General features: G+C 41.9%; 6 long non-coding RNA genes, 206 other non-coding genes and 1 pseudogene across 212 annotated transcripts; 212 read left to right on the top strand and 1 right to left on the bottom strand.

Annotated features, from left to right (window-relative positions):
* Positions 1–3,965: 3,965 nt before the first annotated feature.
* Positions 3,966–4,059, top strand: LOC120100320 (small nucleolar RNA SNORD116). The gene has a single exon (XR_015655651.1). It is a non-coding gene; the product is annotated as a small nucleolar RNA SNORD116 (small nucleolar RNA).
* Positions 4,060–7,477: 3,418 nt separating this feature from the next.
* Positions 7,478–7,570, top strand: LOC120100308 (small nucleolar RNA SNORD116). The gene has a single exon (XR_015657093.1). It is a non-coding gene; the product is annotated as a small nucleolar RNA SNORD116 (small nucleolar RNA).
* Positions 7,571–10,065: 2,495 nt separating this feature from the next.
* Positions 10,066–10,158, top strand: LOC120100333 (small nucleolar RNA SNORD116). Its single transcript, XR_015655685.1, has one exon. It is a non-coding gene; the product is annotated as a small nucleolar RNA SNORD116 (small nucleolar RNA).
* A 2,519-nt stretch (positions 10,159–12,677) lies between these two features.
* LOC120100335 (small nucleolar RNA SNORD116) lies at positions 12,678–12,769 on the top strand. Its single transcript, XR_015655687.1, has one exon. It is a non-coding gene; the product is annotated as a small nucleolar RNA SNORD116 (small nucleolar RNA).
* Positions 12,770–15,043: 2,274 nt separating this feature from the next.
* On the top strand, positions 15,044–15,136 carry LOC120100318 (small nucleolar RNA SNORD116). The gene has a single exon (XR_015655540.1). It is a non-coding gene; the product is annotated as a small nucleolar RNA SNORD116 (small nucleolar RNA).
* Positions 15,137–17,669: 2,533 nt separating this feature from the next.
* LOC148007675 (small nucleolar RNA SNORD116) lies at positions 17,670–17,762 on the top strand. Its single transcript, XR_015657087.1, has one exon. It is a non-coding gene; the product is annotated as a small nucleolar RNA SNORD116 (small nucleolar RNA).
* Positions 17,763–20,244: 2,482 nt separating this feature from the next.
* On the top strand, positions 20,245–20,337 carry LOC120100321 (small nucleolar RNA SNORD116). Its single transcript, XR_015655525.1, has one exon. It is a non-coding gene; the product is annotated as a small nucleolar RNA SNORD116 (small nucleolar RNA).
* A 2,481-nt stretch (positions 20,338–22,818) lies between these two features.
* LOC120100312 (small nucleolar RNA SNORD116) lies at positions 22,819–22,911 on the top strand. Its single transcript, XR_015655654.1, has one exon. It is a non-coding gene; the product is annotated as a small nucleolar RNA SNORD116 (small nucleolar RNA).
* Positions 22,912–25,396: 2,485 nt separating this feature from the next.
* LOC120100329 (small nucleolar RNA SNORD116) lies at positions 25,397–25,489 on the top strand. Its single transcript, XR_015657102.1, has one exon. It is a non-coding gene; the product is annotated as a small nucleolar RNA SNORD116 (small nucleolar RNA).
* A 2,483-nt stretch (positions 25,490–27,972) lies between these two features.
* On the top strand, positions 27,973–28,065 carry LOC148007674 (small nucleolar RNA SNORD116). Its single transcript, XR_015657074.1, has one exon. It is a non-coding gene; the product is annotated as a small nucleolar RNA SNORD116 (small nucleolar RNA).
* Positions 28,066–30,546: 2,481 nt separating this feature from the next.
* Positions 30,547–30,639, top strand: LOC120100305 (small nucleolar RNA SNORD116). The gene has a single exon (XR_015655596.1). It is a non-coding gene; the product is annotated as a small nucleolar RNA SNORD116 (small nucleolar RNA).
* Positions 30,640–33,116: 2,477 nt separating this feature from the next.
* LOC120100310 (small nucleolar RNA SNORD116) lies at positions 33,117–33,208 on the top strand. The gene has a single exon (XR_015655646.1). It is a non-coding gene; the product is annotated as a small nucleolar RNA SNORD116 (small nucleolar RNA).
* Positions 33,209–35,684: 2,476 nt separating this feature from the next.
* On the top strand, positions 35,685–35,777 carry LOC148007673 (small nucleolar RNA SNORD116). The gene has a single exon (XR_015655555.1). It is a non-coding gene; the product is annotated as a small nucleolar RNA SNORD116 (small nucleolar RNA).
* Positions 35,778–38,255: 2,478 nt separating this feature from the next.
* Positions 38,256–38,348, top strand: LOC148007672 (small nucleolar RNA SNORD116). Its single transcript, XR_015657067.1, has one exon. It is a non-coding gene; the product is annotated as a small nucleolar RNA SNORD116 (small nucleolar RNA).
* Positions 38,349–40,822: 2,474 nt separating this feature from the next.
* Positions 40,823–40,915, top strand: LOC148007671 (small nucleolar RNA SNORD116). The gene has a single exon (XR_015657066.1). It is a non-coding gene; the product is annotated as a small nucleolar RNA SNORD116 (small nucleolar RNA).
* A 2,478-nt stretch (positions 40,916–43,393) lies between these two features.
* On the top strand, positions 43,394–43,486 carry LOC148007670 (small nucleolar RNA SNORD116). The gene has a single exon (XR_015657062.1). It is a non-coding gene; the product is annotated as a small nucleolar RNA SNORD116 (small nucleolar RNA).
* A 2,481-nt stretch (positions 43,487–45,967) lies between these two features.
* Positions 45,968–46,060, top strand: LOC148007669 (small nucleolar RNA SNORD116). The gene has a single exon (XR_015657056.1). It is a non-coding gene; the product is annotated as a small nucleolar RNA SNORD116 (small nucleolar RNA).
* A 2,480-nt stretch (positions 46,061–48,540) lies between these two features.
* On the top strand, positions 48,541–48,633 carry LOC148007668 (small nucleolar RNA SNORD116). The gene has a single exon (XR_015657042.1). It is a non-coding gene; the product is annotated as a small nucleolar RNA SNORD116 (small nucleolar RNA).
* Positions 48,634–51,110: 2,477 nt separating this feature from the next.
* LOC148007667 (small nucleolar RNA SNORD116) lies at positions 51,111–51,203 on the top strand. The gene has a single exon (XR_015657040.1). It is a non-coding gene; the product is annotated as a small nucleolar RNA SNORD116 (small nucleolar RNA).
* Positions 51,204–53,679: 2,476 nt separating this feature from the next.
* LOC148007666 (small nucleolar RNA SNORD116) lies at positions 53,680–53,772 on the top strand. The gene has a single exon (XR_015657036.1). It is a non-coding gene; the product is annotated as a small nucleolar RNA SNORD116 (small nucleolar RNA).
* A 2,475-nt stretch (positions 53,773–56,247) lies between these two features.
* On the top strand, positions 56,248–56,340 carry LOC148007665 (small nucleolar RNA SNORD116). The gene has a single exon (XR_015657022.1). It is a non-coding gene; the product is annotated as a small nucleolar RNA SNORD116 (small nucleolar RNA).
* A 2,478-nt stretch (positions 56,341–58,818) lies between these two features.
* Positions 58,819–58,911, top strand: LOC148007664 (small nucleolar RNA SNORD116). The gene has a single exon (XR_015657019.1). It is a non-coding gene; the product is annotated as a small nucleolar RNA SNORD116 (small nucleolar RNA).
* A 2,474-nt stretch (positions 58,912–61,385) lies between these two features.
* Positions 61,386–61,477, top strand: LOC148007663 (small nucleolar RNA SNORD116). Its single transcript, XR_015655629.1, has one exon. It is a non-coding gene; the product is annotated as a small nucleolar RNA SNORD116 (small nucleolar RNA).
* A 2,476-nt stretch (positions 61,478–63,953) lies between these two features.
* Positions 63,954–64,046, top strand: LOC148007662 (small nucleolar RNA SNORD116). Its single transcript, XR_015657006.1, has one exon. It is a non-coding gene; the product is annotated as a small nucleolar RNA SNORD116 (small nucleolar RNA).
* Positions 64,047–66,520: 2,474 nt separating this feature from the next.
* On the top strand, positions 66,521–66,612 carry LOC148007661 (small nucleolar RNA SNORD116). The gene has a single exon (XR_015655628.1). It is a non-coding gene; the product is annotated as a small nucleolar RNA SNORD116 (small nucleolar RNA).
* A 2,479-nt stretch (positions 66,613–69,091) lies between these two features.
* Positions 69,092–69,184, top strand: LOC148007660 (small nucleolar RNA SNORD116). Its single transcript, XR_015657000.1, has one exon. It is a non-coding gene; the product is annotated as a small nucleolar RNA SNORD116 (small nucleolar RNA).
* A 2,479-nt stretch (positions 69,185–71,663) lies between these two features.
* Positions 71,664–71,756, top strand: LOC148007659 (small nucleolar RNA SNORD116). Its single transcript, XR_015656992.1, has one exon. It is a non-coding gene; the product is annotated as a small nucleolar RNA SNORD116 (small nucleolar RNA).
* Positions 71,757–74,235: 2,479 nt separating this feature from the next.
* Positions 74,236–74,328, top strand: LOC148007658 (small nucleolar RNA SNORD116). Its single transcript, XR_015656976.1, has one exon. It is a non-coding gene; the product is annotated as a small nucleolar RNA SNORD116 (small nucleolar RNA).
* A 2,479-nt stretch (positions 74,329–76,807) lies between these two features.
* LOC148007657 (small nucleolar RNA SNORD116) lies at positions 76,808–76,900 on the top strand. The gene has a single exon (XR_015656969.1). It is a non-coding gene; the product is annotated as a small nucleolar RNA SNORD116 (small nucleolar RNA).
* Positions 76,901–79,377: 2,477 nt separating this feature from the next.
* On the top strand, positions 79,378–79,470 carry LOC148007656 (small nucleolar RNA SNORD116). Its single transcript, XR_015656958.1, has one exon. It is a non-coding gene; the product is annotated as a small nucleolar RNA SNORD116 (small nucleolar RNA).
* Positions 79,471–81,947: 2,477 nt separating this feature from the next.
* On the top strand, positions 81,948–82,040 carry LOC148007655 (small nucleolar RNA SNORD116). The gene has a single exon (XR_015656954.1). It is a non-coding gene; the product is annotated as a small nucleolar RNA SNORD116 (small nucleolar RNA).
* Positions 82,041–84,518: 2,478 nt separating this feature from the next.
* LOC148007654 (small nucleolar RNA SNORD116) lies at positions 84,519–84,611 on the top strand. Its single transcript, XR_015656944.1, has one exon. It is a non-coding gene; the product is annotated as a small nucleolar RNA SNORD116 (small nucleolar RNA).
* Positions 84,612–87,089: 2,478 nt separating this feature from the next.
* On the top strand, positions 87,090–87,182 carry LOC148007653 (small nucleolar RNA SNORD116). Its single transcript, XR_015655565.1, has one exon. It is a non-coding gene; the product is annotated as a small nucleolar RNA SNORD116 (small nucleolar RNA).
* Positions 87,183–89,661: 2,479 nt separating this feature from the next.
* LOC148007652 (small nucleolar RNA SNORD116) lies at positions 89,662–89,752 on the top strand. Its single transcript, XR_015655635.1, has one exon. It is a non-coding gene; the product is annotated as a small nucleolar RNA SNORD116 (small nucleolar RNA).
* A 2,478-nt stretch (positions 89,753–92,230) lies between these two features.
* Positions 92,231–92,323, top strand: LOC148007651 (small nucleolar RNA SNORD116). Its single transcript, XR_015655632.1, has one exon. It is a non-coding gene; the product is annotated as a small nucleolar RNA SNORD116 (small nucleolar RNA).
* Positions 92,324–94,798: 2,475 nt separating this feature from the next.
* Positions 94,799–94,891, top strand: LOC148007650 (small nucleolar RNA SNORD116). The gene has a single exon (XR_015656932.1). It is a non-coding gene; the product is annotated as a small nucleolar RNA SNORD116 (small nucleolar RNA).
* Positions 94,892–97,363: 2,472 nt separating this feature from the next.
* On the top strand, positions 97,364–97,456 carry LOC148007649 (small nucleolar RNA SNORD116). Its single transcript, XR_015656927.1, has one exon. It is a non-coding gene; the product is annotated as a small nucleolar RNA SNORD116 (small nucleolar RNA).
* A 2,481-nt stretch (positions 97,457–99,937) lies between these two features.
* Positions 99,938–100,030, top strand: LOC148007648 (small nucleolar RNA SNORD116). Its single transcript, XR_015655564.1, has one exon. It is a non-coding gene; the product is annotated as a small nucleolar RNA SNORD116 (small nucleolar RNA).
* A 2,479-nt stretch (positions 100,031–102,509) lies between these two features.
* LOC148007647 (small nucleolar RNA SNORD116) lies at positions 102,510–102,601 on the top strand. The gene has a single exon (XR_015655669.1). It is a non-coding gene; the product is annotated as a small nucleolar RNA SNORD116 (small nucleolar RNA).
* A 2,475-nt stretch (positions 102,602–105,076) lies between these two features.
* LOC148007646 (small nucleolar RNA SNORD116) lies at positions 105,077–105,169 on the top strand. Its single transcript, XR_015656910.1, has one exon. It is a non-coding gene; the product is annotated as a small nucleolar RNA SNORD116 (small nucleolar RNA).
* A 2,474-nt stretch (positions 105,170–107,643) lies between these two features.
* Positions 107,644–107,736, top strand: LOC148007645 (small nucleolar RNA SNORD116). The gene has a single exon (XR_015656902.1). It is a non-coding gene; the product is annotated as a small nucleolar RNA SNORD116 (small nucleolar RNA).
* Positions 107,737–109,711: 1,975 nt separating this feature from the next.
* Positions 109,712–117,899, top strand: LOC148007641 (uncharacterized). The gene is made up of 3 exons (XR_015646422.1): positions 109,712–112,534; positions 114,962–115,108; positions 117,535–117,899. It is a non-coding gene; the product is annotated as an uncharacterized LOC148007641 (long non-coding RNA).
* Positions 110,216–110,308, top strand: LOC148007644 (small nucleolar RNA SNORD116). The gene has a single exon (XR_015656891.1). It is a non-coding gene; the product is annotated as a small nucleolar RNA SNORD116 (small nucleolar RNA).
* LOC148007643 (small nucleolar RNA SNORD116) lies at positions 112,788–112,880 on the top strand. Its single transcript, XR_015655597.1, has one exon. It is a non-coding gene; the product is annotated as a small nucleolar RNA SNORD116 (small nucleolar RNA).
* LOC148007642 (small nucleolar RNA SNORD116) lies at positions 115,362–115,454 on the top strand. Its single transcript, XR_015655567.1, has one exon. It is a non-coding gene; the product is annotated as a small nucleolar RNA SNORD116 (small nucleolar RNA).
* A 35-nt stretch (positions 117,900–117,934) lies between the features above and the next one.
* LOC148007640 (small nucleolar RNA SNORD116) lies at positions 117,935–118,027 on the top strand. The gene has a single exon (XR_015656879.1). It is a non-coding gene; the product is annotated as a small nucleolar RNA SNORD116 (small nucleolar RNA).
* Positions 118,028–120,506: 2,479 nt separating this feature from the next.
* On the top strand, positions 120,507–120,599 carry LOC148007639 (small nucleolar RNA SNORD116). Its single transcript, XR_015656872.1, has one exon. It is a non-coding gene; the product is annotated as a small nucleolar RNA SNORD116 (small nucleolar RNA).
* A 2,479-nt stretch (positions 120,600–123,078) lies between these two features.
* On the top strand, positions 123,079–123,171 carry LOC148007638 (small nucleolar RNA SNORD116). The gene has a single exon (XR_015655538.1). It is a non-coding gene; the product is annotated as a small nucleolar RNA SNORD116 (small nucleolar RNA).
* A 2,481-nt stretch (positions 123,172–125,652) lies between these two features.
* Positions 125,653–125,745, top strand: LOC148007637 (small nucleolar RNA SNORD116). Its single transcript, XR_015655637.1, has one exon. It is a non-coding gene; the product is annotated as a small nucleolar RNA SNORD116 (small nucleolar RNA).
* A 2,481-nt stretch (positions 125,746–128,226) lies between these two features.
* On the top strand, positions 128,227–128,319 carry LOC148007636 (small nucleolar RNA SNORD116). Its single transcript, XR_015656866.1, has one exon. It is a non-coding gene; the product is annotated as a small nucleolar RNA SNORD116 (small nucleolar RNA).
* A 2,478-nt stretch (positions 128,320–130,797) lies between these two features.
* Positions 130,798–130,890, top strand: LOC148007635 (small nucleolar RNA SNORD116). Its single transcript, XR_015655556.1, has one exon. It is a non-coding gene; the product is annotated as a small nucleolar RNA SNORD116 (small nucleolar RNA).
* Positions 130,891–133,372: 2,482 nt separating this feature from the next.
* LOC148007634 (small nucleolar RNA SNORD116) lies at positions 133,373–133,465 on the top strand. Its single transcript, XR_015656859.1, has one exon. It is a non-coding gene; the product is annotated as a small nucleolar RNA SNORD116 (small nucleolar RNA).
* Positions 133,466–135,942: 2,477 nt separating this feature from the next.
* Positions 135,943–136,035, top strand: LOC148007633 (small nucleolar RNA SNORD116). The gene has a single exon (XR_015656852.1). It is a non-coding gene; the product is annotated as a small nucleolar RNA SNORD116 (small nucleolar RNA).
* A 2,477-nt stretch (positions 136,036–138,512) lies between these two features.
* Positions 138,513–138,605, top strand: LOC148007632 (small nucleolar RNA SNORD116). The gene has a single exon (XR_015656844.1). It is a non-coding gene; the product is annotated as a small nucleolar RNA SNORD116 (small nucleolar RNA).
* A 2,477-nt stretch (positions 138,606–141,082) lies between these two features.
* On the top strand, positions 141,083–141,175 carry LOC148007631 (small nucleolar RNA SNORD116). Its single transcript, XR_015656834.1, has one exon. It is a non-coding gene; the product is annotated as a small nucleolar RNA SNORD116 (small nucleolar RNA).
* Positions 141,176–143,650: 2,475 nt separating this feature from the next.
* On the top strand, positions 143,651–143,743 carry LOC148007630 (small nucleolar RNA SNORD116). The gene has a single exon (XR_015655537.1). It is a non-coding gene; the product is annotated as a small nucleolar RNA SNORD116 (small nucleolar RNA).
* A 2,484-nt stretch (positions 143,744–146,227) lies between these two features.
* Positions 146,228–146,320, top strand: LOC148007629 (small nucleolar RNA SNORD116). The gene has a single exon (XR_015656829.1). It is a non-coding gene; the product is annotated as a small nucleolar RNA SNORD116 (small nucleolar RNA).
* A 2,474-nt stretch (positions 146,321–148,794) lies between these two features.
* On the top strand, positions 148,795–148,887 carry LOC148007628 (small nucleolar RNA SNORD116). Its single transcript, XR_015656820.1, has one exon. It is a non-coding gene; the product is annotated as a small nucleolar RNA SNORD116 (small nucleolar RNA).
* A 2,479-nt stretch (positions 148,888–151,366) lies between these two features.
* LOC148007627 (small nucleolar RNA SNORD116) lies at positions 151,367–151,459 on the top strand. Its single transcript, XR_015656807.1, has one exon. It is a non-coding gene; the product is annotated as a small nucleolar RNA SNORD116 (small nucleolar RNA).
* Positions 151,460–153,934: 2,475 nt separating this feature from the next.
* Positions 153,935–154,027, top strand: LOC148007626 (small nucleolar RNA SNORD116). The gene has a single exon (XR_015655536.1). It is a non-coding gene; the product is annotated as a small nucleolar RNA SNORD116 (small nucleolar RNA).
* A 2,482-nt stretch (positions 154,028–156,509) lies between these two features.
* On the top strand, positions 156,510–156,602 carry LOC148007625 (small nucleolar RNA SNORD116). The gene has a single exon (XR_015655544.1). It is a non-coding gene; the product is annotated as a small nucleolar RNA SNORD116 (small nucleolar RNA).
* Positions 156,603–159,079: 2,477 nt separating this feature from the next.
* LOC148007624 (small nucleolar RNA SNORD116) lies at positions 159,080–159,172 on the top strand. Its single transcript, XR_015656797.1, has one exon. It is a non-coding gene; the product is annotated as a small nucleolar RNA SNORD116 (small nucleolar RNA).
* A 2,482-nt stretch (positions 159,173–161,654) lies between these two features.
* On the top strand, positions 161,655–161,747 carry LOC148007623 (small nucleolar RNA SNORD116). The gene has a single exon (XR_015655543.1). It is a non-coding gene; the product is annotated as a small nucleolar RNA SNORD116 (small nucleolar RNA).
* Positions 161,748–164,225: 2,478 nt separating this feature from the next.
* LOC148007622 (small nucleolar RNA SNORD116) lies at positions 164,226–164,318 on the top strand. The gene has a single exon (XR_015656784.1). It is a non-coding gene; the product is annotated as a small nucleolar RNA SNORD116 (small nucleolar RNA).
* A 2,478-nt stretch (positions 164,319–166,796) lies between these two features.
* LOC148007621 (small nucleolar RNA SNORD116) lies at positions 166,797–166,889 on the top strand. Its single transcript, XR_015656782.1, has one exon. It is a non-coding gene; the product is annotated as a small nucleolar RNA SNORD116 (small nucleolar RNA).
* A 2,479-nt stretch (positions 166,890–169,368) lies between these two features.
* LOC148007620 (small nucleolar RNA SNORD116) lies at positions 169,369–169,461 on the top strand. The gene has a single exon (XR_015655559.1). It is a non-coding gene; the product is annotated as a small nucleolar RNA SNORD116 (small nucleolar RNA).
* A 2,477-nt stretch (positions 169,462–171,938) lies between these two features.
* Positions 171,939–172,030, top strand: LOC148007619 (small nucleolar RNA SNORD116). The gene has a single exon (XR_015655674.1). It is a non-coding gene; the product is annotated as a small nucleolar RNA SNORD116 (small nucleolar RNA).
* Positions 172,031–174,507: 2,477 nt separating this feature from the next.
* LOC148007618 (small nucleolar RNA SNORD116) lies at positions 174,508–174,600 on the top strand. Its single transcript, XR_015656779.1, has one exon. It is a non-coding gene; the product is annotated as a small nucleolar RNA SNORD116 (small nucleolar RNA).
* Positions 174,601–177,075: 2,475 nt separating this feature from the next.
* LOC148007617 (small nucleolar RNA SNORD116) lies at positions 177,076–177,168 on the top strand. The gene has a single exon (XR_015656773.1). It is a non-coding gene; the product is annotated as a small nucleolar RNA SNORD116 (small nucleolar RNA).
* A 2,480-nt stretch (positions 177,169–179,648) lies between these two features.
* LOC148007616 (small nucleolar RNA SNORD116) lies at positions 179,649–179,741 on the top strand. The gene has a single exon (XR_015656763.1). It is a non-coding gene; the product is annotated as a small nucleolar RNA SNORD116 (small nucleolar RNA).
* Positions 179,742–182,216: 2,475 nt separating this feature from the next.
* On the top strand, positions 182,217–182,309 carry LOC148007615 (small nucleolar RNA SNORD116). Its single transcript, XR_015656754.1, has one exon. It is a non-coding gene; the product is annotated as a small nucleolar RNA SNORD116 (small nucleolar RNA).
* A 2,475-nt stretch (positions 182,310–184,784) lies between these two features.
* Positions 184,785–184,877, top strand: LOC148007614 (small nucleolar RNA SNORD116). Its single transcript, XR_015656652.1, has one exon. It is a non-coding gene; the product is annotated as a small nucleolar RNA SNORD116 (small nucleolar RNA).
* A 2,484-nt stretch (positions 184,878–187,361) lies between these two features.
* On the top strand, positions 187,362–187,454 carry LOC148007613 (small nucleolar RNA SNORD116). The gene has a single exon (XR_015657095.1). It is a non-coding gene; the product is annotated as a small nucleolar RNA SNORD116 (small nucleolar RNA).
* Positions 187,455–189,934: 2,480 nt separating this feature from the next.
* Positions 189,935–190,027, top strand: LOC148007612 (small nucleolar RNA SNORD116). The gene has a single exon (XR_015656655.1). It is a non-coding gene; the product is annotated as a small nucleolar RNA SNORD116 (small nucleolar RNA).
* Positions 190,028–192,164: 2,137 nt separating this feature from the next.
* Positions 192,165–204,962, top strand: LOC148007606 (uncharacterized). The gene is made up of 5 exons (XR_015646421.1): positions 192,165–192,256; positions 194,685–194,831; positions 197,259–197,405; positions 199,834–199,980; positions 202,412–204,962. It is a non-coding gene; the product is annotated as an uncharacterized LOC148007606 (long non-coding RNA).
* On the top strand, positions 192,510–192,602 carry LOC148007611 (small nucleolar RNA SNORD116). Its single transcript, XR_015655523.1, has one exon. It is a non-coding gene; the product is annotated as a small nucleolar RNA SNORD116 (small nucleolar RNA).
* Positions 195,085–195,177, top strand: LOC148007610 (small nucleolar RNA SNORD116). Its single transcript, XR_015656654.1, has one exon. It is a non-coding gene; the product is annotated as a small nucleolar RNA SNORD116 (small nucleolar RNA).
* On the top strand, positions 197,659–197,751 carry LOC148007609 (small nucleolar RNA SNORD116). The gene has a single exon (XR_015656735.1). It is a non-coding gene; the product is annotated as a small nucleolar RNA SNORD116 (small nucleolar RNA).
* LOC148007608 (small nucleolar RNA SNORD116) lies at positions 200,234–200,326 on the top strand. The gene has a single exon (XR_015656730.1). It is a non-coding gene; the product is annotated as a small nucleolar RNA SNORD116 (small nucleolar RNA).
* On the top strand, positions 202,812–202,904 carry LOC148007607 (small nucleolar RNA SNORD116). The gene has a single exon (XR_015655601.1). It is a non-coding gene; the product is annotated as a small nucleolar RNA SNORD116 (small nucleolar RNA).
* A 423-nt stretch (positions 204,963–205,385) lies between the features above and the next one.
* On the top strand, positions 205,386–205,478 carry LOC148007605 (small nucleolar RNA SNORD116). Its single transcript, XR_015656723.1, has one exon. It is a non-coding gene; the product is annotated as a small nucleolar RNA SNORD116 (small nucleolar RNA).
* A 2,482-nt stretch (positions 205,479–207,960) lies between these two features.
* On the top strand, positions 207,961–208,053 carry LOC148007604 (small nucleolar RNA SNORD116). Its single transcript, XR_015656715.1, has one exon. It is a non-coding gene; the product is annotated as a small nucleolar RNA SNORD116 (small nucleolar RNA).
* Positions 208,054–210,134: 2,081 nt separating this feature from the next.
* Positions 210,135–217,983, top strand: LOC148007600 (uncharacterized). Its single transcript, XR_015646416.1, has 4 exons — positions 210,135–210,281; positions 212,699–212,845; positions 215,273–215,419; positions 217,837–217,983. It is a non-coding gene; the product is annotated as an uncharacterized LOC148007600 (long non-coding RNA).
* LOC148007603 (small nucleolar RNA SNORD116) lies at positions 210,535–210,627 on the top strand. The gene has a single exon (XR_015656710.1). It is a non-coding gene; the product is annotated as a small nucleolar RNA SNORD116 (small nucleolar RNA).
* Positions 213,099–213,191, top strand: LOC148007602 (small nucleolar RNA SNORD116). The gene has a single exon (XR_015655552.1). It is a non-coding gene; the product is annotated as a small nucleolar RNA SNORD116 (small nucleolar RNA).
* LOC148007601 (small nucleolar RNA SNORD116) lies at positions 215,673–215,765 on the top strand. Its single transcript, XR_015655560.1, has one exon. It is a non-coding gene; the product is annotated as a small nucleolar RNA SNORD116 (small nucleolar RNA).
* Positions 217,984–218,236: 253 nt separating the features above from the next.
* Positions 218,237–218,327, top strand: LOC148007599 (small nucleolar RNA SNORD116). The gene has a single exon (XR_015655684.1). It is a non-coding gene; the product is annotated as a small nucleolar RNA SNORD116 (small nucleolar RNA).
* A 2,476-nt stretch (positions 218,328–220,803) lies between these two features.
* Positions 220,804–220,896, top strand: LOC148007598 (small nucleolar RNA SNORD116). Its single transcript, XR_015656702.1, has one exon. It is a non-coding gene; the product is annotated as a small nucleolar RNA SNORD116 (small nucleolar RNA).
* Positions 220,897–223,378: 2,482 nt separating this feature from the next.
* LOC148007597 (small nucleolar RNA SNORD116) lies at positions 223,379–223,471 on the top strand. Its single transcript, XR_015655522.1, has one exon. It is a non-coding gene; the product is annotated as a small nucleolar RNA SNORD116 (small nucleolar RNA).
* A 2,476-nt stretch (positions 223,472–225,947) lies between these two features.
* LOC148007596 (small nucleolar RNA SNORD116) lies at positions 225,948–226,040 on the top strand. The gene has a single exon (XR_015655521.1). It is a non-coding gene; the product is annotated as a small nucleolar RNA SNORD116 (small nucleolar RNA).
* A 2,476-nt stretch (positions 226,041–228,516) lies between these two features.
* Positions 228,517–228,609, top strand: LOC148007595 (small nucleolar RNA SNORD116). The gene has a single exon (XR_015655520.1). It is a non-coding gene; the product is annotated as a small nucleolar RNA SNORD116 (small nucleolar RNA).
* Positions 228,610–231,085: 2,476 nt separating this feature from the next.
* On the top strand, positions 231,086–231,178 carry LOC148007594 (small nucleolar RNA SNORD116). The gene has a single exon (XR_015655516.1). It is a non-coding gene; the product is annotated as a small nucleolar RNA SNORD116 (small nucleolar RNA).
* Positions 231,179–233,654: 2,476 nt separating this feature from the next.
* On the top strand, positions 233,655–233,747 carry LOC148007593 (small nucleolar RNA SNORD116). Its single transcript, XR_015655514.1, has one exon. It is a non-coding gene; the product is annotated as a small nucleolar RNA SNORD116 (small nucleolar RNA).
* A 2,476-nt stretch (positions 233,748–236,223) lies between these two features.
* LOC148007592 (small nucleolar RNA SNORD116) lies at positions 236,224–236,316 on the top strand. Its single transcript, XR_015655513.1, has one exon. It is a non-coding gene; the product is annotated as a small nucleolar RNA SNORD116 (small nucleolar RNA).
* A 2,475-nt stretch (positions 236,317–238,791) lies between these two features.
* LOC148007591 (small nucleolar RNA SNORD116) lies at positions 238,792–238,884 on the top strand. Its single transcript, XR_015655507.1, has one exon. It is a non-coding gene; the product is annotated as a small nucleolar RNA SNORD116 (small nucleolar RNA).
* Positions 238,885–241,359: 2,475 nt separating this feature from the next.
* On the top strand, positions 241,360–241,452 carry LOC148007590 (small nucleolar RNA SNORD116). Its single transcript, XR_015655501.1, has one exon. It is a non-coding gene; the product is annotated as a small nucleolar RNA SNORD116 (small nucleolar RNA).
* Positions 241,453–243,926: 2,474 nt separating this feature from the next.
* On the top strand, positions 243,927–244,019 carry LOC148007589 (small nucleolar RNA SNORD116). Its single transcript, XR_015655500.1, has one exon. It is a non-coding gene; the product is annotated as a small nucleolar RNA SNORD116 (small nucleolar RNA).
* A 2,474-nt stretch (positions 244,020–246,493) lies between these two features.
* On the top strand, positions 246,494–246,586 carry LOC148007588 (small nucleolar RNA SNORD116). The gene has a single exon (XR_015655497.1). It is a non-coding gene; the product is annotated as a small nucleolar RNA SNORD116 (small nucleolar RNA).
* Positions 246,587–249,061: 2,475 nt separating this feature from the next.
* LOC148007587 (small nucleolar RNA SNORD116) lies at positions 249,062–249,154 on the top strand. The gene has a single exon (XR_015655496.1). It is a non-coding gene; the product is annotated as a small nucleolar RNA SNORD116 (small nucleolar RNA).
* A 2,475-nt stretch (positions 249,155–251,629) lies between these two features.
* On the top strand, positions 251,630–251,722 carry LOC148007586 (small nucleolar RNA SNORD116). The gene has a single exon (XR_015655491.1). It is a non-coding gene; the product is annotated as a small nucleolar RNA SNORD116 (small nucleolar RNA).
* A 2,478-nt stretch (positions 251,723–254,200) lies between these two features.
* LOC148007585 (small nucleolar RNA SNORD116) lies at positions 254,201–254,293 on the top strand. Its single transcript, XR_015655490.1, has one exon. It is a non-coding gene; the product is annotated as a small nucleolar RNA SNORD116 (small nucleolar RNA).
* Positions 254,294–256,771: 2,478 nt separating this feature from the next.
* Positions 256,772–256,864, top strand: LOC148007584 (small nucleolar RNA SNORD116). The gene has a single exon (XR_015655489.1). It is a non-coding gene; the product is annotated as a small nucleolar RNA SNORD116 (small nucleolar RNA).
* Positions 256,865–259,342: 2,478 nt separating this feature from the next.
* LOC148007583 (small nucleolar RNA SNORD116) lies at positions 259,343–259,435 on the top strand. Its single transcript, XR_015655488.1, has one exon. It is a non-coding gene; the product is annotated as a small nucleolar RNA SNORD116 (small nucleolar RNA).
* A 2,475-nt stretch (positions 259,436–261,910) lies between these two features.
* Positions 261,911–262,003, top strand: LOC148007582 (small nucleolar RNA SNORD116). The gene has a single exon (XR_015655487.1). It is a non-coding gene; the product is annotated as a small nucleolar RNA SNORD116 (small nucleolar RNA).
* A 2,476-nt stretch (positions 262,004–264,479) lies between these two features.
* On the top strand, positions 264,480–264,572 carry LOC148007581 (small nucleolar RNA SNORD116). The gene has a single exon (XR_015655486.1). It is a non-coding gene; the product is annotated as a small nucleolar RNA SNORD116 (small nucleolar RNA).
* Positions 264,573–267,049: 2,477 nt separating this feature from the next.
* On the top strand, positions 267,050–267,142 carry LOC148007580 (small nucleolar RNA SNORD116). Its single transcript, XR_015655484.1, has one exon. It is a non-coding gene; the product is annotated as a small nucleolar RNA SNORD116 (small nucleolar RNA).
* Positions 267,143–269,618: 2,476 nt separating this feature from the next.
* LOC148007579 (small nucleolar RNA SNORD116) lies at positions 269,619–269,711 on the top strand. The gene has a single exon (XR_015655482.1). It is a non-coding gene; the product is annotated as a small nucleolar RNA SNORD116 (small nucleolar RNA).
* A 2,478-nt stretch (positions 269,712–272,189) lies between these two features.
* Positions 272,190–272,282, top strand: LOC148007578 (small nucleolar RNA SNORD116). The gene has a single exon (XR_015655481.1). It is a non-coding gene; the product is annotated as a small nucleolar RNA SNORD116 (small nucleolar RNA).
* A 2,478-nt stretch (positions 272,283–274,760) lies between these two features.
* On the top strand, positions 274,761–274,853 carry LOC148007577 (small nucleolar RNA SNORD116). Its single transcript, XR_015655480.1, has one exon. It is a non-coding gene; the product is annotated as a small nucleolar RNA SNORD116 (small nucleolar RNA).
* A 2,478-nt stretch (positions 274,854–277,331) lies between these two features.
* Positions 277,332–277,424, top strand: LOC148007576 (small nucleolar RNA SNORD116). The gene has a single exon (XR_015655479.1). It is a non-coding gene; the product is annotated as a small nucleolar RNA SNORD116 (small nucleolar RNA).
* A 2,478-nt stretch (positions 277,425–279,902) lies between these two features.
* Positions 279,903–279,995, top strand: LOC148007575 (small nucleolar RNA SNORD116). Its single transcript, XR_015657198.1, has one exon. It is a non-coding gene; the product is annotated as a small nucleolar RNA SNORD116 (small nucleolar RNA).
* Positions 279,996–282,470: 2,475 nt separating this feature from the next.
* On the top strand, positions 282,471–282,563 carry LOC148007574 (small nucleolar RNA SNORD116). The gene has a single exon (XR_015657193.1). It is a non-coding gene; the product is annotated as a small nucleolar RNA SNORD116 (small nucleolar RNA).
* A 2,478-nt stretch (positions 282,564–285,041) lies between these two features.
* On the top strand, positions 285,042–285,134 carry LOC148007573 (small nucleolar RNA SNORD116). Its single transcript, XR_015655570.1, has one exon. It is a non-coding gene; the product is annotated as a small nucleolar RNA SNORD116 (small nucleolar RNA).
* A 2,478-nt stretch (positions 285,135–287,612) lies between these two features.
* Positions 287,613–287,705, top strand: LOC148007572 (small nucleolar RNA SNORD116). Its single transcript, XR_015657185.1, has one exon. It is a non-coding gene; the product is annotated as a small nucleolar RNA SNORD116 (small nucleolar RNA).
* A 2,476-nt stretch (positions 287,706–290,181) lies between these two features.
* On the top strand, positions 290,182–290,274 carry LOC148007571 (small nucleolar RNA SNORD116). Its single transcript, XR_015657181.1, has one exon. It is a non-coding gene; the product is annotated as a small nucleolar RNA SNORD116 (small nucleolar RNA).
* Positions 290,275–292,752: 2,478 nt separating this feature from the next.
* On the top strand, positions 292,753–292,845 carry LOC148007570 (small nucleolar RNA SNORD116). The gene has a single exon (XR_015655644.1). It is a non-coding gene; the product is annotated as a small nucleolar RNA SNORD116 (small nucleolar RNA).
* A 2,078-nt stretch (positions 292,846–294,923) lies between these two features.
* Positions 294,924–300,206, top strand: LOC148007567 (uncharacterized). The gene is made up of 3 exons (XR_015646414.1): positions 294,924–295,070; positions 297,493–297,639; positions 300,060–300,206. It is a non-coding gene; the product is annotated as an uncharacterized LOC148007567 (long non-coding RNA).
* On the top strand, positions 295,324–295,416 carry LOC148007569 (small nucleolar RNA SNORD116). The gene has a single exon (XR_015655626.1). It is a non-coding gene; the product is annotated as a small nucleolar RNA SNORD116 (small nucleolar RNA).
* LOC148007568 (small nucleolar RNA SNORD116) lies at positions 297,893–297,983 on the top strand. Its single transcript, XR_015655683.1, has one exon. It is a non-coding gene; the product is annotated as a small nucleolar RNA SNORD116 (small nucleolar RNA).
* A 253-nt stretch (positions 300,207–300,459) lies between the features above and the next one.
* Positions 300,460–300,552, top strand: LOC148007566 (small nucleolar RNA SNORD116). The gene has a single exon (XR_015656695.1). It is a non-coding gene; the product is annotated as a small nucleolar RNA SNORD116 (small nucleolar RNA).
* A 2,476-nt stretch (positions 300,553–303,028) lies between these two features.
* On the top strand, positions 303,029–303,121 carry LOC148007565 (small nucleolar RNA SNORD116). Its single transcript, XR_015655551.1, has one exon. It is a non-coding gene; the product is annotated as a small nucleolar RNA SNORD116 (small nucleolar RNA).
* Positions 303,122–305,594: 2,473 nt separating this feature from the next.
* Positions 305,595–305,687, top strand: LOC148007564 (small nucleolar RNA SNORD116). Its single transcript, XR_015656692.1, has one exon. It is a non-coding gene; the product is annotated as a small nucleolar RNA SNORD116 (small nucleolar RNA).
* Positions 305,688–308,163: 2,476 nt separating this feature from the next.
* On the top strand, positions 308,164–308,256 carry LOC148007563 (small nucleolar RNA SNORD116). Its single transcript, XR_015655594.1, has one exon. It is a non-coding gene; the product is annotated as a small nucleolar RNA SNORD116 (small nucleolar RNA).
* Positions 308,257–310,737: 2,481 nt separating this feature from the next.
* LOC148007562 (small nucleolar RNA SNORD116) lies at positions 310,738–310,830 on the top strand. The gene has a single exon (XR_015655616.1). It is a non-coding gene; the product is annotated as a small nucleolar RNA SNORD116 (small nucleolar RNA).
* Positions 310,831–313,311: 2,481 nt separating this feature from the next.
* Positions 313,312–313,404, top strand: LOC148007561 (small nucleolar RNA SNORD116). Its single transcript, XR_015655613.1, has one exon. It is a non-coding gene; the product is annotated as a small nucleolar RNA SNORD116 (small nucleolar RNA).
* Positions 313,405–315,878: 2,474 nt separating this feature from the next.
* On the top strand, positions 315,879–315,971 carry LOC148007560 (small nucleolar RNA SNORD116). Its single transcript, XR_015655593.1, has one exon. It is a non-coding gene; the product is annotated as a small nucleolar RNA SNORD116 (small nucleolar RNA).
* Positions 315,972–318,452: 2,481 nt separating this feature from the next.
* LOC148007559 (small nucleolar RNA SNORD116) lies at positions 318,453–318,545 on the top strand. Its single transcript, XR_015655612.1, has one exon. It is a non-coding gene; the product is annotated as a small nucleolar RNA SNORD116 (small nucleolar RNA).
* A 2,474-nt stretch (positions 318,546–321,019) lies between these two features.
* Positions 321,020–321,112, top strand: LOC148007558 (small nucleolar RNA SNORD116). Its single transcript, XR_015655561.1, has one exon. It is a non-coding gene; the product is annotated as a small nucleolar RNA SNORD116 (small nucleolar RNA).
* Positions 321,113–323,585: 2,473 nt separating this feature from the next.
* Positions 323,586–323,678, top strand: LOC148007557 (small nucleolar RNA SNORD116). The gene has a single exon (XR_015657179.1). It is a non-coding gene; the product is annotated as a small nucleolar RNA SNORD116 (small nucleolar RNA).
* Positions 323,679–326,150: 2,472 nt separating this feature from the next.
* LOC148007556 (small nucleolar RNA SNORD116) lies at positions 326,151–326,243 on the top strand. The gene has a single exon (XR_015655534.1). It is a non-coding gene; the product is annotated as a small nucleolar RNA SNORD116 (small nucleolar RNA).
* A 2,470-nt stretch (positions 326,244–328,713) lies between these two features.
* LOC148007555 (small nucleolar RNA SNORD116) lies at positions 328,714–328,806 on the top strand. The gene has a single exon (XR_015655532.1). It is a non-coding gene; the product is annotated as a small nucleolar RNA SNORD116 (small nucleolar RNA).
* Positions 328,807–331,282: 2,476 nt separating this feature from the next.
* Positions 331,283–331,375, top strand: LOC148007554 (small nucleolar RNA SNORD116). Its single transcript, XR_015657168.1, has one exon. It is a non-coding gene; the product is annotated as a small nucleolar RNA SNORD116 (small nucleolar RNA).
* Positions 331,376–333,851: 2,476 nt separating this feature from the next.
* LOC148007553 (small nucleolar RNA SNORD116) lies at positions 333,852–333,944 on the top strand. The gene has a single exon (XR_015657150.1). It is a non-coding gene; the product is annotated as a small nucleolar RNA SNORD116 (small nucleolar RNA).
* A 2,478-nt stretch (positions 333,945–336,422) lies between these two features.
* Positions 336,423–336,515, top strand: LOC148007552 (small nucleolar RNA SNORD116). Its single transcript, XR_015657131.1, has one exon. It is a non-coding gene; the product is annotated as a small nucleolar RNA SNORD116 (small nucleolar RNA).
* A 2,478-nt stretch (positions 336,516–338,993) lies between these two features.
* LOC148007551 (small nucleolar RNA SNORD116) lies at positions 338,994–339,086 on the top strand. The gene has a single exon (XR_015657124.1). It is a non-coding gene; the product is annotated as a small nucleolar RNA SNORD116 (small nucleolar RNA).
* Positions 339,087–341,564: 2,478 nt separating this feature from the next.
* On the top strand, positions 341,565–341,657 carry LOC148007550 (small nucleolar RNA SNORD116). The gene has a single exon (XR_015657119.1). It is a non-coding gene; the product is annotated as a small nucleolar RNA SNORD116 (small nucleolar RNA).
* A 2,478-nt stretch (positions 341,658–344,135) lies between these two features.
* On the top strand, positions 344,136–344,228 carry LOC148007549 (small nucleolar RNA SNORD116). The gene has a single exon (XR_015657113.1). It is a non-coding gene; the product is annotated as a small nucleolar RNA SNORD116 (small nucleolar RNA).
* A 2,477-nt stretch (positions 344,229–346,705) lies between these two features.
* On the top strand, positions 346,706–346,798 carry LOC148007548 (small nucleolar RNA SNORD116). Its single transcript, XR_015655643.1, has one exon. It is a non-coding gene; the product is annotated as a small nucleolar RNA SNORD116 (small nucleolar RNA).
* Positions 346,799–349,276: 2,478 nt separating this feature from the next.
* Positions 349,277–349,369, top strand: LOC148007547 (small nucleolar RNA SNORD116). The gene has a single exon (XR_015655638.1). It is a non-coding gene; the product is annotated as a small nucleolar RNA SNORD116 (small nucleolar RNA).
* A 2,478-nt stretch (positions 349,370–351,847) lies between these two features.
* LOC148007546 (small nucleolar RNA SNORD116) lies at positions 351,848–351,940 on the top strand. The gene has a single exon (XR_015655625.1). It is a non-coding gene; the product is annotated as a small nucleolar RNA SNORD116 (small nucleolar RNA).
* A 2,480-nt stretch (positions 351,941–354,420) lies between these two features.
* On the top strand, positions 354,421–354,513 carry LOC148007545 (small nucleolar RNA SNORD116). The gene has a single exon (XR_015655624.1). It is a non-coding gene; the product is annotated as a small nucleolar RNA SNORD116 (small nucleolar RNA).
* Positions 354,514–356,993: 2,480 nt separating this feature from the next.
* LOC148007544 (small nucleolar RNA SNORD116) lies at positions 356,994–357,084 on the top strand. Its single transcript, XR_015655680.1, has one exon. It is a non-coding gene; the product is annotated as a small nucleolar RNA SNORD116 (small nucleolar RNA).
* A 2,476-nt stretch (positions 357,085–359,560) lies between these two features.
* LOC148007543 (small nucleolar RNA SNORD116) lies at positions 359,561–359,653 on the top strand. Its single transcript, XR_015656691.1, has one exon. It is a non-coding gene; the product is annotated as a small nucleolar RNA SNORD116 (small nucleolar RNA).
* Positions 359,654–362,129: 2,476 nt separating this feature from the next.
* On the top strand, positions 362,130–362,220 carry LOC148007542 (small nucleolar RNA SNORD116). The gene has a single exon (XR_015655676.1). It is a non-coding gene; the product is annotated as a small nucleolar RNA SNORD116 (small nucleolar RNA).
* A 2,476-nt stretch (positions 362,221–364,696) lies between these two features.
* Positions 364,697–364,789, top strand: LOC148007541 (small nucleolar RNA SNORD116). Its single transcript, XR_015656690.1, has one exon. It is a non-coding gene; the product is annotated as a small nucleolar RNA SNORD116 (small nucleolar RNA).
* Positions 364,790–367,265: 2,476 nt separating this feature from the next.
* On the top strand, positions 367,266–367,358 carry LOC148007540 (small nucleolar RNA SNORD116). The gene has a single exon (XR_015655549.1). It is a non-coding gene; the product is annotated as a small nucleolar RNA SNORD116 (small nucleolar RNA).
* A 2,473-nt stretch (positions 367,359–369,831) lies between these two features.
* LOC148007539 (small nucleolar RNA SNORD116) lies at positions 369,832–369,924 on the top strand. The gene has a single exon (XR_015656687.1). It is a non-coding gene; the product is annotated as a small nucleolar RNA SNORD116 (small nucleolar RNA).
* Positions 369,925–372,400: 2,476 nt separating this feature from the next.
* LOC148007538 (small nucleolar RNA SNORD116) lies at positions 372,401–372,493 on the top strand. Its single transcript, XR_015655591.1, has one exon. It is a non-coding gene; the product is annotated as a small nucleolar RNA SNORD116 (small nucleolar RNA).
* A 2,481-nt stretch (positions 372,494–374,974) lies between these two features.
* LOC148007537 (small nucleolar RNA SNORD116) lies at positions 374,975–375,067 on the top strand. Its single transcript, XR_015655610.1, has one exon. It is a non-coding gene; the product is annotated as a small nucleolar RNA SNORD116 (small nucleolar RNA).
* Positions 375,068–377,541: 2,474 nt separating this feature from the next.
* LOC148007536 (small nucleolar RNA SNORD116) lies at positions 377,542–377,634 on the top strand. The gene has a single exon (XR_015656685.1). It is a non-coding gene; the product is annotated as a small nucleolar RNA SNORD116 (small nucleolar RNA).
* A 2,476-nt stretch (positions 377,635–380,110) lies between these two features.
* On the top strand, positions 380,111–380,203 carry LOC148007535 (small nucleolar RNA SNORD116). Its single transcript, XR_015655590.1, has one exon. It is a non-coding gene; the product is annotated as a small nucleolar RNA SNORD116 (small nucleolar RNA).
* A 2,473-nt stretch (positions 380,204–382,676) lies between these two features.
* On the top strand, positions 382,677–382,769 carry LOC148007534 (small nucleolar RNA SNORD116). The gene has a single exon (XR_015656679.1). It is a non-coding gene; the product is annotated as a small nucleolar RNA SNORD116 (small nucleolar RNA).
* Positions 382,770–385,245: 2,476 nt separating this feature from the next.
* On the top strand, positions 385,246–385,338 carry LOC148007533 (small nucleolar RNA SNORD116). Its single transcript, XR_015655587.1, has one exon. It is a non-coding gene; the product is annotated as a small nucleolar RNA SNORD116 (small nucleolar RNA).
* A 2,481-nt stretch (positions 385,339–387,819) lies between these two features.
* Positions 387,820–387,912, top strand: LOC148007532 (small nucleolar RNA SNORD116). The gene has a single exon (XR_015655634.1). It is a non-coding gene; the product is annotated as a small nucleolar RNA SNORD116 (small nucleolar RNA).
* Positions 387,913–390,393: 2,481 nt separating this feature from the next.
* LOC148007531 (small nucleolar RNA SNORD116) lies at positions 390,394–390,486 on the top strand. Its single transcript, XR_015655609.1, has one exon. It is a non-coding gene; the product is annotated as a small nucleolar RNA SNORD116 (small nucleolar RNA).
* Positions 390,487–392,960: 2,474 nt separating this feature from the next.
* LOC148007530 (small nucleolar RNA SNORD116) lies at positions 392,961–393,053 on the top strand. Its single transcript, XR_015656678.1, has one exon. It is a non-coding gene; the product is annotated as a small nucleolar RNA SNORD116 (small nucleolar RNA).
* A 2,475-nt stretch (positions 393,054–395,528) lies between these two features.
* On the top strand, positions 395,529–395,621 carry LOC148007529 (small nucleolar RNA SNORD116). Its single transcript, XR_015655586.1, has one exon. It is a non-coding gene; the product is annotated as a small nucleolar RNA SNORD116 (small nucleolar RNA).
* Positions 395,622–398,095: 2,474 nt separating this feature from the next.
* On the top strand, positions 398,096–398,188 carry LOC148007528 (small nucleolar RNA SNORD116). The gene has a single exon (XR_015655585.1). It is a non-coding gene; the product is annotated as a small nucleolar RNA SNORD116 (small nucleolar RNA).
* A 2,473-nt stretch (positions 398,189–400,661) lies between these two features.
* On the top strand, positions 400,662–400,754 carry LOC148007527 (small nucleolar RNA SNORD116). Its single transcript, XR_015656677.1, has one exon. It is a non-coding gene; the product is annotated as a small nucleolar RNA SNORD116 (small nucleolar RNA).
* Positions 400,755–403,228: 2,474 nt separating this feature from the next.
* On the top strand, positions 403,229–403,321 carry LOC148007526 (small nucleolar RNA SNORD116). The gene has a single exon (XR_015655584.1). It is a non-coding gene; the product is annotated as a small nucleolar RNA SNORD116 (small nucleolar RNA).
* Positions 403,322–405,795: 2,474 nt separating this feature from the next.
* LOC148007525 (small nucleolar RNA SNORD116) lies at positions 405,796–405,888 on the top strand. The gene has a single exon (XR_015656676.1). It is a non-coding gene; the product is annotated as a small nucleolar RNA SNORD116 (small nucleolar RNA).
* A 2,475-nt stretch (positions 405,889–408,363) lies between these two features.
* LOC148007524 (small nucleolar RNA SNORD116) lies at positions 408,364–408,456 on the top strand. Its single transcript, XR_015655583.1, has one exon. It is a non-coding gene; the product is annotated as a small nucleolar RNA SNORD116 (small nucleolar RNA).
* Positions 408,457–410,929: 2,473 nt separating this feature from the next.
* Positions 410,930–411,022, top strand: LOC148007523 (small nucleolar RNA SNORD116). Its single transcript, XR_015656675.1, has one exon. It is a non-coding gene; the product is annotated as a small nucleolar RNA SNORD116 (small nucleolar RNA).
* A 2,076-nt stretch (positions 411,023–413,098) lies between these two features.
* Positions 413,099–418,393, top strand: LOC148007520 (uncharacterized). The gene is made up of 3 exons (XR_015646415.1): positions 413,099–413,245; positions 415,673–415,819; positions 418,247–418,393. It is a non-coding gene; the product is annotated as an uncharacterized LOC148007520 (long non-coding RNA).
* Positions 413,499–413,591, top strand: LOC148007522 (small nucleolar RNA SNORD116). Its single transcript, XR_015655582.1, has one exon. It is a non-coding gene; the product is annotated as a small nucleolar RNA SNORD116 (small nucleolar RNA).
* On the top strand, positions 416,073–416,165 carry LOC148007521 (small nucleolar RNA SNORD116). Its single transcript, XR_015655633.1, has one exon. It is a non-coding gene; the product is annotated as a small nucleolar RNA SNORD116 (small nucleolar RNA).
* A 253-nt stretch (positions 418,394–418,646) lies between the features above and the next one.
* LOC148007519 (small nucleolar RNA SNORD116) lies at positions 418,647–418,739 on the top strand. Its single transcript, XR_015655608.1, has one exon. It is a non-coding gene; the product is annotated as a small nucleolar RNA SNORD116 (small nucleolar RNA).
* A 2,474-nt stretch (positions 418,740–421,213) lies between these two features.
* LOC148007518 (small nucleolar RNA SNORD116) lies at positions 421,214–421,306 on the top strand. Its single transcript, XR_015655600.1, has one exon. It is a non-coding gene; the product is annotated as a small nucleolar RNA SNORD116 (small nucleolar RNA).
* Positions 421,307–423,780: 2,474 nt separating this feature from the next.
* Positions 423,781–423,873, top strand: LOC148007517 (small nucleolar RNA SNORD116). The gene has a single exon (XR_015656674.1). It is a non-coding gene; the product is annotated as a small nucleolar RNA SNORD116 (small nucleolar RNA).
* Positions 423,874–426,344: 2,471 nt separating this feature from the next.
* On the top strand, positions 426,345–426,437 carry LOC148007516 (small nucleolar RNA SNORD116). The gene has a single exon (XR_015655528.1). It is a non-coding gene; the product is annotated as a small nucleolar RNA SNORD116 (small nucleolar RNA).
* Positions 426,438–428,908: 2,471 nt separating this feature from the next.
* Positions 428,909–429,001, top strand: LOC148007515 (small nucleolar RNA SNORD116). The gene has a single exon (XR_015656673.1). It is a non-coding gene; the product is annotated as a small nucleolar RNA SNORD116 (small nucleolar RNA).
* A 2,472-nt stretch (positions 429,002–431,473) lies between these two features.
* On the top strand, positions 431,474–431,566 carry LOC148007514 (small nucleolar RNA SNORD116). Its single transcript, XR_015656671.1, has one exon. It is a non-coding gene; the product is annotated as a small nucleolar RNA SNORD116 (small nucleolar RNA).
* Positions 431,567–434,036: 2,470 nt separating this feature from the next.
* LOC148007513 (small nucleolar RNA SNORD116) lies at positions 434,037–434,129 on the top strand. The gene has a single exon (XR_015656668.1). It is a non-coding gene; the product is annotated as a small nucleolar RNA SNORD116 (small nucleolar RNA).
* A 2,471-nt stretch (positions 434,130–436,600) lies between these two features.
* LOC148007512 (small nucleolar RNA SNORD116) lies at positions 436,601–436,693 on the top strand. The gene has a single exon (XR_015655526.1). It is a non-coding gene; the product is annotated as a small nucleolar RNA SNORD116 (small nucleolar RNA).
* A 2,471-nt stretch (positions 436,694–439,164) lies between these two features.
* LOC148007511 (small nucleolar RNA SNORD116) lies at positions 439,165–439,257 on the top strand. Its single transcript, XR_015656667.1, has one exon. It is a non-coding gene; the product is annotated as a small nucleolar RNA SNORD116 (small nucleolar RNA).
* A 2,473-nt stretch (positions 439,258–441,730) lies between these two features.
* On the top strand, positions 441,731–441,823 carry LOC148007510 (small nucleolar RNA SNORD116). Its single transcript, XR_015656666.1, has one exon. It is a non-coding gene; the product is annotated as a small nucleolar RNA SNORD116 (small nucleolar RNA).
* A 2,472-nt stretch (positions 441,824–444,295) lies between these two features.
* LOC148007509 (small nucleolar RNA SNORD116) lies at positions 444,296–444,388 on the top strand. Its single transcript, XR_015656665.1, has one exon. It is a non-coding gene; the product is annotated as a small nucleolar RNA SNORD116 (small nucleolar RNA).
* A 2,469-nt stretch (positions 444,389–446,857) lies between these two features.
* LOC148007508 (small nucleolar RNA SNORD116) lies at positions 446,858–446,950 on the top strand. Its single transcript, XR_015656664.1, has one exon. It is a non-coding gene; the product is annotated as a small nucleolar RNA SNORD116 (small nucleolar RNA).
* A 2,471-nt stretch (positions 446,951–449,421) lies between these two features.
* LOC148007507 (small nucleolar RNA SNORD116) lies at positions 449,422–449,514 on the top strand. The gene has a single exon (XR_015655535.1). It is a non-coding gene; the product is annotated as a small nucleolar RNA SNORD116 (small nucleolar RNA).
* A 2,473-nt stretch (positions 449,515–451,987) lies between these two features.
* LOC148007506 (small nucleolar RNA SNORD116) lies at positions 451,988–452,079 on the top strand. Its single transcript, XR_015655618.1, has one exon. It is a non-coding gene; the product is annotated as a small nucleolar RNA SNORD116 (small nucleolar RNA).
* A 2,475-nt stretch (positions 452,080–454,554) lies between these two features.
* On the top strand, positions 454,555–454,647 carry LOC148007505 (small nucleolar RNA SNORD116). Its single transcript, XR_015656663.1, has one exon. It is a non-coding gene; the product is annotated as a small nucleolar RNA SNORD116 (small nucleolar RNA).
* Positions 454,648–457,123: 2,476 nt separating this feature from the next.
* On the top strand, positions 457,124–457,216 carry LOC148007504 (small nucleolar RNA SNORD116). The gene has a single exon (XR_015656662.1). It is a non-coding gene; the product is annotated as a small nucleolar RNA SNORD116 (small nucleolar RNA).
* A 2,476-nt stretch (positions 457,217–459,692) lies between these two features.
* Positions 459,693–459,785, top strand: LOC148007503 (small nucleolar RNA SNORD116). Its single transcript, XR_015655568.1, has one exon. It is a non-coding gene; the product is annotated as a small nucleolar RNA SNORD116 (small nucleolar RNA).
* A 2,477-nt stretch (positions 459,786–462,262) lies between these two features.
* Positions 462,263–462,355, top strand: LOC148007502 (small nucleolar RNA SNORD116). The gene has a single exon (XR_015656661.1). It is a non-coding gene; the product is annotated as a small nucleolar RNA SNORD116 (small nucleolar RNA).
* Positions 462,356–471,880: 9,525 nt separating this feature from the next.
* LOC134485408 (small nucleolar RNA SNORD116) lies at positions 471,881–471,973 on the top strand. Its single transcript, XR_015655631.1, has one exon. It is a non-coding gene; the product is annotated as a small nucleolar RNA SNORD116 (small nucleolar RNA).
* A 2,478-nt stretch (positions 471,974–474,451) lies between these two features.
* On the top strand, positions 474,452–474,544 carry LOC134485494 (small nucleolar RNA SNORD116). Its single transcript, XR_015655605.1, has one exon. It is a non-coding gene; the product is annotated as a small nucleolar RNA SNORD116 (small nucleolar RNA).
* A 2,100-nt stretch (positions 474,545–476,644) lies between these two features.
* On the top strand, positions 476,645–559,886 carry LOC134483347 (uncharacterized). Its single transcript, XR_015646412.1, has 29 exons — positions 476,645–476,766; positions 479,196–479,342; positions 481,770–481,916; positions 484,349–484,495; positions 486,918–487,064; positions 489,492–489,638; positions 492,069–492,215; positions 494,638–494,784; positions 497,213–497,359; positions 499,789–499,935; positions 502,365–502,511; positions 504,939–505,085; positions 507,510–507,656; positions 510,213–510,359; positions 512,789–512,935; positions 515,365–515,511; positions 517,946–518,092; positions 520,523–520,669; positions 523,100–523,246; positions 525,711–525,863; positions 528,320–528,466; positions 536,365–536,507; positions 538,523–538,619; positions 541,009–541,199; positions 545,818–546,008; positions 552,376–552,472; positions 552,970–553,113; positions 555,187–555,303; positions 558,227–559,886. It is a non-coding gene; the product is annotated as an uncharacterized LOC134483347 (long non-coding RNA).
* On the top strand, positions 477,020–477,112 carry LOC134485407 (small nucleolar RNA SNORD116). The gene has a single exon (XR_015656660.1). It is a non-coding gene; the product is annotated as a small nucleolar RNA SNORD116 (small nucleolar RNA).
* On the top strand, positions 479,596–479,688 carry LOC134485406 (small nucleolar RNA SNORD116). Its single transcript, XR_015655619.1, has one exon. It is a non-coding gene; the product is annotated as a small nucleolar RNA SNORD116 (small nucleolar RNA).
* Positions 482,170–482,262, top strand: LOC134485405 (small nucleolar RNA SNORD116). Its single transcript, XR_015655598.1, has one exon. It is a non-coding gene; the product is annotated as a small nucleolar RNA SNORD116 (small nucleolar RNA).
* On the top strand, positions 484,749–484,841 carry LOC134485496 (small nucleolar RNA SNORD116). The gene has a single exon (XR_015655541.1). It is a non-coding gene; the product is annotated as a small nucleolar RNA SNORD116 (small nucleolar RNA).
* On the top strand, positions 487,318–487,410 carry LOC134485513 (small nucleolar RNA SNORD116). Its single transcript, XR_015655539.1, has one exon. It is a non-coding gene; the product is annotated as a small nucleolar RNA SNORD116 (small nucleolar RNA).
* Positions 489,891–489,983, top strand: LOC134485404 (small nucleolar RNA SNORD116). Its single transcript, XR_015655648.1, has one exon. It is a non-coding gene; the product is annotated as a small nucleolar RNA SNORD116 (small nucleolar RNA).
* Positions 492,469–492,561, top strand: LOC134485403 (small nucleolar RNA SNORD116). Its single transcript, XR_015656659.1, has one exon. It is a non-coding gene; the product is annotated as a small nucleolar RNA SNORD116 (small nucleolar RNA).
* On the top strand, positions 495,037–495,129 carry LOC134485402 (small nucleolar RNA SNORD116). Its single transcript, XR_015655670.1, has one exon. It is a non-coding gene; the product is annotated as a small nucleolar RNA SNORD116 (small nucleolar RNA).
* On the top strand, positions 497,612–497,704 carry LOC134485401 (small nucleolar RNA SNORD116). Its single transcript, XR_015655623.1, has one exon. It is a non-coding gene; the product is annotated as a small nucleolar RNA SNORD116 (small nucleolar RNA).
* On the top strand, positions 500,188–500,280 carry LOC134485400 (small nucleolar RNA SNORD116). The gene has a single exon (XR_015655647.1). It is a non-coding gene; the product is annotated as a small nucleolar RNA SNORD116 (small nucleolar RNA).
* LOC134485532 (small nucleolar RNA SNORD116) lies at positions 502,765–502,857 on the top strand. Its single transcript, XR_015655652.1, has one exon. It is a non-coding gene; the product is annotated as a small nucleolar RNA SNORD116 (small nucleolar RNA).
* LOC134485531 (small nucleolar RNA SNORD116) lies at positions 505,339–505,431 on the top strand. The gene has a single exon (XR_015655571.1). It is a non-coding gene; the product is annotated as a small nucleolar RNA SNORD116 (small nucleolar RNA).
* Positions 507,910–508,002, top strand: LOC148007501 (small nucleolar RNA SNORD116). Its single transcript, XR_015655599.1, has one exon. It is a non-coding gene; the product is annotated as a small nucleolar RNA SNORD116 (small nucleolar RNA).
* LOC134485508 (small nucleolar RNA SNORD116) lies at positions 510,613–510,705 on the top strand. Its single transcript, XR_015656657.1, has one exon. It is a non-coding gene; the product is annotated as a small nucleolar RNA SNORD116 (small nucleolar RNA).
* Snord116l1 (Small nucleolar RNA SNORD116 like 1) lies at positions 513,189–513,281 on the top strand. The gene has a single exon (XR_015656656.1). It is a non-coding gene; the product is annotated as a small nucleolar RNA SNORD116 (small nucleolar RNA).
* LOC120100330 (small nucleolar RNA SNORD116) lies at positions 515,765–515,857 on the top strand. Its single transcript, XR_015655620.1, has one exon. It is a non-coding gene; the product is annotated as a small nucleolar RNA SNORD116 (small nucleolar RNA).
* Positions 518,346–518,438, top strand: LOC120100315 (small nucleolar RNA SNORD116). Its single transcript, XR_015655573.1, has one exon. It is a non-coding gene; the product is annotated as a small nucleolar RNA SNORD116 (small nucleolar RNA).
* On the top strand, positions 520,923–521,015 carry LOC120100326 (small nucleolar RNA SNORD116). Its single transcript, XR_015655572.1, has one exon. It is a non-coding gene; the product is annotated as a small nucleolar RNA SNORD116 (small nucleolar RNA).
* Positions 523,500–523,592, top strand: LOC134485538 (small nucleolar RNA SNORD116). Its single transcript, XR_015655636.1, has one exon. It is a non-coding gene; the product is annotated as a small nucleolar RNA SNORD116 (small nucleolar RNA).
* Positions 526,117–526,209, top strand: LOC134485537 (small nucleolar RNA SNORD116). The gene has a single exon (XR_015655653.1). It is a non-coding gene; the product is annotated as a small nucleolar RNA SNORD116 (small nucleolar RNA).
* On the top strand, positions 528,720–528,812 carry LOC120100314 (small nucleolar RNA SNORD116). The gene has a single exon (XR_015655566.1). It is a non-coding gene; the product is annotated as a small nucleolar RNA SNORD116 (small nucleolar RNA).
* On the top strand, positions 536,698–536,790 carry LOC120100317 (small nucleolar RNA SNORD116). The gene has a single exon (XR_015655577.1). It is a non-coding gene; the product is annotated as a small nucleolar RNA SNORD116 (small nucleolar RNA).
* LOC120100319 (small nucleolar RNA SNORD116) lies at positions 538,870–538,962 on the top strand. Its single transcript, XR_015655645.1, has one exon. It is a non-coding gene; the product is annotated as a small nucleolar RNA SNORD116 (small nucleolar RNA).
* Positions 543,489–543,581, top strand: LOC120100331 (small nucleolar RNA SNORD116). The gene has a single exon (XR_015655668.1). It is a non-coding gene; the product is annotated as a small nucleolar RNA SNORD116 (small nucleolar RNA).
* Positions 548,297–548,389, top strand: LOC148007500 (small nucleolar RNA SNORD116). The gene has a single exon (XR_015655672.1). It is a non-coding gene; the product is annotated as a small nucleolar RNA SNORD116 (small nucleolar RNA).
* On the bottom strand, positions 550,263–552,026 carry LOC134484777 (aldose reductase-related protein 2-like; annotated as a pseudogene).
* Positions 559,887–560,256: the final 370 nt, after the last annotated feature.

Genomic DNA, 560,256 nt, shown 5'->3' with positions numbered 1-560,256 from the left:
TTGGGAATGTTATATCTTTATTTTCATTAAATTCTAAGCAGTCTTTAATTTCTTTCTTTATTTCTTCCTTGATCAGGTTATCATTGAGTAGAGCATTGTAGAGCATTGTTCAACTTCCATGTATATGTGGGTTTTCTGTCATTATTGTTGTTATTGAAGACCAGTCTTAGTTTGTGGTGATCTGATAGAATGCATGGGATTATTTCTATCTTCCTGTATCTGTTGAGGCCCGTTTTATGACTGATTATGTGGTCAGTTTTGGAGAAGATTCCATGAGGTGCTGAGAAGAAGGAATATCCTTTTGTTTTAGGATAGAATGTTCTATAAATATCTGTTAAATCCAATTGGTTCATAACTTCTGTTAGTTTCTCTACATCTCTGTTTGATTACTGTTTCCATAATATGTCCAGTGATGAGAGTGGGGTATTGAAATCTTCTACTATTATCGTGTGATTTGCAATGTGTACTTTGAGCTTTAGCAAGGTTTCTTTTATGAACGTAGGTGCCCTTGTATTTGGAGCATATATATTTAGGATTGAGAGTTCATCTTGGTGGATTTTTCCTTTTATGCATGTGAAGTGTCCTTCTTTACCTTTTTTAATGACTCTTGGTTGAAAGTCAATTTTATTTGATATTAGAATGGCAACTCCACCTTGTTTCTTTGGGCCATTTGCTCAGAAAATTGTTTTCTAGCCATTTACTCTGAGGTAGTTTCTGTCTTTGTCTCTGAGGTGCATGCAGCAAAATGCTGGGTCCTCTTTACATATCCAGTCTGTTAGTCTATGTCTTTTTATTGGGGAATTGAGTTCCTTGATATTGAGAGATATTAAGGAATAGTGACTATTGCTTCCTATTATTTTTGTTGTTAGAGGTGGAATCATGTTTGTTTGTCTCTCTTTTGGTTTCATTGTTAGGAAATTATATTCTTTTTTTCTGTACAGTGTAGTTTTTCTCCTTGTGTTGGAGTTTTCCATCTATTATCCTTTGTAGGGCTGGGTTTGTAAAAAGATATTGTGTAAATTTGGTCTCCTCATGGAATACCTTGGTTTCTCCATCTATGTTAATTGAATGTTTTCAGTAAAGTTGGCTGGCGTTTGTGTTCTCTTAGGGTATGCATGACATCTGTCCAGGGTCTTCTGGCTTTCATAGTCTCTGGTGAGAAGTCTGGTGCAATTCTTATAGGTCTGCCTTTATATGTCATTTGACCTTTTTCCCTTACTGCTTTTAATATTCTTTCTTTGTTTTGTGCATTTGCTGTTTTAACTATTATGTGACTGGAGGAGTTTCTTTTCTGGTCCAATCTATTTAGAGTTCTGTAGGCTTCTTGTATGTTTATTGGCATCACTTTCCTTAGGTTAGGGAAGTTTTCTTCTACAACTTTGTTGAGTATATTTCCTGGCACCTTAAGTTGGGAGTCTTCACTTTCTTCTATATCTATTATCCTTAGGTTTGATCTTCTCATTGTGACCTGGATTTCCTTTATGTTTTGGGATAGGAGCTTTTTGCCTTTTACATTATCTTTGACAGTTGTGTCGATGTTTTCTTTGGTATCTTCTGCCCTGAGATTCTCTCTTCTATCTCTTGTCTTCTGTTGGTTATGCTTGTGTCTTTGGCTCCTTGTCTCTTCCTTTGGTTTTCTATATCCAGGGTTGTCTCCTTGGTGCTTTCTTTATTGTTTCTATTTCCATTTTCAATTCCTTCACTTGTTTGCTTGCATTTTCCAGTAATTCATTCAGTGATTTTTATGTATCCTCTCTAAGGGCTTCTACTTGTCTACTTGTGATTCCCAGCATTTCTCTAAGGGAGTTCTTTATGTGTTTCTTAAAGTCCTCCATAATTATCAAAAATTGTGATTTAAAATTTTACTTTTCTGGTGTGTTTGGTTATTCAGTATTTTCTTTGGTGGGAGAACTGGGCTCTCATGAGGCCTAGTAGTCTTAGTTTCTGTTGATTTGGTTCCTGTGCTTGCCTTTAGGCATTGGGTTGTCTCTGGTGTTTTCTTGTCTTGCTGTTTCTGGGAGTTTCCTGGCCCCACTGAAGGCCTCTGTGTCAGTACTCTGGTATAACTATTTCCCTGTTTTTCTTCAGCCTTCCCTGAGAATAGGTGCTCTGCTCTGAGCTATGGTGGTGCCTCTGTCTTAAGCAGGTGTGTGGGTAGTTTGGAGGAATGTCTGCTTGTGTGGATGCAGTAGTTTAGAATGTTTTGGTAGCAATATACTTTGGAAGGCTTGTGCATTTTTCTGGGCCTCCTAGAAAGAGAATGTCAAATTGTGAACGGCCGAGGGTTGTTCTAATATCCAAGGTTCTAGCATACTGACATTTCAGGAGTGTCCATGAATACTGAAGAAACAGTTATCTTAGAACTCTGAGATTTTGGGTGATTCCCTTTCCAAAATGAGGTTAAAGTACAGTCTGGGTGTGCAAAGAAATGTGTCAATGGTACACATGGTGTCTTGCAAATCAAGCTTGAGATCCATACACCTGGTCATTACCCTTGGGAAAATAGGTTTTGAACCAGGGCTGCATTTGTCACCATTAGATGAATTGTGCAAGGTACATAATAACTTGAAAGAATGTCTGCCTTAATCTTATGCCTGTGTGTTGGCAGCTTGGGGTAGTTGATTGACCTGTTTCTTGGAGTGTAGAGACATTGATGTTCTATAAACATATTTCCAAATAGAGCAAATGTTCCCAAACGGCAAAAATAAATAGAAGAATGAAGGAGGAATAAGCAACATAAAGTCCAAACAAATAGTGGGGAGATAGGGAAATAAAGGGAGAGTCAGGAGTCATAGGAATATAGGTTGATTGGGAGAGAAAGAGAGAGAAAGAGAGAGAGAGGGAGAGGGAGAGGGAGAGAGAGAGAAAGAGAGAGAGAGAGAGAGAGAGAGAGAGAGAGAGAGAGAGAGAGAGAGAGAGAGAGTTGTCTTGGAGATGAGTGTGATGATTCAAGGCCCATTGCAATAGTTGCGGTCATTAGCCTAAGTTTTAGAGGAATTTTCTTTAACCTCATGGTATGAAGCAAGATTATTGAAATGATAAACGTAGCAGCCATTTTGTTGATGTTCAAATATAATCCTAGATGTTGATGGAGGGAAGACATACCCCTCAACCTGGCAAGACCTATCTACATTATATTTGGGACCCCCATATGGACCACTGACGGTCCGTGTTAGTGCCTTGTTCATGATTGCTCTTTTGAGAAGTGCCCTGAGTATCTTGTGAAGTTTGTATTGGGCTATGGTGGAGCAAGTTGTTAGGTTAGATATCCCAGTATGTGTTGTGTGTCTCAAGGGAAGATGAGTTATGATCCTCAATGTACCTTTAGATAGGCAAGGAGCCAGTTAGTACTTGATAGAAAAGAGCATGTTCTTTCCTGAGGCAAGCCCTGAAAGCAAAACAGTCTTGGTGGGAAAGGGCAAGAATGTGGCATTGGCAAGTGCAGGATTGTTGAGGGCACTTAATGGGTCGGAGCATCCCAAAATACACACTAAGCACAACAGCTATCCTTGTTTGCTCATGTCCTACTCTAACCGTGGCGTGTGTTCTATTCTGTATTCCCAGGGTCACATTCCCCACCCAGAATGGGCCATGGTTGACATCCAGAGAAAGTGGCCCCACAGAATTGAAGCATGGCTGACTGCACCCATCTGATCTTCTGGTGAAGCCTTTTGTGGATACTGACTTGCTCGAAGGCTCTAGACAGCATAGGTAAGGAAATGATGATTTGCCCGAAGAACTCAAGTTGCTCAGGTATTGTTGGATGTGGCTGGAGCTGTCATACAGACATCCTGTACCTTCGCACCTGGAGCATATATTTGGTGTATCCAAGCTCCCACATCTGGAGCTAGGGTCCATTGCTCCCTGCTAATGGATATGGAATATCATGCAGTGCCTTGCACTTCCCAAAGCAAGGGTAGTACACAGTATCTGTTCATCTTTGTGCAAGGCAGTTCAGTATGCCTGGATCGATGATGATTCCCAGTCAAACATTCCTTGGAAAAGCTGAACAAAATGAGTGAAAACTCAGCACCGCAACTGTCATCGGAAATGAGGTCCGGCACCTTGTGTCAGCCAGGTCTCATGCATGTCAGAAACAGGCTAGCCAACATTTCTATTGCCCTTGCTATCCTTGTTGTCTAGCCAGACTCCTGCAGTCAGGCCTTGCTTTGTTTACTGTATGAGAAACTTTGGCCTAGGTCAAGAATCCCCCTTTTGTTGTATTTGGATTAGTTCTCTGTGGTTGATGAGACACTTGGCAGGGACATTAGTAGGTACTCCTGTTTCTGTAGGCAACACTCTGCATCCCAATATAAGGTGCAGTGTGAGGCAGATGTAGGAATAGCAGTCGCATCAAAGTGTGTCTCTGCACATTGAAATGCACGAAAGAAGGATAAGCCTTCTCAGAACCCTTGATATGAATTGCTTCCTGATGTTTTGCTGTAATGGAAGACACTCAAGTGCAAGTTGCTGGTTTCATTTTCAGTTCAGACTTTTTTAAGTCTGAAACTTTTTTTTTTATTAACTTGAGTATTTCTTATATACATTTCTAGTGTTATTCCCTTTCCCGGTTTCCGGGCAAACATCCCCCTCCCCCCTCCCCTTCCTTATGGGTGTTCCCCTCCCCACCCTCCCCCCATTGCGGCCCTCCCACCAACAGTCTAGTTCACTGGGGGTTCAGTCTTAGCAGGACCCAGGGCTTCCCCTTCCACTGGTGCTCTTACTAGGATATTCATTGCTACCTATGAGGTCAGAGTCCAGGGTCAGTCCATGTATAGTCTTTAGGTAGTGGCTTAGTCCCTGGAAGCTCTGGTTGCTTGGCATTGTTGTACATATGGGGTCTCGAGCCCCTTCAAGCTCTTCCAGTTCTTTCTCTGATTCCTTCAACGGGGGTCCTATTCTCAGTTCAGTGGTTTGCTGCTGGCATTTGCCTCTGTATTTGCTGTATTCTGGCTGTGTCTCTCAGGAGAGATCTACATTCGGCTCCTGTCGATCTGCACTTCTTTGCTTCATCCATCTTGTCTAATTGGTTGGCTGTATATGTATGGGCCACATGTGGGGCAGGCTCTGAATGGGAGTTCCTTCAGTCTCTGTTTTAATCTTTGCCTCTCTCTTCCCTGCTAAGGGTATTCTTGTTCCCCTTTTAAAGAAGGAGTGAAGCATTCACATTTTGATCATCTGTCTTGAGTTTCATTTGTTCTAGGCATCTAGGGTAATTCAAGCATTTGGGCTAATAGCCACTTATCAATGAGTGCATACCATGTATGTCTTTCTGTGATTGGGTTAGCTCACTCAGGATGATATTTTCCAGTTCCAACCATTTGCCTACAAATTTCATAAAGCCGTTGTTTTGATAGCTGAGTAATATTCCATTGTGTAGATGTACCACATTTTCTGTATCTATTCCTCTGTTGAAGGGCATCTGGGTTCTTTCCAGCTTCTGGCTATTATAAATAAGGCTGAGATGAACATAGTGGAGCACGTGTCTTTTTTATATGTTGGGGCATCTTTTGGGTACATGCCCAAGAGACGTATAGCTGGATCCTCAGGCAGTTCAATGTCCAATTTTCTCAGGAACCTCCAGTCTGATTTCCAGAATGGTTGTACCATTCTGCAACCCCACCAACAATGGAGGAGTGTTCCTTTTTCTCCGCATCCTCGCCAGCATTTGCTGTCACCTGAGTTTTTGATCTTAGCCATTCTCACTGGTGTGAGGTGAAATCTCAGGGTTGTTTTGATTTGCATTTCCCTTATGACTAAAGATGTTGAACATTTCTTTAGGTGTTTCTCAGCCATTCGGCATTCCTCAGCTGTGAATTCTTTGTTTAGCTCTGAACCCCATTTTTTAATAGGGTTATTTATCTCCCTGCGGTCTAACTTCTTGAGTTCTTTGTATATTTTGGATATAGGGCCTCTATCTGTTGTAGGATTGGTAAAGATCTTTTCCCAATCTGTTGGTTGCCGTTTTGTCCTAACCACAGTGTCCTTTGCCTTACAGAAGCTTTGCAGTTTTATGAGATCCCATTTGTCGATTCTGGATCTTAGAGCATAAGCCATTGGCGTTTTGTTCAGGAATTTTTTTCCAGTGCCCATGTGTTCCAGATGCTTCCATAGTTTTTCTTCTATTAGTTTGAGTGTGTCTGGTTTGAACTGGAGGTCCTTGATTCACTTGGACTTAAGCTTTGTACAGGGTGATAAGCATGGATCGATCTGCATTCTTCTACATGTTGACCTCCAGTTGAACCAGCACCATTTGCTGAAAATGCTATCTTTTTTCCATTGGATGGTTTTGGCTCCTTTGGCAAAAATCAAGTGACCATAGGTGTGTGGGTTCATTTCTGGGTCTTCAATTCTGTTCCATTGGTCTATCTGTCTGTCTGTACCAATACCATGCAGTTTTTATCACTATTGCTCTGTAATACTGCTTGAGTTCAGGGATAGTGATTCCCCCTGAAGTCCTTGTATTGTTGAGGATAGTTTTAGCTATCCTGGGTTTTTGTTATTCCAGATGAATTCACAAATTGTTCTGTCTAACTCTTTGAAGAATTGTATTGGTATTTTGATGTGGATTGCACTGAATCTGTAGATTGCTTTTGGTAAAATGGCAATTATTACTATATTAATCCTGCCAATCCATGAGCATGGGAGATCTTTCCATCTTCTGAGGTCTTCTTCAATTTCTTTCTTCAGTGTCTTGAAGTTCTTATTGTACAAATCTTTTACTTGCTTGGTTAAAGTCACACCGAGGTACTTTATATTGTTTCGCTCTATTATGAAGGGTGTCGTTTCCCTAATTTCTTTCTCGGCTTGTTTCTCTTTTGTGTAGAGGAAGGCTACTGATTTATTTGAGTTAATTTTATACCCAGCCACTTTGCTGAAGTTGTTTATCAGCTTTAGTAGTTCTCTGGTGGAACTTTTGGGATCACTTAAATATAATATCATGTCATCTGCAAATAGTGATATTTTGACCTCTTCTTTTCCGATCTGTATCCCTTTGATCTCCTTTTGTTGTCTGATTGCTCTGGCTAGAATTTCAAGAACTATATTGAATAAGTAGGGAGAGAGTGGGCAGCCTTGTCTAGTCCCTGATTTTAGTGGGATTGCTTCAAGTTTCTCTCCATTTAGTTTAATGTTACAACTGGTTTGCTGTATATGGCTTTTACTATGTTCAGGTATGGGCCTTGAATTCCTATTCTTTCCAGGACTTTTATCATGAAGGGGTGTTGAATTTTGTCAAATGCTTTCTCAGCATGTAATGAAATGATCATGTGGTTTTGTTCTTTCAGTTTGTTTATATAATGAATCATGATCCTTTGGGACCTGGTTCAGGCTCACTGCCTATGGCTACTCTTGTGATTGGAGAATAGGCCCATTGGTTCGTGGTAAAGATGTAAATGTCTTGAATTCTGTTCGCTCACCAAACCTGATCTATTTTGAGTACACTAAGTGTCATGGCAGTGGGTACACTACCGTGCTTGGATCGATGATGATTTCCAATAAAACATTCCTTGGAAAGCTGAACAAAATGAGTGAAAACTCAATACCGCCACTATCATCGTGACTGAGGTCCAGACCTGGGATCACAAATGTCACTGAGGGACTCACATGGCCTCCATTCATCTTGCCAGACTTGGATCCAGTGAGAGAGCCTTCAGAATGTTCTTTGCTTTCCTAAATCACCAGCAATAATGGCCTATATCAAGGCTTCACCTTTTGCGGTAGTGATAACATGCTTTCGGGTTGAGGACATCATTGTCAGTATCTTGGAATTTAGCCCTACCGACTCCATCCAGCAATAATGTCATGTAGGCTGTGAGGCAAATGTAAGTATAGTGGGGGCAGCATAGTTACAAAATATACACTGGAATGTCACGAACTGTGTTTCTGTCCCTGTCTGAAACCTTCGCATGAATGATAGCCCTTCTGTTTCATAAAACAGAGATACATAACGGGAAGGTCACAGGCGACATGTGGAATGAGGCAGTAGCAATTCTCAGGTACTATGGGAATGTGGACTCTTACTGTGTGAAAACAAACCTCTGTTTTCTTGAAAGACTGATTGTGGCCATGGCAATTAGGTTGGAAAGTGAGCCTTGGAATTTAAAGGGTTGGCATGAAACCTTCTGGTCTGTGGATTCTAGAAGTGCATGCTTTCAAATTTCTCAGGATCAATACCACCTTCATGGATTTATGGAGGACACCCATTTTAGTCCTAGTTTCTATGTTTATTGTTGGGACATTTTTTGTCAGTCTATCCAGCTAGTTTGCCAGCATCTCTTATGGATTGACTGTACCAAAGATGGTCTGGAAATATATATGATCCTCTTCTAGGATCTAAGAATGTGTGCATGCAAGTTTGTTTCTTACACAAAGTCGTTCTAGGGATTTTATATTTTGGTATGGCCGTACAAGATAGGCATGGAGTGTGTGTGGGTTTATCTTTCTTTCTGGTTTTTGATGTGGCCTTGCTGAAGTTTAACTCGTCATTTTGGCTATGTGTTTTGGGGCTGACGGTAAGTCCTGTAATCGTAGACATTGTTCTTTTCTCCAAGCAAATATCAACAAGAAATTGTGTTTCCAATTGATTAGGAAAGTGTGCTGTATGCTTAGTATCATGCTCTTTATAATTACATATGTCTCAGTGACTACAGGTTATGATTGTGTTTGGTAACTTGAGAGTGTTTGAACAGACACTTTCTCTTTGGTGATCAATGTCAGATACCATAGCAATAGTACTCACATGAATTTAGTAGCAGTCAAAACCTGAATAGGAGATATATGAGCATGGACAGAGAAAGAGACATAGATACATAACGGGAAGGTTACAGGTGACATGTGGAATGAGGCAGTAGCAATTCTCAGGGACTATGGGAATGTGGACTCTTACTGTGTGAAAACAAACCTCTGTTTTCTTGAAAGACTGATTGTGGCCATGTCAATTAGGTCAGAAAGAGAGATATGGAATATAAAGTGTTGGCATGTATCCTTCTTTTTGGTGAGAGAGAGAGAGAAGGAGAGAGAGAGGGGGGTGAAGTGGAAAAGAGGACAATGTTATATTAAAGCAGATATCTTGATTGACAGGAAAAGGAAACCAAATAGAGAGAATGTGAGTGAGAAACAGAGAAGCAGGGAGTAACACTGCAAGACAATTTCAGAGAGAAAGAGAAGAAGAGAGATAGAGACAGAGTACTTAAATAGTCCGTTCATCTAATGTGGATGAGAACCTTATATGCTATTTGAATCGGGTCTCATCGAAGGCAGAGTAGGACTAATAGGTGTAGTATGTCATGAGTATGGAGGGTGCTCCGATTGTGGCCAAAGCTATTAAGATTCTGGTGGTTTCCATGGGAAGAGTAAGGCCTGATTTTCTCTGTCATATCCAGCTGAACTGAGATTTACTTATTTTTGTAGACAACTTCCATTAAGCCATATTAGTGGTCTCATTCTGTTGTGTACCTTGTGTCAATTTCTTTGGATGGTTTTCAAGTGATGTACATTCTACTGTAGTTTTCGTGATCAGGTGTTGGCTTTGTCCCATTTTAAGATCTTTGTTGCATGGTAACCTGCAGGAATTCGGTGATAGCATTGGGAAACTTATGTCCGCAAACAGTTCCTTGGTGGAAAAATATCTCTAATATGGATTGTGAGGGCAAAGATCTAGAGGAAGGAAGGAGTGCAGAGAGAGCCCAAGCATTCGATAAATTATGTACTAAACACAATGCATAACAGTGTCCGTGATTTGGGAAGGAATCCAATAAAGTTGGGGAATGTGGTATTTGCTTTACTTCCAGGGACAGAGTCCCTGTCTCATAACGGACAAGGATGGCTTGCAGAGGAACTGAGTATGTAACATCTCTTGCCTGAGGATACCTGAAGTGAAAGGTATGAAACACTTGAATTTCCAAAGGAACTCCAGGCTCACTGCCTATTGCTACTCCTGTGATTGGAGAATAGGCCCATTGGTTCATGGTAAAGGATGTGAATGTCTTGAATTCTGTTCGCTCGCCAAACCAGATCAATTTTGAATGCACTAAGTGTCATGGCAGGGGGTACACCAGCTTGCTTGGATTGATGATGATTTCCAATGAAATATTCCTTGGATTACTGAACAAAATGTGTGAAAACTCAATACCGCCACTATCATCATGACTGAGGTCCAGCACCTGGGATCACAAATGTCACCAGGGACTCACATGGCCTCCATTCTTCTTTCGAAATTTGGAGACAGAGAGCCTAGAATGTTCTTTCCTTGCCTAAATCACCAGAAATCATGGCCTATATCAAGGCTTCACCTTTTATTGTAGTTATAACATGCTTTCCGGTTGAGGAGATCATTGTCAGTATCTTGGAAGTTAGCCCTATCAACTCCATCAGCAATAATGTGCAGTAGGTTGTGAGGCAAATGTAAGTTTAGCGGGGGCAGCATAGTTCAAGAATGTACACTGGAATGTCAGGAAATGTGTTTCTGTCCCTGTCTGAAGCCTTCGCATGAATGATAACCCTTATGTTTCATAAAACAGAGATACATAACGGGAAGGTTACAGGCGACATGTGGATTAGGGCAGTAGCAATTCTCAGGAAATATGGGAATGTGGACTCCTCCTGTGTGAAAATAAAGCTCTGTTTTCTTGAAAGACTGATTGTGGCCATGGCCTTTAGGTTGGAAAGAGAGCCTTGGAATGTAAATGGTTGGTATGTAGCCTTCTTGTCTGTGGCTTCTAGAAGTGCATGCTTTCAAATATCCCAGGATTCATACCACCTTCATGGATGTATGGAGGACACTCATTTTAATCCTAGTTTCTATGTTTATTGTTGGGACATTTTTTGTCAGTGTACCCAGCTAGTTTGCCAGCAGTTCTTATGGATTGACTGTATCAAAGTTGGTTTGGACATACATCTCATCCTCTTCTAGGATCTAAGTATGTGAGCAGGCAACTTACTTCTTAAATACAGTCCTTCTGGGAATTTTATATTTTGGTATGGCCGTAAAAAGATAGGCATGGATTGTCTGTGGGATTATCTTTCCTTCAGTGGTTTTTGATGTGGCATTACTGATGGTTAACATGGCATTTTGGCTATGTGTCTTGGGGCTGATGGTAAGTCCTGAAATCGTAGACATTGTTCTTTTTTCCAAGCAAATATCAACAAGAATTTGTGTTTCCAATTTATTATGAAAGTGTGCTGTATGCTTAGGATCATGCTGTTTATAATTTCATATATCTCAGTGACTACAGGTTATGATTGTATTTGGTGACCTGAGAGGGTTTGAACAGACACTTTCTCTGTGGTATTCAATGTCAGACACCACAGCAATAGCACTCACATGAATTTAGTAGCAGTCAAAACCTGACTGCAGATATATGAGCATGGACAGACAGAGAGACAAAGAACAATTTTTGAAGAGGCTAAGCATGTGTGGGACAGAGGAAGACAGTGAGAGACAGAAAGAGACAGAGAGAGAGAGACAGAGAGAGAGAGAGCGAGAGCGAGAGAGAATGAGAGAGAGGGAGAGAGGGAGGGGGGTGAAGTGGAAAAGAGGACACTTGATATTAAAGCAGATATCTTGATTGAGTGAAATAAGGAAACAATATAGAGAGAATGTGAATGAGAAACAGAGAAGCAGGGAGAGTGACTGCAAGACAATTCCAGAGAGAAAGAGAAGAAGAGAGATAGAGACAGAGTACATAAGTAGCCCGTTCATCTAATGTGGATGAGATCTTATATGATATTTGAATCGGGTCTCATCGAAGGCAGAGTAGGTCTAATAGGTGTAGTATGTCATGATTATGGAGGGTGCTCAGATTGTGGCCAAAGCTATTAAGATTCTGGTGGTTTCAATGGGAAGAGTAAGGACTGATTGTGTCGGGGTTTTCCAGCTGAACAAAGATTTACTTATTTTTGTAGGAACCTTCCATTGGGCCTTGTTAGTGGTCTCATTCTGTTGTGTACCTTGTGCTAAATTCTTTGGATGGTTCTCAAGTGATGTACATACTACTGTAGCTTTCAGGATCAGATATTGACTTCGTCCCATTTTAAGGACTTTGTTGCAAGGTAACCTCCAGGTATTCGGTGATAGAATTGGAAACTTACGTACCCAAACAGTTCTTTGGGGGAACATATCTCTGATATGGATTGTGATGGCAAAGTTCTAGAGAGGGAAGTTGTGCTGAGAGCGCCCAAGTGTTCGATAAATTATGAACTAAAAACAATGCATCACAGTCTCCATGATTTGCAAAGAATCCAATAAAGTAAGGGAATGTGCTATTTGCTTTACTTTCAAGGAATGAGTCCCTGTCTCATACCGGACAACATGGCTTATAGAGGAACTGAGTACGAACATCAGTTTTAGTTGGATGAAGCCTAACATTGCCTGCCCTGAAGTCATCAGTTGAAGCTTTCTTCCCTGAGAAAACATGAAGTGAACGGTAAGAAATTCTTGAATTTCCGAAGGAACTCAAAGTCCGCAGGTGTTAATGGAGCTTGCAGGAGTTCCTAACCTTGAATCATGATCTTTTGGGACCTGGTTCAGGCTCACTGCCTGTGGCTACTCCTAGGATTGGAAAATAGGCCCATTGGTTCGTGGAAAAGGATGTGAATATCTTGAATTCTGTTTGCTCCGCAAACTTGATAAATTTGAGTACACTAAGTGTCATGGCAGAGGGTACACCAGTGTGCTTGGATCGATGATGATTTTCAATAAAACATTGCTTGGAAAGCAGAACAAAATGAGTAAATCTCAATACCGCCACTATCATCGTGACTGAGGTCCAGCTCCTGGGATCACAAATGTCACTAGGGACTCACATGGCCTCCATTCATCTTGGGAGACTTTGATCCTTTGAGAGAGCCTTCAGAATGTTCTTTGCTTGCAGGAAATGTGTTTCTGTCCCTGTCTGAAGCCTTCGCATGAATGATAACCCTTCTGTTTCATAAAAAAGAGATACATAACGGGAAGGTTACAGGCGACATGTGGAATGAGGCAGTAGCAATTCTCAGGAACTACGGGAATGTGGACTCTTCCTGTGTGAAAACAATGCTCTGTTTTCTTGAAAGACTGATTGTGGCCATGGCAATGAGGTTGGAAAGAGAGCCTTGGAATTTAAAGTGTTGGCTTGTATGCTTCTTGTCGGAGGATTCAAGAAGTACAAGCTTTCAAATGTCCCAGGATTCATACCACCTTCATGGATGCATGGAGAACACCCATTTTAATCCTTGTTTCTATGTTTATTGTTGGGACATTTTTTGTCAGTCTATCCAGGTAGTTTGCCAGCAGTTCTTATGGATTGACTGTACCAAAGATGGTCTGGACATACATCTCCTCCTCTTCTAGGACCTAAGATTGTGAGCATGCAAGTGTGTTTATTATACACAGTCCTTCTAGGAATTTTATATTTTGGTATGGGCGTACAAGATAGGCATGGAGCGTCTGTGGGATTATATTTCCTTATGGTTTTGATTTGGCCTTGCTGAAAGTTAACTTGTCATTTTCGCTATGTGTTTTGGGGCTGATAAGTCCTGTAATCTTAGATATTTTTCTTTTATCCAAGCAAATTTCAACAAGAAATTGTGTTCAAATTGATTATGAAAGTGAGCTGTATGCTTAGGATCATGCTGTTGATAATAACAGATATCTCAGTGACTTCAGGTTTTGCTTGTGTTTTGTGACCTGAGAGGGTTTGAATAGACACTTTCTCTGTGGTGATCAATGTCAGATACCACAGCAATAGCACTCACATGAATTTAATAGCAGTCAAAACCTCAATAGGAGATATATGTGCATGGACAGAGAAAGAGAGAAAGAACAATTTTTGAAGTGGCTAAGCATGTGTGAGAGAGAGGAAGACAGTGAGAGACAGGAAGAGACAGAGAGAGGGGGGGAGAGAGAGGGGGGTGAAGTGGACAAGAGGACACAATGATATTCAAGCAGATATCTTGATTGACAGAAATAAGGAAACCAATTAGAGAGAATGTGAGTGAGAAACTGAGAAGCTAGAGAGTCACTGCAAGTCAATTTCAGAGAGAAAGAGAAGAAGCGAGATAGAGACAGAGTACTTAAGTAGTCCATTCATCTAATGTGGATGAGAAACTTATATGATATTTGTATCGGGTCTCATCGAAGGCAGAGTAGGAATAATAGGGGTAGTATGTCATGATTATGGAGGGTGCTCCGATTGTGGCCAAATCTATTAAGAATCTGGTGGTGTCCATGGGAAGAGTAAGGCCTGATTGTCTCTGGGATATCCAGCTGAACTAAGATTTACTTATTTTTGTAGGCACTTTCCATTGAGCCTTGTTACTGGCCTCATTCTATTGTGTACCTTGTGCCAATTTCTTTGGATGGTTCTCAAATGATGTACTGTAGTTTTCGGGATCAGATATTGGCTTCGTCCCATTTTAAGAACTTTGTTGCATGTTACCTCCAGGAATTTGGTGATAGAATTGGGAAACTTATGTCCCTAAACAGTTCCTTGGAGGAAAAATATCTCTGATATGGATTGTGAGGGCAAATTCCTAGAGGACGGAAGGAGTGCTGAGAGAGCCCAAGTGTTCGATAAATTATGAACTAACCACAATGCATCACAGTCTCCATGATTTGCAAGAAATCCAATAAAGTGGGGGAATGTGCTATTTGCTTTACTTTCAGGGACAGAGTCCCTGTCTCATTCCGGACAAGGACGGCTTGCAGAGGAACTGAGTATGGAACATCAGATGAAGTTGGAAGAAGCCTAACATTGCCTGCCCTGATGTCATCAGTTGAAGCTCTCTTGCCTGAGGATACCTGAAGTGAAAGGTAAGAAACACTTGACTTTCCAAAGGAACTCAAAATGCCCAGGTGTTGATGGAGCTGGCAGGAGTTCCCAACCTTGAATCATGATCCTTTGGGACGTGGTTCAGGCTCACTGCCTGTGGCTACTCCTGTGATTGGAGAATAGTCCCATTGGTTCGTGGTAAAGGCTGTGAATGTCTTGAATTCTGTTCGCTCACCAATCGTGATCTATTTTGAGTACACTAAGTGTCATGGCAGGGGTACACCAGCGTGCTTGGATCGATGATGATTTCCAATAAAACATTCCTTGGAAAACTGAACAAAATGAGTGAAAACTCAATACCGCCACTATCATCGTGACTGAGGTCCAGACCTGGGATCACAAATGTCACTGAGGGACTCACATGGCCTCCATTCATCTTGCCAGACTTGGATCCAGTGAGAGAGCCTTCAGAATGTTCTTTGCTTTCCTAAATCACCAGCAATAATGGCCTATATCGAGTCTTAACCTTTTATTGTAGTGATAACATGCTTTCCGTTTGAAGAGATCATTGTCAGTATCTTGGAAGTTATCCCTAACAACTCCATCCAGCAATAATGTACACTCGGCTGTGAGGCAAATGTAAGTTTAGCAGGGGCATCATAGCTCCACAATGTACACTGGAATGTCAGGAAATGTGTTTCTGTCCCTGTCTGAAGCCTTCGCATGAATGATAACCCTTCTGTTTCAGAAAACAGAGATACATATAGGGAAGGTTACAGGCGACATGTGGTATGAGGCAGTAGCAATTCTCAGGAACTATGGGAATGTGGACTCTTTCTGTGTGAAAACAAAGCTCTGTTTTCTTGAAATACTGATTGTGGCCATGGCAATTAGGTTGGAAAGAGAGGCTTGGAGTATAAAGGCTTGGCATGTAACCTTCTTGTCGGTGGCTTCTAGAAGTGCATGCTTTCAAATGTCCCAGGATTCATACCACCTTCATGGATGTATGGAGAACACCCATTTTAATCCTAGTTTCTATGTTTATTGTTGGGACATTTTTTGTCAGTCTATCCAGGTAATTTGCGAGCAGTTCTTATGGATTGACTGTACCAAAGATGGTCTAGACCTACATCTCCTCCTCTTCTAGCATCTACGAATGTGAGCATGCAAGTTTGTTTCTTACACACAGTCCTTCTAGGAATTTTATATTTTGGTAATGCTGTAGAATATAGGCATGGAGTGTCGGTGGGATTATCTTTGCTTATGATTTTGATGTGGCCTTGCTGAAGGTTAACTTGGCATTTTGGCTATGTGTTTTGGGGCTGATGGTAGTCCTGTTATCTTAGGCATTGTTCTTTTCTCCAAGCAAATATCAACAAGAAATTGTGTTTCAAATTGATTATGAAAGTGAGCAGTATACTTAGGATCATGCTGTTGATAATAACATATATCTCAGTGACTACAGGTTATGATTGTTTTTGGTGAGATGAGAGGTTTTGAACAGACACTTTCTCTGTGGTGATCAATGTCAGATACCACAGCAATAGCACTCACATGAATTTAGTACCAGTCAAAACTTCAATAGGAGATATATGAGCATGGACAGAGAAAGAGAGGAAGAACAATTTTTGAAGAGGCTAAGCATGTGTGAGAGAGAGGAAGACAGTGAGAGATAGAAAGAGACAGAGAGAGAGACAGAGAGAGAGTTAAAGAGAGAGAGAGAGAGAGAGAGAGAGAGGTGGGGGAGAGAGGGGGGTTGAAGTGGAAAGGAGGACACTGTGACATTAAAGCAGATATCTTGATTGACAAAATAAGGAAACCAAATAGAGAAAATATGTGAGTGAGAAACTGAGAAGCTAGGAGAGTCACTGCAAGTCAATTTCAGAGAGAAAGAGAAGAAGCGAGTTAGAGAAATAGTACTTAAGTAGTCCATTCATCTAATGTGGATGAGAATCTTACATGATATTTGAATTGGTTCTCATAGAAGGCAGAGCAGGACTAATAGGTGTAGTATGTCATGATTATGGAGGGTGCTCCGAATGTGGCCAAAGCTATTAAGATTCTAGTGGTTACCATGGGAAGAGTAAGGCCTGATTGTGTCTGGCATATCCAGCTGAACTAAGATTTACTTATTTGTGTAGGCAACTTCCATTCAGCCATGTTAGTGGTCTCATTCTTTTGTGTAACTCGTGCAAATTTCTTTGGATGGTTCTCAAGTGATGTATATACTACTGTAGTTTTCGGGATCAGACATTGGCTTCGTCCCATTTTAAGAACTTTGTTGCATGGTAACATCCAGGAATTCGGTGATAGAATTGGGAAACTCATGTCCCCAAACAGTACCTTGGTGGAAAAATATCTCTGATATGGATTGTGAGGGCAAATTTGTAGAGGACGGAAGGAGTGCTGACAGAGCCCAAGTGTTCGATAAATTATGAACTAACCACAATGCATTACAGTCTCCATGATTTGCAAGGAATCCAATAAAGTGGGGGAATGTGCTATTTGCTTTACTTTCAGGGACAGAGTCCCTGTCTCATAACGGACAAGGACGGCTTGCAGAGGAACTGAGTATGGAACATCAGATGAAGTTGGAAGAAGCCTAACATTGCCTGCCCTGAAGTCCTCAGTTGAGCTCTCTTGCCTGAGGATACCTGAAGTGAAAGGTAAGAAACACTTGACTTTCCAAAGGAACTCAAAGTGCTCAGGTGTTGATGGAGCTCGCAGGAGTTCCCAAACTTGAATCATGATCCTTTGGGACCTGGTTCCCGCTCACTCTCTGTGGCTACTCCTGTGATTGGAGAATAGGCCCATTGGTTCGTGGTGAAGGATGTGAATGTCTTGAATTTTTTTCGCTCCCCAAACCTGATCTATTTTGAGTACACTAAGTGTCATGGCAGGGGGTACACCAGCATGCTTGGATCGATGATGATTTCCAATAAAACATTCCTTGGAAAGCTGAACAAAATGAGTGAAAACTCAATACCGCCACTATCATCGTGACTGAGGTCCAGCACCTGGGATCACAAATGTCAGTGAGGGACTCACATGGCCTCCATTCATCATGCGAGACTTGGATCCAGTGAGAGAGCCTTCAGAATATTCTTTGCTTGCCTAAATCTCCAGAAATCATGGCCTAAATCAAGGCTTCACATTTTGCTGTAATGATAACATGCTTTCCGGTTGAGGAGATCATTGTCAGTATCTTGAAAATTAGCCCTACCAACTCCATCAGCAATAATGTACAGTAGGTTTTGAGGCAAATGTAAGTTAAGCGGGGGCAGCATAGTTCCACAATGTACACTGGAATGTCAGGAAATGTGTTTCTGTCCTTGTCTGAAGCCTTTGCATGAATGATAACACTTCTGTTTCATAAAGCAGACATACATAACGGGTAGGTTACAGGCGACATTTGGAATGAGGCAGTAGCAGTTCTCAGGAACTATGGGAATGTGGACTCTTTCTGTGTGAAAACAAAGCTCTGTTTTCTTGAGAGGCTGATTGTGGCCATGGCAATTAGTTTGGAAAGAGAGCCTTAGAATTTAAAGTGTTGGCATGTAGCCTTCCTGGCGGTGGATTCTGTAAGTGCATGCTTTCAAAAATCCCAGGATTCATACCACCTTCATGGATGTATGGAGAACACCCATTTTAATCCTAGTTTCTATGTTTATTGTTGGGACATATTTGTCAGTCTATCGAGGTAGTTTGCGAGCCGTTCTTATGGATTGACTGTACCAAAGATGGTCTGGACATACATCTCCTCCTCTTCTAGGATCTAATAATGTGAGCATGCAAGTTTGTTTCTTACACACAGGCCTTCTAGGAATTGTATATTTTGGTATGGCCGAAGAAGATAGGCATGGAGTGTCTGTGGGATTATCTTTCCTTATGGTTTTGATGTGGCCTTGCTGAAGGTTAACTTGGCATTTTGTCTATGTGTTTTGGGGCTGATGGTAAGTCCTGTAATCTTAGACATTGTTCTTTTCTCCAAGTAAATATCAACAAGAAATTGTGTTTCCAATTGATTATGAAAGTGAGCTGTATGCTTAGGATCATGCTGTTGATAATAACTTATATCTCATTGACTACAGGTTATGCTTGTGTTTGGTGACCTGAGAGGGTTTGAACAGACACTTTCTCTGTGGTGATCAATGTCAGATACCACAGCAATAGCACTCACATGAATTTAGTACCACTCAAAACCTGAATAGGAGATATATGAACATGGACAGAGAAAGAGAGAGAGAAAAATTTTTGAAGAGGCTAAGAATGTGTGAGTCAGAGGAAGACAGTGAGAGACAGAAAGAGACAGAGAGAGAGGTGGGGGAGAGAGGGGGGTGAAATGGAAAGGAGGACACTGTGATATTAAAGCAGATAACTTGATTGACAGAAATAAGGAAACCAAATAGAGAGAATATGTGAGTGAGAAACTGAGAAGCTAGGAGAGTCATTGCAAGTCAATTTCAGAGAGAAAGAGAAGCGAGAGAGGCAGAGTACTTAAGTAGTCCATTCATATAATGTGGATGAGAATCTTATATGATATTTGAATCGGTTCTCATCGAAGGAAAGTAGGACTAATAGGTGTAGTACGTCATGATTATGGAGGGTGCTCCGATTGTGGCCAAAGCTAGTAAGATTCTGTTGTTTTCCATGGGAAGAGTAAGGCCTGGTTGTCTCTGGCATATCCAGCTGAACTAAGATTTAGTTATTTTGTAGGGAACTTCCATTGATCCTTTTTAGTGGTCTCATTCTGTTTTGTACCTCGTGCAAATTTCTTTGGATGGTTCTCAAGTGATGTACATACTACTGTATTTTTCGGAATCAGATATTGGCTTTGTCCCATCTTAAGAAATTTGTTGCATTGTAACCTCCAGGAATTCGGTGATAGAATTGGGAAAATTATGTCCCCAAACAGTTCCTTGGAGTAAAAATATCTCTGATATGTATTGTGAGTGAAATTTCTAGAGGATGGAAGGAGTGCTGAGAGAGTCCAAGTGTTCGATAAATTATGAACTAACCACAATGCATCACAGTCTCCATGATTTGCAAGGAATCCAATAAAGTGGGGGAATGTGCTATTTGCTTTACTTTCAGGGACAGAGTCCCTGTCTCATACTGGACAAGGACGGCTTGCAGAGGAACTGAGTATGGAACATCAGATGAAGTTGGAAGAAGCCTATCATTGCCTGCCCTGATGTCATCAGTTGAAGCTCTCTTGCCTGAGGATACCTGAAGTGAAAGGTAAGAAACACTTGACTTTCCAAAGGAACTCAAAGTGCTCAGGTGTTGATGGAGCTCGCAGGAGTTCCCAACCTTGAATCATGATCCTTTGGGACCTGGTTCAGGCTCACTGCCTGTGGCTACTCCTGTGATTGGAGAATAGTCCCATTGGTTCGTGGTAAAAGATGTGAATGTCTTGAATTCTGTTCGCTCACCAAACCTGATCTATTTTGAGTATACTAAGTGTCATGGCAGGGGATACACCAGCGTGCTTGGATCGATGATGATTTCCAATAAAACATTCCTTGGAAAGCTGAACAAAATGAGTGAAAACTCAATACCGCCACTGTCATCGTGACTGAGGTCCAGCACCTGGGATCACAAATGTCATTGAGGGACTCACATGGCCTCCATTCATCTTGCGAGACTTGGATCCAGTGAGAGAGCCTTCAGAATGTTCTTTGCTTGCCTAAATCACCAGAAATCATGGCCTAAATCAAGGCTTCCCCTTTTGCTCTAATGATAACATGCTTTCTGGTTGAGGAGATCATTGTCAGTGTCTTGGATATTAGCCCTACCATCTCCATCAGCAATAATGTATAGTAGGTTGTGATGCAAATGTAAGTTTAGCGGAAGCAGCATAGTTCCACAATGTACACTGGAATGTCAGGAAATGTGTTTCTGTCCCTGTCTGAAGCCTTCGCATGAATGATAACCCTTCTGCTTCATAAAACAGAGATACATAACGGGAAGGTTACAGGCAACATTTGGAATGAGGCAGTAGCAATTCTCAGGAACTATGGGAATGTGGACTCTTCCTGTGTGAAAACAAAGCTCTGTTTTCTTGAAAGACTGATTGTGGCCATGGCAATTAGTTTGGAAAGAGAGCCTTGGAATATAAAAGGTTGGCATGTAGCCTTCTTGTCGGTGGATTCTAGAAGTGCTTGCTTTCAACTGTCCCAAGATTCATACCACCTTCATGGATGTATGGAGAACACCCATTTTAATCCTAGTTTCTATGTTTATTGTTGGGACATTTTTTGTCAGTCTATCCAGGTAGTTTGCGAGCAGTTCTTATGGATTGACTGTACCAAAGATGGTCTGGACATACATCTCCTCCTCTTCTAGAATCTAAGAATGTGAGCATGCATGTTGGTTTCTTACACATAAGCCTTCTAGGAATTTTATATTTTGGTATGGCCGAAGAAGATAGGCATGGAGTGTCTGCGGGATTATCTTTCCTTATGGTATTGATGTGGCCTTGCTGAAGGTTAAATTGGCATTTTGGCTATGTGTTTTGAAGCTGATGGTAGTCCTTTTATCTTAGACATTGTTCTTTTCTCCAAGCAAATATCTACAAGAAAATGTGTTTCCAATTGATTATGAAAGTGAGCTGTATGCTTAGGATCATACTGTTGATAATAACATATATCTCAGTGACTACAGGGTATGCTTGTGTTTGGAGACCTGAGAGGGTTTGAACAGACACTTTCTCTGTGGTGATCAATGTCAGATACCACAGCAATAGCACGCACATGAATTTAATACCAGTCAAAACCTGAATAGGAGATATATGAGCATGGACAGAGAAAGAGAGAAAGAAAATTTTTGAAGAGGCTAAGCATGTGTGAGAGAGAGGAAGACAGTGAGAGACAGAAAGAGACAGAGAGAGGGGGGGAGAGAGAGGAGGTGAAGTGTAAAAGAGGACACTGTGATATAAAGCAGATATCTTGATGACAGAAATAAGGAAACCAAATAGAGAGAATGTGAGTGAGAAACTGAGAAGCTAGGAGAGTCACTGCAAGTCAATTTCAGAGAGAAAGAGAAGAAGCGAGTTAGAGAAAGAGTACTTAAGTAGTCCACTCATCCAATATGGATGTGAATCTTATATGATATTTGAGTCGTTTCTCATCGAAGGCAGAGTAGGACTAATAGGTGTAGTATGTTATGATTATGGAGGGTGCTCCGATTGTGGCCAAAGCTATTAAGATTCTGGTGGTTTCCATGGAAAGTGTAAGGCCTGATTGTCTCTGGCATATCCAGCTGAACTAAGATTTACTTACTTTTGTAGGCAACTTCCATTGAGCTATGTTAGTTGTCTCAAACTGTTGTGTACCTCGGCCAATTTCTTTGGATGGTTCTCAAGTGATGTACATACTACTGTAGCTTTCGGGATCAGATATTGTCTTCGTCCCATTTTAATAACTTTGTTGCATGGTATCCTCCAGGAATTCGGTGATAGAATTGGGAAACTTATGTCACCACACAGTTCCTTGGAGGAAAGATATCTCTGATATGTATTGTGAGGGCAAATTTCTAGAGGAAGGAAGGAAGCTGAGAGAGCCCAAGGGTTCGATAAATTATGAACTAACCACAATGCATTAGAGTCTCCATGATTTGCAAGGAATCCAATAAAGTGGGGGAACGTGCTCTTTGCTTTAGTTTCAGGGGCAGAGTCTCTGTCTCATACTGGACAAGGACGGCTTGCAGAGGAACTGAGTATGGAACATCAGATGAAGTTGGAAAAATCCTAACATTGCCAGCCCTGAAGTCATCAGCTGAAGCTCTCTTTCCTGAGGATACCTGAAGTGAAAGGTAAGAAACTTTTGAATTTCTAATGGAACTCAAAGTGCTCATGTGTTGATGGAGCTCACAGGAGTTCCCAACCTTGAATCATGATCCTTTGGGACCTGGTTCAGGCTCACTGCCTTTGGCTACTCCTGTGATTGTAGAATAGGCACATTGGTTCGTGGTAAAGGATGTGAATGTCTTGAATTCTGTTTGCTCACCAAACCTGATCTATTTTGAGTATACTAAGTGTCATGGCAGGGGGTACACCAGCGTGCTTGGATCGATGATGATTTCCAATAAAACATTCCTTGGAGAGCTGAACAGAATGAGTGAAAACTCAATACCGCTACTGTCATCGTGACTGAGGTGCAGCACCTGAGATCACAAATGTCACTGAAGGACTCACATGGCCTCCATTCATCTTGTGAGACTTGGATCCTGTGAGAGAGCCTTCAGAATGTTCTTTACTTGCCTAAATCACCAGAAATCATGGCCTAAATCAAGGCTTCACATTTTGCTCTAATGATAACATGCTTTCCTGTTGAGGAGATCATTGTCAGTATCTTGGAAGTTAGCCCTACCAACTCCATCAGCAATAATGTATAGTAGGTTGTGAGGCAAATGTAAGTTTAGCGGGCGCAGCATAGTTCCACAATGTACACTGGAATGTCAGGAAATGTGTTTCTGTCCCTGTCTGAAGCCTTCGCATGAATGATAACCCTTCTGTTTCATAAAACAGAGATACATAACGGGAAGTTTAAAGGCGACATGTGGAATGAGGCAGTAGCAATTCTCAGGAACTATGGGAATGTGGACTCTTCCTGTGTGAAAACAAAGCTCTGTTTTTTTGAAAGACTGATTGTGGCCATGGCAATTAGTTGGGAAAGAGTGCCTTGGAATTTAAAAGGTTGGCATGTACCCTTCCTGTCGGTGGATTCTAGAAGTGCATGCTTTCAAATGTCCCTGGATTCATACCACCTAAATGGATGTATGGAGAACACCCATTTTAATCCTAGTTTGTATGTTTATTGTTGGGACATTTTTTGTCAGTCTATCCGGGTAGTTTGCCAGCAGTTCTTATGGATTGACTGTACCAAAATAGTCTGGACATACATCTCCTCCTCTTCTAGGATCTAAGAATGTGAGCATGCAAGTTTGTTTCTTACACACAGTCCTTCTAGGAATTTTAAATTTTGGTATGGCTGTAGAAGATAGGCATGGAGTGTTTGTGGCATTATCTTTCCTTATGGTTTTGATGTGGCCTTGCTGAAGTTTAACTTGTCATTTTGGCTATGTGTTTTGGGGCTGATCGTAAGTCCTGTAATATTAGACATTGTTCTTTTCTCCAAGCAAATATCAATAAGAAATTGTGTTTCCGATTGATTATGGAAGTGAGCTGTATGCTTAGGATCATGCTGTTGATAATAACATATATCTTAGTGACTACAGGTTATGCTTGTGTTTGGTGACCGGGGAGGGTTTGAACAGACACTTTCTCTGTGGTGATCAATATAAGATACCACAGCAATAGCACTCACATGAATTTAGTACCAGTCAAAACCTGAATAGGAGATATATGAGCATGGACAGAGAAAGAGAGAAAGAACAATTTTTGAAGAGGCTAAGCATGTGTGAGTGAGAGAAAGACAGTGAGAGACAGAAAGAGACAGAGAGTGAGGGAGGGAGAGAGGGTGGTGAAGTGGAAAAGAGGACACTGTGATATTAAAGCAGATATCTTGATTGACAAATAAGGAAACAACATAGAGATAATATGTGAGTGAGAAACTGATAAGCCATGAGAGGCACTGCAATTTAATTTCAGAGAGAAAGAGAAGAAGCGTGAAAGACAGAGTACTTAAGTAGTCCATTCATATAATGTGGATGAGAATCTTATATGATATTTGAATCGGTTCGCATCGAAGGCAGAGTATTACTAATAGGTGTAGTATGCCATAATAATGGAGGGTGCTCCGATTGGGGCCAAAGCTATTAAGATTCTGGTGTTTTTCATGGGAAGAGTAAGGCCTGATTTTCTCTGGCATATCCAGCTGAACTAAGATTTACTTATTTTTGTAGGCAACTTCAATTGAGCCTTGTTAGTGGTCTCTTTCTGTTTTGTACCTCGTTCCAATTTCTTTGGATGGTTCTCAAGTGATGTACATACTACTGTAGTTTTCGGGATCAGATATTGGCTTCGTCCCATCTCAAGAACTTTGTTGCATGGTAACCTCCAGGAATTCGGTGATAGAATTGGGAAACTTATGTCCCCAAACAGTTCCTTGGAGGAAAAATATCTCTGATATGGATTGTGAGGGCAAATTTCTAGAGGACGGAAGGAGTGCTGAGAGAGCCCAAGTGTTCGATAAATTAAGAACTAACAACAATGCATCACAGTCTCCATGATTTGCAAGGAATCCAATAAAGTGGGGGAATGTGCTATTTGCTTTACTTTCAGGGACAGAGTCCCTGTCTCGTACTGGACAAGGACGGCTTGCAGAGGAACTGAGTATGGAACATCAGATGAAGTTGGAAGAAGCCTACCATCGCCTGCCCTGATGTCATCAGTTGAAGCTCTCTTGCCTGAGGATACCTGAAGTGAAAGGTAAGAAACACTTGACTTTCCAAAGGAACTCAAAGTGCTCAGGTTTTGTTGGAGCTCGCAGGAGTTCCCAACCTTGAATCATGATCCTTTGGGACCTGGTTCAGGCTCACTGCCTGTGTCTACTCCTGTGATTGGAGAATAGGCCCATTGGTTCGTGGTAAAGGATGTGAATGTCTTGAATTCTGTTCGCTCACCAAACCTTATCTATTTTGAGTATACTAAGTGTCATGGCAGGGGGTACACCAGCGTGCTTGGATCGATGATGATTTCCATTAAAACATTCCTTGGAAAGCTGAACAAAATGAGTGAAAACTCAATACCGCCACAATCATCGTGACTGAGGTCCAGCACCTGGGATCACAAATGTCACTGAGGGACTCATATGGCCTCCATTCATCTTGCGAGACTTGGATCCAGTGAGAGAGCCTTCAGAATATTCTTTGCTTGCCTAAATCACCAGAAATCATGGCCTAAATCAAGGCTTCACCTTTTGCTCTAATGATAACATGCTTTCCAGTTGAGGAGATCATTGTCAGTATCTTGGAAGTTATCCCTACCAACTCCATCAGCAATAATGTATAGTAGGTTGTGAGGCAAATGTAAGTTTAGCGGGGGCAGCATAGTTCAACAATGTACACTGGAATGTCAGGAAATGTGTTTCTGTCCCTGTCTGAAGGCTTCGGATGAATGATAACCCTGCTGTTTCATAAAACAGAGATACATAACGGGAAGGTTACAGGCGACATGTGGAATGAGTCATTAGCAATTCTCAGGAACTATGGGAATGTGGACTCTTCCTGTGTGAAAACAAAGCTCTGTTTTCTTGAAAGACTAATTGTGGCCATGGCAATTAGGTGGGAAAGAGATCCTTGGAATTTAAAAGGTTGGCATGTAGCCTTCTTGATGGTGGATTCTAGAAGTGCATGCTTTCAAATGTCCCAGGATTCATACCACCTTCATGGATGTATGGAGAACACCCATTTTAATCCTATTTTGTATGTTTATTGTTGGGACATTTTTTGTCAGTCTATCCGGGTAGTTTGCCAGCAGTTCTTATGGATTGACTGTACCAAAATGGTCTGGACATACATCTCCTCCTCTTCTAGGATCTAAGAATGTGAGCATGCAAGTTGGTTTCTTACACACACTCCTTCTAGGAATTTTATATTTTGGTATGGCTGTAGAAGATAGGCATGGAGTGTCTGTGGGATTATCTTTCCTTATGCTCTTGATGTGGCCTTGCTGAAGGTTAACTTGGCATTTTGGCTATGTGTTTTGGGGCTGATGGTAGTCCTGTTATCTTAGACATTGTTCTTTTCCCCAAGCAAATATCAACAAGAAATTGTGTTTCCATTTGATTATGAAAGTGAGCTGTATTCTTAGGACAATGCTGTTAATAATAACATATATCTCAATGACTACAGGTTATGCTTGTGTTTGGTGACCTGAGAGGGTTTGAACAGACACTTTCTCTGTGGTGATCAATGTCAGATACCACAGCAATAGCATTCACATGAATTTAGTACCAGTCAAAACCTGATTAGGAGATATATGAGCATGGACAGAGATAGAGAGAAAGAACAATTGTTGAAGAGGCTAAGCATGTGTGAGACAGAGGAAGACAGTGAGAGACAGAAAGAGAGAGAGAGAGGGGCGGGAGAGGGGGGTGAAATGGAAAAGAGGACACTGTGATATTAAAGCAGATATCTTGATTGACAGAAATAAGGAAACAATATAGAGATTGTGAGTGAGAAACTGAGAAGTTAGGAGAGTCACTGCAAGTCAATTTCAGAGAGAAAGTGAAGAAGCGAGATAGAGAAAGAGTACATAAGAAGTCCATTCATCTAATGTGGATGAGAATCTTATATGATATTTGAATCGGTTCTCATCGAAGGCAGAGAAGGAAAAATAGGTGTAGTATGTTATGAATATGGAGGGTGCTCCGATTCTGGCCAAAGCTCTTAAGATTCTGGTGGTTTCCATGGGAAGACTAAGGCGTGATTTTCTATGTCATATCCAGCTGAACTAAGATTTACTTATTTTTGTAGACAACTTCCATTAGGCCATGTTATTGGTCTCATTCTGTTGTGTACATCGTGCCAATTTCTTTGGATGTTTCTCAAGTGATGTACATACTACTGTAGTTTTCGGGGTCAGATATTGGCTTCGTCCCATCTTAAGAACTTTGTTGCATGGTAACATCCAGGAATTCGGTGATAGAATTGGGAAAATAATGTCCCCAAACAGTTCCTTGGAGGAAAAATATCTCTGATATGGATTGTGAGGGCAAATTTCTAGAGGACGGAAGGAGTGCTGAGAGAGCCCAAGTGTATGATAAATTAAGAACTAACAACAATGCATCACAGTCTCCATGATTTGCAAGGAATCCAATAAAGTGGGGGAATGTGCTATCTGCTTTACTTACACGGACAGAGTCACTGTCTAATATCGGACAAGGACGAATGGCAGAGGAACTGAGTATGGAACATCAGATGAAGTTGGAAGAAGCCTACCATCGCCTGCCCTGATGTCATCAGTTGAAGCTCTCTTGCCTGAGGATACCTGAAGTGAAAGGTAAGAAACACTTGACTTTCCAAAGGAACTCACAGTGCTCAGGTGTTGATGGATCTCGCAGGAGTTCCCAACCTTGAATCATTTAAACCTTTGTGACCTGATTCAGGCTCACTGCCTGTGGCTACTCCTGTGATTGGAGAATAGGCCCATTGGTTCTTGGGAAAGGATGTGAATGTCTTGAATTCTGTTCGCTCACCAAACCTGATCTATTTTGAGTATACAAAGTGTCATGGCAGGGGGTACACCAGCGTGCTTGGATCGATGATGATTTCCAATAAAACATTCCTTGGAAAGCTGAACAAAATGAGTGAAAACTCAATACCGCCACTATCATCGTGACTGAGGTCCAGCACCTGGGATCACAAATATCACTGAGGGACTCACATGGCGTCCATTCATCTTGCGAGCCTTGGATCCAGTGAGAGAGCCTTCAGAAGGTTATTTGCTTGCCTAAATCACCAGAAATCATGGCCTAAATCAAGGCTACACCTTTTGCTCTAATGATAACATGCTTTCTGGTTGAGGAGATCATTGTCAGAATCTTGGAAGTTAGCCCTACCAACTCCATGATCAATAATGTATAGTAGGTTGTGAGGCAAATGTAAGTTTAGCGGGGGCAGCATAGTTCAACAATGTACACTGGAATGTCAGGAAATGTGTTTCTGTCCCCGTCTGAAGCCTTCGCATGAATGATAACCCTTCTGTTTCATAAAACAGAGATACATAACGGGAAGGTTACAGGCGACATGTGGAATGAGGCAGTAGCAATTCTCAGGAACTATGGGAATGTGGACTCTTCCTGTGTGAAAACAAAGCTCTGTTTTCTTGAAAGACTGATTGTGGCCATGGCAATTATGTGAGAAAGAGAGCCTTGGAATTTAAAAAGTTGGCATGTAGCCTTCTTGTCGGTGGATTCTAGAAGTGCATGCTTTCAAATGTCCCAGGATTAATACCACCTTCATGGATGTATGGAGAACACCCATTTCAATCCTAGTTTCTATGTTTATTGTTGGGACATTTTTTGTCAGTCTATCCGGGTAGTTTGCCAGCAGTTCTTATGGATTGTCTGTACCAAAATGGTCTGGACATACATCTCCTCCTCTTCTAGGATCTAAGAATGTGAGCATGCAAGTTGGTTTCTTACACACAGTCCTCTAGAAATTTTATATTTTGGTATGGCCGTAGAAGATAGGCATAGAGTGTCTGTGGGATTATCTTTCCTTATGGTTTTGATGTGGCCTTGCTGAAGGTTAACTTGGCATTTTGGCTATGTGTTTTGGGGCTGATGGTAGTCCTGTTATCTTAGACATTGTTCTTTTCTCCAAGCCAATATCAATAAGAAATTGTGTTTCCATTTGATTATGAAAGTGAGCTGTGTGCTTAGGATCATGCTGCTGATAGTAACATATAACTCAGTGACTACAGGTTATGCTAGTGTTTGGTGATCTGAGAGGGTTTGAACAGACATTTTCTCTGTGGTGATCAATGTCAGATACCACAGCAATAGCAGTCACAGGAATTTAGTCCCAGTCAAAACCTGAATAGGAGATATATGAGCATGGACAGAGAAAGAGAGGAAGAACAATTGTTGAAGAGGGTAAGCATGTGTGAGACAGAGGAAGACAGTGAGAGACAGAAAGAGAGAGAGAGAGAGGGGCGGGAGAGGGGGGGTGAAGTGGAAAAGAGGACACTGTGATATTAAAGCAGATATTTTGATTGACAGAAATAAGGAAACCGTATAGAGAGAATGTGAGTGAGAAACTGAGAAGCTAGGAGAGTCACTGCAAGTCAATTTCAGAGAGAAAGTGAAGAAGCGAGATAGAGAAAGAGTACATAAGAAGTCCATTCATCTAATGTGGATGAGAATCTTATATGATATTTGAATCGGTTCTTATCGAAGGAAGAGTAGGAATAATAGGTGTAGTATGTTATGATTATGGACGGTGCTCCGACTGTGGCCAAATCTATTAAGATTCTGGTGGTTTCCCTGGGAAGAGTAAGGTCTGAATATCTCTGGGATATCCAGCTGAACTAAGATTTACTTAATTTGTAGGCACCTTCCTTTGAGCCTTGTTAGTAGTCTCATTCTGTTGTGAACCTTGTAGCATTTCTTTGGAGGCTTCTCAATTGATGTACATAGTACTGTAGTTTTCGGGATCAGGTATTGGATTCATCCCATTTTAAGAAGTTTGTTGCATGGTAACCTCTAGAAATTCGGTGATAGAATTGGGAAACTTATGTCCCCAAACTGTTCCTTGGAGGAAAAATATCTCTGATATGGATTGTGAGGGCAAAGTTCTAGAGGAAGGAAGGAGGGCTGAGAGAGCCCATGTGGTCGATAAATTATGAATTATCCACAATGCATCACAGTCTCCATGATTTGCAAGGAATCCAATAAAGTGGAGGAATGTGTATTTGCTTTAGTTTCAGGGACAGAGTCCATGTCTCATACCAGACAAGGACGGCTTCCAGAGGAACTCAGTAAGGAACATCAGATGAAGTTGGATGAAGCCTATCATTGCCTGCCCTGATGTCATCAGTTGAAGCACTCTTGCCTGAGGATACCTGAAGTGAAAGGTAAGAAACACTTGACTTTCCAAAGGAACTCAAAGTGCTCAGGTGTTGATGGAGCTCGCAGTAGTTCCCAACCTTGAATCATGATCCTTTGGGACCTGGTTCAGGTCACTGCCTGTGGCTACTCCTGTGATTGGAGAATAGGCCCATTGGTTCGTGGTAAAGGATGTGAATGTCTTGAATTCTGTTCGCTCAACAAACCTGATCTATTTTGAGTATACTAAGTGTCATGGCAGGGGGTACACCAGCGTGCTTGGATCGTTGATGATTTCCAATAAATCATTCCTTGGAAAGCTGAACAAAATGAGTGAAAACTCAATACCGCCACTATCATCGTGACTGAGGTCCAGCACCTGGGATTTCAAATGTCACTGAGGGACTCACATGGCCTCCATTCATCGTGCGAGACTTGGATCCAGTGAGAGAGCCTTCAGAATATATTTTGCTTGCCTAAATCACCAGAAATCATGGCCTAAATCAAGGCTTCACCTTTTGCTCTAATGATAACATGCTTTCCGGTTGAGGAGATCATTGTCAGTATCTTGGAAGTTAGCCCTACCAACTCCATCAGCAATAATGTATAGTAGGTTGTGAGGCTAATGTAAGTTTAGCGGGGGCAGCATAGTTCAACAATGTACACTGGAATGTCAGGAAATGTGTTTTTGTCCGTGTCTGAAGCCTTCGCATGAATGATAACCCTTCTGTTTCATAAAACAGAGTTACATAACGGGAAGGTTACAGGCGACATGTGGAATGAGGCAGTAGCAATTCTCAGGAACTATGGGAATGTGGACTCTTCCTGTGTGAAATCAAAGTCCGGTTTTCTTGAAAGACTGATTGGGGCCATGGCAATTAGGTTGGAAAGAGAGCCTTGGAATTAAAAGGTTGGCATGTAGCCTTCTTGTCGGTGGATTCTAGAAGTGCATGCTTTCAGATGTCCCAGGATACATACCACCTTCATGGATGTATGGAGAACACCCATTTTAATCCTAGTTTGTATGTTTATTGTTGGACATTTTTTGTCAGTCTATGAGGGTAGTTTGCCAGAAGTTCTTATGGATTGACTGTACCAAAATTTTCTGGACATACATCTCCTCCTCTTCTAGGATCTAAGAATGTGAGCATGCAAGTTTGTTTTTTACACACACTCCTTCTAGGAATTTTATACTTTGGTATGGCCGTAGAAGATAGGCATGGATTGTCTGCGGGATTATCTTTCCTTATGGTTTTTATGTGGCCTTGCTGAAGGTTAACTTGGCATTTTGGCTATGTGTTTTGGGGCTGATGGTAGTCCTGTTATCTTAGACATTGTTCTTTTCTCCAAGCAAATATCACAAAGAAATTGTGTTTCCATTGGATTATGAAAGTGAGCTGTATGCTTAGGATCATGCTGTTGATAATAACATATATCTCAGTGACTACAAGTTATGCTTGTGTTTGGTGACCTGAGAGGGTTTGAACAGACACTTTCTCTGTGGTGATCAATGTCAGATACCACAGCAATAGCACGCACAGGAATTTAGTACCAGTCAAATCCTGAATAGGAGATATATGAGCATGGACAGAGAAAGAGAGAAAGAACAATTGTTGAAGAGGCTAAGCATGTGTGTGACAGAGGAAGACTGTGAGACACAGAAAGAGAGAGGGGGGGGAGAGAGGGCGGTGAAGTGGAGAAGAGGACACTGTGATATAAAAGCAGATATCTTGATTGACAGAAATAAGGAAACCAAATAGAGAGAATGTGAGTGAGAACCTGAGAAGCTAGGAGAGTCACTGCAAGTCAATTTCAGAGAGAAAGTGAAGAAGCGAGATAGAGAAAGAGTACATAAGAAGTCCATTCATCTAATATGGATGAGAATCTTATATGATATTTGCATCGGTTCTCATCGATGGCAGAGTAGGACTAATAGGTGTAGTATGTTATGATTATGGAGGGTGCTCCGATAATGGCCAAAGCTATTAAGATTCTGGTGGTTTTCATTGGAAGAGTAAAGCCTGATTTTCTCTGTCATATCCGGCTGAACTGAGATTTACTTATTTTTGTAGACAACTTCCATTAAGCCATGTTCGTGGTCTCATTCTATTGTGTACCTCGTGCCAATTTCTTTTGATGGTTCTCAAGTGATGTACATACTACTGTAGTTTTCGGGATCAGATATTGGCTTCGTCCCATCTTAAGAACTTTGTTGCATGGTAACCTCCAGGAATTCGGTGATAGAATTGGGAAACTTATGTCCCCAAACAGTTCCTTGGAGGAAAAATATCTCTGATATAGATTGTGAGGGCAAATTTCTAGAGGACGGAAAGAGTGCTGAGAGATCCCAAGTGTTCGATAAATTAAGAACTAACAACAATGCATCACAGTCTCCATGATTTGCAAGGAATCCAATAAAGTGGGGGAATGTGCTATTTGCTTTACTTTCAGGGACAGAGTCCCTGTCTCATACTGGACAAGGACGGCTTGCAGAGGAACTGAGTATGGAACATCAGATGAAGTTGGAAGAAGCCTACCATCGCCTGCCCTGATGTCATCAGTTGAAGCTCTCTTGCCTGAGGATACCTGAAGTGAAAGGTAAGAAACACTTGACTTTCCAAAGGAACTCAAAGTGCTCAAGTGTTGATGGAGCTCGCAGGAGTTCCCAACCATGAATCATGATCCTTTGGGACCTAGTTCAGGCTCACTGCCTGTGTCTACTCCTGTGATTGGAGAATAGGCCCATTGGTTCGTGGTAAAGGATGTGAATGTCTTGAATTCTGTTCGCTCACCAAACCTGATCTATTTTGAGTATACTAAGTGTCATGGCAGGGGATACACCAGCGTGCTTGGATCGTGATGATTTCCAATAAAACATTCCTTGGATAGCTGAACAAAATGAGTGAAAACTCAATACCGCCACTATCATTGTGACTGAGGTCCAGCACCTGGGATCAGAAATGTCATTGAGGGACTCACATGGCCTCCATTCATCTTGGGAGACTTGGATCCAGTGAGAGAGCCTTCAGAATGTTATTTGCTTGCCTAAATCACCCGAAATCATGGCTTAAATCAAGGCTTCACCTTTTGCTCTAATGATAACATGCTTTGCGGTTGAGGAGATCATTGTCAGTATCTTGGAAGTTAGCCCTACCAACTCCGTCAGCAATAATGTATAGTAGGTTGTGAGGCAAATGTAAGTTTAGCGGGGGCAGCATAGTTCAACAATGTACACTGGAATGTCAGGAAATGTGTTTCTGTCCGTGTGTGAAGCCTTCGCATGAATGATAACCCTTCTGTTTCATAAAACAGAGATACATAAGGGGAAGGTACAGGCGACATGTGAAATGAGGCATTAGCAATTCTCAGGAACTATGGGAATGTGGACTCTTCCTGTGTGAAAACAAAGCTCTGTTTTCTTGAAGGACTGATTGTGGCCATGGCAATTAGGTTGGAAAGAGATCCTTGGAATTTAAAAGTTTGGCATGTAGCCTTCTTGTCGGTGGATTCTAGAAGTGCATGCTTTCAAGTGTCCCAGGATCCATACCACCTTCATGGATGTATGGAGAACACTCATTTTAATCCTAGTTTGTATGTTTATTTTCGGACATTTTTTGTCAGTCTATCCGGGTAGTTTGCCAGCAGTTCTTATGGATTGTCTGTACCAAAATGGTCTGGACATACATGTCCTCCTCTTCTAGGATCTAAGAATGTGAGCATGCAAGTTTGTTTCTTACACACACTCCTTCTAGGGTTTTTATACTTTGGTATGGCCGTAGAAGATAGGCAGGGAGTGTCTGCGGGATTATCTTTCCTTATGGTCTTGATGTGGCCTTGCTGAAGGTTAACTTGGCATTTGGCTATGTGTTTTGGGGATGATGGTAGTCCTGTTATCTTAGACATTGTTCTTTTCTCCAAGCAAATATCACAAAGAAATTGTGTTTCCATTGGATTATGAAAGTGAGCTGTATGCTTAGGATCATGCTGTTGATAATAACATATATCTCAGTAACTACAGGTTATGCTTGTGTTTGGTGATCTGAGAGGGTTTGAACAGAAACTTTCTCTGTGTTGATAAAGTCAGATACCACAGCAATAGCACGCACAGGAATTTAGTACCAGTCAAATCCTGAATAGGAGATATATGAGCATGGACAGAGAAAGAGAGAAAGAACAATTGTTGAAGAGGCTAAGCATGTGTGAGACAGAGGTAGACAGTGAGACACAGAAAGAGAAAGGGGGGGGGAGAGAGGGCGGTGAAATGGAGAAGAGGACACTGTGATATTAAAGCAGATATCTTGATTGACAGAAATAAGGAAACCAAATAGAGAGAATGTGAGTGAGAACCTGAGAAGCTAGGAGAGTCACTGCAAGTCAGTTTCAGAGAGAAAGTGAAGAAGCGAGATAGAGAAAGAGTACATAAGAGGTCCATTCATCTAACGTGGATGAGAATCTTATATGATATTTGCATTGGTTCTCATCGATGGCAGAGTAGGACTAATAGGTGTAGTATGTTATGATTATGGAGGGTGCTCCGATTGTGGCCAAAGCTATTAAGATTCTGGTGGTTTTCATTGGAAGAGTAAGGCCTGATTTTCTCTGTCATATCCGGCTGAACTGAGATTTACTTATTTTTGTAGACAACTTCCATTAAGCCATGTTCGTGGTCTCATTCTATTGTGTACCTCGTGCCAATTTCTTTGTATGGTTCTCAAGTGATGTACATACTACAGTAGTTTTCGGGATCAGATATTGGCTTTGTCCCATCTTAAGAACTTTGTTGCATGGATACCTCCAGGAATTCGGTGATAGAATTGGAAAAATTATGTCCCCAAACAGTTCCTTGGAGGAAAAATATCTCTGATATGGATTGTGAGGGCAAATTTCTAGAGGACGGAAGGAGTGCTGAGAGAGCCCAAGTGTTCGATAAATTAAGAACTAACAACAATGCATCACAGTCTCCATGATTTGCAAGGAATCCAATAAAGTGGGGGAATGTGCTATTTGCTTTACTTTCAGGGACAGAGTCCCTGTCTCATACCGGACAAGGACGGCTTGCAGAGGAACTGAGTATGGAACATCAGATGAAGTTGGTAGAAGCGTAACATCGCCTGCCCTGATGTCATCAGTTGTAGCTCTCATGCCTGAGGATACCTGAAGTGAAAGGTAAGAAACACTTGACTTTCCAAAGGAACTCAAAGTGCTCAGGTGTTGATGGTGCTTACAGGAGTTCCCAACCTTGAATCATGATCCTTTGGGACCTAGTTCAGGCTCACTGCCTGTGGCTACTCCTGTGATTGGAGAATAGGCCCATTGGTTCGTGGTAAAGGATGTGAATGTCTTGAATTCTGTTCGCTCACCAAACCTGCTCTATTTTGAGTATACTAAGTGTCATGGCAGGGGGTACACCAGCGTGCTTGGATCGATGATGATTTCCAATAAAACATTCCTTGGAAAGCTGAACAAAATGAGTGAAAACTCAATACCGCCACTATAATCGTGACTGAGGTCCAGCACCTGGGATCAGAAATGTCACTGTGGGACTCACATGGCCTCCATTCATCTTGCGAGACGTGGATCCAGTGAGAGAGCCTTCAGAATGTTTTTGCTTGCCTAAATCACCAGAAATCATGGCTTAAATCAAGGCTTCACCTTTTGCTCTAATGATAACATGCTTTCCGGTTGAGGAGATCATTGTCAGTATCTTGGAAGTTAGCCCTACCAACTCCATCAGCAATAATGTATAGTAGGTTGTGAGGCAAATGTAAGTTAGTGGGGGCAGCATAGTTCAACAATGTACACTGGAATGTCAGGAAATGTGTTTCTCTCCGTGTTTGAATCCTTCGTATGAATGATAACCCTTCTGTTTCATAAAACTTAGATACATAACAGGAAGTTTACAGGCGACATGTGGAATGAGGTATTAGCAATTCTCAGGAACTATGGGAATGTGAACTCTTCCTGTGTGAAAACAAAGCTCTGTTTTCTTGAAAGACTGATTGTGGCCATGGCAATTAGATTGGAAAGAGAGCCTTGGAATTTAAAAGGTTGGCATGTAATCTTCTTGTCGGTGGATTCTAGAAGTGCATGCTTTCAACTGTCCCAAGATTCATACCACGTTCATGGATGTATGGAGAACACCCATTTTAATCCTAGTTTGTATGTTTATTGTTGGGACATTTTTTGTGAGTCTATCCGGGTAGTTTGCCAGCAGTTCTTATGGATTGACTGTACCAAAATGGTCTGGACATACATGTCCTCCTCTTCTAGGTTCTAAGAATGTGAGCATGCAAGTTTGTTTCTTACACACACTCCTTCTAGGAATTTTATACTTTGGTATGGCCGTAGAAGATAGGCATGGAGTTTCTGCGGGATTATCTTTCCTTATGGTTTTGATGTGGCCTTGCTGAAGGTTAACTTGGCATTTTGGCTATGTGTTTTGGGGATGATGGTAGTCCTGTTTTCTTAGACATTGTTCTTTTCTCCAAGCAAATATCAAAAAGAAATAGTGTTTCCATTGGATTATGAAAGTGAGCTGTATGCTTAGGATCATGCTGTTGATAATAACATATATCTCAGTGACTACAGGTTATGCTTGTGTTTGGTGACCTGAGAGGGTTTGAACAGACACTTTCTCTGTGGTGATCAATGTCAGATACCACAGCAATAGCACTCACAGGAATTTAGTACCAGTCAAACCTGATTAGGAGATATATGAGCATGGACAGAGAAAGAGAGAAAGAACAATTGTTGAAGAGGCTAAGCATGTGTGAGACAGAGGAAGACAGTGAGACACAGAAAGAGAGTGAGAGGGGGGGAGAGGGGGGGTTAAGTGGAAAAGAGGACACTGTGATATTAATGCAGATATCTTGATTGACAGAAATAAGGAAACCAAATAGAGAGAATGTGAGTGAGAACCTGAGAAGCTAGGAGAGTCACTGCAAGTCAATTTCAGAGAGAAAGTGAAGAAGCGAGATAGAGAAAGAGTACATAAGAGGTCCATTCATCTAACGTGGATGAGAATCTTATATGATATTTGCATTGGTTCTCATCGATGGCAGAGTAGGACTAATAGGTGTAGTATGTTATGATTATGGAGGGTGCTCCGATTGTGGCCAAAGCTATTAAGATTCTTGTGGTTTTCATGGGAAGAGTAAGGCCTGATTTTCTCTGTCATATCCGGCTGAACTGAGATTTACTTATTTTTGTAGACAACTTCCATTAAGCCATGTTTGTGGTCTCATTCTATTGTGTACCTCGTGCCAATTTCTTTGGATGGTTCTCAAGTGATGTACATACTACTGTAGTTTTCGGGATCAGATATTGGCTTCGTCCCATCTTACGAACTTGGTTGCATGGTAACCTCCAGGAATTCGGTGATAGAATTGGGAAACTTATGTCCCCAAACAGTTCCTTGGAGGAAAAATATCTCTGATATGGATTGTGAGGGCAAATTTCTAGAGGACGGAAGGAGTGCTGAGAGAGCCCAAGTGTTCGATAAATTAAGAACTAACAACAATGCATCACAGTCTCCATGATTTGCAAGGAATCCAATATTGTGGGGGAATGTGCTATTTGCTTTACTTTCAGGGACAGAGTCCCTGTTTCATACTGGACAAGGACGGCTTGCAGAGGAACTGAGTATGGAACATCAGATGAAGTTGGAAGAAGCCTAACATCGCCTGCCCTGATGTCATCAGTTGAAGCTCTCTTGCCTGAGGATACCTGAAGTGAAAGGTAAGAAACACTTGACTTTCCAAAGGAACTCAAAGTGCTCAGGTGTTGATGGTGCTTGCAGGAGTTCCCATCCTTGAATCATGATCCTTTGGGACCTGGTTCAGGCTCACTGCCTGTGGCCACTCCTGTGATTGGAGAATAGGCCCATTGGTTCGTGGTAAAGGATGTGAATGTCTTGAATTCTGTTCGCTCACCAAACCTGCTCTATTTTGAGTATACTAAGTGTCATGGCAGGGGGTACACCAGCGTGCTTGGATCGATGATGATTTCCAATAAAACATTCCTTGGAAAGCTGAACAAAATGAGTGAAAACTCAATACCGCCACTATCATCGTGACTGAGGTCCAGCACCTGGGATCACAAATGTCACTGAGGGACTCATATGGCCTCCATTCATCTTGCGAGACTTGGATCCAGTGAGAGAGCCTTCAGAATGTTCTTTGCTTGCCTAAATCACCAGAAATCATGGCCTAAATCAAGGCTTCACCTTTTGCTCTAATGATAACATGTTTTCCGGTTGAGGAGATCATTGTCAGTATCTTGGAAGTTAGCCCTACCAACTCCATCAGCAATAATGTATAGTAGGTTGTGAGGCAAAAGTAAGTTTAGCAGGGGCGTCATACTTCAACAAAGTACACGGAATGTCAGGAAATGTGTTTCTGTCCCCGTCTGAAGCCTTCGCATGAATGATAACCCTTCTGTTTCATAAAACAGAGATACATAACGGGAAGGTTACAGGCGACATGTGGAATGAGCAGTAGCAATTCTCAGGAACTATGGGAATGTGGACTCCTCCTGTGTGAAAACAAAGCTCTGTTTTCTTGAAAGACTTATTGTGGCCATGGCAATTAGATGGGAAAAAGAGTCTTGGAATTTAAAAGGTTTACATGTAGTCTTCTTGTCGGTGGATTCTAGAAGTGCATGCTTTCAACTGTCCCAGTATTCATACCACCTTCATGGATGTATGGAGAACACCCATTTTAATCCTAGTTTCTATGTTTATTGTTGGGACATTTTTTGTCAGTCTATCCGGGTAGTTTGCCAGCAGTTCTTATGGATTGAATGTACAAAATGGTCTGGACATACATCTCCTCCTCTTCTAGGATCTAAGAATGTGAGCATGCAAGTTTGTTTCTTACACACACTCCTTCTAGGAATTTTATATTTTGGTATGGCCATAGAAGATAGGCATGGTGTGTCTTCGGGATTATCTTTCCTTATGGTCTTGATGTGGCCTTGCTGAAGGTTAACTTGGCATTTTGGCTATGTGTTTTGGGGCTGATGGTAGTCCTGTTATCTTAGACATTGTTCTTTTCTCCAAGCAAATATCAACAAGAAATTGTGTTTCCATTTGATTATGAAAGTGAGCTGTATGCTTAGGATCATGCTGTTGATAATAACATATATCTCAGTGACTACAGGTTATGCTTGTGTTTGGTGACCTGAGAGGGTTTGAACAGACACTTTCTCTGTGGTGATCAATGTCAGATACCACAGCAATAGCACTCACAGGAATTTAGTACTAGTCAGAACCTGAATAGGAGATATATGAGCATGGACAGAGACAGAGAGAAAGAACAAGTGTTGAAGAGGGTAAGCATGTGTGAGACAGAGGAAGACAGTGAGAGACAGAAAGAAAGAGGGGGGGGAGAGTGGGGTGAAGTGGAAAAGAGGACACTGTGATATTAAAGCAGATATCTTGATTGACAGAAATAAGGAAACCAAATAGAGAGAATGTGAGTGAGAAACTGAGAAGCTAGGAGAGACACTGCAAGTCAATTTCAGAGAGAAAGTGAAGAAGCGAGATAGAGAAAGAGTACATAAGAAGTCGATACATTTAATGTGGATGAGAATCTTATATGATATTTGAATCGGTTCTCATCGAAGGCAGAGTAGGACTAATAGGTGTAGTATGTTATGATTATGGAGGGTGCTCCGATTGTGGCCAAAGCTATTAAGATTCTGATGGTTTCCATCTGAAGAGTAAGGCCTGATTTTCTCTGTCATATCCGGCTGAACTGAGATTTACTTATTTTTGTAGACAACTTCCATTAAGCCATGTTAGTGGTTTCATTCTATTGTGTACCTCGTGCCAATTTCTTTGGATGGTTCTCAAGTGATGTACATCCTACTGTAGTTTTCGGGATCAGATATTGGCTTCGTCACATCTTAAGAACTTTGTTGCATGGTAACCTCCAGGAATTCGGTGATAGAATTGGGAAAATTATGTCCCCAAACAGTTCCTTGGAGGAAAAATATCTCTGAAATGGATTGTGAGGGCAAATTTCTAGAGGACGGAAGGAGTGCTGAGAGAGCCCAAGTGTTCGATAAATTAAGAACTAACAACAATGCATCACAGTCTCCATGATTTGCAAGGAATCCAATAAAGTGGGGGAATGTGCTATTTGCTTTACTTTCAGGGACAGAGTCCCTGTCTCATACCGGAAAAGGACGGCTTGCATAGGAACTGAGTATGGAACATCAGATGAAGTAGGAAGAAGCCTAACATCGCCTGCCCTGAATTCCTCAGTTGAAGCTCTCTTGCCTGATGATACCTGAAGTGAAAGGTAAGAAACACTTGACTTTCCAAAGGAACTCAAAGTGCTCAGGTGTTGATGGAGCTCATGGGAGTTCCCAACCTTGAATCATGATCCTTTGGGACCTGGTTCAGGCTCACTCTCTGTGGCTACTCCTGTGATTGGAGAATAGGCCCATTGGTTCGTGGTAAAGGAGGTGAATGTCTTGAATTCTGTTCGCTCACCAAACCTGATCTATTTTGAGTATACTAAGTGTCATGGCAGGGGGTACACAAGCGTGCTTGGATCGATGATGATTTCCAATAAAACATTCCTTGGAAAGCTGAACAAAATGAGTGAAAACTCAATACCGCCACTATCATCGTGACTGAGGTCCAGCACCTGGGATCACAAATGTCACTGAGGGACTCACAAGGCCTCCATTCATCTTGCGAGACCTGGATCCAGTGAGAGAGCCTTCAGAATGTTCTTTGCTTGCCTAAATCACCAGAAATCATGGCCTAAATCAAGGCTTCACCTTTTGCTCTAATGATAACATGCTTTCCGGTTGAGGAGATCATTGTCAGTATCTTGGAAGTTAGCCCTACCAACTCCATCAGCAATAATGTATAGTAGGTTGTGAGGAAAATGGAAGTTTAGCGGGGGCAGCATAGTTCCACAATGTACACTGGAATGTCAGGAAATGTGTTTCTGTCCGTGTATGAAGCCTTCGCATGAATGATGACACTTCTGTTTCATAAAACAGAGATACATAACGGGAAGGTTACAGGCGACATGTGGAATGAGGCAGTAGCAATTCTCAGGAACTATGGGAATGTGGACTCTTCCTGTGTGAAAACAAAGCTCTGTTTTCTTGAAAGACTGATTGTTGCCATGTCAATTAGGTTGGAAAGAGAGCCTTGGAATTTAAAAGGTTGGCATGTAGCCTTCTTGTCTGTGGATTCTAGAAGTGCCTGCTTTCAAATGTCCCAGGATTCATACCACCTTCATGGATGTATGGAGAACACCCATTTTAATCCTAGTTTCTATGTTTATTGTTGGGACATTTTTTGTCAGTCTATCCGGGTAGTTTGCCAGCAGTTCTTATGGATTGACTGTACCAAAAGGGTCTGGACATACATCTCATCCTCTTCTAGGATCTAAGAATGTGAGCATGCAAGTTTGAATCTTACACACACTCCTTCTAGGAATTTTATATTTTGGTATGGCCATAGAAGATAGGCATGGAGTGTCTGCGGGATTATCTCTCCTTATGCTCTTGATGTGGCCTTGCTGAAGGTTAACTTGGCATTTTGGCTATGTGTTTTGGGGCTGATGGTAGTCCTGTTATCTTAGACATTGTTCTTTTCTCCAAGCAAATATCAATAAGAAATTGTGTTTCCATTTGATTATGAAAGTGAGCTGTATGCTTAGGATAATGCTGTTGATAATAACATATATCTCAGTGACTACAGGTTATGCTTGTGTTTGGTGACCTGAGAGGGTTTGAACAGACACTTTCTCTGTGGTGATCAATGTCAGATACCACAGCAATAGCACTCACAGGAATTTAGTTCCAGTCAAAACCTGAATAGGAGATATATGAGCATGGACAGAGACAGAGAGAAAGAACAATTGTTGAAGAGGCTAAGCATGTGTGAGACAGAGGAAGACAGTGAGACACAGAAAGAGAGAGGGGGGGAGAGAGGGGGTGTGAAGTGAAAAGAGGACACTGTGATATTAAAGCAGATATCTTGATTGACAGAAATAAGGAAACCAAATAGAGAGAATGTGAGTGAGAAACTGAGAAGCTACGAGAGTCAGTGCAAGTCAATTTCAGAGAGAAAGTGAAGAAGCGAGATAGAGAAAGAGTACATAAGAAGTCCATTCATCTAATGTGGATGAGAATCTTATATGATATTTGAATCGGTTCTCATCGAAGGCAGAGTAGGACAAATAGGTGTAGTATGTTATGATTATGGAGGGTGCTCCGATTGTGGCCAAAGCTCTTAAGATTCTGATGGTTTCCATGGGAAGAGTAAGGCCTGATTTTCTCTGTCATATCCGGCTGAACTGAGATATACTTATTTTTGTAGACAACTTCCATTAAGCCATGTTCGTGGTCTCATTCTGTTGTATACCTCGTGCCAATTTCTTTGGATGGTTCTCAAGTGATGTACATACTACTGTAGTTTTCGGGATCAGATATTGGCTTCGTCCCATCTTAAGATCTTTGTTGCATGGTAACCTCCAGGAATTCGGTGATAGAATTGGGAAAATTATGTCCCCAAACAGTTCCTTGGAGGAAAAATATCTCTGATATAGATTGTGAGGGCAAATTTCTAGAGGACGGAAGGAGTGCTGAGAGAGCCCAATTGTTCGATAAATTAAGAACTAACAACAATGCATCACAGTCTCCATGATTTGCAAGGAATCCAATAAAGTGGGGGAATGTGATATTTGCTTTACTTTCAGGGACAGAGTCCCTGTCTCATACCAGAAAAGGACGGCTTCCAGAGGAACTGAGTATGGAACATCAGATGAAGTTGGAAGAAGCCTAACATCGCCTGCCCTGAAGTCCTCAGTTGAAGCTCTCTTGCCTGAGGATACCTGAAGTGAAAGGTAAGAAACACTTGACTTTCCAAAGGAACTCAAAGTGCTCAGGTGTTGATGGAGCTCGCAGGAGTTCCCAACCTTGAATCATGATCCTTTGGGACCTTGTTCAGGCTCACTGCCTGTGGCTACTCCTGTGATTGGAGAATAGGCCAATTGGTTCGTGGTAAAGGATGTGAATGTCTTGAATTCTGTTCGCTCACCAAACCTGCTCTATTTTGAGTATACTAAGTGTCATGGCAGGGGGTACACCAGCGTGCTTGGATCGATGATGATTTCCAATAAAACATTCCTTGGAAAGCTGAACAAAATGAGTGAAAACTCAATACCGCCACTATCATCGTGACTGAGGTCCAGCACCTGGGATCACAAATGTCATTGAGGGACTCACATGGCCTCCATTCATCTTGCGAGACTTGGATCCAGTGAGAGAGCCTTCAGAATGTTCTTTGCTTGCCTAAATCACCAGAAATCATGGCCTAAATCAAGGCTTCACCTTTTGCTCTAATGATAACATGCTTTCCGGTTGAGGAGATCATTGTCAGTATCTTGGAAGTTAGCCAATCCAACTCCATCAGCAATAATGTATAGTAGGTTGTGAGGAAAATGTAAGTTTAGCGGGGGCAGCATAGTTCAACAATGTACACTGGAATGTCAGGAAATGTGTTTCTGTCCGTGTCTGAAGCCTTCGCATGAATGATGACACTTCTGTTCCATAAAACAGAGATACATAACGGGAAGGTTACAGGCGACATGTGGAATGAGGCAGTAGCAATTCTCAGGAACTATGGGAATGTGGACTCTTCCTGTGTGAAAACAAAGCTCTGTTTTCTTGAAAGACTGATTGTGGCCATGGCAATTAGGTTGGAAAGAGAGCCTTGGAATTTAAAAGGTTGGCATGTAGCCTTCTTGTCTGTGGATTCTAGAAGTGCATGCATTCAAATGTCCCAGGATTCATACCACGTTCATGGATGTATGGAGAACACCCATTTTAATCCTATTTTCTATGTTTATTGTTGGGACATTTTTTGTCAGTCTATACGGGTTGTTTGCCAGCAGTTCTTATGGATTGACTGTACCAAAATGGTCTGGACATACATCTCCTCCTCTTCTAGGATCTAAGAATGTGAGCATGCAAGTTTGAATCTTACACACACTCCTTCTAGGAATTTTATATTTTGGTATGGCCGTAGAAGATAGGCATGGAGTGTCTGCGGGATTATCTCTCCTTATGGTCTTGATGTGGCCTTGCTGAAGGTTAACTTGGCATTTTGGCTATGTGTTTTGGGGCTGATGGTAGTCCTGTTATCTTAGACATTGTTCTTTTCTCCAAACAAATATCAACAAGAAATTGTGTTTCCATTTGATTAAGAAAGTGAGCTGTATGCTTAGGATCATGCTGTTGATAATAACATATATCTCAGTGACTACAGGTTATGCTTGTGTTTGGTGACCTGATAGGGTTTGAACAGACACTTTCTCTGTGGTAATCAATGTCAGATACCACAGGAATAGCACTCACAGGAAGTTAGTACCAGTCAAAACCTGAATAGGAGATATATGAGCATGGACAGACACAGAGAGAAAGAACAATTGTTGAAGAGGCTAAGCATGTGTGAGATAGAGGAAGACAGTGAGAGACAGAAAGAGAGAGAGGGGGGGAGAAAGGTGGTGTGAAGTGGAAAAGAGGACACTGTGATATTAAAGCAGATATCTTGATTGACAGAAATAAGGAAACCAAATAGAGAGAATGTGAGTGAGAAACTGAAAAGCTAGGAGAGTCACTGCAAGTCAATTTCAGAGAGAAAGTGAAGAAGCGAGAATGAGAAAGAGTACATAAGAAGTCCATTCATCTAATGTGGATGAGAATCTTATATGATATTTGAATTGGTTTTCATCGAAGGCAGAGTAGGACTAAGAGGTGTAGTATGTTATGATTATGGAGGGTGCTCCGATTGTGGCCAAAGCTCTTAAGATTCTGATGGTTTCCATGGGAAGAGTAAGGCCTGATTTTCTCTGTCATATCCGGCTGAACTGAGATATACTTATTTTTGTAGACAACTTCCATTAAGCCATGTTAGTGGTCTCATTCTGTTGTATACCTCGTGCCAATTTCTTTGGATGGTTCTCAAGTGATGTACATACTACTGTAGTTTTCGGGATCAGATATTGGCTTCGTCCCATCTTAAGATCTTTGTTGCATGGTAACCTCCAGGAATTCGGTGATAGAATTGGGAAAATTATGTCCCCAAACAGTTCCTTGGAGGAAAAATATCTCTGATATAGATTGTGAGGGCAAATTACTAGAGGACGGAAGGAGTGCTGAGAGAGCCCAATTGTTCGATAAATTAAGAACTAACAACAATGCATCACAGTCTCCATGATTTGCAAGGAATCCAATAAAGTGGGGGAATGTGATATTTGCTTTACTTTCAGGGACAGAGTCCCTGTCTCATACCAGAAAAGGACGGCTTCCAGAGGAACTGAGTATGGAACATCAGATGAAGTTGGAAGAAGCCTAACATCGCCTGCCCTGAACTCCTCAGTTGAAGCTCTCTTGCCTGAGGATACCTGAAGTGAAAGGTAAGAAACACTTGACTTTCCAAGGGAACTCAAAGTGCTCAGGTGTTGATGGAGCTCGCAGGAGTTCCCATCCTTGAATCATGATCCTTTGGGACCTGGTTCAGGCTCACTCTCTGTGGCTACTCCTGTGATTGGAGAATAGGCCCATTGGTTCGTGGTAAAGGATGTGAATGTCTTGAATTCTGTTCGCTCACCAAACCTGCTCTATTTTGAGTATACTAAGTGTCATGGCAGGGGGTACACCAGCGTGCTTGGATCGATGATGATTTCCAATAAAACATTCCTTGGAAAGCTGAACAAAATGAGTGAAAACTCAATACCGCCACTATCATCGTGACTGAGGTCCAGCACCTGGGATCACAAATGTCATTGAGGGACTCACATGGCCTCCATTCATCTTGCGAGACTTGGATCCAGTGAGAGAGCCTTCAGAATGTTCTTTGCTTGCCTAAATCACCAGAAATCATGGCCTAAATCAAGGCTTCACCTTTTGCTCTAATGATAACATGCTTTCCGGTTGAGGAGATCATTGTCAGTATCTTGGCAGTTAGCCCTACCAACTCCAAGAGCAATAATGTGTAGTAGGTTGTGAGGAAAATGTAAGTTTAGCGGGGGCAGCATAGTTCAACAATGTACACTGGAATGTCAGGAAATGTGTTTTTGTCCGTGTCTGAAGCCTTCGCATGAATGATGACACTTCCGTTTCATAAAACAGAGATACATAACGGGAAGGTTACAGGCGACATGTGGAATGAGGCAGTAGCAATTCTCAGGAACTATGGGTTTGTGGACTCTTCCTGTGTGAAAACAAAGCTCTGTTTTCTTGAAAGACTGATTGTGGCCATGGCAATTAGGTTGGAACGAGAGCCTTGGAATTTAAAAGGTTGGCATGTAGCCTTCTTGTCTGTGGATTCTAGAAGTGCATGCTTTCAAATGTCCCAGGATTCATACCACCTTCATGGATGTATGGAGAACACCCATTTTAATCCTATTTTCTATGTTTATTGTTGGGACATTTTTTGTCAGTCTATACGGGTTGTTTGCCAGCAGTTCTTATGGATTGACTGTACCAAAATGGTCTGGACATACATCTCCTCCTCTTCTAGGATCTAAGAATGTGAGCATGCAAGTTTGAATCTTACACACACTCCTTCTAGGAATTTTATATTTTGGTATGGCCGTAGAAGATAGGCATGGAGTGTCTGCGGGATTATCTCTCCTTATGGTCTTGATGTGGCCTTGCTGAAAGTTAACTTGGCATTTTGGCTATGTGTTTTGGGGCTGATGGTAGTCCTGTTATCTTAGACATTGTTCTTTTCTCCAAGCAAATATCAACAAGAAATTGTGTTTCCATTTGATTAAGAAAGTGAGCTGTATGCTTAGGATCATGCTGTTGATAATAACATATATCTCAGTGACTACAGGTTATGCTTGTGTTTGGTGACCTGAGAGGGTTTGAACAGAAACTTTCTCTGTGGTGATCAATGTCAGATACCACAGGAATAGCACTCACAGGAAGTTAGTACCAGTCAAAACCTGAATAGGAGATATATGAGCATGGACAGACACAGAGAGAAAGAACAATTGTTGAAGAGGCTAAGCATGTGTGAGACAGAGGAAGACAGTGAGAGACAGAAAGAGAGAGAGGGGGGGAGAAAGGGGGTGTGAAGTGGAAAAGAGGACACTGTGATATTAAAGCAGATATCTTGATTGACAGAAATAAGGAAACCAAATAGAGAGAATGTGAGTGAGAAACTGAAAAGCTAGGAGAGTCACTGCAAGTCAATTTCAGAGAGAAAGTGAAGAAGCGAGATAGAGAAAGAGTACATAAGAAGTCCATTCATCTAATGTGGATGAGAATCTTATATGATATTTGAATTGGTTTTCATCGAAGGCAGAGTAGGACTAAGAGGTGTAGTATGTTATGATTATGGAGGGTGCTCTGATTGTTGCCAAAGCTATTAAGATTCTGATGGTTTTCATGGGAAGAGTAAGGCCTGATTTTCTCTGTCATATCCGGCTGAACTGAGATTTACTTATTTTTGTAGACAACTTCCATTAAGCCATGTTAGTGGTCTCATTCTGTTGTGTACCTCGTGCCAATTTCTTTTGATGGTTCTCAAGTGATGTACATACTACTGTAGTTTTCGGGATCAGATATTGGCTTCGTCCCATCTAAGATCTTTGTTGCATTGTAAACTCCAGGAATTCGGTGATAGAATTGGGAAAATTATGTCCCAAAACAGTTCCTTGGAGGAAAAATATCTCTGATATGGATTGTGAGGGCAAATTTCTAGAGGACGGAAGGAGTGCTGAGAGAGCACAATTGTTCGATAAATTAAGAACTAACAACAATGCATCACAGTCTCCATGATTTGCAAGGAATCCAATAAAGTGGGGGAATGTGCTATTTGCTTTACTTTCAGGGACAGAGTCCCTGTCTCATACCGGAAAAGGACGGCTTGCAGAGGAACTGAGTATGGAACATCAGATGAAGTAGGAAGAAGCCTAACATCGCCTGCCCTGAAGTCCTCAGTTGAAGCTCTCTTGTCTGAGGATACCTGAAGTGAAAGGTAAGAAACACTTGACTTTCCAAAGGAACTCAAAGTGCTCAGGTGTTGATGGAGCTAATGGGAGTTCCCAACCTTGAATCATGATCCTTTGGGACCTGGTTCAGGCTCACTCTCTGTGGCTACTCCTGTGATTGGAGAATAGGCCCATTGGTTCGTGGTAAAGGATGTGAATGTCTTGAATTCTGTTCGCTCACCAAACCTGATCTATTTTGAGTATACTAAGTGTCATGGCAGGGGGTACACCAGCGTGCTTGGATCGATGATGATTTCCAATAAAACATTCCTTGGAAAGCTGAACAAAATGAGTGAAAACTCAATACCGCCACTATCATCGTGACTGAGGTCCAGCACCTGGGATCACAAATGTCACTGAGGGACTCACATGGCCTCCATTCATCTTGCGAGACTTGGATCCAGTGAGAGAGCCTTCAGAATGTTCTTTGCTTGCCTAAATCACCAGAAATCATGGCCTAAATCAAGGCTTCAACTTTTGCTCTAATGATAACATGCTTTCCGGTTGAGGATATCATTGTCAGTATCTTGGAAGTTAGCCCTACCAACTCCATCAGCAATAATGTATAGTAGGTTGTGAGGCAAATGTAAGTTTAGCGGGGGCAGCATAGTTCAACAATGTACACTGGAATGTCAGGAAATGTGTTTCTGTCCGTGTCTGAAGCCTTCGCATGAATGATGACACTTCTGTTTCATAAAACAGAGATACATAACGGGAAGGTTACAGGCGACATGTGGAATGAGGCAGTAGCAATTCTCAGGAACTATGGGAATGTGGACTCTTCCTGTGTGAAAACAAAGCTCTGTTTTCTTGAAAGACTGATTGTGGCCATGTCAATTAGGTTGGAAAGAGAGACTTGGAATTTAAAAGGTTGGCATGTAGCCTTCTTGTCTGTGGATTCTAGAAGTGCATGCTTTCAAATGTCCTAGGATTCATACCACCTTCATGGATGTATGGAGAACACCCATTTTAATCCTATTTTCTATGTTTATTGTTGGGACATTTTTTGTCAGTCTATCCGGGTAGTTTGTCAGCAGTTCTTATGGATTGATTGTACCAAAATGGTCTGGACATACATGTCCTCCTCTTCGAGGATCTAAGAATGTGAGCATGCAAGTTTGAATCTTACACACACTCCTTCTAGGAACTTTATATTTTGGTATGGCCATAGAAGATAGGCATGGAGTGTCTGCGGGATTATCTCTCCTTATGGTCCTGATGTGGCCTTGCTGAAGGTTAACTTGGCATTTTGGCTATGTGTTTTGGGGCTGATGGTAGTCCTGTTATCTTAGACTTTGTTCTTTTCTCCAAGCAAATATCAAAAGAAATTGTTTTTCCATTGGATTATGAAAGTGAGCTGTATGCTTAGGATCATGCTGTTGATAATAACATATATCTCAGTGACTACAGGTTATGCTTGTGTTTGGTGACCTGAGAGGGTTTGAACAGACACTTTCTCTGTGGTGGTCAATGTCAGATACCACAGCAATAGCACTCACAGGAATTTAGTTCCAGTCAAAACCTGAATAGGAGATATATGAGCATGGACAGAGACAGAGAGAAAGAACAATTGTTGAAGAGGCTAAGCATGTGTGAGACAGAGGAAGACAGTGAGAGACAGAAAGAGAGAGGGGGGGGAGAGAGGGGGTGTGAAGTGAAAAGAGGACACTGTGGTATTAAAGCAGATATCTTGATTGACAGAAATAAGGAAACCAAATAGAGAGAATGTGAGTGAGAAACTGAGAAGCTAGGAGAGTCAGTGCAAGTCAATTTCAGAGAGAAAGTGAAGAAGCAAGATAGAGAAAGAGTACATAAGAAGTCCATTCATCTAATGTGGATGAGAATCTTATATGATATTTGAATTGGTTTTCATCGAAGGCAGAGTAGGACTAAGAGGTGTAGTATGTTATGATTATGGAGGGTGCTCTGATTGTTGCCAAAGCTATTAAGATTCTGATGGTTTCCATGGGAAGAGTAAGGCCTGATTTTCTCTGTCATATCCGGCTGAACTGAGATTTACTTATTTTTGTAGACAACTTCCATTAAGCCATGTTAGTGGTCTCATTCTGTTGTGTACCTCGTGCCAATTTCTTTGGATGGTTCTCAAGTGATGTACATACTACTGTAGTTTTCGGGATCAGATATTGGCTTCGTCCCATCTAAGATCTTTGTTGCATTGTAAACTCCAGGAATTCGGTGATAGAATTGGGAAAATTATGTCCCAAAACAGTTCCTTGGAGGAAAAATATCTCTGATATGGATTGTGAGGGCAAATTTCTAGAGGACGGAAGGAGTGCTGAGAGAGCCCAAGTGTTCGATAAATTAAGAACTAACAACAATGCATCACAGTCTCCATGATTTGCAAGGAATCCAATAAAGTGGGGGAATGTGCTCTTTGCTTTACTTTCAGGGACAGAGTCCCTGTCTCATACCGGAAAAGGACGGCTTGCAGAGGAACTGAGTATGGAACATCAGATGAAGTAGGAAGAAGCCTAACATCGCCTGCCCTGAAGTCCTCAGTTGAAGCTCTCTTGCCTGAGGATACCTGAAGTGAAAGGTAAGAAACACTTGACTTTCCAAGGGAACTCAAAGTGCTCAGGTGTTGATGGAGCTAATGGGAGTTCCCAACCTTGAATCATGATCCTTTGGGACCTGGTTCAGGCTCACTCTCTGTGGCTACTCCTGTGATTGGAGAATAGGCCCATTGGTTCGTGGTAAAGGATGTGAATGTCTTGAATTCTGTTCGCTCACCAAACCTGATCTATTTTGAGTATACTAAGTGTCATGGCAGGGGGTACACCAGCGTGCTTGGATCGATGATGATTTCCAATAAAACATTCCTTGGAAAGCTGAACAAAATGAGTGAAAACTCAATACCGCCACTATCATCGTGACTGAGGTCCAGCACCTGGGATCACAAATGTCATTGAGGGACTCACATGGCCTCCATTCATCTTGCGAGACTTGGATCCAGTGAGAGAGCCTTCAGAATGTTCTTTGCTTGCCTAAATCACCAGAAATCATGGCCTAAATCAAGGCTTCACCTTTTGCTCTAATGATAACATGCTTTCCGGTTGAGGAGATCATTGTCAGTATCTTGGAAGTTAGCCCTACCAACTCCATCAGCAATAATGTATAGTAGGTTGTGAGGAAAATGTAAGTTTAGCGGGGGCAGCATAGTTCAAAAATGTACACTGGAATGTCAGGAAATGTGTTTTTGTCCGTGTCTGAAGCCTTCGCATGAATGATGACACTTCTGTTTCATAAAACAGAGATACATAACGGGAAGGTTACAGGCGACATGTGGAATGAGGCAGTAGCAATTCTCAGGAACTATGGGAATGTGGACTCTTCCTGTGTGAAAACAAAGCTCTGTTTTCTTGAAAGACTGATTGTGGCCATGGCAATTAGGTTGGAAAGAGAGCCTTGGAATTTAAAAGGTTGGCATGTAGCCTTCTTGTCTGTGGATCTAGAAGTGCATGCTTTCAAATGTCCCAGGATTCATACCACCTTCATGGATGTATGGAGAACACCCATTTTAATCCTATTTTCTATGTTTATTGTTGGGACATTTTTTGTCAGTCTATACGGGTTGTTTGCCAGCAGTTATTAAGGATTGACTGTACCAAAATGGTCTGGACATACATCTCCTCCTCTTCTAGGATCTAAGAATGTGAGCATGCAAGTTTGAATCTTACACACACTCCTTCTAGGAATTTTATATTTTGGCATGGCCGTAGAAGATAGGCATGGAGTGTCTGCGGGATTATCTCTCCTTATGGTCTTGATGTGGCCTTGCTGAAGGTTAACTTGGCATTTTGGCTATGTGTTTTGGGGCTGATGGTAGTCCTGTTATCTTAGACATTGTTCTTTTCTCCAAGCAAATATCAACAAGAAATTGTGTTTCCATTAGATTAAGAAAGTGAGCTGTATGCTTAGGATCATGCTGTTCATAATAACATATATCTCAGTGACTACAGGTTATGCTTGTGTTTGGTGACCTGAGAGGGTTTGAACAGACACTTTCTCTGTGGTGATCAATGTCAGATACCACAGCAATAGCACTCACAGGAATTTAGTACCAGTCAAAACCTGAATAGGAGATACATGAGCATGGACAGAGACAGAGAGAAAGAACAATTGTTGAAGAGGCTAAGCATGTGTGAGACAGAGGAAGACAGTGAGAGACAGAAAGAGAGGGGGGGGAGAGAGGGAGTGTGACGTGGAAAAGAGGACACTGTGATATTAAAGCAGATATCTTGATTGACAGAAATAAGGAAACCAAATAGAGAGAATGTGAGTGAGAAACTGAGAAGCTAGGAGAGACACTGCAAGTCAATTTCAGAGAAAAGTGAAGAAGCGAGATAGAGAAAGAGTACATAAGAAGTCCATTCATCTAATGTGGATGAGAATATAATATTATATTTGAATCGGTTCTCATCGAAGGCAGAGTAGGACTAATAGGTGTAGTATGTTATTATTATGGAGGGAGCTCCGATTGTGGCCAAATCTCTTAAGATTCTGATGGTTTCCATGGGAAGAGTAAGGCCTGATTTTCCCTGTCATATCCGGCTGAACTGAGATATACTTACTTTTGCAGACAACTTCCATTAAGCCATGTTAGTGGTCTCATTCTGTTGTGTACCTCGTGCCAATTTCTTTGTATGGTTCTCAAGTGATGTACATAGTACTGTAGTTTTCGGGATCAGATATTGGCTTCGTCCCATCTTAAGAACTTTGTTGCATGGTAACCTCCAGGAATTCGGTGATAGAATTGGGAAAATTATGTCCCCAAACAGTTCCTTGGAGGAAAAATATCTCTGATATGGATTGTGAGGGCAAATTTCTAGAGGACGGAAGGAGTGCTGAGAGAGCCCAAGTGTTCGATAAATTAAGAACTAACAACAATGCATCACAGTCTCCATGATTTGCAAGGAATCCAATAAAGTGGGGGAATGTGCTATTTGCTTTATTTTCAGGGACAGAGTCCCTGTCTCATACCGGAAAAGGACGGCTTGCAGAGGAACTGAGTATGGAACATCAGATGAAGTTGGAAGAAGGCTAACATCGCCTGCCCTGAAGTCCTCAGTTGAAGTTCTCTTGCCTGAGGATACCTGAAGTGAAAGGTAAGAAACACTTGACTTTCCAAAGGAACTCAAAGTGCTCAAGTGTTGATGGAGCTCGCAGGAGTTCCCAACCCTGAATCATGATCCTTTGGGATCTGGTTCAGCCAAACTGCCTGTGGCTACTCCTGTGATTGGAGAATAGGCCCATTGGTTCGTGATAAAGGATGTGAATGTCTTGAATTCTGTTCGCTCACCAAACCTGATCTATTTTGAGTATACTAAGTGTCATGGCAGGGGGTACACCAGCGTGCTTGGATCGATGATGATTTCCAATAAAACATTCCTTGGAAAGCTGAACAAAATGAGTGAAAACTCAATACCGCCACTATCATCGTGACTGAGGTCCAGCACCTGGGATCACAAATGTCACTGAGGGACTCACATGGCCTCCATTCATCTTGCGAGACTTGGATCCAGTGAGAGAGCCTTCAGAATGTTCTTTGCTTGCCTAAATCACCAGAAATCATGGCCTAAATCAAGGCTTCACCTTTTGCTCTAATGATAACATGCTTTCCGGTTGAGGAGATCATTGTCAGTATCTTGGAAGTTAGCCCTACCAACTCCATCAGCAATAATGTATAGTAGGTTGTGAGGAAAATGTAAGTTTAGCGGGGGCAGCATAGTTCAAAAATGTACACTGGAATGTCAGGAAATGTGTTTCTGTCCGTGTCTGAAGCCTTCGCATGAATGATGACACTTCTGTTTCATAAAACAGAGATACATAACGGGAAGGTTACAGGCGACATGTGGAATGAGGCAGTAGCAATTCTCAGGAACTATGGGAATGTGGACTCTTCCTGTGTGAAAACAAAGCTCTGTTTTCTTGAAAGACTGATTGTGGCCATGTCAATTGGGTTGGAAAGAGAGCCTTGGAATTTAAAAGGTTGGCATGTAGCCTTCTTGTCCTGGATTCTAGAAGTGCATGCTTTCAAATGTCCCAGGATTCATACCACCTTCATGGATGTATGGGGAACAACCATTTTAATCCTATTTCTATGTTTATTGTTGGGACATTTTTGTCAGTCTATCCGGGTAGTTTGCCAGCAGTTCTTATGGATTGACTGTACCACAATGGTCTGGACATACATCTCCTCCTCTTCTAGGATCTAAGAATGTGAGCATGCAAGATTGAATCTTACACACACTCCTTCTAGGAATTTTATATTTTGGTAAGGCCATAGAAGATAGGCATGTGTGTCTTCGGGATTATCTCTCCTTATGGTCTTGATGTGGCCTTGCTGAAGGTTAACTTGGCATTTTGGCTATGTGTTTTGGGGCTGATGGTAGTCCTGTTATCTTAGACATTGTTCTTTTCTCCAAGCAAATATCAACAAGAAGGTGTGTTTCCATTTGATTATGAAAGTGAGCTGTATGGTTAGGATCATGCTGTTGATAATAACATATATCTCAGTGACTACAGGTTATGCTTGTGTTTGGTGACCTGAGAGGGTTTGAACAGACACTTTATCTGTGATGATCAATGTCAGATACCACCGCAATAGCACTCACAGGAATTTAGTACCAGTCAAAACCTGAATAGGAGATATATGAGCATGGAGAGAGACAGAGAGCAAGAACAATTGTTGAAGAGGCTAAGCATGTGTGAGACAGAGGAAGACAGTGAGAAACAGAAGAGAGAGGGGGGGGAAGAGAGGGGGTGTGAAGTGGAAAAGAGGACACTGTGATATTAAAGCAGATATCTTGATTGACAGAAATAAGGAAACCAAATAGAGAGAATGTGAGTGAGAAACTGAGAAGCTAGGAGAGTCACTGCAAGTCAATTTCAGAGAGAAAGTGAAGAAGCGAGATAGAGAAAGAGTACATAAGAAGTCCATTCATCTAATGTGGATGAGAATCTTATATGATATTTGAATCGGTTCTCATCGAAGGCAGAGTAGGACTAATAGGTGTAGTATGTTATGATTATGGAGGGAGCTCCGATTGTGACCAAAGCTATTAAGATTCTGATGGTTTCCATGGGAAGAGTAAGGCCTGATTTTTTCTGTCATATCCGGCTGAACTGAGATATACTTATTTTTTTAGACAACTTCCATTAAGCCATGTTAGTGGTCTCATTCTGTTGTGTACCTCGTGCCAATTTCTTTGGATGGTTCTGAAGTGATGTACATACTACTGTAGTTTTCGGGATCAGATATTGGCTTCGTCCCATCTTAAGAACTTGGTTGCATGGTAACCTCCAGGAATTCGGTGATAGAATTGGGAAAATTATGTCCCCAAACAGTTCCTTGGAGGAAAAATATCTCTGATATGGATTGTGAGGGCAAATTTCTAGAAGACGGAAGGAGTGCTGAGAGAGCCCAAGTGTTCGATAAATTAAGAACTAACAACAATACATCACAGTCTCCATGATTTGCAAGGAATCCAATAAAGTGGGGTTATGTGCTATTTGCTTTACTTTCAGGGACAGAGTCCCTGTCTCATACCGGAAAAGGACGGCTTGCAGAGGAACTGAGTATGGAACATCAGATGAAGTTGGAAGAAGGCTAACATCGCCTGCCCTGAAGTCCTCAGTTGAAGCTCTCTTGCCTGAGGATACCTGAAGTGAAAGGTAAGAAACACTTGACTTTCCAAAGGAACTCAAAGTGCTCAGGTGTTGATGGACTCACAGGAGTTCCCAACCTTGAATCATGATCCTTTGGGACCTGGTTCAGGCTCACTGCCTGTGGCTACTCCTGTGATTGGAGAATAGGCCAATTGGTTCGTGGTAAAGGATGTGAATGTCTTGAATTTTGTTCGCTCAACAAACCTGATCTATTTTGAGTATACTAAGTGTCATGGCAGGGGGTACACCAGCGTGCTTGGATCGATGATGATTTCCAATAAAACATTCCTTGGAAAGCTGAACAAAATGAGTGAAAACTCAATACCGCCACTATCATCGTGACTGAGGTCCAGCACCTGGGATCACAAATGTCACCGAGGGACTCACATGGCCTCCATTCATCTTGCGAGGCTTGGATCCAGTGAGAGAGCCTTCAGAATGTTCTTTGCTTGCCTAAATCACCAGAAATCATGGCCTAAATCAAGGCTTCACCTTTTGCTCTAATGATAACATGCTTTCCGGTTGAGGAGATCATTGTCAGTATCTTGGAATTTAGCCCTACCAACTCCTTCAGCAATAATGTATAGTAGGTTGTGAGGAAAATGTAAGTTTAGCGGGGGCAGCATAGTTCAACAATGTACACTGGAATGTCAGGAAATGTGTTTCTGTCCGTGTCTGAAGCCTTCGCATGAATGATGACACTTCTGTTTCATAAAACAGAGATACATAATGGGAAGGTTACAGGCGACATGTGGAATGAGGCAGTAGCATTTCTCAGGAATTATGGGAATGTGGACTCTTCCTGTGTGAAAACAAAGCTCTGTTTTCTTGAAAGACTGATTGTGGCCATGGCAATTAGGTTGGAAAGAGAGCCTTGGAATTTAAAAGGTTGGCATGTAGCCTTCTTGTCTGTGGATTTAGAAGTGCATGCTTTCAAATGTCCCAGGATTCATACCACCTTCATGGATGTATGGAGAACACCCATTTTAATCCTAGTTTCTATGTTTATTGTTGGGACATTTTTTGTCAGTCTATCCGGGTAGTTTGCCAGCAGTTCTTATGGATTGACTGTACCAAAATGGTCTGGACATACATCTCCTCCTCTTCTAGGATCTAAGAATGTGAGCATGCAAGATTGAATCTTACACACACTCCTTCTAGGAATTTTATATTTTGGTATGGCCGTAGAAGATAGGCATGGAGTGTCTGCGGGATAATCTCTCCTTATGGTCTTGATGTGGCCTTGCTGAAGGTTAACTTGGCATTTTGGCTATGTGTTTTGGGGCTGATGGTAGTCCTGTTATCTTAGACATTGTTCTTTTCTCCAAGCAAATATCAACAAGAAATTGTGTTTCCATTTGATTATGAAAGTGAGCTGTATGCTTAGGATCATGCTGTTGATAATAACATATATCTCAGTGACTACAGGTTATGCTTGTGTTTGGTGACCTGAGAGGGTTTGAACAGACACTTTCTCTGTGGTGATCAATGTCAGATACCACAGCAATAGCACTCACAGGAATTTAGAACCAGTCAAAACCTGAATAGGAGATATATGAGCATGGACAGAGACAGAGAGAAAGAACAATTGTTGAAGAGGCTATGCATGTGTGAGACAGAGGAAGACAGTGAGAGACAGAAAGAGAGAGTGGGGGGAGAGAGGGAGGGTGAAGTGGAAAAGAGGACACTGTGATATTAAAGCAGATATCTTGATTGACAGAAATAAGGAAACCAAATAGGGAGAATGTGAGTGAGAAACTGAGAAGCTAGGAGAGTCACTGCAAGTCAATTTCAGAGAGAAAGTGAAGAAGCGAGATAGAGAAAGAGTACATAAGAAGTCCATTCATCTAATGTGGATGAGAATCTTATATGATATTTGAATCGGTTCTCATCGAAGGCAGAGTAGGACTAATAGGTGTAGTATGTTATGATTATGGAGGGAGCTCCGATTGTGACCAAAGCTATTAAGATTCTGATGGTTTCCATGGGAAGAGTAAGGCCTGATTTTCTCTGTCATATCCGGCTGAACTGAGATATACTTATTTTTGTAGACAACTTCCATTAAGCCATGTTAGTGGTCTCATTCTGTTGTGTACCTCGTGCCAATTTCTTTGGATGGTTCTCAAGTGATGTACATACTACTGTAGTTTTCGGGATCAGATATTGGCTTCCTCCCATCTTAAGAACTTTGTTGCATGGTAACCTCCAAGAATTCGGTGATAGAATTGGGAAAATTATGTCCCCAAACAGTTCCTTGGAGGAAAAATATCTCTGATATGGATTGTGAGGGCAAATTTCTAGAAGACGGAAGGAGTGCTGAGAGAGCCCAAGTGTTCGATAAATTAAGAACTAACAACAATGCATCACAGTCTCCATGATTTGCAAGGAATCCAATAAAGTGGGGTTATGTGCTATTTGCTTTACTTTCAGGGACAGAGTCCCTGTCTCATACCGGAAAAGGACGGCTTGCAGAGGAACTGAGTATGGAACATCAGATGAAGTTGGAAGAAGCCTAACATCGCCTGCCCTGAAGTCCTCAGTTGAAGTTCTCTTGCCTGAGGATACCTGAAGTGAAAGGTAAGAAACACTTGACTTTCCAAAGGAACTCAAAGTGCTCAGGTGTTGATGGACTCACAGGAGTTCCCAACCTTGAATCATGATCCTTTGGGACCTGGTTCAGGCTCACTGCCTGTGGCTACTCCTATGATTGGAGAATAGGCCCATTGGTTCGTGGTAAAGGATGTGAATGTCTTGAATTCTGTTCGCTCACCAAACCTGATCTATTTTGAGTATACTAAGTGTCATGGCAGGGGGTACACCAGCGTGCTTGGATCGATGATGATTTCCAATAAAACATTCCTTGGAAAGCTGAACAAAATGAGTGAAAACTCAATACCGCCACTATCATCGTGACTGAGGTCCAGCACCTGGGATCACAAATGTCACCGAGGGACTCACATGGCCTCCATTCATCTTGCGAGGCTTGGATCCAGTGAGAGAGTCTTCAGAATGTTCTTTGCTTGCCTAAAACACCAGAAATCATGGCCTAAATCAAGGCTTCACCTTTTGCTCTAATGATAACATGCTTTCCGGTTGAGGAGATCATTGTCAATATCTTGGAATTTAGCCCTACCAACTCCTTCAGCAATAATGTATAGTAGGTTGTGAGGAAAATGTAAGTTTAGCGGGGGCAGCATAGTTCAACAATGTACACTGGAATGTCAGGAAATGTGTTTCTGCCCGTGTCTGAAGCCTTCGCATGAATGATGACACTTCTGTTTCATAAAACAGAGATACATAACGGGAAGGTTACAGGCGACATGTGGAATGAGGCAGTAGCAATTCTCAGGAACTATGGGAATGTGGACTCTTCCTGTGTGAAAACAAAGCTCTGTTTTCTTGAAAGACTGATTGTGGCCATGGCAATTAGGTTGGAAAGAGAGCCTTGGAATTTAAAAGGTTGGCATGTAGCCTTCTTGTCTGTGGATTTAGAAGTGCATGCTTTCAAATGTCCCAGGATTCATACCACCTTCATGGATGTATGGAGAACACCCATTTTAATCCTAGTTTCTATGTTTATTGTTGGGACATTTTTTGTCAGTCTATCCGGGTAGTTTGCCAGCAGTTCTTATGGATTGACTGTACCAAAATGGTCTGGAAATACATCTCCTCCTCTTCTAGGATCTAAGAATGTGAGCATGCAAGTTTGAATCTTACACACACTCCTTCTAGGAATTTTATATTTTGGTATGGCCGTAGAAGATAGGCATGGAGTGTCTGCGGGATTATCTCTCCTTATGGTCTTGATGTGGCCTTGCTGAAGGTTAACTTGGCATTTTGGCTATGTGTTTTGGGGCTGATGGTAGTCCTGTTATCTTAGACATTGTTCTTTTCTCCAAGCAAATATCAACAAGAAATTGTGTTTCCATTTGATTATGAAAGTGAGCTGTGTGCTTAGGATCATGCTGTTGATAATAACATATATCTCAGTGACTACAGGTTATGCTTGTGTTTGGTGACCTGAGAGGGTTTGATCAGACACTTTCTCTGTGGTGATCAATGTCAGATACCACAGCAATAGCACTCACAGGAATTTAGAACCAGTCAAAACCTGAATAGGAGATATATGAGCTGGACAGAGACTAGAGAAAGAAGAATTGTTGAAGAGGCTAAGCATGTGTGAGACAGAGGAAGACAGTGAGAGACAGAAAGAGAGAGCGGGGGGAGAGAGGGGGGTGAAGTGGAAAAGAGGACACTGTGATATTAAAGCAGATATCTTGATTGACAGAAATAAGGAAACCAAATAGGGAGAAGGTGAGTGAGAAACTGAGAAGCTAGGAGAGTCACTGCAAGTCAATTTCAGAGAGAAAGTGAAGAAGCGAGATAGAGAAAGAGTACATAAGAAGTCCATTCATCTAACGTGGATGAGAATCTTATATGATATTTGAATCAGATCTCATCGAAGGCAGAGTAGGACTAATAGGTGTAGTATGTCATGATTATGGAGGGTGCTCCGATTTTGGCCAAATCTATTAAGATTCTGATGGTTTCCATGGGAAGAGTAAGGCCTGATTTTCTCTGTCATATCCGGCTGAACTGAGATATTCTTATTTTTGTAGACAACTTCCATTAACCATGTTAGTGGTCTCATTCTGTTGTGTACATCGTGCCAATTTCTTTGGATGGTTCTCAAGTGATGTACATACTACTGTAGTTTTCGGGATCAGATATTGGCTTCGTCCCATCTTAAGAACTTTGTTGCATGGTAACCTCCAGGAATTCGGTGATAGAATTGGGAAAATTATGTCCCCAAACAGTTCCTTGGAGGAAAAATATCTCTGATATGGATTGTGAGGGCAAATTTCTAGAAGACGGAAGGAGTGCTGAGAGAGCCCAAGTGTTCGATAAATTAAGAACTAACAACAATGCATCACAGTCTCCATGATTTGCAAGGAATCCAATAAAGTGGGGTTATGTGCTATTTGCTTTACTTTCAGGGACAGAGTCCCTGTCTCATACCGGAAAAGGACGGCTTGCAGAGGAACTGAGTATGGAACATCAGATGAAGTTGGAAGAAGCCTAACATCGCCTGCCCTGAAGTCTTCAGTTGATGCTCTCTTGCCTGAGGATACCTGAAGTGAAAGGTAAGAAACACTTGACTTTCCAAAGGAACTCAAAGTGCTCAGGTGTTGATGGACTCACAGGTGTTCCCAACCTTGAATCATGATCCTTTGGGACCTGGTTCAGGCTCACTGCCTGTGGCTACTCCTGTGATTGGAGAATAGGCCCATTGGTTCGTGGTAAAGGATGTGAATGTCTTGAATTCTGTTCGCTCACCAAACCTGATCTATTTTGAGTATACTAAGTGTCATGGCAGGGGGTACACCAGCGTGCTTGGATCGATGATGATTTCCAATAAAACATTCCTTGGAAAGCTGAACAAATGAGTGAAAACTCAATACCGCCACTATCATCGTGACTGAGGTCCAGCACCTGGGATCACAAATGTCACCGAGGGACTCACATGGCCTCCATTCATCTTGCGAGGCTTGGATCCAGTGAGAGAGTCTTCAGAATGTTCTTTGCTTGCCTAAATCACCAGAAATCATGGCCTAAATCAAGGCTTCACCTTTTGCTCTAATGATAACATGCTTTCCGGTTGAGGAGATCATTGTCAGTATCTTGGAATTTAGCCCTACCAACTCCTTCAGCAATAATGTATAGTAGGTTGTCAGGAAAATGTAAGTTTAGCGGGGGCAGCATAATTCAACAATGTACACTGGAATGTCAGGAAATGTGTTTCTGTCCGTGTCTGAAGCCTTCGCATGAATGATGACACTTCTGTTTCATAAAACAGAGATACATAACGGGAAGGTTACAGGCGACATGTGGAATGAGGCAGTAGCAATTCTCAGGAACTATGGGAATGTGGACTCTTCCTGTGTGAAAACAAAGCTCTGTTTTCTTGAAAGACTGATTGTGGCCATGGCAATTAGGTTGGAAAGAGAGCCTTGGAATTTAAAAGGTTGGCATGTAGCCTTCTTGTCTGTGGATTTAGAAGTGCATGCTTTCAAATGTCCCAGGATTCATACCACCTTCATGGATGTATGGAGAACACCCATTTTAATCCTAGTTTCTATGTTTATTGTTGGGACATTTTTTGTCAGTCTATCCGGGTAGTTTGCCAGCAGTTCTTATGGATTGACTGTACCAAAATGGTCTGGACATACATCTCCTCCTCTTCTAGGATCTAAGAATGTGAGCATGCAAGTTTGAATCTTACACACACTCCTTCTAGGAATTTTATATTTTGGTATGGCCGTAGAAGATAGGCATGGAGTGTCTGCGGGATTATCTCTCCTTATGGTCTTGATGTGGCCTTGCTGAAGGTTAACTTGGCATTTTGGCTATGTGTTTTGGGGCTGATGGTAGTCCTGTTATCTTAGACATTGTTCTTTTCTCCAAGCAAATATCAACAAGAAATTGTGTTTCCATTAGATTAAGAAAGTGAGCTGTATGCTTAGGATCATGCTGTTCATAATAACATATATCTCAGTGACTACAGGTTATGCTTGTGTTTGGTGACCTGAGAGGGTTTGAACAGACACTTTCTCTGTGGTGATCAATGTCAGATACCACAGCAATAGCACTCACAGGAATTTAGTACCAGTCAAAACCTGAATAGGAGATACATGAGCATGGACAGAGACAGAGAGAAAGAACAATTGTTGAAGAGGCTAAGCATGTGTGAGACAGAGGAAGACAGTGAGAGACAGAAAGAGAGGGGGGGGAGAGAGGGGGTGTGACGTGGAAAAGAGGACACTGTGATATTAAAGCAGATATCTTGATTGACAGAAATAAGGAAACCAAATAGAGAGAATGTGAGTGAGAAACTGAGAAGCTAGGAGAGACACTGCAAGTCAATTTCAGAGAAAAGTGAAGAAGCGAGATAGAGAAAGAGTACATAAGAAGTCCATTCATCTAATGTGGATGAGAATATAATATTATATTTGAATCGGTTCTCATCGAAGGCAGAGTAGGACTAATAGGTGTAGTATGTTATTATTATGGAGGGAGCTCCGATTGTGGCCAAATCTCTTAAGATTCTGATGGTTTCCATGGGAAGAGTAAGGCCTGATTTTCCCTGTCATATCCGGCTGAACTGAGATATACTTACTTTTGTAGACAACTTCCATTAAGCCATGTTAGTGGTCTCATTCTGTTGTGTACCTCGTGCCAATTTCTTTGTATGGTTCTCAAGTGATGTACATAGTACTGTAGTTTTCGGGATCAGATATTGGCTTCGTCCCATCTTAAGAACTTTGTTGCATGGTAACCTCCAGGAATTCGGTGATAGAATTGGGAAAATTATGTCCCCAAACAGTTCCTTGGAGGAAAAATATCTCTGATATGGATTGTGAGGGCAAATTTCTAGAGGACGGAAGGAGTGCTGAGAGAGCCCAAGTGTTCGATAAATTAAGAACTAACAACAATGCATCACAGTCTCCATGATTTGCAAGGAATCCAATAAAGTGGGGGAATGTGCTATTTGCTTTATTTTCAGGGACAGAGTCCCTGTCTCATACCGGAAAAGGACGGCTTGCAGAGGAACTGAGTATGGAACATCAGATGAAGTTGGAAGAAGGCTAACATCGCCTGCCCTGAAGTCCTCAGTTGAAGTTCTCTTGCCTGAGGATACCTGAAGTGAAAGGTAAGAAACACTTGACTTTCCAAAGGAACTCAAAGTGCTCAAGTGTTGATGGAGCTCGCAGGAGTTCCCAACCCTGAATCATGATCCTTTGGGATCTGGTTCAGCCAAACTGCCTGTGGCTACTCCTGTGATTGGAGAATAGGCCCATTGGTTCGTGATAAAGGATGTGAATGTCTTGAATTCTGTTCGCTCACCAAACCTGATCTATTTTGAGTATACTAAGTGTCATGGCAGGGGGTACACCAGCGTGCTTGGATCGATGATGATTTCCAATAAAACATTCCTTGGAAAGCTGAACAAAATGAGTGAAAACTCAATACCGCCACTATCATCGTGACTGAGGTCCAGCACCTGGGATCACAAATGTCACTGAGGGACTCACATGGCCTCCATTCATCTTGCGAGACTTGGATCCAGTGAGAGAGCCTTCAGAATGTTCTTTGCTTGCCTAAATCACCAGAAATCATGGCCTAAATCAAGGCTTCACCTTTTGCTCTAATGATAACATGCTTTCCGGTTGAGGAGATCATTGTCAGTATCTTGGAAGTTAGCCCTACCAACTCCATCAGCAATAATGTATAGTAGGTTGTGAGGAAAATGTAAGTTTAGCGGGGGCAGCATAGTTCAAAAATGTACACTGGAATGTCAGGAAATGTGTTTCTGTCCGTGTCTGAAGCCTTCGCATGAATGATGACACTTCTGTTTCATAAAACAGAGATACATAACGGGAAGGTTACAGGCGACATGTGGAATGAGGCAGTAGCAATTCTCAGGAACTATGGGAATGTGGACTCTTCCTGTGTGAAAACAAAGCTCTGTTTTCTTGAAAGACTGATTGTGGCCATGTCAATTGGGTTGGAAAGAGAGCCTTGGAATTTAAAAGGTTGGCATGTAGCCTTCTTGTCCTGGATTCTAGAAGTGCATGCTTTCAAATGTCCCAGGATTCATACCACCTTCATGGATGTATGGGGAACAACCATTTTAATCCTATTTCTATGTTTATTGTTGGGACATTTTTGTCAGTCTATCCGGGTAGTTTGCCAGCAGTTCTTATGGATTGACTGTACCACAATGGTCTGGACATACATCTCCTCCTCTTCTAGGATCTAAGAATGTGAGCATGCAAGATTGAATCTTACACACACTCCTTCTAGGAATTTTATATTTTGGTAAGGCCATAGAAGATAGGCATGTGTGTCTTCGGGATTATCTCTCCTTATGGTCTTGATGTGGCCTTGCTGAAGGTTAACTTGGCATTTTGGCTATGTGTTTTGGGGCTGATGGTAGTCCTGTTATCTTAGACATTGTTCTTTTCTCCAAGCAAATATCAACAAGAAGGTGTGTTTCCATTTGATTATGAAAGTGAGCTGTATGGTTAGGATCATGCTGTTGATAATAACATATATCTCAGTGACTACAGGTTATGCTTGTGTTTGGTGACCTGAGAGGGTTTGAACAGACACTTTATCTGTGATGATCAATGTCAGATACCACCGCAATAGCACTCACAGGAATTTAGTACCAGTCAAAACCTGAATAGGAGATATATGAGCATGGAGAGAGACAGAGAGCAAGAACAATTGTTGAAGAGGCTAAGCATGTGTGAGACAGAGGAAGACAGTGAGAAACAGAAGAGAGAGGGGGGGGAAGAGAGGGGGTGTGAAGTGGAAAAGAGGACACTGTGATATTAAAGCAGATATCTTGATTGACAGAAATAAGGAAACCAAATAGAGAGAATGTGAGTGAGAAACTGAGAAGCTAGGAGAGTCACTGCAAGTCAATTTCAGAGAGAAAGTGAAGAAGCGAGATAGAGAAAGAGTACATAAGAAGTCCATTCATCTAATGTGGATGAGAATCTTATATGATATTTGAATCGGTTCTCATCGAAGGCAGAGTAGGACTAATAGGTGTAGTATGTTATGATTATGGAGGGAGCTCCGATTGTGACCAAAGCTATTAAGATTCTGATTGTTTCCATGGGAAGAGTAAGGCCTGATTTTTTCTGTCATATCCGGCTGAACTGAGATATACTTATTTTTGTAGACAACTTCCATTAAGCCATGTTAGTGGTCTCATTCTGTTGTGTACCTCGTGCCAATTTCTTTGGATGGTTCTCAAGTGATGTACATACTACTGTAGTTTTCGGGATCAGATATTGGCTTCGTCCCATCTTAAGAACTTTGTTGCATGGTAACCTCCAGGAATTCGGTGATAGAATTGGGAAAATTATGTCCCCAAACAGTTCCTTGGAGGAAAAATATCTCTGATATGGATTGTGAGGGCAAATTTCTAGAAGACGGAAGGAGTGCTGAGAGAGCCCAAGTGTTCGATAAATTAAGAACTAACAACAATGCATCACAGTCTCCATGATTTGCAAGGAATCCAATAAAGTGGGGTTATGTGCTATTTGCTTTACTTTCAGGGACAGAGTCCCTGTCTCATACCGGAAAAGGACGGCTTGCAGAGGAACTGAGTATGGAACATCAGATGAAGTTGGAAGAAGCCTAACATCGCCTGCCCTGAAGTCTTCAGTTGATGCTCTTTTGCCTGAGGATACCTGAAGTGAAAGGTAAGAAACACTTGACTTTCCAAAGGAACTCAAAGTGCTCAGGTGTTGATGGACTCACAGGTGTTCCCAACCTTGAATCATGATCCTTTGGGACCTGATTCAGGCTCACTGCCTGTGGCTACTCCTGTGATTGGAGAATAGGCCCATTGGTTCGTGGTAAAGGATGTGAATGTCTTGAATTCTGTCGCTCACCAAACCTGATCTATTTTGAGTATACTAAGTGTCATGGCAGGGGGTACACCAGCGTGCTTGGATCGATGATGATTTCCAATAAAACATTCCTTGGAAAGCTGAACAAATGAGTGAAAACTCAATACCGCCACTATCATCGTGACTGAGGTCCAGCACCTGGGATCACAAATGTCACCGAGGGACTCACATGGCCTCCATTCATCTTGCGAGGCTTGGATCCAGTGAGAGAGTCTTCAGAATGTTCTTTGCTTGCCTAAATCACCAGAAATCATGGCTTAAATCAAGGCTTCACCTTTTGCTCTAATGATAACATGCTTTCCGGTTGAGGAGATCATTGTCAGTATCTTGGAATTTAGCCCTACCAACTCCTTTAGCAATAATGTATAGTAGGTTGTCAGGAAAATGTAAGTTTAGCGGGGGCAGCATAATTCAACAATGTACACTGGAATGTCAGGAAATGTGTTTCTGTCCGTGTCTGAAGCCTTCGCATGAATGATGACACTTCTGTTTCATAAAACAGAGATACATAACGGGAAGGTTACAGGCGACATGTGGAATGACGCAGTAGCAATTCTCAGGAACTATGGGAATGTGGACTCTTCCTGTGTGAAAACAAAGCTCTGTTTTCTTGAAAGACTGATTGTGGCCATGGCAATTAGGTTGGAAAGAGAGCCTTGGAATTTAAAAGGTTGGCATGTAGCCTTCTTGTCTGTGGATTTAGAAGTGCATGCTTTCAAATGTCCCAGGATTCATACCACCTTCATGGATGTATGGAGAACACCCATTTTAATCCTAGTTTCTATGTTTATTGTTGGGACATTTTTTGTCAGTCTATCCGGGTAGTTTGCCAGCAGTTCTTATGGATTGACTGTACCAAAATGGTCTGGACATACATCTCCTCCTCTTCTAGGATCTAAGAATGTGAGCATGCAAGTTTGAATCTTACACACACTCCTTCTAGGAATTTTATATTTTGGTATGGCCGTAGAAGATAGGCATGGAGTGTCTGCGGGATTATCTCTCCTTATGGTCTTGATGTGGCCTTGCTGAAGGTTAACTTTGCATTTTGGCTATGTGTTTTGGGGCTGATGGTAGTCCTGTTATCTTAGACATTGTTCTTTTCTCCAAGCAAATATCAACAAGAAATTGTGTTTCCATTTGATTATGAAAGTGAGCTGTATGCTTAGGATCATGCTGTTGATAATAACATATATCTCAGTGACTACAGGTTATGCTTGTGTTTGGTGACCTGAGAGGGTTTGAACAGACACTTTCTCTGTGGTGATCAATGTCAGATACCACAGCAATAGCACTCACAGGAATTTAGAACCAGTCAAAACCTGAATAGGAGATATATGAGCATGGACAGAGACAGAGAGAAAGAACAATTGTTGAAGAGGCTAAGCATGTGTGAGACAGAGGAAGACAGTGAGAGACAGAAAGAGAGAGCAGGGGGAGAGAGGGGGGGTGAAGTGGAAAAGAGGACACTGTGATATTAAAGCAGATATCTTGATTGACAGAAATAAGGAAACCAAATAGGGAGAATGTGAGTGAGAAACTGAGAAGCTAGGAGAGTCACTGCAAGTCAATTTCAGAGAGAAAGTGAAGAAGCGAGATAGAGAAAGAGTACATAAGAAGTCCATTCATCTAACGTGGATGAGAATCTTATATGATATTTGAATCAGATCTCATCGAAGGCAGAGTAGGACTAATAGGTGTAGTATGTTATGATTATGGAGGGTGCTCCGATTGTGGCCAAATCTATTAAGATTCTGATGGTTTCCATGGGAAGAGTAAGGCCTGATTTTCTCTGTCATATCCAGCTGAACTGAGATATACTTATTTTTGTAGACAACTTCCATTAAGCCATGTTAGTGGTCTCATTCTGTTGTGTACCTCGTGCCAATTTCTTTGGATGGTTCTCAAGTGATGTACTTACTACTGTAGTTTTCGGGATCAGATATTGGCTTCGTCCCATCTTAAGAACTTTGTTGCATGGTAACCTCCAGGAATTCGGTGATAGAATTGGGAAAATTATGTCCCCAAACAGTTCCTTGGAGGAAAAATATCTCTGATATGGATTGTGAGGGCAAATTTCTAGAAGACGGAAGGTGTGCTGAGAGAGCCCAAGTGTTCGATAAATTAAGAACTAACAACAATGCATCACAGTCTCCATGATTTGCAAGGAATCCAATAAAGTGGGGGTATGTGCTATTTGCTTTACTTTCAGGGACAGAGTCCCTGTCTCATACCGGAAATGGACGGCTTGCAGAGGAACTGAGTATGGAACATCAGATGAAGTTGGAAGAAGCCTAACATCGCCTGCCCTGAAGTCCTCAGTTGAAGCTCTCTTGCCTGAGGATACCTGAAGTGAAAGGTAAGAAACACTTGACTTTCCAAAGGAACTCAAAGTGCTCAGGTGTTGATGGAGCTCACAGGAGTTCCCAACCTTGAATCATGATCCTTTGGGACCTGGTTCAGTCTCACTGTCTGTGGCTACTCCTGTGATTGGAGAATAGGCCCATTGGTTCGTGGTAAAGGATGTGAATGTCTTGAATTCTGTTCGCTCACCAAACCTGATCTATTTGGAGTATACTAAGTGTCATGGCAGGGGGTACACCAGCGTGCTTGGATCGATGATGATTTCCAATAAAACATTCCTTGGAAAGCTGAACAAAATGAGTGAAAACTCAATACCGCCACTATCATCGTGACTGAGGTCCAGCACCTGGGATCACATATGTCACCGAGGGACTCACATGGCCTCCATTCATCTTGCGAGACTTGGATCCAGTGAGAGAGCCTTCAGAATGTTCTTTGCTTGCCTAAATCACCAGAAATCATGGCCTAAATCAAGGCTTCACCTTTTGCTCTAATGATAACATGCTTTCCGGTTGAGGAGATCATTGTCAGTATCTTGGAAGTTAGCCCTACCAACTCCATCAGCAATAATGTATAGTAGGTTGTGAGGCAAATGTAAGTTTAGCGGGGGCAGCATAGTTCAACAATGTACACTGGAATGTCAGGAAATGTGTTTCTGTCCGTGTCTGAAGCCTTCGCATGAATGATGACACTTCTGTTTCATAAAACAGAGATACATAACGGGAAGGTTACAGGCGACATGTGGAATGAGGCAGTAGCAATTCTCAGGAACTATGGGAATGTGGACTCTTCCTGTGTGAAAACAAAGCTCTGTTTTCTTGAAAGACTGATTGTGGCCATGGCAATTAGGTTGGAAAGAGAGCCTTGGAATTTAAAAGGTTGGCATGTAGCCTTCTTGTCTGTGGATTTAGAAGTGCATGCTTTCAAATGTCCCAGGATTCATACCACCTTCATGGATGTATGGAGAACACCCATTTTAATCCTAGTTTCTATGTTTATTGTTGGGACATTTTTTGTCAGTCTATCCGGGTAGTTTGCCAGCAGTTCTTATGGATTGACTGTACCAAAATGGTCTGGACATACATCTCCTCCTCTTCTAGGATCTAAGAATGTGAGCATGCAAGTTTGAATCTTACACACACTCCTTCTAGGAATTTTATATTTTGGTATGGCCGTAGAAGATAGGCATGGAGTGTCTGCGGGATTATCTCTCCTTATGGTCTTGATGTGGCCTTGCTGAAGGTTAACTTTGCATTTTGGCTATGTGTTTTGGGGCTGATGGTAGTCCTGTTATCTTAGACATTGTTCTTTTCTCCAAGCAAATATCAACAAGAAATTGTGTTTCCATTTGATTATGAAAGTGAGCTGTATGCTTAGGATCATGCTGTTGATAATAACATATATCTCAGTGACTACAGGTTATGCTTGTGTTTGGTGACCTGAGAGGGTTTGAACAGACACTTTCTCTGTGGTGATCAATGTCAGATACCACAGCAATAGCACTCACAGGAATTTAGAACCAGTCAAAACCTGAATAGGAGATATATGAGCATGGACAGAGACAGAGAGAAAGAACAATTGTTGAAGAGGCTAAGCATGTGTGAGACAGAGGAAGACAGTGAGAGACAGAAAGAGAGAGCAGGGGGAGAGAGGGGGGGTGAAGTGGAAAAGAGGACACTGTGATATTAAAGCAGATATCTTGATTGACAGAAATAAGGAAACCAAATAGGGAGAATGTGAGTGAGAAACTGAGAAGCTAGGAGAGTCACTGCAAGTCAATTTCAGAGAGAAAGTGAAGAAGCGAGATAGAGAAAGAGTACATAAGAAGTCCATTCATCTAACGTGGATGAGAATCTTATATGATATTTGAATCAGATCTCATCGAAGGCAGAGTAGGACTAATAGGTGTAGTATGTTATGATTATGGAGGGTGCTCCGATTGTGGCCAAATCTATTAAGATTCTGATGGTTTCCATGGGAAGAGTAAGGCCTGATTTTCTCTGTCATATCCAGCTGAACTGAGATATACTTATTTTTGTAGACAACTTCCATTAAGCCATGTTAGTGGTCTCATTCTGTTGTGTACCTCGTGCCAATTTCTTTGGATGGTTCTCAAGTGATGTACTTACTACTGTAGTTTTCGGGATCAGATATTGGCTTCGTCCCATCTTAAGAACTTTGTTGCATGGTAACCTCCAGGAATTCGGTGATAGAATTGGGAAAATTATGTCCCCAAACAGTTCCTTGGAGGAAAAATATCTCTGATATGGATTGTGAGGGCAAATTTCTAGAAGACGGAAGGTGTGCTGAGAGAGCCCAAGTGTTCGATAAATTAAGAACTAACAACAATGCATCACAGTCTCCATGATTTGCAAGGAATCCAATAAAGTGGGGGTATGTGCTATTTGCTTTACTTTCAGGGACAGAGTCCCTGTCTCATACCGGAAATGGACGGCTTGCAGAGGAACTGAGTATGGAACATCAGATGAAGTTGGAAGAAGCCTAACATCGCCTGCCCTGAAGTCCTCAGTTGAAGCTCTCTTGCCTGAGGATACCTGAAGTGAAAGGTAAGAAACACTTGACTTTCCAAAGGAACTCAAAGTGCTCAGGTGTTGATGGAGCTCACAGGAGTTCCCAACCTTGAATCATGATCCTTTGGGACCTGGTTCAGTCTCACTGTCTGTGGCTACTCCTGTGATTGGAGAATAGGCCCATTGGTTCGTGGTAAAGGATGTGAATGTCTTGAATTCTGTTCGCTCACCAAACCTGATCTATTTGGAGTATACTAAGTGTCATGGCAGGGGGTACACCAGCGTGCTTGGATCGATGATGATTTCCAATAAAACATTCCTTGGAAAGCTGAACAAAATGAGTGAAAACTCAATACCGCCACTATCATCGTGACTGAGGTCCAGCACCTGGGATCACATATGTCACCGAGGGACTCACATGGCCTCCATTCATCTTGCGAGACTTGGATCCAGTGAGAGAGCCTTCAGAATGTTCTTTGCTTGCCTAAATCACCAGAAATCATGGCCTAAATCAAGGCTTCACCTTTTGCTCTAATGATAACATGCTTTCCGGTTGAGGAGATCATTGTCAGTATCTTGGAAGTTAGCCCTACCAACTCCATCAGCAATAATGTATAGTAGGTTGTGAGGCAAATGTAAGTTTAGCGGGGGCAGCATAGTTCAACAATGTACACTGGAATGTCAGGAAATGTGTTTCTGTCCGTGTCTGAAGCCTTCGCATGAATGATGACACTTCTGTTTCATAAAACAGAGATACATAACGGGAAGGTTACAGGCGACATGTGGAATGAGGCAGTAGCAATTCTCAGGAACTATGGGAATGTGGACTCTTCCTGTGTGAAAACAAAGCTCTGTTTTCTTGAAAGACTGATTGTGGCCATGGCAATTAGGTTGGAAAGAGAGCCTTGGAATTTAAAAGGTTGGCATGTAGCCTTCTTGTCTGTGGATTTAGAAGTGCATGCTTTCAAATGTCCCAGGATTCATACCACCTTCATGGATGTATGGAGAACACCCATTTTAATCCTAGTTTCTATGTTTATTGTTGGGACATTTTTTGTCAGTCTATCCGGGTAGTTTGCCAGCAGTTCTTATGGATTGACTGTACCAAAATGGTCTGGACATACATCTCCTCCTCTTCTAGGATCTAAGAATGTGAGCATGCAAGTTTGAATCTTACACACACTCCTTCTAGGAATTTTATATTTTGGTATGGCCGTAGAAGATAGGCATGGAGTGTCTGCGGGATTATCTCTCCTTATGGTCTTGATGTGGCCTTGCTGAAGGTTAACTTGGCATTTTGGCTATGTGTTTTGGGGCTGATGGTAGTCCTGTTATCTTAGACATTGTTCTTTTCTCCAAGCAAATATCAACAAGAAATTGTGTTTCCATTTGATTATGAAAGTGAGCTGTATGCTTAGGATCATGCTGTTGATAATAACATATATCTCAGTGACTACAGGTTATGCTTGTGTTTGGTGACCTGAGAGGGTTTGAACAGACACTTTCTCTGTGGTGATCAATGTCAGATACCACAGCAATAGCACTCACAGGAATTTAGAACCAGTCAAAACCTGAATAGGAGATATATGAGCATGGACAGAGACAGAGAGAAAGAACAATTGTTGAAGAGGCTAAGCATGTGTGAGACAGAGGAAGACAATGAGAGACAGAAAGAGAGAGCGGGGTGAGAGAGAGGGGGTGAAGTGGAAAAGAGGACACTGTGATATTAAAGCAGATATCTTGATTGACAGAAATAAGGAAACCAAATAGGGAGAATGTGAGTGAGAAACTGAGAAGCTAGGAGAGTCACTGCAAGTCAATTTCAGAGAGAAAGTGAAGAAGCGAGATAGAGAAAGAGTACATAAGAAGTCCATTCATCTAACGTGGATGAGAATCTTATATGATATTTGAATCAGATCTCATCGAAGGCAGAGTAGGACTAATAGGTGTAGTATGTTATGATTATGGAGGGTGCTCCGATTGTGGCCAAATCTATTAAGATTCTGATGGTTTCCATGGGAAGAGTAAGGCCTGATTTTCTCTGTCATATCCGGCTGAACTGAGATATACTTATTTTTGTAGACAACTTCCATTAAGCCATGTTAGTGGTCTCATTCTGTTGTGTACCTCGTGCCAATTTCTTTGGATGGTTCTCAAGTGATGTACATACTACTGTAGTTTTCGGGATCAGATATTGGCTTCGTCCCATCTTAAGAACTTTGTTGCATGGTAACCTCCAGGAATTCGGTGATAGAATTGGGAAAATTATGTCCCCAAACAGTTCCTTGGAGGAAAAATATCTCTGATATGGATTGTGAGGGCAAATTTCTAGAAGACGGAAGGAGTGCTGAGAGAGCCCAAGTGTTCGATAAATTAAGAACTAACAACAATGCATCACAGTCTCCATGATTTGCAAGGAATCCAATAAAGTTGGGGTATGTGCTATTTGCTTTACTTTCAGGGACAGAGTCCCTGTCTCATACCGGAAATGGACGGCTTGCAGAGGAACTGAGTATGGAACATCAGATGAAGTTGGAAGAAGCCTAACATCGCCTGCCCTGAAGTCCTCAGTTGAAGCTCTCTTGCCTGAGGATACCTGAAGTGAAAGGTAAGAAACACTTGACTTTCCAAAGGAACTCAAAGTGCTCAGGTGTTGATGGAGCTCACAGGAGTTCCCAACCTTGAATCATGATCCTATGGGACCTGGTTCAGTCTCACTGTCTGTGGCTACTCCTGTGATTGGAGAATAGGTCCATTGGTTCGTGGTAAAGGATGTGAATGTCTTGAATTCTGTTCGCTCACCAAACCTGATCTATTTGGAGTATACTAAGTGTCATGGCAGGGGGTACACCAGCGTGCTTGGATCGATGATGATTTCCAATAAAACATTCCTTGGAAAGCTGAACAAAATGAGTGAAAACTCAATACCGCCACTATCATCGTGACTGAGGTCCAGCACCTGGGATCACATATGTCACCGAGGGACTCACATGGCCTCCATTCATCTTGCGAGGCTTGGATCCAGTGAGAGAGCCTTCAGAATGTTCTTTGCTTGCCTAAATCACCAGAAATCATGGCCTAAATCAAGGCTTCACCTTTTGCTCTAATGATAACATGCTTTCCGGTTGAGGAGATCATTGTCAGTATCTTGGAAGTTAGCCCTACCAACTCCATCAGCAATAATGTATAGTAGGTTGTGAGGCAAATGTAAGTTTAGCGGGGGCAGCATAGTTCAAAAATGTACACTGGAATGTCAGGAAATGTGTTTCTGTCCGTGTCTGAAGCCTTCGCATGAATGATGACACTTCTGTTTCATAAAACAGAGATACATAACGGGAAGGTTACAGGCGACATGTGGAATGAGGCAGTAGCAATTCTCAGGAACTATGGGAATGTGGACTCTTCCTGTGTGAAAACAAAGCTCTGTTTTCTTGAAAGACTGATTGTGGCCATGGCAATTAGGTTGGAAAGAGAGCCTTGGAATTTAAAAGGTTGGCATGTAGCCTTCTTGTCTGTGGATTTAGAAGTGCATGCTTTCAAATGTCCCAGGATTCATACCACCTTCATGGATGTATGGAGAACACCCATTTTAATCCTAGTTTCTATGTTTATTGTTGGGACATTTTTTGTCAGTCTATCCGGGTAGTTTGCCAGCAGTTCTTATGGATTGACTGTACCAAAATGGTCTGGACATACATCTCCTCCTCTTCTAGGATCTAAGAATGTGAGCATGCAAGTTTGAACCTTACACACACTCCTTCTAGGAATTTTATATTTTGGTATGGCCGTAGAAGATAGGCATGGAGTGTCTGCGGGATTATCTCTCCTTATGCTCTTGATGTGGCCTTGCTGAAGGTTAACTTGGCATTTTGGCTATGTGTTTTGGGGCTGATGGTAGTCCTGTTATCTTAGACATTGTTCTTTTCTCCAAGCAAATATCAACAAGAAATTGTGTTTCCATTTGATTATGAAAGTGAGCTGTATGCTTAGGATCATGCTGTTGATAATAACATATATCTCAGTGACTACAGGTTATGCTTGTGTTTGGTGACCTGAGAGGGTTTGAACAGACACTTTCTCTGTGGTGATCAATGTCAGATACCACAGCAATAGCACTCACAGGAATTTAGAACCAGTCAAAACCTGAATATGAGATATATGAGCATGGACAGAGACAGAGAGAAAGAACAATTGTTGAAGAGGCTAAGCATGTGTGAGACAGAGGAAGACAGTGAGAGACAGAAAGAGAGAGCGGGGGGAGAGAGGGGGGGTGAAGTGGAAAAGAGGACACTGTGATATTAAAGCAGATATCTTGATTGACAGAAATAAGGAAACCAAATAGGGAGAATGTGAGTGAGAAACTGAGAAGCTAGGAGAGTCACTGCAAGTCAATTTCAGAGAGAAAGTGAAGAAGCGAGATAGAGAAAGAGTACATAAGAAGTCCATTCATCTAACGTGGATGAGAATCTTATATGATATTTGCATTGGTTCTCATCGAAGGCAGAGTAGGACTAATAGGTGTAGTATGTTATGATTATGGAGGGTGCTCCGATTGTGGCCAAATCTATTAAGATTCTGATGGTTTCCATGGGAAGAGTAAGGCCTGATATTCTCTGTCATATCCGGCTGAACTGAGATATACTTATTTTTGTAGACAACTTCCATTAAGCCATGTTAGTGGTCTCATTCTGTTGTGTACCTCGTGCCAATTTCTTTGGACGGTTCTCAAGTGATGTACATACTACTGTAGTTTTCGGGATCAGATATTGGCTTCGTCCCATCTTAAGAACTTTGTTGCATGGTAACCTCCAGGAATTCGGTGATAGAATTGGGAAAATTATGTCCCCAAACAGTTCCTTGGAGGAAAAATATCTCTGATATGGATTGTGAGGGCAAATTTCTAGAAGACGGAAGGAGTGCTGAGAGAGCCGAAGTGTTCGATAAATTAAGAACTAACAACAATGCATCACAGTCTCCATGATTTGCAAGGAATCCAATAAAGTGGGGGTATGTGCTATTTGCTTTACTTTCAGGGACAGAGTCCCTGTCTCATACCGGAAATGGACGGCTTGCAGAGGAACTGAGTATGGAACATCAGATGAAGTTGGAAGAAGCCTAACATCGCCTGCCCTGAAGTCCTCAGTTGAAGCTCTCTTGCCTGAGGATACCTGAAGTGAAAGGTAAGAAACACTTGACTTTCCAAAGGAACTCAAAGTGCTCAGGTGTTGATGGAGCTCACAGGAGTTCCCAACCTTGAACCATGATCCTATGGGACCTGGTTCAGTCTCACTGTCTGTGGCTACTCCTGTGATTGGAGAATAGGCCCATTGGTTCGTGGTAAAGGATGTGAATGTCTTGAATTCTGTTCGCTCACCAAACCTGATCTATTTGGAGTATACTAAGTGTCATGGCAGGGGGTACACCAGCGTGCTTGGATCGATGATGATTTCCAATAAAACATTCCTTGGAAAGCTGAACAAAATGAGTGAAAACTCAATACCGCCACTATCATCGTGACTGAGGTCCAACACCTGGGATCACATATGTCACCGAGGGACTCACATGGCCTCCATTCATCTTGCGAGACTTGGATCCAGTGAGAGAGCCTTCAGAATGTTCTTTGCTTGCCTAAATCACCAGAAATCATGGCCTAAATCAAGGCTTCACCTTTTGCTCTAATGATAACATGCTTTCCGGTTGAGGAGATCATTGTCAGTATCTTGGAAGTTAGCCCTACCAACTCCATCAGCAATAATGTATAGTAGGTTGTGAGGCAAATGTAAGTTTAGCGGGGGCAGCATAGTTCAACAATGTACACTGGAATGTCAGGAAATGTGTTTCTGTCCGTGTCTGAAGCCTTCGCATGAATGATGACACTTCTGTTTCATAAAACAGAGATACATAACGGGAAGGTTACAGGCGACATGTGGAATGAGGCAGTAGCAATTCTCAGGAACTATGGGAATGTGGACTCTTCCTGTGTGAAAACAAAGCTCTGTTTTCTTGAAAGACTGATTGTGGCCATGGCAATTAGGTTGGAAAGAGAGCCTTGGAATTTAAAAGGTTGGCATGTAGCCTTCTTGTCTGTGGATTTAGAAGTGCATGCTTTCAAATGTCCCAGGATTCATACCACCTTCATGGATGTATGGAGAACACCCATTTTAATCCTAGTTTCTATGTTTATTGTTGGGACATTTTTTGTCAGTCTATCCGGGTAGTTTGCCAGCAGTTCTTATGGATTGACTGTACCAAAATTGTCTGGACATACATCTCCTCCTCTTCTAGGATCTAAGAATGTGAGCATGCAAGTTTGAATCTTACACACACTCCTTCTAGGAATTTTATATTTTGGTATGGCCGTAGAAGATAGGCATGGAGTGTCTGCGGGATTATCTCTCCTTATGGTCTTGATGTGGCCTTGCTGAAGGTTAACTTGGCATTTTGGCTATGTGTTTTGGGGCTGATGGTAGTCCTGTTATCTTAGACATTGTTCGTTTCTCCAAGCAAATATCAACAAGAAATTGTGTTTCCATTTGATTATGAAAGTGAGCTGTATGCTTAGGATCATGCTGTTGATAATAACATATATCTCAGTGACTACAGGTTATGCTTGTGTTTGGTGACCTGAGAGGGTTTGAACAGACTCTTTCTCTGTGGTGATCAATGTCAGATACCACAGCAATAGCACTCACAGGAATTTAGAACCAGTCAAAACCTGAATAGGAGATATATGAGCATGGACAGAGACAGAGAGAAAGAACAATTGTTGAAGAGGCTAAGCATGTGTGAGACAGAGGAAGACAGTGAGAGACAGAAAGAGAGAGCGGGGGGAGAGAGGGGGGTGAAGTGGAAAAGAGGACACTGTGATATTAAAGCAGATATCTTGATTGACAGAAATAAGGAAACCAAATAGGGAGAATGTGAGTGAGAAACTGAGAAGCTAGGAGAGTCACTGCAAGTCAATTTCAGAGAGAAAGTGAAGAAGCGAGATAGAGAAAGAGTACATAAGAAGTCCATTCATCTAACGTGGATGAGAATCTTATATGATATTTGAATCAGATCTCATCGAAGGCAGAGTAGGACTAATAGGTGTAGTATGTTATGATTATGGAGGGTGCTCCGATTGTGGCCAAATCTATTAAGATTCTGATTGTTTCCATGGGAAGAGTAAGGCCTGATTTTCTCTGTCATATCCGGCTGAACTGAGATATACTTATTTTTGTAGACAACTTCCATTAAGCCATGTTAGTGGTCTCATTCTGTTGTGTACCTCGTGCCAATTTCTTTGATGGTTCTCAAGTGATGTACATACTACTGTAGTTTTCGGGATCAGATATTGGCTTCGTCCCATCTTAAGAATTTTGTTGCATGGTAACCTCCAGGAATTCGGTGATAGAATTGGGAAAATTATGTCCCCAAACAGTTCCTTGGAGGAAAAATATCTCTGATATGGATTGTGAGGGCAAATTTCTAGAGGACGGAAGGAGTGCTGAGAGAGCCCAAGTGTTCGATAAATTAAGAACTAACAACAATGCATCACAGTCTCCATGATTTGCAAGGAATCCAATAAAGTGGGGGTATGTGCTATTTGCTTTACTTTCAGGGACAGAGTCCCTGTCTCATACCGGAAATGGACGGCTTGCAGAGGAACTGAGTATGGAACATCAGATGAAGTTGGAAGAAGCCTAACATCGCCTGCCCTGAAGTCCTCAGTTGAAGCTCTCTTGCCTGAGGATACCTGAAGTGAAAGGTAAGAAACACTTGACTTTCCAAAGGAACTCAAAGTGCTCAGGTGTTGATGGAGCTCACAGGAGTTCCCAACCTTGAATCATGATCCTATGGGACCTGGTTCAGTCTCACTGTCTGTGGCTACTCCTGTGATTGGAGAATAGGCCCATTGGTTCGTGGTAAAGGATGTGAATGTCTTGAATTCTGTTCGCTCACCAAACCTGATCTATTTGGAGTATACTAAGTGTCATGGCAGGGGGTACACCAGCGTGCTTGGATCGATGATGATTTCCAATAAAACATTCCTTGGAAAGCTGAACAAAATGAGTGAAAACTCAATACCGCCACTATCATCGTGACTGAGGTCCAGCACCTGGGATCACATATGTCACCGAGGGACTCACATGGCCTCCATTCATCTTGCGAGACTTGGATCCAGTGAGAGAGCCTTCAGAATGTTCTTTGCTTGCCTAAATCACCAGAAATCATGGCCTAAATCAAGGCTTCACCTTTTGCTCTAATGATAACATGCTTTCCGGTTGAGGAGATCATTGTCAGTATCTTGGAAGTTAGCCCTACCAACTCCATCAGCAATAATGTATAGTAGGTTGTGAGGCAAATGTAAGTTTAGCGGGGGCAGCATAGTTCAACAATGTACACTGGAATGTCAGGAAATGTGTTTCTGTCCGTGTCTGAAGCCTTCGCATGAATGATGACACTTCTGTTTCATAAAACAGAGATACATAACGGGAAGGTTACAGGCGACATGTGGAATGAGGCAGTAGCAATTCTCAGGAACTATGGGAATGTGGACTCTTCCTGTGTGAAAACAAAGCTCTGTTTTCTTGAAAGACTGATTGTGGCCATGGCAATTAGGTTGGAAAGAGAGGCTTGTAATTTAAAAGGTTGGCATGTAGCCTTCTTGTCTGTGGATTTAGAAGTGCATGCTTTCAAATGTCCCAGGATTCATACCACCTTCATGGATGTATGGAGAACACCCATTTTAATCCTAGTTTCTATGTTTATTGTTGGGACATTTTTTGTCAGTCTATCCGGGTAGTTTGCCAGCAGTTCTTATGGATTGACTGTACCAAAATGGTCTGGACATACATCTCCTCCTCTTCTAGGATCTAAGAATGTGAGCATGCAAGTTTAAATCTTACACACACTCCTTCTAGGAATTTTATATTTTGGTATGGCCGTAGAAGATAGGCATGGAGTGTCTGCGGAATTATCTCTCCTTATGGTCTTGATGTGGCTTTGCTGAAGGTTAACTTGGCATTTTGGCTATGTGTTTTGGGGCTGATGGTAGTCCTGTTATCTTAGACATTGTTCTTTTCTCCAAGCAAATATCAACAAGAAATTGTGTTTCCATTTGATTATGAAAGTGAGCTGTATGCTTAGGATCATGCTGTTGATAATAACATATATCTCAGTGACTACAGGTTATGCTTGTGTTTGGTGACCTGAGAGGGTTTGAACAGACACTTTCTCTGTGGTGATCAATGTCAGATACCACAGCAATAGCACTCACAGGAATTTAGAACCAGTCAAAACCTGAATAGGAGATATATGAGCATGGACAGAGACAGAGAGAAAGAACAATTGTTGAAGAGGCTAAGCATGTGTGAGACAGAGGAAGACAGTGAGAGACAGAAAGAGAGAGCAGGGGGAGAGAGGGGGGGTGAAGTGGAAAAGAGGACACTGTGATATTAAAGCAGATATCTTGATTGACAGAAATAAGGAAACCAAATAGGGAGAATGTGAGTGAGAAACTGAGAAGCTAGGAGAGTCACTGCAAGTCAATTTCAGAGAGAAAGTGAAGAAGCGTGATAGAGAAAGAGTACATAAGAGGTCCATTCATCTAACGTGGATGAGAATCTTATATGATATTTGAATCAGATCTCATCGAAGGCAGAGTAGGACTAATAGGTGTAGTATGTTATGATTATGGAGGGTGCTCCGATTTGGCCAAATCTATTAAGATTCTGATGGTTTCCATGGGAAGAGTAAGGCCTGATTTTCTCTGTCATATCCGGCTGAACTGAGATATACTTATTTTTGTAGACAACTTCCATTAAGCCATGTTAGTGGTCTCATTCTGTTGTGTACCTCGTGCCAATTTCTTTGGATGGTTCTCAAGTGATGTACATACTACTGTAGTTTTCGGGATCAGATATTGGCTTCGTCCCATCTTAAGAACTTTGTTGCATGGTAACCTCCAGGAATTCGGTGATAGTATTGGGAAAATTATGTCCCCAAACAGTTCCTTGGAGGAAAAATATCTCTGATATGGATTGTGAGGGCAAATTTCTAGAAGACGGAAGGAGTGCTGAGAGAGCCCAAGTGTTCGATAAATTAAGAACTAACCACATTGCATCACAGTCTCCATGATTTGCAAGGAATCCAATAAAGTGGGGGTATGTGCTATTTGCTTTACTTTCAGGGACAGAGTCCCTGTCTCATACCGGAAAAGGACGCCTTGCAGAGGAACTGAGTATGGAACATCAGATGAAGTTGGAAGAAGCCTAACATCGCCTGCCCTGAAGTCCTCAGTTGAAGCTCTCTTGCCTGAGGATACCTGAAGTGAAAGGTAAGAAACACTTGACTTTCCAAAGGAACTCAAGTGCTCAGGTGTTGATGGAGCTCACAGGAGTTCCCAACCTTGAATCATGATCCTATGGGACCTGGTTCAGGCTCACTGTCTGTGGCTACTCCTGTGATTGGAGAATAGGCCCATTGGTTCGTGGTAAAGGATGTGAATGTCTTGAATTCTGTGCGCTCACCAAACCTGATCTATTTTGAGTATACTAAGTGTCATGGCAGGGGGTACACCAGCGTGCTTGGATCGATGATGATTTCCAATAAAACATTCCTTGGAAAGCTGAACAAAATGAGTGAAAACTCAATACCGCCACTATCATCGTGACTGAGGTCCAGCACCTGGGGTCACAAATGTCACTGAGAAACTCACATGGCCTCCATTCATCTTGCGAGACTTGGATCCAGTGAGAGAGCCTTCAGAATGTTCTTTGCTTGCCTAAATCACCAGAAATGATGGCCTAAATCAAGGCTTCACCTTTTGCTCTAATGATAACATGCTTTCCGGTTGAGGAGATCATTGTCAGTATCTTGGAAGTTAGGCCTACCAACTCCATCAGCAATAATGTATAGTAGGTTGTGAGGCAAATGTAAGTTTAGCGGGGGCAGCATAGTTCAACAATGTACACTGGAATGTCAGGAAATGTGTTTCTGTCCGTGTCTGAAGCCTTCGCATGAATGATGACACTTCTGTTTCATAAAACAGAGATACATAACCGGAAGGTTACAGGCGACATGTGGAATGAGGCAGTAGCAATTCTCAGGAATTATGGGAATGTGGACTCTTCCTGTGTGAAAACAAAGCTCTGTTTTCTTGAAAGACTGATTGTGGCCATGTCAATTGGGTTGGAAAGAGAGCCTTGGAATTTAAAAGGTTGGCATGTAGCCTTCTTGTCTGTGGATTCTAGAAGTGTATGCTTTCAAATGTCCCAGGATTCATACCACCTTCATGGATGTATGGAGAACACCCATTTTAATCCTATTTCTATGTTTATTGTTGGGACATTTTTGTCAGTCTATCCTGGTAGTTTGCCAGCAGTTCTTATGGATTGACTGTACCAAAATGGTCTGGACATACATCTCCTCCTCTTCTAGGATCTAAGAATGTGAGCATGCAAGTTTGAATCTTACACACACTCCTTCTAGGAATTTTATATTTTGGTAAGGCCATAGAAGATAGGCATGGAGTGTCTGCGGGATTATCTCTCCTTATGGTCTTGATGTGGCCTTGCTGAAGGTTAACTTGGCATTTTGGCTATGTGTTTTGGGGCTGATGGTAGTCCTGTTATCTTAGACATTGTTCTTTTCTCCAAGCAAATATCAACAAGAAATTGTGTTTCCATTTGATTATGAAAGTGAGCTGTATGGTTAGGATCATGCTGTTGATAATAACATATATCTCAGTGACTACAGGCTATGCTTGTGTTTGGTGACCTGAGAGGGTTTGAACAGACACTTTCTCTGTGGTGATCAATGTCAGATACCACAGCAATAGCACTCACAGGAATTTAGTACCAGTCAAAACCTGAATAGGAGATATATGAGCATGGAGAGAGACAGAGAGCAAGTACAATTGTTGAAGAGGCTAAGCATGTGTGAGACAGAGGAAGACAGTGAGAAACAGAAGAGAGAGGGGGGGGAAGAGAAGGGGTGTGAAGTGGAAAAGAGGACACTGTGATATTAAAGCAGATATCTTGATTGACAGAAATAAGGAAACCAAATAGAGAGAATGTGAGTGAGAAACTGAGAAGCTAGGAGAGTCACTGCAAGTCAATTTCAGAGAGAAAGTGAAGAAGCGAGATAGAGAAAGAGTACATAAGAAGTCCATTCATCTAATGTGGATGAGAATCTTATATGATATTTGAATCTGTTCTCATCGAAGGCAGAGTAGGACTAATAGGTGTAGTATGTTATGATTATGGAGGGAGCTCCGATTGTGGCCAAAGCTATTAAGATTCTGATGGTTTCCATGGGAAGAGTAAGGCCTGATTTTCTCTGTCATATCCGGCTGAACTGAGATATACTTATTTTTGTAGACAACTTCCATTAAGCCATGTTAGTGGTCTCATTCTGTTGTGTACCTCGTGCCAATTACTTTGGATGGTTCTCAAGTGATGAACATACTACTGTAGTTTTCGGGATCAGATATTGGCTTCGTCCCATCTTAAGAACTTGGTTGCATGGTAACCTCCAGGAAATCGGTGATTGAATTGGGAAAATTATGTCCCCAAACAGTTCCTTGGAGGAAAAATATCTCTGATATGGATTGTGAGGGCAAATTTCTAGAGGACGGAAGGAGTGCTGAGAGAGCCCAAGTGTTCGATAAATTAAGAACTAACAACAATGCATCACAGTCTCCATGATTTGCAAGGAATCCAATAAAGTGGGGGAATGTGCTATTTGCTTTATTTTCAGGGACAGAGTCCCTGTCTCATACCGGAAAAGGACGGCTTGCAGAGGAACTGAGTATGGAACATCAGATGAAGTTGGAAGAAGCCTAACATCGCCTGCCCTGAAGTTCTCAGTTGAAGCTCTCTTGCTTGAGTATACCTGAAGTGAAAGGTAAGAAACACATGACTTTCCAAAGGAACTCAAAGTGCTCAAGTATTGATGGAGCTCGCAGGAGTTCCCAACGATGAATCATGATCCTTTGGGATCTGGTTCAGCCTCACTGCCTGTGGCTACTCCTGTGATTGGAGAATAGGCCCATTGGTTCGTGGTAAAGGATGTGAATGTCTTGAATTCTGTGCGCTCACCAAACCTGATCTATTTTGAGTATACTAAGTGTCATGGCAGGGGGTACACCAGCGTGCTTGGATCGATGATGATTTCCAATAAAACATTCCTTGGAAAGCTGAACAAAATGAGTGAAAACTCAATACCGCCACTATCATCGTGACTGAGGTCCAGCACCTGGGGTCACAAATGTCACTGAGAAACTCACATGGCCTCCATTCATCTTGCGAGACTTGGATCCAGTGAGAGAGCCTTCAGAATGTTCTTTGCTTGCCTAAATCACCAGAAATGATGGCCTAAATCAAGGCTTCACCTTTTGCTCTAATGATAACATGCTTTCCGGTTGAGGAGATCATTGTCAGTATCTTGGAAGTTAGGCCTACCAACTCCATCAGCAATAATGTATAGTAGGTTGTGAGGCAAATGTAAGTTTAGCGGGGGCAGCATAGTTCAACAATGTACACTGGAATGTCAGGAAATGTGTTTCTGTCCGTGTCTGAAGCCTTCGCATGAATGATGACACTTCTGTTTCATAAAACAGAGATACATAACCGGAAGGTTACAGGCGACATGTGGAATGAGGCAGTAGCAATTCTCAGGAATTATGGGAATGTGGACTCTTCCTGTGTGAAAACAAAGCTCTGTTTTCTTGAAAGACTGATTGTGGCCATGTCAATTGGGTTGGAAAGAGAGCCTTGGAATTTAAAAGGTTGGCATGTAGCCTTCTTGTCTGTGGATTCTAGAAGTGTATGCTTTCAAATGTCCCAGGATTCATACCACCTTCATGGATGTATGGAGAACACCCATTTTAATCCTATTTCTATGTTTATTGTTGGGACATTTTTGTCAGTCTATCCTGGTAGTTTGCCAGCAGTTCTTATGGATTGACTGTACCAAAATGGTCTGGACATACATCTCCTCCTCTTCTAGGATCTAAGAATGTGAGCATGCAAGTTTGAATCTTACACACACTCCTTCTAGGAATTTTATATTTTGGTAAGGCCATAGAAGATAGGCATGGAGTGTCTGCGGGATTATCTCTCCTTATGGTCTTGATGTGGCCTTGCTGAAGGTTAACTTGGCATTTTGGCTATGTGTTTTGGGGCTGATGGTAGTCCTGTTATCTTAGACATTGTTCTTTTCTCCAAGCAAATATCAACAAGAAAGTGTGTTTCCATTTGATTATGAAAGTGAGCTGTATGGTTAGGATCATGCTGTTGATAATAACATATATCTCAGTGACTACAGGCTATGCTTGTGTTTGGTGACCTGAGAGGGTTTGAACAGACACTTTCTCTGTGGTGATCAATGTCAGATACCACAGCAATAGCACTCACAGGAATTTAGTACCAGTCAAAACCTGAATAGGAGATATATGAGCATGGAGAGAGACAGAGAGCAAGTACAATTGTTGAAGAGGCTAAGCATGTGTGAGACAGAGGAAGACAGTGAGAAACAGAAGAGAGAGGGGGGGGAAGAGAAGGGGTGTGAAGTGGAAAAGAGGACACTGTGATATTAAAGCAGATATCTTGATTGACAGAAATAAGGAAACCAAATAGAGAGAATGTGAGTGAGAAACTGAGAAGCTAGGAGAGTCACTGCAAGTCAATTTCAGAGAGAAAGTGAAGAAGCGAGATAGAGAAAGAGTACATAAGAAGTCCATTCATCTAATGTGGATGAGAATCTTATATGATATTTGAATCTGTTCTCATCGAAGGCAGAGTAGGACTAATAGGTGTAGTATGTTATGATTATGGAGGGAGCTCCGATTGTGGCCAAAGCTATTAAGATTCTGATGGTTTCCATGGGAAGAGTAAGGCCTGATTTTCTCTGTCATATCCGGCTGAACTGAGATATACTTATTTTTGTAGACAACTTCCATTAAGCCATGTTAGTGGTCTCATTCTGTTGTGTACCTCGTGCCAATTACTTTGGATGGTTCTCAAGTGATGAACATACTACTGTAGTTTTCGGGATCAGATATTGGCTTCGTCCCATCTTAAGAACTTGGTTGCATGGTAACCTCCAGGAAATCGGTGATTGAATTGGGAAAATTATGTCCCCAAACAGTTCCTTGGAGGAAAAATATCTCTGATATGGATTGTGAGGGCAAATTTCTAGAGGACGGAAGGAGTGCTGAGAGAGCCCAAGTGTTCGATAAATTAAGAACTAACAACAATGCATCACAGTCTCCATGATTTGCAAGGAATCCAATAAAGTGGGGGAATGTGCTATTTGCTTTATTTTCAGGGACAGAGTCCCTGTCTCATACCGGAAAAGGACGGCTTGCAGAGGAACTGAGTATGGAACATCAGATGAAGTTGGAAGAAGCCTAACATCGCCTGCCCTGAAGTTCTCAGTTGAAGCTCTCTTGCTTGAGTATACCTGAAGTGAAAGGTAAGAAACACATGACTTTCCAAAGGAACTCAAAGTGCTCAAGTATTGATGGAGCTCGCAGGAGTTCCCAACGATGAATCATGATCCTTTGGGATCTGGTTCAGCCTCACTGCCTGTGGCTACTCCTGTGATTGGAGAATAGGCCCATTGGTTCGTGGTAAAGGATGTGAATGTCTTGAATTCTGTGCGCTCACCAAACCTGATCTATTTTGAGTATACTAAGTGTCATGGCAGGGGGTACACCAGCGTGCTTGGATCGATGATGATTTCCAATAAAACATTCCTTGGAAAGATGAACAAAATGAGTGAAAACTCAATACCGCCACTATCATCGTGACTGAGGTCCAGCACCTGGGATCACAAATGTCACTGAGGGACTCACATGGCCTCCATTCATCTTGCGAGACTTGGATCCAGTGAGAGAGCCTTCAGAATGTTCTTTGCTTGCCTAAATCACCAGAAATCATGGCCTAAATCAAGGCTTCAACTTTTGCTCTAATGATAACATGCTTTCCGGTTGAGGAGATCATTGTCAGTATCTTGGAAGTTAGCCCTACCAACTCCATCAGCAATAATGTATAGTAGGTTGTGAGGAAAATGTAAGTTTAGCGGGGGCAGCATAGTTCAACAATGTACACTGGAATGTCAGGAAATGTGTTTCTGTCCGTGTCTGAAGTCTTCGCATGAATGATGACACTTCTGTTTCATAAAACAGAGATACATAACGGGAAGGTTACAGGCGACATGTGGAATGAGGCAGTAGCAATTCTCAGGAACTATGGGAATGTGGACTCTTCCTGTGTGAAAACAAAGCTCTGTTTTCTTGAAAGACTGATTGTGGCCAAGTCAATTGGGTTGGAAAGAGAGCCTTGGAATTTAAAAGGTTTGCATGTAGCCTTCTTGTCTGTGGATTCTAGAAGTGCATGCTTTCAAATGTCCCAGGATTCATACCACCTTCATGGATGTATGGAGAACACCCATTTTAATCCTATTTCTATGTTTATTGTTGGGACATTTTTGTCAGTCTATCCGGGTAGTTTGCCTGCAGTTCTTATGGATTGACTGTACCAAAATGGTCTGGACATACATCTCCTCCTCTTCTAGGATCTAAGAATGTGAGCATGCAAGTTTGAATCTTACACACACTCTTTCTAGGAATTTTATATTTTGGTAAGGCCATAGAAGATAGGCATGGAGTGTCTGCGGGATTATCTCTCCTTATGGTCTTGATGTGGACTTGCTGAAGGTTGACTTGGCATTTTGGCTATGTGTTTTGGGGCTGATGGTAGTCCTGTTATCTTAGACATTGTTCTTTTCTCCAAGCAAATATCAACAAGAAAGTGTGTTTCCATTTGATTATGAAAGTGAGCTGTATGGTTAGGATCATGCTGTTGATAATAACATATATCTCAGTGACTACAGGCTATGCTTGTGTTTGGTGACCTGAGAGGGTTTGAACAGACACTTTCTCTGTGGTGATCAATGTCAGATACCACAGCAATAGCACTCACAGGAATTTAGTACCAGTCAAAACCTGAATAGGAGATATATGAGCATGGAGAGAGACAGAGAGCAAGAACAATTGTTGAAGAGGCTAAGCATGTGTGAGACAGAGGAAGACAGTGAGAAACAGAATAGAGAGAGGGGGGGAAGAGAGGGGGTGTGAAGTGGAAAAGAGGACACTGTGATATTAAAGCAGATATCTTGATTGACAGAAATAAGGAAACCAAATAGAGAGAATGTGAGTGAGAACCTGAGAAGCTAGGAGAGTCACTGCAAGTCAATTTCAGAGAGAAAGTGAAGAAGCGAGATAGAGAAAGAGTACATAAGAAGTCCATTCATCTAATGTGGATGAGAATCTTATATGATATTTGAATCAGATCTCATCGAAGGCAGAGTAGGACTAATAGGTGTAGTATGTTATGATTATGGAGGGAGCTCCGATTGTGACCAAAGCTATTAAGATTCTGATTGTTTCCATGGGAAGAGTAAGGCCTGATTTTCTCTGTCATATCCGGCTGAACTGAGATATACTTATTTTTGTAGACAACTTACATTAAGCCATGTTAGTGGTCTCATTCTGTTGTGTACCTCGTGCCAATTTCTTTGGATGGTTCTCAAGTGATGTACATACTACTGTAGTTTTCGGGATCAGATATTGGCTTCGTCCCATCTTAAGAACTTGGTTGCATGGTAACCTCCAGGAATTCGGTGATTGAATTGGGAAAATTATGTCCCCAAACAGTTCCTTGGAGGAAAAATATCTCTGATATGGATTGTGAGGGCAAATTTCTAGAGGACGGAAGGAGTGCTGAGAGAGCCCATGTGTTCGATAAATTAAGAACTAACAACAATGCATCACAGTCTCCATGATTTGCAAGGAATCCAATAAAGTGGGGGAATGTGCTATTTGCTTTATTTTCAGGGACAGAGTCCCTGTCTCATACCGGACAAGGACGGCTTGCAGAGGAACTGAGTATGGAACATCAGATGAAGTTGGAAGAAGCCTAACATCGCCTGCCCTGAAGTCCTCAGTTGAAGCTCTCTTGCCTGAGGATACCTGAAGTGAAAGGTAAGAAACACTTGACTCTCCAAAGGAACTCAAAGTGCTCAAGTGTTGATGGAGCTCGCAGGAGTTCCCAACCATGAATCATGATCCTTTGGGATCTGGTTCAGCCTCACTGCCTGTGGCTACTCCTGTGATTGGAGAATAGGCCCATTGGTTCGTGGTAAAGGATGTGAATGTCTTGAATTCTGTTCGCTCACCAAACCTGATCTATTTTGAGTATACTAAGTGTCATAGCAGGGGGTACACCAGCGTGCTTGGATCGATGATGATTTCCAATAAAACATTCCTTGGAAAGCTGAACAAAATGAGTGAACTCAATACCGCCACTATCATCGTGACTGAGGTCCGGCACCTGGGATCACAAATGTCACTGAGGGACTCACATGGCCTCCATTCATCTTGCGAGACTTGGATCCAGTGAGAGAGCCTTCAGAATGTTCTTTGCTTGCCTAAATCACCAGAAATCATGGCCTAAATGAAGGCTTCAACTTTTGCTCTAATGATAACATGCTTTCCGGTTGAGGACATCATTGTCAGTATCTTGGAAGTTAGCCCTACCAACTCCATCAGCAATAATGTATAGTAGGTTGTGAGGCAAATGTAAGTTTAGCGGGGGCAGCATAGTTCAAAAATGTACACTGGAATGTCTGGAAATGTGTTTCTCTCCGTGTCTGAAGCCTTCGCATGAATGCTGACCCTTCTGTTTCATAAAACAGAGATACATAACGGGAAGGTTACAGGCGACATGTGGAATGAGGCAGTAGCAATTCTCAGGAACTATGGGAATGTGGACTCTTCCTTTGTGAAAACAAAGCTCTGTTTTCTTGAAAGACTGATTGTGGCCATGTCAATTGGTTTGGAAAGAGAGCCTTGGAATTTAAAAGGTTGGCATGTAGCCTTCTTGTCTGTGGATTCTAGAAGTGCATGCTTTCAAATGTCCCAGGATTCATACCACCTTCATGGATGTATGGAGGACACCCATTTTAATCCTATTTCTATGTTTATTGTTGGGACATTTTTGTCAGTCTATCCGGGTAGTTTGCCAGCAGTTCTTATGGATTGACTGTACCAAAATGGTCTGGACATACATCTCCTCCTCTTCTAGGATCTAAGAATGTGAGCATGCAAGTTTGAATCTTACACACACTCCTTCTAGGAATTTTATATTTTGGTAAGGCAATAGAAGTAGGCATGGAGTGTCTGCGGGATTATCTCTCCTTATGGTCTTGATGTGGCCTTGCTGAAGGTTAACTTGGCATTTTGGCTATGTGTTTTGGGGCTGATGGTAGTCCTGTTATCTTAGACATTGTTCTTTTCTCCAAGCAAATATCAACAAGAAAGTGTGTTTCCATTTGATTATGAAAGTGAGCTTTATGCTTAGGATCATGCTGTTGATAATAACATATATCTCAGTGACTACAGGTTATGCTTGTGTTTGGTGACCTGAGAGGGTTTGAACAGACACTTTCTCTGTGGTGATCAATGTCAGATACCACAGCAATAGCACTCACAGGAATTTAGTACCAGTCATAACCTGAATAGGAGATATATGAGCATGGAGAGAGACAGAGAGCAAGAACAATTGTTGAAGAGGCTAAACATGTGTGAGACAGAGGAAGACAGTGAGAAACAGAAGAGAGAGAGGGGGGGAAGAGAGGGGGTGTGAAGTGGAAAAGAGGACACTGTGATATTAAAGCAGATATCTTGATTGACAGAAATAAGGAAACCAAATAGAGAGAATGTGAGTGAGAAACTGAGAAGCTAGGAGAGTCACTGCAAGTCAATTTCAGAGAGAAAGTGAAGAAGCGAGATAGAGAAAGAGTACATAAGAAGTCCATTCATCTAATGTGGATGAGATTCTTATATGATATTTGAATCGGTTCTCATCGAAGGCAGAGTAGGACTAATAGGTGTAGTATGTTATGATTATGGAGGGAGCTCCGATTGTGGCCAAAGCTATTAAGATTCTGATGGTTTCCATGGGAAGAGTAAGGCCTGATTTTCTCTGTCATATCCGGCTGAACTGAGATATACTTATTTTTGTAGACAACTTACATTAAGCCATGTTAGTGGTCTCATTCTGTTGTGTACCTCGTGCCAATTTCTTTGGATGGTTCTCAAGTGATGTACATACTACTGTAGTTTTCGGGATCAGATATTGGCTTCGTCCCATCTTAAGAACTTGGTTGCATGGTAACCTCCAGGAATTCGGTGATTGAATTGGGAAAATTATGTCCCCAAACAGTTCCTTGGAGGAAAAATATCTCTGATATGGATTGTGAGGGCAAATTTCTAGAGGACGGAAGGAGTGCTGAGAGAGCCCATGTGTTCGATAAATTAAGAACTAACAACAATGCATCACAGTCTCCATGATTTGCAAGGAATCCAATAAAGTGGGGGAATGTGCTATTTGCTTTACTTTCAGGGACAGAGTCCCTGTCTCATACCGGACAAGGACGGCTTGCAGAGGAACTGAGTATGGAACATCAGATGAAGTTGGAAGAAGCCTAACATCGCCTGCCCTGAAGTCCTCATTTGAAGCTCTCTTGCCTGAGGATACCTGAAGTGAAAGGTAAGAAACACTTGACTCTCCAAAGGAACTCAAAGTGCTCAAGTGTTGATGGAGCTCGCAGGAGTTCCCAACCATGAATCATGATCCTTTGGGATCTGGTTCAGCCTCACTGCCTGTGGCTACTCCTGTGATTGGAGAATAGGCCCATTGGTTCGTGGTAAAGGATGTGAATGTCTTGAATTCTGTTCGCTCACCAAACCTGATCTATTTTGAGTATACTAAGTGTCATAGCAGGGGGTACACCAGCGTGCTTGGATCGATGATGATTTCCAATAAAACATTCCTTGGAAAGCTGAACAAAATGAGTGAAAACTCAATATCGCCACTATCATCGTGACTGACGTCCAGCACCTGGGATCACAAATGTCACTGAGGGACTCACATGGCCTCCATTCATCTTGCGAGACCTGGATCCAGTGAGAGAGCCTTCAGAATATTCTTTGCTTGCCTAAATCACCAGAAATCATGGCCTAAATCAAGGCTTCACCTTTTGCTCTAATGATAACATGCTTTCCGGTTGAGGAGATCATTGTCAGTATCTTGGAAGTTAGCCCTACCAACTCTATCAGCAATAATGTATAGTAGGTTGTGAGGAAAATGTAAGTTTAGCGGGGGCAGCATAGTTCAACAATATACACTGGAATGTCAGGAAATGTGTTTCTGTCCGTGTCTGAAGCCTTCGCATGAATAATGACACTTCTGTTTCATAAAACAGAGATACATAACGGGAAGGTTATAGGCGACATGTGGAATGAGGCAGTAGCAATTCTCAGGAACTATGGGAATGTGGACTCTTCCTGTGTGAAAACAAAGCTCTGTTTTCTTGAAAGACTGATTGTGGCCATGGCAATTAGGTTGGAAAGAGAGCCTTGGAATTTAAAAGGTTTGCATGTAGCCTTCTTGTCTGTGGATTCTAGAAGTGCATGCTTTCAAATGTCCCTGGATTCATACCACCTTCATGGATGTATGGAGAACACCCATTTTAATCCTATTTCTATGTTTATTGTTGGGACATTTTTTTGTCAGTCTATCCGGGTAGTTTGCCAGCAGTTCTTATGGATTGACTGTACCAAAATGGTCTGGACATACATCTCCTCCTCTTCTAGGATCTAAGAATGTGAGCATGCAAGTTTGAATCTTACACACACTCCTAGGAATTTTATATTTTGGTATGGCCGTAGAAGATAGGCATGGAGTGTCTGCGGGATTATCTCTCCTTATGGTCTTGATGTGGCCTTGCTGAAGGTTAACTTGGCATTTTGGCTATGTGTTTTGGGGCTGATGGTAGTCCTGTTATCTTAGACATTGTTCTTTTCTCCAAGCAAATATCAACAAGAAATTGTGTTTCCATTTGATTATGAAAGTGAGCTGTATGCTTAGGATCATGCTGTTGATAATAACATATATCTCAGTGACTACAGGTTATGCTTGTGTTTGGTGACCTGAGAGGGTTTGAACAGACACTTTCTCTGTGGTGATCAATGTCAGATACCACAGCAATAGCACTCACAGGAATTTAGTACCAGTCAAAACCTGAATAGGAGATATATGAGCATGGACAGAGACAGAGAGAAAGAACAATTGTTGAAGAACTAAGCATGTGTGAGACAGAGGAAGACAGTGAGAGACAGAAAGAGAGAGAGGGTGGGGAGAGAGGGGGTGTGAAGTGGAAAAGAGGACACTGTGATATTAAAGCAGATATCTTGATTGACAGAAAGAAGGAAACCAAATAGAGAGAATGTGAGTGAGAAACTGAGAAGCTAGGAGAGTCACTGCAAGTCAATTTCAGAGAGAAAGTGAAGAAGCGAGATAGAGAAAGAGTACATAAGGAGTCCATTCATCTAATGTGGATGAGAATCTTATATGATATTTGAATCGGTTCTCATCGAAGGCAGAGTAGGACTAATAGGTGTAGTATGTTATGATTATGGAGGGTGCTCCGATTGTGGCCAAAGCTATTAAGATTCTGATGGTTTCCATGGGAAGTGTTAGGCCTGATTTTCTCTGTCATATCCGGCTCAACTGAGATTTACTTATTTTGTAGACAACTTCCATTAAGCCATGTTAGTGGTCTCATTCTGTTGTGTACCTCGTGCCAATTTCTTTGGATGGTTCTCAAGTGATGTACATACTACTGTAGTTTTCTGGATCAGATATTGGCTTCGTCCCATCTTAAAAACTTTGTTGCATGGTAACCTCCAGGAATTCGGTGATAGAATTGGGAAAATTATGTCCCCAAACAGTTCCTTGGAGGAAAAATATCTCTGATATGGATTGTGAGGGCAAATTTCTAGAAGACGGAAGGAGTGCTGAGAGAGCCCAAGTGTTCGATAAATTAAGAACTAACAACAATGCATCACAGTCTCCATGATTTGCAAGGAATCCAATAAAGTGGGGTTATGTGCTATTTGCTTTACTTTCAGGGACAGAGTCCCTGTCTCATACCGGAAAAGGACAGCTTGCAGAGGAACTGAGTATGGAACATCAGATGAAGTTGGAAGAAGCCTAACATCGCCTGCCCTGAAGTCCTCAGTTGAAGTTCTCTTGCCTGAGGATACCTGAAGTGAAGGGTAAGAAACACTCTACTTTCAAAAAGAACTCAATGCTCAGGTGTTGATGGAGCTCGCAGGAGTTCCCAAACTTGAATCATGATCCTTTGGGACCTGGTTCAGGCTCACTGCCTGTGGCTACTCCTGTGATTGGAGAATAGGCCCATTGGTTCGTGGTAAAGGATGTGAATGTCTTGAATTCTGTTCGCTCACCAAACCTGATCTATTTTGAGTATACTAAGTGTCATGGCAGGGGGTACACCAGCGTGCTTGGATCGATGATGATTTCCAATAAAACATTCCTTGGAAAGCTGAACAAAATGAGTGAAAACTCAATACCGCCACTATCATCGTGACTGAGGTCCAGCACCTGGGATCACAAATGTCACTGAGGGACTCACATGGCCTCCATTCATCTTGCGAGACTTGGATCCAGTGAGAGAGCCTTCAGAATGTTCTTTGCATGCCTAAATCACCAGAAATCATGGCCTAAATCAAGGCTTCACCTTTTGCTCTAATGATAACATGCTTTCCGGTTGAGGAGATCATTGTCAGTATCTTGGAAGTTAGCCCTACCAACTCCATCAGCAATAATGTATAGTAGGTTGTGAGGAAAATGTAAGTATAGCGGGGGCAGCAGAGTTCAACAATGTACACTGGAATGTCAGGAAATGTGTTTCTGTCCGTGTCTGAAGCCTTCGCATGAATGATGACCCTTCTGTTTCATAAAACAGAGATACATAACGGGAAGGTTACAGACGACATGTGGAATGAGGCAGTAGCAATTCTCAGGAACTATGGGAATGTGGACTCTTCCTGTGTGAAAACAAAGCTCTGTTTTCTTGAAAGACTGATTGTGGCCATGGCAATTAGGTTGGAAAGAGAGCCTTGGAATATAAAGGTTGGCATGTAGCCTTCTTGTCTGTGGATTCTAGAAGTGCATGCTTTCAATTGTCCCAGGATCCATACCACCTTCATGGATGTATGGAGAACACCCATTTTAATCCTAGTTTCTATGTTTATTGTTGGGATATTTTTTGTCAGTCTATCCGGGTAGTTTGCCAGCAGTTCTTATTGATTGACTGTACCAAAATGGTCTGGACATACATCTCCTCCTCTTCTAGGATCTAAGAATGTGAGCATGCAAGTTTGAATCTTACACACACTCCTCTAGGAATTTTATATTTGGTATGGCCGTAGAAGATAGGCATGGAGTGTCTGTGGGATTATCTCTCCTTATGGTCTTGATGTGGCCTTGCTGAAGGTTAACTTGGCATTTTGGCTATGTGTTTTGGAGCTGATGGTAGTCCTGTTATCTTAGACATTGTTCTTTTCTCCAAGCAAATATCACAAAGAAATTGTGTTTCCATTTGATTATGAAAGTGAGCTGCATGCTTAGGATCATGCTGTTGATAATAACATATATCTCAGTGACTACAGGTTATGCTTGTGTTTGGTGACCTGAGAGGGTTTGAACAGACACTTTCTCTGTGGTGATCAATGTCAGATACCACAGCAATAGCACTCACAGGAATTTAGAACCAGTCAAAACCTGAATAGGAGATATATGAGCATGGACAGAGACAGAGAGAAAGAACAATTGTTGAAGACGCTAAGCATGTGTGAGACAGAGGAAGACAGTGAGAGACAGAAAGAGAGAGGGGGGGAGAGAGGGGGGGAGTGGAAAAGAGGACACTGTGATATTAAAGCAGATATCTTGATTGACAGAAATAAGGAAACCAAATAGAGAGATTGTGAGTGAGAATCTGAGAAGCTAGGAGAGTCACTGCAAGTCAATTTCAGAGAGAAAGTGAAGAAGCGAGATAGAGAAAGAGTACATAAGAAGTCCATTCATCTAATGTGGATGGGAATCTTATATGATATTTGTATCAGTTCTCATCGAATGCAGAGTAGGACTAATAGGTGTAGTATGTTATGATTATGGAGGGTGCTCCGATTGTGGCCAAAGCTATTAAGATTCTGATGGTTTCCATGGGAAGAGTAAGGCCTGATTTTCTCTGTCCTATCCGGCTGAACTGAGATTTACTTATTTTTGTAGACAACTTCCATTAAGCCATGTTAGTGGTCTCATTCTGTTGTGTACCTTGTGCTAATTTCTTTGGATGGTTCTCAAGTGATGTACATACTACTGTAGTTTTCGGGATCAGATATTGGCTTCGTCCCATTTTAAGATCTTTGTTGCCTGGTAACCTACAGGAATTCGGTGATAGAATTGGGAAAATTATGTCCCCAAACAGTTCCTTGTAGGAAAAATATCTCTGATATGGATTGTGAGGGCAAATTTCTAGAGGACGGAAGGAGTGCTGAGAGAGCCCAAGTGTATGATAAATTAAGAACTAACAACAATGCATCACAGTCTCCATGATTTGCAAGGAATCCAATAAAGTGCAGAATGTGCTATTTGCTTTACTTTCAGGGACAGAGTCCCTGTCTCATACCAGACAAGGACGGCTTACAGAGGAACTGAGTATGGAACATCAGATGAAGTTGGAAGAAGCCTAACATCGCCTGCCCTGAAGTCCTCAGTTGAAGCTCTCTTGCCTGAGGATACCTGAAGTGAAAGGTAAGAAACACTTGAATTTCCAAAGGAACTAAAAGTGCTCAGGTGTTGATGGAGCTAACGGGAGTTCCCAAACTTGAATCATGAACCTTTGGGACCTGGTTCAGGCTCACTGCCTGTGGCTACTCCTGTGATTGGAGAATAGGCCCATTGGTTCGTGGTAAAGGATGTGAATGTCTTGAATTCTGTTTGCTCACCAAACCTGATCTATTTTGAGTATACTAAGTGTCATGGCAGGGGGTACACCAGCGTGCTTGGATCGATGATGATTTCCAATAAAACATTCCTTGGAAAGCTGAACAAAATGAGTGAAAACTCAATACCGCCACTATCATCGTGACTGAGGTCCAGCACCTGGGATCACAAATGTCACTGAGGGACTCACATGGCCTCCATTCATCTTGCGAGACTTGGATCCAGTGAGAGAGCCTTCAGAATGTTCTTTGCATGCCTAAATCACCAGAAATCATGGCCTAAATCAAGGCTTCACCTTTTGCTCTAATGATAACATGCTTTCCGGTTGAGGAGATCATTGTCAGTATCTTGGAAGTTAGCCCTACCAACTCCATCAGCAATAATGTATAGTAGATTGTGAGGAAAATATAAGTTTAGCCGGCGCAGCATAGTTCAACAATGTACACTGGAATGTGAGGAAATGTGTTTCTGTCCGTGTCTGAAGCCTTCGCATGAATGATGATGCTTCTGTTTCATAAAACAGAGATACATAACGGGAAGGTTACAGGCGACATGTGGAATGAGGCAGTAGCAATTCTCAGGAACTATGGGAATGTGGACTCTTCCTGTGTGAAAACAAAGCTCTGTTTTCTTGATAGACTGATTGTGGCCATGGCAATTAGGTTGGAAAGAGAGCCTTGGAATTTAAAAGGTTGGCATGTAGCCTTCTTGTCTGTGGATTCTAGAAGTGCATGCTTTCAATTGTCCCAGGATCCATACCACCTTCATGGATGTATGGAGAACACCCATTTTAATCCTAGTTTCTATGTTTATTGTTGGGATATTTTTTGTCAGTCTATCCGGGTAGTTTGCCAGCAGTTCTTATTGATTGACTGTACCAAAATGGTCTGGACATACATCTCCTCCTCTTCTAGGATCTAAGAATGTGAGCATGCAAGTTTGAATCTTACACACACTCCTCTAGGAATTTTATATTTGGTATGGCCGTAGAAGATAGGCATGGAGTGTCTGCGGGATTATCTCTCCTTATGGTCTTGATGTGGCCTTGCTGAAGGTTAACTTGGCATTTTGGCTATGTGTTTTGGAGCTGATGGTAGTCCTGTTATCTTAGACATTGTTCTTTTCTCCAAGCAAATATCACAAAGAAATTGTGTTTCCATTTGATTATGAAAGTGAGCTGCATGCTTAGGATCATGCTGTTGATAATAACATATATCTCAGTGACTACAGGTTATGCTTGTGTTTGGTGACCTGAGAGGGTTTGAACAGACACTTTCTCTGTGGTGATCAATGTCAGATACCACAGCAATAGCACTCCCAGGAATTTAAAACCAGTCAAAACCTGAATAGGAGATATATGAGCATGGACAGAGACAGAGAGAAAGAACAATTGTTGAAGAGGCTAACAATGTGTGAGACAGAGGAAGACAGTGAGAGACAGAAAGAGAGAGAGATGGGGGGAGACAGGGGGGTTGAAGTGGAAAAGAGGACACTGTGATATTAAAGCAGATATCTTGATTGACAGAAATAAGGAAACCAAATAGAGAGAATGTGAGTGAGAAACTGAGATGCTAGGAGAGTCACTGCAAGTCAATTTCAGAGAGAAAGTGAAGAAGCGAGATAGAGAAAGAGTACATAAGAAGTCAACTCATCTAATGTGGATGAGAATCTTATATGATATTTGAATCGGTTCTCATCGAAGGCAGAGTAGGACTAATAGGTGTAGCATGTTATGATTATGGAGGGTGCTCCGATTGTGGCCAAAGCTATTAAGATTCTGATGGTTTCCATGGGAAGAGTAAGGCCTGTTTTTCTCTGTCATATCTGGCTGAACTGAGATTTACTTATTTTTGTAGACAACTTCCATTAAGCCATGTTAGTGGTCTCATTCTGTTGTGTACCTCGTGCCAATTTCTTTGGATGGTTCTCAAGTGATGTACATACTACTGTAGTTTTCGGGATCAGATATTGGCTTCGTCCCATCTTAAGAACTTTGTTGCATGGTAACCTCCAGGAATTCGGTGATAGAATTGGGAAAATTATGTCCCCAAACAGTTCCTTGGAGGAATAATATCTCTGATATGGATTGTGAGGGCAAATTTCTAGAGAACGGAAGGAGTGCTGAGAGAGCCCAAGTGTTCGATAAATTAAGAACTAACAACAATGCATCACAGTCTCCATGATTTGCAAGGAATCCAATAAAGTGGGGGAATGTGCTATTTGCTTTACTTTCAGGGACAGAGTCCCTGTCTCATACCGGACAAGGACGGCTTGCAGAGGAACTGAGTATGGAACATCAGATGAAGTTGGAAGAAGCCTAACATCGCCTGCCCTGAAGTCCTCAGTTGAAGCTCTCTTGCCTGAGGATACCTGAAGTGAAAGGTAAGAAACACTTGACTTTCCAAAGGAACTCAAAGTGCTCAGGTGTTGATGGAGCTCGCGGGAGTTCCCAACCTTGAATCATGATCCTTTGTGACTTGGTTCACGCTCACTGCCTGTGGCTACTCCTGTGACTGGAGAATACGCCCATTGGTTCGTGGTAAAGGATGTGAATGTCTTGAATTCTGTTCGCTCACCAAACCTGATCTATTTTGAGTATACTAAGTGTCATGGCAGGGGGTACACCAGCGTGCTTGGATCGATGATGTTTTCCAATAAAACATTCCTTGGAAAGCTGAACAAAATGAGTGAAAACTCAATACCGCCACTATCATCGTGACTGAGGTCCAGCACCTGGGATCACATATGTCACCGAGGGACTCACATGGCCTCCATTCATCTTGCGAGACTTGGATCCAGTGAGAGAGCCTTCAGAATGTTCTTTGCTTGCCTAAAAAACCAGAAATCATGGCCTAAATCAAGGCTTCAACTTTTGCTCTAATGATAACATGCTTTCCGGTTGAGGAGATCATTGTCAGTATCTTGGAAGTTAGGCCTACCAACTCCAGCAGCAATAATGTATAGTAGGTTGTGAGGAAAATGTAAGTTTAGCGGGGGCAGCATAGTTCAAAAATGTACACTGGAATGTCAGGAAATGTGTTTCTGTCCGTGTCTGAAGCCTTCGCATGAATGATGACACTTCTGTTTCATAAAACAGAGATACATAACGGGAAGGTTACAGGCGACATGTGGAATGAGGCAGTAGCAATTCTCAGGAACTATGGGAATGTGGACTCTTCCTGTGTGAAAACAAAGCTCTGTTTTCTTGAAAGACTGATTGTGGCCATGTCAATTGGGTTGGAAAGAGAGCCTTGGAATTTAAAAGGTTGGCATGTAGCCTTCTTGTCTGTGGATTCTAGAAGTGCATGCTTTCAAATGTCCCAGGATTCATACCACCTTCATGGATGTATGGAGGACACCCATTTTAATCCTATTTCTATGTTTATTGTTGGGTCATTTTTGTCAGTCTATCCGGGTAGTTTGCCAGCAGTTCTTATGGATTGACTGTACCAAAATGGTCTGGACATACATCTCCTCCTCTTCTAGGATCTAAGAATGTGAGCATGCAAGTTTGAATCTTACACACACTCCTTCTAGGAATTTTATATTTTGGTAAGGCCATAGAAGATAGGCATGGAGTGTCTGCGGGATTATCTCTCCTTATGGTCTTGATGTGGCCTTGCTGAAGGTTAACTTGGCATTTTGGCTATGTGTTTTGGGGCTGATGGTAGTCCTGTTATCTTAGACATTGTTCTTTTCTCCAAGCAAATATCAACAAGAAAGTGTGTTTCCATTTGATTATGAAAGTGAGCTGTATGCTTAGGATCATGCTGTTGATAATAACATATATCTCAGTGACTACAGGTTATGCTTGTGTTTAGTGACCTGAGAGGGTTTGAACAGACACTTTCTCTGTGGTGATCAATGTCAGATACCACAGCAATAGCACTCACAGGAATTTAGTACCAGTCAAAACCTGAATAGGAGATATATGAGCATGGAGAGAGACAGAGAGCAAGAACAATTGTTGAAGAGGCTAAGCATGTGTGAGACAGAGGAAGACAGTGAGAAACAGAAGAGAGAGAGGGGGGGAAGAGAGGGGGTGTGAAGTGGAAAAGAGGACACTGTGATATTAAAGCAGATATCTTGATTGACAGAAATAAGGAAACCAAATAGAGAGAATGTGAGTGAGAAACTGAGAAGCTAGGAGAGTCACTGCAAGTCAATTTCAGAGAGAAAGTGAAGAAGCGAGATAGAGAAAGAGTACATAAGAAGTCCATTCATCTAATGTGGATGAGAATCTTATATGATATTTGAATCGGTTGTCATCGAAGGCAGAGTAGGACTAATAGGTGTAGTATGTTATGATTATGGAGGGAGCTCCGATTGTGGCCAAAGCTATTAAGATTCTGATGGTTTCCATGGGAAGAGTAAGGCCTGATTTTCTCTGTCATATCCGGCTGAACTGAGATATACTTATTTTTGTAGACAACTTCCATTAAGCCATGTTAGTGGTCTCATTCTGTTGTGTACCTCGTGCCAATTTCTTTGGATGGTTCTCAAGTGATGTACATACTACTGTAGTTTTCGGGATCAGATATTGGCCTCGTCCCATCTTAAGAACTTGGTTGCATGGTAACCTCCAGGAATTCGGTGATTGAATTGGGAAAATTATGTCCCCAAACAGTTCCTTGGAGGAAAAATATCTCTGATATGGATTGTGAGGGCAAATTTCTAGAGGACGGAAGGAGTGCTGAGAGAGACCAAGTGTTCGATAAATTAAGAACTAACAACAATGCATCACAGTCTCCATGATTTGCAAGGAATCCAATAAAGTGGGGGAATGTGCTATTTGCTTTATTTTCAGGGACAGAGTCCCTGTCTCATACCGGACAAGGACGGCTTGCAGAGGAACTGAGTATGGAACATCAGATGAAGTTGGAAGAAGCCTAACATCGCCTGCCCTGAAGTCCTCAGTTGAAGCTCTCTTGCCTGAGGATACCTGAAGTGAAAGGTAAGAAACACTTGACTTTCCAAAGGAACTCAAAGTGCTCAAGTGTTGATGGAGCTCGCAGGAGTTCCCAACCATGAATCATGATCCTTTGGGATCTGGTTCAGGCTCACTGCCTGTGGCTACTCCTGTGATTGGAGAATAGGCCCATTGGTTCGTGGTAAAGGATGTGAATGTCTTGAATTCTGTTCGCTGACCAAACCTGATCTATTTTGAGTATACTAAGTGTCATAGCAGGGGGTACACCAGCATGCTTGTATCGATGATGATTTCCAATAAAACATTCCTTGGAAAGCTGAACAAAATGAGTGAAACTCAATATCGCCACTATCATCGTGACTGAGGTAAAGCACCTGGGATCACAAATGTCACTGAGGGACTCACATGGCCTCCATTCATCTTGCGAGACCTGGATCCAGTGAGAGATCCTTCAGAATATTCTTTGCTTGCCTAAATCACCAGAAATCATGGCCTAAATCAAGGCTTCACCTTTTGCTCTAATGATAACATGCTTTCCGGTTGAGGAGATCATTGTCAGTATCTTGGAAGTTAGCCCTACCAACTCCATCAGCAATAATGTATAGTAGGTTGTGAGGAAAATGTAAGTTTAGCGGGGGCAGCATAGTTCAACAATGTACACTGGAATGTCAGGAAATGTGTTTCTGTCCGTGTCTGAAGCCTTCGCATGAATAATGACACTTCTGTTTCATAAAACAGAGATACATAACGGGAAGGTTACAGGCGACATGTGGAATGAGGCAGTAGCAATTCTCAGGAACTATGGGAATGTGGACTCTTCCTGTGTGAAAACAAAGCTCTGTTTTCTTGAAAGACTGATTGTGGCCATGGCAATTAGGTTGGAAAGAGAGCCTTGGAATTTAAAAGGTTGGCATGTAGCCTTCTTGTCTGTGGATTCAGGAAGTGCATGCTTTCAAATGTCCCAGGATTCATAACACCTTCATGGATGTATGGAGAACACCCATTTTAATCCTATTTCTATGTTTATTGTTGGGACATTTTTTTGTCAGTCTATCCGGGTAGTTTGCCAGCAGTTCTTATGTATTGACTGTACCAAAATGGTCTGGACATACATCTCCTCCTCTTCTAGGATCTAAGAATGTGAGCATGCAAGTTTGAATCTTACACACACTCCTAGGAATTTTATATTTTGGTATGGCCGTAGAAGATAGGCATGGAGTGTCTGCGGGATTATCTCTCCTTATGGTCTTGATGTGGCCTTGCTGAAGGTTAACTTGGCATTTTGGCTATGTGTTTTGGGGCTGATGGTAGTCCTGTTATCTTAGACATTGTTCTTTACTCCAAGCAAATATCAACAAGAAATTGTGTTTCCATTTGATTAAGAAAGTGAGCTGTATGCTTAGGATCATGCTGTTGATAATAACATATATCTCAGTGACTACAGGTTATGCTTGTGTTTGGTGACCTGAGAGGGTTTGAACAGACACTTTCTCTGTGGTGATCAATGTCAGATACCACAGCAATAGCACTCACAGGAATATAGTACCAGTCAAAACCTGAATAGGAGATATATGAGCATGGACAGAGACAGAGAGAAAGAACAATTGTTGAAGAACTAAGCATGTGTGAGATAGAGGAAGAGAGTGAGAGACAGAAAGAGAGAGAGGGTGGGGAGAGAGGGGGTGTGAAGTGGAAAAGAGGACACTGTGATATTAAAGCAGATATCTTGATTGACAGAAAGAAGGAAACCAAATAGAGAGAATGTGAGTGAGAAACTGAGAAGCTAGGAGAGTCACTGCAAGTCAATTTCAGAGAGAAAGTGAAGAAGCGAGATAGAGAAAGAGTACATAAGGAGTCCATTCATCTAATGTGGATGAGAATCTTATATGATATTTGAATCGGTTCTCATCGAAGGCAGAGTAGGACTAATAGGTGTAGTATGTTATGATTATGGAGGGTGCTCCGATTGTGGCCAAAGCTATTAAGATTCTGATGGTTTCCATGGGAAGAGTAAGGCCTGATATTCTCTGTCATATCCGGCTGAACTGAGATTTACTTATTTTTGTAGACAACTTCCATTAAGCCATGTTAGTGGTCTCATTCTGTTGTGTACCTCGTGCCAATTTCTTTGGATGGTTCTCAAGTGATGTACATACTACTGTAGTTTTCGGGATCAGATATTGGCTTCGTCCCATCTTAAGAACTTTGTTGCATGGTAACCTCCAGGAATTCGGTGATAGAATTGGGAAAATTATGTCCCCAAACAGTTCCTTGGAGGAAAAATATCTCTGATATGGATTGTGAGGGCAAATTTCTAGAAGACGGAAGGAGTGCTGAGAGAGCCCAAGTGTTCGATAAATTAAGAACTAACAACAATGCATCACAGTCTCCATGATTTGCAAGGAATCCAATAAAGTGGGGTTATGTGCTATTTGCTTTACTTTCAGGGACAGAGTCCCTGTCTCATACCGGAAAAGGACGGCTTGCAGAGGAACTGAGTATGGAACATCAGATGAAGTTGGAAGAAGCCTAACATCGCCTGTCCTGAAGTCCTCAGTTGAAGCTCTCTTGCCTGAGGATACCTGAAGTGAAGGGTAAGAAACATTGACTTTCAAAAAGAACTCAATGCTCAGGTGTTGATGGAGCTCCCAGGAGTTCCCAACCTTGAATCATGATCCTTTGGGACCTGGTTCAGGCTCACTGCCTGTGGCTACTCCTGTGTTTGGAGAATAGGCCCATTGGTTCGTGGTAAAGGATGTGAATGTCTTGAATTCTGTTCGCTCACCAAACCTGATCTATTTTGAGTATACTAAGTGTCATAGCAGGGGGTACACCAGTGTGCTTGGATCGATGATGATTTCCAATAAAACATTCCTTGGAAAGCTGAACAAAATGAGTGAAAACTCAATACCGCCACTATCATCGTGACTGAGGTCCAGCACCTGGGATCACAAATGTCACTGAGGGACTCACATGGCCTGCATTCATCTTGCGAGACTTGGATCCAGTGAGAGAGCCTTCAGAATGTTCTTTGCTTGCCTAAATCATCAGAAATCATGGCCTAAAGCAAGGCTTCACCTTTTGCTCTAATGTTAACATGCTTTCCGGTTGAGGAGATCATTGTCAGTATCTTGGAAGTTAGCCCTACCAACTCCATCAGCAATAATGTATAGTAGGTTGTGAGGAAAATGTAAGTTTAGTGGGGGCAGCATAGTTCAACAATGTACACTGGAATGTCAGGAAATGTGTTTCTGTCTGTGTCTGAAGCCTTCGCATGAATGATGATCCTTCTGTTTCATAAAACAGAGATACATAACGGGAAGGTTACAGACGACATGTGGAATGAGGCAGTAGCAATTCTCAGGAACTATGGGAATGTGGACTCTTCCTGTGTGAAAACAAAGCTCTGTTTTCTTGAAAGACTGATTGTGGCCATGGCAATTAGGTTGGAAAGAGAGCCTTGGAATATAAAGGTTGGCATGTAGCCTTCTCGTCTGTGGATTCTAGAAGTGTATGCTTTCAAATGTCCCAGGATCCATACCACCTTCATGGATGTATGGAGAACACCCATTTTAATCCTAGTTTCTATGTTTATTGTTGGGATATTTTTTGTCAGTCTATCCGGGTAGTTTGCCAGCAGTTCTTATGGATTGACTGTACCAAAATGGTCTGGACATACATCTCCTCCTCTTCTAGGATCTAAGAATGTGAGCATGCAAGTTTGAATCTTACACACACTCCTCTAGGAATTTTATATTTTGGTATGGCCGTAGAAGATAGGCATGGAGTGTCTGCGGGATTATCTCTCCTTATGGTCTTGATGTGGCCTTGCTGAAGGTTAACTTGGCATTTTGGCTATGTGTTTTGGGGCTGATGGTAGTCCTGTTATCTTAGACATTGTTCTTTTCTCCAAGCAAATATCACAAAGAAATTGTGTTTCCATTTGATTATGAAAGTGAGCTGCATGCTTAGGATCATGCTGTTGATAATAACATATATCTCAGTGACTACAGGTTATGCTTGTGTTTGGTGACCTGAGAGGGTTTGAACAGACACTTTCTCTGTGGTGATCAATGTCAGATACCACAGCAATAGCACTCACAGGAATTTAGAACCAGTCAAAACCTGAATAGGAGATATATGAGCATGGACAGAGACAGAGAGAAAGAACAATTGTTGAAGACGATAAGCATGTGTGAGACAGAGGAAGACAGTGAGAGACAGAAAGAGAGAGGGGGGGAGAGAGTGGGGAGAGTGGAAAAGAGGACACTGTGATATTAAAGCAGATATCTTGATTGACAGAAATAAGGAAACCAAATAGAGAGATTGTGAGTGAGAATCTGAGAAGCTAGGAGAGTCACTGCAAGTCAGTTTCAGAGAGAAAGTGAAGAAGCGAGATAGAGAAAGAGAACATAAGAAGTCCATTCATCTAATGTGGATGGGAATCTTATATGATATTTGTATCAGTTCTCATCGAAGGCAGAGTAGGACTAATAGGTGTAGTATGTTATGATTATGGAGGGTGCTCCGATTGTGGCCAAAGCTATTAAGATTCTGATGGTTTCCATGGGAAGAGTAAGGCCTGATATTTTCTGTCATATCCGGCAGAACTGAGATTTACTTATTTTTGTAGACAACTTCCATTAAGCCATGTTAGTGGTCTCATTCTGTTGTGTACCTCGTGCCAATTTCTTTGGATGGTTCTCAAGTGATATACATACTACTGTAGTTTTCGGGATCAGATATTGGCTTCGTCCCATTTTAAGATCTTTGTTGCATGGTAACCTCCAGGAATTCGGTGATAGAATTGGGAAAATTATGTCCCCAAACAGTTCCTTGTAGGAAAAATATCTCTGATATGGATTGTGAGGGCAAATTTCTAGAGGACGGAAGGAGTGCTGAGAGAGCCCAAGTGTATGATAAATTAAGAACTAACAACAATGCATCACAGTCTCCATGATTTGCAAGGAATCCAATAAAGTGCGGAATGTGCTATTTGCTTTACTTTCAGGGACAGAGTCCCTGTCTCATACCGGACAAGGACGGCTTGCAGAGGAACTGAGTATGGAACATCAGATGAAGTTGGAAGAAGCCTAACATCGCCTGCCCTGATGTCATCAGTTGAAGCTCTCTTGCCTGAGGATACCTGAAGTGAAAGGTAAGAAACACTTGACTTTCCAAAGGAACTCAAAGTGCTCAGGTGTTGGTGGAGCTCGCAGGAGTTCCCAACCTTGAATCATGATCCTTTGGGACCTGGTTCAGGCTCACTGCCTGTGGCTACTCCTGTGACTGGAGAATAGGCCCATTGGTTCGTGGTAAAGGATGTGAATGTCTTGAATTCTTTTCACTCACCAAACCTGATCTATTTGGAATATACTAAGTGTCATGGCAGGGGGTACACCAGCGTGCTTGGATCGATGATGATTTCCAATAAAACATTCCTTGGAAAGCTGAACAAAATGAGTGAAAACTCAATACCGCCACTATCATCGTGACTGAGGTCCAGCACCTGGGATCACAAATGTCACTGAGGGACTCACATGGCCTGCATTCATCTTGCGAGACTTGGATCCAGTGAGAGAGCCTTCAGAATATTCTTTGCTTGCCTAAATCACCAGAAATCATGGCCTAAATCAAGGCTTCACCTTTTGCTCTAATGATAACATGCTTTCCGGTTGAGGAGATCATTGTCAGTATCTTGGAAGTTAGCCCTACCAACTCCATCAGCAATAATGTATAGTAGGTTGTGAGGCAAATGTAAGTTTAGCGGGGGCAGCATAGTTCAACAATGTACACTGGAATGTGAGGAAATGTGTTTCTGTCCGTGTCTGAAGCCTTCGCATGAATGATGATGCTTCTGTTTCATAAAACAGAGATACATAACGGGAAGGTTACAGGCGACATGTGGAATGAGGCAGTAGCAATTCTCAGGAACTATGGGAATGTGGACTCTTCCTGTGTGAAAACAAAGCTCTGTTTTCTTGAAAGACTGATTGTGGCCATGGCTATTAGGTTGGAAAGAGAGCCTTGGAATTTAAAAGGTTGGCATGTAGCCTTCTTGTCAGTGGATTCTAGAAGTGCATGCTTTCAAATGTCCCAGGATTCATACCACCTTCATGGATGTATGGAGAACACCCATTTTAATCCTAGTTTCTATGTTTATTGTTGGGACATTTTTTGTCAGTCTATCCGGGTAATTTGCCAGCAGTTCTTCTGGATTGTCTGTACCAAAATGGTCTGGACATACATCTCCTCCTCTTCTAGGATCTAAGAATGTGAGCATGCAAGTTTGTTTCTTACACACACTCCTTCTAGGAATTTTATATTTTGGTATGGCCGTAGAAGATAGGCATGGAGTGTCTGCGGGATTATCTCTCCTTAGGGTCTTGATGTGGCCATGCTGAAGGTTAACTTGGCATTTTGGCTATGTGTTTTGGGACTGATGGTAGTCCTATTATCTTAGACATTGTTCTTTTCTCCAAGCAAATATCAACAAGAAATTGTGTTTCCATTTGATTATGAAAGTGAGCTGTATGCTTATGATCATGCTGTTGATAATAACATATATCTCAGTGACTACAGGTTATGCTTGTGTTTGGTGACCTGAGAGGGTTTGAACAGACACTTTCTCTGTGGTGATCAATGTCAGATACCACAGCAATAGCACTCCTAGTAATTTAGAACCAGTCAAAACCTGAATAGCAGATATATGAGCATGGACAGAGACAGAGAGAAAGAACAATTGTTGAAGAGGCTAAGCATGTGTGAGACAGAGGAAGACAGTGAGAGACAGAAAGAGAGAGGGGGGGAAGAGAGGGGGTGTGAAGTGGAAAAGAGGACACTGTGATATTAAAGCAGATATTTTGATTGACAGAAATAAGGAAACCAAATAGAGAGATAGTGAGTGAGAAACTGAGAAGCTAGTAGAGTCACTGCAAGTCAATTTCAGAGAGAAAGTGAAGAAGCGAGATAGAGAAAGAGTACATAAGAAGTCCATTCATCTAATGTGGTTGAGAATCTTATATGATATTTGAATCGGTTCTCATCGAAGGCAGAGTAGGACTAATAGGTGTAGTATGTTATGGTTATGGAGGGTGCTCCGATTTTGGCCAAAGCTACTAAGATTCTGATGGTTTCCATGGGAAGAGTAAGGCCTGATTTTCTCTGTCATATCCGTCTGAACTGAGATTTATTTATTTTTGTAGACAACTTCCATTAAGCCATGTTAGTGGTCTCATTCTGTTGTGTACCTCGTGCCAATTTCTTTGGATGGTTCTCAAGTGATGTACATACTACTGTAGTTTTCGGGATCAGATATTGGCTTCGTCCCATCTTAAGAACTTTGTTGCATGGTAACCTCCAGGAATTCGGTGATAGAATTGGGAAAATTATGTCCCCAAACAGTTCCTTGGAGGAAAAATATCTCTGATATGGATTGTGAGGGCAAATTTCTAGAGGACGGAAGGAGTGCTGAGAGAGCCCAAGTGTTCGATAAATTAAGAACTAACAACAATGCATCACAGTCTCCATGATTTGCAAGGAATCCAATAAGTGGGGGAATGTGCTATTTGCTTTACTTTCAGGGACAGAGTCCCTGTCTCATACCGGACAAGGACGGCTTGCAGAGGAACTGAGTATGGAACATCAGATGAAGTTGGAAGAAGCCTAACATCGCCTGCCCTGATGTCATCAGTTGAAGCTCTCTTGCCTGAGGATACCTGAAGTGAAAGGTAAGAAACACTTGACTTTCCAAAGGAACTCAAAGTGCTCAGGTGTTGGTGGAGTTCGCAGGAGTTTCCAACCTTGAATCATGATCCTTTGGGACCTGATTCAGGCTCACTGCCTGTGGCTACTCCTGTGACTGGAGAATAGGCCCATTGGTTCGTGGTAAAGGATGTGAATGTCTTGAATTCTTTTCGCTCACCAAACCTGATCTATTTGGAGTATACTAAGTGTCATGGCAGGGGGTACACCAGTGTGCTTGGATCGATGATGATTTCCAATAAAACATTCCTTGGAAAGCTGAACAAAATGAGTGAAAACTCAATACCGCCACTATCATCGTGACTGAGGTCCAGCACCTGGGATCACAAATGTCACTGAGGGACTCACATGGCCTCCATTCATCTTGCGAGACTTGGATCCAGTGAGAGATCCTTCAGAATGTTCTTTGCTTGCATAAATCACCAGAAATCATGGCCTAAATCAAGGCTTCACCTTTTGCTCTAATGATAACATGCTTTCCGGTTGAGGAGATCATTGTCAGTATCTTGGAAGTTAGCCCTACCAACTCCATCAGCAATAGTGTATAGTAGGTTGTGAGGCAAATGTAAGTTTAGCGGGGGCAGCATAGTTCAACAATGTACACTGGAATGTCAGGAAATGTGTTTCTGTCCGTGTCTGAAGCCTTCGCATGAATGATGATGCTTCTGTTTCATAAAACAGAGATACATAACGGTAGGGTTACAGGCGACATGTGGAATGAGGCAGTAGCAATTCTCAGGAACTATGGGAATGTGGACTCTTCCTGTGTGAAAACAAGGCTCTGTTTTCTTGAAAGACTGATTGTGGCCATGGCTATTAGGTTGGAAAGAGAGCATTGGAATTTAAAGGTTGGCATGTAGCCTTCTTGTCAGTGGATTCTAGAAGTGCATGCTTTCAAATCTCCCAGGATTCATACCACCTTCATGGATGTATGGAGAACACCCATTTTAATCCTAGTTTCTATGTTTATTGTTGGGACATTTTTTGTCAGTCTATCCGGGTAGTTTGCCAGCAGTTCTTCTGGATTGACTGTACCAAAATGGTCTGGACATACATCTCCTCCTCTTCTAGGATCTAAGAATGTGAGCATGCAAGTTTGTTTCTTACACACACTCCTTCTAGGAATTTTATATTTTGGTATGGCCGTAGAAGATAGGCATGGAGTGTCTGCGGGATTATCTCTCCTTATGGTCTTGATGTGGCCATGCTGAAGGTTAACTTGGCATTTTGGCTATGTGTTTTGGGACTGATGGTAGTCCTATTATCTTAGACATTGTTCTTTTCTCCAAGCAAATATCAACAAGAAATTGTGTTTCCATTTGATTATGAAAGTGAGCTGTATGCTTAGGATCATGCTGTTGATAATAACATATATCTCAGTGACTACAGGTTATGCTTGTGTTTGGTTACCTGAGAGGGTTTGAACAGACACTTTCTCTGTGGTGATCAATGTCAGATACCCCAGCAATAGCACTCACAGGAATTTAGAACCAGTCAAACCTGAATAGGAGATATATGAGCATGGACAGAGACAGAGAGAAAGAACAATTGTTGAAGAGGCTAACCATGTGTGAGACAGAGGAAGACAGTGAGAGACAGAACGAGAGAGAGAGGGGGGGAGAGAGGGGGGTTGAAGTGGAAAAGAGGACAATGTGATATTAAAGCAGATATTTTGATTGACAGAAATAAGGAAACCAAATAGAGAGATAGTGACTGAGAAACTGAGAAGCTAGTAGAGTCACTGCAAGTCAATTTCAGAGAGAATGTGAAGAAGCGAGATAGAGAAAGAGTACATAAGAAGTCCATTCATCTAATGTGGTTGAGAATCTTATATGATATTTGAATCGGTTCTCATCGAAGGCAGAGTAGGACTAATAGGTGTAGTATGTTATGGTTATGGAGGGTGCTCCGATTTTGGCCAAAGCTATTAAGATTCTGATGGTTTCCATGGGAAGAGTAAGGCCTGATTTTCTCTGTCATATCCGTCTGAACTGAGATTTACTTATTTTTGTAGACAACTTCCATAAGCTATATTAGTGGTCTCATTCTGTTGTGTAACTCGTGCCAATTTCTTTGGATGGTTCTCAAGTGATGTACATACTACTGGAGTTTTCGGGATCAGATATTGGCTTCGTCCCATCTTAAGATCTTTCTTGCATGGTAACCTCCAGGAATTCGGTGATAGAATTGGGAAAATTATGTCCCCAAACAGTTCCTTGTAGGAAAAATATCTCTGATATGGATTGTGAGGGCAAATTTCTAGAGGACGGAAGGAGTGCTGAGAGAGCCCAAGTGTCGATAAATTAAGAACTAACAACAATGCATCACAGTCTCCATGATTTGCAAGGAATCCAATAAAGTGGGGGTATGTGCTATTTGCTTTACTTTCAGGGACAGAGTCCCTGTCTCATACCGGACAAGGACGGCTTGCAGAGGAACTGAGTATGGAACATCAGATGAAGTTGGAAGAAGCCTAACATCGTCTGCCCTGATGTCATCAGTTGAAGTTCTCTTGCCTGAGGATACCTGAAGTGAAAGGTAAGAAACACTTGACTTTCCAAAGGAACTCAAAGTGCTCAGGTGTTGGTGGAGCTCTCAGGAGTTCCCAACGTTGAATCATGATCCTTTGGGACCTGGTTCAGGCTCACTGCCTGTGGCTACTCCTGTGACTGGAGAATAGGCCCATTGGTTCGTGGTAAAGGATGTGAATGTCTTGAATTCTGTTCGCTCACCAAACCTGATCTATTTTGAATATACTAAGTGTCATGGCAGGGGGTACACCAGCGTGCTTGGATCGATGATGATTTCCAATAAAACATTCCTTGGATAGCTGAACAAAATGAGTGAAAACTCAATACCGCCACTATCATCATGACTGAGGTCCAGCACCTGGGATCACAAATGTCACTGAGGGACTCACATGGCCTCCATTCATCTTGCGAGACTTGGATCCAGTGAGAGAGCCTTCAGAATGTTCTTTGCTTGCCTAAATCACCAGAAATCATGGCCTAAATCAAGGCTTCACCTTTTGCTCTAATGATAACATGCTTTCCGGTTGAGGAGATCATTGTCAGTATTTTGGAAGTTAGCCCTACCAACTCCTTCAGCAATAATGTATAGTAGGTTGTGAGGCAAATGTAAGTTTAGCGGGGGCAGCATAGTTCAACAATGTACACTGGAATGTCAGGAAATGTGTTTCTGTCCGTGTCTGAAGCCTTCGCATGAATGATGATGCGTCTGTTTCATAAAACGGAGATACATAACGGGAACGTTACAGGCGACATGTGGAATGAGGCAGTAGCAATTCTCAGGAACAATGGGAATGTGGACTCTTCCTGTGTGAAAACAAAGCTCTGTTTTCTTGAAAGACTGATTGTGGCCATGGCAATTAGGTTGGAAAGAGAGACTTGGAATTTAAAAGGTTGGCATGTAGCCTTCTTGTCAGTGGATTCTAGAAGTGCATGCTTTCAAATGTCCCTGGATTCATACCACCTTCATGGATGTATGGAGAACACCCATTTTAATCCTAGTTTCTATGTTTATTGTTGGGACATTTTTTGTCAGTCTATCTGGGTAGTTTGCCAGCAGTTCTTCTGGATTGACTGTACCAAAATGGTCTGGACATACATCTCCTCCTCTTCTAGGATCTAAGAATGTGAGCATGCAAGTTTGTTTCTTACACACACTCCTTCTAGGAATTTTATATTTTGGTACGGCCGTAGAAGATAGGCATGGAGTGTCTGCGGAATTGTCTCTCCTTATGGTCTTGATGTGGCCATGCTGAAGGTTAACTTGGCATTTTGGCTATGTGTTTTGGGACTGATGGTAGTCCTATTATCTTAGACATTGTTCTTTTCTCCAAGCAAATATCAACAAGAAATTGTGTTTCCATTTTATTATGAAAGTGAGCTGTATGCTTAGGATCATGCTGTTGATAATAACATATATCTCAGTGACTACAGGTTATGCTTGTGTTTGGTGACCTGAGAGGGTTAAAACAGACACTTTCTCTGTGGTGATCAATGTCAGATACCACAGCAATAGCACTCACAGGAATTTAGTACCAGTCAAAACCTGAATAGGAGATATATGAGCATGGAGAGAGACAGAGAGCAAGAACAATTGTTGAAGAGGCTAAGCATGTGTGAGACAGAGGAAGACAGTGAGAGACAGAAAGAGAGAGAGAGGGGGGAGAGAGGGGGTTGAAGTGGAAAAGAGGACACTGTGATATTAAAGCAGATATTTTGATTGACAGAAATAAGGTAACCAAATAGAGAGATAGTGAGTGAGAAACTGAAAAGCTAGTAGAGTCACTGCAAGTCAATTTCAGAGAGAAAGTGAAGAAGCGAGATAGAGAAAGAGTACATAAGAAGTCCATTCATCTAATGTGGTTGAGAATCTTATATGATATTTGAATCGGTTCTCATCGAAGATAGAGTAGGACTAATAGGTGTAGTATGTTATGGTTATGGAGGGTGCTCCGATTTTGGCCAAAGCTATTAAGATTCTGATGGTTTCCATGGGAAGAGTAAGGCCTGATTTTCTCTGTCATATCCGGCTGAACTGAGATTTACTTATTTTTGTAGACAACTTCCATTTAGCTATGTTAGTGGTCTCATTCTGTTGTGTACCTCGTGCCAATTTCTTTGGATGGTTCTCAAGTGATGTACATACTACTGTAGTTTTCGGGATCAGATATTGGCTTCGTCCTATCTTAAGATCTTTGTTGCATGGTAACCTCCAGGAATTCGGTGATAGAATTGGGAAAATTATGTCCCCAAACAGTTCCTTGGAGGAAAAATATCTCTGATATGGATTGTGAGGGCAAATTTCTAGAGGACGGAAGGAGTGCTGAGAGAGCCCAAGTGTTCGATAAATTAAGAACTAACAACAATGCATCACAGTCTCCATGATTTGCAAGGAATCCAATAAAGTGGGGGAATGTGCTATTTGCTTTACTTTCAGGGACAGAGTCCCTGTCTCATACCAGACAAGGACGGCTTGCAGAGGAACTGAGTATGGAACATCAGATGAAGTTGGAAGAAGCCTAATATCGCCTGCCCTGAAGTCCTCAGTTGAAGGTCTCTTGCCTGAGGATCCCTGAAGTGAAAGGTAAGAAACACTTGAATTTCCAAAGGAACTCAAAGTGCTCAGGTGTTGATGGAGCTCACGGGAGTTCCCAACCTTGAATCATGAACCTTTGGGACCTGGTTCAGGCTCACTGCTTGTGGCTACTCCTGTGATTGGAGAATAGGCCCATTTGTTCGTGGTAAAGGATGTGAATGTCTTGAATTCTGTTCGCTCACCAAACCTGATCTATTTGGAGTATACTAAGTGTCATGGCAGGGGGTACACTAGCGTGCTTGGATCGATGATGATTTCCAATAAAACATTCCTTGGAAAGCTGAACAAAAAGAGTGAAAACTCAATACCGCCACTATCATCGTGACTGAGGTCCAGTACCTGGGATCACAAATGTCACTGAGGGACTCACATGGCCTCCATTCATCTTGCGAGACTTGGATCCAGTGAGAGAGCCTTCAGAATGTTCTTTGCATGCCTAAATCACCAGAAATCATGGCCTAAATCAAGGCTTCACCTTTTGCTCTAATGATAACATGCTTTCCGGTTGAGGAGATCATTGTCAGTATCTTGGAAGTTAGCCCTACCAACTCCATCAGCGATAATGTATAGTAGATTGTGAGGAAAATGTAAGTTTAGCGGGGGCAGCATAGTTCAACACTGTACACTGGAATGTGAGGAAATGTGTTTCTGTTCGTGTCTGAAGCCTTCGCATGAATGATGACTTTTCTGTTTCATAAAACAGAGATACATAACGGGAAGGTTACAGGCGACATGTGGAATGAGGCAGTAGCAATTCTCAGGAACTATGGGAATGTGGACTCTTCCTGTGTGAAAACAAAGCTCTGTTTTCTTGAAAGACTGATTGTGGCCATGGCAGTTAGGTTGGAAAGAGAGCCTTGGAATTTAAAAGGTTGGCATGTAGCCTTCTTGTCGGTGGATTCTAGAAGTGCATGCTTTCAAATGTCCCAGGATTCATACCACCTTCATGGATGTATGGAGAACACCCATTTTAATCCTAGTTTCTATGTTTATTGTTGGGACAATTTTTGTCAGTCTATCCGGGTAGTTTGCCAGCAGTTCTTCTGGATTGACTGTACCAAAATGGTCTGAACATACATCTCCTCCTCTTCTAGGATCTAAGAATGTGAGCATGCAAATTTGAATCTGACACACACTCCTTCTAGGAATTTTATATTTTGGTATGGCCGTAGAAGATAGGCATGGAGTGTCTGCGGGATTATCTCTCCTTATGGTCTTGATGTGGCCTTGCTGAAGGTTAACTTGGCATTTTGGCCTGTGTTTTGGGGCTGATGGTAGTCCTGTTATCTTAGACATTGTTCTTTTCTCCAAGCAAATATCAACAAGAAATTGTGTTTCCATTTGATTATGAAAGTGAGCTGTATGCTTAGGATCATGCTGTTGATAATAACATATATCTCAGTGAATACAGGTTATGCTTTGTTTGGTGACCTGAGAGGGTTTGAACAGACACTTTCTCTGTGGTGATCAATGTCAGATACCACAGCAATAGCAGTCACAGGAATTTAGAACCAGTCAAAACCTGAATAGGAGATATATGAGCATGGACAGAGACAGAGAGAAAGAACAATTGTTGAAGAGGCTAAGAATGTGTGAGACAGAGGAAGACAGTGACAGACATAAAGAGAGAGAGAGGAGGGGGAGAGAGGGGGGTTGAAGTGGAAAAGAGGACACTGTGATATTAAAGCAGATATCTTGATTGACAGAAATAAGGAAACCAAATAGAGAGAATGTGAGTGAGAAACTGAGAAGCTAGGAGAGTCACTGCAAGTCAATTTCAGAGAGAAAGTGAAGAAGCGAGATAGAGAGTGTACATAAGAAGTCAACTCATCTAATGTGGATGAGAATCTTATATGATATTTGAATCGGTTGTCATCGAAGGCAGAGTAGGACTAATAGGTGTAGTATGTTATGATTATGGAGGGTTCTCCGATTGTGGCCAAAGCTATTAAGATTCTGATGGTTTCCATGGGAAGAGTAAGGCCTGATTTTCTCTGTCATATCCGGCTGAACTGAGATTTACTTATTTTTGTAGACAACTTCCATTAAGCCATGTTAGTGGTCTCATTCTGTTGTGTACCTCGTGCCAATTTCTTTGGATGGTTCTCAAGTGATGTACATACTACTGTAGTTTTCGGGATCAGATATTGGCTTCGTCCCATCTTAAGAACTTTGTTGCATGGTAACCTCCAAGAATTCGGTGATAGAATTGGGAAAATTATGTCCCCAAACAGTTCCTTGGAGGAAAAATATCTCTGATATGGATTGTGAGGGCAAATTTCTAGAGGACGGAAGGAGTGCTGAGAGAGCCCAAGTGTTCGATAAATTAAGAACTAACAACAATGCATCACAATCTCCATGATTTGCAAGGAATCCAATAAAGTGGGGGAATGTGCTATTTGCTTTACTTTCAGGGACAGAGTCCCTGTCTCATACTGGACAAGGACGGCTTGCAGAGGAACTGAGTATGGAACATCAGATGAAGTTGGAAGAAGCCTAACGTCGCCTGCCCTGATGTCATCAGTTGAAGCTCTCTTGCCTGAGGATACCTAAAGTGAAAGGTAAGAAATATTTGACTTTCCAAAGGAACTCAAAGTGCTCAGGTGTTGGTGGAACTCTCAGGAGTTCCCAACTTTGAATCATGATCCTTTGGGACCTGGTTCAGGCTCACTGCCTTTGGCTACTCCTGTGACTGGAGAATAGGCCCATTGGTTCGTGGTAAAGGATGTGAATGTCTTGAATTCTGTTCGCTCACCAATCCTGATCTATTTTGAGTATACTAAGTGTCATGGCAGGGGGTACACCAGCGTGCTTGGATCGATGATGATTTCCAATAAAACATTCCTTGGAAAGCTGAACAAAATGAGTGAAAACTCAATACCGCCACTATCATCGTGACTGAGGTCCAGCACCTGGGATCACAAATGTCACTGAGGGACTCACATGGCCTCCATTCATCTTGCGAGACTTGGATCTAGTGAGAGAGCCTTCAGATTGTTCTTTGCTTGCCTAAATCACCAGAAATCATGGCCTAAATCAAGGCTTCACCTTTTGCTCTAATGATAACATGCTTTCTGGTTGAGGAGATCAATGTCAGTATCTTGGAAGTTAGCCCTACCAACTCCATCAGCAATAATGTATAGTAGGTTGTGAGGCAAATGTAAGTTTAGCGGGGGCAGCATAGTTCAACAATGTACACTGGAATGTCAGGAAATGTGTTTATGTCCGTGTCTGAAGCCTTCGCATGAATGATGATCCTTCTGTTTCATAAAACAGAGATACATAACGGGAAGGTTACAGGCGACATGTGGAATGAGGCAGTAGCAATTCTCAGGAACTATGGGAATGTGGACTCTTCCTGTGTGAAAACAAAGCTCTGTTTTCTTGAAAGACTGATTGTGGCCATGGCAATTAGGTTGGAAAGAGAGCCTTGGAATTTAAAAGGTTGGCATGTAGCCTTCTTGTCAGTGGATTCTAGAAGTGCATGCCTTCAAATGTCCCAGGATTCATACCACCTTCATGGATGTATGGAGAACACCCATTTTAATCCCAGTTTCTATGTTTATTGTTGGGACATTTTTTGTCAGTCTATCCGGGTAGTTTGCCAGCAGTTCTTCTGGATTGACTGTACCAAAATGATCTGGACATACATCTCCTCCTCTTCTAGGATCTAAGAATGTGAGCATGCAAGTTTGTTTCTTACACACACTCCTTCTAGGAATTTTATATTTTGGTATGGCCGTAGAAGAAGGCATGGAGTGTCTGCGGGATTATCTCTCCTTATGGTCTTGATGTGGCCATGCTGAAGGTTAACTTGGCATTTTGGCTATGTGTTTTGGGACTGATGGTAGTCCTATTATCTTAGACATTGTTCTTTTCTCCAAGCAAATATCAACAAGAAATTGTGTTTCCATTTGATTATGAAAGTGAGCTGTATGCTTATGATCATGCTGTTGATAATAACATATATCTCAGTGACTACAGGTTATGCTTGTGTTTTGACCTGAGAGGGTTAAAACATACACTTTCTCTGTGGTGATCAATGTCAGATACCACAGCAATAGCACTCACAGGAATTTAGTACCAGTCAAAACCTGAATAGGAGATATATGAGCATGTACAGAGACAGAGAGAAAGAACAATTGTTGAAGAGGCTAAGCATGTGTGAGACAGAGGAAGACAGTGAGAGACAGAAAGAGAGAGAGAGGGGGGAGAGAGGGGGGTTGAAGTGGAAAAGAGGACACTGTGATATTAAAGCAGATATTTTGATTGACAGAAATATAGAAACCAAATAGAGAGATAGTGAGTGAGAAACTGAGAAGCTAGTAGAGTCACTGCAAGTCAATTTCAGAGAGAAAGTGAAGAAGCGAGATAGAGAAAGAGTACATAAGAAGTCCATTCATCTAATGTGGTTGAGAATATTATATGATATTTGAATCGGTTCTCATCGAAGGCAGAGTAGGACTAATAGGTGAAGTATGTTATGGTTATGGAGGGTGCTCCGATTTTGGCCAAAGCTATTAAGATTCTGATGGTTTCCATGGGAAGAGTAAGGCCTGATTTTCTCTGTCATATCCGGCTGAACTGAGATTTACTTATTTTTGTAGACAACTTCCATTAAGCTGTGTTAGTGGTCTCATTCATTTGTGTACCTCGTGCCAATTTCTTTGGACGGTTCTCAAGTGATGTACATACTACTGTAGTTTTCGGGATCAGATATTGGCTTCGTCCCATCTTAAGAACATTGTTGCATGGTAACCTCCAGGAATTCGGTGATAGAATTGGGAAAATTATGTCCCCAAACAGTTCCTTGGGGGAAAAATATCTCTGATATGGATTGTGAGGGCAAATTTCTAGAGGACGGAAGGAGTGCTGAGAGAGCCCAAGTGTTCGATAAATTAAGAACTAACAACAATGCATCACAGTCTCCATGATTTGCAAGGAATCCAATAAAGTGGGGGTATGTGCTATTTGCTTTACTTTCAGGGACAGAGTCCCTGTCTCATACCGGACAAGGACGGCTTGCAGAGGAACTGAGTATGGAACATCAGATGAAGTTGGAAGAAGCCGAACATCGCCTGCCCTGATGTCATCAGTTGAAGCTCTCTTGCCTGAGGATACCTGAAGTGAAAGGTAAGAAACACTTGACTTTCCAAAGGAACTCAAAGTGCTCAGGTGTTGGTGAAGCTCGCAGGAGTTCCCAACCTTGAATCATTATCCTTTGGGACCTGGTTCAGGCTCACTGCCTGTGGCTACTCCTGTGACTGGAGAATAGGCCCATTGGTTCGTGGTAAAGGATGTGAATGTCTTGAATTCTGTTTGCTCACCAAACCTGATCTATTTTGAGTATACTAAGTGTCATGGCAGGGGGTACACCAGCGTGCTTGGATCGATGATGATTTCCAATAAAACATTCCTTGGAAAGCTGAACAAAATGAGTGAAAACTCAATACCGCCACTATCATCGTGACTGAGGTCCAGCACCTGGGATCACAAATGTCACTGAGGGACTCACATGGCCTCCATTCATCTTGCGAGACTTGGATCTAGTGAGAGAGCCTTCAGATTGTTCTTTGCTTGCCTAAATCACCAGAAATCATGGCCTAAATCAAGGCTTCACCTTTTGCTCTAATGATAACATGCTTTCTGGTTGAGGAGATCAATGTCAGTATCTTGGAAGTTAGCCCTACCAACTCCATCAGCAATAATGTATAGTAGGTTGTGAGGCAAATGTAAGTTTAGCGGGGGCAGCATAGTTCAACAATGTACACTGGAATGTCAGGAAATGTGTTTATGTCCGTGTCTGAAGCCTTCGCATGAATGATGATCCTTCTGTTTCATAAAACAGAGATACATAACGGGAAGGTTACAGGCGACATGTGGAATGAGGCAGTAGCAATTCTCAGGAACTATGGGAATGTGGACTCTTCCTGTGTGAAAACAAAGCTCTGTTTTCTTGAAAGACTGATTGTGGCCATGGCAATTAGGTTGGAAAGAGAGCCTTGGAATTTAAAAGGTTGGCATGTAGCCTTCTTGTCAGTGGATTCTAGAAGTGCATGCCTTCAAATGTCCCAGGATTCATACCACCTTCATGGATGTATGGAGAACACCCATTTTAATCCCAGTTTCTATGTTTATTGTTGGGACATTTTTTGTCAGTCTATCCGGGTAGTTTGCCAGCAGTTCTTCTGGATTGACTGTACCAAAATGATCTGGACATACATCTCCTCCTCTTCTAGGATCTAAGAATGTGAGCATGCAAGTTTGTTTCTTACACACACTCCTTCTAGGAATTTTATATTTTGGTATGGCCGTAGAAGAAGGCATGGAGTGTCTGCGGGATTATCTCTCCTTATGGTCTTGATGTGGCCATGCTGAAGGTTAACTTGGCATTTTGGCTATGTGTTTTGGGACTGATGGTAGTCCTATTATCTTAGACATTGTTCTTTTCTCCAAGCAAATATCAACAAGAAATTGTGTTTCCATTTGATTATGAAAGTGAGCTGTATGCTTATGATCATGCTGTTGATAATAACATATATCTCAGTGACTACAGGTTATGCTTGTGTTTTGACCTGAGAGGGTTAAAACATACACTTTCTCTGTGGTGATCAATGTCAGATACCACAGCAATAGCACTCACAGGAATTTAGTACCAGTCAAAACCTGAATAGGAGATATATGAGCATGTACAGAGACAGAGAGAAAGAACAATTGTTGAAGAGGCTAAGCATGTGTGAGACAGAGGAAGACAGTGAGAGACAGAAAGAGAGAGAGAGGGGGGAGAGAGGGGGGTTGAAGTGGAAAAGAGGACACTGTGATATTAAAGCAGATATTTTGATTGACAGAAATATAGAAACCAAATAGAGAGATAGTGAGTGAGAAACTGAGAAGCTAGTAGAGTCACTGCAAGTCAATTTCAGAGAGAAAGTGAAGAAGCGAGATAGAGAAAGAGTACATAAGAAGTCCATTCATCTAATGTGGTTGAGAATATTATATGATATTTGAATCGGTTCTCATCGAAGGCAGAGTAGGACTAATAGGTGAAGTATGTTATGGTTATGGAGGGTGCTCCGATTTTGGCCAAAGCTATTAAGATTCTGATGGTTTCCATGGGAAGAGTAAGGCCTGATTTTCTCTGTCATATCCGGCTGAACTGAGATTTACTTATTTTTGTAGACAACTTCCATTAAGCTGTGTTAGTGGTCTCATTCATTTGTGTACCTCGTGCCAATTTCTTTGGACGGTTCTCAAGTGATGTACATACTACTGTAGTTTTCGGGATCAGATATTGGCTTCGTCCCATCTTAAGAACATTGTTGCATGGTAACCTCCAGGAATTCGGTGATAGAATTGGGAAAATTATGTCCCCAAACAGTTCCTTGGGGGAAAAATATCTCTGATATGGATTGTGAGGGCAAATTTCTAGAGGACGGAAGGAGTGCTGAGAGAGCCCAAGTGTTCGATAAATTAAGAACTAACAACAATGCATCACAGTCTCCATGATTTGCAAGGAATCCAATAAAGTGGGGGTATGTGCTATTTGCTTTACTTTCAGGGACAGAGTCCCTGTCTCATACCGGACAAGGACGGCTTGCAGAGGAACTGAGTATGGAACATCAGATGAAGTTGGAAGAAGCCGAACATCGCCTGCCCTGATGTCATCAGTTGAAGCTCTCTTGCCTGAGGATACCTGAAGTGAAAGGTAAGAAACACTTGACTTTCCAAAGGAACTCAAAGTGCTCAGGTGTTGGTGAAGCTCGCAGGAGTTCCCAACCTTGAATCATTATCCTTTGGGACCTGGTTCAGGCTCACTGCCTGTGGCTACTCCTGTGACTGGAGAATAGGCCCATTGGTTCGTGGTAAAGGATGTGAATGTCTTGAATTCTGTTTGCTCACCAAACCTGATCTATTTTGAGTATACTAAGTGTCATGGCAGGGGGTACACCAGCGTGCTTGGATCGATGATGATTTCCAATAAAACATTCCTTGGAAAGCTGAACAAAATGAGTGAAAACTCAATACCGCCACTATCATCATGACTGAGGTCCAGCACCTGGGATCACAAATGTCACTGAGGGACTCACATTGCCTCCATTCATCTTGCGAGACTTGGATCCAGTGAGAGAGCCTTCAGAATGTTCTTTGCTTGCCTAAATCACCAGAAATCATGGCCTAAATCAAGGCTTCACCTTTTGCTCTAATGATAACATGCTTTCTGGTTGAGGAGATCAATGTCAGTATCTTGGAAGTTAGCCCTACCAACTCCATCAGCAATAATGTATAGTAGGTTGTGAGGCAAATGTAAGTTTAGCGGGGGCAGCATAGTTCAACAATGTACACTGGAATGTCAGGAAATGTGTTTCTGTCCGTGTCTGAAGCCTTCGCATGAATGATGATCCTTCTGTTTCATAAAACAGAGATACATAACGGGATGGTTACAGGCGACATGTGGAATGAGGCAGTAGCAATTCTAAGGAACTATGGGAATGTGGACTCTTCCTGTGTGAAAACAAAGCTCTGTTTTCTTGAAAGACTGATTGTGGCCATGGCAATTAGGTTGGAAAGAGAGCCTTGGAATTTAAAAGGTTGGCATGTAGCCTTCTTGTCAGTGGATTCTAGAATTGCATGCTTTCAAATGTCCCAGGATTCATACCACCTTCATGGATGTATGGAGAACACCCATTTTAATCCTAGTTTCTATGTTTATTGTTGGGACATTTTTTGTCAGTCTATCCGGGTAGTTTGCCAGCAGTTCTTCTGGATTGACTGTACCAAAATGGTCTGGACATACATCTCCTCCTCTTCTAGGATCTAAGAATGTGAGCATGCAAGTTTGTTTCTTAAACACACTCCTTCTAGGAATTTTATATTTTGGTATGGCCGTAGAAGATAGGCATGGAGTGTCTGCGGAATTATCTCTCCTTATGGTCTTGATGTGGCCATGCTGAATGTTAACTTGGCATTTTGGCTATGTGTTTTGGGACTGATGGTAGTCCTATTATCTTAGACATTGTTCTTTTCTCCAAGCAAATATCAACAAGAAATTGTGTTTCCATTTGATTATGAAAGTGAGCTGTATGCTTAGGATCATGCTGTTGATAATAACATATATCTCAGTGACTACAGGTTATGCTTGTGTTTGGTGACCTGTGAGGGTTAAAACAGACACTTTCTCTGTGGTGATCAATGTCAGATACCACAGCAATAGCACTCACAGGAATTTAGTACCAGTCAAAACCTGAATAGGAGATATATGAGCATGGACAGAGACAGAGAGAAAGAACAATTGTTGAAGAGGCTAAGCATGTGTGAGACAGAGGAAGACAGTGAGAGACAGAAAGAGAGAGAGGGGGGGAGAGAGGGGGGTTGAAGTGGAAAAGAGGACACTGTGATATTAAAGCAGATATTTTGATTGACAGAAATACGGAAACCAAATAGAGAGATAGTGAGTGAGAAACTGAGAAGCTAGTAGAGTCACTGCAAGTCAATTTCAGAGAGAAAGTGAAGAAGCGAGATAGAGAAAGAGTACATAAGAAGTCCATTCATCTAATGTGGTTGAGAATATTATATGATATTTGAATCGGTTCTCATCTAAGGCAGAGTAGGACTAATAGGTGTAGTATGTTATGGTTATGGAGGGTGCTCCGATTTTGGCCAAAGCTATTAAGATTCTGATGGTTTCCATGGGAAGAGTAAAGCCTGATTTTCTCTGTCATATCCGGCTGGACTGAGATTTACTTATTTTTGTAGACAACTTCCATTAAGCTATGTTAGTGGTCTCATTCTGTTGTGTACCTCGTGCCAATTTCTTTGGATGGTTCTCAAGTGATGTACATACTACTGTAGTTTTCGGGATCAGATATTGGCTTCGTCCCATCTTAAGAACTTTGTTGCATGGTAACCTCCAGGAATTCGGTGATAGAATTGGGAAAATTATGTGCCCAAACATTTCCTTGGGGGAAAAATATCTCTGATATGGATTGTGAGGGCAAATTTCTAGAGAACGGAAGGAGTGCTGAGAGAGCCCAAGTGTTCGATAAATTAAGAACTAACAACAATGCATCACAGTCTCCATGATTTGCAAGGAATCCAATAAAGTGGGGGAATGTGCTATTTGCTTTACTTTCAGGGACAGAGTCCCTGTCTCATACCGGACAAGGACGGCTTGCAGAGGAACTGAGTATGGAACATCAGATGAAGTTGGAAGAAGCCTAACATCGCCTGCCCTGAAGTCCTCAGTTGAAGCTCTCTTGCCTGAGGATACCTGAAGTGAAAGGTAAGAAACACTTGAATTTCCAAAGGAACTCAAAGTGCTCAGGTGTTGATGGAGCTCACGGGAGTTCCCAACCTTGAATCATGAACCTTTGGGACCTGGTTCATGCTCACTGCCTGTGGCTACTCCTGTGATTGGAGAATAGGCCCATTGGTTCGTGGTAAAGGATGTGAATGTCTTGAATTCTGTTCGCTCACCAAACCTGATCTATTTGGAGTATACTAAGTGTCATGGCAGGGGGTACACCAGCGTGCTTGGATCGATGATGATTTCCAATAAAACATTCCTTGGAAAGCTGAACAAAATGAGTGAAAACTCAATACCTCCACTATCATCGTGACTGAGGTCAAGCAACTGGGATCACAAATGTCACTGAGGGACTCACATGGCCTCCATTCATCTTGCGAGACTTGGATCCAGTTAGAGAGCCTTCAGAATATTCTTTGCTTGCCTAAATCACCAGAAATCATGGCCTAAATCAAGGCTTCACCTTTTGCTCTAATGATAACATGCTTTCTGGTTGAGGAGATCATTGTCAGTATCTTGGAAGTTAGCCCTACCAACTCCATCAGCAATAATGTATAGTAGATTGTGAGGAAAATATAAGTTTAGCGGGGGCAGCATAGTTCAACCATGTACACCGGAATGTCAGGAAATGTGTTTCTGTCCGTGTCTAAAGCCTTCGCATGAATGATGATCCTTCTGTTTCATAAAACAGAGATACATAACGGGAAGGTTACAGGCGACATGTGGAATGAGGCAGTAGCAATTCTCAGGAACTATGGGAATATGGACTCTTCCTGTGTGAAAACAAAGCTCTGTTTTCTTGAAAGACTGATTGTGGCCATGGCAATTAGGTTGGAAAGAGAGCCTTGGAATTTAAAAGGTTGGCATGTAGCCTTCTTGTCAGTGGATTCTAGAAGTGCATGCTTTCAAATGTCCCAGGATTCATACCACCTTCATGGATGTATGGAGAACACCCATTTTAATCCTAGTTTCTATGTTTATTGTTGGGACATTTTTTGTCAGTCTATCCGGGTAGTTTGCCAGTAGTTCTTCTGGATTGACTGTACCAAAATGGTCTGGACATACATCTCCTCCTCTTCTAGGGTCTAAGAATGTGAGCATGCAAGTTTGTTTCTTACACACACTCCTTCTAGGAATTTTATATTTTGGTATGGCCGTAGAAGATAGGCATGTAGTGTCTGCAGGATTATCTCTCCTTATGGTCTTGATGTGGCCATGCTGAAGGTTAACTTGGCATTTTGGCTATGTGTTTTGGGACTGATGGTAGTCCTATTATCTTAGACATTGTTCTTTTCTCCAAGCAAATATCAACAAGAAATTGTGTTTCCATTTGATTATGAAAGTGAGCTGTATGCTAAGGATCATGCTGTTGATAATAACATATACCTCAGTGTCTACAGGTTATGCTTGTGTTTGGTGACCTGAGAGGGTTAAAACAGACACTTTCTCTGTGGTGATCAATGTCAGATACCACAGCAATAGCACTCACAGGAATTTAGTACCAGTCAAAACCTGAATAGGAGATATAAGAGCATGGACAGAGACAGAGAGAAAGAACAATTGTTGAAGAGGCTAAGCATGTGTGAGACAGAGGAAGACAGTGAGAGACAGAAAGAGAGAGAGGGGGGGAGAGAGGGGGGTTGTAGTGGAAAAGAGGACACTGTGATATTAAAGCAGATATTTTGATTGACAGAAATACGGAAACCAAATAGAGAAATAGTGAGTGAGAAACTGAGAAGCTAGTAGAGTCACTGCAAGTCAATTTCAGAGAGAAAGTGAAGAAGCGAGATAGAGAAAGAGTACATAAGAAGTCCATTCATCTAATGTGGTTGAGAATATTATATGATATTTGAATCGGTTCTCATCGAAGGCAGAGCAGGACTAATAGGTGTAGTATGTTATGGTTATGGAGGGAGCTCCGATTGTGGCCAAAGCTATTAAGATTCTGATGGTTTCCATGGGAAGAGTAAGGCCTGATTTTCTCTGTCATATCCGTCTGAACTGAGATTTACTTATTTTTGTAGACAACTTCCATTAAGCTATGTTAGTGGTCTCATTCTGTTTTGTACCTCGTGCCAATTTCTTTGGACGGTTCTCAAGTGATGTACATACTACTGTAGTTTTCAGGATCAGATATTGGCTTCGTCCCATCTTAAGAACTTTGTTGCATGGTAACGTCCAGGAATTCGGTGATAGAATTGGGAAAATTATGTCCCCAAACAGTTCCTTGGGGGAAAAATATCTCTGATATGGATTGTGAGGGCAAATTTCTAGAGGACGGAAGGAGTGCTGAGAGAGCCCAAGTGTTCGATAAATTAAGAACTAACAACAATGCATCACAGTCTCCATGATTTGCAAGGAATCCAATAAAGTGGGGGTATGTGCTATTTGCTTTACTTTCAGGGACAGAGTCCCTGTCTCATACCGGACAAGGACGGCTTGCAGAGGAACTGAGTATGGAACAACAGATGAAGTTGGAAGAAGCCTAACATCGCCTGCCCTGATGTCATCAGTTGAAGCTCTCTTGCCTGAGGATACCTGAAGTGAAAGGTAAGAAACACTTGACTTTCCAAAGGAACTCAAAGTGCTCAGGTGTTGGTGAAGCTCGCAGGAGTTCCCAACCTTGAATCATGATCCTTTGGGACCTGGTTCAGGCTCACTGCCTGTGGCTACTCCTGTGACTGGAGAATAGGCCCATTGGTTCGTGGTAAAGGATGTGAATGTCTTGAATTCTGTTTGCTCACCAAACCTGATCTATTTTGAGTATACTAAGTGTCATGGCAGGGGGTACACCAGCGTGCTTGGATCGATGATGATTTCCAATAAAACATTCCTTGGAAAGCTGAACAAAATGAGTGAAAACTCAATACCGCCACTATCATCGTGACTGAGGTCCAGCACCTGGGATCACAAATGTCACTGAGGGACTCACATTGCCTCCATTCATCTTGCGAGACTTGGATCCAGTGAGAGAGCCTTCAGAATGTTCTTTGCTTGCCTAAATCACCAGAAATCATGGCCTAAATCAAGGCTTCACCTTTTGCTCTAATGATAACATGCTTTCCGGTTGAGGAGATCAATGTCAGTATCTTGGAAGTTAGCCCTACCAACTCCATCAGCAATATGTATAGTAGGTTGTGAGGCAAATGTAAGTTTAGCGGGGGCAGCATAGTTCAACAATGTACACTGGAATGTCAGGAAATGTGTTTCTGTCCGTGTCTGAAGCCTTCGCATGAATGATGATCCTTCTGTTTCATAAAACAGAGATACATAACGGGATGGTTACAGGCGACATGTGGAATGAGGCAGTAGCAATTCTAAGGAACTATGGGAATGTGGACTCTTCCTGTGTGAAAACAAAGCTCTGTTTTCTTGAAAGACTGATTGTGGCCATGGCAATTAGGTTGGAAAGAGAGCCTTGGAATTTAAAAGGTTGGCATGTAGCCTTCTTGTCAGTGGATTCTAGAATTGCATGCTTTCAAATGTCCCAGGATTCATACCACCTTCATGGATGTATGGAGAACACCCATTTTAATCCTAGTTTCTATGTTTATTGTTGGGACATTTTTTGTCAGTCTATCCGGGTAGTTTGCCAGCAGTTCTTCTGGATTGACTGTACCAAAATGGTCTGGACATACATCTCCTCCTCTTCTAGGATCTAAGAATGTGAGCATGCAAGTTTGTTTCTTACACACACTCCTTCTAGGAATTTTATATTTTGGTATGGCCGTAGAAGATAGGCATGGAGTGTCTGCGGGATTATCTCTCCTTATGCTCTTGATATGGCCATGCTGAATGTTAACTTGGCATTTTGGCTATGTGTTTTGGGACTGATGGTAGTCCTATTATCTTAGACATTGTTCTTTTCTCCAAGCAAATATCAACAAGAAATTGTGTTTCCATTTGATTATGAAAGTGAGCTGTATGCTTAGGATCATGCTGTTGATAATAACATATATCTCAGTGACTACAGGTTATGCTTGTGTTTGGTGACCTGAGAGGGTTAAAACAGACACTTTCTCTGTGGTGATCAATGTCAGATACCACAGCAATAGCACTCACAGGAATTTAGTACCAGTCAAAACCTGAATAGGAGATATATGAGCATGGAGAGAGACAGAGAGCAAGAACAATTGTTGAAGAGGCTAAGCATGTGTGAGACAGAGGAAGACAGTGAGAGACAGAAAGAGAGAGAGGGGGGGGGAGAGGGGGTTGAAGTGGAAAAGAGGACACTGTGATATTAAAGCAGATATTTTGATTGACAGAAATACGGAAACCAAATAGAGAGATAGTGAGTGAGAAACTGAGAAGCTAGTAGAGTCACTGCAAGTCAATTTCAGAGAGAAAGTGAAGAAGCGAGATAGAGAAAGAGTACATAAGAAGTCCATTCATCTAATGTGGTTGAGAATATTATATGATATTTGAATCGGTTCTCATCTAAGGCAGAGTAGGACTAATAGGTGTAGTATGTTATGGTTATGGAGGGTGCTCCGATTTTGGCCAAAGCTATTAAGATTCTGATGGTTTCCATGGGAAGAGTAAGGCCTGATTTTCTCTGTCATATCCGGCTGAACTGAGATTTACTTATTTTTGTAGACAACTTCCATTAAGCTATGTTAGTGGTCTCATTCTGTTGTGTACCTCGTGCCAATTTCTTTGGATGGTTCTCAAGTGATGTACATACTACTGTAGTTTTCGGGATCAGATATTGGCTTCGTCCCATCTTAAGAACTTTGTTGCATGGTAACCTCCAGGAATTCGGTGATAGAATTGGGAAAATTATGTCCCCAAACAGATCCTTGGGGGAAAAATATCTCTGATATGGATTGTGAGGGCAAATTTCTAGAGAACGGAAGGAGTGCTGAGAGAGCCCAAGTGTTCGATAAATTAAGAACTAACAGCAATGCATCACAGTCTCCATGATTTGCAAGGAATCCAATAAAGTGGGGGAATGTGCTATTTGCTTTACTTTCAGGGACAGAGTCCCTGTCTCATACCGGACAAGGATGGCTTGCAGAGGAACTGAATATGGAACATCAGATGATGTTGGAAGAAGCCTAACATCGCCTGCCCTGAAGTCCTCAGTTGAAGCTCTCTTGCCTGAGGATACCTGAAGTGAAAGGTAAGAAACACTTGACTTTCCAAAGGAACTCAAAGTGCTCAGGTGTTGATGGAGCTCACGGGAGTTCCCAACCTTGAATCATGAACCTTTGGGACCTGGTTCATGCTCACTGCCTGTGGCTACTCCTCTGATTGGAGAATAGGCCCATTGGTTCGTGGTAAAGAATGTGAATGATTGAATTCTGTTTGCTCACCAAACCTGATCTATTTTGAGTATACTAAGTGTCATGGCAGGGGGTACACCAGCGTGCTTGGATCGATGATGATTTCCAATAAAACATTCCTTGGAAAGCTGAACAAAATGAGTGAAAACACAATACCGCCACTATCATCGTGACTGAGGTCCAGCAACTGGGATCACAAATGTCACTGAGGGACTCACATGGCCTCCATTCATCTTGCGAGACTTGGATCCAGTTAGAGAGCCTTCAGAATATTCTTTGCTTGCCTAAATCACCAGAAATCATGGCCTAAATCAAGGCTTCACCTTTTGCTCTAATGATAACATGCTTTCTGGTTGGGGAGATCATTGTCTGTATCTTGGAAGTTAGCCCTACCAACTCCATCAGCAATAATGTATAGTAGATTGTGAGGAAAATATAAGTTTAGCGGGGGCAGCATAGTTCAACAATGTACACCAGAATGTCAGGAAATGTGTTTCTGTCCGTGTCTAAAGCCTTCGCATGAATGATGATCCTTCTGTTTCATAAAACAGAGATACATAACGGGAAGGTTACAGGCGACATGTGGAATGAGGCAGTAGCAATTCTCAGGAACTATGGGAATATGGACTCTTCCTGTGTGAAAACAAAGGTCTGTTTTCTTGAAAGACTGATTGTGGCCATGGCAATTAGGTTGGAAAGAGAGCCTTGGAAATTAAAAGGTTGGCATGTAGCCTTCTTGTCAGTGGATTCTAGAAGTGCATGCTTTCAAATGTCCCAGGATTCATACCACCTTCATGGATGTATGGAGAACACCCATTTTAATCCTAGTTTCTATGTTTATTGTTGGGACATTTTTTGTCAGTCTATCCGGGTAGTTTGCCAGCAGTTCTTCTGGATTGACTGTACCAAAATGGTCTGGACATACATCTCCTCCTCTTCTAGGGTCTAAGAATGTGAGCATGCAAGTTTGTTTCTTACACACACTCCTTCTAGGAATTTTATATTTTGGTATGGCCGTAGAAGATAGGCCTGGAGTGTATGCGGGATTATCTCTCCTTATGGTCTTGATGTGGCCATGCTGAAGGTTAAATTGGCATTTTGGCTATGTGTTTTGGGACTGATGGTAGTCCTATTATCTTAGACATTGTTCTTTTCTCCAAGCAAATATCAACAAGAAATTGTGTTTCCATTTGATTATGAAAGTGAGCTGTATGCTTAGGATCATGCTGTTGATAATAACATATATCTCAGTGACTACAGGTTATGCTTGTGTTTGGTGACCTGAGAGGGTTAAAACAGACACTTTCTCTGTGGTGATCAATGTCAGATACCACAGCAATAGCACTCACAGGAATTTAGTACCAGTCAAAACCTGAATAGGAGATATATGAGCATGGACAGAGACAGAGAGAAAGAACAATTGTTGAAGAGGCTAAGCATGTGTGAGACAGAGGAAGACAGTGAGAGACAGAAAGAGAGAGAGGGGGGGGAGAGAGGGGGGTTGAAGTGGAAAAGAGGACACTGTGATATTAAAGCAGATATTTTGTTTCACAGAAATACGGAAACCAAATAGAGAGATAGTGAGTGAGAAACTGAGAAGCTAGTAGAGTCACTGCAAGTCAATTTCAGAGAGAAAGTGAAGAAGCGAGATAGAGAAAGAGTACATAAGAAGTCCATTCATCTAATGTGGTTGAGAATATTATATGATATTTGAATCGGTTCTCATCGAAGGCAGAGTAGGACTAATAGGTGTAGTATGTTATGGTTATGGAGGGTGCTCCGATTTTGGCCAAAGCTATTAAGATTCTGATGGTTTCCTTGGGAAGAGTAAGGCCTGATTTACTCTGTCATATCCGGCTGAACTGAGATTTACTTATTTTTGTAGACAACTTCCATTAAGCTATGTTAGTGGTCTCATTCTGTTGTGTACCTCGTGCCAATTTCTTTGGATGGTTCTCAAGTGATGTACATACTACTCTAGTTTTCGGGATCAGATATTGGCTTCGTCCCATCTTAAGAACTTTGTTGCATGGTAACCTCCAGGAATTCGGTGATAGAATTGGGAAAATTATGTCCCCAAACAGTTCCTTGGGGGAAAAATATCTCTGATATGGATTGTGAGGGCAAATTTCTAGAGAACGGAAGGAGTGCTGAGAGAGCCCAAGTGTTCGATAAATTAAGAACTAACAACAATGCATCACAGTCTCCATGATTTGCAAGGAATCCAATAAAGTGGGGGAATGTGCTATTTGCTTTACTTTCAGGGACAGAGTCCCTGTCTCATACCGGACAAGGACGGCTTGCAGAGGAACTGAGTATGGAACATCAGATGAAGTTGGAAGAAGCCTAACATCGCCTGCCCTGAAGTCCTCAGTTGAAGCTCTCTTGCCTGAGGATACCTGAAGTGAAAGGTAAGAAACACTTGAATTTCCAAAGGAACTCAAAGTGCTCAGGTGTTGATGGAGCTCACGGGAGTTCCCAACCTTGAATCATGAACCTTTGGGACCTGGTTCATGCTCACTGCCTGTGGCTACTCCTCTGATTGGAGAATAGGCCCATTGGTTCGTGGTAAAGGATGTGAATGTCTTGAATTCTGTTCGCTCACCAAACCTGATCTATTTTGAGTATACTAAGTGTCATGGCAGGGGGTACACCAGCGTGCTTGGATCGATGATGATTTCCAATAAAACATTCCTTGGAAAGCTGAACAAAATGAGTGAAAACTCAATACCGCCACTATCATCGTGACTGAGGTCCAGCACCTGGGATCACAAATGTCACTGAGGGACTCACATGGCCTCCATTCATCTTGCGAGACTTGGATCCAGTTAGAGAGCCTTCAGAATATTCTTTGCTTGCCTAAATCACCAGAAATCATGGCCTAAATCAAGGCTTCACCTTTTGCTCTAATGATAACATGCTTTCTGGTTGAGGAGATCATTGTCAGTATCTTGGAAGTTAGCCCTACCAACTCCATCAGCAATAATGTATAGTAGATTGTGAGGAAAATATAAGTTTAGCGGGGGCAGCATAGTTCAACAATGTACACTGGAATGTCAGGAAATGTGTTTCTGTCCGTGTCTAAAGCCTTCACATGAATGATGATCCTTCTGTTTCATAAAACAGAGATACATAACGGGAAGGTTACAGGCGACATGTGGAATGAGGCAGTAGCAATTCTCAGGAACTATGGGAATATGGACTCTTCCTGTGTGAAAACAAAGCTCTGTTTTCTTGAAAGACTGATTGTGGCCATGGCAATTAGGTTGGAAAGAGAGCCTTGGAATTTAAAAGGTTGGCATGTAGCCTTCTTGTCAGTGGATTCTAGAAGTGCATGCTTTCAAATGTCCCAGGATTCATACCACCTTCATGGATGTATGGAGAACACCCATTTTAATCCTAGTTTCTATGTTTATTGTTGGGACATTTTTTGTCAGTCTATCCGGGTAGTTTGCCAGCAGTTCTTCTGGATTGACTGTACCAAAATGGTCTGGACATACATCTCCTCCTCTTCTAGGGTCTAAGAATGTGAGCATGCAAGTTTGTTTCTTACACACACTCCTAGGAATTTTATATTTTGGTATGGCCGTAGAAGATAGGCCTGGAGTGTCTGCGGGATTATCTCTCCTTATGGTCTTGATGTGGTCATGCTGAAGGTTAACTTGGCATTTTGGCTATGTGTTTTGGGACTGATGGTAGTCCTATTATCTTAGACATTGTTCTTTTCTCCAAGCAAATATCAACAAGAAATTGTGTTTCCATTTGATTATGAAAGTGAGCCGTATTCTTAGGATCATGCTGTTGATAATAACATATATCTCAGTGACTACAGGTTATGCTTGTGTTTGGTGACCTGAGAGGGTTAAAACAGACACTTTCTCTGTGGTGATCAATGTCAGATACCACAGCAATAGCACTCACAGGAATTTAGTACCAGTCAAAACCTGAATAGGAGATATATGATCATGGACAGAGACAGAGAGAAAGAACAATTGTTGAAGAGGCTAAGCATGTGTGAGACAGAGGAAGACAGTGAGAGACAGAAAGAGAGAGGGGGGGGAGAGAGGGGGATTGAAGTGGAAAAGAGGACACTGTGATATTAAAGCAGATATTTTGATTGACAGAAATAAGTAAAACAAATAGAGAGAATGTGAGTGAGAAACTGAGAAGCTAGTAGAGTCACTGCAAGTCAATTTCAGAGAGAAAGTGAAGAAGCGAGATAGAGAAAGAGTACATAAGAAGTCCATTCATCTAATGTGGTTGAGAATATTATATGATATTTGAATCGGTTCTCATCGAAGGCAGAGTAGGACTAATAGGTGTAGTATGTTATGGTTATGGAGGGTGCTCCGATTTTGGCCAAAGCTATTAAGATTCTGATGGTTTCCTTGGGAAGAGTAAGGCCTGATTTACTCTGTCATATCCGGCTGAACTGAGATTTACTTATTTTTGTAGACAACTTCCATTAAGCTATGTTAGTGGTCTCATTCTGTTGTGTACCTCGTGCCAATTTCTTTGGATGGTTCTCAAGTGATGTACATACTACTCTAGTTTTCGGGATCAGATATTGGCTTCGTCCCATCTTAAGAACTTTGTTGCATGGTAACCTCCAGGAATTCGGTGATAGAATTGGGAAAATTATGTCCCCAAACAGTTCCTTGGGGGAAAAATATCTCTGATATGGATTGTGAGGGCAAATTTCTAGAGAACGGAAGGAGTGCTGAGAGAGCCCAAGTGTTCGATAAATTAAGAACTAACAACAATGCATCACAGTCTCCATGATTTGCAAGGAATCCAATAAAGTGGGGGAATGTGCTATTTGCTTTACTTTCAGGGACAGAGTCCCTGTCTCATACCGGACAAGGACGGCTTGCAGAGGAACTGAGTATGGAACATCAGATGAAGTTGGAAGAAGCCTAACATCGCCTGCCCTGAAGTCCTCAGTTGAAGCTCTCTTGCCTGAGGATACCTGAAGTGAAAGGTAAGAAACACTTGAATTTCCAAAGGAACTCAAAGTGCTCAGGTGTTGATGGAGCTCACGGGAGTTCCCAACCTTGAATCATGAACCTTTGGGACCTGGTTCATGCTCACTGCCTGTGGCTACTCCTCTGATTGGAGAATAGGCCCATTGGTTCGTGGTAAAGGATGTGAATGTCTTGAATTCTGTTCGCTCACCAAACCTGATCTATTTTGAGTATACTAAGTGTCATGGCAGGGGGTACACCAGCGTGCTTGGATCGATGATGATTTCCAATAAAACATTCCTTGGAAAGCTGAACAAAATGAGTGAAAACTCAATACCGCCACTATCATCGTGACTGAGGTCCAGCACCTGGGATCACAAATGTCACTGAGGGACTCACATGGCCTCCATTCATCTTGCGAGACTTGGATCCAGTTAGAGAGCCTTCAGAATATTCTTTGCTTGCCTAAATCACCAGAAATCATGGCCTAAATCAAGGCTTCACCTTTTGCTCTAATGATAACATGCTTTCTGGTTGAGGAGATCATTGTCAGTATCTTGGAAGTTAGCCCTACCAACTCCATCAGCAATAATGTATAGTAGATTGTGAGGAAAATATAAGTTTAGCGGGGGCAGCATAGTTCAACAATGTACACTGGAATGTCAGGAAATGTGTTTCTGTCCGTGTCTAAAGCCTTCACATGAATGATGATCCTTCTGTTTCATAAAACAGAGATACATAACGGGAAGGTTACAGGCGACATGTGGAATGAGGCAGTAGCAATTCTCAGGAACTATGGGAATATGGACTCTTCCTGTGTGAAAACAAAGCTCTGTTTTCTTGAAAGACTGATTGTGGCCATGGCAATTAGGTTGGAAAGAGAGCCTTGGAATTTAAAAGGTTGGCATGTAGCCTTCTTGTCAGTGGATTCTAGAAGTGCATGCTTTCAAATGTCCCAGGATTCATACCACCTTCATGGATGTATGGAGAACACCCATTTTAATCCTAGTTTCTATGTTTATTGTTGGGACATTTTTTGTCAGTCTATCCGGGTAGTTTGCCAGCAGTTCTTCTGGATTGACTGTACCAAAATGGTCTGGACATACATCTCCTCCTCTTCTAGGGTCTAAGAATGTGAGCATGCAAGTTTGTTTCTTACACACACTCCTAGGAATTTTATATTTTGGTATGGCCGTAGAAGATAGGCCTGGAGTGTCTGCGGGATTATCTCTCCTTATGGTCTTGATGTGGTCATGCTGAAGGTTAACTTGGCATTTTGGCTATGTGTTTTGGGACTGATGGTAGTCCTATTATCTTAGACATTGTTCTTTTCTCCAAGCAAATATCAACAAGAAATTGTGTTTCCATTTGATTATGAAAGTGAGCCGTATTCTTAGGATCATGCTGTTGATAATAACATATATCTCAGTGACTACAGGTTATGCTTGTGTTTGGTGACCTGAGAGGGTTAAAACAGACACTTTCTCTGTGGTGATCAATGTCAGATACCACAGCAATAGCACTCACAGGAATTTAGTACCAGTCAAAACCTGAATAGGAGATATATGATCATGGACAGAGACAGAGAGAAAGAACAATTGTTGAAGAGGCTAAGCATGTGTGAGACAGAGGAAGACAGTGAGAGACAGAAAGAGAGAGGGGGGGGAGAGAGGGGGATTGAAGTGGAAAAGAGGACACTGTGATATTAAAGCAGATATTTTGATTGACAGAAATAAGTAAAACAAATAGAGAGAATGTGAGTGAGAAACTGAGAAGCTAGTAGAGTCACTGCAAGTCAATTTCAGAGAGAAAGTGAAGAAGCGAGATAGAGAAAGAGTACATAAGAAGTCCATTCATCTAATGTGGATGAGAATCTTATATGATATTTGAATCGGTTGTCATCGAAGGCAGAGTAGGACTAATAGGTGTAGTATGTTATGGTTATGGAGGGTGCTCCGATTGTGGCCAAAGCTATTAAGATTCTGATGGTTTCCATGGGAAGAGTAAGGCCTGATTTTCTCTGTCATATCAGGCTGAACTTAGATTTACTTATTATTGTAGACAACTTCCATTAAACTATGTTAGTGGTCTCATTCTGTTGTGTACCTCGTGCCAATTTCTTTGGATGGTTCTCAAGTGATGTACATACTACTGTAGTTTTCGGGATCAGATATTGGCTTCGTCCCATCTTAAGATCTTTGTTGCATGGTAACCTCCAGGAATTCGGTGATTGAATTGGGAAAATTATGTCCCCAAACAGTTCCTTGGAGGAAAAATATCTCTGATATGGATTGTGAGGGCAAATTTCTAGAGGACGGAAAGAGTGCTGAGAGAGCCCAAGTGTTCGATAAATTAAGAACTAACAACAATGCATCACAGTCTCCATGATTTGCAAGGAATCCAATAAAGTGGGGGTATGTGCTATTTGCTTTACTTTCAGGGACAGAGTCCCTGTCTCATACCGGACAAGGACGGCTTGCAGAGGAACTGAGTATGGAACATCAGATGAAGTTGGAAGAAGCCTAACATCGCCTGCCCTGATGTCATCAGTTGAAGCTCTCTTGCCTGAGGATACCTGAAGTGAAAGGTAAGAAACACTTGACTTTCCAAAGGAACTCAAAGTGCTCAGGTGTTGGTGGAGCTCGCAGGAGTTCCCAACCTTGAATCATGATCCTTTGGGACCTGGTTCAGGCTCACTGCCTGTGGCTACTCCTGTGACTGGAGAATAGGCCCATTGGTTCATGGTAAAGAATGTGAATGTCTTGAATTCTGTTCGCTCACCAAACCTGATCTATTTTGAGTATACTAAGTGTCATGGCAGGGGGTACACCAGCGTGCTTGGATCGATGATGATTTCCAATAAAACATTCCTTGGAAAGCTGAACAAAATGAGTGAAAACTCAATACCGCCACTATCATCGTGACTGAGGTCCAGCACCTGGGATCACAAATGTCACTGAGGGACTCACATGGCCTCCATTCATCTTGCGAGACTTGGATCTAGTGAGAGAGCCTTCAGAATGTTCTTTGCTTGCCTAAATCACCAGAAATCATGGCCTAAATCATGGCTTCACCTTTTGCTCTAATGATTACATGCTTTCTGGTTGAGGAGATCATTGTCAGTATCTTGGAAGTTAGCCCTACCAACTCCATCAGCAATAATGTATAGTAGATTGTGAGGAAAATATAAGTTTAGCGGGGGCAGTATAGTTCCACAATGTACACTGGAATATCAGGAAATGTGTTTCTGTCCGTGTCTGAAGCCTTCGCATGAATGATGATCCTTCTGTTTCATAAAACAGAGATACATAACGGGAAGGTTACAGGCGACATGTGGAATGAGGCAGTAGCAATTCTCAGGAACTATGGGAATGTGGACTCTTCCTGTGTGAAAACAAAGCTCTGTTTTCTTGAAAGACTGATTGTGGCCATGGCAATTAGGTTGGAAAGAGAGCCTTGGAATTTAAAAGGTTGGCATGTAGCCTTCTTGTCGGTGGATTCTAGAAGTGCATGCTTTCAAATGTCCCAGGATTCATACCACCTTCATGGATGCATTGAGAACACCCATTTTAAACCTAGTTTCTATGTTTATTGTTGGGACATTTTTTGTCAGTCTATCCAGGTAGTTTGCCAGCAGTTCTTAATTATTGACTGTACCAAAATGGTCTGGACATACATCTCCTCCTCTTCTAGGATCTAAGAATGTGAACATGCAAGTTTGTTTCTTACACACACTCCTTCTATGAATTTTATATTTTGGTATGGCCGTAGAAGATAGGCATGGAGTTTCTGCAGGATTATCTTTCCTTATGGTCTTGATGTGGCCTTGCTGAAGGTTAACTTGGCATTTTGGTTATGTGTTTTGGGGCTGATGGTAGTCCTGTTATCTTAGACAATGTTCTTTTCTCCAAGCAAATATCAACAAGAAATTGTGTTTCCATTTGATTATGGAAGTGAGCTGTATGTTTAGGATCATGCTGTTGATAATAACATATATCTCAGGGACTACAGGTTATGCTTGTGATTGGTGACCTGAGAGGGTTTGAACAGACACTTTCTCTGTGGTGATCCATGTCAGATACCACAACAATAGCACTCACAGGCATTTAGTACCAGTCAAAACCTGAATAGGAGATATATGAGCATGGACAGAGACAGAGAGAAAGAACAATTTTTGAAGAGGCTAAACATGTGTGAGACAGAGGAAGACAGTGAGAGATAGAAAGAGAGGGGGGGAGAGAGGGGGGTTGAAGTGGAAAAGAGGACACTGTGATATTAAAGCAGATATCTTGATTGACAGAAATAAGGAAAGCAAAGAGAGAGAATGTGAGTGAGAAACTGAGAAGCTAGGAGAGTCACTGCAAGTCAATTTCAGAGAGAAAGTGAAGAAGCGAGATAGAGAAAGAGTACATAAGAAGTCCATTCATCTAATGTGGATGAGAATCATTTATGATATTTGAATAGCTTCTCATCGAAGGCAGAGTAGGACTAATATGTGTAGTATGTTATGATTATGGAGGTTGCTCCGATTGTGGCCAAAGCTATTAAGATTCTGATGCTTTCCATGGGAAGAGTAAGGCCTGATTTTCTCTGTCATATCAGGCTGAACTTAGATTTACTTATTTTTGTAGACAACTTCCATTAAGCCATGTTAGTGGTCTCATTCTGTTGTGAACCTCGTGCCAATTTCTTTGGATGGTTCTCAAGTGATGTACATACTACTGTAGTTTTCGGGATCAGATATTGGCTTCGTCCCATCTTAAGAACTTTGTTGCATGGTAACCTCCAGGAATTCGGTGATAGAATTGGGAAAATTATGTCCCCAAACAGTTCCTTGGAGGAAAAATATCTCTGATATGGATTGTGAGGGCAAATTTCTAGAGGACGGAAGGAGTGCTGAGAGAGCCCAAGTGTTCAATAAATTAAGAACTAACAACAATGCATCACAGTCTCCATGATTTGCAAGGAATCCAATAAAGTGGGGGTATGTGCTATTTGCTTTACTTTCAGGGACAGAGTCCCTGTCTCATACCGGACAAGGATGGCTTGCAGAGGAACTGAGTATGGAACATCAGATGAAGTTGGAAGAAGCCTAACATCGCCTGCCCTGATGTCATCAGTTGAAGCTCTCTTGCCTGAGGATACCTGAAGTGAAAGGTAAGAAACACTTGACTTTCCAAAGGAACTCAAAGTGCTCAGGTGTTGGTGGAGCTCGCAGGAGTTCCCAACCTTGAATCATGATCCTTTGGGACCTGGTTCAGGCTCACTGCCTGTGGCTACTCCTGTGACTGGAGAATAGGCCCATTGGTTCATGGTAAAGAATGTGAATGTCTTGAATTCTGTTCGCTCACCAAACCTGATCTATTTTGAGTATACTAAGTGTCATGGCAGGGGGTACACCAGCGTGCTTGGATCGATGATGATTTCCAATAAAACATTCCTTGGAAAGCTGAACAAAATGAGTGAAAACTCAATACCGCCACTATCATCGTGACTGAGGTCCAGCACCTGGGATCACAAATGTCACTGAGGGACTCACATGGCCTCCATTCATCTTGTGAGACTTGGATCCAGTGAGAGAGGGTTCAGAATGTTCTTTGCTTGCCTAAATGACCAGAAATCATGGCCTAAATTAAGGCTTCACCTTTTGCTCTAATGATTACATGCTTTCTGGTTGAGGAGATCATTGTCAGTATCTTGGAAGTTAGCCCTACTAACTCCATCAGCAATAATGTATAGTAGGTTGTGAGCCAAATGTAAGTTTAGCGGGGGCAGCATAGTTCAACAATGTACACTGGAATGTCAGGAAATGTGTTTCTGTCCGTGTCTGAAGCCTTCGCATGAATGATGATCCTTCTGTTTCATAAAACAGAGATACATAACGGGAAGGTTACAGGCGACATGTGGAATGAGGCAGTAGCAATTCTCAGGAACTATGGGAATGTGGACTCTTCCTGTGTGAAAACAAAGCTCTGTTTTCTTGAAAGACTGATTGTGGCCATGGCAATTAGGTTGGAAAGAGAGCCTTGGAATTTAAAAGGTTGGCATGTAGCCTTCTTGTCAGTGGATTCTAGAAGTGCATGCTTTCAAATGTCCCAGGATTCATACCACCATCATTGATGTATGGAGAACACCCATTTTAATCCTAGATTCTATGTTTATTGTTGGGACAATTTTTGTCAGTCTATCCGGGTAGTTTGCCAGCAGTTCTTCTGGATTGACTGTACCAAAATGGTCTGGACATACAACTCCTCCTCTTCTAGGATCTAAGAATGTGAGCATGCAAGTTTGTTTCTTACACACACTCCTTCTAGGAATTTTATATTTTGGTATGGCCGTAGAAGATAGGCATCGAGTGTCTGCGGGATTATCTCTCCTTATGGTCTTGATGTGGCCATGCTGAAGGTTAACTTGGCATTTTGGCTATGTGTTTTGGGACTGATGGTAGTCCTATTATCTTAGACATTGTTCTTTTCTCCCAGCAAATATCAACAAGAAATTGTGTTTCCATTTGATTATGAAAGTGAGCTGTATGCTTAGGATCATGCTGTTGATAATAACATATATTCAGGGACTACAGGTTATGCTTGTGATTGGTGACCTGAGAGGGTTTGAACAGACACTTTCTCTGTGGTGATCAATGTCAGATACCACAACAATAGCACTCACAGGCATTTAGTACCAGTCAAAACCTGAATAGGAGATATATGAGCATGGACAGAGACAGAGAGAAAGAACAATTGTTGAAGAGGCTAAGCATGTGTGAGACAGAGGAAGACAGTGAGAGACAGAAAGAGAGGGGGGGGAGAGGGGGGTTGAAGTGGAAAAGAGGACACTGTGATATTAAAGCAGATATCTTGATTGACAGAAATAAGGAAACCAAATAGAGAGAATGTGAGTGAGAAACTGAGAAGCTAGGAGAGTCACTCCAAGTCAATTTCAGAGAGAAAGTGAAGAAGCGAGATAGAGAAAGAGTACATAAGAAGTCCATTCATCTAATGTGGATGAGAATCTTATATGATATTTGAATCGGTTCTCATCGAAGGCAGAGTAGGACTAATAGGTGTAGTATGTTATGATTATGGAGGTTGCTCCGATTGTGGCCAAAGCTATTAAGATTCTGATGGTTTCCATGGGAAGAGTAAGGCCTGATTTTCTCTGTCATATCAGGCTGAACTGAGATTTACTTATTTTTGTAGACAACTTCCATTAAGCCATGTTAGTGGTCTCATTCTGTTGTGTACCTGGTGCCAATTTCTTTGGATGGTTCTCAAGTGATGTACATAAAACTGTAGTTTTCGGGATCAGATATTGGCTTCGTCCCATCTTAAGAACTTTGTTGCATGGTAACCTCCAGGAATTCGGTGATAGAATTGGGAAAATTATGTCCCCAAACAGTTCCTTGGAGGAAAAATATCTCTGATATGGATTGTGAGGACAAATTTCTAGAGGACGGAAGGAGTGCTGAGAGAGCCCAAGTGTTCGATAAATTAAGAACTAACAACAATGCATCACAGTCTCCATTGTTTGCAAGGAATCCAATAAAGTGGGGGTATGTGCTATTTGCTTTACTTTCAGGGACAGAGTCCCTGTCTCATACCGGACAAGGACGGCTTGCAGAGGAACTGAGTATGGAACATCAGATGAAGTTGGAAGAAGCCTAACATCGCCTGACCTGATGTCATCAGTTGAAGCTCTCTTGCCTGAGGATACCTGAAGTGAAAGGTAAGAAACACTTGACTTTCCAAAGGAACTCACAGTGCTCAGGTGTTGGTGGAGCTCGCAGGAGTTCCCAACCTTGAATCATGATCCTTTGGGACCTGGTTCAGGCTCACTGCCTGTGGCTACTCCTGTGACTGGAGAATAGTCCCATTGGTTCGTGGTAAAGGATGTGAATGTCTTGAATTCTGTTCGCTCACCAAACCTGATCTATTTTGAGTATACTAAGTATCATGGCAGGGGGTACACCAGCGTGCTTGGATCGATGATGATTTCCAATAAAACATTCCTTGGAAAGCTGAACAAAATGAGTGAAAACTCAATACCGCCACTATCATCATGACTGAGGTCCAGCACCTGGGATCACAAATGACACTGAGGGACTCACATGGCCTCCATTCATCTTGCGAGACTTGGATCCAGTGAGAGAGTCTTCAGAATGTTCTTTGCTTGCCTAAATCACCAGAAATCATGGCCTAAATCAAGGCTTCACCTTTTGCTCTAATGATAACATGCTTTCCGGTTGAGGAGATCATTGTCAGTATCTTGGAAGTTAGCCCTACCAACTCCATCAGCAATAATGTATTGTAGGTTGTGAGGCAAATGTAAGTTTAGCGGGGGCAGCATAGTTCAACAATGTACACTGGAATGTCAGGAAATGTGTTTCTGTCCGTGTCTAAAGCCTTCGCATGAATGATGATCCTTCTGTTTCATAAAACAGAGATACATAACGGGAAGGTTACAGGCGACATGTGGAATGAGGCAGTAGCAATTCTCAGGAACTATGGGAATGTGGACTCTTCCTGTGTGAAAACAAAGCTCTGTTTTCTTGAAAGACTGATTGTGGCCATGGCAATTAGGTTGCAAAGAGAGCCTTGGAATTTAAAAGGTTGGCATGTAGCCTTCTTGTCAGTGGATTCTAGAAGTGCATGCTTTCTAATGTCCCAGGATTCATACCACCTTCATGGATGTATGGAGAACACCCATTTTAATCCTAGTTTCTATGTTTATTGTTGGGACATTTTTTGTCAGTCTATCCGGGTAGTTTGCCAGCAGTTCTTCTGGATTGACTGTACCAAAATGGTCTGGACATACATCTCCTCCTCTTCTAGGATCTAAGAATGTGAGCATGCAAGTTTGTTTCTTACACACACTCCTTCTAGGAATTTTATATTTTGGTATGGCCGTAGAAGATAGGCATCGAGTGTCTGCGGGATTAACTCTCCTTATGGTCTTGATGTGGCCATGCTGAAGGTTAACTTGGCATTTTGGCTATGTGTTTTGGGACTGATGGTAGTCCTATTATCTTAGACATTGTTCTTTTCTCCAAGCAAATATCAACAAGAAATTGTGTTTCCATTTGATTATGAAAGTGAGCTGTATGCTTAGGATCATGCTGTTGATAATAACATATATCTCAGTGACTACAGGTTATGCTTGTGTTTGGTGACCTGAGAGGGTTAAAACAGACACTTTCTCTGTGGTGATCAATGTCAGATACCACAGCAATAGCACTCACAGGAATTTAGTACCAGTCAAAACCTGAATAGGAGATATATGAGCATGGACAGAGACAGAGAGAAAGAACAATTGTTGAAGAGGCTAAGCATGTGTGAGACAAAAGAAGACAGTGTGACACAGAAAGAGAGAGAGAGGGGGGGGAGAGAGGGGGGTTGAAGTGGAAAAGAGGACACTGTGATATTAAAGCAGATATTTTGATTGAAAGAAATAAGGAAACCAAATAGAGAGAATGTGAGTGAGAAACTGAGAAGCTAGTAGAGTCACTGCAAGTCAATTTCAGAGAGAAAGTGAAGAAGCGAGATAGAGAAAGAGTACCTAAGAAGTCCATTCATCTAATGTGGTTGAGAATCTTATATGATATTTGAATCGTTTCTCATCGAAGGCAGAGTAGGACTAATAGGTGTAGTATGTTATGGTTATGGAGGGTGCTCCGATTGTGGCCAAAGCTATTAAGATTCTGATGGTTTCCATGGGAAGAGTAAGTCCTGATTTTCTCTGTCATATCCGGCTGAACTGAGATTTACTTATTTTTGTAGACAACTTCCATTAAGCTATGTTAGTGCTCTCATTCTGTTGTGTACCTAGTGCCAATTTCTTTGGATGGTTCTCAAGTGATGTACATACTACTGTAGTTTTCGGGATCAGATATTGGCTTCGTCCCATCTTAAGAACTTTGTTGCATGGTAACTTCCAGGAATTCGGTGATAGAATTGGAAAAATTATATCCCCAAACAGTTGCTTGGGGGAAAAATATCTCTGATATGGATTGTGAGGGCAAATTTCTAGAGGACGGAAGGAGTGCTGAGAGAGCCCAAGTGTTCGATAAATTAAGAACTAACAACAATGCATCACAGTCTCCATGATTTGCAAGGAATCCAATAAAGTGGGGGAATGTGCTATTTGCTTTACTTTCAGAGACAGAGTCCCTGTCTCATACAGGAAAAGGACGGCTTGCAGAGGAACTGAGTATGGAACATCAGATGAAGTTGGAAGAAGCCTAACATCGCCTGCCCTGAAGTCCTCAGTTGAAGCTCTCTTGCCTGAGGATACCTGAAGTGAAAGGTAAGAAACACTTGAATTTCCAAAGGAACTCAAAGTGCTCAGGTGTTGATGGAGCTCACGGGAGTTCCCAACCTTGAATCATGAACCTTTGGGACCTGGTTCAGGCTCACTGCCTGTGGCTACTCCTGTGATTGGAGAATAGGCCCATTGGTTCGTGGTAAAGGATGTGAATGTCTTGAATTCTGTTCGCTCACCAAACCTGATCTATTTTGAGTATACAAAGTGTCATGGCAGGGGGTACACCAGCGTGCTTGGATCGATGATGATTTCCAATAAAACATTCCTTGGAAAGCTGAACAAAATGAGTGAAAACTCAATACCGCCACTATCATCGTGACTGAGGTCCAGCACCTGGGATCACAAATGTCACTGAGGGACTCACATGGCCTCCATTCATCTTGCGAGACTTGGATCCAGTTAGAGAGCCTTCAGAATATTCTTTGCTTGCCTTAATCACCAGAAATCATGGCCTAAATCAAGGCTTCACCTTTTGCTCTAATGATAACATGCTTTCTGGTTGAGGAGATCATTGTCTGTATCTTGGAAGTTAGCCCTACCAACTCCATCAGCAATAATGTATAGTAGATTGCGAGGAAAATATAAGTTTAGCGGGGGCAGCATAGTTCAACAATGTACACCGGAATGTCAGGAAATGTGTTTCTGTCCGTGTCTAAAGCCTTCGCATGAATGATGATCCTTCTGTTTCATAAAACAGAGATACATAACGGGAAGGTTACAGGTGACATGTGGAATGAGGCAGTAGCAATTCTCAGGAACTATGGGAATATGGACTCTTCCTGTGTGAAAACAAAGCTCTGTTTTCTTGAAAGACTGATTGTGGCCATGGCAATTAGGTTGGAAAGAGAGCCTTGGAATTTAAAAGGTTGGCATGTAGCCTTCTTGTCAGTGGATTCTAGAAGTGCATGCTTTCAAATGTCCCAGAATTCATACCACCTTCATGGATGTATGGAGAACACCCATTTTAATCCTAGTTTCTATGTTTATTGTTGGGACATTTTTTGTCAGTCTATCCGGGTAGTTTGCCAGCAGTTCTTCTGGATTGACTGTACCAAAATGGTCTGGACATACATCTCCTCCTCTTCTAGGATCTAAGAATGTGAGCATGCAAGTTTGTTTCTTATACACACTCCTAGGAATTTTATATTTTGGTATGGCCGTAGAAGATAGGCCTGGAGTGTCTGCGGGATTATCTCTCCTTATGGTCTTGATGTGGTCATGCTGAAGGTTAACTTGGCATTTTGGCTATGTGTTTTGGGACTGATGGTAGTCCTATTATCTTAGACATTGTTCTTTTCTCCAAGCAAATATCAACAAGTATTGTGTTTCCATTTGATTATGAGAGTGAGCCGTATGCTTAGGATCATGCTGTTGATAATAACATATATCTCAGTGACTACTAGTTATGCTTGTGTTTGGTGACCTGAGAGGGTTAAAACAGACACTTTCTCTGTGGTGATCAATGTCAGATACCACAGCAATAGCACTCACAGGAATTTAGTACCAGTCAAAACCTGAATAGTAGATATATGAGCATGGACAGAGACAGAGAGAAAGAACAATTGTTGAAGAGGCTAAGCATGTGTGAGACAGAGGAAGACAGTGAGAGATAGAAAGAGAGGGGGGGGGAGAGAGCGGGGTTGAAGTGGAAAAGAGGACACTGTGATATTAAAGCAGATATCTTGATTGACAGAAATAAGGAAACCAAAGAGAGAGAATGTGAGTGAGAAACTGAGAAGCTAGGAGAGTCACTGCAAGTCAATTTCAGAGAGAAAGTGAAGAAGCGAGATAGAGAAAGAGTACATAAGAAGTCCATTCATCTAATGTGGATGAGAATCATATATGATATTTGAATAGCTTCTCATCGAAGGCAGAGTAGGACTAATATGTGTAGTATGTTATGATTATGGAGGTTGCTCCGATTGTGGCCAAAGCTATTAAGATTCTGATGGTTTCCATGGGAAGAGTAAGGCCTGATTTTCTCTGTCATATCCGGCTGAACTTAGATTTACTTATTTTTGTAGACAGCTTCCATTAAGCCATGTTAGTGGTCTCATTCTGTTGTGTACCTCGTGCCAATTTCTTTGGATGGTTCTCAAGTGATGTACATACTACTGTAGTTTTCGGGATCAGATATTGGCTTCGTCCCATCTTAAGAACTTTGTTGCATGGTAACCTCCAGGAATTCGGTGATAGAATTGGGAAAATTATGTCCCCAAACAGTTCCTTGGATGAAAAATATCTCTGATATGGATTGTGAGGGCAAATTTCTAGAGGACGGAAGGAGTGCTGAGAGAGCCCAAGTGTTCGATAAATTAAGAACTAACAACAATGCATCAAGTCTCCATGATTTGCAAGGAATCCAATAAAGTGGGGGTATGTGCTATTTGCTTTACTTTCAGGGACAGAGTCCCTGTCTCATACCGGACAAGGACGGCTTGCAGAGGAACTGAGTATGGAACATCAGATGAAGTTGGAAGAAGCCTACCATCGCCTGCCCTGATGTCATCAGTTGAAGCTCTCTTGCCTGAGGATACCTGAAGTGAAAGGTAAGAAACACTTGACTTTCCAAAGGAACTCAAAGTGCTCAGGTGTTGGTGGAGCTCGCAGGAGTTCCCAACCTTGAATCATGATCCTTTGGGACCTGGTTCAGGCTCACTGCCTGTGGCTACTCCAGTGACTGGAGAATAGGCCCATTGGTTCATGGTAAAGAATGTGAATGTCTTGAATTCTGTTCGCTCACCAAACCTGATCTATTTTGAGTATACTAAGTGTCATGGCAGGGGGTACACCAGCGTGCTTGGATCGATGATGATTTCCAATAAAACATTCCTTGGAAAGCTGAACAAAATGAGTGAAAACTCAATACCGCCACTATCATCGTGACTGAGGTCCAGCACCTGGGATCACAAATGTCACTGAGGGACTCACATGGCCTCCATTCATCTTGCGAGACTTGGATCTAGTGAGAGAGCCTTCAGAATGTTCTTTGCTTGCCTAAATCACTAGAAATCATGGCCTAAATCAAGGCTTCACCTTTTGCTCTAATGATTACATGCTTTCTGGTTGAGGAGATCATTGTCAGTATGTTGGAAGTTAGCCCTACCAACTCCATCAGCAATAATGTATAGTAGATTGTGAGGAAAATATAAGTTTAGCGGGGGCAGTATAGTTCAACAATGTACACTGGAATGTCAGGAAATGTGTTTCTGTCCGTGTCTGAAGCCTTCGCATGAATGATGATCCTTCTGTTTCATAAAACAGAGATACATAACGGGAAGGTTACAGGCGACATGTGGAATGAGGCAGTAGCAATTCTCAGGAACTATGGGAATGTGGACTCTTCCTGTGTGAAAACAAAGCTCTGTTTTCTTGAAAGACTGATTGTGGCCATGGCAATTAGGTTGGAAAGAGAGCCTTGGAATTTAAAAGGTTGGCATGTAGCCTTCTTGTCGGTGGATTCTAGAAGTGCATGCTTTCAAATGTCCCAGGATTCATACCACCTTCATGGATGTATGGAGAACACCCATTTTAAACCTAGTTTCTATGTTTATTGTTGGGACATTTTTTGTCAGTCTATCCAGGTAGTTTGCCAGCAGTTCTTAATTATTGACTGTACCAAAATGGTCTGGACATACATCTCCTCCTCTTCTAGGATCTAAGAATGTGAACATGCAAGTTTGTTTCTTACACACACTCCTTCTATGAATTTTATATTTTGGTATGGCCATAGAGATAGGCATGGAGTTTCTGCGGGATTATCTTTCCTTATGGTCTTGATGTGGCCTTGCTGAAGGTTAACTTGGCATTTTGGTTATGTGTTTTGGGGCTGATGGTAGTCCTGTTATGTTAGACATTGTTCTTTTCTCCAAGCAAATATCAACAAGAAATTGTGTTTCCATTTGATTATGAAAGTGAGCTGTATGCTTAGGATCATGCTGTTGATAATAACATATATCTCAGGGACTACAGGTTATGCTTGTGATTGGTGACCTGAGAGGGTTTGAACAGACACTTTCTCTGTGGTGATCAATGTCAGATACCACAACAATAGCACTCACAGGCATTTAGTACCAGTCAAAACCTGAATAGGAGATATATGAGCATGGACAGAGACAGAGAGAAAGAACAATTTTTGAAGAGGCTAAGCATGTGTGAGACAGAGGAAGACAGTGAGAGATATAAAGAGAAAGGGGGGGGAGAGAAGGGGGTTGAAGTGGAAAAGAGGACACTGTGATATTAAAGCAGATATCTTGATTGACAGAAATAAGGAAACCAAAGAGAGAGAATGTGAGTGAGAAACTGAGAAGCTAGGAGAGTCACTGCAAGTCAATTTCAGAGAGAAAGTGAAGAAGCGAGATAGAGAAAGAGTACATAAGAAGTCCATTCATCTAATGTGGATGAGAATCATATATGATATTTGAATAGGTTCTCATCGAAGGCAGAGTAGGACTAATATGTGTAGTATGTTATGATTATGGAGGTTGCTCCGATTGTGGCCAAAGCTATTAAGATTCTGATGGTTTCCATGGGAAGAGTAAGGCCTGATTTTCTCTGTCATATCCGGCTCTACTTAGATTTACTTATTTTTGTAGACAACTTCCATTAAGCCATGTTATTGGTCTCATTCTGTTGTGTACCTCGTGCCAATTTCTTTGGATGGTTCTCAAGTGATGTACATACTACTGTAGTTTTCTGGATCAGATATTGGCTTCGTCCCATCTTAAGAACTTTGTTGCATGGTAACCTCCAGGAATTCGGTGATAGAATTGGGAAAATTATGTCCCCAAACAGTTCCTTGGAGGAAAAATATCTCTGATATGGATTGTGAGGGCAAATTTCTAGAGGACGGAAGGAGTGCTGAGAGAGCCCAAGTGTTCGATAAATTAAGAACTAACAACAATGCATCACAGTCTCCATGATTTGCAAGGAATCCAATAAAGTGGGGGTATGTGCTATTTGCTTTACTTTCAGGGACAGAGTCCCTGTCTCATACCGGACAAGGACGGCTTGCAGAGGAACTGAGTATGGAACATCAGATGAAGTTGGAAGAAGCCTAACATCGCCTGCCCTGATGTCATCAGTTGAAGCTCTCTTGCCTGAGGATACCTGAAGTGAAAGGTAAGAAACACTTGACTTTCCAAAGGAACTCAAAGTGCTCAGGTGTTGGTGGAGCTCGCAGGAGTTCCCAACCTTGAATCATGATCCTTTGGGACCTGGTTCAGGCTCACTGCCTGTGGCTACTCCTGTGACTGGAGAATAGGCCAATTGTTTCATGGTAAAGAATGTGAATGTCTTGAATTCTGTTCGCTCACCAAACCTGATCTATTTTGAGTATACTAAGTGTCATGGCAGGGGGTACACCAGCGTGCTTGGATCGATGATGATTTCCAATAAAACATTCCTTGGAAAGCTGAACAAAATGAGTGAAAACTCAATACCGCCACTATCATCGTGACTGAGGTCCAGCACCTGGGATCACAAATGTCACTGAGGGACTCACATGGCCTCCATTCATCTTGTGAGACTTGGATCCAGTGAGAGAGCGTTCAGAATGTTCTTTGCTTGCCTAAATCACCAGAAATCATGGCCTAAATTAAGGCTTCACCTTTTGCTCTAATGATTACATGCTTTCTGGTTGAGGAGATCATTGTCAGTATCTTGGAAGTTAGCCCTACTAACTCCATCAGCAATAATGTATAGTAGGTTGTGAGGCAAATGTAAGTTTAGCGGGGGCAGCATAATTCAACAATGTACACTGGAATGTCAGGAAATGTGTTTCTGTCCGTGTCTGAAGCCTTCGCATGAATGATGATCCTTCTGTTTCATAAAACAGAGATACATAACGGGAAGGTTACAGGCGACATGTGGAATGAGGCAGTAGCAATTCTCAGGAACTATGGGAATGTGGACTCTTCCTGTGTGAAAACAAAGCTCTGTTCTCTTGAAAGACTGATTGTGGCCATGGCAATTAGGTTGGAAAGAGAGCCTTGGAATTTAAAAGGTTGGCATGTAGCATTCTTGTCAGTGGATTCTAGAAGTGCATGCTTTCAAATGTCCCAGGATTCATACCACCTTCATGGATGTATGGAGAACACCCATTTTAATCCTAGATTCTATGTTTATTGTTGGGACAATTTTTGTCAGTCTATCCGGGTAGTTTGCCAGCAGTTCTTATGGATTGACTGTACCAAAATGGTCTGGACATACAACTCCTCCTCTTCTAGGATCTAAGAATGTGAGCATGCAAGTTTGTTTCTTACACACACTCCTTCTAGGAATTTTATATTTTGGTATGGCCGTAGAAGATAGGCATGGAGTGTCTGCGGGATTATCTCTCCTTATGGTCTTGATGTGGCCATGCTGAAGGTTAACTTGGCATTTTGGCTATGTGTTTTGGGACTGATGGTAGTCCTATTATCTTAGACATTGTTCTTTTCTCCCAGCAAATATCAACAAGAAATTGTGTTTCCATTTGATTATGAAAGTGAGCTGTATGCTTAGGATCATGCTGTTGATAATAACATATATCTCAGGGACTACAGGTTATGCTTGTGATTGGTGACCTGAGAGGGATTGAACAGACACTTTCTATGTGGTGATCAATGTCAGATACCACAACAATAGCACTCACAGGCATTTAGTACCAGTCAAAACCTGAATAGGAGATATATGAGCATGGACAGAGACAGAGAGAAAGAACAATTGTTGAAGAGGGTAAGCATGTGTGAGACAGAGGAAGACAGTGAGAGACAGAAAGAGGGGGGGGGAGAGGGGGGTTGAAGTGGAAAAGAGGACACTGTGATATTAAAGCAGATATCTTGATTGACAGAAATAAGGAAACCAAATAGAGAGAATGTGAGTGAGAAACTGAGAAGCTAGGAGAGTCACTCCAAGTCAATTTCAGAGAGAAAGTGAAGAAGCGAGATAGAGAAAGAGTACATAAGAAGTCCATTCATCTAATGTGGATGAGAATCTTATATGATATTTGAATCGTTTCTCATCGAAGGCAGAGTAGGACTAATAGGTGTAGTATGTTATGATTATGGAGGTTGCTCCGATTGTGGCCAAAGCTATTAAGATTCTGATGGTTTCCATGGGAAGAGTAAGGCCTGAATTTCTCTGTCATATCCGGCTGAACTGAGATTTACTTATTTTTGTAGACAACTTCCATTAAGCCATGTTAGTGGTCTCATTCTGTTGTGTACCTGGTGCCAATTTCTTTGGATGGTTCTCAAGTGATGTACATAAAACTGTAGTTTTCGGGATCAGATATTGGCTTCGTCCCATCTTAAGTACTTTGTTGCATTGTAACCTCCAGGAATTCGGTGATAGAATTGGGAAAATTATGTCCCCAAACAGTTCCTTGGAGGAAAAATATCTCTGATATGGATTGTGAGGGCAAATTTCTAGAGGACGGAAGGAGTGCTGAGAGAGCCCAAGTGTTCGATAAATTAAGAACTAACAACAATGCATCACAGTCTCCATGATTTGCAAGGAATCCAATAAAGTGGGGGTATGTGCTATTTGCTTTACTTTCAGGGACAGAGTCCCTGTCTCATACCGGACAAGGACGGCTTGCAGAGGAACTGAGTATGGAACATCAGATGAAGTTGGAAGAAGCCTAACATCGCCTGCCCTGATGTCATCAGTTGAAGCTCTCTTGCCTGATGATACCTGAAGTGAAAGGTAAGAAACACTTGACTTTCCAAAGGAACTCAAAGTGCTCAGGTGTTGGTGGAGCTCGCAGGAGTTCCCAACCTTGAATCATGATCCTTTGGGACCTGGTTCAGGCTCACTGCCTGTGGCTACTCCTGTGACTGGAGAATAGTCCCATTGGTTCGTGGTAAAGGATGTGAATGTCTTGAATTCTGTTCGCTCACCAAACCTGATCTATTTTGAGTATACTAAGTGTCATGGCAGGGGGTACACCTGCGTGCTTGGATCGATGATGATTTCCAATAAAACATTCCTTGGAAAGCTGAACAAAATGAGTGAAAACTCAATACCGCCACTATCATCATGACTGAGGTCCAGCACCTGGGATCACAAATGACACTGAGGAACTCACATGGCCTCCATTCATCTTGCGAGACTTGGATCCAGTGAGAGAGTCTTCAGAATGTTCTTTGCTTGCCTAAATCACCAGAAATCATGGCCTAAATCAAGGCTTCACCTTTTGCTCTAATGATAACATGCTTTCCGGTTGAGGAGATCATTGTCAGTATCTTGGAAGTTAGCCCTACCAACTCCATCAGCAATAATGTATAGTAGGTTGTGAGGCAAATGTAAGTTTAGCGGGGGCAGCATAGTTCAACAATGTACACTGGAATGTCAGGAAATGTGTTTCTGTCCGTGTCTAAAGCCTTCGCATGAATGATGATCCTTCTGTTTCATAAAACAGAGATACATAACGGGAAGGTTACAGGCGACATGTGGAATGAGGCAGTAGCAATTCTCAGGAACTATGGGAATGTGGACTCTTCCTGTGTGAAAACAAAGCTCTGTTTTCTTGAAAGACTGATTGTGGCCATGGCAATTAGGTTGCAAAGAGAGCCTTGGAATTTAAAAGGTTGGCATGTAGCCTTCTTGTCAGTGGATTCTAGAAGTGCATGCTTTCAAATGTCCCAGGATTAATACCACCTTCATGGATGTATGGAGAAAACCCATTTTAATCCTAGTTTCTATGTTTATTGTTGGGACATTTTTTGTCAGTCAATCCGGGTAGTTTGCCAGCAGTTCTTTTGGATTGACTGTACCAAAATGGTCTGGACATACATCTCCTCCTCTTCTAGGATCTAAGAATGTGAGCATGCAAGTTTGTTTCTTACACACACTCCTTCTAGGAATTTTATATTTTGGTATGGCCGTAGATGATAGGCATCGAGTGTCTGCGGGATTAACTCTCCTTATGGTCTTGATGTGGCCATGCTGAAGGTTAACTTGGCATTTTGGCTATGTGTTTTGGGACTGATGGTAGTCCTATTATCTTAGACATTGTTCTTTCTCCAAGCAAATATCAACAAGAAATTGTGTTTCCATTTGATTATGAAAGTGAGCTGTATGCTTAGGATCATGCTGTTGATAATAACATATATCTCAGTGACTACAGGTTATGCTTGTGTTTGGTGACCTGAGAGGGTTAAAACAGGCACTTTCTCTGTGGTGATCAATGTCAGATACCACAGCAATAGCACTCACAGGAATTTAGTACCAGTCAAAACCTGAATAGGAGATATATGAGCATGGACAGAGACAGAGAGAAAGAACAATTGTTGAAGAGGCTAAGCATGTGTGAGACAGAGGAAGACAGTGAGAGACAGAAAGAGAGAGAGAGGGGGGGAGAGAGGGGGGTTGAAGTGGAAAAGAGGACACTGTGATATTAAAGCAGATATTTTGATTGACAGAAATAAGGAAACCAAATAGAGAGAATGTGAGTGAGAAACTGAGAAGCTAGGAGAGTCACTGCAAGTCAATTTCAGAGAGAAAGTGAAGAAGCGAGATAGAGAAAGAGTACATAAGAAGTCCATTCATCTAATGTGGATGAGAATCTTATATGATATTTGAATCGGTACTCATCGAAGGGAGAGTAGGACTAATAGGTGTAGTATGTTATGGTTATGGAGGGTGCTCCGATTGTGGCCAAAGCTATTAAGATTCTGATGGTTTCCATGGGAAGAGTAAGGCCTGATTTTCTCTGTCATATCAGGCTGAACTGAGATTTACTTATTTTTGTAGACAACTTCCATTAAGCTATGTTAGTGGTCTCATTCTGTTTTGTACCTTGTGCCAATTTCTTTGGATGTTTCTCAAGTGATGTACATACTACTGTAGTTTTCGGGATCAGATATTGGCTTCGTTCCATCTTAAGAACTTTGTTGCATGGTAACCTCCAGGAATTCGGTGATAGAATTGGGAAAATTATGTCCCCAAACAGTTCCTTGGGGGAAAAGTATCTCTGATATGGATTGTGAGGGCAAATTTCTAGAGGACGGAAGGAGTGCTGAGAGAGCCCAAGTGTTCGATAAATTAAGAACTAACAACAATGCATCACAGTCTCCATGATTTGCAAGGAATCCAATAAAGTGGGGGAATGTGCTATTTGCTTTACTTTCAGGGACAGAGTCCCTGTCTCATACCGGACAAGGACGGCTTGCAGAGGAACTGAGTATGGAACATCAGATGATGTTGGAAGAAGCCTAACATCACCTGCCCTGAAGTCCTCAGTTGAAGCTCTCTTGCCTGAGGATACCTGAAGTGAAAGGTAAGAAACACTTGAATTTCCAAAGGAACTCAAAGTGCGCAGGTGTTGATGGAGCTCATGGGAGTTCCCAACCTTGAATCATGAACCTTTGGGACCTGGTACAGGCTCACTGCCTGTGGCTACTCCTGTGATTGGAGAATAGGCCCATTGGTTCGTGGTAAAGAATGTGAATGTCTTGAATTCTGTTCGCTCACCAAACCTGATCTATTTTGAGTATACTAAGTGTCATGGCAGGGGGTACACCAGCGTGCTTGGATCGATGATGATATCCAATAAAACATTCCTTGGAAAGCTGAACAAAATGAGTGAAAACTCAATACCGCCACTATCATCGTGACTGAGGTCCAGCACCTGGGATCACAAATGTCACTGAGGGACTCACATGGTCTCCATTCATCTTGCGAGACTTGGATCCAGTGAGAGAGCCTTCAGAATGTTCTTTGCTTGCCTAAATCACCAGAAATCATGGCCTAAATCAAGGCTTCACCTTTTGCTCTAATGATAACATGCTTTCTGGTTGAGGAGATCATTGTCAGTATCTTGGAAGTTAGCCCTAGCAACTCCTTCAGCAATAATGTATAGTAGATTGTGAGGAAAATATAAGTTTAGCGGGGGCAGCATAGTTCAACAATGTACACCGGAATGTCAGGAAATGTGTTTCTGTCCGTGTCTAAAGCCTTCGCATGAATGATGATCCTTCTGTTTCATAAAACAGAGATACATAACGGGAAGGTTACAGGCGAAATGTGGAATGAGGCAGTAGCAATTCTCAGGAACTATGGGAATATGGACTCTTCCTGTGTGAAAACAAAGCTCTGTTTTCTTGAAAGACTGATTGTGGCCATGGCAATTAGGTTGGAAAGAGAGCCTTGGAATTTAAAAGGTTGGCATGTAGCCTTCTTGTCAGTGGATTCTAGAAGTGCATGCTTTCAAATGTCCCAGGATTCATACCACCTTCATGGATGTATGGAGAACACCCATTTTAATCCTAGTTTCTATGTTTATTGTTGGGACATTTTTTGTCAGTCTATCCGGGTAGTTTGCCAGCAGTTCTTCTGGATTGACTGTACCAAAATGGTCTGGACATACATCTCCTCCTCTTCTAGGGTCTAAGAATGTGAGCATGCAAGTTTGTTTCTTACACACACTCCTAGGAATTTTATATTTTGGTATGGCCGTAGAAGATAGGCCTGGAGTGTCTGCGGGATTATCTCTCCTTATGGTCTTGATGTGGTCATGCTGAAGGTTAACTTGGCATTTTGGCTATGTGTTTTGGGAATGATGGTAGTCCTATTATCTTAGACATTGTTCTTTTCTCCAAGCAAATATCAACAAGAAATTGTGTTTCCATTTGATTATGAGAGTGAGCCGTATTCTTAGGATCATGCTGTTGATAATAACATATATCTCAGTGACTACAGGTTATGCTTGTGTTTGGTGACCTGAGCGGGTTAAAACAGACACTTTCTCTGTGGTGATCAATGTCAGATACCACAGCAATAGCACTCACAGGAATTTAGTACCAGTCAAAACCTGAATAGGAGATATATGATCATGGACAGAGACAGAGAGAAAGAACAATTGTTGAAGAGGCTAAGCATGTGTGAGACAGAGGAAGACAGTGAGAGACAGAAAGAGAGAGGGGTGGGGAGAGAGGGGGATTGAAGTGGAAAAGAGGACACTGTGATATTAAAGCAGATATTTTGATTGACAGAAATAAGTAAAACAAATAGAGGGAATGTGAGTGAGAAACTGAGAAGCTAGTAGAGTCACTGCAAGTCAATTTCAGAGAGAAAGTGAAGAAGCGAGATAGAGAAAGAGTACATAAGAAGTCCATTCATCTAATGTGGATGAGAATCTTATATGATATTTGAATCGGTTGTCATCGAAGGCAGAGTAGGACTAATAGGTGTAGTATGTTATGGTTATGGAGGGTGCTCCGATTGTGGCCAAAGCTATTAAGATTCTGATGGTTTCCATGGGAAGAGTAAGGCCTGATTTTCTCTGTCATATCAGGCTGAACTTAGATTTACTTATTATTGTAGACAACTTCCATTAAACTATGTTAGTGGTCTCATTCTGTTGTGTACCTCGTGCCAATTTCTTTGGATGGTTCTCAAGTGATGTACATACTACTGTAGTTTTCGGGATCAGATATTGGCTTCGTCCCATCTTAAGATCTTTGTTGCATGGTAACCTCCAGGAATTCGGTGATAGAATTGGGAAAATTATGTCTCCAAACAGTTCCTTGGAGGAAAAATATCTCTGATATGGATTGTGAGGGCAAATTTCTAGAGGACGGAAGGAGTGCTGAGAGAGCCCAAGTGTTCGATAAATTAAGAACTAACAACAATGCATCACAGTCTCCATGATTTGCAAGGAATCCAATAAAGTGGGGGTATGTGCTATTTGCTTTACTTTCAGGGACAGAGTCCCTGTCTCATACCGGACAAGGACGGCTTGCAGAGGAACTGAGTATGGAACATCAGATGAAGTTGGAAGAAGCCTAACATCGCCTGCCCTGATGTCATCAGTTGAAGCTCTCTTGCCTGAGGATACCTGAAGTGAAAGGTAAGAAACACTTGACTTTCCAAAGGAACTCAAAGTGCTCAGGTGTTGGTGGAGCTCGCAGGAGTTCCCAACCTTGAATCATGATCCTTTGGGACCTGGTTCAGGCTCACTGCCTGTGGCTACTCCTGTGACTGGAGAATAGGCCCATTGGTTCATGGTAAAGAATGTGAATGTCTTGAATTCTGTTCGCTCACCAAACCTGATCTATTTTGAGTATACTAAGTGTCATGGCAGGGGTACACCAGCGTGCTTGGATCGATGATGATTTCCAATAAAACATTCCTTGGAAAGCTGAACAAAATGAGTGAAAACTCAATACCGCCACTATCATCGTGACTGAGGTCCAGCACCTGGGATCACAAATGTCACTGAGGGACTCACATGGCCTCCATTCATCTTGTGAGACTTGGATCCAGTGAGAGAGCGTTCAGAATGTTCTTTGCTTGCCTAAATCACCAGAAATCATGGCCTAAATTAAGGCTTCACCTTTTGCTCTAATGATTACATGCTTTCTGGTTGAGGAGATCATTGTCAGTATCTTGGAAGTTAGCCCTACTAACTCCATCAGCAATAATGTATAGTAGGTTGTGAGGCAAATGTAAGTTTAGCGGGGGCAGCATAGTTCAACAATGTACACTGGAATGTCAGGAAATGTGTTTCTGTCCGTGTCTGAAGCCTTCGCATGAATGATGATCCTTCTGTTTCATAAAACAGAGATACATAACGGGAAGGTTACAGGCGACATGTGGAATGAGGCAGTAGCAATTCTCAGGAACTATGGGAATGTGGACTCTTCCTGTGTGAAAACAAAGCTCTGTTCTCTTGAAAGACTGATTGTGGCCATGGCAATTAGGTTGCAAAGAGAGCCTTGGAATTTAAAAGGTTGGCATGTAGCCTTCTTGTCAGTGGATTCTAGAAGTGCATGCTTTCAAATGTCCCAGGATTAATACCACCTTCATGGATGTATGGAGAAAACCCATTTTAATCCTAGTTTCTATGTTTATTGTTGGGACATTTTTTGTCAGTCAATCCGGGTAGTTTGCCAGCAGTTCTTTTGGATTGACTGTACCAAAATGGTCTGGACATACATCTCCTCCTCTTCTAGGATCTAAGAATGTGAGCATGCAAGTTTGTTTCTTACACACACTCCTTCTAGGAATTTTATATTTTGGTATGGCCGTAGATGATAGGCATCGAGTGTCTGCGGGATTAACTCTCCTTATGGTCTTGATGTGGCCATGCTGAAGGTTAACTTGGCATTTTGGCTATGTGTTTTGGGACTGATGGTAGTCCTATTATCTTAGACATTGTTCTTTCTCCAAGCAAATATCAACAAGAAATTGTGTTTCCATTTGATTATGAAAGTGAGCTGTATGCTTAGGATCATGCTGTTGATAATAACATATATCTCAGTGACTACAGGTTATGCTTGTGTTTGGTGACCTGAGCGGGTTAAAACAGGCACTTTCTCTGTGGTGATCAATGTCAGATACCACAGCAATAGCACTCACAGGAATTTAGTACCAGTCAAAACCTGAATAGGAGATATATGAGCATGGACAGAGACAGAGAGAAAGAACAATTGTTGAAGAGGCTAAGCATGTGTGAGACAGAGGAAGACAGTGAGAGACAGAAAGAGAGAGAGAGGGGGGGAGAGAGGGGGGTTGAAGTGGAAAAGAGGACACTGTGATATTAAAGCAGATATTTTGATTGACAGAAATAAGGAAACCAAATAGAGAGAATATGAGTGAGAAACTGAGAAGCTAGGAGAGTCACTGCAAGTCAATTTCAGAGAGAAAGTGAAGAAGCGAGATAGAGAAAGAGTACATAAGAAGTCCATTCATCTAATGTGGATGAGAATCTTATATGATATTTGAATCGGTACTCATCGAAGGGAGAGTAGGACTAATAGGTGTAGTATGTTATGGTTATGGAGGGTGCTCCGATTGTGGCCAAAGCTATTAAGATTCTGATGGTTTCCATGGGAAGAGTAAGGCCTGATTTTCTCTGTCATATCCGGCTGAACTGAGATTTACTTATTTTTGTAGACAACTTCCATTAAGCTATGTTAGTGGTCTCATTCTGTTTTGTACCTTGTGCCAATTTCTTTGGATGTTTCTCAAGTGATGTACATACTACTGTAGTTTTCGGGATCAGATATTGGCTTCGTTCCATCTTAAGAACTTTGTTGCATGGTAACCTCCAGGAATTCGGTGATAGAATTGGGAAAATTATGTCCCCAAACAGTTCCTTGGGGGAAAAGTATCTCTGATATGGATTGTGAGGGCAAATTTCTAGAGGACGGAAGGAGTGCTGAGAGAGCCCAAGTGTTCGATAAATTAAGAACTAACAACAATGCATCACAGTCTCCATGATTTGCAAGGAATCCAATAAAGTGGGGGAATGTGCTATTTGCTTTACTTTCAGGGACAGAGTCCCTGTCTCATACCGGACAAGGACGGCTTGCAGAGGAACTGAGTATGGAACATCAGATGATGTTGGAAGAAGCCTAACATCACCTGCCCTGAAGTCCTCAGTTGAAGCTCTCTTGCCTGAGGATACCTGAAGTGAAAGGTAAGAAACACTTGAATTTCCAAAGGAACTCAAAGTGCGCAGGTGTTGATGGAGCTCATGGGAGTTCCCAACCTTGAATCATGAACCTTTGGGACCTGGTACAGGCTCACTGCCTGTGGCTACTCCTGTGATTGGAGAATAGGCCCATTGGTTCGTGGTAAAGAATGTGAATGTCTTGAATTCTGTTCGCTCACCAAACCTGATCTATTTTGAGTATACTAAGTGTCATGGCAGGGGGTACACCAGCGTGCTTGGATCGATGATGATATCCAATAAAACATTCCTTGGAAAGCTGAACAAAATGAGTGAAAACTCAATACCGCCACTATCATCGTGACTGAGGTCCAGCACCTGGGATCACAAATGTCACTGAGGGACTCACATGGTCTCCATTCATCTTGCGAGACTTGGATCCAGTGAGAGAGCCTTCAGAATGTTCTTTGCTTGCCTAAATCACCAGAAATCATGGCCTAAATCAAGGCTTCACCTTTTGCTCTAATGATAACATGCTTTCTGGTTGAGGAGATCATTGTCAGTATCTTGGAAGTTAGCCCTAGCAACTCCTTCAGCAATAATGTATAGTAGATTGTGAGGAAAATATAAGTTTAGCGGGGGCAGCATAGTTCAACAATGTACACCGGAATGTCAGGAAATGTGTTTCTGTCCGTGTCTAAAGCCTTCGCATGAATGATGATCCTTCTGTTTCATAAAACAGAGATACATAACGGGAAGGTTACAGGCGACATGTGGAATGAGGCAGTAGCAATTCTCAGGAACTATGGGAATATGGACTCTTCCTGTGTGAAAACAAAGCTCTGTTTTCTTGAAAGACTGATTGTGGCCATGGCAATTAGGTTGGAAAGAGAGCCTTGGAATTTAAAAGGTTGGCATGTAGCCTTCTTGTCAGTGGATTCTAGAAGTGCATGCTTTCAAATGTCCCAGGATTCATACCACCTTCATGGATGTATGGAGAACACCCATTTTAATCCTAGTTTCTATGTTTATTGTTGGGACATTTTTTGTCAGTCTATCCGGGTAGTTTGCCAGCAGTTCTTCTGGATTGACTGTACCAAAATGGTCTGGACATACATCTCCTCCTCTTCTAGGGTCTAAGAATGTGAGCATGCAAGTTTGTTTCTTACACACACTCCTAGGAATTTTATATTTTGGTATGGCCGTAGAAGATAGGCCTGGAGTGTCTGCGGGATTATCTCTCCTTATGGTCTTGATGTGGTCATGCTGAAGGTTAACTTGGCATTTTGGCTATGTGTTTTGGGAATGATGGTAGTCCTATTATCTTAGACATTGTTCTTTTCTCCAAGCAAATATCAACAAGAAATTGTGTTTCCATTTGATTATGAGAGTGAGCCGTATTCTTAGGATCATGCTGTTGATAATAACATATATCTCAGTGACTACAGGTTATGCTTGTGTTTGGTGACCTGAGCGGGTTAAAACAGACACTTTCTCTGTGGTGATCAATGTCAGATACCACAGCAATAGCACTCACAGGAATTTAGTACCAGTCAAAACCTGAATAGGAGATATATGATCATGGACAGAGACAGAGAGAAAGAACAATTGTTGAAGAGGCTAAGCATGTGTGAGACAGAGGAAGACAGTGAGAGACAGAAAGAGAGAGGGGTGGGGAGAGAGGGGGATTGAAGTGGAAAAGAGGACACTGTGATATTAAAGCAGATATTTTGATTGACAGAAATAAGTAAAACAAATAGAGGGAATGTGAGTGAGAAACTGAGAAGCTAGTAGAGTCACTGCAAGTCAATTTCAGAGAGAAAGTGAAGAAGCGAGATAGAGAAAGAGTACATAAGAAGTCCATTCATCTAATGTGGATGAGAATCTTATATGATATTTGAATCGGTTGTCATCGAAGGCAGAGTAGGACTAATAGGTGTAGTATGTTATGGTTATGGAGGGTGCTCCGATTGTGGCCAAAGCTATTAAGATTCTGATGGTTTCCATGGGAAGAGTAAGGCCTGATTTTCTCTGTCATATCAGGCTGAACTTAGATTTACTTATTATTGTAGACAACTTCCATTAAACTATGTTAGTGGTCTCATTCTGTTGTGTACCTCGTGCCAATTTCTTTGGATGGTTCTCAAGTGATGTACATACTACTGTAGTTTTCGGGATCAGATATTGGCTTCGTCCCATCTTAAGATCTTTGTTGCATGGTAACCTCCAGGAATTCGGTGATAGAATTGGGAAAATTATGTCTCCAAACAGTTCCTTGGAGGAAAAATATCTCTGATATGGATTGTGAGGGCAAATTTCTAGAGGACGGAAGGAGTGCTGAGAGAGCCCAAGTGTTCGATAAATTAAGAACTAACAACAATGCATCACAGTCTCCATGATTTGCAAGGAATCCAATAAAGTGGGGGTATGTGCTATTTGCTTTACTTTCAGGGACAGAGTCCCTGTCTCATACCGGACAAGGACGGCTTGCAGAGGAACTGAGTATGGAACATCAGATGAAGTTGGAAGAAGCCTAACATCGCCTGCCCTGATGTCATCAGTTGAAGCTCTCTTGCCTGAGGATACCTGAAGTGAAAGGTAAGAAACACTTGACTTTCCAAAGGAACTCAAAGTGCTCAGGTGTTGGTGGAGCTCGCAGGAGTTCCCAACCTTGAATCATGATCCTTTGGGACCTGGTTCAGGCTCACTGCCTGTGGCTACTCCTGTGACTGGAGAATAGGCCCATTGGTTCATGGTAAAGAATGTGAATGTCTTGAATTCTGTTCGCTCACCAAACCTGATCTATTTTGAGTATAGTAAGTGTCATGGCAGGGGGTACACCAGCGTGCTTGGATCGATGATGATTTCCAATAAAACATTCCTTGGAAAGCTGAACAAAATGAGTGAAAACTCAATACCGCCACTATCATCGTGACTGAGGTCCAGCACCTGGGATCACAAATGTCACTGAGGGACTCACATGGCCTCCATTCATCTTGCGAGACTTGGATCTAGTGAGAGAGCGTTCAGAATGTTCTTTGCTTGCCTAAATCACCAGAAATCATGGCCTAAATCAAGGCTTCACCTTTTGCTCTAATGATTACATGCTTTCTGGTTGAGGAGATCATTGTCAGTATCTTGGAAGTTAGCCCTACCAACTCCATCAGCAATAATGTATAGTAGATTGTGAGGAAAATATAAGTTTAGCGGGGGCAGTATAGTTCCACAATGTACACTGGAATATCAGGAAATGTGTTTCTGTCCGTGTCTGAAGCCTTCGCATGAATGATGATCCTTCTGTTTCATAAAACAGAGATACATAACGGGAAGGTTACAGGCGACATGTGGAATGAGGCAGTAGCAATTCTCAGGAACTATGGGAATGTGGACTCTTCCTGTGTGAAAACAAAGCTCTGTTTTCTTGAAAGACTGATTGTGGCCATGGCAATTAGGTTGGAAAGAGAGCCTTGGAATTTAAAAGGTTGGCATGTAGCCTTCTTGTCGGTGGATTCTAGAAGTGCATGCTTTCAAATGTCCCAGGATTCATAACACCTTCATGGATGTATTGAGAACAACCATTTTAAACCTAGTTTCTATGTTTATTGTTGGGACATTTTTTGTCAGTCTATCCAGGTAGTTTGCCAGCAGTTCTTAATTATTGACTGTACCAAAATGGTCTGGACATACATCTCCTCCTCTTCTAGGATCTAAGAATGTGAACATGCACGTTTGTTTCTTACACACACTCCTTCTATGAATTTTATATTTTGGTATGGCCGTAGAAGATAGGCATGGAGTTTCTGCAGGATTATCTTTCCTTATGGTCTTGATGTGGCCTTGCTGAAGGTTAACTTGGCATTTTGGTTATGTGTTTTGGGGCTGATGGTAGTCCTGTTATCTTAGACAATGTTCTTTTCTCCAAGCAAATATCAACAAGAAATTGTGTTTCCATTTGATTATGGAAGTGAGCTGTATGCTTAGGATCATGCTGTTGATAATAACATATATCTCAGTGACTACAGGTTATGCTTGTGATTGGTGACCTGAGAGGGTTTGAACAGACACTTTCTCTGTGGTGATCAATGTCAGATACCACAACAATAGCACTCACAGGCATTTAGTACCAGTCAAAACCTGAATAGGAGATATATGAGCATGGACAGAGACAGAGAGAAAGAACAATTTTTGAAGAGGCTAAGCATGTGTGAGACAGAGGAAGACAGTGAGAGATAGAAAGAGAGGGGGGGGAGAGAGGGGGGTTGAAGTGGAAAAGAGGACACTGTGATATTAAAGCAGATATCTTGATTGACAGAAATAAGGAAAGCAAAGAGAGAGAATGTGAGTGAGAAACTGAGAAGCTAGGAGAGTCACTGCAAGTCAATTTCAGAGAGAAAGTGAAGAAGCGAGATAGAGAAAGAGTACATAAGAAGTCCATTCATCTAATGTGGATGAGAATCATATATGATATTTGAATAGCTTCTCATCGAAGGCAGAGTAGGACTAATATGTGTAGTATGTTATGATTATGGAGGTTGCTCCGATTGTGGCCAAAGCTATTAAGATTCTGATGGTTTCCATGGGAAGAGTAAGGCCTGATTTTCTCTGTCATATCAGGCTGAACTGAGATTTACTTATTTTTGTAGACAACTTCCATTAAGCCATGTTAGTGGTCTCATTCTGTTGTGTACCTGGTGCCAATTTCTTTGGATGGTTCTCAAGTGATGTACATAAAACTGTAGTTTTCGGGATCAGATATTGGCTTCGTCCCATCTTAAGTACTTTGTTGCATGGTAACCTCCAGGAATTCGGTGATAGAATTGGGAAAATTATGTCCCCAAACAGTTCCTTGGAGGAAAAATATCTCTGATATGGATTGTGAGGGCAAATTTCTAGAGGACGGAAGGAGTGCTGAGAGAGCCCAAGTGTTCGATAAATTAAGAACTAACAACAATGCATCACAGTCTCCATGATTTGCAAGGAATCCAATAAAGTGGGGGTATGTGCTATTTGCTTTACTTTCAGGGACAGAGTCCCTGTCTCATACCGGACAAGGACGGCTTGCAGAGGAACTGAGTATGGAACATCAGATGAAGTTGGAAGAAGCCTAACATCGCCTGCCCTGATGTCATCAGTTGAAGCTCTCTTGCCTGAGGATACCTGAAGTGAAAGGTAAGAAACACTTGACTTTCCAAAGGAACTCAAAGTGCTCAGGTGTTGGTGGAGCTCGCAGGAGTTCCCAACCTTGAATCATGATACTTTGGGACCTGGTTCAGGCTCACTGCCTGTGGCTACTCCAGTGACTGGAGAATAGGCCCATTGGTTCATGGTAAAGAATGTGAATGTTTTGAATTCTGTTCGCTCACCAAACCTGATCTATTTTGAGTATACTAAGTGTCATGGCAGGGGGTACACCAGCGTGCTTGGATCGATGATGATTTCCAATAAAACATTCCTTGGAAAGCTGAACAAAATGAGTGAAAACTCAATACCGCCACTATCATCGTGACTGAGGTCCAGCACCTGGGATCACAAATGTCACTGAGGGACTCACATGGCCTCCATTCATCTTGTGAGACTTGGATCCAGTGAGAGAGCGTTCAGAATGTTCTTTGCTTGCCTAAATGACCAGAAATCATGGCCTAAATTAAGGCTTCACCTTTTGCTCTAATGATTACATGCTTTCTGGTTGAGGAGATCATTGTCAGTATCTCGGAAGTTAGCCCTACTAACTCCATCAGCAATAATGTATAGTAGGTTGTGAGCCAAATGTAAGTTTAGCGGGGGCAGCATAGTTCAACAATGTACACTGGAATGTCAGGAAATGTGTTTCTGTCCGTGTCTGAAGCCTTCGCATGAATGATGATCCTTCTGTTTCATAAAACAGAGATACATAACGGGAAGGTTACAGGCGACATGTGGAATGAGGCAGTAGCAATTCTCAGGAACTATGGGAATGTGGACTCTTCCTGTGTGAAAACAAAGCTCTGTTTTCTTGAAAGACTGATTGTGGCCATGGCAATTAGGTTGGAAAGAGAGCCTTGGAATTTAAAAGGTTGGCATGTAGCCTTCTTGTCAGTGGATTCTAGAAGTGCATGCTTTCAAATGTCCCAGGATTCATACCACCTTCATTGATGTATGGAGAACACCCATTTTAATCCTAGATTCTATGTTTATTGTTGGGACAATTTTTGTCAGTCTATCTGGGTAGTTTGCCAGCAGTTCTTCTGGATTGACTGTACCAAAATGGTCTGGACATACAACTCCTCCTCTTCTAGGATCTAAGAATGTGAGCATGCAAGTTTGTTTCTTACACACACTCCTTCTAGGAATTTTATATTTTGGTATGGCCGTAGAAGATAGGCATCGAGTGTCTGCGGGATTATCTCTCCTTATGGTCTTGATGTGGCCATGCTGAAGGTTAACTTGGCATTTTGGCTATGTGTTTTGGGACTGATGGTAGTCCTATTATCTTAGACATTGTTCTTTTCTCCCAGCAAATATCAACAAGAAATTGTGTTTCCATTTGATTATGAAAGTGAGCTGTATGCTTAGGATCATGCTGTTGATAATAACATATATCTCAGGGACTACAGGTTATGCTTGTGATTGGTGACCTGAGAGGGTTTGAACAGACACTTTCTCTGTGGTGATCAATGTCAGATACCACAACAATAGCACTCACAGGCATTTAGTACCAGTCAAAACCTGAATAGGAGATATATGAGCATGGACAGAGACAGAGAGAAAGAACAATTTTTGAAGAGGCTAAGCATGTGTGAGACAGAGGAAGACAGTGAGAGACAGAAAGAGAGGGGGGGGGGGAGAGGGGGGTTGAAGTGGAAAAGAGGACACTGTGATATTAAAGCAGATATCTTGATTGACAGAAATAAGGAAACCAAATAGAGAGAATGTGAGTGAGAAACTGAGAAGCTAGGAGAGTCACTCCAAGTCAATTTCAGAGAGAAAGTGAAGAAGCGAGATAGAGAAAGAGTACATAAGAAGTCCATTCATCTAATGTGGATGAGAATCTTATATGATATTTGAATCGGTTCTCATCGAAGGCAGAGTAGGACTAATAGGTGTAGTATGTTATGATTATGGAGGTTGCTCCGATTGTGGCCAAAGCTATTAAGATTCTGATGGTTTCCATGGGAAGAGTAAGGCCTGATTTTCTCTGTCATATCCGGCTGAACTGAGATTTACTTATTTTTGTAGACAACTTCCATTAAGCCATGTTAGTGGTCTCATTCTGTTGTGTACCTGGTGCCAATTTCTTTGGATGGTTCTCAAGTGATGTACATAAAACTGTAGTTTTCGGGATCAGATATTGGCTTCGTCCCATCTTAAGAACTTTGTTGCATGGTAACCTCCAGGAATTCGGTGATAGAATTGGGAAAATTATGTCCCCAAACAGTTCCTTGGAGGAAAAATATCTCTGATATGGATTGTGAGGACAAATTTCTAGAGGACGGAAGGAGTGCTGAGAGAGCCCAAGTGTTCGATAAATTAAGAACTAACAACAATGCATCACAGTCTCCATTGTTTGCAAGGAATCCAATAAAGTGGGGGTATGTGCTATTTGCTTTACTTTCAGGGACAGAGTCCCTGTCTCATACCGGACAAGGACGGCTTGCAGAGGAACTGAGTATGGAACATCAGATGAAGTTTGAAGAAGCCTAACATCGCCTGACCTGATGTCATCAGTTGAAGCTCTCTTGCCTGAGGATACCTGAAGTGAAAGGTAAGAAACACTTGACTTTCCAAAGGAACTCAAAGTGCTCAGGTGTTGGTGGAGCTCGCAAGAGTTCCCAACCTTGAATCATGATCCTTTGGGACCTGGTTCAGGCTCACTGCCTGTGGCTACTCCTGTGACTGGAGAATAGTCCCATTGGTTCGTGGTAAAGGATGTGAATGTCTTGAATTCTGTTCGCTCACCAAACCTGATCTATTTTGAGTATACTAAGTGTCATGGCAGGGGGTACACCAGCGTGCTTGGATCGATGATGATTTCCAATAAAACATTCCTTGGAAAGCTGAACAAAATGAGTGAAAACTCAATACTGCCACTATCATCATGACTGAGGTCCAGCACCTGGGATCACAAATGACACTGAGGGACTCACATGGCCTCCATTCATCTTGCGAGACTTGGATCCAGTGAGAGAGTCTTCAGAATGTTCTTTGCTTGCCTAAATCACCAGAAATCATGGCCTAAATCAAGGCTTCACCTTTTGCTCTAATGATAACATGCTTTCCGGTTGAGGAGATCATTGTCAGTATCTTGGAAGGTAGCCCTACCAACTCCATCAGCAATAATGTATTGTAGGTTGTGAGGCAAATGTAAGTTTAGCGGGGGCAGCATAGTTCAACAATGTACACTGGAATGTCAGGAAATGTGTTTCTGTCCGTGTCTAAAGCCTTCGCATGAATGATGATCCTTCTGTTTCATAAAACAGAGATACATAACGGGAAGGTTACAGGCGACATGTGGAATGAGGCAGTAGCAATTCTCAGGAACTATGGGAATGTGGACTCTTCCTGTGTGAAAACAAAGCTCTGTTTTCTTGAAAGACTGATTGTGGCCATGGCAATTAGGTTGCAAAGAGAGCCTTGGAATTTAAAAGGTTGGCATGTAGCCTTCTTGTCAGTGGATTCTAGAAGTGCATGCTTTCTAATGTCCCAGGATTCATACCACCTTCATGGATGTATGGAGAACACCCATTTTAATCCTAGTTTCTATGTTTATTGTTGGGACATTTTTTGTCAGTCTATCCGGGTAGTTTGCCAGCAGTTCTTCTGGATTGACTGTACCAAAATGGTCTGGACATACATCTCCTCCTCTTCTAGGATCTAAGAATGTGAGCATGCAAGTTTGTTTCTTACACACACTCCTTCTAGGAATTTTATATTTTGGTATGGCCGTAGAAGATAGGCATCGAGTGTCTGCGGTATTAACTCTCCTTATGGTCTTGATGTGGCCATGCTGAAGGTTAACTTGGCATTTTGGCTATGTGTTTTGGGACTGATGGTAGTCCTATTATCTTAGACATTGTTCTTTTCTCCAAGCAAATATCAACAAGAAATTGTGTTTCCATTTGATTATGAAAGTGAGCTGTATGCTTAGGATCATGCTGTTGATAATAACATATATCTCAGGGACTACAGGTTATGCTTGTGTTTGGTGACCTGAGAGGGTTAAAACAGACACTTTCTCTGTGGTGATCAATGTCAGATACCACAGCAATAGCACTCACAGGAATTTAGTACCAGACAAAACCTGAATAGGAGATATATGAGCATGGACAGAGACAGAGAGAAAGAACAATTGTTGAAGAGGCAAAGCATGTGTGAGACAGAGGAAGAGAGTAAGAGACAGAAAGAGAGAGAGAGGGGGAGGAAAGGGGGGGAAGTGAAAGAGGACAGTCTGATATTAAAGCAGATATCTTGATTGACAGAAATAAGGAATCCAAATAGAGAGAATGTGAGTGAGAAACTGAGAAGGTAGTAGAGTCACTGCAAGTCAATTTCAGAGAGAAAGTGAAGAAGCGAGATAGAGAAAGAGTACCTAAGAAGTCCATTCATCTAATGTGGTTGAGAATCTTATATGATATTTGAATCGTTTCTCATCGAAGGCAGAGTAGGACTAATAGGTGTAGTATGTTATGGTTATGGAGGGTGCTCCGATTGTGGCCAAAGCTATTAAGATTCTGATGGTTTCCATGGGAAGAGTAAGGCCTGATTTTCTCTGTCATATCCGGCTGAACTGAGATTTACTTATTTTTGTAGACAACTTCCATTAAGCTATGTTAGTGCTCTCATTCTGTTGTGTACCTCGTGCCAATTTCTTTGGATGGTTCTCAAGTGATGTACATACTACTGTAGTTTTCGGGATCAGATATTGGCTTCGTCCCATCTTAAGAACTTTGTTGCATGGTATCCTCCAGGAATTCGGTGATAGAATTGGAAAAATTATATCCCCAAACAGTTGCTTGGGGGAAAATATCTCTGATATGGATTGTAAGGGCAAATTTCTAGAGGACGGAAGGAGTGCTGAGAGAGCCCAAGTGTTCGATAAATTAAGAACTAACAACAATGCATCACAGTCTCCATGATTTGCAAGGAATCCAATAAAGTGGGGGAATGTGCTATTTGCTTTACTTTCAGAGACAGAGTCCCTGTCTCATACCGGAAAAGGACGGCTTGCAGAGGAACTGAGTATGGAACATCAGATGAAGTTGGAAGAAGCCTAACATCGCCTGCCCTGAAGTCCTCAGTTGAAGCTCTCTTGCCTGAGGATACCTGAAGTGAAAGGTAAGAAACACTTGAATTTCCAAAGGAACTCAAAGTGCTCAGGTGTTGATGGAGCTCACGGGAGTTCCCAACCTTGAATCATGAACCTTTGGGACCTGGTTCAGGCTCACTGCCTGTGGCTACTCCTGTGATTGGAGAATAGGCCCATTGGTTCGTGGTAAAGGATGTGAATGTCTTGAATTCTGTTCGCTCATCAAACCTGATCTATTTTGAGTATACAAAGTGTCATGGCAGGGGGTACACCAGCGTGCTTGGATCGATGATGATTTCCAATAAAACATTCCTTGGAAAGCTGAACAAAATGAGATAAACTCAATACCGCCACTATCATCGTGACTGAGGTCCAGCAACTGGGATCACAAATGTCACTGAGGGACTCACATGGCCTCCATTCATCTTGCGAGACTTGGATCCAGTGAGAGAGCCTTCAGAATGGTCTTTCCTTGCCTAAATCACCAGAAATCATGGCCTAAATCAAGGCTTCACCTTTTGCTCTAATGATAACATGCTTTCTGGTTGAGGAGATCATTGTCAGTATCTTGGAAGTTAGCGCTACCAACTCCATCAGCAATAATGTATAGTAGATTATGAGGAAAATATAAGTTTAGCGGGGGCAGCATAGTTCAACAATGTACACCGGAATGTCAGGAAATGTGTTTCTGACCGTGTCTAAAGCCTTCGCATGAATGATGATCCTTCTGTTTCATAAAACAGAGATACATAACGGGAAGGTTACAGGCGACATGTGGAATGAGGCAGTAGCAATTCTCAGGAACTATGGGAATGTGGACTCTTCCTGTGTGAAAACAAAGCTCTGTTTTCTTGAAAGACTGATTGTGGCCATGGCAATTAGGTTGGCAGAGAGCCTTGGAATTTAAAAGGTTGGCATGTAGCCTTCTTGTCAGTGGATTCTAGAAGTGCATGCTTTCAAATGTCCCAGGATTCATACCACCTTCATGGATGTATGGAGAATACCCATTTTAATCCTAGTTTCTATGTTTATTGTTGGGACATTTTTTGTCAGTCTATCCGGGTAGTTTTCCAGCAGTTCTTCTGGATTGATTGTACCAAAATGGTCTGGACATACATCTCCTCCTCTTCTAGGATCTAAGAATGTGAGCATGCAAGTTTGTTTCTTACACACACTCCTTCTAGGAATTTTATATTTTGGTATGGCCGTAGAAGATAGGCATCGAGTGTCTGCGGGATTATCTCTCCTTATGGTCTTGATGTGGCCATGCTGAAGGTTAACTTGGCATTTTGGCTATGTGTTTTGGGACTGATGGTAGTCCTATTATCTTAGACATTGTTCTTTTCTCCAAGCAAATATCAACAAGAAATTGTGTTTCCATTTGATTATGGAAGTGAGCTGTATGCTTAGGATCATGCTGTTGATAATAACATATATCTCAGGGACTACAGGTTATGCTTGTGATTGGTGACCTGAGAGGGTTTGAACAGACACTTTCTCTGTGGTGATCAATGTCAGATACCACAACAATAGCACTCACAGGCATTTAGTACCAGTCAAAACCTGAATAGGAGATATATGAGCATGGACAGAGACAGAGAGAAAGAACAATTGTTGAAGAGGCTAAGCATGTGTGAGACAGAGGAAGACAGTGAGAGATAGAAAGAGAGGGGGGGGAGAGAGGGGGGTTGAAGTGGAAAAGAGGACACTGTGATATTAAAGCAGATATCTTGATTGACAGAAATAAGGAAACCAAAGAGAGAGAATGTGAGTGAGAAACTGAGAAGCTAGGAGAGTCACTGCAAGTCAATTTCAGAGAGAAAGTGAAGAAGCGAGATAGAGAAAGAGTACATAAGAAGTCCATTCATCTAATGTGGATGAGAATCATATATGATATTTGAATAGTTTCTCATCGAAGGCAGAGTAGGACTAATATGTGTAGTATGTTATGATTATGGAGGTTGTTCCGATTGTGGCCAAAGCTATTAAGATTCTGATGGTTTCCATGGGAAGAGTAAGGCCTGATTTTCTCTGTCATATCCGGCTGAACTTAGATTTACTTATTTTTGTAGACAACTTCCATTAAGCCATGTTAGTGGTCTCATTCTGTTGTGAACCTCATGCTAATTTCTTTGGATGGTTCTCAAGTGATGTACATACTACTGTAGTTTTCGGGATCAGATATTGGCTTCGTCCCATCTTAAGAACTTTGTTGCATGGTAACCTCCAGGAATTCGGTGATAGAATTGGGAAAATTATGTCCCCAAACAGTTCCTTGGAGGAAAAATATCTCTGATATGGATTGTGAGGGCAAATTTCTAGAGGACGGAAGGAGTGCTGAGAGAGCCCAAGTGTTCGATAAATTAAGAACTAACAACAATGCATCACAGTCTCCATGATTTGCAAGGAATCCAATAAAGTGGGGGTATGTGCTATTTGCTTTACTTTCAGGGACAGAGTCCCTGTCTCATACCGGACAAGGACGGCTTGCAGAGGAACTGAGTATGGAACATCAGATGAAGTTGGAAGAAGCCTAACATCGCCTGCCCTGATGTCATCAGTTGAAGCTCTCTTGCCTGAGGATACCTGAAGTGAAAGGTAAGAAACACTTGACTTTCCAAAGGAACTCAAAGTGCTCAGGTGTTGGTGGAGCTCGCAGGAGTTCCCAACCTTGAATCATGATCCTTTGGGACCTGGTTCAGGCTCACTGCCTGTGGCTACTCCAGTGACTGGAGAATAGGCCCATTGGTTCATGGTAAAGAATGTGAATGTCTTGAATTCTGTTCGCTCACCAAACCTGATCTATTTTGAGTATACTAAGTGTCATGGCAGGGGGTACACCAGCGTGCTTGGATCGATGATGATTTCCAATAAAACATTCCTTGGAAAGCTGAACAAAATGAGTGAAAACTCAATACCGCCACTATCATCGTGACTGAGGTCCAGCACCTGGGATCACAAATGTCACTGAGGGACTCACATGGCCTCCATTCATCTTGCGAGACTTGGATCCAGTTAGAGAGCCTTCAGAATATTCTTTGCTTGCCTTAATCACCAGAAATCATGGCCTAAATCAAGGATTCACCTTTTGCTCTAATGATAACATGCTTTCTGGTTGAGGAGATCATTGTCTGTATCTTGGAAGTTAGCCCTACCAACTCCATCAGCAATAATGTATAGTAGATTGTGAGGAAAATATAAGTTTAGCGGGGGCAGCATAGTTCAACAATGTACACCGGAATGTCAGGAAATGTGTTTCTGTCCGTGTCTAAAGCCTTCGCATGAATGATGATCCTTCTGTTTCATAAAACAGAGATACATAACGGGAAGGTTACAGGCGACATGTGGAAAGAGGCAGTAGCAATTCTCAGGAACTATGGGAATATGGACTCTTCCTGTGTGAAAACAAAGCTCTGTTTTCTTGAAAGACTGATTGTGGCCATGGCAATTAGGTTGGAAAGAGAGCCTTGGAATTTAAAAGGTTGGCATGTAGCCTTCTTGTCAGTGGATTCTAGAAGTGCATGCTTTCAAATGTCCCAGGATTCATACCACCTTCATGGATGTATGGAGAACACCCATTTTAATCCTACTTTCTATGTTTATTGTTGGGACATTTTTTGTCAGTCTATCTGGGTAGTTTGCCAGCAGTTCTTCTGGATTGACTGTACCAAAATGGTCTGAACATACATCTCCTCCTCTTCTAGGGTCTAAGAATGTGAGCATGCAAGTTTGTTTCTTATACACACTCCTAGGAATTTTATATTTTGGTATGGCCGTAGAAGATAGGCCTGGAGTGTCTGCGGGATTATCTCTCCTTATGGTCTTGATGTGGTCATGCTGAAGGTTAACTTGGCATTTTGGCTATGTGTTTTGGGACTGATGGTAGTCCTATTATCTTAGACATTGTTCTTTTCTCCAAGCAAATATCAACAAGAAATTGTGTTTCCATTTGATTATGAGAGTGAGCCGTATGCTTAGGATCATGCTGTTGATAATAACATATATCTCAGTGACTACAGGTTATGCTTGTGTTTGGTGACCTGAGAGGGTTAAAACAGACACTTTCTCTGTGGTGATCAATGTCAGATACCACAGCAATAGCACTCACAGGAATTTAGTACCAGTCAAAACCTGAATAGGAGATATATTAGCATGGACAGAGACAGAGAGAAAGAACAATTGTTGAAGAGGCTAAGCATGTGTGAGACAGAGGAAGACAATGAGAGATAGAAAGAGAGGGGGGGGGAGAGAGCGGGGTTGAAGTGGAAAAGAGGACACTGTGATATTAAAGCAGATATCTTGATTGACAGAAATAAGGAAACCAAAGAGAGAGAATGTGAGTGAGAAACTGAGAAGCTAGGAGAGTCACTGCAAGTCAATTTCAGAGAGAAAGTGAAGAAGCGAGATAGAGAAAGAGTACATAAGAAGTCCATTCATCTAATGTGGATGAGAATCATATATGATATTTGAATAGCTTCTCATCGAAGGCAGAGTAGGACTAATATGTGTAGTATGTTATGATTATGGAGGTTGCTCCGATTGTGGCCAAAGCTATTAAGATTCTGATGGTTTCCATGGGAAGAGTAAGGCCTGATTTTCTCTGTCATATCCGGCTGAACTTAGATTTACTTATTTTTGTAGACAACTTCCATTAAGCCATGTTAGTGGTCTCATTCTGTTGTGTACCTCGTGCCAATTTCTTTGGATGGTTCTCAAGTGATGTACATACTACTGTAGTTTTCGGGATCAGATATTGGCTTCGTCCCATCTTAAGAACTTTGTTGCATGGTAACCTCCAGGAATTCGGTGATAGAATTGGGAAAATTATGTCCCCAAACAGTTCCTTGGATGAAAAATATCTCTGATATGGATTGTGAGGGCAAATTTCTAGAGGACGGAAGGAGTGCTGAGAGAGCCCAAGTGTTCGATAAATTAAGAACTAACAACAATGCATCAAGTCTCCATGATTTGCAAGGAATCCAATAAAGTGGGGGTATGTGCTATTTGCTTTACTTTCAGGGACAGAGTCCCTGTCTCATACCGGACAAGGACGGCTTGCAGAGGAACTGAGTATGGAACATCAGATGAAGTTGGAAGAAGCCTACCATCGCCTGCCCTGATGTCATCAGTTGAAGCTCTCTTGCCTGAGGATACCTGAAGTGAAAGGTAAGAAACACTTGACTTTCCAAAGGAACTCAAAGTGCTCAGGTGTTGGTGGAGCTCGCAGGAGTTCCCAACCTTGAATCATGATCCTTTGGGACCTGGTTCAGGCTCACTGCCTGTGGCTACTCCAGTGACTGGAGAATAGGCCCATTGGTTCATGGTAAAGAATGTGAATGTCTTGAATTCTGTTCGCTCACCAAACCTGATCTATTTTGAGTATACTAAGTGTCATGGCAGGGGGTACACCAGCGTGCTTGGATCGATGATGATTTCCAATAAAACATTCCTTGGAAAGCTGAACAAAATGAGTGAAAACTCAATACCGCCACTATCATCGTGACTGAGGTCCAGCACCTGGGATCACAAATGTCACTGAGGGACTCACATGGCCTCCATTCATCTTGCGAGACTTGGATCTAGTGAGAGAGCCTTCAGAATGTTCTTTGCTTGCCTAAATCACTAGAAATCATGGCCTAAATCAAGGCTTCACCTTTTGCTCTAATGATTACATGCTTTCTGGTTGAGGAGATCATTGTCAGTATCTTGGAAGTTAGCCCTACCAACTCCATCAGCAATAATGTATAGTAGATTGTGAGGAAAATATAAGTTTAGCGGGGGCAGTATAGTTCAACAATGTACACTGGAATGTCAGGAAATGTGTTTCTGTCCGTGTCTGAAGCCTTCGCATGAATGATGATCCTTCTGTTTCATAAAACAGAGATACATAACGGGAAGGTTACAGGCGACATGTGGAATGAGGCAGTAGCAATTCTCAGGAACTATGGGAATGTGGACTCTTCCTGTGTGAAAACAAAGCTCTGTTTTCTTGAAAGACTGATTGTGGCCATGGCAATTAGGTTGGAAAGAGAGCCTTGGAATTTAAAAGGTTGGCATGTAGCCTTCTTGTCGGTGGATTCTAGAAGTGCATGCTTTCAAATGTCCCAGGATTCATACCACCTTCATGGATGTATGGAGAACACCCATTTTAAACCTAGTTTCTATGTTTATTGTTGGGACATTTTTTGTCAGTCTATCCAGGTAGTTTGCCAGCAGTTCTTAATTATTGACTGTACCAAAATGGTCTGGACATACATCTCCTCCTCTTCTAGGATCTAAGAATGTGAACATGCAAGTTTGTTTCTTACACACACTCCTTCTATGAATTTTATATTTTGGTATGGCCGTAGAAGATAGGCATGGAATTTCTGCGGGATTATCTTTCCTTATGGTCTTGATGTGGCCTTGCTGAAGGTTAACTTGGCATTTTGGTTATGTGTTTTGGGGCTGATGGTAGTCCTGTTATCTTAGACAATGTTCTTTTCTCCAAGCAAATATCAACAAGAAATTGTGTTTCCATTTGATTATGAAAGTGAGCTGTATGCTTAGGATCATGCTGTTGATAATAACATATATCTCAGGGACTACAGGTTATGCTTGTGATTGGTGACCTGAGAGGGTTTGAACAGACACTTTCTCTGTGGTGATCAATGTCAGATACCACAACAATAGCACTCACAGGCATTTAGTACCAGTCAAAACCTGAATAGGAGATATATGAGCATGGACAGAGACAGAGAGAAAGAACAATTTTTGAAGAGGCTAAGCATGTGTGAGACAGAGGAAGACAGTGAGAGATAGAAAGAGAGAGGGGGGGGAGAGAAGGGGTTTGAAGTGGAAAAGAGGACACTGTGATATTAAAGCAGATATCTTGATTGACAGAAATAAGGAAACCAAAGAGAGAGAATGTGAGTGAGAAACTGAGAAGCTAGGAGAGTCACTGCAAGTCAATTTCAGAGAGAAAGTGAAGAAGCGAGATAGAGAAAGAGTACATAAGAAGTCCATTCATCTAATGTGGATGAGAATCATATATGATATTTGAATAGGTTCTCATCGAAGGCAGAGTAGGACTAATATGTGTAGTATGTTATGATTATGGAGGTTGCTCCGATTGTGGCCAAAGCTATTAAGATTCTGATGGTTTCCATGGGAAGAGTAAGGCCTGATTTTCTCTGTCATATCCGGCTCTACTTAGATTTACTTATTTTTGTAGACAACTTCCATTAAGCCATGTTATTGGTCTCATTCTGTTGTGTACCTCGTGCCAATTTCTTTGGATGGTTCTCAAGTGATGTACATACTACTGTAGTTTTCGGGATCAGATATTGGCTTCGTCCCATCTTAAGAACTTTGTTGCATGGTAACCTCCAGGAATTCGGTGATAGAATTGGGAAAATTATGTCCCCAAACAGTTCCTTGGAGGAAAAATATCTCTGATATGGATTGTGAGGGCAAATTTCTAGAGGACGGAAGGAGTGCTGAGAGAGCCCAAGTGTTCGATAAATTAAGAACTAACAACAATGCATCACAGTCTCCATGATTTGCAAGGAATCCAATAAAGTGGGGGTATGTGCTATTTGCTTTACTTTCAGGGACAGAGTCCCTGTCTCATACCGGACAAGGACGGCTTGCAGAGGAACTGAGTATGGAACATCAGATGAAGTTGGAAGAAGCCTAACATCGCCTGCCCTGATGTCATCAGTTGAAGCTCTCTTGCCTGAGGATACCTGAAGTGAAAGGTAAGAAACACTTGACTTTCCAAAGGAACTCAAAGTGCTCAGGTGTTGGTGGAGCTCGCAGGAGTTCCCAACCTTGAATCATGATCCTTTGGGACCTGGTTCAGGCTCACTGCCTGTGGCTACTCCTGTGACTGGAGAATAGGCCCATTGGTTCATGGTAAAGAATGTGAATGTCTTGAATTCTGTTCGCTCACCAAACCTGATCTATTTTGAGTATACTAAGTGTCATGGCAGGAAGTACACCAGCGTGCTTGGATCGATGATGATTTCCAATAAAACATTCCTTGGAAAGCTGAACAAAATGAGTGAAAACTCAATACCGCCACTATCATCGTGACTGAGGTCCAGCACCTGGGATCACAAATGTCACTGAGGGACTCACATGGCCTCCATTCATCTTGTGAGACTTGGATCCAGGGAGAGAGCGTTCAGAATGTTCTTTGCTTGCCTAAATCACCAGAAATCATGGCCTAAATTAAGGCTTCACCTTTTGCTCTAATGATTACATGCTTTCTGGTTGAGGAGATCATTGTCAGTATCTTGGAAGTTAGCCCTACTAACTCCATCAGCAATAATGTATAGTAGGTTGTGAGGCAAATGTAAGTTTGGCGGGGGCAGCATAGTTCAACAATGTACACTGGAATGTCAGGAAATGTGTTTCTGTCCGTGTCTGAAGCCTTCGCATGAATGATGATCCTTCTGTTTCATAAAACAGAGATACATAACGGGAAGGTTACAGGCGACATGTGGAATGAGGCAGTAGCAATTCTCAGGAACTATGGGAATGTGGACTCTTCCTGTGTGAAAACAAAGCTCTGTTCTCTTGAAAGACTGATTGTGGCCATGGCAATTAGGTTGGAAAGAGAGCCTTGGAATTTAAAAGGTTGGCATGTAGCATTCTTGTCAGTGGATTCTAGAAGTGCATGCTTTCAAATGTCCCAGGATTCATACCACCTTCATGGATGTATGGAGAACACCCATTTTAATCCTAGATTCTATGTTTATTGTTGGGACAATTTTTGTCAGTCTATCCGGGTAGTTTGTCAGCAGTTCTTCTGGATTGACTGTACCAAAATGGTCTGGACATACAACTCCTCCTCTTCTAGGATCTAAGAATGTGAGCATGCAAGTTTGTTTCTTACACACACTCCTTCTAGGAATTTTATATTTTGGTATGGCCGTAGAAGATAGGCATCGAGTGTCTGCGGGATTATCTCTCCTTATGGTCTTGATGAGGCCATGCTGAAGGTTAACTTGGCATTTTGGCTATGTGTTTTGGGACTGATGGTAGTCCTATTATCTTAGACATTGTTCTTTTCTCCCAGCAAATATCAACAAGAAATTGTGTTTCCATTTGATTATGAAAGTGAGCTGTATGCTTAGGATCATGCTGTTGATAATAACATATATCTCAGGGACTACAGGTTATGCTTGTGATTGGTGACCTGAGAGGGTTTGAACAGACACTTTCTCTGTGGTGATCAATGTCAGATACCACAACAATAGCACTCACAGGCATTTAGTACCAGTCAAAACCTGAATAGGAGATATATGAGCATGGACAGAGACAGAGAGAAAGAACAATTTTTGAAGAGGGTAAGCATGTGTGAGACAGAGGAAGACAGTGAGAGACAGAAAGAGAGGGGGGGGAGAGGGGGGTTGAAGTGGAAAAGAGGACACTGTGATATTAAAGCAGATATCTTGATTGACAGAAATAAGGAAACCAAATAGAGAGAATGTGAGTGAGAAACTGAGAAGCTAGGAGAGTCACTCCAAGTCAATTTCAGAGAGAAAGTGAAGAAGCGAGATAGAGAAAGAGTACATAAGAAGTCCATTCATCTAATGTGGATGAGAATCTTATATGATATTTGAATCGGTTCTCATCGAAGGCAGAGTAGGACTAATAGGTGTAGTATGTTATGATTATGGAGGTTGCTCCGATTGTGGCCAAAGCTATTAAGATTCTGATGGTTTCCATGGGAAGAGTAAGGCCTGAATTTCTCTGTCATATCCGGCTGAACTGAGATTTACTTATTTTTGTAGACAACTTCCATTAAGCCATGTTAGTGGTCTCATTCTGTTGTGTACCTGGTGCCAATTTCTTTGGATGGTTCTCAAGTGATGTACATAAAACTGTAGTTTTCGGGATCAGATATTGGCTTCGTCCCATCTTAAGAACTTTGTTGCATGGTAACCTCCAGGAATTCGGTGATAGAATTGGGAAAATTATGTCCCCAAACAGTTCCTTGGAGGAAAAATATCTCTGATATGGATTGTGAGGGCAAATTTCTAGAGGACGGAAGGAGTGCTGAGAGAGCCCAAGTGTTCGATAAATTAAGAACTAACAACAATGCATCACAGTCTCCATGATTTGCAAGGAATCCAATAAAGTGGGGGTATGTGCTATTTGCTTTACTTTCAGGGACAGAGTCCCTGTCTCATACCGGACAAGGACAGCTTGCAGAGGAACTGAGTATGGAACATCAGATGAAGTTGGAAGAAGCCTAACATCGCCTGCCCTGATGTCATCAGTTGAAGCTCTCTTGCCTGAGGATACCTGAAGTGAAAGGTAAGAAACACTTGACTTTCCAAAGGAACTCAAAGTGCTCAGGTGTTGGTGGAGCTCGCAGGAGTTCCCAACCTTGAATCATGATCCTTTGGGACCTGGTTCATGCTCACTGCCTGTGGCTACTCCTGTGACTGGAGAATAGGCCCATTGGTTCATGGTAAAGAATGTGAATGTCTTGAATTCTGTTTGCTCACCAAACCTGATCTATTTTGAGTATACTAAGTGTCATGGCAGGGGTACACCAGCGTGCTTGGATCGATGATGATTTCCAATAAAACATTCCTTGGAAAGCTGAACAAAATGAGTGAAAACTCAATACCGCCACTATCATCGTGACTGAGGTCCAGCACCTGGGATCACAAATGTCACTGAGGGACTCACATGGCCTCCATTCATCTTGTGAGACTTGGATCCAGTGAGAGAGCGTTCAGAATGTTCTTTGCTTGCCTAAATCACCAGAAATCATGGCCTAAATTAAGGCTTCACCTTTTGCTCTAATGATTACATGCTTTCTGGTTGAGGAGATCATTGTCAGTATCTTGGAAGTTAGCCCTACTAAATCCATCAGCAATAATGTATAGTAGGTTGTGAGGCAAATGTAAGTTTAGCGGGGGCAGCATAGTTCAACAATGTACACTGGAATGTCAGGAAATGTGTTTCTGTCCGTGTCTGAAGCCTTCGCATGAATGATGATCCTTCTGTTTCATAAAACAGAGATACATAACGGGAAGGTTACAGGCGACATGTGGAATGAGGCAGTAGCAATTCTCAGGAACTATGGGAATGTGGACTCTTCCTGTGTGAAAACAAAGCTCTGTTCTCTTGAAAGACTGATTGTGGCCATGGCAATTAGGTTGGAAAGAGAGCCTTGGAATTTAAAAGGTTGGCATGTAGCATTCTTGTCAGTGGATTCTAGAAGTGCATGCTTTCAAATGTCCCAGGATTCATACCACCTTCATGGATGTATGGAGAACACCCATTTTAATCCTAGATTCTATGTTTATTGTTGGGACAATTTTTGTCAGTCTATCCGGGTAGTTTGCCAGCAGTTCTTCTGGATTGACTGTACCAAAATGGTCTGGACATACAACTCCTCCTCTTCTAGGATCTAAGAATGTGAGCATGCAAGTTTGTTTCTTACACACACTCCTTCTAGGAATTTTATATTTTGGTATGGCCGTAGAAGATAGGCATCGAGTGTCTGCGGGATTATCTCTCCTTATGGTCTTGATGTGGCCATGCTGAAGGTTAACTTGGCATTTTGGCTATGTGTTTTGGGACTGATGGTAGTCCTATTATCTTAGACATTGTTCTTTTCTCCCAGCAAATATCAACAAGAAATTGTGTTTCCATTTGATTATGAAAGTGAGCTGTATGCTTAGGATCATGCTGTTGATAATAACATATATCTCAGGGACTACAGGTTATGCTTGTGATTGGTGACCTGAGAGGGTTTGAACAGACACTTTCTCTGTGGTGATCAATGTCAGATACCACAACAATAGCACTCACAGGCATTTAGTACCAGTCAAAACCTGAATAGGAGATATATGAGCATGGACAGAGACAGAGAGAAAGAACAATTTTTGAAGAGGGTAAGCATGTGTGAGACAGAGGAAGACAGTGAGAGACAGAAAGAGAGGGGGGGAGAGGGGGGTTGAAGTGGAAAAGAGGACACTGTGATATTAAAGCAGATATCTTGATTGACAGAAATAAGGAAACCAAATAGAGAGAATGTGAGTGAGAAACTGAGAAGCTAGGAGAGTCACTCCAAGTCAATTTCAGAGAGAAAGTGAAGAAGCGAGATAGAGAAAGAGTACATAAGAAGTCCATTCATCTAATGTGGATGAGAATCTTATATGATATTTGAATCGGTTCTCATCGAAGGCAGAGTAGGACTAATAGGTGTAGTATGTTATGATTATGGAGGTTGCTCCGATTGTGGCCAAAGCTATTAAGATTCTGATGGTTTCCATGGGAAGAGTAAGGCCTGAATTTCTCTGTCATATCCGGCTGAACTGAGATTTACTTATTTTTGTAGACAACTTCCATTAAGCCATGTTAGTGGTCTCATTCTGTTGTGTACCTGGTGCCAATTTCTTTGGATGGTTCTCAAGTGATGTACATAAAACTGTAGTTTTCGGGATCAGATATTGGCTTCGTCCCATCTTAAGAACTTTGTTGCATGGTAACCTCCAGGAATTCGGTGATAGAATTGGGAAAATTATGTCCCCAAACAGTTCCTTGGAGGAAAAATATCTCTGATATAGATTGTGAGGGCAAATTTCTAGAGGACGGAAGGAGTGCTGAGAGAGCCCAAGTGTTCGATAAATTAAGAACTAACAACAATGCATCACAGTCTCCATGATTTGCAAGGAATCCAATAAAGTGGGGGAATGTGCTATTTGCTATACTTTCAGGGACAGAGTCCCTGTCTCATACCGGACAAGGACGGCTTGCAGAGGAACTGAGTATGGAACATCAGATGAAGTTGGAAGAAGCCTAACATCGCCTGCCCTGAAGTCCTCAGTTGAAGCTCTCTTGCCTGAGGATACCTGAAATGAAAGGTAAGAAACACTTGAATTTCCAAAGGAAATCAAAGTGCGCAGGTGTTGATGGAGCTCATGGGAGTTCCCAACCTTGAATCATGAACCTTTGGGACCTGGTACAGGCTCACTGCCTGTGGCTACTCCTGTGATTGGAGAATAGGCCCATTGGTTCGTGGTAAAGGATGTGAATGTCTTGAATTCTGTTCGCTCACCAAACCTGATCTATTTTGAGTATACTAAGTGTCATGGCAGGGGGTACACCAGCGTGCTTGGATCGATGATGATTTCCAATAAAACATTCCTTGGAAAGCTGAACAAAATGAGTGAAAACTCAATACCGCCACTCTCATCGTGACTGAGGTCCAGCACCTGGGATCACAAATGTCACTGAGGGACTCACATGGTCTCCATTCATCTTGCGAGACTTGGATCCAGTGAGAGAGCCTTCAGAATGTTCTTTGCTTGCCTAAATCACCAGAAATCATGGCCTAAATCAAGGCTTCACCTTTTGCTCTAATGATAACATGCTTTCTGGTTGAGGAGATCATTGTCAGTATCTTGGAAGTTAGCCCTACCAACTCCATCAGCAATAATGTATAGTAGATTGTGAGGAAAATATAAGTTTAGCGGGGGCAGCATAGTTCAACAATGTACACGGGAATGTCAGGAAATGTGTTTCTGTCCGTGTCTGAAGCCTTCGCATGAATGATGATCCTTCTGTTTCATAAAACAGAGATACATAACGGGAAGGTTACAGGCGACTTGTGGAATGAGGCAGTAGCAATTCTCAGGAACTATGGGAATGTGGACTCTTCCTGTGTGAAAACAAAGCTCTGTTTTCTTGAAAGACTGATTGTGGCCATGGCAATTAGGTTGGAAAGAGAGCCTTGGAATTTAAAAGGTTGGCATGTAGCCTTCTTGTCAGTGGATTCTAGAAGTGCATGCTTTCAAATGTCTCAGGATTCACACCACCTTCATGGATGTATGGAGAACACCCATTTTAATCCTAGTTTCTATGTTTATTGTTGGGACATTTTTTGTCAGTCTATCCAGGTAGTTTGCCAGCAGTTCTTCTGGATTGATTGTACCAAAATGGTCTGGACATACATCTCCTCCTCTTCTAGGATCTAAGAATGTGAGCATGCAAATTTGTTTCTTACACACACTCCTTCTAGGAATTTAATATTTTGGTATGGCCGTAGAAGATAGGCATCGAGTGTCTGCGGGATTATCTCTCCTTATGGTCTTGATGTGGCCATGCTGAAGGTTAACTTGGCATTTTGGCTATGTGTTTTGGGACTGATGGTAGTCCTATTATCTTAGACATTGTTCTTTTCTCCAAGCAAATATCAACAAGAAATTGTGTTTCCATTTGATTATGAAAGTAAGCTGTATGCTTAGGATCATGCTGTTGATAATAACATATATCTCAGTGACTACAGGTTATGCTTGTGTTTGGTGACCTGAGAGGGTTAAAACAGACACTTTCTCTGTGGTGATCAATGTCAGATACCACAGCAATAGCACTCACAGGAATTTAGTACCAGTCAAAACCTGAATAGGAGATATATGAGCATGGACAGAGACAGAGAGAAAGAACAATTGTTGAAGAGGCTAAGCATGTGTGAGACAGAGGAAGACAGTGAGAGACAGAAAGAGAGAGAGAGGGGGGGGAGAGAGGGGTGTTGAAGTTGAAAAGAGGACACTGTGATATTAAAGCTTATATTTTGATTGACAGAAATAAGGACACCAAATAGAGAGAATATGAGTGAGAAACTGAGAAGCTAGTAGAGTCATTGCAAGTCAATTTCAGAGAGAAAGTGAAGAAGCGAGATAGAGAAAGAGTACATAGGAAGTCCATTCATCTAATGTGGATGAGAATCTTATATGATATTTGAATCGGTTCTCATCGAAGGCAGAGTAGGACTAATAGGTGTAGTATGTTATGGTTATGGAGGGTGCTCCGATTGTGGCCAAAGCTATTAAGATTCTGATGGTTTCCATGGGAAGAGTAAGGCCTGATTTTCTCTGTCATATCCGGCTGAACTGAGATTTACTTATTTTTGTAGACAACTTCCATTAAGCTATGTTAGTGGTCTCATTCTGTTGTGTACCTTGTGCCAATTTCTTTGGATGGTTCTCAAGTGATGTACATACTACTGTAGTTTTCGGGATCAGATATTGGCTTCGTCCCATCTTAAGAACTTTGTTGCATGGTAACCTCCAGGAATTCGGTGATAGAATTGGGAAAATTATGTCCCCAAACAGTTCCTTGGGGGAAAAGTATCTCTGATATGGATTGTGAGGGCAAATTTCTAGAGGACAGAAGGAGTGCTGAGAGAGCCCAAGTGTTCGATAAATTAAGAACTAACAGCAATGCATCACAGTCTCCATGATTTGCTAGGAATCCAATAAAGTGGGGGAATGTGCTATTTGCTTTACTTTCAGGGACAGAGTCCCTGTCTCATACCGGACAAGGACGGCTTGCAGAGGAACTGAGTATGGAACATCAGATGAAGTTGGAAGAAGCCTAACATCGCCTGCCCTGAAGTCCTCAGTTGAAGCTCTCTTGCCTGAGGATACCTGAAATGAAAGGTAAGAAACACTTGAATTTCCAAAGGAAATCAAAGTGCGCAGGTGTTGATGGAGCTCATGGGAGTTCCCAACCTTGAATCATGAACCTTTGGGAACTGGTACAGGCTCACTGCCTGTGGCTACTCCTGTGATTGGAGAATAGGCCCATTGGTTCGTGGTAAAGGATGTGAATGTCTTGAATTCTGTTCGCTCACCAAACCTGATCTATTTTGAGTATACAAAGTGTCATGGCAGGGGGTACACCAGCGTGCTTGGATCGATGATGATTTCCAATAAAACATTCCTTGGAAAGCTGAACAAAATGAGTGAAAACTCAATACCGCCACACTCATCGTGACTGAGATCCAGCACCTGGGATCACAAATGTCACTGAGGGACTCACATGGTCTCCATTCATCTTGCGAGACTTGGATCCAGTGAGAGAGCCTTCAGAATGTTCTTTGCTTGCCTAAATCACCAGAAATCATGGCCTAAATCAAGGCTTCACCTTTTGCTCTAATGATAACATGCTTTCCGGTTGAGGAGATCATTGTCAGTGTCTTGGAAGTTAGCCCTAGCAACTCCATCAGCAATAATGTATAGTAGATTGTGAGGAAAATATAAGTTTAGCGGGGGCAGCATAGTTCAACAATGTACACGGGAATGTCAGGAAATGTGTTTCTGTCCGTGTCTGAAGCCTTCGCATGAATGATGATCCTTCTGTTTCATAAAACAGAGATACATAACGGGAAGGTTACAGGTGACATGTGGAATGAGGCAGTAGCAATTCTCAGGAACTATGGGAATGTGGACTCTTCCTGTGTGAAAACAAAGCTCTGTTTTCTTGAAAGACTGATTGTGGCCATGGCAATTAGGTTGGAAAGAGAGCCTTGGAATTTAAAAGGTTGGCATGTAGCCTTCTTGTCAGTGGATTCTAGAAGTGCATGCTTTCAAATGTCCCAGGATTCATACCACCTTCATGGATGTATGGAGAACACCCATTTTAATCCTAGTTTCTATGTTTATTGTTGGGACATTTTTTGTCAGTCTATCCAGGTAGTTTGCCAGCAGTTCTTCTGGATTGATTGTACCAAAATGGTCTGGACATACATCTCCTCCTCTTCTAGGATCTAAGAATGTGAGCATGCAAGTTTGTTTCTTACACACACTCCTTCTAGGAATTTTATATTTTGGTATGGCCGTAGAAGATAGGCATCGAGTGTCTGCGGGATTATCTCTCCTTATGGTCTTGATGTGGCCATGCTGAAGGTTAACTTGGCATTTTGGCTATGTGTTTTGGGACTGATGGTAGTCCTATTATCTTAGACATTGTTCTTTTCTCCAAGCAAATATCAACAAGAAATTGTGTTTCCATTTGATTATGAAAGTGAGCTGTATGCTTAGGATCATGCTGTTGATAATAACATATATCTCAGTGCCTACAGGTTATGCTTGTGTTTGGTGACCTGAGAGGGTTAAAACAGACACTTTCTCTGTGGTGATCAATGTCAGATACCACAGCAATAGCACTCACAGGAATTTAGTGCCAGTCAAAACCTGAATAGGAGATATATGAGCATGGACAGAGACAGAGAGAAAGAACAGTTGTTGAAGAGGCTAAGCATGTGTGAGACAGAGGAAGACAGTGAGAGACAGAAAGAGAGAGAGGGGGGGGGAGGGGGGGTTGAAGTTGAAAAGAGGACACTGTGATATTAAAGCATATATTTTGATTGACAGAAATAAGGAAACCAAATAGAGAGAATATGAGTGAGAAACTGAGAAGCTAGTAGAGTCATTGCAAGTCAATTTCAGAGAGAAAGTGAAGAAGCGAGATAGAGAAAGAGTACATAGGAAGTCCATTAATCTATGGTGGATGAGAATCTTATATGATATTTGAATCGGTTCTCATCGAAGGCAGAGTAGGACTAATAGGTGTAGTATGTTATGGTTATGGAGGGTGCTCCGATTGTGGCCAAAGCTATTAAGATTCTGATGGTTTCCATGGGAAGAGTAAGGCCTGATTTTCTCTGTCATATCCGGCTGAACTGAGATTTACTTATTTTTGTAGACAACTTCCATTAAGCTATGTTAGTGGTCTCATTCTGTTTTGTACCTTGTGCCAATTTCTTTGGATGGTTCTCAAGTGATGTACATACTACTGTAGTTTTCGGGATCAGATATTGGCTTCGTCCCATCTTAAGAACTTTGTTGCATGGTAACCTCCAGGAATTCGGTGATAGAATTGGGAAAATTATGTCCCCAAACAGTTCCTTGGGGGAAAAGTATCTCTGATATGGATTGTGAGGGCAAGTTTCTAGAGGACAGAAGGAGTGCTGAGAGAGCCCAAGTGTTCGATAAATTAAGAACTAACAACAATGCATCACAGTCTCCATGATTTGCAAGGAATCCAATAAAGTGGGGGAATGTGCTATTTGCTTTACTTTCAGGGACAGAGTCCCTGTCTCATACCGGACAAGGACGGCTTGCAGAGGAACTGAGTATGGAACATCAGATGAAGTTGGAAGAAGCCTAACATCGCCTGCCCTGAAGTCCTCAGTTGAAGCTCTCTTGCCTGAGGATACCTGAAATGAAAGGTAAGAAACACTTGAATTTCCAAAGGAACTCAAAGTGCGCAGGTGTTGATGGAGCTCATGGGAGTTCCCAACCTTGAATCATGAACCTTTGGGAACTGGTACAGGCTCACTGCCTGTGGCTACTCCTGTGATTGGAGAATAGGCCCATTGGTTCGTGGTAAAGGATGTGAATGTCTTGAATTCTGTTCGCTCACCAAACCTGATCTATTTTGAGTATACAAAATGTCATGGCAGGGGGTACACCAGCGTGCTTGGATCGATGATGATTTCCAATAAAACATTCCTTGGAAAGCTGAACAAAATGAGTGAAAACTCAATACCGCCACACTCATCGTGACTGAGGTCCAGCACCTGGGATCACAAATGTCACTGAGGGACTCACATGGTCTCCATTCATCTTGCGAGACTTGGATCCAGTGAGAGAGCCTTCAGAATGTTCTTTGCTTGCCTAAATCACCAGAAATCATGGCCTAAATCAAGGCTTCACCTTTTGCTCTAATGATAACATGCTTTCCGGTTGAGGAGATCATTGTCAGTGTCTTGGAAGTTAGCCCTAGCAACTCCATCAGCAATAATGTATAGTAGATTGTGAGGAAAATATAAGTTTAGCGGGGGCAGCATAGTTCAACAATGTACACGGGAATGTCAGGAAATGTGTTTCTGTCCGTGTCTGAAGCCTTCGCATGAATGATGATCCTTCTGTTTCATAAAACAGAGATACATAACGGGAAGGTTACAGGTGACATGTGGAATGAGGCAGTAGCAATTCTCAGGAACTATGGGAATGTGGACTCTTCCTGTGTGAAAACAAAGCTCTGTTTTCTTGAAAGACTGATTGTGGCCATGGCAATTAGGTTGGAAAGAGAGCCTTGGAATTTAAAAGGTTGGCATGTAGCCTTCTTGTCAGTGGATTCTAGAAGTGCATGCTTTCAAATGTCCCAGGATTCATACCACCTTCATGGATGTATGGAGAACACCCATTTTAATCCTAGTTTCTATGTTTATTGTTGGGACATTTTTTGTCAGTCTATCCAGGTAGTTTGCCAGCAGTTCTTCTGGATTGATTGTACCAAAATGGTCTGGACATACATCTCCTCCTCTTCTAGGATCTAAGAATGTGAGCATGCAAGTTTGTTTCTTACACACACTCCTTCTAGGAATTTTATATTTTGGTATGGCCGTAGAAGATAGGCATCGAGTGTCTGCGGGATTATCTCTCCTTATGGTCTTGATGTGGCCATGCTGAAGGTTAACTTGGCATTTTGGCTATGTGTTTTGGGACTGATGGTAGTCCTATTATCTTAGACATTGTTCTTTTCTCCAAGCAAATATCAACAAGAAATTGTGTTTCCATTTGATTATGAAAGTGAGCTGTATGCTTAGGATCATGCTGTTGATAATAACATATATCTCAGTGACTACAGGTTATGCTTGTGTTTGGTGACCTGAGAGGGTTAAAACAGACACTTTCTCTGTGGTGATCAATGTCAGATACCACAGCAATAGCACTCACAGGAATTTAGTGCCAGTCAAAACCTGAATAGGAGATATATGAGCATGGACAGAGACAGAGAGAAAGAACAGTTGTTGAAGAGGCTAAGCATGTGTGAGACAGAGGAAGACAATGAGAGACAGAAAGAGAGAGAGAGGGGGGGGAGAGGGGGGTTGAAGTTGAAAAGAGGACACTGTGATATTAAAGCATATATTTTGATTGACAGAAATAAGGAAACCAAATAGAGAGAATATGAGTGAGAAACTGAGAAGCTAGTAGAGTCACTGCAAGTCAATTTCAGAGAGAAAGTGAAGAAGCGAGATAGAGAAAGAGTACATAAGAAGTCCATTCATCTAATGTGGATGAGAATCTTATATGATATTTGAATCGGTTCTCATCGAAGGCAGAGTAGGACTAATAGGTGTAGTATGTTATGGTTATGGAGGGTGCTCCGATTGTGGCCAAAGCTATTAAGATTCTGATGGTTTCCATGGGAAGATTAAGGCCTGATTTTCTCTGTCATATCCGGCTGAACTGAGATTTACTTATTTTTGTAGACAACTTCCATTAAGCTATGTTAGTGGTCTCATTCTGTTTTGTACCTTGTGCCAAATTCTTTGGATGGTTCTCAAGTGATGTACATACTACTGTAGTTTTTGGGATCAGATATTGGCTTCGTCCCATCTTAAGAACTTTGTTGCATGGTAACCTCCAGGAATTCGGTGATAGAATTGGGAAAATTATGTCCCCAAACAGTTCCTTGGGGGAAAAGTATCTCTGATATGGATTGTGAGGGCAAATTTCTAGAGGACGGAAGGAGTGCTGAGAGAGCCCAAGTGTTCGATAAATTAAGAACTAACAACAATGCATCACAGTCTCCATGATTTGCAAGGAATCCAATAAAGTGGGGGAATGTGCTATTTGCTTTACTTTCAGGGACAGAGTCCCTGTCTCATACCGGACAAGGACGGCTTGCAGAGGAACTGAGTATGGAACATCAGATGAAGTTGGAAGAAGCCTAACATCGCCTGCCCTGAAGTCCTCAGTTGAAGCTCTCTTCCCTGAGGATACCTGAAATGAAAGGTAAGAAACACTTGAATTTCCAAAGGAACTCAAAGTGCGCAGGTGTTGATGGAGCTCATGGGAGTTCCCAACCTTGAATCATGAACCTTTGGGACCTGGTACAGGCTCACTGCCTGTGGCTACTCCTGTAATTGGAGAATAGGCCCATTGGTTCGTGGTAAAGGAAGTGAATGTCTTGAATTCTGTTCGCTCACCAAACCTGATCTATTTTGAGTATACTAAGTGTCATGGCAGGGGGTACACCAGCGTGCTTGGATCGATGATGATTTCCAATAAAACATTCCTTGGAAAGCTGAACAAAATGAGTGAAAACTCAATACCGCCACTGTCATCGTGACTGAGGTCCAGCACCTGGGATCACAAATGTCACTGAGGGACTCACATGGTCTCCATTCATCTTGCGAGACTTGGATCCAGTGAGAGAGCCTTCAGAATGTTCTTTGCTTGCCTAAATCACCAGAAATCATGGCCTAAATCAAGGCTTCACCTTTTGCTCTAATGATAACATGCTTTCCGGTTGAGGAGATCATTGTCAGTGTCTTGGAAGTTAGCCCTAGCAACTCCATCAGCAATAATGTATAGTAGATTGTGAGGAAAATATAAGTTTAGCGGGGGCAGCATAGTTCAACAATGTACACGGGAATGTCAGGAAATGTGTTTCTGTCCGTGTCTGAAGCCTTCGCATGAATGATGATCCTTCTGTTTCATAAAACAGAGATACATAACGGGAAGGTTACAGGCGACATGTGGAATGAGGCAGTAGCAATTCTCAGGAACTATGGGAATGTGGACTCTTCCTGTGTGAAAACAAAGCTCTGTTTTCTTGAAAGACTGATTGTGGCCATGGCAATTAGGTTGGAAAGAGAGCCTTGGAATTTAAAAGGTTGGCATGTAGCATTCTTGTCAGTGGATTCTAGAAGTGCATGCTTTCAAATGTCCCAGGATTCATACCACCTTCATGGATGTATGGAGAACACCCATTTTAATCCTAGTTTCTATGTTTATTGTTGGGACATTTTTTGTCAGTCTATCCAGGTAGTTTGCCAGCAGTTCTTCTGGATTGATTGTACCAAAATGGTCTGGACATACATCTCCTCCTCTTCTAGGATCTAAGAATGTGAGCATGCAAGTTTGTTTCTTACACACACTCCTTCTAGGAATTTTATATTTTGGTATGGCCGTAGAAGATAGGCATCGAGTGTCTGCGGGATTATCTCTCCTTATGGTCTTGATGTGGCCATGCTGAAGGTTAACTTGGCATTTTGGCTATGTGTTTTGGGACTGATGGTAGTCCTATTATCTTAGACATTGTTCTTTTCTCCAAGCAAATATCAACAAGAAATTGTGTTTCCATTTGATTATGAAAGTGAGCTGTATGCTTAGGATCATGCTGTTGATAATAACATATATCTCAGTGACTACAGGTTATGCTTGTGTTTGGTGACCTGAGAGGGTTAAAACAGACTCTTTCTCTGTGGTGATCAATGTCAGATACCACAGCAATAGCACTCACAGGAATTTAGTACCCGTCAAAACCAGAATAGGCGATATATGAGCATGGGCAGAGAAAGAGAGAAAGAACAATTGTTGAAGAGGCTAAGCATGTGTGAGACAGAGGAAGACAGTGAGAGACAGTAAGAGAGAGAGGGGGGGGAGAGAGGGGGGTTGAAGTGGAAAAGAGGACACTGTGATATTAAAGCAGATATCTTTATTGACAGAAATAAGGAAACCAAATAGAGAGAATTTGAGTGAGAAACTGAGAAGCTAGTAGAGTCACTGCAATTCAATTTCAGAGAGAAAGTGTAGAAGCGAGATAGAGAAAGAGTACCTAAGAAGTCCATTCATCTAATGTGGATGAGAATCTTATATGATATTTGAATCGGTTCTCATCGAAGGCAGAGTAGGACTAATAGGTGTAGTATGTTATGATTATGGAGGGTGCTCCGATTGTGGCCAAAGCTATTAAGATTCTGATGGTTTCCATGGGAAGAGTAAGGCCTGATTTTCTCTGTCATATCCGGCTGAACTGAGATTTACTTATTTTTGTAGTCAACTTCCATTAAGCTATGTTAGTGGTCTCATTCTGTTGTGTACCTCGTGCCAATTTCTTTGGATGGTTCTCAAGTGATGTACATACTACTGAAGTTTTCGGGATCAGATATTGGCTTCGTCCCATCTTAAGAACTTTGTTGCATGGTAACCTCAAGGAATTCGGTGATAGAATTGGAAAAATGATGTCCCCAAACAGTTCCTTGGGGGAAAAATATCTCTGATATGGATTGTGAAGGCAAACTTCTAGAGGACGAAAGGAGTGCTGAGAGAGCCCAAGTGTTCGATAAATTAAGAACTAACAACAATGCATCACAGTCTCCATGATTTGCTAGGAATCCAATAAAGTGGGGGAATGTGCTATTTGCTTTACTTTCAGGGAGAGAGTCCTTGTCTCATACCGGAGAAGGACGGCTTGCAGAGGAACTGAGTATGGAACATCAGATGAAGTTGGAAGAAGCCTAACATCGCCTGCCCTGAAGTCCTCAGTTGAAGCTCTCTTGCCTGAGGATACCTGAAATGAAAGGTAAGAAACACTTGAATTTCCAAAGGAACTCAAAGTGCGCAGGTGTTGATGGAGCTCACGGGAGTTCCCAACCTTGAATCATGAACCTTTGGGACCTGGTACAGGCTCACTGCCTGTGGCTACTCCTGTGATTGGAGAATAGGCCCATTGGTTCGTGGTAAAGGATGTGAATGTCTTGAATTCTGTTCGCTCACGAAACCTGATCTATTTTGAGTATACTAAGTGTCATGGCAGGGGGTACACCAGCGTGCTTGGATCGATGATGAATTCCAATAAAACATTCCTTGGAAAGCTGAACAAAATGAGTGAAAACTCAATACCGCCACTCTCATCGTGACTGAGGTCCAGCACCTGGGATCACAAATGTCACTGAGGGACTCACATGGCCTCCATTCATCTTGCGAGACTTGGATCCAGTGAGAGAGCCTTCAGAATGTTCTTTGCTTGCCTAAATCACCAGAAATCATGGCCTAAATCAAGGCTTCACCTTTTGCTCTAATGATAACATGCTTTCCGGTTGAGGAGATCATTGTCAGTATCTTGGAAGTTAGCCCTACCAACTCCATCAGCAATAATGTATAGTAGATTATGAGGAAAATATAAGTTTAGCGGGGGCAGCATAGTTCAACAATGTACACCGGAATGTCAGGAAATGTGTTTCTGTCCGTGTCTAAAGCCTTCGCATGAATGATGATCCTTCTGTTTCATAAAACAGAGATACATAACGGGAAGGTTACAGGCGACATGTGGAATGAGGCAGTAGCAATTCTCAGGAACTATGGGAATGTGGACTCTTCCTGTGTGAAAACAAAGCTCTGTTTTCTTGAAAGACTGATTGTGGCCATGGCAATTAGGTTGGAAAGAGAGCCTTGGAATTTAAAAGGTTGGCATGTAGCCTTCTTCTCAGTGGATTCTAGAAGTGCATGCTTTCAAATGTCCCAGGATTCATACCACTTTCATGGATGTATGGAGAACACCCATTTTAATCCTAGTTTCTATGTTTATTGTTGGGACATTTTTTGTCAGTCTATCCAGGCAGTTTGCCAGCAGTTCTTCTGGATTGACTGTACCAAAATGGTCTGGACGTACATCTCCTCCTCTTCTAGTATCTAAGAATGTGAGCATGCAAGTTTGTTTCTTACACACACTCCTTCTAGGAATTTTATATTTTGGTATGGCCGTAGAAGATAGGCATCGAGTGTCTGCGGGATTATCTCTCCTTATGGTCTTGATGTGGCCATGCTGAAGGTTAACTTGGCATTTTGGCTATGTGTTTTGGGACTGAGGGTAGTCCTGTTATCTTAGACATTGTTCTTTTCTCCAAGCAAATATCAACAAGAAATTGTGTTTCCATTTGATTATGAAAGTGAGCTGTATGCTTAGGATCATGCTGTTGATAATAACATATATCTCAGTGACTACAGGTTATGCTTGTGTTTGGTGACCTGAGAGGGTTAAAACAGACACTTTCTCTGTGGTGATCAATGTCAGATACCACAGCAATAGCACTCACAGGAATTTAGTACCCGTCAAAACCTGAATAGGAGATATATGAGCATGGACAGAGACAGAGAGAAAGAACAATTGTTGAAGAGGCTAAGCATGTGTGAGACAGAGGAAGACAGTGAGAGACAGAAAGAGAGAGAGGGGGGGGATAGAGGGGGGTTGAAGTGGAAAAGAGGACACTGTGATATTAAAGCAGATATTTTTATTGACAGAAATAAGGAAACCAAAACAGAGAATGTGAGTGAGAAACTGAGAAGCTAGTAGAGTCACTGCAAGTCAATTTCAGAGAGAAAGTGAAGAAGCGAAATAGAGAAAGAGTACCTAAGAAGTCCATTCATCTAATGTGGATGAGAATCTTATATGGTATTTGAATCGGTTCTCGTCGAAGGCAGAGTAGGACTAATAGGTGTAGTATGTTATGATTATGGAGGGTGCTCCGATTGTGGCCAAAGCTATTAAGATTCTGATGGTTTCCATGGAAAGAGTAAGGCCTGATTTTCTCTGTCATATCCGGCTGAACTGAGATTTACTTATTTTTGTAGACAACTTCCATTAAGCTATGTTAGTGGTCTCATTCTGTTGTGTACCTCGTGCCAATTTCTTTTGATGGTTCTCAAATGATGTACATACTACTGAAGTTTTCGGGATCAGATATTGGCTTCGTCCCATCTTAAGAACTTTGTTGCAACGTAACCTCCAGGAATTCGGTGATAGAATTGGGAAAATGATGTCCCCAAACAGTTCCTTGGGGGAAAAATATCTCTGATATGGATTGTGAGGGCAAATTTCTAGAGGACGAAAGGAGTGCTGAGAGAGCCCAAGTGTTCGATAAATTAAGAACTAACAACAATGCATCACAGTCTCCATGATTTGCTAGGAATCCAATAAAGTGGGGGAATGTGCTATTTGCTTTACTTTCAGGGAGAGAGTCCCTGTCTCATACCGGACAAGGACGGCTTGCAGAGGAACTGAGTATGGAACATCAGATGAAGTTGGAAAAAGGCTAACATCGCCTGCCCTGAAGTCCTCAGTTGAAGCTCTCTTGCCTGAGGATACCTGAAATGAAAGGTAAGAAACACTTGAATTTCCAAAGGAACTCAAAGTGCGCAGGTGTTGATGGAGCTCATGGGAGTTCCCAACCTTGAATCATGAACCTTTGGGACCTGGTACAGGCTCACTGCCTGTGGCTACTCCTGTGATTGGAGAATAGGCCCATTGGTTCGTGGTAAAGGATGTGAATGTCTTGAATTCTGTTCGCTCACCAAACCTGATCTATTTTGAGTATACTAAGTGTCATGGCAGGGGGTACACCAGCGTGCTTGGATCGATGATGATTTCCAATAAAACATTCCTTGGAAAGCTGAACAAAATGAGTGAAAACTCAATACCGCCACTATCATCGTGACTGAGGTCCAGCATCTGGGATCACAAATGTCACTGAGGGACTCACATGGTCTCCATTCATCTTGCGAGACTTGGATCCAGTGAGAGAGCCTTCAGAATGTTCTTTGCTTGCCTAAATCACCAGAAATCATGGCCTAAATCAAGGCTTCACCTTTTGCTCTAATGATAACATGCTTTCTGGTTGAGGAGATCATTGTCAGTATCTTGGAAGTTAGCCCTAGCAACTCCGTCAGCAATAATGTATAGTAGATTGTGAGGAAAATATAAGTTTAGCGGGGGCAGCATAGTTCAACAATGTACACGGGAATGTCAGGAAATGTGTTTCTGTCCGTGTCTGAAGCCTTCGCATGAATGATGATCCTTCTGTTTCATAAAACAGAGATACATAACGGGAAGGTTACAGGCGACATGTGGAATGAGGCAGTAGCAATTCTCAGGAACTATGGGAATGTGGACTCTTCCTGTGTGAAAACAAAGCTCTGTTTTCTTGAAAGACTGATTGTGGCCATGGCAATTAGGTTGGAAAGAGAGCCTTGGAATTTAAAAGGTTGGCATGTAGCCTTCTTGTCAGTGGATTCTAGAAGTGCATGCTTTCAAATGTCCCAGGATTCATACCACCTTCATGGATGTATGGAGAACACCCATTTTAATCCTAGTTTCTATGTTTATTGTTGGGACATTTTTTGTCAGTCTATCCAGGTAGTTTGCCAGCAGTTCATCTGGATTGACTGTACCAAAATGGTCTGGACATACATCTCCTCCTCTTCTAGGATCTAAGAATGTGAGCATGCAAGTTTGTTTCTTACACACACTCCTTCTAGGAATTTTATATTTTGGTATGGCCGTAGAAGATAGGCATCGAGTGTCTGCGGGATTATCTCTCCTTATGGTCTTGATGTGGCCATGCTGAAGGTTAACTTGGCATTTTGGCTATGTGTTTTGGGACTGATGGTAGTCCTATTATCTTAGACATTGTTCTTTTCTCCAAGCAAATATCAACAAGAAATTGTGTTTCCATTTGATTATGAAAGTGAGCTGTATGCTTAGGATCATGCTGTTGATAATAACATATATCTCAGTGACTACAGGTTATGCTTGTGTTTGGTGACCTGAGAGGGTTAAAACAGACACTTTCTCTGTGGTGATCAATGTCAGATACCACAGCAATAGCACTCACAGGAATTTAGTACCAGTCAAAACCTGAATAGGAGATATATGAGCATGGACAGAGACAGAGAGAAAGAACAATTGTTGAAGAGGCTAATCATGTGTGAGACAGAGGAAGACAGTGAGAGACAGAAAGAGAGAGAGGTGGGGGATAGAGGGGGGTTGAAGTGGAAAAGAGGACACTGTGATATTAAAGCAGATATTTTGATTGACAGAAATAAGGAAACCAAATAGAGAGAATGTGAGTGAGAAACTGAGAAGCTAGTAGAGTCACTGCAAGTCAATTTCAGAGAGAAAGTGAAGAAGCGAGATAGAGAAAGAGTACATAAGAAGTCCATTCATCTAATGTGGATGAGAATCTTATATGATATTTGAATCGGTTCTCATCGAAGGCAGAGTAGGACTAATAGGTGTAGTATGTTATGGTTATGGAGGGTGCTCCGATTGTGGCCAAAGCTATTAAGATTCTGATGGTTTCCATGGGAAGAGTAAGGCCTGATTTTCTCTGTCATATCCGGCTGAACTGAGATTTACTTATTTTTGTAGACAACTTCCATTAAGCTATGTTAGTGGTCTCATTCTGTTTTGTACCTTGTGCCAATTTCTTTGGATGGTTCTCAAGTGATGTACATACTACTGTAGTTTTCGGGATCAGATATTGGCTTCGTCCCATCTTAAGAACTTTGTTGCATGGTAACCTCCAGGATTTTGGTGATAGAATTGGGAAAATTATGTCCCCAAAGAGTTCCTTGGGAGAAAAATATCTCTGATATGGATTGTGAGGGCAAATTTCTAGAGGACGGAAGGAGTGCTGAGAGAGCCCAAGTGTTCGATAAATTAAGAACTAACAACAATGCATCACAGTCTCCATGATTTGCAAGGAATCCAATAAAGTGGGGGAATGTGCTATTTGCTTTACTTTCAGGGAGAGAGTCCCTGTCTCATACCGGACAAGGACGGCTTGCAGAGGAACTGAGTATGGAACATCAGATGAAGTTGGAAGAAGGCTAACATCGCCTGCCCTGAAGTCCTCAGTTGAAGCTCTCTTCCCTGAGGATACCTGAAATGAAAGGTAAGAAACACTTGAATTTCCAAAGGAACTCAAAGTGCGCAGGTGTTGATGGAGCTCATGGGAGTTCCCAACCTTGAATCATGAACCTTTGGGACCTGGTATAGGCTCACTGCCTGTGGCTACTCCTGTGATTGGAGAATAGGCCCATTGGTTCGTGGTAAAGGATGTGAATGTCTTGAATTCTGTTCGCTCACCAAACCTGATCTATTTTGAGTATACTAAGTGTCATGGCAGGGGGTACACCAGCGTGCTTGGATCGATGATGATTTCCAATAAAACATTCCTTGGAAAGCTGAACAAAATGAGTGAAAACTCAATACCGCCACTATCATCGTGACTGAGGTCCAGCACCTGGGATCACAAATGTCACTGAGGGACTCACATGGTCTCCATTCATCTTGCGAGACTTGGATCCAGTGAGAGAGCCTTCAGAATGTTCTTTGCTTGCCTAAATCACCAGAAATCATGGCCTAAATCAAGGCTTCACCTTTTGCTCTAATGATAACATGCTTTCCGGTTGAGGAGATCATTGTCAGTATCTTGGAAGTTATCCCTAGCAACTCCATCAGCAATAATGTATAGTAGATTGTGAGGAAAATATAAGTTTAGCGGGGGCAGCATAGTTCAACAATGTACACTGGAATGTCAGGAAATGTGTTTCTGTCCGTGTCTGAAGCCTTCTCATGAATGATGATCCTTCTGTTTCATAAAACAGAGATACATAACGGGAAGGTTACAGGCGACATGTGGAATGAGGCAGTAGCAATTCTCAGGAACTATGGGAATGTGGACTCTTCCTGTGTGAAAACAAAGCTCTGTTTTCTTGAAAGACTGATTGTGGCCATGGCAATTAGGTTGGAAAGAGAGCCTTGGAATTTAAAAGGTTGGCATGTAGCCTTCTTGTCAGTGGATTCTAGAAGTGCATGCTTTCAAATGTCCCAGGATTCATACCACCTTCATGGATGTATGGAGAACACCCATTTTAATCCTAGTTTCTATGTGTATTGTTGGGACATTTTTTGTCAGTCTACCCAGGCAGTTTGCCAGCAGTTCTTCTGGATTGATTGTACCAAAATGGTCTGGACGTACAACTCCTCCTCTTCTAGGATCTAAGAATGTGAGCATGCAAGTTTGTTTCTTACACACACTCCTTCTAGGAATTTTATATTTTGGTATGGCCGTAGAAGATAGGCATGGAGTGTCTGCGGGATTATCTTTCCTTATGGTCTTGAAGTGGCCTTGCTGAAGATTAACTTGGCATTTTGGCTATGTGTTTTAGGGCTGATGGTAGTCCTGTTATCTTAGACATTGTTCTTTTCTCCAAGCAAATATCAACAAGTAATTGTGTTTTCATTTGATTATGAAAGTGCGCTGTATGCTTAGGATCATGCTGTTGATAATAACATATATCTCAGTGACTACAGGTTATGCTTGTGTTTGGTGACCTGAGAGGGTTTGAACAGACACTTTCTCTGTTGTGATCAATGTCAGATACCACAGCCATAGCACTCACAGGAATTTAGTACCAGTCAAAACCTGAATAGGAGATATATGAGCATGGACAGAGACAAGAGAGAAAGAACAATTGTTGAAGAGGCTAAGCATGTGTGAGACAGAGGAAGACAGTAAGAGACAGAAAGAGAGAGAGGGGGGGGGGGAAGAGAGGGGGTGGGAAGTGAAAGAGGACACTGTGATATTAAAGCAGATATCTTGATTGACAGAAATAAGGAAACCAAATAGAGAGAATGTGAATGAGAAACTGAGAAGCTAGGAGAGTCACTGCTAGTCAATTTCTGAGAGAAAGTGAAGAAGCGAGATAGAGAAAGAGTACATAAGAAGACCATTCATCTAATGTGGATGAGAATCTTATATGATATTTGAATCGGTTCTCATCGAAGGCAGAGTAGGACTAATAGGTGTAGTATGTTATGGTTATGGAGGGTGCTCCGATTGTGGCCAAAGCTATTAAGATTCTGATGGTTTCCATGGGAAGAGTAAGGCCTGATTTTCTCTGTCATATCCGGCTGAACTGAGATTTACTTATTTTTGTAGACAACTTCCATTAAGCTATGTTAGTGGTCTCATTCTGTTTTGTACCTTGTGCCAATTTCTTTGGATGGTTCTCAAGTGATGTACATACTACTGTAGTTTTCGGGATCAGATATTGGCTTCGTCCCATCTTAAGAACTTTGTTGCATGGTAACCTCCAGGAATTTGGTGATAGAATTGGGAAAATTATGTCCCCAAAGAGTTCCTTGGGAGAAAAATATCTCTGATATGGATTGTGAGGGCAAATTTCTAGAGGACGGAAGGAGTGCTGAGAGAGCCCAAGTGTTCGATAAATTAAGAACTAACAACAATGCATCACAGTCTCCATGATTTGCAAGGAATCCAATAAAGTGGGGGAATGTGCTATTTGCTTTACTTTCAGGGAGAGAGTCCTTGTCTCATACCGGACAAGGACGGCTTGCAGAGGAACTGAGTATGGAACATCAGATGAAGTTGGAAGAAGCCTAACATCGCCTGCCCTGAAGTCCTCAGTTGAAGCTCTCTTGCCTGAGGATACCTGAAATGAAAGGTAAGAAACACTTGAATTTCCAAAGGAACTCAAAGTGCGCAGGTGTTGATGGAGCTCACGGGAGTTCCCAACCTTGAATCATGAACCTTTGGGACCTGGTACAGGCTCACTGCCTGTGGCTACTCCTGTGATTGGAGAATAGGCCCATTGGTTCGTGGTAAAGGATGTGAATGTCTTGAATTCTGTTCGCTCACCAAACCTGATCTATTTTGAGTATACTAAGTGTCATGGCAGGGGGTACACCAGCGTGCTTGGATCGATGATGATTTCCAATAAAACATTCCTTCGAAAGCTGAACAAAATGAGTGAAAACTCAATACCGCCACTCTCATCGTGACTGAGGTCCAGCACCTGGGATCACAAATGTCACTGAGGGACTCACATGGCCTCCATTCATCTTGCGAGACTTGGATCCAGTGAGAGAGCCTTCAGAATGTTCTTTGCTTGCCTAAATCACCAGAAATCATGGCCTAAATCAAGGCTTCACCTTTTGCTCTAATGATAACATGCTTTCCGGTTGAGGAGATCATTGTCAGTATCTTGGAAGTTAGCCCTAGCAACTCCATCAGCAATAATGTATAGTAGATTATGAGGAAAATATAAGTTTAGCGGGGGCAGCATAGTTCAACAATGTACACCGGAATGTCAGGAAATGTGTTTCTGTCCGTGTCTAAAGCCTTCGCATGAATGATGATCCTTCCGTTTCATAAAACAGAGATACATAACGGGAAGGTTACAGGCGACATGTGGAATGAGGCAGTAGCAATTCTCAGGAACTATGGGAATGTGGACTCTTCCTGTGTGAAAACAAAGCTCTGTTTTCTTGAAAGACTGATTGTGGCCATGGCAATTAGGTTGGAAAGAGAGCCTTGGAATTTAAAAGGTTGGCATGTAGCCTTCTTCTCAGTGGATTCTAGAAGTGCATGCTTTCAAATGTCCCAGGATTCATACCACTTTCATGGATGTATGGAGAACACCCATTTTAATCCTAGTTTCTATGTTTATTGTTGGGACATTTTTTGTCAGTCTATCCAGGCAGTTTGCCAGCAGTTCTTCTGGATTGACTGTACCAAAATGGTCTGGACGTACATCTCCTCCTCTTCTAGTATCTAAGAATGTGAGCATGCAAGTTTGTTTCTTACACACACTCCTTCTAGGAATTTTATATTTTGGTATGGCCGTAGAAGATAGGCATCGAGTGTTTGTGGGATTATCTCTCCTTATGGTCTTGATGTGGCCATGCTGAAGGTTAACTTGGCATTTTGGCTATGTGTTTTGGGACTGATGGTAGTCCTGTTATCTTAGACATTGTTCTTTTCTCCAAGCAAATATCAACAAGAAATTGTGTTTCCATTTGATTATGAAAGTGAGCTGTATGCTTAGGATCATGCTGTTGATAATAACATATATCTCAGTGACTACAGGTTATGCTTGTGTTTGGTGACCTGAGAGGGTTAAAACAGACACTTTCTCTGTGGTGATCAATGTCAGATACCACAGCAATAGCACTCACAGGAATTTAGTACCAGTCAAAACCTGAATAGGAGATATATGAGCATGGACAGAGACAGAGAGAAAGAACAATTGTTGAAGAGGCTAAGCATGTGTGAGACAGAGGAAGACAGTGAGAGACAGAAAGAGAGAGAGGGGGGGGATAGAGGGGGGTTGAAGTGGAAAAGAGGACACTGTGATATTAAAGCAGATATTTTTATTGACAGAAATAAGGAAACCAAAACAGAGAATGTGAGTGAGAAACTGAGAAGCTAGTAGAGTCACTGCAAGTCAATTTCAGAGAGAAAGTGAAGAAGCGAAATAGAGAAAGAGTACCTAAGAAGTCCATTCATCTAATGTGGATGAGAATCTTATATGATATTTGAATCGGTTCTCATCGAAGGCAGAGTAGGACTAATAGGTGTAGTATGTTATGATTATGGAGGGTGCTCCGATTGTGGCCAAAGCTATTAAGATTCTGATGGTTTCCATGGGAAGAGTAAGGCCTGATTTTCTCTGTCATATCCGGCTGAACTGAGATTTACTTATTTTTGTAGACAACTTCCATTAAGCTATGTTAGTGGTCTCATTCTGTTGTGTACCTCGTGCCAATTTCTTTTGATGGTTCTCAAATGATGTACATACTACTGAAGTTTTCGGGATCAGATATTGGCTTCGTCCCATCTTAAGAACTTTGTTGCAACGTAACCTCCAGGAATTCGGTGATAGAATTGGGAAAATGATGTCCCCAAACAGTTCCTTGGGGGAAAAATATCTCTGATATGGATTGTGAGGGCAAATTTCTAGAGGACGAAAGGAGTGCTGAGAGAGCCCAAGTGTTCGATAAATTAAGAACTAACAATAATGCATCACAGTCTCCATGATTTGCTAGGAATCCAATAAAGTGGGGGAATGTGCTATTTGCTTTACTTTCAGGGACAGAGTCCCTGTCTCATACCGGACAAGGACGGCTTGCAGAGGAACTGAGTATGGAACATCAGATGAAGTTTGAAGAAGCCTAACATCGCCTGCCCTGAAGTCCTCAGTTGAAGCTCTCTTGCCTGAGGATACCTGAAATGAAAGGTAAGAAACACTTGAATTTCCAAAGGAACTCAAAGTGCGCAGGTGTTGATGGAGCTCATGGGAGTTCCCAACCTTGAATCATGAACCTTTGGGAACTGGTACAGGCTCACTGCCTGTGGCTACTCCTGTGATTGGAGAATAGGCCCATTGGTTCGTGGTAAAGGATGTGAATGTCTTGAATTCTGTTCGCTCACCAAACCTGATCTATTTTGAGTATACTAAGTGTCATGGCAGGGGGTACACCAGCGTGCTTGGATCGATGATGATTTCCAATAAAACATTCCTTGGAAAGCTGAACAAAATGAGTGAAAACTCAATACCGCCACTATCATCGTGACTGAGGTCCAGCACCTGGGATCACAAATGTCACTGAGGGACTCACATGGTCTCCATTCATCTTGCGAGACTTGGATCCAGTGAGAGAGCCTTCAGAATGTTCTTTGCTTGCCTAAATCACCAGAAATCATGGCCTAAATCAAGGCTTCACCTTTTGCTCTAATGATAACATGCTTTCCGGTTGAGGAGATCATTGTCAGTATCTTGGAAGTTAGCCCTACCAACTCCATCAGCAGTAACGTATAGTAGATTGTGAGGAAAATATAAGTTTAGCGGGGGCAGCATAGTTCAACAATGTACACGGGAATGTCAGGAAATGTGTTTCTGTCCGTGTCTGAAGCCTTCGCATGAATGATGATCCTTCTGTTTCATAAAACAGAGATACATAACGGGAAGGTTACAGGCGACATGTGGGTGAGGCATTAGCAATTCTCAGGAACTATGGGAATGTGGACTCTTCCTTTGTGAAAACAAAGCTCTGTTTTCTTGAAAGACTGATTGTGGCCATGGCAATTAGGTTGGAAAGAGAGCCTTGGAATTTAAAAGGTTGACATGTAGCCTTCTTGTCGGTGTATTCTAGAAGTGCATGCTTTCAAATGTCCCAGGATTCATACCACCTTCATGGATGTATGGAGAACACCCATTTTAATCCTAGTTTCTATGTTTATTGTTGGGACATTTTTTGTCAGTCTATCCGGGTAGTTTGCCAGCAGTTCTTATGGATTGACTGTACCAAAATGGTCTGGACATATATCTCCTCCTCTTCTAGGATCTAAGAATGTGAGCATGCAAGTTTGTTTCTTACACACACTCCTTCTAGGAATTTTATATTTTGGTATGGCCGTAGAAGATAGGCATCGAGTGTCTGAGGGATTATCTCTCCTTATGGTCTTGATGTGGCCATGCTGAAGGTTAACTTGGCATTTTGGCTATGTGTTTTGGGACTGATGGTAGTCCTGTTATCTTAGACATTGTTCTTTTCTCCTAGCAAATATCAACAAAAAATTGTGTTTCCATTTGATTAAGAAAGTGAGCTGTATGCTTAGGATCATGCTGTTGATAATAACATATATCTCAGTGACTACAGGTTATGCTTGTGTTTGGTGACGTGAGAGGGTTTGAACAGACACTTTCTCTGTGGTGATCAATGTCAGATACCACAGCAATAGCACTCACAGGAATTTAGTACCAGTCAAAACCTGAATAGGAGATATATGAGCATGGACAGAGACAGAGTGAAAGAACAATTGTTGAAGTGGCTAAGCATGTGTGAGTCAGAGGAAGACAGTGAGAGACAGAAAGAGAGAGAGGGGGTGGGAGAGAGGGGGGGTGAAGTGGAAAAGAGGACACTGTGATATTAAAGCAGATATCTTGATTGACAGAAATAAGGAAACCAAATAGAGAGAATGTGAGTGAGAAAATGAGAAGCTAGCAGAGTCACTGCAAGTCAATTTCAGAGAGAAAGTGAAGAAGCGAGAGAGAGAAAGAGTACATAAGAAATCCATTCATCTTATGTGGATGAGAATCTTATATGATATTTGAATCGGTTCTCATCGAAGGCAGAGTAGGACTAATAGGTGTTGTATGTTATGATTATGGAGGGTGCTGCGATAGTGGCCAAAGCTATTGAGATTCTGATGGTTTCCATGGGAAGAGTAAGGCCTGATTTTCTCTGTCATATCCGGCTGAACTGAGATTTACTTATTTTTGTAGACATCTTCCATTAAGCCATGTTAGTGGTCTCATTCTGTTGTGTACCTCGTGCCAATTTCTTTGGATGGTTCTCAAGTGATGTACATACTACTGTAGTTTTCGGGATCAAATATTGGCCTCGTCCCATCTTAAGATCTTTGTTGCATGGTAACCTCCTGGAATTCGGTGATAGAATTGGGAAAATTATGTCACCAAACAGTTGCTTGGAGGAAAAATATCTCTGATATGGATTGTGAGGGCAAATTTCTAGAGGACGGAAGGAGTGCTGAGAGAGCCCAAGTGTTCGATAAATTAAGAACTAACAACAATGCATCACAGTCTCCATGATTTGCAAGGAATCCAATAAAGTGAAGAAATGTGTTATTTGCTTTACTTTCAGGGACAGAGTCCCTGTCTCATACCGGAAATGGACGGCTTGCAGAGGAACTGAGTATGGAACATCAGATGAAGTTGGAAGAAGCCTAACATCGCCTGCCCTGAAGTCCTCAGTTGAAGCTCTCTTGCCTGAGGATACCTGAAGTGAAAGGTAAGAAACACTTGACTTTCCAAAGGAACTCAAAGTGCTCAGGTGTTGATGGAGCTCACAGGAGTTCCCAACCAAGAATCATGATCCTTTGGGACCTGGTTCAGGCTCACTGCCTGTGGCTACTCCTGTGATTGGAGAATAGGCCCATTGGTTCGTGGTAAAGGATGTGAATGTCTTGAATTCTGTTCGCTCACCAAACCTGATCTATTTTGAGTATACTAAGTGTCATGGCAGGGGGTACACCAGCGTGCTTGGATCGATGATGATTTCCAATAAAACATTCCTTGGAAAGCTGAACAAAATGAGTGAAAACTCAATACCGCCACTATCATCGTGACTGAGGTCCAGCACCTTGGATCACAAATGTCACTGAGGGACTCACATGGCCTCCATTCATCTTGCGAGACTTGGATCCAGTGAGAGAGCCTTCAGAATGTTCTTTGCTTGCCTAAATCACCAGAAATCATGGCCTAAATCAAGGCTTCACCTTTTGCTCTAATGATAACATGCTTTCCGGTTGAGGAGATCATTGTCAGTATCTTGGAAGTTAGCCCTACCAACTCCATCAGCAATAATGTATAGTAGGTTGTGAGGCAAATGTAAGTTTAGCGGGGGCAGCATAGTTCAACAATGTACACCGGAATGTCAGGAAATGTGATTCTGTCCGTGTCTGAAGCCTTCGCATGAATGATGACCCTTCTGTTTCATAAAACAGAGATACATAACGGGAAGGTTACAGGCGACATGTGGAATGAGGCAGTAGCAATTCTCAGGAACTATGGGAATGTGGACTCTTCCTGTGTGAAAACAAAGCTCCGTTTTCTTGAAAGACTGATGGTGGCCATGGCAATTAGGTTGGAAAGAGAGCTGTGGAATTTAAAAGGTTGGCATGTAGCCTTCTTGTAGGTGGATTCTAGAAGTGCATGCTTTCAAATGTCCCAGGATTCATACCACCTTCATGGATGTATGGAGAACACCCATTTTAATCCTAGTTTCTATGTTTATTGTTGGGACATTTTTTGTCAGTCATTCCGGGTAGTTTGCCAGCAGTTCTTATGGACTGACTGTACCAAAATTGTCTGGACATACATCTCCTCCTCTTCTAGGATCTAAGAATGTGAGCATGCAAGTTTGAATCTTACACACACTCCTTCTAGGAATTTTATATTTTGGTATGGCCGTAGAAGATAGGCATCGAGTGTCTGCGGGATTATCTCTCCTTATGGTCTTGATGTGGCCTTGCTGAAGGTTAACTTGGCATTTTGGCTATGTGTTTTGGGGCTGATGGTAGTCCTGTTATCTTAGACATTGTTCTTTTCTCCAAGCAAATATCAACAAGAAATTGTGTTTCCATTTGATTATGAAAGTGAGCTGTATGCTTAGGATCATGCTGTTGATAATAACATATATCTCAGTGCCTACAGGTTATGCTTGTGTTTGGTGACCTGAGAGGGTTTGAAGAGACACTTTCTCTGTGGTGATCAATGTCAGATACCACAGCAATAGCACTCACAGGATTTTAGTACCAGTCAAAACCTGAATAGGAGATATATGAGCATGGACAGAGACAGAGAGAAAGAACAATTGTTGAAGAGGCTAAGCATGTGTGAGACAGAGGAAGACAGTGAGAGACAGAAAGAGAGAGAGGGGGGGAGAGAGGGGGGGTGAAGTTGAAAAGAGGACACTGTGATATTAAAGCAGATATCTTGATTGACAGAAATAAGGAAACCAAATAGAGAGAATGTGAGTGAGAAACTGAGAAGATAGGAGAGTCACTGCAAGTCAATTTCAGAGAGAAAGTGAAGAAGCGAGATAGAGAAAGAGTACATAAGAAGTCCATTCTTCTAATGTGGATGAGAATCTTATATGATATTTGAATCGATTCTCATCGAAGGCAGAGTAGGACTAATAGGTGTAGTATGTTATGATTATGGAGTGTGCTCCGATTGTGGCCAAAGCTATTAAGAATCTGATGGTTTCCTTGGGAAGAGTAAGGACTGATTTTCTCTGACATATCCGGCTGAACTGAGATTTACTTATTTTTGTAGACAACTTCCATTAAGCTATGTTAGTGGTCTCATTCTGTTGTGTACCTCGTGCCAATTTCTTTGGATGGTTCTCAAGTGATGTACATACTACTGTAGTTTTCGGGATCAGATATTGGCTGCGTCCCATCTTAAGAACTTTGTTGCATGGTATCCTCCAGGAATTCGGTGATGGAATTGGGAAAATTATGTCCACAAACAGTTCCTTGGAGGAAAAATATCTCTGATATGGATTGTGAGGGCAAATTTCTAGAGGACGGAAGGAGTGCTGAGAGAGCCCAAGTGTTCGATAAATTAAGAACTAACAACAATGCATCACAGTCTCCATGATTTGCAAGGAATCCAATAAAGTGGGGGAATGTGCTATTTGCTTTATTTTCAGGGACAGAGTCCCTGTCTCATACCAGACAAGGACGGCTTGCAGAGGAACTGAGTATGGAACATCAGATGAAGTTGGAAGAAGCCTAACATCGCCTGCCCTGAAGTCCTCAGTTGAAGATCTCTTGCCTGAGTATACCTAAAGTGGAAGGTAAGAAACACTTGACTTTCCAAAGGAACTCAAAGTGCTCAGGTGTTGATGTAGCTCGCAGGAGTTCCCAACCTTGAATCATGATCCTTTGGGACCTGGTTCAGGCTCACTGCCTGTGGCTACTCCTGTGATTGGAGAATAGGCCCATTGGTTCGTGGTAAAGGATGTGAATGTCTTGAATTCTGTTCGCTCACCAAACCTGATCTATTTTGAGTATACTAAGTGTCATGGCAGGGGGTACACCAGCGTGCTTGGATCGATGATGATTTCCAATAAAACATTCCTTGGAAAGCTGAACAAAATGAGTGAAAACTCAATACCGCCACTATCATCGTGACTGAGGTCCAGCACCTGGGATCACAAATGTCCCTGAGGGACTCACATGGCCTCCATTCATCTTGCGAGACTTGGATCCAGTGAGAGAGCCTTCAGAATGTTCTTTGCTTGCCTAAATCACCAGAAATCATGGCCTAAATCAAGGCTTCACCTTTTGCTCTAATGATAACATGCTTTCTGGTTGAGGAGATCATTGTCAGTATCTTGGAAGTTAGCCCTACCAACTCCATCAGCAATAATGTATAGTAGGTTGTGAGGCAAATGTAAGTTTAGCGGGGGCAGCATAGTTCAACAATGTACACCGGAATGTCAGGAAATGTGTTTTTGTCCGTGTCTGAAGCCTTCGCATGAATGATGACCCTTCTGTTTCATAAAACAGAGATACATAACGGGAAGGTTACAGGCGACATTTGGAATGAGGCAGTAGCAATTCTCAGGAACTATGGGAATGTGGACTCTTCCTGTGTGAAAACAAAGCTCCGTTTTCTTGAAAGACTGATTGTGGTCATGGCAATTAGGTTGGAAAGAGAGCCTTGGAATTTAAAATGTTGGCATGTAGCCTTTTTGTAGGTGGATTCTAGAAGTGCATGCTTTCAAATGTCCCAGGATTCATACCACCTTCATGGATGTATGGAGAACACCCAATTTAATCCTAGTTTCTATGTTTATTGTTGGGACATATTTTGTCAGTCTATCCGGGTAGTTTGCCAGCAGTTCTTATGGACTGACTGTACCAAAATGGTCTGGACATACATCTCCTCCTCTTCTAGGATCTAAGAATGTGAGCATGCAAGTTTGAATCTTACACACACTCCTTCTAGGAATTTTATATTTTGGTATGGCCGTAGAAGATAGGCATGGAGTGTCTGAGGGAAAACTCTCCTTATGGTCTTGATGTGGCCTTGCTGAAGGTTAACTTGGCATTTTGGCTATGTGTTTTGGGGCTGATGGTAGTCCTGTTATCTTAGACATTGTTCTTTTCTCCAAGCAAATATCAACAAGAAATTGTGTTTCCATTTGATTATGAAAGTGAGCTGTATGCTTAGGATCATGCTGTTGATAATAACATATATCTCAGTGACTACAGGTTATGCTTGTGTTTGGTGATGTGAGAGGGTTTGAACAGACACTTTCTCTGTGGTTATCAATGTCACATACCACAGTAATAGCACGCACAGGAATTTAGTACCAGTCAAACCCTGAATAGGAGATATATGAGCATGGACAGAGACAGAGAGAAAGAACAATTGTTGAAGAGGCTAAGCATGTGTGAGACAGAGGAAGACAGTGAGAGACAGAAAGAGAGAGAGGGGGGGAGAGAGGGGGGTGCAAAAGAGGACACTGTGATATTAAAGCAGATATCTTGATTGACAGAAATAAGGAAACCAAAGGGAGAGAATGTGAGTGAGAAACTGAGAAGCTAGTAGAGTCACTGCAAGTCAATTTCAGAGAGAAATGAAGAGCGAGATAGAGAAAGAGTACATATGAAGTCCATTCATCTAATGTGGATGAGAATCTTATATGATATTTGAATCGGTTCTCATCGAAGGCAGAGTAGGACTAATAGGTGTAGTATGTTATGATTATGGAGTGTGCTCCGATTGTGGCCAAAGCTATTAAGATTCTGATGGTTTCCATGGGAAGAGTAAGGCCTGATTTTCTCTGTCATATCCGGCTCAACTGAGATTTACTTAGTTTTGTAGACAACTTCCATTAAGCCATATTAGTGGTCTCATTCTGTTGTGTACCTCGTGCCAATTTCTTTGGATGGTTCTCAAGTGATGTACATACTACTGTAGTTTTCGGGATCAGATATTGGCCTCGTCCCATCTTAAGAATTTTTTGCATCGTAATCTCCAGGAATTCGGTGATAGAATTGGGAACATTATGTCCCCAAACTGTTCCTTGGAGGAAAAATATCTCTGATATGGATTGTGAGGGCAAATTTCTAGAGGACGGAAGGAGTGCTGAGAGAGCCCAAGTGTTCGATAAATTAAGAACTAACAACAATGCATCACAGTCTCCATGATTTGCAAGGAATCCAATAAAGAGGGGGAATGTGCTATTTGCTTTACTTTCAGGGACAGAGTCCCTGTCTCATACCGGACAAGGACGGCTGGCAGAGGAACTGAGTATGGAACATCAGATGAAGTTGGAAGAAGCCTAACATGGCGTGCCCTGAAGTCCTCAGTTGAAGCTCTCTTGCCTGAGGATACCTGAAGTGAAAGGTAAGAAACACTTGACTTTCCAAAGGAACTCAAAGTGCTCAGGTGTTGATGGAGCTCGCAGGATTGCCCAAGCTTGAATCATGATCCTTTGGGACCTGGTTCAGGCTCACTGCCTGTGGCTACTCCTGTGATTGGAGAATAGGCCCATTGGTTCGTGGTAAAGGATGTGAATGTCTTGAATTCTGTTCGCTCACCAAACCTGATCTATTTTGAGTATACTAAGTGTCATGGCAGGGGGTACACCAGCATGCTTGGATCGATGATGATTTCCAATATAACATTCCTTGGAAAGCTGAACAAAATGAGTGAAAACTCAATACCGACACTATCATCGTGACTGAGGTCCAGCACCTGGGATCACAAATGTCACTGAGGGACTCACATGGCCTCCATTCATCTTGCGAGACTTGGATCCAGTGAGAGAGCCTTCAGAATGTTCTTTGCTTGCCTAAATCACCAGAAATCATGGCCTAAATCAAGGCTTCACCTTTTGCTCTAATGATAACATGCTTTCTGGTTGAGGAGATCATTGTCAGTATCTTGGAAGTTAGCCCTACCAACTCCATCAGCAATAATGTATAGTAGGTTGTGAGGCAAATGTAAGTTTAGCGGGGGCAGCATAGTTCAACAATGTACACTGGAATGTCAGGAAATGTATTTCTGTCCATGTCTGAAGCCTTCGCATGAATGATGACCCTTCTGTTTCATAAAACAGAGATACATAACGGGAAGGTTAAAGGCGACATGTGCAATGAGGCAGTAGCAATTCTCAGGAACTATGGGAATGTGGACTCTTCCTGTGTGAAAACAAAGCTCTGTTATCTTGAAAGACTGATTGTGGCCATGGCAATTAGGTTGGAAAGAGAGCTGTGGAATTTAAAAGGTTGGCATGTAGCCTTCTTGTCGGTGGATTCTAGAAGTGCATGCTTTCAAATGTCCCAGGATTCATACCACCTTCATGGATGTATGGAGAACACCCATTTTAATCCTAGTTTCTATGTTTATTGTTGGGACATTTTTTTGTCAGTCTATCCATGTAGTTTGCCAGCAGTTCTTATGGATTGACTGTACCAAAATGGTCTGGACATACATCTCCTCCTCTTCTAGGATCTAAGAATGTGAGCATGCAAGTTTGTTTCTTACACACACTCCTTCTAGGAATTTTATATTTTGGTATGGCTGTAGAAGATAGGCATGGAGTGTCTGCGGGATTATCTTTCCTTATGGTCTTGATGTGGCCTTGCTGAAGGTTAACTTGGCATTTTGGCTATGTGTTTTGGGGCTGATGGTAGTCCTGTTATCTTAGACATTGTTCTTTTCTCCAAGCAAATATCAACAAGAAATTGTGTTTCCATTTGATTATGAAAGTGAGCTGTATGCTTAGGATCATGCTGTTGATAATAACATATATCTCAGGGACTACAGGTTATGCTTGTGATTGGTGACCTGAGAGAGTTTGAACAGACACTTTCTCTGTGGTGATCAATGTCAGATACCACAGCAATAGCACTCACAGGAATTTAGTACCAGGCAAAACCTGAATAGGAGATATATGAGCATGGAAAGAGACAGAGAGAAAGAACAATTGTTGAAGAGGCTAAGCATGTGTGAGACAGAGGAAGACAGTGAGAGACAGAAAGAGAGAGAGGGGTGAGAGAGGGGCTTTGAAGTGGAAAAGAGGACACTGTGATATTAAAGCAGATATCTTGATTGACAGAAATAAGAAAACCAAATATAGAGAATGTGAGTGAGAAACTGAGAAGCTAGGAGAGTCACTGCAAGTCAATTTCAGAGAGAAAGTGTAGAAGCGAGATAGAGAAAGAGTACATAAGAAGTCCATTCATCTAATGTGGATGAGAATCTTATATGATATTTGAATCGGTTCTCATCGAAGGCAGAGTAGGACTAATAGGTGTAGTATGATATGATTATGGAGTGTGCTCCGATTGTGGCCAAAGCTATTAAGATTCTGATAGTTTCCATGGGAAGAGTAAGGCCTGATTTTCTCTGTCATATCCGGCTCAACTGAGATTTACTTATTTTTGTAGACAACTTCAATTAAGCCATGTTAGTGGTCTCATTCTGTTGTGTACCTCGTGCCAATTTCTTTGGATGGTTCTCACGTGATGTACATACTACTGTAGTTTTCGGGATCAGATATTGGCTTCGTCCCAACTTAAGAACTTTGTTGCATGGTAACCTCCAGGAATTCGGTGATAGAATTGGGAAACTTATGTCCCCAAACAGTTCCTTGGAGGAAAAATATCTCTGATATGGATTGTGAGGGCAATTTTCTAGAGGACGGAAGGAGTGCTGAGAGAGCCCAAGTGTTCGATAAATTAAGAACTAACAACAATGCATTACAGTCTCCATGATTTGCAAGGAATCCAATAAAGTGGGTGTATGTGTTATTTGCTTTACTTTCAGGGACAGAGTCCCTGTCTAATACCGGAGAAGGACGGCTTGCAGAGGAACTGAGTATGGAACATCAGATGAAGTTGGAAGAAGCCTAACATGGCCTGCCCTGAAGTCCTCAGTTGAAGCTCTCTTGCCTGAGGATACCTGAAGTGAAAGGTAAGAAACACTTGACTTTCCAAAGGAACTCAAAGTGCTCAGGTGTTGATGGAGCTCGCAGGATTTCCGAACTTTGAATCATGATCCTTTGCGACCTGGTTCAGGGTCACTGCCTGTGGCTACTCCTGTGATTGGAGAATAGGCCCATTGGTTCGTGGTAAAGGATGTGAATGTCTTGAATTCTGTTCGCTCACCAAACCTGATCTATTTTGAGTATACTAAGTGTCATGGCAGGGGGTACACCAGCATGCTTGGATCGATGATGATTTCCAATATAACATTCCTTGGAAAGCTGAACAAAATGAGTGAAAACTCAATACCGACACTATCATTGTGACTGAGGTCCAGCACCTGGGATCACAAATGTCACTGAGGGATTCACATGGCGTCCATTCATCTTGCGAGACTTGGATCCAGTGAGAGAGCCTTCAGAATGTTCTTTGCTTGCCTAAATCACCAGAAATCATGGCCTAAATCAAGGCTTCACCTTTTGCTCTAATGATAACATGCTTTCCGGTTGAGGAGATCCTTGTCAGTATCTTGGAAGTTAGCCCTACCAACTCCATCAGCAATAATGTATAGTAAGTTGTGAGGCAAATGTAAGTTTAGCGGGGGCAGCATAGTTCAACAATGTACACTGGAAGGTCAGGAAATGTGTTTCTTTCCCTGTCTGAAGCCTTCGCATGAATGATGACCCTTCTGTTTCATAAAACAGAGATACATAACGGGAAGGGTAAAGGCGACATGTGGAATGAGGCAGTAGCAATTCTCAGGAACTATGGGAATGTGGACTCTTCCTGTGTGAAAACAAAGCTCTGTTTTCTTGAAAGACTGATTGTGGCCATGGCAATTAGGTTGGAAAGAGAGCCTTGGAATTTAAAATGTTGGCATGTAGCAATCTTGTCGGTGGTTTCTAGAAGTGCATGCTTTCAAATGTCCCAGGATTCATACCACCTTCATGGATGTATGGAGAACACCAATTTTAATCCTAGTTTCTATGTTTATTGTTGGGACATTTTTGTCAGTCTATCCGGGTAGTTTGCCAGCAGTTCTTATGGATTGACTGTACCAAAATGGTCTGGACATACATCTCCTCCTCTTCTAGGATCTAAGAATGTGAGCATGCAAGTTTGTTTCTTACACACACTCCTTCTAGGAATTTTATATTTTGGTATGGCCGTAGAAGATAGGCATGGAGTGTCTGCGGGATTATCTTTCCTTATGGTCTTGATGTGGCCTTGCTAAAGGTTAACTTGGCATTTTGGTTATGTGTTTTGGGGCTGATGGTAGTCCTGTTATCTTAGACATTGTTCTTTTCTCCAAGCAAATATCAACAAGAAATTGTGTTTCCATTTGATTATGAAAGTGAGCTGTATGCTTAGGATCATGCTGTTGATAATAACATATATCTCAGGGACTACAGGTTATGCTTGTGTTTGGTGACCTGAGAGGGTTTGAAGAGACACTTTCTCTGTGGTGATCAATGTCAGATACCACAGCAATAGCACTCACAGTAATTTAGTACCAGTCAAAACCTGAATAGGAGATATATGAGCATGGACAGAGACAGAGAGAAAGAACAATTGTTGAAGAGGCTAAGCATGTGTGAGACAGAGGAAGACAGTGAGAGACAGAAAGTGAGAGAGGGGGGGAGAGAGGGGGGTGCAAAAGAGGACACTGTGATATTAAAGCAGATATCTTGATTGACAGAAATAAGGAAACCAAAGGGAGAGAATGTGAGTGAGAAACTGAGAAGCTAGTAGAGTCACTGCAAGTCAATTTCAGAGAGAAATGAAGAGCGAGATAGAGAAAGAGTACATATGAAGTCCATTCATCTAATGTGGATGAGAATCTTATATGATATTTGAATCGGTTCTCATCGAAGGCAGAGTAGGACTAATAGGTGTAGTATGTTATGATTATGGAGTGTGCTCCGATTGTGGCCAAAGCTATTAAGATTCTGATGGTTTCCATGGGAAGAGTAAGGCCTGATTTTCTCTGTCATATCCGGCTGAACTGAGATTTACTTATTTTTGTAGACAACTTCCATTAAGCCATGTTAGTGGTCTCATTCTGTTGTGTACCTCGTGCCAATTTCTTTGGATGGTTCTCAAGTGATGTACATACTACTGTAGTTTTCGGGATCAGATATTGGCTTCGTCCCGTCTTAAGAATTTGTTGCATGGTAATCTCCAGGAATTCGGTGATAGAATTGGGAACATTATGTCCCCAAACAGTTCCATGGAGGAAAAATATCTCTGATATGGATTGTGAGGGCAAATTTCTAGAGGACCGAAGGAGTGCTGAGAGACCCCAAGTGTTCGATAAATTAAGAACTAACAACAATGCATCACAGTCTCCATGATTTGCAGGGAATCCAATAAAGTGGGGGAATGTGCTATTTGCTTTACTTTCAGGGACAGAGTCCCTGTCTCATACCGTACAAGGACGGCTTGCAGAGGAACTGAGTATGGAACATCAGATGAAGTTGGAAGAAGCCTAACATGGCGTGCCCTGAAGTCCTCAGTTGAAGCTCTCTTGCCTGAGGATACCTGAAGTGAAAGGTAAGAAACACTTGACTTTCCAAAGGAACTCAAAGTGCTCAGGTGTTGATGGAGCTCATGGGAGGTCCCAACCTTGAATCATGAACCTTTGGGACCTGGTTCAGGCTCACTGCCTGTGGCTACTCCTGTGATTGGAGAATAGGCCCATTGGTTCGTGGTAAAGGATGTGAATGTCTTGAATTCTGTTCGCTCACCAAACCTGATCTATTTTGAGTATACTAAGTGTCATGGCAGGGGGTACACCAGCGTGCTTGGATTGATGATGTTTTCCAATAAAACATTCCTTGGAAAGCTGAACAATGAGAGAAAACTCAATACCGCCACTATCATCGTGACTGAGGTCCAGCACCTGGGATCACAAATGTCACTGAGGGACTCACATGGCCTCCATTCATCTTGCGAGACTTGGATCCAGTGAGAGAGCCTTCAGAATGTTCTTTGCTTGCCTAAATCGCCAGAAATCATGGCCTAAATCAAGGCCTCACCTTTTGCTCTAATGATAACATGCTTTCTGGTTGAGGAGATCATTGTCAGTATCTTGGAAGTTAGCCCTACCAACTCCATCAGCAATAATGTATAGTAGATTGTGAGGAAAATATAAGTTTGGGGGGGTAGCATAGTTCAACAATGTACACCGGAATGTCAGAAAATGTGTTTCTGTCCGTGTCTGAAGCCTTCGCATGAATGATGATCCTTCTGTTTCATAAAACAGAGATACATAACTGGAAGGTTACAGGCGACACGTGGAATGAGGCAGTAGCAATTCTCAGGAACTATGGGAATGTGGACTCTTCCTGTGTGAAAACAAAGCTCTGTTTTCTTGTAAGACTGATTGTGGCCATGGCAATTAGGTTGGAAAGAGAGCCTTGGAATTTAAAAGGTTGGCATGTAGCCTTTTTGTCGGTGGATTCTAGAAGCGCATGCTTTCAAATGTCCCAGGATTCATACCACCTTCATGGATGTATGGAGAACAACCTTTTTAATCCTAGTTTCTATGTTTATTGTTGGGACATTTTTTGTCAGTCTATCCAGGTAGTTTGCCAGCAGTTCTTCTGGATTGACTGTACCAAAATGGTCTGGACATACATCTCCTCCTCTTCTAGGATCTAAGAATGTGAGCATGCAAGTTTGTTTCTTACACACACTCCTTCTAGGAATTTTATATTTTGCTATGCCCGTAGAAGATAGGCATCAAGTGTCTGCGGGATTATCTTTCCTTATGGTCTTGATGTGGCCTTGCTGAAGGTTAACTTGGCATTTTGGCTATGTGTTTTGGGGCTGATGGTAGTCCTGTTATCTTAGACATTGTTCTTTTCTCCAAGCAAATATCAACAAGAAATTGTGTTTCCATTTGATTATGAAAGTGAGCTGTATGCTTAGGATCATGCTGTTGATAATAACATATATCTTAGGGACTACAGGTTATGCTTGTGATAGGTGACCTGAGATTGTTTGAACAGACACTTTCTCTGTGGTGATCAATGTCTGATACCACAGCAATAGCACTCACAGGAATTTAGTAACAGTCAAAACCTGAATAGGAGATATATGAGCATGGACAGAGACAGAGAGAAAGAACAATTGTTGAAGAGGCTAAGCATGTGTGAGACAGAGGAAGACAGTGTGAGGCAGAAAGAGAGGGGGGGGGATAGACGGGGGTTGAAGTGGAAAAGAGGACACTGTGATATTAAAGCAGATATCTTGATTGACAGAAATAAGGAAACCAAATAGAGAGAATGTGAGTGAGAAACTGAGAAGCTAGGAGAGTCACTGCAAGTCAATTTCAGAGAGAAAGTGAAGAAGCGAGATAGAGAAAGAGTACATAAGAAGTCCATTCATCTAATGTGGATGAGAATCTTATATGATATTTGAATCGGTTCTCATCGAAGGCAGAGTAGGAATAATAGGTGTAGTATGTTATGGTTATGGAGGTTGCTCCGATTGTGGCCAAAGCTATTAAGATTCTGATGGTTTCCATGGGAAGAGGAAGGCTTGATTTTCTCTGTCATATCCGGCTGAAGTGAGATTTACTTATTTTTGTAGACAACTTCCATTAAGCTATGTTAGTGGTCTCATTCTGTTGTGTACCTCGTGCCAATTTCTTTGGATGGTTCTCAAGTGATGTACATACTACTGTAGTTTTCGGGATCAGATATTGGCTTCGTCCCATCTTAAGAACATTGTTGCATGGTAACCTCCAGGAATTCGGTGATAGAATTGGGAAAATTATGTCCCCAAACAGTTCCTTGGGGGAAAAGTATCTCTGATATGGATTGTGAGGGCAAATTTCTAGAGGACGAAAGGAGTGCTGAGAGCCCAAGTGTTCGATAAATTAAGAACTAACAACAATGCATCACAGTCTCCATGATTTGCAAGGAATCCAATAAAGTGGGGGAATGTGCTATTTGCTTTACTTTCAGGGACAGAGTTCCTGTCTCATACCGGACAAGGACGGCTTGCAGAGGAACTGAGTATGGAACATCAGATGAAGTTGGAAGAAGCCTAACATCGCCTGCCCTGAAGTCCTCAGTTGAAGCTCTCTTGCCTGAGGATACCTGAAGTGAAAGGTAAGATACACTTGAATTTCCAAAGGAACTCAAAGTGCTCAGGTGTTGATGGAGCTCATGGGAGTTCCCAACCTTGAATCATGAACTTTTGGGACCTGGTACAGGCTCACTGCCTGTGGCTACTCCTGTGATTGGAGAATAGGCCCATTGGTTCGTGGTAAAGGATGTGAATGTCTTGAATTCTGTTCGCTCACCAAACCTGATCTATTTTGAGTATACTAAGTGTCATGGCAGGGGGTACACCAGCGTGCTTGGATCGATGATGATTTCCAATAAAACATTCCTTGGAAAGCTGAACAAAATGAGTGAAAACTCAATACCGCCACTATCATCGTGACTGAGGTCCAGCACCTGGGATCACAAATGTCACTGAGGGACTCACATGGCCTCCATTCATCTTGCGAGACTTGGATCCAGTGAGAGAGCCTTCAGAATGTTCTTTGCTTGCCTAAATCACCAGAAATCATGGCCTAAATCAAGGCTTCACCTTTTGCTCTAATGATAACATGCTTTCTGGTTGAGGAGATCATTGTCTGTATCTTGGAAGTTAGCCCTACCAACTCCATCAGCAATAATGTATAGTAGATTTTGAGGAAAATATAAGTTTAGCGGGGGTAGCATAGTTCAACAATATACACCGGAATGTCAGAAAATGTGTTTCTGTCCGTGTCTAAGCCTTCGCATGAATGATGATCCTTCTGTTTCATAAAACAGAGATACATAACTGGAAGGTTACAGGCGACAAGTGGAATGAGGCAGTAGCAGTTCTCAGGAACTATGGGAATGTGGACTCTTCCTGTGTGAAAACAAAGCTCTGTTTTCTTGTAAGACTGATTGTGGCCATGGCAATTAGGTTGGAAAGAGAGCCTTGGAATTTAAAAGGTTGGCATGTAGCCTTTTTGTCGGTGGATTCTAGAAGTGCATGCTTTCAAATGTCCCAGGATTCATACCACCTTCATGGATGAATGGAGAACACCCATTTTAATCCTAGTTTCTATGTTTATTGTTGGGACATTTTTTGTCAGTCTATCCAGGTAGTTTGCCAGCTGTTCTTCTGGATTGTCTGTACCAAAATGGTCTGGACATACATCTCCTCCTCTTCTAGGATCTAAGAATGTGAGCATGCAAGTTTGTTTCTTACACACACTCCTTCTAGGAATTTTATATTTTGGTATGGCCGTAGAAGATAGGCATCGAGTGTCTGCGGGATTATCTCTCCTTATGATATTGATGTGGCCATGCTGAAGGTTAACTTGGCATTTTGGCTATGTGTTTTTGGACTGATGGTAGTCCTGTTATCTTATACATTGTTCTTTTCTCCAAGCAAATATCAACAAGAAATTGTGTTTCCATTTGATTAAGAAAGTGAGCTGTATGCTTAGGATCATGCTGTTGAGAATAACATATATCTCAGTGACTACAGGTTATGCTTGTGTTTGGTGACCTGAGAGGGTTTCAACAGACACTTTCTCTGTGGTGATCAGTGTCAGATACCACAGCAATAGCACTCACAGGAATTTAGTACCAGTCAAAACCTGAATAGGAGATATATGAGCATGGACAGAGACAGAGAGAAAGAACAGTTGTTGAAGTGGCTAAGCATGTGTGAGACAGAGGAAGACAGTGAGAGGCAGAAAGAGAGAGAGGGGGTGGGACAGAGGGGGGGTGAAGTGGAAAAGAGGACACTGTGATAGTAAAGCAGATATCTTTATTGACACAAATAAGGGAACCAAATAGAGAGAATGTGAGTGAGAAACTGAGAAGCTAGCAGAGTCACTGCAAGTCAATTTCAGAGAGAAAGTGAAGAAGCGAGATAGAGAAAGAGTACATATGAAGTCCATTCATCTAATGTGGATGAGAATCTTATATGATATTTGAATCGGTTATCATGGAAGGCAGAGTAGGAATAATAGGTGTTGTATGTTATGATTATGGAGGGTGCTGCGATAGTGGCCAAAGCTATTAAGTTTCTGATGGTTTCCATGGGAAGAGTAAGGCCTGATTTTCTCTGTCATATCCGGCTGAACTGAGATTTACTTATTTTTGTAGACAACTTCCATTAAGCCATGTTAGTGGTCTCATTCTGTTGTGTACCTCGTGCCAATTTCTTTGGATGGTTCTCAAGTGATGTACATACTACTGTAGTTTTCGGGATCAGATATTGGCTTCGTCCCATCTTAAGATCTTTGTTGCATGGTAACTTCCAGGAATTCGGTGACAGAATTGGGAAAATTATGTCCCCAAACAGTTCCTTGGAGGAAAAATATCTCTGATATGGATTGTGAGGGCAAATTTCTAGAGGACGGGAGGAGTGCTGAGAGAGCCCAAGTGTTCGATAAATTAAGAACTAACAACAATGCATCACAGTCTCCATGATTTGTAAGGAATCCAATAAAGTAGGGGAATGTGCTATTTGCTTTACTTTCAGGGACAGAGTCCCTGTCTCATACCGGACAAGCACGGCTTTGAGAGGAACTGAGTATGGAACATCAGATGAAGTTGGAAGAAGCCTAACATCGCCTGCCCTGATGTCATCAGTTGAAGCTCTCTTGCCTGAGAATACGTGAAGTGAAAGGTAAGAAACACTTGACTTTCCAAAGGAACTCAAAGTGCTCAGGTGTTGATGGAGCTCGCAGGAGTTCCCAACCTTGAATCATGATCCTTTGGGACCTGGTTCAGGCTCACTGCCTGTGGCTACTCCTGTGATTGGAGATTAGGCCCATTGGTTCGTGGTAAAGGATGTGAATGTCTTGAATTCTGTTCGCTCACCAAACCTGATCTATTTTGAGTATACTAAGTGTCATGGCAGGGGGTACACCAGCGTGCTTGGATCGATGATGATTTCCAATAAAACATTCCTTGGAAAGCTGAACAAAATGAGTGAAAACTCAATACCGCCACTGTCATCGTGACTGAGGTCCAGCACCTGGGATCACAAATGTCACTGAGGGACTCACATGGCCTCCATTCACCTTGCGAGACTTGGATCCAGTGAGAGAGCCTTCAGAATGTTCTTTGCTTGCATAAATCACCAGAAATCATGGCCTAAATCAAGGCTTCACCTTTTGCTCTAATGATAACATGCTTTCCGGTTGAGGAGATCATTGTCAGTATCTTGGAAGTTAGCCCTACCAACTCCATCAGCAATAATGTATAGTAGGTTGTGAGGCAAATGTAAGTTTAGCGGGGGCAGCATAGTTCAACAATGTACACTGGAATGTCAGGAAATGTGTTTCTGTCCGTGTCTGAAGCCTTCACATGAATGATAACCCTTCTGTTTCATAAAACAGAGATACATAACGGGAAGGTTACAGGCGATATGTGGAATGAGGCAGTAGCAATTCTCAGGAACTATGGGAATGTGGACTCTTCCTGTGTGAAAACAAAGCTCTGTTTTCTTGAAAGACTGATTGTGGCCATGGCAATTAGGTTGGAAAGAGAGCCTTGGAATTTAAAAGGTTGGCATGTAGCCTTCTTGTCGGTTTATTCTAGAAGTGCATGCTTTCAAATGTCCCAGGATTCATACCACCTTCATGGATGTATGGAGAACACCAATTTTAATCCTAGTTTCTATGTTTATTGTTGGGACAATTTTTGTCAGTCTATCCGGGTAGTTTGCCAGCAGTTCTTATGGATTGACTGTACCAAAATGGTCTGGACATACATCTCCTCCTCTTCTAGGATCTAAGAATGTGAGCATGCAAGTTTGTTTCTTACACACACTCCTTCTAGGAATTTTATATTTTGGTATGGCCGTAGAAGATAGGCATGGAGTGTCTGCGGGATTATCTTTACATATGGTCTTGATGTGGCCTTGCTGAAGGTTAACTTGGCATTCTGGCTATGTGTTTTGGGGCTGATGGTAGTCCTGTTATCTTAGACATTGTTCTTTTCTCCAAGCAAATATCAACAAGAAATTGTGTTTCCATTTGATTATGAAAGTGAGCTGTATGCTTAGGATCATGCTGTTGATAATAACATATATCTCAGTGACTACAGGTTATGCTTGTGTTTGGTGACCCTAGAGGGTTTGAACAGACACTTTCTCTGTGGTGATCAATGTCAGATACCAGAGCAATAGCACTCACAGGAATTTAGTACCAGTCAAAACCTGAATAGGAGATATATGAGCATGGACAGAGACAGAGAGAAAGAACAATTGTTGAAGAGGCTAAGCATGTGTGAGACAGAGGAAGACAGTGAGAAACAGAAAGAGAGAGGGGGGGGAGGGGGGGTGAAATGGAAAAGAGGACACTGTGATATTAAAGCAGATATCTTGATTGACAGAAATAAGGAAACCAAATAGAGAGAATGTGAGTGAAAAACTGAGAAGCTAGGAGAGTCACTGCAAGTCAATTTCAGAGAGAAAGTGAAGAAGCGAGAGAGAGAAAGAGTACATAAGAAGTCCATTCATCTAATGTGAATGAGAATATTATATGATATTTGAATCGGTTCTCATCGAAGGCAGAGTAGGAATAATAGGTGTAGTATGTTATGATTATGGAGGGTGCTCCGATTGTGGCCAAATCTATTAAGATTCTGGTGGTTTCCATCGGAAGAGTAAGGCCTGATTTTCTCTGTCATATCCGGCTGAACTGAGATTTACTTATTTTTGTAGACAACTTCCATTAAGCCATGCTGTTGGTCTCATTCTTTTGTGTACCTCGTGCCAATTTCTTTGGATGGTTCTCAAGTGATGTATATACTACTGTAGTTTTGGTTATCAGATATTGACTTCGTCCCATCTTAAGAACTTTGTTGCATGGTAACCTCCAGGAATTCGGTGATAGAATTGGGAAAATTATGTCCACAAACAGTTCCTTGGAGGAAAAATATCTCTGATATGGATTGTGAGGGCAAATTTCTAGAGGACGGAAGGAGTGCTGAGAGAGCCCAAGTGTTCGATAAATTAAGAACTAACAACAATGCATCACAGTCTCCATGATTTGCAAGGAATCCAATAAAGTAGGGGAATGTGCTATTTGCTTTACTTTCAGGGACAGAGTCCATGTCTCATACCGGACAAGCACGGCTTGGAGAGGAACTGAGTATGGAACATCAGATGAAGTTGGAAGAAGCCTAACATCGCCTGCCCTGATGTCATCAGTTGAAGCTCTCTTGCCTGAGAATACGTGAAGTGAAAGGTAAGAAACACTTGACTTTCCAAAGGAACTCAAAGTGCTCAGGTGTTGATGGAGCTCGCAGGAGTTCCCAACCTTGAATCATGATCCTTTGGGACCTGGTTCAGGCTCACTGCCTGTGGCTACTCCTGTGATTGGAGATTAGGCCCATTGGTTCGTGGTAAAGGATGTGAATGTCTTGAATTCTGTTCGCTCACCAAACCTGATCTATTTTGAGTATACTAAGTGTCATGGCAGGGGGTACACCAGCGTGCTTGGATCGATGATGATTTCCAATAAAACATTCCTTGGAAAGCTGAACAAAATGAGTGAAAACTCAATACCGCCACTGTCATCGTGACTGAGGTCCAGCACCTGGGATCACAAATGTCACTGAGGGACTCACATGGCCTCCATTCACCTTGCGAGACTTGGATCCAGTGAGAGAGCCTTCAGAATGTTCTTTGCTTGCATAAATCACCAGAAATCATGGCCTAAATCAAGGCTTCACCTTTTGCTCTAATGATAACATGCTTTCCGGTTGAGGAGATCATTGTCAGTATCTTGGAAGTTAGCCCTACCAACTCCATCAGCAATAATGTATAGTAGGTTGTGAGGCAAATGTAAGTTTAGCGGGGGCAGCATAGTTCAACAATGTACACTGGAAGGTCAGGAAATGTGTTTCTGTCCGTGTCTGAAGCCTTCACATGAATGATAACCCTTCTGTTTCATAAAACAGAGATACATAACGGGAAGGTTACAGGCGACATGTGGAATGAGGCAGTAGCAATTCTCAGGAACTATGGGAATGTGGACTCTTCCTGTGTGAAAACAAAGCTCTGTTTTCTTGAAAGACTGATTGTGGCCATGGCAATTAGGTTGGAAAGAGAGCCTTGGAATTTAAAATGTTGGCATGTAGCCTTCTTGTCGGTTTATTCTAGAAGTGCATGCTTTCAAATGTCTCAGGATTCATACCACCTTCATGGATGTATGGAGAACACCAATTTTAATCCTAGTTTCTATGTTTATTGTTGGGACAATTTTTGTCAGTCTATCCGGGTAGTTTGCCAGCAGTTCTTATGGATTGACTGTACCAAAATGGTCTGGACATACATCTCCTCCTCTTCTAGGATCTAAGAATGTGAGCATGCAAGTTTGTTTCTTACACACACTCCTTCTAGGAATTTTATATTTTGGTATGGCCGTAGAAGATAGGCATGGAGTGTCTGCGGGATTATCTTTACATATGGTCTTGATGTGGCCTTGCTGAAGGTTAACTTGGCATTCTGGCTATGTGTTTTGGGGCTGATGGTAGTCCTGTTATCTTAGACATTGTTCTTTTCTCCAAGCAAATATCAACAAGAAATTGTGTTTCCATTTGATTATGAAAGTGAGCTGTATGCTTAGGATCATGCTGTTGATAATAACATATATCTCAGTGACTACAGGTTATGCTTATGTTTGGTGACCCTAGAGGGTTTGAACAGACACTTTCTCTGTGGTGATCAATGTCAGATACCAGAGCAATAGCACTCACAGGAATTTAGTACCAGTCAAAACCTGAATAGGAGATATATGAGCATGGACAGAGACAGAGAGAAAGAACAATTGTTGAAGAGGCTAAGCATGTGTGAGACAGAGGAAGACAGTGAGAAACAGAAAGAGAGAGGGGGGGGAGGGGGGGTGAAATGGAAAAGAGGACACTGTGATATTAAAGCAGATATCTTGATTGACAGAAATAAGGAAACCAAATAGAGAGAATGTGAGTGAAAAACTGAGAAGCTAGGAGAGTCACTGCAAGTCAATTTCAGAGAGAAAGTGAAGAAGCGAGAGAGAGAAAGAGTACATAAGAAGTCCATTCATCTAATGTGAATGAGAATCTTATATGATATTTGAATCGGTTCTCATCGAAGGCAGAGTAGGAATAATAGGTGTAGTATGTTATGATTATGGAGGGTGCTCCGATTGTGGCCAAATCTATTAAGATTCTGGTGGTTTCCATCGGAAGAGTAAGGCCTGATTTTCTCTGTCATATCCGGCTGAACTGAGATTTACTTATTTTTGTAGACAACTTCCATTAAGCCATGCTGTTGGTCTCATTCTTTTGTGTACCTCGTGCCAATTTCTTTGGATGGTTCTCAAGTGATGTATATACTACTATAGTTTTGGTTATCAGATATTGACTTCGTCCCATCTTAAGAACTTTGTTGCATGGTAACCTCCAGGAATTCGGTGATAGAATTGGGAAAATTATGTCCCCAAACAGTTCCTTGGAGGAAAAATATCTCTGATATGGATTGTGAGGGCAAATTTCTAGAGGACGGAAGGAGTGCTGAGAGAGCCCAAGTGTTCGATAAATTAAGAACTAACAACAATGCATCACAGTCTCCATGATTTGCAAGGAATCCAATAAAGTAGGGGAATGTGCTATTTGCTTTACTTTCAGGGACAGAGTCCCTGTCTCATACCGGACAAGCACGGCTTGGAGAGGAACTGAGTATGGAACATCAGATGAAGTTGGAAGAAGCCTAACATCGCCTGCCCTGATGTCATCAGTTGAAGCTCTCTTGCCTGAGAATACGTGAAGTGAAAGGTAAGAAACACTTGACTTTCCAAAGGAACTCAAAGTGCTCAGGTGTTGATGGAGCTCGCAGGAGTTCCCAACCTTGAATCATGATCCTTTGGGACCTGGTTCAGGCTCACTGCCTGTGGCTACTCCTGTGATTGGAGATTAGGCCCATTGGTTCGTGGTAAAGGATGTGAATGTCTTGAATTCTGTTCGCTCACGAAACCTGATCTATTTTGAGTATACTAAGTGTCATGGCAGGGGGTACACCAGCGTGCTTGGATCGATGATGATTTCCAATAAAACATTCCTTGGAAAGCTGAACAAAATGAGTGAAAACTCAATACCGCCACTGTCATCGTGACTGAGGTCCAGCACCTGGGATCACAAATGTCACTGAGGGACTCACATGGCCTCCATTCACCTTGCGAGACTTGGATCCAGTGAGAGAGCCTTCAGAATGTTCTTTGCTTGCATAAATCACCAGAAATCATGGCCTAAATCAAGGCTTCACCTTTTGCTCTAATGATAACATGCTTTCCGGTTGAGGAGATCATTGTCAGTATCTTGGAAGTTAGCCCTACCAACTCCATCAGCAATAATGTATAGTAGGTTGTGAGGCAAATGTAAGTTTAGCGGGGGCAGCATAGTTCAACAATGTACACTGGAATGTCAGGAAATGTGTTTCTGTCCGTGTCTGAAGCCTTCACATGAATGATAACCCTTCTGTTTCATAAAACAGAGATACATAACGGGAAGGTTACAGGCGATATGTGGAATGAGGCAGTAGCAATTCTCAGGAACTATGGGAATGTGGACTCTTCCTGTGTGAAAACAAAGCTCTGTTTTCTTGAAAGACTGATTGTGGCCATGGCAATTAGGTTGGAAAGAGAGCCTTGGAATTTAAAATGTTGGCATGTAGCCTTCTTGTCGGTTTATTCTAGAAGTGCATGCTTTCAAATGTCCCAGGATTCATACCACCTTCATGGATGTATGGAGAACACCAATTTTAATCCTAGTTTCTATGTTTATTGTTGGGACATTTTTTGTCAGTCTATCCGGGTAGTTTGCCAGCAGTTCTTATGGATTGACTGTACCAAAATGGTCTGGACATACATCTCCTCCTCTTCTAGGATCTAAGAATGTGAGCATGCAAGTTTGTTTCTTACACACACTCCTTCTAGGAATTTTATATTTTGGTATGGCCGTAGAAGATAGGCATGGAGTGTCTGCGGGATTATCTTTACATATGGTCTTGATGTGGCCTTGCTGAAGGTTAACTTGGCATTCTGGCTATGTGTTTTGGGGCTGATGGTAGTCCTGTTATCTTAGACATTGTTCTTTTCTCCAAGCAAATATCAACAAGAAATTGTGTTTCCATTTGATTATGAAAGTGAGCTGTATGCTTAGGATCATGCTGTTGATAATAACATATATCTCAGTGACTACAGGTTATGCTTGTGTTTGGTGACCCTAGAGGGTTTGAACAGACACTTTCTCTGTGGTGATCAATGTCAGATACCAGAGCAATAGCACTCACAGGAATTTAGTACCAGTCAAAACCTGAATAGGAGATATATGAGCATGGACAGAGACAGAGAGAAAGAACAATTGTTGAAGAGGCTAAGCATGTGTGAGACAGAGGAAGACAGTGAGAAACAGAAAGAGAGAGGGGGGGGAGGGGGGGTGAAATGGAAAAGAGGACACTGTGATATTAAAGCAGATATCTTGATTGACAGAAATAAGGAAACCAAATAGAGAGAATGTGAGTGAAAAACTGAGAAGCTAGGAGAGTCACTGCAAGTCAATTTCAGAGAGAAAGTGAAGAAGCGAGAGAGAGAAAGAGTACATAAGAAGTCCATTCATCTAATGTGAATGAGAATCTTATATGATATTTGAATCAGTTCTCATCGAAGGCAGAGTAGGAATAATAGGTGTAGTATGTTATGATTATGGAGGGTGCTCCGATTGTGGCCAAATCTATTAAGATTCTGGTGGTTTCCATCGGAAGAGTAAGGCCTGATTTTCTCTGTCATATCCGGCTGAACTGAGATTTACTTATTTTTGTAGACAACTTCCATTAAGCCATGCTGTTGGTCTCATTCTTTTGTGTACCTCGTGCCAATTTCTTTGGATGGTTCTCAAGTGATGTATATACTACTATAGTTTTGGTTATCAGATATTGACTTCGTCCCATCTTAAGAACTTTGTTGCATGGTAACCTCCAGGAATTCGGTGATAGAATTGGGAAAATTATGTCCCCAAACAGTTCCTTGGAGGAAAAATATCTCTGATATGGATTGTGAGGGCAAATTTCTAGAGGACGGAAGGAGTGCTGAGAGAGCCCAAGTGTTCGATAAATTAAGAACTAACAACAATGCATCACAGTCTCCATGATTTGCAAGGAATCCAATAAAGTAGGGGAATGTGCTATTTGCTTTACTTTCAGGGACAGAGTCCCTGTCTCATACCGGACAAGCACGGCTTGGAGAGGAACTGAGTATGGAACATCAGATGAAGTTGGAAGAAGCCTAACATCGCCTGCCCTGATGTCATCAGTTGAAGCTCTCTTGCCTGAGAATACGTGAAGTGAAAGGTAAGAAACACTTGACTTTCCAAAGGAACTCAAAGTGCTCAGGTGTTGATGGAGCTCGCAGGAGTTCCCAACCTTGAATCATGATCCTTTGGGACCTGGTTCAGGCTCACTGCCTGTGGCTACTCCTGTGATTGGAGATTAGGCCCATTGGTTCGTGGTAAAGGATGTGAATGTCTTGAATTCTGTTCGCTCACCAAACCTGATCTATTTTGAGTATACTAAGTGTCATGGCAGGGGGTACACCAGCGTGCTTGGATCGATGATGATTTCCAATAAAACATTCCTTGGAAAGCTGAACAAAATGAGTGAAAACTCAATACCGCCACTGTCATCGTGACTGAGGTCCAGCACCTGGGATCACAAATGTCACTGAGGGACTCACATGGCCTCCATTCACCTTGTGAGACTTGGATCCAGTGAGAGAGCCTTCAGAATGTTCTTTGCTTGCATAAATCACCAGAAATCATGGCCTAAATCAAGGCTTCACCTTTTGCTCTAATGATAACATGCTTTCCGGTTGAGGAGATCATTGTCAGTATCTTGGAAGTTAGCCCTACCAACTCCATCAGCAATAATGTATAGTAGGTTGTGAGACAAATGTAAGTTTAGCGGGGGCAGCATAGTTCAACAATGTACACTGGAATGTCAGGAAATGTGTTTCTGTCCGTGTCTGAAGCCTTCACATGAATGATAACCCTTCTGTTTCATAAAACAGAGATACATAACGGGAAGGTTACAGGCGATATGTGGAATGAGGCAGTAGCAATTCTCAGGAACTATGGGAATGTGGACTCTTCCTGTGTGAAAACAAAGCTCTGTTTTCTTGAAAGACTGATTGTGGCCATGGCAATTAGGTTGGAAAGAGAGCCTTGGAATTTAAAAGGTTGGCATGTAGCCTTCTTGTCGGTTTATTCTAGAAGTGCATGCTTTCAAATGTCCCAGGATTCATACCACCTTCATGGATGTATGGAGAACACCAATTTTAATCCTAGTTTCTATGTTTATTGTTGGGACATTTTTTGTCAGTCTATCCGGGTAGTTTGCCAGCAGTTCTTATGGATTGACTGTACCAAAATGGTCTGGACATACATCTCCTCCTCTTCTAGGATCTAAGAATGTGAGCATGCAAGTTTGTTTCTTACACACACTCCTTCTAGGAATTTTATATTTTGGTATGGCTGTAGAAGATAGGCATGGAGTGTCTGCGGGATTATCTTTACATATGGTCTTGATGTGGCCTTGCTGAAGGTTAACTTGGCATTCTGGCTATGTGTTTTGGGGCTGATGGTAGTCCTGTTATCTTAGACATTGTTCTTTTCTCCAAGCAAATATCAACAAGAAATTGTGTTTCCATTTGATTATGAAAGTGAGCTGTATGCTTAGGATCATGCTGTTGATAATAACATATATCTCAGTGACTACAGGTTATGCTTGTGTTTGGTGACCCTAGAGGGTTTGAACAGACACTTTCTCTGTGGTGATCAATGTCAGATACCAGAGCAATAGCACTCACAGGAATTTAGTACCAGTCAAAACCTGAATAGGAGATATATGAGCATGGACAGAGACAGAGAGAAAGAACAATTGTTGAAGAGGCTAAGCATGTGTGAGACAGAGGAAGACAGTGAGAAACAGAAAGAGAGAGGGGGGGGAGGGGGGGTGAAATGGAAAAGAGGACACTGTGATATTAAAGCAGATATCTTGATTGACAGAAATAAGGAAACCAAATAGAGAGAATGTGAGTGAAAAACTGAGAAGCTAGGAGAGTCACTGCAAGTCAATTTCAGAGAGAAAGTGAAGAAGCGAGAGAGAGAAAGAGTACATAAGAAGTCCATTCATCTAATGTGAATGAGAATCTTATATGATATTTGAATCGGTTCTCATCGAAGGCAGAGTAGGAATAATAGGTGTAGTATGTTATGATTATGGAGGGTGCTCCGATTGTGGCCAAATCTATTAAGATTCTGGTGGTTTCCATCGGAAGAGTAAGGCCTGATTTTCTCTGTCATATCCGGCTGAACTGAGATTTACTTATTTTTGTAGACAACTTCCATTAAGCCATGCTGTTGGTCTCATTCTTTTGTGTACCTCATGCCAATTTCTTTGGATGGTTCTCAAGTGATGTATATACTACTATAGTTTTGGTTATCAGATATTGACTTCGTCCCATCTTAAGAACTTTGTTGCATGGTAACCTCCAGGAATTCGGTGATAGAATTGGGAAAATTATGTCCCCAAACAGTTCCTTGGAGGAAAAATATCTCTGATATGGATTGTGAGGGCAAATTTCTAGAGGACGGAAGGAGTGCTGAGAGAGCCCAAGTGTTCGATAAATTAAGAACTAACAACAATGCATCACAGTCTCCATGATTTGCAAGGAATCCAATAAAGTAGGGGAATGTGCTATTTGCTTTACTTTCAGGGACAGAGTCCCTGTCTCATACCGGACAAGCACGGCTTGGAGAGGAACTGAGTATGGAACATCAGATGAAGTTGGAAGAAGCCTAACATCGCCTGCCCTGATGTCATCAGTTGAAGCTCTCTTGCCTGAGAATACGTGAAGTGAAAGGTAAGAAACACTTGACTTTCCAAAGGAACTCAAAGTGCTCAGGTGTTGATGGAGCTCGCAGGAGTTCCCAACCTTGAATCATGATCCTTTGGGACCTGGTTCAGGCTCACTGCCTGTGGCTACTCCTGTGATTGGAGATTAGGCCCATTGGTTCGTGGTAAAGGATGTGAATGTCTTGAATTCTGTTCGCTCACCAAACCTGATCTATTTTGAGTATACTAAGTGTCATGGCAGGGGGTACACCAGCGTGCTTGGATCGATGATGATTTCCAATAAAACATTCCTTGGAAAGCTGAACAAAATGAGTGAAAACTCAATACCGCCACTGTCATCGTGACTGAGGTCCAGCACCTGGGATCACAAATGTCACTGAGGGACTCACATGGCCTCCATTCACCTTGCGAGACTTGGATCCAGTGAGAGAGCCTTCAGAATGTTCTTTGCTTGCATAAATCACCAGAAATCATGGCCTAAATCAAGGCTTCACCTTTTGCTCTAATGATAACATGCTTTCCGGTTGAGGAGATCATTGTCAGTATCTTGGAAGTTAGCCCTACCAACTCCATCAGCAATAATGTATAGTAGGTTGTGAGACAAATGTAAGTTTAGCGGGGGCAGCATAGTTCAACAATGTACACTGGAATGTCAGGAAATGTGTTTGTGTCCGTGTCTGAAGCCTTCACATGAATGATAACCCTTCTGTTTCATAAAACAGAGATACATAACGGGAAGGTTACAGGCGATACGTGGAATGAGGCAGTAGCAATTCTCAGGAACTATGGGAATGTGGACTCTTCCTGTGTGAAAACAAAGCTCTGTTTTCTTGAAAGACTGATTGTGGCCATGGCAATTAGGTTGGAAAGAGAGCCTTGGAATTTAAAATGTTGGCATGTAGCCTTCTTGTCGGTTTATTCTAGAAGTGCATGCTTTCAAATGTCCCAGGATTCATACCACCTTCATGGATGTATGGAGAACACCAATTTTAATCCTAGTTTCTATGTTTATTGTTGGGACAATTTTTGTCAGTCTATCCGGGTAGTTTGCCAGCAGTTCTTATGGATTGACTGTACCAAAATGGTCTGGACATACATCTCCTCCTCTTCTAGGATCTAAGAATGTGAGCATGCAAGTTTGTTTCTTACACACACTCCTTCTAGGAATTTTATATTTTGGTATGGCCGTAGAAGATAGGCATGGAGTGTCTGCGGGATTATCTTTACATATGGTCTTGATGTGGCCTTGCTGAAGGTTAACTTGGCATTCTGGCTATGTGTTTTGGGGCTGATGGTAGTCCTGTTATCTTAGACATTGTTCATTTCTCCAAGCAAATATCAACAAGAAATTGTGTTTCCATTTGATTATGAAAGTGAGCTGTATGCTTAGGATCATGCTGTTGATAATAACATATATCTCAGTGACTACAGGTTATGCTTGTGTTTGGTGACCCTAGAGGGTTTGAACAGACACTTTCTCTGTGGTGATCAATGTCAGATACCAGAGCAATAGCACTCACAGGAATTTAGTACCAGTCAAAACCTGAATAGGAGATATATGAGCATGGACAGAGACAGAGAGAAAGAACAATTGTTGAAGAGGCTAAGCATGTGTGAGACAGAGGAAGACAGTGAGAAACAGAAAGAGAGAGGGGGGGGAGGGGGGGTGAAATGGAAAAGAGGACACTGTGATATTAAAGCAGATATCTTGATTGACAGAAATAAGGAAACCAAATAGAGAGAATGTGAGTGAAAAACTGAGAAGCTAGGAGAGTCACTGCAAGTCAATTTCAGAGAGAAAGTGAAGAAGCGAGAGAGAGAAAGAGTACATAAGAAGTCCATTCATCTAATGTGAATGAGAATCTTATATGATATTTGAATCGGTTCTCATCGAAGGCAGAGTAGGAATAATAGGTGTAGTATGTTATGATTATGGAGGGTGCTCCGATTGTGGCCAAATCTATTAAGATTCTGGTGGTTTCCATCGGAAGAGTAAGGCCTGATTTTCTCTGTCATATCCGGCTGAACTGAGATTTACTTATTTTTGTAGACAACTTCCATTAAGCCATGCTGTTGGTCTCATTCTTTTGTGTACCTCGTGCCAATTTCTTTGGATGGTTCTCAAGTGATGTATATACTACTGTAGTTTTGGTTATCAGATATTGACTTCGTCCCATCTTAAGAACTTTGTTGCATGGTAACCTCCAGGAATTCGGTGATAGAATTGGGAAAATTATGTCCCCAAACAGTTCCTTGGAGGAAAAATATCTCTGATATGGATTGTGAGGGCAAATTTCTAGAGGACGGAAGGAGTGCTGAGAGAGCCCAAGTGTTCGATAAATTAAGAACTAACAACAATGCATCACAGTCTCCATGATTTGCAAGGAATCCAATAAAGTAGGGGAATGTGCTATTTGCTTTACTTTCAGGGACAGAGTCCCTGTCTCATACCGGACAAGCACGGCTTGGAGAGGAACTGAGTATGGAACATCAGATGAAGTTGGAAGAAGCCTAACATCGCCTGCCCTGATGTCATCAGTTGAAGCTCTCTTGCCTGAGAATACGTGAAGTGAAAGGTAAGAAACACTTGACTTTCCAAAGGAACTCAAAGTGCTCAGGTGTTGATGGAGCTCGCAGGAGTTCCCAACCTTGAATCATGATCCTTTGGGACCTGGTTCAGGCTCACTGCCTGTGGCTACTCCTGTGATTGGAGATTAGGCCCATTGGTTCGTGGTAAAGGATGTGAATGTCTTGAATTCTGTTCGCTCACCAAACCTGATCTATTTTGAGTATACTAAGTGTCATGGCAGGGGGTACACCAGCGTGCTTGGATCGATGATGATTTCCAATAAAACATTCCTTGGAAAGCTGAACAAAATGAGTGAAAACTCAATACCGCCACTGTCATCGTGACTGAGGTCCAGCACCTGGGATCACAAATGTCACTGAGGGACTCACATGGCCTCCATTCACCTTGCGAGACTTGGATCCAGTGAGAGAGCCTTCAGAATGTTCTTTGCTTGCATAAATCACCAGAAATCATGGCCTAAATCAAGGCTTCACCTTTTGCTCTAATGATAACATGCTTTCCGGTTGAGGAGATCATTGTCAGTATCTTGGAAGTTAGCCCTACCAACTCCATCAGCAATAATGTATAGTAGGTTGTGAGGCAAATGTAAGTTTAGCGGGGGCAGCATAGTTCAACAATGTACACTGGAAGGTCAGGAAATGTGTTTCTGTCCGTGTCTGAAGCCTTCACATGAATGATAACCCTTCTGTTTCATAAAACAGAGATACATAACGGGAAGGTTACAGGCGACATGTGGAATGAGGCAGTAGCAATTCTCAGGAACTATGGGAATGTGGACTCTTCCTGTGTGAAAACAAAGCTCTGTTTTCTTGAAAGACTGATTGTGGCCATGGCAATTAGGTTGGAAAGAGAGCCTTGGAATTTAAAATGTTGGCATGTAGCCTTCTTGTCGGTTTATTCTAGAAGTGCATGCTTTCAAATGTCCCAGGATTCATACCACCTTCATGGATGTATGGAGAACACCAATTTTAATCCTAGTTTCTATGTTTATTGTTGGGACAATTTTTGTCAGTCTATCCGGGTAGTTTGCCAGCAGTTCTTATGGATTGACTGTACCAAAATGGTCTGGACATACATCTCCTCCTCTTCTAGGATCTAAGAATGTGAGCATGCAAGTTTGTTTCTTACACACACTCCTTCTAGGAATTTTATATTTTGGTATGGCCGTAGAAGATAGGCATGGAGTGTCTGCGGGATTATCTTTACATATGGTCTTGATGTGGCCTTGCTGAAGGTTAACTTGGCATTCTGGCTATGTGTTTTGGGGCTGATGGTAGTCCTGTTATCTTAGACATTGTTCTTTTCTCCAAGCAAATATCAACAAGAAATTGTGTTTCCATTTGATTATGAAAGTGAGCTGTATGCTTAGGATCATGCTGTTGATAATAACATATATCTCAGTGACTACAGGTTATGCTTGTGTTTGGTGACCCTAGAGGGTTTGAACAGACACTTTCTCTGTGGTGATCAATGTCAGATACCAGAGCAATAGCACTCACAGGAATTTAGTACCAGTCAAAACCTGAATAGGAGATATATGAGCATGGACAGAGACAGAGAGAAAGAACAATTGTTGAAGAGGCTAAGCATGTGTGAGACAGAGGAAGACAGTGAGAAACAGAAAGAGAGAGGGGGGGGAGGGGGGGTGAAATGGAAAAGAGGACACTGTGATATTAAAGCAGATATCTTGATTGACAGAAATAAGGAAACCAAATAGAGAGAATGTGAGTGAAAAACTGAGAAGCTAGGAGAGTCACTGCAAGTCAATTTCAGAGAGAAAGTGAAGAAGCGAGAGAGAGAAAGAGTACATAAGAAGTCCATTCATCTAATGTGAATGAGAATCTTATATGATATTTGAATCGGTTCTCATCGAAGGCAGAGTAGGAATAATAGGTGTAGTATGTTATGATTATGGAGGGTGCTCCGATTGTGGCCAAATCTATTAAGATTCTGGTGGTTTCCATCGGAAGAGTAAGGCCTGATTTTCTCTGTTATATCCGGCTGAACTGAGATTTACTTATTTTTGTAGACAACTTCCATTAAGCCATGCTGTTGGTCTCATTCTTTTGTGTACCTCGTGCCAATATCTTGGATGGTTCTCAAGTGATGTATATACTACTGTAGTTTTGGTTATCAGATATTGACTTCGTCCCATCTTAAGAACTTTGTTGCATGGTAACCTCCAGGAATTCGGTGATAGAATTGGGAAAATTATGTCCCCAAACAGTTCCTTGGAGGAAAAATATCTCTGATATGGATTGTGAGGGCAAATTTCTAGAGGACGGAAGGAGTGCTGAGAGAGCCCAAGTGTTCGATAAATTAAGAACTAACAACAATGCATCACAGTCTCCATGATTTGCAAGGAATCCAATAAAGTAGGGGAATGTGCTATTTGCTTTACTTTCAGGGACAGAGTCCCTGTCTCATACCGGACAAGCACGGCTTGGAGAGGAACTGAGTATGGAACATCAGATGAAGTTGGAAGAAGCCTAACATCGCCTGCCCTGATGTCATCAGTTGAAGCTCTCTTGCCTGATAATACGTGAAGTGAAAGGTAAGAAACACTTGACTTTCCAAAGGAACTCAAAGTGCTCAGGTGTTGATGGAGCTCGCAGGAGTTCCCAACCTTGAATCATGATCCTTTGGGACCTGGTTCAGGCTCACTGCCTGTGGCTACTCCTGTGATTGGAGATTAGGCCCATTGGTTCGTGGTAAAGGATGTGAATGTCTTGAATTCTGTTCGCTCACCAAACCTGATCTATTCTGAGTATACTAAGTGTCATGGCAGGGGGTACACCAGCGTGCTTGGATCGATGATGATTTCCAATAAAACATTCCTTGGAAAGCTGAACAAAATGAGTGAAAACTCAATACCGCCACTGTCATCGTGACTGAGGTCCAGCACCTGGGATCACAAATGTCACTGAGGGACTCACATGGCCTCCATTCACCTTGCGAGACTTGGATCCAGTGAGAGAGCCTTCAGAATGTTCTTTGCTTGCATAAATCACCAGAAATCATGGCCTAAATCAAGGCTTCACCTTTTGCTCTAATGATAACATGCTTTCCGGTTGAGGAGATCATTGTCAGTATCTTGGAAGTTAGCCCTACCAACTCCATCAGCAATAATGTATAGTAGGTTGTGAGGCAAATGTAAGTTTAGGGGGGCAGTATAGTTCAACAATGTACACTGGAATGTCAGGAAATGTGTTTCTGTCCGTGTCTGAAGCCTTCACATGAATGATAACCCTTCTGTTTCATAAAACAGAGATACATAACGGGAAGGTTACAGGCGACATGTGGAATGAGGCAGTAGCAATTCTCAGGAACTATGGGAATGTGGACTCTTCCTGTGTGAAAACAAAGCTCTGTTTTCTTGAAAGACTGATTGTGGCCATGGCAATTAGGTTGGAAAGAGAGCCTTGGAATTTAAAAGGTTGGCATGTAGCCTTCTTGTCGGTTTATTCTAGAAGTGCATGCTTTCAAATGTCCCAGGATTCATACCACCTTCATGGATGTATGGAGAACACCAATTTTAATCCTAGTTTCTATGTTTATTGTTGGGACAATTTTTGTCAGTCTATCCGGGTAGTTTGCCAGCAGTTCTTATGGATTGACTGTACCAAAATGGTCTGGACATACATCTCCTCCTCTTCTAGGATCTAAGAATGTGAGCATGCAAGTTTGTTTCTTACACACACTCCTTCTAGGAATTTTATATTTTGGTATGGCCGTAGAAGATAGGCATGGAGTGTCTGCGGGATTATCTTTACATATGGTCTTGATGTGGCCTTGCTGAAGGTTAACTTGGCATTCTGGCTATGTGTTTTGGGGCTGATGGTAGTCCTGTTATCTTAGACATTGTTCTTTTCTCCAAGCAAATATCAACAAGAAATTGTGTTTCCATTTGATTATGAAAGTGAGCTGTATGCTTAGGATCATGCTGTTGATAATAACATATATCTCAGTGACTACAGGTTATGCTTGTGTTTGGTGACCCTAGAGGGTTTGAACAGACACTTTCTCTGTGGTGATCAATGTCAGATACCAGAGCAATAGCACTCACAGGAATTTAGTACCAGTCAAAACCTGAATAGGAGATATATGAGCATGGACAGAGACAGAGAGAAAGAACAATTGTTGAAGAGGCTAAGCATGTGTGAGACAGAGGAAGACAGTGAGAAACAGAAAGAGAGAGGGGGGGGAGGGGGGGTGAAATGGAAAAGAGGACACTGTGATATTAAAGCAGATATCTTGATTGACAGAAATAAGAAAACCAAATAGAGAGAATGTGAGTGAAAAACTGAGAAGCTAGGAGAGTCACTGCAAGTCAATTTCAGAGAGAAAGTGAAGAAGCGAGAGAGAGAAAGAGTACATAAGAAGTCCATTCATCTAATGTGAATGAGAATCTTATATGATATTTGAATCGGTTCTCATCGAAGGCAGAGTAGGAATAATAGGTGTAGTATGTTATGATTATGGAGGGTGCTCCGATTGTGGCCAAATCTATTAAGATTCTGGTGGTTTCCATCGGAAGAGTAAGGCCTGATTTTCTCTGTCATATCCGGCTGAACTGAGATTTACTTATTTTTGTAGACAACTTCCATTAAGCCATGCTGTTGGTCTCATTCTTTTGTGTACCTCGTGCCAATTTCTTTGGATGGTTCTCAAGTGATGTATATACTACTATAGTTTTGGTTATCAGATATTGACTTCGTCCCATCTTAAGAACTTTGTTGCATGGTAACCTCCAGGAATTCGGTGATAGAATTGGGAAAATTATGTCCCCAAACAGTTCCTTGGAGGAAAAATATCTCTGATATGGATTGTGAGGGCAAATTTCTAGAGGACGGAAGGAGTGCTGAGAGAGCCCAAGTGTTCGATAAATTAAGAACTAACAACAATGCATCACAGTCTCCATGATTTGCAAGGAATCCAATAAAGTAGGGGAATGTGCTATTTGCTTTACTTTCAGGGACAGAGTCCCTGTCTCATACCGGACAAGCACGGCTTGGAGAGGAACTGAGTATGGAACATCAGATGAAGTTGGAAGAAGCCTAACATCGCCTGCCCTGATGTCATCAGTTGAAGCTCTCTTGCCTGATAATACGTGAAGTGAAAGGTAAGAAACACTTGACTTTCCAAAGGAACTCAAAGTGCTCAGGTGTTGATGGAGCTCGCAGGAGTTCCCAACCTTGAATCATGATCCTTTGGGACCTGGTTCAGGCTCACTGCCTGTGGCTACTCCTGTGATTGGAGATTAGGCCCATTGGTTCGTGGTAAAGGATGTGAATGTCTTGAATTCTGTTCGCTCACCAAACCTGATCTATTTTGAGTATACTATGTGTCATGGCAGGGGGTACACCAGCGTGCTTGGATCGATGATGATTTCCAATAAAACATTCCTTGGAAAGCTGAACAAAATGAGTGAAAACTCAATACCGCCACTGTCATCGTGACTGAGGTCCAGCACCTGGGATCACAAATGTCACTGAGGGACTCACATGGCCTCCATTCACCTTGCGAGACTTGGATCCAGTGAGAGAGCCTTCAGAATGTTCTTTGCTTGCATAAATCACCAGAAATCATGGCCTAAATCAAGGCTTCACCTTTTGCTCTAATGATAACATGCTTTCCGGTTGAGGAGATCATTGTCAGTATCTTGGAAGTTAGCCCTACCAACTCCATCAGCAATAATGTATAGTAGGTTGTGAGGCAAATGTAAGTTTAGCGGGGGCAGTATAGTTCAACAATGTACACTGGAAGGTCAGGAAATGTGTTTCTGTCCGTGTCTGAAGCCTTCACATGAATGATAACCCTTCTGTTTCATAAAACAGAGATACATAACGGGAAGGTTACAGGCGACATGTGGAATGAGGCAGTAGCAATTCTCAGGAACTATGGGAATGTGGACTCTTCCTGTGTGAAAACAAAGCTCTGTTTTCTTGAAAGACTGATTGTGGCCATGGCAATTAGGTTGGAAAGAGAGCCTTGGAATTTAAAAGGTTGGCATGTAGCCTTCTTGTCGGTTTATTCTAGAAGTGCATGCTTTCAAATGTCCCAGGATTCATACCACCTTCATGGATGTATGGAGAACACCAATTTTAATCCTAGTTTCTATGTTTATTGTTGGGACAATTTTTGTCAGTCTATCCGGGTAGTTTGCCAGCAGTTCTTATGGATTGACTGTACCAAAATGGTCTGGACATACATCTCCTCCTCTTCTAGGATCTAAGAATGTGAGCATGCAAGTTTGTTTCTTACACACACTCCTTCTAGGAATTTTATATTTTGGTATGGCCGTAGAAGATAGGCATGGAGTGTCTGCGGGATTATCTTTACATATGGTCTTGATGTGGCCTTGCTGAAGGTTAACTTGGCATTCTGGCTATGTGTTTTGGGGCTGATGGTAGTCCTGTTATCTTAGACATTGTTCTTTTCTCCAAGCAAATATCAACAAGAAATTGTGTTTCCATTTGATTATGAAAGTGAGCTGTATGCTTAGGATCATGCTGTTGATAATAACATATATCTCAGTGACTACAGGTTATGCTTGTGTTTGGTGACCCTAGAGGGTTTGAACAGACACTTTCTCTGTGGTGATCAATGTCAGATACCAGAGCAATAGCACTCACAGGAATTTAGTACCAGTCAAAACCTGAATAGGAGATATATGAGCATGGACAGAGACAGAGAGAAAGAACAATTGTTGAAGAGGCTAAGCATGTGTGAGACAGAGGAAGACAGTGAGAAACAGAAAGAGAGAGGGGGGGAGGGGGGTGAAGTGGAAAAGAGGACACTGTGATATTAAAGCAGATATCTTGATTGACAGAAATAAGGAAACCAAATAGAGAGAATGTGAGTGAGAAACTGAGAATCTAGGAGAGTCACTGCAAGTCAATTTCAGAGAGAAAGTGAAGAAGCGAGAGAGAGAAAGAGTACATAAGAAGTCCATTCATCTAATGTGAATGAGAATCTTATATGATATTTGAATCGGTTCTCATCGAAGGCAGAGTAGGAATAATAGGTGTAGTATGTTATGATTATGGAGGGTGCTCCGATTGTGGCCAAATCTATTAAGATTCTGGTGGTTTCCATGGGAAGAGTAAGGCCTGATTTTCTCTGTCATATCCGGCTGAACTGAGATTTACTTATTTTTGTAGACAACTTCCATTAAGCCATGCTGTTGGTCTCATTCTTTTGTGTACCTCGTGCCAATTTCTTTGGATGGTTCTCAAGTGATGTATATACTACTGTATTTTTCGTTATCAGATATTGACTTCGTCCCATCTTAAGAACTTTGTTGCATGGTAACCTCCAGGAATTCGGTGATAGAATTGGGAAAATTATGTCCCCAAACAGTTCCTTGGAGGAAAAATATCTCTGATATGGATTGTGAGGGCAAATTTCTAGAGGACGGAAGGAGTGCTGAGAGAGCCCAAGTGTTCGATAAATTAAGAACTAACAACAATGCATCACAGTCTCCATGATTTGCAAGGAATCCAATAAAGTAGGGGAATGTGCTATTTGCTTTACTTTCAGGGACAGAGTCCCTGTCTCATACCGGACAAGCACGGCTTGGAGAGGAACTGAGTATGGAACATCAGATGAAGTTGGAAGAAGCCTAACATCGCCTGCCCTGATGTCTTCAGTTGAAGCTCTCTTGCCTGAGAATACGTGAAGTGAAAGGTAAGAAACACTTGACTTTCCAAAGGAACTCAAAGTGCTCAGGTGTTGATGGAGCTCGCAGGAGTTCCCAACCTTGAATCATGATCCTTTGGGACCTGGTTCAGGCTCACTGCCTGTGGCTACTCCTGTGATTGGAGATTAGGCCCATTGGTTCATGGTAAAGGATGTGAATGTCTTGAAATCTGTTCGCTCACCAAACCTGATCTATTTTGAGTATACTAAGTGTCATGGCAGGGGGTACACCAGCGTGCTTGGATCGATGATGATTTCCAATAAAACATTCCTTGGAAAGCTGAACAAAATGAGTGAAAACTCAATACCGCCACTGTCATCGTGACTGAGGTCCAGCACCTGGGATCACAAATGTCACTGAGGGACTCACATGGCCTCCATTCACCTTGCGAGACTTGGATCCAGTGAGAGAGCCTTCAGAATGTTCTTTGCTTGCATAAATCACCAGAAATCATGGCCTAAATCAAGGCTTCACCTTTTGCTCTAATGATAACATGCTTTCCAGTTGAGGAGATCATTGTCAGTATCTTGGAAGTTAGCCCTACCAACTCCATCAGCAATAATGTATAGTAGGTTGTGAGGCAAATGTAAGTTTAGCGGGGGCAGCATAGTTCAACAATGTACACTGGAATGTCAGGAAATGTGTTTCTGTCCGTGTCTGAAGCCTTCACATGAATGATAACCCTTCTGTTTCATAAAACAGAGATACATAACGGGAAGGTTACAGGCGACATGTGGAATGAGGCAGTAGCAATTCTCAGGAACTATGGGAATGTGGACTCTTCCTGTGTGAAAACAAAGCTCTGTTTTCTTGAAAGACTGATTGTGGCCATGGCAATTAGGTTGGAAAGAGAGCCTTGGAATTTAAAAGGTTGGCATGTAGCCTTCTTGTCGGAGGATTCTAGAAGTGCATGCTTTCAAATGTCCCAGGATTCATACCACCTTCATGGATGTATGGAGAACACCAATTTTAATCCTAGTTTCTATGTTTATTGTTGGGACAATTTTTGTCAGTCTATCCGGGTAGTTTGCCAGCAGTTCTTATGGATTGACTGTACCAAAATGGTCTGGACATACATCTCCTCCTCTTCTAGGATCTAAGAATGTGAGCATGCAAGTTTGTTTCTTACACACACTCCTTCTAGGAATTTTATATTTTGGTATGGCCGTAGAAGATAGGCATGGAGTGTCTGCGGGATTATCTTTACATATGGTCTTGATGTGGCCTTGCTGAAGGTTAACTTGGCATTCTGGCTATGTGTTTTGGGGCTGATGGTAGTCCTGTTATCTTAGACATTGTTCTTTTCTCCAAGCAAATATCAACAAGAAATTGTGTTTCCATTTGATTATGAAAGTGAGCTGTATGCTTAGGATCATGCTGTTGATAATAACATATATCTCAGTGACTACAGGTTATGCTTGTGTTTGGTGACCCTAGAGGGTTTGAACAGACACTTTCTCTGTGGTGATCAATGTCAGATACCAGAGCAATAGCACTCACAGGAATTTAGTACCAGTCAAAACCTGAATAGGAGATATATGAGCATGGACAGAGACAGAGAGAAAGAAAAATTGTTGAAGAGGCTAAGCATGTGTGAGACAGAGGAAGACAGTGAGACACAGAAAGAGAGAGGGGGGGAGGGAGGTGAAGTGGAAAAGAGGACACTGTGATATTAAAGCAGATATCTTGATTGACAGAAATAAGGAAACCAAATAGAGAGAATGTGAGTGAGAAACTGAGAATCTAGGAGAGTCACTGCAAGTCAATTTCAGAGAGAAAGTGAAGAAGCGAGAGAGAGAAAGAGTACATAAGAAGTCCATTCATCTAATGTGAATGAGAATCTTATATGATATTTGAATCGGTTCTCATCGAAGGCAGAGTAGGAATAATAGGTGTAGTATGTTATGATTATGGAGGGTGCTCCGATTGTGGCCAAATCTATTAAGATTCTGGTGGTTTCCATGGGAAGAGTAAGGCCTGATTTTCTCTGTCATATCCGGCTGAACTGAGATTTACTTATTTTTGTAGACAACTTCCATTAAGCCATGCTGTTGGTCTCATTCTTTTGTGTACCTCGTGCCAATTTCTTTGGATGGTTCTCAAGTGATGTATATACTACTGTATTTTTCGTTATCAGATATTGACTTCGTCCCATCTTAAGAACTTTGTTGCATGGTAACCTCCAGGAATTCGGTGATAGAATTGGGAAAATTATGTCCCCAAACAGTTCCTTGGAGGAAAAATATCTCTGATATGGATTGTGAGGGCAAATTTCTAGAGGACGGAAGGAGTGCTGAGAGAGCCCAAGTGTTCGATAAATTAAGAACTAACAACAATGCATCACAGTCTCCATGATTTGCAAGGAATCCAATAAAGTAGGGGAATGTGCTATTTGCTTTACTTTCAGGGACAGAGTCCCTGTCTCATACCGGACAAGCACGGCTTGGAGAGGAACTGAGTATGGAACATCAGATGAAGTTGGAAGAAGCCTAACATCGCCTGCCCTGATGTCTTCAGTTGAAGCTCTCTTGCCTGAGAATACGTGAAGTGAAAGGTAAGAAACACTTGACTTTCCAAAGGAACTCAAAGTGCTCAGGTGTTGATGGAGCTCGCAGGATGTCCCAACCTTGAATCATGATCCTTTGGGACCTGGTTCAGGCTCACTGCCTGTGGCTACTCCTGTGATTGGAGATTAGGCCCATTGGTTCATGGTAAAGGATGTGAATGTCTTGAAATCTGTTCGCTCACCAAACCTGATCTATTTTGAGTATACTAAGTGTCATGGCAGGGGGTACACCAGCGTGCTTGGATCGATGATGATTTCCAATAAAACATTCCTTGGAAAGCTGAACAAAATGAGTGAAAACTCAATACCGCCACTGTCATCGTGACTGAGGTCCAGCACCTGGGATCACAAATGTCACTGAGGGACTCACATGGCCTCCATTCACCTTGCGAGACTTGGATCCAGTGAGAGAGCCTTCAGAATGTTCTTTGCTTGAATAAATCACCAGAAATCATGGCCTAAATCAAGGCTTCACCTTTTGCTCTAATGATAACATGCTTTCCAGTTGAGGAGATCATTGTCAGTATCTTGGAAGTTAGCCCTACCAACTCCATCAGCAATAATGTATAGTAGGTTGTGAGGCAAATGTAAGTTTAGCGGGGGCAGCATAGTTCAACAATGTACACTGGAATGTCAGGAAATGTGTTTCGGTCCGTGTCTGAAGCCTTCGCATGAATGATAACCCTTCTGTTTCATAAAACAGAGATACATAACGGGAAGGTTACAGGAGACATGTGGAATGAGGCAGTAGCAATTCTCAGGAACTATGGGAATGTGGACTCTTCCTGTGTGAAAACAAAGCTCTGTTTTCTTGAAAGACTGATTGTGGCCATGGCAATTAGGTTGGAAAGAGAGCCTTGGAATTTAAAAGGTTGGCATGTAGCCTTCTTGTCGGTGTATTCTAGAAGTGCATGCTTTCAAATGTCCCAGGATTCATACCACCTTCATGGATGTATGGAGAACACCAATTTTAATCCTAGTTTCTATGTTTATTGTTGGGACAATTTTTGTCAGTCTATCCGGGTAGTTTGCCACTAGTTCTTATGGATTGACTGTACCAAAATGGTCTGGACATACATCTCCTCCTCTTCTAGGGTCTAAGAATGTGAGCATGCAAGTTTGTCTCTTACACACACTCCTTCTAGGAATTTTATATTTTGGTATGGCCGTAGAAGATAGGCATGGAGTGTCTGCGGGATTATCTTTCCTTATGGTCTTGATGTGGCCTTGCTGAAGGTTAACTTGGCATTCTGGCTATGTGTTTTGGGGCTGATGGTAGTCCTGTTATCTTAGACATTGTTCTTTTCTCCAAGCAAATATCAACAAGAAATTGTGTTTCCATTTGATTATGAAAGTGAGCTGTATGTTTAGGATCATGCTGTTGATAATAACATATATCTCAGTGACTACAGGTTATGCTTGTGTTTGGTGACCCTAGAGGGTTTGAACAGACACTTTCTCTGTGGTGATCAATGTCAGATACCAGAGCAATAGCACTCACAGGAATTTAGTACCAGTCAAAACCTGAATAGGAGATATATGAGCATGGACAGAGACAGAGAGAAAGAACAATTGTTGAAGAGGCTAAGCATGTGTGAGACAGAGGAAGACAGTGAGAAACAGAAAGAGAGAGGGGGGGGAGGTGGGGTGAAGTGGAAAAGAGGACACTGTGATATTAAAGCAGATATCTTGATTGACAGAAATAAGGAAACCAAATAGAGAGAATGTGAGTGAGAAACTGAGAAGCTAGGAGAGTCACTGCAAGTCAATTTCAGAGAGAAAGTGAAGAAGCGAGAGAGAGAAAGAGTACATAAGAAGTCCATTCATCTAATGTGAATGAGAATCTTATATGATATTTGTATCGGTTCTCATCGAAGGCAGAGTAGGAATAATAGGTGTAGTATGTTATGATTATGGAGGGTGCTCCGATTGTGGCCAAATCTATTAAGATTCTGGTGGTTTCCATGGGAAGAGTAAGGCCTGATTTTCTCTGTCATATCCGGCTGAACTGAGATTTACTTATTTTTGTAGACAACTTCCATTAAGCCATGCTGTTGGTCTCATTCTTTTGTGTACCTCGTGCCAATTTCTTTGGATGGTTCTCAAGTGATGTATATACTACTGTAGTTTTCGTTATCAGATATTGACTTCGTCCCATCTTAAGAACTTTGTTGCATGGTAACCTCCAGGAATTCGGTGATAGAATTGGGAAAATTATGTCCCCAAACAGTTCCTTGGAGGAAAAATATCTCTGATATGGATTGTGAGGGCAAATTTCTAGAGGACGGAAGGAGTGCTGAGAGAGCCCAAGTGTTCGATAAATTAAGAACTAACAACAATGCATCACAGTCTCCATGATTTGCAAGGAATCCAATAAAGTAGGGGAATGTGCTATTTGCTTTACTTTCAGGGTAGAGTCCCTGTCTCATACCGGACAAGCACGGCTTGGAGAGGAACTGAGTATGGAACATCAGATGAAGTTGGAAGAAGCCTAACATCGCCTGCCCTGATGTCATCAGTTGAAGCTCTCTTGCCTGAGAATACGTGAAGTGAAAGGTAAGAAACACTTGACTTTCCAAAGGAACTCAAAGTGCTCAGGTGTTGATGGAGCTCGCAGGAGTTCCCAACCTTGAATCATGATCCTTTGGGACCTGGTTCAGGCTCACTGCCTGTGGCTACTCCTGTGATTGGAGATTAGGCCCATTGGTTCGTGGTAAAGGATGTGAATATCTTGAATTCTGTTCGCTCACCAAACCTGATCTATTTTGAGTATACTAAGTGTCATGGCAGGGGGTACACCAGCGTGCTTGGATCGATGATGATTTCCAATAAAACATTCCTTGGAAAGCTGAACAAAATGAGTGAAAACTCAATACCGCCACTGTCATCGTGACTGAGGTCCAGCACCTGGGATCACAAATGTCACTGAGGGACTCACATGGCCTCCATTCACCTTGCGAGACTTGGATCCAGTGAGAGAGCCTTCAGAATGTTCTTTGCTTGCATAAATCACCAGAAATCATGGCCTAAATCAAGGCTTCACCTTTTGCTCTAATGATAACATGCTTTCCGGTTGAGGAGATCATTGTCAGTATCTTGGAAGTTAGCCCTACCAACTCCATCAGCAATAATGTATAGTAGGTTGTGAGGCAAATGTAAGTTTAGCGGGGGCAGCATAGTTCAACAATGTACACTGGAAGGTCAGGAAATGTGTTTCTGTCCGTGTCTGAAGCCTTCACATGAATGATAACCCTTCTGTTTCATAAAACAGAGATACATAACGGGAAGGTTACAGGCGACATGTGGAATGAGGCAGTAGCAATTCTCAGGAACTATGGGATTGTGGACTCTTCCTGTGTGAAAACAAAGCTCTGTTTTCTTGAAAGACTGATTGTGGCCATGGCAATTAGGTTGGAAAGAGAGCCTTGGAATTTAAAAGGTTGGCATGTAGCCTTCTTGTCGGTTTATTCTAGAAGTGCATGCTTTCAAATGTCCCAGGATTCATACCACCTTCATGGATGTATGGAGAACACCAATTTTAATCCTAGTTTCTATGTTTATTGTTGGGACAATTTTTGTCAGTCTATCCGGGTAGTTTGCCAGCAGTTCTTATGGATTGACTGTACCAAAATGGTCTGGACATACATCTCCTCCTCTTCTAGGATCTAAGAATGTGAGCATGCAAGTTTGTTTCTTACACACACTCCTTCTAGGAATTTTATATTTTGGTATGGCCGTAGAAGATAGGCATGGAGTGTCTGCGGGATTATCTTTACATATGGTCTTGATGTGGCCTTGCTGAAGGTTAACTTGGCATTCTGGCTATGTGTTTTGGGGCTGATGGTAGTCCTGTTATCTTAGACATTGTTCTTTTCTCCAAGCAAATATCAACAAGAAATTGTGTTTCCATTTGATTATGAAAGTGAGCTGTATGCTTAGGATCATGCTGTTGATAATAACATATATCTCAGTGACTACAGGTTATGCTTGTGTTTGGTGACCCTAGAGGGTTTGAACAGACACTTTCTCTGTGGTGATCAATGTCAGATACCAGAGCAATAGCACTCACAGGAATTTAGTACCAGTCAAAACCTGAATAGGAGATATATGAGCATGGACAGAGACAGAGAGAAAGAACAATTGTTGAAGAGGCTAAGCATGTGTGAGACAGAGGAAGACAGTGAGAAACAGAAAGAGAGAGGGGGGGGAGGAGGGTGAAGTGGAAAAGAGGACACTGTGATATTAAAGCAGTTATCTTGATTGACAGAAATAAGGAAACCAAATAGAGAGAATGTGAGTGAGAAACTGAGAATCTAGGAGAGTCACTGCAAGTCAATTTCAGAGAGAAAGTGAAGAAGCGAGAGAGAGAAAGAGTACATAAGAAGTCCATTCATCTAATGTGAATGAGAATCTTATATGATATTTGAATCGGTTCTCATCGAAGGCAGAGTAGGAATAATAGGTGTAGTATGTTATGATTATGGAGGGTGCTCCGATTGTGGCCAAATCTATTAAGATTCTGGTGGTTTCCATGGGAAGAGTAAGGCCTGATTTTCTCTGTCATATCCGGCTGAACTGAGATTTACTTATTTTTGTAGACAACTTCCATTAAGCCATGCTGTTGGTCTCATTCTTTTGTGTACCTCGTGCCAATTTCTTTGGATGGTTCTCAAGTGATGAATATACTACTGTAGTTTTCGTTATCAGATATTGACTTCGTCCCATCTTAAGAACTTTGTTGCATGGTAACCTCCAGGAATTCGGTGATAGAATTGGGAAAATTATGTCCCCAAACAGTTCCTTGGAGGAAAAATATCTCTGATATGGATTGTGAGGGCAAATTTCTAGAGGACGGAAGGAGTGCTGAGAGAGCCCAAGTGTTCGATAAATTAAGAACTAACAACAATGCATCACAGTCTCCATGATTTGCAAGGAATCCAATAAAGTAGGGGAATGTGCTATTTGCTTTACTTTCAGGGACAGAGTCCCTGTCTCATACCGGACAAGCACGGCTTGGAGAGGAACTGAGTATGGAACATCAGATGAAGTTGGAAGAAGCCTAACATCGCCTGCCCTGATGTCATCAGTTGAAGCTCTCTTGCCTGAGAATACGTGAAGTGACAGGTAAGAAACACTTGACTTTCCAAAGGAACTCAAAGTGCTCAGGTGTTGATGGAGCTCGCAGGAGTTCCCAACCTTGAATCATGATCCTTTGGGACCTGGTTCAGGCTCACTGCCTGTGGCTACTCCTGTGATTGGAGATTAGGCCCATTGGTTCGTGGTAAAGTATGTGAATGTCTTGAATTCTGTTCGCTCACCAAACCTGATCTATTTTGAGTATACTAAGTGTCATGGCAGGGGGTACACCAGCGTGCTTGGATCGATGATGATTTCCAATAAAACATTCCTTGGAAAGCTGAACAAAATGAGTGAAAACTCAATACCGCCACTGTCATCGTGACTGAGGTCCAGCACCTGGGATCACAAATGTCACTGAGGGACTCACATGGCCTCCATTCACCTTGCGAGACTTGGATCCAGTGAGAGAGCCTTCAGAATGTTCTTTGCTTGCATAAATCACCAGAAATCATGGCCTAAATCAAGGCTTCACCTTTTGCTCTAATGATAACATGCTTTCCGGTTGAGGAGATCATTGTCAGTATCTTGGAAGTTAGCCCTACCAACTCCATCAGCAATAATGTATAGTAGGTTGTGAGGCAAATGTAAGTTTAGCGGGGGCAGCATAGTTCAACAATGTACACTGGAATGTCAGGAAATGTGTTTCTGTCCGTGTCTGAAGCCTTCGCATGAATGATAACCCTTCTGTTTCATAAAACAGAGATACATAACGGGAAGGTTACAGGCGACATGTGGAATGAGGCAGTAGCAATTCTCAGGAACTATGGGAATGTGGACTCTTCCTGTGTGAAAACAAAGCTCTGTTTTCTTGAAAGACTGATTGTGGCCATGGCAATTAGGTTGGAAAGAGAGCCTTAGAATTTAAAAGGTTGGCATGTAGCCTTCTTGTCAGTGGATTCTAGAAGTGCATGCTTTCAAATGTCCCAGGATTCATACCACCTTCATGGATGTATGGAGAACACCAATTTTAATCCTAGTTTCTATGTTTATTGTTGGGACATTTTTTGTCAGTCTATCCGGGTAGTTTGCCACTAGTTCTTATGGATTGACTGTACCAAAATGGTCTGGACATACATCTCCTCCTCTTCTAGGATCTAAGAATGTGAGCATGCAAGTTTGTCTCTTACACACACTCCTTCTAGGAATTTTATATTTTGGTATGGCCGTAGAAGATAGGCATGGAGTGTCTGCGGGATTATCTTTCCTTATGGTCTTGATGAGGCCTTGCTGAAGGTTAACTTGGCATTCTGGCTATGTGTTTTGGGGCTGATGGTAGTCCTGATATCTTAGACATTATTCTTTTCTCCAAGCAAATATCAACAAGAAATTGTGTTTCCATTTGATTATGAAAGTGAGCTGTATGCTTAGGATCATGCTGTTGATAATAACATATATCTCAGGGACTACAGGTTATGCTTGTGTTTGGTGACCTGAGAGGGTTTGAACAGACACTTTCTCTGTGGTGATCAATGTCAGATACCGCAGCAATAGCACTCACAGGAATTTAGTACCAGTCAAAACCTGAATAGGAGATATATGAGCATGGTCAGAGACAGAGAGAAAGAACAATTGTTGAAGAGGCTAAGCATGTGTGAGACAGAGGAAGACAGTGAGAGACAGAAAGAGAGAGGGGTGGGAGAGGGGGGGTGAAGTGGAAAAGAGGACACTGTGATATTAAAGCAGATATCTTGATTGAGAGTAATAAGGAAACCAAATAGAGAGAATGTGAGTGAGAAACTGAGAAGCTAGGAGAGTCACTGCAAGTCAATTTCAGAGAGAAAGTGAAGAAGCGAGAGAGAGAAAGAATACATAAGAAGTCCATTCATCTAATGTGGATGAGAACCTTATATGATATTTGAATCGGTTCTCATCGAAGGCAGAGTAGGAATAATAGGTGTAGTATGTTATGATTATGGAGGGTGCTCCGATTGTGGCCAAAGCTATTAAGATTCTGGTGGTTTCCATGGGAAGAGTAAGGCCTGATTTTCTCTGTCATATCCGGCTGAACTGAGATTTACTTATTTTTGTAGACAACTTCCATTAAGCCATGTTGTTGGTCTCATTCTTTTGTGTACCTCGTGCCAATTTCTTTGGATGGTTCTCAAGTGATGTATATACTACTGTAGTTTTCGTTATCAGATATTGACTTCGTCCCATCTTAAGAACTTTGTTGCATGGTAACCTCCAGGAATTCGGTGATAGAATTGGGAAAATTATGTCCCCAAACAGTTCCTTGGAGGAAAAATATCTCTGATATGGATTGTGAGGGCAAATTTCTAGAGGACGGAAGGAGTGCTGAGAGAGCCCAAGTGTTCGATAAATTAAGAACTAACAACAATGCATCACAGTCTCCATGATTTGCAAGGAATCCAATAAAGTGGGGGAATGTGCTATTTGCTTTACTTTCAGGGACAGAGTCCCTGTCTCATACCGGACAAGCACGGCTTGGAGAGGAACTGAGTATGGAACATCAGATGAAGTTGGAAGAAGCCTAACATCGCCTGCCCTGAAGTCCTCAGTTGAAGCTCTCTTGCCTGAGGATACCTGAAGTGAAAGGTAAGAAACACTTGACTTTCCAAAGGAACTCAAAGTGCTCAGGTGTTGATGGAGCTCGCAGGAGTTCCCAACCTTGAATCATGATCCTTTGGGACCTGGTTCAGGCTCACTGCCTGTGGCTACTCCTGTGATTGGAGAATAGGCCCATTGGTTCGTGGTAAAGGATGTGAATATCTTGAATTCTGTTCGCTCACCAAACCTGATCTATTTTGAGTATACTAAGTGTCATGGCAGGGGGTACACCAGCGTGCTTGGATCGATGATGATTTCCAATAAAACATTCCTTGGAAAGCTGAACAAAATGAGTGAAAACTCAATACCGCCACTGTCATCGTGACTGAGGTCCAGCACCTGGGATCACAAATGTCACTGAGGGACTCACATGGCCTCCATTCACCTTGCGAGACTTGGATCCAGTGAGAGAGCCTTCAGAATGTTCTTTGCTTGCCTAAATCACCAGAAATCATGGCCTAAATCAAGGCTTCACCTTTTGCTCTAATGATAACATGCTTTCCGGTTGAGGAGATCATTGTCAGTATCTTGGAAGTTAGCCCTACCAACTCCATCAGCAATAATGTATAGTAGGTTGTGAGGCAAATGTAAGTTTAGCGGGGGCAGCATAGTTCAACAATGTACACTGGAATGTCAGGAAATGTGTTTCTGTCCGTGTCTGAAGCCTTCGCATGAATGATAACCCTTCTGTTTCATAAAACAGAGATACATAACGGGAAGGTTACAGGCGATATGTGGAATGAGGCAGTAGCAATTCTCAGGAACTATGGGAATGTGGACTCTTCCTGTGTGAAAACAAAGCTCTGTTTTCTTGAAAGACTGATTGTGGCCATGGCAATTAGGTTGGAAAGAGAGCCTTGGAATTTAAAAGGTTGGCATGTAGCCTTCTTGTCGGAGGATTCTAGAAGTGCCTGCTTTCAAATGTCCAAGGATTCATACCACCTTCATGGATGTATGGAGAACACCCATTTTAATCCTAGTTTCTATGTTTATTGTTGGGACATTTTTTGTCAGTCTATCCGGGTAGTTTGCCACTAGTTCTTATGGATTGACTGTACCAAAATGGTCTGGACATACATCTCCTCCTCTTCTAGGATCTAAGAATGTGAGCATGCAAGTTTGTTTCTTACACACACTCCTTCTAGGAATTTTATATTTTGGTATGGCCGTAGAAGATAGGCATGGAGTGTCTGCAGGATTATCTTTCCTTATGGTCTTGATGAGGCCTTGCTGAAGGTTAACTTGGCATTCTGGCTCTGTGTTTTGGGGCTGATGGTAGTCCTGATATCTTAGACATTGTTCTTTTCTCCAAGCAAATATCAACAAGAAATTGTGTTTCCATTTGATTATGAAAGTGAGCTGTATGCTTAGGATCATGCTGTTGATAATAACATATATCTCAGGGACTACAGGTTATGCTTGTGTTTGGTGACCTGAGAGGGTTTGAACAGACACTTTCTCTGTGGTGATCAATGTCAGATACCGCAGCAATAGCACTCACAGGAATTTAGTACCAGTCAAAACCTGAATAGGAGATATATGAGCATGGTCAGAGACAGAGAGGAAGAACAATTGTTGAAGAGGCTAAGCATGTGTGAGACAGAGGAAGACAGTGAGAGACAGAAAGAGAGAGGGGTGGGAGAGGGGGGGTGAAGTGGAAAAGAGGACACTGTGATATTAAAGCAGATATCTTGATTGAGAGTAATAAGGAAACCAAATAGAGAGAATGTGAGTGAGAAACTGAGAAGCTAGGAGAGTCACTGCAAGTCAATTTCAGAGAGAAAGTGAAGAAGCGAGAGAGAGAAAGAGTACATAAGAAGTCCATTCATCTAATGTGGATGAGAACCTTATATGATATTTGAATCGGTTCTCATCGAAGGCAGAGTAGGAATAATAGGTGTAGTATGTTATGATTATGGAGGGTGCTCCGATTGTGGCCAAAGCTATTAAGATTCTGGTGGTTTCCATGGGAAGAGTAAGGCCTGATTTTCTCTGTCATATCCGGCTGAACTGAGATTTACTTATTTTTGTAGACAACTTCCATTAAGCCATGTTGTTGGTCTCATTCTTTTGTGTACCTCGTGCCAATTTCTTTGGATGGTTCTCAAGTGATGTATATACTACTGTAGTTTTCGTTATCAGATATTGACTTCGTCCCATCTTAAGAACTTTGTTGCATGGTAACCTCCAGGAATTCGGTGATAGAATTGGGAAAATTATGTCCCCAAACAGTTCCTTGGAGGAAAAATATCTCTGATATGGATTGTGAGGGCAAATTTCTAGAGGACGGAAGGAGTGCTGAGAGAGCCCAAGTGTTCGATAAATTAAGAACTAACAACAATGCATCACAGTCTCCATGATTTGCAAGGAATCCAATAAAGTGGGGGAATGTGCTATTTGCTTTACTTTCAGGGACAGAGTCCCTGTCTCATACCGGACAAGCACGGCTTGGAGAGGAACTGAGTATGGAACATCAGATGAAGTTGGAAGAAGCCTAACATCGCCTGCCCTGAAGTCCTCAGTTGAAGCTCTCTTGCCTGAGGATACCTGAAGTGAAAGGTAAGAAACACTTGACTTTCCAAAGGAACTCAAAGTGCTCAGGTGTTGATGGAGCTCGCAGGAGTTCCCAACCTTGAATCATGATCCTTTGGGACCTGGTTCAGGCTCACTGCCTGTGGCTACTCCTGTGATTGGAGAATAGGCCCATTGGTTCGTGGTAAAGGATGTGAATGTCTTGAATTCTGTTCGCTCACCAAACCTGATCTATTTTGAGTATACTAAGTGTCATGGCAGGGGGTACACCAGCGTGCTTGGATCGATGATGATTTCCAATAAAACATTCCTTGGAAAGCTGAACAAAATGAGTGAAAACTCAATACCGCCACTGTCATCGTGACTGAGGTCCAGCACCTGGGATCACAAATGTCACTGAGGGACTCACATGGCCTCCATTCACCTTGCGAGACTTGGATCCAGTGAGAGAGCCTTCAGAATGTTCTTTGCTTGCCTAAATCACCAGAAATCATGGCCTAAATCAAGGCTTCACCTTTTGCTCTAATGATAACATGCTTTCCGGTTGAGGAGATCATTGTCAGTATCTTGGAAGTTAGCCCTACCAACTCCATCAGCAATAATGTATAGTAGGTTGTGAGGCAAATGTAAGTTTAGCGGGGGCAGCATAGTTCAACAATGTACACTGGAATGTCAGGAAATTTGTTTCTGTCCGTGTCTGAATCCTTCGCATGAATGATAACCCTTCTGTTTCATAAAACAGAGATACATAACGGGAAGGTTACAGGCGACATGTGGAATGAGGCAGTAGCAATTCTCAGGAACTATGGGAATGTGGACTCTTCCTGTGTGAAAACAAAGCTCTGTTTTCTTGAAAGACTGATTGTGGCCATGGCAATTAGGTTGGAAAGAGAGCCTTGGAATTTAAAAGGTTGGCATGTAGCCTTCTTGTCGGTGTATTCTAGAAGTGCATGCTTTCAAATGTCCCAGGATTCATACCACCTTCATGGATGTATGGAGAACACCCATTTTAATCCTAGTTTCTATGTTTATTGTTGGGACATTTTTTGTCAGTCTATCCGGGTAGTTTGCCACTAGTTCTTATGGATTGACTGTACCAAAATGGTCTGGACATACATCTCCTCCTCTTCTAGGATCTAAGAATGTGAGCATGCAAGTTTGTTTCTTACACACACTCCTTCTAGGAATTTTATATTTTGGTATGGCCGTAGAAGATAGGCATGGAGTGTCTGCGGGATTATCATTCCTTATGGTCTTGATGTGGCCTTGCTGAAGGTTAACTTGGCATTCTGGCTATGTGTTTTGGGGCTGATGGTAGTCCTGATATCTTAGACATTGTTCTTTTCTCCAAGCAAATATCAACAAGAAATTGTGTTTCCATTTGATTATGAAAGTGAGCTGTATGCTTAGGATCATGCTGTTGATAATAACATATATCTCAGTGCCTACAGGTTATGCTTGTGTTTGGTGACCCTAGAGGGATTGAACAGACACTTTCTCTGTGGTGATCAATGTCAGATACCACAGCAATAGCACTCACAGGAATTTAGTACCAGTCAAAACCTGAATAGGAGATATATGAGCATGGACAGAGATAGAGAGAAAGAACAATTGTTGAAGAGGCTAAGCATGTGTGAGACAGAGGAAGACAGTGAGAGACAGAAAGAGAGAGGGGTGGGAGAGGGGGGGTGAAGTGGAAAAGAGGACACTGTGATATTAAAGCAGATATCTTGATTGAGAGAAATAAGGAAACCAAATAGAGAGAATGTGAGTGAGAAACTGAGAAGCTAGGAGAGTCACTGCAAGTCAATTTCAGAGAGAAAGTGAAGAAGCGAGATAGAGAAAGAGTACATAAGAAGTCCATTCATCTAATGTGGATGAGAATCTTATATGATATTTGAATCGGTTCTCATCGAAGGCAGAGTAGGAATAATAGGTGTAGTATGTTATGATTATGGAGGGTGCTCCGATTGTGGCCAAAGCTATTAAGATTCTGGTGGTTTCCATGGGAAGAGTAAGGCCTGATTTTCTCTGTCATATCCGGCTGAACTGAGATTTACTTATTTTTGTAGACAACTTCCATTAAGCCATGTTGTTGGTCTCATTCTTTTGTGTACCTCGTGCCAATTTCTTTGGATGGTTCTCAAGTGATGTATATACTACTGTAGTTTTCGTTATCAGATATTGACTTCGTCCCATCTTAAGAACTTTGTTGCATGGTAACCTCCAGGAATTCGGTGATAGAATTGGGAAAATTATGTCCCCAAACAGTTCCTTGGAGGAAAAATATCTCTGATATGGATTGTGAGGGCAAATTTCTAGAGGACGGAAGGAGTGCTGAGAGAGCCCAAGTGTTCGATAAATTAAGAACTAACAACAATGCATCACAGTCTCCATGATTTGCAAGGAATCCAATAAAGTGGGGGAATGTGCTATTTGCTTTACTTTCAGCGACAGAGTCCCTGTCTCATACCGGACAAGCACGGCTTGGAGAGGAACTGAGTATGGAACATCAGATGAAGTTGGAAGAAGCCTAACATCGCCTGCCCAGAAGTCCTCAGTTGAAGCTCTCTTGCCTGAGGATACCTGAAGTGAAAGGTAAGAAACACTTGACTTTCCAAAGGAACTCAAAGTACTCAGGTGTTGATGGAGCTCGCAGGAGTTCCCAACCTTGAATCATGATCCTTTGGGACCTGGTTCAGGCTCACTGCCTGTGGCTACTCCTGTGATTGGAGAATAGGCCCATTGGTTCGTGGTAAAGGATGTGAATGTCTTGAATTCTGTTCGCTCACCAAACCTGATCTCTTTTGAGTATACTAAGTGTCATGGCAGGGGGTACACCAGCGTGCTTGGATCGATGATGATTTCCAATAAAACATTCCTTGGAAAGCTGAACAAAATGAGTGAAAACTCAATACCGCCACTGTCATCGTGACTGAGGTCCAGCACCTGGGATCACAAATGTCACTGAGGGACTCACATGGCCTCCATTCACCTTGCGAGACTTGGATCCAGTGAGAGAGCCTTCAGAATGTTCTTTGCTTGCCTAAATCACCAGAAATCATGGCCTAAATCAAGGCTTCACCTTTTGCTCTAATGATAACATGCTTTCCGGTTGAGGAGATCATTGTCAGTATCTTGGAAGTTAGCCCTACCAACTCCATCAGCAATAATGTATAGTAGGTTGTGAGGCAAATGTAAGTTTAGCGGGGGCAGCATAGTTCAACAATGTACACTGGAATGTCAGGAAATGTGTTTCTGTCCGTGTCTGAATCCTTCGCATGAATGATAACCTTTCTGTTTCATAAAACAGAGATACATAACGGGAAGGTTACAGGCGACATGTGGAATGAGGCAGTAGCAATTCTCAGGAACTATGGGAATTGGACTCTTCCTGTGTGAATACAAAGCTCTGTTTTCTTGAAAGACTGATTGTGGCCATGGCAATTAGGTTGGAAAGAGAGCCTTGGAATTTAAAAGGTTGGCATGTAGCCTTCTTGTCGGTGTATTCTAGAAGTGCATGCTTTCAAATGTCCCAGGATTCATACCACCTTCATGGATGTATGGAGAACACCAATTTTAATCCTAGTTTCTATGTTTATTGTTGGGACATTTTTTGTCAGTCTATCCGGGTAGTTTGCCACTAGTTCTTATGGATTGACTGTACCAAAATGGTCTGGACATACATCTCCTCCTCTTCTAGGATCTAAGAATGTGAGCATGCAAGTTTGTCTCTTACACACACTCCTTCTAGAATTTTATATTTTGGTATGGCCGTAGAAGATAGGCATGGAGTGTCTGCGGGATTATCTTTCCTTATGGTCTTGATGTGGCCTTGCTGAAGGTTAACTTGGCATTCTGGCTATGTGTTTTGGGGCTGATGGTAGTCCTGATATCTTAGACATTGTTCTTTTCTCCAAGCAAATATCAACAAGAAATTGTGTTTCCATTTGATTATGAAAGTGAGCTGTATGCTTAGGATCATGCTGTTGATAATAACATATATCTCAGGGACTACAGGTTATGCTTGTGTTTGGTGACCTGAGAGGGTTTGAACAGACACTTTCTCTGTGGTGATCAATGTCAGATACCGCAGCAATAGCACTCACAGGAATTTAGTACCAGTCAAAACCTGAATAGGAGATATATGAGCATGGTCAGAGACAGAGAGAAAGAACAATTGTTGAAGAGGCTAAGCATGTGTGAGACAGAGGAAGACGGTGAGAGACAGAAAGAGAGAGGGGTGGGAGAGGGGGGGTGAAGTGCAAAAGAGGACACTGTGATATTAAAGCAGATATCTTGATTGAGAGAAATAAGGAAACCAAATAGAGAGAATGTGAGTGAGAAACTGAGAAGCTAGGAGAGTCACTGCAAGTCAATTTCAGAGAGAAAGTGAAGAAGCGAGAGAGAGAAAGAGTACATAAGAAGTCCATTCATCTAATGTGGATGAGAATCTTATATGATATTTGAATCGGTTCTCATCGAAGGCAGAGTAGGAATAATAGGTGTAGTATGTTATGATTATGGAGGGTGCTCCGATTGTGGCCAAAGCTATTAAGATTCTGTGGTTTCCATGGGAAGAGTAAGGCCTGATTTTCTCTGTCATATCCGGCTGAACTGAGATTTACTTATTTTTGTAGACAACTTCCATTAAGCCATGTTGTTGGTCTCATTCTTTTGTGTACCTCGTGCCAATTTCTTTGGATGGTTCTCAAGTGATGTATATACTACTGTAGTTTTCGTTATCAGATATTGACTTCGTCCCATCTTAAGAACTTTGTTGCATGGTAACCTCCAGGAATTCGGTGATAGAATTGGGAAAATTATGTCCCCAAACAGTTCCTTGGAGGAAAAATATCTCTGATATGGATTGTGAGGGCAAATTTCTAGAGGACGGAAGGAGTGCTGAGAGAGCCCAAGTGTTCGATAAATTAAGAACTAACAACAATGCATCACAGTCTCCATGATTTGCAAGGAATCCAATAAAGTGGGGGAATGTGCTATTTGCTTTACTTTCAGGGACAGAGTCCCTGTCTCATACCGGACAAGCACGGCTTGGAGAGGAACTGAGTATGGAACATCAGATGAAGTTGGAAGAAGCCTAACATCGCCTGCCCTGAAGTCCTCAGTTGAAGCTCTCTTGCCTGAGGATACCTGAAGTGAAATGTAAGAAACACTTGACTTTCCAAAGGAACTCAAAGTACTCAGGTGTTGATGGAGCTCGCAGGAGTTCCCAACCTTGAATCATGATCCTTTGGGACCTGGTTCAGGCTCACTGCCTGTGGCTACTCCTGTGATTGGAGAATAGGCCCATTGGTTCGTGGTAAAGGATGTGAATGTCTTGAATTCTGTTCGCTCACCAAACCTGATCTATTTTGAGTATACTAAGTGTCATGGCAGGGGGTACACCAGCGTGCTTGGATCGATGATGATTTCCAATAAAACATTCCTTGGAAAGCTGAACAAAATGAGTGAAAACTCAATACCGCCACTGTCATCGTGACTGAGGTCCAGCACCTGGGATCACAAATGTCACTGAGGGACTCACATGGCCTCCATTCACCTTGCGAGACTTGGATCCAGTGAGAGAGCCTTCAGAATGTTCTTTGCTTGCCTAAATCACCAGAAATCATGGCCTAAATCAAGGCTTCACCTTTTGCTCTAATGATAACATGCTTTCCGGTTGAGGAGATCATTGTCAGTATCTTGGAAGTTAGCCCTACCAACTCCATCAGCAATAATGTATAGTAGGTTGTGAGGCAAATGTAAGTTTAGCGGGGGCAGCATAGTTCAACAATGTACACTGGAATGTCAGGAAATGTGTTTCTGTCCGTGTCTGAATCCTTCGCATGAATGATAACCTTTCTGTTTCATAAAACAGAGATACATAACGGGAAGGTTACAGGTGACATGTGGAATGAGGCAGTAGCAATTCTCAGGAACTATGGGAATTGGACTCTTCCTGTGTGAATACAAAGCTCTGTTTTCTTGAAAGACTGATTGTGGCCATGGCAATTAGGTTGGAAAGAGAGCCTTGGAATTTAAAAGGTTGGCATGTAGCCTTCTTGTCGGTGTATTCTAGAAGTGCATGCTTTCAAATGTCCCAGGATTCATACCACCTTCATGGATGTATGGAGAACACCCATTTTAATCCTAGTTTCTATGTTTATTGTTGGGACATTTTTTGTCAGTCTATCCGGGTAGTTTGCCACTAGTTCTTATGGATTGACTGTACCAAAATGGTCTGGACATACATCTCCTCCTCTTCTAGGATCTAAGAATGTGAGCATGCAAGTTTGTCTCTTACACACACTCCTTCTAGGAATTTTATATTTTGGTATGGCCGTAGAAGATAGGCATGGAGTGTCTGCAGGATTATCTTTCCTTATGGTCTTGATGTGGCCTTGCTGAAGGTTAACTTGGCATTCTGGCTATGTGTTTTGGGGCTGATGGTAGTCCTGATATCTTAGACATTGTTCTTTTCTCCAAGCAAATATCAACAAGAAATTGTGTTTCCATTTGATTATGAAAGTGAGCTGTATGCTTAGGATCATGCTGTTGATAATAACATATATCTCAGGGACTACAGGTTATGCTTGTGTTTGGTGACCTGAGAGGGTTTGAACAGACACTTTCTCTGTGGTGATCAATGTCAGATACCGCAGCAATAGCACTCACAGGAATTTAGTACCAGTCAAAACCTGAATAGGAGATATATGAGCATGGTCAGAGACTGAGAGAAAGAACAATTGTTGAAGAGGCTAAGCATGTGTGAGACAGAGGAAGACGGTGAGAGACAGAAAGAGAGAGGGGTGGGAGAGGGGGGGTGAAGTGCAAAAGAGGACACTGTGATATTAAAGCAGATATCTTGATTGAGAGAAATAAGGAAACCAAATAGAGAGAATGTGAGTGAGAAACTGAGAAGCTAGGAGAGTCACTGCAAGTCAATTTCAGAGAGAAAGTGAAGAAGCGAGAGAGAGAAAGAGTACATAAGAAGTCCATTCATCTAATGTGGATGAGAATCTTATATGATATTTGAATCGGTTCTCATCGAAGGCAGAGTAGGAATAATAGGTGTAGTATGTTATGATTATGGAGGGTTCTCCGATTGTGAGCAAAGCTATTAAGATTCTGGTGGTTTCCATGGGAAGAGTAAGGCCTGATTTTCTCTGTCATATCCGGCTGAACTGAGATTTACTTATTTTTGTAGACAACTTCCATTAAGCCATGTTGTTGGTCTCATTCTTTTGTGTACCTCGTGCCAATTTCTTTGGATGGTTCTCAAGTGATGTATATACTACTGTAGTTTTCGTTATCAGATATTAACTTCGTCCCATCTTAAGAACTTTGTTGCATGGTAACCTCCAGGAATTCGGTGATAGAATTGGGAAAATTATGTCCCCAAACAGTTCCTTGGAGGAAAAATATCTCTGATATGGATTGTGAGGGCAAATTTCTAGAGGACGGAAGGAGTGCTGAGAGAGCCCAAGTGTTCGATAAATTAAGAACTAACAACAATGCATCACAGTCTCCATGATTTGCAAGGAATCCAATAAAGTGGGGGAATGTGCTATTTGCTTTACTTTCAGGGACAGAGTCCCTGTCTCATACCGGACAAGCACGTCTTGGAGAGGAACTGAGTATGGAACATCAGTGAAGTTGGAAGAAGCCTAACATCGCCTGCCCTGAAGTCCTCAGTTGAAGCTCTCTTGCCTGAGGATACCTGAAGTGAAAGGTAAGAAACACTTGACTTTCCAAAGGAACTCAAAGTGCTCAGGTGTTGATGGAGCTCGCAGGAGTTCCCAACCTTGAATCATGATCCTTTGGGACCTGGTTCAGGCTCACTGCCTGTGGCTACTCCTGTGATTGGAGAATAGGCCCATTGGTTCGTGGTAAAGGATGTGAATGTCTTGAATTCTGTTCGCTCACCAAACCTGATCTATTTTGAGTATACTAAGTGTCATGGCAGGGGGTACACCAGCGTGCTTGGATCGATGATGATTTCCAATAAAACATTCCTTGGAAAGCTGAACAAAATGAGTGAAAACTCAATACCGCCACTGTCATCGTGACTGAGGTCCAGCACCTGGGATCACAAATGTCACTGAGGGACTCACATGGCCTCCATTCACCTTGCGAGACTTGGATCCAGTGAGAGAGCCTTCAGAATGTTCTTTGCTTGCATAAATCACCAGAAATCATGGCCTAAATCAAGGCTTCACCTTTTGCTCTAATGATAACATGCTTTCCGGTTGAGGAGATCATTGTCAGTATCTTGGAAGTTAGCCCTACCAACTCCATCAGCAATAATGTATAGTAGGTTGTGAGGCAAATGTAAGTTTAGCGGGGGCAGCATAGTTCAACAATGTACACTGGAATGTCAGGAAATGTGTTTCTGTCCGTGTCTGAATCCTTCGCATGAATGATAACCCTTCTGTTTCATAAAACAGAGATACATAACGGGAAGTTTACATGCGACATGTGGAATGAGGCAGTAGCAATTCTCAGGAACTATGGGAATGTGGACTCTTCCTGTGTGAAAACAAAGCTCTGTTTTCTTGAAAGACTGATTGTGGCCATGGCAATTAGGTTGGAAAGAGAGCCTTGGAATTTAAAAGGTTGGCATGTAGCCTTCTTGTCGGTGTATTCTAGAAGTGCATGCTTTCAAATGTCCCAGGATTCATACCACCTCATGGATGTATGGAGAACACCAATTTTAATCCTAGTTTCTATGTTTATTGTTGGGACATTTTTTGTCAGTCTATCCGGGTAGTTTGCCACTAGTTCTTATGGATTGACTGTACCAAAATGGTCTGGACATACATCTCCTCCTCTTCTAGGATCTAAGAATGTGAGCATGCAAGTTTGTTTCTTACACACACTCCTTCTAGGAATTTTATATTTTGGTATGGCCGTAGAAGATAGGCATGGAGTGTCTGCGGGATTATCATTCCTTATGGTCTTGATGTGGCCTTGCTGAAGGTTAACTTGGCATTCTGGCTATGTGTTTTGGGGCTGATGGTAGTCCTGATATCTTAGACATTGTTCTTTTCTCCAAGCAAATATCAACAAGAAATTGTGTTTCCATTTGATTATGAAAGTGAGCTGTATGCTTAGGATCATGCTGTTGATAATAACATATATCTCAGTGCCTACAGGTTATGCTTGTGTTTGGTGACCTGAGAGGGTTTGAACAGACACTTTCTCTGTGGTGATCAATGTCAGATACCGCAGCAATAGCACTCACAGGAATTTAGTACCAGTCAAAACCTGAATAGGAGATATATGAGCATGGTCAGAGACAGAGAGAAAGAACAATTGTTGAAGAGGCTAAGCATGTGTGAGACAGAGGAAGACGGTGAGAGACAGAAAGAGAGAGGGGTGGGAGAGGGGGGGTGAAGTGCAAAAGAGGACACTGTGATATTAAAGCAGATATCTTGATTGAGAGAAATAAGGAAACCAAATAGAGAGAATGTGAGTGAGAAACTGAGAAGCTAGGAGAGTCACTGCAAGTCAATTTCAGAGAGAAAGTGAAGAAGCGAGAGAGAGAAAGAGTACATAAGAAGTCCATTCATCTAATGTGGATGAGAATCTTATATGATATTTGAATCGGTTCTCATCGAAGGCAGAGTAGGAATAATAGGTGTAGTATGTTATGATTATGGAGGGTGCTCCGATTGTGGCCAAAGCTATTAAGATTCTGGTGGTTTCCATGGGAAGAGTAAGGCCTGATTTTCTCTGTCATATCCGGCTGAACTGAGATTTACTTATTTTTGTAGACAACTTCCATTAAGCCATGTTGTTGGTCTCATTCTTTTGTGTACCTCGTGCCAATTTCTTTGGATGGTTCTCAAGTGATGTATATACTACTGTAGTTTTCGTTATCAGATATTGACTTCGTCCCATCTTAAGAACTTTGTTGCATGGTAACCTCCAGGAATTCGGTGATAGAATTGGGAAAATTATGTCCCCAAACAGTTCCTTGGAGGAAAAATATCTCTGATATGGATTGTGAGGGCAAATTTCTAGAGGACGGAAGGAGTGCTGAGAGAGCCCAAGTGTTCGATAAATTAAGAACTAACAACAATGCATCACAGTCTCCATGATTTGCAAGGAATCCAATAAAGTGGGGGAATGTGCTATTTGCTTTACTTTCAGGGACAGAGTCCTTGTCTCATACCGGACAAGCACGGCTTGGAGAGGAACTGAGTATGGAACATCAGATGAAGTTGGAAGAAGCCTAACATCGCCTGCCCTGAAGTCCTCAGTTGAAGCTCTCTTGCCTGAGGATACCTGAAGTGAAATGTAAGAAACACTTGACTTTCCAAAGGAACTCAAAGTACTCAGGTGTTGATGGAGCTCGCAGGAGTTCCCAACCTTGAATCATGATCCTTTGGGACCTGGTTCAGGCTCACTGCCTGTGGCTACTCCTGTGATTGGAGAATAGGCCCATTGGTTCGTGGTAAAGGATGTGAATGTCTTGAATTCTGTTCGCTCACCAAACCTGATCTATTTTGAGTATACTAAGTGTCATGGCAGGGGGTACACCAGCGTGCTTGGATCGATGATGATTTCCAATAAAACATTCCTTGGAAAGCTGAACAAAATGAGTGAAAACTCAATACCGCCACTGTCATCGTGACTGAGGTCCAGCACCTGGGATCACAAATGTCACTGAGGGACTCACATGGCCTCCATTCACCTTGCGAGACTTGGATCCAGTGAGAGAGCCTTCAGAATGTTCTTTGCTTGCATAAATCACCAGAAATCATGGCCTAAATCAAGGCTTCACCTTTTGCTCTAATGATAACATGCTTTCCGGTTGAGGAGATCATTGTCAGTATCTTGGAAGTTAGCCCTACCAACTCCATCAGCAATAATGTATAGTAGGTTGTGAGGCAAATGTAAGTTTAGCGGGGGCAGCATAGTTCAACAATGTACACTGGAATGTCAGGAAATGTGTTTCTGTCCGTGTCTGAATCCTTCGCATGAATGATAACCTTTCTGTTTCATAAAACAGAGATACATAACGGGAAGGTTACAGGTGACATGTGGAATGAGGCAGTAGCAATTCTCAGGAACTATGGGAATTGGACTCTTCCTGTGTGAATACAAAGCTCTGTTTTCTTGAAAGACTGATTGTGGCCATGGCAATTAGGTTGGAAAGAGAGCCTTGGAATTTAAAAGGTTGGCATGTAGCCTTCTTGTCGGTGTATTCTAGAAGTGCATGCTTTCAAATGTCCCAGGATTCATACCACCTTCATGGATGTATGGAGAACACCCATTTTAATCCTAGTTTCTATGTTTATTGTTGGGACATTTTTTGTCAGTCTATCCGGGTAGTTTGCCACTAGTTCTTATGGATTGACTGTACCAAAATGGTCTGGACATACATCTCCTCCTCTTCTAGGATCTAAGAATGTGAGCATGCAAGTTTGTCTCTTACACACACTCCTTCTAGGAATTTTATATTTTGGTATGGCCGTAGAAGATAGGCATGGAGTGTCTGCAGGATTATCTTTCCTTATGGTCTTGATGTGGCCTTGCTGAAGGTTAACTTGGCATTCTGGCTATGTGTTTTGGGGCTGATGGTAGTCCTGATATCTTAGACATTGTTCTTTTCTCCAAGCAAATATCAACAAGAAATTGTGTTTCCATTTGATTATGAAAGTGAGCTGTATGCTTAGGATCATGCTGTTGATAATAACATATATCTCAGGGACTACAGGTTATGCTTGTGTTTGGTGACCTGAGAGGGTTTGAACAGACACTTTCTCTGTGGTGATCAATGTCAGATACCGCAGCAATAGCACTCACAGGAATTTAGTACCAGTCAAAACCTGAATAGGAGATATATGAGCATGGTCAGAGACAGAGAGAAAGAACAATTGTTGAAGAGGCTAAGCATGTGTGAGACAGAGGAAGACGGTGAGAGACAGAAAGAGAGAGGGGTGGGAGAGGGGGGGTGAAGTGCAAAAGAGGACACTGTGATATTAAAGCAGATATCTTGATTGAGAGAAATAAGGAAACCAAATAGAGAGAATGTGAGTGAGAAACTGAGAAGCTAGGAGAGTCACTGCAAGTCAATTTCAGAGAGAAAGTGAAGAAGCGAGAGAGAGAAAGAGTACATAAGAAGTCCATTCATCTAATGTGGATGAGAATCTTATATGATATTTGAATCGGTTCTCATCGAAGGCAGAGTAGGAATAATAGGTGTAGTATGTTATGATTATGGAGGGTTCTCCGATTGTGAGCAAAGCTATTAAGATTCTGGTGGTTTCCATGGGAAGAGTAAGGCCTGATTTTCTCTGTCATATCCGGCTGAACTGAGATTTACTTATTTTTGTAGACAACTTCCATTAAGCCATGTTGTTGGTCTCATTCTTTTGTGTACCTCGTGCCAATTTCTTTGGATGGTTCTCAAGTGATGTATATACTACTGTAGTTTTCGTTATCAGATATTAACTTCGTCCCATCTTAAGAACTTTGTTGCATGGTAACCTCCAGGAATTCGGTGATAGAATTGGGAAAATTATGTCCCCAAACAGTTGCTTGGAGGAAAAATATCTCTGATATGGATTGTGAGGGCAAATTTCTAGAGGACGGAAGGAGTGCTGAGAGAGCCCAAGTGTTCGATAAATTAAGAACTAACAACAATGCATCACAGTCTCCATGATTTGCAAGGAATCCAATAAAGTGGGGGAATGTGCTATTTGCTTTACTTTCAGGGACAGAGTCCCTGTCTCATACCGGACAAGCACGTCTTGGAGAGGAACTGAGTATGGAACATCAGTGAAGTTGGAAGAAGCCTAACATCGCCTGCCCTGAAGTCCTCAGTTGAAGCTCTCTTGCCTGAGGATACCTGAAGTGAAAGGTAAGAAACACTTGACTTTCCAAAGGAACTCAAAGTGCTCAGGTGTTGATGGAGCTCGCAGGAGTTCCCAACCTTGAATCATGATCCTTTGGGACCTGGTTCAGGCTCACTGCCTGTGGCTACTCCTGTGATTGGAGAATAGGCCCATTGGTTCGTGGTAAAGGATGTGAATGTCTTGAATTCTGTTCGCTCACCAAACCTGATCTATTTTGAGTATACTAAGTGTCATGGCAGGGGGTACACCAGCGTGCTTGGATCGATGATGATTTCCAATAAAACATTCCTTGGAAAGCTGAACAAAATGAGTGAAAACTCAATACCGCCACTGTCATCGTGACTGAGGTCCAGCACCTGGGATCACAAATGTCACTGAGGGACTCACATGGCCTCCATTCACCTTGCGAGACTTGGATCCAGTGAGAGAGCCTTCAGAATGTTCTTTGCTTGCATAAATCACCAGAAATCATGGCCTAAATCAAGGCTTCACCTTTTGCTCTAATGATAACATGCTTTCCGGTTGAGGAGATCATTGTCAGTATCTTGGAAGTTAGCCCTACCAACTCCATCAGCAATAATGTATAGTAGGTTGTGAGGCAAATGTAAGTTTAGCGGGGGCAGCATAGTTCAACAATGTACACTGGAATGTCAGGAAATGTGTTTCTGTCCGTGTCTGAATCCTTCGCATGAATGATAACCCTTCTGTTTCATAAAACAGAGATACATAACGGGAAGTTTACAGGCGACATGTGGAATGAGGCAGTAGCAATTCTCAGGAACTATGGGAATGTGGACTCTTCCTGTGTGAAAACAAAGCTCTGTTTTCTTGAAAGACTGATTGTGGCCATGGCAATTAGGTTGGAAAGAGAGCCTTGGAATTTAAAAGGTTGGCATGTAGCCTTCTTGTCGGTGTATTCTAGAAGTGCATGCTTTCAAATGTCCCAGGATTCATACCACCTTCATGGATGTATGGAGAACACCAATTTTAATCCTAGTTTCTATGTTTATTGTTGGGACATTTTTTGTCAGTCTATCCGGGTAGTTTGCCACTAGTTCTTATGGATTGACTGTACCAAAATGGTCTGGACATACATCTCCTCCTCTTCTAGGATCTAAGAATGTGAGCATGCAAGTTTGTTTCTTACACACACTCCTTCTAGGAATTTTATATTTTGGTATGGCCGTAGAAGATAGGCATGGAGTCTCTGCGGGATTATCATTCCTTATGGTCTTGATGTGGCCTTGCTGAAGGTTAACTTGGCATTCTGGCTATGTGTTTTGGGGCTGATGGTAGTCCTGATATCTTAGACATTGTTCTTTTCTCCAAGCAAATATCAACAAGAAATTGTGTTTCCATTTGATTATGAAAGTGAGCTGTAAGCTTAGGATCATGCTGTTGATAATAACATATATCTCAGTGCCTACAGGTTATGCTTGTGTTTGGTGACCCTAGAGGGTTTGAACAGACACTTTCTCTGTGGTGATCAATGTCAGATACCGCAGCAATAGCACTCACAGGAATTTAGTACCAGTCAAAACCTGAATAGGAGATATATGAGCTTGGACAGAGACAGAGAGAAAGAACAATTGTTGAAGAGGCTAAGCATGTGTGAGACAGAGGAAGACAGTGAGAGACAGAAAGAGAGAGGGGTGGGAGAGGGGGGGTGAAGTTGAAAAGAGGACACTGTGATATTAAAGCAGATATCTTGATTGAGAGAAATAAGGAAACCAAATAGAGAGAATGTGAGTGAGAAACTGAGAAGCTAGGAGAGTCACTGCAAGTCAATTTCAGAGAGAAAGTGAAGAAGCGAGATAGAGAAAGAGTACATAAGAAGTCCATTCATCTAATGTGGATGAGAATCTTATATGATATTTGAATCGGTTCTCATCGAAGGCAGAGTAGGAATAATAGGTGTAGTATGTTATGATTATGGAGTGTGCTCCGATTGTGGCCAAAGCTATTAAGATTCTGGTGGTTTCCATGAGAAGAGTAAGGCCTGATTTTCTCTGTCATATCCGGCTGAACTGAGATTTACTTATTTTTGTAGACAACTTCCATTAAGCCATGTTGTTGGTCTCATTCTTTTGTGTACCTCGTGCCAATTTCTTTGGATGGTTCTCAAGTGATGTATATACTACTGTAGTTTTCGTTATCAGATATTGACTTCGTCCCATCTTAAGAACTTTGTTGCATGGTAACCTCCAGGAATTCGGTGATAGAATTGGGAAAATTATGTCCCCAAACAGTTCCTTGGAGGAAAAATATCTCTGATATGGATTGTGAGGGCAAATTTCTAGAGGACGGAAGGAGTGCTGAGAGAGCCCAAGTGTTCGATAAATTAAGAACTAACAACAATGCATCACAGTCTCCATGATTTGCAAGGAATCCAATAAAGTGGGGGAATGTGCTATTTGCTTTACTTTCAGGGACAGAGTCCCTGTCTCATACCGGACAAGCACGGCTTGGAGAGGAACTGAGTATGGAACATCAGATGAAGTTGGAAGAAGCCTAACATCGCCTGCCCTGAAGTCCTCAGTTGAAGCTCTCTTGCCTGAGGATACCTGAAGTGAAAGGTAAGAAACACTTGACTTTCCAAAGGAACTCAAAGTGCTCAGGTGTTTATGGAGCTCGCAGGAGTTCACAACCTTGAATCATGATCCTTTGGGATCTGGTTCAGGCTCACTGCCTGTGGCTACTCCTGTGATTGGAGAATAGGCCCATTGGTTCGTGGTAAAGGATGTGAATGTCTTGAATTCTGTTCGCTCACCAAATCTGATCTATTTTGAGTATACTAAGTGTCATGGCAGGGGGTACACCAGCGTGCTTGGATCGATGATGATTTCCAATAAAACATTCCTTGGAAAGCTGAACAAAATGAGTGAAAACTCAATACCGCCACTGTCATCGTGACTGAGGTCCAGCACCTGGGATCACAAATGTCACTGAGGGACTCACATGGCCTCCATTCACCTTGCGAGACTTGGATCCAGTGAGAGAGCCTTCAGAATGTTCTTTGCTTGCATAAATCACCAGAAATCATGGCCTAAATCAAGGCTTCACCTTTTGCTCTAATGATAACATGCTTTCCGGTTGAGGAGATCATTGTCAGTATCTTGGAAGGTAGCCCTACCAACTCCATCAGCAATAATGTATAGTAGGTTGTGAGGCAAATGTAAGTTTAGCGGGGGCAGCATAGTTCAACAATGTACACTGGAATGTCAGGAAATGTGTTTCTGTCCGTGTCTGAAGCCTTCGCATGAATGATAACCCTACTGTTTCATAAAACAGAGATACATAACGGGAAGGTTACAGGCGACATGTGGAATGAGGCAGTAGCAATTCTCAGGAACTATGGGAATGTGGACTCTTCCTGTGTGAAAACAAAGCTCTGTTTTCTTGAAAGACTGATTGTGGCCATGGCAATTAGGTTGGAAAGAGAGCCTTGGAATTTAAAAGGTTGGCATGTAGCCTTCTTGTCGGAGGATTCTAGAAGTGCATGCTTTCAAATGTCCAAGGATTCATACCACCTTCATGGATGTATGGAGAACACCCATTTTAATCCTAGTTTCTATGTTTATTGTTGGGACATTTTTTGTCAGTCTATCCGGGTAGTTTGCCACTAGTTCTTATGGATTGACTGTACCAAAATGGTCTGGACATACATCTCCTCCTCTTCTAGGATCTAAGAATGTGAGCATACAAGTTTGTTTCTTACACACACTCCTTCTAGGAATTTTATATTTTGGTATGGCCGTAGAAGATAGGCATGGAGTGTCTGCAGGATTATCTTTCCTTATGGTCTTGATGAGGCCTTGCTGAAGGTTAACTTGGCATTCTGGCTATGTGTTTTGGGGCTGAAGGTAGTCCTGATATCTTAGACATTGTTCTTTTCTCCAAGCAAATATCAACAAGAAATTGTGTTTCCATTTGATTATGAAAGTGAGCTGTATGCTTAGGATCATGCTGTTGATAATAACATATATCTCGGGGACTACAGGTTATGCTTGTGTTTGGTGACCTGAGAGGGTTTGAACAGACACTTTCTCTGTGGTGATCAATGTCAGATACCACAGCAATAGCACTCACAGGAATTTAGTACCAGTCAAAATCTGAATAGGAGGTATATGAGCATGGTCAGAGACAGAGAGAAAGAACAATTGTTGAAGAGGCTAAGCATGTGTGAGACAGAGGAAGACAGTGAGAGACAGAAAGAGAGAGGGGTGGGAGAGGGGGGGTGAAGTGGAAAAGAGGACACTGTGATATTAAAGCAGATATCTTGATTGAGAGAAATAAGGAAACCAAATAGAGAGAATGTGAGTGAGAAACTGAGAAGCTAGGAGAGTCACTGCAAGTCAATTTCAGAGAGAAAGTGAAGAAGCGAGAGAGAGAAAGAGTACATAAGAAGTCCATTCATCTAATGTGGATGAGAATCTTATATGATATTTGAATCGGTTCTCATCGAAGGCAGAGTAGGAATAATAGGTGTAGTATGTTATGATTATGGAGGGTGCTCTGATTGTGGCCAAAGCTATTAAGATTCTGGTGGTTTCCATGGGAAGAGTAAGGCCTGATTTTCTCTGTCATATCCGGCTGAACTGAGATTTACTTATTTTTGTAGACAACTTCCATTAAGCCATGTTGTTGGTCTCATTCTTTTGTGTACCTCGTGCCAATTTCTTTGGATGGTTCTCAAGTGATGTGTATACTACTGTAGTTTTCGTTATCAGATATTGACTTCGTCCCATCTTAAGAACTTTGTTGCATGGTAACCTCCAGGAATTCGGTGATAGAATTGGGAAAATTATGTCCCCAAACAGTTCCTTGGAGGAAAAATATCTCTGATATGGATTGTGAGGGCAAATTTCTAGAGGACGGAAGGAGTGCTGAGAGAGCCCAAGTGTTCGATAAATTAAGAACTAACAACAATGCATCACAGTCTCCATGATTTGCAAGGAATCCAATAAAGTGGGGGAATGTGCTATTTGCTTTACTTTCAGGGACAGAGTCCCTGTCTCATACCGGACAAGCACCGTTTGGAGAGGAACTGAGTATGGAACATCAGATGAAGTTGGAAGAAGCCTAACATCGCCTGCCCTGAAGTACTCAGTTGAAGCTCTCTTGCCTGAGGATACCTGAAGTGAAAGGTAAGAAACACTTGACTTTCCAAAGGAACTCAAAGTGCTCAGGTGTTGATGGAGCTCGCAGGAGTTCCCAACCTTGAATCATGATCCTTTGGGACCTGGTTCAGGCTCACTGCCTGTGGCTACTCCTGTGATTGGAGAATAGGCCCATTGGTTCGTGGTAAAGGATGTGAATGTCTTGAATTCTGTTCGCTCACCAAACCTGATCTATTTTGAGTATACTAAGTGTCATGGCAGGGGGTACACCAGCGTGCTTGGATCGATGATGATTTCCAATAAAACATTCCTTGGAAAGCTGAACAAAATGAGTGAAAACTCAATACCGCCACTGTCATCGTGACTGAGGTCCAGCACCTGGGATCACAAATGTCACTGAGGGACTCACATGGCCTCCATTCACCTTGCGAGACTTGGATCCAGTGAGAGAGCCTTCAGAATGTTCTTTGCTTGCCTAAATCACCAGAAATCATGGCCTAAATCAAGGCTTCACCTTTTGCTCTAATGATAACATGCTTTCCGGTTGAGGAGATCATTGTCAGTATCTTGGAAGTTAGCCCTACCAACTCCATCAGCAATAATGTATAGTAGGTTGTGAGGCAAATGTAAGTTTAGCGGGGGCAGCATAGTTCAACAATGTACACTGGAATGTCAGGAAATGTGTTTCTGTCCGTGTCTGAATCCTTCGCATGAATGATAACACTTCTGTTTCATAAAACATAGATACATAACGGGAAGGTTACAAGCGACATGTGGAATGAGGCAGTAGCAATTCTCAGGAACTATGGGAATGTGGACTCTTCCTGTGTGAAAACAAAGCTCTGTTTTCTTGAAAGACTGATTGTGGCCATGGCATTTAGGTTGGAAAGAGAGCCTTGGAATTTAAAAGGTTGCCATGTAGCCTTTTTGTCGGAGGATTCTAGAAGTGCATGCTTTCAAATGTCCAAGGATTCATACCACCTTCATGGATGTATGGAGAACACCCATTTTAATCCTAGTTTCTATGTTTATTGTTGGGACATTTTTTGTCAGTCTATCCGGGTAGTTTGCCACTAGTTCTTATGGATTGACTGTACCAAAATGGTCTGGACATACATCTCCTCCTCTTCTAGGATCTAAGAATGTGAGCATGCAAGTTTGTTTCTTACACACACTCCTTCTAGGAATTTTATATTTTGGTATGGCCGTAGAAGATAGGCATGGAGTGTCTGCAGGATTATCTTTCCTTATGGTCTTGATGAGGCCTTGCTGAAGGTTAACTTGGCATTCTGGCTATGTGTTTTGGGGCTGATGGTAGTCCTGATATCTTAGACATTGTTCTTTTCTCCAAGCAAATATCAACAAGAAATTGTGTTTCCATTTGATTATGAAAGTGAGCTGTATGCTTAGGTTCATGCTGTTGATAATAACATATATCTCAGGGACTACAGGTTATGCTTGTGTTTGGTGACCTGAGAGGGTTTGAACAGACACTTTCTCTGTGGTGATCAATGTCAGATACCGCAGCAATAGCACTCACAGGAATTTAGTACCAGTCAAAATCTGAATAGGAGATATATGAGCATGGTCAGAGACAGAGAGAAAGAACAATTGTTGAAGAGGCTAAGCATGTGTGATACAGAGGAAGACAGTGAGAGACAGAAAGAGAGAGGGGTGGGAGAGGGGGGGTGAAGTGGAAAAGAGGACACTGTGATATTAAAGCAGATATCTTGATTGAGAGAAATAAGGAAACCAAATAGAGAGAATGTGAGTGAGAAACTGAGAAGCTAGGAGAGTCACTGCAAGTCAATTTCAGAGAGAAAGTGAAGAAGCGAGAGAGAGAAAGAGTACATAAGAAGTCCATTCATCTAATGTGGATGAGAATCTTATATGATATTTGAATCGGTTCTCATCGAAGGCAGAGTAGGAATAATAGGTGTAGTATGTTATGATTATGGAGGGTGCTCTGATTGTGGCCAAAGCTATTAAGATTCTGGTGGTTTCCATGGGAAGAGTAAGGCCTGATTTTCTCTGTCATATCCGGCTGAACTGAGATTTACTTATTTTTGTAGACAACTTCCATTAAGCCATGCTGTTGGTCTCATTCTTTTGTGTACCTCGTGCCAATTTCTTTGGATGGTTCTCAAGTGATGTGTATACTACTGTAGTTTTCGTTATCAGATATTGACTTCGTCCCATCTTAAGAACTTTGTTGCATGGTAACCTCCAGGAATTCGGTGATAGAATTGGGAAAATTATGTCCCCAAACAGTTCCTTGGAGGAAAAATATCTCTGATATGGATTGTGAGGGCAAATTTCTAGAGGACGGAAGGAGTGCTGAGAGAGCCCAAGTGTTCGATAAATTAAGAACTAACAACAATGCATCACAGTCTCCATGATTTGCAAGGAATCCAATAAAGTGGGGGAATGTGCTATTTGCTTTACTTTCAGGGACAGAGTCCCTGTCTCATACCGGACAAGCACCGTTTGGAGAGGAACTGAGTATGGAACATCAGATGAAGTTGGAAGAAGCCTAACATCGCCTGCCCTGAAGTACTCAGTTGAAGCTCTCTTGCCTGAGGATACCTGAAGTGAAAGGTAAGAAACACTTGACTTTCCAAAGGAACTCAAAGTGCTCAGGTGTTGATGGAGCTCGCAGGAGTTCCCAACCTTGAATCATGATCCTTTGGGACCTGGTTCAGGCTCACTGCCTGTGGCTACTCCTGTGATTGGAGAATAGGCCCATTGGTTCGTGGTAAAGGATGTGAATGTCTTGAATTCTGTTCGCTCACCAAACCTGATCTATTTTGAGTATACTAAGTGTCATGGCAGGGGGTACACCAGCGTGCTTGGATCGATGATGATTTCCAATAAAACATTCCTTGGAAAGCTGAACAAAATGAGTGAAAACTCAATACCGCCACTGTCATCGTGACTGAGGTCCAGCACCTGGGATCACAAATGTCACTGAGGGACTCACATGGCCTCCATTCACCTTGCGAGACTTGGATCCAGTGAGAGAGCCTTCAGAATGTTCTTTGCTTGCCTAAATCACCAGAAATCATGGCCTAAATCAAGGCTTCACCTTTTGCTCTAATGATAACATGCTTTCCGGTTGAGGAGATCATTGTCAGTATCTTGGAAGTTAGCCCTACCAACTCCATCAGCAATAATGTATAGTAGGTTGTGAGGCAAATGTAAGTTTAGCGGGGGCAGCATAGTTCAACAATGTACACTGGAATGTCAGGAAATGTGTTTCTGTCCGTGTCTGAATCCTTCGCATGAATGATAACACTTCTGTTTCATAAAACATAGATACATAACGGGAAGGTTACAGGCGACATGTGGAATGAGGCAGTAGCAATTCTCAGGAACTATGGGAATGTGGACTCTTCCTGTGTGAAAACAAAGCTCTGTTTTCTTGAAAGACTGATTGTGGCCATGGCATTTAGGTTGGAAAGAGAGCCTTGGAATTTAAAAGGTTGCCATGTAGCCTTTTTGTCGGAGGATTCTAGAAGTGCATGCTTTCAAATGTCCAAGGATTCATACCACCTTCATGGATGTATGGAGAACACCCATTTTAATCCTAGTTTCTATGTTTATTGTTGGGACATTTTTTGTCAGTCTATCCGGGTAGTTTGCCACTAGTTCTTATGGATTGACTGTACCAAAATGGTCTGGACATACATCTCCTCCTCTTCTAGGATCTAAGAATGTGAGCATGCAAGTTTGTTTCTTACACACACTCCTTCTAGGAATTTTATATTTTGGTATGGCCGTAGAAGATAGGCATGGAGTGTCTGCAGGATTATCTTTCCTTATGGTCTTGATGAGGCCTTGCTGAAGGTTAACTTGGCATTCTGGCTATGTGTTTTGGGGCTGATGGTAGTCCTGATATCTTAGACATTGTTCTTTTCTCCAAGCAAATATCAACAAGAAATTGTGTTTCCATTTGATTATGAAAGTGAGCTGTATGCTTAGGTTCATGCTGTTGATAATAACATATATCTCAGGGACTACAGGTTATGCTTGTGTTTGGTGACCTGAGAGGGTTTGAACAGACACTTTCTCTGTGGTGATCAATGTCAGATACCGCAGCAATAGCACTCACAGGAATTTATTACCAGTCAAAATCTGAATAGGAGATATATGAGCATGGTCAGAGACAGAGAGAAAGAACAATTGTTGAAGAGGCTAAGCATGTGTGAGACAGAGGAAGACAGTGAGAGACAGAAAGAGAGAGGGGTGGGAGAGGGGGGGTGAAGTGGAAAAGAGGACACTGTGATATTAAAGCAGATATCTTGATTGAGAGAAATAAGGAAACCAAATAGAGAGAATGTGAGTGAGAAACTGAGAAGCTAGGAGAGTCACTGCAAGTCAATTTCAGAGAGAAAGTGAAGAAGCGAGAGAGAGAAAGAGTACATAAGAAGTCCATTCATCTAATGTGGATGAGAATCTTATATGATATTTGAATCGGTTCTCATCGAAGGCAGAGTAGGAATAATAGGTGTAGTATGTTATGATTATGGAGTGTGCTACGATTGTGGCCAAAGCTATTAAGATTCTGGTGGTTTCCATGGGAAGAGTAAGGCCTGATTTTCTCTGTCATATCCGGCTGAACTGAGATTTACTTATTTTTGTAGACAACTTCCATTAAGCCATGTTGTTGGTCTCATTCTTTTGTGTACCTCGTGCCAATTTCTTTGGATGGTTCTCAAGTGATGTATATACTACTGTAGTTTTCGTTATCAGATATTGACTTCGTCCCATCTTAAGAACTTTGTTGCATGGTAACCTCCAGGAATTCGGTGATAGAATTGGGAAAATTATGTCCCCAAACAGTTTCTTGGAGGAAAAATATCTCTGATATGGATTGTGAGGGCAAATTTCTAGAGGACGGAAGGAGTGCTGAGAGAGCCCAAGTGTTCGATAAATTAAGAACTAACAACAATGCATCACAGTCTCCATGATTTGCAAGGAATCCAATAAAGTGGGGGAATGTGCTATTTGCTTTACTTTCAGGGACAGAGTCCCTGTCTCATACCGGACAAGCACGGCTTGGAGAGGAACTGAGTATGGAACATCAGATGAAGTTGGAAGAAGCCTAACATCGCCTGCCCTGAAGTCCTCAGTTGAAGCTCTCTTGCCTGAGGATACCTGAAGTGAAAGGTAAGAAACACTTGACTTTCCAAAGGAACTCAAAGTGCTCAGGTGTTGATGGAGCTCGCAGGAGTTCCCAACCTTGAATCATGATCCTTTGGGACCTGGTTCAGGCTCACTGCCTGTGGCTACTCCTGTGATTGGAGAATAGGCCCATTGGTTCGTGGTAAAGGATGTGAATGTCTTGAATTCTGTTCGCTCACCAAACCTGATCTATTTTGAGTATACTAAGTGTCATGGCAGGGGGTACACCAGCGTGCTTGGATCGATGATGATTTCCAATAAAACATTCCTTGGAAAGCTGAACAAAATGAGTGAAAACTCAATACCGCCACTGTCATCGTGACTGAGGTCCAGCACCTGGGATCACAAATGTCACTGAGGGACTCACATGGCCTCCATTCACCTTGCGAGACTTGGATCCAGTGAGAGAGCCTTCAGAATGTTCTTTGCTTGCATAAATCACCAGAAATCATGGCCTAAATCAAGGCTTCACCTTTTGCTCTAATGATAACATGCTTTCCGGTTGAGGAGATCATTGTCAGTATCTTGGAAGTTAGCCCTACCAACTCCATCAGCAATAATGTATAGTAGGTTGTGAGGCAAATGTAAGTTTAGCGGGGGCAGCATAGTTCAACAATGTACACTGGAATGTCAGGAAATGTGTTTCTGTCCGTGTCTGAATCCTTCGCATGAATGATAACCCTTCTGTTTCATAAAACAGAGATACAAAATGGGAAGTTTACAGGCAACATGTGGAATGAGGCAGTAGCAATTCTCAGGAACTATGGGAATATGGACTCTTCCTGTGTGAAAAGAAAGCTCTGTTTTTTGAAAGACTGATTGTGGCCATGGCAATTAGGTTGGAAAGAGAGCCTTGGAATTTAAAAGGTTGGCATGTAGCCTTCTTGTCGGAGGATTCTAGAAGTGCATGCTTTCAAATGTCCAAGGATTCATACCACCTTCATGGATGTATGGAGAACACCCATTTTAATCCTAGTTTCTATGTTTATTGTTGGGACATTTTTTGTCAGTCTATCCGGGTAGTTTGCCACTAGTTCTTATGGATTGACTGTACCAAAATGGTCTGGACATACATCTCCTCCTCTTCTAGGATCTAAGAATGTGAGCATGCAAGTTTGTTTCTTACACACACTCCTTCTAGGAATTTTATATTTTGGTATGGCCGTAGAAGATAGGCATGGAGTGTCTGCAGGATTATCTTTCCTTATGGTCTTGATGAGGCCTTGCTGAAGGTTAACTTGGCATTCTGGCTATGTGTTTTGGGGCTGAAGGTAGTCCTGATATCTTAGACATTGTTCTTTTCTCCAAGCAAATATCAACAAGAAATTGTGTTTCCATTTGATTATGAAAGTGAGCTGTATGCTTAGGATCATGCTGTTGATAATAACATATATCTCGGGGACTACAGGTTATGCTTGTGTTTGGTGACCTGAGAGGGTTTGAACAGACACTTTCTCTGTGGTGATCAATGTCAGATACCGCAGCAATAGCACTCACAGGAATTTAGTACCAGTCAAAATCTGAATAGGAGATATATGAGCATGGTCAGAGACAGAGAGAAAGAACAATTGTTGAAGAGGCTAAGCATGTGTGAGACAGAGGAAGACAGTGAGAGACAGAAAGAGAGAGGGGGGGAAGGGGGGGTGAAGTGGAAAAGAGGACACTGTGATATTAAAGCAGATATCTTGATTGAGAGAAATAAGGAAACCAAATAGAGAGAATGTGAGTGAGAAACTGAGAAGCTAGGAGAGTCACTGCAAGTCAATTTCAGAGAGAAAGTGAAGAAGCGAGAGAGAGAAAGAGTACATAAGAAGTCCATTCATCTAATGTGGATGAGAATCTTATATGATATTTGAATCGGTTCTCATCGAAGGCAGAGTAGGAATAATAGGTGTAGTATGTTATGATTATGGAGGGTGCTCCGATTGTGGCCAAAGCTATTAAGATTCTGGTGGTTTCCATGGGAAGAGTAAGGCCTGATTTTCTCTGTCATATCCGGCTGAACTGAGATTTACTTATTTTTGTAGACAACTTCCATTAAGCCATGTTGTTGGTCTCATTCTTTTGTGTACCTCGTGCCAATTTCTTTGGATGGTTCTCAAGTGATGTATATACTACTGTAGTTTTCGTTATCAGATATTGACTTCGTCCCATCTTAAGAACTTTGTTGCATGGTAACCTCCAGGAATTCGGTGATAGAATTGGGAAAATTATGTCCCCAAACAGTTCCTTGGAGGAAAAATATCTCTGATATGGATTGTGAGGGCAAATTTCTAGAGGACGGAAGGAGTGCTGAGAGAGCCCAAGTGTTCGATAAATTAAGAACTAACAACAATGCATCACAGTCTCCATGATTTGCAAGGAATCCAATAAAGTGGGGGAATGTGCTATTTGCTTTACTTTCAGGGACAGAGTCCCTGTCTCATACCGGACAAGCACGGCTTGGAGAGGAACTGAGTATGGAACATCAGATGAAGTTGGAAGAAGCCTAACATCGCCTGCCCTGAAGTCCTCAGTTGAAGCTCTCTTGCCTGAGGATACCTGAAGTGAAAGGTAAGAAACACTTGACTTTCCAAAGGAACTCAAAGTACTCAGGTGTTGATGGAGCTCGCAGGAGTTCCCAACCTTGAATCATGATCCTTTGGGACCTGGTTCAGGCTCACTGCCTGTGGCTACTCCTGTGATTGGAGAATAGGCCCATTGGTTCGTGGTAAAGGATGTGAATGTCTTGAATTCTGTTCGCTCACCAAACCTGATCTATTTTGAGTATACTAAGTGTCATGGCAGGGGGTACACCAGCGTGCTTGGATCGATGATGATTTCCAATAAAACATTCCTTGGAAAGCTGAACAAAATGAGTGAAAACTCAATACCGCCACTGTCATCGTGACTGAGGTCCAGCACCTGGGATCACAAATGTCACTGAGGGACTCACATGGCCTCCATTCACCTTGCGAGACTTGGATCCAGTGAGAGAGCCTTCAGAATGTTCTTTGCTTGCCTAAATCACCAGAAATCATGGCCTAAATCAAGGCTTCACCTTTTGCTCTAATGATAACATGCTTTCCGGTTGAGGAGATCATTGTCAGTATCTTGGAAGTTAGCCCTACCAACTCCATCAGCAATAATGTATAGTAGGTTGTGAGGCAAATGTAAGTTTAGCGGGGGCAGTATAGTTCAACAATGTACACTGGAATGTCAGGAAATGTGTTTCTGTCCGTGTCTGAATCCTTCGCATGAATGATAACCCTTCTGTTTCATAAAACAGAGATACATAACGGGAAGGTTACAGGCGACATGTGGAATGAGGCAGTAGCAATTCTCAGGAACTATGGGAATGTGGACTCTTCCTGTGTGAAAAGAAAGCTCTGTTTTCTTGAAAGACTGATTGTGGCCATGGCATTTAGGTTGGAAAGAGAGCCTTGGAATTTAAAAGGTTGGCATGTAGCCTTTTTGTCGGAGGATTCTAGAAGTGCATGCTTTCAAATGTCCAAGGATTCATACCACCTTCATGGATGTATGGAGAACACCCATTTTAATCCTAGTTTCTATGTTTATTGTTGGGACATTTTTTGTCAGTCTATCCGGGTAGTTTGCCACTAGTTCTTATGGATTGACTGTACCAAAATGGTCTGGACATACAACTCCTCCTCTTCTAGGATCTAAGAATGTGAGCATGCAAGTTTGTTTCTTACACACACTCCTTCTAGGAATTTTATATTTTGGTATGGCCGTAGAAGATAGGCATGGAGTGTCTGCAGGATTATCTTTCCTTATGGTCTTGATGAGGCCTTGCTGAAGGTTAACTTGGCATTCTGGCTATGTGTTTTGGGGCTGATGGTAGTCCTGATATCTTAGACATTGTTCTTTTCTCCAAGCAAATATCAACAAGAAATTGTGTTTCCATTTGATTATGAAAGTGAGCTGTATGCTTAGGATCATGCTGTTGATAATAACATATATCTCGGGGACTACAGGTTATGCTTGTGTTTGGTGACCTGAGAGGGTTTGAACAGACACTTTTTCTGTGGTGATCAATGTCAGATACCGCAGCAATAGCACTCACAGGAATTTAGTACCAGTCAAAATCTGAATAGGAGATATATGAGCATGGTCAGAGACAGAGAGAAAGAACAATTGTTGAAGAGGCTAAGCATGTGTGAGACAGAGGAAGACAGTGAGAGACAGAAAGAGAGAGGGGTGGGAGAGGGGGGGTGAAGTGGAAAAGAGGACACTGTGATATTAAAGCAGATATCTTGATTGAGAGAAATAAGGAAACCAAATAGAGAGAATGTGAGTGAGAAACTGAGAAGCTAGGAGAGTCACTGCAAGTCAATTTCAGAGAGAAAGTGAAGAAGCGAGAGAGAGAAAGAGTACATAAGAAGTCCATTCATCTAATGTGGATGAGAATCTTATATGATATTTGAATCGGTTCTCATCGAAGGCAGAGTAGGAATAATAGGTGTAGTATGTTATGATTATGGAGGGTGCTCCGATTGTGGCCAAAGCTATTAAGATTCTGGTGGTTTCCATGGGAAGAGTTAGGCCTGATTTTCTCTGTCATATCCGGCTGAACTGAGATTTACTTATTTTTGTAGACAACTTCCATTAAGCCATGTTGTTGGTCTCATTCTTTTGTGTACCTCGTGCCAATTTCTTTGGATGGTTCTCAAGTGATGTATATACTACTGTAGTTTTCGTTATCAGATATTGACTTCGTCCCATCTTAAGAACTTTGTTGCATGGTAACCTCCAGGAATTCGGTGATAGAATTGGGAAAATTATGTCCCCAAACAGTTCCTTGGAGGAAAAATATCTCTGATATGGATTGTGAGGGCAAATTTCTAGAGGACGGAAGGAGTGCTGAGAGAGCCCAAGTGTTCGATAAATTAAGAACTAACAACAATGCATCACAGTCTCCATGATTTGCAAGGAATCCAATAAAGTGGGGGAATGTGCTATTTGCTTTACTTTCAGGGACAGAGTCCCTGTCTCATACCGGACAAGCACCGTTTGGAGAGGAACTGAGTATGGAACATCAGATGAAGTTGGAAGAAGCCTAACATCGCCTGCCCTGAAGTCCTCAGTTGAAGCTCTCTTGCCTGAGGATACCTGAAGTGAAAGGTAAGAAACACTTGACTTTCCAAAGGAACTCAAAGTGCTCAGGTGTTGATGGAGCTCGCAGGAGTTCCCAACCTTGAATCATGATCCTTTGGGACCTGGTTCAGGCTCACTGCCTGTGGCTACTCCTGTGATTGGAGAATAGGCCCATTGGTTCGTGGTAAAGGATGTGAATGTCTTGAATTCTGTTCGCTCACCAAACCTGATCTATTTTGAGTATACTAAGTGTCATGGCAGGGGGTACACCAGAGTGCTTGGATCGATGATGATTTCCAATAAAACATTCCTTGGAAAGATGAACAAAATGAGTGAAAACTCAATACCGCCACTGTCATCGTGACTGAGGTCCAGCACCTGGGATCACAAATGTCACTGAGGGACTCACATGGCCTCCATTCACCTTGCGAGACTTGGATCCAGTGAGAGAGCCTTCAGAATGTTCTTTGCTTGCCTAAATCACCAGAAATCATGGCCTAAATCAAGGCTTCACCTTTTGCTCTAATGATAACATGCTTTCCGGTTGAGGAGATCATTGTCAGTATCTTGGAAGTTAGCCCTACCAACTCCATCAGCAATAATGTATAGTAGATTGTGAGGAAAATATAAGTTTAGCGGGGGCAGCATAGTTCAACAATGTACACTGGAATGTCAGGAAATGTGTTTCTGTCCGTGTCTGAATCCTTCGCATGAATGATAACCCTTCTGTTTCATAAAACAGAGATACATAACGGGAAGGTTACAGGCGACATGTGGAATGAGGCAGTAGCAGTTCTCAGGAACTATGGGAATGTGGACTCTTCCTGTGTGAAAACAAAGCTCTGTTTTCTTGAAAGACTGATTGTGGCCATGGCATTTAGGTTGGAAAGAGAGCCTTGGAATTTAAAAGGTTGGCATGTAGCCTTCTTGTCGGAGGATTCTAGACGTGCATGCTTTCAAATGTCCAAGGATTCATACCACCTTTATGGATGTATGGAGAACACCCATTTTAATCCTAGTTTCTATGTTTATTGTTGGGACATTTTTTGTCAGTCTATCCGGGTAGTTTGCCACTAGTTCTTATGGATTGACTGTACCAAAATGGTCTGGACATACATCTCCTCCTCTTCTAGGATCTAAGAATGTGAGCATGCAAGTTTGTTTCTTACACACACTCCTTCTAGGAATTTTATATTTTGGTATGGCCGTAGAAGATAGGCATGGAGTGTCTGCAGGATTATCTTTCCTTATGGTCTTGATGAGGCCTTGCTGAAGGTTAACTTGGCATTCTGGCTATATGTTTTGGGGCTGATGGTAGTCCTGATATCTTAGACATTGTTCTTTTCTCCAAGCAAATATCAACAAGAAATTGTGTTTCCATTTGATTATGAAAGTGAGCTGTATGCTTAGGATCATGCTGTTGATAATAACATATATCTCAGGGACTACAGGTTATGCTTGTGTTTGGTGACCTGAGAGGGTTTGAACAGACACTTTCTCTGTGGTGATCAATGTCAGATACCGCAGCAATAGCACTCACAGGAATTTAGTACCAGTCAAAATCTGAATAGGAGATATATGAGCATGGTCAGAGACAGAGAGAAAGAACAATTGTTGAAGAGGCTAAGCATGTGTGAGACAGAGGAAGACGGTGAGAGACAGAAAGAGAGAGGGGTGGGAGAGGGGGGGTGAAGTGGAAAAGAGGACACTGTGATATTAAAGCAGATATCTTGATTCACAGAAATAAGGAAACCAAATAGAGAGAATGTGAGTGAGAAACTGAGAAGCTAGGAGAGTCACTGCAAGTCAATTTCAGAGAGAAAGTGAAGAAGCGAGAGAGAGAAAGAGTACATAAGAAGTCCATTCATCTAATGTGGATGAGAATCTTATATGATATTTGAATCGGTTCTCATCGAAGGCAGAGTAGGAATAATAGGTGTAGTATGTTATGATTATGGAGGGTGCTCCGATTGTGGCCAAAGCTATTAAGATTCTGGTGGTTTCCATGGGAAGAGTAAGGCCTGATTTTCTCTGTCATATCCGGCTGAACTGAGATTTACTTATTTTTGTAGACAACTTCCATTAAGCCATGTTGTTGGTCTCATTCTTTTGTGTACCTCGTGCCAATTTCTTTGGATGGTTCTCAAGTGATGTATATACTACTGTAGTTTTCGTTATCAGATATTGACTTCGTCCCATCTTAAGAACTTTGTTGCATGGTAACCTCCAGGAATTCGGTGATAGAATTGGGAAAATTATGTCCCCAAACAGTTCCTTGGAGGAAAAATATCTCTGATATGGATTGTGAGGGCAAATTTCTAGAGGACGGAAGGAGTGCTGAGAGAGCCCAAGTGTTCGATAAATTAAGAACTAACAACAATGCATCACAGTCTCCATGATTTGCAAGGAATCCAATAAAGTGGGGGAATGTGCTATTTGCTTTACTTTCAGGGACAGAGTCCCTGTCTCATACCGGACAAGCACGGCTTGGAGAGGAACTGAGTATGGAACATCAGATGAAGTTGGAAGAAGCCTAACATCGCCTGCCCTGAAGTCCTCAGTTGAAGCTCTCTTGCCTGAGGATACCTGAAGTGAAAGGTAAGAAACACTTGACTTTCCAAAGGAACTCAAAGTACTCAGGTGTTGATGGAGCTCGCAGGAGTTCCCAACCTTGAATCATGATCCTTTGGGACCTGGTTCAGGCTCACTGCCTGTGGCTACTCCTGTGATTGGAGAATAGGCCCATTGGTTCGTGGTAAAGGATGTGAATGTCTTGAATTCTGTTCGCTCACCAAACCTGATCTATTTTGAGTATACTAAGTGTCATGGCAGGGGGTACACCAGCGTGCTTGGATCGATGATGATTTCCAATAAAACATTCCTTGGAAAGCTGAACAAAATGAGTGAAAACTCAATACCGCCACTGTCATCGTGACTGAGGTCCAGCACCTGGGATCACAAATGTCACTGAGGGACTCACATGGCCTCCATTCACCTTGCGAGACTTGGATCCAGTGAGAGAGCCTTCAGAATGTTCTTTGCTTGCCTAAATCACCAGAAATCATGGCCTAAATCAAGGCTTCACCTTTTGCTCTAATGATAACATGCTTTCCGGTTGAGGAGATCATTGTCAGTATCTTGGAAGTTAGCCCTACCAACTCCATCAGCAATAATGTATAGTAGGTTGTGAGGCAAATGTAAGTTTAGCGGGGGCAGCATAGTTCAACAATGTACACTGGAATGTCAGGAAATGTGTTTCTGTCCTTGTCTGAATCCTTCACATGAATGATAACCCTTCTGTTTCATAAAACAGAGATACATAACGGGAAGGTTACAGGCGACATGTGGAATGAGGCAGTAGCAGTTCTCAGGAACTATGGGAATTGGACTCTTCCTGTGTGAAAACAAAGCTCTGTTTTCTTGAAAGACTGATTGTGGCCATGGCAATTAGGTTGGAAAGAGAGCCTTGGAATTTAAAAGGTTGGCATGTAGCCTTCTTGTCGGAGGATTCTAGAAGTGCATGCTTTCAAATGTCACAGGATTCATACCACCTTCATGGATGTATGGAGAACACCCATTTTAATCCTAGTTTCTATGTTTATTGTTGGGACATTTTTTGTCAGTCTATCCGGGTAGTTTGCCACTAGTTCTTATGGATTGACTGTACCAAAATGGTCTGGACATACATCTCCTCCTCTTCTAGGATCTAAGAATGTGAGCATGCAAGTTTGTTTCTTACACACACTCCTTCTAGGAATTTTATATTTTGGTATGGCCGTAGAAGATAGGCATGGAGTGTCTGCAGGATTATCTTTCCTTATGGTCTTGATGAGGCCTTGCTGAAGGTTAACTTGGCATTCTGGCTATGTGTTTTGGGGCTGATGGTAGTCCTGATATCTTAGACATTGTTTTTTTCTCCAAGCAAATATCAACAAGAAATTGTGTTTCCATTTGATTATGAAAGTGAGCTGTATGCTTAGGATCATGCTGTTGATAATAACATATATCTCAGGGACTACAGGTTATGCTTGTGTTTGGTGACCTGAGAGGGTTTGAACAGACACTTTCTCTGTGGTGATCAATGTCAGATACCGCAGCAATAGCACTCACAGGAATTTAGTACCAGTCAAAACCTGAATAGGAGATATATGAGCATGGTCAGAGACAGAGAGAAAGAACAATTGTTGAAGAGGCTAAGCATGTGTGAGACAGAGGAAGACGGTGAGAGACAGAAAGAGAGAGGGGTGGGAGAGGGGGGGTGAAGTGGAAAAGAGGACACTGTGATATTAAAGCAGATATCTTGATTGAGAGAAATAAGGAAACCAAATAGAGAGAATGTGAGTTTGAAACTGAGAAGCTAGGAGAGTCACTGCAAGTCAATTTCAGAGAGAAAGTGAAGAAGCGAGAGAGAGAAAGAGTACATAAGAAGTCCATTCATCTAATGTGGATGAGAATCTTATATGATATTTGAATCGGTTCTCATCGAAGGCAGAGTAGGAATAATAGGTGTAGTATGTTATGATTATGGAGGGTTCTCCGATTGTGAGCAAAGCTATTAAGATTCTGGTGGTTTCCATGGGAAGAGTAAGGCCTGATTTTCTCTGTCATATCCGGCTGAACTGAGATTTACTTATCTTTGTAGACAACTTCCATTAAGCCATGTTGTTGGTCTCATTCTTTTGTGTACCTCGTGCCAATTTCTTTGGATGGTTCTCAAGTGATGTATATACTACTGTAGTTTTCGTTATCAGATATTGACTTCGTCCCATCTTAAGAACTTTGTTGCATGGTAACCTCCAGGAATTCGGTGATATAATTGGGAAAATTATGTCCGCAAACAGTTCCTTGGAGGAAAAATATCTCTGATATGGATTGTGAGGGCAAATTTCTAGAGGACGGAAGGAGTGCTGAGAGAGCCCAAGTGTTCGATAAATTAAGAACTAACAACAATGCATCACAGTCTCCATGATTTGCAAGGAATCCAATAAAGTGGGGGAATGTGCTATTTGCTTTACTTTCAGGGACAGAGTCCCTGTCTCATACCGGACAAGCACGGCTTGGAGAGGAACTGAGTATGGAACATCAGATGAATTTGGAAGAACCCTAACATCGCCTGCCCTGAAGTCCTCAGTTGAAGCTCTCTTGCCTGAGGATACCTGAGTGAAAGGTAAGAAACACTTGACTTTCCAAAGGAACTCAAAGTGCTCAGGTGTTGATGGAGCTCGCAGGAGTTCCCAACCTTGAATCATGATCCTTTGGGACCTGGTTCAGGCTCACTGCCTGTGGCTACTCCTGTGATTGGAGAATAGGCCCATTGGTTCGTGGTAAAGGATGTGAATGTCTTGAATTCTGTTCGCTCACCAAACCTGATCTATTTTGAGTATACTAAGTGTCATGGCCTTGGGTACACCAGTGTGCTTGGATCGATGATGATTTCCAATAAAACATTCCTTGGAAAGCTGAACAAAATGAGTGAAAACTCAATACCGCCACTGTCATCGTGACTGAGGTCCAGCACCTGGGATCACAAATGTCACTGAGGGACTCACATGGCCTCCATTCACCTTGCGAGACTTGGATCCAGTGAGAGAGCCTTCAGAATGTTCTTTGCTTGCCTAAATCACCAGAAATCATGGCCTAAATCAAGGCTTCACCTTTTGCTCTAATGATAACATGCTTTCCGGTTGAGGAGATCATTGTCAGTATCTTGGAAGTTAGCCCTACCAACTCCATCAGCAATAATGTATAGTAGGTTGTGAGGCAAATGTAAGTTTAGCGGGGGCAGCATAGTTCAACAATGTACACTGGAATGTCAGGAAATGTGTTTCTGTCCGTGTCTGAAGCCTTCGCATGAATGATAACCCTTCTGTTTCATAAAACAGAGATACATAACGGGAAGGTTACAGGCGACATGTGGAATGAGGCAGTAGCAATTCTCAGGAACTATGGGAATGTGGACTCTTCCTGTGTGAAAACAAAGCTCTGTTTTCTTGAAAGACTGATTGTGGCCATGGCAATTAGGTTGGAAAGAGAGCCTTGGAATTTAAAAGGTTGGCATGTAGCCTTCTTGTCGGAGGATTCTAGAAGTGCATGCTTTCAAATGTCCCAGGATTCATACCACCTTCATGGATGTATGGAGAACACAAATTTTAATCCTAGTTTCTATGTTTATTGTTGGGACAATTTTTGTCAGTCTATCCGGGTAGTTTGCCAGCAGTTCTTATGGATTGACTGTACCAAAATGGTCTGGACAAACATCTCCTCCTCTTCTAGGATCTAAGAATGTGAGCATGCAAGTTTGTTTCTTACACACACTCCTTCTAGGAATTTTATATTTTGGTATGGCCGTAGAAGATAGGCATGGAGTGTCTGCGGGATTATCTTTCCTTATGGTCTTGATGTGGCCTTGCTGAAGGTTAACTTGGCATTCTGGCTATGTGTTTTGGGGCTGATGGTAGTCCTGTTATCTTAGACATTGTTCTTTTCTCCAAGCAAATATCAACAAGAAATTGTGTTTCCATTTGATTATGAAAGTGAGCTTTATGCTTAGGATCATGCTGTTGATAATAACATATATCTCAGTGACTACAGGTTATGCTTGTGTTTGGTGACCCTAGAGGGTTTGAACAGACACTTTCTCTGTGGTGATCAATGTCAGATACCACAGCAATAGCACTCACAGGAATTTAGTACCAGTCAAAACCTGAATAGGAGATATATGAGCATGGACAGAGACAGAGAGAAAGAACAATTGTTGAAGAGGCTAAGCATGTGTGAGACAGAGGAAGACAGTGAGAGACAGAAAGAGAGAGGGGTGGGAGAGGGGGGGTGAAGTGGAAAAGAGGACACTGTGATATTAAAGCAGATATCTTGATTGACAGAAATAAGGAAACCAAATAGAGAGAATGTGAGTGAGAAACTGAGAAGCTAGGAGAGTCACTGCAAGTCAATTTCAGAGAGAAAGTGAAGAAGCGAGAGAGAGAAAGAGTACATAAGAAGTCCATTCATCTAATGTGGATGAGAATCTTTTATGATATTTGAATCGGTTCTCATCGAAGGCAGAGTAGGAATAATAGGTGTAGTATGTTATGATCATGGAGGGTGCTCCGATTGTGGCCAAAGCTATTAAGATTCTGGTGGTTTCCATGGGAAGAGTAAGGCCTGATTATCTCTGTCATATCCGGCTGAACTGAGATTTACTTATTTTTGTAGACATCTTCCATTAAGCCATGTTGTTGGTCTCATTCTGTTGTGTACCTCGTGCCAATTTCTTTGGATGGTTCTCAAGTGATGTACATACTACTGTAGTTTTTGGGATCAGATATTGGCTTCGTCCCATCTTAAGAACTTTGTTGCATGGTAACCTCCAGGAATTCGGTGATAGAATTGGGAAAATTATGTCCCCAAACAGTTCCGTGGAGGAAAAATATCTCTGATATGGATTGTGAAGGCAAATTTCTAGAGGACGGAAGGAGTGCTGAGAGAGCCCAAGTGTTCGATAAATTAAGAACTAACAACAATGCATCACAGTCTCCATGATTTGCAAGGAATCCAATAAAGTGGGGGAATGTGCTATTTGCTTTACTTTCAGGGACAGAGTCCCTGTCTCATACCGGACAAGCACGGCTTGGAGAGGAACTGAGTATGGAACATCAGATGAAGTTGGAAGAAGCCTAACATCGCCTGCCCTGATGTCATCACTTGAAGCTCTCTTGCCTGAGAATACGTGAAGTGAAAGGTAAGAAACACTTGACTTTCCAAAGGAACTCAAAGTGCTCAGGTGTTGATGGAGCTCGCAGGAGTTCCCAACCTTGAATCATGATCCTTTGGGACCTGGTTCAGGCTCACTGCCTGTGGCTACTCCTGTGATTGGAGAATAGGCCCATTGGTTCATGGTAAAGGATGTGAATGTCTTGAATTCTGTTTGCTCACCAAACCTGATCTATTTTGAGTATACTAAGTGTCATGGCAGGGGGTACACCAGCGTGCTTGGATCAATGATGATTTCCAATAAAACATTCCTTGGAAAGCTGAACAAAATGAGTGAAAACTCAATACCGCCACTGTCATCGTGACTGAGGTCAAGCACCTGGGATCACAAATGTCACTGAGGGACTCACATGGCCTCCATTCACCTTGCGAGACTTGGATCCAGTGAGAGAGCCTTCAGAATGTTCTTTGCTTGCCTAAATCACCAGAAATCATGGCCTAAATCAAGGCTTCACCTTTTGCTCTAATGATAACATGCTTTCCGGTTGAGGAGATCATTGTCAGTATCTTGGAAGTTAGCCCTACCAACTCCATCAGCAATAATGTATAGTAGGTTGTGAGGCAAATGTAAGTTTAGCGGGGGCAGCATAGTTCAACAATGTACACTGGAATGTCAGGAAATGTGTTTCTGTCCGTGTCTGAAGCCTTCGCATGAATGATAACCCTTCTGTTTCATAAAACAGAGATACATAACGGGAAGGTTACAGGCGACATGTGGAATGAGGCAGTAGCAATTCTCAGGAACTATGGGAATGTGGACTCTTCCTGTGTGAAAACAAAGCTCTGTTTTCTTGAAAGACTGATTGTGGCCATGGCAATTAGGTTGGAAAGAGAGCCTTGGAATTTAAAAGGTTGGCATGTAGCCTTCTTGTCGGTGTATTCTAGAAGTGCATGCTTTCAAATGTCCCAGGATTCATACCACCTTCATGGATGTATGGAGAACACAAATTTTAATCCTAGTTTCTATGTTTATTGTTGGGACAATTTTTGTCAGTCTATCCGGGTAGTTTGCCAGCAGTTCTTATGGATTGACTGTACCAAAATGGTCTGGACAAACATCTCCTCCTCTTCTAGGATCTAAGAATGTGAGCATGCAAGTTTGTTTCTTACACACACTCCTTCTAGGAATTTTATATTTTGGTATGGCCGTAGAAGATAGGCATGGAGTGTCTGGGGGATTATCTTTCCTTATGGTCTTGATGTGGCCTTGCTGAAGGTTAACTTGGCATTCTGGCTATGTGTTTTGGGGCTGATGGTAGTCCTGTTATCTTAGACATTGTTCTTTTCTCCAAGCAAATATCAACAAGAAATTGTGTTTCCATTTGATTATGAAAGTGAGCTGTATGCTTAGGATCATGCTGTTGATAATAACATATATCTCAGTGACTACAGGTTATGCTTGTGTTTGGTGACCCTAGAGGGTTTGAACAGACACTTTCTCTGTGGTGATCAATGTCATATACCACAGCAATAGCACTCACAGGAATTTAGTACCAGTCAAAACCTGAATAGGAGATATATGAGCATGGACAGAGACAGAGAGAAAGAACAATTGTTGAAGAGGCTAAGCATGTGTGAGACAGAGGAAGACAGTGAGAGACAGAAAGAGAGAGGGGTGGTAGAGGGGGGGTGAAGTGGAAAAGAGGACACTGTGATATTAAAGCAGATATCTTGATTCACAGAAATAAGGAAACCAAATAGAGAGAATGTGAGTGAGAAACTGAGAAGCTAGGAGAGTCACTGCAAGTCAATTTCAGAGAGAAAGTGAAGAAGCGAGAGAGAGAAAGAGTACATAAGAAGTCCATTCATCTAATGTGGATGAGAATCTTATATGATATTTGAATCGGTTCTCATCGAAGGCAGAGTAGGAATAATAGGTGTAGTATGTTATGATCATGGAGGGTGCTCCGATTGTGGCCAAAGCTATTAAGATTCTGGTGGTTTCCATGGGAAGAGTAAGGCCTGATTATCTCTGTCATATCCGGCTGAACTGAGATTTACTTATTTTTGTAGACAACTTCCATTAAGCCATGTTGTTGGTCTCATTCTGTTGTGTACCTCGTGCCAATTTCTTTGGATGGTTCTCAAGTGATGTACATACTACTGTAGTTTTCGGGATCAGATATTGGCTTCGTCCCATCTTAAGAACTTTGTTGCATGGTAACCTCCAGGAATTCGGTGATAGAATTGGGAAAATTATGTCCCCAAACAGTTCCGTGGAGGAAAAATATCTCTGATATGGATTGTGAGGGCAAATTTCTAGAGGACGGAAGGAGTGCTGAGAGAGCCCAAGTGTTCGATAAATTAAGAACTAACAACAATGCATCACAGTCTCCATGATTTGCAAGGAATCCAATAAAGTGGGGGAATGTGCTATTTGCTTTACTTTCAGGGACAGAGTCCCTGTCTCATACCGGACAAGCACGGCTTGGAGAGGAACTGAGTATGGAACATCAGATGAAGTTGGAAGAAGCCTAACATCGCCTGCCCTGATGTCATCACTTGAAGCTCTCTTGCCTGAGAATACGTGAAGTGAAAGGTAAGAAACACTTGACTTTCCAAAGGAACTCAAAGTGCTCAGGTGTTGATGGAGCTCGCAGGAGTTCCCAAACTTGAATCATGATCCTTTGGGACCTGGTTCAGGCTCACTGCCTGTGGCTACTCCTGTGATTGGAGAATAGGCCCATTGGTTCATGGTAAAGGATGTGAATGTCTTGAATTCTGTTCGCTCACCAAACCTGATCTATTTTGAGTATACTAAGTGTCATGGCAGGGGGTACACCAGCGTGCTTGGATCGATGATGATTTCCAATAAAACATTCCTTGGAAAGCTGAACAAAATGAGTGAAAACTCAATACCGCCACTGTCATCGTGACTGAGGTCAAGCACCTGGGATCACAAATGTCACTGAGGGACTCACATGGCCTCCATTCACCTTGCGAGACTTGGATCCAGTGAGAGAGCCTTCAGAATGTTCTTTGCTTGCCTAAATCACCAGAAATCATGGCCTAAATCAAGGCTTCACCTTTTGCTCTAATGATAACATGCTTTCCGGTTGAGGAGATCATTGTCAGTATCTTGGAAGTTAGCCCTACCAACTCCATCAGCAATAATGTATAGTAGGTTGTGAGGCAAATGTAAGTTTAGCGGGGGCAGCATAGTTCAACAATGTACACTGGAATGTCAGGAAATGTGTTTCTGTCCGTGTCTGAAGCCTTCGCATGAATGATAACCCTTCTGTTTCATAAAACAGAGATACATAACGGGAAGGTTACAGGCGACATGTGGAATGAGGCAGTAGCAATTCTCAGGAACTATGGGAATGTGGACTCTTCCTGTGTGAAAACAAAGCTCTGTTTTCTTGAAAGACTGATTGTGGCCATGGCAATTAGGTTGGAAAGAGAGCCTTGGAATTTAAAAGGTTGGCATGTAGCCTTCTTGTCAGTGTATTCTAGAAGTGCATGCTTTCAAATGTCCCAGGATTCATACCACCTTCATGGATGTATGGAGAACACAAATTTTAATCCTAGTTTCTATGTTTATTGTTGGGACAATTTTTGTCAGTCTATCCGGGTAGTTTGCCAGCAGTTCTTATGGATTGACTGTACCAAAATGGTCTGGACTTATCTCCTCCTCTTCTAGGATCTAAGAATGTGAGCATGCAAGTTTGTTTCTTACACACATTCCTTCTAGGAATTTTATATTTTGGTATGGCCGTAGAAGATAGGCATGGAGTGTCTGCGGGATTATCTTTCCTTATGGTCTTGATGTGGCCTTGCTGAAGGTTAACTTGGCATTCTGGCTATGTGTTTTGGGGCTGATGGTAGTCCTGTTATCTTAGACATTGTTCTTTTCTCCAAGCAAATATCAACAAGAAATTGTGTTTCCATTTGATTATGAAAGTGAGCTGTATGCTTAGGATCATGCTGTTGATAATAACATATATCTCAGTGACTACAGGTTATTCTTGTGTTTGGTGACCCTAGAGGGTTTGAACAGACACTTTCTCTGTGGTGATCAATGTCAGATACCACAGCAATAGCACTCACAGGAATTTAGTACCAGTCAAAACCTGAATAGGAGATATATGAGCATGGGCAGAGACAGAGAGAAAGAACAATTGTTGAAGTGGCTAAGCATGTGTGAGACAGAGGAAGACGGTGAGAGACAGAAAGAGAGAGGGGTGGGAGAGGGGGGGTGAAGTGCAAAAGAGGACACTGTGATATTAAAGCAGATATCTTGATTGAGAGAAATAAGGAAACCAAATAGAGAGAATGTGAGTGAGAAACTGAGAAGCTAGGAGAGTCACTGCAAGTCAATTTCAGAGAGAAAGTGAAGAAGCGAGAGAGAGAAAGAGTACATAAGAAGTCCATTCATCTAATGTGGATGAGAATCTTATATGATATTTGAATCGGTTCTCATCGAAGGCAGAGTAGAAATAATAGGTGTAGTATGTTATGATCATGGAGGGTGCTCCGATTGTGGCCAAAGCTATTAAGATTCTGGTGGTTTCCATGGGAAGAGTAAGGCCTGATTATCTCTGTCATATCAGGCTGAACTGAGATTTACTTATTTTTGTAGACATCTTCCATTAAGCCATGTTGTTGGTCTCATTCTGTTGTGTACCTCGTGCCAATTTCTTTGGATGGTTCTCAAGTGATGTACATACTACTGTAGTTTTCGGGATCAGATATTGGCTTCGTCCCATCTTAAGAACTTTGTTGCATGGTAACCTCCAGGAATTCGGTGATAGAATTGGGAAAATTATGTCCCCAAACAGTTCCGTGGAGGAAAAATATCTCTGATATGGATTGTGAGGGCAAATTTCTAGAGGACGGAAGGAGTGCTGAGAGAGCCCAAGTTTTCGATAAATTAAGAACTAACAACAATGCATCACAGTCTCCATGATTTGCAAGGAATCCAATAAAGTGGGGGAATGTGCTATTTGCTTTACTTTCAGGGACAGAGTCCCTGTCTCATACCGGACAAGGATGGCTTGCAGAGGAACTGAGTATGGAACATCAGATGAAGTTGGAAGAAGCCTAACATCGCCTGCCCTGAAGTCCTCAGTTGAAGCTCTCTTGTCTGGGGATACCTGAAGTGAAAGGTAAGAAACACTTTACTTTCCAAAGGAACTCAAAGTACTCAGGTGTTGATGGAGCTCGCAGGAGTTCCCAACCTTGAATCATGATCCTTTGTGACCTGGTTCAGGCTCACTGCCTGTGGCTACTCCTGTTATTGGAGAATAGGCCCATTGGTTCGTGGTAAAGGATGTGAATGTCTTGAATTCTGTTAGCTCACCAAACCTGATCTATTTTGAGTATACTAAGTGTCATGGCAGGGGGTACACCAGCGTGCTTGGATCGATGATGATTTCCAATATAACATTCCTTGGAAAGCTGAACAAAAAGAGAAAACTCAATACCGCCACTATCATCGTGACTGAGTTCCAGCACCTGGGATCACAAATGTCACTGAGGGACTCACATGGCCTCCATTCATCTTGTGAGACTTGGATCCATTGAGAGAGCCTTCAGAATGTTCTTTGCTTGCCTAAATCACCAGAAATCATGGCGTAAATCAAGGCTTCACCTTTTGCTCTAATGATAACATGCTTTCCGTTTGAGGAGATCATTGTCAGTATCTTGGAAGTTAGCCCTACCAAATCCATCAGCAATAATGTATAGTAGGTTGTGAGGCAAATGTAAGTTTAGCGGGGACAGCATAGTTCAACAATGTACACTGGAATGTCAGGAAATGTGTTTCTGTCCGTGTCTGAAGCCTTCACATGAATGATAACCATTCTGTTTCATAAAACAGAGATACATAACGGGAAGGGTACGGGCGACATGTGGAAAGAGGCAGTAGCAATTCTCAGGAACTATGGGAATGTGGACTCTTCCTGTGTGAAAAGAAAGCTCTGTTTTCTTGAAAGACTGATTGTGGCCATGGCAATTAGTTTGGAAAGAGAGCCTTGGAATTTAAAAGGTTGGCATGTAGTCGTCTTGTCGGTGGATTCTAGAAGTGCATGCTTTCAAATGTCCCAGGATTCATACCACCTTCATGGATGTATGGAGAACACCCATTTTAATCCTAGTTTCTATGTTTATTGTTGGGACATTTTTTGTCAGTCTATCCGGGTAGTTTGCCAGCAGTTATTATGGATTGACTGTACCAAAATGGTCTGGACATACATCTCCTCTTCTAGGATCTAAGAATGTGAGCATGCAAGTTTGTTTCTTACACACACTCCTTCTAGGAATTTTATATTTTGGTATGGCCGTAGAAGATAGGCTTGGAGTGTCTGCGGGATTATCTCTCCTTAAGGTCTTGATGTGGCCATGCTGAAGGTTAACTTGGCATTTTGGCTAAGTGTTTTGGGACTGATGGTAGTCCTGTTTTCTTAGACATTGTTCTTTTCTCCAAGCAAATATCAACAAGAAATTGTGTTTCCATTTGATTAAGAAAGTGAGTTGTATGCTTAGGATCATGCTGTTGATAATAACATATATCTCAGTGATTACAGGTTATGCATGTGTTTGGTGACCTGAGAGGGTTTGAACAGACACTTTCTCTATGGTGATCAATGTCAGATACCACAGCAATAGCACTCACAGGAATTTAGTACCAGTCAAAACCTGAATAGGAGATATATGAGCATGGGCAGAGACAGAGAGAAAGAACAATTGTTGAAGTGGCTAAGCATGTGTGAGACAGAGGAAGACAGTGAGAGACAGAAAGAGAGTGGGGGGGAGAAAGGGGAGGTGAAGTGGAAAAGAGGACACTGTGATATTAAAGCAGATATCTTGATTGACAGAAATAAGGAAACCAAATAGAGAGAATGTGAGTGAGAAACTGAGAAGCTAGCAGAGTCACTGCAAGTCAATTTCAGAGAGAAAGTGAAGAAGCGAGATAGAGAAAGAGTACATAAGAAGTCCATTCATCTAATGTGGATGAGAATCTTATATGATATTTGAATCGGTTCTCATCGAAGGCAGAGTAGGACTAATAGGTGTTGTATGTTATGATTATGGAGGGTGCTCCGATTGTGGCCAAAGCTATTAAGATTCTGATGGTTTCCATGGGAAGAGTAAGGCCTGATTTTCTCTGTCATATCCGGCTGAACTGAGATTTACTTAATTTTGTAGACAACTTCCATTGAGCCATGTTAGTAGTCTCATTCTGTTGTGTACCTCGTGCCAATTTCTTTGGATGGTTCTCAAGTGATGTACATACTACTGTAGTTTTCGGGATCAGATATTGGCTTCGTCCCATCTTAAGAACTTTGTTGCATGGTAACCTCCAGGAATTCGGTGATAGAATTGGGAAAATTATGTCCCCAAACAGTTCCTTGGAGGAAAAATATCTCTGATATGGATTGTGAGGGCAAATTTCTAGAGGATGGAAGGAGTGCTGAGAGAGCCCAAGTGTTCGATAAATTAAGAACTAACAACAATGCATCACAGTCTCCATGATTTGCATGGAATCCAATAAAGTGGGGGAATGTGCTATTTGCTTTACTTTCAGGGACAGAGTCCCTGTCTCATACCAGACAAGGACGGCTTGCAGAGGAACTGAGTATGGAACATCAGATGAAGTTGGAAGAAGCCTAACATCGCCTGCCCTGATATCATCAGTTGAAGCTCTCTTGCCTGAGGATACCTGAAGTGAAAGGTAAGAAACACTTGACTTTCCAAAGGAACTCAAAGTGCTCAGGTGTTGATGGAGCTCGCAGGAGTTCCCAACCTTGAATCATGATCCTTTGGGACCTGGTTCAGGCTCACTGCCTGTGGCTACTCCTGTGATTGGAGAATAGGCCCATTGGTTCGTGGTAAAGGATGTGAATGTCTTGAATTCTGTTCGCTCACCAAACCTGATCTATTTTGAGTATACTAAGTGTCATGGCAGGGGGTACACCAGCGTGCTTGGATCGATGATGATTTCCAATAAAACATTCCTTGGAAAGCTGAACAAAATGAGTGAAAACTCAATACCGCCACTATCATCGTGACTGAGGTCCAGCACCTGGGATCACAAATGTCACTGAGGGACTCACATGGCCTCCATTCATCTTGCGAGACTTGAATCCAGTGAGAGAGCCTTCAGAATGTTCTTTGCTTGCCTAAATCACCAGAAATCATGGCCTAAATCAAGGCTACACCTCTTGCTCTAATGATAACATGCTTTCCAGTTGAGGAAATCATTGTCATTATCTTGGAAGTTAGCCCTACCAACTCCATCAACAATAATGTATAGTAGGTTGTGAGGCAAATGTAAGTTTAGCGGGGACAGCATAGTGCAACCCTGTACACTGGAATGTCAGGAAATGTGTTTCTGTCCCTGTCTGAACCATTCTCATGAATGATAACCCTTCTGTTTCATAAAACAGAGATACATAACGGGAAGGTTACAGGCGACATGTGGAATGAGGCAGTAGCAATTCTCAGGAACTATGGGAATGTGGACTCTTCCTGTGTGAAAACAAAGCTCTGTTTTCCTGAAACACTGATTGTGGACATGGCAATTAGGTTGGAAAGAGAGCTTTGGAATTTAAAGGTTGGCATGTATCCTTCTTGTCGGTGGATTCTAGAAGTACATGCTTTCAAATGTCCCAGGATTCATACCACCTTCATGGATGTATGGAGAATACCCATTTTAATCCTAGTTTCTATGTTTATTGTTGGGACATTTTTTGTCAGTCTATCTGGGTAGTTTGTCAGCAGTGCTTATGGATTTACTGTACCAAAATGGTCTGGACATACATCTCCACCTATTCTAGGATCTAAGAATTTGAGTATGCAAGTTTGTTTCTTACACATACTCCTTCTAGGAATTTTATATTTTGGTATGGCCGTAGAAGATAGGCATGGAGTGTCTGCGGGATTATCTTTCCTTATGGTCTTGATGTGGCCTTGCTGAAGATTAACTTGGCATTTTGGCTATGTGTTTTGGGGCTGATGGTAGTCCTGTTATCTTAGACATTGTTCTTTTCTCCAAGCAAATATCAACAAGAAATTGTGTTTCCATTTGATTATGAAAGTGAGCTGTATGCTTAGGATCATGCTGTTGATAATAACATATATCTCAGTAACTACAGGTTATGCTTCTGTTTGGTGACCTTGAGAGGTTTTGAACAGACACTTTCTCTGTGGTGATCAATGTCAGATACCACAGCAATAGCACTCACAGGAATTTAGTACCAGTCAAAACCTGAATAGGAGATATATGAGCATGGACAGAGAAAGAGAGAAAGAACAATTGTTGAAGAGGCTAAGCATGGGTGAGACAGAGGAAGACAGTGAGAGACAGAAAGAGAGAGGGGTGGGAGAGGGGGGGGTGAAGTGGAAAAGAGGACACTGTGATATTAAAGCAGATATCTTGATTGACAGAAATAAGGAAACCAAATAGAGAGAATGTGAGTGAGAAACTGAGAAGCTAGGAGAGTCACTGCTAGTCAATTTCAGAGAGAAAGTGAAGAAGCGAGATAGAGAAAGAGTACATAAGAAGTCCATTCATCTAATGTGGATGAGAATCTTATATGATATTTGAATCGGTTCTCATCGAAGGCAGAGTAGGACTAAGAGGTGTAGTATGTTATGATTATGGAGGGTGCTCCGATTGTGGCCAAAGCTATTAAGATTCCGGTGGTTTCAATGGGACGAGTAAGGCCTGATTTTCTGTGTCTATCCGGCTGAACTGAGATTTACTTATTTTTGTAGACAACTTCCATTAAGCCATGTTAGTGGTCTCATTCTGTTGTGTACCTCGTGCCAATTTCTTTGGATGGTTCTAAAGTGATATACATACTACGTAGTTTTCGGGATCAGATATTGGCTTCTTCCCATCTTAAGAACTTTGTTGCATGGTAACCTCCAGGAATTCGGTGATAAAATTGGGAAAATTATGTCCCCAAACATTCCTTGGAGGAAAAATATCTCTGATATGGATTGTGAGGGCAAATTTCTAGAGGACGGAAGGAGTGCTAAGAGGTCCCAAGTGTTCGATAAATTAAGAACTAACAACAATGCATCACAGTCTCCATGATTTGCAAGGAATCCAATAAAGTGGGGGAATGTGCTATTTGCTTTACTTTCAGGGACAGAGTCCCTGTCTCATACCGGACAAGGACGGCTTGCAGAGGAACTGAGTATGGAACATCAGATGTAGTTGGAAGAAGCCTAACGTCGCCTGCCCTGATGTCATCAGTTGAAGCTCTCTTGCCTGAGGATACCTGAAGTGAAAGGTAAGAAACACTTCACTTTCCAAAGGAACTCAAAGTGCTCAGGTGTTGATGGAGCTCGCAGGAGTTCCTAACCATGAATCATGATCCTTTGGGACCTGGTTCAGGCTCACTGCCTGTGGCTACTCCTGTGATTGGAGAATAGGCCCATTGGTTCGTGGTAAAGGATGTGAATGTCTTGAATTCTGTTCGCTCACCAAACCTGATCTATTTTGAGTATACTAAGTGTCATGGCAGGGGGTACACCAGCGTGCTTGGATCGATGATGATTTCCAATAAAACATTCCTTGGAAAGCTGAACAAAATGAGTGAAAAGTCAATACCGCCACTATCATCGTGACTGAGGTCCAGCACCTTGGATCACAAATGTCACTGAGGGACTCACATGGCCTCCATTCATCTTGCGAGACTTGGATCCAGTGAGAGAGCCTTCAGAATGTTCTTTGCTTGCCTAAATCACCAGAAATCATGGCCTTAATCAAGGCTTCACCTTTTGCTCTAATGATAACATGCTTTCCAGTTGAGGAGATCATTGTCATTATCTTGGAAGTTAGCCCTACCAACTCCATCAACAATAATGTATAGTAGTTTGTGAGGCAAATGTAAGTTTAGCGGGGGCAGCATAGTGCAACCCTGTACACTGGATGTCAGGAAATGTGTTTCTGTCCCTGTCTGAACCTTCGCATGAATGATAACCCTTCTGTTTCATAAAACAGAGATACATAACGGGAAGGTTACAGGTGACATGTGGAATGAGGCAGTAGCAATTCTCAGGAACTATGGGAATGTGGACTCTTCCTGTGTGAAAACAAAGCTCTGTTTTCTTGAAAGACTGATTGTGGACATGGCATTTATGTTGGAAAGAGAGCATTGGAATTTAAAAGGTTGGCATGTATCCTTCTTGTCGGTGGATTCTAGAAGGACATGCTTTGAAATGTCCCAGGATTCATACCACCTTCATGGATGTATGGAGAACACCCATTTTAATCCTAGTTTCTATTTTTATTGTTGGGACATTTTTTGTCAGTCTATCCGGATAGATTGCCAGCAGTTCTTATGGATTGACTGTACCAAAATGGTCTGGACATACATCTCCACCTATTCTAGGATCTAAGAATGTGAGCATGCAAGTTTGTTTCTTACACATACTCCTTCTAGGAATTTTAGATTTGGTATGGCCGTAGAAGATAGGCATGGAGTGTCTGCGGGATTATATTTCCTTATGGTCTTGATGTGGCCTTGCTGAAGATTAACTTGGCATTTTGACTATGTGTTTTGGGGCTGATGGTAGTCCTGTTATCTTAGACATTGTTCTTTTCTCCAAGCAAATATCAACAAGTAATTGTGTTTCCATTTGATTATGAAAGTGAGCTGTATGCTTAGGATCATGCTGTTGATAAAAACATATATATTAGTGACTACAGGTTATGCTTGTGTTTGGTGACCTGAGAGGGTTTGAACAGACACTTTCTCTGTGGTGATCAATGTCACATACCACAGCAATAGCACTCACAGGAATTTAGTACCAGTCAAAACCTGAATAGGAGATATATGAGCATGGACAGAGACAGAGAGAAAGAACAATTGTTGAAGAGGCAAAGCATGTGTGAGACAGAGGAAGAGAGTAAGAGACAGAAAGAGAGAGAGAGGGGGAGGAAAGGGGGGGAAGTGAAAGAGGACAGTCTGATATTAAAGCAGATATCTTGATTGACAGAAATAAGGAATCCAAATAGAGAGAATGTGAATGAGAAACTGAGAAGCTAGGAGAGTCACTGCTAGTCAATTTCAGAGAGAAAGTGAAGAAGCGAGATAGAGAAAGAGTACATAAGAAGTCCATTCATCTAATGTGGATGAGAATCTTATATGATATTTGAATCGGTTCTCATCGAAGGCAGAGTAGGACTAATAGGTGTAGTATGTTATGATTATGGAGGGTGCTCCGATTGTGACCAAAGCTATTAAGATTCTGGTGGTTTCCAGGGAAGAGTAAGGCCTGATTTTCTCTGTCTATCCGGCTGAACTGAGATTTACTTATTTTTGTAGACAACTTCCATTAAGCCATGTTAGTGGTCTCATTCTGTTGTGTACCTCGTGCCAATTTCTTTGGATGTTTCTCAAGTTATGTACATACTACTGTAGTTTTCGGGATCAGATATTGGCTTCGTCCCATCTTAAGAACTTTGTTGCATGGTAACCTCCAGGAATTCGGTGATAGAATTGGGAAAATTATGTCCCCAAACAGTTCCTTGGAGGAAAAATATCTCTGATATGGATTGTGAGGGCAAATTTCTAGAGGACGGAAGGAGTGCTGAGAGAGCCCAAGTGTTCGATAAATTAAGAACTAATAACAATGCATCACAGTCTCCATGATTTTCAAGGAATCCAATAAAGTGGGGGAATGTGCTATTTGCTTTACTATCAGGGACAGAGTCCCTGTCTCATACCGGACAAGGACGGCTTGCAGAGGAACTGAGTATGGAACATCAGATGAAGTTGGAAGAAGCCTAACATCGCCTGCCCTGATGTCATCAGTTGAAGCTCTCTTGCCTGAGGATACCTGAAGTGAAAGGTGAGAAACACTTGACTTTCCAAAGGAACTCAAAATGCTCAGGTGTTGATGGAGCTCGCAGGAGTTCCCAACCTTGAAACATGATCCTTTGGGACCTGGTTCAGGCTCACTGCCTGTGGCTACTCCTGTGATTGGAGAATAGGCCCATTGGTTCGTGGTAAAGGATGTGAATGTCTTGAATTCTGCTCCCTCACCAAACCTGATCTATTTTGAGTGTACTAAGTGTCATTGCAGGGTGTACACCAGCGTGCTTGGATCGATGATGATTTCCAATAAAACATTCCTTGGAAAGCTGAACAAAATGAGTGAAAACTCAATACCGCCACTATCATCGTGACTGAGGTCCAGCACCTGGGATCACAAATGTCACTGAGGGACTCACATGGCCTCCATTCATCTTGCGAGACTTGGATCCATTGAGAGAGCCTTCAGAATGTTCTTTGCTTGCCTAAATCACCAGAAATCATGGCCTAAATCAAGGCTTCACCTTTTGCTCTAGGGATAACATGCTTTCCAGTTGAGGATATCATTGTCATTATCTTGGAAGTTAGCCCTACCAACTCCATCAACAATAATGTATAGTAGGTTGTGATGCAAATGTAAGTTTAGCGCGGGCAGCATAGTGCAACCCTGTACACTGGATGTCAGGAAATGTGTTTCTGTCCCTGTCTGAACCTTCGCATGAATGATAACCCTTCTGTTTCATAAAACAGAGATACATAACGGGAAGGTTACAGGCGACATGTGGAATGAGGCAGTAGCAATTCTCAGGAACTATGGGAATGTGGACTCTTCCTGTGTGAAAACAAAGCTCTGTTTTCTTGAAAGACTGATTGTGGCCATGGCAATTAGTTTGGAAAGAGAGCCTTGGAATTTAAAAGGTTGGCATGTAGCCTTCTTGTCGGTGGATTCTAGAAGGACATGCTTTCAAATGTCCCAGGATTCATACCACCTTCATGGATGTATGGAGAACACCCATTTTAATCCTAGTATCTATTTTTATTGTTGGGACATTTTTTGTCAGTCTATCCGGGTAGTTTGCCAGCAGTTGTTATGGATTGACTGTACCAAAATGGTCTGGACATACATCTCCACCTATTCTAGGATCTAAGAATGTGATCATGCTAGTTTGTTTCTTACACATACTCCTTCTAGGAATTTTATATTTTGGTATGGCCGTAGAAGATAGGCATGAAGTGTCTGCGGGATTATCTTTCCTTATGGTCTTGATGTGGCCTTGCTGAAGATTAACTTGGCATTTTGGCTATGTGTTTTGGGGCTGATGGTAGTCCTGTTATCTTAGACATTGTTCTTTTCTCCAAGCAAATATCAACAAGAAATTGTGTTTCCATTTGATTATGAAAGTGAGCTGTATGCTTAGGATCATGCTGTTGATAATAAATATATCTCAGTGACTAGAGGTTATGCTTGTGTTTGTTGACCTGAGAGGGTTTGAACAGACACTTTCTCTGTGGTGATCAATGTCAGATACCACAGCAATAGCACTCACAGGAATTTAGTACCAGTCAAAACCTGAAGAGGAGATATATGAGCATGGACAGAGACAGAGAGAAAGAACAATTGTTGAAGAGGCTAAGCATGTGTGAGACAGAGGAAGACAGTAAGAGACAGAAAGAGAGAGAGAGGGGGGGAAGAGAGGGGGTGGGAAGTGAAAGAGGACACTGTGATATAAAGCAGATATCTTGATTGACAGAAATAAGGAAACCAAATAGAGAGAATGTGAGTGAGAAACTGAGAAGCTAGGAGAGTCACTGCTAGTCAATTTCAGAGAGAAAGTGAAGAAGCGAGATAGAGAAAGAGTACATAAGAAGTCCATTCCTCTAATGTGGATGAGAATATAATATGATATTTGAATCGGTTCTCAGCGAAGGCAGAGTAGGACTAATAGGTGTAGTAAGTTATGATTATGGAGGGTGCTCCGATTGTGGCCAAAGCTATTAAGATTCTGGTGGTTTCCATGGGAAGAGTAAGGCCTGATTTTCTCTGTCTATCCGGCTGAACTGAGATTTACTTATTTTTGTAGACAACTTCCATTAAGCCATGTTAGTGGTCTCATTTGTTGTGTACCTCGTGCCAATTTCTTTGGATGGTTCTCAAGTGATGTACATACTACTGTAGTTTTCGGGATCAGATATTGGCTTCGTCCCATCTTAAGAACTTTGTTGCATGGTAATCTCCAGGAATTCGGTGATAGAATTGGGAAAATTATGTCCCCAAACAGTTCCTTGGAGGAAAAATATCTCTGATATGGATTGTGGGGGCAAATTTCTAGAGGACGGAAGGAGTGCTGAGAGAGCCCAAGTGTTCGATAAATTAAGAACTAACAACAATGCATCACAGTCTCCATGATTTTCAAGGAATCCAATAAAGTGGGGGAATGTGCTATTTGCTTTACTTTCAGGGACAGAGTCCCTGTCTCATACCGGACAAGGACGGCTTGCAGAGGATCTGAGTATGGAACATCAGATGAAGTTGGAAGAAGCCTAACATCGCCTGGCCTGATGTCATCAGTTGAAGCTCTCTTGCCTGAGGAGACCTGAAGTGAAAGGTAAGAAACACTTGACTTTCCAAAGGAACTCAAAATGCTCAGGTGTTGATGGAGCTCGCAGGAGTTCCCAACATTGAATCATGATCCTTTGGGACCTGGTTCAGGCTCACTGCCTGTGGCTACTCTTGTGATTGGAGAAGAGGCCCATTGGTTCGTGGTAAAGGATGTGAATGTCTTGAATTCTCTTCCCTCACGAAACCTGATCTATTTTGAGTATAGTAAGTGTCATGGCAGGGGTTACACCAGCGTGCTTGGATCGATGATGATTTCCAATATAACATTCCTTGGAAAGCTGAACAAAATGAGTGAAAACTCAATACCGCCACTATCATCGTGACAGAGGTCCAGCACCTGGGATCACAAATGTCACTGAGGGACTCACATGGCCTCCCTTCATCTTGCGAGACTTGGATCCATTGAGAGAGCCTTCAGAATGTTCTTTGCTTGCCTAAATCACCAGAAATCATGGCCTAAATCAAGGCTTCACCATTTGCTCTAATGATAACATGCTTTCCAGTTGAGGAGATCATTGTCATTATCTTGGAAGTTAGCCCTACCAACTCCATCAACAATAATGTATAGTAGGTTGTGAGGCAAATGTAAGTTTAGCGGGGGAGGCATAGTGCAACACTGTACACTGGAATGTCAGGAAATGAGTTTCTGTCCCTGTCTGAACCTTCGCATGAATGATAACCCTTCTGTTTCATAAAACAGTGATACATAACGGGAACGTTACAGGCGACATGTGGAATGAGGCAGTAGCAATTCTCAGGAAATATGGGAATGTGGACTCTTACTGTGTGAAAACAAAGCTCTGTTTTCTTGAAAGACTGATTGTGGCCATGGCAATTAGTTTGCAAAGAGAGCCTTGGAATTTAAAAGGTTGGCATGTAGCCTTCTTGTCGGTGGATTCTAGAAGGACATGCTTTCAAATGTCCCAGGATTCATACCACCTTCATGGATGTATGGAGAACACCCATTTTAATCCTAGTATCTAGTTTTATTGTTGGGACATTTTTTGTCAGTCTATCCGGGTAGTTTGCCAGCAGTTCTTATGGATTGACTGTACCAAAATGGTCTGGACATACATCTCCACCTATTCTAGGATCTAAGAATGTGAGCATGCAAGTTTGTTCCTTACACACAGTTCTTCTAGGAATTTTATATTTTGGTATGGCCGTAGAAGATAGGCATGGAGTGTCTGCGGGATTATCTTTCCTTATGGTCTTGAAGTGGCCTTGCTGAAGATTAACTTGGCATTTTGGCTATGTGTTTTAGGGCTGATGGTAGTCCTGTTATCTTAGACATTGTTCTTTTCTCCAAGCAAATATCAACAAGTAATTGTGTTTTCATTTGATTATGAAAGTGCGCTGTATGCTTAGGATCATGCTGTTGATAATAACATATATCTCAGTGACTACAGGTTATGCTTGTGTTTGGTGACCTGAGAGGGTTTGAACAGACACTTTCTCTGTTGTGATCAATGTCAGATACCACAGCCATAGCACTCACAGGAATTTAGTACCAGTCAAAACCTGAATAGGAGATATATGAGCATGGACAGAGACAGAGAGAAAGAACAATTGTTGAAGAGGCTAAGCATGTGTGAGACAGAGGAAGACAGTAAGAGACAGAAAGAGAGAGAGAGGGGGGGGAAGAGAAGGGGTGGGAGGTGAAAGAGGACACTGTGATATTAAAGCAGATATCTTGATTGACAGAAATAAGGAAACCAAATAGAGAGAATGTGAATGAGAAACTGAGAAGCTAGGAGAGTCACTGCTAGTCAATTTCAGAGAGAAAGTGAAGAAGCGAGATAGAGAAGGAGTACATAAGAAGTCCATTCATCTAATGTGGATCAGAATCTTATATGATATTTGAATCGGTTCTCATCGAAGGCAGAGTAGGACTAATAGGTGTAGTATGTTATGATTATGGAGGGTGCTCCGATTATGGCCAAAGCTATTAAGATTCTGGTGGTTTCCATGGGAAGAGTAAGGCCTGATTTTCTCTGTCTATCCGGCTGAACTGAGATTTACTTATTTTTGTAGACAACTTCCATTAAGCCATGTTAGTGGTCTCATTCTGTTGTGTACCTCGTGCCAATTTCTTTGGATGGTTCTCAAGTGATGTACATACTACTGTAGTTTTCGGGATCAGATATTGGCTTCGTCCCATCTTAAGAACTTTGTTGCATGGTAACCTCCAGGAATTCGGTGATAGAATTGGGAAAATTATGTCCCCAAAGAGTTCCTTGGAGGAAAAATATCTCTGATATGGATTGTGAGGGCAAATTTCTAGAGGACGGAAGGAGTGCTGAGAGAGCGCAAGTGTTCGATAAATTAAGAACTAACAACAATGCATCACAGTCTCCATGATTTTCAAGGAATCCAATAAAGTGGGGGAATGTGCTATTTGCTTTACTTTCAGGGACAGAGTCCCAGTCTCCTACCGGACAAGGACGGCTTGCAGAGGATCTGAGTATGGAACATCAGATGAAGTTGGAAGAAGCCTAACATCGCCTGCCCTGATGTCATCAGTTGAAGCTCTCTTGCCTGAGGATACCTGAAGTGAAAGGTAAGAAACACTTGACTTTCCAAAGGAACTCAAAATGCTCAGGTGTTGATGGAGCTCGCAGGAGTTCCCAACCTTGAATCATGATCCTTTGGGACCTGGTTCAGGCTCACTGCCTGTGGCTACTCCTTTGATTGGAGAATAGGCCCATTGGTTCGTGGTAAAGGATGTGAATGTCTTGAATTCTGCTCCCTCACCAAACCTGATCTATTTTGAGTGTACTAAGTGTCATGTCAGGGGGTACACCAGTGTGCTTGGAGCGATGATGATTTCCAATAAAACATTCCTTGGAAAGCTGAACAAAATGAGTGAAAACTCAATACCGCCACTATCATCGTGACTGAGGTCCAGCACCTGGGATCACAAATGTCACTGAGGGACTCACATGGCCTCCATTCATCTTGCGAGACTTGGATCCAGTGAGAGAGCCTTCAGAATGTTCTTTGCTTGCCTAAATCACCAGAAATCATGGCCTAAATCAAGGCTTCACCATTTGCTCTAATGATAACATGCTTTCCAGTTGAGGAGATCATTGTCATTATCTTGGAAGTTAGCCCTACCAACTCCATCAACAATAATGTATAGTAGGTTGTGAGGCAAATGTAAGTTTAGCGGGGGCAGCATAGTGCAACACTGTACACTGGAATGTCAGGAAATGAGTTTCTGTCCCTGTCTGAACCTTCGCATGAATGATAACCCTTCTGTTTCATAAAACAGTGATACATAACGGGAACGTTACAGGCGACATGTGGAATGAGGCAGTAGCAATTCTCAGGAAATATGGGAATGTGGACTCTTACTGTGTGAAAACAAAGCTCTGTTTTCTTGAAAGACTGATTGTGGCCATGGCAATTAGTTTGCAAAGAGAGCCTTGGAATTTAAAAGGTTGGCATGTAGCCTTCTTGTCGGTGGATTCTAGAAGGACATGCTTTCAAATGTCCCAGGATTCATACCACCTTCATGGATGTATGGAGAACACCCATTTTAATCCTAGTATCTAGTTTTATTGTTGGGACATTTTTTGTCAGTCTATCCGGGTAGTTTGCCAGCAGTTCTTATGGATTGACTGTACCAAAATGGTCTGGACATACATCTCCACCTATTCTAGGATCTAAGAATGTGAGCATGCAAGTTTGTTCCTTACACACAGTTCTTCTAGGAATTTTATATTTTGGTATGGCCGTAGAAGATAGGCATGGAGTGTCTGCGGGATTATCTTTCCTTATGGTCTTGAAGTGGCCTTGCTGAAGATTAACTTGGCATTTTGGCTATGTGTTTTAGGGCTGATGGTAGTCCTGATATCTTAGACATTGTTCTTTTCTCCAAGCAAATATCAACAAGTAATTGTGTTTTCATTTGATTATGAAAGTGCGCTGTATGCTTAGGATCATGCTGTTGATAATAACATATATCTCAGTGACTACAGGTTATGCTTGTGTTTGGTGACCTGAGAGGGTTTGAACAGACACTTTCTCTGTTGTGATCAATGTCAGATACCACAGCCATAGCACTCACAGGAATTTAGTACCAGTCAAAACCTGAATAGGAGATATATGAGCATGGACAGAGACAGAGAGAAAGAACAATTGTTGAAGAGGCTAAGCATGTGTGAGACAGAGGAAGACAGTAAGAGACAGAAAGAGAGAGAGAGGGGGGGGAAGAGAGGGGGTGGGAGGTGAAAGAGGACACTGTGATATTAAAGCAGATATCTTGATTGACAGAAATAAGGAAACCAAATAGAGAGAATGTGAATGAGAAACTGAGAAGCTAGGAGAGTCACTGCTAGTCAATTTCAGAGAGAAAGTGAAGAAGCGAGATAGAGAAGGAGTACATAAGAAGTCCATTCATCTAATGTGGATCAGAATCTTATATGAAATTTGAATCGGTTCTCATCGAAGGCAGAGTAGGACTAATAGGTGTAGTATGTTATGATTATGGAGGGTGCTCTGATTATGGCCAAAGCTATTAAGATTCTGGTGGTTTCCATGGGAAGAGTAAGGCCTGATTTTCTCTGTCTATCCGGCTGAACTGAGATTTACTTATTTTTGTAGACAACTTCCATTAAGCCATGTTAGTGGTCTCATTCTGTTGTGTACCTCGTGCCAATTTCTTTGGATGGTTCTCAAGTGATGTACATACTACTGTAGTTTTCGGGATCAGATATTGGCTTCGTCCCATCTTAAGAACTTTGTTGCATGGTAACCTCCAGGAATTCGGTGATAGAATTGGGAAAATTATGTCCCCAAAGAGTTCCTTGGACGAAAAATATCTCTGATATGGATTGTGAGGGCAAATTTCTAGAGGACGGAAGGAGTGCTGAGAGAGCGCAAGTGTTCGATAAATTAAGAACTAACAACAATGCATCACAGTCTCCATGATTTTCAAGGAATCCAATAAAGTGGGGGAATGTGCTATTTGCTTTACTTTCAGGGACAGAGTCCCAGTCTCCTACCGGACAAGGACGGCTTGCAGAGGATCTGAGTATGGAACATCAGATGAAGTTGGAAGAAGCCTAACATCGCCTGCCCTGATGTCATCAGTTGAAGCTCTCTTGCCTGAGGATACCTGAAGTGAAAGGTAAGAAACACTTGACTTTCCAAAGGAACTCAAAATGCTCAGGTGTTGATGGAGCTCGCAGGAGTTCCCAACCTTGAATCATGATCCTTTGGGACCTGGTTCAGGCTCACTGCCTGTGGCTACTCCTTTGATTGGAGAATAGGCCCATTGGTTCGTGGTAAAGGATGTGAATGTCTTGAATTCTGCTCCCTCACCAAACCTGATCTATTTTGAGTGTACTAAGTGTCATGTCAGGGGGTACACCAGTGTGCTTGGAGCGATGATGATTTCCAATAAAACATTCCTTGGAAAGCTGAACAAAATGAGTGAAAACTCAATACCGCCACTATCATCGTGACTGAGGTCCAGCACCTGGGATCACAAATGTCACTGAGGGACTCACATGGCCTCCATTCATCTTGCGAGACTTGGATCCATTGAGAGAGCCTTCAGAATGTTCTTTGCTTGCCTAAATCACCAGAAATCATGGCCTAAATCAAGGCTTCACCTTTTGCTCTAATGATAACATGCTTTCCAGTTGAGGAGATCATTGTCATTATCTTGGAAGTTAGCCCTACCAACTCCATCAACAATAATGTATAGTAGGTTGTGAGGCAAATGTAAGTTTAGCGGGGGCAGCATAGTGCAACAATATACACTGGAATGTCAGGAAATGTGTTTCTGTCCCTGTCTGAACCTTCGCATGAATGATAACCCTTCTGTTTCATAAAACAGAGATACATAACGGGAAGGTTACAGGCGACATGTGGAATGAGGCAGTAGCAATTCTCAGGAACTATGGGAATGTGGACTCTTCCTGTGTGAAAACAAAGCTCTGTTTTCTTGAAAGACTGATTGTGGCCATGGCAATTAGGTTGGAAAGAGAGCCTTGGAATTTAAAAGGTTGGCATGTAGCCTTCTTGTCGGTGGATTCTAGAAGGACATGCTTTCAAATGTCCCAGGATTCATACCACCTTCATGGATGTATGGAGAACACCCATTTTAATCCTAGTTTCTATTTTTATTGTTGGGACATTTTTTGTCAGTCTATCCGGGTAGTTTGCCAGCAGTTGTTATGCATTGACTGTACCAAAATGGTCTGGACATACATCTCCACCTATTCTAGGATCTAAGAATGAGATCATGCAAGTTTGTTTCTTACACACACTCCTTCTAAGAATTTTATATTTTGGTATGGCCGTAGAAGATAGGCATGGAGTGTCTGCGGGATTATCTTTCCTTATGGTCTTGATGTGGCCTTCTGAAGATTAACTTGGCATTTTGGCTATGTCTTTTGGGGCTGATGGTAGTCCTGTTATCTTAGACATTGTTCTTTTCTCCAAGCAAATATCAACAAGTAATTGTGTTTCCATTTGATTATGAAAGTGAGCTGTATGCTTAGGATCATGCTGTTGATAAAAACATATATATTAGTGACTACAGGTTATGCTTGTGTTTGGTGACCTGAGAGGGTTTGAACAGACACTTTCTCTGTGGTGATCAATGTCACATACCACAGCAATAGCACTCACAGGAATTTAGTACCAGTCAAAACCTGAATAGGAGATATATGAGCATGGACAGAGACAGAGAGAAAGAACAATTGTTGAAGAGGCAAAGCATGTGTGAGACAGAGGAAGAGAGTAAGAGACAGAAAGAGAGAGGGAGGGGGAGGAAAGGGGGGGAAGTGAAAGAGGACAGTCTGATATTAAAGCAGATATCTTGATTGACAGAAATAAGGAATCCAAATAGAGAGAATGTGAATGAGAAACTGAGAAGCTAGGAGAGTCACTGCTAGTCAATTTCAGAGAGAAAGTGAAGAAGCGAGATAGAGAAAGAGTACATAAGAAGTCCATTCATCTAATGTGGATGAGAATCTTATATGATATTTGAATCGGTTCTCATCGAAGGCATAGTAGGACTAATAGGTGTAGTATGTTATGATTATGGAGGGTGCTCCGATTGTGGCCAAAGCTATTAAGATTCTGGTGGTTTCCAGGGAAGAGTAAGGCCTGATTTTCTCTGTCTATCCGGCTGAACTGAGATTTACTTATTTTTGTAGACAACTTCCATTAAGCCATGTTAGTGGTCTCATTCTGTTGTGTACCTCGTGCCAATTTCTTTGGATGGTTCTCAAGTGATGTACATACTACTGTAGTTTTCGGGATCAGATATTGGCTTCGTCCCATCTTAAGAACTTTGTTGCATGGTAACCTCCAGGAATTCGGTGATAGAATTGGGAAAATTATGTCCCCAAACAGTTCCTTGGAGGAAAAATATCTCTGATATGGATTGTGAGGGCAAATTTCTAGAGGACGGAGGGAGTGCTGAGAGAGCCCAAGTGTTCGATAAATTAAGAACTAATAACAATGCATCACAGTCTCCATGATTTTCAAGGAATCCAATAAAGTGGGGGAATGTGCTATTTGCTTTACTATCAGGGACAGAGTCCCTGTCTCATACCGGACAAGGACGGCTTGCAGAGGAACTGAGTATGGAACATCAGATGAAGTTGGAAGAAGCCTAACATCGCCTGCCCTGATGTCATCAGTTGAAGCTCTCTTGCCTGAGGATACCTGAAGTGAAAGGTAAGAAACACTTGACTTTCCAAAGGAACTCAAAATGCTCAGGTGTTGATGGAGCTCGCAGGAGTTCCCAACCTTGAAACATGATCCTTTGGGACCTGGTTCAGGCTCACTGCCTGTGGCTACTCCTGTGACTGGAGAATAGTCCCATTGGTTCGTGGTAAAGGATGTGAATGTCTTGAATTCTCTTCCATCACGAAACCTGATCTATTTTGAGTATAGTAAGTGTCATGGCAGGGGTTACACCAGCGTGCTTGGATCGATGATGATTTCCAATATAACATTCCTTGGAAAGCTGAACAAAATGAGTGAAAACTCAATACCGCCACTATCATCGTGACAGAGGTCCAGCACCTGGGATCACAAATGTCACTGTGGGACTCACATGGCCTCCCTTCATCTTGCGAGACTTGGATCCAGTGAGAGAGCCTTCAGAATGTTCTTTGCTTGCCTAAATCACCAGAAATCATGGCCTAAATCAAGGCTTCACCATTTGCTCTAATGATAACATGCTTTCCAGTTGAGGAGATCATTGTCATTATCTTGGAAGTTAGCCCTACCAACTCCATCAACAATAATGTATAGTAGGTTGTGAGGCAAATGTAAGTTTAGCGGGGGCAGCATAGTGCAACACTGTACACTGGAATGTCAGGAAATGTGTTTCTGTCCCTGTCTGAACCTTCGCATGAATGATAACCCTTCTGTTTCATAAAACAGTGATACATAACGGGAACGTTACAGGCGACATGTGGAATGAGGCAGTAGCAATTCTCAGGAAATATGGGAATGTGGACTCTTACTGTGTGAAAACAAAGCTCTGTTTTCTTGAAAGACTGATTGTGGCCATGGCAATTAGTTTGCAAAGAGAGCCTTGGAATTTAAAAGGTTGGCATGTAGCCTTCTTGTCGGTGGATTCTAGAAGGACATGCTTTCAAATGTCCCAGGATTCATACCACCTTCATGGATGTATGGAGAACACCCATTTTAATCCTAGTATCTAGTTTTATTGTTGGGACATTTTTTGTCAGTCTATCCGGGTAGTTTTCCAGCAGTTCTTATGGATTGACTGTACCAAAATGGTCTGGACATACATCTCCACCTATTCTAGGATCTAAGAATGTGAGCATGCAAGTTTGTTCCTTACACACAGTTCTTCTAGGAATTTTATATTTTGGTATGGTCGTAGAAGATAGGCATGGAGTGTCTGCGGGATTATCTTTCCTTATGGTCTTGAAGTGGCCTTGCTGAAGATTAACTTGGCATTTTGGCTATGTGTTTTAGGGCTGATGGTAGTCCTGTTATCTTAGACATTGTTCTTTTCTCCAAGCAAATATCAACAAGTAATTGTGTTTTCATTTGATTATGAAAGTGCGCTGTATGCTTAGGTTCATGCTGTTGATAATAACATATATCTCAGTGACTACAGGTTATGCTTGTGTTTGGTGACCTGAGAGGGTTTGAACAGACACTTTCTCTGTTGTGATCAATGTCAGATACCACAGCCATAGCACTCACAGGAATTTAGTACCAGTCAAAACCTGAATAGGAGATATATGAGCATGGACAGAGACAAGAGAGAAAGAACAATTGTTGAAGAGGCTAAGCATGTGTGAGACAGAGGAAGACAGTAAGAGACAGAAAGAGAGAGAGGGGGGGGGAAGAGAGGGGGTGGGAAGTGAAAGAGGACACTGTGATATTAAAGCAGATATCTTGATTGACAGAAATAAGGAAACCAAATAGAGAGAATGTGAATGAGAAACTGAGAAGCTAGGAGAGTCACTGCTAGTCAATTTCAGAGAGAAAGTGAAGAAGCGAGATAGAGAAGGAGTACATAAGAAGTCCATTCATCTAATGTGGATCAGAATCTTATATGATATTTGAATCGGTTCTCATCGAAGGCAGAGTAGGACTAATAGGTGTAGTATGTTATGATTATGGAGGGTGCTCCGATTATGGCCAAAGCTATTAAGATTCTGGTGGTTTCCATGGGAAGAGTAAGGCCTGATTTTCTCTGTCTATCCGGCTGAACTGAGATTTACTTATTTTTGTAGACAACTTCCATTAAGCCATGTTAGTGGTCTCATTCTGTTGTGTACCTCGTGCCAATTTCTTTGGATGGTTCTCAAGTGATGTACATACTACTGTAGTTTTCGGGATCAGATATTGGCTTCGTCCCATCTTAAGAACTTTGTTGCATGGTAACCTCCAGGAATTCGGTGATTGAATTGGGAAAATTATGTCCCCAAAGAGTTCCTTGGAGGAAAAATATCTCTGATATGGATTGTGATGGCAACTATCTAGAGGACGGAAGGAGTGCTGAGAGAGCCGAAGTGTTAAATGAATTAAGAACTAACAACAATGCATCACAGTCTCCATGATTTTCAAGGAATCCAATAAAGTGGTGGAATGTGCTATTTGCTTTACTTTCAGGGACAGAGTCCCTGTCTCCTACCTGACGAGGACGGCTTGCAGAGGATCTGAGTATGGAACATCAGATGAAGTTGGAAGAAGCCTAACATCGCCTGCCCTGATGTCATCAGTTGAAGCTCTCTTGCCTGAGGATACCTGAAGTGAAAGGTAAGAAACACTTGACTTTCCAAAGAAACTCAAAATGCTCAGGTATTGATGGAGCTCGCAGGAGTTCCCAACCTTGAATCATGATCCTTTGGGACCTGGTTCAGGCTCACTGCCTGTGGCTACTCCTGTGATTGGAGAATAGGCCCATTGGTTCGTGGTAAAGGATGTTAATGTCTTGAATTCTGCTCCCTCACCAAACCTGATCTATTTTGAGTGTACTAAGTGTCATGTCAGGGGGTACACCAGTGTGCTTGGAGCGATGATGATTTCCAATAAAACATTCCTTGGAAAGCTGAACAAAATGAGTGAAAACTCAATACCGCCACTATCATCGTGACTGAGGTCCAGCACCTGGGATCACAAATGTCACTGAGGGACTCACATGGCCTCCATTCATCTTGCGAGACTTGGATCCATTGAGAGAGCCTTCAGAATGTTCTTTGCTTGCCTAAATCACCAGAAATCATGGACTAAATCAAGGCTTCACCTTTTGCTCTAATGATAACATGCTTTCCAGTTGAGGAGATCATTGTCATTATCTTGGAAGTTAGCCCTACCAACTCCATCAACAATAATGTATAGTAGGTTGTGAGGCAAATGTAAGTTTAGCGGGGGCAGCATAGTGCAACAATGTACACTGGAATGTCAGGAAATGTGTTTCTGTCCCTGTCTGAACCTTCGCATGAATGATAACCCTTCTGTTTCATAAAACAGAGATACATAACGGGAAGGTTACAGGCGACATGTGGAATGAGGCAGTAGCAATTCTCAGGAACTATGGGAATGTGGACTCTTCCTGTGTGAAAACAAAGCTCTGTTTTCTTGAAAGACTGATTGTGGCCATGGCAATTAGGTTGGATAGAGAGCCTTGGAATTTAAAAGGTTGGCATGTAGCCTTCTTGTCGGTGGATTCTAGAAGGACATGCTTTCAAATGTCCCAGGATTCATACCACCTTCATGGATGTATGGAGAACACCCATTTTAATCCTAGTTTCTATTTTTATTGTTGGGACATTTTTTGTCAGTCTATCCGGGTAGTTTGCCAGCAGTTGTTATGGATTGACTGTACCAAAATGGTCTGGACATCCATCTCCACCTATTCTAGGATCTAAGAATGTGATCATGCAAGTTTGTTTCTTACACACACTCCTTCTAAGAATTTTATATTTTGGTATGGCCGTAGAAGATAGGCATGGAGTGTCTGCGGGATTATCTTTCCTTATGGTCTTGATGTGGCCTTCTGAAGATTAACTTGGCATTTTGGCTATGTCTTTTGGGGCTGATGGTAGTCCTGTTATCTTAGACATTGTTCTTTTCTCCAAGCAAATATCAACAAGTAATTGGGTTTCCATTTGATTATGAAAGTGAGCTGTATGCTTAGGATCATGCTGTTGATAATAACATATATCTCAGTGACTACAGGTTATGCTTGTGATTGGTGACCTAAGAGGGTTTGAACAGACACTTTCTCTGTGGTGATCAATGTCAGATACCACAGCAATAGCACTCACAGGAATTTAGTACCAGTCAAAACCTGAATAGGAGATATATGAGCATGGACAGAGACAGAGGGAAAGAACAATTGTTGAAGAGGGTAAGCATGTGTGAGACAGAGGAAGACAGTAAGAGACAGAAAGAGAGAGAGGGGGGAAGAGAGGGGGTGGGAAGTGAAAGAGGACACTGTGATATTAAAGCAGATATCTTGATTGACAGAAATAAGGAAACCAAATAGAGAGAATGTGAATGAGAAACTGAGAAGCTAGGAGAGTCACTGCTAGTCAATTTCAGAGAGAATGTGAAGAAACGAGATAGAGAAAGTGTACATAAGAAGTCCATTCATCTAATGTGGATGAGAATCTTATATGATATTTGAATCGGTTCTCATCGAAGGCAGAGTAGGAATAATAGGTGTACTATGTTATGATTATGGAGGGTGCTCCGATTGTGGCCAAAGCTATTAAGATTCTGGTGGTTTCCATGGGAAGAGTAAGGCCTGATTTTCTCTGTCTATCCGGCAGAACTGAGATTTACTTATTTTTGTAGACAACTTCCATTAAGCCATGTTAGTGGTCTCATTCTGTTGTGTACCTCGTGCCAATTTCTTTGGATGGTTCTCAAGTGATGTACATACTACTGTAGTTTTCGGGATCAGATATTGGGTTCGTCCCATCTTAAGAACTTTGTTGCATGGTAACCTCCAGGAATTCGGTGATAGAATTGGGAAAATTATGTCCCCAAAGAGTTCCTTGGACGAAAAATATCTCTGATATGGATTGTGAGGGCAAATTTCTAGAGGAAGGAAGGAGTGCTGAGAGAGCCCAAGTGTTCGATAAATTAAGAACTAACAACAATGCATTACAGTCTCCATGATTTTCAAGGAATCCAATAAAGTGGGGGAATGTGCTATTTGCTTTACTTTCAGGGACAGAGTCCCTGTCTCTACCGGACAAGGACGGCTTGCAGAGGAACTGAGTATGGAACATCAGATGAAGTTGGAAGAAGCCTAACATCGCCTGCCCTGATGTCATCAGTTGAAGCTCTCTTGCCTGAGAATACCTGAAGTGAAAGGTAAGAAACACTTGACTTTCCACAGGAACTCAAAATGCTCAGGTGTTGATGGAGCTCGCAGGAGTTCCCAACCTTGAATCATGATCCTTTGGGACCTGGTTCAGGCTCACTGCCTGTGGCTACTCCTGTGATTGGAGAATAGGCCCATTGGTTCGTGGTAAAGGATGTGAATGTCTTGAATTCTCTTCCCTCACGAAACCTGATCTATTTTGAGTATACTAAGTGTCATGGCGGGGGTACACCAGCGTGCTTGGATCGATGATGATTTCCAATAAAACATTCCTTGGAAAGCTGAACAAAATGAGTGAAAACTAAATACCGCCACTATCATCGTGACTGAGGTCCAGCACCTGGGATCACAAATGTCACTGAGGGACTCACATGGCCTCCATTCATCTTGCGAGACTTGGATCCAGTGAGAGAGCCTTCAGAATGTTCTTTGCTTGCCTAAATCACCAGAAATCATGGACTAAATCAAGGCTTCACCTTTTGCTCTAATGATAACATGCTTTCCAGTTGAGGAGATCATTGTCATTATCTTGGAAGTTAGCCCTACCAACTCCATCAACAATAATGTATAGTAGGTTGTGAGGCAAATGTAAGTTTAGCGGGGCAGCATAGTGCAACAATGTACACTGGAATGTCAGGAAATGTGTTTCTGTCCCTGTCTGAACCTTCGCATGAATGATAACCCTTCTGTTTCATAAAACAGAGATACATAACGGGAAGGTTACAGGCGACATGTGGAATGAGGCAGTAGCAATTCTCAGGAACTATGGGAATGTGGACTCTTCCTGTGTGAAAACAAAGCTCTGTTTTCTTGAAAGACTGATTGTGGCCATGGCAATTAGGTTGGAAAGAGCCTTGGAATTTAAAAGGTTGGCATGTAGCCTTCGTGTCGGTGGATTCTAGAAGGACATGCTTTCAAATGTCCCAGGATTCATACCACCTTCATGGATGTATGGAGAACACCAATTTTAATCCTAGTTTCTATGTTTATTGTTGGGACATTTTTTGTCAGTCTATCCGGGTAGTTTGCCACTAGTTCTTATGGATTGACTGTACCAAAATGGTCTGGACATACATCTCCTCCTCTTCTAGGATCTAAGAATGTGAGCATGCAAGTTTGTTTCTTACACACACTCCTTCTAGGAATTTTATATTTTGGTATGGCCGTAGAAGATAGGCATGGAGTGTCTGCGGGATTATCATTCCTTATGGTCTTGATGTGGCCTTGCTGAAGGTTAACTTGGCATTCTGGCTATGTGTTTTGGGGCTGATGGTAGTCCTGATATCTTAGACATTGTTCTTTTCTCCAAGCAAATATCAACAAGAAATTGTGTTTCCATTTGATTATGAAAGTGAGCTGTATGCTTAGGATCATGCTGTTGATAATAACATATATCTCAGTGCCTACAGGTTATGCTTGTGTTTGGTGACCCTAGAGGGTTTGAACAGACACTTTCTCTGTGGTGATCAATGTCAGATACCGCAGCAATAGCACTCACAGGAATTTAGTACCAGTCAAAACCTGAATAGGAGATATATGAGCTTGGACAGAGACAGAGAGAAAGAACAATTGTTGAAGAGGCTAAGCATGTGTGAGACAGAGGAAGACAGTGAGAGACAGAAAGAGAGAGGGGTGGGAGAGGGGGGGTGAAGTGGAAAAGAGGACACTGTGATATTAAAGCAGATATCTTGATTGAGAGAAATAAGGAAACCAAATAGAGAGAATGTGAGTGAGAAACTGAGAAGCTAGGAGAGTCACTGCAAGTCAATTTCAGAGAGAAAGTGAAGAAGCGAGATAGAGAAAGAGTACATAAGAAGTCCATTCATCTAATGTGGATGAGAATATTATATGATATTTGAATCGGTTCTCATCGAAGGCAGAGTAGGAATAATAGGTGTAGTATGTTATGATTATGGAGTGTGCTCCGATTGTGGCCAAAGCTATTAAGATTCTGGTGGTTTCCATGGGAAGAGTAAGGCCTGATTTTCTCTGTCATATCCGGCTGAACTGAGATTTACTTATTTTTGTAGACAACTTCCATTAAGCTATGTTGTTGGTCTCATTCTTTTGTGTACCTCGTGCCAATTTCTTTGGATGGTTCTCAAGTGATGTATATACTACTGTAGTTTTCGTTATCAGATATTGAGTTCGTCCCATCTTAAGAACTTTGTTGCATGGTAACCTCCAGGAATTCGGTGATAGAATTGGGAAAATTATGTCCCCAAACAGTTCCTTGGAGGAAAAATATCTCTGATATGGATTGTGAGGGCAAATTTCTAGAGGACGGAAGGAGTGCTGAGAGAGCCCAATGTTCGATAAATTAAGAACTAACAACAATGCATCACAGTCTCCATGATTTGCAAGGAATCCAATAAAGTGGGGGAATGTGCTATTTGCTTTACTTTCAGGGACAGAGTCCCTGTCTCATACCGGACAAGCACGGCTTGGAGAGGAACTGAGTATGGAACATCAGATGAAGTTGGAAGAAGCCTAACATCGCCTGCCCTGAAGTCCTCAGTTGAAGCTCTCTTGCCTGAGGATACCTGAAGTGAAAGGTAAGAAACACTTGACTTTCCAAAGGAACTCAAAGTGCTCAGGTGTTTATGGAGCTCGCAGGAGTTCCCAACCTTGAATCATGATCCTTTGGGACCTGGTTCAGGCTCACTGCCTGTGGCTACTCCTGTGATTGGAGAATAGGCCCATTGGTTCGTGGTAAAGGATGTGAATGTCTTGAATTCTGTTCGCTCACCAAATCTGATCTATTTTGAGTATACTAAGTGTCATGGCAGGGGGTACACCAGCGTGCTTGGATCGATGATGATTTCCAATAAAACATTCCTTGGAAAGCTGAACAAAATGAGTGAAAACTCAATACCGCCACTGTCATCGTGACTGAGGTCCAGCACCTGGGATCACAAATGTCACTGAGGGACTCACATGGCCTCCATTCACCTTGCGAGACTTGGATCCAGTGAGAGAGCCTTCAGAATGTTCTTTGCTTGCCTAAATCACCAGAAATCATGGCCTAAATCAAGGCTTCACCTTTTGCTCTAATGATAACATGCTTTCCGGTTGAGGAGATCATTGTCAGTATCTTGGAAGTTAGCCCTACCAACTCCATCAGCAATAATGTATAGTAGGTTGTGAGGCAAATGTAAGTTTAGCGGGGGCAGCATAGTGCAACAATGTACACTGTAATGTCAGGAAATGTGTTTCTGTCCCTGTCTGAACCTTCGCATGAATGATAAAACTTCTGTTTCATAAAACAGAGATACATAACGGGAAGGTTACAGGCGACATGTGGAATGAGGCAGTAGCAATTCTCAGGAACTATGGGAATGTGGACTCTTCCTGTGTGAAAACAAAGCTCTGTTTTCTTGAACGACTGATTGTGGCCATGGCAATTAGGTTGGAAAGAGAGCCTTGGAATTTATAAGGTTGGCATGTAGCCTTCGTGTCGGTGGATTCTAGAAGGACATGCTTTCAAATGTCCCAGGATTCATACCACCTTCATGGATGTATGGAGAACACCCATTTTAATCCTAGTTTCTAATTATATCGTTGGGACATTTTTTGTCAGTCTATCCGGGTAGTTTGCCAGCAGTGCTTATGGATTGATTGTACCAAAATGGTCTGGACATACATCTCCATCTATTCTAGGATCTAAGAATGTGAGCATGCAAGTTTGTTTCTTACACACACTCCTTCTAGGAATTTTATATTTTGGTATGGCCGTAGAAGATAGGCATGGAGTGTCTGCGGGATTATCTTTCCTTATGGTCTTGATGTGGCCTTGCTGAAGATTAACTTGGCATTTTGGCTATGTGTTTTGGGTCTGATGGTAGTCCAGTTATCTTAGACATTGTTCTTTTCTCCAAGCAAATATCAACAGGTAATTGTGTTTCCATTTGATTATGAAAGTGAGCTGTATGCTTAGGATCCTGCTGTTGATAATACCATATATCTCAGTGACTACAGATTATGCTTTGTTTGGTGACCTGAGAGGGTTTGAACAGACACTTTCTCTGTGATGATCAATGTCAGATACCACAGCAATAGCACTCACAGGAATTTAGTACCAGTCAAAACCTGAATAGGAGATATATGAGCATGGACAGAGAAAGAGAGAAAGAACAATTGTTGAAGAGGCTAAGCATGTGTGAGACAGAGGAAGACAGTAAGAGACAGAAAGAGAGAGGGGGGGGAGAGAGCGGGGAAGTGAAAGAGGACACTGTGATATTAAAGCAGATATCTTGATTGACAGAAATAACGAAACCAAATAGAGAGAATGTGAATGAGAAACTGAGAAGTTAGGAGAGTCACTGCTAGTCAATTTAAGAGAGAAAGTGAAGAAGCGAGATAGAGAAAGAGTACATAAGAAGTCCACTCATCTAATGTGGATGAGAATCTTATATGATATTTGAATCGGTTCTCATCGAAGGCATAGTAGGACTAATAGGTGTAGTATGTTATGATTATGGAGGGTGCTCCTATTGTGGCCAAAGCTACTAAGATTCTGGTGGTTTCCATGGGAAGAGTAAGGCCTGATTTTCTCTGTCTATCCGGCTGAACTGAGATTTACTTATTTTTGTAGACAACTTCCATTAAGCCATGTTAGTGGTCTCATTCTGTTGTGTACCTCGTTCCAATTTCTTTGGATGGTTCTCAAGTGATGTACATACTACTGTAGTTTTCTTGATCAGATATTGGCCTCGTCCTATCTTAAGAACTTTGTTGCATGGTAACCTCTAGGAATTCGGTGATAGAATTGGGAAAATTATGTCCCCAAACAGTTCCTTGGAGGAAAAATATCTCTGATATGGATTGTGAGGGCAAATTTCTAGAGGACGGAAGGAGTGCTGAGAGAGCCCAAGTGTTCGATAAATTAAGAACTAACAACAATGCATCACAGTCTCCATGATTTGCAAGGAATCCAATAAAGTGGGGGAATGTGCTATTTGCTTTACTTTCAGGGACAGAGTCCCTGTCTCATACCGGACAAGGACGGCTTGCAGAGGCACTGAGTATGGAACATCAGATGAAGTTGGAAGAAGCCTAACATCGCCTGCCCTGATGTCATCAGTTGAAGCTCTCTTGCCTGAGGATACCTGAAGTGAAAGGTAAGAAACACTTGACTTTCCAAAGGAACTCAAAATGCTCAGGTGTTGATGGAGCTCGCAGGAGTTCCCAACCTTGAATCATGATCCTTTGGGACCTGGTTCAGGCTCACTGCCTGTGGCTACTCCTGTTATTGGAGAATAGGCCCATTGGTTCGTGGTAAAGGATGTGAATGTCTTGAATTCTGTTCGCTCACCAAACCTGATCTATTTTGAGTATACTAAGTGTCATGGCAGGGGGTACACCAGCGTGCTTGGATCGATGATGATTTCCAGTAAAACATTCCTTGGAAAGCTGAACAAAATGAGTGAAAACTCAATACCGCCACTATCATCGTGACTGAGGTCCAGCACCTGGGATCACAAATGTCACTGAGGAACTCACATGGCCTCCATTCATCTTGCGAGACTTGGATCCAGTGAGAGAGCCTTCAGAATGTTCTTTGCTTGCCTAAATCACCAGAAATCATGGCCTAAATCAAGGCTTCTCCTTTTGCTCTAATTATAACATGCTTTCCATTGAGGAGATCATTGTCATTATCTTGGAAGTTAGCCCTACCAACTCCATCAACAATAATGTATAGTAGGTTGTGAGGCAAATGTAAGTTTAGAGGGGGCAGCATAGTGCAACAATGTACACTGGAATGTCAGGAAATGTGTTTCTGTCCCTGTCTGAACCTTCGCATGAATGATAACCCTTCTGTTTCATAAAACAGAGATACATAACGGGAAGGTTACAGGCGACATGTGGAATGAGGCAGTAGCAATTCTCAGGAACTATGGGAATGTGGACTCTTCCTGTGTGAAAACAAAGCTCTGTTTTCTTGAATGACTGATTGTGGCCATGGCAATTAGGTTGGAAAGAGAGCCTTGGAATTTAAAAGGTTGGCATGTAGCCTTCGTGTCGGTGGATTCTAGAAGGACATGCTTTCAAATGTCCCAGGATTCATACCACCTTCATGGATGTATGGAGAACACCCATTTTAATCCTAGTTTCTAATTTTATTGTTGGGACATTTTTTGTCAGTCTATCCGGGTAGTTTGCCAGCAGTTCTTATGGATTGATTGTACCAAAATGGTCTGGACATACATCTCCATCTATTCTAGGATCTAAGAATGTGAGCATGCAAGTTTGTTTCTTACACACACTCCTTCTAGGAATTTTATATTTTGGTATGGCCGTAGAAGATAGGCATGGAGTGTCTGCGGGATTATCTTTCCTTATGGTCTTGATGTGGCCTTGCTGAAGATTAACTTGGCATTTTGGCTATGTGTTTTGGGTCTGATGGTAGTCCAGTTATCTTAGACATTGTTCTTTTCTCCAAGCAAATATCAACAGGTAATTGTGTTTCCATTTGATTATGAAAGTGAGCTGTATGCTTAGGATCCTGCTGTTGATAATACCATATATCTCAGTGACTACAGGTTATGCTTTGTTTGGTGACCTGAGAGGGTTTGAACAGACACTTTCTCTGTGGTGATCAATGTCAGATACCACAGCAATAGCACTCACAGGAATTTAGTACCAGTCAAACCTGAATAGGAGATATATGAGCATGGACAGAGACAGAGAGAAAGAACAATTGTTGAAGAGGCTAAGCATGTGTGAGACAGAGGAAGACAGTAAGAGACAGAAAGAGAGAAAGGGGGGGAGAGAGCGGGGAAATGAAAGAGGACACTGTGATATTAAAGCAGATATCTTGATTGACAGAAATAACGAAACCAAATAGAGAGAATGTGAATGAGAAACTGAGAAGCTAGGAGAGTCACTGCTAGTCAATTTAAGAGAGAAAGTGAAGAAGCGAGATAGAGAAAGAGTACATAAGAAGTCCACTCATCTAATGTGGATGAGAATCTTATATGATATTTGAATCGGTTCTCATCGAAGGCAGAGTAGGACTAATAGGTGTAGTATGTTATGATTATGGAGGGTGCTCCGATTGTGGCCAAAGCTACTAAGATTCTGGTGGTTTCCATGGGAAGAGTAAGGCCTGATTTTCTCTGTCTATCCGGCTGAACTGAGATTTACTTATTTTTGTAGACAACTTCCATTAAGCCATGTTAGTGGTCTCATTCTGTTGTGTACCTCGTTCCAATTTCTTTGGATGGTTCTCAAGTGATGTACATACTACTGTAGTTTTCTTGATCAGATATTGGCCTCGTCCTATCTTAAGAACTTTGTTGCATGGTAACCTCTAGGAATTCGGTGATAGAATTGGGAAAATTATGTCCCCAAACAGTTCCTTGGAGGAAAAATATCTCTGATATGGATTGTGAGGGCAAATTTCTAGAGGACGGAAGGAGTGCTGAGAGAGCCCAAGTGTTCGATAAATTAAGAACTAACAACAATGCATCACAGTCTCCATGATTTGCAAGGAATCCAATAAAGTGGGGGAATGTGCTATTTGCTTTACTTTCAGGGACAGAGTCCCTGTCTCATACCGGACAAGGACGGCTTGCAGAGGCACTGAGTATGGAACATCAGATGAAGTTGGAAGAAGCCTAACATCGCCTGCCCTGATGTCATCAGTTGAAGCTCTCTTGCCTGAGGATACCTGAAGTGAAAGGTAAGAAACACTTGACTTTCCAAAGGAACTCAAAGTGCTCAGGTGTTGATGGAGCTCGCAGGAGTTCCCAACCTTGAATCATGATCCTTTGGGACCTGGTTCAGGCTCACTGCCTGTGGCTACTCCTGTTATTGGAGAATAGGCCCATTGGTTCGTGGTAAAGGATGTGAATGTCTTGAATTCTGTTCGCTCACCAAACCTGATCTATTTTGAGTATACTAAGTGTCATGGAGGGGGTACACCAGCGTGCTTGGATCGATGATGATTTCCAGTAAAACATTCCTTGGAAAGCTGAACAAAATGAGTGAAAACTCAATACCGCCACTATCATCGTGACTGAGGTCCAGCACCTGGGATCACAAATGTCACTGAGGGACTCACATGGCCTCCATTCATCTTGCGAGACTTGGATCCAGTGAGAGAGCCTTCAGAATGTTCTTTGCTTGCCTAAATCACCAGAAATCATGGCCTAAATCAAGGCTTCTCCTTTTGCTCTAATTATAACATGCTTTCCATTGAGGAGATCATTGTCATTATCTTGGAAGTTAGCCCTACCAACTCCATCAACAATAATGTATAGTATGTTGTGAGGCAAATGTAAGTTTAGAGGGGGCAGCATAGTGCAACAATGTACACTGGAATGTCAGGAAATGTGTTTCTGTCCCTGTCTGAACCTTCGCATGAATGATAATCCTTCTGTTTCATAAAACAGAGATACATAACGGGAAGGTTACAGGCGACATGTGGAATGAGGCAGTAGCAATTCTCAGGAACTATGGGAATGTGGACTCTTCCTGTGTGAAAACAAAGCTCTGTTTTCTTGAAAGACTGATTGTGGCCATGGCAATTAGGTTGGAAAGAGAGCCTTGGAATTTAAAAGGTTGGCATGTAGCCTTCTTGTCGGTGGATTCTAGAAGGACATGCTTTCAAATGTCCCAGGATTCATACCACCTTCATGGATGTATGGAGAACACCCATTTTAATCCTAGTTTCTATTTTTATTGTTGGGACATTTTTTGTGAGTCTATCCGGGTAGTTTGCCAGCAGTTGTTATGGATTGACTGTACCAAAATGGTCTGGACATACATCTCCACCTATTCTAGGATCTAAGAATGTGATCATGCAAGTTTGTTTCTTACACACACTCCTTCTAGGAATTTTATATTTTGGTATGGCCGTAGAAGATAGGCATGGAGTGTCTGCGGGATTATCTTTCCTTATGGTGTTGATGTGGCCTTGCTGAAGATTAACTTGGCATTTTGGCTATGTGTTTTGGGGCTGATGGTAGTCCTGTTATCTTAGACATTGTTCTTTTCTCCAAGCAAATATCAACAAGAAATTGTGTTTCCATTTGATTATGAAAGTGAGCTGTATGCTTAGGATCATGCTGTTGATAATAACAAATATCTCAGTGACTACAGGTTACACTTGTGTTTGGTGACCTGAGAGGGTTTGAACAGACACTTTCTCTGTGGTGATCAATGTCAGATACCACAGCAATAGCACTCACAGGAATTTAGTACCAGTCAAAACCTGAATAGGAGATATATGAGCATGGACAGAGACAGAGAGAAAGAACAATTGTTGAAGAGGCTAAGCATGTGTGAGACAGAGGAAGACAGTGAGAGACAGAAAGAGAGAGGGGTGGGAGAGGGGGGGTGAAGTGGAAAAGAGGACACTGTGATATTAAAGCAGATATCTTGATTGAGAGAAATAAGGAAACCAAATAGAGAGAATGTGAGTGAGAAACTGAGAAGCTAGGAGAGTCACTGCAAGTCAATTTCAGAGAGAAAGTGAAGAAGCGAGAGAGAGAAAGAGTACATAAGAAGTCCATTCATCTAATGTGGATGAGAATCTTATATGATATTTGAATCGGTTCTCATCGAAGGCAGAGTAGGAATAATAGGTGTAGTATGTTATGATTATGGAGGGTGCTCCGATTGTGGCCAAAGCTATTAAGATTCTGGTGGTTTCCATGGGAAGAGTAAGGCCTGATTTTCTCTGTCATATCCGGCTGAACTGAGATTTACTTATTTTTGTAGACAACTTCCATTAAGCCATATTGTTTGTCTCATTCTTTTGTGTACCTCGTGCCAATTTCTTTGGATGGTTCTCAAGTGATGTATATACTACTGTAGTTTTCGTTATCAGATATTGACTTCGTCCCATCTTAAGAACTTTGTTGCATGGTAACCTCCAGGAATTCGGTGATAGAATTGGGAAAATTATGTCCCCAAACAGTTCCTTGGAGGAAAAATATCTCTGATATGGATTGTGAGGGCAAATTTCTAGAGGACGGAAGGAGTGCTGAGAGAGCCCAAGTGTTCGATAAATTAAGAACTAACAACAATGCATCACAGTCTCCATGATTTGCAAGGAATCCAATAAAGTGGGGGAATGTGCTATTTGCTTTACTTTCAGGGACAGAGTCCCTGTCTCATACCGGACAAGCACCGTTTGGAGAGGAACTGAGTATGGAACATCAGATGAAGTTGGAAGAAGCCTAACATCGCCTGCCCTGAAGTACTCAGTTGAAGCTCTCTTGCCTGAGGATACCTGAAGTGAAAGGTAAGAAACACTTGACTTTCCAAAGGAACTCAAAGTGCTCAGGTGTTGATGGAGCTCGCAGGAGTTCCCAACCTTGAATCATGATCCTTTGGGACCTGGTTCAGGCTCACTGCCTGTGGCTACTCCTGTGATTGGAGAATAGGCCCATTGGTTCGTGGTAAAGGATGTGAATGTCTTGAATTCTGTTCGCTCACCAAACCTGATCTATTTTGAGTATACTAAGTGTCATGGCAGGGGGTACACCAGCGTGCTTGGATCGATGATGATTTCCAATAAAACATTCCTTGGAAAGCTGAACAAAATGAGTGAAAACTCAATACCGCCACTGTCATCGTGACTGAGGTCCAGCACCTGGGATCACAAATGTCACTGAGGGACTCACATGGCCTCCATTCACCTTGCGAGACTTGGATCCAGTGAGAGAGCCTTCAGAATGTTCTTTGCTTGCCTAAATCACCAGAAATCATGGCCTAAATCAAGGCTTCACCTTTTGCTCTAATGATAACATGCTTTCCGGTTGAGGAGATCATTGTCAGTATCTTGGAAGTTAGCCCTACCAACTCCATCAGCAATAATGTATAGTAGGTTGTGAGGCAAATGTAAGTTTAGCGGGGGCAGTATAGTTCAACAATGTACACTGGAATGTCAGGAAATGTGTTTCTGTCCGTGTCTGAATCCTTCGCATGAATGATAACCCTTCTGTTTCATAAAACAGAGATACATAACGGGAAGGTTACAGGCGACATGTGGAATGAGGCAGTAGCAATTCTCAGGAACTATGGGAATGTGGACTCTTCCTGTGTGAAAAGAAAGCTCTGTTTTCTTGAAAGACTGATTGTGGCCATGGCATTTAGGTTGGAAAGAGAGCCTTGGAATTTAAAAGGTTGGCATGTAGCCTTTTTGTCGGAGGATTCTAGAAGTGCATGCTTTCAAATGTCCAAGGATTCATACCACCTTCATGGATGTATGGAGAACACCCATTTTAATCCTAGTTTCTATGTTTATTGTTGGGACATTTTTTGTCAGTCTATCCGGGTAGTTTGCCACTAGTTCTTATGGATTGACTGTACCAAAATGGTCTGGACATACATCTCCTCCTCTTCTAGGATCTAAGAATGTGAGCATGCAAGTTTGTTTCTTACACACACTCCTTCTAGGAATTTTATATTTTGGTATGGCCGTAGAAGATAGGCATGGAGTGTCTGCAGGATTATCTTTCCTTATGGTCTTGATGAGGCCTTGCTGAAGGTTAACTTGGCATTCTGGCTATGTGTTTTGGGGCTGAAGGTAGTCCTGATATCTTAGACATTGTTCTTTTCTCCAAGCAAATATCAACAAGAAATTGTGTTTCCATTTGATTATGAAAGTGAGCTGTATGCTTAGGATCATGCTGTTGATAATAACATATATCTCGGGGACTACAGGTTATGCTTGTGTTTGGTGACCTGAGAGGGTTTGAACAGACACTTTCTCTGTGGTGATCAATGTCAGATACCGCAGCAATAGCACTCACAGGAATTTAGTACCAGTCAAAATCTGAATAGGAGATATATGAGCATGGTCAGAGACAGAGAGAAAGAACAATTGTTGAAGAGGCTAAGCATGTGTGAGACAGAGGAAGACAGTGAGAGACAGAAAGAGAGAGGGGGGGAAGGGGGGGTGAAGTGGAAAAGAGGACACTGTGATATTAAAGCAGATATCTTGATTGACAGAAATAAGGAAACCAAATAGAGACAATGTGAGTGAAAAACTGAGAAGCTAGGAGAGTCACTGCAAGTCAATTTCAGAGAGAAAGTGAAGAAGCGAGAGAGAGAAAGAGTACATAAGAAGTCCATTCATCTAATGTGGATGAGAATCTTATATGATATTTGAATCGGTTCTCATCGAAGGCAGAGTAGGAATAATAGGTGTAGTATGTTATGATTATGGAGGGTGCTCCGATTGTGGCCAAAGCTATTAAGATTCTGGTGGTTTCCATGGGAAGAGTAAGGCCTGATTTTCTCTGTCATATCCGGCTGAACTGAGATTTACTTATTTTTGTAGACAACTTCCATTAAGCCATGTTGTTGGTCTCATTCTTTTGTGTACCTCGTGCCAATTTCTTTGGATGGTTCTCAAGTGATGTATATACTACTGTAGTTTTCGTTATCAGATATTGACTTCGTCCCATCTTAAGAACTTTGTTGCATGGTAACCTCCAGGAATTCGGTGATAGAATTGGGAAAATTATGTCCCCAAACAGTTCCTTGGAGGAAAAATATCTCTGATATGGATTGTGAGGGCAAATTTCTAGAGGACGGAAGGAGTGCTGAGAGAGCCCAAGTGTTCGATAAATTAAGAACTAACAACAATGCATCACAGTCTCCATGATTTGCAAGGAATCCAATAAAGTGGGGGAATGTGCTATTTGCTTTACTTTCAGGGACAGAGTCCCTGTCTCATACCGGACAAGCACGGCTTGGAGAGGAACTGAGTATGGAACATCAGATGAAGTTGGAAGAAGCCTAACATCGCCTGCCCTGAAGTCCTCAGTTGAAGCTCTCTTGCCTGAGGATACCTGAAGTGAAAGGTAAGAAACACTTGACTTTCCAAAGGAACTCAAAGTACTCAGGTGTTGATGGAGCTCGCAGGAGTTCCCAACCTTGAATCATGATCCTTTGGGACCTGGTTCAGGCTCACTGCCTGTGGCTACTCCTGTGATTGGAGAATAGGCCCATTGGTTCGTGGTAAAGGATGTGAATGTCTTGAATTCTGTTCGCTCACCAAACCTGATCTATTTTGAGTATACTAAGTGTCATGGCAGGGGGTACACCAGCGTGCTTGGATCGATGATGATTTCCAATAAAACATTCCTTGGAAAGCTGAACAAAATGAGTGAAAACTCAATACCGCCACTGTCATCGTGACTGAGGTCCAGCACCTGGGATCACAAATGTCACTGAGGGACTCACATGGCCTCCATTCACCTTGCGAGACTTGGATCCAGTGAGAGAGCCTTCAGAATGTTCTTTGCTTGCCTAAATCACCAGAAATCATGGCCTAAATCAAGGCTTCACCTTTTGCTCTAATGATAACATGCTTTCCGGTTGAGGAGATCATTGTCAGTATCTTGGAAGTTAGCCCTACCAACTCCATCAGCAATAATGTATAGTAGGTTGTGAGGCAAATGTAAGTTTAGCGGGGGCAGTATAGTTCAACAATGTACACTGGAATGTCAGGAAATGTGTTTCTGTCCGTGTCTGAATCCTTCGCATGAATGATAACCCTTCTGTTTCATAAAACAGAGATACATAACGGGAAGGGTACAGGCGACATGTGGAATGAGGCAGTAGCAATTCTCAGGAACTATGGGAATGTGGACTCTTCCTGTGTGAAAAGAAAGCTCTGTTTTCTTGAAAGACTGATTGTGGCCATGGCATTTAGGTTGGAAAGAGAGCCTTGGAATTTAAAAGGTTGGCATGTAGCCTTTTTGTCGGAGGATTCTAGAAGTGCATGCTTTCAAATGTCCAAGGATTCATACCACCTTCATGGATGTATGGAGAACACCCATTTTAATCCTAGTTTCTATGTTTATTGTTGGGACATTTTTTGTCAGTCTATCCGTGTAGTTTGCCACTAGTTCTTATGGATTGACTGTACCAAAATGGTCTGGACATACATCTCCTCCTCTTCTAGGATCTAAGAATGTGAGCATGCAAGTTTGTTTCTTACACACACTCCTTCTAGGAATTTTATATTTTGGTATGGCCGTAGAAGATAGGCATGGAGTGTCTGCAGGATTATCTTTCCTTATGGTCTTGATGAGGCCTTGCTGAAGGTTAACTTGGCATTCTGGCTATGTGTTTTGGGGCTGATGGTAGTCCTGATATCTTAGACATTGTTCTTTTCTCCAAGCAAATATCAACAAGAAATTGTGTTTCCATTTGATTATGAAAGTGAGCTGTATGCTTAGGATCATGCTGTTGATAATAACATATATCTCGGGGACTACAGGTTATGCTTGTGTTTGGTGACCTGAGAGGGTTTGAACAGACACTTTCTCTGTGGTGATCAATGTCAGATACCGCAGCAATAGCACTCACAGGAATTTAGTACCAGTCAAAATCTGAATAGGAGATATATGAGCATGGTCAGAGACAGAGAGAAAGAACAATTGTTGAAGAGGCTAAGCATGTGTGAGACAGAGGAAGACGGTGAGAGACAGAAAGAGAGAGGGGTGGGAGAGGGGGGGTGAAGTGGAAAAGAGGACACTGTGATATTAAAGCAGATATCTTGATTGAGAGAAATAAGGAAACCAAATAGAGAGAATGTGAGTGAGAAACTGAGAAGCTAGGAGAGTCACTGCAAGTCAATTTCAGAGAGAAAGTGAAGAAGCGAGAGAGAGAAAGAGTACATAAGAAGTCCATTCATCTAATGTGGATGAGAATCTTATATGATATTTGAATCGGTTCTCATCGAAGGCAGAGTAGGAATAATAGGTGTAGTATGTTATGATTATGGAGGGTGCTCCGATTGTGGCCAAAGCTATTAAGATTCTGGTGGTTTCCATGGGAAGAGTTAGGCCTGATTTTCTCTGTCATATCCGGCTGAACTGAGATTTACTTATTTTTGTAGACAACTTCCATTAAGCCATGTTGTTGGTCTCATTCTTTTGTGTACCTCGTGCCAATTTCTTTGGATGGTTCTCAAGTGATGTATATACTACTGTAGTTTTCGTTATCAGATATTGACTTCGTCCCATCTTAAGAACTTTGTTGCATGGTAACCTCCAGGAATTCGGTGATAGAATTGGGAAAATTATGTCCCCAAACAGTTCCTTGGAGGAAAAATATCTCTGATATGGATTGTGAGGGCAAATTTCTAGAGGACGGAAGGAGTGCTGAGAGAGCCCAAGTGTTCGATAAATTAAGAACTAACAACAATGCATCACAGTCTCCATGATTTGCAAGGAATCCAATAAAGTGGGGGAATGTGCTATTTGCTTTACTTTCAGGGACAGAGTCCCTGTCTCATACCGGACAAGCACGGCTTGGAGAGGAACTGAGTATGGAACATCAGATGAAGTTGGAAGAAGCCTAACATCGCCTGCCCTGAAGTCCTCAGTTGAAGCTCTCTTGCCTGAGGATACCTGAAGTGAAAGGTAAGAAACACTTGACTTTCCAAAGGAACTCAAAGTGCTCAGGTGTTGATGGAGCTCGCAGGAGTTCCCAACCTTGAATCATGATCCTTTGGGACCTGGTTCAGGCTCACTGCCTGTGGCTACTCCTGTGATTGGAGAATAGGCCCATTGGTTCGTGGTAAAGGATGTGAATGTCTTGAATTCTGTTCGCTCACCAAACCTGATCTATTTTGAGTATACTAAGTGTCATGGCAGGGGGTACACCAGAGTGCTTGGATCGATGATGATTTCCAATAAAACATTCCTTGGAAAGCTGAACAAAATGAGTGAAAACTCAATACCGCCACTGTCATCGTGACTGAGGTCCAGCACCTGGGATCACAAATGTCACTGAGGGACTCACATGGCCTCCATTCACCTTGCGAGACTTGGATCCAGTGAGAGAGCCTTCAGAATGTTCTTTGCTTGCATAAATCACCAGAAATCATGGCCTAAATCAAGGCTTCACCTTTTGCTCTAATGATAAAATGCTTTCCGGTTGAGGAGATCATTGTCAGTATCTTGGAAGTTAGCCCTACCAACTCCATCAGCAATAATGTATAGTAGGTTGTGAGGCAAATGTAAGTTTAGCGGGGGCAGCATAGTTCAACAATGTACACTGGAATGTCAGGAAATGTGTTTCTGTCCGTGTCTGAAGCCTTCGCATGAATGATAACCCTACTGTTTCATAAAACAGAGATACATAACGGGAAGGTTACAGGCGATATGTGGAATGAGGCAGTAGCAATTCTCAGGAACTATGGGAATGTGGACTCTTCCTGTGTGAAAAGAAAGCTCTGTTTTCTTGAAAGACTGATTGTGGCCATGGCATTTAGGTTGGAAAGAGAGCCTTGGAATTTAAAAGGTTGGCATGTAGCCTTCTTGTCGGAGGATTCTAGAAGTGCATGCTTTCAAATGTCCAAGGATTCATACCACCTTCATGGATGTATGGAGAACACCCATTTTAATCCTAGTTTCTATGTTTATTGTTGGGACATTTTTTGTCACTCTATCCGGGTAGTTTGCCACTAGTTCTTATGGATTGACTGTACCAAAATGGTCTGGACATACATCTCCTCCTCTTCTAGGATCTAAGAATGTGAGCATGCAAGTTTGTTTCTTACACACACTCCTTCTAGGAATTTTATATTTTGGTATGGCCGTAGAAGATAGGCATGGAGTGTCTGCAGGATTATCTTTCCTTATGGTCTTGATGAGGCCTTGCTGAAGGTTAACTTGGCATTCTGGCTATGTGTTTTGGGGCTGAAGGTAGTCCTGATATCTTAGACATTGTTCTTTTCTCCAAGCAAATATCAACAAGAAATTGTGTTTCCATTTGATTATGAAAGTGAGCTGTATGCTTAGGATCATGCTGTTGATAATAACATATATCTAGGGGACTACAGGTTATGCTTGTGTTTGGTGAGCTGAGAGGGTTTGAACAGACACTTTCTCTGTGGTGATCAATGTCAGATACCGCAGCAATAGCACTCACAGGAATTTAGTACCAGTCAAAATCTGAATAGGAGATATATGAGCATGGTCAGAGACAGAGAGAAAGAACAATTGTTGAAGAGGCTAAGCATGTGTGAGACAGAGGAAGACAGTGAGAGACAGAAAGAGAGAGGGGTGGGAGAGGGGGGGTGAAGTGGAAAAGAGGACACTGTGATATTAAAGCAGATATCTTGATTGAGAGAAATAAGGAAACCAAATAGAGAGAATGTGAGTGAGAAACTGAGAAGCTAGGAGAGTCACTGCAAGTCAATTTCAGAGAGAAAGTGAAGAAGCGAGAGAGAGAAAGAGTACATAAGAAGTCCATTCATCTAATGTGGATGAGAATCTTATATGATATTTGAATCGGTTCTCATCGAAGGCAGAGTAGGAATAATAGGTGTAGTATGTTATGATTATGGAGGGTGCTCCGATTGTGGCTAAAGCTATTAAGATTCTGGTGGTTTCCATGGGAAGAGTAAGGCCTGATTTTCTCTGTCATATCCGGCTGAACTGAGATTTACTTATTTTTGTAGACAACTTCCATTAAGCCATGTTGTTGGTCTCATTCTTTTGTGTACCTCGTGCCAATTACTTTGGATGGTTCTCAAGTGATGTATATACTACTGTAGTTTTCGTTATCAGATATTGACTTCGTCCCATCTTAAGAACTTTGTTGCATGGTAACCTCCAGGAATTCGGTGATAGAATTGGGAAAATTATGTCCCCAAACAGTTCCTTGGAGGAAAAATATCTCTGATATGGATTGTGAGGGCAAATTTCTAGAGGACGGAAGGAGTGCTGAGAGAGCCCAAGTGTTCGATAAATTAAGAACTAACAACAATGCATCACAGTCTCCATGATTTGCAAGGAATCCAATAAAGTGGGGGAATGTGCTATTTGCTTTACTTTCAGGGACAGAGTCCCTGTCTCATACCGGACAAGCACGGCTTGGAGAGGAACTGAGTATGGAACATCAGATGAAGTTGGAAGAAGCCTAACATCGCCTGCCCTGAAGTCCTCAGTTGAAGCTCTCTTGCCTGAGGATACCTGAAGTGAAAGGTAAGAAACACTTGACTTTCCAAAGGAACTCAAAGTACTCAGGTGTTGATGGAGCTCGCAGGAGTTCCCAACCTTGAATCATGATCCTTTGGGACCTGGTTCAGGCTCACTGCCTGTGGCTACTCCTGTGATTGGAGAATAGGCCCATTGGTTCGTGGTAAAGGATGTGAATGTCTTGAATTCTGTTCGCTCACCAAACCTGATCTATTTTGAGTATACTAAGTGTCATGGCAGGGGGTACACCAGCGTGCTTGGATCGATGATGATTTCCAATAAAACATTCCTTGGAAAGCTGAACAAAATGAGTGAAAACTCAATACCGCCACTGTCATCGTGACTGAGGTCCAGCACCTGGGATCACAAATGTCACTGAGGGACTCACATGGCCTCCATTCACCTTGCGAGACTTGGATCCAGTGAGAGAGCCTTCAGAATGTTCTTTGCTTGCCTAAATCACCAGAAATCATGGCCTAAATCAAGGCTTCACCTTTTGCTCTAATGATAACATGCTTTCCGGTTGAGGAGATCATTGTCAGTATCTTGGAAGTTAGCCCTACCAACTCCATCAGCAATAATGTATAGTAGGTTGTGAGGCAAATGTAAGTTTAGCGGGGGCAGCATAGTTCAACAATGTACACTGGAATGTCAGGAAATGTGTTTCTGTCCGTGTCTGAATCCTTCGCATGAATGATAACCCTTCTGTTTCATAAAACAGAGATACATAACGGGAAGGTTACAGGCGACATGTGGAATGAGGCAGTAGCAGTTCTCAGGAACTATGGGAATGTGGACTCTTCCTGTGTGAAAACAAAGCTCTGTTTTCTTGAAAGACTGATTGTGGCCATGGCATTTAGGTTGGAAAGAGAGCCTTGGAATTTAAAAGGTTGGCATGTAGCCTTCTTGTCGGAGGATTCTAGAAGTGCATGCTTTCAAATGTCCAAGGATTCATACCACCTTTATGGATGTATGGAGAACACCCATTTTAATCCTAGTTTCTATGTTTATTGTTGGGACATTTTTTGTCAGTCTATCCGGGTAGTTTGCCACTAGTTCTTATGGATTGACTGTACCAAAATGGTCTGGACATACATCTCCTCCTCTTCTAGGATCTAAGAATGTGAGCATGCAAGTTTGTTTCTTACACACACTCCTTCTAGGAATTTTATATTTTGGTATGGCCGTAGAAGATAGGCATGGAGTGTCTGCAGGATTATCTTTCCTTATGGTCTTGATGAGGCCTTGCTGAAGGTTAACTTGGCATTCTGGCTATATGTTTTGGGGCTGATGGTAGTCCTGATATCTTAGACATTGTTCTTTTCTCCAAGCAAATATCAACAAGAAATTGTGTTTCCATTTGATTATGAAAGTGAGCTGTATGCTTAGGATCATGCTGTTGATAATAACATATATCTCAGGGACTACAGGTTATGCTTGTGTTTGGTGACCTGAGAGGGTTTGAACAGACACTTTATCTGTGGTGATCAATGTCAGATACCGCAGCAATAGCACTCACAGGAATTTAGTACCAGTCAAAATCTGAATAGGAGATATATGAGCATGGTCAGAGACAGAGAGAAAGAACAATTGTTGAAGAGGCTAAGCATGTGTGAGACAGAGGAAGACGGTGAGAGACAGAAAGAGAGAGGGGTGGGAGAGGGGGGGTGAAGTGGAAAAGAGGACACTGTGATATTAAAGCAGATATCTTGATTGAGAGAAATAAGGAAACCAAATAGAGAGAATGTGAGTGAGAAACTGAGAAGCTAGGAGAGTCACTGCAAGTCAATTTCAGAGAGAAAGTGAAGAAGCGAGAGAGAGAAAGAGTACATAAGAAGTCCATTCATCTAATGTGGATGAGAATCTTATATGATATTTGAATCGGTTCTCATCGAAGACAGAGTAGGAATAATAGGTGTAGTATGTTATGATTATGGAGGGTGCTCCGATTGTGGCCAAAGCTATTAAGATTCTGGTGGTTTCCATGGGAAGAGTAAGGCCTGATTTTCTCTGTCATATCCGGCTGAACTGAGATTTACTTATTTTTGTAGACAACTTCCATTAAGCCATGTTGTTGGTCTCATTCTTTTGTGTACCTCGTGCCAATTTCTTTGGATGGTTCTCAAGTGATGTATATACTACTGTAGTTTTCGTTATCAGATATTGACTTCGTCCCATCTTAAGAACTTTGTTGCATGGTAACCTCCAGGAATTCGGTGATAGAATTGGGAAAATTATGTCCCCAAACAGTTCCTTGGAGGAAAAATATCTCTGATATGGATTGTGAGGGCAAATTTCTAGAGGACGGAAGGAGTGCTGAGAGAGCCCAAGTGTTCGATAAATTAAGAACTAACAACAATGCATCACAGTCTCCATGATTTGCAAGGAATCCAATAAAGTGGGGGAATGTGCTATTTGCTTTACTTTCAGGGACAGAGTCCCTGTCTCATACCGGACAAGCACGGCTTGGAGAGGAACTGAGTATGGAACATCAGATGAAGTTGGAAGAAGCCTAACATCGCCTGCCCTGAAGTCCTCAGTTGAAGCTCTCTTGCCTGAGGATACCTGAAGTGAAAGGTAAGAAACACTTGACTTTCCAAAGGAACTCAAAGTACTCAGGTGTTGATGGAGCTCGCAGGAGTTCCCAACCTTGAATCATGATCCTTTGGGACCTGGTTCAGGCTCACTGCCTGTGGCTACTCCTGTGATTGGAGAATAGGCCCATTGGTTCGTGGTAAAGGATGTGAATGTCTTGAATTCTGTTCGCTCACCAAACCTGATCTATTTTGAGTATACTAAGTGTCATGGCAGGGGGTACACCAGCGTGCTTGGATCGATGATGATTTCCAATAAAACATTCCTTGGAAAGCTGAACAAAATGAGTGAAAACTCAATACCGCCACTGTCATCGTGACTGAGGTCCAGCACCTGGGATCACAAATGTCACTGAGGGACTCACATGGCCTCCATTCACCTTGCGAGACTTGGATCCAGTGAGAGAGCCTTCAGAATGTTCTTTGCTTGCCTAAATCACCAGAAATCATGGCCTAAATCAAGGCTTCACCTTTTGCTCTAATGATAACATGCTTTCCGGTTGAGGAGATCATTGTCATTATCTTGGAAGTTAGCCCTACCAACTCCATCAGCAATAATGTATAGTAGGTTGTGAGGCAAATGTAAGTTTAGCGGGGGCAGCATAGTTCAACAATGTACACTGGAATGTCAGGAAATGTGTTTCTGTCCGTGTCTGAATCCTTCGCATGAATGATAACCCTTCTGTTTCATAAAACAGAGATACATAACGGGAAGGTTACAGGCGACATGTGGAATGAGGCAGTAGCAGTTCTCAGGAACTATGGGAATGTGGACTCTTCCTGTGTGAAAACAAAGCTCTGTTTTCTTGAAAGACTGATTGTGGCCATGGCATTTAGGTTGGAAAGAGAGCCTTGGAATTTAAAAGGTTGGCATGTAGCCTTCTTGTCGGAGGATTCTAGAAGTGCATGCTTTCAAATGTCCAAGGATTCATACCACCTTTATGGATGTATGGAGAACACCCATTTTAATCCTAGTTTCTATGTTTATTGTTGGGACATTTTTTGTCAGTCTATCCGGGTAGTTTGCCACTAGTTCTTATGGATTGACTGTACCAAAATGGTCTGGACATACATCTCCTCCTCTTCTAGGATCTAAGAATGTGAGCATGCAAGTTTGTTTCTTACACACACTCCTTCTAGGAATTTTATATTTTGGTATGGCCGTAGAAGATAGGCATGGAGTGTCTGCAGGATTATCTTTCCTTATGGTCTTGATGAGGCCTTGCTGAAGGTTAACTTGGCATTCTGGCTATATGTTTTGGGGCTGATGGTAGTCCTGATATCTTAGACATTGTTCTTTTCTCCAAGCAAATATCAACAAGAAATTGTGTTTCCATTTGATTATGAAAGTGAGCTGTATGCTTAGGATCATGCTGTTGATAATAACATATATCTCAGGGACTACAGGTTATGCTTGTGTTTGGTGACCTGAGAGGGTTTGAACAGACACTTTATCTGTGGTGATCAATGTCAGATACCGCAGCAATAGCACTCACAGGAATTTAGTACCAGTCAAAATCTGAATAGGAGATATATGAGCATGGTCAGAGACAGAGAGAAAGAACAATTGTTGAAGAGGCTAAGCATGTGTGAGACAGAGGAAGACGGTGAGAGACAGAAAGAGAGAGGGGTGGGAGAGGGGGGGTGAAGTGGAAAAGAGGACACTGTGATATTAAAGCAGATATCTTGATTGAGAGAAATAAGGAAACCAAATAGAGAGAATGTGAGTGAGAAACTGAGAAGCTAGGAGAGTCACTGCAAGTCAATTTCAGAGAGAAAGTGAAGAAGCGAGAGAGAGAAAGAGTACATAAGAAGTCCATTCATCTAATGTGGATGAGAATCTTATATGATATTTGAATCGGTTCTCATCGAAGACAGAGTAGGAATAATAGGTGTAGTATGTTATGATTATGGAGGGTGCTCCGATTGTGGCCAAAGCTATTAAGATTCTGGTGGTTTCCATGGGAAGAGTAAGGCCTGATTTTCTCTGTCATATCCGGCTGAACTGAGATTTACTTATTTTTGTAGACAACTTCCATTAAGCCATGTTGTTGGTCTCATTCTTTTGTGTACCTCGTGCCAATTTCTTTGGATGGTTCTCAAGTGATGTATATACTACTGTAGTTTTCGTTATCAGATATTGACTTCGTCCCATCTTAAGAACTTTGTTGCATGGTAACCTCCAGGAATTCGGTGATAGAATTGGGAAAATTATGTCCCCAAACAGTTCCTTGGAGGAAAAATATCTCTGATATGGATTGTGAGGGCAAATTTCTAGAGGACGGAAGGAGTGCTGAGAGAGCCCAAGTGTTCGATAAATTAAGAACTAACAACAATGCATCACAGTCTCCATGATTTGCAAGGAATCCAATAAAGTGGGGGAATGTGCTATTTGCTTTACTTTCAGGGACAGAGTCCCTGTCTCATACCGGACAAGCACGGCTTGGAGAGGAACTGAGTATGGAACATCAGATGAAGTTGGAAGAAGCCTAACATCGCCTGCCCTGAAGTCCTCAGTTGAAGCTCTCTTGCCTGAGGATACCTGAAGTGAAAGGTAAGAAACACTTGACTTTCCAAAGGAACTCAAAGTACTCAGGTGTTGATGGAGCTCGCAGGAGTTCCCAACCTTGAATCATGATCCTTTGGGACCTGGTTCAGGCTCACTGCCTGTGGCTACTCCTGTGATTGGAGAATAGGCCCATTGGTTCGTGGTAAAGGATGTGAATGTCTTGAATTCTGTTCGCTCACCAAACCTGATCTATTTTGAGTATACTAAGTGTCATGGCAGGGGGTACACCAGCGTGCTTGGATCGATGATGATTTCCAATAAAACATTCCTTGGAAAGCTGAACAAAATGAGTGAAAACTCAATACCGCCACTGTCATCGTGACTGAGGTCCAGCACCTGGGATCACAAATGTCACTGAGGGACTCACATGGCCTCCATTCACCTTGCGAGACTTGGATCCAGTGAGAGAGCCTTCAGAATGTTCTTTGCTTGCCTAAATCACCAGAAATCATGGCCTAAATCAAGGCTTCACCTTTTGCTCTAATGATAACATGCTTTCCGGTTGAGGAGATCATTGTCAGTATCTTGGAAGTTAGCCCTACCAACTCCATCAGCAATAATGTATAGTAGGTTGTAAGGCAAATGTAAGTTTAGCGGGGGCAGCATAGTTCAACAATGTACACTGGAATGTCAGGAAATGTGTTTCTGTCCGTGTCTGAATCCTTCGCATGAATGATAACCCTTCTGTTTCATAAAACAGAGATACATAACGGGAAGGTTACAGGCGACATGTGGAATGAGGCAGTAGCAGTTCTCAGGAACTATGGGAATTGGACTCTTCCTGTGTGAAAACAAAGCTCTGTTTTCTTGAAAGACTGATTGTGGCCATGGCAATTAGGTTGGAAAGAGAGCCTTGGAATTTAAAAGGTTGGCATGTAGCCTTCTTGTCGGAGGATTCTAGAAGTGCATGCTTTCAAATGTCACAGGATTCATACCACCTTCATGGATGTATGGAGAACACCCATTTTAATCCTAGTTTCTATGTTTATTGTTGGGACATTTTTTGTCAGTCTATCCGGGTAGTTTGCCACTAGTTCTTATGGTTTGACTGTACCAAAATGGTCTGGACATACATCTCCTCCTCTTCTAGGATCTAAGAATGTGAGCATGCAAGTTTGTTTCTTACACACACTCCTTCTAGGAATTTTATATTTTGGTATGGCCGTAGAAGATAGGCATGGAGTGTCTGCAGGATTATCTTTCCTTATGGTCTTGATGAGGCCTTGCTGAAGGTTAACTTGGCATTCTGGCTATGTGTTTTGGGGCTGATGGTAGTCCTGATATCTTAGACATTGTTCTTTTCTCCAAGCAAATATCAACAAGAAATTGTGTTTCCATTTGATTATGAAAGTGAGCTGTATGCTTAGGATCATGCTGTTGATAATAACATATATCTCAGTGACTACAGGTTATGCTTGTGTTTGGTGACCCTAGAGGGTTTGAACAGACACTTTCTCTGTGGTGATCAATGTCAGATACCACAGCAATAGCACTCACAGGAATTTAGTACCAGTCAAAACCTGAATAGGAGATATATGAGCATGGACAGAGACAGAGAGAAAGAACAATTGTTGAAGAGGCTAAGCATGTGTGAGACAGAGGAAGACAGTGAGAGACAGAAAGAGAGAGGGGTGGGAGAGGGGGGGTGAAGTGGAAAAGAGGACACTGTGATATTAAAGCAGATATCTTGATTGACAGAAATAAGGAAACCAAATAGAGAGAATGTGAGTGAGAAACTGAGAAGCTAGGAGAGTCACTGCAAGTCAATTTCAGAGAGAAAGTGAAGAAGCGAGAGAGAGAAAGAGTACATAAGAAGTCCATTCATCTAATGTGGATGAGAATCTTTTATGATATTTGAATCGGTTCTCATCGAAGGCAGAGTAGGAATAATAGGTGTAGTATGTTATGATCATGGAGGGTGCTCCGATTGTGGCCAAACCTATTAAGATTCTGGTGGTTTCCATGGGAAGAGTAAGGCCTGATTATCTCTGTCATATCCGGCTGAACTGAGATTTACTTATTTTTGTAGACATCTTCCATTAAGCCATGTTGTTGGTCTCATTCTGTTGTGTACCTCGTGCCAATTTCTTTGGATGGTTCTCAAGTGATGTACATACTACTGTAGTTTTCGGGATCAGATATTGGCTTCGTCCCATCTTAAGAACTTTGTTGCATGGTAACCTCCAGGAATTCGGTGATAGAATTGGGAAAATTATGTCCCCAAACAGTTCCGTGGAGGAAAAATATCTCTGATATGGATTGTGAGGGCAAATTTTTAGAGGACGGAAGGAGTGCTGAGAGAGCCCAAGTGTTCGATAAATTAAGAACTAACAACAATGCATCACAGTCTCCATGATTTGCAAGGAATCCAATAAAGTGGGGGAATGTGCTATTTGCTTTACTTTCAGGGACAGAGTCCCTGTCTCATACCGGACAAGCACGGCTTGGAGAGGAACTGAGTATGGAACATCAGATGAAGTTGGAAGAAGCCTAACATCGCCTGCCCTGATGTCATCACTTGAAGCTCTCTTGCCTGAGAATACGTGAAGTGAAAGGTAAGAAACACTTGACTTTCCAAAGGAACTCAAAGTGCTCAGGTGTTGATGGAGCTCGCAGGAGTTCCCAACCTTGAATCATGATCCTTTGGGACCTGGTTCAGGCTCACTGCCTGTGGCTACTCCTGTGATTGGAGAATAGGCCCATTGGTTCATGGTAAAGGATGTGAATGTCTTGAATTCTGTTCGCTCACCAAACCTGATCTATTTTGAGTATACTAAGTGTCATGGCAGGGGGTACACCAGCGTGCTTGGATCAATGATGATTTCCAATAAAACATTCCTTGGAAAGCTGAACAAAATGAGTGAAAACTCAATACCGCCACTGTCATCGTGACTGAGGTCAAGCACCTGGGATCACAAATGTCACTGAGGGACTCACATGGCCTCCATTCACCTTGCGAGACTTGGATCCAGTGAGAGAGCCTTCAGAATGTTCTTTGCTTGCCTAAATCACCAGAAATCATGGCCTAAATCAAGGCTTCACCTTTTGCTCTAATGATAACATGCTTTCCGGTTGAGGAGATCATTGTCAGTATCTTGGAAGTTAGCCCTCTCAACTCCATCAGCAATAATGTATAGTAGGTTGTGAGGCAAATGTAAGTTTAGCGGGGGCAGCATAGTTCAACAATGTACACTGGAATGTCAGGAAATGTGTTTCTGTCCGTGTCTGAAGCCTTCGCATGAATGATAACCCTTCTGTTTCATAAAACATAGATACATAACGGGAAGGTTACAGGCGACATGTGGAATGAGGCAGTAGCAATTCTCAGGAACTATGGGAATGTGGACTCTTCCTGTGTGAAAACAAAGCTCTGTTTTCTTGAAAGACTGATTGTGGCCATGGCAATTAGGTTGGAAAGAGAGCCTTGGAATTTAAAAGGTTGGCATGTAGCCTTCTTGTCGGTGTATTCTAGAAGTGCATGCTTTCAAATGTCCCAGGATTCATACCACCTTCATGGATGTATGGAGAACACAAATATTAATCCTAGTTTCTATGTTTATTGTTGGGACAATTTTTGTCAGTCTATCCGGGTAGTTTGCCAGCAGTTCTTATGGATTGACTGTACCAAAATGGTCTGGACAAACATCTCCTCCTCTTCTAGGATCTAAGAATGTGAGCATGCAAGTTTGTTTCTTACACACACTCCTTCTAGGAATTTTATATTTTGGTATGGCCGTAGAAGATAGGCGTGGAGTGTCTGGGGGATTATCTTCCCTTATGGTCTTGATGTGGCCTTGCTGAAGGTTAACTTGGCATTCTGGCTATGTGTTTTGGGGCTGATGGTAGTCCTGTTATCTTAGACATTGTTCTTTTCTCCAAGCAAATATCAACAAGAAATTGTGTTTCCATTTGATTATGAAAGTGAGCTGTATGCTTAGGATCATGCTGTTGATAATAACATATATCTCAGTGACTACAGGTTATGCTTGTGTTTGGTGACCCTAGAGGGTTTGAACAGACACTTTCTCTGTGGTGATCAATGTCATATACCACAGCAATAGCACTCACAGGAATTTAGTACCAGTCAAAACCTGAATAGGAGATATATGAGCATGGACAGAGACAGAGAGAAAGAACAATTGTTGAAGAGGCTAAGCATGTGTGAGACAGAGGAAGACAGTGAGAGACAGAAAGAGAGAGGGGTGGTAGAGGGGGGGTGAAGTGGAAAAGAGGACACTGTGATATTAAAGCAGATATCTTGATTGACAGAAATAAGGAAACCAAATAGAGAGAATGTGAGTGAGAAACTGAGAAGCTAGGAGAGTCACTGCAAGAAAATTTCAGAGAGAAAGTGAAGAAGCGAGAGAGAGAAAGAGTACATAAGAAGTCCATTCATCTAATGTGGATGAGAATCTTATATGATATTTGAATCGGTTCTCATCGAAGACAGAGTAGGAATAATAGGTGTAGTATGTTATGATCATGGAGGGTGCTCCGATTGTGGCCAAAGCTATTAAGATTCTGGTGGTTTCCATGGGAAGAGTAAGGCCTGATTATCTCTGTCATATCCGGCTGAACTGAGATTTACTTATTTTTGTAGACATCTTCCATTAAGCCATGTTGTTGGTCTCATTCTGTTGTGTACCTCGTGCCAATTTCTTTGGATGGTTCTCAAGTGATGTACATACTACTGTAGTTTTCGGGATCAGATATTGGCTTCGTCCCATCTTAAGAACTTTGTTGCATGGTAACCTCCAGGAATTCGGTGATAGAATTGGGAAAATTATGTCCCCAAACAGTTCCGTGGAGGAAAAATATCTCTGATATGGATTGTGAGGGCAAATTTCTAGAGGACGGAAGGAGTGCTGAGAGAGCCCAAGTGTTCGATAAATTAAGAACTAACAACAATGCATCACAGTCTCCATGATTTGCAAGGAATCCAATAAAGTGGGGGAATGTGCTATTTGCTTTACTTTCAGGGACAGAGTCCCTGTCTCATACCGGACAAGCACGGCTTGGAGAGGAACTGAGTATGGAACATCAGATGAAGTTGGAAGAAGCCTAACATCGCCTGCCCTGATGTCATCACTTGAAGCTCTCTTGCCTGAGAATACGTGAAGTGAAAGGTAAGAAACACTTGACTTTCCAAAGGAACTCAAAGTGCTCAGGTGTTGATGGAGCTCGCAGGAGTTCCCAACCTTGAATCATGATCCTTTGGGACCTGGTTCAGGCTCACTGCCTGTGGCTACTCCTGTGATTGGAGAATAGGCCCATTGGTTCATGGTAAAGGATGTGAATGTCTTGAATTCTGTTCGCTCACCAAACCTGATCTATTTTGAGTATACTAAGTGTCATGGCAGGGGGTACACCAGCGTGCTTGGATCAATGATGATTTCCAATAAAACATTCCTTGGAAAGCTGAACAAAATGAGTGAAAACTCAATACCGCCACTGTCATCGTGACTGAGGTCAAGCACCTGGGATCACAAATGTCACTGAGGGACTCACATGGCCTCCATTCACCTTGCGAGACTTGGATCCAGTGAGAGAGCCTTCAGAATGTTCTTTGCTTGCCTAAATCACCAGAAATCATGGCCTAAATCAAGGCTTCACCTTTTGCTCTAATGATAACATGCTTTCCGGTTGAGGAGATCATTGTCAGTATCTTGGAAGTTAGCCCTCTCAACTCCATCAGCAATAATGTATAGTAGGTTGTGAGGCAAATGTAAGTTTAGCGGGGGCAGCATAGTTCAACAATGTACACTGGAATGTCAGGAAATGTGTTTCTGTCCGTGTCTGAAGCCTTCGCATGAATTATAACCCTTCTGTTTCATAAAACATAGATACATAACGGGAAGGTTACAGGCGACATGTGGAATGAGGCAGTAGCAATTCTCAGGAACTATGGGAATGTGGACTCTTCCTGTGTGAAAACAAAGCTCTGTTTTCTTGAAAGACTGATTGTGGCCATGGCAATTAGGTTGGAAAGAGAGCCTTGGAATTTAAAAGGTTGGCATGTAGCCTTCTTGTCGGTGTATTCTAGAAGTGCATGCTTTCAAATGTCCCAGGATTCATACCACCTTCATGGATGTATGGAGAACACAAATATTAATCCTAGTTTCTATGTTTATTGTTGGGACAATTTTTGTCAGTCTATCCGGGTAGTTTGCCAGCAGTTCTTATGGATTGACTGTACCAAAATGGTCTGGACAAACATCTCCTCCTCTTCTAGGATCTAAGAATGTGAGCATGCAAGTTTGTTTCTTACACACACTCCTTCTAGGAATTTTATATTTTGGTATGGCCGTAGAAGATAGGCGTGGAGTGTCTGGGGGATTATCTTCCCTTATGGTCTTGATGTGGCCTTGCTGAAGGTTAACTTGGCATTCTGGCTATGTGTTTTGGGGCTGATGGTAGTCCTGTTATCTTAGACATTGTTCTTTTCTCCAAGCAAATATCAACAAGAAATTGTGTTTCCATTTGATTATGAAAGTGAGCTGTATGCTTAGGATCATGCTGTTGATAATAACATATATCTCAGTGACTACAGGTTATGCTTGTGTTTGGTGACCCTAGAGGGTTTGAACAGACACTTTCTCTGTGGTGATCAATGTCATATACCACAGCAATAGCACTCACAGGAATTTAGTACCAGTCAAAACCTGAATAGGAGATATATGAGCATGGACAGAGACAGAGAGAAAGAACAATTGTTGAAGAGGCTAAGCATGTGTGAGACAGAGGAAGACAGTGAGAGACAGAAAGAGAGAGGGGTGGTAGAGGGGGGGTGAAGTGGAAAAGAGGACACTGTGATATTAAAGCAGATATCTTGATTGACAGAAATAAGGAAACCAAATAGAGAGAATGTGAGTGAGAAACTGAGAAGCTAGGAGAGTCACTGCAAGAAAATTTCAGAGAGAAAGTGAAGAAGCGAGAGAGAGAAAGAGTACATAAGAAGTCCATTCATCTAATGTGGATGAGAATCTTATATGATATTTGAATCGGTTCTCATCGAAGACAGAGTAGGAATAATAGGTGTAGTATGTTATGATCATGGAGGGTGCTCCGATTGTGGCCAAAGCTATTAAGATTCTGGTGGTTTCCATGGGAAGAGTAAGGCCTGATTATCTCTGTCATATCCGGCTGAACTGAGATTTACTTATTTTTGTAGACATCTTCCATTAAGCCATGTTGTTGGTCTCATTCTGTTGTGTACCTCGTGCCAATTTCTTTGGATGGTTCTCAAGTGATGTACATACTACTGTAGTTTTCGGGATCAGATATTGGCTTCGTCCCATCTTAAGAACTTTGTTGCATGGTAACCTCCAGGAATTCGGTGATAGAATTGGGAAAATTATGTCCCCAAACAGTTCCGTGGAGGAAAAATATCTCTGATATGGATTGTGAGGGCAAATTTCTAGAGGACGGAAGGAGTGCTGAGAGAGCCCAAGTGTTCGATAAATTAAGAACTAACAACAATGCATCACAGTCTCCATGATTTGCAAGGAATCCAATAAAGTGGGGGAATGTGCTATTTGCTTTACTTTCAGGGACAGAGTCCCTGTCTCATACCGGACAAGCACGGCTTGGAGAGGAACTGAGTATGGAACATCAGATGAAGTTGGAAGAAGCCTAACATCGCCTGCCCTGATGTCATCACTTGAAGCTCTCTTGCCTGAGAATACGTGAAGTGAAAGGTAAGAAACACTTGACTTTCCAAAGGATCTCAAAGTGCTCAGGTGTTGATGGAGCTCGCAGGAGTTCCCAAACTTGAATCATGATCCTTTGGGACCTGGTTCAGGCTCACTGCCTGTGGCTACTCCTGTGATTGGAGAATAGGCCCATTGGTTCATGGTAAAGGATGTGAATGTCTTGAATTCTGTTCGCTCACCAAACCTGATCTATTTTGAGTATACTAAGTGTCATGGCAGGGGGTACACCAGCGTGCTTGGATCGATGATGATTTCCAATAAAACATTCCTTGGAAAGCTGAACAAAATGAGTGAAAACTCAATACCGCCACTGTCATCGTGACTGAGGTCAAGCACCTGGGATCACAAATGTCACTGAGGGACTCACATGGCCTCCATTCACCTTGCGAGACTTGGATCCAGTGAGAGAGCCTTCAGAATGTTCTTTGCTTGCCTAAATCACCAGAAATCATGGCCTAAATCAAGGCTTCACCTTTTGCTCTAATGATAACATGCTTTCCGGTTAAGGAGATCATTGTCAGTATCTTGGAAGTTAGCCCTACCAACTCCATCAGCAATAATGTATAGTAGGTTGTGAGGCAAATGTAAGTTTAGCGGGGGCAGCATAGTTCAACAATGTACACTGGAATGTCAGGAAATGTGTTTCTGTCCGTGTCTGAAGCCTTCGCATGAATGATAACCCTTCTGTTTCATAAAACAGAGATACATAACGGGAAGGTTACAGGCGACATGTGGAATGAGGCAGTAGCAATTCTCAGGAACTATGGGAATGTGGACTCTTCCTGTGTGAAAACAAAGCTCTGTTTTCTTGAAAGACTGATTGTGGCCATGGCAATTAGGTTGGAAAGAGAGCCTTGGAATTTAAAAGGTTGGCATGTAGCCTTCTTGTCAGTGTATTCTACAAGTGCATGCTTTCAAATGTCCCAGGATTCATACCACCTTCATGGATGTATGGAGAACACAAATTTTAATCCTAGTTTCTATGTTTATTGTTGGGACAATTTTTGTCAGTCTATCCGGGTAGTTTGCCAGCAGTTCTTATGGATTGACTGTACCAAAATGGTCTGGACAAACATCTCCTCCTCTTCTAGGATCTAAGAATGTGAGCATGCAAGTTTGTTTCTTACACACATTCCTTCTAGGAATTTTATATTTTGGTATGGCCGTAGAAGATAGGCATGGAGTGTCTGCGGGATTATCTTTCCTTATGGTCTTGATGTGGCCTTGCTGAAGGTTAACTTGGCATTCTGGCTATGTGTTTTGGGGCTGATGGTAGTCCTGTTATCTTAGACATTGTTCTTTTCTCCAAGCAAATATCAACAAGAAATTGTGTTTCCATTTGATTATGAAAGTGAGCTGTATGCTTAGGATCATGCTGTTGATAATAACATATATCTCAGTGACTACAGGTTATGCTTGTGTTTGGTGACCCTAGAGGGTTTGAACAGACACTTTCTCTGTGGTGATCAATGTCAGATACCACAGCAATAGCACTCACAGGAATTTAGTACCAGTCAAAACCTGAATAGGAGATATATGAGCATGGACAGAGACAGAGAGAAAGAACAATTGTTGAAGAGGCTAAGCATGTGTGAGGCAGAGGAAGACAGTGAGAGACAGAAAGAGAGAGGGGTGGGAGAGGGGGGGTGAAGTGGAAAAGAGGACACTGTGATATTAAAGCAGATATCTTGATTGACAGAAATAAGGAAACCAAACAGAGAGAATGTGAGTGAGAAACTGAGAAGCTAGGAGAGTCACTGCAAGTCAATTTCAGAGAGAAAGTGAAGAAGCGAGAGAGAGAGAAAGAGTACATAAGAAGTCCATTCATCTAATGTGGATGAGAATCTTATATGATATTTGAATCGGTTCTCATCGAAGGCAGAGTAGGAATAATAGGTGTAGTATGTTATGATCATGGAGGGTGCTCCGATTGTGGCCAAAGCTATTAAGATTCTGGTGGTTTCCATGGGAAGAGTAAGGCCTGATTATGTCTGTCATATCAGGCTGAACTGAGATTTACTTATTTTTGTAGACATCTTCCATTAAGCCATGTTGTTGGTCTCATTCTGTTGTGTACCTCGTGCCAATTTCTTTGGATGGTTCTCAAGTGATGTACATACTACTGTAGTTTTCGGGATAAGATATTGGCTTCGTCCCATCTTAAGAACTTTGTTGCATGGTAACCTCCAGGAATTCGGTGATAGAATTGGGAAAATTATGTCCCCAAACAGTTCCGTGGAGGAAAAATATCTCTGATATGGATTGTGAGGGCAAATTTCTAGAGGACGGAAGGAGTGCTGAGAGAGCCCAAGTGTTCGATAAATTAAGAACTAACAACAATGCATCACAGTCTCCATGATTTGCAAGGAATCCAATAAAGTGGGGGAATGTGCTATTTGCTTTACTTTCAGGGACAGAGTCCCTGTCTCATACCGGACAAGCACGGCTTGGAGAGGAACTGAGTATGGAACATCAGATGAAGTTGGAAGAAGCCTAACATCGCCTGCCCTGATGTCATCACTTGAAGCTCTCTTGCCTGAGAATACGTGAAGTGAAAGGTAAGAAACACTTGACTTTCCAAAGGAACTCAAAGTGCTCAGGTGTTGATGGAGCTCGCAGGAGTTCCCAAACTTGAATCATGATCCTTTGGGACCTGGTTCAGGCTCACTGCCTGTGGCTACTCCTGTGATTGGAGAATAGGCCCATTGGTTCATGGTAAAGGATGTGAATGTCTTGAATTCTGTTCGCTCACCAAACCTGATCTATTTTGAGTATACTAAGTGTCATGGCAGGGGGTACACCAGCGTGCTTGGATCGATGATGATTTCCAATAAAACATTCCTTGGAAAGCTGAACAAAATGAGTGAAAACTCAATACCGCCACTGTCATCGTGACTGAGGTCAAGCACCTGGGATCACAAATGTCACTGAGGGACTCACATGGCCTCCAATCACCTTGCGAGACTTGGATCCAGTGAGAGAGCCTTCAGAATGTTCTTTGCTTGCCTAAATCACCAGAAATCATGGCCTAAATCAAGGCTTCACCTTTTGCTCTAATGATAACATGCTTTCCGGTTGAGGAGATCATTGTCAGTATCTTGGAAGTTAGCCCTACCAACTCCATCAGCAATAATGTATAGTAGGTTGTGAGGCAAATGTAAGTTTAGCGGGGGCAGCATAGTTCAACAATGTACACTGGAATGTCAGGAAATGTGTTTCTGTCCGTGTCTGAAGCCTTCGCATGAATGATAACCCTTCTGTTTCATAAAACAGAGATACATAACGGGAAGGTTACAGGCGACATGTGGAATGAGGCAGTAGCAATTCTCAGGAACTATGGGAATGTGGACTCTTCCTGTGTGAAAACAAATCTCTGTTTTCTTGAAAGACTGATTGTGGCCATGGCAATTAGGTTGGAAAGAGAGCCTTGGAATTTAAAAGGTTGGCATGTAGCCTTCTTGTCAGTGTATTCTAGAAGTGCATGCTTTCAAATGTCCCAGGATTCATACCACCTTCATGGATGTATGGAGAACACAAATTTTAATCCTAGTTTCTATGTTTATTGTTGGGACAATTTTTGTCAGTCTATCCGGGTAGTTTGCCAGCAGTTCTTATGGATTGACTGTACCAAAATGGTCTGGACAAACATCTCCTCCTCTTCTAGGATCTAAGAATGTGAGCATGCAAGTTTGTTTCTTACACACATTCCTTCTAGGAATTTTATATTTTGGTATGGCCGTAGAAGATAGGCATGGAGTGTCTGCGGGATTATCTTTCCTTATGGTCTTGATGTGGCCTTGCTGAAGGTTAACTTGGCATTCTGGCTATGTGTTTTGGGGCTGATGGTAGTCCTGTTATCTTAGACATTGTTCTTTTCTCCAAGCAAATATCAACAAGAAATTGTGTTTCCATTTGATTATTAAAGTGAGCTGTATGCTTAGGATCATGCTGTTGATAATAACATATATCTCAGTGACTACAGGTTATGCTTGTGTTTGGTGACCCTAGAGGGTTTGAACAGACACTTTCTCTGTGGTGATCAATGTCAGATACCACAGCAATAGCACTCACAGGAATTTAGTACCAGTCAAAACCTGAATAGGAGATATATGAGCATGGACAGAGACAGAGAGAAAGAACAATTGTTGAAGAGGCTAAGCATGTGTGAGGCAGAGGAAGACAGTGAGAGACAGAAAGAGAGAGGGGTTGGAGAGGGGGGGTGAAGTGGAAAAGAGGACACTGTGATATTAAAGCAGATATCTTGATTGACAGAAATAAGGAAACCAAATAGAGAGAATGTGAGTGAGAAACTGAGAAGCTAGGAGAGTCACTGCAAGTCAATTTCAGAGAGAAAGTGAAGAAGCGAGAGAGAGAGAAAGAGTACATAAGAAGTCCATTCATCTAATGTGGATGAGAATCTTATATGATATTTGAATCGGTTCTCATCGAAGGCAGAGTAGGAATAATAGGTGTAGTATGTTATGATCATGGAGGGTGCTCCGATTGTGGCCAAAGCTATTAAGATTCTGGTGGTTTCCATGGGAAGAGTAAGGCCTGATTATCTCTGTCATATCCGGCTGAACTGAGATTTACTTATTTTTGTAGACATCTTCCATTAAGCCATGTTGTTGGTCTCATTCTGTTGTGTACCTCGTGCCAATTTCTTTGGATGGTTCTAAAGTGATATACATACTACTGTAGTTTTCGGGATCAGATATTGGCTTCGTCCCATCTTAAGAACTTTGTTGCATGGTAATCTCCAGGAATTCGGTGATAGAATTGGGAAAATTATGTCCCCAAACAGTTACTTGGAGGAAAAATATCTCTGATATGGATTGTGGGGGCAAATTTCTAGAGGACGGAAGGAGTGCTGAGAGAGCCCAAGTTTTCGATAAATTAAGAACTAACAACAATGCATCACAGTCTCCATGATTTGCAAGGAATCCAATAAAGTGGGGGAATGTGCTATTTGCTTTACTTTCAGGGACAGAGTCCCTGTCTCATACCGGACAAGGATGGCTTGCAGAGGAACTGAGTATGGAACATCAGATGAAGTTGGAAGAAGCCTAACATCGCCTGCCCTGATGTCATCAGTTGAAGCTCTCTTGTCTGGGGATACCTGAAGTGAAAGGTAAGAAACACTTTACTTTCCAAAGGAACTCAAAGTACTCAGGTGTTGATGGAGCTCGCAGGAGTTCCCAACCTTGAATCATGATCCTTTGTGACCTGGTTCAGGCTCACTGCCTGTGGCTACTCCTGTTATTGGAGAATAGGCCCATTGGTTCGTGGTAAAGGATGTGAATGTCTTGAATTCTGTTAGCTCACCAAACCTGATCTATTTTGAGTATACTAAGTGTCATGGCAGGGGGTACACCAGCGTGCTTGGATCGATGATGATTTCCAATATAACATTCCTTGGAAAGCTGAACAAAAAGAGAAAACTCAATACCGCCACTATCATCGTGACTGAGTTCCAGCACCTGGGATCACAAATGTCACTGAGGGACTCACATGGCCTCCATTCATCTTGTGAGACTTGGATCCATTTAGAGAGCCTTCAGAATGTTCTTTGCTTGCCTAAATCACCAGAAATCATGGCGTAAACCAAGGCTTCACCTTTTGCTCTAATGATAACATGCTTTCCGTTTGAGGAGATCATTGTCAGTATCTTGGAAGTTAGCCCTACCAAATCCATCAGCAATAATGTATAGTAGGTTGTGAGGCAAATGTAAGTTTAGCGGGGACAGCATAGTTCAACAATGTACACTGGAATGTCAGGAAATGTGTTTCTGTCCGTGTCTGAAGCCTTCACATGAATGATAACCATTCTGTTTCATAAAACAGAGATACATAACGGGAAGGGTACGGGCGACATGTGGAATGAGGCAGTAGCAATTCTCAGGAACTATGGGAATGTGGACTCTTCCTGTGTGAAAAGAAAGCTCTGTTTTCTTGAAAGACTGATTGTGGCCATGGCAATTAGTTTGGAAAGAGAGCCTTGGAATTTAAAAGGTTGGCATGTAGTCGTCTTGTCGGTGGATTCTAGAAGTGCATGCTTTCAAATGTCCCAGGATTCATACCACCTTCATGGATGTATGGAGAACACCCATTTTAATCCTAGTTTTTATGTTTATTGTTGGGACATTTTTTGTCAGTCTATCCGGGTAGTTTGCCAGCAGTTATTATGGATTGACTGTACCAAAATGGTCTGGACATACATCTCCTCTTCTAGGATCTAAGAATGTGAGCATGCAAGTTTGTTTCTTACACACACTCCTTCTAGGAATTTTATATTTTGGTATGGCCGTAGAAGATAGGCTTGGAGTGTCTGCGGGATTATCTCTCCTTAAGGTCTTGATGTGGCCATGCTGAAGGTTAACTTGGCATTTTGGCTATGTGTTTTGGGACTGATGGTAGTCCTGTTTTCTTAGACATTGTTCTTTTCTCCAAGCAAATATCAACAAGAAATTGTGTTTCCATTTGATTAAGAAAGTGAGTTGTATGCTTAGGGTCATGCTGTTGATAATAACATATATCTCAGTGATTACAGGTTATGCTTGTGTTTGGTGACCTGAGAGGGTTTGAACAGACACTTTCTCTATGGTGATCAATGTCAGATACCACAGCAATAGCACTCACAGGAATTTAGTACCAGTCAAAACCTGAATAGGAGATATATGAGCATGGTCAGAGACAGAGAAAAAGAACAATTGTTGAAGTGGCTAAGCATGTGTGAGACAGAGGAAGACAGTGAGAGACAGAAAGAGAGTGGGGGGAAGAAAGGGGAGGTGAAGTGGAAAAGAGGACACTGTGATATTAAAGCAGATATCTTGATTGACAGAAATAAGGAAACCAAATAGAGAGAATGTGAGTGAGAAACTGAGAAGCTAGCAGAGTCACTGCAAGTCAATTTCAGAGAGAAAGTGAAGAAGCGAGATAGAGAAAGAGTACATAAGAAGTCCATTCATCTAATGTGGATGAGAATCTTATATGATATTTGAATCGGTTCTCATCGAAGGCAGAGTAGGACTAATAGGTGTTGTATGTTATGATTATGGAGGGTGCTCCGATTGTGGCCAAAGCTATTAAGATTCTGATGGTTTCCATGGGAAGAGTAAGGCCTGATTTTCTCTGTCATATCCGGCTGAACTGAGATTTACTTAATTTTGTAGACAACTTCCATTGAGCCATGTTAGTAGTCTCATTCTGTTGTGTACCTCGTGCCAATTTCTTTGGATGGTTCTCAAGTGATGTACATACTACTGTAGTTTTCGGGATCAGATATTGGCTTCGTCCCATCTTAAGAACTTTGTTGCATGGTAACCTCCAGGAATTCGGTGATAGAATTGGGAAAATTATGTCCCCAAACAGTTCCTTGGAGGAAAAATATCTCTGATATGGATTGTGAGGGCAAATTTCTAGAGGATGGAAGGAGTGCTGAGAGAGCCCAAGTGTTCGATAAATTAAGAACTAACAACAATGCATCACAGTCTCCATGATTTGCAAGGAATCCAATAAAGTGGGGGAATGTGCTATTTGCTTTACTTTCAGGGACAGAGTCCCTGTCTCATACCAGACAAGGACGGCTTGCAGAGGAACTGAGTATGGAACATCAGATGAAGTTGGAAGAAGCCTAACATCGCCTGCCCTGATATCATCAGTTGAAGCTCTCTTGCCTGAGGATACCTGAAGTGAAAGGTAAGAAACACTTGACTTTCCAAAGGAACTCAAAGTGCTCAGGTGTTGATGGAGCTCGCAGGAGTTCCCAACCTTGAATCATGATCCTTTGGGACCTGGTTCAGGCTCACTGCCTGTGGCTACTCCTGTGATTGGAGAATAGGCCCATTGGTTCGTGGTAAAGGATGTGAATGTCTTGAATTCTGTTCGCTCACCAAACCTGATCTATTTTGAGTATACTAAGTGTCATGGCAGGGGGTACACCAGCGTGCTTGGATCGATGATGATTTCCAATAAAACATTCCTTGGAAAGCTGAACAAAATGAGTGAAAACTCAATACCGCCACTATCATCGTGACTGAGGTCCAGCACCTGGGATCACAAATGTCACTGAGGGACTCACATGGCCTCCATTCATCTTGCGAGACTTGAATCCAGTGAGAGAGCCTTCAGAATGTTCTTTGCTTGCCTAAATCACCAGAAATCATGGCCTAAATCAAGGCTACACCTCTTGCTCTAATGATAACATGCTTTCCAGTTGAGGAAATCATTGTCATTATCTTGGAAGTTAGCCCTACCAACTCCATCAACAATAATGTATAGTAGGTTGTGAGGCAAATGTAAGTTTAGCGGGGACAGCATAGTGCAACCCTGTACACTGGAATGTCAGGAAATGTGTTGCTGTCCCTGTCTGAACCATTCTCATGAATGATAACCCTTCTGTTTCATAAAACAGAGATACATAACGGGAAGGTTACAGGCGACATGTGGAATGAGGCAGTAGCAATTCTCAGGAACTATGGGAATGTGGACTCTTCCTGTGTGAAAACAAAGCTCTGTTTTCCTGAAACACTGATTGTGGACATGGCAATTAGGTTGGAAAGAGAGCTTTGGAATTTAAAGGTTGGCATGTATCCTTCTTGTCGGTGGATTCTAGAAGTACATGCTTTCAAATGTCCCAGGATTCATACCACCTTCATGGATGTATGGAGAATACCCATTTTAATCCTAGTTTCTATGTTTATTGTTGGGACATTTTTTGTCAGTCTATCTGGGTAGTTTGTCAGCAGTGCTTATGGATTTACTGTACCAAAATGGTCTGGACATACATCTCCACCTATTCTAGGGTCTAAGAATTTGAGTATGCAAGTTTGTTTCTTACACATACTCCTTCTAGGAATTTTATATTTTGGTATGGCCGTAGAAGATAGGCATGGAGTGTCTGCGGGATTATCTTTCCTTATGGTCTTGATGTGGCCTTGCTGAAGATTAACTTGGCATTTTGGCTATGTGTTTTGGGGCTGATGGTAGTCCTGTTATCTTAGACATTGTTCTTTTCTCCAAGCAAATATCAACAAGAAATTGTGTTTCCATTTGATTATGAAAGTGAGCTGTATGCTTAGGATCATGCTGTTGATAATAACATATATCTCAGTAACTACAGGTTATGCTTCTGTTTGGTGACCTTGAGAGGTTTTGAACAGACACTTTCTCTGTGGTGATCAATGTCAGATACCACAGCAATAGCACTCACAGGAATTTAGTACCAGTCAAAACCTGAAGAGGAGATATATGAGCATGGACAGAGAAAGAGAGAAAGAACAATTGTTGAAGAGGCTAAGCATGGGTGAGACAGAGGAAGACAGTGAGAGACAGAAAGAGAGAGGGGTGGGAGAGGGGGGGTGAAGTGGAAAAGAGGACACTGTGATATTAAAGCAGATATCTTGATTGACAGAAATAAGGAAACCAAATAGAGAGAATGTGAGTGAGAAACTGAGAAGCTAGGAGAGTCACTGCTAGTCAATTTCAGAGAGAAAGTGAAGAAGCGAGATAGAGAAAGAGTACATAAGAAGTCCATTCATCTAATGTGGATGAGAATCTTATATGATATTTGAATCGGTTCTCATCGAAGGCAGAGTAGGACTAAGAGGTGTAGTATGTTATGATTATGGAGGGTGCTCCGATTGTGGCCAAAGCTATTAAGATTCTGGTGGTTTCAATGGGAAGAGTAAGGCCTGATTTTCTGTGTCTATCCGGCTGAACTGAGATTTACTTATTTTTGTAGACAACTTCCATTAAGCCATGTTAGTGGTCTCATTCTGTTGTGTACCTCGTGCCAATTTCTTTGGATGGTTCTAAAGTGATATACATACTACTGTAGTTTTCGGGATCAGATATTGGCTTCTTCCCATCTTAAGAACTTTGTTGCATGGTAACCTCCAGGAATTCGGTGATAAAATTGGGAAAATTATGTCCCCAAACATTCCTTGGAGGAAAAATATCTCTGATATGGATTGTGAGGGCAAATTTCTAGAGGACGGAAGGAGTGCTAAGAGGTCCCAAGTGTTCGATAAATTAAGAACTAACAACAATGCATCACAGTCTCCATGATTTGCAAGGAATCCAATAAAGTGGGGGAATGTGCTATTTGCTTTACTTTCAGGGACAGAGTCCCTGTCTCATACCGGACAAGGATGGCTTGCAGAGGAACTGAGTATGGAACATCAGATGAAGTTGGAAGAAGCCTAACATCGCCTGCCCTGATGTCATCAGTTGAAGCTCTCTTGTCTGGGGATACCTGAAGTGAAAGGTAAGAAACACTTTACTTTCCAAAGGAACTCAAAGTACTCAGGTGTTGATGGAGCTCGCAGGAGTTCCCAACCTTGAATCATGATCCTTTGTGACCTGGTTCAGGCTCACTGCCTGTGGCTACTCCTGTTATTGGAGAATAGGCCCATTGGTTCGTGGTAAAGGATGTGAATGTCTTGAATTCTGTTAGCTCACCAAACCTGATCTATTTTGAGTATACTAAGTGTCATGGCAGGGGGTACACCAGCGTGCTTGGATCGATGATGATTTCCAATATAACATTCCTTGGAAAGCTGAACAAAAAGAGAAAACTCAATACCGCCACTATCATCGTGACTGAGTTCCAGCACCTGGGATCACAAATGTCACTGAGGGACTCACATGGCCTCCATTCATCTTGTGAGACTTGGATCCATTTAGAGAGCCTTCAGAATGTTCTTTGCTTGCCTAAATCACCAGAAATCATGGCGTAAACCAAGGCTTCACCTTTTGCTCTAATGATAACATGCTTTCCGTTTGAGGAGATCATTGTCAGTATCTTGGAAGTTAGCCCTACCAAATCCATCAGCAATAATGTATAGTAGGTTGTGAGGCAAATGTAAGTTTAGCGGGGACAGCATAGTTCAACAATGTACACTGGAATGTCAGGAAATGTGTTTCTGTCCGTGTCTGAAGCCTTCACATGAATGATAACCATTCTGTTTCATAAAACAGAGATACATAACGGGAAGGGTACGGGCGACATGTGGAATGAGGCAGTAGCAATTCTCAGGAACTATGGGAATGTGGACTCTTCCTGTGTGAAAAGAAAGCTCTGTTTTCTTGAAAGACTGATTGTGGCCATGGCAATTAGTTTGGAAAGAGAGCCTTGGAATTTAAAAGGTTGGCATGTAGTCGTCTTGTCGGTGGATTCTAGAAGTGCATGCTTTCAAATGTCCCAGGATTCATACCACCTTCATGGATGTATGGAGAACACCCATTTTAATCCTAGTTTTTATGTTTATTGTTGGGACATTTTTTGTCAGTCTATCCGGGTAGTTTGCCAGCAGTTATTATGGATTGACTGTACCAAAATGGTCTGGACATACATCTCCTCTTCTAGGATCTAAGAATGTGAGCATGCAAGTTTGTTTCTTACACACACTCCTTCTAGGAATTTTATATTTTGGTATGGCCGTAGAAGATAGGCTTGGAGTGTCTGCGGGATTATCTCTCCTTAAGGTCTTGATGTGGCCATGCTGAAGGTTAACTTGGCATTTTGGCTATGTGTTTTGGGACTGATGGTAGTCCTGTTTTCTTAGACATTGTTCTTTTCTCCAAGCAAATATCAACAAGAAATTGTGTTTCCATTTGATTAAGAAAGTGAGTTGTATGCTTAGGGTCATGCTGTTGATAATAACATATATCTCAGTGATTACAGGTTATGCTTGTGTTTGGTGACCTGAGAGGGTTTGAACAGACACTTTCTCTATGGTGATCAATGTCAGATACCACAGCAATAGCACTCACAGGAATTTAGTACCAGTCAAAACCTGAATAGGAGATATATGAGCATGGTCAGAGACAGAGAAAAAGAACAATTGTTGAAGTGGCTAAGCATGTGTGAGACAGAGGAAGACAGTGAGAGACAGAAAGAGAGTGGGGGGAAGAAAGGGGAGGTGAAGTGGAAAAGAGGACACTGTGATATTAAAGCAGATATCTTGATTGACAGAAATAAGGAAACCAAATAGAGAGAATGTGAGTGAGAAACTGAGAAGCTAGCAGAGTCACTGCAAGTCAATTTCAGAGAGAAAGTGAAGAAGCGAGATAGAGAAAGAGTACATAAGAAGTCCATTCATCTAATGTGGATGAGAATCTTATATGATATTTGAATCGGTTCTCATCGAAGGCAGAGTAGGACTAATAGGTGTTGTATGTTATGATTATGGAGGGTGCTCCGATTGTGGCCAAAGCTATTAAGATTCTGATGGTTTCCATGGGAAGAGTAAGGCCTGATTTTCTCTGTCATATCCGGCTGAACTGAGATTTACTTAATTTTGTAGACAACTTCCATTGAGCCATGTTAGTAGTCTCATTCTGTTGTGTACCTCGTGCCAATTTCTTTGGATGGTTCTCAAGTGATGTACATACTACTGTAGTTTTCGGGATCAGATATTGGCTTCGTCCCATCTTAAGAACTTTGTTGCATGGTAACCTCCAGGAATTCGGTGATAGAATTGGGAAAATTATGTCCCCAAACAGTTCCTTGGAGGAAAAATATCTCTGATATGGATTGTGAGGGCAAATTTCTAGAGGATGGAAGGAGTGCTGAGAGAGCCCAAGTGTTCGATAAATTAAGAACTAACAACAATGCATCACAGTCTCCATGATTTGCAAGGAATCCAATAAAGTGGGGGAATGTGCTATTTGCTTTACTTTCAGGGACAGAGTCCCTGTCTCATACCAGACAAGGACGGCTTGCAGAGGAACTGAGTATGGAACATCAGATGAAGTTGGAAGAAGCCTAACATCGCCTGCCCTGATATCATCAGTTGAAGCTCTCTTGCCTGAGGATACCTGAAGTGAAAGGTAAGAAACACTTGACTTTCCAAAGGAACTCAAAGTGCTCAGGTGTTGATGGAGCTCGCAGGAGTTCCCAACCTTGAATCATGATCCTTTGGGACCTGGTTCAGGCTCACTGCCTGTGGCTACTCCTGTGATTGGAGAATAGGCCCATTGGTTCGTGGTAAAGGATGTGAATGTCTTGAATTCTGTTCGCTCACCAAACCTGATCTATTTTGAGTATACTAAGTGTCATGGCAGGGGGTACACCAGCGTGCTTGGATCGATGATGATTTCCAATAAAACATTCCTTGGAAAGCTGAACAAAATGAGTGAAAACTCAATACCGCCACTATCATCGTGACTGAGGTCCAGCACCTGGGATCACAAATGTCACTGAGGGACTCACATGGCCTCCATTCATCTTGCGAGACTTGAATCCAGTGAGAGAGCCTTCAGAATGTTCTTTGCTTGCCTAAATCACCAGAAATCATGGCCTAAATCAAGGCTACACCTCTTGCTCTAATGATAACATGCTTTCCAGTTGAGGAAATCATTGTCATTATCTTGGAAGTTAGCCCTACCAACTCCATCAACAATAATGTATAGTAGGTTGTGAGGCAAATGTAAGTTTAGCGGGGACAGCATAGTGCAACCCTGTACACTGGAATGTCAGGAAATGTGTTGCTGTCCCTGTCTGAACCATTCTCATGAATGATAACCCTTCTGTTTCATAAAACAGAGATACATAACGGGAAGGTTACAGGCGACATGTGGAATGAGGCAGTAGCAATTCTCAGGAACTATGGGAATGTGGACTCTTCCTGTGTGAAAACAAAGCTCTGTTTTCCTGAAACACTGATTGTGGACATGGCAATTAGGTTGGAAAGAGAGCTTTGGAATTTAAAGGTTGGCATGTATCCTTCTTGTCGGTGGATTCTAGAAGTACATGCTTTCAAATGTCCCAGGATTCATACCACCTTCATGGATGTATGGAGAATACCCATTTTAATCCTAGTTTCTATGTTTATTGTTGGGACATTTTTTGTCAGTCTATCTGGGTAGTTTGTCAGCAGTGCTTATGGATTTACTGTACCAAAATGGTCTGGACATACATCTCCACCTATTCTAGGGTCTAAGAATTTGAGTATGCAAGTTTGTTTCTTACACATACTCCTTCTAGGAATTTTATATTTTGGTATGGCCGTAGAAGATAGGCATGGAGTGTCTGCGGGATTATCTTTCCTTATGGTCTTGATGTGGCCTTGCTGAAGATTAACTTGGCATTTTGGCTATGTGTTTTGGGGCTGATGGTAGTCCTGTTATCTTAGACATTGTTCTTTTCTCCAAGCAAATATCAACAAGAAATTGTGTTTCCATTTGATTATGAAAGTGAGCTGTATGCTTAGGATCATGCTGTTGATAATAACATATATCTCAGTAACTACAGGTTATGCTTCTGTTTGGTGACCTTGAGAGGTTTTGAACAGACACTTTCTCTGTGGTGATCAATGTCAGATACCACAGCAATAGCACTCACAGGAATTTAGTACCAGTCAAAACCTGAAGAGGAGATATATGAGCATGGACAGAGAAAGAGAGAAAGAACAATTGTTGAAGAGGCTAAGCATGGGTGAGACAGAGGAAGACAGTGAGAGACAGAAAGAGAGAGGGGTGGGAGAGGGGGGGTGAAGTGGAAAAGAGGACACTGTGATATTAAAGCAGATATCTTGATTGACAGAAATAAGGAAACCAAATAGAGAGAATGTGAGTGAGAAACTGAGAAGCTAGGAGAGTCACTGCTAGTCAATTTCAGAGAGAAAGTGAAGAAGCGAGATAGAGAAAGAGTACATAAGAAGTCCATTCATCTAATGTGGATGAGAATCTTATATGATATTTGAATCGGTTCTCATCGAAGGCAGAGTAGGACTAAGAGGTGTAGTATGTTATGATTATGGAGGGTGCTCCGATTGTGGCCAAAGCTATTAAGATTCTGGTGGTTTCAATGGGAAGAGTAAGGCCTGATTTTCTGTGTCTATCCGGCTGAACTGAGATTTACTTATTTTTGTAGACAACTTCCATTAAGCCATGTTAGTGGTCTCATTCTGTTGTGTACCTCGTGCCAATTTCTTTGGATGGTTCTAAAGTGATATACATACTACTGTAGTTTTCGGGATCAGATATTGGCTTCTTCCCATCTTAAGAACTTTGTTGCATGGTAACCTCCAGGAATTCGGTGATAAAATTGGGAAAATTATGTCCCCAAACATTCCTTGGAGGAAAAATATCTCTGATATGGATTGTGAGGGCAAATTTCTAGAGGACGGAAGGAGTGCTAAGAGGTCCCAAGTGTTCGATAAATTAAGAACTAACAACAATGCATCACAGTCTCCATGATTTGCAAGGAATCCAATAAAGTGGGGGAATGTGCTATTTGCTTTACTTTCAGGGACAGAGTCCCTGTCTCATACCGGACAAGGACGGCTTGCAGAGGAACTGAGTATGGAACATCAGATGTAGTTGGAAGAAGCCTAACGTCGCCTGCCCTGATGTCATCAGTTGAAGCTCTCTTGCCTGAGGATACCTGAAGTGAAAGGTAAGAAACACTTCACTTTCCAAAGGAACTCAAAGTGCTCAGGTGTTGATGGAGCTCGCAGGAGTTCCTAACCATGAATCATGATCCTTTGGGACCTGGTTCAGGCTCACTGCCTGTGGCTACTCCTGTGATTGGAGAATAGGCCCATTGGTTCGTGGTAAAAGATGTGAATGTCTTGAATTCTGTTCGCTCACCAAACCTGATCTATTTTGAGTATACTAAGTGTAATGGCAGGGGGTACACCAGCGTGCTTGGATCGATGATGATTTCCAATAAAACATTCCTTGGAAAGCTGAACAAAATGAGTGAAAAGTCAATACCGCCACTATCATCGTGACTGAGGTCCAGCACCTTGGATCACAAATGTCACTGAGGGACTCACATGGCCTCCATTCATCTTGCGAGACTTGGATCCAGTGAGAGAGCCTTCAGAATGTTCTTTGCTTGCCTAAATCACCAGAAATCATGGCCTTAATCAAGGCTTCACCTTTTGCTCTAATGATAACATGCTTTCCAGTTGAGGAGATCATTGTCATTATCTTGGAAGTTAGCCCTACCAACTCCATCAACAATAATGTATAGTAGTTTGTGAGGCAAATGTAAGTTTAGCGGGGGCAGCATAGTGCAACCCTGTACACTGGATGTCAGGAAATGTGTTTCTGTCCCTGTCTGAACCTTCGCATGAATGATAACCCTTCTGTTTCATAAAACAGAGATACATAACGGGAAGGTTACAGGTGACATGTGGAATGAGGCAGTAGCAATTCTCAGGAACTATGGGAATGTGGACTCTTCCTGTGTGAAAACAAAGCTCTGTTTTCTTGAAAGACTGATTGTGGACATGGCATTTATGTTGGAAAGAGAGCATTGGAATTTAAAAGGTTGGCATGTATCCTTCTTGTCGGTGGATTCTAGAAGGACATGCTTTGAAATGTCCCAGGATTCATACCACCTTCATGGATGTATGGAGAACACCCATTTTAATCCTAGTTTCTATTTTTATTGTTGGGACATTTTTTGTCAGTCTATCCGGATAGATTGCCAGCAGTTCTTATGGATTGACTGTACCAAAATGGTCTGGACATACATCTCCACCTATTCTAGGATCTAAGAATGTGAGCATGCAAGTTTGTTTCTTACACATACTCCTTCTAGGAATTTTAGATTTGGTATGGCCGTAGAAGATAGGCATGGAGTGTCTGCGGGATTATATTTCCTTATGGTCTTGATGTGGCCTTGCTGAAGATTAACTTGGCATTTTGACTATGTGTTTTGGGGCTGATGGTAGTCCTGTTATCTTAGACATTGTTCTTTTCTCCAAGCAAATATCAACAAGTAATTGTGTTTCCATTTGATTATGAAAGTGAGCTGTATGCTTAGGATCATGCTGTTGATAAAAACATATATATTAGTGACTACAGGTTATGCTTGTGTTTGGTGACCTGAGAGGGTTTGAACAGACACTTTCTCTGTGGTGATCAATGTCACATACCACAGCAATAGCACTCACAGGAATTTAGTACCAGTCAAAACCTGAATAGGAGATATATGAGCATGGACAGAGACAGAGAGAAAGAACAATTGTTGAAGAGGCAAAGCATGTGTGAGACAGAGGAAGAGAGTAAGAGACAGAAAGAGAGAGAGAGGGGGAGGAAAGGGGGGGAAGTGAAAGAGGACAGTCTGATATTAAAGCAGATATCTTGATTGACAGAAATAAGGAATCCAAATAGAGAGAATGTGAATGAGAAACTGAGAAGCTAGGAGAGTCACTGCTAGTCAATTTCAGAGAGAAAGTGAAGAAGCGAGATAGAGAAAGAGTACATAAGAAGTCCATTCATCTAATGTGGATGAGAATCTTATATGATATTTGAATCGGTTCTCATCGAAGGCAGAGTAGGACTAATAGGTGTAGTATGTTATGATTATGGAGGGTGCTCCGATTGTGACCAAAGCTATTAAGATTCTGGTGGTTTCCAGGGAAGAGTAAGGCCTGATTTTCTCTGTCTATCCGGCTGAACTGAGATTTACTTATTTTTGTAGACAACTTCCATTAAGCCATGTTAGTGGTCTCATTCTGTTGTGTACCTCGTGCCAATTTCTTTGGATGTTTCTCAAGTTATGTACATACTACTGTAGTTTTCGGGATCAGATATTGGCTTCGTCCCATCTTAAGAACTTTGTTGCATGGTAACCTCCAGGAATTCGGTGGTAGAATTGGGAAAATTATGTCCCCAAACAGTTCCTTGGAGGAAAAATATCTCTGATATGGATTGTGAGGGCAAATTTCTAGAGGACGGAAGGAGTGCTGAGAGAGCCCAAGTGTTCGATAAATTAAGAACTAATAACAATGCATCACAGTCTCCATGATTTTCAAGGAATCCAATAAAGTGGGGGAATGTGCTATTTGCTTTACTATCAGGGACAGAGTCCCTGTCTCATACCGGACAAGGACGGCTTGCAGAGGAACTGAGTATGGAACATCAGATGAAGTTGGAAGAAGCCTAACATCGCCTGCCCTGATGTCATCAGTTGAAGCTCTCTTGCCTGAGGATACCTGAAGTGAAAGGTAAGAAACACTTGACTTTCCAAAGGAACTCAAAATGCTCAGGTGTTGATGGAGCTCGCAGGAGTTCCCAACCTTGAAACATGATCCTTTGGGACCTGGTTCAGGCTCACTGCCTGTGGCTACTCCTGTGATTGGAGAATAGGCCCATTGGTTCGTGGTAAAGGATGTGAATGTCTTGAATTCTGCTCCCTCACCAAACCTGATCTATTTTGAGTGTACTAAGTGTCATTGCAGGGTGTACACCAGCGTGCTTGGATCGATGATGATTTCCAATAAAACATTCCTTGGAAAGCTGAACAAAATGAGTGAAAACTCAATACCGCCACTATCATCGTGACTGAGGTCCAGCACCTGGGATCACAAATGTCACTGAGGGACTCACATGGCCTCCATTCATCTTGCGAGACTTGGATCCATTGAGAGAGCCTTCAGAATGTTCTTTGCTTGCCTAAATCACCAGAAATCATGGCCTAAATCAAGGCTTCACCTTTTGCTCTAGGGATAACATGCTTTCCAGTTGAGGATATCATTGTCATTATCTTGGAAGTTAGCCCTACCAACTCCATCAACAATAATGTATAGTAGGTTGTGATGCAAATGTAAGTTTAGCGCGGGCAGCATAGTGCAACCCTGTACACTGGATGTCAGGAAATGTGTTTCTGTCCCTGTCTGAACCTTCGCATGAATGATAACCCTTCTGTTTCATAAAACAGAGATACATAACGGGAAGGTTACAGGCGACATGTGGAATGAGGCAGTAGCAATTCTCAGGAACTATGGGAATGTGGACTCTTCCTGTGTGAAAACAAAGCTCTGTTTTCTTGAAAGACTGATTGTGGCCATGGCAATTAGTTTGGAAAGAGAGCCTTGGAATTTAAAAGGTTGGCATGTAGCCTTCTTGTCGGTGGATTCTAGAAGGACATGCTTTCAAATGTCCCAGGATTCATACCACCTTCATGGATGTATGGAGAACACCCATTTTAATCCTAGTATCTATTTTTATTGTTGGGACATTTTTTGTCAGTCTATCCGGGTAGTTTGCCAGCAGTTGTTATGGATTGACTGTACCAAAATGGTCTGGACATACATCTCCACCTATTCTAGGATCTAAGAATGTGATCATGCTAGTTTGTTTCTTACACATACTCCTTCTAGGAATTTTATATTTTGGTATGGCCGTAGAAGATAGGCATGAAGTGTCTGCGGGATTATCTTTCCTTATGGTCTTGATGTGGCCTTGCTGAAGATTAACTTGGCATTTTGGCTATGTGTTTTGGGGCTGATGGTAGTCCTGTTATCTTAGACATTGTTCTTTTCTCCAAGCAAATATCAACAAGAAATTGTGTTTCCATTTGATTATGAAAGTGAGCTGTATGCTTAGGATCATGCTGTTGATAATAAATATATCTCAGTGACAAGAGGTTATGCTTGTTTTTGTTGACCTGAGAGGGTTTGAACAGACACTTTCTCTGTGGTGATCAATGTCAGATACCACAGCAATAGCACTCACAGGAATTTAGTACCAGTCAAAACCTGAAGAGGAGATATATGAGCATGGACAGAGACAGAGAGAAAGAACAATTGTTGAAGAGGCTAAGCATGTGTGAGACAGAGGAAGACAGTAAGAGACAGAAAGAGAGAGAGGGGGGGGGAAGAGAGGGGGTGGGAAGTGAAAGAGGACACTGTGATATAAAGCAGATATCTTGATTGACAGAAATAAGGAAACCAAATAGAGAGAATGTGAGTGAGAAACTGAGAAGCTAGGAGAGTCACTGCTAGTCAATTTCAGAGAGAAAGTGAAGAAGCGAGATAGAGAAAGAGTACATAAGAAGTCCATTCCTCTAATGTGGATGAGAATATAATATGATATTTGAATCGGTTCTCAGCGAAGGCAGAGTAGGACTAATAGGTGTAGTAAGTTATGATTATGGAGGGTGCTCCGATTGTGGCCAAAGCTATTAAGATTCTGGTGGTTTCCATGGGAAGAGTAAGGCCTGATTTTCTCTGTCTATCCGGCTGAACTGAGATTTACTTATTTTTGTAGACAACTTCCATTAAGCCATGTTAGTGGTCTCATTTGTTGTGTACCTCGTGCCAATTTCTTTGGATGGTTCTCAAGTGATGTACATACTACTGTAGTTTTCGGGATCAGATATTGGCTTCGTCCCATCTTAAGAACTTTGTTGCATGGTAATCTCCAGGAATTCGGTGATAGAATTGGGAAAATTATGTCCCCAAACAGTTCCTTGGAGGAAAAATATCTCTGATATGGATTGTGGGGGCAAATTTCTAGAGGACGGAAGGAGTGCTGAGAGAGCCCAAGTGTTCGATAAATTAAGAACTAACAACAATGCATCACAGTCTCCATGATTTTCAAGGAATCCAATAAAGTGGGGGAATGTGCTATTTGCTTTACTTTCAGGGACAGAGTCCCTGTCTCATACCGGACAAGGACGGCTTGCAGAGGATCTGAGTATGGAACATCAGATGAAGTTGGAAGAAGCCTAACATCGCCTGGCCTGATGTCATCAGTTGAAGCTCTCTTGCCTGAGGATACCTGAAGTGAAAGGTAAGAAACACTTGACTTTCCAAAGGAACTCAAAATGCTCAGGTGTTGATGGAGCTCGCAGGAGTTCCCAACCTTGAATCATGATCCTTTGGGACCTGGTTCAGGCTCACTGCCTGTGGCTACTCTTGTGATTGGAGAAGAGGCCCATTGGTTCGTGGTAAAGGATGTGAATGTCTTGAATTCTCTTCCCTCACGAAACCTGATCTATTTTGAGTATAGTAAGTGTCATGGCAGGGGTTACACCAGCGTGCTTGGATCGATGATGATTTCCAATATAACATTCCTTGGAAAGCTGAACAAAATGAGTGAAAACTCAATACCGCCACTATCATCGTGACAGAGGTCCAGCACCTGGGATCACAAATGTCACTGAGGGACTCACATGGCCTCCCTTCATCTTGCGAGACTTGGATCCAGTGAGAGAGCCTTCAGAATGTTCTTTGCTTGCCTAAATCAACAGAAATCATGGCCTAAATCAAGGCTTCACCATTTGCTCTAATGATAACATGCTTTCCAGTTGAGGAGATCATTGTCATTATCTTGGAAGTTAGCCCTACCAACTCCATCAACAATAATGTATAGTAGGTTGTGAGGCAAATGTAAGTTTAGCGGGGGAGGCATAGTGCAACACTGTACACTGGAATGTCAGGAAATGAGTTTCTGTCCCTGTCTGAACCTTCGCATGAATGATAACCCTTCTGTTTCATAAAACAGTGATACATAACGGGAACGTTACAGGCGACATGTGGAATGAGGCAGTAGCAATTCTCAGGAAATATGGGAATGTGGACTCTTACTGTGTGAAAACAAAGCTCTGTTTTCTTGAAAGACTGATTGTGGCCATGGCAATTAGTTTGCAAAGAGAGCCTTGGAATTTAAAAGGTTGGCATGTAGCCTTCTTGTCGGTGGATTCTAGAAGGACATGCTTTCAAATGTCCCAGGATTCATACCACCTTCATGGATGTATGGAGAACACCCATTTTAATCCTAGTATCTAGTTTTATTGTTGGGACATTTTTTGTCAGTCTATCCGGGTAGTTTGCCAGCAGTTCTTATGGATTGACTGTACCAAAATGGTCTGGACATACATCTCCACCTATTCTAGGATCTAAGAATGTGAGCATGCAAGTTTGTTCCTTACACACAGTTCTTCTAGGAATTTTATATTTTGGTATGGCCGTAGAAGATAGGCATGGAGTGTCTGCGGGATTATCTTTCCTTATGGTCTTGAAGTGGCCTTGCTGAAGATTAACTTGGCATTTTGGCTATGTGTTTTAGGGCTGATGGTAGTCCTGTTATCTTAGACATTGTTCTTTTCTCCAAGCAAATATCAACAAGTAATTGTGTTTTCATTTGATTATGAAAGTGCGCTGTATGCTTAGGATCATGCTGTTGATAATAACATATATCTCAGTGACTACAGGTTATGCTTGTGTTTGGTGACCTGAGAGGGTTTGAACAGACACTTTCTCTGTTGTGATCAATGTCAGATACCACAGCCATAGCACTCACAGGAATTTAGTACCAGTCAAAACCTGAATAGGAGATATATGAGCATGGACAGAGACAGAGAGAAAGAACAATTGTTGAAGAGGCTAAGCATGTGTGAGACAGAGGAAGACAGTAAGAGACAGAAAGGGAGAGAGAGGGGGGGGAAGAGAAGGGGTGGGAGGTGAAAGAGGACACTGTGATATTAAAGCAGATATCTTGATTGACAGAAATAAGGAAACCAAATAGAGAGAATGTGAATGAGAAACTGAGAAGCTAGGAGAGTCACTGCTAGTCAATTTCAGAGAGAAAGTGAAGAAGCGAGATAGAGAAGGAGTACATAAGAAGTCCATTCATCTAATGTGGATCAGAATCTTATATGATATTTGAATCGGTTCTCATCGAAGGCAGAGTAGGACTAATAGGTGTAGTATGTTATGATTATGGAGGGTGCTCCGATTATGGCCAAAGCTATTAAGATTCTGGTGGTTTCCATGGGAAGAGTAAGGCCTGATTTTCTCTGTCTATCCGGCTGAACTGAGATTTACTTATTTTTGTAGACAACTTCCATTAAGCCATGTTAGTGGTCTCATTCTGTTGTGTACCTCGTGCCAATTTCTTTGGATGGTTCTCAAGTGATGTACATACTACTGTAGTTTTCGGGATCAGATATTGGCTTCGTCCCATCTTAAGAACTTTGTTGCATGGTAACCTCCAGGAATTCGGTGATAGAATTGGGAAAATTATGTCCCCAAACAGTTCCTTGGACGAAAAATATCTCTGATATGGATTGTGAGGGCAAATTTCTAGAGGACGGAAGGAGTGCTGAGAGAGCGCAAGTGTTCGATAAATTAAGAACTAACAACAATGCATCACAGTCTCCATGATTTTCAAGGAATCCAATAAAGTGGGGGAATGTGCTATTTGCTTTACTTTCAGGGACAGAGTCCCAGTCTCCTACCGGACAAGGACGGCTTGCAGAGGATCTGAGTATGGAACATCAGATGAAGTTGGAAGAAGCCTAACATCGCCTGCCCTGATGTCATCAGTTGAAGCTCTCTTGCCTGAGGATACCTGAAGTGAAAGGTAAGAAACACTTGACTTTCCAAAGGAACTCAAAATGCTCAGGTGTTGATGGAGCTCGCAGGAGTTCCCAACCTTGAATCATGATCCTTTGGGACCTGGTTCAGGCTCACTGCCTGTGGCTACTCCTTTGATTGGAGAATAGGCCCATTGGTTCGTGGTAAAGGATGTGAATGTCTTGAATTCTGCTCCCTCACCAAACCTGATCTATTTTGAGTGTACTAAGTGTCATGTCAGGGGGTACACCAGTGTGCTTGGAGCGATGATGATTTCCAATAAAACATTCCTTGGAAAGCTGAACAAAATGAGTGAAAACTCAATACCGCCACTATCATCGTGACTGAGGTCCAGCACCTGGGATCACAAATGTCACTGAGGGACTCACATGGCCTCCATTCATCTTGCGAGACTTGGATCCATTGAGAGAGCCTTCAGAATGTTCTTTGCTTGCCTAAATCACCAGAAATCATGGCCTAAATCAAGGCTTCACCTTTTGCTCTAATGATAACATGCTTTCCAGTTGAGGAGATCATTGTCATTATCTTGGAAGTTAGCCCTACCAACTCCATCAACAATAATGTATAGTAGGTTGTGAGGCAAATGTAAGTTTAGCGGGGGCAGCATAGTGCAACAATATACACTGGAATGTCAGGAAATGTGTTTCTGTCCCTGTCTGAACCTTCGCATGAATGATAACCCTTCTGTTTCATAAAACAGAGATACATAACGGGAAGGTTACAGGCGACATGTGGAATGAGGCAGTAGCAATTCTCAGGAACTATGGGAATGTGGACTCTTCCTGTGTGAAAACAAAGCTCTGTTTTCTTGAAAGACTGATTGTAGCCATGGCAATTAGGTTGGAAAGAGAGCCTTGGAATTTAAAAGGTTGGCATGTAGCCTTCTTGTCGGTGGATTCTAGAAGGACATGCTTTCAAATGTCCCAGGATTCATACCACCTTCATGGATGTATGGAGAACACCCATTTTAATCCTAGTTTCTATTTTTATTGTTGGGACATTTTTTGTCAGTCTATCCGGGTAGTTTGCCAGCAGTTGTTATGCATTGACTGTACCAAAATGGTCTGGACATACATCTCCACCTATTCTAGGATCTAAGAATGAGATCATGCAAGTTTGTTTCTTACACACACTCCTTCTAAGAATTTTATATTTTGGTATGGCCGTAGAAGATAGGCATGGAGTGTCTGCGGGATTATCTTTCCTTATGGTCTTGATGTGGCCTTCTGAAGATTAACATGGCATTTTGGCTATGTCTTTTGGGGCTGATGGTAGTCCTGTTATCTTAGACATTGTTCTTTTCTCCAAGCAAATATCAACAAGTAATTGTGTTTCCATTTGATTATGAAAGTGAGCTGTATGCTTAGGATCATGCTGTTGATAAAAACATATATATTAGTGACTACAGGTTATGCTTGTGTTTGGTGACCTGAGAGGGTTTGAACAGACACTTTCTCTGTGGTGATCAATGTCACATACCACAGCAATAGCACTCACAGGAATTTAGTACCAGTCAAAACCTGAATAGGAGATATATGAGCATGGACAGAGACAGAGAGAAAGAACAATTGTTGAAGAGGCAAAGCATGTGTGAGACAGAGGAAGAGAGTAAGAGACAGAAAGAGAGAGAGAGGGGGAGGAAAGGGGGGGAAGTGAAAGAGGACAGTCTGATATTAAAGCAGATATCTTGATTGACAGAAATAAGGAATCCAAATAGAGAGAATGTGAATGAGAAACTGAGAAGCTAGGAGAGTCACTGCTAGTCAATTTCAGAGAGAAAGTGAAGAAGCGAGATAGAGAAAGAGTACATAAGAAGTCCATTCATCTAATGTGGATGAGAATCTTATATGATATTTGAATCGGTTCTCATCGAAGGCAGAGTAGGACTAATAGGTGTAGTATGTTATGATTATGGAGGGTGCTCCGATTGTGGCCAAAGCTATTAAGATTCTGGTGGTTTCCAGGGAAGAGTAAGGCCTGATTTTCTCTGTCTATCCGGCTGAACTGAGATTTACTTATTTTTGTAGACAACTTCCATTAAGCCATGTTAGTGGTCTCATTCTGTTGTGTACCTCGTGCCAATTTCTTTGGATGGTTCTCAAGTGATGTACATACTACTGTAGTTTTCGGGATCAGATATTGGCTTCGTCCCATCTTAAGAACTTTGTTGCATGGTAACCTCCAGGAATTCGGTGATAGAATTGGGAAAATTATGTCCCCAAACAGTTCCTTGGAGGAAAAATATCTCTGATATGGATTGTGAGGGCAAATTTCTAGAGGACGGAGGGAGTGCTGAGAGAGCGCAAGTGTTCGATAAATTAAGAACTAATAACAATGCATCACAGTCTCCATGATTTTCAAGGAATCCAATAAAGTGGGGGAATGTGCTATTTGCTTTACTATCAGGGACAGAGTCCCTGTCTCATACCGGACAAGGACGGCTTGCAGAGGAACTGAGTATGGAACATCAGATGAAGTTGGAAGAAGCCTAACATCGCCTGCCCTGATGTCATCAGTTGAAGCTCTCTTGCCTGAGGATACCTGAAGTGAAAGGTAAGAAACACTTGACTTTCCAAAGGAACTCAAAATGCTCAGGTGTTGATGGAGCTCGCAGGAGTTCCCAACCTTGAAACATGATCCTTTGGGACCTGGTTCAGGCTCACTGCCTGTGGCTACTCCTGTGATTGGAGAATAGGCCCATTGGTTCGTGGTAAAGGATGTGAATGTCTTGAATTCTGCTCCCTCACCAAACCTGATCTATTTTGAGTGTACTAAGTGTCATTGCAAGGTGTACACCAGCGTGCTTGGATCGATGATGATTTCCAATAAAACATTCCTTGGAAAGCTGAACAAAATGAGTGAAAACTCAATACCGCCACTATCATCGTGACTGAGGTCCAGCACCTGGGATCACAAATGTCACTGAGGGACTCACATGGCCTCCATTCATCTTGCGAGACTTGGATCCATTGAGAGAGCCTTCAGAATGTTCTTTGCTTGCCTAAATCACCAGAAATCATGGCCTAAATCAAGGCTTCACCTTTTGCTCTTGGGATAACATGCTTTCCAGTTGAGGATATCATTGTCATTATCTTGGAAGTTAGCCCTACCAACTCCATCAACAATAATGTATAGTAGGTTGTGATGCAAATGTAAGTTTAGCGCGGGCAGCATAGTGCAACAATGTACACTGGAATGTCAGGAAATGTGTTTCTGTCCCTGTCTGAACCTTCGCATGAATGATAACCCTTCTGTTTCATAAAACAGAGATACATAACGGGAAGGTTACAGGCGACATGTGGAATGAGGCAGTAGCAATTCTCAGGAACTATGGGAATGTGGACTCTTCCTGTGTGAAAACAAAGCTCTGTTTTCTTGAAAGACTGATTGTGGCCATGGCAATTAGTTTGGAAAGAGAGCCTTGAAATTTATAAGGTTGGCATGTAGCCTTCTTGTCGGTGGATTCTAGAAGGACATGCTTTCAAATGTCCCAGGATTCATACCACCTTCATGGATGTATGGAGAACACCCATTTTAATCCTAGTTTCTATGTTTATTGTTGGGACATTTTTGGTCAGTCTATCCGGGTAGTCTGCCAGCAGTTGTTATGGATTGACTGTACCAAAATGGTCTGGACATACATCTCCACCTATTCTAGGATCTAAGAATGTGATCATGCAAGTTTGTTTCTTACACATACTCCTTCTAGGATTTTTATATTTTGGTACGGCCGTAGAAGATAGGCATGAAGTGTCTGCGGGATTATCTTTCCTTATGGTCTTGATGTGGCCTTGCTGAAGATTAACTTGGCATTTTGGCTATGTGTTTTGGGGCTGATGGTAGTCCTGTTATCTTAGACATTGTTCTTTTCTCCAAGCAAATATCAACAAGAAATTGTGTTTCCATTTGATTATGAAAGTGAGCTGTATGCTTAGGATCATGCTGTTGATAATAACATATATCTCAGTGACTAGAGGTTATGCTTGTGTTTGTTGACCTGAGAGGGTTTGAACAGACACTTTCTCTGTGGTGATCAATGTCAGATACCACAGCAATAGCACTCACAGGAATTTAGTACCAGTCAAAACCTGAATAGGAGATATATGAGCATGGACAGAGACAGAGAGAAAGAACAATTGTTGAAGAGGCTAAGCATGTGTGAGACAGAGGAAGACAGTAAGAGACAGAAAGAGAGAGGGGGGGGGGAAGTGAGGGGGTGGGAAGTGAAAGAGGACACTGTGATATAAAGCAGATATCTTGATTGACAGAAATAAGGAAACCAAATAGAGAGAATGTGAGTGAGAAACTGAGAAGCTAGGAGAGTCACTGCTAGTCAATTTCAGAGAGAAAGTGAAGAAGCGAGATAGAGAAAGAGTACATAAGAAGTCCATTCCTCTAATGTGGATGAGAATATTATATGATACTTGAATCGGTTCTCAGCGAAGGCAGAGTAGGACTAATAGGTGTAGTAAGTTATGATTATGGGGGTTCTCCGATTGTGGCCAAAGCTATTAAGATTCTGGTGGTTTCCATGGGAAGAGTAAGGCCTTATTTTCTCTGTCTATCCGGCTGAACTGAGATTTACTTATTTTTGTAGACAACTTCCATTAAGCCATGTTAGTGGTCTCATTTGTTGTGTACCTCGTGCAAATTTCTTTGGATGGTTCTCAAGTGATGTACATACTACTGTAGTTTTCGGGATCAGATATTGGCTTCGTCCCATCTTAAGAACTTTGTTGCATGGTAACCTCCAGGAATTCGGTGATAGAATTGGGAAAATTATGTCCCCAAACAGTTCCTTGGAGGAAAAATATCTCTGATATGGATTGTGGGGGCAAATTTCTAGAGGACGGAAGGAGTGCTGAGAGAGCCCAAGTGTTCGATAAATTAAGAACTAACAACAATGCATCACAGTCTCCATGATTTTCAAGGAATCCAATAAAGTGGGGGAATGTGCTATTTGCTTTACTTTCAGGGACAGAGTCCCTGTCTCATACCGGACAAGGACGGCTTGCAGAGGATCTGAGTATGGAACATCAGATGAAGTTGGAAGAAGCCTAACATCGCCTGCCCTGATGTCATCAGTTGAAGCTCTCTTGCCTGAGGATATCTGAAGTGAAAGGTAAGAAACACTTGACTTTCCAAAGGAACTCAAAATGCTCAGGTGTTGATGGAGCTCGCAGGAGTTCCCAACCTTGAATCATGATCCTTTGGGACCTGGTTCAGGCTCACTGCCTGTGGCTACTCTTGTGATTGGAGAAGAGGCCCATTGGTTCGTGGTAAAGGATGTGAATGTCTTGAATTCTGTTCCCTCACCAAACCTGATCTATTTTGAGTATAGTAAGTGTCATGGCAGGGGTTACACCAGCGTGCTTGGATCGATGATGATTTCCAATATAACATTCCTTGGAAAGCTGAACAAAATGAGTGAAAACTCAATACCGCCACTATCATCGTGACAGAGGTCCAGCACCTGGGATCACAAATGTCACTGTGGGACTCACATGGCCTCCCTTCATCTTGCGAGACTTGGATCCAGTGAGAGAGCCTTCAGAATGTTCTTTGCTTGCCTAAATCACCAGAAATCATGGCCTAAATCAAGGCTTCACCATTTGCTCTAATGATAACATGCTTTCCAGTTGAGGAGATCATTGTCATTATCTTGGAAGTTAGCCCTACCAACTCCATCAACAATAATGTATAGTAGTTTGTGAGGCAAATGTAAGTTTAGCGGGGGCAGCATAGTGCAACCCTGTACACTGGATGTCAGGAAATGTGTTTCTGTCCCTGTCTGAACCTTCGCATGAATGATAACCCTTCTGTTTCATAAAACAGAGATACATAACGGGAAGGTTACAGGTGACATGTGGAATGAGGCAGTAGCAATTCTCAGGAACTATGGGAATGTGGACTCTTCCTGTGTGAAAACAAAGCTCTGTTTTCTTGAAAGACTGATTGTGGACATGGCATTTATGTTGGAAAGAGAGCATTGGAATTTAAAAGGTTGGCATGTATCCTTCTTGTCGGTGGATTCTAGAAGGACATGCTTTGAAATGTCCCAGGATTCATACCACCTTCATGGATGTATGGAGAACACCCATTTTAATCCTAGTTTCTATTTTTATTGTTGGGACATTTTTTGTCAGTCTATCCGGATAGATTGCCAGCAGTTCTTATGGATTGACTGTACCAAAATGGTCTGGACATACATCTCCACCTATTCTAGGATCTAAGAATGTGAGCATGCAAGTTTGTTTCTTACACATACTCCTTCTAGGAATTTTAGATTTGGTATGGCCGTAGAAGATAGGCATGGAGTGTCTGCGGGATTATATTTCCTTATGGTCTTGATGTGGCCTTGCTGAAGATTAACTTGGCATTTTGACTATGTGTTTTGGGGCTGATGGTAGTCTTGTTATCTTAGACATTGTTCTTTTCTCCAAGCAAATATCAACAAGTAATTGTGTTTCCATTTGATTATGAAAGTGAGCTGTATGCTTAGGATCATGCTGTTGATAAAAACATATATATTAGTGACTACAGGTTATGCTTGTGTTTGGTGACCTGAGAGGGTTTGAACAGACACTTTCTCTGTGGTGATCAATGTCACATACCACAGCAATAGCACTCACAGGAATTTAGTACCAGTCAAAACCTGAATAGGAGATATATGAGCATGGACAGAGACAGAGAGAAAGAACAATTGTTGAAGAGGCAAAGCATGTGTGAGACAGAGGAAGAGAGTAAGAGACAGAAAGAGAGAGAGAGGGGGAGGAAAGGGGGGGAAGTGAAAGAGGACAGTCTGATATTAAAGCAGATATCTTGATTGACAGAAATAAGGAATCCAAATAGAGAGAATGTGAATGAGAAACTGAGAAGCTAGGAGAGTCACTGCTAGTCAATTTCAGAGAGAAAGTGAAGAAGCGAGATAGAGAAAGAGTACATAAGAAGTCCATTCATCTAATGTGGATGAGAATCTTATATGATATTTGAATCGGTTCTCATCGAAGGCAGAGTAGGACTAATAGGTGTAGTATGTTATGATTATGGAGGGTGCTCCGATTGTGACCAAAGCTATTAAGATTCTGGTGGTTTCCAGGGAAGAGTAAGGCCTGATTTTCTCTGTCTATCCGGCTGAACTGAGATTTACTTATTTTTGTAGACAACTTCCATTAAGCCATGTTAGTGGTCTCATTCTGTTGTGTACCTCGTGCCAATTTCTTTGGATGTTTCTCAAGTTATGTACATACTACTGTAGTTTTCGGGATCAGATATTGGCTTCGTCCCATCTTAAGAACTTTGTTGCATGGTAACCTCCAGGAATTCGGTGGTAGAATTGGGAAAATTATGTCCCCAAACAGTTCCTTGGAGGAAAAATATCTCTGATATGGATTGTGAGGGCAAATTTCTAGAGGACGGAAGGAGTGCTGAGAGAGCCCAAGTGTTCGATAAATTAAGAACTAATAACAATGCATCACAGTCTCCATGATTTTCAAGGAATCCAATAAAGTGGGGGAATGTGCTATTTGCTTTACTATCAGGGACAGAGTCCCTGTCTCATACCGGACAAGGACGGCTTGCAGAGGAACTGAGTATGGAACATCAGATGAAGTTGGAAGAAGCCTAACATCGCCTGCCCTGATGTCATCAGTTGAAGCTCTCTTGCCTGAGGATACCTGAAGTGAAAGGTAAGAAACACTTGACTTTCCAAAGGAACTCAAAATGCTCAGGTGTTGATGGAGCTCGCAGGAGTTCCCAACCTTGAAACATGATCCTTTGGGACCTGGTTCAGGCTCACTGCCTGTGGCTACTCCTGTGATTGGAGAATAGGCCCATTGGTTCGTGGTAAAGGATGTGAATGTCTTGAATTCTGCTCCCTCACCAAACCTGATCTATTTTGAGTGTACTAAGTGTCATTGCAGGGTGTACACCAGCGTGCTTGGATCGATGATGATTTCCAATAAAACATTCCTTGGAAAGCTGAACAAAATGAGTGAAAACTCAATACCGCCACTATCATCGTGACTGAGGTCCAGCACCTGGGATCACAAATGTCACTGAGGGACTCACATGGCCTCCATTCATCTTGCGAGACTTGGATCCATTGAGAGAGCCTTCAGAATGTTCTTTGCTTGCCTAAATCACCAGAAATCATGGCCTAAATCAAGGCTTCACCTTTTGCTCTAGGGATAACATGCTTTCCAGTTGAGGATATCATTGTCATTATCTTGGAAGTTAGCCCTACCAACTCCATCAACAATAATGTATAGTAGGTTGTGATGCAAATGTAAGTTTAGCGCGGGCAGCATAGTGCAACCCTGTACACTGGATGTCAGGAAATGTGTTTCTGTCCCTGTCTGAACCTTCGCATGAATGATAACCCTTCTGTTTCATAAAACAGAGATACATAACGGGAAGGTTACAGGCGACATGTGGAATGAGGCAGTAGCAATTCTCAGGAACTATGGGAATGTGGACTCTTCCTGTGTGAAAACAAAGCTCTGTTTTCTTGAAAGACTGATTGTGGCCATGGCAATTAGTTTGGAAAGAGAGCCTTGGAATTTAAAAGGTTGGCATGTAGCCTTCTTGTCGGTGGATTCTAGAAGGACATGCTTTCAAATGTCCCAGGATTCATACCACCTTCATGGATGTATGGAGAACACCCATTTTAATCCTAGTATCTATTTTTATTGTTGGGATATTTTTTGTCAGTCTATCCGGGTAGTTTGCCAGCAGTTGTTATGGATTGACTGTACCAAAATGGTCTGGACATACATCTCCACCTATTCTAGGATCTAAGAATGTGATCATGCTAGTTTGTTTCTTACACATACTCCTTCTAGGAATTTTATATTTTGGTATGGCCGTAGAAGATAGGCATGAAGTGTCTGCGGGATTATCTTTCCTTATGGTCTTGATGTGGCCTTGCTGAAGATTAACTTGGCATTTTGGCTATGTGTTTTGGGGCTGATGGTAGTCCTGTTATCTTAGACATTGTTCTTTTCTCCAAGCAAATATCAACAAGAAATTGTGTTTCCATTTGATTATGAAAGTGAGCTGTATGCTTAGGATCATGCTGTTGATAATAAATATATCTAAGTGACAAGAGGTTATGCTTGTTTTTGTTGACCTGAGAGGGTTTGAACAGACACTTTCTCTGTGGTGATCAATGTCAGATACCACAGCAATAGCACTCACAGGAATTTAGTACCAGTCAAAACCTGAAGAGGAGATATATGAGCATGGACAGAGACAGAGAGAAAGAACAATTGTTGAAGAGGCTAAGCATGTGTGAGACAGAGGAAGACAGTAAGAGACAGAAAGAGAGAGAGGGGGGGGGAAGAGAGGGGGTGGGAAGTGAAAGAGGACACTGTGATATAAAGCAGATATCTTGATTGACAGAAATAAGGAAACCAAATAGAGAGAATGTGAGTGAGAAACTGAGAAGCTAGGAGAGTCACTGCTAGTCAATTTCAGAGAGAAAGTGAAGAAGCGAGATAGAGAAAGAGTACATAAGAAGTCCATTCCTCTAATGTGGATGAGAATATAATATGATATTTGAATCGGTTCTCAGCGAAGGCAGAGTAGGACTAATAGGTGTAGTAAGTTATGATTATGGAGGGTGCTCCGATTGTGGCCAAAGCTATTAAGATTCTGGTGGTTTCCATGGGAAGAGTAAGGCCTGATTTTCTCTGTCTATCCGGCTGAACTGAGATTTACTTATTTTTGTAGACAACTTCCATTAAGCCATGTTAGTGGTCTCATTTGTTGTGTACCTCGTGCCAATTTCTTTGGATGGTTCTCAAGTGATGTACATACTACTGTAGTTTTCGGGATCAGATATTGGCTTCGTCCCATCTTAAGAACTTTGTTGCATGGTAATCTCCAGGAATTCGGTGATAGAATTGGGAAAATTATGTCCCCAAACAGTTACTTGGAGGAAAAATATCTCTGATATGGATTGTGGGGGCAAATTTCTAGAGGACGGAAGGAGTGCTGAGAGAGCCCAAGTGTTCGATAAATTAAGAACTAACAACAATGCATCACAGTCTCCATGATTTTCAAGGAATCCAATAAAGTGGGGGAATGTGCTATTTGCTTTACTTTCAGGGACAGAGTCCCTGTCTCATACCGGACAAGGACGGCTTGCAGAGGATCTGAGTATGGAACATCAGATGAAGTTGGAAGAAGCCTAACATCGCCTGGCCTGATGTCATCAGTTGAAGCTCTCTTGCCTGAGGATACCTGAAGTGAAAGGTAAGAAACACTTGACTTTCCAAAGGAACTCAAAATGCTCAGGTGTTGATGGAGCTCGCAGGAGTTCCCAACCTTGAATCATGATCCTTTGGGACCTGGTTCAGGCTCACTGCCTGTGGCTACTCTTGTGATTGGAGAAGAGGCCCATTGGTTCGTGGTAAAGGATGTGAATGTCTTGAATTCTCTTCCCTCACGAAACCTGATCTATTTTGAGTATAGTAAGTGTCATGGCAGGGGTTACACCAGCGTGCTTGGATCGATGATGATTTCCAATATAACATTCCTTGGAAAGCTGAACAAAATGAGTGAAAACTCAATACCGCCACTATCATCGTGACAGAGGTCCAGCACCTGGGATCACAAATGTCACTGAGGGACTCACATGGCCTCCCTTCATCTTGCGAGACTTGGATCCAGTGAGAGAGCCTTCAGAATGTTCTTTGCTTGCCTAAATCACCAGAAATCATGGCCTAAATCAAGGCTTCACCATTTGCTCTAATGATAACATGCTTTCCAGTTGAGGAGATCATTGTCATTATCTTGGAAGTTAGCCCTACCAACTCCATCAACAATAATGTATAGTAGGTTGTGAGGCAAATGTAAGTTTAGCGGGGGAGGCATAGTGCAACACTGTACACTGGAATGTCAGGAAATGAGTTTCTGTCCCTGTCTGAACCTTCGCATGAATGATAACCCTTCTGTTTCATAAAACAGTGATACATAACGGGAACGTTACAGGCGACATGTGGAATGAGGCAGTAGCAATTCTCAGGAAATATGGGAATGTGGACTCTTACTGTGTGAAAACAAAGCTCTGTTTTCTTGAAAGACTGATTGTGGCCATGGCAATTAGTTTGCAAAGATAGCCTTGGAATTTAAAAGGTTGGCATGTAGCCTTCTTGTCGGTGGATTCTAGAAGGACATGCTTTCAAATGTCCCAGGATTCATACCACCTTCATGGATGTATGGAGAACACCCATTTTAATCCTAGTATCTAGTTTTATTGTTGGGACATTTTTTGTCAGTCTATCCGGGTAGTTTGCCAGCAGTTCTTATGGATTGACTGTACCAAAATGGTCTGGACATACATCTCCACCTATTCTAGGATCTAAGAATGTGAGCATGCAAGTTTGTTCCTTACACACAGTTCTTCTAGGAATTTTATATTTTGGTATGGCCGTAGAAGATAGGCATGGAGTGTCTGCGGGATTATCTTTCCTTATGGTCTTGAAGTGGCCTTGCTGAAGATTAACTTGGCATTTTGGCTATGTGTTTTAGGGCTGATGGTAGTCCTGTTATCTTAGACATTGTTCTTTTCTCCAAGCAAATATCAACAAGTAATTGTGTTTTCATTTGATTATGAAAGTGCGCTGTATGCTTAGGATCATGCTGTTGATAATAACATATATCTCAGTGACTACAGGTTATGCTTGTGTTTGGTGACCTGAGAGGGTTTGAACAGACACTTTCTCTGTTGTGATCAATGTCAGATACCACAGCCATAGCACTCACAGGAATTTAGTACCAGTCAAAACCTGAATAGGAGATATATGAGCATGGACAGAGACAGAGAGAAAGAACAATTGTTGAAGAGGCTAAGCATGTGTGAGACAGAGGAAGACAGTAAGAGACAGAAAGAGAGAGAGAGGGGGGGGAAGAGAAGGGGTGGGAGGTGAAAGAGGACACTGTGATATTAAAGCAGATACCTTGATTGACAGAAATAAGGAAACCAAATAGAGAGAATGTGAATGAGAAACTGAGAAGCTAGGAGAGTCACTGCTAGTCAATTTCAGAGAGAAAGTGAAGAAGCGAGATAGAGAAGGAGTACATAAGAAGTCCATTCATCTAATGTGGATCAGAATCTTATATGATATTTGAATCGGTTCTCATCGAAGGCAGAGTAGGACTAATAGGTGTAGTATGTTATGATTATGGAGGGTGCTCCGATTATGGCCAAAGCTATTAAGATTCTGGTGGTTTCCATGGGAAGAGTAAGGCCTGATTTTCTCTGTCTATCCGGCTGAACTGAGATTTACTTATTTTTGTAGACAACTTCCATTAAGCCATGTTAGTGGTCTCATTCTGTTGTGTACCTCGTGCCAATTTCTTTGGATGGTTCTCAAGTGATGTACATACTACTGTAGTTTTCGGGATCAGATATTGGCTTCGTCCCATCTTAAGAACTTTGTTGCATGGTAACCTCCAGGAATTCGGTGATAGAATTGGGAAAATTATGTCCCCAAAGAGTTCCTTGGAGGAAAAATATCTCTGATATGGATTGTGAGGGCAAATTTCTAGAGGACGGAAGGAGTGCTGAGAGAGCGCAAGTGTTCGATAAATTAAGAACTAACAACAATGCATCACAGTCTCCATGATTTTCAAGGAATCCAATAAAGTGGGGGAATGTGCTATTTGCTTTACTTTCAGGGACAGAGTCCCAGTCTCCTACCGGACAAGGACGGCTTGCAGAGGATCTGAGTATGGAACATCAGATGAAGTTGGAAGAAGCCTAACATCGCCTGCCCTGATGTCATCAGTTGAAGCTCTCTTGCCTGAGGATACCTGAAGTGAAAGGTAAGAAACACTTGACTTTCCAAAGGAACTCAAAATGCTCAGGTGTTGATGGAGCTCGCAGGAGTTCCCAACCTTGAATCATGATCCTTTGGGACCTGGTTCAGGCTCACTGCCTGTGGCTACTCCTTTGATTGGAGAATAGGCCCATTGGTTCGTGGTAAAGGATGTGAATGTCTTGAATTCTGCTCCCTCACCAAACCTGATCTATTTTGAGTGTACTAAGTGTCATGTCAGGGGGTACACCAGTGTGCTTGGAGCGATGATGATTTCCAATAAAACATTCCTTGGAAAGCTGAACAAAGTGAGTGAAAACTCAATACCGCCACTATCATCGTGACTGAGGTCCAGCACCTGGGATCACAAATGTCACTGAGGGACTCACATGGCCTCCATTCATCTTGCGAGACTTGGATCCAGTGAGAGAGCCTTCAGAATGTTCTTTGCTTGCCTAAATCACCAGAAATCATGGCCTAAATCAAGGCTTCACCATTTGCTCTAATGATAACATGCTTTCCAGTTGAGGAGATCATTGTCATTATCTTGGAAGTTAGCCCTACCAACTCCATCAACAATAATGTATAGTAGGTTGTGAGGCAAATGTAAGTTTAGCGGGGGCAGCATAGTGCAACACTGTACACTGGAATGTCAGGAAATGAGTTTCTGTCCCTGTCTGAACCTTCGCATGAATGATAACCCTTCTGTTTCATAAAACAGTGATACATAACGGGAACGTTACAGGCGACATGTGGAATGAGGCAGTAGCAATTCTCAGGAAATATGGGAATGTGGACTCTTACTGTGTGAAAACAAAGCTCTGTTTTCTTGAAAGACTGATTGTGGCCATGGCAATTAGTTTGCAAAGAGAGCCTTGGAATTTAAAAGGTTGGCATGTAGCCTTCTTGTCGGTGGATTCTAGAAGGACATGCTTTCAAATGTCCCAGGATTCATACCACCTTCATGGATGTATGGAGAACACCCATTTTAATCCTAGTATCTAGTTTTATTGTTGGGACATTTTTTGTCAGTCTATCCGGGTAGTTTGCCAGCAGTTCTTATGGATTGACTGTACCAAAATGGTCTGGACATACATCTCCACCTATTCTAGGATCTAAGAATGTGAGCATGCAAGTTTGTTCCTTACACACAGTTCTTCTAGGAATTTTATATTTTGGTATGGCCGAAGAAGATAGGCATGGAGTGTCTGCGGGATTATCTTTCCTTATGGTCTTGAAGTGGCCTTGCTGAAGATTAACTTGGCATTTTGGCTATGTGTTTTAGGGCTGATGGTAGTCCTGTTATCTTAGACATTGTTCTTTTCTCCAAGCAAATATCAACAAGTAATTGTGTTTTCATTTGATTATGAAAGTGCGCTGTATGCTTAGGATCATGCTGTTGATAATAACATATATCTCAGTGACTACAGGTTATGCTTGTGTTTGGTGACCTGACAGGGTTTGAACAGACACTTTCTCTGTTGTGATCAATGTCAGATACCACAGCCATAGCACTCACAGGAATTTAGTACCAGTCAAAACCTGAATAGGAGATATATGAGCATGGACAGAGACAGAGAGAAAGAACAATTGTTGAAGAGGCTAAGCATGTGTGAGACAGAGGAAGACAGTAAGAGACAGAAAGAGAGAGAGAGGGGGGGGAAGAGAGGGGGTGGGAGGTGAAAGAGGACACTGTGATATTAAAGCAGATATCTTGATTGACAGAAATAAGGAAACCAAATAGAGAGAATGTGAATGAGAAACTGAGAAGCTAGGAGAGTCACTGCTAGTCAATTTCAGAGAGAAAGTGAAGAAGCGAGATAGAGAAGGAGTACATAAGAAGTCCATTCATCTAATGTGGATCAGAATCTTATATGATATTTGAATCGGTTCTCATCGAAGGCAGAGTAGGACTAATAGGTGTAGTATGTTATGATTATGGAGGGTGCTCCGATTATGGCCAAAGCTATTAAGATTCTGGTGGTTTCCATGGGAAGAGTAAGGCCTGATTTTCTCTGTCTATCCGGCTGAACTGAGATTTACTTATTTTTGTAGACAACTTCCATTAAGCCATGTTAGTGGTCTCATTCTGTTGTGTACCTCGTGCCAATTTCTTTGGATGGTTCTCAAGTGATGTACATACTACTGTAGTTTTCGGGATCAGATATTGGCTTCGTCCCATCTTAAGAACTTTGTTGCATGGTAACCTCCAGGAATTCGGTGATAGAATTGGGAAAATTATGTCCCCAAAGAGTTCCTTGGAGGAAAAATATCTCTGATATGGATTGTGAGGGCAAATTTCTAGAGGACGGAAGGAGTGCTGAGAGAGCGCAAGTGTTCGATAAATTAAGAACTAACAACAATGCATCACAGTCTCCATGATTTTCAAGGAATCCAATAAAGTGGGGGAATGTGCTATTTGCTTTACTTTCAGGGACAGAGTCCCAGTCTCCTACCGGACAAGGACGGCTTGCAGAGGATCTGAGTATGGAACATCAGATGAAGTTGGAAGAAGCCTAACATCGCCTGCCCTGATGTCATCAGTTGAAGCTCTCTTGCCTGAGGATACCTGAAGTGAAAGGTAAGAAACACTTGACTTTCCAAAGGAACTCAAAATGCTCAGGTGTTGATGGAGCTCGCAGGAGTTCCCAACCTTGAATCATGATCCTTTGGGACCTGGTTCAGGCTCACTGCCTGTGGCTACTCCTTTGATTGGAGAATAGGCCCATTGGTTCGTGGTAAAGGATGTGAATGTCTTGAATTCTGCTCCCTCACCAAACCTGATCTATTTTGAGTGTACTAAGTGTCATGTCAGGGGGTACACCAGTGTGCTTGGAGCGATGATGATTTCCAATAAAACATTCCTTGGAAAGCTGAACAAAATGAGTGAAAACTCAATACCGCCACTATCATCGTGACTGAGGTCCAGCACCTGGGATCACAAATGTCACTGAGGGACTCACATGGCCTCCATTCATCTTGCGAGACTTGGATCCATTGAGAGAGCCTTCAGAATGTTCTTTGCTTGCCTAAATCACCAGAAATCATGGCCTAAATCAAGGCTTCACCTTTTGCTCTAATGATAACATGCTTTCCAGTTGAGGAGATCATTGTCATTATCTTGGAAGTTAGCCCTACCAACTCCATCAACAATAATGTATAGTAGGTTGTGAGGCAAATGTAAGTTTAGCGGGGGCAGCATAGTGCAACAATATACACTGGAATGTCAGGAAATGTGTTTCTGTCCCTGTCTGAACCTTCGCATGAATGATAACCCTTCTGTTTCATAAAACAGAGATACATAACGGGAAGGTTACAGGCGACATGTGGAATGAGGCAGTAGCAATTCTCAGGAACTATGGGAATGTGGACTCTTCCTGTGTGAAAACAAAGCTCTGTTTTCTTGAAAGACTGATTGTAGCCATGGCAATTAGGTTGGAAAGAGAGCCTTGGAATTTAAAAGGTTGGCATGTAGCCTTCTTGTCGGTGGATTCTAGAAGGACATGCTTTCAAATGTCCCAGGATTCATACCACCTTCATGGATGTATGGAGAACACCCATTTTAATCCTAGTTTCTATTTTTATTGTTGGGACATTTTTTGTCAGTCTATCCGGGTAGTTTGCCAGCAGTTGTTATGCATTGACTGTACCAAAATGGTCTGGACATACATCTCCACCTATTCTAGGATCTAAGAATGAGATCATGCAAGTTTGTTTCTTACACACACTCCTTCTAAGAATTTTATATTTTGGTATGGCCGTAGAAGATAGGCATGGAGTGTCTGCGGGATTATCTTTCCTTATGGTCTTGATGTGGCCTTCTGAAGATTAACATGGCATTTTGGCTATGTCTTTTGGGGCTGATGGTAGTCCTGTTATCTTAGACATTGTTCTTTTCTCCAAGCAAATATCAACAAGTAATTGTGTTTCCATTTGATTATGAAAGTGAGCTGTATGCTTAGGATCATGCTGTTGATAAAAACATATATATTAGTGACTACAGGTTATGCTTGTGTTTGGTGACCTGAGAGGGTTTGAACAGACACTTTCTCTGTGGTGATCAATGTCACATACCACAGCAATAGCACTCACAGGAATTTAGTACCAGTCAAAACCTGAATAGGAGATATATGAGCATGGACAGAGACAGAGAGAAAGAACAATTGTTGAAGAGGCAAAGCATGTGTGAGACAGAGGAAGAGAGTAAGAGACAGAAAGAGAGAGAGAGGGGGAGGAAAGGGGGGGAAGTGAAAGAGGACAGTCTGATATTAAAGCAGATATCTTGATTGACAGAAATAAGGAATCCAAATAGAGAGAATGTGAATGAGAAACTGAGAAGCTAGGAGAGTCACTGCTAGTCAATTTCAGAGAGAAAGTGAAGAAGCGAGATAGAGAAAGAGTACATAAGAAGTCCATTCATCTAATGTGGATGAGAATCTTATATGATATTTGAATCGGTTCTCATCGAAGGCAGAGTAGGACTAATAGGTGTAGTATGTTATGATTATGGAGGGTGCTCCGATTGTGGCCAAAGCTATTAAGATTCTGGTGGTTTCCAGGGAAGAGTAAGGCCTGATTTTCTCTGTCTATCCGGCTGAACTGAGATTTACTTATTTTTGTAGACAACTTCCATTAAGCCATGTTAGTGGTCTCATTCTGTTGTGTACCTCGTGCCAATTTCTTTGGATGGTTCTCAAGTGATGTACATACTACTGTAGTTTTCGGGATCAGATATTGGCTTCGTCCCATCTTAAGAACTTTGTTGCATGGTAACCTCCAGGAATTCGGTGATAGAATTGGGAAAATTATGTCCCCAAACAGTTCCTTGGAGGAAAAATATCTCTGATATGGATTGTGAGGGCAAATTTCTAGAGGACGGAGGGAGTGCTGAGAGAGCCCAAGTGTTCGATAAATTAAGAACTAATAACAATGCATCACAGTCTCCATGATTTTCAAGGAATCCAATAAAGTGGGGGAATGTGCTATTTGCTTTACTTTCAGGGACAGAGTCCCTGTCTCATACCGGACAAGGACGGCTTGCAGAGGAACTGAGTATGGAACATCAGATGAAGTTGGAAGAAGCCTAACATCGCCTGCCCTGATGTCATCAGTTGAAGCTCTCTTGCCTGAGGATACCTGAAGTGAAAGGTAAGAAACACTTGACTTTCCAAAGGAACTCAAAATGCTCAGGTGTTGATGGAGCTCGCAGGAGTTCCCAACCTTGAAACATGATCCTTTGGGACCTGGTTCAGGCTCACTGCCTGTGGCTACTCCTGTGATTGGAGAATAGGCCCATTGGTTCGTGGTAAAGGATGTGAATGTCTTGAATTCTGCTCCCTCACCAAACCTGATCTATTTTGAGTGTACTAAGTGTCATTGCAAGGTGTACACCAGCGTGCTTGGATCGATGATGATTTCCAATAAAACATTCCTTGGAAAGCTGAACAAAATGAGTGAAAACTCAATACCGCCACTATCATCGTGACTGAGGTCCAGCACCTGGGATCACAAATGTCACTGAGGGACTCACATGGCCTCCATTCATCTTGTGAGACTTGGATCCATTGAGAGAGCCTTCAGAATGTTCTTTGCTTGCCTAAATCACCAGAAATCATGGCCTAAATCAAGGCTTCACCTTTTGCTCTTGGGATAACATGCTTTCCAGTTGAGGATATCATTGTCATTATCTTGGAAGTTAGCCCTACCAACTCCATCAACAATAATGTATAGTAGGTTGTGATGCAAATGTAAGTTTAGCGCGGGCAGCATAGTGCAACAATGTACACTGGAATGTCAGGAAATGTGTTTCTGTCCCTGTCTGAACCTTCGCATGAATGATAACCCTTCTGTTTCATAAAACAGAGATACATAACGGGAAGGTTACAGGCGACATGTGGAATGAGGCAGTAGCAATTCTCAGGAACTATGGGAATGTGGACTCTTCCTGTGTGAAAACAAAGCTCTGTTTTCTTGAAAGACTGATTGTGGCCATGGCAATTAGTTTGGAAAGAGAGCCTTGAAATTTATAAGGTTGGCATGTAGCCTTCTTGTCGGTGGATTCTAGAAGGACATGCTTTCAAATGTCCCAGGATTCATACCACCTTCATGGATGTATGGAGAACACCCATTTTAATCCTAGTTTCTATGTTTATTGTTGGGACATTTTTGGTCAGTCTATCCGGGTAGTCTGCCAGCAGTTGTTATGGATTGACTGTACCAAAATGGTCTGGACATACATCTCCACCTATTCTAGGATCTAAGAATGTGATCATGCAAGTTTGTTTCTTACACATACTCCTTCTAGGATTTTTATATTTTGGTACGGGCGTAGAAGATAGGCATGAAGTGTCTGCGGGATTATCTTTCCTTATGGTCTTGATGTGGCCTTGCTGAAGATTAACTTGGCATTTTGGCTATGTGTTTTGGGGCTGATGGTAGTCCTGTTATCTTAGACATTGTTCTTTTCTCCAAGCAAATATCAACAAGAAATTGTGTTTCCATTTGATTATGAAAGTGAGCTGTATGCTTAGGATCATGCTGTTGATAATAACATATATCTCAGTGACTAGAGGTTATGCTTGTGTTTGTTGACCTGAGAGGGTTTGAACAGACACTTTCTCTGTGGTGATCAATGTCAGATACCACAGCAATAGCACTCACAGGAATTTAGTACCAGTCAAAACCTGAATAGGAGATATATGAGCATGGACAGAGACAGAGAGAAAGAACAATTGTTGAAGAGGCTAAGCATGTGTGAGACAGAGGAAGACAGTAAGAGACAGAAAGAGAGGGGGGGGGGGAAGTGAGGGGGTGGGAAGTGAAAGAGGACACTGTGATATAAAGCAGATATCTTGATTGACAGAAATAAGGAAACCAAATAGAGAGAATGTGAGTGAGAAACTGAGAAGCTAGGAGAGTCACTGCTAGTCAATTTCAGAGAGAAAGTGAAGAAGCGAGATAGAGAAAGAGTACATAAGAAGTCCATTCCTCTAATGTGGATGAGAATATTATATGATACTTGAATCGGTTCTCAGCGAAGGCAGAGTAGGACTAATAGGTGTAGTAAGTTATGATTATGGGGGTTCTCCGATTGTGGCCAAAGCTATTAAGATTCTGGTGGTTTCCATGGGAAGAGTAAGGCCTTATTTTCTCTGTCTATCCGGCTGAACTGAGATTTACTTATTTTTGTAGACAACTTCCATTAAGCCATGTTAGTGGTCTCATTTGTTGTGTACCTCGTGCCAATTTCTTTGGATGGTTCTCAAGTGATGTACATACTACTGTAGTTTTCGGGATCAGATATTGGCTTCGTCCCATCTTAAGAACTTTGTTGCATGGTAACCTCCAGGAATTCGGTGATAGAATTGGGAAAATTATGTCCCCAAACAGTTCCTTGGAGGAAAAATATCTCTGATATGGATTGTGGGGGCAAATTTCTAGAGGACGGAAGGAGTGCTGACAGAGCCCAAGTGTTCGATAAATTAAGAACTAACAACAATGCATCACAGTCTCCATGATTTTCAAGGAATCCAATAAAGTGGGGGAATGTGCTATTTGCTTTACTTTCAGGGACAGAGTCCCTGTCTCATACCGGACAAGGACGGCTTGCAGAGGATCTGAGTATGGAACATCAGATGAAGTTGGAAGAAGCCTAACATCGCCTGCCCTGATGTCATCAGTTGAAGCTCTCTTGCCTGAGGATATCTGAAGTGAAAGGTAAGAAACACTTGACTTTCCAAAGGAACTCAAAATGCTCAGGTGTTGATGGAGCTCGCAGGAGTTCCCAACCTTGAATCATGATCCTTTGGGACCTGGTTCAGGCTCACTGCCTGTGGCTACTCTTGTGATTGGAGAAGAGGCCCATTGGTTCGTGGTAAAGGATGTGAATGTCTTGAATTCTGTTCCCTCACCAAACCTGATCTATTTTGAGTATAGTAAGTGTCATGGCAGGGGTTACACCAGCGTGCTTGGATCGATGATGATTTCCAATATAACATTCCTTGGAAAGCTGAACAAAATGAGTGAAAACTCAATACCGCCACTATCATCGTGACAGAGGTCCAGCACCTGGGATCACAAATGTCACTGTGGGACTCACATGGCCTCCCTTCATCTTGCGAGACTTGGATCCAGTGAGAGAGCCTTCAGAATGTTCTTTGCTTGCCTAAATCACCAGAAATCATGGCCTAAATCAAGGCTTCACCATTTGCTCTAATGATAACATGCTTTCCAGTTGAGGAGATCATTGTCATTATCTTGGAAGTTAGCCCTACCAACTCCATCAACAATAATGTATAGTAGGTTGTGAGGCAAATGTAAGTTTAGCGGGGGCAGCATAGTGCAACAATATACACTGGAATGTCAGGAAATGTGTTTCTGTCCCTGTCTGAACCTTCGCATGAATGATAACCCTTCTGTTTCATAAAACAGAGATACATAACGGGAAGGTTACAGGCGACATGTGGAATGAGGCAGTAGCAATTCTCAGGAACTATGGGAATGTGGACTCTTCCTGTGTGAAAACAAAGCTCTGTTTTCTTGAAAGACTGATTGTAGCCATGGCAATTAGGTTGGAAAGAGAGCCTTGGAATTTAAAAGGTTGGCATGTAGCCTTCTTGTCGGTGGATTCTAGAAGGACATGCTTTCAAATGTCCCAGGATTCATACCACCTTCATGGATGTATGGAGAACACCCATTTTAATCCTAGTTTCTATTTTTATTGTTGGGACATTTTTTGTCAGTCTATCCGGGTAGTTTGCCAGCAGTTGTTATGCATTGACTGTACCAAAATGGTCTGGACATACATCTCCACCTATTCTAGGATCTAAGAATGTGAGCATGCAAGTTTTTTTCTTACACATACTCCTTCTAGGAATTTTAGATTTGGTATGGCCGTAGAAGATAGGCATGGAGTGTCTGCGGGATTATATTTCCTTATGGTCTTGATGTGGCCTTGCTGAAGATTAACTTGGCATTTTGACTATGTGTTTTGGGGCTGATGGTAGTCCTGTTATCTTAGACATTGTTCTTTTCTCCAAGCAAATATCAACAAGTAATTGTGTTTCCATTTGATTATGAAAGTGAGCTGTATGCTTAGGATCATGCTGTTGATAAAAACATATATATTAGTGACTACAGGTTATGCTTGTGTTTGGTGACCTGAGAGGGTTTGAACAGACACTTTCTCTGTGGTGATCAATGTCACATACCACAGCAATAGCACTCACAGGAATTTAGTACCAGTCAAAACCTGAATAGGAGATATATGAGCATGGACAGAGACAGAGAGAAAGAACAATTGTTGAAGAGGCAAAGCATGTGTGAGACAGAGGAAGAGAGTAAGAGACAGAAAGAGAGAGAGAGGGGGAGGAAAGGGGGGGAAGTGAAAGAGGACAGTCTGATATTAAAGCAGATATCTTGATTGACAGAAATAAGGAATCCAAATAGAGAGAATGTGAATGAGAAACTGAGAAGCTAGGAGAGTCACTGCTAGTCAATTTCAGAGAGAAAGTGAAGAAGCGAGATAGAGAAAGAGTACATAAGAAGTCCATTCATCTAATGTGGATGAGAATCTTATATGATATTTGAATCGGTTCTCATCGAAGGCAGAGTAGGACTAATAGGTGTAGTATGTTATGATTATGGAGGGTGCTCCGATTGTGACCAAAGCTATTAAGATTCTGGTGGTTTCCAGGGAAGAGTAAGGCCTGATTTTCTCTGTCTATCCGGCTGAACTGAGATTTACTTATTTTTGTAGACAACTTCCATTAAGCCATGTTAGTGGTCTCATTCTGTTGTGTACCTCGTGCCAATTTCTTTGGATGTTTCTCAAGTTATGTACATACTACTGTAGTTTTCGGGATCAGATATTGGCTTCGTCCCATCTTAAGAACTTTGTTGCATGGTAACCTCCAGGAATTCGGTGGTAGAATTGGGAAAATTATGTCCCCAAACAGTTCCTTGGAGGAAAAATATCTCTGATATGGATTGTGAGGGCAAATTTCTAGAGGACGGAAGGAGTGCTGAGAGAGCCCAAGTGTTCGATAAATTAAGAACTAATAACAATGCATCACAGTCTCCATGATTTTCAAGGAATCCAATAAAGTGGGGGAATGTGCTATTTGCTTTACTATCAGGGACAGAGTCCCTGTCTCATACCGGACAAGGACGGCTTGCAGAGGAACTGAGTATGGAACATCAGATGAAGTTGGAAGAAGCCTAACATCGCCTGCCCTGATGTCATCAGTTGAAGCTCTCTTGCCTGAGGATACCTGAAGTGAAAGGTAAGAAACACTTGACTTTCCAAAGGAACTCAAAATGCTCAGGTGTTGATGGAGCTCGCAGGAGTTCCCAACCTTGAATCATGATCCTTTGGGACCTGGTTCAGGCTCACTGCCTGTGGCTACTCTTGTGATTGGAGAAGAGGCCCATTGGTTCGTGGTAAAGGATGTGAATGTCTTGAATTCTGTTCCCTCACCAAACCTGATCTATTTTGAGTATAGTAAGTGTCATGGCAGGGGTTACACCAGCGTGCTTGGATCGATGATGATTTCCAATATAACATTCCTTGGAAAGCTGAACAAAATGAGTGAAAACTCAATACCGCCACTATCATCGTGACAGAGGTCCAGCACCTGGGATCACAAATGTCACTGTGGGACTCACATGGCCTCCCTTCATCTTGCGAGACTTGGATCCAGTGAGAGAGCCTTCAGAATGTTCTTTGCTTGCCTAAATCACCAGAAATCATGGCCTAAATCAAGGCTTCACCATTTGCTCTAATGATAACATGCTTTCCAGTTGAGGAGATCATTGTCATTATCTTGGAAGTTAGCCCTACCAACTCCATCAACAATAATGTATAGTAGTTTGTGAGGCAAATGTAAGTTTAGCGGGGGCAGCATAGTGCAACCCTGTACACTGGATGTCAGGAAATGTGTTTCTGTCCCTGTCTGAACCTTCGCATGAATGATAACCCTTCTGTTTCATAAAACAGAGATACATAACGGGAAGGTTACAGGTGACATGTGGAATGAGGCAGTAGCAATTCTCAGGAACTATGGGAATGTGGACTCTTCCTGTGTGAAAACAAAGCTCTGTTTTCTTGAAAGACTGATTGTGGACATGGCATTTATGTTGGAAAGAGAGCATTGGAATTTAAAAGGTTGGCATGTATCCTTCTTGTCGGTGGATTCTAGAAGGACATGCTTTGAAATGTCCCAGGATTCATACCACCTTCATGGATGTATGGAGAACACCCATTTTAATCCTAGTTTCTATTTTTATTGTTGGGACATTTTTTGTCAGTCTATCCGGATAGATTGCCAGCAGTTCTTATGGATTGACTGTACCAAAATGGTCTGGACATACATCTCCACCTATTCTAGGATCTAAGAATGTGAGCATGCAAGTTTGTTTCTTACACATACTCCTTCTAGGAATTTTAGATTTGGTATGGCCGTAGAAGATAGGCATGGAGTGTCTGCGGGATTATATTTCCTTATGGTCTTGATGTGGCCTTGCTGAAGATTAACTTGGCATTTTGACTATGTGTTTTGGGGCTGATGGTAGTCCTGTTATCTTAGACATTGTTCTTTTCTCCAAGCAAATATCAACAAGTAATTGTGTTTCCATTTGATTATGAAAGTGAGCTGTATGCTTAGGATCATGCTGTTGATAAAAACATATATATTAGTGACTACAGGTTATGCTTGTGTTTGGTGACCTGAGAGGGTTTGAACAGACACTTTCTCTGTGGTGATCAATGTCACATACCACAGCAATAGCACTCACAGGAATTTAGTACCAGTCAAAACCTGAATAGGAGATATATGAGCATGGACAGAGACAGAGAGAAAGAACAATTGTTGAAGAGGCAAAGCATGTGTGAGACAGAGGAAGAGAGTAAGAGACAGAAAGAGAGAGAGAGGGGGAGGAAAGGGGGGGAAGTGAAAGAGGACAGTCTGATATTAAAGCAGATATCTTGATTGACAGAAATAAGGAATCCAAATAGAGAGAATGTGAATGAGAAACTGAGAAGCTAGGAGAGTCACTGCTAGTCAATTTCAGAGAGAAAGTGAAGAAGCGAGATAGAGAAAGAGTACATAAGAAGTCCATTCATCTAATGTGGATGAGAATCTTATATGATATTTGAATCGGTTCTCATCGAAGGCAGAGTAGGACTAATAGGTGTAGTATGTTATGATTATGGAGGGTGCTCCGATTGTGACCAAAGCTATTAAGATTCTGGTGGTTTCCAGGGAAGAGTAAGGCCTGATTTTCTCTGTCTATCCGGCTGAACTGAGATTTACTTATTTTTGTAGACAACTTCCATTAAGCCATGTTAGTGGTCTCATTCTGTTGTGTACCTCGTGCCAATTTCTTTGGATGGTTCTCAAGTGATGTACATACTACTGTAGTTTTCGGGATCAGATATTGGCTTCGTCCCATCTTAAGAACTTTGTTGCATGGTAACCTCCAGGAATTCGGTGATAGAATTGGGAAAATTATGTCCCCAAACAGTTCCTTGGAGGAAAAATATCTCTGATATGGATTGTGAGGGCAAATTTCTAGAGGACGGAGGGAGTGCTGAGAGAGCCCAAGTGTTCGATAAATTAAGAACTAATAACAATGCATCACAGTCTCCATGATTTTCAAGGAATCCAATAAAGTGGGGGAATGTGCTATTTGCTTTACTTTCAGGGACAGAGTCCCTGTCTCATACCGGACAAGGACGGCTTGCAGAGGAACTGAGTATGGAACATCAGATGAAGTTGGAAGAAGCCTAACATCGCCTGCCCTGATGTCATCAGTTGAAGCTCTCTTGCCTGAGGATACCTGAAGTGAAAGGTAAGAAACACTTGACTTTCCAAAGGAACTCAAAATGCTCAGGTGTTGATGGAGCTCGCAGGAGTTCCCAACCTTGAAACATGATCCTTTGGGACCTGGTTCAGGCTCACTGCCTGTGGCTACTCCTGTGATTGGAGAATAGGCCCATTGGTTCGTGGTAAAGGATGTGAATGTCTTGAATTCTGCTCCCTCACCAAACCTGATCTATTTTGAGTGTACTAAGTGTCATTGCAAGGTGTACACCAGCGTGCTTGGATCGATGATGATTTCCAATAAAACATTCCTTGGAAAGCTGAACAAAATGAGTGAAAACTCAATACCGCCACTATCATCGTGACTGAGGTCCAGCACCTGGGATCACAAATGTCACTGAGGGACTCACATGGCCTCCATTCATCTTGTGAGACTTGGATCCATTGAGAGAGCCTTCAGAATGTTCTTTGCTTGCCTAAATCACCAGAAATCATGGCCTAAATCAAGGCTTCACCTTTTGCTCTTGGGATAACATGCTTTCCAGTTGAGGATATCATTGTCATTATCTTGGAAGTTAGCCCTACCAACTCCATCAACAATAATGTATAGTAGGTTGTGATGCAAATGTAAGTTTAGCGCGGGCAGCATAGTGCAACAATGTACACTGGAATGTCAGGAAATGTGTTTCTGTCCCTGTCTGAACCTTCGCATGAATGATAACCCTTCTGTTTCATAAAACAGAGATACATAACGGGAAGGTTACAGGCGACATGTGGAATGAGGCAGTAGCAATTCTCAGGAACTATGGGAATGTGGACTCTTCCTGTGTGAAAACAAAGCTCTGTTTTCTTGAAAGACTGATTGTGGCCATGGCAATTAGTTTGGAAAGAGAGCCTTGAAATTTATAAGGTTGGCATGTAGCCTTCTTGTCGGTGGATTCTAGAAGGACATGCTTTCAAATGTCCCAGGATTCATACCACCTTCATGGATGTATGGAGAACACCCATTTTAATCCTAGTTTCTATGTTTATTGTTGGGACATTTTTGGTCAGTCTATCCGGGTAGTCTGCCAGCAGTTGTTATGGATTGACTGTACCAAAATGGTCTGGACATACATCTCCACCTATTCTAGGATCTAAGAATGTGATCATGCAAGTTTGTTTCTTACACATACTCCTTCTAGGATTTTTATATTTTGGTACGGGCGTAGAAGATAGGCATGAAGTGTCTGCGGGATTATCTTTCCTTATGGTCTTGATGTGGCCTTGCTGAAGATTAACTTGGCATTTTGGCTATGTGTTTTGGGGCTGATGGTAGTCCTGTTATCTTAGACATTGTTCTTTTCTCCAAGCAAATATCAACAAGAAATTGTGTTTCCATTTGATTATGAAAGTGAGCTGTATGCTTAGGATCATGCTGTTGATAATAACATATATCTCAGTGACTAGAGGTTATGCTTGTGTTTGTTGACCTGAGAGGGTTTGAACAGACACTTTCTCTGTGGTGATCAATGTCAGATACCACAGCAATAGCACTCACAGGAATTTAGTACCAGTCAAAACCTGAATAGGAGATATATGAGCATGGACAGAGACAGAGAGAAAGAACAATTGTTGAAGAGGCTAAGCATGTGTGAGACAGAGGAAGACAGTAAGAGACAGAAAGAGAGAGGGGGGGGAAGTGAGGGGGTGGGAAGTGAAAGAGGACACTGTGATATAAAGCAGATATCTTGATTGACAGAAATAAGGAAACCAAATAGAGAGAATGTGAGTGAGAAACTGAGAAGCTAGGAGAGTCACTGCTAGTCAATTTCAGAGAGAAAGTGAAGAAGCGAGATAGAGAAAGAGTACATAAGAAGTCCATTCCTCTAATGTGGATGAGAATATTATATGATACTTGAATCGGTTCTCAGCGAAGGCAGAGTAGGACTAATAGGTGTAGTAAGTTATGATTATGGGGGTTCTCCGATTGTGGCCAAAGCTATTAAGATTCTGGTGGTTTCCATGGGAAGAGTAAGGCCTTATTTTCTCTGTCTATCCGGCTGAACTGAGATTTACTTATTTTTGTAGACAACTTCCATTAAGCCATGTTAGTGGTCTCATTTGTTGTGTACCTCGTGCCAATTTCTTTGGATGGTTCTCAAGTGATGTACATACTACTGTAGTTTTCGGGATCAGATATTGGCTTCGTCCCATCTTAAGAACTTTGTTGCATGGTAACCTCCAGGAATTCGGTGATAGAATTGGGAAAATTATGTCCCCAAACAGTTCCTTGGAGGAAAAATATCTCTGATATGGATTGTGGGGGCAAATTTCTAGAGGACGGAAGGAGTGCTGACAGAGCCCAAGTGTTCGATAAATTAAGAACTAACAACAATGCATCACAGTCTCCATGATTTTCAAGGAATCCAATAAAGTGGGGGAATGTGCTATTTGCTTTACTTTCAGGGACAGAGTCCCTGTCTCATACCGGACAAGGACGGCTTGCAGAGGATCTGAGTATGGAACATCAGATGAAGTTGGAAGAAGCCTAACATCGCCTGCCCTGATGTCATCAGTTGAAGCTCTCTTGCCTGAGGATATCTGAAGTGAAAGGTAAGAAACACTTGACTTTCCAAAGGAACTCAAAATGCTCAGGTGTTGATGGAGCTCGCAGGAGTTCCCAACCTTGAATCATGATCCTTTGGGACCTGGTTCAGGCTCACTGCCTGTGGCTACTCTTGTGATTGGAGAAGAGGCCCATTGGTTCGTGGTAAAGGATGTGAATGTCTTGAATTCTGTTCCCTCACCAAACCTGATCTATTTTGAGTATAGTAAGTGTCATGGCAGGGGTTACACCAGCGTGCTTGGATCGATGATGATTTCCAATATAACATTCCTTGGAAAGCTGAACAAAATGAGTGAAAACTCAATACCGCCACTATCATCGTGACAGAGGTCCAGCACCTGGGATCACAAATGTCACTGTGGGACTCACATGGCCTCCCTTCATCTTGCGAGACTTGGATCCAGTGAGAGAGCCTTCAGAATGTTCTTTGCTTGCCTAAATCACCAGAAATCATGGCCTAAATCAAGGCTTCACCATTTGCTCTAATGATAACATGCTTTCCAGTTGAGGAGATCATTGTCATTATCTTGGAAGTTAGCCCTACCAACTCCATCAACAATAATGTATAGTAGGTTGTGAGGCAAATGTAAGTTTAGCGGGGGCAGCATAGTGCAACAATATACACTGGAATGTCAGGAAATGTGTTTCTGTCCCTGTCTGAACCTTCGCATGAATGATAACCCTTCTGTTTCATAAAACAGAGATACATAACGGGAAGGTTACAGGCGACATGTGGAATGAGGCAGTAGCAATTCTCAGGAACTATGGGAATGTGGACTCTTCCTGTGTGAAAACAAAGCTCTGTTTTCTTGAAAGACTGATTGTAGCCATGGCAATTAGGTTGGAAAGAGAGCCTTGGAATTTAAAAGGTTGGCATGTAGCCTTCTTGTCGGTGGATTCTAGAAGGACATGCTTTCAAATGTCCCAGGATTCATACCACCTTCATGGATGTATGGAGAACACCCATTTTAATCCTAGTTTCTATTTTTATTGTTGGGACATTTTTTGTCAGTCTATCCGGGTAGTTTGCCAGCAGTTGTTATGCATTGACTGTACCAAAATGGTCTGGACATACATCTCCACCTATTCTAGGATCTAAGAATGTGAGCATGCAAGTTTTTTTCTTACACATACTCCTTCTAGGAATTTTAGATTTGGTATGGCCGTAGAAGATAGGCATGGAGTGTCTGCGGGATTATATTTCCTTATGGTCTTGATGTGGCCTTGCTGAAGATTAACTTGGCATTTTGACTATGTGTTTTGGGGCTGATGGTAGTCCTGTTATCTTAGACATTGTTCTTTTCTCCAAGCAAATATCAACAAGTAATTGTGTTTCCATTTGATTATGAAAGTGAGCTGTATGCTTAGGATCATGCTGTTGATAAAAACATATATATTAGTGACTACAGGTTATGCTTGTGTTTGGTGACCTGAGAGGGTTTGAACAGACACTTTCTCTGTGGTGATCAATGTCACATACCACAGCAATAGCACTCACAGGAATTTAGTACCAGTCAAAACCTGAATAGGAGATATATGAGCATGGACAGAGACAGAGAGAAAGAACAATTGTTGAAGAGGCAAAGCATGTGTGAGACAGAGGAAGAGAGTAAGAGACAGAAAGAGAGAGAGAGAGGGAGGAAAGGGGGGGAAGTGAAAGAGGACAGTCTGATATTAAAGCAGATATCTTGATTGACAGAAATAAGGAATCCAAATAGAGAGAATGTGAATGAGAAACTGAGAAGCTAGGAGAGTCACTGCTAGTCAATTTCAGAGAGAAAGTGAAGAAGCGAGATAGAGAAAGAGTACATAAGAAGTCCATTCATCTAATGTGGATGAGAATCTTATATGATATTTGAATCGGTTCTCATCGAAGGCAGAGTAGGACTAATAGGTGTAGTATGTTATGATTATGGAGGGTGCTCCGATTGTGACCAAAGCTATTAAGATTCTGGTGGTTTCCAGGGAAGAGTAAGGCCTGTTTTTCTCTGTCTATCCGGCTGAACTGAGATTTACTTATTTTTGTAGACAACTTCCATTAAGCCATGTTAGTGGTCTCATTCTGTTGTGTACCTCGTGCCAATTTCTTTGGATGTTTCTCAAGTTATGTACATACTACTGTAGTTTTCGGGATCAGATATTGGCTTCGTCCCATCTTAAGAACTTTGTTGCATGGTAACCTCCAGGAATTCGGTGGTAGAATTGGGAAAATTATGTCCCCAAACAGTTCCTTGGAGGAAAAATATCTCTGATATGGATTGTGAGGGCAAATTTCTAGAGGACGGAAGGAGTGCTGAGAGAGCCCAAGTGTTCGATAAATTAAGAACTAATAACAATGCATCACAGTCTCCATGATTTTCAAGGAATCCAATAAAGTGGGGGAATGTGCTATTTGCTTTACTATCAGGGACAGAGTCCCTGTCTCATACCGGACAAGGACGGCTTGCAGAGGAACTGAGTATGGAACATCAGATGAAGTTGGAAGAAGCCTAACATCGCCTGCCCTGATGTCATCAGTTGAAGCTCTCTTGCCTGAGGATACCTGAAGTGAAAGGTAAGAAACACTTGACTTTCCAAAGGAACTCAAAATGCTCAGGTGTTGATGGAGCTCGCAGGAGTTCCCAACCTTGAAACATGATCCTTTGGGACCTGGTTCAGGCTCACTGCCTGTGGCTACTCCTGTGATTGGAGAATAGGCCCATTGGTTCGTGGTAAAGGATGTGAATGTCTTGAATTCTGCTCCCTCACCAAACCTGATCTATTTTGAGTGTACTAAGTGTCATTGCAGGGTGTACACCAGCGTGCTTGGATCGATGATGATTTCCAATAAAACATTCCTTGGAAAGCTGAACAAAATGAGTGAAAACTCAATACCGCCACTATCATCGTGACTGAGGTCCAGCACCTGGGATCACAAATGTCACTGAGGGACTCACATGGCCTCCATTCATCTTGCGAGACTTGGATCCATTGAGAGAGCCTTCAGAATGTTCTTTGCTTGCCTAAATCACCAGAAATCATGGCCTAAATCAAGGCTTCACCTTTTGCTCTAGGGATAACATGCTTTCCAGTTGAGGATATCATTGTCATTATCTTGGAAGTTAGCCCTACCAACTCCATCAACAATAATGTATAGTAGGTTGTGATGCAAATGTAAGTTTAGCGCGGGCAGCATAGTGCAACCCTGTACACTGGATGTCAGGAAATGTGTTTCTGTCCCTGTCTGAACCTTCGCATGAATGATAACCCTTCTGTTTCATAAAACAGAGATACATAACGGGAAGGTTACAGGCGACATGTGGAATGAGGCAGTAGCAATTCTCAGGAACTATGGGAATGTGGACTCTTCCTGTGTGAAAACAAAGCTCTGTTTTCTTGAAAGACTGATTGTGGCCATGGCAATTAGTTTGGAAAGAGAGCCTTGGAATTTAAAAGGTTGGCATGTAGCCTTCTTGTCGGTGGATTCTAGAAGGACATGCTTTCAAATGTCCCAGGATTCATACCACCTTCATGGATGTATGGAGAACACCCATTTTAATCCTAGTATCTATTTTTATTGTTGGGACATTTTTTGTCAGTCTATCCGGGTAGTTTGCCAGCAGTTGTTATGGATTGACTGTACCAAAATGGTCTGGACATACATCTCCACCTATTCTAGGATCTAAGAATGTGATCATGCTAGTTTGTTTCTTACACATACTCCTTCTAGGAATTTTATATTTTGGTATGGCCGTAGAAGATAGGCATGAAGTGTCTGCGGGATTATCTTTCCTTATGGTCTTGATGTGGCCTTGCTGAAGATTAACTTGGCATTTTGGCTATGTGTTTTGGGGCTGATGGTAGTCCTGTTATCTTAGACATTGTTCTTTTCTCCAAGCAAATATCAACAAGAAATTGTGTTTCCATTTGATTATGAAAGTGAGCTGTATGCTTAGGATCATGCTGTTGATAATAAATATATCTCAGTGACAAGAGGTTATGCTTGTTTTTGTTGACCTGAGAGGGTTTGAACAGACACTTTCTCTGTGGTGATCAATGTCAGATACCACAGCAATAGCACTCACAGGAATTTAGTACCAGTCAAAACCTGAAGAGGAGATATATGAGCATGGACAGAGACAGAGAGAAAGAACAATTGTTGAAGAGGCTAAGCATGTGTGAGACAGAGGAAGACAGTAAGAGACAGAAAGAGAGAGAGGGGGGGGAAGAGAGGGGGTGGGAAGTGAAAGAGGACACTGTGATATAAAGCAGATATCTTGATTGACAGAAATAAGGAAACCAAATAGAGAGAATGTGAGTGAGAAACTGAGAAGCTAGGAGAGTCACTGCTAGTCAATTTCAGAGAGAAAGTGAAGAAGCGAGATAGAGAAAGAGTACATAAGAAGTCCATTCCTCTAATGTGGATGAGAATATAATATGATATTTGAATCGGTTCTCAGCGAAGGCAGAGTAGGACTAATAGGTGTAGTAAGTTATGATTATGGAGGGTGCTCCGATTGTGGCCAAAGCTATTAAGATTCTGGTGGTTTCCATGGGAAGAGTAAGGCCTGATTTTCTCTGTCTATCCGGCTGAACTGAGATTTACTTATTTTTGTAGACAACTTCCATTAAGCCATGTTAGTGGTCTCATTTGTTGTGTACCTCGTGCCAATTTCTTTGGATGGTTCTCAAGTGATGTACATACTACTGTAGTTTTCGGGATCAGATATTGGCTTCGTCCCATCTTAAGAACTTTGTTGCATGGTAACCTCCAGGAATTCGGTGATAGAATTGGGAAAATTATGTCCCCAAACAGTTCCTTGGAGGAAAAATATCTCTGATATGGATTGTGGGGGCAAATTTCTAGAGGACGGAAGGAGTGCTGACAGAGCCCAAGTGTTCGATAAATTAAGAACTAACAACAATGCATCACAGTCTCCATGATTTTCAAGGAATCCAATAAAGTGGGGGAATGTGCTATTTGCTTTACTTTCAGGGACAGAGTCCCTGTCTCATACCGGACAAGGACGGCTTGCAGAGGATCTGAGTATGGAACATCAGATGAAGTTGGAAGAAGCCTAACATCGCCTGCCCTGATGTCATCAGTTGAAGCTCTCTTGCCTGAGGATATCTGAAGTGAAAGGTAAGAAACACTTGACTTTCCAAAGGAACTCAAAATGCTCAGGTGTTGATGGAGCTCGCAGGAGTTCCCAACCTTGAATCATGATCCTTTGGGACCTGGTTCAGGCTCACTGCCTGTGGCTACTCTTGTGATTGGAGAAGAGGCCCATTGGTTCGTGGTAAAGGATGTGAATGTCTTGAATTCTGTTCCCTCACCAAACCTGATCTATTTTGAGTATAGTAAGTGTCATGGCAGGGGTTACACCAGCGTGCTTGGATCGATGATGATTTCCAATATAACATTCCTTGGAAAGCTGAACAAAATGAGTGAAAACTCAATACCGCCACTATCATCGTGACAGAGGTCCAGCACCTGGGATCACAAATGTCACTGTGGGACTCACATGGCCTCCCTTCATCTTGCGAGACTTGGATCCAGTGAGAGAGCCTTCAGAATGTTCTTTGCTTGCCTAAATCACCAGAAATCATGGCCTAAATCAAGGCTTCACCATTTGCTCTAATGATAACATGCTTTCCAGTTGAGGAGATCATTGTCATTATCTTGGAAGTTAGCCCTACCAACTCCATCAACAATAATGTATAGTAGTTTGTGAGGCAAATGTAAGTTTAGCGGGGGCAGCATAGTGCAACCCTGTACACTGGATGTCAGGAAATGTGTTTCTGTCCCTGTCTGAACCTTCGCATGAATGATAACCCTTCTGTTTCATAAAACAGAGATACATAACGGGAAGGTTACAGGTGACATGTGGAATGAGGCAGTAGCAATTCTCAGGAACTATGGGAATGTGGACTCTTCCTGTGTGAAAACAAAGCTCTGTTTTCTTGAAAGACTGATTGTGGACATGGCATTTATGTTGGAAAGAGAGCATTGGAATTTAAAAGGTTGGCATGTATCCTTCTTGTCGGTGGATTCTAGAAGGACATGCTTTGAAATGTCCCAGGATTCATACCACCTTCATGGATGTATGGAGAACACCCATTTTAATCCTAGTTTCTATTTTTATTGTTGGGACATTTTTTGTCAGTCTATCCGGATAGATTGCCAGCAGTTCTTATGGATTGACTGTACCAAAATGGTCTGGACATACATCTCCACCTATTCTAGGATCTAAGAATGTGAGCATGCAAGTTTGTTTCTTACACATACTCCTTCTAGGAATTTTAGATTTGGTATGGCCGTAGAAGATAGGCATGGAGTGTCTGCGGGATTATATTTCCTTATGGTCTTGATGTGGCCTTGCTGAAGATTAACTTGGCATTTTGACTATGTGTTTTGGGGCTGATGGTAGTCCTGTTATCTTAGACATTGTTCTTTTCTCCAAGCAAATATCAACAAGTAATTGTGTTTCCATTTGATTATGAAAGTGAGCTGTATGCTTAGGATCATGCTGTTGATAAAAACATATATATTAGTGACTACAGGTTATGCTTGTGTTTGGTGACCTGAGAGGGTTTGAACAGACACTTTCTCTGTGGTGATCAATGTCACATACCACAGCAATAGCACTCACAGGAATTTAGTACCAGTCAAAACCTGAATAGGAGATATATGAGCATGGACAGAGACAGAGAGAAAGAACAATTGTTGAAGAGGCAAAGCATGTGTGAGACAGAGGAAGAGAGTAAGAGACAGAAAGAGAGAGAGAGGGGGAGGAAAGGGGGGGAAGTGAAAGAGGACAGTCTGATATTAAAGCAGATATCTTGATTGACAGAAATAAGGAATCCAAATAGAGAGAATGTGAATGAGAAACTGAGAAGCTAGGAGAGTCACTGCTAGTCAATTTCAGAGAGAAAGTGAAGAAGCGAGATAGAGAAAGAGTACATAAGAAGTCCATTCATCTAATGTGGATGAGAATCTTATATGATATTTGAATCGGTTCTCATCGAAGGCAGAGTAGGACTAATAGGTGTAGTATGTTATGATTATGGAGGGTGCTCCGATTGTGACCAAAGCTATTAAGATTCTGGTGGTTTCCAGGGAAGAGTAAGGCCTGATTTTCTCTGTCTATCCGGCTGAACTGAGATTTACTTATTTTTGTAGACAACTTCCATTAAGCCATGTTAGTGGTCTCATTCTGTTGTGTACCTCGTGCCAATTTCTTTGGATGTTTCTCAAGTTATGTACATACTACTGTAGTTTTCGGGATCAGATATTGGCTTCGTCCCATCTTAAGAACTTTGTTGCATGGTAACCTCCAGGAATTCGGTGGTAGAATTGGGAAAATTATGTCCCCAAACAGTTCCTTGGAGGAAAAATATCTCTGATATGGATTGTGAGGGCAAATTTCTAGAGGACGGAAGGAGTGCTGAGAGAGCCCAAGTGTTCGATAAATTAAGAACTAATAACAATGCATCACAGTCTCCATGATTTTCAAGGAATCCAATAAAGTGGGGGAATGTGCTATTTGCTTTACTATCAGGGACAGAGTCCCTGTCTCATACCGGACAAGGACGGCTTGCAGAGGAACTGAGTATGGAACATCAGATGAAGTTGGAAGAAGCCTAACATCGCCTGCCCTGATGTCATCAGTTGAAGCTCTCTTGCCTGAGGATACCTGAAGTGAAAGGTAAGAAACACTTGACTTTCCAAAGGAACTCAAAATGCTCAGGTGTTGATGGAGCTCGCAGGAGTTCCCAACCTTGAAACATGATCCTTTGGGACCTGGTTCAGGCTCACTGCCTGTGGCTACTCCTGTGATTGGAGAATAGGCCCATTGGTTCGTGGTAAAGGATGTGAATGTCTTGAATTCTGCTCCCTCACCAAACCTGATCTATTTTGAGTGTACTAAGTGTCATTGCAGGGTGTACACCAGCGTGCTTGGATCGATGATGATTTCCAATAAAACATTCCTTGGAAAGCTGAACAAAATGAGTGAAAACTCAATACCGCCACTATCATCGTGACTGAGGTCCAGCACCTGGGATCACAAATGTCACTGAGGGACTCACATGGCCTCCATTCATCTTGCGAGACTTGGATCCATTGAGAGAGCCTTCAGAATGTTCTTTGCTTGCCTAAATCACCAGAAATCATGGCCTAAATCAAGGCTTCACCTTTTGCTCTAGGGATAACATGCTTTCCAGTTGAGGATATCATTGTCATTATCTTGGAAGTTAGCCCTACCAACTCCATCAACAATAATGTATAGTAGGTTGTGATGCAAATGTAAGTTTAGCGCGGGCAGCATAGTGCAACCCTGTACACTGGATGTCAGGAAATGTGTTTCTGTCCCTGTCTGAACCTTCGCATGAATGATAACCCTTCTGTTTCATAAAACAGAGATACATAACGGGAAGGTTACAGGCGACATGTGGAATGAGGCAGTAGCAATTCTCAGGAACTATGGGAATGTGGACTCTTCCTGTGTGAAAACAAAGCTCTGTTTTCTTGAAAGACTGATTGTGGCCATGGCAATTAGTTTGGAAAGAGAGCCTTGGAATTTAAAAGGTTGGCATGTAGCCTTCTTGTCGGTGGATTCTAGAAGGACATGCTTTCAAATGTCCCAGGATTCATACCACCTTCATGGATGTATGGAGAACACCCATTTTAATCCTAGTATCTATTTTTATTGTTGGGACATTTTTTGTCAGTCTATCCGGGTAGTTTGCCAGCAGTTGTTATGGATTGACTGTACCAAAATGGTCTGGACATACATCTCCACCTATTCTAGGATCTAAGAATGTGATCATGCTAGTTTGTTTCTTACACATACTCCTTCTAGGAATTTTATATTTTGGTATGGCCGTAGAAGATAGGCATGAAGTGTCTGCGGGATTATCTTTCCTTATGGTCTTGATGTGGCCTTGCTGAAGATTAACTTGGCATTTTGGCTATGTGTTTTGGGGCTGATGGTAGTCCTGTTATCTTAGACATTGTTCTTTTCTCCAAGCAAATATCAACAAGAAATTGTGTTTCCATTTGATTATGAAAGTGAGCTGTATGCTTAGGATCATGCTGTTGATAATAAATATATCTCAGTGACAAGAGGTTATGCTTGTTTTTGTTGACCTGAGAGGGTTTGAACAGACACTTTCTCTGTGGTGATCAATGTCAGATACCACAGCAATAGCACTCACAGGAATTTAGTACCAGTCAAAACCTGAAGAGGAGATATATGAGCATGGACAGAGACAGAGAGAAAGAACAATTGTTGAAGAGGCTAAGCATGTGTGAGACAGAGGAAGACAGTAAGAGACAGAAAGAGAGAGAGGGGGGGGGAAGAGAGGGGGTGGGAAGTGAAAGAGGACACTGTGATATAAAGCAGATATCTTGATTGACAGAAATAAGGAAACCAAATAGAGAGAATGTGAGTGAGAAACTGAGAAGCTAGGAGAGTCACTGCTAGTCAATTTCAGAGAGAAAGTGAAGAAGCGAGATAGAGAAAGAGTACATAAGAAGTCCATTCCTCTAATGTGGATGAGAATATAGTATGATATTTGAATCGGTTCTCAGCGAAGGCAGAGTAGGACTAATAGGTGTAGTAAGTTATGATTATGGAGGGTGCTCCGATTGTGGCCAAAGCTATTAAGATTCTGGTGGTTTCCATGGGAAGAGTAAGGCCTGATTTTCTCTGTCTATCCGGCTGAACTGAGATTTACTTATTTTTGTAGACAACTTCCATTAAGCCATGTTAGTGGTCTCATTTGTTGTGTACCTCGTGCCAATTTCTTTGGATGGTTCTCAAGTGATGTACATACTACTGTAGTTTTCGGGATCAGATATTGGCTTCGTCCCATCTTAAGAACTTTGTTGCATGGTAACCTCCAGGAATTCGGTGATAGAATTGGGAAAATTATGTCCCCAAACAGTTACTTGGAGGAAAAATATCTCTGATATGGATTGTGGGGGCAAATTTCTAGAGGACGGAAGGAGTGCTGAGAGAGCCCAAGTGTTCGATAAATTAAGAACTAACAACAATGCATCACAGTCTCCATGATTTTCAAGGAATCCAATAAAGTGGGGGAATGTGCTATTTGCTTTACTTTCAGGGACAGAGTCCCTGTCTCATACCGGACAAGGACGGCTTGCAGAGGATCTGAGTATGGAACATCAGATGAAGTTGGAAGAAGCCTAACATCGCCTGGCCTGATGTCATCAGTTGAAGCTCTCTTGCCTGAGGATACCTGAAGTGAAAGGTAAGAAACACTTGACTTTCCAAAGGAACTCAAAATGCTCAGGTGTTGATGGAGCTCGCAGGAGTTCCCAACCTTGAATCATGATCCTTTGGGACCTGGTTCAGGCTCACTGCCTGTGGCTACTCTTGTGATTGGAGAAGAGGCCCATTGGTTCGTGGTAAAGGATGTGAATGTCTTGAATTCTCTTCCCTCACGAAACCTGATCTATTTTGAGTATAGTAAGTGTCATGGCAGGGGTTACACCAGCGTGCTTGGATCGATGATGATTTCCAATATAACATTCCTTGGAAAGCTGAACAAAATGAGTGAAAACTCAATACCGCCACTATCATCGTGACAGAGGTCCAGCACCTGGGATCACAAATGTCACTGAGGGACTCACATGGCCTCCCTTCATCTTGCGAGACTTGGATCCAGTGAGAGAGCCTTCAGAATGTTCTTTGCTTGCCTAAATCACCAGAAATCATGGCCTAAATCAAGGCTTCACCATTTGCTCTAATGATAACATGCTTTCCAGTTGAGGAGATCATTGTCATTATCTTGGAAGTTAGCCCTACCAACTCCATCAACAATAATGTATAGTAGGTTGTGAGGCAAATGTAAGTTTAGCGGGGGAGGCATAGTGCAACACTGTACACTGGAATGTCAGGAAATGAGTTTCTGTCCCTGTCTGAACCTTCGCATGAATGATAACCCTTCTGTTTCATAAAACAGTGATACATAACGGGAACGTTACAGGCGACATGTGGAATGAGGCAGTAGCAATTCTCAGGAAATATGGGAATGTGGACTCTTACTGTGTGAAAACAAAGCTCTGTTTTCTTGAAAGACTGATTGTGGCCATGGCAATTAGTTTGCAAAGAGAGCCTTGGAATTTAAAAGGTTGGCATGTAGCCTTCTTGTCGGTGGATTCTAGAAGGACATGCTTTCAAATGTCCCAGGATTCATACCACCTTCATGGATGTATGGAGAACACCCATTTTAATCCTAGTATCTAGTTTTATTGTTGGGACATTTTTTGTCAGTCTATCCGGGTAGTTTGCCAGCAGTTCTTATGGATTGACTGTACCAAAATGGTCTGGACATACATCTCCACCTATTCTAGGATCTAAGAATGTGAGCATGCAAGTTTGTTCCTTACACACAGTTCTTCTAGGAATTTTATATTTTGGTATGGCCGTAGAAGATAGGCATGGAGTGTCTGCGGGATTATCTTTCCTTATGGTCTTGAAGTGGCCTTGCTGAAGATTAACTTGGCATTTTGGCTATGTGTTTTAGGGCTGATGGTAGTCCTGTTATCTTAGACATTGTTCTTTTCTCCAAGCAAATATCAACAAGTAATTGTGTTTTCATTTGATTATGAAAGTGCGCTGTATGCTTAGGATCATGCTGTTGATAATAACATATATCTCAGTGACTACAGGTTATGCTTGTGTTTGGTGACCTGAGAGGGTTTGAACAGACACTTTCTCTGTTGTGATCAATGTCAGATACCACAGCCATAGCACTCACAGGAATTTAGTACCAGTCAAAACCTGAATAGGAGATATATGAGCATGGACAGAGACAGAGAGAAAGAACAATTGTTGAAGAGGCTAAGCATGTGTGAGACAGAGGAAGACAGTAAGAGACAGAAAGAGAGAGAGAGGGGGGGGAAGAGAAGGGGTGGGAGGTGAAAGAGGACACTGTGATATTAAAGCAGATATCTTGATTGACAGAAATAAGGAAACCAAATAGAGAGAATGTGAATGAGAAACTGAGAAGCTAGGAGAGTCACTGCTAGTCAATTTCAGAGAGAAAGTGAAGAAGCGAGATAGAGAAGGAGTACATAAGAAGTCCATTCATCTAATGTGGATCAGAATCTTATATGATATTTGAATCGGTTCTCATCGAAGGCAGAGTAGGACTAATAGGTGTAGTATGTTATGATTATGGAGGGTGCTCCGATTATGGCCAAAGCTATTAAGATTCTGGTGGTTTCCATGGGAAGAGTAAGGCCTGATTTTCTCTGTCTATCCGGCTGAACTGAGATTTACTTATTTTTGTAGACAACTTCCATTAAGCCATGTTAGTGGTCTCATTCTGTTGTGTACCTCGTGCCAATTTCTTTGGATGGTTCTCAAGTGATGTACATACTACTGTAGTTTTCGGGATCAGATATTGGCTTCGTCCCATCTTAAGAACTTTGTTGCATGGTAACCTCCAGGAATTCGGTGATAGAATTGGGAAAATTATGTCCCCAAAGAGTTCCTTGGAGGAAAAATATCTCTGATATGGATTGTGAGGGCAAATTTCTAGAGGACGGAAGGAGTGCTGAGAGAGCGCAAGTGTTCGATAAATTAAGAACTAACAACAATGCATCACAGTCTCCATGATTTTCAAGGAATCCAATAAAGTGGGGGAATGTGCTATTTGCTTTACTTTCAGGGACAGAGTCCCAGTCTCCTACCGGACAAGGATGGCTTGCAGAGGATCTGAGTATGGAACATCAGATGAAGTTGGAAGAAGCCTAACATCGCCTGCCCTGATGTCATCAGTTGAAGCTCTCTTGCCTGAGGATACCTGAAGTGAAAGGTAAGAAACACTTGACTTTCCAAAGGAACTCAAAATGCTCAGGTGTTGATGGAGCTCGCAGGAGTTCCCAACCTTGAATCATGATCCTTTGGGACCTGGTTCAGGCTCACTGCCTGTGGCTACTCCTTTGATTGGAGAATAGGCCCATTGGTTCGTGGTAAAGGATGTGAATGTCTTGAATTCTGCTCCCTCACCAAACCTGATCTATTTTGAGTGTACTAAGTGTCATGTCAGGGGGTACACCAGTGTGCTTGGAGCGATGATGATTTCCAATAAAACATTCCTTGGAAAGCTGAACAAAGTGAGTGAAAACTCAATACCGCCACTATCATCGTGACTGAGGTCCAGCACCTGGGATCACAAATGTCACTGAGGGACTCACATGGCCTCCATTCATCTTGCGAGACTTGGATCCAGTGAGAGAGCCTTCAGAATGTTCTTTGCTTGCCTAAATCACCAGAAATCATGGCCTAAATCAAGGCTTCACCATTTGCTCTAATGATAACATGCTTTCCAGTTGAGGAGATCATTGTCATTATCTTGGAAGTTAGCCCTACCAACTCCATCAACAATAATGTATAGTAGGTTGTGAGGCAAATGTAAGTTTAGCGGGGGCAGCATAGTGCAACACTGTACACTGGAATGTCAGGAAATGAGTTTCTGTCCCTGTCTGAACCTTCGCATGAATGATAACCCTTCTGTTTCATAAAACAGTGATACATAACGGGAACGTTACAGGCGACATGTGGAATGAGGCAGTAGCAATTCTCAGGAAATATGGGAATGTGGACTCTTACTGTGTGAAAACAAAGCTCTGTTTTCTTGAAAGACTGATTGTGGCCATGGCAATTAGTTTGCAAAGAGAGCCTTGGAATTTAAAAGGTTGGCATGTAGCCTTCTTGTCGGTGGATTCTAGAAGGACATGCTTTCAAATGTCCCAGGATTCATACCACCTTCATGGATGTATGGAGAACACCCATTTTAATCCTAGTATCTAGTTTTATTGTTGGGACATTTTTTGTCAGTCTATCCGGGTAGTTTGCCAGCAGTTCTTATGGATTGACTGTACCAAAATGGTCTGGACATACATCTCCACCTATTCTAGGATCTAAGAATGTGAGCATGCAAGTTTGTTCCTTACACACAGTTCTTCTAGGAATTTTATATTTTGGTATGGCCGAAGAAGATAGGCATGGAGTGTCTGCGGGATTATCTTTCCTTATGGTCTTGAAGTGGCCTTGCTGAAGATTAACTTGGCATTTTGGCTATGTGTTTTAGGGCTGATGGTAGTCCTGTTATCTTAGACATTGTTCTTTTCTCCAAGCAAATATCAACAAGTAATTGTGTTTTCATTTGATTATGAAAGTGCGCTGTATGCTTAGGATCATGCTGTTGATAATAACATATATCTCAGTGACTACAGGTTATGCTTGTGTTTGGTGACCTGACAGGGTTTGAACAGACACTTTCTCTGTTGTGATCAATGTCAGATACCACAGCCATAGCACTCACAGGAATTTAGTACCAGTCAAAACCTGAATAGGAGATATATGAGCATGGACAGAGACAGAGAGAAAGAACAATTGTTGAAGAGGCTAAGCATGTGTGAGACAGAGGAAGACAGTAAGAGACAGAAAGAGAGAGAGAGGGGGGGGAAGAGAGGGGGTGGGAGGTGAAAGAGGACACTGTGATATTAAAGCAGATATCTTGATTGACAGAAATAAGGAAACCAAATAGAGAGAATGTGAATGAGAAACTGAGAAGCTAGGAGAGTCACTGCTAGTCAATTTCAGAGAGAAAGTGAAGAAGCGAGATAGAGAAGGAGTACATAAGAAGTCCATTCATCTAATGTGGATCAGAATCTTATATGATATTTGAATCGGTTCTCATCGAAGGCAGAGTAGGACTAATAGGTGTAGTATGTTATGATTATGGAGGGTGCTCCGATTATGGCCAAAGCTATTAAGATTCTGGTGGTTTCCATGGGAAGAGTAAGGCCTGATTTTCTCTCTCTATCCGGCTGAACTGAGATTTACTTATTTTTGTAGACAACTTCCATTAAGCCATGTTAGTGGTCTCATTCTGTTGTGTACCTCGTGCCAATTTCTTTGGATGGTTCTCAAGTGATGTACATACTACTGTAGTTTTCGGGATCAGATATTGGCTTCGTCCCATCTTAAGAACTTTGTTGCATGGTAACCTCCAGGAATTCGGTGATAGAATTGGGAAAATTATGTCCCCAAACAGTTCCTTGGACGAAAAATATCTCTGATATGGATTGTGAGGGCAAATTTCTAGAGGACGGAAGGAGTGCTGAGAGAGCGCAAGTGTTCGATAAATTAAGAACTAACAACAATGCATCACAGTCTCCATGATTTTCAAGGAATCCAATAAAGTGGGGGAATGTGCTATTTGCTTTACTTTCAGGGACAGAGTCCCAGTCTCCTACCGGACAAGGACGGCTTGCAGAGGATCTGAGTATGGAACATCAGATGAAGTTGGAAGAAGCCTAACATCGCCTGCCCTGATGTCATCAGTTGAAGCTCTCTTGCCTGAGGATACCTGAAGTGAAAGGTAAGAAACACTTGACTTTCCAAAGGAACTCAAAATGCTCAGGTGTTGATGGAGCTCGCAGGAGTTCCCAACCTTGAATCATGATCCTTTGGGACCTGGTTCAGGCTCACTGCCTGTGGCTACTCCTTTGATTGGAGAATAGGCCCATTGGTTCGTGGTAAAGGATGTGAATGTCTTGAATTCTGCTCCCTCACCAAACCTGATCTATTTTGAGTGTACTAAGTGTCATGTCAGGGGGTACACCAGTGTGCTTGGAGCGATGATGATTTCCAATAAAACATTCCTTGGAAAGCTGAACAAAATGAGTGAAAACTCAATACCGCCACTATCATCGTGACTGAGGTCCAGCACCTGGGATCACAAATGTCACTGAGGGACTCACATGGCCTCCATTCATCTTGCGAGACTTGGATCCATTGAGAGAGCCTTCAGAATGTTCTTTGCTTGCCTAAATCACCAGAAATCATGGCCTAAATCAAGGCTTCACCTTTTGCTCTAATGATAACATGCTTTCCAGTTGAGGAGATCATTGTCATTATCTTGGAAGTTAGCCCTACCAACTCCATCAACAATAATGTATAGTAGGTTGTGAGGCAAATGTAAGTTTAGCGGGGGCAGCATAGTGCAACAATATACACTGGAATGTCAGGAAATGTGTTTCTGTCCCTGTCTGAACCTTCGCATGAATGATAACCCTTCTGTTTCATAAAACAGAGATACATAACGGGAAGGTTACAGGCGACATGTGGAATGAGGCAGTAGCAATTCTCAGGAACTATGGGAATGTGGACTCTTCCTGTGTGAAAACAAAGCTCTGTTTTCTTGAAAGACTGATTGTAGCCATGGCAATTAGGTTGGAAAGAGAGCCTTGGAATTTAAAAGGTTGGCATGTAGCCTTCTTGTCGGTGGATTCTAGAAGGACATGCTTTCAAATGTCCCAGGATTCATACCACCTTCATGGATGTATGGAGAACACCCATTTTAATCCTAGTTTCTATTTTTATTGTTGGGACATTTTTTGTCAGTCTATCCGGGTAGTTTGCCAGCAGTTGTTATGCATTGACTGTACCAAAATGGTCTGGACATACATCTCCACCTATTCTAGGATCTAAGAATGAGATCATGCAAGTTTGTTTCTTACACACACTCCTTCTAAGAATTTTATATTTTGGTATGGCCGTAGAAGATAGGCATGGAGTGTCTGCGGGATTATCTTTCCTTATGATCTTGATGTGGCCTTCTGAAGATTAACATGGCATTTTGGCTATGTCTTTTGGGGCTGATGGTAGTCCTGTTATCTTAGACATTGTTCTTTTCTCCAAGCAAATATCAACAAGTAATTGTGTTTCCATTTGATTATGAAAGTGAGCTGTATGCTTAGGATCATGTTGTTGATAAAAACATATATATTAGTGACTACAGGTTATGCTTGTGTTTGGTGACCTGAGAGGGTTTGAACAGACACTTTCTCTGTGGTGATCAATGTCACATACCACAGCAATAGCACTCACAGGAATTTAGTACCAGTCAAAACCTGAATAGGAGATATATGAGCATGGACAGAGACAGAGAGAAAGAACAATTGTTGAAGAGGCAAAGCATGTGTGAGACAGAGGAAGAGAGTAAGAGACAGAAAGAGAGAGAGAGGGGGAGGAAAGGGGGGGAAGTGAAAGAGGACAGTCTGATATTAAAGCAGATATCTTGATTGACAGAAATAAGGAATCCAAATAGAGAGAATGTGAATGAGAAACTGAGAAGCTAGGAGAGTCACTGCTAGTCAATTTCAGAGAGAAAGTGAAGAAGCGAGATAGAGAAAGAGTACATAAGAAGTCCATTCATCTAATGTGGATGAGAATCTTATATGATATTTGAATCGGTTCTCATCGAAGGCAGAGTAGGACTAATAGGTGTAGTATGTTATGATTATGGAGGGTGCTCCGATTGTGGCCAAAGCTATTAAGATTCTGGTGGTTTCCAGGGAAGAGTAAGGCCTGATTTTCTCTGTCTATCCGGCTGAACTGAGATTTACTTATTTTTGTAGACAACTTCCATTAAGCCATGTTAGTGGTCTCATTCTGTTGTGTACCTCGTGCCAATTTCTTTGGATGGTTCTCAAGTGATGTACATACTACTGTAGTTTTCGGGATCAGATATTGGCTTCGTCCCATCTTAAGAACTTTGTTGCATGGTAACCTCCAGGAATTCGGTGATAGAATTGGGAAAATTATGTCCCCAAACAGTTCCTTGGAGGAAAAATATCTCTGATATGGATTGTGAGGGCAAATTTCTAGAGGACGGAGGGAGTGCTGAGAGAGCCCAAGTGTTCGATAAATTAAGAGCTAATAACAATGCATCACAGTCTCCATGATTTTCAAGGAATCCAATAAAGTGGGGGAATGTGCTATTTGCTTTACTATCAGGGACAGAGTCCCTGTCTCATACCGGACAAGGACGGCTTGCAGAGGAACTGAGTATGGAACATCAGATGAAGTTGGAAGAAGCCTAACATCGCCTGCCCTGATGTCATCAGTTGAAGCTCTCTTGCCTGAGGATACCTGAAGTGAAAGGTAAGAAACACTTGACTTTCCAAAGGAACTCAAAATGCTCAGGTGTTGATGGAGCTCGCAGGAGTTCCCAACCTTGAAACATGATCCTTTGGGACCTGGTTCAGGCTCACTGCCTGTGGCTACTCCTGTGATTGGAGAATAGGCCCATTGGTTCGTGGTAAAGGATGTGAATGTCTTGAATTCTGCTCCCTCACCAAACCTGATCTATTTTGAGTGTACTAAGTGTCATTGCAAGGTGTACACCAGCGTGCTTGGATCGATGATGATTTCCAATAAAACATTCCTTGGAAAGCTGAACAAAATGAGTGAAAACTCAATACCGCCACTATCATCGTGACTGAAGTCCAGCACCTGGGATCACAAATGTCACTGAGGGACTCACATGGCCTCCATTCATCTTGCGAGACTTGGATCCATTGAGAGAGCCTTCAGAATGTTCTTTGCTTGCCTAAATCACCAGAAATCATGGCCTAAATCAAGGCTTCACCTTTTGCTCTTGGGATAACATGCTTTCCAGTTGAGGATATCATTGTCATTATCTTGGAAGTTAGCCCTACCAACTCCATCAACAATAATGTATAGTAGGTTGTGATGCAAATGTAAGTTTAGCGCGGGCAGCATAGTGCAACAATGTACACTGGAATGTCAGGAAATGTGTTTCTGTCCCTGTCTGAACCTTTGCATGAATGATAACCCTTCTGTTTCATAAAACAGAGATACATAACGGGAAGGTTACAGGCGACATGTGGAATGAGGCAGTAGCAATTCTCAGGAACTATGGGAATGTGGACTCTTCCTGTGTGAAAACAAAGCTCTGTTTTCTTGAAAGACTGATTGTGGCCATGGCAATTAGTTTGGAAAGAGAGCCTTGAAATTTATAAGGTTGGCATGTAGCCTTCTTGTCGGTGGATTCTAGAAGGACATGCTTTCAAATGTCCCAGGATTCATACCACCTTCATGGATGTATGGAGAACACCCATTTTAATCCTAGTTTCTATGTTTATTGTTGGGACATTTTTGGTCAGTCTATCCGGGTAGTCTGCCAGCAGTTGTTATGGATTGACTGTACCAAAATGGTCTGGACATACATCTCCACCTATTCTAGGATCTAAGAATGTGATCATGCAAGTTTGTTTCTTACACATACTCCTTCTAGGATTTTTATATTTTGGTACGGCCGTAGAAGATAGGCATGAAGTGTCTGCGGGATTATCTTTCCTTATGGTCTTGATGTGGCCTTGCTGAAGATTAACTTGGCATTTTGGCTATGTGTTTTGGGGCTGATGGTAGTCCTGTTATCTTAGACATTGTTCTTTTCTCCAAGCAAATATCAACAAGAAATTGTGTTTCCATTTGATTATGAAAGTGAGCTGTATGCTTAGGATCATGCTGTTGATAATAACATATATCTCAGTGACTAGAGGTTATGCTTGTGTTTGTTGACCTGAGAGGGTTTGAACAGACACTTTCTCTGTGGTGATCAATGTCAGATACCACAGCAATAGCACTCACAGGAATTTAGTACCAGTCAAAACCTGAATAGGAGATATATGAGCATGGACAGAGACAGAGAGAAAGAACAATTGTTGAAGAGGCTAAGCATGTGTGAGACAGAGGAAGACAGTAAGAGACAGAAAGAGAGAGGGGGGGGAAGTGAGGGGGTGGGAAGTGAAAGAGGACACTGTGATATAAAGCAGATATCTTGATTGACAAAAATAAGGAAACCAAATAGAGAGAATGTGAGTGAGAAACTGAGAAGCTAGGAGAGTCACTGCTAGTCAATTTCAGAGAGAAAGTGAAGAAGCGAGATAGAGAAAGAGTACATAAGAAGTCCATTCCTCTAATGTGGATGAGAATATTATATGATACTTGAATCGGTTCTCAGCGAAGGCAGAGTAGGACTAATAGGTGTAGTAAGTTATGATTATGGGGGTTCTCCGATTGTGGCCAAAGCTATTAAGATTCTGGTGGTTTCCATGGGAAGAGTAAGGCCTTATTTTCTCTGTCTATCCGGCTGAACTGAGATTTACTTATTTTTGTAGACAACTTCCATTAAGCCATGTTAGTGGTCTCATTTGTTGTGTACCTCGTGCCAATTTCTTTGGATGGTTCTCAAGTGATGTACATACTACTGTAGTTTTCGGGATCAGATATTGGCTTCGTCCCATCTTAAGAACTTTGTTGCATGGTAACCTCCAGGAATTCGGTGATAGAATTGGGAAAATTATGTCCCCAAACAGTTCCTTGGAGGAAAAATATCTCTGATATGGATTGTGGGGGCAAATTTCTAGAGGACGGAAGGAGTGCTGACAGAGCCCAAGTGTTCGATAAATTAAGAACTAACAACAATGCATCACAGTCTCCATGATTTTCAAGGAATCCAATAAAGTGGGGGAATGTGCTATTTGCTTTACTTTCAGGGACAGAGTCCCTGTCTCATACCGGACAAGGACGGCTTGCAGAGGATCTGAGTATGGAACATCAGATGAAGTTGGAAGAAGCCTAACATCGCCTGCCCTGATGTCATCAGTTGAAGCTCTCTTGCCTGAGGATATCTGAAGTGAAAGGTAAGAAACACTTGACTTTCCAAAGGAACTCAAAATGCTCAGGTGTTGATGGAGCTCGCAGGAGTTCCCAACCTTGAATCATGATCCTTTGGGACCTGGTTCAGGCTCACTGCCTGTGGCTACTCCTGTGATTGGAGAATAGGCCCATTGGTTCGTGGTAAAGGATGTGAATGTCTTGAATTCTCTTCCCTCACGAAACCTGATCTATTTTGAGTATACTAAGTGTCATGGCAGGGGGTACACCAGCGTGCTTGGATCGATGATGATTTCCAATAAAACATTCCTTGGAAAGCTGAACAAAATGAGTGAAAACTCAATACCGCCACTATCATCGTGACTGAGGTCCAGCACCTGGGATCACAAATGTCACTGAGGGACTCACATGGCCTCCATTCATCTTGCGAGACTTGGATCCATTGAGAGAGCCTTCAGAATGTTCTTTGCTTGCCTAAATCACCAGAAATCATGGCCTAAATCAAGGCTTCACCTTTTGCTCTAATGATAACATGCTTTCCAGTTGAGGAGATCATTGTCATTATCTTGGAAGTTAGCCCTACCAACTCCATCAACAATACTGTATAGTAGGTTGTGAGGCAAATGTAAGTTTAGCGGGGCAGCATAGTGCAACAATGTACACTGGAATGTCAGGAAATGTGTTTCTGTCCCTGTCTGAACCTTCGCATGAATGATAACCCTTCTGTTTCATAAAACAGAGATACATAACGGGAAGGTTACAGGCGACATGTGGAATGAGGCAGTAGCAATTCTCAGGAACTATGGGAATGTGGACTCTTCCTGTGTGAAAACAAAGCTCTGTTTTCTTGAACGACTGATTGTGGCCATGGCAATTAGGTTGGAAAGAGAGCCTTGGAATTTATAAGGTTGGCATGTAGCCTTCGTGTCGGTGGATTCTAGAAGGACATGCTTTCAAATGTCCCAGGATTCATACCACCTTCATGGATGTATGGAGAACACCCATTTTAATCCTAGTTTCTAATTATATCGTTGGGACATTTTTTGTCAGTCTATCCGGGTAGTTTGCCAGCAGTTCTTATGGATTGACACTACCAAAATGGTCTGGACATACATCTCCATCTATTCTAGGATCTAAGAATGTGAGCATGCAAGTTTGTTTCTTACACACACTCCTTCTAGGAATTTTATATTTTGGTATGGCCGTAGAAGATAGGCATGGAGTGTCTGCGGGATTATCTTTCCTTATGGTCTTGATGTGGCCTTGCTGAAGATTAACTTGGCATTTTGGCTATGTGTTTTGGGTCTGATGGTAGTCCAGTTATCTTAGACATTGTTCTTTTCTCCAAGCAAATATCAACAGGTAATTGTGTTTCCATTTGATTATGAAAGTGAGCTGTATGCTTAGGATCCTGCTGTTGATAATACCATATATCTCAGTGACTACAGGTTATGCTTTGTTTGGTGACCTGAGAGGGTTTGAACAGACACTTTCTCTGTGATGATCAATGTCAGATACCACAGCAATAGCACTCACAGGAATTTAGTACCAGTCAAAACCTGAATAGGAGATATATGAGCATGGACAGAGAAAGAGAGAAAGAACAATTGTTGAAGAGGCTAAGCATGTGTGAGACAGAGGAAGACAGTAAGAGACAGAAAGAGAGAGGGGGGGGAGAGAGCGGGGAAATGAAAGAGGACACTGTGATATTAAAGCAGATATCTTGATTGACAGAAATAACGAAACCAAATAGAGAGAATGTGAATGAGAAACTGAGAAGCTAGGAGAGTCACTGCTAGTCAATTTAAGAGAGAAAGTGAAGAAGCGAGATAGAGAAAGAGTACATAAGAAGTCCACTCATCTAATGTGGATGAGAATCTTATATGATATTTGAATCGGTTCTCATCGAAGGCAGAGTAGGACTAATAGGTGTAGTATGTTATGATTATGGAGGGAGCTCCGATTGTGGCCAAAGCTACTAAGATTCTGGTGGTTTCCATGGGAAGAGTAAGGCCTGATTTTCTCTGTCTATCCGGCTGAACTGAGATTTACTTATTTTTATAGACAACTTCCATTAAGCCATGTTAGTGGTCTCATTCTGTTGTGTACCTCGTTCCAATTTCTTTGGATGGTTCTCAAGTGATGTACATACTACTGTAGTTTTCTTGATCAGATATTGGCCTCGTCCTATCTTAAGAACTTTGTTGCATGGTAACCTCTAGGAATTCGGTGATAGAATTGGGAAAATTATGTCCCCAAACAGTTCCTTGGAGGAAAAATATCTCTGATATGGATTGTGAGGGCAAATTTCTAGAGGACGGAAGGAGTGCTGAGAGAGCGCAAGTGTTCGATAAATTAAGAACTAACAACAATGCATCACAGTCTCCATGATTTGCAAGGAATCCAATAAAGTGGGGGAATGTGCTATTTGCTTTACTTTCAGGGACAGAGTCCCTGTCTCATACCGGACAAGGACGGCTTGCAGAGGCACTGAGTATGGAACATCAGATGAAGTTGGAAGAAGCCTAACATCGCCTGCCCTGATGTCATCAGTTGAAGCTCTCTTGCCTGAGGATACCTGAAGTGAAAGGTAAGAAACACTTGACTTTCCAAAGGAACTCAAAATGCTCAGGTGTTGATGGAGCTCGCAGGAGTTCCCAACCTTGAATCATGATCCTTTGGGACCTGGTTCAGGCTCACTGCCTGTGGCTACTCCTGTTATTGGAGAATAGGCCCATTGGTTCGTGGTAAAGGATGTGAATGTCTTGAATTCTGTTCGCTCACCAAACCTGATCTATTTTGAGTATACTAAGTGTCATGGCAGGGGGTACACCAGCGTGCTTGGATCGATGATGATTTCCAGTAAAACATTCCTTGGAAAGCTGAACAAAATGAGTGAAAACTCAATACCGCCACTATCATCGTGACTGAGGTCCAGCACCTGGGATCACAAATGTCACTGAGGAACTCACATGGCCTCCATTCATCTTGCGAGACTTGGATCCAGTGAGAGAGCCTTCAGAATGTTCTTTGCTTGCCTAAATCACCAGAAATCATGGCCTAAATCAAGGCTTCTCCTTTTGCTCTAATGATAACATGCTTTCCATTGAGGAGATCATTGTCATTATCTTGGAAGTTAGCCCTACCAACTCCATCAACAATAATGTATAGTAGGTTGTGAGGCAAATGTAAGTTTAGAGGGGGCAGCATAGTGCAACAATGTACACTGGAATGTCAGGAAATGTGTTTCTGTCCCTGTCTGAACCTTCGCATGAATGATAACCCTTCTGTTTCATAAAACAGAGATACATAACGGGAAGGTTACAGGCGACACGTGGAATGAGGCAGTAGCAATTCTCAGGAACTATGGGAATGTGGACTCTTCCTGTGTGAAAACAAAGCTCTGTTTTCTTGAACGACTGATTGTGGCCATGGCAATTAGGTTGGAAAGAGAGCCTTGGAATTTAAAAGGTTGGCATGTAGCCTTCGTGTCGGTGGATTCTAGAAGGACATGCTTTCAAATGTCCCAGGATTCATACCACTTTCATGGATGTATGGAGAACACCCATTTTAATCCTAGTTTCTAATTTTATTGTTGGGACATTTTTTGTCAGTCTATCCGGGTAGTTTGCCAGCAGTTCTTATGGATTGATTGTACCAAAATGGTCTGGACATACATCTCCATCTATTCTAGGATCTAAGAATGTGAGCATGCAAGTTTGTTTCTTACACACACTCCTTCTAGGAATTTTATATTTTGGTATGGCCGTAGAAGATAGGCATGGAGTGTCTGCGGGATTATCTTTCCTTATGGTCTTGATGTGGCCTTGCTGAAGATTAACTTGGCATTTTGGCTATGTGTTTTGGGTCTGATGGTAGTCCAGTTATCTTAGACATTGTTCTTTTCTCCAAGCAAATATCAACAGGTAATTGTGTTTCCATTTGATTATGAAAGTGAGCTGTATGCTTAGGATCCTGCTGTTGATAATACCATATATCTCAGTGACTACAGGTTATGCTTTGTTTGGTGACCTGAGAGGGTTTGAACAGACACTTTCTCTGTGGTGATCAATGTCAGATACCACAGCAATAGCACTCACAGGAATTTAGTACCAGTCAAACCTGAATAGGAGATATATGAGCATGGACAGAGACAGAGAGAAAGAACAATTGTTGAAGAGGCTAAGCATGTGTGAGACAGAGGAAGACAGTAAGAGACAGAAAGAGAGAAAGGGGGGGAGAGAGCGGGGAAATGAAAGAGGACACTGTGATATTAAAGCAGATATCTTGATTGACAGAAATAACGAAACCAAATAGAGAGAATGTGAATGAGAAACTGAGAAGCTAGGAGAGTCACTGCTAGTCAATTTAAGAGAGAAAGTGAAGAAGCGAGATAGAGAAAGAGTACATAAGAAGTCCACTCATCTAATGTGGATGAGAATCTTATATGATATTTGAATCGGTTCTCATCGAAGGCAGAGTAGGACTAATAGGTGTAGTATGTTATGATTATGGAGGGTGCTCCGATTGTGGCCAAAGCTACTAAGATTCTGGTGGTTTCCATGGGAAGAGTAAGGCCTGATTTTCTCTGTCTATCCGGCTGAACTGAGATTTACTTATTTTTGTAGACAACTTCCATTAAGCCATGTTAGTGGTCTCATTCTGTTGTGTACCTCGTTCCAATTTCTTTGGATGGTTCTCAAGTGATGTACATACTACTGTAGTTTTCTTGATCAGATATTGGCCTCGTCCTATCTTAAGAACTTTGTTGCATGGTAACCTCTAGGAATTCGGTGATAGAATTGGGAAAATTATGTCCCCAAACAGTTCCTTGGAGGAAAAATATCTCTGATATGGATTGTGAGGGCAAATTTCTAGAGGACGGAAGGAGTGCTGAGAGAGCCCAAGTGTTCGATAAATTAAGAACTAACAACAATGCATCACAGTCTCCATGATTTGCAAGGAATCCAATAAAGTGGGGGAATGTGCTATTTGCTTTACTTTCAGGGACAGAGTCCCTGTCTCATACCGGACAAGGACGGCTTGCAGAGGCACTGAGTATGGAACATCAGATGAAGTTGGAAGAAGCCTAACATCGCCTGCCCTGATGTCATCAGTTGAAGCTCTCTTGCCTGAGGATACCTGAAGTGAAAGGTAAGAAACACTTGACTTTCCAAAGGAACTCAAAGTGCTCAGGTGTTGATGGAGCTCGCAGGAGTTCCCAACCTTGAATCATGATCCTTTGGGACCTGGTTCAGGCTCACTGCCTGTGGCTATTCCTGTTATTGGAGAATAGGCCCATTGGTTCGTGGTAAAGGATGTGAATGTCTTGAATTCTGTTCGCTCACCAAACCTGATCTATTTTGAGTATACTAAGTGTCATGGCAGGGGGTACACCAGCGTGCTTGGATCGATGATGATTTCCAATAAAACATTCCTTGGAAAGCTGAACAAAATGAGTGAAAACTCAATACCGCCACTATCATCGTGACTGAGGTCCAGCACCTGGGATCACAAATGTCACTGAGGGACTCACATGGCCTCCATTCATCTTGCGAGACTTGGATCCAGTTGAGAGCCTTCAGAATGTTCTTTGCTTGCCTAAATCACCAGAAATCATGGCCTAAATCAAGGCTTCACCTTTTGCTCTAATGATAACATGCATTCCAGTTGAGGAGATCATTGTCATTATCTTGTAAGTTAGCCCTACCAACTCCATCAACAATAATGTATAGTAGGTTGTGAGGCAAATGTAAGTTTAGCCGGGGCAGCATAGTGCAACACTGTACACTGGAATGTCAGGAAATGTGTTTCTGTCCCTGTCTGAAGCCTTCGCATGAATGATAACCCTTCTGTTTCATAAAACAGAGATACATAACGGGAAGGTTACAGGCGACATGTGGAATGAGGCAGTAGCAATTCTCAGGAACTATGGGAATGTGGACTCTTCCTGTGTGAAAACAAAGCTCTATTTTCTTGAAAGACTGATTGTGGCCATGGCAATTAGGTTGGAAAGAGAGCCTTGGAATTTAAAAGGTTGGCATGTAGCCTTCTTGTCGGTGGATTCTAGAAGGGCATGCTTTCAAATGTCCCAGGATTCATACCACCTTCATGGATGTATGGAAAACACCCATTTTATCCGAGTTTCTATTTTTATTGTTGGGACATTTTTTGTGAGTCTATCCGGGTAGTTTGCCAGCAGTTGTTATGGATTGACTGTACCAAAATGGTCTGGACATACATCTGCACCTATTCTAGGATCTAAGAATGTGATCATGCAAGTTTGTTTCTTACACACACTCCTTCTAGGAATTTTATATTTTGGTATGGCCGTTGAAGATAGGCATGGAGTGTCTGCGGGAATATCTTTCCTTATGGTCTTGATGTGGCCTTGCTGAAGATTAACTTGGCATTTTGGCTATGTGTTTTGGGGCTGATGGTAGTCCTGTTATCTTAGACATTGTTCTTTTCTCCAAGCAAATATCAACAAGTAATTGTGTTTCCCTTTGATTATGAAAGTGAGTTGTATGCTTAGGATCCTGCTGTTGATAATAACATATATCTCAGTGAATACAGTTTATGCTTGTGTTTGGTGACCTGAGAGGGTTTGAACAGACACTTTCACTGTGGTGATCAATGTCAGATACCACAGCAATAGCACTCACAGGAATTTAGTACCAGTCAAAACCTGAATAGGAGATATAGGAGCATGGACAGAGACAGAGAGAAAGAACAATTGTTGAAGAGGCTAAGCATGTGTGAGACAGAGGAAGACAGTAAGAGACAGAAAGAGATAGGGGGGGGGGAGAGGGGGGGAAGTGAAAGAGTACACTGTGATATTAAAGCAGATATCTTGATTGACAGAAATAAGGAAACCAAATAGAGAGACTGTGAATGAGAAACTGAGAGGCTAGGAGAGTCACTGCTAGTCAATTTCAGAGAGAATGTGAAGAAGCGAGATAGAGAAAGAGTACATAAGAAGTCCATTCATCTAATGTGGATGAGAATCTTATATGATATTTGAATCGGTTCTCATCGAAGGCAGAGTAGGACTAATAGGTGTAGTATGTTATGATTATGTAGGGTGCTCCGATTGTGGCCAAAGCTATTAAGATTCTGGTGGTTTCCATGGGAAGAGTAAGGCCTGATTTTCTCTGTCTATCCGGCTGAACTGAGATTTACTCATTTTTGTAGACAACTTCCATTATGCCATGTTAGTGGTCTCATTCTGTTGTGTACCTCGTGCCAATTTCTTTGTATGGTTCTCAATTGATGTACATACTACTGTAGTTTTCGGGATCAGATATTGGCTTCGTCCCATCTTAAGAACTTTGTTGCATGGTAACCTCCAGGAATTCGGTGATAGAATTGGGAAAATTATGTCCCCAAACAGTTCCTTGGAGGAAAAATATCTCTGATATGGATTGTGAGGGCAAATTTCTAGAGGACGGAAGGAGTGCTGAGAGAGCCCAAGTTTCAATAAATTAAGAACTAACAACAATGCATCACAGTCTCCATGATTTGCAAGGAATCCAATAAAGTGGGGGAATGTGCTATTTGCTTTACTTTCAGGGACAGAGTCCCTGTCTCCTACCGGACAAGGACGGCTTGCAGAGGAACTGAGTATGGAACATCAGATGAAGTTGGAAGAAGCCTAACATCGCCTGCCCTGATGTCATCAGTTGAAGCTCTCTTGCCTGAGGATACCTGAAGTGAAAGGTAAGAAACACTTGACTTTCCAAAGGAACTCAAAGTGCTCAGGTGTTGATGGAGCTCGCAGGAGTTCCCAACCTTGAATCATGATCCTTTGGGACCTGGTTCAGGCTCACTGCCTGTGGCTATTCCTGTTATTGGAGAATAGGCCCATTGGTTCGTGGTAAAGGATGTGAATGTCTTGAATTCTGTTCGCTCACCAAACCTGATCTATTTTGAGTATACTAAGTGTCATGGCAGGGGGTACACCAGCGTGCTTGGATCGATGATGATTTCCAATAAAACATTCCTTGGAAAGCTGAACAAAATGAGTGAAAACTCAATACCGCCACTATCATCGTGACTGAGGTCCAGCACCTGGGATCACAAATGTCACTGAGGGACTCACATGGCCTCCATTCATCTTGCGAGACTTGGATCCAGTTGAGAGCCTTCAGAATGTTCTTTGCTTGCCTAAATCACCAGAAATCATGGCCTAAATCAAGGCTTCACCTTTTGCTCTAATGATAACATGCATTCCAGTTGAGGAGATCATTGTCATTATCTTGTAAGTTAGCCCTACCAACTCCATCAACAATAATGTATAGTAGGTTGTGAGGCAAATGTAAGTTTAGCCGGGGCAGCATAGTGCAACACTGTACACTGGAATGTCAGGAAATGTGTTTCTGTCCCTGTCTGAAGCCTTCGCATGAATGATAACCCTTCTGTTTCATAAAACAGAGATACATAACGGGAAGGTTACAGGCGACATGTGGAATGAGGCAGTAGCAATTCTCAGGAACTATGGGAATGTGGACTCTTCCTGTGTGAAAACAAAGCTCTATTTTCTTGAAAGACTGATTGTGGCCATGGCAATTAGGTTGGAAAGAGAGCCTTGGAATTTAAAAGGTTGGCATGTAGCCTTCTTGTCGGTGAATTCTAGAAGGACATGCTTTCAAATGTCCCAGGATTCATACCACCTTCATGGATGTATGGAAAACACCCATTTTATCCGAGTTTCTATTTTTATTGTTGGGACATTTTTTTGAGTCTATCCGGGTAGTTTGCCAGCAGTTGTTATGGATTGACTGTACCAAAATGGTCTGGACATACATCTGCACCTATTCTAGGATCTAAGAATGTGATCATGCAAGTTTGTTTCTTACACACACTCCTTCTAGGAATTTTATATTTTGGTATGGCCGTAGAAGATAGGCATGGAGTGTCTGCGGGAATATCTTTCCTTATGGTCTTGATGTGGCCTTGCTGAAGATTAACTTGGCATTTTGGCTATGTGTTTTGGGGCTGATGGTAGTCCTGTTATCTTAGACATTGTTCTTTTCTCCAAGCAAATATCAACAAGTAATTGTGTTTCCCTTTGATTATGAAAGTGAGTTGTATGCTTAGGATCCTGCTGTTGATAATAACATATATCTCAGTGAATACAGTTTATGCTTGTGTTTGGTGACCTGAGAGGGTTTGAACAGACACTTTCACTGTGGTGATCAATGTCAGATACCACAGCAATAGCACTCACAGGAATTTAGTACCAGTCAAAACCTGAATAGGAGATATAGGAGCATGGACAGAGACAGAGAGAAAGAACAATTGTTGAAGAGGCTAAGCATGTGTGAGACAGAGGAAGACAGTAAGAGACAGAAAGAGATAGGGGGGGGGAGAGGGGGGGAAGTGAAAGAGTACACTGTGATATTAAAGCAGATATCTTGATTGACAGAAATAAGGAAACCAAATAGAGAGACTGTGAATGAGAAACTGAGAGGCTAGGAGAGTCACTGCTAGTCAATTTCAGAGAGAATGTGAAGAAGCGAGATAGAGAAAGAGTACATAAGAAGTCCATTCATCTAATGTGGATGAGAATCTTATATGATATTTGAATCGGTTCTCATCGAAGGCAGAGTAGGACTAATAGGTGTAGTATGTTATGATTATGTAGGGTGCTCCGATTGTGGCCAAAGCTATTAAGATTCTGGTGGTTTCCATGGGAAGAGTAAGGCCTGATTTTCTCTGTCTATCCGGCTGAACTGAGATTTACTCATTTTTGTAGACAACTTCCATTATGCCATGTTAGTGGTCTCATTCTGTTGTGTACCTCGTGCCAATTTCTTTGTATGGTTCTCAATTGATGTACATACTACTGTAGTTTTCGGGATCAGATATTGGCTTCGTCCCATCTTAAGAACTTTGTTGCATGGTAACCTCCAGGAATTCGGTGATAGAATTGGGAAAATTATGTCCCCAAACAGTTCCTTGGAGGAAAAATATCTCTGATATGGATTGTGAGGGCAAATTTCTAGAGGACGGAAGGAGTGCTGAGAGAGCCCAAGTTTCAATAAATTAAGAACTAACAACAATGCATCACAGTCTCCATGATTTGCAAGGAATCCAATAAAGTGGGGGAATGTGCTATTTGCTTTACTTTCAGGGACAGAGTCCCTGTCTCATACCGGACAAGGACGGCTTGCAGAGGCACTGAGTATGGAACATCAGATGAAGTTGGAAGAAGCCTAACATCGCCTGCCCTGATGTCATCAGTTGAAGCTCTCTTGCCTGAGGATACCTGAAGTGAAAGGTAAGAAACACTTGACTTTCCAAAGGAACTCAAAGTGCTCAGGTGTTGATGGAGCTCGCAGGAGTTCCCAACCTTGAATCATGATCCTTTGGGACCTGGTTCAGGCTCACTGCCTGTGGCTACTCCTGTGATTGGAGAATAGGCCCATTGGTTGGTGGTAAAGGATGTGAATGTCTTGAATTCTCTTCCCTCACGAAACCTGATCTATTTTGAGTATACTAAGTGTCATGGCAGGGGGTACACCAGCGTGCTTGGATCGATGATGATTTCCAATAAAACATTCCTTGGAAAGCTGAACAAAATGAGTGAAAACTCAATACCGCCACTATCATCGTGACTGAGGTCCAGCACCTGGGATCACAAATGTCACTGAGGGACTCACATGGCCTCCATTCATCTTGCGAGACTTGGATCCATTGAGAGAGCCTTCAGAATGTTCTTTGCTTGCCTAAATCACCAGAAATCATGGCCTAAATCAAGGCTTCACCTTTTGCTCTAATGATAACATGCTTTCCAGTTGAGGAGATCATTGTCATTATCTTGGAAGTTAGCCCTACCAACTCCATCAACAATACTGTATAGTAGGTTGTGAGGCAAATGTAAGTTTAGCGGGGCAGCATAGTGCAACAATGTACACTGGAATGTCAGGAAATGTGTTTCTGTCCCTGTCTGAACCTTCGCATGAATGATAACCCTTCTGTTTCATAAAACAGAGATACATAACGGGAAGGTTACAGGCGACATGTGGAATGAGGCAGTAGCAATTCTCAGGAACTATGGGAATGTGGACTCTTCCTGTGTGAAAACAAAGCTCTGTTTTCTTGAACGACTGATTGTGGCCATGGCAATTAGGTTGGAAAGAGAGCCTTGGAATTTATAAGGTTGGCATGTAGCCTTCGTGTCGGTGGATTCTAGAAGGACATGCTTTCAAATGTCCCAGGATTCATACCACCTTCATGGATGTATGGAGAACACCCATTTTAATCCTAGTTTCTAATTATATCGTTGGGACATTTTTTGTCAGTCTATCCGGGTAGTTTGCCAGCAGTTCTTATGGATTGACACTACCAAAATGGTCTGGACATACATCTCCATCTATTCTAGGATCTAAGAATGTGAGCATGCAAGTTTGTTTCTTACACACACTCCTTCTAGGAATTTTATATTTTGGTATGGCCGTAGAAGATAGGCATGGAGTGTCTGCGGGATTATCTTTCCTTATGGTCTTGATGTGGCCTTGCTGAAGATTAACTTGGCATTTTGGCTATGTGTTTTGGGTCTGATGGTAGTCCAGTTATCTTAGACATTGTTCTTTTCTCCAAGCAAATATCAACAGGTAATTGTGTTTCCATTTGATTATGAAAGTGAGCTGTATGCTTAGGATCCTGCTGTTGATAATACCATATATCTCAGTGACTACAGGTTATGCTTTGTTTGGTGACCTGAGAGGGTTTGAACAGACACTTTCTCTGTGATGATCAATGTCAGATACCACAGCAATAGCACTCACAGGAATTTAGTACCAGTCAAAACCTGAATAGGAGATATATGAGCATGGACAGAGAAAGAGAGAAAGAACAATTGTTGAAGAGGCTAAGCATGTGTGAGACAGAGGAAGACAGTAAGAGACAGAAAGAGAGAGGGGGGGGAGAGAGCGGGGAAATGAAAGAGGACACTGTGATATTAAAGCAGATATCTTGATTGACAGAAATAACGAAACCAAATAGAGAGAATGTGAATGAGAAACTGAGAAGCTAGGAGAGTCACTGCTAGTCAATTTAAGAGAGAAAGTGAAGAAGCGAGATAGAGAAAGAGTACATAAGAAGTCCACTCATCTAATGTGGATGAGAATCTTATATGATATTTGAATCGGTTCTCATCGAAGGCAGAGTAGGACTAATAGGTGTAGTATGTTATGATTATGGAGGGAGCTCCGATTGTGGCCAAAGCTACTAAGATTCTGGTGGTTTCCATGGGAAGAGTAAGGCCTGATTTTCTCTGTCTATCCGGCTGAACTGAGATTTACTTATTTTTATAGACAACTTCCATTAAGCCATGTTAGTGGTCTCATTCTGTTGTGTACCTCGTTCCAATTTCTTTGGATGGTTCTCAAGTGATGTACATACTACTGTAGTTTTCTTGATCAGATATTGGCCTCGTCCTATCTTAAGAACTTTGTTGCATGGTAACCTCTAGGAATTCGGTGATAGAATTGGGAAAATTATGTCCCCAAACAGTTCCTTGGAGGGAAAATATCTCTGATATGGATTGTGAGGGCAAATTTCTAGAGGACGGAAGGAGTGCTGAGAGAGCGCAAGTGTTCGATAAATTAAGAACTAACAACAATGCATCACAGTCTCCATGATTTGCAAGGAATCCAATAAAGTGGGGGAATGTGCTATTTGCTTTACTTTCAGGGACAGAGTCCCTGTCTCATACCGGACAAGGACGGCTTGCAGAGGCACTGAGTATGGAACATCAGATGAAGTTGGAAGAAGCCTAACATCGCCTGCCCTGATGTCATCAGTTGAAGCTCTCTTGCCTGAGGATACCTGAAGTGAAAGGTAAGAAACACTTGACTTTCCAAAGGAACTCAAAATGCTCAGGTGTTGATGGAGCTCGCAGGAGTTCCCAACCTTGAATCATGATCCTTTGGGACCTGGTTCAGGCTCACTGCCTGTGGCTACTCCTGTTATTGGAGAATAGGCCCATTGGTTCGTGGTAAAGGATGTGAATGTCTTGAATTCTGTTCGCTCACCAAACCTGATCTATTTTGAGTATACTAAGTGTCATGGCAGGGGGTACACCAGCGTGCTTGGATCGATGATGATTTCCAGTAAAACATTCCTTGGAAAGCTGAACAAAATGAGTGAAAACTCAATACCGCCACTATCATCGTGACTGAGGTCCAGCACCTGGGATCACAAATGTCACTGAGGAACTCACATGGCCTCCATTCATCTTGCGAGACTTGGATCCAGTGAGAGAGCCTTCAGAATGTTCTTTGCTTGCCTAAATCACCAGAAATCATGGCCTAAATCAAGGCTTCTCCTTTTGCTCTAATGATAACATGCTTTCCATTGAGGAGATCATTGTCATTATCTTGGAAGTTAGCCCTACCAACTCCATCAACAATAATGTATAGTAGGTTGTGAGGCAAATGTAAGTTTAGAGGGGGCAGCATAGTGCAACAATGTACACTGGAATGTCAGGAAATGTGTTTCTGTCCCTGTCTGAACCTTCGCATGAATGATAACCCTTCTGTTTCATAAAACAGAGATACATAACGGGAAGGTTACAGGCGACATGTGGAATGAGGCAGTAGCAATTCTCAGGAACTATGGGAATGTGGACTCTTCCTGTGTGAAAACAAAGCTCTGTTTTCTTGAACGACTGATTGTGGCCATGGCAATTAGGTTGGAAAGAGAGCCTTGGAATTTAAAAGGTTGGCATGTAGCCTTCGTGTCGGTGGATTCTAGAAGGACATGCTTTCAAATGTCCCAGGATTCATACCACCTTCATGGATGTATGGAGAACACCCATTTTAATCCTAGTTTCTAATTTTATTGTTGGGACATTTTTTGTCAGTCTATCCGGGTAGTTTGCCAGCAGTTCTTATGGATTGATTGTACCAAAATGGTCTGGACATACATCTCCATCTATTCTAGGATCTAAGAATGTGAGCATGCAAGTTTGTTTCTTACACACACTCCTTCTAGGAATTTTATATTTTGGTATGGCCGTAGAAGATAGGCATGGAGTGTCTGCGGGATTATCTTTCCTTATGGTCTTGATGTGGCCTTGCTGAAGATTAACTTGGCATTTTGGCTATGTGTTTTGGGTCTGATGGTAGTCCAGTTATCTTAGACATTGTTCTTTTCTCCAAGCAAATATCAACAGGTAATTGTGTTTCCATTTGATTATGAAAGTGAGCTGTATGCTTAGGATCCTGCTGTTGATAATACCATATATCTCAGTGACTACAGGTTATGCTTTGTTTGGTGACCTGAGAGGGTTTGAACAGACACTTTCTCTGTGGTGATCAATGTCAGATACCACAGCAATAGCACTCACAGGAATTTAGTACCAGTCAAACCTGAATAGGAGATATATGAGCATGGACAGAGACAGAGAGAAAGAACAATTGTTGAAGAGGCTAAGCATGTGTGAGACAGAGGAAGACAGTAAGAGACAGAAAGAGAGAAAGGGGGGGAGAGAGCGGGGAAATGAAAGAGGACACTGTGATATTAAAGCAGATATCTTGATTGACAGAAATAACGAAACCAAATAGAGAGAATGTGAATGAGAAACTGAGAAGCTAGGAGAGTCACTGCTAGTCAATTTAAGAGAGAAAGTGAAGAAGCGAGATAGAGAAAGAGTACATAAGAAGTCCACTCATCTAATGTGGATGAGAATCTTATATGATATTTGAATCGGTTCTCATCGAAGGCAGAGTAGGACTAATAGGTGTAGTATGTTATGATTATGGAGGGTGCTCCGATTGTGGCCAAAGCTACTAAGATTCTGGTGGTTTCCATGGGAAGAGTAAGGCCTGATTTTCTCTGTCTATCCGGCTGAACTGAGATTTACTTATTTTTGTAGACAACTTCCATTAAGCCATGTTAGTGGTCTCATTCTGTTGTGTACCTCGTTCCAATTTCTTTGGATGGTTCTCAAGTGATGTACATACTACTGTAGTTTTCTTGATCAGATATTGGCCTCGTCCTATCTTAAGAACTTTGTTGCATGGTAACCTCTAGGAATTCGGTGATAGAATTGGGAAAATTATGTCCCCAAACAGTTCCTTGGAGGAAAAATATCTCTGATATGGATTGTGAGGGCAAATTTCTAGAGGACGGAAGGAGTGCTGAGAGAGCCCAAGTGTTCGATAAATTAAGAACTAACAACAATGCATCACAGTCTCCATGATTTGCAAGGAATCCAATAAAGTGGGGGAATGTGCTATTTGCTTTACTTTCAGGGACAGAGTCCCTGTCTCATACCGGACAAGGACGGCTTGCAGAGGCACTGAGTATGGAACATCAGATGAAGTTGGAAGAAGCCTAACATCGCCTGCCCTGATGTCATCAGTTGAAGCTCTCTTGCCTGAGGATACCTGAAGTGAAAGGTAAGAAACACTTGACTTTCCAAAGGAACTCAAAGTGCTCAGGTGTTGATGGAGCTCGCAGGAGTTCCCAACCTTGAATCATGATCCTTTGGGACCTGGTTCAGGCTCACTGCCTGTGGCTATTCCTGTTATTGGAGAATAGGCCCATTGGTTCGTGGTAAAGGATGTGAATGTCTTGAATTCTGTTCGCTCACCAAACCTGATCTATTTTGAGTATACTAAGTGTCATGGCAGGGGGTACACCAGCGTGCTTGGATCGATGATGATTTCCAATAAAACATTCCTTGGAAAGCTGAACAAAATGAGTGAAAACTCAATACCGCCACTATCATCGTGACTGAGGTCCAGCACCTGGGATCACAAATGTCACTGAGGGACTCACATGGCCTCCATTCATCTTGCGAGACTTGGATCCAGTTGAGAGCCTTCAGAATGTTCTTTGCTTGCCTAAATCACCAGAAATCATGGCCTAAATCAAGGCTTCACCTTTTGCTCTAATGATAACATGCATTCCAGTTGAGGAGATCATTGTCATTATCTTGTAAGTTAGCCCTACCAACTCCATCAACAATAATGTATAGTAGGTTGTGAGGCAAATGTAAGTTTAGCCGGGGCAGCATAGTGCAACACTGTACACTGGAATGTCAGGAAATGTGTTTCTGTCCCTGTCTGAAGCCTTCGCATGAATGATAACCCTTCTGTTTCATAAAACAGAGATACATAACGGGAAGGTTACAGGCGACATGTGGAATGAGGCAGTAGCAATTCTCAGGAACTATGGGAATGTGGACTCTTCCTGTGTGAAAACAAAGCTCTATTTTCTTGAAAGACTGATTGTGGCCATGGCAATTAGGTTGGAAAGAGAGCCTTGGAATTTAAAAGGTTGGCATGTAGCCTTCTTGTCGGTGGATTCTAGAAGGGCATGCTTTCAAATGTCCCAGGATTCATACCACCTTCATGGATGTATGGAAAACACCCATTTTATCCGAGTTTCTATTTTTATTGTTGGGACATTTTTTGTGAGTCTATCCGGGTAGTTTGCCAGCAGTTGTTATGGATTGACTGTACCAAAATGGTCTGGACATACATCTGCACCTATTCTAGGATCTAAGAATGTGATCATGCAAGTTTGTTTCTTACACACACTCCTTCTAGGAATTTTATATTTTGGTATGGCCGTAGAAGATAGGCATGGAGTGTCTGCGGGAATATCTTTCCTTATGGTCTTGATGTGGCCTTGCTGAAGATTAACTTGGCATTTTGGCTATGTGTTTTGGGGCTGATGGTAGTCCTGTTATCTTAGACATTGTTCTTTTCTCCAAGCAAATATCAACAAGTAATTGTGTTTCCCTTTGATTATGAAAGTGAGTTGTATGCTTAGGATCCTGCTGTTGATAATAACATATATCTCAGTGAATACAGTTTATGCTTGTGTTTGGTGACCTGAGAGGGTTTGAACAGACACTTTCACTGTGGTGATCAATGTCAGATACCACAGCAATAGCACTCACAGGAATTTAGTACCAGTCAAAACCTGAATAGGAGATATAGGAGCATGGACAGAGACAGAGAGAAAGAACAATTGTTGAAGAGGCTAAGCATGTGTGAGACAGAGGAAGACAGTAAGAGACAGAAAGAGATAGGGGGGGGGGGAGAGGGGGGGAAGTGAAAGAGTACACTGTGATATTAAAGCAGATATCTTGATTGACAGAAATAAGGAAACCAAATAGAGAGACTGTGAATGAGAAACTGAGAGGCTAGGAGAGTCACTGCTAGTCAATTTCAGAGAGAATGTGAAGAAGCGAGATAGAGAAAGAGTACATAAGAAGTCCATTCATCTAATGTGGATGAGAATCTTATATGATATTTGAATCGGTTCTCATCGAAGGCAGAGTAGGACTAATAGGTGTAGTATGTTATGATTATGTAGGGTGCTCCGATTGTGGCCAAAGCTATTAAGATTCTGGTGGTTTCCATGGGAAGAGTAAGGCCTGATTTTCTCTGTCTATCCGGCTGAACTGAGATTTACTCATTTTTGTAGACAACTTCCATTATGCCATGTTAGTGGTCTCATTCTGTTGTGTACCTCGTGCCAATTTCTTTGTATGGTTCTCAATTGATGTACATACTACTGTAGTTTTCGGGATCAGATATTGGCTTCGTCCCATCTTAAGAACTTTGTTGCATGGTAACCTCCAGGAATTCGGTGATAGAATTGGGAAAATTATGTCCCCAAACAGTTCCTTGGAGGAAAAATATCTCTGATATGGATTGTGAGGGCAAATTTCTAGAGGACGGAAGGAGTGCTGAGAGAGCCCAAGTTTCAATAAATTAAGAACTAACAACAATGCATCACAGTCTCCATGATTTGCAAGGAATCCAATAAAGTGGGGGAATGTGCTATTTGCTTTACTTTCAGGGACAGAGTCCCTGTCTCCTACCGGACAAGGACGGCTTGCAGAGGAACTGAGTATGGAACATCAGATGAAGTTGGAAGAAGCCTAACATCGCCTGCCCTGATGTCATCAGTTGAAGCTCTCTTGCCTGAGGATACCTGAAGTGAAAGGTAAGAAACACTTGACTTTCCAAAGGAACTCAAAGTGCTCAGGTGTTGATGGAGCTCGCAGGAGTTCCCAACCTTGAATCATGATCCTTTGGGACCTGGTTCAGGCTCACTGCCTGTGGCTACTCCTGTGATTTGAGAATAGGCCCATTGGTTCGTGGTAAAGGATGTGAATGTCTTGAATTCTGTTCGCTCACCAAACCTGATCTATTTTGAGTATACTAAGTGTCATGGCAGGGGGTACACCAGCGTGCTTGGATCGATGATGATTTCCAATAAAACATTCCTTGGAAAGCTGAACAAAATGAGTGAAAACTCAATACCGCCACTATCATCGTGACTGAGGTCCAGCACCTGGGATCACAAATGTCACTGAGGGACTCACATGGCCTCCATTCATCTTGCGAGACTTGGATCCAGTTGAGAGCCTTCAGAATGTTCTTTGCTTGCCTAAATCACCAGAAATCATGGCCTAAATCAAGGCTTCACCTTTTGCTCTAATGATAACATGCATTCCAGTTGAGGAGATCATTGTCATTATCTTGTAAGTTATCCCTACCAACTCCATCAACAATAATGTATAGTAGGTTGTGAGGCAAATGTAAGTTTAGCCGGGGCAGCATAGTGCAACACTGTACACTGGAATGTCAGGAAATGTGTTTCTGTCCCTGTCTGAAGCCTTCGCATGAATGATAACCCTTCTGTTTCATAAAACAGAGATACATAACGGGAAGGTTACAGGCGACATGTGGAATGAGGCAGTAGCAATTCTCAGGAACTATGGGAATGTGGACTCTTCCTGTGTGAAAACAAAGCTCTATTTTCTTGAAAGACTGATTGTGGCCATGGCAATTAGGTTGGAAAGAGAGCCTTGGAATTTAAAAGGTTGGCATGTAGCCTTCTTGTCGGTGAATTCTAGAAGGACATGCTTTCAAATGTCCCAGGATTCATACCACCTTCATGGATGTATGGAAAACACCCATTTTATCCGAGTTTCTATTTTTATTGTTGGGACATTTTTTGTGAGTCTATCCGGGTAGTTTGCCAGCAGTTGTTATGGATTGACTGTACCAAAATGGTCTGGACATACATCTGCACCTATTCTAGGATCTAAGAATGTGATCATGCAAGTTTGTTTCTTACACACACTCCTTCTAGGAATTTTATATTTTGGTATGGCCGTAGAAGATAGGCATGGAGTGTCTGCGGGAATATCTTTCCTTATGGTCTTGATGTGGCCTTGCTGAAGATTAACTTGGCATTTTGGTATGTGTTTTGGGGCTGATGGTAGTCCTGTTATCTTAGACATTGTTCTTTTCTCCAAGCAAATATCAACAAGTAATTGTGTTTCCCTTTGATTATGAAAGTGAGTTGTATGCTTAGGATCCTGCTGTTGATAATAACATATATCTCAGTGAATACAGTTTATGCTTGTGTTTGGTGACCTGAGAGGGTTTGAACAGACACTTTCACTGTGGTGATCAATGTCAGATACCACAGCAATAGCACTCACAGGAATTTAGTACCAGTCAAAACCTGAATAGGAGATATAGGAGCATGGACAGAGACAGAGAGAAAGAACAATTGTTGAAGAGGCTAAGCATGTGTGAGACAGAGGAAGACAGTAAGAGACAGAAAGAGATAGGGGGGGGGGGAGAGGGGGGGAAGTGAAAGAGTACACTGTGATATTAAAGCAGATATCTTGATTGACAGAAATAAGGAAACCAAATAGAGAGACTGTGAATGAGAAACTGAGAGGCTAGGAGAGTCACTGCTAGTCAATTTCAGAGAGAATGTGAAGAAGCGAGATAGAGAAAGAGTACATAAGAAGTCCATTCATCTAATGTGGATGAGAATCTTATATGATATTTGAATCGGTTCTCATCGAAGGCAGAGTAGGACTAATAGGTGTAGTATGTTATGATTATGTAGGGTGCTCCGATTGTGGCCAAAGCTATTAAGATTCTGGTGGTTTCCATGGGAAGAGTAAGGCCTGATTTTCTCTGTCTATCCGGCTGAACTGAGATTTACTCATTTTTGTAGACAACTTCCATTATGCCATGTTAGTGGTCTCATTCTGTTGTGTACCTCGTGCCAATTTCTTTGTATGGTTCTCAATTGATGTACATACTACTGTAGTTTTCGGGATCAGATATTGGCTTCGTCCCATCTTAAGAACTTTGTTGCATGGTAACCTCCAGGAATTCGGTGATAGAATTGGGAAAATTATGTCCCCAAACAGTTCCTTGGAGGAAAAATATCTCTGATATGGATTGTGAGGGCAAATTTCTAGAGGACGGAAGGAGTGCTGAGAGAGCCCAAGTTTCAATAAATTAAGAACTAACAACAATGCATCACAGTCTCCATGATTTGCAAGGAATCCAATAAAGTGGGGGAATGTGCTATTTGCTTTACTTTCAGGGACAGAGTCCCTGTCTCCTACCGGACAAGGACGGCTTGCAGAGGAACTGAGTATGGAACATCAGATGAAGTTGGAAGAAGCCTAACATCGCCTGCCCTGATGTCATCAGTTGAAGCTCTCTTGCCTGAGGATACCTGAAGTGAAAGGTAAGAAACACTTGACTTTCCAAAGGAACTCAAAGTGCTCAGGTGTTGATGGAGCTCGCAGGAGTTCCCAACCTTGAATCATGATCCTTTGGGACCTGGTTCAGGCTCACTGCCTGTGGCTACTCCTGTGATTGGAGAATAGGCCCATTGGTTCGTGGTAAAGGATGTGAATGTCTTGAATTCTGTTCGCTCACCAAACCTGATCTATTTTGAGTATACTAAGTGTCATGGCAGGGGGTACACCAGCGTGCTTGGATCGATGATGATTTCCAATAAAACATTCCTTGGAAAGCTGAACAAAATGAGTGAAAACTCAATACCGCCACTATCATCGTGACTGAGGTCCAGCACCTGGGATCACAAATGTCACTGAGGGACTCACATGGCCTCCATTCATCTTGCGAGACTTGGATCCAGTTGAGAGCCTTCAGAATGTTCTTTGCTTGCCTAAATCACCAGAAATCATGGCCTAAATCAAGGCTTCACCTTTTGCTCTAATGATAACATGCATTCCAGTTGAGGAGATCATTGTCATTATCTTGTAAGTTAGCCCTACCAACTCCATCAACAATAATGTATAGTAGGTTGTGAGGCAAATGTAAGTTTAGCCGGGGCATCATAGTGCAACACTGTACACTGGAATGTCAGGAAATGTGTTTCTGTCCCTGTCTGAAGCCTTCGCATGAATAATAACCCTTCTGTTTCATAAAACAGAGATACATAACGGGAAGGTTACAGGCGACATGTGGAATGAGGCAGTAGCAATTCTCAGGAACTATGGGAATGTGGACTCTTCCTGTGTGAAAACAAAGCTCTATTTTCTTGAAAGACTGATTGTGGCCATGGCAATTAGGTTGGAAAGAGAGCCTTGGAATTTAAAAGGTTGGCATGTAGCCTTCTTGTCGGTGGATTCTAGAAGGACATGCTTTCAAATGTCCCAGGAATCATACCACCTTCATGGATGTATGGAAAACACCCATTTTATCCGAGTTTCTATTTTTATTGTTGGGACATTTTTTGTGAGTCTATCCGGGTAGTTTGCCAGCAGTTGTTATGGATTGACTGTACCAAAATGGTCTGGACATACATCTGCACCTATTCTAGGATCTAAGAATGTGATCATGCAAGTTTGTTTCTTACACACACTCCTTCTAGGAATTTTATATTTTGGTATGGCCGTAGAAGATAGGCATGGAGTGTCTGCGGGAATATCTTTCCTTATGGTCTTGATGTGGCCTTGCTGAAGATTAACTTGGCATTTTGGCTATGTGTTTTGGGGCTGATGGTAGTCCTGTTATCTTAGACATTGTTCTTTTCTCCAAGCAAATATCAACAAGTAATTGTGTTTCCCTTTGATTATGAAAGTGAGTTGTATGCTTAGGATCCTGCTGTTGATAATAACATATATCTCAGTGAATACAGTTTATGCTTGTGTTTGGTGACCTGAGAGGGTTTGAACAGACACTTTCACTGTGGTGATCAATGTCAGATACCACAGCAATAGCACTCACAGGAATTTAGTACCAGTCAAAACCTGAATAGGAGATATAGGAGCATGGACAGAGACAGAGAGAAAGAACAATTGTTGAAGAGGCTAAGCATGTGTGAGACAGAGGAAGACAGTAAGAGACAGAAAGAGATGGGGGGGGAGAGGGGGGGAAGTGAAAGAGTACACTGTGATATTAAAGCAGATATCTTGATTGACAGAAATAAGGAAACCAAATAGAGAGACTGTGAATGAGAAACTGAGAGGCTAGGAGAGTCACTGCTAGTCAATTTCAGAGAGAATGTGAAGAAGCGAGATAGAGAAAGAGTACATAAGAAGTCCATTCATCTAATGTGGATGAGAATCTTATATGATATTTGAATCGGTTCTCATCGAAGGCAGAGTAGGACTAATAGGTGTAGTATGTTATGATTATGTAGGGTGCTCCGATTGTGGCCAAAGCTATTAAGATTCTGGTGGTTTCCATGGGAAGAGTAAGGCCTGATTTTCTCTGTCTATCCGGCTGAACTGAGATTTACTCATTTTTGTAGACAACTTCCATTATGCCATGTTAGTGGTCTCATTCTGTTGTGTACCTCGTGCCAATTTCTTTGTATGGTTCTCAATTGATGTACATACTACTGTAGTTTTCGGGATCAGATATTGGCTTCGTCCCATCTTAAGAACTTTGTTGCATGGTAACCTCCAGGAATTCGGTGATAGAATTGGGAAAATTATGTCCCCAAACAGTTCCTTGGAGGAAAAATATCTCTGATATGGATTGTGAGGGCAAATTTCTAGAGGACGGAAGGAGTGCTGAGAGAGCCCAAGTTTCAATAAATTAAGAACTAACAACAATGCATCACAGTCTCCATGATTTGCAAGGAATCCAATAAAGTGGGGGAATGTGCTATTTGCTTTACTTTCAGGGACAGAGTCCCTGTCTCCTACCGGACAAGGACGGCTTGCAGAGGAACTGAGTATGGAACATCAGATGAAGTTGGAAGAAGCCTAACATCGCCTGCCCTGATGTCATCAGTTGAAGCTCTCTTGCCTGAGGATACCTGAAGTGAAAGGTAAGAAACACTTGACTTTCCAAAGGAACTCAAAGTGCTCAGGTGTTGATGGAGCTCGCAGGAGTTCCCAACCTTGAATCATGATCCTTTGGGACCTGGTTCAGGCTCACTGCCTGTGGCTACTCCTGTGATTGGAGAATAGGCCCATTGGTTCGTGGTAAAGAATGTGAATGTCTTGAATTCTGTTCGCTCACCAAACCTGATCTATTTTGAGTATACTAAGTGTCATGGCAGGGGGTACACCAGCGTGCTTGGATCGATGATGATTTCCAATAAAACATTCCTTGGAAAGCTGAACAAAATGAGTGAAAACTCAATACCGCCACTATCATCGTGACTGAGGTCCAGCACCTGGGATCACAAATGTCACTGAGGGACTCACATGGCCTCCATTCATCTTGCGAGACTTGGATCCAGTTGAGAGCCTTCAGAATGTTCTTTGCTTGCCTAAATCACCAGAAATCATGGCCTAAATCAAGGCTTCACCTTTTGCTCTAATGATAACATGCATTCCAGTTGAGGAGATCATTGTCATTATCTTGTAAGTTAGCCCTACCAACTCCATCAACAATAATGTATAGTAGGTTGTGAGGCAAATGTAAGTTTAGCCGGGGCAGCATAGTGCAACACTGTACACTGGAATGTCAGGAAATGTGTTTCTGTCCCTGTCTGAAGCCTTCGCATGAATGATAACCCTTCTGTTTCATAAAACAGAGATACATAACGGGAAGGTTACAGGCGACATGTGGAATGAGGCAGTAGCAATTCTCAGGAACTATGGGAATGTGGACTCTTCCTGTGTGAAAACAAAGCTCTATTTTCTTGAAAGACTGATTGTGGCCATGGCAATTAGGTTGGAAAGAGAGCCTTGGAATTTAAAAGGTTGGCATGTAGCCTTCTTGTCGGTGGATTCTAGAAGGACATGCTTTCAAATGTCCCAGGATTCATACCACCTTCATGGATGTATGGAAAACACCCATTTTATCCGAGTTTCTATTTTTATTGTTGGGACATTTTTTGTGAGTCTATCCGGGTAGTTTGCCAGCAGTTGTTATGGATTGACTGTACCAAAATGGTCTGGACATACATCTGCACCTATTCTAGGATCTAAGAATGTGATCATGCAAGTTTGTTTCTTACACACACTCCTTCTAGGAATTTTATATTTTGGTATGGCCGTAGAAGATAGGCATGGAGTGTCTGCGGGAATATCTTTCCTTATGGTCTTGATGTGGCCTTGCTGAAGATTAACTTGGCATTTTGGCTATGTGTTTTGGGGCTGATGGTAGTCCTGTTATCTTAGACATTGTTCTTTTCTCCAAGCAAATATCAACAAGTAATTGTGTTTCCCTTTGATTATGAAAGTGAGTTGTATGCTTAGGATCCTGCTGTTGATAATAACATATATCTCAGTGAATACAGTTTATGCTTGTGTTTGGTGACCTGAGAGGGTTTGAACAGACACTTTCACTGTGGTGATCAATGTCAGATACCACAGAAATAGCACTCACAGGAATTTAGTACCAGTCAAAACCTGAATAGGAGATATAGGAGCATGGAAAGAGACAGAGAGAAAGAACAATTGTTGAAGAGGCTAAGCATGTGTGAGACAGAGGAAGACAGTAAGAGACAGAAAGAGATAGGGGGGGGGAGAGGGGGGGAAGTGAAAGAGTACACTGTGATATTAAAGCAGATATCTTGATTGACAGAAATAAGGAAACCAAATAGAGAGACTGTGAATGAGAAACTGAGAGGCTAGGAGAGTCACTGCTAGTCAATTTCAGAGAGAATGTGAAGAAGCGAGATAGAGAAAGAGTACATAAGAAGTCCATTCATCTAATGTGGATGAGAATCTTATATGATATTTGAATCGGTTCTCATCGAAGGCAGAGTAGGACTAATAGGTGTAGTATGTTATGATTATGTAGGGTGCTCCGATTGTGGCCAAAGCTATTAAGATTCTGGTGGTTTCCATGGGAAGAGTAAGGCCTGATTTTCTCTGTCTATCCGGCTGAACTGAGATTTACTCATTTTTGTAGACAACTTCCATTATGCCATGTTAGTGGTCTCATTCTGTTGTGTACCTCGTGCCAATTTCTTTGTATGGTTCTCAATTGATGTACATACTACTGTAGTTTTCGGGATCAGATATTGGCTTCGTCCCATCTTAAGAACTTTGTTGCATGGTAACCTCCAGGAATTCGGTGATAGAATTGGGAAAATTATGTCCCCAAACAGTTCCTTGGAGGAAAAATATCTCTGATATGGATTGTGAGAGCAAATTTCTAGAGGACGGAAGGAGTGCTGAGAGAGCCCAAGTTTCAATAAATTAAGAACTAACAACAATGCATCACAGTCTCCATGATTTGCAAGGAATCCAATAAAGTGGGGGAATGTGCTATTTGCTTTACTTTCAGGGACAGAGTCCCTGTCTCCTACCGGACAAGGACGGCTTGCAGAGGAACTGAGTATGGAACATCAGATGAAGTTGGAAGAAGCCTAACATCGCCTGCCCTGATGTCATCAGTTGAAGCTCTCTTGCCTGAGGATACCTGAAGTGAAAGGTAAGAAACACTTGACTTTCCAAAGGAACTCAAAGTGCTCAGGTGTTGATGGAGCTCGCAGGAGTTCCCAACCTTGAATCATGATCCTTTGGGACCTGGTTCAGGCTCACTGCCTGTGGCTACTCCTGTGATTGGAGAATAGGCCCATTGGTTCGTGGTAAAGGATGTGAATGTCTTGAATTCTGTTCGCTCACCAAACCTGATCTATTTTGAGTATACTAAGTGTCATGGCAGGGGGTACACCAGCGTGCTTGGATCGATGATGATTTCCAATAAAACATTCCTTGGAAAGCTGAACAAAATGAGTGAAAACTCAATACCGCCACTATCATCATGACTGAGGTCCAGCACCTGGGATCACAAATGTCACTGAGGGACTCACATGTCCTCCATTCATCTTGCGAGACTTGGATCCTGTTGAGAGCCTTCAGAATGTTCTTTGCTTGACTAAATCACCAGAAATCATGGCCTAAATCAAGGCTTCACCTTTTGCTCTAATGATAACATGCATTCCAGTTGAGGAGATCATTGTCATTATCTTGTAAGTTAGCCCTACCAACTCCATCAACAATAATGTATAGTAGGTTGTGAGGCAAATGTAAGTTTAGCCGGGGCATCATAGTGCAACACTGTACACTGGAATGTCAGGAAATGTGTTTCTGTCCCTGTCTGAAGCCTTCGCATGAATGATAACCCTTCTGTTTCATAAAACAGAGATACATAACGGGAAGGTTACAGGCGACATGTGGAATGAGGCAGTAGCAATTCTCAGGAACTATGGGAATGTGGACTCTTCCTGTGTGAAAACAAAGCTCTATTTTCTTGAAAGACTGATTGTGGCCATGGCAATTAGGTTGGAAAGAGAGCCTTGGAATTTAAAAGGTTGGCATGTAGCCTTCTTGTCGGTGGATTCTAGAAGGACATGCTTTCAAATGTCCCAGGATTCATCCCACCTTCATGGATGTATGGAAAACACCCATTTTATCCTAGTTTCTATTTTTATTGTTGGGACATTTTTTGTGAGTCTATCCGGGTAGTTTGCCAGCAGTTGTTATGGATTGACTGTACCAAAATGGTCTGGACATACATCTGCACCTATTCTAGGATCTAAGAATGTGATCATGCAAGTTTGTTTCTTACACACACTCCTTCTAGGAATTTTATATTTTGGTATGGCCGTAGAAGATAGGCATGGAGTGTCTGCGGGAATATCTTTCCTTATGGTCTTGATGTGGCCTTGCTGAAGATTAACTTGGCATTTTGGCTATGTGTTTTGTGGCTGATGGTAGTCCTGTTATCTTAGACATTGTTCTTTTCTCCAAGCAAATATCAACAAGTAATTGTGTTTCCCTTTGATTATGAAAGTGAGTTGTATGCTTAGGATCCTGCTGTTGATAATAACATATATCTCAGTGAATACAGTTTATGCTTGTGTTTGGTGACCTGAGAGGGTTTGAACAGACACTTTCACTGTGGTGATCAATGTCAGATACCACAGCAATAGCACTCACAGGAATTTAGTACCAGTCAAAACCTGAATAGGAGATATAGGAGCATGGACAGAGACAGAGAGAAAGAACAATTGTTGAAGAGGCTAAGCATGTGTGAGACAGAGGAAGACAGTAAGAGACAGAAAGAGATAGGGGGGGGGGAGAGGGGGGGAAGTGAAAGAGTACACTGTGATATTAAAGCAGATATCTTGATTGACAGAAATAAGGAAACCAAATAGAGAGACTGTGAATGAGAAACTGAGAGGCTAGGAGAGTCACTGCTAGTCAATTTCAGAGAGAATGTGAAGAAGCGAGATAGAGAAAGAGTACATAAGAAGTCCATTCATCTAATGTGGATGAGAATCTTATATGATATTTGAATCGGTTCTCATCGAAGGCAGAGTAGGACTAATAGGTGTAGTATGTTATGATTATGTAGGGTGCTCCGATTGTGGCCAAAGCTATTAAGATTCTGGTGGTTTCCATGGGAAGAGTAAGGCCTGATTTTATCTGTCTATCCGGCTGAACTGAGATTTACTTATTTTTGTAGACAACTTCCATTAAGCCATGTTAGTGGTCTCATTCTGTTGTGTACCTCGTGCCAATTTCTTTGTATGGTTCTCAATTGATGTACATACTACTGTAGTTTTTGGGATCAGATATTGGCTTCGTCCCATCTTAAGAACTTTGTTGCATGGTAACCTCCAGGAATTCGGTGATAGAATTGGGAAAATTATGTCCCCAAACAGTTCCTTGGAGGAAAAATATCTCTGATATGGATTGTGAGGGCAAATTTCTAGAGGACGGAAGGAGTGCTGAGAGAGCCCAAGTGTTCGATAAATTAAGAACTAACAACAATGCATCACAGTCTCCATGATTTGCAAGGAATCCAATAAAGTGGGGGAATGTGCTATTTGCTTTATTTTCAGGGACAGAGTCCCTGTCTCCTACCGGACAAGGACGGCTTGCAGAGGCACTGAGTATGGAACATCAGATGATGTTGGAAGAAGCCTAACATCGCCTGCCCTGATGTCATCAGTTGAAGCTCTCTTGCCTGAGGATACCTGAAGTGAAAGGTAAGAAACACTTGACTTTCCAAAGGAACTCAAAGTGCTCAGGTGTTGATGGAGCTCGCAGGAGTTCCCAACCTTGAATCATGATCCTTTGGGACCTGGTTCAGGCTCACTGCCTGTGGCTACTCCTGTTATTAAAGAATAGGCCCATTGGTTCGTGGTAAAGGATGTGAATGTCTTGAATTCTGTTCGCTCACCAAACCTGATCTATTTTGAGTATACTAAGTGTCATGGCAGGGGGTACACCAGCGTGCTTGGATCGATGATGATTCCAGTAAAACATTCCTTGGAAAGCTGAACAAAATGAGTGAAAACTCAATACCGCCACTATCATCGTGACTGAGGTCCAGCACCTGGGATCACAAATGTCACTGAGGGACTCACATGGCCTCCATTCATCTTGCGAGACTTGGATCCAGTGAGAGAGCCTTCAGAATGTTCTTTGCTTGCCTAAATCACCAGAAATCATGGCCTAAATCAAGGCTTCACCTTTTGCTCTAATGATAACATGCATTCCAGTTGAGGAGATCATTGTCATTATCTTGTAAGTTAGCCCTACCAACTCCATCAACAATAATGTATAGTAGGTTGTGAGGCAAATGTAAGTTTAGCCGGGGCAGCATAGTGCAACACTGTACACTGGAATGTCAGGAAATGTGTTTCTGTCCCTGTCTGAAGCCTTCGCATGAATGATAACCCTTCTGTTTCATAAAACAGAGATACATAACGGGAAGGTTACAGGCGACATGTGGAATGAGGCAGTAGCAATTCTCAGGAACTATGGGAATGTGGACTCTTCCTGTGTGAAAACAAAGCTCTATTTTCTTGAAAGACTGATTGTGGCCATGGCAATTAGGTTGGAAAGAGAGCCTTGGAATTTAAAAGGTTGGCATGTAGCCTTCTTGTCGGTGGATTCTAGAAGGACATGCTTTCAAATGTCCCAGGATTCATACCACCTTCATGGATGTATGGAGAACACCCATTTTAATCCTAGTTTCTATGTTTATTGTTGGGACATTTTTTGTCAGTCTATCCGGGTAGTTTGCCAGCAGTTCTTATGGATTGACTGTACCAAAGTGGTCTGGACATACATCTCCACCTATTCTAGGATCTAAGAATGTGAGCATGCAAGTTTGTTTCTTACACATACTCCTTCTAGGAATTTTATATTTTGGTATGGCCGTAGAAGATAGGCATGGAGTGTCTGCGGGATTATCTTTCTTATGTTCTTGATGTGGCCTTGCTGAAGATTAACTTGGCATTTTGGCTATGTGTTTTGGGGCTGATGGTAGTCCTGTTATCTTAGACATTGTTCTTTTCTCCAAGCAAATATCACCAAGAAATTGTGTTTCCATTTGATTATGAAAGTGAGCTGTATGCTTAGGATCCTGCTGTTGATAATAACATATATCTCAGTGAATACAGTTTATGCTTGTGTTTGGTGACCTGAGAGGGTTTGAACAGACACTTTCACTGTGGTGATCAATGTCAGATACCACAGCAATAGCACTCACAGGAATTTAGTACCAGTCAAAACCTGAATAGGAGATATATGAGCATGGACAGAGACAGAGAGAAAGAACAATTGTTGAAGAGGCTAAGCATGTGTGAGACAGAGGAAGACAGTAAGAGACAGAAAGAGAGAGGGGGGGGGAGAGAGGGGCGGAAGTGAAAGAGGACACTGTGATATTAAAGCAGATATCTTGATTGACAGAAATAAGGAAAGCAAATAGAGAGAATGTGAATGAGAAACTGAGAAGCTAGGAGAGTAACTGCTAGTCAATTTCAGAGAGAAAGTGAAGAAGCGAGATAGAGAAAGAGTACATAAGAAGTCCATTCATCTAATGTGGATGAGAATCTTATATGATATTTGAATCGGTTCTCATGGAAGGCAGAGTAGTACTAATAGGTGTAGTATGTTATGATTATGGAGGGTGCTCCGATTGTGGCCAAAGCTATTAAGATTCTGGTGGTTTCCATGGGAAGAGTAAGGCCTGATTTTCTCTGTCTATCCGGCTGAACTGAGAATTACTTATTTTTGTAGACAACTTCCATTAAGCCATGTTAGTAGTCTCATTCTGTTGTGTACATCATGCCAATTTCTTTGGATGGTTCTCAAGTGATGTACATACTACTGTAGTTTTCGGGATCAGATATTGGCTTCGTCCCATCTTAAGAACTTTGTTGCATGGTAACCTCCAGGAATTCGGTGATAGAATTGGGAAAATTATGTCCCCAAACAGTTCCTTGGAGGAAAAATATCTCTGATATGGATTGTGAGGGCAAATTTCTAGAGGACGGAAGGAGTGCTGAGAGAGCCCAAGTGTTTGATAAATTAAGAACTAACAACAATGCATCACAGTCTCCATTATTTGCAAGGAATCCAATAAAGTGGGGGAATGTGCTATTTGCTTTACTTTCAGGGACAGAGTCCCTGTCTCCTACCGGACAAGGACGGCTTGCAGAGGATCTGAGTATGGAACATCAGATGAAGTTGGAAGAAGCCTAACATCGCCTGCCCTGATGTCATCAGTTGAAGCTCTCTTGCCTGAGGATACCTGAAGTGAAAGGTAAGAAACACTTGACTTTCCAAAGGAACTCAAAGTGCTCAGGTGTTGATGGAGCTCGCAGGAGTTCCCAACCTTGAATCATGATCCTTTGGGACCTGGTTCAGGCTCACTGCCTGTGGCTACTCCTGTGATTGGAGAATAGGCCCATTGGTTCGTGGTAAAGGATGTGAATGTCTTGAATTCTGTTCGCTCACCAAACCTGATCTATTTTGAGTATACTAAGTGTCATGGCAGGGGGTACACCAGCGTGCTTGGATCGATGATGATTTCCAATAAAACATTCCTTGGAAAGCTGAACAAAATGAGTGAAAACTCAATACCGCCACTATCATCGTGACTGAGGTCCAGCACCTGGGATCACAAATGTCACTGAGGGACTCACATGGCCTCCATTCATCTTGCGAGACTTGGATCCAGTGAGAGAGCCTTCAGAATGTTCTTTGCTTGCCTAAATCACCAGAAATCATGGCCTAAATCAAGGCTTCACCTTTTGCTCTAATGATAACATGCTTTCCGGTTGAGGAGATCATTGTCAATATCTTGGAAGTTAGCCCTACCAACTCCATCAACAATAATGTATAGTAGGTTGTGAGGCAAATGTAAGTTTAGCCGGGGCAGCATAGTGCAACACTGTACACTGGAATGTCAGGAAATGTGTTTCTGTCCCTGTCTGAAGCCTTCGCATGAATGATAACCCTTCTGTTTCATAAAACAGGGATACATAACGGGAAGGTTACAGGCGACATGTGGAATGAGGCAGTAGCAATTCTCAGGAACTATGGGAATGTGGACTCTTCCTGTGTGAAAACAAAGCTCTATTTTCTTGAAAGACTGATTGTGGCCATGGCAATTATGTTGGAAAGAGAGCCTTGGAATTTATAAGGTTGGCATGTAGCCTTCTTGTCGGTGGATTCTAGAAGGACATGCTTTCAAATGTCCCAGGATTCATACCACCTTCATGGATGTATGGAGAACACCCATTTTAATCCTAGTTTCTATGTTTATTGTTGGGACATTTTTTGTCAGTCTATCCGGGTAGTTTGCCAGCAGTTCTTATGGATTGACTGTACCAAAGTGGTCTGGACATACATCTCCACCTATTCTAGGATCTAAGAATGTGAGCATGCAAGTTTGTTTCTTACACATACTCCTTCTAGGAATTTTATATTTTGGTATGGCCGTAGAAGATAGGCATGGAGTGTCTGCGAGATTATCTTTCCTTATGTTCTTGATGTGGCCTTGCTGAAGATTAACTTGGCATTTTGGCTATGTGTTTTGGGGCTGATGGTAGTCCTGTTATCTTAGACATTGTTCTTTTCTCCAAGCAAATATCAACAAGAAATTGTGTTTCCATTTGATTATGAAAGTGAGCTGTATGCTTAGGATCCTGCTGTTGATAATAACATATATCTCAGTGAATACAGTTTATGCTTGTTTTTGGTGACCTGAGAGGGTTTGAACAGACACTTTCACTGTGGTGATCAATGTCAGATACCACAGCAATAGCACTCACAGGAATTCAGTACCAGTCAAAACCTGAATAGGAGATATATGAGCATGGACAGAGACAGAGAGAAAGAACAATTGTTGAAGAGGCTAAGCATGTGTGAGACAGAGGAAGACAGTAAGAGACAGAAAGAGAGAGAGGGGGGGAGAGAGGGGGGGAAGTGAAAGAGGACACTGTGATATTAAAGCAGATATCTTGATTGACAGAAATAAGGAAAGCAAATAGAGAGAATGTGAATGAGAAACTGAGAAGCTAGGAGAGTCACTGCTAGTCAATTTCAGAGAGAAAGTGAAGAAGCGAGATAGAGAAAGAGTACATAAGAAGTCCATTCATCTAATGTGGATGAGAATCTTATATGATATTTGAATCGGTTCTAATGGAAGGCAGAGTAGGACTAATAGGTGTAGTATGTTATGATTATGGAGGGTGCTCCGATTGTGGCCAAAGCTATTAAGATTCTGGTGGTTTCCATGAGAAGAGTAAGGCCTTATTTTCTCTGTCTATCCGGCTGAACTGAGAATTACTTATTTTTGTAGACAACTTCCATTAAGCCATGTTAGTAGTCTCATTCTGTTGTGTACATCATGCCAATTTCTTTGGATGGTTCTCAAGTGATGTACATACTACTGTAGTTTTCGGGATCAGATATTGGCTTCATCCCATCTTAAGAACTTTGTTGCATGGTAACCTCCAGGAATTCGGGGATAGAATTGGGAAAATTATGTCCCCAAACAGTTCCTTGGAGGAAAAATATCTCTGATATGGATTGTGAGGGCAAATTTCTAGAGGACGGAAGGAGTGCTGAGAGAGCCCAAGTGTTCGATAAATTAAGAACTAACAACAATGCATCACAGTCTCCATGATTTGCAAGGAATCCAATAAAGTGGGGGTATGTGCTATTTGCTTTACTTTCAGGGACAGAGTCCCTGTCTCATACCGGAGAAGGACGGCTTGCAGAGGAACTGAGTATGGAACATCAGATGAAGTTGGAAGAAGCCTAACATCGCCTGCCCTGATGTCATCAGTTGAAGCTCTCTTGCCTGAGGATACCTGAAGTGAAAGGTAAGAAACACTTGACTTTCCAAAGGAACTCAAAATGCTCAGGTGTTGATGGAGCTCGCAGGAGTTCCCAACCTTGAATCATGATCCTTTGGGACCTGGTTCAGGCTCACTGCCTGTGGCTACTCCTGTTATTGGAGAATAGGACCATTGGTTCGTGGTAAAGGATGTGAATGTCTTGAATTCTGTTCGCTCACCAAACCTGATCTATTTTGAGTATACTAAGTGTCATGGCAGGGGGTACACCAGCGTGCTTGGATCGATGATGATTTCCAATAAAACATTCCTTGGAAAGCTGAACAAAATGAGTGAAAACTCAATACCGCCACTATCATCGTGACTGAGGTCCAGCACCTGGGATCACAAATGTCACTGAGGGACTCACATGGCCTCCATTCATCTTGGGAGACTTGGATCCAGTTGAGAGCCTTCAGAATGTTCTTTGCTTGCCTAAATCACCAGAAATCATGGCCTAAATCAAGGCTTCACCTTTTGCTCTAATGATAACATGCATTCCAGTTGAGGAGATCATTGTCATTATCTTGTAAGTTAGCCCTACCAACTCCATCAACAATAATGTATAGTAGGTTGTGAGGCAAATGTAAGTTTAGCCGGGGCAGCATACTGCAACACTGTACACTGGAATGTCAGGAAATGTGTTTCTGTCCCTGTCTGAAGCCTTCGCATGAATGATAACCCTTCTGTTTCATAAAACAGAGATACATAACGGGAAGGTTACAGGCGACATGTGGAATGAGGCAGTAGCAATTCTCAGGAACTATGGGAATGTGGACTCTTCCTGTGTGAAAACAAAGCTCTATTTTCTTGAAAGACTGATTGTGGCCATGGCAATTAGGTTGGAAAGAGAGCCTTGGAATTTATAAGGTTGGCATGTAGCCTTCTTGTCGGTGGATTCTAGAAGGACATGCTTTCAAATGTCCCAGGATTCATACCACCTTAATGGATGTATGGAGAACACCCATTTTAATCCTAGTTTCTATGTTTATTGTTGGGACATTTTTTGTCAGTCTATCTGGGTAGTTTGCCAGCAGTTCTTATGGATTGACTGTACCAAAGTGGTCTGGACATACATCTCCACCTATTCTAGGATCTAAGAATGTGAGCAAGCAAGTTTCTTTCTTACACATACTCCTTCTAGGAATTTTATATTTTGGTATGGCCGTAGAAGATAGGCATGGAGTGTCTGCGAGATTATCTTTCCTTATGTTCTTGATGTGGCCTTGCTGAAGATTAACTTGGCATTTTGGCTATGTGTTTTGGGGCTGATGGTAGTCCTGTTATCTTAGACATTGTTCTTTTCTCCAAGCAAATATCAACAAGAAATTGTGTTTCCATTTGATTATGAAAGTGAGCTGTATGCTTAGGATCCTGCTGTTGATAATAACATATATCTCAGTGAATACAGTTTATGCTTGTGTTTGGTGACCTGAGAGGGTTTGAACAGACACTTTCACTGTGGTGATCAATGTCAGATACCACAGCAATAGCACTCACAGGAATTTAGTACCAGTCAAAACCTGAATAGGAGATATATGAGCATGGACAGAGACAGAGAGAAAGAACAATTGTTGAAGAGGCTAAGCATGTAGGAGACAGAGGAAGACAGTAAGAGACAGAAAGAGAGAGAGAGGGGGGGAGAGAGGGGGGGAAGTGAAAGAGGACACTGTGATATGAAAGCAGATATCTTGATTGACAGAAATAAGGAAAGCAAATAGAGAGAATGTGAATGAGAAACTGAGAAGCTAGGAGAGTCACTGCTAGTCAATTTCAGAGAGAAAGTGAAGAAGCGAGATAGAGAAAGAGTACATAAGAAGTCCATTCATCTAATGTGGATGAGAATCTTATATGATATTTGAATCGGTTCTCATGGAAGGCAGAGTAGGACTAATAGGTGTAGTATGTTATGATTATGGAGGGTGCTCCGATTGTGGCCAAAGCTATTAAGATTCTGGTGGTTTCCATGAGAAGAGTAAGGCCTTATTTTCTCTGTGTATCCGGCTGAACTGAGAATTACTTATTTTTGTAGACAACTTCCATTAAGCCATGTTAGTAGTCTCATTCTGTTGTGTACATCATGCCAATTTCTTTGGATGGTTCTCAAGTGATGTACATACTACTGTAGTTTTCGGGATCAGATATTAGCTTCGTCCCATCTTAAGAACTTTGTTGCATGGTAACCTCCAGGAATTCGGGGATAGAATTGGGAAAATTATGTCCCCAAACAGTTCCTTGGAGGAAAAATATCTCTGATATGGATTGTGAGGGCAAATTTCTAGAGGACGGAAGGAGTGCTGAGAGAGCCCAAGTGTTCGATAAATTAAGAACTAACAACAATGCATCACAGTCTCCATGATTTGCAAGGAATCCAATAAAGTGGGGGTATGTGCTATTTGCTTTACTTTCAGGGACAGAGTCCCTGTCTCATACCGGACAAGGACGGCTTGCAGAGGAACTGAGTATGGAACATCAGATGAAGTTGGAAGAAGCCTAACATCGCCTGCCCTGATGTCATCAGTTGAAGCTCTCTTGCCTGAGGATACCTGAAGTGAAAGGTAAGAAACACTTGACTTTCCAAAGGAACTCAAAATGCTCAGAGTTGATGGAGCTCGCAGGAGTTCCCAACCTTGAATCATGATCCTTTGGGACCTGGTTCAGGCTCACTGCTTGTGGCTACTCCTGTTATTGGAGAATAGGCCCATTGGTTCGTGGTAAAGGATGTGAATGGCTTGAATTCTGTTCGCTCACCAAACCTGATCTATTTTGAGTATACTAAGTGTCATGGCAGGGGGTACACCAGCGTGCTTGGATCGATGATGATTTCCAATAAAACATTCCTTGGAAAGCTGAACAAAATGAGTGAAAACTCAATACCGCCACTATCATCGTGACTGAGTTCCAGCACCTGGGATCACAAATGTCACTGAGGGACTCACATGGCCTCCATTCATCTTGCGAGACTTGGATCCAGTTGAGAGCCTTCAGAATGTTCTTTGCTTGCCTAAATCACCAGAAATCATGGCCTAAATCAAGGCTTCACCTTTTGCTCTAATGATAACATGCATTCCAGTTGAGGAGATCATTGTCATTATCTTGTAAGTTAGCCCTACCAACTCCATCAACAATAATGTATAGTAGGTTGTGAGGCAAATGTAAGTTTAGCCGGGGCAGCATAGTGCAACACTGTACACTGGAATGTCAGGAAATGTGTTTCTGTCCCTGTCTGAAGCCTTCGCATGAATGATAACCCTTCTGTTTCATAAAACAGAGATACATAACGGGAAGGTTACAGGCGACATGTGGAATGAGGCAGTAGCAATTCTCAGGAACTATGGGAATGTGGACTCTTCCTGTGTGAAAACAAAGCTCTATTTTCTTGAAAGACTGATTGTGGCCATGGCAATTAGGTTGGAAAGAGAGCCTTGGAATTTATAAGGTTGGCATGTAGCCTTCTTGTCGGTGGATTCTAGAAGGACATGCTTTCAAATGTCCCAGGATTCATACCACCTTAATGGATGTATGGAGAACACCCATTTTAATCCTAGTTTCTATGTTTATTGTTGGGACATTTTTTGTCAGTCTATCCGGGTAGTTTGCCAGCAGTTCTTATGGATTGACTGTACCAAAGTGGTCTGGACATACATCTCCACCTATTCTAGGATCTAAGAATGTGAGCAAGCAAGTTTCTTTCTTACACATACTCCTTCTAGGAATTTTATATTTTGGTATGGCCGTAGAAGATAGGCATGGAGTGTCTGCGAGATTATCTTTCCTTATGTTCTTGATGTGGCCTTGCTGAAGATTAACTTGGCATTTTGGCTATGTGTTTTGGGGCTGATGGTAGTCCTGTTATCTTAGACATTGTTCTTTTCTCCAAGCAAATATCAACAAGAAATTGTGTTTCCATTTGATTATGAAAGTGAGCTGTATGCTTAGGATCCTGCTGTTGATAATAACATATATCTCAGTGAATACAGTTTATGCTTGTGTTTGGTGACCTGAGAGGGTTTGAACAGACACTTTCACTGTGGTGATCAATGTCAGATACCACAGCAATAGCACTCACAGGAATTTAGTACCAGTCAAAACCTGAATAGGAGATATATGAGCATGGACAGAGACAGAGAGAAAGAACAATTGTTGAAGAGGCTAAGCATGTGTGAGACAGAGGAAGACAGTAAGAGACAGAAAGAGAGAGAGGGGGGGGGAGAGAGGGGGGGAAGTGAAAGAGGACACTGTGATATGAAAGCAGATATCTTGATTGACAGAAATAAGGAAAGCAAATAGAGAGAATGTGAATGAGAAACTGAGAAGCTAGGAGAGTCACTGCTAGTCAATTTCAGAGAGAAAGTGAAGAAGCGAGATAGAGAAAGAGTACATAAGAAGTCCATTCATCTAATGTGGATGAGAATCTTATATGATATTTGAATCGGTTCTCATGGAAGGCAGAGTAGGACTAATAGGTGTAGTATGTTATGATTATGGAGGGTGCTCCGATTGTGGCCAAAGCTATTAAGATTCTGGTGGTTTCCATGAGAAGAGTAAGGCCTTATTTTCTCTGTGTATCCGGCTGAACTGAGAATTACTTATTTTTGTAGACAACTTCCATTAAGCCATGTTACTAGTCTCATTCTGTTGCGTACATCATGCCAATTTCTTTGGATGGTTCTCAAGTGATGTACATACTACTGTAGTTTTCGGGATCAGATATTGGCTTCGTCCCATCTTAAGAACTTTGTTGCATGGTAACCTCCAGGAATTCGGGGATAGAATTGGGAAAATTATGTCCCCAAAGAGTTCCTTGGAGGAAAAATATCTCTGATATGGATTGTGAGGGCAAATTTCTAGAGGACGGAAGGAGTGCTGAGAGAGCCCAAGTGTTCGATAAATTAAGAACTAACAACAATGCATCACAGTCTCCATGATTTGCAAGGAATCCAATAAAGTGGGGGTATGTGCTATTTGCTTTACTTTCAGGGACAGAGTCCCTGTCTCATACCGGACAAGGACGGCTTGCAGAGGAACTGAGTATGGAACATCAGATGAAGTTGGAAGAAGCCTAACATCGCCTGCCCTGATGTCATCAGTTGAAGCTCTCTTGCCTGAGGATACCTGAAGTGAAAGGTAAGAAACACTTGACTTTTCAAAGGAACTCAAAATGCTCAGGTGTTGATGGAGCTCGCAGGAGTTCCCAACCTTGAATCATGATCCTTTGGGACCTGGTTCAGGCTCACTGCTTGTGGCTACTCCTGTTATTGGAGAATAGGCCCATTGGTTCGTGGTAAAGGATGTGAATGTTTTGAATTCTGTTCGCTCACCAAACCTGATCTATTTTGAGTATACTAAGTGTCATGGCAGGGGGTACACCAGCGTGCTTGGATCGATGATGATTTCCAATAAAACATTCCTTGGAAAGCTGAACAAAATGAGTGAAAACTCAATACCGCCACTATCATCGTGACTGAGGTCCAGCACCTGGGATCACAAATGTCACTGAGGGACTCACATGGCCTCCATTCATCTTGCGAGACTTGGATCCAGTTGAGAGCCTTCAGAATGTTCTTTGCTTGCCTAAATCACCAGAAATCATGGCCTAAATCAAGGCTTCACCTTTTGCTCTAATGATAACATGCATTCCAGTTGAGGAGATCATTGTCATTATCTTGTAAGTTAGCCCTACCAACTCCATCAACAATAATGTATAGTAGGTTGTGAGGCAACACTGTACACTGGAATGTCAGGAAATGTGTTTCTGTCCCTGTCTGAACCTTCGCATGAATGATAACCCTTCTGTTTCATAAAACAGAGATACATAACGGGAAGGTTACAGGCGACATGTGGAATGAGGCAGTAGCAATTCTCAGGAACTATGGGAATGTGGACTCTTCCTGTGTGAAAACAAAGCTCTATTTTCTTGAAAGACTGATTGTGGCCATGGCAATTAGGTTGGAAAGAGAGCCTTGGAATTTAAAATGTTGGCATGTAGCCTTCCTGTCGGTGGATTCTAGAAGGACATGCTTTCAAATGTCCCAGGATTCATACCACCTTAATGGATGTATGGAGAACACCCATTTTAATCCTAGTTTCTATGTTTATTGTTGGGACATTTTTTGTCAGTCTATCCGGGTAGTTTGCCAGCGGTTCTTATGGATTGACTGTACCAAAGTGGTCTGTACATACATCTCCACCTATTCTAGGATCTAAGAATGTGAGCATGCGGGAAGTCCCACACCCGCGGATCCCGGCCCGCAGCAGCTCTCTGCTCCCAGACCTGGTGAGAGAGAGACCCAACCGCCTGGTCAGGTGGGCACTCCTGAGGCTGCAGAGCGGAAGAGACCACCAACTCTGCTCACCCCTGCCCACATCCCTGGCCCAAGAGCAAACTGTATAAGGCCTCTGGGCTCCCGTGGGGAAGGGCCCAGGAGCGGCAGGACCCCTGTGCCTGAGACACCGCCGGAACCTGAAAGAAACAGACCGGATAAACAGTTCTCTGCACCCAAATCCCGTGGGAGGGAGAGCTAAACCTTCAGAGAGGCAGACAAGCCTGGGAAACCAGAACTGACTGCTCCCTGCACACACATCTCGGACGCCAGAGGAAAAAGCCAAAGACCATCTGGAACCCTGGTGCACTGAAGTTCCCAGAAGGGGCGGCACAGGTCTTCCTGGTTGCTGCCGCTGCAGAGAGCCCGTGGGCAGCACCCCACGAGCGAACCTGAGCCTCGGGACCACAGGTAAGACCAAATTTTCTGCTGCAAGAATGCTGCATGGTGAGCTTGGGACACAGGAAAGCAGAATTTCTCTAGGACCGGGCACGTTCTGTGTTTACCGGAAGTCCCACACCCGTGGATCCCGGCCCGCAGCAGCTCTCTGCTCCCAGACCCGGTGAGAGAGAGACCCAACCGCCTGGTCAGGTGGGCACTCCTGAGGCTGCAGAGCGGAAGAGACCACCAACTCTGCTCACCCCTGCCCACATCCCTGGCCCAAGAGCAAACTGTATAAGGCCTCTGGGCTCCCGTGGGGAAGGGCCCAGGAGCGGCAGGACCCCTGTGCCTGAGAAACCGCCGGAACCTGAAAGAAACAGACCGGATAAACAGTTCTCTGCACCCAAATCCCGTGGGAGGGAGAGCTAAACCTTCAGAGAGGCAGACAAGCCTGGGAAACCAGAACTGACTGCTCCCTGCACACACATCTCGGACGCCAGAGGAAAAAGCCAAAGACCATCTGGAACCCTGGTGCACTGAAGTTCCCGGAAGGGGCGGCACAGGTCTTCCTGGTTGCTGCCGCTGCAGAGAGCCCGTGGGCAGCACCCCACGAGCGAACCTGAGCCTCGGGACCACAGGTAAGACCAAATTTTCTGCTGCAAGAAAGCTGCCTGGTGAACTCAAGACACAGGCCCACAGGAACAGCTGAAGACCTGTAGAGAGGAAAAACTACATGCCAGAAAGCAGAACACTCTGTCCCCATAACTGACTGAAAGAGAGGAAAACAGGTCTACAGCACTCCTGTCACACAGGCTTATAGGACAGTCTAGCCACTGTCAGAAATAGCAGAACAAAGTAACACTAGAGATAATCTGATGGCGAGAGGCAAGCGCAGGAACCCAAGCAACAGAAACCAAGACTACATGCCATCATCGGAGCCCAATTCTCCCACCAAAACAAACATGGAATATCCAAACACACCAGAAAAGCAAGATCTAGTTACAAAATCATATTTGATCATGATGCTGGAGGACTTCAAGAAAGATATGAACACACTTAGGGAAGCACAGGAAAACATTAATAAACAAGTAAAAGCCTACAGAGAGGAATCGCAAAAATCCCTGAAAGAATTCCAGGAAAACACAATCAAACAGTTGAAGGAATTAAAAATGGAAATAGAAGCAATCAAGAAAGAACACATGGAAACAACCCTGGATATAGAAAACCAAAAGAAGAGAGAAGGAGCTGTAGATACAAGCCTCACCAACAGAATTCAAGAGATGGAAGAGAGAATCTCAGGAGCAGAAGATTCCATAGAAATCATTGACTCAACTGTCAAAGATAATGTAAAGCGGAAAAAGCTACTGGTCCAAAACATACAGGAAATCCAGGACTCAATGAGAAGATCAAACCTAAGGATAATAGGTATAGAAGAGAGTGAAGACTCCCAGCTCAAAGGACCAGTAAATATCTTCAACAAAATCATAGAAGAAAACTTCCCTAACCTAAAAAAAGAGATACCCATACACATACAAGAAGCCTACAGAACTCCAAATAGATTGGACCAGAAAAGAAACACCTCCCGTCACATAATTGTCAAAACACCAAACGCACAAAATAAAGAAAGAATATTAAAAGCAGTAAGGGAAAAAGGTCAAGTAACATATAAAGGGAGACCTATCAGAATCACACCAGACTTCTCGCCAGAAACTATGAAGGCCAGAAGATCCTGGACTGATGTCATACAGACCCTAAGAGAACACAAATGCCAGCCCAGGTTACTGTATCCAGCAAAACTCTCAATTAACATTGATGGAGAAACCAAGATATTCCATGACAAAACCAAATTTACACAATATCTTTCTACAAATCCAGCACTACAAAGGATAATAAATGGTAAAGCCCAACATAAGGAGGCAAGCTATACCCTAGAAGAAGCAAGAAACTAATCGTCTTGGCAACAAAACAAAGAGAATGAAAGCACACAAACATAACCTCACATCCAAATATGAATATAACGGGAAGCAATAATCACTATTCCTTAATATCTCTCAATATCAATGGCCTCAACTCCCCAATAAAAAGACATAGATTAACAAATTGGATACGCAATGAGGACCCTGCATTCTGCTGCCTACAGGAAACACACCTCAGAGACAAAGACAGACACTACCTCAGAGTGAAAGGCTGGAAAACAACTTTCCAAGCAAATGGTCAGAAGAAGCAAGCTGGAGTAGCCATTCTAATATCAAATAAAATCAATTTCCAACTAAAAGTCATCAAAAAAGATAAGGAAGGACACTTCATATTCATCAAAGGAAAAATCCACCAAGATGAACTCTCAATCCTAAATATCTATGCCCCAAATACAAGGGCACCTACATACGTAAAAGAAACCTTACTAAAGCTCAAAACACACATTGCACCTCACACAATAATAGTGGGAGACTTCAACACCCCACTCTCATCAATGGACAGATCATGGAAACAGAAATTAAACAGTGATGTCGACAGACTAAGAGAAGTCATGAGCCAAATGGACTTAACGGATATTTATAGAACATTCTATCCTAAAGCAAAAGGATATACCTTCTTCTCAGCTCCTCATGGTACTTTCTCCAAAATTGACCATATAATTGGTCAAAAAACGGGCCTCAACAGGTACAGAAAGATAGAGATAATCCCATGCATGCTATCGGACCACCACGGCCTAAAACTGGTCTTCAATAACAATAAGGGAAGAATGCCCACATATACGTGGAAATTGAACAATGCTCTACTCAATGATAACCTGGTCAAGGAAGAAATAAAGAAAGAAATTAAAAACTTTTTAGAATTTAATGAAAATGAAGATACAACATACCCAAACTTATGGGACACAATGAAAGCTGTGCTAAGAGGAAAACTCATAGCGCTGAGTGCCTGCAGAAAGAAACAGGAAAGAGCATATGTCAGCAGCTTGACAGCACACCTAAAAGCTCTAGAACAAAAAGAAGCAAATACACCCAGGAGGAGTAGAAGGCAGGAAATAATCAAACTCAGAGCTGAAATCAACCAAGTAGAAACAAAAAGGACCATAGAAAGAATCAACAGAACCAAAAGTTGGTTCTTTGAGAAAATCAACAAGATAGATAAACCCTTAGCCAGACTAACGAGAGGACACAGAGAGTGCGTCCAAATTAACAAAATTAGAAATGAAAAGGGAGACATAACTACAGATTCAGAAGAAATTCAAAAAATCATCAGATCTTACTATAAAAACCTATATTCAAAAAAATTTGAAAATCTTCAGGAAATGGACAATTTCCTAGACAGATACCAGGTATCGAAGTTAAATCAGGAACAGATAAACCAGTTAAACAACCCCATAACTCCTAAGGAAATAGAAGCAGTCATTAAAGGTCTTCCAACCAAAAAGAGCCCAGGTCCAGACGGGTTTAGTGCAGAATTCTATCAAACCTTCAAGGAAGACCTCATACCAATATTATCCAAACTATTCCACAAAATTGAAACAGATGGAGCACTACCGAATTCCTTCTATGAAGCCACAATTACTCTTATACCTAAACCACACAAAGACACAACAAAGAAAGAGAACTTCAGACCAATTTCCCTTATGAATATCGACGCAAAAATACTCAATAAAATTCTGGCAAACCGAATTCAACAGCACATCAAAACAATCATCCACCATGATCAAGTAGGCTTCATCCCAGGCATGCAGGGATGGTTTAATATACGGAAAACCATCAACATGATCCATCATATAAACAAACTGAAAGAACAAAACCACATGATCATTTCATTAGATGCTGAGAAAGCATTTGACAAAATTCAACACCCCTTCATGATAAAAGTCCTGGAAAGAATAGGAATTCAAGGCTCATACCTAAACATAGTAAAAGCCATATACAGCAAACCAGTTGCTAACATTAAACTAAATGGAGAGAAACTCGAAGCAATCCCACTAAAATCAGGGACTAGACAAGGCTGCCCACTCTCTCCCTACTTATTCAATATAGTTCTTGAAGTTCTAGCCAGAGCAATCAGACAACAAAAGGAGATCAAGGGGATACAGATCGGAAAAGAAGAAGTCAAAATATCACTATTTGCAGATGACATGATAGTATATTTAAGTGATCCCAAAAGTTCCACCAGAGAACTACTAAAGCTGATAAACAACTTCAGCAAAGTGGCTGGGTATAAAATTAACTCAAATAAATCAGTTGCCTTCCTCTATACAAAAGAGAAACAAGCCGAGAAAGAAATTAGGGAAACGACACCCTTCATAATAGACCAAAATAATATAAAGTACCTCGGTGTGACTTTAACCAAGCAAGTAAAAGATCTGTACAATAAGAACTTCAAGACACTGAGGAAAGAAATTGAAGAAGACCTCAGAAGATGGAAAGATCTCCCATGCTCATGGATTGGCAGGATTAATATAGTAAAAATGGCCATTTTACCAAAAGCAATCTACAGATTCAATGCAATCCCCATCAAAATACCAATCCAATTCTTCAAAGAGTTAGACAGAACAATTTGCAAATTCATCTGGAATAACAAAAAACCCAGGATAGCTAAAGCTATCCTCAACAATAAAAGGACTTCAGGGGGAATCACTATCCCTGAACTCAAGCAGTATTACAGAGCAATAGTGATAAAAACTGCATGGTATTGGTACAGAGACAGACAGATAGACCAATGGAATAGAATTGAAGACCCAGAAATGAACCCACACACCTATGGTCACTTGATTTTTGACAAAGGAGCCAAAACCATCCAATGGAAAAAAGATAGCATTTTCAGCAAATGGTGCTGGTTCAACTGGAGGGCAACATGTAGAAGAATGCAGATCGATCCATGCTTATCACCCTGTACAAAGCTTAAGTCCAAGTGGATCAAGGACCTCCACATCAAACCAGACACACTCAAACTAATAGAAGAAAAACTAGGGAAGCATCTGGAACACATGGGCACTGGAAAAAATTTCCTGAACAAAACACCAATGGCTTATGCTCTAAGATCAAGAATCGACAAATGGGATCTCATAAAACTGCAAAGCTTCTGTAAGGCAAAGGACACGGTGGTTAGGACAAAACGGCAACCAACAGATTGGGAAAAGATCTTTACCAATCCTACAACAGATAGAGGCCTTATATCCAAAATATACAAAGAACTCAAGATGTTAGACCGCAGGGAAACAAATAACCCTATTAAAAAATGGGGTTCAGAGCTAAACAAAGAATTCACAGCTGAGGAATGCTGAATGGCTGAGAAACACCTAAGGAAATGTTCAACATCTTGAGTCATAAGGGAAATGCAAATCAAAACAACCCTGAGATTTCACCTCACACCAGTGAGAATGGCTAAGATCAAAAACTCAGGTGACAGCAGATGCTGGCGAGGATGTGGAGAAAGAGGAACACTCCTCCATTGTTGGTGGGATTGCAGACTGGTAAAACCATTCTGGAAATCAGTCTGGAGGTTCCTCAGAAAATTGGACATTGAACTGCCTGAGGATCCAGCTATACCTCTCTTGGGCATATACCCAAAAGATGCCTCAACATATAAAAGAGACACGTGCTCCACTATGTTCATTGCAGCTTTATTTATAATAGCCAGAAGCTGGAAAGAACCCAGATGCCCTTCAACAGAGGAATGGATACAGAAAATGTGGTACATCTACACAATGGAATATTACTCAGCTATCAAAAACAATGAGTTTATGAAATTCGTAGGCAAATGGTTGGAACTGGAAAATATCATCCTGAGTGAGCTAACCCAATCTCAGAAAGACATACATGGTATGCACTCATTGATAAGTGGCTATTAGCCCAAATGCTTGAATTACCCTAGATCCCTAGAACAAACGAAACTCAAGACGGATGATCAAAATGTGAATGCTTCACTCCTTCTTTAAATGAGGAAAAAGAATACCCTTGGCTGGGAAGGGAGAGGCAAAGATTAAAACAGAGACTGAAGGAACACCCATTCAGAGCCTGCCCCACAGGTGGCCCATACATATACAGCCACCCAATTGGACAAGATGGATGAAGCAAAGAAGTGCAGACCGACAGGAGCCGGATGTAGATCGCTCCTGAGAGACACAGCCAGAATACAGCAAATACAGAGGCGAATGCCAGCAGCAAACCACTGAGCTGAGAATAGGTCCCCCGTTGAAGGAATCAGAGAAAGAACTGGAAGAGCTTGAAGGGGCTCGAGACCCCAAAAGTACAACAATGCCAAGCAACCAGAGCTTCCAGGGACTAAGCCACTACCTAAAGACTATATATGGACTGACCCTGGACTCTGACCCCATAGGTAGCAATGAATATCCTAGTAAGAGCACCAGTGGAAGGGGAAGCCCTGGGTCCTGCTAAGACTGAAACCCCAGTGAACTAGACTATGGGTGGAGGGCGGCAATGGGGGTAGGGTTGGGAGGGGAACACCCATAAGGAAGGTAGGGGGGAGGGGGATTTTGCCCGGAAACCGGGAAAGGGAATAACACTTGAAATGTATATAAGAAATACTCAAGTTAATAAAAAAAAAAAAGTAAATAAACATACAAAAAAAAAAAAAAAAGAATGTGAGCATGCAAGTTTGTTTCTTACACATACTTCTTCTAGGAATTTTATATTTTGCTATGGCCGTAGAAGATAGGCATGGAGTGTCTGCGGGATTATCTTTCCTTATGTTCTTGATGTGGCCTTGCTGAAGATTAACTTGGCATTTTGGCTATGTGTTTTGGGGCTGATGGTAGTCCTGTTATCTTAGACATTGTTCTTTTCTCCAAGCAAATATCAACAAGAAATTGTGTTTCCATTTGATTATGAAAGTGAGCTGTATGCTTAGGATCCTGCTGTTGATAATAACATATATCTCAGTGAATACAGTTTATGCTTGTGTTTGGTGACCTGAGAGGGTTTGAACAGACACTTTCTCTGTGGTGGTCAATGTCAGATACCACAGCAATAGCACTCACAGTAATTTAGTACCAGTCAAAACCTGAATAGGAGATATATGAGCATGGACAGAGACAGAGAGAAAGAACAATTGTTGAAGAGGCTAAGCATGTGTGAGACAGAGGAAGACAGTAAGAGACAGAAAGAGAGAGAGAGGGGGGGAGAGAGGGGGGGAGTGAAAGAGGACACTGTGATATTAAAGCAGATATCTTGATTGACAGAAATAAGGAAAGCAAATAGAGAGAATGTGAATGAGAAACTGAGAAGCTAGGAGAGTCACTGCTAGTCAATTTCAGAGAGAAAGTGAAGAAGCGAGATAGAGAAAGAGTACATAAGAAGTCCATTCATCTAATGTGGATGAGAATCTTATATGATATTTGAATCGGTTCTCATGGAAGGCAGAGTAGGACTAATAGGTGTAGTATGTTATGATATGGAGGGTGCTCCGATTGTGGCCAAAGCTATTAAGAATCTGGTGGTTTCCATGGGAAGAGTAAGGCCTGATTTTCTCTGTCTATCCGGCTGAACTGAGAATTACTTATTTTTGTAGACAACTACCATTAAGCCATGTTAGTAGTCTCATTCTGTTGTGTACATCATGCCAATTTCTTTGGATGGTTCTCAGGTGATGTACATACTACTGTAGTTTTCGGGATCAGATATTGGCTTCGTCCCATCTTAAGAAATTTGTTGCATGGTAACCTCCAGGAATTCGGTGATAGAATTGGAAAAATTATGTCCCCAAACAGTTCCTTGGAGGAAAAATATCTCTGATATGGATTGTGAGGGCAAATTTCTAGAGGACGGAAGGAGTGCTGAGAGAGCCCAAGTGTTCGATAAATTAAGAACTAACAACAATGCATCACAGTCTCCATGATTTGCAAGGAATCCAATAAAGTGGGGGAATGTGCTATTTGCTTTACTTTCAGGGACAGAGTCCCTGTCTCATACCGGACAAGGACGGCTTGCAGAGGAACTGAGTATGGAACATCAGATGAAGTTGGAAGAAGCCTAACATCGCCTGCCCTGATGTCATCAGTTGAAGCTCTCTTGCCTGAGGATACCTGAAGTGAAAGGTAAGAAACACTTGACTTTCCAAAGGAACTCAAAATGCTCAGGTGTTGATGGAGCTCGCAGGAGTTCCCAACCTTGAATCATGATCCTTTGGGACCTGGTTCAGGCTCACTGCCTGTGGCTAATCCTGTTATTGGAGAATAGGCCCATTGGTTCGTGGTAAAGGATGTGAATGTCTTGAATTCTGTTCGGTCACCAAACCTGATCTATTTTGAGTATACTAAGTGTCATGGCAGGGGGTACACCAGCGTGCTTGGATCGATGATGATTTCCAATAAAACATTACTTGGAAAGCTGAACAAAATGAGTGAAAACTCAATACCGCCACTATCATCGTGACTGAGGTCCAGCACCTGGGATCAAAAATGTCACTCATGGACTCACATGGCCTCCATTCATCTTGCGAGACTTGGATCCAGTTGAGAGCCTTCAGAATGTTCTTTGCTTGCCTAAATCACCAGAAATCATGGCCTAAATCAAGGCTTCACCTTTTGCTCTAATGATAACATGCATTCCAGTTGAGGAGATCATTGTCATTATCTTGTAAGTTAGCCCTACCAACTCCATCAACAATAATGTATAGTAGGTTGTGAGGCAAATGTAAGTTTAGCCGGGGCAGCATAGTGCAACACTGTACACTGGAATGTCAGGAAATGTGTTTCTGTCCCTGTCTGAAGCCTTCGCATGAATGATAACCCTTCTGTTTCATAAAACAGAGATACATAACGGGAAGGTTACAGGCGACATGTGGAATGAGGCAGTAGCAATTCTCAGGAACTATGGGAATGTGGACTCTTCCTGTGTGAAAACAAATCTCTGTTTTCTTGAAAGACTGATTGTGGCCATGGCAATTAGGTTGGAAATAGAGCCTTGGAATTTATAAGGTTGGCATGTAGCCTTCTTGTCGGTGGATTCTAGAAGTGCATGCTTTCAAATGTCCCAGGATTCATACCACCTTCATGGATGTATGGAGAACACCCATTTTAATCCTAGTTTCTATGCTTATTGTTGGGACATTTTTTGTCAGAGTATCCGGGTAGTTTGCCGGCAGTTCTTATGGATTGACTGTACCAAAATGGTCTGGACATACATCTCCTCCTCTTCTAGGATCTAACAATGTGAGCATGCAAGTTTGTTTCTTACACACACTCCTTCTAGGAATTTTATATTTTGGTATGGCCGTAGAAGACAGTAATGGAGTGTCTGCGGGATTATCATTCGTTATGGTTTTGATGTGGCCTTATGAAGGTTAACTTGGCATTTTGGCTATGTGTTTTGGGGCTGATGGTAGTCCTGTTATCTTAGACATTGTTCTTTTTTCCAAGCAAATATCAACAAGAAATTGTGTTTCCATTTGATTATGAAAGTGAGCTGTATGCTTAGGATCATGCTGTTGATAATAACATATATCTCAGTGACTACATGTTATGCTTGTGTTTGGTGACCTGAGAGGGTTTGAACAGATTCTTTATCTGTGGTGATCAATGTCAGATACCACAACAATGGCACTCACAGGAATTAGTACCAGTCAAAACCTGAATAGGAGATATATGAGCATGGACAGAAAGAGAGAAAAAACAATTGTTGAAAAGGCTAAGCATGTGTGAGACAGAGGAAGACAGTGAGAGACAGTAAGAGAGAGAGAGGGGGTGGAGAGAGGGGGGGAGAAGTGGAAAAGAGGACACTGTGATATTAAAGCAGATATCTTGATTGACAGAAATAAGGAAACCAAATAAAGAGAATTTGAGTGAGAAACTGAGAAGCTAGGAGAGTCACTGCAAGTCAATTTCAGAGAGAAAGTGAAGAAGCGAAATAGAGAAAGAGTACATAAGAAGTCCATTCATCTAATGTGGATGAGAATCTTATATGATATTTGAATCGGTTCTCATCGAAGGCAGAGTAGGAGTAATAGGTGTAGTATTTTATAATTATGGAGGGTGCTCCGATTGTGGCCAAAGCATTTAAGATTCTGGTGGTTTCTATGGGAATAATAAGGCCTGATTTTCTCTGTCATATCCGGCTGAACTGAGATTTACTTATTTTTGTAGACAACTTCCATTTAGCCATGTTAGTGGTCTCATTCTGTTGTGTACCTCGTGCCAATTTCTTTGGAAGGTTCTCAAGTGATGTACATACGACTGTAGTTTTCGGGATCAGATATTGGCTTCGTCCCATCTTAAGAACTTTGTTGCATGGTAACCTCCAGGAATTCGGTGATAGAATTGGGAAAATTATGTCCCCAAAGAGTTCCTTGGAGGAAAAATATCTCTGATATGGATTGAGAGGGCAAATTTCTAGAGGACGGAAGGAGTGCTGAGACTCCCATGTGTTCCATAAATTAAGAACTAACAACAATGCATCACAGTCTCCATGATTTGCAAGGAATCCAATAAAGTGGGGGAATGTGCTATTTGCTTTACTTTCAGGGACAGAGTCCCTGTCTCATACCGGACAAGGACGGCTTGCAGAGGAACTGAGTATGGAACATCAGATGAAGTTGGAAGAAGCCTAAAATCGCCTGCCCTGATGTCATCAGTTGAAGCTTTCTTGCCTGAGGATACCTGAAGTGAAAGGTAAGAAACACTTGACTTTCCAAAGGAACTCAAAGTGCTCAGGCGTTGATGGAGCTCACAGGAGTTCCCAACCTTGAATCATGATCCTTTGGGACCTGGTCCAGGCTCAATGCCTGTGGCTACTCCTGTGATTGGAGAATAGGCCCATTGGTTCATGGTAAAGGATGTGAATGTCATGAATTCTGTTCGCTCACCAAACCTGATCTATTTTGAGTATACTAAATGTCATGGCAGGGGGTACACCAGCGTGCTTGGATCGATGATGATTTCCAATAAAACATTCCTTGGAAAGCTGAACAAAATGACTGAAAACTCAATACCGCCACTATCATCGTGACTGAGGTCCAGCACCTGGGAACACAAATGTCACTGAGGGACTCACATGGCCTCCATTCATCTTGCGAGACTTGGATCCAGTGAGAGAGCCTTCAGAATGTTCTTAACTTGCCTAAATGACCAGAAATCATGGCCTAAATCAAGGCTTCACCTTTTGCTCTAATGATAACATGCTTTCCGGTTGAGGAGATCCTTGTCAGTATCTTGGAAGTTAGCCCTACCAACTCCATCAGCAATAATGTATAGTAGGTTGTGAGGCAAATGTAAGTTTAGCGGGGGCAGCAGAGTTCAAATATGTACACTGGAATGTGAGGAAATGTGTTTCTGTCCGTGTCTGAAGCCTTCGCATGAATGATAACCCTTCTGTTTCATAAAACAGAGTTACATAACGGGAAGGTTTCAGGCGACATGTGGAATGAGGCAGTAGCAATTCTCAGGAACTATGGGAATGTGGACTCTTCCTGTGTGAAAACAAAGCTCTGTTTTCTTGAAAGACTGATTGTGGCCATGGCAATTAGGTTGGAAAGAGAGCCTTGGAATTTAAAAGTTTGGCATGTAGCCTTCTTGTCGGTGGATTCTAGAAGTGCATGCTTTCAAATATCCCAGGATTCATACCACCTTCATGGATGTATGAAGAACAACCATTTTAATCCTACTTTCTATGTTTATTGTCGGGACATTTTTGTCATTCTATACGGGTATTTTGCCAGCAGTTCTTATGGATAGACTGTACCAAAATGGTATGGACAAACATCTCTTCCTCTTCTAGGATCTAAGAATGTGAGCATGCAAGTTTGTTTCTTACACACAGTCCTTCTAGGAATTTTATAATTTGGTAGGGCCGTAGCAGATAGGCATAGTGTGTCTGCGGGATTATCTTTCCTTATGGTCTTGATGTGGCCTTGCTGAAGGTTAACTTGGCATTTTGGCTATGTGTTTTGGGGCTGCTGGTAGTCCGGTTATCTTAGACATTGTTCTTTTCTCCAAGCAAATATCAACAAGGAATTGTGTTTCCATTTGATTATGAAAGTGAGCTGTATGCTTAGGATCATGCTGTTGATAATAACATATATTACAGTGACTACAGGTTATGCTTGTGTTTGGTGACCTGAGACGGTTTGAACAGACACTTTCTCTGTGGTGATCAATGTCAGATACCACAGCAATGGCACTCACAGGAATTTAGTACCAGTCAAACCTGAATAGGAGATATATGAGCATGGACAGAGAAAGAGAGATAGAACAATTGTTGAAGAGGCTAAGCATGTGTGAGACAGACGAAGACAGTGAGAGACAGAAAGAGAGAAAGGGGGGGAGAGAGGGGGTTATATTGGAAAAGAGGACACTGTGATATTAAAGCAGATATCTTGATTGACAGAAATAAGGAAACCAAATAGAGAGAATGTGAGTGAGAAACTGAGAAGCTGGAAGAGTCACTGCAAGTCAATTTCAGAGAGAAGTGAAGAAGCGAGATAGAGAAAGAGTACATAAGAAGTCCATTCATCTAATGTGGATGAGAATCTTATATGATATTTGAATCGGTTCTCATCGAACTCAGAGTAGTACTAATAGGTGTAGTATGTTATGATTATGGAGGGTGCTCCGATTGTGGCCAAACCTATTAAGATACTGGTGGTTTCCATGGGAAGAGTAAGGCCTGATTTTCTCTGTCATATCCGTCTGAACTGAGATTTACTTATTTTTGTAGACAACTTCCATAAGCTATGTTAGTGGTCTCATTCTGTTGTGTACCTCGTGCCATTTTCTTTGGATGGTTCTCAAGTGATGTACATACTATTGTAGTTTTCGGGATCAGATATTGGCTTCGTCCCATCTTAAGAACTTTGTTGCATGGTAACCTCCAGGATTTCGGTGATAGAATTGGGAAAATTATGTCCCCAAAGAGTTCCTTGGAGGAAAAATATCTCTGATATGGATTGTGAGGGCAAATTGCTAGAGGACGGAAGGAGTGCTGAGAGAGCCCATGTGTTCCATAAATTAAGAACTAACAACAATGCATCACAGTCTCCATGATTTGCAAGGAATCCAATAAAGTAGGGGAATGTGCTATTTGCTTTACTTTCAGGGACAGAGTCCCTGTCTCATACCGGACAAGGACGGCTTGCAGAGGAACTGAGTATGGAACATAAGATGAAGTTGGAAGAAGCCTAACATCGCCTGCCCTGATGTCATCAGTTGAAGTCTCTTGCCTGAGGATACCTGAATTGAAAGGTAGGAAACACTTGACTTTCCAAAGGAACTCAAAGTGCTCAGGTGTTGATGGAGCTCGCAGGAATTCCCAACCTTGAATCATGATCCTTTGGGACCTGGTTCAGGCTCACTGCCTGTGGCTACTCCTGTGATTGGAGAATAGGCCCATTGGTTCGTGGTAAAGGATGTGAATGTCTTGAATTCTGTTCGCTCACCAAACCTGATCTATTTTGAGTATACGAAGTGTCATGGCAGGGGGTACACCAGCGTGCTTGGATCGATGATGATTTCCAATAAAACATTCCTTGGAAAGCTGAACAAAATGAGTGAAAACTCAATACCGCCACTATCATCGTGACTGAGGTCCAGCACCTGGGATCACAAATGTCACTGAGGGACTCACATGGCCTCCATTCATCTTGCGAGACTTGGATCCAGTGAGAGAGCCTTCAGAATGTTCTTTGCTTGCCTAAATCACCAGAAATCATGGCCTAAATCAAGGCTTCACCTTTTGCTCTAATGATAACATGCTTTCCGGTTGAGGAGATCATTGTCAATATCTTGGAAGTTAGCCCTACCGACTCCATCAGCAATAATGTATAGTAGGTTGTGAGGCAAATGTAAGTTTAGTGGGGGCAGCATAGTTCAACAATGTACACTGGAATGTCAGGAAATGTGTTTCTGTCCGTGACTGCAGCCTTCTCATGAATGATAACCCTTCTGTTTCATAAAACAGAGATACATAACGGGAAGGTTACAGGCGACACGTGGAATGAGGCAGTAGCAATTCTCAGGAACTATGGGAATGTGGACTCTTCCTGTGTGAAAACAAAGCTCTGTTTTCTTGAAAGACTGATTGTGGCCATGGAAATTAGGTTGGAAAGAGAGCCTTGGAATTTAAAAGGTTGGCATGTAGCCTTCTTGTCGGTGGATTCTAGAAGTGCATGCTTTCAAATGTCTCAGGATTCATACCACCTTCATGCATGTATGGAGAACACCCATTTTAATCCTAGTTTCTATGTTTATTGTTGGGACATTTTTTGTCAGTCTATCCAGTTAGTTTGCCGGCAGGTCTTATGGATTGACTGTACCAAAATGGTCTGGACATACATCTCCTCCTCTTCTAGGATATAAGAATGTGAGCATGCAAGTTTGTTTCTTACACACACTCCTTCTAGGAATTTTATATTTTGGTATGGCCGTAGAAGATAGGCATGGAGTGTCTGCGGGATTATCTTTCCTTTTGGTTTTGATGTGGCCTTGCTGATGGTTAACTTGGCATTTTGGCTATGTGTTTTGGGGCTGATGGTAGTCCTGTTATCTTAGACATTGTTCTTTTCTCCAAGCAAATATCAATAAGAAATTGTGTTTCCATTTGATTATGAAAGTGAGCTGTATGCTTAGGATCATGCTGTTGATAATAACATATATCTCAGTGACTAGAGGTTATGCTTGTGTTTGGTGACCTGAGAGGGTTAAACAGACACTTTCTCTGTGGTGGTCAATGTCAGATACCACAGCAATAGCACTCACAGGAATTTAGTACCAGTCAAAACCTGAATAAGAGATATATGAGCATGGACCCAGAAAGAGAGAAAGAACAATTGTTGAAAAGGCTAAGCATGTGTGAGACAGAGGAAGACAGTGAGAGACAGAAAGAGAGAGAGGGGGGGGGGCAAAGGAGAGGGTGAAGAGGAAAAGAGGACACTGTGATATTAAAGCAGATATCTTGATTGACAGAAATAGGGAAACCAAATAGAGAGAATGTGAGTGAGAAACTGAGAAGCTAGGAGAGTCACTGCAAATCAATTTCAGAGAGATAGTGAAGATGCGAGATAGAGAAAGAGTACATAAGAAGTCCATTCATCTAATGTGGATGAGAATCTTATATGATATTTGAATCGGTTCTCATCGAAGGCAGAGAAGGACTAATAGGTGTAGTATGTTATGATTATGGAGGGTGCTCCGATTGTGGCCAAAGCTATTAAGATTCTGGTGGTTTCCATGGGAAGAGTAAGGCCTGATTATCTCTGTCATATCCAGCTGAACTGAGATTTACTTATTTTTGTAGACAACTTCCAAGAAGCCATGTTAGTGGTCTCATTCTGTTGTGTACCTCGTGCCAATTTCTTTGGATGGTTCTCAAGTGATGTACATACTACTGTAGTTTTCGGGATCAGATATTGGCTTCGTTCCGTATTAAGATCTTTGTTGCATGGTAACCTCCAGGAATTCGGTGATAGAATTGGGAAAATTATGTCCCCAAACAGTTCCTTGGTTGAAAAATATCTGTGATATGGATTGTGAGGGCAAATTTCTAGAGGACGGAAGGAGTGCTGAGAGAGCCCAAGTGTTCGATAAATTAAGAACTAACATCAATGCATCACAGTCTCCATGATTTGCAAGGAATCCAATAAAGTGGGGGAATGTGCTATTTGCGTTACTTTCAGGGACAGAGTCCTTGTCTCATACCGGACAAGGACGGCTTGCAGAGGAACTGAGTATGGAACATCAGATGAAGTTGGAAGAAGCCTAACATCGCCTGCCCTGATGTCATCAGTTGAAGCTCTCTTGCCTGAGGATACCTGAAGTGAAAGGTAAGAAACACTTGACTTTCCAAAGGAACTCAAAATGCTCAAGTGTTGATGGAGCTCGCAGGAGTTCCCAACCTTGAATCATGATCCTTTGGGACCTGGTCCACGCTCACTGCCTGTGGCTACTCCTGGGATTGGAGAATAGGCCCATTGGTTTGTGGTAAAGGATGAGAATGTCTTGAATTCTGTTCGCTCCCGAAACCTGATCTATTTTGAGTATACTAAGTGTCATGGCAGGGGGTACACCAGCGTGCTTGGATCGATGATGATTTCCAGTAAAACATTCCTTGGAAAGCTGAACGAAATGAGTGAAAACTCAGTACCGCCACTATCATCGTGACTGAGGTCCAGCACCTGGGATCACAAATGTCACTGAGGGACTCACATGGCCTCCATTCATCTTGCGAGACTTGGATCCAGTGAGAGGGCCTTCAGAATGTTCTTTGCTTGCCTAAATCACCAGAAATCATGGCCTAAATCAAGGCTTCACCTTTTGCTCTAATGATAACATGCTTTCCGGTTGAGGAGATCATTGTCAGTATCTTGGAAGTTAGCCCTACCAACTCCATCAGCAATAATGTATAGTAGGTTGTGAGGCAAATGTAAGTGTAGCGGGGGCAGCATAGTTCAACAATGTACACTGGAATGTCAGGAAATGTGTTTCTGTCCGTGTCTGAAGCCTTCGCATGAGTGATAACCCTTCTGTTTCATAAAACAGAGATACATAACGGGAAGGTTACAGGCGACATGTGGAATGAGGCAGTAGCAATTCTCAGGAACTATGGGAATGTGGACTCTTCCTGTGTGAAAACAAAGCTCTGTTTTCTTGAAAGACTGATTTTGGCCATGGCAATTAGGTTGGAAAGAGAGCCTTGGAATTTAAAAGGTTGGCATGTAGCCTTCTTGTTGGTTGACTCTAGAAGTGCATGCTTTCAAATGAACCAAGATTCACACCACCTTCATGGGTGTATGGAGAACACCCATTTTAATCCTAGTTTCTATGTTTATTGTTGGGACATTTTTTGTCAGTCTATCCGGGTAGTTTGCCAGCAGTTCTTATGGATTGACTGTACCAAAATTGTCTGGACATACAACTCCTCCTCTTCTAGGATATAAGAATGTGAGCATGCAAGTTTGTTTCTTACACACACTCCTTCTAGGAATTTTATATTTTAGTATGGCCGTAGAAGATAGGCATGGAGTGTCTGCGGGATTATCTTTCCTTTTGGTTTTGATGTGGCCTTGCTGATGGTTAACTTGGCATTTTGGCTATGTGTTTTGGGGCTGATGGTAGTCCTGTTATCTTAGACATTGTTCTTTTCTCCAAGCAAATATCAATAAGAAATTGTGTTTCCATTTGATTATGAAAGTGAGCTGTATGCTTAGGATCATGCTGTTGATAATAACATATATCTCAGTGACTAGAGGTTATGCTTGTGTTTGGTGACCTGAGAGGGTTATAAAGACACTTTCTCTGTGGTGATCAATGTCAGATACCACAGCAATAGCACTCACAGGAATTTAGTACCAGTCAAAACCTGAATAAGAGATATATGAGCATGGACCGAGAAAGAGAGAAAGAACAATTGTTGAAAAGGCTAAGCATGTGTGAGACAGAGGAAGACAGTGAGAGACAGAAAGAGAGAGAGGGGGGGGCAAAGGAGAGGGTGAAGAGGAAAAGAGGACACTGTGATATTAAAGCAGATATCTTGATTGACAGAAATAGGGAAACCAAATAGAGAGAATGTGAGTGAGAAACTGAGAAGCTAGGAGAGTCACTGCAAGTCAATTTCAGAGAGATAGTGAAGATGCGAGATAGAGAAAGAGTACATAAGAAGTCCATTCATCTAATGTGGATGAGAATCTTATATGATATTTGAATCGGTTCTCATCGAAGGCAGAGTAGGACTAATAGGTGTAGTATGTTATGATTATGGAGGGTGCTCCGATTGTGGCCAAAGCTATTAAGATTCTGGTGGTTTCCATGGGAAGAGTAAGGCCTGATTATCTCTGTCATATCCAGCTGAACTGAGATTTACTTATTTTTGTAGACAACTTCCAAGAAGCCATGTTAGTGGTCTCATTCTGTTGTGTACCTCGTGCCAATTTCTTTGGATGGTTCTCAAGTGATGTACATACTACTGTAGTTTTCGGGATCAGATATTGGCTTCGTTCCGTATTAAGATCTTTGTTGCATGGTAACCTCCAGGAATTCGGTGATAGAATTGGGAAAATTATGTCCCCAAACAGTTCCTTGGATGAAAAATATCTGTGATATGGATTGTGAGGGCAAATTTCTAGAGGACGGAAGGAGTGCTGAGAGAGCCCAAGTGTTCGATAAATTAAGAACTAACATCAATGCATCACAGTCTCCATGATTTGCAAGGAATCCAATAAAGTGGGGGAATGTGCTATTTGCGTTACTTTCAGGGACAGAGTCCTTGTCTCATATCGGACAAGGACGGCTTGCAGAGGAACTGAGTATGGAACATCAGATGAAGTTGGAAGAAGCCTAACATCGCCTGCCCTGATGTCATCAGTTGAAGCTCTCTTGCCTGAGGATACCTGAACTGAAAGGTAAGAAACACTTGACTTTCCAAAGGAACTCAAAATGCTCAGGTGTTGATGGAGCTCGCAGGAGTTCCCAACCTTGAATCATGATCCTTTGGGACCTGGTCCACGCTCACTGCCTGTAGCTACTCCTGGGATTGGAGAATAGGCCCATTGGTTTGTGGTAAAGGATGAGAATGTCTTGAATTCTGTTCGCTCACGAAACCTGATCTATTTTGAGTATACTAAGTGTCATGGCAGGGGGTACACCAGCGTGCTTGGATCGATGATGATTTCCAGTAAAACATTCCTTGGAAAGCTGAACGAAATGAGTGAAAACTCAATACCGCCACTATCATCGTGACTGAGGTCCAGCACCTGGGATCACAAATGTCACTGAGGGACTCACATGGCCTCCATTCATCTTGCGAGACTTGGATCCAGTGAGAGGGCCTTCAGAATGTTCTTTGCTTGCCTAAATCACCAGAAATCATGGCCTAAATCAAGGCTTCACCTTTTGCTCTAATGATAACATGCTTTCCGGTTGAGGAGATCATTGTCAGTATCTTGGAAGTTAGCCCTACCAACTCCATCAGCAATAATGTATAGTAGGTTGTGAGGCAAATGTAAGTGTAGCGGGGGCAGCATAGTTCAACAATGTACACTGGAATGTCAGGAAATGTGTTTCTGTCCGTGTCTGAAGCCTTCGCATGAGTGATAACCCTTCTGTTTCATAAAACAGAGATACATAACGGGAAGGTTACAGGAGACATGTGGAATGAGGCAGTAGCAATTCTCAGGAACTATGGGAATGTGGACTCTTCCTGTGTGAAAACAAAGCTCTGTTTTCTTGAAAGACTGATTGTGGCCATGGCAATTAGGTTGGAAAGGGAGCCTTGGAATTTAAAAGGTTGGCATGTAGCCTTCTTGTTGGTTGTCTCTAGAAGTGCATGCTTTCAAATGAACCAAGATTCACACCACCTTCATGATTGTATGGAGAACACCCATTTTAATCCTAGTTTCTATGTTTATTGTTGGGACATTTTTTGTCAGTCTATCCGGGTAGTTTGCCAGCAGTTCTTATGGATAGACTGTACCAAAATGGTCTAGACATACATCTCCTCCTCTTCTAGGATCTAAGAATGTGAGCATGCAAGTTTGTTCCCTACACACAGTCCTTCTAGGAATTTTATAATTTGGTATGGCCGTAGAAAATAGGCATGGTGTGTCTGCGGGATTATCTTTCCTTATGGTCTTGATGTGGCCTCGCTGAAGGTTAACTTGGCATTTTGGCTATGTGTTTTGGGGCTGATGGTAGTCCTGTTATCTTAGACATTGTTCTTTTCTCCAAGCAAATATCAACAATAAATTGTGTTTCCATTTGATTATGAAAGTGAGCTGTATTCTTAGGATCATGCTGTTGATAATAACATATGTCTCGGTGACTACAGGTTATGCTTGTGTTTGGTGACTTGAGAGGGTTTGAACAGACACCTTCTCTGTGGTGATCAATGTCAGATACCACAGCAATAGCACTCACAGGAATTTCGTACCAGTCAAAACCTGAATAGGAGATATATGAGCATGGACAGAGAAAGAGAGAAAGAAAAATTGTTGAAGAGGCTAAGCATGTGTGAGACAGAGGAAGACAGTGAGAGACAGTAAGAGAGAGAGAGAGGGGGTGGACAGAGGGGGGGTGAAGTGGAAAAGAGGACACTGTGATATTAAAGCAGATATCTTGATTGAGAGAAATAAGGAAACCAAATAGAGAGAATTTGAGTGAGAAACTGAGATGCTAGGAGAGTCACTGCAAGTCAATTTCAGAGAGAAAGTGAAGAAGCAAAATAGAGAAAGAGTACATAAGAAGTCCATTCATCTAATGTGGATGAGAATCTTATATGATATTTGAATCGGTTCTCATCGAAGGCAGAGTAGGAGTAATAGGTGTAGTATTTTATAATTATGGAGGGTGCTCCGATTGTGGCCAAAGCATTTAAGATTCTGGTGGTTTCTCTGGGAATAGTAAGGCCTGATTTTCTCTGTCATATCCGGCTGAACTGAGATTTACTTATTTTTGTAGACAACTTCCATTAAGCCATGTTAGTGGTCTCATTCTGTTGTGTACCTCATGCCAATTTCTTTGGATGGTTCTCAAGTGATGTACATACTACTGTAGTTTTCGGGATCAGATATTGGCTTCGTCCCATCTTAAGAACTTTGTTGCATGGTAACCTCCAGGAATTCGGTGATAGAATTGGGAAAATTATGTCCCCAAAGAGTTCCTTGGAGGAAAAATATCTCTGATATTCATTGTGAGGGCAAATTTCTACAGGACGGAAGAAGTGCTGAGAGAGCCCATGTGTTCGATAAATTAAGAACTAACAACAATGCATCACAGTCTCCATGATTTTCAAGGAATCCAATAAAGTGGGGGAATGTGCTATTTGCTTTACTTTCAGGGACAGAGTCCCTGTCTCATACCGGACAAGGACGGCTTGCAGAGGAACTGAGTATGGAACATCAGATGAAGTTGGAAGAAGCCTAACATCGCCTGCCCTGATGTCATCAGTTGAAGCTCTCTTGCCTGAGGATACCTGAAGTGAAAGGTAAGAAACACTTGACTTTCCAAAGGAACTCAAAGTGCTCAGTTGTTGATGGAGCTCGCAGGAGTTCCCAACCTCGAAGCATGATCCTTTGGGAACTGGTTCAGGCTCACTGCCTGTGGCTACTCCTGTGATTGGAGAATAGGCCCATTGGTTCGTGGTAAAGGATGTGAATGTCTTGAATTCTGTTCGCTCACCAAACCTGATCTATTTTGAGTATACTAAGTGTCATGGCAGGGGGTACACCAGCGTGCTTGGATCGATGATGATTTCCAATAAAACATTCCTTGGAAAGCTGAACAAAATGAGTGAAAACTCAATACCACCACTATCATCGTGACTGAGGTCCAGCACCTGGGATCACAAATGTCACTGAGGGACTCACATGGCCTCCATTCATCTTGCGAGACTTGGATCCAGTGAGAGAGCCTTCAGAATGTTCTTAACTTGCCTAAATGACCAATAATCATGGCCTAAATCAAGGCTTCACCTTTTGCTCTAATGATAACATGCTTTCCGGTTGAGGAGATCCTTGTCAGTATCTTGGAAGTTAGCCCTACCAACTCCATCAGCAATAATGTATAGTAGGTTGTGAGGCAAATGTAAGTTTAGCGGGGGCAGCAGAGTTCAACAATGTACACTGGAATGTCAGGAAATGTGTTTCTGTCCCTGTCTGAAGCCTTCGCATGAATGATAACCCTTCTGTTTCATAAAACAGAGATACAAAACGGGAAGGTTTCAGGCGACATGTGGAATGAGGCAGTAGCAATTCTCAGGAACTATGGGAATGTGGACTCTTCCTGTGTGAAAACAAAGCTCTGTTTTCTTGAAAGACTGATTGTGGCCATGGCAATTAGGTTGGAAAGAGAGCCTTGGAATTTAAAAGTTTGGCATGTAGCCTTCTTGTCGGTGGATTCTAGAAGTGCATGCTTTCAAATATCCCAGGATTCATACCACCTTCATGGATGTATGAAGAACAACCATTTTAATCCTACTTTCTATGTTTATTGTCGGGACATTTTTGTCATTCTATACGGGTATTTTGCCAGCAGTTCTTATGGATAGACTGTACCAAAATGGTCTGGACAAACATCTCTTCCTCTTCTAGGATCTAAGAATGTGAGCATGCAAGTTTGTTCCTTACACACAGTCCTTCTAGGAATTTTATAATTTGGTATGGCCGTAGCAGATAGGCATGGTGTGTCTGCGGGATTATCTTTCCTTATGGTCTTGATGTGGCTTTGCTGAAGGTTAACTTGGCATTTTGGCTATGTGTTTTGGGGCTGATGGTAGTCCTGTTATCTTAGACATTGTTCTTTTCTCCAAGCAAATATCAACAAGAAATTGTGTTTCCATTTGATTATGAAAGTGAGCTGTATGCTTAGGATCATGCTGTTGATAATAACATATATTTCAGTGACTACAGGTTATGCTTGTGTTTGGTGACCTGAGACGGTTTGAACTGACACTTTCTCTGTGGTGATCAATGTCAGATACCACAGCAATGGCACTCACATGAATTTAGTACCAGTCAAAACCTGAATAGGAGATATATGAGCATGGACAGAGAAAGAGAGAAAGAACAATTGTTGAAGAGGCTAAGCATGTGTGAGACAGAGGAAGACAGTGAGAGACAGAAAGAGAGAGGGGGGGGAGAAAGGGGGGTGAAGTGGAAAAGAGGACACTGTGATATTAAAGCAGATATCTTGATTGACAGAAATAAGGAAACCAAATAGAGAGAATGTGAGTGAGAAACTGAGAAGCTAGGAGAGTCACTGCTAGTCAATTTCAGAGAGAAAGTGAAGAAGCGAGATAGAGAAAGAGTACATAAGAAGTCCATTCATCTAATGTGGATGAGAATCTTATATGATATTTGAATAGGTTCTCATCGAATGCAGAGTAGGACTAATAGGTGTAGAAATTTATGATTATGGAGGGTGCTCCGATTGTGGCCAAAGCATTTAAGATTCTGGTGGTTTCTATGGGAAGAGTAAGGCCTGATTTTCTCTGTCATATCCGACTGAACTGAGATTTACTTATTTTTGTAGACAACTTCCATTAAGCCATGTTAGTGGTCTCATGCTGTTGTGTACCTCGTGCCAATTTCTTTGGATGGTTCTCAAGTGATGTACATACTACTGTAGTTTTCGGGATCAGATATTGGGTTCGTCCCATTTAAGAACTTTGTTGCATGGTAACCTCCAGGAATTCGGTGATAGAAATGGGAAAATTATGTCCCAAACAGTTCCTTGGGGAAAAAATATCTCTTATATGGATTGTGAGGGCAAATTTCTAGAGGACGGAAGGAGTGCTGAGAGAGTCCATGTGTTCGATAAATTAAGAACTAACAACAATGCATCACAGTCTCCATGATTTGCAAGGAATCCAATAAAGTGGGGGAATGTGCTATTTGCTTTACTTTCAGGGACAGTGTCCCGGTCTCATACCGGACAAGGACGGCTTGCAGAGGAACTGAGTATGGAACATCAGATGAAGTTGGAAGAAGCCTAACATCGCCTGCCCTGATGTCATCAGTTGAAGCTCTCTTGCCTGAGGATACCTGAAGTGAAAGGTAAGAAACACTTGACTTTCCAAAGGAACTCAAAGTGCTCAGGTGTTGATGGAGCTCGCAGGAGTTCCCAACCTCGAAGCATGATCCTTTGGGAACTGGTTCAGGCTCACTGCCTGTGGCTACTCATGTGATTGGAGAATAGGCCCATTGGTTCGTGGTAAAGGATGTGAATGTCTTGAATTCTGTTCGCTCACCAAACCTGATCCATTTTGAGTATACTAAGTGTCATGGCAGGGGGTACACCAGCGTGCTTGGATCGATGATGATTTCCAATAAAACATTCCTTGGAAAGCTGAACAAAATGAGTGAAAACTCAGTACCGCCACTATCATCGTGACTGAGGTCCAGCACCTGGGATCACAAATGTCACTGAGGGACTCACATGGCCTCCATTCATCTTGCGAGACTTGGATCCAGTGAGAGAGCCTTCAGAATGTTCTTAACTTGCCTAAATGACCAATAATCATGGCCTAAATCAAGGCTTCACCTTTTGCTCTAATGATAACATGCTTTCCGGTTGAGGAGATCCTTGTCAGTATCTTGGAAGTTAGCCCTACCAACTCCATCAGCAATAATGTATAGTAGGTTGTGAGGCAAATGTAAGTTTAGCGGGGGCAGCATAGTTCAACAATGTACACTGGAATGTCAGGAAATGTGTTTCTGTCCGTGACTGAAGCCTTCGCATGAATGATAACCCTTCTGTTTAATAAAACAGAGATACATAACGGGAAGGTTACAGGCGACACGTGGAATGAGGCAGTAGCAATTCTCAGGAACTATGGGAATGTGGACTCTTCCTGTGTGAAAACAAAGCTCTGTTTTCTTGAAAGACTGATTGTGGCCATGGCAATTAGGTTGGAAAGAGAGCCTTGGAATTTAAAAGTTTGGCATGTAGCCTTCTTGTCGGTGGATTCTAGAAGTGCATGCTTTCAAATATCCCAGGATTCATACCACCTTCATGGATGTATGAAGAACAACCATTTTAATCCTACTTTCTATGTTTATTGTCGGGACATTTTTGTCATTCTATACGGGTATTTTGCCAGCAGTTCTTATGGATAGACTGTACCAAAATGGTATGGACAAACATCTCTTCCTCTTCTAGGATCTAAAAATGTGAGCATGCAAGTTTCTTTCTTACACACACTCCTTCTAGGAATTTTATATTTTGGTATGGCCGTAGAAGATAGGCATGGAGTGTCTGTGGGATTATCTTTTCTTATGGTTTTGATGGGGCCTCGCTGAAGGTTAACTTGGCATTTTGGCTATGTGTTTTGGGGCTGATGGTAGTCCTGTTATCTTAGACATTGTTCTTTTCTCCAAGCAAATATCAACAAGAAATTGTGTTTCCATTTGATTATGAAAGTGAGCTGTATGCTTAGGATCATGCTGTTGATAATAACATATATCTCAGTGACTACAGGTTATTCTTGTGTTTGGTGACCTGAGAGGGTTTGAACAGACACTTTCTGTGTGGTGATCAATGTCAGATCCCACAGCAATAGAACTCACAGGAATTTCGTACCAGTCAAAACCTGAATAGGAGATATATGAGTATGGGCAGAGAAAGAGAGAAAGAACAAGTGTTGAAGAGGCTAAGCATGTGTGAGACAGAAGAAGACAGTGAGAGACAATAAGAGAGAAAGGGGGGGAGGAGAGATGGGGTTGAAGTGGAAAAGAGGACACTGTGATATAAAAGCAGATATCTTGATTAACAGAAATAAGGAAACCAAATAGAGAGAATGTGAGTGAGAAACTGAGAAGCTAGGAGAGTCACTGCTAGTCAATTTCAGAGAGAAAGTGATGAAGCGAGATAGAGAAAGAGTACATAAGAAGTCCATTCATCTAATGTGGATGAGAATCTTATATGATATTTGAATCGGTTCTCATCGAATGCAGAGTAGGAGTAATAGGTGTAGAAATTTATGATTATGGAGGGTGCTCCGATTATGGCCAAAGCATTTAAGATTCTGGTGGTTTCTATGGGAAGAGTAAGGCCTGATTTTCTCTGTCATATCCGGCTGAACTGAGATTTACTTATTTTTGTAGACAACTTCCATTAAGCCATGTTAGTAGTCTCATTCTGTTGTGTACCTCGTGCCAATTTCTTTGGATGGTTCTCAAGTGATGTACATACTACTGTAGTTTTCGGGATCAGATATTGGCTTCGTCCCATCTTAAGAACTTTGTTGCATGGTAACCTCCAGGAATTCGGTGATAGAATTGGGAAAATTATGTCCCAAACAGTTCCTTGGGGAAAAAATATCTCTTATATGGATTGTGAGGGCAAATTTCTAGAGGACGGAAGGAGTGCTGAGAGAGCCCATGTGTTCGATAAATTAAGAACTAACAACAATGCATCACAGTCTCCATGATTTGCAAGGAATCCAATAAAGTGGGGGAATGTGCTATTTGCTTTACTTTCAGGGACAGTGTCCCGGTCTCATACCGGACAAGGACGGCTTGCAGAGGAACTGAGTATGGAACATCAGATGAAGTTGGAAGAAGCCTAACATCGCCTGCCCTGATGTCATCAGTTGAAGCTCTCTTGCCTGAGGATACCTGAAGTGAAAGGTAAGAAACACTTGACTTTCCAAAGGAACTCATAGTGCTCAGGTGTTGATGGAGCTCGCAGGAGTTCCCAACCTTGAATCATGATCCTTTGGGACCTGGTCCAGGCTCACTGCCTGTGGCTACTCCTGTGATTGGAGAATAGGCCCATTGGTTCGTGGTAAAGATGTGAATGTCTTGAATTCTGTTCGCTCACCAAACCTGATCTATTTTGAGTATACTAAGTGTCATGGCAGGGGGTACACCAGCGTGCTTGGATCGATGATGATTTCCAATAAAACATTCCTTGGAAAGCTGAAGAAAATGAGTGAAAACTCAATACCGCCAATATCATCGTGATTGCGGTCCAGCACCTGGGATCACAAATGTCACTGAGAGACTCACATGGCCTCCATTCATCTTGCGAGACTTGGATCCAGTGAGAGAGCCTTCAGAATGTTCTTTGCTTGCCTAAATCACCAGAAATCATGGCCTAAATCAAGGCTTCACCTTTTGCTCTAATGATAACATGCTTTCCGGTTGAGGAGATCATTGTCAATATCTTGGAAGTTAGCCCTACCGACTCCATCAGCAATAATGTATAGTAGGTTGTGAGGCAAATGTAAGTTTAGCGGGGGCAGCATAGTTCAACAATGTACACTGGAATGTCAGGAAATGTGTTTCTGTCCGTGACTGAAGCCTTCGCATGAATGATAACCCTTCTGTTTCATAAAACAGAGATACATAACGGGAAGGTTACAGGCGACACGTGGAATGAGGCAGTAGCAATTCTCAGGAACTATGGGAATGTGGACTCTTCCTGTGTGAAAACAAAGCTCTGTTTTCTTGAAAGACTGATTGTGGCCATGGCAATTAGGTTGGAAAGAGAGCCTTGGAATTTAAAAGGTTGGCATGTAGCCTTCTTGTCGGTGGATTCTAGAAGTGCATGCTTTCAAATGTCCCAGGATTCATACCACATTTTTGGATGTATGGAGAACGTCCATTTTAATCCTAGTTTCTATGTTTATTGTTGGGACATTTTTTGTCAGTCTATCCGTGTAGTTTGCCAGCAGTTCTTATGGATTGACTGTACCAAAATGGTCTGGACATACATCTCCTCCTCTTCTAGGATCTAAAAATGTGAGCATGCAAGTTTCTTTCTTACACACACTCCTTCTAGGAATTTTATATTTTGGTATGGCCGTAGAAGATAGGCATGGTGTGTCTGCGGGATTATCTTTCCTTATGGTCTTGATGTGGCCTCGCTGAAGGTTAACTTGGCATTTTGGCTATGTGTTTTGGGGCTGATGGTAGTCCTGTTATCTTAGACATTGTTCTTTTCTCCAAGCAAATATCAACAATAAATTGTGTTTCCATTTGATTATGAAAGTGAGCTGTATTCTTAGGATCATGCTGTTGATAATAACATATGTCTCGGTGACTACAGGTTATGCTTGTGTTTGGTGACTTGAGAGGGTTTGAACAGACACCTTCTCTGTGGTGATCAATGTCAGATACCACAGCAATAGCACTCACAGGAATTTCGTACCAGTCAAAACCTGAATAGAAGATATATGAGCATGGACAGAGAAAGAGAGAACGAAAAATTGTTGAAGAGGCTAAGCATGTGTGAGACAGAGGAAGACAGTGAGAGACAGTAAGAGAGAGAGAGAGGGGGTGGAGAGAGGGGGGGTGAAGTGGAAAAGAGGACACTGTGATATTAAAGCAGATATCTTGATTGAGAGAAATAAGGAAACCAAATAGAGAGAATTTGAGTGAGAAACTGAGATGCTAGGAGAGTCACTGCAAGTCAATTTCAGAGAGAAAGTGAAGAAGCGAAATAGAGAAAGAGTACATAAGAAGTCCATTCATCTAATGTGGATGAGAATCTTATATGATATTTGAATCGGTTCTCATCGAAGGCAGAGTAGGAGTAATAGGTGTAGTATTTTATAATTATGGAGGGTGCTCCGATTGTGGCCAAAGCATTTAAGATTCTGGTGGTTTCTCTGGGAATAGTAAGGCCTGATTTTCTCTGTCATATCCGGCTGAACTGAGATTTACTTATTTTTGTAGACAACTTCCATTAAGCCATGTTAGTGGTCTCATTCTGTTGTGTACCTCGTGCCAATTTCTTTGGATGGTTCTCAAGTGATGTACATACTTCTGTAGTTTTCGGGATCAGATATTGGCTTCGTCCCATCTTAAGAACTTTGTTGCATGGTAACCTCCAGGAATTCGGTGATAGAATTGGAAAATTATGTCCCCAAAGAGTTCCTTGGAGGAAAAATATCTCTGATATGCATTGTGAGGGCAAATTTCTAGAGGACGGAAGAAGTGCTGAGAGAGCCCATGTGTTCGATAAATTAAGAACTAACAAGAATGCATCACAGTCTCCATGATTTGCAAGGAATCCAATAAAGTGGGGGAATGTGCTATTTGCTTTACTTTCAGGGACAGAGTCCCTGTCTCATACCGGACAAGGACGGCTTGCAGAGGAACTGAGTATGGAACATCAGATGAAGTTGGAAGAAGCCTAACATCGCCTGCCCTGATGTCATCAGTTGAAGCTCTCTTGCCTGAGGATACCTGAAGTGAAAGGTAAGAAACACTTGACTTTCCAAAGGAACTCAAAGTGCTCAGGTGTTGATGGAGCTCGCAGGAGTTCCCAACCTCGAAGCATGATCCTTTGGGAACTGGTTCAGGCTCACTGCCTGTGGCTACTCCTGTGATTGGAGAATAGGCCCATTGGTTCGTGGTAAAGGATGTGAATGTCTTGAATTCTGTTCGCTCACGAAACCTGATCTATTTTGAGCATACTAAGTGTCATGGCAGGGGGTACACCAGCGTGCTTGGATCGATGATGATTTCCAATAAAACATTCCTTGGAAAGCTGAACAAAATGAGTGAAAACTCAATACCGCCACTATCATCGTGACTGAGGTCCAGCACCTGGGATCACAAATGTCACTGAGGGACTCACATGGCCTCCATTCATCTTGCGAGACTTGGATCCAGTGAGAGATCCTTCAGAATGTTCTTAACTTGCCTAAATGACCAATAATCATGGCCTAAATCAAGGCTTCACCTTTTGCTCTAATGATAACATGCTTTCCGGTTGAGGAGATCCTTGTCAGTATCTTGGAAGTTAGCCCTACCAACTCCATCAGCAATAATGTATAGTAGGTTGTGAGGCAAATGTAAGTTTAGCGGGGGCAGCAGAGTTCAACAATGTACACTGGAATGTCAGGAAATGTGTTTCTGTCCCTGTCTGAAGCCTTCGCATGAATGATAACCCTTCTGTTTCATAAAACAGAGATACAAAACGGGAAGGTTTCAGGCGACATGTGGAATGAGGCAGTAGCAATTCTCAGGAACTATGGGAATGTGGACTCTTCCTGTGTGAAAACAAAGCTCTGTTTTCTTGAAAGACTGATTGTGGCCATGGCAATTAGGTTGGAAAGAGAGCCTTGGAATTTAAAAGTTTGGCATGTAGCCTTCTTGTCGGTGGATTCTAGAAGTGCATGCTTTCAAATATCCCAGGATTCATACCACCTTCATGGATGTATGAAGAACAACCATTTTAATCCTACTTTCTATGTTTATTGTCGGGACATTTTTGTCATTCTATACGGGTATTTGCCAGCAGTTCTTATGGATAGACTGTACCAAAATGGTCTGGACAAACATCTCTTCCTCTTCTAGGATCTAAGAATGTGAGCATGCAAGTTTGTTCCTTACACACAGTCCTTCTAGGAATTTTATAATTTGGTATGGCCGTAGCAGATAGGCATGGTGTGTCTGCGGGATTATCTTTCCTTATGGTCTTGATGTGGCTTTGCTGAAGGTTAACTTGGCATTTTGGCTATGTGTTTTGGGGCTGATGGTAGTCCTGTTATCTTAGACATTGTTCTTTTCTCCAAGCAAATATCAACAAGAAATTGTGTTTCCATTTGATTATGAAAGTGAGCTGTATGCTTAGGATCATGCTGTTGATAATAACATATATTTCAGTGACTACAGGTTATGCTTGTATTTGGTGACCTGAGACGGTTTGAACTGACAATTTCTCTGTGGTGATCAATGTCAGATACCACAGCAATGGCACTCACATGACTTTAGTACCAGTCAAAACCTGAATAGGAGATATATGAGCATGGACAGAGAAAGAGAGAAAGAACAATTGTTGAAGAGGCTAAGCATGTGTGAGACAGAGGAAGACAGTGAGAGACAGAAAGAGAGAGGGAGGTGAGAAAGGGGGGTGAAGTGGAAAAGAGGACACTGTGATATTAAAGCAGATATCTTGATTGACAGAAATAAGGAAACCAAATAGAGAGAATGTGAGTGAGAAACTGAGAAGCTAGGAGAGTCACTGCTAGTCAATTTCAGAGAGAAAGTGAAGAAGCGAGATAGAGAAAGAGTACATAAGAAGTCCATTCATCTAATGTGGATGAGAATCTTATATGATATTTGAATAGGTTCTCATCGAATGCAGAGTAGGACTAATAGGTGTAGAAATTTATGATTATGGAGGGTGCTCCGATTGTGGCCAAAGCATTTAAGATTCTGTTGGTTTCACTGGGAAGAGTAAGGCCTGATTTTCTCTGTCATATCCGGCTGAACTGAGATTTACTTATTTTTGTAGACAACTTCCATTAAGCCATGTTAGTGGTCTCATTCTGTTGTGTACCTCGTGCCAATTTCTTTGGATGGTTCTCAAGTGATGTACATACTACTGTAGTTTTCGGGATCAGATATTGGGTTCGTCCCATCTTAAGAACTTTGTTGCATGGTAACCTCCAGGAATTCGGTGATAGAATTGGGAAAATTATGTCCCAAACAGTTCCTTGGGGAAAAAATATCTCTTATATGGATTGTGAGGGCAAATTTCTAGAGGACGGAAGGAGTGCTGAGAGAGCCCATGTGTTCGATAAATTAAGAACTAACAACAATCCATCACAGTCTCCATGATTTGCAAGGAATCCAATAAAGTGGGGGAATGTGCTATTTGCTTTACTTTCAGGGACAGTGTCCCGGTCTCATACCGGACAAGGACGGCTTGCAGAGGAACTGAGTATGGAACATCAGATGAAGTTGGAAGAAGCCTAACATCGCCTGCCCTGATGTCATCAGTTGAAGCTCTCTTGCCTGAGGATACCTGAAGTGAAAGGTAAGAAACACTTGACTTTCCAAAGGAACTCATAGTGCTCAGGTGTTGATGGAGCTCGCAGGAGTTCCCAACCTTGAATCATGATCCTTTGGGACCTGGTCCAGGCTCACTGCCTGTGGCTACTCCTGTGATTGGAGAATAGGCCCATTGGTTCGTGGTAAAGATGTGAATGTCTTGAATTCTGTTCGCTCACCAAACCTGATCTATTTTGAGTATACTAAGTGTCATGGCAGGGGGTACACCAGCGTGCTTGGATCGATGATGATTTCCAATAAAACATTCCTTGGAAAGCTGAAGAAAATTAGTGAAAACTCAATACCGCCAATATCATCGTGACTGCGGTCCAGCACCTGGGATCACAAATGTCACTGAGAGACTCACATGGCCTCCATTCATCTTGCGAGACTTGGATCCAGTGAGAGAGCCTTCAGAATGTTCTTTGCTTGCATAAATCACCAGAAATCATGGCCTAAATCAAGGCTTCACCTTTTGCTCTAATGATAACATGCTTTCCGGTTGAGGAGATCATTGTCAATATCTTGGAAGTTAGCCCTACCGACTCCATCAGCAATAATGTATAGTAGGTTGTGAGGCAAATGTAAGTTTAGCGGCGGCAGCATAGTTCAACAATGTACACTGGAATGTCAGGAAATGTGTTTCTGTCCGTGACTGAAGCCTTCGCATGAATGATAACCCTTCTGTTTAATAAAACAGAGATACATAACGGGAAGTTTACAGGCGACACGTGGAATGAGGCAGTAGCAATTCTCAGGAACTATGGGAATGTGGACTCTTCCTGTGTGAAAACAAAGCTCTGTTTTCTTGAAAGACTGATTGTGGCCATGGAAATTAGGTTGGAAAGAGAGCCTTGAAATTTAAAAGGTTGGCATGTAGCCTTCTTGTCGGTGGATTCTAGAAGTGCATGCTTTCAAATGTCCCAGGATTCATACCACCTTTTTGGATGTATGGAGAACGCCCATTTTAATCCTAGTTTCTATGTTTATTGTTGGGACATTTTTTGTCAGTCTATCCGTGTAGTTTGCCAGCAGTTCTTATGGATTGACTGTACCAAAATGGTCTGGACATACATCTCCTCCTCTTCTAGGATCTAAAAATGTGAGCATGCAAGTTTCTTTCTTACACACACTCCTTCTAGGAATTTTATATTTTGGTATGGCCGTAGAAGATAGGCATGGAGTGTCTGTGGGATTATCTTTTCTTATGGTTTTGATGGGGCCTCGCTGAAGGTTAACTTGGCATTTTGGCTATGTGTTTTGGGGCTGATGGTAGTCCTGTTATCTTAGACATTGTTCTTTTCTCCAAGCAAATATCAACAAGAAATTGTGTTTCCATTTGATTATGAAAGTGAGCTGTATGCTTAGGATCATGCTGTTGATAATAACATATATCTCAGTGACTACAGGTTATGCTTGTGTTTGGTGACCTGAGAGGGTTTGAACAGACACTTTCTGTGTGGTGATCAATGTCAGATCCCACAGCAATAGAACTCACAGGAATTTCGTACCAGTCAAAACCTGAATAGGAGATATATGAGTATGGGCAGAGAAAGAGAGAAAGAACAAGTGTTGAAGAAGCTAAGCATGTGTGAGACAGAGGAAGACAGTGAGAGACAATAAGAGAGAAAGGGGGGGAGGAGAGATGGGGGTTGAAGTGGAAAAGAGGACACTGTGATATAAAAGCAGATATCTTGATTAACAGAAATAAGGAAACCAAATAGAGAGAATGTGAGTGAGAAACTGAGAAGCTAGGAGAGTCACTGCTAGTCAATTTCAGAGAGAAAGTGATGAAGCGAGATAGAGAAAGAGTACATAAGAAGTCCATTCATCTAATGTGGATGAGAATCTTATATGATATTTGAATCGGTTCTCATCGAATGCAGAGTAGGAGTAATAGGTGTAGAAATTTATGATTATGGAGGGTGCTCCGATTGTGGCCAAAGCATTTAAGATTCTGGTGGTTTCTATGGGAAGAGTAAGGCCTGATTTTCTCTGTCATATCCGGCTGAACTGAGATTTACTTATTTTTGTAGACAACTTCCATTAAGCCATGTTAGTAGTCTCATTCTGTTGTGTACCTCGTGCCAATTTCTTTGGATGGTTCTCAAGTGATGTACATACTACTGTAGTTTTCGGGGTCAGATATTGGCTTCGTCCCATCTTAAGAACTTTGTTGCATGGTAACCTCCAGGAATTCGGTGATAGAATTGGGAAAATTATGTCCCAAACAGTTCCTTGGGGAAAAAATATCTCTTATATGGATTGTGAGGGCAAATTTCTAGAGGACGGAAGGAGTGCTGAGAGAGCCCATGTGTTCGATAAATTAAGAACTAACAACAATCCATCACAGTCTCCATGATTTGCAAGGAATCCAATAAAGTGGGGGAATGTGCTATTTGCTTTACTTTCAGGGACAGTGTCCCGGTCTCATACCGGACAAGGACGGCTTGCAGAGGAACTGAGTATGGAACATCAGATGAAGTTGGAAGAAGCCTAACATCGCCTGCCCTGATGTCATCAGTTGAAGCTCTCTTGCCTGAGGATACCTGAAGTGAAAGGTAAGAAACACTTGACTTTCCAAAGGAACTCATAGTGCTCAGGTGTTGATGGAGCTCGCAGGAGTTCCCAACCTTGAATCATGATCCTTTGGGACCTGGTCCAGGCTCACTGCCTGTGGCTACTCCTGTGATTGGAGAATAGGCCCATTGGTTCGTGGTAAAGATGTGAATGTCTTGAATTCTGTTCGCTCACCAAACCTGATCTATTTTGAGTATACTAAGTGTCATGGCAGGGGGTACACCAGCGTGCTTGGATCGATGATGATTTCCAATAAAACATTCCTTGGAAAGCTGAAGAAAATGAGTGAAAACTCAATACCGCCAATATCATCGTGACTGAGGTCCAGCACCTGGGATCACAAATGTCACTGAGAGACTCACATGGCCTCCATTCATCTTGCGAGACTTGGATCCAGTGAGAGAGCCTTCAGAATGTTCTTTGCTTGCCTAAATCACCAGAAATCATGGCCTAAATCAAGGCTTCACCTTTTGCTCTAATGATAACATGCTTTCCGGTTGAGGAGATCATTGTCAATATCTTGGAAGTTAGCCCTACCAACTCCATCAGCAATAATGTATAGTAGGTTGTGAGGCAAATGTAAGTTTAGCGGGGGCAGCATAGTTCAACAATGTACACTGGAATGTCAGGAAATGTGTTTCTGTCCGTGACTGAAGCCTTCGCATGAATGATAACCCTTCTGTTTCATAAAACAGAGATACATAACGGGAAGGTTACAGGCGACACGTGGAATGAGGCAGTAGCAATTCTCAGGAACTATGGGAATGTGGACTCTTCCTGTGTGAAAACAAAGCTCTGTTTTCTTGAAAGACTGATTGTGGCCATGGCAATTAGGTTGGAAAGAGAGCCTTGGAATTTAAAAGGTTGGCATGAGGCCTTCTTGTCGGTGGATTCTAGAAGTGCATGCTTTCAAATGTCCCAGGATTCATACCACATTTTTGGATGTATGGAGAACGCCCATTTTAATCCTAGTTTCTATGTTTATTGTTGGGACATTTTTTGTCAGTCTATCCGTGTAGTTTGCCAGGAGTTCTTATGGATTGACTGTACCAAAATGGTCTGGACATACATCTCCTCCTCTTCTAGGATCTAAAAATGTGAGCATGCAAGTTTCTTTCTTACACACACTCCTTCTAGGAATTTTATATTTTGGTATGGCCGTAGAAGATAGGCATGGAGTGTCTGTGGGATTATCTTTTCTTATGGTTTTGATGGGGCCTCGCTGAAGTTTAACTTGGCATTTTGGCTATGTGTTTTGGGGCTGATGGTAGTCCTGTTATCTTAGACATTGTTCTTTTCTCCAAGCAAATATCAACAAGAAATTGTGTTTCCATTTGATTATGAAAGTGAGCTGTATGCTTAGGATCATGCTGTAGATAATAACATATATCTCAGTGACTACAGGTTATGCTTGTGTTTGGTGACCTGAGAGGGTTTGAACAGACACTTTCTCTGTGGTGATCAATGTCAGATCCCACAGCAATAGCACTCACAGGAATTTCGTACCACTCAAAACCTGAATAGGAGATATATGAGTATGGGCAGAGAAAGATAGAAAGAACAATTGTTGAAGAGGCTAAGCATGTGTGAGACAGAGGAAGACAGTGAGAGACAGTAAGAGAGAAAGGGGGGGAGGAGAGATGGGGGTTGAAGTGGAAAAGAGGACACTGTGATATTAAAGCAGATATCTTGATTGAGAGAAATAAGGAAAACAAATAGAGAGAATGTGAGTGAGAAACTGAGAAGCTAGGAGATTCACTGCAAGTCAATTTCAGAGAGAAAGTGAAGAAGCGAGATAGAGAAAGAGTACATAAGAAGTCCATTCCTCTAATGTGGATGAGAATCTTATATGATATTTGAATCGGTTCTCATCGAAGGCAGAGTAGGACTAATAGGTGTAGTATGTTATGATTATGGAGGGTGCTCCGATTGTGGCCAAAGCATTTAAGATTCTGGTTGTTTCACTGGGAAGAGTAAGGCCTGATTTTCTCTGTCATATCCGGCTGAACTGAGATTTACTTATTTTTGTAGACAACTTCCATTAAGCCATGTTAGTGGTCTCATTCTGTTGTGTACCTCGTGCCAATTTCTTTGGATGGTTCTCAAGTGATGTACATACTACTGTAGTATTCGGGATCAGATATTGGCTTCGTCCCATCTTAAGAACTTAGTTGCATGGTAACCTCCAGGAATTCGGTGATAGAATTGGGAAAATTATGTCCCCAAAGAGTTCCTTGGAGGAAAAATATCTCTGATATGGAAAGTGAGGGCAAATTTCTAGAGGACGGAAGGAGTGCTGAGAGAGCCCAAGTGTTCGATAAATTAAGAACTAACAACAATGCATCACAGTCTCCATGATTTGCAAGGAATCCAATAAAGTGGGGGAATGTGCTATTTGCTTTACTTTCAGGGACAGAGTCCCTGTCTCATACCGGACAAGGACGGCTTGCAGAGTAACTGAGTATGGAACATCAGATGAAGTTGGAAGAAGCCTAACATCGCCTGCCCTGATGTCATCAGTTGAAGCTCTCTTGCCTGAGGATACCTGAAGTGAAAGGTAAGAAACACTTGACTTTCCAAAGGAACTCATAGTGCTCAGGTGTTGATGGAGCTCGCAGGAGTTCCCAACCTTGAATCATGATCCTTTGGGACCTGGTCCAGGCTCACTGCCTGTGGCTACTCCTGTGATTGGAGAATAGGCCCATTGGTTCGTGGTAAAGATGTGAATGTCTTGAATTCTGTTCGCTCACCAAACCTGATCTATTTTGAGTATACTAAGTGTCATGGCAGGGGGTACACCAGCGTGCTTGGATCGATGATGATTTCCAATAAAACATTCCTTGGAAAGCTGAAGAAAATGAGTGAAAACTCAATACCGCCAATATCATCGTGATTGCGGTCCAGCACCTGGGATCACAAATGTCACTGAGAGACTCACATGGCCTCCATTCATCTTGCGAGACTTGGATCCAGTGAGAGAGCCTTCAGAATGTTCTTTGCTTGCCTAAATCACCAGAAATCATGGCCTAAATCAAGGCTTCACCTTTTGCTCTAATGATAACATGCTTTCCGGTTGAGGAGATCATTGTCAATATCTTGGAAGTTAGCCCTACCAACTCCATCAGCAATAATGTATAGTAGGTTGTGAGGCAAATGTAAGTTTAGCGGGGGCAGCATAGTTCAACAATGTACACTGGAATGTCAGGAAATGTGTTTCTGTCCGTGACTGAAGCCTTCGCATGAATGATAACCCTTCTGTTTCATAAAACAGAGATACATAACGGGAAGGTTACAGGCGACACGTGGAATGAGGCAGTAGCAATTCTCAGGAACTATGGGAATGTGGACTCTTCCTGTGTGAAAACAAAGCTCTGTTTTCTTGAAAGACTGATTGTGGCCATGGCAATTAGGTTGGAAAGAGAGCCTTGGAATTTAAAAGGTTGGCATGTAGCCTTCTTGTCGGTGGATTCTAGAAGTGCATGCTTTCAAATGTCCCAGGATTCATACCACATTTTTGGATGTATGGAGAACGCCCATTTTAATCCTAGTTTCTATGTTTATTGTTGGGACATTTTTTGTCAGTCTATCCGTGTAGTTTGCCAGGAGTTCTTATGGATTGACTGTACCAAAATGGTCTGGACATACATCTCCTCCTCTTCTAGGATCTAAAAATGTGAGCATGCAAGTTTCTTTCTTACACACACTCCTTCTAGGAATTTTATATTTTGGTATGGCCGTAGAAGATAGGCATGGAGTGTCTGTGGGATTATCTTTTCTTATGGTTTTGATGGGGCCTCGCTGAAGTTTAACTTGGCATTTTGGCTATGTGTTTTGGGGCTGATGGTAGTCCTGTTATCTTAGACATTGTTCTTTTCTCCAAGCAAATATCAACAAGAAATTGTGTTTCCATTTGATTATGAAAGTGAGCTGTATGCTTAGGATCATGCTGTAGATAATAACATATATCTCAGTGACTACAGGTTATGCTTGTGTTTGGTGACCTGAGAGGGTTTGAACAGACACTTTCTCTGTGGTGATCAATGTCAGATCCCACAGCAATAGCACTCACAGGAATTTCGTACCACTCAAAACCTGAATAGGAGATATATGAGTATGGGCAGAGAAAGATAGAAAGAACAATTGTTGAAGAGGCTAAGCATGTGTGAGACAGAGGAAGACAGTGAGAGACAGTAAGAGAGAAAGGGGGGGAGGAGAGATGGGGGTTGAAGTGGAAAAGAGGACACTGTGATATTAAAGCAGATATCTTGATTGAGAGAAATAAGGAAAACAAATAGAGAGAATGTGAGTGAGAAACTGAGAAGCTAGGAGATTCACTGCAAGTCAATTTCAGAGAGAAAGTGAAGAAGCGAGATAGAGAAAGAGTACATAAGAAGTCCATTCCTCTAATGTGGATGAGAATCTTATATGATATTTGAATCGGTTCTCATCGAAGGCAGAGTAGGACTAATAGGTGTAGTATGTTATGATTATGGAGGGTGCTCCGATTGTGGCCAAAGCATTTAAGATTCTGGTTGTTTCACTGGGAAGAGTAAGGCCTGATTTTCTCTGTCATATCCGGCTGAACTGAGATTTACTTATTTTTGTAGACAACTTCCATTAAGCGATGTTAGTGGTCTCATTCTGTTGTGTACCTCGTGCCAATTTCTTTGGATGGTTCTCAAGTGATGTACATACTACTGTAGTATTCGGGATCAGATATTGGCTTCGTCCCATCTTAAGAACTTAGTTGCATGGTAACCTCCAGGAATTCGGTGATAGAATTGGGAAAATTATGTCCCCAAAGAGTTCCTTGGAGGAAAAATATCTCTGATATGGAAAGTGAGGGCAAATTTCTAGAGGACGGAAGGAGTGCTGAGAGAGCCCAAGTGTTCGATAAATTAAGAACTAACAACAATGCATCACAGTCTCCATGATTTGCAAGGAATCCAATAAAGTGGGGGAATGTGCTATTTGCTTTACTTTCAGGGACAGAGTCCCTGTCTCATACCGGACAAGGACGGCTTGCAGAGGAACTGAGTATGGAACATCAGATGAAGTTGGAAGAAGCCTAACATCGCCTGCCCTGATGTCATCAGTTGAAGCTCTCTTGCCTGAGGATACCTGAAGTGAAAGGTAAGAAACACTTGACTTTCCAAAGGAACTCAAAGTGCTCAGGTGTTGATGGAGCTCGAAAGAGTTCCCAACCTTGAATCATAATCCTTTGGGACCAGGTTCAGGCTCACTGCCTGTGGCTACTCCTGTGATTGGAGAATAGGCCAATTGGTTCATGGTAAAGGATGTGAATGTCTTGAATTCTGTTCGCTCACCAAACTTGATCTATTTTGAGTATACTAAGTGTCATGGCAGGGGGTACACCAGCGTGCTTGGATCGATGATGATTTCCAATAAAATATTCCTTGGAAAGCTGAGCAAAATGAGTAAAAACTCAATACCGCCACTATCATCGTGACTGAGGACCAGCACCTGGGATCACAAATGTCACTGAGGGACTCACATGGCCTCCCTTCATCTTGCGAGACTTGGATCCAGTGAGAAGGCATTCAGAATGTTTTTTGCTTGCCTAAATCACCAGAAATCATGGCCTAAATCAAGGCTTCACCTTTTGTTCTAATGATAACATGCTTTCTGGTTGAGGAGATCATTGTCAGTATCTTGGAAGTTAGCCCTACCAACTCCATCAGCAATAATGTATAGTAGGTTGTGAGGCAAATGTAAGTTTAGCGGGGGCAGCATAGTTCAACAATGTACACTGGAATGTCAGGAAATGTGTTTCTGTCCGTGTCTGAAGCCTTCACATGATTGATAACCCTTCTGTTTCATAAAACAGAGATACATAACGGGAAGGTTACAGGTGACATGTGGAATGAGGCAGTAGCAATTCTCAGGAACTATGGGAATGTGGACTCTTCCTGTGTGAAAAGAAAGCTCTGTTTTCTTGAAAGACTGATTGTGGCCATGGCAATTAGGTTGGAAAGAGAGCCTTGGAATTTAAAAGGTTGGCATGTAGCCTTCTTGTCAGTGGATTCTAGAAGTGCATGCTTTCAAATGTCCCAGGATTCATACCACCTTCATGGATGTATGGAGAACACCCATTTTAATCCTAGTTTCTATGTTTATTGTTGGGACATTTTTTGTCAGTCTATCCGGGTAGTTTGCCAGCAGTTCTTATGGATTGACTGTACCAAAATGGTCTGGATATACATCTCCACCTCTTCTAGGACAAAGAATGTGAGCATGCAAGTTTGTTTCTTACACACACATCTTCTAGGAATTTTATATTTTGGTATGGCCGTAGAAGATAGGCATGGAGTGTCTGCAGGATTATCTTCCCTATGGTCTTGATGTGGCCTTGCTGAAGGTTACCTTGGCATTTTGGCTTTTTTTTTTGGGGCTGATGGTAGTCCTGTTATCTTAGACATTGTTCTTTTCTCCAAGCAAATATCAACAAGAAATAGTGTTTCCATTTGATTATGAAAGTGAGCTGTATGCTTAGGATCATGCTGCTGATAAGAAAATATATCTCAGTGACTAGAGGTTATGCTTGTGTTTGGTGACCTGAGAGGGTTAAACAGACACTTTCTCAGTGGTGATCAATGTCAGATACCACAGCAATAGCACTCAGAGGAATTTAGTATCAGTCAAAACCTGAATAGGAGATATATGAGCATGGACAGAGACAGAGAGAAAGTACAATTGTTGAAGAGGCTAAGCATGTGTGAGACAGAGGAAGACAGTGAGAGACAGAAAGAGAGAGAGGGGGGGCGGATAGAGGGTGGGTGAAGTGGAAAAGAAGACACTGTGATATTAAGGCAGATATCTTGATTGACAGAAATAAAGAAACCAAATAGAGAGAATGTGAGTGAGAAACTGAGAAGCTAGGAGAGTCACTGCAAGTCAATTTCAGAGAGAAAGTGAAGAAGCGAGATAGAGAAAGAGTACATAAGAAGTCCATTCCTCTAATGTGGATGAGAATCTTATATGGTATTTGAATCGGTTCTCATCGAAGGCAGAGTAGGACTAATAGGTGTAGTATGTTATGATTATGGAGGGTGCTCCGATTGTGGCCAAAGCATTTAAGATTCTGGTGGTTTCCCTTGGAAGAGTAAGTCCTGATTTTCTCTGTCATATCCGGCTGAACTGAGATTTACTTATTTTAGTAGACAACTTCCATTAAGCCTTGTTAGTGGTCTCATTCTGTTGTGTACCTCGTGCCAATTTCTTTGGATGGTTCTCAAGTGATGTACATACTACTGTAGTTTTCGGGATCAGATATTGGGTTCGTCCCATCTTAAGAACTTTGTTGCATGGTAACCTCCAGGAATTCGGTGATAGAATTGGGAAACTTCTGTCCTCACACAGTTCCTTGGAGGAAAAATATCTCTGATATGGATTGTGAGGGCAAATTTCTAGAGGACGGAAGGAGTGCTGAGAGAGCCCAAGTGTTTGATAAATTAAGAACTAACAACAATGCATCACAATCTCCATGATTTGCAAGGAATCCAATAAAGTGGGGGAATGTGCTATTTGCTTTACTTTCAGGGACAGAGTCCCTGTCTCATACCGGACAAGGACGGCTTGCAGAGGAACTGAGTATGGAACATCAGATGAAGTTGGAAGAAGCCTAACATCGCCTGCCCTGATGTCATCAGTTGAAGCTCTCTTGCCTGAGGATACCTGAAGTGAAAGGTAAGAAACACTTGACTTTCCAAAGGAACTCAAAGTGCTCAGGTGTTGATGGAGCTCGCAAGAGTTCCCAACCTTGAATCATGATCCTTTGGGACCTGGTTCAGGCTCACTGCCTGTGGCTACTCCTGTGATTGGAGAATAGGCCCATTGGTTCATGGTAAAGGATGTGAATGTCTTGAATTCTGTTCGCTCACCAAACCTGATCTATTTTGAGTATACTAAGTGTCATGGCAGGGGGTACACCAGCGTGCTTGGATCGATGATGATTTCCAATAAAACATTCCTTGGAAAGCTGAGCAAAATGAGTGAAAACTCAATACCGCCACTATCATCGTGACTGAGGTCCATCACCTGGGATCACAAATGTCACTGAGGGACTCACATGGCCTCCCTTCATCTTGCGAGACTTGGATCCAGTGAGAGAGCCTTCAGAATGTTCTTTGCTTGCCTAAATCACCAGAAATTATGGCCTAAATCAAGGCTTCACCTTTTGCTCTAATGATAACATGCTTTCTGGTTGAGGAGATCATTGTCAGTATCTTGGAAGTTAGCCCTACCAACTCCATCAGCAATAATGTATAGTAGGTTGTGCGGCAAATGTAAGTTTAGCGGGGGCAGCATAGTTCAACAATGTACACTGGAATGTCAGGAAATGTGTTTCTGTCCGTGTCTGAAGCCTTCGCATGAATGATAACCCTTCTGTTTCATAAAACAGAGATACATAACGGGAAGGTTACAGGCGACATGTGGAATGAGGCAGTAGCAATTCTCAGGAACTATGGGAATGTGGACTCTTCCTGTGTGAAAAGAAAGCTCTGTTTTCTTGAAAGACTGATTGTGGCCATGGCAATTAGGTTGGAAAGAGAGCCTTGGAATTTAAAAGGTTGGCATGTAGCCTCCTTTTCGGTGGATTCTAGAAGTGCATGCTTTCAAATGTCCCAGGATTCATACCACTTTCATGGATGTATGGAGAACACCCATTTTAATCCTAGTTTCTATGTTTATTGTTGGGACATTTTTTGTCAGTCTATCCGGGTAGTTTGCCAGCAGTTCTTATGGATTGACTGTACCAAAATGGTCTTGACATACATCTCCTCCTCTTCTAGGACTAAGAATGTGAGCATGCAAGTTTGTTTCTTACACACACACCTTCTAGGAATTTTATATTTTGGTTTGGCCGTAGAAGATGGGCATGGAGTGTCTGCAGGATTATCTTTCCTTATGGTCTTCATGTGGCCTTGCTGAAGGTTAACTTGGCATTTTGGCTATGTGTTTTGGGGCTGATGGTAGTCCTGTTATCTTAGACATTGTTCTTTTCTCCAAGCAAATATCAACAAGAAATTGTGTTTCCATTTGATTATGAAAGTGAGCTGTATGCCTAGGATCATGCTGTTGATAATAAAATATATCTCAGTGACTACAGGTTATGCTTGTGTTTGGTGACCTGAGAGGGTTTGAACAGACACTTTGTCTGTGGTGATCAATGTCAGATACCACAGCAATAGCACTCACAGGAATTTAGTACCAGTCAAAACCTGAATAGGAGATATATGAGCATGGACAGAGACAGAGAGAAAGAACAATTGTTGAAGAGGCTAAGCATGTGTGAGACAGAGGAAGACAGTGAGAGACAGAAAGAGAGAAGGGGGGAGAGAGGGGGGGTGAAGTGGAAAAGAGGACACTGTGATATTAAAGCAGATATCTTGATTGACAGAAATAAGGAAACCAAATAGAGAGAATGTGAGTGAGAAACTGAGAAGCTAGGAGAGTCACTGCAAGTCAATTTCAGAGAGAAAGTGAAGAAGCGAGATAGAGAGAGAGTACATAAGAAGTCCATTCCTCTAATGTGGATGAGAATCTTATATGATATTTGAATCGGTTCTCATCGAAGGCAGAGTAGGACTAATAGGTGTAGTATGTTATGATTATGGAGGGTGCTCCGATTGTGGCCAAAGCATTTAAGATTCTAGTGGTTTCCCTGGGAAGAGTAAGTCCTGATTTTCTCTGTCTTATCCGGCTGAACTGAGATTTACTTATTTTAGTAGACAACTTCCATTAAGCCATGTTAGTGGTCTCATTCTGTTGTGTACCTCGTGCCAATTTCTTTGGATGGTTCTCAAGTGATGTACATACTACTGTAGTTTTCGGGATCAGATATTGGGTTCGTCCCATCTTAAGAACTTAGTTGCATGGTAACCTCCAGGAAATCGGTGATAGAATTGGGAAAATTATGTCCCCAAAGAGTTCCTTGGAGGAAAAATATCTCTGATATGGATTGTGAGGGCAAATTTCTAGAGGACGGAAGGAGTGCTGAGAGAGCCCAAGTGTTTGATAAATTAATAACTAACAACAATGCATCACAATCTCCATGATTTGCAAGGAATCCAATAAAGTGGGGGAATGTGCTATTTGCTTTACTTTCAGGGACAGAGTCCCTGTCTCATACCGGACAAGGACGGCTTGCAGAGGAACTGAGTATGGAACATCAGATGAAGCTGGAAGAAGCCTAACATCGCCTGCCCTGATGTCATCAGTTGAAGCTCTCTTGCCTGAGGATACCTGAAGTGAAAGGTAAGAAACACTTGACTTTCCAAAGGAACTCAAAGTGCTCAGGTGTTGATGGAGCTCGCAGGAGTTCCCAACCTTGAATCATGATCCTTTGGTACGTGGTTCAGGCTCACTGCCTGTGGCTACTCCTGTGATTGGAGAATAGGCCCATTGGTTCATGGTAAAGGATGTGAATGTCTTGAATTCTGTTCGCTCACCAAACCTGATCTATTTTGAGTATACTAAGTGTCATGGCAGGGGGTACACCAGCGTGCTTGGATCGATGATGATTTCCAATAAAACATTCCTTGGAAAGCTGAGCAAAATGAGTGAAAACTCAATACTGCCACTATCATCGTGACTGAGGTCCAGCACCTGGGATCACAAATGTCACTGAGGGACTCACATGGCCTCCCTTCATCTTGCGAGACTTGGATCCAGTGAGAGAGCCTTCAGAATGTTCTTTGCTTGCCTAAATCACCTGAAATCATGGCCTAAATCAAGGCTTCACCTTTTGCTCTAATGATAACATGCTTTCTGGTTGAGGAGATCATTGTCAGTATCTTGGAAGTTAGCCCTACCAACTCCATCAGCAATAATGTATAGTAGGTTGTGAGGCAAATGTAAGTTTAGCGGGGGCAGCATAGTTCAACAATGTACACTGGAATGTCAGGAAATGTGTTTCTGTCCGTGTCTGAAGCCTTCGCATGAATGATAACCCTTCTGTTTCATAAAACAGAGATACATAACGGGAAGGTTACAGGCGACATGTGGAATGAGGCAGTAGCAATTCTCAGGAACTATGGGAATGTGGACTCTTCCTGTGTGAAAAGAAAGCTCTGTTTTCTTGAAAGACTGATTGTGGCCATGGCAATTAGGTTGGAAAGAGAGCCTTGGAATTTAAAAGGTTGGCATGTAGCCTTCTTGTCGGTGGATTCTAGAAGTGCATGCTTTCAAATGTCCCAGGATTCATACCACCTTCATGGATGTATGGAGAACACCCATTTTAATCCTAGTTTCTATGTTTATTGTTGGGACATTTTTTGTCAGTCTATCCGGGTAGTTTGCCAGCAGTTCTTATGGATTGACTGTACCAAAATGGTCTGGACATACATCTCCTCCTCTTCTAGGACTAAGAATGTGAGCATGCAAGTTTGTTTCTTACACACACACCTTCTTGGAATTTTATATTTTGGTTTGGCCGTAGAAGATAGGCATGGAGTGTCTGCAGGATTATCTTTCCTTATGGTCTTGATGTGGCCTTGCTGAAGGTTAACTTGGCATTTTGGCTATGTCTTTTGGGGCTGATGGTAGTCCTGTTATCTTAGACATTGTTCTTTTCTCCAAGCAAATATCAACAAGAAATTGTGTTTCCATTTGATTATGAAAGTGAGCTGTATGCTTAGGATCATGCTGTTGATAATAAAATATATCTCAGTGACTACAGGTTATGCTTGTGTTTGGTGACCTGAGAGGGTTTGAACAGACCCTTTGTCTGTGGTGATCAATGTCAGATACCACAGCAATAGCACTCACAGGAATTTAGTACCAGTCAAAACCTGAATAGGAGATATATGAGCATGGACAGAGACAGAGAGAAAGTACAATTGTTGAAGAGGCTAAGATGTGTGAGACAGAGGAAGACAGTTAGAGACAGAAAGAGAGAGGGGGGGGGATAGAGGGGAGGGTGAAGTGGAAAAGAGGACACTGTGATATTAAAGCAGATATCTTGATTGAGAGAAATAAGGAAACCAAATAGAGAGAATGTGAGTGAGAAACTGAGAAGCTAGGAGAGTCACTGCAAGTCAATTTCAGAGAGAAAGTGAAGAAGCGAGATAGAGAAAGAGTACATAAGAAGTCAATGGTGGGAGGGTTGGGAGGGGAACCCCCATAAGGAAGGGGAGGGGGGAGGGGGATGTTTGCCCGGAAACCGGGAAAGGGAATAACACTCGAAATGTATATAAGAAATACTCAAGTTAATAAAAAAAAAAAGAGAAATAAAAAAAAAAAGAAAAAAATAAAGAGAAATGAATCGGTTCTCATCGAAGGCAGAGTAGGACTAATAGGTGTAGTATGTTATGATTATGGAGGGTGCTCCAATTGTGGCCAAAGCTATTAAGATTCTGGTGGTTTCCATGGGAAAGTAAGGCCTGATTTTCTCTGTCATATCTGGATGAACTGAGATTTACTTATTTTTGTAGACAACTTACATTAGGCCATGTTAGTGGTCTCATTCTGTTGTGTACCTCGTGCCAATTTCTTTGGATGGTTCTCAAGTGATGTACATACTACTGTAGTTTTCGGGATCAGATATTGGATTCGTCCCATCTTAAGAACTTTGTTGCATGGTAACCTCCTGGAATTCGGTGATAGAATTGGGAAAATTATGTCCCCAAACAGTTCCTTGGAGGAAAAATATCTCTGATATGGATTGTGAGGGCAAATTTCTAGAAGACGGAAGGAGTGCTGAGAGAGCCCAAGCGTTCCATAAATTAAGAACTAACAAGAGTGCATCACATTCTCCATGATTTGCAAGGAATCCAATAAAGTGGGGGAATGTGCTATTTGCTTTACTTTCAGGGACAGAGTCCCTGTCTCATACTGGTCAAGGACGGCTTGCAGAGGAACTGAGTATGGAACATCAGATGAAGTTGGAAGAAGCCTAACTTTGCCTGCCCTGATGTCATCAGTTGAAGCTCTCTTACCTGAGGATACCTGAAGTGAAAGGTAAGAAACACTTGACTTTCCAAAGTAACTCAAAGTGCTCAGGTGTTGATGGAGCTCGCAGGAGTTCCCAACCTTGAATCATGATCTTTTGGGACCTGGTTCAGGCTCACTGCCTGTGGCTACTCCTGTGATTGGAGAATAGGCCCATTGGTTCGTGGTAAAGGATGTGAATGTCTTGAATTCTGTTCGCTCACCAAACCTGATCTATTTTGAGTATACTAAGTGTCATGGCAGGGGGTACACCAGCGTGCTTGGATCGATGATGATTTCCAATAAAACATTCCTTGGAAAGCTGAACAAAATGAGTGAAAACTCAATACCGCCACTATCATCGTGACTGAGGTCCAGCACCTAGGATCACAAATGTCACTGAGGGACTCACATGGCCTCCCTTCATCTTGCGAGACTTGGATCCAGTGAGAGAGCCTTCAGAATGTTCTTTGCTTGCCTAAATCACCAGAAATCATGGCCTAAATCAAGGCTTCACCTTTTGCTCTAATGATAACATGCTGTCCGGTTGAGGAGATCATTGTCAGTATCTTGGAAGTTAGCCCTACCAACTCCATCAGCAATAATGTATAGTAGGTTGTGAGGCAAATGTAAGTTTAGCGGGGGCAGCATAGTTCAACAATGTACACTGGAATGTCAGGAAATGTGTTTCTGTCCGTGTCTGAAGCCTTCGCATGAATGATAACCCTTCTGTTTCATAAAACAGAGATACAGAACGGGAAGGTTACAGGCAACACGTGGAATGAGGCAGAAGCAATTCTCAGGAACTTGGGAATGTGGACTCTTCCTGTGTGAAAACAAAGCTCTGTTTTCTTGAAAGACTGATTGTGGCCATGGCAATTAGGTTGGAAAGAGAGCCTTGGATTTTTAAAGTTGGCATGTAGCCTTCTTGTCGGTGGATTCTAGAAGTGCATGCTTTCAAATGTCCCAGGATTCGTACCACCTTTATGTATGTATGGAGAACACCCATTTTAATCCTAGTTTCTATGTTTATTGTTGGGACATTTTTTGTCAGTCTATCCGGGTAGTTTGCCAGCAGACCTTATGGATAGACTGTACCAAAATGGTCTGGACATACATCTCCTCCTCTTCTAGGATCTAAGAATGTGAGCATGCAAGTTTGTTCCTTACACACAGTTCTTCTAGGAATTTTATATTTTGGTATGGCCGTAGAAGATAGGCATGGTGTGTCTGCGGGATTACCTTTCCTTATGGTCTTGATGTGGCCTTGGTGAAGGTTAACTTGGCATTTTGGCTATACGTTTTGGGGCGGATGTTAGTCCTGTTATCTTAGACATTGTTCTTTTCTCCAAGCAAATATCAACAAGAAATTGTTTTTCCATTGATTATGAAAGTGAGCTGTATGATTAGGATCATGCTGTTGATAATAACATATATCTCAGTGACTACAGGTTATGCTTGTGTTTGGTGACCTGAGAGGGTTTGAACAGACAGTTTCTCTGTGGTGATCAATGTCAGATACCACAGCAATAGCACTCACAGGAATTTCGTACCAGTCAAAACCTGTATAGGAGATATATGAGCATGGTCAGAGAAAGAGAGGAAGAACAATTGTTGAAGAGGCTAAGCATGTGTGAGACAGAGGAAGACAGTGAGAGACAGTAAGAGAGAGAGGGGGGGGGAGGACAGAGGGGGGGTGAAATGGAAAAGAGGACAATGTGATATTAAAGCAGATATCTTGATTGACAGAGATAAGGAAACCAAATAGAGAGAATGTGAGTGAGAAACTGAGAAGGTAGGAGAGTCACTGCAAGTCAATTTCAGAGAGAAAGTGAAGAAGCGAGAGAGAGAAAGAGTACATAAGAAGTCCATTCATCTAATGTGGATGAGAATCTTATATGATATTTGAATCGGTTCTCATCGAAGGCAGAGTAGGACTAATAGGTGTAGTATGTTATGATTATGGAGGGTGCTCCGATTGTGGCCAAAGCTATTAAGATTCTGATGGTTTCCATAGGAAGAGTAAGGCCTGATTTTCTCTGTCATATCCGGCTGAACTGAGATTTACTTATTTTTGTAGACAACTTCCATTAAGCCATGTTAGTGGTCACATTCTGTTGTGTACCTCGTGCCAATTTCTTTGGATGGCTCTCAAGTGATGTACATACTACTGTAGTTTTCGGGATCAGATATTGGCTTCGTCCCATCTTAAGAACTTTGTTGCATGGTAACCTCCAGGAATTCGGTGATAGAATTGGGAAACTTCTGTCCTCACACAGTTCCTTGGAGGAAAAATATCTCTGATATGGATTGTGATAGCAAATTTGTAGAGGACGGAAGGAGTGCTGAGAGAGCCCAAGTGTTCAATAAATTATGAACTAACCACAATGCATCACAGTCTCCATGATTTGCAAGGAATCCAATAAAGTGGGGGAATGTGCTATTTGCATTACTTTCAGGGACAGAGTCCCTGTCTCATACTGGACAAGGACGGCTTGCAGAGGAACTGAGTATGGAACATCAGATGAAGTTGGAAGAAGCCTAACGTTGCCTGCCCTGAAGTCATCAGTTGAAGCTCTCTTGCCAGAGGATACCTGAAGTGAAAGGTAAGAAACACTTGACTTTCCAAAGGAACTCAAAGTGCTCAGGTGTTGATGGAGCTCGCAGGAGTTCCCAACTTTGAATCATGATCCTTTGGGACCTGGTTCAGGCTCACTGCCTGTGGCTACTCCTGTGATTGGAGAATCGGCCCATTGGTTCGTAGTAAAGGATGTGAATGTCTTGAATTCTGTTCTCTCACCAAACCTGATCTATTTTGAGTATACTAAGTGTCATGGCAGGGGGTACACCAGCGTGCTTGGATCGATGATGATTTCCAATAAAACATTCCTTGGAAAGCTGAACAAAATGAGTGAAAACTCAATACCGCCACTATCATCGTGACTGAGGTCCAGCACCTAGGATCACAAATGTCACTGAGGGACTCACAGGGCCTCCCTTCATCTTGCGAGACTTGGATCCAGTGAGAGAGCCTTCAGAATGTTCTTTGCTTGCCTAAATCACCAGAAATCATGGCCTAAATCAAGGCTTCACCTTTTGCTCTAATGATAACATGCTGTCCGGTTGAGGAGATCATTGTCAGTATCTTGGAAGTTAGCCCTACCAACTCCATCAGCAATAATGTATAGTAGGTTGTGAGGCAAATGTAAGTTTAGCGGGGGCAGCATAGTTCAACAATGTACACTGGAATGTCAGGAAATGTGTTTCTGTCCGTGTCTGAAGCCTTCGCATGAATGATAACCCTTCTGTTTCATAAAACAGAGATACAGAACGGGAAGGTTACAGGCAACACGTGGAATGAGGCAGAAGCAATTCTCAGGAACTTGGGAATGTGGACTCTTCCTGTGTGAAAACAAAGCTCTGTTTTCTTGAAAGACTGATTGTGGCAATGGCAATTAGGTTGGAAAGAGAGCCTTGGATTTTTAAAGTTGGCATGTAGCCTTCTTGTCGGTGGATTCTAGAAGTGCATGCTTTCAAATGTCCCAGGATTCGTACCACCTTTATGTATGTATGGAGAACACCCATTTTAATCCTAGTTTCTATGTTTATTGTTGGGACATTTTTTGTCAGTCTATCCGGGTAGTTTGCCAGCAGACCTTATGGATAGACTGTACCAAAATGGTCTGGACATACATCTCCTCCTCTTCTAGGATCTAAGAATGTGAGCATGCAAGTTTGTTCCTTACACACAGTTCTTCTAGGAATTTTATATTTTGGTATGGCCGTAGAAGATAGGCATGGTGTGTCTGCGGGATTACCTTTCCTTATGGTCTTGATGTGGCCTTGGTGAAGGTTAACTTGGCATTTTGGCTATATGTTTTGGGGCGGATGTTAGTCCTGTTATCTTAGACATTGTTCTTTTCTCCAAGCAAATATCAACAAGAAATTGTTTTTCCATTGATTATGAAAGTGAGCTGTATGCTTAGGATCATGCTGTTGATAATAACATATATCTCAGTGACTACAGGTTATGCTTGTGTTTGGTGACCTGAGAGGGTTTGAACAGACACTTTCTCTGTGGTGATCAATGTCAGATACCACAGCAATAGCACTCACAGGAATTTCGTACCAGTCAAAACCTGTATAGGAGATATATGAGCATGGACAGAGAAAGAGAGGAAGAACAATTGTTGAAGAGGCTAAGCATGTGTGAGACAGAGGAAGACAGTGAGAGACAGTAAGAGAGAGAGGGGGGGGGAGGACAGAGGGGGGGTGAAATGGAAAAGAGTACAATGTGATATTAAAGCAGATATCTTGATTGACAGAGATAAGGAAACCAAATAGAGAGAATGTGAGTGAGAAACTGAGAAGCTAGGAGAGTCACTGCAAGTCAATTTCAGAGAGAAAGTGAAGAAGCAAGAGAGAGAAAGAGTACATAAGAAGTCCATTCATCTAATGTGGATGAGAATCTTATATGATATTTGAATCGGTTCTCATCGAAGGCAGAGTAGGACTAATAGGTGTAGTATGTTATGATTATGGAGGGTGCTCGGATTGTGGCCAAAGCTATTAAGATTCTGATGGTTTCCATGGGAAGAGTAAGGCCTGATTTTCTCTGTCATATCCGGCTGAACTGAGATTTACTTATTTTTGTAGACAACTTCCATTAAGCCATGTTAGTGGTCACATTCTGTTGTGTACCTCGTGCCAATTTCTTTGGATGGCTCTCAAGTGATGTACATACTACTGTAGTTTTCGGGATCAGATATTGGCTTCGTCCCATCTTAAGAACTTTGTTGCATGGTAACCTCCAGGAATTCGGTGATAGAATTGGGAAACTTCTGTCCTCACACAGTTCCGTGGAGGAAAAATATCTCTGATATGGATTGTGATAGCAAATTTGTAGAGGACGGAAGGAGTGCTGAGAGAGCCCAAGTGTTCAATAAATTATGAACTAACCACAATGCATCACAGTCTCCATGATTTGCAAGGAATCCAATAAAGTGGGGGAATGTGCTATTTGCATTACTTTCAGGGACAGAGTCCCTGTCTCATACTGGACAAGGACGGCTTGCAGAGGAACTGAGTATGGAACATCAGATGAAGTTGGAAGAAGCCTAACGTTGCCTGCCCTGAAGTCATCAGTTGAAGCTCTCTTGCCTGAGGATACCTGAAGTGAAAGGTTAGAAACACTTGACTTTCCAAAGGAACTCAAAGTGCTCAGGTGTTGATGGAGCTCGCAGGAGTTCCCAACTTTGAATCATGATCCTTTGGGACCTGGTTCAGGCTCACTGCCTGTGGCTACTCCTGTGATTGGAGAATAGGCCCATTGGTTCGTGGTAAAGGATGTGAATGTCTTGAATTCTGTTCTCTCACCAAACCTGATCTATTTTGAGTATACTAAGTGTCATGGCAGGGGGTACACCAGCGTGCTTGGATCGATGATGATTTCCAATAAAACATTCCTTGGAAAGCTGAACAAAATGAGTGAATACTCAATACCACCACTATCATCGTGACTGAGGTTCAGCACCTGGGATCACAAATGTCACTGGGGGACTCACATGGCCTCCATTCATCTTGCGAGAGTTGGATCCAGTGAGAGATCCTTCAGAATGTTCTTTGCTTGCCTAAATCACCAGAAATCATGGCCTAAATCATGGCATCACCTTTTGCTCTAATGATAACATGCTTTCCGGTTGAGGAGATCATTGTCAGTATCTTGGAAGTTAGCCCTACCAACTCCATCAGCAATAATGTATAGTAGGTTGTAAGGCAAATGTAAGTTTAGCGGGGGCAGCATAGTTCAACAATGTACACTGGAATGTCAGGAAATGTGTATCTGTCCGTGTCTGAAGCCTTCGCATGAATGATAACCCTTCTGTTTCATAAAACAGAGATACAGAACGTGAAGGTTACAGGCGACATGTGGAATGAGGCAGTAGCAATTCTCAGGAACTATGGGAATGTGGACTCTTCCTGTGTGAAAGCAAAGCTCTGTTTTCTTGGAAGACTGATTGTGGCCCTGGCAATTAGGTTGGAAAGAGAGCCTTGGAATTTAAAAGGTTGGCATGTAGCCTTCTTGTCGGTGGATTCTAGAAGTGCATGCTTTCATATGTCCCAGGATTCATACCACCTTCATTGATGTATGGAGAACACCCATTTTAATCCTAGTTTCTATTTTTATTGTTGGGACATTTTTTGTCAGTCTATCGGGGTAGTTTGCCAGCAGTTCTTATGGATGACTGTAACAAATATGGTCTGGATATTCATCTCCTCGTCTTCTAGGATCTAAGAATGTGAGCATGCAAGTTTGTTTCTTACACACAGTCCTTCTAGGAATTTTATATTTTGGTATGGCCGTAGAAGATAGGCATGGAGTGTCTGTGGGTTTATCTTTCCTTATGGTTTTGATGTGGCCTTGCTGAAGGTTAACTCGGCATTTTGGCTATGTGTTTTGGGGCTGATGGTAGTCCTGTTATCTTAGACATTGTTCTTTTCTCCAAGCAAATATCAACAAGAAATTGTGTTTCCATTTTATTATGAAAGTGAGCTGTATGCTTAGGATCATGCTGTTGATAATAAGATATGTCTCAGTGACTACAGGTTATGCTTGTGTTTGGTGACCTGAGAGGGTTTGAACAGACACTTTCTCTGTGGTGATCAATATCAGATACCACAGCAATAGCACTCACAGGAACTTCGTTCCAGTCAAAACCTGTATAGGAGATATATGAGCATGGAGAGAAATAGAGAAAGAACAATTGTTGAAGAGGGTAAGCATGTGTGAGACAGAGGAAGACTGTAAGAGACAGTAAGAGAGAGAGAGAGAGGGGGCGGAGGGAGGGGGAGGGGTGAAATGGAAAAGAGGACAATGTGATATTAAAGCAGATATCTTGATTGACAGAAATAAGGAAACCAAATAGAGAGAATGTGAGTGAGAAACTGAGAAGCTAGGAGAGTCACTGCAAGTCAATTTCAGAGAGAAAGTGAAGAAGCGAGATAGAGAAAGAGTACATAAGAAGTCCATTCATCTAATGTGGATGAGAATCTTATATGATATTTGAATCGGTTCTCATCGAAGGCAGAGTAGGACTAATAGGTGTAGTATGTTATAATTATGGAGGGTGCTCCAATTGTGGCCAAAGCTATTAAGATTCTGGTTGTTTCCATGGGAAAGTAAGGCCTGATTTTCTCTGTCATATCTGGCTGAACTGAGATTTACTTATTTTTGTAGACAACTTCCATTAAGCCATGTTAGTGGTCTCATTCTGTTGTGTACCTCGTGCCAATTTCTTTGGATGGTTCTCAAGTAATGTACATACTACTGTAGTTTTCGGGATCAGATATTGGATTCGTCCCATCTTAAGAACTTTGTTGCATGGTAACCTCCTGGAATTCGGTGATAGAATTGGGAAAATTATGTCCCCAAACAGTTCCTTGGAGGAAAAATATCTCTGATATGGATTGTGAGGGCAAATTTCTAGAAGACGGAAGGAGTGCTGAGAGAGAACAAGTGTTCCATAAATTAAGAACTAACAAGAGTGCATCACAGTCTCCATGATTTGCAAGGAATCCAATAAAGTGGGGGAATGTGCTATTTGCTTTACTTTCAGGGACAGAGTCCCTGTCTCATACTGGACAAGGACGGCTTGCAGAGGAACTGAGTATGGAACATCAGATGAAGTTGGAAGAAGCCTAACTTCGCCTGCCCTGATGTCATCAGTTGAAGCTCACTTGCCTGAGGATACCTGAAGTGAAAGGTAAGAAACACTTGACTTTCCAAAGGAATTCAAAGTGCTCAGGTGTTGATGGAGCTCCCAGGAGTTCCCAACCTTGAATCATGATCTTTTGGGACATGGTTCAGGCTCACTGCCTGTGGCTACTCCTGTGATTGGAGAGTAGGCCCATTGGTTCGTGGTAAAGGATGTGAATGTCTTGAATTCTGTTCGCTCACCAAACCTGATCTATTTTGAGTATACTAAGTGTCATGGCAGGGGGTACACCAGCGTGCTTGGATCGATGATGATTTCCAATAAAACATTCCTTGGAAAGCTGAACAAAAAGAGTGAAAACTCAATACTGCCACTATCATCGTGACTGAGGTCCAGCACCTAGGATCACAAATGTCACTGAGGGACTCACATGGCCTCCATTCATCTTGCGAGACTTGGATCCAGTGAGAGAGCCTTCAGAATGTTCTTTGCTTGCCTAAATCACCAGAAATCATGGCCTAATTCAAGGCTTCACCTTTTGCTCTAATGATAACATGCTTTCCGGTTGAGGAGATCATTGTCAGTATCTTGGAAGTTAGCCCTACCAACTCCATCAGCAATAATGTATAGTAGGTTGTGAGGCAAATGTAAGTTTAGCGGGGGCAGCATAGTTCAACAATGTACACTGGAATGTCAGGAAATGTGTTTCGGTCCGTGTCTGAAGCCTTCGCATGAATGATAACCCTTCTGTTTCATAAAACAGAGATACAGAACGGGAAGGTTACAGGCAACACGTGGAATGAGGCAGTAGCAATTCTCAGGAACTATGGGAATGTCGACTCTTCCTGTGAGAAAACAAAGCTCTGTTTTCTTGAAAGACTGATTGTGGCCATGGCAATTAGGTTGGAAAGAGAGCCTTGGATTTTTAAAGTTGGCATGTAGCCTTCTTGTCGGTGGATTCTAGAAGTGCATGCTTTCAAATGTCCCAGGATTCGTACCACCTTTATGTATGTATGGAGAACACCCATTTTAATCCTAGTTTCTATGTTTATTGTTGGGACATTTTTTGTCAGTCTATCCGGGTAGTTTGCCAGCAGACCTTATGGATAGACTGTACCAAAATGGTCTGGACATACATCTCCTCCTCTTCTAGGATCTAAGAATGTGAGCATGCAAGTTTGTTCCTTACACACAGTTCTTCTAGGAATTTTATATTTTGGTATGGCCGTAGAAAATAGGCATGGTGTGTCTGCGGGATTACCTTTCCTTCTGGTCTTGATATGGCCTTGCTGAAGGTTAACTTGGCATTTTGGCTATATGTTTTGGGGCAGATGTTAGTCCTGTTATCTTAGACATTGTTCTTTTCTCCAAGCAAATATCAACAAGAAATTGTTTTTCCATTGAATATGAAAGTGAGCTGTATGCTTAGGATCATACTGTTGATAATAACATATATCTCAGTGACTACAGATTATGCTTGTGTTTGGTGACCTGAGAGGGTTTGAACAGACACTTTCTCTGTGGTGATCAATGTCAGATACCACAGCAATAGCAATCACAGGAATTTCGTACCAGTCAAAACCTGTATAGGAGATATATGAGCATGGACAGAGAAAGAGAGGAAGAACAATTGTTGAAGAGGCTAAGCATGTGTGAGACAGAGGAAGACAGTGAGAGACAGTAAGAGAGAGAGAGAGGGGGAGGACAGAGGGGGGGTGAAACGGAAAAGAGGACAATGTGATATTAAAGCAGATATCTTGATTGACAGAGATAAGGAAACCAAATAGAGAGAATGTGAGTGAGAAACTGAGAAGCTAGGAGAGTCACTGCAAGTCAATTTCAGAGAGAAAGTGAAGAAGCGAGATAGAGAAAGAGTACATAAGAAGTCCATTCATCTAATGTGGATGAGAATCTTATATGATATTTGAATCGGTTCTCATCGAAGGCAGAGTAGGACTAATAGGTGTAGTATGTTATGATTATGGAGGGTGCTCCGATTGTGGCCAAAGCTATTAAGATTCTGGTTGTTTCCATGGGAAGAGTAAGGCCTGATTTTCTCTGTCATATCTGGCTGAACTGAGATTTACTTATTTTTGTAGACAACTTCCATTAAGCCATGTTAGTGGTCTCATTCTGTTGTGTACCTCGTGCCAATTTCTTTGGATGGTTCTCAAGTGATGTACATACTACTGTAGTTTTCGGGATCAGATATTGGATTCGTCCCATCTTAAGAACTTTGTTGCATGGTAACCTCCTGGAATTCGGTGATAGAATTGGGAAAATTATGTCCCCAAACAGTTCCTTGGAGGAAAAATATCTCTGATATGGATTGTGAGGGCAAATTTCTAGAAGACGGAAGGAGTGCTGAGAGAGAACAAGTGTTCCATAAATTAAGAACTAACAAGAGTGCATCACAGTCTCCATGATTTGCAAGGAATCCAATAAAGTGGGGGAATGTGCTATTTGCTTTACTTTCAGGGACAGAGTCCCTGTCTCATACTGGACAAGGACGGCTTGCAGAGGAACTGAGTATGGAACATCAGATGAAGTTGGAAGAAGCCTAACTTCGCCTGCCCTGATGTCATCAGTTGAAGCTCACTTGCCTGAGGATACCTGAAGTGAAAGGTAAGAAACACTTGACTTTCCAAAGGAATTCAAAGTGCTCAGGTGTTGATGGAGCTCCCAGGAGTTCCCAACCTTGAATCATGATCTTTTGGGACATGGTTCAGGCTCACTGCCTGTGGCTACTCCTGTGATTGGAGAATAGGCCCATTGGTTCGTGGTAAAGGATGTGAATGTCTTGAATTCTGTTCGCTCACCAAACCTGATCTATTTTGAGTATACTAAGTGTCATGGCAGGGGGTACACCAGCGTGCTTGGATCGATGATGATTTCCAATAAAACATTCCTTGGAAAGCTGAACAAAAAGAGTGAAAACTCAATACTGCCACTATCATCGTGACTGAGGTCCAGCACCTAGGATCACAAATGTCACTGAGGGACTCACATGGCCTCCATTCATCTTGCGAGACTTGGATCCAGTGAGAGAGCCTTCAGAATGTTCTTTGCTTGCCTAAATCACCAGAAATCATGGCCTAATTCAAGGCTTCACCTTTTGCTCTAATGATAACATGCTTTCCGGTTGAGGAGATCATTGTCAGTATCTTGGAAGTTAGCCCTACCAACTCCATCAGCAATAATGTATAGTAGGTTGTGAGGCAAATGTAAGTTTAGCGGGGGCAGCATAGTTCAACAATGTACACTGGAATGTCAGGAAATGTGTTTCGGTCCGTGTCTGAAGCCTTCGCATGAATGATAACCCTTCTGTTTCATAAAACAGAGATACAGAACGGGAAGGTTACAGGCAACACGTGGAATGAGGCAGTAGCAATTCTCAGGAACTATGGGAATGTTGACTCTTCCTGTGAGAAAACAAAGCTCTGTTTTCTTGAAAGACTGATTGTGGCCATGGCAATTAGGTTGGAAAGAGAGCCTTGGATTTTTAAAGTTGGCATGTAGCCTTCTTGTCGGTGGATTCTAGAAGTGCATGCTTTCAAATGTCCCAGGATTCGTACCACCTTTATGTATGTATGGAGAACACCCATTTTAATCCTAGTTTCTATGTTTATTGTTGGGACATTTTTTGTCAGTCTATCCGGGTAGTTTGCCAGCAGACCTTATGGATAGACTGTACCAAAATGGTCTGGACATACATCTCCTCCTCTTCTAGGATCTAAGAATGTGAGCATGCAAGTTTGTTCCTTACACACAGTTCTTCTAGGAATTTTATATTTTGGTATGGCCGTAGAAAATAGGCATGGTGTGTCTGCGGGATTACCTTTCCTTCTGGTCTTGATATGGCCTTGCTGAAGGTTAACTTGGCATTTTGGCTATATGTTTTGGGGCAGATGTTAGTCCTGTTATCTTAGACATTGTTCTTTTCTCCAAGCAAATATCAACAAGAAATTGTTTTTCCATTGATTATGAAAGTGAGCTGTATGCTTAGGATCATACTGTTGATAATAACATATATCTCAGTGACTACAGATTATGCTTGTGTTTGGTGACCTGAGAGGGTTTGAACAGACACTTTCTCTGTGGTGATCAATGTCAGATACCACAGCAATAGCAATCACAGGAATTTCGTACCAGTCAAAACCTGTATAGGAGATATATGAGCATGGACAGAGAAAGAGAGGAAGAACAATTGTTGAAGAGGCTAAGCATGTGTGAGACAGAGGAAGACAGTGAGAGACAGTAAGAGAGAGAGAGAGGGGGAGGACAGAGGGGGGGTGAAACGGAAAAGAGGACAATGTGATATTAAAGCAGATATCTTGATTGACAGAGATAAGGAAACCAAATAGAGAGAATGTGAGTGAGAAACTGTGAAGCTAGGAGAGTCACTGCAAGTCAATTTCAGAGAGAAAGTGAAGAAGCGAGATAGAGAAAGAGTACATAAGAAGTCCATTCATCTAATGTGGATGAGAATCTTATATGATATTTGAATCGGTTCTCATCGAAGGCAGAGTAGGACTAATAGGTGTAGTATGTTATGATTATGGAGGGTGCTCCGATTGTGGCCAAAGCTATTAAGATTCTGATGGTTTCCATGGGAAGAGTAAGGCCTGATTTTCTCTGTCATATCCGGCTGAACTGAGATTTACTTATTTTTGTAGACAACTTCCATTAAGCCATGTTAGTGGTCTCATTCTGTTGTGTACCTCGTGCCAATTTCTTTGGATGGCTCTCAAGTGATGTACATACTACTGTAGTTTTCGGGATCAGATATTGGCTTCGTCCCATCTTAAGAACTTTGTTGCATGGTAACCTCCAGGAATTCGGTGATAGAATTCGGAAACTTCTGTCCTCAAACAGTTCCTTGGAGGAAAAATATCTCTGATATGGATTGTGAGAGCAAATTTGTAGAGGACGGAAGGAGTGCTGAGAGAGCCCAAGTGTTCAATAAATTATGAACTAACCACAATGCATCACAGACTCCATGATTTGCAAGGAATCCAATAAAGTGGGGGAATGTGCTATTTGCATTACTTTCAGGGACAGAGTCCCTGTCTCATACTGGACAAGGACGGCTTGCAGAGGAACTGAGTATGGAACATCAGATGAAGTTGGAAGAAGCCTTACATCGCCTGCCCTGAAGTCATCAGTTGAAGCTCTCTTGCCTGAGGATACCTGAAGTGAAAGGTAAGAAACACTTGACTTTCCAAAGGAACTCAAAGTGCTCAGGTGTTGATGGAGCTCGCAGGAGTTCCCAACTTTGAATCATGATCCTTTGGGACCTGGTTCAGGCTCACTGCCTGTGGCTACTCCTGTGATTGGAGAATAGGCCCATTGGTTCGTGGTAAAGGATGTGAATGTCTTGAATTCTGTTCTCTCACCAAACCTGATCTATTTTGAGTATACTAAGTGTCATGGCAGGGGGTACACCAGCGTGCTTGGATCGATGATGATTTCCAATAAAACATTCCTTGGAAAGCTGAACAAAATGAGTGAATACTCAATACCGCCACTATCATCGTGACTGACGTCCAGCACCTGGGATCACAAATGTCACTGGGGGACTCACATGGCCTCCATTCATCTTGCGAGAATTGGATCCAGTGAGAGATCCTTCAGAATGTTCTTTGCTTGCCTAAATCACCAGAAATCATGGCCTAAATCAAGGCTTCACCTTTTGCTCTAATGATAACATGCTTTCCGGTTGAGGAGATCATTGTCAGTATCTTGGAAGTTAGCCCTACCAACTCCATCAGCAATAATGTACAGTAGGTTGTAAATCAAATGTAAGTTTAGCGGGGGCAGCATAGTTCAACAATGTACACTGGAATGTCAGGAAATGTGTTTCTGTCCGTGTCTGAAGCCTTCGCATGAATGATAACCCTTCTGTTTCATAAAACAGAGATACTGAACGGGAAGGTTACAGGCGACATGTGGAATGAGGCAGTAGCAATTCTCAGGAACTATGGGAATGTCGACTCTTCTTGTGTGAAAACAAAGCTCTGTTTTCTTGGAAGACTGATTGTGGCCCTGGCAATTAGGTTGGAAAGAGAGCCTTGGAATTTAAAAGGTTGGCATGTAGCCTTCTTGTCGGTGGATTCTAGAAGTGCATGCTTTCATATGTCCCAGGATTCATACCACCTTCATGGATGTATGGAGAACACCCATTTTAATCCTAGTTTCTATGTTTATTGTTGGGACATTTTTTGTCAGTCTATCCGGGTAGTTTGCCAGCAGTTCTTATGGAATGACTGTAACAAATATGGTCTGGATATACATCTCCTCGTCTTCTAGGATCTAAGAATGTGAGCATGCAAGTTTGTTTCTTACACACAGTCCTTCTAGGAATTTTATATTTTGGTATGGCCGTAGAAGATAGGCATGGAGTGTCTGTGGGTTTATCTTTCCTTATGGTTTTGATGTGGCCTTGCTGAAGGTTAACTTGGCTTTTTGGCTATGTGTTTTGGGGCTGATGGTAAGTCCTGTAATCTAGACATTGTTCATTTCTCCAAGCAAATATCAACAAGAAATTGTGTTTCCAATTGATTATGAAAATGAGCTGTATGCTTAGGATCATGCTGTTGATAATAACATATATCTCAGTGACTACAGATTATGCTTGTGTTTGGTGACCTGAGAGGGTTTGAACAGACACTTTCCCTGTGGTGATCAATGTCAGATACCACAGCAATAGCACTAACATGAATTTAGTACCAGTCAAACCTGAATAGGAGATATATGAGCATGGACAGAGAAAGAGGAAAGAACAATTTCTGAAGAGGCTAAGCATGTGTGAGACAGAGGAAGACAGTGAGAGACAGAAAGAGACAGGTAGAGAGAGAGAGATAAATAGAGAGAGAGAGAGAGAGAGAGAGAGAGAGAGAGAGAGTGAGAGGGGGGTGAAGTGGAGAAGAGGACACTGTGATATTAAAGCACCTATCTAGATTGACAGAAATTAGGAAACCAAATAGAAAAATGTGAGTGAGAAACTGAGAAGCACGGAGAGTCACTGCAAGACAATTTCAGAGAGAATGAGAAGAAGTGAGATAGACAGAGTACTTAAGTAGTCCATTCATCTATAGTGGATGGGAATCTTATATGATATGTGAATCGGATCTCATCGAAGGCAGAGTAGGACTAATAGGTGTAGTATGTCATGATTATGGAGGGTGCTCCGACTGTGGCCAAGGCTATTAAGATTCTGATGGTTTCCTTGGGAAGAGTAAGGCCTGATTATCTCTGGATATCCAGCTGAACTAAGATTTACTTAATTTGTAGGCAACTTCCTTTGAGCCTTGTTAGTAGTCTCATTCTGTCGTGTACCTTGTGCCAATTTCTTTGGATGGTTCTCAAGTGTTGTACATACTACTGTAGTTTTCGGGATCAGATATTGGATTCGTACCATTTTAAGAACTTTGTTGCATGGTAACCTCAAGGAATTCGGTGATAGAATTGGGAAACTTATGTCCCAAAACAGTTCCTTGGAGGAAAAATACTTCTGATATGGATTGTGAGGGCAAAGTTCTAGAGGAGGGAAGGAGTGCTGAGAGAGCCCACGTGGTAGGTAAATTATGAACTATCCACAATGCATCACAGTCTCCATGATTTGCAAGGAATCCAATATAGTGGGAGAATGAGCTATTTGCTTTAGTTTCAGGGACAGAGTCCATGTCTCATACCGGACAAGGACGGCTTGCAGAGGAACTCAGTAAGGAACATCAGATGAAGTTGGATGAAGCCTATCATTGCCTGCCCTGAAGTCATCAGTTGAAGCTCTCTTGCCTGAGGATACCTGAAGTGAAAGGTAAGAAACACTTGAATTTCCAAAGGAACTCAAAGTGCTCAGGTGTTGATGGAGCTCGCAGGAGTTCCCAACATTGAATCATGATCCTTTGGGACCTGGTTCAGTCTCACTGCCTGTGGCTACTCCTGTGATTGTAGAATAGTCCCATTGGTTCGTGGTAAAGGATGTGAAAGTCTTGATTTCTGTTCGATCGCCGAACCTGATCTATTTTGAGAACACTAAGTGTCATGGCAGGGGGTACACCAGCATTCTTGGATCGATGATGATTTCCAATAAAACATTCCTTGGAAAGCTGAACAAAATGCGTGTAAACTCAATACTGCCACTATCATCGTTAGTGAGGTCCAGCACCTGGGGTCACAAATGTCACTGAGGGACTCACATGGCCTCCATTCAACTTGTGAGACTTGGATCCAGTGAGAGAGCCTTCAGAACGTTCTTTGCTTGCCTACATCACCAGAAATCATGGCCTAAATCAAGGCTTCACATTTTTCTGTAGTCATAACATGCTTTCGGTTTGAGGATATCATTGTCAGTATCTTGGAAGTTAGCCCTACCAACTCCAACCAGCAATAATGTACAGTAGGCTGTGAGGCAAATGTAAGTTTAGCGGGGGCCGCATAGTTCCACAATGTACACTGGAATGTCAGGAAATGTGTTTCTGTCCCTGTCTGAAGCCTTCGCATGAATGATAACCCTTCTATTTCATAAAACAGAGATACATAACGGGAAGGTTACAGGCGCCTTGTGGAATGAGGCAGTAGCAATTCTCAGGAACTATGGGAATGTGGACTCTTCCTGTGTGAAAACAAAGGTCTGTTTTCTTTAAAGACTGATTGTGGCCATGGCAATTAGGTTGGAAAGAGAGCCTTGGAATTTAAAGGGTTGGCATGTAACCTTCTTGTCGGTGGCTTCTAGAAGTTAATGCTTTCTAATGTCCCAGGATTCATACCACCTTCATGCATGTATTTAGAACACCCATTTTAATCCTAGTTTCAATGTTTATTGTTGGGACATTTTTTGTCATTCTAACCAGCTAGTTGGTCAGCAGTTCTTATGGATTGACTGTACCAAAGATGGTCTGGACATACATCTCGTCCTCTTCTAGGTTCTACGAATGTGAGCATGCAAGTTTGTTTCTTACACACAGGCCTTCTCGGAATTTTATATTTTGCTATGGATGTACAAGATAGGCATGGAGTGTCTGTGGGATTATCTTTCCTTATGGTTTTGATGTGGCCTTGCTGAAGGTTAACTTGGCTTTTTGGCTATGTGTTTTGGGGCTGATGGTAAGTCCTGTAATCTTAGACATTGTACTTTTCTCCAGGCAAATATCAAAAAGAAATTGTGATTCCAATTGATTATGAAAGTGAGCTGTATGCTTAGGATCATGCTGTTTATAATTACATATGTCTCAGTGACTGCAGGTTATGCTAGTGTTTGGTGACCTGAGAGGGTTTGAACAGACACTTTCTCTGTGGTGATCAATGTCAGATACCACAGCAATAGCACTCACATGAATTTATTGCCAGTCAAATCCTGAATAGGAGATATATGAGGATGGACAGAGAAAGAGACAAAGAACAATTTTTGAAGAGCCTAAGCATGAGTGAGACAGGAAGACAGTGAGAAACCGAAAGAGAGATAGAGATAGAGATAGAGATAGAGAGAGAGAGAGAGAGCGAGAGGGGGGGGTGAAGTTGAAAAGAGGACACTGTGATATTAAAGCAGATATCTTGATTGACAGAAATTAGGAAACCAAATAGAAAGAATGTGAGTGAGAAACAGTGAAGCAGGGAGAGTCACTGCAAGACAATTTCAGAGAGAATGAGAAGAAGTGAGATAGAGACAGAGTACTTAAGTAGTCCGTTCATCTAATGAGGATGAGAATCTTATATGATATTTGAATCGGGTCTCATCGAAGGCAGAGTAGGAATCATAGGTGTAGTATGCCATGATTATGGACGGTGCTCCAACTGAGGCCAAATCTATTAAGATTCTTGTTGTTTCCCTGGGAAGAGTAAGGCCTGATTATCTCTGGGATATCTAGCTGAACTAAGATTTTCTTAATTTGTAGGCACCTTCCTTTGAGCCTTGTTAGTGGTCTCATTCTCTTGTGTACCTTGTGCCAATTTCTTTGGTTGGTTCTCAAGTGATGTACATACTATTGTAGTTTTCAGGATCAGATATTGGCTTCATCCCATTTTAAGAACGTTGTTGCATGGTAAGCTCCAGGAATTCGGTGATAGAATTGGGAAACTTCTGTCCCCAAACAGTTCCTTGGAGGAAAAATATCTCTGATATGGATTGGGAGTAAAAAGTTCTAGAGGAGGGAAGGAGTGCTGAGAGAGCCTAAGTGTTCGATAAATTATGAACTAACCACAATGCATCACAGTCTCCATGATTTGCAAGGAATCCAATAAAGTGGGGGAATGTTCTATTTGCTTTACTTTCAGGGACAGAGTCCCTGTCTCATACAGGACAAGGACGGCTTGCAGAGGAACTGAGTATGGAACATCAGATGAAGTTGGAAGAAGCCTAACATTGCCTGCCCTGAAGTCATCAGTTCAAGATCTCTTGCTTGAGGATACCTGAAGGGAAAGGTAAGAAACACTTGACTTTCCAAAGGAACTCAAAGTGCTCAGGTGTTGATGGAGGTCGCAGGAGTTCCCAAACTTGAATCGTGATCCTTTGGGACCTGGTTCAGGCTCACTGCCTGTGGCTACTCCTGTGATTGGAGAATAGGCCCATTGGTTCGTGGTAAAGGATGTGAATGTCTTGAATTCTGTTCGCTCACCAAACCTGATCTATTTTGAGTACACTAATTCTCATGTCAGGGGTTACACCAGCGTGCTTGGATCAATGATGATTTCCAATAAAACATTCCTTGGAAAGCTGAACAAAATGAGTGAAAACTCAATACTGCCACTATCATCGTGACTGAGGTCCAGAACCTGGGGTCACAAATGTCACTGAGGGACTCACATGGCCTCCATTCAACTTGCAAGACTTGGATCCAGTGAGAGAGCCTTCAGAATGTTCTTTGCTTGCCTACATCACCAGAAATCATGGCCTATATCAAGGCTTCACCTTTTTCTGTAGTCATAACATGCTTTCCCATTGAGGATATCATTGTCAGTATCTTGGAAGTTAGCCCTACCAACTCCAACCAGCAATAATGTACAGTAGGCTGTGAGGCAAATGTAAGGTTAGCAGGGGCAGCAAGGTTCGACAATGTACAGTGGAATGTCAGGAAAGGTGTTTCTGTCCCTGTCTGAAGCTTTCGCATGAATGATAACCCTTCTTTTTCATAAAACAGAGATAAGTAACAGGAAGGTTACAGGTGACATGTGGAATGAGTCAGTAGCAATTCTCAGGAACTATGGGAATGTGGACTCTTCCTGTGTGAAAACAAAGGTCTGTTTTCTTTAAAGACTGATTGTGGCCATGGCAATTAGGTTGGAAAGAGAGCCTTGGAATTTAAAGGGTTGGCATGTAACCTTCTTGTCAGTGGCTTCTAGAAGTGCATGCTTTCAAATGTCCCAGCATTCATACCAACTTCATGGATGTATGGAGAACACTCATTTAATCCTAGTTTCTATGTTTATTGTTGGGACATTTTTTGTCAGTCTATCCAGCTAGTGTTTCAGCAGTTCTTATGGATTTACTGTACCAAAGATTGTCTAGACATACATCTCGTTCTCTTCTAGGATATATGAATGTGAGCATGCACGTTTGTTTCTTACACACAGGCCTTCTAGTAATTTTATATTTTGGTATGGCCGAGGAAGATAGGCATGGAGTGTCTGTGGTATTATCTTTCCTTATGGCTTTTGATGTGGCCTTGAAATTTTAACTTGGCATTTTGGCTATGTGTTTTGGGGCAGATGGTAAGTCCTGTAATCTTAGACATTGTTCTTTTCTCCAAGCAAATATCGAAAAGAAATTGTGTTTCCAATTGATTTTGAAAGTGAGCTGTATGCTTAGGATCATGCTGTTTATAATTACATATGTCTCAGTGACTGCAGGTTATGCTAGTGTTTGGTGACCTGAGAGGGTTTGAACAGACACTTTCTCTGTGGTGATCAATGTCAGATACCAGAGCAATAGCACTCACATGAAATTAGTAGCAGTCAAAACCTGAATAGCAGGCATATGAGCATAGATAGAGAAAGAGACAAAGAACAATTTTTGAAGAGGCTAAGCATGTGTGAGACAGAGGAAGACAGTGAGAGACAGAAAGAGACAGACAGAGAGAGAGAGAGAGAGAGAGAGAGAGAGAGTGAGAGTGAGAGAGAGAGAGAGAGAGAGGCAGAGAGAGAGAGAGAGGTGTGAAGTGGAAAAGAGGACACTGTGATATTAAAGCAGATATTTTGATCGACAGAAATAAGGAAACAAAATAGAGAGAATGTGAGTGAGAAACAGAGACGCAGGGAGAGTCACTGCAAGACAATTTCAGAGAGAAAGAGAAGAAGCGAGATAGAGACAGAGTACTTATGTAGTCCGTTCATCTAATGTGGATGAGAATCTTATATGATATTCGAACCGGGTCTCATCGAAGGCAGAGTAGGACTAATAGGTGTAGTATGCCATGATTATGGAGGGTGCTCCGACTGTGGCCAAAGCTATTAAGATTCTGGTGGTTTCCATGGGAAGAGTAAGGCCTGATTGTCTCTGGGATATCCAGCTGAACTAAGATTTATTTATTTTTGTAGGCACCTTCCATTGAGCCTTGTTAGTGGTCTCATTCTGTTGTGTACCTTGTGCCAATTTCTTTGGATGGTTCTCAAGTGATATAAATACTACTGTAGTTTTCGGGATCAGATATCGGCTTCGTCCCATTTTAAGAACTTTGTTCCATGGTAACCTCCAGGAATTCGGTGATAGAATTGGGAGACTTATGTCCCCAAACTGTCCTTGGAGGAAAAATATCTCTGATATGGATTGTGAGGGCAAAGTTCTAGAGGAGGGAAGGAGTGCTGAGAGAGCCCACGTGTTCGATAAATTATGAACTAACCATAATGCATCACAGTCTCCATGATTTGCAAGGAATCCAATAAAGTGGGGGAATGTGCTATTTGCCTTACTTTCAGGGACAGAGTTTCTGTCTCATACCTGACAAGGACGGCTCGTAGAGTAACTGAGTACATGTCCTGCGCGCGACTTTCCGCAGGCAAGAAGCAAGAGGACTTTTAGAAATCCTTACTGTGACCAACCTTTTTAATCTTGGAAGAAGAAAAGCCCCGCCGAGCTAACATGGCTGCTTATAAAACCGTAGTGCGTCGCACCAACACCTGATTGATTGTTACCCGTGATCTCATAAGGCACGCCCCGGAGTGGGCAAAGACCTGGCAAGAAGGCACTCTTGCACATGCGCACAGTTAACTTCCTGAAATGGGGGCCGGCTAGCGCGGCGAAGGCTGGCGCCATCTCATAATGTTGGAGGCTATCCTGGCCTTCGACGTGGGGCTCAGTGGAAGCCAGCGCCATCTAGTGGTTGCGAATATTATTGCGTTCCTCTACATATCATCCTTATAATTTATATAATTTTATAGCAGTCATGATCACCTTGTCGCGTGCAATGAGGAAACCTCAGCGATGTGCAAGGGCTGATCAAAGGATCACTGATTCTCTCTCATCCCAGTGCAATGGATCCACAGTTCCATGGGGTGCAGGAGCAGAGAACTCAGATACAGAGAGAGTCCTGAGCAAGATAACCAAATTCCAGGGGAGGCCCCTAGTACAATGGCCACAAATGCTTGAGTGTTAAAGGCCTTGTCACGTTTCTGTTGAGATCTGAGTTTGTAAACCAACCAAGTATGAATACTGATCCACGGAATAGGGCTGCACCAGACAGAGCCACTCCCGATAAGTAGTGGGCACCTCATTGTTCCTCCTCAACTGTTACCACCAAGGGCCGTGGTCAAGCCGCTCCTATAATAAAATTTAGAATTCACAATTGTTAGTAACCACTCCAGAAAGTTCACCTACTGTATTTGTCTAACAATAGATTGGGGGAGGATAACTCCAGATACTGCAGACACAATGTTTGCAGCAGTAATGGCTGCTACAATAACAGCGAAAGTGTCAAGGTCTTTTCTAGGACAGTTCAGGATCAGTCATTTTTCTCTGGAACAACCAGCAGACAATGGAACCATTTCTGAGATCTGTATAACCAGCACAGAGTTCCCCAGTCTACTGTAGCTTTAAGCAGGTAGCATCCCTGTAAAGCTACAGTCTGTAAAATGACCAGTTAAGGCAGCAAGAGTCACCAGGGAAAATGAAGGGGGCAACAACGGCTGGAGTCCAGTCTTCCCCAGCAAGCAGCAGTGTACAGAGGGTCAGAGAGTAGGCCATAGTGGGACAGGACACATGCAGCGGTAACACTGACTGCAGCAACGGCAAAATCTCTGTGATGACAAAGGATGAAGGGAAATCTTCTATCTTCCTCTCAGGGCAGAGGAATGACTCCAGGGACCCGAACCAGGAGAGCTGAATCTTTATGCAACCAGGATCAGCAAGTCTCAGCAACCACTCAGGCAGCTGGCACACTCTTGTAGCATCCTGTAGAAAAAACACAAACATTCCCTCTTCCCCATATAAAATATCTGGACAGGATCATGTCAATAAGTGGATCTCTCTATTTCACCTAGGCAGAAGTATGCCTAGTTGTAGTGTGCCATAAACTTTGGCATCCAAAATTTTAAAATTGAAATAAAAGGAGCATTATTTAGCATACAGGGATAACTCCCCCTTTTTATTTATTAAGATATAGTAAAGATATTATTTATTAAGGTAAGTCCTCGAGGATTAATTTGAGGACACTGAGCATTTGTATTTATAAATTGACTTGTATACCAAATTATTGTCTCCAGCATAATTGTATTGGATATATAAAGAATGAGATTTTTTTCACTAATTGTTCTTATGTAAGGCCTATAATCTGTCTGGAATCTTGTCCTCCCTTGTTAAATAGCCCAGGCAATCCAGTTTGAGTTCTTAAATGTCCAATAAAGGAACAGTATTTAGTGTTCTTAACCACTAAGCCATTTCTCTAGCACCTCACAAACTTTATTTACCTAAACATAAGCATTAATTAGAAATGTCAAATCTTGTCCAGATTCAGTCTTACTAGAAATCCCTGAGCTGGCAGGGTGAGGCTGGGAGTTGAAAGTAAGCAAATGGAGTCTTCCTCTTTTCCTGAGGGTGTGTTAACAACTCCATTACCATTTTTAAAGAGCTGGGTCTATGGTTTTGTTTAGTTGTCTGAGCCAGAGCACTGAAAGGACAGTGAGTTGTCAGACAATTTACACTGAAATCACTCACTGATTTTAAATAGAAAATCTGTCTCTAATAAAGCATTAAGTAATTGAAATCAATTGTAAACCACAAGCCACACATTGGCTATCAGTATGTGAATAGAAAGTTTGATTTAAAAACAGTGGCTAAACTACGGAATTCAATAATCTGTGTTGAAGCAATAGAAACTCAAGAGAATAAACAAGTGATCCAATCATACCTGTAGCCTTTTCATTAGATGAACCACCTATAAATACAGTAAGTACATTTCCTATGGGTTGTATGCACAAATATACAGGAAGTATAAAAGCATGTAAAGAGTAAAATTATCAATTTTGCCTGAAAATTTTGTATATGTAATAGGCCAAATATCAGTATTTTGTAGTAACCAATTAACTGTTGTTTGGAAATAAGGTATGTTTTACCAGGTTTCTTATCAAAATACTTCCATGACTTTAGTCCACAACTCTGTACTAACACAGCTGAAGCTTTATCTCCAATGTGCATAACAAAGACCTAAGTCCTCTAGTAGGGTGAGGTACTTAGCCAATTAACATATCCTTAGAAGCTTAAAATTAGCTTCAAATATTCTTATCTGGAGGAGTGTAACAGCTAGTCCCCAAATATTAAAGCTCATTTAGAGAGCAAAGGTTTGTAGTAAAAATTTCCATATATATTGAAAGATTTAAGTTCTAACTTCTTACACTGAAGAAGCAACAAAATTACCTAATATGAGGCTGTTAGCAATCCTCTAAATCTATCCTGAAATGGCAGTTGGAGTAAGTAAACTGGCTGTAATGTTCTCACAAGTTCCAAAACCTCATCAATCCTTCGTAAATCTTGTAACAATCTCTACCTGTATGATTTTTCCTTAATTAAAGATAAGTTTGAGTTAGTGTAACGTTAGCGATCCTTAATCACAATCTTTAAATTCTCCTTGTAACACCAGAGCACCACTACAAGGTCACCTGAGTTCTGAGTACTTGAATAGGCAGCTGTTCTCCCAGCAGTGGGAATTAGCATTAAAATACAGATAACTTCAGGGCAAGCCACAACTTTGGAAAGCAAAACTCAACCTCCAATAAACAATCTAGTCTCCAAGGCACCCCAGGTCTATCTATTATGTTACAAAGTTTGACTGTCAATTCTTACTTTTGGATGCACAATTGTGCGTCTCCAATACCTCAACAAAGAGACATTGTCCTAAATTCTTTTAGAAGCCTGGTTTCTAGGATAAGAGTTCCATAAAAATATAACCTCAATTTAGACCTGTTTCCCTAGGTTGGCTCATGTCACATGTTATCTAGAATGACTCCATCCAGATTATCAGCTTTATGTCAACTTTCTGTTACCAATATTATACCTTTTTAACCATATCCAATAACTAAAAAGCCAATAGTCCATAACCAAGGCAAGTAGAGCATATTTATACATTTAAAAACAATGAGAAACAAAATTGAAGTGGCTACACCTATCTTTAATATCTAGACCAAACACCATTTTTACCTTTTTGCTATGATTTTAAGAGGAGCACCATGTCACCTGTTGAGTCAAAATAATAAGTCAGGGATCTCTCTAAGAGAAACAGCTATCAACTCTTGTATCGAAGAAGCTGAGAATCTGTTGGCGCTTTTAAGATCAGCTCGTGTAGACGCTTAGCCTCTGGGCAGCTTCTCCAGCTAATCTAGACACCTGGCTCTAGTAACAGGGGTCCAAAGACCTGATTGAAAACTGTTTTTTATTCATTTGTTCCCTTTTGAAACGAGTTAAAACCAAGTCAAGGTGTGCATGACCGGCAGATAAAGTTTTTACCATTTTTTCTTTTGAACATGAAACATAAAACATTTAAACAACGAGAAATAAAAACCACAGACATACACTGACAGACATGGGACATCCTGGTGCACCAGAGACAAACAATGGACAAATAGGGAAAAAACCAGATGGTGTTCACGGTGACTATCCACTCGAGTGGAGTCGATATGGGCGATGAATTGTCTCAATTCCTGGACTAGTCCACCAACATGTTGAAAGCCAATTCCTGTAAGATACTGAGATATATTATCTCAGCAGTACGACCGACATTCACCAATGGTATGGAAGTGAAACAAGCCCTGAATATTTTTACTCACAACCCAATTACATTAACTCCATCAGGCTGTGCATGGGCACGGAGATGTCCTTTTGTTTGATTCTCCTGAATAAATTTTCAGGCGGTCTACCTCTATCAAATCTGATCAGTATGACTCTGTAAAGCTGTTGCGTCAGCTCAGGGACACGGCGTCCCCAGAGCCGGCGCTGAAGCTTAAGCACACTTCTAACAGGCACAAGACAAAATTTATCTCCCAAAATGCTGTGTGCCTTTTATCTCTTCCCTTCTTCTCACCTGGGGCGTTTTTTCCCCAATCTTTCGCTTCCGAATTGGAAGGGTCTGGTGCTTGAGATCGGTCAGGATCCTTTTCTCATTGCAACTTTTCACTACCCTCTGTTTCTGACACTCTGTCGCCTCGCCCTTCCCCCAACACTCTCCGCTTTGCTGTTACAGCTGGGCAGTTCCCACGCGACCTCTGACGCCGTTAGGCGGTAACTAGAAACTCAAAGGTCAATAGAAACTACCCGAGGGCTGCCAGAGCAACCATAGCGGCTCCTGCTGCGTCCGGAAGAGGACTGAGCTGGAACAGAACAAGTCTAAACTTGGTCTCTCAGAGTTTTGCCTGCATTACACAGTTTCTGGATTTCTTCCGTGAAACGGGGCTTCCTCTTGGCACCGGCGATGATGTAGCTTTTTTCTGTCCCGGGATCTCAACACCAAATGTCCCGCGCACGACTTTCCGCCAGCAAGAAGCACGCGAACATTTAGAAATCCTTACTGTGTCCAACCTTTTTAATCTTAGAAGAGGAAAAGCCCCGCCGCACCAAAATGGCGCGCTTATAAAATGCTAGTGCGGCGCACCCACCCTGATTGGTTGTTACCCATGATCTCATAAGGCACGCCCCGGAGTGGGCAAAGACCTGGCATGAAGGCACTCTTGCATATGCACACAGTTAACTTCCTGAAATGGGGGCCGACTAGTGCGGTGAAGGCTGGTGCCATCTTGTAATGGCAGAGGCTATCCTGGCCTTCCAATGGGGTCTCAGTGGAAGCCAGCGCCATCTAGTGGTGGCGAATGACATTGGGCCCTCTACAAGTATGGAACACCAGATGAAGTTGGATGAAGCCTAACATTGCCTGCCCTGAAGTCATCAGTTGAAGCTCTCTTGCCTGAGGATACCTGAAGTGAAAGGTAAGAAACACTTGAATTTCAAAGGAACTCAAAGTGCTCAGTGTTGATGGAGCTCACAGCAGTACTCAACCTTGAATCATGATCCTTTGGGACCTGGTTCAGGGTCACTGCCTGTGGCTACTCCTGTGATTGGAGAATAGGCCCATTGGTTCGTGGTAAAGGATGTGAATGTCTTGAATTCTGTTCGCTCGCCAAACCTGATCTATTTTGAGTACACTAAGTGTCATGGCAGGGGGTACAGCAGCGTGCTTGGATCGATGATGATTTTCAATAAAACATTCCTTGGTAAGCTGAACAAAATGAGTGAAAACTCAATACCGCCACTATCATCGTGACTGAGGTCCAGCACCTGGGATCACAAATGTCACTGAGGGACTCACATGGCCTCCATTCATCTTGCGAGACTTGGATCCAGTGAGAGAGCCTTCAGAATGTTCTTTGCTTGCCTAAATCACCAGAAATCATGGCCTAAATCAAGGCTTCACCTTTTGCTGTAGTGATAACATGCTTTCCGGTTGAGGAGATCATTGTCAGTATCTTGGAAGTTAGCCCTACCAACTCCATCAGCAATAATGTATAGTAGGTTGTGAGGAAAATGTAAGTTTAGCGGGGGCAGCATAGTTCAACAATGTACACTGGAATGTCAGGAAAGGTGTTTCTGTCCCTGTCTGAAGCCTTCGCATGAATGATAACCCTTCTGTTTCATAAAACAGAGATACATAACAGGAAGGTTACAGGTGACATGTGGAATAAGGCAGTAGCAATTCTCAAAACCTATGGGCATGTGGACTCTTCCTGTGTGAAAACAAAACTCTGTTTTCTTGAAAGACTGATTGTGGCCATGGCAATTAGGTTGGAAAGAGAGCCTTGGAATTTAAAGGGTTGGCATGTAACCTTCTTGTCAGTGGCTTCTAGAAATGCATGCTTTCAAATGTCCCAGGATTCATACCACCTTCATGGATGTATGGAGGACACCCATTTTAATCCTAGTTTCTATGTTTATTGTTGGGACATTTTTTGTCAGTCTAACCAGCTAGTTTTTAAGCAGTTCTTATGGATTGACTGAACCAAAGATGGTCTGGACATACATCTCGTCCTCATCTAGGATCTAAGAATGTGAGCATGCAAGTTTGTTTCTTACACACAGTCCTTCTAGGAATTTTATATTTTGGTATGGCCGTACAAGATAGGCATGGAGTGTCTGTGGGATTATCTTTCCTTCTGGTTTTTGATCTGGCCTTGCTGAAGGTTAACTTGGCATTTTGGTTATGTGTTTTGGGGCTGATGATAAGTCCTGTAATCTTAGACATTGTTCTTTTCTCCAAGCAAATATCAACAAGAAATTGTGTTTCCAATTGATTATGAAAGTGTGCTGTATGTTTAGGATCATGCTGTTTATAATTACATATGTCTCAGTGACTACAAGTTATGCTTATGTTTGGTGACCTGAGAGGGTTTGAGCACACACTTAATCTGTGGTGATCAATGTCAGATACCACAGCAATAGCACTCACATGAATTTAGTAGAAGTCAAATCCTGAATAGGAGATATATGAGTATGGACAGAGAAAGAGACAAAGAACAATTTTTGAAGAGGCTAAGCATGTGTGAGTCATAGGTAGACAGTGAGAGACAGAGAGAGTGAGTGAGAGAGAGAGAGAGAGAGAGAGAGAGGGAGGGGGGCTGAGGGGGAAAAGAGGACACTGTGATATTAAAGCAGATATGTTGGTTGACAGAAATAAGGAAACCAAATAGAGAATATGAGTGAGAAACAGAGAGGCAGGGAGAGTCACTGCAAGAAAATTTCAGAGAGAAAGAGAAGCAAGATACAGACAGAGAACTTAAGTAATCCATTCATATAATGTGGGATTATCTTTCCTTATGGATTTTGATATGGCCTTGCTGAAGTTTAACTTGGCATTTTTGCTATGTGTTTTGGGGCTGATGGTAATTCCTGTAATCTTAGACATTGTTCTTTTCTCCAAGCAAATATCAACAAGAAATTGTGTTTCCAATTGATTATGAAAGTGTGCTGTATGCTTAGGATCATGCTGTTTATAATTACATATGTCTCAGTGACTACAGGTTATGCTTGTGTTTGGTGAAGCCTAACATTGCCTGCCCTGAAGTCATCAGTTGAAGCTCTCTTGCCTGAGGATACCTGAAGTGAAAGGTAAGAAACACTTGAATTTCCATAGGAACTCAAAGTGCTCAGGTGTTGATGGGGCTCGCAGGAGTTCCCAACCTTGAATCATGATTCTTTGGTACATGGTTCAGGCTCACTGCCAGTGGCTACTCCTGTGATTGGAGAATAGGCCCATTGGTTCGGGGTAAAGGATGTGAATATCTTGAATTATGTTCGCTCGCCAAACCTGATCTATTTTGAGTACACTGGATCATGGCAGCGGGTACACCATCTGCTTGGATCGATGATGATTTACAATAAAACATTCCTTGGAAAGCTGAACAAAATGAGTGAAAAATCAAAACCGCCACTATCATCGAGACTGAGGTCAAGCTCCTGGGATCACAAATGTCACAGAGGGACTCACATGGCCTCCATTCAACTTGCGAGACTTGGATCCATTCAGAAAGCCTTCTGAATGTTCTTTGCTTGCCAAAATCACCAGAAATCATGGCCTATATCAAGGCTTCACCTTTTGCTGTAGTGATAACATGCTTTCTGGTTGAGGAGATCATTGTCAGTGTCTTGGAAGTTAGCCCTACCAACTCCATCCAGCAATAATGTACAGTAGGCTGTGAGGCAAATGTAAGTTTAGCGTGGGTAGCATAGTTCAACAATGTACACTGGAATGTCAGGAAATGTGTTTCTGTCACTGTCTGAAGCCTTCACATGAATCATAACCCTTCTGTTTCATAAAACAGAGACACATAACGGGAAGGTTACAGGTGACATGCGGAATGAGGCAGTAGCAATTCTCAGGAACTATGGGAATGTGGACTCTTTCTGTTTTCTTGAAAGATTGATTGTGGCCATGGCAATTAGGTTGGAAAGAGAGCCTGGGAATTTAAAGGGTTGGCATGTAACCTTCTTGTCGGTGGCTTCTAGAAGTGCATGCTTTCAAATGTCCCAGGATTCATACCACCTTCATGGATGTATGGAGGACACCCATTTTAATCCTAGTTTCTATGTTTATTGTTGGGACATTTTTTGTCAGTCTAACCAGCTAGTTTTTCAGCAGTTCTTATGGATTGACTGAACCAAAGATGGTCTGGACATACATCTCGTCCTCCTCTAGGATCTAAGAATGTGAGCATGCAAGTTTGTTTCTTACACACAGTCCTTCTAGGAATTTTATATTTTGGTATGGCCGTACAAGATAGGCATGGAGTGTCTGTGGGATTATCTTTCCTTATGGTTTTTAGATGTGGCCTTGCTGAAGATTAACTTGGCATTTTGGCTATGTGTTTTGGGGCTGATGGTAAGTACTGTGATCTTAGACATTGTTCGTTTCTCCAAGCAAATATCAACAGGAAATTGTGTTTCCAATTGATTATGAAAGTGTGCTGTATGATTAGGATCATGCTGTTTATAATTACATATGTCTCAGTCATTACAGGTTATGCTTATCTTTGGTGACCTGAGAGGTTTTGAACAGACACTTTCTCTGTGGTGATCAATGTCAGATACCACAGCAATAGCACTCACATCAATTTAGTAGCAGTCAAAACCTGAATAGGAGATATATGAGCAGGGATTGAGAAAGAGACAAAGAACAATTTTTGAAGAGGCTAAGCATGTGTGAGACAGAGGAAGACAGGGAGAGACAGAAAGAGACAGAGAGAGAGAGACAGAGAGAGAGACACAGAGAGAGGGGGGGCGGGTGAAGTGGAAAAGAGGACACTGTGATATTAAAGCAGATATCTTGATTGAAGGAAATAAGGAAACCAAATAGAGAGAATGTGAGTGAGAAACTAAGAAGCAGGGAGAGTCACTGCAAGATAATTTCAGAGAGAAAGAGAAGAAGAGAGATAGAGACAGAGTACTTAAGTAGTCCATTCATCTAATGTGGATGAGAACCTTATATGATATTTGAATCGGTTCTCATCGAAGGCAGAGTAGGACTAATAGGTGTAGTATGTCATGATTATGGAGGGTGCTCCTATTGTGGCCAAAGCTATTAAGATTCTGGTGGTTTCCATGGGAAGAGCACAGCCTGATTTTCTCTTGGATATCCAGCTGAACCAAGATTTACTTATTTTTGTAGGCACCTTCCATTGAGCCTTGATAGTGGTCTCATTCTGTGTGTACCTTGTGCCAATTTCTTTGGGTGGTTCTCAAATGATTTACATACTACTGTAGTTTCCGGGATCAAATATTGGCTTCGTCCCATTTTAAGAACTTTGTTGCATGGTAACCTCCAGGAATTCTGTGATAGAATTGGGAACTTATGTCCCCAAACATTTCCTTGGAGGAAAAATATCTCTGATCTGGAGTGTGATGGCAAAGTTCTAGAGGAGGGAAGGATTGATAAGAGAGCCCAAGTGTTCGATGAATTATGAACTAACCACAATGCATCACGGTCTCCATGATTTGCCAGGAATCCAAAAAAGTGGTGGAATGTGCTATTTGATTTACATTCAGGGACAGAGTCCCTGTTTCATACCGGAGAAGGACGGCTTGCAGAGGAACTGAGTATGGAACATCAGATGAAGTAGGATGAAGCCTAACATTGCCTGCCCTGAAGTCATCAGTTGAAGCTCTCTTGCCTGAGGATACCTGAAGTGAAAGGTAAGAAACACTTGTCTAAATTCATCTGGAATAACAAAAAACCCAGGATAGCTAAAGCTATCCTCAACAATGAAAGGACTTCAGGGGGAATCACTATCCCTGAACTCAAGCAGTATTACAGAGCAATAGTGATAAAAACTGCATGGTATTGGTACAGAGACAGACAGATAGACCAATGGAATAGAATTGAAGACCCAGAAATGAACCCACACACATATGGTCACTTGATTTTTGACAAAGGAGCCAAAACCATCCAATGGAAAAAGATAGCATTTTCAGCAAATGGTGCTGGTTCAACTGGAGGTCAACATGTAGAAGAATGCAGATCGATCCATGCTTATCACCCTGTACAAAGCTTAAGTCCAAGTGGATCAAGGACCTCCACATCAAAGCAGACACACTCAAACTAATACAAGAAAAACTAGGGAAGCATCTGGAACACATGGGCACTGGAAAAAAATTTCCTGAACAAAACACCAATGGCTTACGCTCTAAGATCAAGAATTGACAAATGGGATCTCATAAAACTGCAAAGCTTCTGTAAGGCAAAGGACACTGTGGTTAGGACAAAACGGCAACCAACAGATTGGGAAAAGATCTTTACCAATCCTACAACAGATAGAGGCCTTATATCCAAAATATACAAAGAACTCAAGAAGTTAGACCACAGGGAAACAAATAACCCTATTAAAAAATGGGGCTCAGAGCTAAACAAAGAATTCACAGCTGAGGAATGCCGAATGGCGGAGAAACACCTAAAGAAATGTTCAACATCTTTAGTCATAAGGGAAATGCAAATTAAAACAACCCTGAGATTTCACCTCACACCAGTGAGAATGGCTAAGATCAAAAACTCAGGGGACAGCAGATGCTGGCGAGGATGTGGAGAAAGAGGAACACTCCTCCATTGTTGGTGGGATTGCAAACTGGTACAACCATTCTGGAAATCAGTCTGGAGGATCCTCAGAAAATTGGACATTGAACTGCCTGAGCATCCAGCTATACCTCTCTTGGGCATATACCCAAAAGATGCCCCAACATATAAAAAAGACACGTGCTCCACTATGTTCATTGCAGCCTTATTTATAATAGCCAGAAGCTGGAAAGAACCCAGATGCCCTTCAACAGAGGAATGGATACAGAAAATGTGGTACATCTACACAATGGAATATTACTCAGCTATCAAAAACAACGACTTTATGAAATTCTTAGGCAAATGGCTGGAACTGGAAAATATCATCCTGAGTGAGCTAACCCAAACACAGAAAGACATACATGGTATGCACTCACTGATAAGTGGCTATTAGCCCAAATGCTTGAATTACCCTAAATGCCTAGAACAAATGAAACTCAAGACAGATGATCAAAATGTGAATGGTTCACTCCTTCTTTAAAAGGGGAACAAGAATACCCTTGGCAGGGAAGAGAGAGGCAAAGATTAAAACAGAGACTGAAGGAACACCCATTCAGAGTCTGCCCCACATGTGGCCCATGCATATACAGCCATCCAATTAGACAAGATGGATGAAGCAAAGAAGTGCAGACCGACAGGAGCCGGATGTAGATCGCTCCTGAGAGACACAGCCAGAATACAGCAAATACAGAGGCGAATACCAGCAGCAAACCACTGAACTGAGAATAGGACCCCCGTTGAAGGAATCAGAGAAAGAACTGGAAGAGCTTGAAGGGGCTCGAGACCCCATATGTACAACAATGCCAAGCAACCAGAGCTTCCAGGGACTAAGCCACTACCTAAAGACTATACATGGACTGACCCTGGACTCTGACCTCATAGGTAGCAATGAATATCCTAGTAAGAGCACCAGTGGAAGGGGAAGCCCTGGGTCCTGCTAAGACTGAACCCCCAGTGAACTAGACTGTTGGGGGGAGGGGGACAATGGGGGGAGGGTGGGGAGGGGAACACCGATAAGAAAGGGGAGGGGGGAGGGGGATGTTTGCCCGGAAACTGGGAAAGGGAATAACACTCGAAATGTATATAAGAAATACTCAAGTTAATAATAAAAAAAAAAAGAAAAAGAAAGAAACACTTGAATTACCAAAGGAACTCAAAGTGCTCAGGTGTTGATGGAGCTCGCAGGAGTTCCCAACCTTGAATCATGATCCTTTGGGACCTGGTTCAGGCTCACTGCCTGTGGCTACTCCTGTGATTGGAGAATAGGCCCATTGGTTCGTGGTAAAGGATGTGGATGTCTTGAATTCTGTTTGCTCGCCAAACCTGATCTATTTTGAGTACACTAAGTTCATAGCAGGGGGTACAACAGCGTGCTTGGATCGATGATATTTTCCAATAAAACATTCCATGGAAAGCTGAACAAGATGAGTGAAAACTCAATACCGCCGCTATCATCGTGACTGAGGTCCAGCACCTGGGATCACAAATGTCACTGAGGGACTCACAAGGCCTCCATTCATCTTGCGAGACTTGGATCCAGTAAGAGAGCCTTCAGAATATTATTTGCATGCCTAAATCACCAGAAATCATGGCCTATATCAAGGCTTCACCTTTTGCTTTATTAATAACATGCTTTCCATTTGAGGAGATCATAGTCAGTATCTTGGAGGGTACCCCAACCAACTCCATCCTTCAATTATGTTCAGTAGGCTGTGAGGCAAATGTAAGTATAGCGGGGGCAGTATAGTTCCATAATGTACACTGGAATGTCAGGAAATGTGTTTCGGTCCCTGTCTGAGGCCTTCGCATAAATGATAACCCTTCTGTTTCATAAAACAGAGATACATAAAGGGAAGGTTACAGGCGACATGTGGAATGAGGCAGTAGCAATTCTCCAGAACTATGGGAATGTGTACACTTCCTGTGTGAAAACAAAGCTCTGGCTTCTTTTTTTTTTTTTTTTTTTTTTTTGGTTCTTTTTTTTTCGGAGCTGGGGACCGAACCCAGGGCCTTGTGCTTCCTAGGTAAGCGCTCTACCACTGAGCTAAATCCCCAGCCCCAAAGCTCTGTCTTCTTGAAAGACTGATTGTGGCCATGGCAAATAGGTTGGAAAGAGACCCTTGAAATTTAAAGGGTTGGTATGTAACCTTCATGTCGGTGGTTTCTAGAAGTGCCTGCTTTCAAATGTCCCAGGATTCATATCACCTTCATGGATTTATGTAGGACACCCATTTTAATCCTAGTTTCTATGTTTATTGTTGGGACATTTTTTCTCAGTCTATCCAGCTAGTTTGCCAGCAATTCTTATGGATTGACTGAACCAAATTTGGTCTGGACATACATCTCATCCTCTTCTAGGATCTAAGAAAGTGAGCATGCAACTTTGTTTCTTACACAGAGTCCTACTACTAATTTTTATTTTGTTATAGCCATACAAGATAGGCATGGAGTGTCTGTGGGATTATCTTTCCTTTATGTTTTTTGATGTGGCCTCGCTGAAGGTTAACTTGGCATTTTGGCTATGTGTTTTGGGGCTGATGGTAAGTCCTGTAATCTTAGACAGTGTTCTTTTCTCCAAGCAAATATCAACAAGATATTGTGTTTCCAATTAATTGTGAAAGTGTGCTGCATGCTTAGGATCATGCTGTTTATAATTACATATGTCTCAGTGACGACAGGTTATGCTTGTGTTTGGTGACCTGAGAGAGTTTGAACAGACACTTTCTCTGTGGTGATCAATGTCAGATACCCCAGCAATAGCACTAACATGAATTTAGTAGCAGTCAAAACCTGAATAGGAGATATATGAGAATGGAGAGAGAAAGAGAAAAAGAACTATTTTTGCAGAGGATAAGCATGTGTGAGACAGAGGAAGACAGTGAGAGACCGAAAGAGAGGGAGAGAGAGAGAGAGAGGGAAAGAGAGAGAGAGAGAGAGAGAGAGAGAGAGAGAGAGAGAGAGAGAGAGAGGGAGAGGGAGAGAAGGGGGGCTGAAGTGGAAAAGAGGACACGGTGATATTAAAGCAGATATCTTGATTGACAGAAAAAAGGAAATCAAATAGAGAAAATGTGACTGAGAAACAGAGAAGCAGTGAGAGTCACTGCAATACAATTTCAGAGAAAAAGAGAAGCGAGATAATCACAGAGTACTTAAGTAGTCTTCTCATCTAATGTGGATGAGAATCTTATATGATATTTGAATCGGGTCTCATTGAAGACAGAGCAGGACTAATAGGTGTAGTAGGTCATGATTTTGGAGGGTGCTTCGATTGTGGCCAAAGGTATTAAGATTCTGGTGGTTTCCATGGGAAGAGTAAGGCCTGATTGTCTCTGGGATATCCAGCTGATCTAAGATTTACTTATTTTTGTAGGCACCTTCCATTGAGCCTTGTTAGTGATCTCATTCTGTTGTGTACCTCGTGCCAATTTCTTTGGATGGTTCTCAAGTGATGTACATACTACTGTACTTTTCAGGATCAGATATTGGCTTCGTCCCATTTTAAGAATTCCGTTGCTTGGTAACCTCCTGGAATTCGGTGATAGAATTGGGAAACTTATGTCCCCAAACAGTTCCTTGGAGGAAAAATATCTCTGATATGTATTGGGAGGAAAAAGTTCTAGAGGAGGGAAGGAGTGCTGAGAGAGCCCAAGTGTTTGATAAATTATGAACTAACCACAATGCATCACGGTCTCCATGATTTGCCAGGAATCCAAAAAAGTGGTGGAATGTGCTATTTGATTTACATTCAGGGACAGAGTCCCTGTTTCATACCGGAGAAGGACGGCTTGCAGAGGAACTGAGTATGGAACATCAGATGAAGTAGGATGAAGCCTAACATTGCCTGCCCTGAAGTCATCAGTTGAAGCTCTCTTGCCTGAGGATACCTGAAGTGAAAGGTAAGAAACACTTGTCTAAATTCATCTGGAATAACAAAAAACCCAGGATAGCTAAAGCTATCCTCAACAATGAAAGGACTTCAGGGGGAATCACTATCCCTGAACTCAAGCAGTATTACAGAGCAATAGTGATAAAAACTGCATGGTATTGGTACAGAGACAGACAGATAGACCAATGGAATAGAATTGAAGACCCAGAAATGAACCCACACACATATGGTCACTTGATTTTTGACAAAGGAGCCAAAACCATCCAATGGAAAAAGATAGCATTTTCAGCAAATGGTGCTGGTTCAACTGGAGGTCAACATGTAGAAGAATGCAGATCGATCCATGCTTATCACCCTGTACAAAGCTTAAGTCCAAGTGGATCAAGGACCTCCACATCAAAGCAGACACACTCAAACTAATACAAGAAAAACTAGGGAAGCATCTGGAACACATGGGCACTGGAAAAAAATTTCCTGAACAAAACACCAATGGCTTACGCTCTAAGATCAAGAATTGACAAATGGGATCTCATAAAACTGCAAAGCTTCTGTAAGGCAAAGGACACTGTGGTTAGGACAAAACGGCAACCAACAGATTGGGAAAAGATCTTTACCAATCCTACAACAGATAGAGGCCTTATATCCAAAATATACAAAGAACTCAAGAAGTTAGACCACAGGGAAACAAATAACCCTATTAAAAAATGGGGCTCAGAGCTAAACAAAGAATTCACAGCTGAGGAATGCCGAATGGCGGAGAAACACCTAAAGAAATGTTCAACATCTTTAGTCATAAGGGAAATGCAAATTAAAACAACCCTGAGATTTCACCTCACACCAGTGAGAATGGCTAAGATCAAAAACTCAGGGGACAGCAGATGCTGGCGAGGATGTGGAGAAAGAGGAACACTCCTCCATTGTTGGTGGGATTGCAAACTGGTACAACCATTCTGGAAATCAGTCTGGAGGATCCTCAGAAAATTGGACATTGAACTGCCTGAGCATCCAGCTATACCTCTCTTGGGCATATACCCAAAAGATGCCCCAACATATAAAAAAGACACGTGCTCCACTATGTTCATTGCAGCCTTATTTATAATAGCCAGAAGCTGGAAAGAACCCAGATGCCCTTCAACAGAGGAATGGATACAGAAAATGTGGTACATCTACACAATGGAATATTACTCAGCTATCAAAAACAACGACTTTATGAAATTCTTAGGCAAATGGCTGGAACTGGAAAATATCATCCTGAGTGAGCTAACCCAAACACAGAAAGACATACATGGTATGCACTCACTGATAAGTGGCTATTAGCCCAAATGCTTGAATTACCCTAAATGCCTAGAACAAATGAAACTCAAGACAGATGATCAAAATGTGAATGGTTCACTCCTTCTTTAAAAGGGGAACAAGAATACCCTTGGCAGGGAAGAGAGAGGCAAAGATTAAAACAGAGACTGAAGGAACACCCATTCAGAGTCTGCCCCACATGTGGCCCATGCATATACAGCCATCCAATTAGACAAGATGGATGAAGCAAAGAAGTGCAGACCGACAGGAGCCGGATGTAGATCGCTCCTGAGAGACACAGCCAGAATACAGCAAATACAGAGGCGAATACCAGCAGCAAACCACTGAACTGAGAATAGGACCCCCGTTGAAGGAATCAGAGAAAGAACTGGAAGAGCTTGAAGGGGCTCGAGACCCCATATGTACAACAATGCCAAGCAACCAGAGCTTCCAGGGACTAAGCCACTACCTAAAGACTATACATGGACTGACCCTGGACTCTGACCTCATAGGTAGCAATGAATATCCTAGTAAGAGCACCAGTGGAAGGGGAAGCCCTGGGTCCTGCTAAGACTGAACCCCCAGTGAACTAGACTGTTGGGGGGAGGGGGACAATGGGGGGAGGGTGGGGAGGGGAACACCGATAAGAAAGGGGAGGGGGGAGGGGGATGTTTGCCCGGAAACTGGGAAAGGGAATAACACTCGAAATGTACATAAGAAATACTCAAGTTAATAATAAAAAAAAAAAAAAAAGAAAGAAACACTTGAATTCCCAAAGGAACTCAAAGTGCTCAGGTGTTGATGGAGCTCGCAGGAGTTCCCAACCTTGAATCATGATCCTTTGGGACCTGGTTCAGGCTCACTGCCTGTGGCTACTCCTGTGATTGGAGAATAGGCCCATTGGTTCGTGGTAAAGGATGTGGATGTCTTGAATTCTGTTTGCTCGCCAAACCTGATCTATTTTGAGTACACTAAGTTCATAGCAGGGGGTACAACAGCGTGCTTGGATTGATGATATTTTCCAATAAAACATTCCATGGAAAGCTGAACAAGATGAGTGAAAACTCAATACCGCCGCTATCATCGTGACTGAGGTCCAGCACCTGGGATCACAAATGTCACTGAGGGACTCACAAGGCCTCCATTCATCTTGCGAGACTTGGATCCAGTAAGAGAGCCTTCAGAATATTATTTGCATGCCTAAATCACCAGAAATCATGGCCTATATCAAGGCTTCACCTTTTGCTTTATTAATAACATGCTTTCCATTTGAGGAGATCATAGTCAGTATCTTGGAGGGTACCCCAACCAACTCCATCCTTCAATTATGTTCAGTAGGCTGTGAGGCAAATGTAAGTATAGCGGGGGCAGTATAGTTCCATAATGTACACTGGAATGTCAGGAAATGTGTTTCGGTCCCTGTCTGAGGCCTTCGCATAAATGATAACCCTTCTGTTTCATAAAACAGAGATACATAAAGGGAAGGTTACAGGCGACATGTGGAATGAGGCAGTAGCAATTCTCCAGAACTATGGGAATGTGTACACTTCCTGTGTGAAAACAAAGCTCTGGCTTCTTTTTTTTTTTTTTTTTTTTTTTGGTTCTTTTTTTTTCGGAGCTGGGGACCGAACCCAGGGCCTTGTGCTTCCTAGGTAAGCGCTCTACCACTGAGCTAAATCCCCAGCCCCAAAGCTCTGTCTTCTTGAAAGACTGATTGTGGCCATGGCAAATAGGTTGGAAAGAGACCCTTGAAATTTAAAGGGTTGGTATGTAACCTTCATGTCGGTGGTTTCTAGAAGTGCCTGCTTTCAAATGTCCCAGGATTCATATCACCTTCATGGATTTATGTAGGACACCCATTTTAATCCTAGTTTCTATGTTTATTGTTGGGACATTTTTTCTCAGTCTATCCAGCTAGTTTGCCAGCAATTCTTATGGATTGACTGAACCAAATTTGGTCTGGACATACATCTCATCCTCTTCTAGGATCTAAGAAAGTGAGCATGCAACTTTGTTTCTTACACAGAGTCCTACTACTAATTTTTATTTTGTTATAGCCATACAAGATAGGCATGGAGTGTCTGTGGGATTATCTTTCCTTTATGTTTTTTGATGTGGCCTCGCTGAAGGTTAACTTGGCATTTTGGCTATGTGTTTTGGGGCTGATGGTAAGTCCTGTAATCTTAGACAGTGTTCTTTTCTCCAAGCAAATATCAACAAGATATTGTGTTTCCAATTAATTGTGAAAGTGTGCTGCATGCTTAGGATCATGCTGTTTATAATTACATATGTCTCAGTGACGACAGGTTATGCTTGTGTTTGGTGACCTGAGAGAGTTTGAACAGACACTTTCTCTGTGGTGATCAATGTCAGATACCCCAGCAATAGCACTAACATGAATTTAGTAGCAGTCAAAACCTGAATAGGAGATATATGAGAATGGAGAGAGAAAGAGAAAAAGAACTATTTTTGCAGAGGATAAGCATGTGTGAGACAGAGGAAGACAGTGAGAGACCGAAAGAGAGGGAGAGAGAGAGAGAGAGGGAAAGAGAGAGAGAGAGAGAGAGAGAGAGAGAGAGAGAGAGAGAGAGAGGGAGAGGGAGAGAAGGGGGGCTGAAGTGGAAAAGAGGACACGGTGATATTAAAGCAGATATCTTGATTGACAGAAAAAAGGAAATCAAATAGAGAAAATGTGACTGAGAAACAGAGAAGCAGTGAGAGTCACTGCAATACAATTTCAGAGAAAAAGAGAAGCGAGATAATCACAGAGTACTTAAGTAGTCTTCTCATCTAATGTGGATGAGAATCTTATATGATATTTGAATCGGGTCTCATTGAAGACAGAGCAGGACTAATAGGTGTAGTAGGTCATGATTTTGGAGGGTGCTTCGATTGTGGCCAAAGGTATTAAGATTCTGGTGGTTTCCATGGGAAGAGTAAGGCCTGATTGTCTCTGGGATATCCAGCTGATCTAAGATTTACTTATTTTTGTAGGCACCTTCCATTGAGCCTTGTTAGTGATCTCATTCTGTTGTGTACCTCGTGCCAATTTCTTTGGATGGTTCTCAAGTGATGTACATACTACTGTACTTTTCAGGATCAGATATTGGCTTCGTCCCATTTTAAGAATTCCGTTGCTTGGTAACCTCCTGGAATTCGGTGATAGAATTGGGAAACTTATGTCCCCAAACAGTTCCTTGGAGGAAAAATATCTCTGATATGGATTATGAAGGCAAAGTTGTAGAGGAGGGAAGGTCATGATGGTGATATCTTTGAAAGGAGAGCACTTTATCAGTTTTATTTTTTTCTGGGTGAGGTAAGAGTGTCACTCAATGTTGTTTGCCACTGGCTTATTCTTCACTCCAGGGTTGTTCAGGAGCCTCTCAATTCAGAATTGTTTGTAGTGAAAACACATTTCCCTTATCCACGAATTCCTCCATGACATCCCAGGCTTCCATAATGTTATCTTACTGGTGAGGATATATCCTTTATTCATTTTGGGAAATTATTCCTTTTCTGGCTGAAGTCCCTGAGGCCAGTGAATAAAATAGTGGTCCAAATCATCCAGCTTCAGATCCATGAGGGTCTTCTGAAAGGTTTCCTTTAGCAGTTTTTTCTCAAAGCGTGTTGACCATAACTTGCTGACAGTGAAGAGATTCTTCCACCTCACATTCTTGTCCAACCTAATTCTCATTGTAATATGCATACAGTCAATATTATACCTGCTACCAATGGCAGCCTTCATAGCTTTTTTGAATTGGTTTGGTGAAGAATTCCACATGGCCAGGCCCATAATAGGCATCTTGGCTTTGTTCTGAGCTCCACGAAGATGAGCATGATTGCTGATAAAATCTTTCTGAGGTCAGATGTCTGAAGTCTAGATTTTATAAAAATTTTACAGCCAATGAAAGTAGGAAGTGGAAGACTTCCTAAAGTCTCATGTTACACACACCAGCCTCATTCACAGCTCTAATACAGATTCAATCTAAGTGTCCATAAACAGAATAATTATCAAATTTATAAATTAATAATCCTATTCAATTGGCTTTTATTTTTGTTATGATTATTTGCTTCTATTATTTACAATGGTTCATTATGTAACATCTCATGCAGAGTTGTAGTTTTTGACTGTTTCATTTGTATCAAAAGAAAACAATAATAGCTTATATTAATAGGACTTTAAAAATACTTATCTAATAATTTACAATAATTAATATGAAGAAGGTTGTCACCAATTGAATGTGTTCTTATACTATTTATGAATTCGGTTGGGCTATTTCTAACCTTGATTTGTCTTGGACTTATGATTATTTGGTGGATAGTATATTTTCCTTGTTAATATTTTGTATCAGGGAATTCAGAAACCATAAATTTGAAAAAAATAGTCATAATGGATATTTAAAGAAGTATCCAGTGATGGAGGCATATATGTGAATACTTAGTCTTCACCTAGGTGGTGCTGTTTGTGGATTCTTACTGGAGGTGGGATTTGAGAATTTTCAAACTCTCCATACACTCACTGTGCTTTCTTTAAATTATATTTAGATTTGAGGATATATCTCTTATATTCTTTCTCCAAATGCATGTTAGCATGTCTTGCCTACAGATATTGTCTCCATCTGAATCACAAGCCAAAATAAACTCCTTATTGCAATAGTTGATTTTGGTCATGATATTTTATCACAACAACAGAAGTTTAAAAAATATAATCATATACAGTATTCAGGTCTAACATGCTTAAAGATTTATAACAGACATTCATAGAATGTGTTTTTATATTTAGTCTAATGATCAGAAGTTTTTATCAGTGCTGTGTGTTTAGTTCATTCATCTTATATTCCTATGGCACTATGTGAGATACCAAATACTTATTGATGGCTTGAATGCCTGGTCCCTCTCAGTAGAAGAAAAAGTCAAACACACAGAAATAAAGAGAACCTCAACTATGTAACCTAGAAAATTGCTTCATGTAATATATGACGACATGCTCCAGATAATGCCAAAAATATTGAGAGTTCTACGCAATATGAACAATAAATATAAGTGTTACACATCTTTCCTCATACTTCTTTTCTGTTCTTAAGCTCTACAGAAATTTATCACTAAACACTGAGATGTAGCAGAGAACCTACAAAGGATAGATAGCCTCAATCTTTAAGGCTCAATGAGAATCACCACAAAGTAAGTAACCTGTCTGAAAATACTGATTGTTTCAGAATACCTCAGTACTCCTTTAATTATAGATGCTGCCTGTAGAAGGCAGCTATTAGGCTGACCATGAAGTATATAACTTGGCTATTTGTCTTCAGATATATTATACTCAAGATCAAATTTATAAATGTGATTATTAACAATGTGTACTGACAAAATAAATCTCCTTGGAATTTGAAGATATCTATTATGTCACAATTTAATTTAAACATTTTTTCTTAACTTCATAAAATAGTTGCTGACTTTTCTCATTAGAGCTAGCTTCTTTGATCTGAAAAATCACAATGATAAACTCTAGAGGTAACTCTCACTCTTTGTAATATTTACCTCATATTAATTCTATTTTTGCATTCAATATTCAAGGATGTGCTTGCTACTGTTTATACTTTGCTGATTCAAATACTGTAGCTTTCACTGTTATGGTAAATTCTACAAAGGTGCAATTTTATTCTCTTTTGTAATTTTAGGACATTTTATTCTTCCTGAAGATGCCTTCTATGATAACTTTGCATGGAGAAGCTGGGCTATTCTGAGATGTCGGTTGCCTGAACAATTCTTAGGCCTCAGAAGGATGGCTAGACAACATCTTTATAATAAAGAGTTGAGTCATGGTAAGAGGGATCAGTGTCTTTCCTTGTGCACTGTTTCCCAACACAATCATTCTAATTGCATATCCATATTTTATTGTGTGTTCATACTTTGCCTAAATGCTGTGAGCACTTTGAACAGAATGTCATGTAGCATACCCTTTTGTAGTGTCTAAAAATTGTCAGCTTGTCAAGCTAATGAAACTTCAATATTGTGATCAATATTAGGTAGTTTTCATTTATTGTACTATAATAGCTTTTTAAGCTTTTTATATCTTAATATAACAACAAATTAATGAATATGTTAATTCTTAAATTTTAAGGCAACTTGATTTTGTCCTTATGAATACTGGTATTTCTTGTTATCAATGGAATCTTAACCATTCCATTGATGATTTAATTTATCTGACCCATCATTTTAGAAAACATTTGATGTGGTGAATTATATAGACAAATGTACTAACTTTGGAAGAACATATTGGAAGATGAGTTAACATGGAGGCACATATGAACTTTTCCATTCTGCAGGTAGCAAACTAAAATACATGCTTCTATTTGTCTTATCAATTTATATATTTATTCTGTTGCCATAGATCAGCAAGGACAAAGCACTTACATTTATGAATTTTTTCTCAGAACAAGATGTGATATTGCATCAAATATCTGGCATATTTCTTGATATATATCAACAGGGACTGATGGGAATTCTTAAGTTGATAAAATTGTATCTTTAAGTAATTAAAATTTTATTATCCTTATAAGTATTACAAAATAATCACAAAGAAACTGTCTATGCTAGCCATCCAAAAATTTAGATCACTGATGTTTGAGAATGATCTCCTTGCCCAATAGTGCTTGTTTAATGGGTTCCAAATCAATATGTTCTTGAGTGATTAGGTGCTAGCACTTTTCAGGTCCTTTGAAAACAAATAACCAAAACACCAAAACCAAAACCAAATCAAAAGAAACAAACATACACACACACACACACACACACACACACACACACACCAGTGTTGGCTATAATTGATATTATGAAATCAATTCTTTATGATAGGATCAACACTAAAAACTGAGAAGTAGAAGAGAACCTACTAAGGATAGATAACCTCAATCTTTAAGGCTCAATGAGAATCACCACAAAGTAAGCAATCTGTCTGAAAATACTGATTTTGTTTCACAGTACCTCAGTACTCCTTTAATTATAGATGCTGCCTCTGGAAGGCAGCTATTAGGCTGACCATGAAGTATATAACTTGGTTATTTGTCTTCGGTAATATGTAGATGAAGTATTTAGGCAATCTCTCTGCATTTTCTAGATCCACAGATGATTCAGCAGATATTGTATTTTAAATCTATGCAAGGCATCAATAGTCTGTTGTACTTCTGGTAGGTGTAGTAGCTATGTGGGCAATAACCAACATGTTTACGGAAAGACGCTGGGGATGTATATGAGGTGATAGCCCTGTACTTAAATATTTGGTTGTATACAGACAGCATAAATCCCTAACCAAGCTTCACATAGATGTGGTTAGCTATAGAGAATTTTTGGTTTGTTGTCATAATGGGTATACCCAATTTGGGAAGTTCTAACTAGATTCAAATTTTCTATATTAGTGAGACAGGTCTGAGTTCATTGTCTTTTTGAGTTACTGAATGAACTTTTAATTAATTTTACCACAAATTTACTAACATATATAAGGTTACTGTTTGTGACATCAGCTCCATATACATTTCTCATTATATAGTAAACTTTAAACACTTTAACTTATAGTTAAATGTGTAAGAAAGTTATTGAGTTACTTGCTGGATAAATTATTCTACCAAAGAGGGAAAGATAAATGCTTTTTAAGTAAGTTAGAAACATAATTTTTAGTGATACTCAGGTGATCCACTGATCTTTGGGAAGGTTTATGAGATGAAGAACTTTAAAATATATACAAGAATATATAGAGATATTTATGTCTTCAGTGTTGTAGAATTATGGAGCAACTTGCAAACAAAATCAAAATTAAAGAAATAGAATTAAGTTTACAGATTTCATTTATGTTTCTCTGTGACATTGGAAATGGTGTTTCTTTTTGTTTTTCTATTCAGCAAATGACCTACTATAGGAATCTCTTCAGGTAATAACTACTAGTAGGAAATACCTGAAAGAAGACTCTTCAGACTAATATCTCATCACCATATATTATCCTAAAGCATATTCTGAAGGTATGAACATTAGTAACTTTCCTATTACTGGGATAAAACATTACTGAGAAAATTTATTAATACATGAAAGTATTTATTTGGGTATATCCTTCTGGAGAGTTACATTTTATTGTGGCAGAGGAAGAGCATGGCAGCAGGAACATATAAGAACTCACATCTTAATCCACAATCAAGAAAAAGAGAGCACACTGGAAATAGCATGAATCTTTTGAAACTTCAAAAGGTACTGAGAGTATCACACATCTTCCAATAATCCACATCTAGTACTTTCCTAATAGTTTTACTATCTTGGGAACAAGTTTTGACACAGAAGACTATGAGATCCATTCTTTTTAAAAGCACTCAATATGTTCTCTGGCATTTATATAGGTACACAGCCGTATCATGACACAAAAATGCATTCAGTTCAATTTCAAGGTTTCCCATATTTTATTCTTGGCACCATTTTAAAGGCTAAAGTCTCTTCTTAGTCATAAGAATTTTTTTTATTTACAACCCACTACAAAATAAAAAAGCACATTACATACTTGAAATTCACACTGTCATTGATTATACATTGTCATTCCAAAAGGAATAGATCATAGCAAAATGAAGAAATAATGGAACAAAGCAAAATGAAAACACAGCAGGGCAAATTCAGTATCCTATAACCCGTGTCTGATATTAGAAGTCTTAGATGTCTCTAACTTTCCATATTTCCTAATAAGAACATGTGTTTCTCCTGCTGGTTACCTTTCATGTCTTCAGTTCTATTTGACAGATATCCAAAAGATGTGGCATGTATAATACCTTGGGTCTCCAACACAATTCAGGCTTCATTTTTACAGCTTTCTGCACTTGTTTCTCAGGGCTTATTTTCCTCTTGTATCCTTCATGTAGAACCTTCCCTAGCACATTTTGCCTGAACTCACAAGCTCTCTTAACAACAGGAAAATTCTACACCCTCTTATTGAGCATCTGTCATAGCTGTAAAACCATTACCAAACAGGTGAAATTTAAAATTTTGAATGTGCACTTAGAAAGGATTACATTTGCAACCAATTTCCTTCGTTTTTGTTTTTTAGTATGAGCACATTCATTTTCACAAGTCGGAAGCACAGCTGATTGATGTTAGGCCCTAAGGGCATCATTTCTTTTCAGTCCATTTTGAATCATGTTTCTCCTGATTTTTTTTTTATCAGTTTCAGCACAAGTCTTGGTTCTAATATTAAATTTCCCAGAGCTCTTGTCTCTTTCAACTTTTTTCAAAAATTTCTAGATTTTTTGCCAAATTTGATTTTTTTCTATTTTATACTTGCATTATAGTGATCAATAACAGCCACATGAGATTATCAATATTGATTTTTCTTCAAAACCTTCCATGAAAGTAGTCCATTATGTTCGATTATGCCCATTTCTTAGGGAAAATGCAGAAGGCAGCCATTTTTATGTCAAAAATATCACAAGATTGTCTATATCAGAAATGCTAATATTGTTTCCATATAAAATTTCTTGAGGCAGGTCTCTATAGTACACAGTTCCATTTACACTACTCTGCTGTAATCTCCTACTTGCATATTAAACTATTCTTATAGCATTCCACCAATTTTCAAGTTCAAAGTTTTAAATTCTTCTAGAGTCCCACAAAATTACTAGTTGGTTCTTCACAGAAATACAACACTACCTTTACTAGTTCTGTATTACTTAATTATTATGCTGTAATAAAGCACCATGACTAGGGAAGCTTAGGAAAGAAGACATTAATTGGGCCTATTGTTCTAGAGGACTAGAGTCTATGATGACAGAATTATGCATGGCAGCAAGAGCATCTGTGATCTTATATCTTGATGTACAAGCAAAAAACAGAAAGAACACTGATAATGATATAAGTATTAAAAAGTTTATTATTAAAAGCTCACTATTCAAACAAATGAGCCTATGGGGTATTATAATTCAAACCACCATAGTAAGGTTTTTAATAAATGTAGTCTTGTAATTCAAATCACCGTTATTGAATTTTTATTTGCATACAAAATGTAATTTTAATTCACTGAAATCAGTAATGTTCTGTTATATTCTAGATGATTTTATTGGCCAAACGTTATAACAGGCTATTGTTATACTTAAAAAAAATCTTTATAGTGTTCTACTTATCAGTTTCTATTTTGTCACTATAAAATATTTCATTGTATGTTTCTAGTAGACTAAACTTCTCTGGATCATTGTTTATATTATATGTCTAGAAAATTATTTATGCAATAAATAAGTAAATAAATATTTGCTTATTCATGTAAATTTATTTTAGTCCAATAAAGTAGAAAATAGAAACCTGACAAGTAATTTTATCTGAAAAAATAGTGGCCTAAAATTTAAGCCATAAAATAATGAATGCAACAACAAAGCATAGAATCTATTGTTCCTGGATGCAAGTGGTTACCTTTTAACTTGCAAAAAAGGTATGGAACAAAAGGAAAGAAAGAAAGAAGAAAGAAAGAGAAAAAGGAGAAAAGGAAGAGGAAGAAACAAACAAAAAGAAATAAGAAGAGGAGGAGAAAAAGAGAAAGAAACAGAAGCAAGAGAAATGAAATAGGAAGAAGCAGACAAGACAAAAGAAGGAGAAGGAGAAGGAAGAACATTGAAAAATGAAAGAAAGGAAGGAAGGAAGGGAGGCAGGAAGATAGAAAGGAAGGGATGAAGGAAGGAAGGAAGGAAGGAAGACTTTTACAGGAAAGTAAAAACACCACCACCCTGATTATGATAGGAAGTCATATTCATTCTTTTTTCTGGCGATTGTATGAATCCATGCTTCTGTCAAAGTGACTTTCTCTATGTAGTATAACAAGATATATCCTAACACAGGTAAATGTACAGTATTTTCCAACCCTCTTCCTCTTTAGAAGATGTGTTCCTAAAGTCTGCCATTATTTCCTCTGTGTCCTGGCAGATGATATCTACAGTGATGAGTTGGAGTCATAGATGGTGCCACTTCTTCAACCAGCTATATCACCAAAACAATCTTCATTATACATGATGATGCCTCTTTCCTGTGTAGCAGCAGACACCACCTTCAGATAAGAAATGCTTAAGTGAGAAATGCTCATTTTGGGATATCATCGGTGAAACTATAATTTGGGCATGGTGCCTGTTTCCCTTGCTGCCACTTGACTCAATCCCAGAAGCTTAATAGATGAAATAGTAATGTACAAGGAGCTCAAAATGGTGGAAGTAATTAGTGCTTCTATAAATATAGATTAATGATTTAAAATATGATATATTAAAAAGAAAATGCATGACTAAAAAAACCTGAATGCATACTTATATGATTAATACATAAATCATGTACCTTCTCTTTGGAAAATTATCCCCATGGTTTCTCTCTGTTAAGGGAAGGTATATATGCTTTTAAGCAAAAAAATATACACGACATACACATACTGTCTGGTGGGGGACATCTAGTAGTAAGGGCATATTGTTATGCAAATTTCTACTTTTGTTTGAGTCTTTTTATGAGGTTTTGCTATTTCAGTATTCATATTCATACCTATGTCATTTGTTGAGTGACTATATGACTGTTTTTAGATGAAATAGAATGAAATATTTTAAACATTGCTATACATTGGCAGTTATATAGGTACCAATTCTCTGTGCAATACACTTCCATACATAACATTTCTGCATTTGTCTCCTCTATCAGAGTAAATTTACCTAGAACTTAAATTATTGAAATTAAGTATATTAATGCTTCAAGTTTTAAAATTATCATTTCTTTCACAATGTACTTGAAGAGATTTCCCCTTAGAGCCAATGAGTTATATTGCCAAATTCTTCAAAATACCATTATGGTGGATTTTACGAGTGATTCAGGTCCTTTCCAGTGTGTTAGCCGGAATTGTTGTTATGAATTGTATTTATTTTATTTTTGAGTTTGATCATTTTCATGTTTATAAGCCATCTGTATTATTTTAATTTCTTATTTATGTAAAAGCCTGGGAGTATGGTGAAGATTTAGTCTAAAGTTCTTTTACTGTTGACAAAAGATAAGATTTTGGATTGTCAAACATTACATGTTTGTCACACTTTTAAACTTTGTTTTGTTATCAGAATGTATATTACTGTTACATGTCTAAGTATAACCATGTTTGTTTTTATGACTTCTAAGTTTCATGTCATTTTTTTTGAAAAAAATATACTGAGCCCATAAATCCTTTCACCTATGTTAATCGTAATTATTTTGTGTTTTTTAAAGTGAAATTCTTGCATCATGAAAAGAATTTTATTTTGAAATCTTAGAATTGCCAAGTTATTTGCCATTATTTATAATTATTTGCTAGTAATTGCCCATTTATCTGTAATGCCATCATGCATATGTGCTGTATTCTCATCCATGGATGGCTCCATTTTTGTTGTGTGGATATGTGTGTCTCTTCTGCCTTATGTCTCATGTGTCTTCTTGTTGGAAGAAATTACAGTTTAGACTGTAATTTCATCAACCTTAATAAATCAATCTGGGAAAAACTTGTTTTAAATGATATTGTCTTTGTAAATCAAGCCAAAGTATGTCTCTTTTATTAAATATTCAATTATTATTGATATTTTCACTATAACCTTGGTCTTCTCTCTCTTTTTTGCTTCTTTTTTATTTCTGCATTTGACGGGATTATTTTTTTTTTTAGATTTTGTTTTGGGATATGGGTTAAGTGGCTATCTTATTTCTTTTCATTGATTATGGAATGTACAATTTTATAAATACTGATTTTTCTCCTCATCCAATTGATAATGTCTTTGGTTATATTGATAAAAATCCAAAAACTGGTCTTCTCAGCACACATTAGCTATTGTGGAAGCATTATTCATCCTTGATTTAAGTGGCATTCACCAAAAATGCTTTGTGAGTATGAGTAGCACATCGCTACTTGTCTGTTTCCAAAAAGACCACCTTAAAGAGCGATGATCAAGCAAAGTTGAATTAACTAT

The sequence above is a fragment of the Rattus norvegicus genome, chromosome 1 (assembly GCF_021556685.1).
Source record: "Rattus norvegicus strain SHRSP/BbbUtx chromosome 1, alternate assembly SHRSP_T2T, whole genome shotgun sequence".
In the NCBI taxonomy this organism is placed as follows: Eukaryota; Metazoa; Chordata; class Mammalia; order Rodentia; family Muridae; genus Rattus; species Rattus norvegicus.
This window is presented reverse-complemented; position numbering and strand designations above follow the sequence as displayed.